This window comes from Rattus norvegicus, chromosome 4 (genome assembly GCF_036323735.1).
Source record: "Rattus norvegicus strain BN/NHsdMcwi chromosome 4, GRCr8, whole genome shotgun sequence".
NCBI classification, from domain to species: domain Eukaryota; kingdom Metazoa; phylum Chordata; class Mammalia; order Rodentia; family Muridae; genus Rattus; species Rattus norvegicus.
The window spans coordinates 129,561,305-130,138,020 of record NC_086022.1 but is presented as its reverse complement, the minus strand read 5'-3'; the positions used below and the strand labels follow the sequence as shown (position 1 = coordinate 130,138,020).

General features: G+C 41.9%; 1 protein-coding gene and 1 pseudogene across 1 annotated transcript; one reads left to right on the top strand and one right to left on the bottom strand.

Annotated features, from left to right (window-relative positions):
• Window positions 1-99,316: 99,316 nt before the first annotated feature.
• Nop2-ps4 (NOP2 nucleolar protein, pseudogene 4) lies at window positions 99,317-101,938 on the bottom strand (annotated as a pseudogene).
• Window positions 101,939-244,083: 142,145 nt separating this feature from the next.
• Window positions 244,084-514,188, top strand: Suclg2 (succinate-CoA ligase GDP-forming subunit beta). The gene is given in 11 exon segments (NM_001100750.1): window positions 244,084-244,175; window positions 302,127-302,268; window positions 360,137-360,236; window positions 361,105-361,195; window positions 368,116-368,268; window positions 370,067-370,156; window positions 383,748-383,844; window positions 392,560-392,721; window positions 402,899-403,041; window positions 486,424-486,544; window positions 513,151-514,188. Coding segments are annotated over 11 exon segments (1,305 nt in total). The 5' UTR covers window positions 244,084-244,085; the 3' UTR covers window positions 513,267-514,188.
• Window positions 514,189-576,716: the final 62,528 nt, after the last annotated feature.

Here is a 576,716-nt window from a genome sequence, read left to right as displayed (position 1 = left end):
AAATACTTGTTCTCTTACTGGAACCATCTCCAACTCTTACCTTGCTGCTGTGCACACTATAAAGGCAGTAAGAGGAACACTGAAAATAGCAATCCCAGGGCTATTGCTCTGCCTAAGGTCATTAATAACAGCTGTTTCACATATGCATAAAATCTCTGCCATTATAAATACTGGTTCATTATCACTTCACTGTAAATACTGGACCTTTAAATATTGCATCTTCATTACTTCAGTATCTTAGCTTTCCATTCTTTTATTTACTTTATATCCCACTTACTGCCCCTTCCCCCAGTCATCTTCTCCCACAGTCCCCAACCCGTAATCCCCTTCCATTTTCCTCAGAGAGAATGGGACCATCTTGGTATTCCCCCACCCTGGTATATCAAGACTTTATGGGGCTAGGTGCATCCTCTCCTACTGAGGCCAGTCAAGGCAGCCCACCTAGAAGAACATATTCCACAGACAGGCAATGACTTTTGGGATAGCCCCCATTCCAGTTGTTTGGGACCCACATGAAGACCAAGCTTCACATTTGTGGTATATGTTTGGGGAAGCCTAGGTTCAGCCTGTGTATGTTCTTTGGTTGGTGGTTCAGACTCTCAGAGCTCCAAGGGTCCAGGTTAGTTGACTCTGCTGGACTACCTGTGGAGTTTCTATCCCCTCCAGGATCAACTATTCTTCTCCCTACTCTTCTGTAAGAGTCCCTAAGCTCCATCCACTGTTTGGTTGTGAGTCTCTGCATGCCTCTGACTCAGCTGGGTAGACTATCTCAGAGGACAGCTATACTAGACTCCTGTCTGCAAACATAGCAGAATATCATTAATATCATCAGGGATTGGTGCTTGACCATGGGATGGGTTTCAAGTTGGGCCAGTTATTTGTTGGCCATTCTCTCAGTCTCTGCTCCATCCCCCATGCCTGCATTTTTGTAGACAGAATAAATTTAGGGTCAAAGGTTTTGTAGGTGGGCTGGTATCCTAATCACTTCACTGGGATTCCTGCCTGGCTACAGGAGGTAGCCTCTTTAGGTTCCATATTCTCTATGTAGCAAATTACAGCTAATGACTCTTGGATGCCTTCCTTATAGGTCTCTGTCATGTACTGTGTGTGGTTCCTCCCACCCTCCTTTCTTCCCTCCCTTTACTGCTTACTCTCTGCCCCACCCCCAAAACATGCACACTCCACCTTCTAGGTCTCCCTACATCCTGAATCCCCTGGCCAAAACATCTATTCACATGAAGAACCCTTTGCTTGGACTTCCTATCTCTATCCACTACTACATCACCAAGTTGTCCTGCCTCCCTCAGTGATCTCAGTAAAACTTTGATAGGAAAGATAAGGCCTACTTTTGACCAGATAAAGCTTCCCAAGTTCTTGGAGTTCACTTTGCTTTCCCCTGGAATATTACTTTACTTCGGAAGCTTCATCTCAGCTGCCTATTGTGGCTTCTGACTCATAAGATGAACTCTTTTTTTCCCTGTGTTGTACCCTGTATGATACTGTCACAGACAAAGCAACCTGGACATCAGCCCACAATCTCGTCTCTGTTCTCTCAGGATATTTCTGAGTTGTGGGGAGGGAGGGGAAGCTTCAACACCATAAGCAAAATGTTCCTTATTGTATCTCATCCAGTATTTGCCACTGAAATATTTGTTATCCCAGTACACAATATTACAAGAATTCTCATTGCCTAAGAAGGTAATTGTGTACTTCTTCTGTTACTTAAACATGCCTTATCTAGCCTACCACGGTGCAATCGCCCTGAGAGAACGGACTGAGTGCCTTGTTGTCACCACCCTGTTTTTCCTTATCAGTGTCTGGCACAGAGTAGATGTCCCACAAATATTTGTTGAAAGAATGATCAGATCAGAGCTGAAGTGTGGAGGATTTTCTTTGGAGTGTCTTCCTGAATAGCAGGGTGATAAAACTTAACCAAAGGCGATATGACAAATTCCAAGATGTTCAACATTCTCACAGGCACTCACAGATAAAAGCCTCAGAGCCTTTGATCACCAGAAAATGTGCCTCTCCCACTAGTCTAATGCCATTAATCTTTAATGCATTCCTCACCCTAGCCATCCTACATTTAAGTTTCCATATTATTCATTAATTCTGACATTGGCAGACTGAATTCCTCTGAGGCCCAAGGCATTCCAGCTCTCTCTACATCCCAAAGGCATATTTTTAAAAGACAGGCATAATTTTTGCCCACAAGATCCAGTGTAACAATATTACCAATTAGCCCCTTGTACTCCCCAAATAAATTGCCCACTAGTCATCACTTTAAGAGATTAATTGACCATGCAGATACTGAGGCAGGAAAAAATCAGACACAGATCCCGTTAAGGCTGCCTTGCAAAGTTCTCCTTTGGAGCCTACTCCTTTCTATGTTGATCTAAATGTACCACTTAAATGAAAGTTACAAACTTCAATTAAGTTTCCTGTTCTTGGGATCATATGTAATTCATTTATTCTTTGTCACCTGGGACTTGCTAGTCCTTCTTGAGAGATTTTACACCAGGGAATGGGGGGAAAAATGGGCTCAGGTAAATGTCAGAACTCTAGCTGGTTTTCTAATTCAGTACCTTGGAGAAATCAGTCATATTGGAATACCCTATGACAGATATGGGCAGTTGAAACCCCTGTAAGCTCTGTACAGGGGCAAAATGTTGACCCCTGGAGGTCCTTTAACAAACTGAAGTAAAAGCTAACCGAATGGGCTGACAGTAATTATGAAGCAGGGCTTCAGCAAGAAATAAATGGCATACATATAAGAATGAGAAGTTTGCTGCATGGGGCAGTGGGGAACTGGATGGGTATGTGTGTGTGTGCACACTTGCAATGTATGTACATGCTCATAAGGCTGTGTGCATACGTTCACGTGCTTCTCTGGCATGTGGAAGCCAGAGGTTGACACCGGTGTCTTCACTTTCCACTTTATTTCTGAGACACGCTTTCTCCCTAAATCTGGGCTCCTCAATTCCACTAAACCGTTGGCCAGTGAGCTCTGGGGATCCATGATCCTGCACCTCCTTAGTATAGATTACAGGTGTATACCCCACACGCAGATTTGAAATAAATGCTAGGGGGAACTGAAGATACAGACATGAGTCCTTATGCGTGACTGCACAGCAAGCAGTTTCCAAGGTAAGCCATCCTTCTATCACAAGGAACATTATAATAAATAATAGTTACAAATAGCATTTGTTCTAGCCATACCCTGACCTTTTGGCCATCAGAAGCATTATCTCCTCTAAACTGGAAGGAGATGGGAAACAGACAAGTCAACAGAACTTGGAAAGAAAGAAGCATGGCAACAGGCCACCTTCTAAAGACCTGTGATCTGTGGGCCACAGAGCAGTCACATCCTGTGTGATCCCTGTTAGGAAGGAGCCAAGGACCAAAAATCCCTGATGTTCCCTTCTTCCTATCCACCCACTCATCCTGGCAAAGTCCTCACTGGCCAATAGGATATTAGAAAGCAAAGGAGCTCTTCAAGGACGATCAAGCTTCCAGCTTGCTGAGAAAAGAACTGGACAGAAAGAATGACAGAAAGAACATCAACTTGGTCAGGGATCCAGAGTTGCTAGTGCAGACTCCTTTCTTCTAAAAATGAAAAATCTCCCTATCCAGTTTTGTCTTATCCAGTTATGTCAGGCTGTGGGGATTGTCCAAACAAGTGGAGGTATTAGCCAGGCTGGCTTCCAGGCCCAGGCACACATCTAGCCTGCTCACACTGGTATTGCTGTGCTGTTTTGTAAATAACTAATGCTGTGACTTTGCCCAACTTCTAGCCTAGTTACCCAACACTTGTTTATTCCAACAGTTTAAGGATTAGTGCTTAGACACACACTAGCCTCGGATGAGCTAAGACCCTCTGAATACCATGTTCACGAGGCTGAAACATCAAGTACACCTCATTTCTCTTTGGTCCTCTGCTGTTCAGATGATAATGGTACTGAGATAGAATCTCATTATGACCCCATCAGGCTGGTCATAAACTTCTACTCCTGGTGCTGGGGATTAAAGGTGTTGAGGCACCACATCTGGCCATACCTCTCTCCTTTATTAATAATCCTAAACTTTGAAAATGAATATTCCTGGTGATATTAACACCTGAGCAGCTTCTCAAGTATTGTGAAAGGATAAAGGTGGTGACTAGTAGTCATCCCACTGGATTGCCCTAACGATATAGCAGTAAGTGCCACATCTTTTCTCAATGTGAATTTTTATCATCAAACCAAGGAACTGACCCAACTTTAGTGGCTGGTCCTGTAATAGCACATACTGGGAAGGCTGAGGCAGGAAGAGGATGGAAGTTTTAAGATCTGCCTAGGCAACATTGTGACCCCTTTTCTCAAAATAAAAACAAAACCCTAAAATAAAAGGGGCTGGGAACAAAGCTCAGTGACAAGAGTGCTTCCTGTCATGTATGAGGGTTGCTATTCAATCCTTAGTGTTGGCAAAACCAATAACTATCAGGCTTGAGTATTAGACTACTCAACAGGACAGCATTTGTAGGCAGACTACAGGGTGAAAATGGTTCCTTGTTGTTTTAGTTTGCTTGGAGAAATGGGTGGTCTAGAAACAAATAACAGGCCTCAATAATGCAAAGCATACATTCCACCACAGTTTAATGTTCTGCCTTAGCAGAAATTGCCAAGGTATGTCGATTCTCAGGCTACTACTTTATTATCCGAAGCTTTAAAAACTAAACAAACAGGAAGCTAACCTGAAAATGTTTCTGGCAAAGAACTCCTTCAAATTACACCCATCTCAGGTTTTATTGGTGAGTTAGGGAAAATGAAGGAAGGAAACAATTTTAAAACAGCAGATGAATAGACAGGATGTCTGTCATGTGAACAAATCACCTGCCTTTTATGATGCCATCGAGCTTTCCCCAGCACCAAGCTGCAGCCCTGCACACATGTAATTCTCTCTTAGGTCCTAACAGGGAGTAGGCTTAAGCCCACCAATACTAAGGGGAAGACACAGTTTAACTTACAGTTCCATTACTAGAAATATGCCCTTTAAGACTGCCTATCAGCCAATCACAGCCCATTTCAAAGAAGACACATAATGACAGAATATTGACTTTTCACTGGCTACAGTTATGGAACTTCTATATAGAGTAAAGTGTGTTCTTAAAACCTCTATTTATCGGGTATTTAAGTTCTAGGAAGCCAATAGGCTATGAAGGGTTTGTCTCAAAAGTGCTCTAGAAATTTACAAGCAAAGCTATTCATTCCTCCTCCTGTAGAACTTTATGTATTAACACAGTTTGCACCAATGTCTGAAGTGTGCCTTAAGTCTAGAATCAAAAGCCTGAGGCATTAAATAAGTTCTTCAAGGGATACCAGTTCATACTCAAGTTTATGAGGCCGGAGTCTGATATCCCTGATTAGAAGCACCTGGGCCATTGTTCGCCCCTCTGAGTGTCTTGGCACTCACGTGGATGAGCCTCTCTCTCTGGAAGCTCTATCCATGGCATTTCTGCCTTAGTGGCTTTCAGATGGTATTGTAGACTGAAATCTATTCTGTCAGAATTCACACACAGACTTACTGAAGCATAGTACCTCAAAAAGTACCCATATTTGATGTAGATATTTAAATAGGATAATTAAACTAAAACGAGTCTGTTAGCATATGTCCTAACACAGTTGCTTATTAGAGATATTATTAGGACTGCACAAAAGCCTGTGATGGGCACACCAAGAGGAGGATTGGCTCAAAGGCAAAGCAGGTGCAGAAGAAGTGGAAGGAAGCCACACAAATCAAGGAGAAAGGCCAATGTGGAAAGTTCTCTTTGTCAATACCTTAATTTGGGTCACCTAGTCTCCAGGAATGAAGAAATGCATCTCTTTAACCTAAGGTCCCAGTCTAAGGTACATCACTGTGATGAAATCCTTATAGTGACAAGCATTCAAGCACAGAGACTGACTCTTTGAGAGAGAGAAATGTTTCCCCTTTCCCTTTCTTTCCTTGTGTAAGCATTAGAATGGGTCATCTGTAATCCCAGCACTCAGAAGGCTGCAGCAGAAGGATTATTATTTTGACTATAAAGACATAACCCTCATCTCAAGGCAAAGAGGAAGAAGAGAAAAGGAGGGAGGATATAGTAGGTATCTCAGATTCAGGAACACAGAATCAAAATACAACTTTTCAAAAACCCAAAAAGCATTGTCCTATACCATAATCCAGGGTTATTATATTTAGAAAATAGGGATATATCTATTCATATGTTCATGAGGAGATATTTTAATGCTAAAACATTCTTTGTTTATTTGAAGTTCAAATTCACCTTGGGGTCCTGGGCTTATCGTACAGCCCTACAATAGCAGCCTCTTTGGGGTCAGGAAGCTCAGCCACAATGATAATAAAACAAGATAGTCAAAGAAGCTGATTTATTAAAAGGCTCATTTAGGACTGGGTATCTCTTTTCTCCAACTTAAATAATGTAATAACACTCAGAAGGACTGACATTTTCATTGTTTGAGAGAATAGTGAACCTTGGCAATCTTGTCCTGATTCACTAGGCACCAGAATTCTCATTGGAAATATCTTTATCTGTTATCACTGCTAAAGCCTGAAGTCTAGAGCAACAAAATACCCCCAAAGAGCTCCAGAACATCACATGGTCCCTTCCTGTGCTGGTTCCTTATCTCTGGGTTAAAGTAGCAGCTCATTCATGATATACATGTCATGCTGGTGAGATGGCCCAGTGAAAAGGTGCTTGCCACCAAACCCAATTCTATCTGAAGCTGAAGGGTAGAAGGAAAGAACTCAATGCTGCAGATTTTTACACACACACACACACACACACACACACACACACACACACACACATACACATGCACCCATGCACACATGCACACATGCACTCACTGGTTATGTGGATGAGATTTTGTACAAAAATGTACAAATTCTTAAATAAAAATCTTACTCAATATTATAAATACTCTTATAAATGAGTTTACCTCTATCTTTCTGTAATAGTACACAGACAATTAATATTTATGGACTAGTTCCTAAGCATCGAGAGATAAGTTTCAAAAAATTGTTCTCCTAAGTCGGTGCTTTGACTTCATTGACACTGAGGTAATAGGGATGGTTTTCAGCAATATTTATTTACACCTACCACAGTAAAAGCTCTTTACTGTATTAATATATATTAGAGCCTTAAGCCCCCAAACAGAGCTGATTAACATTGAGATTCAAATTGGCCAAAGTAGCACCAAACCCTTGTGCTAATTACTAACTCAGCTGACTAAAGAGGCCATTCACAGTAGAAGCTCTTAAGCCATTTCCCTTCATTCAAGCTAGTATCTGAAGTTTATTCTGCACTTTAAACATAGTAATTTATATTTATTAAATGTAATAAAAGAAGCCTGAAGTGGCCAAGAGGCTAGAATACGGTTGCTACTACCATCTGGAGATGACATCAGTACTGGGACTGTCTATAAAAGAGCTGCAGTTCAAGGATGTCCCACTGTCAGTATGGCAGACAGCTAGATAGGAGACAGCAAATCAAGGGTCTGACATTTCCAATTTGCTATATAACCGATCAGTTGGACCCATAGCAGGTGAGAACAAGAGAGAAAGATCCAACCATCATCAGAGTAAAGCCTTAAGGAGCAACATATGCACACACTGGAGTCTGTTAAATGATATTTATTCCTCCACTCAACAAGCCCATGTGGAGTTTCCCATTTGCCAAGCATTCAACTGCTCTCTGAATAGTCTGCCTTCATTTCTCAGAATAGATATCACATAGTACTTTACACATATCTTCTTGATCAGAGTGGGAAACAGCCCCTGCACATTACCAAGAGTAGAAACAAGCTTTTGTCCAAAGAATTTTTAAATTTTAAAGAAGGAGAATTTTAAATCTACAAATCAATGAGAAGTACTTTTCAATTAAGCCTTCCACTACCACATTCAATAGTTTTGTATTGTCTCAGCTACTCAACCTCGGGGGATTTATTTGACTTCTCTGAACCTCAATTTTCTCATCTATAAAATGTGGATAAAGAAATACTCAGCACCTGGAAGACCTCAGATTAATGAGGTTGTCAGTATAGGTGGTTAAAAAGGCTCTGGTATATCCTAACAGCCATCAAAAACTACGTAAGGATAAGTAAACTGTGTGTCAAGATAGGTTCATTTCAACTATAGCTCCTGGGTCTCTTAGATGGAACTCACATAAGGCATTGTGGTAGGAAGTACAATCCAGGGTCTCATCTATGGATTATGACTCTCTAGTTCTAACCCCAAAGCCTAGTGATTCTCGTGCACATGGCTGTGTGAGAAGGCTTATCATCAAGGTTAGGAAGCCTAATGGCTTCCCAGTGTCAATCGTTGCTCATCAGTCACTTGCATAAGACAAGCAGAAAGGATTCAGTCCCTTCCACATCTCAGAATGACAATTACAATAAAGGTGAAGTGGTTTTCCAAGGTAACATGTTACCATAGTAACAGGCAGAGCCAGGGTTTCCACACATGGGCCTGAGTGTAAAGCCTCGCTTTTGGCCACCCAACGAAAGAGACACAAAGCTTCCCAGAAAACTCACCAGCACCAGAAGATAGACTGGAACAAAGTCTTCAACACCATTTCTTTATGATGCCAGACTGAAATGATTAACAACAGTCTCTTAACCTGAAAAAAACTTTTATATTAAACAATGGACCTGGGAATCCCTGCTATAAGCTCGGGGACTTAGAAGTGGCCTCCTTACCTAACTATGACACTTTCCTTCCTGGGAGAGTCAAGCTTCAGAATAGCCAAAGCTTGTAGGCTAAGGGCTTCCACAGATCATCTGTCAAGGCCTTATGGTTTAACAGTTTATATATAAAGCCTTGCTTTACCACACAGGTTTTAGGACTCACAGGTCATTCACAGCTCAGACTCCTCAGCAAGTTAACATTCAGAGGAGAACAGCGGAGATAGGAGAGACTCTAATTTTAAACCTTCTTGGTTGGATTATTATTTGAGAAGGCCGTTGAACCTGAAAAGGAGACTTTAGGCAATTGGGATATAAACTGTGGATTAGAAAATGATAAAGAATTAGACATAATTATTATGTATCATGAAGATGTGATATTTACGTAGAAATATATCCTCTTTGTCAGAAATTCAACAGTAGTAGAGAAAAATTGTCAAAATGAACATTTTTGCCTTGATGTTCAAATACTCAAAGGGGAAAAAAACATAGATCCAGAAATGGTGGAAAATGGTAGCAGACAAAGCAGCATTCTAGCCGCATACCAGTGTTCAATAGACAGCACAGCTAGCTGTGCACTAGCTGCACACCAGTGTTCATTAGACAGTACAGCTAGCTGTGCACTAGCTGCACACCAGTGTTCAATAGACAGCACAGCTAGCTGTGCACTAGCTGCACGCCAGTGTTCAATAGACAGCACAGCTAGCTGTGCACTAGCGGTCATTGCTTGCTGAGTTTTTGCTGTTGGCTTTAAATTTTTCACAATTTTAAACAAACTTTAACAATTAAATAAGACATTTAGGGGTTCAATAAGTCAATTTCAAAAAGCTTATCAATATTCTTTTTATTGGAAAAACTAGACCAAAGAATATGCCTATATTACGTTGGTTATTTCAGGATTGGATGTAATTGTTAAAATACGTCTTTAAGTTCAATTCCCAGAAATTTTAAACTGCCAGATAATTTGGACTTAGCATGTTCAGTGGATATGTATGCATCTCTGAAACATGATAATGTTAATGTTTGCATTGAGACGTACAAAAAGGTGTTCATAACAAACTTACATTATGAAAAAGCAAAAGCTACAGATATGATATGATACCATCTTGCAAAGAGAATTGCGTTTACCCATTATATTGATTCTGTAATCTCAGGTATACTGACCATTTCCCAGCCATTTGGCTACATCTTAAAATTGATTCCTCCTCGTTGTTACCATTTCCCACAGGGCCACAGGGACATTGTAGCCTTTTCTATGTTTACTTATGCTGTGCTTAAACACAGAACCTAACCTTTCTAATTTTATCAACCCTTCTTGACTTGATCATCCCTTGAAATAACATCAACTACTTTATTGCATATTACTTTCCAGAAATGGCCATAACACACTATCCCACCCCATGGGAATCTCTGTCTTATGTAACTTAGCCATTCCTTTCAAGAGGTCTTATCCTTGCCCTGAACCTGGAAAGTTCTTGATACTGCCTCCTTCAATGGGGTCTGGCAGAAATGATTTTATATGTCATCCAAGATTAGACCTCTAAAATGACACAGATTACAGTGGATTCTTTCTCATTGAGGATGCTTGTCTTTGAAACATGGCATCATAGTTGTGAGGAAGTCTAGGCCATGTGGAAATGACACACCATGAAAGTGTTCCAATCTATAGTCACACTTAGGTCCTTAGCCAATAGTATCAGACACATAGTGTACATATGAGAGATGTTCTGAGGTGACTCCAGCCCAAGTACTATCTGGTTACAGGTGCACAGGTGATCTTATCAAGAACCACAAAAGATAATAAACTATGTCATTCAATAGCACTAAGAGTGAGGCATTTAGCACACTGCCTTTTATACACTTAGACAGTATGACAGAGTTTAGAAAGTCATTCTTATATTGTCCGTATCATCCTATGCTTGTAAGTAAATAGCAATTAACATAACATTTTTACAGTGGAAAGAATAGGCTATAGGGAGTTTAGGACTAATATATTATCAATAAGAGACGAGCTTCTAAATTCCATTTCTGTTACTCTGTGACATAATCTTGATTTACTCGAGTTAAATGACTGTGGCAACACCATGGGCCTTAACAGCTTAAGCCACATGCTGTCTGACAGTGTGACGTGTCTTGATGCTTTGAAGCATCCTTGATTCCTGGACTTCACTTTTCATACCCAATTCTTGGCAAATTTCAGAAGTTAAAAAACAAACAAAAAAGGGAAAGTAAAGCAAAAAAGAAAGACAGACAAAAAGACAGAACACATTGGAATACACAAAGAGTCCCACCATCTGCCTCTGTTGTACACCCGTTACACTCTTCTTTTCTCATTTATTAGGGCAACTGTCTTTGCTTTTACCTTCTGATGCTCTCCCCCCCCCTCTCTCTCTCGTATTCTTTCATGTCAGTGTCTCATGTAGACCAAGCTGACCTTGAACTTGTTACTTAGCTGAGGATGACCTTGAACTCTTGTACCTCCTCCCTCCATCTTCCAAGTGTTGATATTGAAGACATGTGCCCAAGTGAATGCCAACCTGGCCTGAGTCTGTCTTCAATACAACTGCTTCATTAATACTATAATTGAGTCCAGTAGCATTGTGTCACTTAGAATTCCCTATGAGTCCTATTCACCCCAGAGCAAATGAGAAAGACCTAGTGGGACAGCCAGGTGCCTATTGCTGACATTGTTGTCGTCATCATCATCGTCATCATCATCATCATCATCATCTCAGCAGCATCAGCAAACAGCTACAACATTATCGTCATCATTCATCTCCTTTCCTCTGACTCTTTCCCCTCTCTTCTTCCCTCTACACAGTGAAGTGCTCTAGCTGAGGTCATGTCCATGTTCTATCACCTCAGAAGGAAGATATTTTTTTCTCTAGGTATCTTCCAGAATCCCTCTCTCCCCTCCATGAGGACACTACTCGAATGGTTATTCTTAGTCAACTTTTCAGGGCCACATACTGGGAACTACAGTTTCCATGTCCCCTCCCTTATTCGACATATCTCTATAGTATCCATTACAAGTAGATGTTGTAGTCCCTGAGCTGTGCACCACAGAAGCTGTCAAAGTGGCAGCAGGCCCCTTCTTCCTACTATCATGGCAGTAAAATGTCCCACAGAAGCTGTCCAAAATGGCGGCTCATGTCAAAATGGCAGCACCACAACATCTCCCCACCCTGCACCACTGCAGCAGCTGCAGGTGCTGTCTACAGTGACACACTGTCTTTCCTGCCTCAGTGGGAGCTGCACCTCAAGGGCTGTCCACAGTGGTGACACCTTTCCTGCCTCAGCCTACTGACAGTCTGAGGAGCTGTTCACAGTGACTACACCTTCCTGACTCAGACTACAGCTTTCATGAAGCCAGCACTGCTCCCATAGGAGCTGTCCAGACTGACAGCACCTCCTTTCCACCCCTTTCCCCATGCAGCAGCCCCACAGAGGTGGTGCTTAGCAAAAGCCAAGGATGGACTTTCTACTCGAATCCATGGCCAGATGTGGGGAAAATGGGATGACCAATCCCTGAGCAGGAAGCCACACTAATCCCTGCGTCTTCTTCCCCGAGCTCAGGACTTGAAATCCCACCAATCCTCACTCTGGAAATCTCTGTCCTGAAAAGTTCTACCCCCTCAGAAATCCTATATAAGCACTGCCCCTTTGTCCAATTTCTGCTCCAGGGAGCAGAGGGCAGCCATCCCTGGATTCATTCCTCTACACCCGGATTCTCCAATAAACCTCTTTCATGAGATTTCCTGCCTGGTGTGACTATCTCATCAGAAGACACCAAGAAGAAAAGCAATGCAGAAAAGAGGTGAGAAGAAAGAGTGGACTGAGGCCACTGAGCTCCTCAGTTCAGCTCCCTTCCCTGCAGCTTCCTCTCAGAGCTATGTGGTTCCTGAGCTCCCATGTCACAGGCTGCCCTACCACTGGGACACTGCCCCACCTCAGAGCTCTGTGGGTCCTGGGCCCCCATGTCTGAGGTACCCTTCCACTGGGATACGTTTTCCTTCAGACCTGTATGGTTCTTGGGCTTCCGAGTCCCAGGATACTCTCCCATCTGAGCAGACACACTTATGGATGTGACATATATTTTGAATTTGTTACCTGCCATGATGGTTAATCTTCACTGTCAGCTTGACTACACTTAGAGTTACCATGAACCTCTTGTATGTCTCCAGAAAGATTTATCTGAGCAGGAAAAACTCATTTCCCAGAATGTGGCACTATTTCATGGGCATTCATTTCTCTGTTCCTACACTGACAATGCAGTGTGACCATGATGGGCTGGATCTCCTACACCTATGGCTGAAACCGGCCCTTTATCCCTTAAGTTGCTTCTTGTCAAGTGTTTGTCATAGCAACGAGAGAACCGTTTCCATGACAACAGACATTACTGTCAGCTTTATTATTTAGGACCCCCAAATCCAGAACAGTACACCTAGCAGACTGATGTTTAATAAGTATTTGTTAATCATGTTTTCACAAATGGCAGACCGTAAAGTACAGCTGTGATCAGTCTATTAGGATTAGAGCACAGGCATTCAGACTTGCATGATTACACCCATCACAGCAGGTGAACTGACTGACCTACCAACAGACAAGACTAAGTCCTGACCCTCAGATTAATGTAAATGGACTTACTTGCTGAGCGAGCCTTTACAGGTGTAAGTTGAGGATCTCACGATGAGAATCTTAAGACCTTTAACTTAGATCTAAATTGAGCCTGGGAAAAAAGTCCAACAATGGGTGTACTTATAAAAATAGAAGCAGTCTATAGGCAAGGGGCTGTGAAGGGGAACCAGAGCTCAGAAAACTCTGTCTAATAGCTCGGGAACACCAAGGCCTGTCAGCCACCATGAGAGAAAGGAGAGACAGCCCAAAGTCTCCAAAAGTAAACAATCCCTCCAGCACCTTGATTTTGGATTTGCAGCCTCCACAACTGTGAGAAATTAAATTTCTATTGCAAGCTATTAACTTGGGTATGGCCACCCAGTGAAATGAAGCTATCCACAAGACCCTTATGGCTCCTTAAATGCCATAGTGTTTTCCAACTTGGCCCAACAATCTGGACTTGACCTTATTGTGCCAACAGACCTCATTATAATTACACATTCCTTTTCCACAGGGCAACCACACTAGCAGCCTCTACCCTACAGAAAATGTCCACTTCCCTCACTACCCCTGCCTAAATTCAGGTCTTCATGTTTCCCCAGACTGGTGACTGTGGCTGTAAATTGCCCAGACTGCTACTTCTTTCATCCTGGAATGTGCACCTGCTGGCCAATTCTAGTATCAGTAGACTGGATTAAACCAGCATTGGAGCTGGGGCTCTGGGACCCTCTGCATCTCAGTATGTCTGTGATCTTGTCCCTGCTGCTGATCTTAGGGCTCCTCAGAACCTTAGAACGCACTGCCCAGGCCATATTAACACACAGCCACTGTTCCTGTAACTTTCTTGATGTCTACTGTGATGTTTAATTTATGTTGTAAGAAATAAAAGAGTACTTCTTCCCGCTAAAGACATCTGCAGCTGCTAAGCTCTAGGTCTTGTTTCTTACTAGGAGACAAAGCAGGAAAGGAGATTCTGTCCTAACCTGAATGTTTAACAACAACCTCCTGCAAATGGGTCAGAGAAGAATCATTCAAAATCTGCAACTCTGCACACAAATGCTTTGCACGCAGTAGATGGAATTCACACTCCCTTGCTCATTAATCTGCAAACATGAATAGACTGGGGAGATAGCTCAGTAGTAACTCAGAGCAGGAGTGAGCTTGAGACAGTGAACCCTCACTCATATGGGGTCACTCTGGTGTCCTCTGCATGGAGAAAGCACGAGATGACCACCAGACAGTTTTCATGGAGCCCAGACAGAAAGCTAGACTAAAATGGCTACTGGTCAGGTGCCACAAAGTCTTGGGGTGAGGGGTGCTCATGCCCAAGATGACCCCTTCCTGGTGCCATAATGCTTGAGCAGGACACAGAACTTCTGAGACCACTCCAGAGATGATCCCTAATACTCAGAAACCCCAGAGTCATTAAGAGAAGCAAGTAAGTGATGGAGAAATGGAAGAGAAAGAAAAGCAGAAGACTATGGGCACAATGAAGAGAGGCAGGACTGGATACTTAAAGAGAATGAGGAAAAGTCTAAGGTGAGTAGCCAGTGATGCTATTTGGGACCATGCTGGGGTCCTGGCCTGTGCTGCCACTGGAGGGCCACATGTAGTTCGATGCAGCAGCGGGGATCTGTTACAACCAAAGACCCGGCAGATGTTCCTGGTCTGGGCTATTGCCTAGGGACATATTAACATCTGAGGGCTGTGCAAAACTGGCCCCACCCCTCATCTGGGTATTGTGGGAGAGCTCACCTGGAGGCATGAGAACAGGAGGGATGATCCACCCCTAGACAGATTCAGTACTCAGGAGCTCAGACTCTGCACATTGAGGGGGTTGTAGATGAGTTGACTCCAAGAATATGATCATGAGAAAGCAGTTCCAGGGATCATGATGTGTGAGCAGGAGAGCTGTCCTCACCCCTCATCACCTATAGCATTCAGAAGAGCAGACCCTGTACCTTACTTGGGCATCACAATAGAGCTGTGCCTGGTGACTGCAGAATGGACAAGCTAGCCCCAAGGGCATGAGCATGGGCAAACTTGTCTTTCTACTTGCCTGCAATGTGGTGAAATGAGCAAGGGAGAGATGCCTCTCTTCTCTTGCTCCTTGCTACCTATGACAAGCAGGAGAACTGGTCCCAACATCACCAGAGAAAGAGAGCTGGGCCTGTCTCTCACCTACTGCTGCACTTGGGAAAGTTGGCCCTACAACTGTCCAGGGCAATTCAGTAGAGCTGGCCCTGGCTATAGGGTTGCAGATAAGCTGCCCCAAGGATATGAGTACAGGAAAGCTGGCCCTACCTCTTGTCTGTCATGGTGCAGGCAAGGGAGAGATGTTTTCCTCCCTTCCCTCATCCCTCAACACCTCTGACAAGCAAGAGAGCTGGCCCTAGGTCATGAGAACCTCAAGTTGAACTGGCCCTGTCCCTCACAGGCTACAACACTGAAAACAGGGGAGAGGAAGGAAAAAATACTCAGAAGAGCAGGACCTGAAACTCACCTAGGCAGCAGGGTAGATCTGGCGTTTCTTGGGGTTACCAGTGAGCCAGTCCTGAGTACATGGGGGAGAGCCTGTGACTGATCAGCTCAGAAAACTCTCGGGCTCAGATCCAGGGCTTTGAATTGCCCCACTCCAACATCTACCTCATCAATGAACTGCTAGAGTACACGAAAAGGCTGATCCTATAGATAGTGTAGCAGAAGCCATCGGCCTCCTACCAGTCCAAGGAGTCATTGCAATGAACATTTGCAAGCAAAGATGTGTGAACAAAAGGGTATAGTATGGGACACACTTTGACACACTACAGCTTCCACAACTAGATTCCTTTTCTCTGCTGGGGGGAAGGTTACAAGGGAGGAAGGTGGGTACAAGGGGAGAGGGAGATGAATGGGATTGCAGTGAATGATGTGAAATTCACAAAGAACCAATAAAGAGTTTTTTAAAAACCATTGCTTGCCCCTCAAAGCCTCATAGGAACACTATATAACCAGTTACCCTAAACCTGCAAAGAAGAACTAGCATCTATCTAAAAGATGGATTTTGCAGACCTAGACTCAGTCAAGAAAAGACTTGCAAACAAACAAACAAACAAAAAGGCCAAGGTACAGAATGAATTCTAGTGGACTTTCAAAGAAGAGCTAATGCCAATACTCCCCAAATTATTACACAGAATAGAAGCAGAAAGAACATTCCCAATTTTATTTTATGAGGCCATAGCTGGGTAAACTACATAAAGATTCAACAAAAGAAGAAAATTATAGAACAATTTTCTTTTGAATGTTGATACAAAAATATTCAATAAAATACTTGAAAACCAAATTCAAAACTACATCCAAAAGACCATCTACCTTGATCAAGTAGGCTTCATCCCAGAAGTGCAGTGGTGGTTCAAAATGTGAAAATCTGTCGATGTAATTCACCATATAAACAAACTGAAAGAAAAAAACTACATGATCATCTCATTTGATGCTGAAAAAGCCTTTGACAAAACCCAATACCTCTTCTTGATAAAAGTCTTGGAGACATCAGGGATTCAAGGGACATAACTAAACATAATTAAGTCAATTTATAGCAAGGCTACAGGAAACATCAAGTTAAATGGAAAGAAACTCCATTAAAATCAAGAACAAGAAGAGGCCATCCACTATCTCCACATCTATTCAATGTAGTATTTGAACTTCTACCTAGAGCAATAAAACAACCAAATGGAGATAAAGGGGATTCAATTTGAAAAGGAAGACATCAAAGTAATGCTAGTCACAGATTATATGTTACCCCCAAAAATCTACCAGGGAATTCCTACAGCTGGTAAACACATCAGCAAAGTGCTCTGGGTAAAAGATTAAGTAAAAAAAATCAGTAGCCCTCTTATATACAAATAACAAAGAGGACTAGAAAAATTAGGGAAACAACATCCTTCACAATAGCTACAAAAAAATAGAAACTGTCTTGGGTTAACTCTAACCAAGAAAGTGAAAGACCTGTGTATAAAAAACTTTAAGTATTGAAGAAGAAAATAGAACATATTAGAAGATGGGAAGATCTCCCATGCTCATGGATCAGAAGGGTGAACTAAAAGACCCTGCCAGCTAATTCTCTTTTGTGTTCGAACTACATCTTACATCAAGCCCGTCTCCAGTTTGAGCTTGGTAACCAAAAACAACTCAGCTTGTTCCAGGAACCAAGACACCCCCCAAGTAACAGCTACTCCACCCCTGATAAGGGGAAATGCCTAGTGTCATGTTCAGAGCAAATGACTAACATTATAGTAAAATTTATGATTTTAGCTAGAATTTCAAGCAAATTATGTTGTCTACAATGTCAACTAATCATGGAACAGCCAAGTTAGAAGAACCTGTTACCCAGATTAAACTACAGGAAAGATACAGGTGATACCAACACAGCACCTTCCACACCCACCCGTTACATTGAAGGACTTGGACAGGTTCAAGCTCAGACTTGAATACTCTTTGCTTTTGCATGTGAATTCCACTCATGGTGGTCTTTGGTGGTCTCTGGGGACCCCAAGGTCTGGTTATAACATCATCTTATCAAAAGCAAACATCAGATTTAACACAAACCCCAGCAGCATTCCAACCCAATTCTTCACAAACCTTGAAAAGACTTCATATGTAAAAGCAAAAAACACAGGATAGCAAAAATGATTCGATAAAATCAAAGAATGTCTGGAGGTATCCTACCCCTGATTTCAACCTGTACTACAGAGCAATAGTAATGAAAACTACATGGTATTGGCATAAAAACTGACATGTTGACCAGTGGAATCATCAACTACTCCAACATAAATCCACATACCTGTGAACACCTGATTTTTGATAAAGAAGCCAGAAATATACAGTGGGAAAAAGAAAGCATCTTCAACAAATGTTTCTAGTCTAAGTGGATGACTGCGTGTAGAAGATTGCAAACAAATCTATATTTATCACTCTGTATAAAACACAAGTCCAAGTAGATCAAAGACTTCAACATAAAACCAGATACAGTGAACCTGATGGACAATAAAGTGAGAAATAGTCTTGAACACATTAGTACAGTACACAACTTTCTGAACAGAACATCAATAGCTCAGGTACTAAGATCAACAATCGACTGGACATGGGTAGAGATAAGAATAGGAGGGGTCAGGTGAGGGCAGGGGGAACAGAATATTAGATGAGATGGCTGGAATTGGGAGCATTTTGGAGTGAGGTAGAAATCTGGTGAAATCTATGAGGATGAAAGTAGTGAAGACTCCTAGAGATGGCGGACATGGATCTAAAACCAGCCACCCTCTGTAACCAGGCAAGGCCTCAAGAAGAGTGAGAAACCAACCTGGCCACAAACCCTCCAACCTATAGTTTTTCATGCCTGCAGGATGTGTTGTGACTGGATCCTAGCATAGCGGTCATCAGAGAGACCTGAGAGACGTCATGTAGCAAATGATGGAAGCAGAGGCAAACTCCTACAGGCAAAGATTAGGCAGATCTCAGGGAGTACGTCAGAGAAGGGGAAGGAAGAATCAGAGGAGCCAGAAGAGTCAAGGACACTATAAGAACATCGCCTACAGAATTAACTGACTGGGACTCAAGTGGGTTCACAGAGATCAGGGAGCCTGTATGGATCTGAGCTTTGTCCTCTGCATTGATGTGTGTAACTTGGGATTCTTGTGAGATTCCCAACAATAGGAATGAGGCTGTCTCTGACTCTTTTGCCTGACTTTAGGACCCTTTTCTTCCTATTGCATTATTAGGTTCAACCTTGATGTGAAATTATGTGCCTGGTCTTATTATAGCTTTTTAGTCAGTAATTTGATGGATGTTCCTGAAAGGCCTGCTCTTTTCTGAGGGGAGGCAAAAGAGGGTGGATCTGGGGAAAGGGAAGGTGAGGGAGAGACTAGGAAAGGGAAGAGAAGGAAACTACAGCCTATCTATCAAGTTTCATACTCAACCTCCTGAGTGGACATGGGCTTCCAGGCACTTGTCAGTTGAAAGAAAATGACAAAGCGACAGCCACCTACTTCCCAGAATTCATGGCTCATTTGCTATTAGCTTGAGTGACTCAATGACAGAGCACTTGCCTGATATATACTACGTGGTGGGTCTACCCCTAGCAAACGAAAAAAATAAAAACAACAAAAAAGTAATCCTTCACAAGAAAAAGAAAGAGAAGAGCAGGATGAGGAGAAGGGAAGGAAGAAGAAGAGAAGGAGGAGGAGGAGAAGGAAGAGGAAAAAAGAAAGAAAGAAAGAAAGAAAGAAAGAAAGAAAGAAAGAAAGAAAGAAAGAAAGGAAGGAAGGAAGGAAGGAAGGAAGGAAGGAAGAAAGTTATTCTCAAGTACTTATCAAAGGAAATTTTTTATTTGTTTAAAGAGGTGATGGCTAAGAAAAATAGTTCCTTGTCCAGATTTTTGTTTCAGTATAAAGATACATTCCACCAAGCCAATGCATATTAAACACTATGAAACTAGAGTGATGCGATCAATCAAGAAAGGCCTGACACCCTGCTGACAAACTTTCCAAGCAGAGATTTCCATCCATGGTCTCTGTAATTTCTCTCATGCCTGTGATAGTTCTGGTACATGTAGTGTGTGCTCAGGAAACACATGCTGAATGTTGAGTCTCAGGGAAGTGAAAAACAGAGAGGCAGAGAGGCTGCAGACAATGTCCTAAAACACCCAAACAGCCAGACCTTCTAGAAAAATCTAGTCAACACAATGAAATTTTATTTTTCAACACTAGAGATCAAGTCCAGGGCCTCCTGGATACTAGGCATGTGGTCTCCCATTAAGTTCCACCTGGAGCTAAATCAGGAGTTACATGCAATTATTTGAGGATTAACCATAGCCAGCACTATAGGTTAAGCACTTGAGATTCACTTCCTAATTTAACATCATCACTATTCCTTTTATCCTGTGAGAAGAAGAACGAGCAGAGGAGGGAAGTGATTTGCCCAAGGTTAAACTGCTCTTGAATGGCCAAACCAGAATTCACACCCATAATCCAGAGTGGCAGCGTGGACCCAAGCACAGTTAACTGGGGAAATGAAGAATTTTGAAATCTCAGTTCTGCTCAGAAAAAGGACCTTTTCATCAGAACTGTCTTCCCCTGGATGCTAAGAAAGGAAGCTAGTGGATGCCCTTAAAGATTTTTTTAAATTAAGGAAACATGTTTTTTCAAGAGATGTCAGCATGTTTAATCACCCAAAAACAAAAAAAAAACAAAAAAAGAAGTCTAACCTCCGTCCCAAATCAACCTGTTTGAAATATTAATATTGTAGTTATCTACTGCCTTTCTTCCAGGAACTGAAAGACTTTAATATAGCCCATTAATTCTTATACTATTTTGGTGGGGGAAGAAAGCTAGCATCGTAATCTATTTTTTACTATGAAGAAACAGAAGTGCAGAACCAGCTAGAGTGTTGGGAAATGGAGTAAATGTGAGTCCCAAGCCAAATGTGAACATGTGATATGGACGCTGGCTTTCTCTAGAGTATTTGCTCAATGTGGATGGCTTCCCAGAAGCACTCTCGTTTCTGATGCGTACAGATGCTTAAAGAAGTCTGTGATGGGACAGCTTTGTCAGTGGTGCCTGTGATATAATGGCATCTCTGGTGAAATAAAAATATTAGTTAATGGGATTCTTAAAGATGACAGTGTATCACAGTCACCAGGATGGAGGGGACAGAGTTGAGTGAGACCTTCAGAGTTTGTGATTCTGCAGCCCGATGGTGTGGTCATTTGTCAACAAGGCCTAGCTGAGATTGCTGATCCCTGGACCACAGTTTGAGAAACAGTCATCTCTTGGAGCCCAACGCTGAGAATGGCTCTGTAAGAAACAGAACTCACCACACCCAGGCTCAAATCCCAGTAGTTACTCATTAGCTGTGATACCATTGACAACCTATGTAATTGGTCCCTTGATCCTCAAGTGTTTCTTTTGAAAAAGATGGACTTTGGCAACAGTTTTGCACACAGAATGGATTCAATCATTGTTAGGGACCCTCGCATTTCGTAAAGAGTCAAGCTACGCTTAGCAATCTCTAATACTACAGAAGCTCTTGCTCACAAGGTATCTTTAATTAGGAAATATTCCTTCCAAGAGGTTGGGCAGTCCCTGGGGAAATTAACACCAGGCAGAAATCTTAATTACGGGAATCATCCTGAAACTCGTAGGGCCAGAGACTTTGATCAACAGGGAATACTGCTTTAGGACATGAACTCACATGATTTGCTTTAAAAGTCCTCTTAGCAAGGGTAGGGACTCTAACTCTGATACATTTCCAGAGAGTTAAGTAACAAATTATCAAATTTTAATGACACTGGCAAGGGCAGCTTCAGCTGATGGAGGTACAGTCAAGAATACTTAGTCTGAATGTTAATGAAAAAGATTTTCTCCTTTCCTACGTTGTACCCAGAAGCTAAGATACTCTGTGAAGCCTGAAGGATGGGAGGATGGTAAAACTGTAGCCAACATTCCTAAGTTCCTACACAGGGTTTCTTACTAAGAAATGTGGAGTGAGTCTTGACCGCTGCTAAGAGTGCATGCATGTAATCCCCAGGGCTTGGGGTAGCAAAGGGGGAAGGATCAGAAGCTCAAGGTTACCCTCAGCTACATAGAAAGTTTGAGGTCAGCCTGTATGATATGAGTCCCAGACACCTAAAACACAAAATAAACAGAGAAATACTTTTAAAAACTAACTCTTTTTCTATCTTTACTGTCTGTCCCCTGAAAAGTACAGAGGCTCCAGCATCATTTACACCCAAATGGCCGGTTCAATGTTCTCTTAATGTAGTTAAGGGGCTTTATGTTTCCCCTGGCACTTTATACAGGTGAACAGACCATGCTATGGAATTTTAAAAATTATTGATCTGACAGAATCTGTTTAGCATCTCACAGATACTCAATTCCACATGCTCTCCCTGTGCCAGCCTCCTTCCCAGATTAACATTTAAGAGCTTCAGTCCTTCATTGCAGTAGCCAATAAATAAACAATACTCACTCACAAAGCACATAAATTGTTCCTAAATTATAATTCATTGAGTTAGTATATAGACTTACTTTATGGGACCGTAATACATGACACACTAGGCTGGGGAGATGGTTCAGGGGTTAAAAGTTCTTACCATCCGAGCATGAAGACCTAGGTATAGATACCTAGCGTTCACATGAAAAGCTGGGCTGGTAGTGAGTCTGTAAACCAGCACTGAGAGGCAGAGGCAGGAGGATTCCCAGAGCTTCTTGGCTAACCAGTCTAGTTTAATGGGTGAGCTCCAAGCTCAGTGAAAGGCTCTGTCTCAAAAATAATAGATAGATAGATAGATAGATAGATAGATAGATAGATAGATAGATAGATAGATAGATGATAGATAGAGACATAGATAAATAGATGCATAGATAGTTACATAGATAGGCAGATGATAGATAGAGACATAGATGATAGATAGAGACATAGATAGATAAATAAATACATAGATAGATACATAGATGATAGAGACATAGATGATAGATAGAGACATGGATAGATAAATAAATACATAGATAGATACATAGATGATAGAGACATAGATGATAGATAGAGACATAGATAGATAAATAAATACATAGATAGATAGATAGATAGATAGATAGATAGATAGATAGGAAGAGTGATTAAGGAAAACACCCTATGTTAGCTTCTGGCCTCTGCAACTCCATCATACATGCAAGTATAAACACACATGCACATGCACAGGCACACAGGTATACCATAGACTAAATATATTCATGCAACAGAATATATTCTGTTCCCATTGAATAGGTGCCTGCCTGCCTGTTTGGCCTCCCTGATGATATACCCATTTTATACCTAAAACTTACAAAATAGTAGCATCATCTGAATTAATACATAGAGGCAAATAGCTCCCTAGCAATGTCTAATAATGGGGTAACATGGTGATAAGTCTAGCCTAGTCCTGTGACAAGCATATGCAGAGAAGCACTGAGACCCAAACCAGGAATGACAGTTGAACTCTCAGCCAACAGCCCACGAAGCTCTATAACCATGTGGCTGAGGCTGTCTTGGAAATAGATCCCAGACTTATACAAGCTGACCCCACTAAACTATGTGGAAGCAAAGGCTACATAGCTGGCTATTTGAATCCACTAAATTTGGTCTAGCTTCATTCCATTAAGCAACCACAAGTAGCCCAGGAGCCAACTAGGAGGCTCACACAGTAGCTATGCTCAACCTCTGTCTGTTGTCCAAAAATTTATCTTGATGCAGCCCACCTACCCTATGATTCTGTCCTGGTATTTGTACATTGGTAACACATTAGCAAGTCTGTATGTTATTTGATCCTACCAATACCTGATTCATTCTACTATGCTGATGTTTAAATTTGATTTTTTTTTTTGTGAAAGGTGAATCCCAGGATGAAATATTTTAACCCTGTTTTGGCTGTTCAATAATCTAAGTCTGTCACCTTAAACTTTATATAGCAACATTCAGTCAATTAAGGCATCACTTTTGTACCTTTTTATGTTCAATTCCGTCATAAGAGTATTTAAAAAACCTAAAGTGTAGTGGCAACATTGACTCAATGTTGTCATATGTGTTTAAAATCCTTAGTATCTCACTGCTCGGGGCCCATATATCAGGTACCACACTCCAGCTTTACACCACTTGCTTTCAAAGACCTCTGCGTTTCTTTAAAATATATACTTTTACTTTTATTCATGTGTATGTGTCTGTGTATTCATGTCAATCCAGGTGCCCATGGAAGTCACAGAGGTTGAATGCCCCTGGAGCTTGAGTTAGAGCTGTGTGAGCCACCCAACGTGGGTGCTAAGAATCAAGCATGGGCAAAAGCAGTGCTTTTGTCACGGTGGGAATGGCGGGCAGCAACACAAAGCCTCTATTTTAACCCTTTATCTTCATGCCTTTCGTTTACCCCGCTAGTCTTTGCAAAGTGAGTAAAAGCTGCAAAGTCCAGGAGAACAAGTGAGCACATGTGGCTAAGCGAAACGGTTCTAAGTTCTAACATCGTTCCCCTTTAAACCCCTTAGGACCCTCGTATGCAGTGTAACAGCCAGAGAGTCCTGAAAGGGCCTTGGCTCTCCACAGAGCCATTTCTTCAGGTTTTCCCTCCCTGAGTTATCCTGCTTGGTAATGAACAGCAGCTGCCAGTATCTACTGTTTGCTGAATGAGGAGGCTAGGATACGTACCGAAGCTGTGTATTTACCTTTGCAGCACTGGGGGTTCCCGAAACTTCTGCAAACAGGTACTTTCACCTCATGAACCGTTTCCTGGGAATTGAAAACAGAGAAACAGACATCTACACGGGAAACGAAAATGTTGTTTACACAGCACATTTGTCTTCTGTTTCCTACAGGGACAGAGAGATAAACATCCTGGGAAGAGATCTGTGTTTGGACTGCCGTGAACTCCATCTTTGCCTCCCTTGCCAAGCTATGTTGTATTAGAAGCGCAGCTTCTTGCTCCACACAAAGTAATGGGAACCATTTCCCTCGAAAATGAAGCCAGATATGCAATATAGGAAAGCACATTGATGAGTCTCAACAAAGAGCTGTCCTAATAATATTAATGCAATTACTGGAAGCCTCTTAATCATGACGACACATAAACAAAGACTACTGTGGCCATCTGTTAAACACTTGTTGAAGTATGTTTTTTCTCTTGTTTCTGCAATGGTTATTCTTTATGCTGGGCAATTCCATTTCTCCTTCCAAGCCCCCTACCCCAATATGGAAGAATCATGAAGATTAGATGAGGCAACGTCAATGTCTTATGACATCCACACACTGAGAGAACCCATGCTAACTCGGACCCTGAGATCCTCAGTCAGGGTTTCCTCACTAAAAGAGGGACCTCTACTAGTTCATTTCCCTTAAATCTATCTCCACACGAGGAACGGCCGATGTTGATGCCCTGTCCATCCCAAGGAGACCTTCCACTATGATGGCAGGTTCCCAGAAAACTGGCCATGTCCCACTGTCCTGCCTTTCTTCTTTGCTATGTGAAGACTCTGACTCCATAGAAAAACAACCAAGCAACCAGGAGGTGGGGTGATGGTGCTGAGCCACTGATGGAGCTCCCCTTCTCCTCATATACTTTCCAGAAAATTCTTCAGATGGTGCTCAGAAGGCTTAAGCCCCACCTCTCTACTGTGGTAATCTATTCACTCCTGATCTCTAAGGGATCTTGAGCCAGGCCCTCCCTTTCTCTGATTGTTCCTTTGTTTTCACTTGGACTTCCTATAATTTCCGTGGGAAGAACCCTGCAACCCCATCTCCATGTCTCCTCCTTTGGAGACCCCAAATAAGACACCAAACAGAGTGAGATGAACCAGTTTGCCAAGACTGTCATTAGCCCTTGCCGGGAATCTAAGAGGGTCCTTGCCAGCATAAGTGAGTGTCTGGCATTCGTAGTTTCTCTAGAGAGAGCAATCATACTGGCAGGGTCTTCGTAGCATCTCTGTTCTTTAAATTCCCCGAGCAGCAGAAATATTCTACTAAAATATTGAAAAAATGTCTACAATTTAGTATTTTTATTTTTTTAAACTTGAAAGAAACTGATTTTATTTCAGATTTAGTAATATAAAAGGTCAATTATAGAAAAAAATGTATCAATAACCAAAAGCATTTGCTTACATCATTCCGAATTTACAAAAGGAGACACCTGTTTTCTGAAAACCAGAACACAGACTCTGACACAGTTCCCACAGCCATCCATGATTCCACAGACACTTCTGTCACAGGACACTCCCGGCAGTCACCACCACTTCTGGCACCACAGCTCCTCTCACCACCTTTCATTTTTCTGTCTCAACAGCTTTTTGCTTTCCGCCCTTTTTTTGGTCACTGGATATATCCACTATCTTAAAGCCTATTTTAATAATCCACTACCTATGTATTCTAGTGGATGCAAATACCTTTTAAAATCATAAAAAGCATAATCTCTACTGCATCTACATCTATGGTCCTCAACATCTGAGAGGGCTAATGGTCCCTCGGGTCCCCTATTCTCATGATTTCTGGATCCTTTTCTATCTGATCATAGATTCAACTGCAAGCCCATTTCATGCTGACCCAAATTTGAGAAGCCAAATGAGATACTGCCTTTGGCTCTCCACTCACCCAATCAAGTTGAGAAGACAATTGCATGCATAAACACTCTGATTTAAGATGACCCTGGCTAGCGCTGGAATACAAGCACAGGAGGCAATATACTAGGAAAAGGAGAGATTTGTTTCCAAAGAGAGCATCAGAAAGAGCTTGGGCATTCTGCCATTGATAGACTTTGTGCCATCTCACTGAGTCAGGCAACACGGTGGGGGGGGGAGGCGAGGTAAAAGCATAAACACTGGTTTGAAGGCCTGCAAAACTTGCCTTTAGCTCTATAAACAATCTGTAACTCCGAGTGTTTATGTGAATGACAGTTTGTTATGTAATGCAAAGAAGATAGCCTCATGTTGAAAAATAATGGCAGTCCTCAGGGAGACCAGGCTGGACCAGGAAAATAGTTCTCATGCTCACCTTAAATGTATTTTCTCCAAACTTGGAGAGAAGCAGTTTCTTGGTCCACAAAGGCAAGGCTGGTCCATCTTCTACAGAGCTGTGTCTCATATTTGGTTGCCACAGCTCACAAGTAAGATAGCATGAGTTGGTTTTCCAAAATGTTCCAGCAATCTTTATCTAAGCATTCAAAGTTATAATCTAACATTATATAACCCACAAGTGGCCAAATCATGAGAATTGCATTCCTTAAACTCCTAGCCACCTTTTCCCATCAGTCCCAACTGATACATCTTACTTTTACATGCCAGAAAGCCTCATGTGGATTTTTGCCATCTGGACTTGTCTCCAGACTTCCATTTTTTTCCTTGCAATATATACTGCATTCTGCCTCTGCTGTTAGCCTTCTGAAGCCTGATATCAATGAATGGTTGAAAACATGGATATTGCAGTAGACATGCAGGAGTTTGAGTCTTGGCTCTAAAGATGAAAATCCAATGATACACTTCTGAAATTGATAAATAGAGCCTCAGTACATAATAGCAATTCATTGTCATAAGCCACACCCACTCATTTACATATTAACTATGATCACTTCCTGAGATGAGAAAATTAAGTCCTCTTAAGGGGGACTAAACAAAACATGAAGCCTAAAATACTTGCTACAGAACACCTTTGCCCTTGTATGAGAGAAGTATCAAATTGAGAAAAGATCATGAAAAGGAAACTCAATGTACAAACATACATGCTTATAAATGTCAGACACTGAAATTACCATTTTTATTTCAGAATGTCTACTCCTTGGCTTACATGAAAATAGAGTTCTGCATGCCTGAATTCTCTGCAAAAGGAGAGAGAGGCTTAGGGCACAGTGGACTTTCCTGATCCTAGATCACTCCTTTCCACAAATCTCACTCTGAGATTTAAGGTACTACACTGTATCTTTCTCTGCTCCCTTCTGAATCTCCAGTTAGATCTAAACCTGTTTCAGTGCCCAATCCTCAATGCCATAGACTCTAAAGAGTGCTTTCCCTTCCAAATGGGCATTTCCTAAATTCCAAATTCCAATCAAGCAGAGGACTATTCATGCAGCCTGAAACCAAGATTAATTTTTTTTAAAAATCTTTATCATTTAAAAAATGTCAAATTATGGCCTTTTCAAGCCAGAAGAGAACTGTTAAAACCCAGCTGTCTTATTTCTTATAAATTAGGCAGTTTCTTTTCTTCAATGAGCATTATTGACTCATAACTAAACTACTTCCGCTCTTCTTTTTAACCGTTTCTCTTCACATCTCTTCATTGCTAGGCTGACACAGGCAAACATTCACTCCTGTGTCTGTGTCATTCATCTCTTCGTGACAGTCCCAAAAGGCAGGAGTCAAATGATCAGGCGATCCTGAGTCTCTGAAATAATAAAGCAAATTAAACCTTGTTAGAGTGTTAATTTTTAAAACCGTCATGCAAAGTGGTGGGTGTTGTATTAGGGTTCATTTGCTGAGAAGAGACACCATGGTCTCATATAAAGGACAACATTTAATTGGGACTGGCTTCATGCCAGTGTCCATGAAGCCATGACATTGGAGTTGCTGAGAGTTTTACATCTTGCTCCAAAGGCAAACTGGAGAAGACTCTGGAACCCTCAGGCAGCTAGAAGGAAGCTCTCAAATCCCACCCCAACAGTGACATACTTCCTACTCCGACAAAGCCTCACCTCCTGATAGTGCCAGTCTCTGAGCCAAGCATATTCAAACCGGCACAGGTGTCACGGTGGTTTCATAGCCAGAGGTTACTATGACATGTTCTTACTACTCCTACCATTCCCGTCTACCACCTCTGCCTTCCTCCTATTGTGCATCCTTTCTTCTCTCCAAAGAATTTTTCTTTCTGCTTACACGTCTCATGGTATTCCATCATCCTTTTCCCTAATCCCAGTCTGATCTTTCTAATGTCGTGACCTACACACATGCACATACATACAGAGCTTAAATCTAGATTCCATACCCATGTGTGAGAATACGTGTAGCCTTGTTTTCCTGAAACTGGCTTTTTCACTTACCTAATGATCTCTAGTTCCATCCATTTTCCTGCAAATATAATGTACTCATTATTAGTATATGAAAAATAATTCTGTTGGGTTTTCTTTATCCATTCATCTGTTTATGGACATCTAGGCTGGCTCCTTTTCTTAAATATTGTGAACACTGCATCTATAAACATGAATGTGCAAATATTTGTGTGATACATTTAATTAGAGCCTTTCAAGTCTGAGACAGGTATAGCTGGATCCTATAATAGTTTAATTTTAGATTTTTGACATCCCCCACACTGACTCCCACAGCTGTCACACAAATTAGCATTCAAACCAACAGTGTATAAAGGTTGGTCTTTCCTGTGTCCCTGCCAGTATTTGTTTTCTTAATGGTAACTATTTTGGCTGGGGTGAAATAGAGTGTCAAAGCAGCTTTAATTTGTATTTCCCAGATGGTGAAGGATGTTGGACACATTTTCAAATACATATTGGTGATTTATGTTCTTCTTTTGAAAACTACCTGTCCAGTTCATTAGTCTGTTTATTGATAGGATGGTTTGGCTTTTTCATGTTTCAAATTTTTCTGTTCTTTATGTATTCTATATAGTTATCCTTCTTTGGGTATATGGTTGGAAAAGTTTGTTTTACCGATTCTGTAAGCTGCCTCTTAACTTAATTTTCTCAATTATTTTCTGTGCTATAGGAGTTCTGTCAAGAAGGTCCTTTTCTAAAGCCTGCTTCTTAAAGTGTTTCTTCTGTGTTTTTCCCTAGTAGTTTCAAACTTTAAGGGCTAACATTAAGCGATTCGATTTACCTTGAATTGGTTTATCTGCAGGATAAGAGATATAGTTAAGCTTCACTCTTCTTCAGGTAAATACCTAAATCGTTCTGGCTATTTGCAGTCTACTATGCTCCCACATGCATTTAGGGTTGCATTTTCTAGTTCCAAAACTATAAACAGAAGTTTAATATCATGTTAAATATATGGATTTCTGTCAAGAATATTTTTGTCTTCTAGAATCTTTAACTTCTTTCCTCAGTGTCTCAAAGTTTTTATTATAGGCTTGCAGGATGGGTATTTAAAATCTTTTGATTTGCTATAGTTATTAACTTTCCTCTTAGGACTGTCATGGCTGAATCCCACAGTTTCTGGCAGTCTGCTTCCATAGTCATTTGATTCTAGCAATTATTTCCTTTCTGATTTACTTAATGACCCACTGATGATTCAAGAATATATTATCTGTCTCTGACTATTTCTGTAGTTTCTTTGGGTTTGGGTTTGGGTTTGGTTGTTTTTCTTGTTATTGTTTTGGTTTTGGTGGTGATTGTGGTAGTGGTGTTTTTTATTTTCTTGTTTGTGGTTCTTTTGCTATTATTTTCTAGTTTTATTCTCCTATTATCTGGTAAGACTCAAGATATTAAATCATCTGCAGTGATTATGATGTACTTTGTTGTTTAGAGTGTGGTCAGTATTGGGAATTGTTCCATGGGCTGTGTTTCAGATCTGTTAGATGAAGTGTTCCATAGATATTTGTTAAATCCATTTGGTCTATGGATTGTTGGAAATTGCCTTCTTGGTTTTTAGTTGGATAACTTATCTAAAGATGAGAGTTGGATAATGACATCAAACATTATTATTGTATCAAGACCTGTGCTACCTTCTATGTTTATCTTTATTCATTTCATAACACTGAAGTCCCCAAACTGTGGTGCATATATATTTTGTTATTTGTATGTTTGTGTGTGAACTGTTCCTTCCATTAATATGCAATGACCTTCTTTACCTTTTCTAATGACTAATGTTGGTTTAACATCTATTTTATCAAATATCAAATAGCAGAGTAACTGCCACCTTGTTTCAGATGTCCATTCACTTGATGTGCCAATATGTTACATTTCTTCTAAGATAGGTAGAGCTGTTTTCTTAATCTAAACAGCATCTTTTAGGTGAGTTGCTGTCCTTTACATGTAAGGTTATTATTAAGAAATATTAGCTACTTCCTAGTTTTATTTGCTGCTGCTGCTGCTGCTGTTGTTGTTGTTTTTGTTCTTGATGTTGTTTTTGGTTGAATTTACTGTTGTTCCTTCTTTGTCCTCTCAACCTTAGGGTTTTCTGATTCACTGTACCAGACATGAGTTCCTTCCTAGTATACTGTGTTCATTCATTCCTCTCATGAAATTTATTCTACAGGGCTCTTGCAGTTGAGTATGACTTGTTTTTCTCCTTTGTATATGGTGTCCTGTATGGCTCTGCAGTGTTGACTTGATAGTCGTTGACTCTCTTAGTTCATACTTATCTGCAAATATCCTTATAGCTCCATCAATTTTAAAAGACAGCATTGCTGAATATAGCATCTGGCTTGGTGATTGTATCCTTTTAAGACTTGAAATATAGCACCCCATGCTTTCTTGACTTTTAGCATTGTTAATTTGAAATCTGATCTATTCTGCTTCCTCCTTTGAAAGTAGGCTGGTATCTTCTCCTTATATCTTATAGCACCTTGACTATATGTCATTGAGAGATTCTTTTCTGGTCATTTCTATTTAGGGTTCTTTTAATTTTTGGAAATCTATTTCTTTCTCTATATTTGGATTATTTTTCCACTACCATCTTAATGAATAAATTCTATATGCTTTCCATTTTATCTGAACATTTTCCCCTATCCCATGGATCCTTAGGTTTGGTCTCTTGACTGTATCCCAGACTTCCTGGTTAGTATAATCATGCTCAATTATCTTTTCTTTATTGATGTTTGAATGTCGTATGCCATTATCCTTGCCTTCCATCTCTGATAGTCTTTCTTCTCTTGGTTAAGTCTATGCACGATGCTGCCCACTGTTTTTTGCTTGATTCATTGAGATTTCTATTTTCAACATTGCAACTGTTTTTCCATGATCTCAATCCCTTGTCTAAATTTTTCTTCTATGTCATTGACTTTTTCAACCATAGTGTTGATCCTCTCTCCATTTCAATGGCCAATTCCTCTGTGTTGCTAAGATTCTTCTCCAGGTTTCACATAACTTCATCTGCCTGTCTGTATCCTCCTTAAGGTCACTGATCACCTTTACTAGCAAATATTTGAAGACTCCAGCCAGCAGATTACCCATTTCAGTGTCTTTGAATTTTGTAGTTGTGGAGTTGCAATCTTTAAAAACTCATATTGCTTTCTATTTTTCCGTTGCAATTCACATGGCTCTTTCTTTGGATAGCTCTTCTTTTATTTTATTTTTCTCTATTTCTCAGAGCTTAATTCTAAGTGACATTCACTGAGAAAAATGCATGTTTCTGTAATGGCAACAACTTCAAACCACACAAAAGAAAGAAATACATTTAACTCAAACAACTAAACCCCACTAATAGTTATCAAAGATCATGAAGTGGAAAATTGCAAAATTCTGAATGTGCTATCAAGTTATGGTAAATGCAAATATTAGTTATGGTAAATACAAAAATAGAAAATGAATGAGACAAAACTATGGGCAGGGAAAGGAAGAAATAAGGGCAAGGCAAGACTGAGTAAGTGAAAGGAAAAATAAGATGAAGAATAGTGAAGAGTATTATAGAGGAAAAAGGATAAGACCAGGTATTGAAAAAAAGAAAGTAAAAAAAGAATTTTCCCAACAATGAGAAAAATTTTAAACTAAAATAAATATGAGAAAGTGATTTTTAAATTAAGTTTAAAAATACTAGAGTCAGAATGCTACTAAACTCTACCAAAGAGGAAAGCAAGACATGGATTTACAAAGGAAAAGAAAATGGACCAATAAATATAAGTTGAATTGTGACTGACTGTGTGTAAACACCATCTTCATCCAAAAGAAGCCAGGAAATGTTGTCTCCCACATGGTTAGGAGGAGGATCTCAAAGCCCATGCCTACAGTGACACATTTCCTTCAACAAGGCCACACCTACTCCAACAAAGCCACACTTCCTAATAGTGCCATTCTCTAGGACCAAGCATATACAAACCATCACAGCAGATAAAAAGCCCCAGTTGAGAGCAAATATTTAATACAACACCTTCTTTGCATTCTGGGCGTCTCTGCTCACTTACAGTCTCAGATTGTAGTAGTTAATGTTCTGTCTGTGGCTTCTATGTGCTCTGTGAATGTGGAAACCAACCACACAACTGAGATCATACTTTCAAGACCTTGGTACTGTGCTCCAAGAAGCAGGCAGCAGACAAGGGGCTCCAGAGGTTGAATTACACACTGGCCTCAGCCTCAGTGGCTCTCATACTCCATTGCTATTCTCACTTGGTGACATCTGCTCCCTCTCAGGCATGGGACACACCATCCTACCCGTCCTCCAGCTCCCGCAATTGCCTCTCAAAACTGTCTCTTCTCCCTTGTGAAGGTTAAATCCAGGCTTTCCAACTTGGTTGGTTTCCTGTTTCTGCCCCAAGAGGAAATGTAGTGAGTTACACATCGCTAGATTTTTCTCATTGCTTTTAAGCAATTCCTGAATTCAACCAGTAGGAAGAGTTCATTATTAATTGTGAAAAATCTATTAGAAATATATAAATATTTTAGGAATAATTTCTTGGAGATGGGAAATACTAAAAAAAATCAACATTTTAAAACTTTAATTTTCATGTATAATACTCTACATTGCTAAAATGCAGTATTGACTTCCTTAAAATACTAGTAAGGAATATTTAATTCCAAAAAATTTGCATGAAACAGACATATGTTTAAATTGTAGAGCCTGTTAATAAACGCAGGCATAGATATTGAGATAAGCTTCAACCAGAGAGCTAAGGAGACACAATGGAAAAAGCTAAGCTTTTCAATAATCAGAGGAGGCAGGTAAGTGCATCCACATACTAAAACCAAAATTGAACTCTTAGATCATATACATAATCAACTCAAAATGGATTAAAGATTTAAATGCGAGCCTAAAACTGTAAGACTCCTAGAAAGAAACACAGGAGAAAAGTCTCTTTATATTGATCTTGGCAATGATTTTTTTATAAGACACCAGAAATACAGACAAGAAAAGCAAAAATAAGCAAAACCACATCAATCCAAAAAAAAAAAAAAAAAGAAAGAAAGAAAAAAGAAAAAATCTTCTAAAAGCAAATAATAAAGCTAGAAGGTAGCCCAGAGGTGGGGAAAATATCTTCAAACCACCCACCAGCTATGAGGTTAAATATCCAAAATGATAAAGAAATTCAAATTCCACAGCAAGAGAGAAAGGGGCAGTTGTCTTAGGGTTTTATTGTTATGCAGAGACACCATGACCACAGCAACTCTTATAAAGGAAAGCATTTCATTGGGACTGGCTTACAGTTTAGAGGTTTAGTCCGTTATCATCATGGTGGGAAGCAAGAGGGCCCGCAGGCAGAGTGGTGCTATAACTGGAACTGAGAGTTTTATATCTAGATCCTCAGGCAGCAAAAGTGCCTGTGTTTAATACTGGGTATATCCTGAGCATATGAGGCCTGAAACTGCATCCTCACAGTGACACACTTCCTCTAAGAAGATCACACCTATTCCAAGAAGGCCAAACCTCCCCATTGTGCCACTGCCTGTGGATCAGGCATTCAAACCTATGAGTTTATGTGAGCCATACCTATTGAAACCATTGTTATAACTCTGTTTTAAAAATGACAAAGAACCTGGATAGATTTTACTGTAGTAATGATATCTGAGTCACCAATGACACATGACAACACATTCAACATCATTACTCACTAGAGAAATCCAAACCAAAACCACAATGAGTTATTACTGCACACCTGTTAGAATGGCTGCTACCAAAATCACAGGATGAAGCTTATGTGTATACTCAGGACCACAGGGACATATGGAGTGACAAAAAGTATTGGTGAGGTTGCAGAGCAAAGGGAACCTTTGTACACTGTTTAATGCAAATGCAAATCAATTCAACCATTAAAGAAAGTAGGATGAACTTCCTCACATATTTCAAATCAAACTGCTGTAAGATCAAGAGTCATGCAGGTATATGTATTATGAATATATATTCACATGTATATTACACATATGAATATATGTACTACATAACGCAGGTGCCCAAAGAAAAATAATGAACATCTCATATAGAAGTCTGCATTCTTTTTTTTTTTTTTTGGTTCTTTTTTTTCGGAGCTGGGGACCGAACCCAGGGCCTTGCGCTTCCTAGGTAAGCGCTCTACCACTGAGCTAAATCCCCAGCCCCAGAAGTCTGCATTCTTAAGTTGAATGCATGTTATTTCTAACATAAGTCACATAAGGAAATAGCCTGTCTGTGGGTAGATAGTTGCACAAAGGGATTGTATGAACAGTGGAACGTTAGCCAGGTTTTAGGAAGGCTGACCTGCCATTGTGGACTGTGGTAATGTAACTAAAGGCCATGGTGCCAAAGGAGCTGAAGACGTTGTTTCCTTGGAACTGTATATAACCTGAGATTATATGAAAAATATTAGGAAATTCAAGACTAGAGCTGTGATTACCAGGGGTGGGGCATGGCATGAAACATGATAGAGCAGATCAGAGGACACATGGGTTCATTTATAAAATATCAGTGAGCCTAGAGCATGTGTGCACATGCACACACACACACACACACACACACACACACACACACACTCTCACTCACACACGAAAAGAGCAATTACCAATCCCTCAGTGAATACTGAGAATGTTCTAGTGGAATGAGTTTAGGGAGTGTATACATACAGTGTAACTCTGAGCTGATACACACTCATTGAATTGACAATAGTAATAACTAGGTATTCTATATCAAAACATCATGCTGAGCTGGGTGGGTATGTGCAATGGCATATAACTATAATCTCAGCACTCCAGAGGCGGAGGCAGGAGGTTTACCTGTGTTTGAGGTCAACTTGGGTAGCAAGTTCCAGGCCAGAGTGAGCAATAAAGTGAGATCCTGTCTTAAAACAAGCAAACAAGCAGGCAGGCAAAAAAGAAATCATGCTGTATACCTTACATATGTCCAGTAAAAATAATACAAAGTATGGACTACTTTGTAACAAGAAAAAATGAAGACATTAAGTAATAAGCCCTACCTAGTCAATTTCTTCCTTGGATGGTCTGAATTCCACTAGGCCTATTGCTTTCCTTTTTTAAGAAAAGAAGAAAGACTGAAGAATTTGAATGTTAAAATTTTTTTAAATTTCAGAAAATAATTACTTTGCATACATACCCTTTGAAGGGGAAAAATCAAACAAATAATACTTTTCTTTGTGAAGCAACCAGACATCTATGCTTTCGTGAGTGAGGTTTTGTCAAGAGCACATCCAGAATCAATGAACTAGAAAGTTCTTGCATTTGTCATGGTAAGTAGCTTAGCAATCAGGATGCCTTGAGTCCTACATAATCAGAGGCAAGCTGCCTCTCAGAATTTCCATTGGATGTAACACTTTAACACCAGCAGATGATAGAATGTTCCAATCACCCCAGTTAAAGTTAGAGGCTGTCACTGGGGTGTGTATAAAAAAGACAAGAGGGAAAAGTCTTCAGAGGTCAACAGTAAGACACTTTGCAACAGAGTTGAGCCTTGGTGGTTCTTCCCGAAGCATTCCTTTGAGCCTGTGAATACTGCATCACAGCATGGAAGGACTAGACTTTGCCTTTCCACCTCAAATCCTTAGACTGGGATGAATGAGAAGGAGCCTTGTGTTCCACACTGACACTATGTGCCCAGCAGAAAGAGAGGCTCAGAGGTGTGAATGACCAGTTTTCAATGGGAAGCTGAAGGCATAGCATTGTTACCCTCAGTCTACCTAACGGCTCTCCTTTACTGAACAGGAGTTATCTACCCTGTTCTTTGTCTTACTGTCTTAAAGCCAATTTGTGTGAGGTCTTTGCAATTCTTCACTTGTTTCCTCTTACAGCTTGCCTGAAGTGAATGTAAACCCTTTACTAAATGGCCATCACATTAAATGAAGTCTTTCTATAACAAAACCACCACAACTATTGAAACAATTGAATGGAGCTTTATACTATAGAACATTCAGATAAGTGGAGTAGCACTGCTTAAGCTCTCTATGGCCATGCAGTAATGGAAGAGAGGACAACATGACATGACACAGACAGAAGGGCCCATCGTCCCAACAGTAAGAATTTCATGCACTTCCGACAACCCTCTTCTCTCCCACCACAATTGTCATGTTCTAAATTTAATTCTACAGGAATTTTTTTTTACTTTAACAATCTCACAATGTAGGGCATAGTGTCTTTAAACACAGTCCTAAAAAGAAACCCTAATAAATCACTGTTTGGACAATAGCCATGTCTCTAGTATAAACCAGAATAGAAGATAAATGACTCCGCAGAGGATATTCGCCTAAATAGGTTTTTCCTTGGTGACAATGACAATCCCCTACCTGGGTCATGGGGTGTGATAGAGCCTCTGGGGAAGTTGAGAAGTCAACATGTTAGCAAAGTGACTTCGAGTCTTTTGATTAAACACCTTTGCCTGTGCTAATCTTGACTAAGAGCCAAAGATATCAAGAGAAAATGATTAAGCAGATGATTTTAAGAGTTTTTTTTTAAGGTAAAGCAAACATCAGCATGGAAATAAATTAATTCAAACAGAGAAAGGAAAAATCAGCCAATAAAAGGCAAAAACAAGGGCACACACAGAGTTAGACTTAAGAGGGACAGAGAAAGCACAGAATCTGGGCCCAAGAGTGAAGTCCTGGGGAATGCAGGGTAGGGGAAATTGATGCCTGGGGGACCAAAGAGGAAAGCAGGAGCATGAATCTATAAAAAGCCTGAGTTCCACCTGGAGTTCTCCTATGAATGGATAACTACAGGGAGTCACTTTATCTGAGACTAATTCTTCATTTATAATCTAGAAGCGCACAAGTGCATCTAGTGGGAGTTTCTGCTAAGATACTCCATTATGTGTGGTGGAATGAAGAAGTGGGGGAGGGGATGATGAAGACACAGACATTTTGCTTTAGTAAACGTGTCTCTAATTTTTTTTCTATGATGATCCCCACCAAAATAAATCATTTGCCTTACTATACATGAGTAAAAGAAATAGTAGCAACCCCCAATATTCATTGGAGAGTTCTGGAATATTTGAGGAAGAGAATTTTTTTTAATTTCTCACACTCTGTAGAACTCCACAGCCAAGTAAGATACAACAGAAGACATTAATATCTGTAATAATACCCATACGACCTAACCCACTGGATTCATATAAGAGAATAATGAGATTTGTAGCATAGTCCTCACTATGCAAAATGGCAGTGCCACATGAAAGTAATGTTGCAATCGTCACTGACTAGAAAAAGCTCTTCTATAGAATTCTAAAACCTAACACAATGACTAGGAGTCTTTGCTTTAGTCATTCGAGAAAAGCAATTAGCCGAGGACTGCCATAATTGATGCTCATTCCATCAACTAGGTAGCCCTGTAGAAATATTGACAGCACCTTCTGGGCTCTGTGGGGTTCACCAACAGAGACAACCTCAAAGCTGTTGTAACCATTGTTAAGCATATTAAGCCCACACTCATTACTTGCCATTTGTAAGCTATTTTATAATTTTATGATGGCATAATCTATCAGACACTCCTTAGAGTAGATAATTGTCTGAGGCAAGTACCTTTGTCTTCAGATAGACCCTGAAGTCGTTTGTGTTCCCTGGGGTAGGTACTGTATATTGGGCAAGTCACCGACCCCAAGAGACTAAAGTCTCTCAGATATCAACTGAGTACCTTGCTTCACAAACTTTGAGAGTTTCGGAACGGAGCCCTTTGCTCCCCACCTGGACCCTTGTTCTGAAACTCCACTCAGTTGAATAGCATCTCGTTATGCTCAGCTAAATAAAAATGGAGGACTGATTTCTAATCTACCTTCATTTTATCCTCTGCCAATAATCCAAATATCTCCTGGCATCTCTCAGCAAACTAGCTGATGCTCATCTTTTCAAATTCAGCTCGTACTGGGCAGATGGCTCGGAGAACAAGTACAAGGACCTGAGTTGGATCCCTAGTGCCTATATAAACCTGGGCATGGACAGAATCATCTGTGCTTGTAACCTGAGCATGGACAGAATCATGTGTGCCTGTAACCTAGGCAGAATTGTATGCCCCTATAACCAGGGCATTGGCAAAATCATGAGTACCTGTAATCCTGCCACCAAAGGGAGAGGTGACAGCAAGGGGCTGGCAGGACCTTGCTGACCAAATAGCTTAGCTTAAATAAAGCAGTAAGCTTCACCAAGAGACTCTGTCTCAAGGGAATGAGCCAGAGGATGATGGATAATAAGGTAGAACACCATCCTTTAGCCTTCTGTATATAAGAGAGAGAGAGAGAGAGAGAGAGAGAGAGAGAGAATAGACACACAGACACCACACACGCACAGAGAGAGAGAGAATAGACAGCGAGAGAGAATAGACAGGGAGAGAGACAGACAGACAGACAATAGACACACAGACACCACACCCAGAGAGAGAAAGACAGACAGACAGACAGATACACAGACACACAATAGACACACAGACACCACACAGACAGCACACAAACACCACAGAGAGAGACAGACAGGCAGGCAGGCAGACAGACAGACACACACACACACACACACACACACACACACACACACACACGAAATTAATGGATATTTTAAGATAATAAATAAACTTAACTACCACTGTTCTCAGGAAGTCTTCGCTGGCCACCCATTACCAGAGCCTCCAACTGATCTTTCATCTCAATCATCTCAGTCCTTTTTGAAATGCTCTGCATGGAGTTATTGTGATGAACTTATGATTTTACTACTCACTAGAAAGTAACTTTCATGAGATCTGGGGACATTGTCATTAATTTGCACCCAGTGTGTGACACATGGGTCTTCAATAAATATAGTTTATCAAGTGATCAAGTGAGAAGTGGAAAAGTGAGAGTGGAAAGCAGCTGGCTTACTTACAAGGTGAAATGGTGAGATTCTCACGGGCAACTCTGACTACACAGCTTGATCCCCTCAGACTGAGGTCCTACTTTCTAAGCAAAAGAAAACTCCACTGTAACTACAGCTGTGTGTCACACTGCTGTAGACTACTGACTGCATTAGCACACATTAAAGGCTCTTTTAAAAATGAAAATGTCATAAGTATTTTTATTGTTGTCATAGTTTGATTGTTGGTATTTCTCTTGTACCGGTTCTGGTACATAACACCCACCGTGGAAATATGATGGTTTAGGAAGCAAGAAACAGATAGTTCAGCCTAAGTTAATTAGGGAACCTTCTAGCTTACGATGGTTTGCAGGACTAAGATGAAGAATGAGGCTTGGCCTGTTTCTATATGATTTTATTTTTTCTTCTTCCCATTGTTGCTCCATTCTTGAGTAAACAGTAAAAAAGATTCTGCTACAACGATGACCTTGGTCAAGAAAGAGCATTTTTTCCCACAACTTTATCTTTCCCAAAGTCCCTGGCCAACATATCCTCCGGTCTTCTTTAGCTGCACTTCAACAATTTGTCTAGGAATCATTGGCTGTTGTGGTCCTGGGTTGTTACACCAATTACCGCCAAGGAGAAAAGAAATAAATCAGATGCATCCTGGATGTGAGGGCAGGCTTGCTTTCCCTGAAGCCTTTGTCGGTATCAGGGGGAAACATGGATGTATATCTAAAAGCAAATCAGACAGGAAGGAGTGAATACTTTCTGGTTCGGAAACAAATGGTATCCACTACATTTGTGAAAACTAAAGGCTTTAGACAGAATGCTTAAACCAAAACCCAAGGCATGGACAAATGCCTATTAGCATAAACGCCCCTTGTGTTAGAATTAAAACTACTAACTAATCTACTTTCTGTTCTAGACCTTTAGGCAAAGAACATATTAAGTCAAGAGCAAATATAGTCTTACATAAACTTCTTTTGTAAGTTCTTTTACTTGATTTAAGAATAATACATTTTCCAGTTAGGTTTTGGTCAGTCGATATCTTTAAGTATTTATACAAAGAAGGACACAATTTAAAAATACTACACAATACATTAAATCTCAGATATTACTTCTCCCAGGAGCTTGGAAGCCAACGCCTAACACATGAGCCATGTCAGTGCACAGTGACAGCGTTCAATACCATCACTCAGTAAGTTAAATGCTAATACTTAAATGTGATATAAGTATGCATGTCTATATAATCCATTTAGATAAAAATAGGAATACTAAGAGGGTGGTTCAGTCTAGCACTGTTTGAAAACCTAGTTGCTGGTGCCACGCAGAATGCAGTCCGAATTCATCCTATGGGGTAAACAGAGACCACTTGACAACTTATGAATCTTCTCCTAGCATTACTGTCCTCATCTGAAAAATGTACCTGATCTCAGCGAGCTGTTGTTAGGGTTGAGTTAAGTGAGATGGCACAAATAATTGTTGCCACATTGTTCAATGGGTATTATGCAAGAAAAATCTACCCACATTCATGGAAGATGCATTATGTGTTTGCTGCTCTCTTATCTCTACTCTTTTACCCAAAACAACAAAAGGGAGGAACGTTTTAGCTTGACTCACAGTTCGGGAGATATTTCTGCCTGTTGTGGCAAGGAAGGTATGGCAATGTGTAGCTCCAAGCATGGGTGGCAGGAATCGCTCTAGGGCAGAAGAATGTGGTGCCAGTGTTCATGTGGAGCAGAACAGGAGGAGAAAAGAGCTAGATGGGAGTCAGAGGTGGGTATCATCTTCAAAAGCCCCCTGCTAGTGACCTGCTCCTACCAGCTAGGCCCTACTCCTAAGGATTTTACAGCCATAATGAGGATCCCATAGCCAAAGGATGAGCCTTATGTCATTTGCTGTGATAAAATACCATAACCCAAAGCAACTGGAGTGGAAAGAGTCTATGTCAGTTCTACTTCAATATCACAAGTCAAGGAGAGAACCTGGAAGTAGGAGCTGATTCAGAGGCCATGGAGGAGTGCTGCTTACTGGCTTGCTCTTCACAGCTTGTTCTGTATGCCTTCTTAGAGGACCACCTGCTCAGAGTTGACACCGCCCACAGTGGGCTAGCCCCTCCCATATCAATCACTAAGAAAGAAAATGCTCAACAGACTTGCTTTTAGGACAGTTTAATGGAGACATTCGATTGAGAGTCAGTCTCTCTTTCTAAGTGACTCTAGCTTATGTCAAATTAACAAACATCCCAAGACCCTTAGTGGATGGCTGAAATTTTGGACAGTATTGGTGTGTGTGTATGTGTGTGTGTGTGTGTGTGTGTGTGTGTGTGTGTGTGTGTGTGAGAGAGAGAGAGAGAGAGAGACAGAGACAGAGACAGAGACAGAGAGAGACAGAGAGACAGAGAGACAGAGAGAGAGTGATTCATATATGTATATGCCTATGTTAAATTTTAGAAGTTTAGCTGAGTAATATGTTCCTATTAATAAAATGGAACAATTATAGAAGTGCGTTGTGGTAAAAGATACATGGATATGGTCTCCCTCTATCTTTTTTTTTAAATTAATCATTCCATTCATTTACATCTCAAATGATATCCCACTTCCCGGTTACCCCCTCTACCACTACCCATCCTATGATATCCCATTTCCCAGTTGCCCCTCCACCAGCCTCCCATCTCACATCTGCCGTCTCCCCTCCCCTTTGCCTGTATGAGAGTGCTCCCCCACCCACCCTCACTCAAGGGCTGGAGGAGCTAAGGGGGATTACAACCCATTGGAATGACAACATAGGCAAGACCACCAACCAAGGAGTGTACCTGAATGGATCCATGACTCTAGATACATATGTAGAAGAAGATGATCTTCCTTGACAGCAACAGGAGGGTAGGCCCTTGGTCCTGGGAGGTTTGAGGTCCTGGGGGCATGCTAGAGCAGTGGGGGAGGAGAGTGTGGGTGGGTGGGGGAGCACTCCCTCTATTTTAAAATACCTTGGTGCACTGCACATAACCTTTTACTTGTAAAATTGTGAAGTAGGACATGGCTTATGGCAGCATGGAGTAGGAGAGGGCTTGAGGGAGACTTCACCCCCTACTCAGAAGAACACACCGTTTGAAACTTACGAAGTGGTAGCTGAAATGAGAAAATAAATAATAGAATCACTGATAAGTGGCTACCACATTTCACAAAGTTTGGCTGCCGGTAGAACCACCATCCTCAGTGGTTCGGCTTTGCAAACTCTTGGTGTTACAGTAAATCCAGGATGAAGTAGAAAAGAAGAGAAATTGCCCATCAATTCACAAATCATCCTGGGGAACTCGGTGAAGCCCCGAAGTGAGCCAGAGACAGACTCTGGATGCAATCGAGCCTATTTGTTTGCCTTGTCCCACGAAATCCTGCTATTTAACGTTTAAGAAGCTATTTTTTCTTTCTTCTCCCCATCTTAATCTACGTAACACATGCTTTCTTCTTGAGAAACAAAGTAGCTGAGATTTCAAAAGTGATATACCACAAATTCTTGCATAGAAGGACATACACACTTTTAAGAGCCGAGAGACTTGCTAATATTTGCCATCGATAGGGTAATATAGGGGGTTTGGAGAGATGGCTCGGTAGTTAAGAGCACTTACTATGCAAACCTGAGGACCAAGGTCAGATCCATCACTCACATAACAAGTCATGGGAGGGCTCACATGCACTTGTAACTCTAGAGTGGAGGAGTTAAAAATAGGAGCACTACTGGGGAGTGTGTGAGGCCAGATGAAAAACATGAGCTCCGGGTTCTGACCTCTATGTATTTATAGATGTATGCATCTACACAAATACATATGCATATAATACACAGAGAGACGCAGACACACACACACACCACCACCACCACCATCACCACCACAACCACCACCCACCATCACCATACCACGAAAGAAAAAGAAAAACGTTGAGAGGGGAAAAGGAAGAAATTAAGAAAGTACAACACAATAAACACTATGGCAGGACCTACCTAAGCATCTTGATTCTCATTTTTAAAAATGCTTCCTGTGTACCAGACTCTCCAGGAGAAAGCACTATGAGACAGGAAACTGTTACGGTGCATCTCTGAAGATTGGGATGGACATAAGCCCAGACAAAGGTCTGGGGACCAAGTAATCATGCCCTAAGAGTAGGTCCAGCAGAAAGGGAAGCATGCAGGATTCTGTGACTTCCCCGCTTCTCCTCTTCCACTTCTCGGTGAGCTTGAACAGTTTATTTAGCCTGCTTGCACCTCGTTGCCCTGGCCTATGAAAAGGTCCTCAAACAGTTGCCACCTCACACATCTGCAAAGAACAACACTGGTTGGTGGTTCGGTGTTTGCAGAGCACTGCTGGTTTTTCTTTGGGTTCTGCTCTCCCAGTGTGTAAGCATAGGGAAGTCATACTTCTTCCTCCTGACAAATACTTTGATATTTGCTTTTCCAGCCCTGGGAGCTACTCACTTACAAAGAAGTGCTTTGCTGAACTCCCTGTAGGAAAGAGATCATTCCCAAACACAGGCCAAGAACCAAGCCAGGGATGATGGTTAAAATCAACTGTCAACTTGACATTTTGTAAAATCATCTAAGATACAGACCTCTGGGTGTTTGTGAGGAAGATGCTTGTTACGTTGTTCTCCCCCCTCAACTAATCCAAGCTGGGCTCCTGAACTGAATTAAGGGGAAAAGTGAGCTGAGCACTAGCGTTCATCTCTCTCTGCTTCCGGTGAGATGACTTTGTTACAGCATCAGGAGTAAGTGGTACGTACACCAGAAGAAATGATCACCATTTTCCATGGACCTGACACTCAGTGTGGGCCCAAGTGACAAACCTCACATCAGTAGAATATGGGGAAGTTTTCAAGCATGGCACTTCTTACTTCAGGCACATTTAGAAAGACAGTCATATTTAACCAAATATGACAAGAACAGCAGGGCACTTGACCAGATATGAGCACTTTCTGCTCCCATATGCAGGATGTCCACTCTGAAACCTTCCTTGCTGATTGATATGCCAAGGGTGCCATTTCCTTCATTCTCATTCCCCTTTAATGGGGTAAACAGACATATATAACATGCAGTATACGTAACATACTCTGGATGACATGAGCTCTCTTGTTCTAAGTTTACTTTCTAGAGTCATCTTTCCTCTATTTTTGCCCCAAATGCTGGGCATAAAATGTTCCACTTCCCTCTAATCTTTGCATTTCCTTGCTCTGCATTCTGAAATCCACCTACCTGGATTCCAATTTGAATTCATCCCTGTGATTCGCTATGGAAATGGGCACGGTGCTTCCTTCTCTCACCTCTGTTTTCTTAATGGAAGGTTGAAAATAATGCTAATAGTAACCATGCTGGCTTATGGCGTACCTGAGCTAATAATTACCCATAGAGAGGAACACAGTGATTCTTTACCCCAAGCGGCATTTTAGGATCTACTGGGGGAATCTGTCTAAAACTCACAGTGCCTGGTTCTACCTGGCCCAATAGAATCAGAGTCCTTAGAGATGAGCCCATGATACTGAGTCATTTCTACATTTTTCTTGACATTTATAGCACACATCTCGATGCTCAGAGAGCACTGTCAAATAAGGGGCAGAATTAATATACACTGGTGGGCCAGAGTGCTGTGAATTTTTGCCTTCTGGACATGACAAGGCCATTCCACTCAGGAATTCACAGGAGCTATGATTACCTGTACAAGATCTGAAGTAGACTGAGCCCACCAATATTTCACCATGGTAGGGGAGGCACTCATGAGACCCCATGGTTAAGTAAAGAGCTATTGGCAATCGCTGGCTGCTGGGGAAAGGAGTCATTTTTCTTCACTAGATTAGCCACTGGCTAGTGACCTACACACCAATAAATAAGCTCACACTTCTGCTCATGCAGTCACCTGCAATAAAATCACTGAGGGAGAGAAAGACACCTTAGAGAAAGGAAAAAAAAAGGTTTGGAAGAATGGGACAAAGAAGATAATGGAGAAAATTAAATTAAAAATATATCCTATACATGTGTGAAATTCTCAAATAATAGACTTTAAAATATGGTCTCTCAGGGTTTTTTTTTAAGTTCTTCCATGGAAAATAAGACAAATCAGTGAGTTAAGGCACCTACTGCCAACCCTGATATCCTGAGTTCAAGCCCCAAAACCCACATGGTGGAGAGAACCAATTCTCACAAGTTGATCTCTGACCTCCAAATATATACTATAGCATGTGTCTGTACCTACATACATTAAATAAATGTAATTTCAAAATGCAAGTTCACCCTAGAGACTTAAGAAAACAAGGGACCAATTGTCCTGTGTAAGGCCACAGCTCACTAAGTGTTGGCTGGTGATGTCACACAATTTAGCTGCTCAAAGAAGTAAAATATACTACATTGTGTTTCTTCTCTTTAATCTACTTTTCATCTGGCTTCTTTCTCTCACTCCCATTTACTTTGATCCAGCACGTACCTGAAACTAATATAAATTAAAGCCAAGGATGTCTTAGGGTGCTCCCACTGAGACAAAGGGACCTTTGAATACAGGTCTTTCTATTAACACATAGATGAGAGAGGAAATGTCAGCTTCTCCAAAGGGGTCGTTCCTTTGATATCATTGTGGGGTATCTTGTGAAAGTTCTGCATGCTGCAGGTTTGAGGGCCAGGAGGATTTGGTCCAGTCACCAGAAATGCCTAAATAATGCAAAGCAAAAGAGAGGCGAAGGACAGGAAATGTTCATTCTCAGAGCTTGTATCTCTTCAGTGTGGATAATCATCTTTCTGCAAATGTCCTTTTGTCATATTTATGATGGCGACACATCATTATGAATACAGTAGCTCATTTGCAACATGACCGGGCAAATATTGAATGTTCTAGGCTACATTTAATTCCAAGGTAACTGAAATCATTTGTGTCTCTTAGTAACCAGATAGGGTTTGGATCTCAGAAAGCTTAAAATAGTAGGGACTTTCTGACTTGTGTTTCACAAAAATCAAATCTAGACAAGTTTTGAGGAAGAAGTCAGAGATGATTTGAGCTTGTGGGGAGTCGAGGTCAAGAGGGAAAGGCTAAGATTCCAGGATATATTGCTGAGGGAGTGATTGAAGGAGCTGGTTACAAATGGTTTCCTGGATTAAATCGGCTGACTCTCTCCTCCAATTAAATAGCACGCAGAGTCAGTCACGGTGTTTATCAGGGCTCAGATACACAAATCTGTTCTGCGGAGAATCTTAGAAGTCAGGATCTCAACATCCAGTTATTGAACACTTGTTACTCTGTTTAGGTTAAGAGTCTAAGACAACGTAGATTCAGTGTGTAAGGTATTTTTGTTCTAATCAGATTCCTACGTCCCAAATACTAATGCAGGTAATGTCAGGCACTACAGAGAAACACAGGCATGGAGGGTAGAAGACACTTTGGAGTCAAGACAGTGCAGCTATTGATTTTCTGGATCACTGTGAGTCCTGAAGGTTTATGTAGATCAGAAAACCAATACCATTCCAGAACAGATCTAGACCAGACTTGAAGCTTCCACTCTAGAAGACAAATGTTAGGACTTGATTGCTTTCTGGATGTTTCATTACAGTCAAATATAATTCTATGTATGTAGATGTGTGTGTTGAATGAAAATATGAGGAAGAATAATTTTATAGCTTAAGATCTGCCCCCGAAAAAATGAAATTCAGTTTCCTGAAGACAGAGGTCCTTCAGGTAGGACTCAGAGAGCAGTGACTCAGGGCATGAACAACCCACCAGGGATGGATCAATGGGGTCTCTGTTATTGTATTTGTTTTATGAGTTATAAAATTATGTCTTAAAAATAAGTTGTTAACCAACAGTACAAAAAACAGAAGGCAAGGTACTTTTAGAATACAGACCTTTGGCATCTTGAAAACAATGAGTCTGACTCACTATAAACTGGGATAACCTGGGTAAATTTTCTTCCATTCAAGGAAACAAGTTGAAAAGTAGATGAGATGGACCTAGTTCTATGTTGATCCCTGTCCACAGGCATCTTCTGGTAATTATTTGATTGTACTGTGCATGCTTAACCAACCCACCATTCCAGCCTCGTCGACACTCACTCTCTGTTCAAGTCCAGAGTTAAGTGAGTCCAGAATATTTTCAACAATCCCTGATGGAACCTTCACTCCACTCCATGTTGTCTGACAGTTAAAACCTGTATCGAAGCTTAATTCCCATATGAGATCATTGGAATTCTCCTCTGCCTCTCCTGGCCTTCCATAGCCCTGAATTCTCCCATATAGTTCCCCTCTCCAGCAGCCCTTGTATGCTCACAGTTCCCTCAAACATGTAATCTTTATTTATCATTATCTGTCTACTTGAGTGTTGATGAGCTCCCTAAATGAACAAATCATGCCCCATTTATTTCTGCTTTACCATCCCATTGTCCAAACCAGTAAATTGCATAAAACAGATATTCAATAATTGTTTGATGAATTAGATTACAATGGACTTTAGTGTAAGCCTATTTATTATAGCATTGCTGAAAAAGGCAAAATACTGAAAACAATCCAATTGTTCATCAGTTGAATTTGAATAAATCATTACAGTACCCTCTTACAGTACAGGAAAGACACGGCGACTGTTGACAGGGATGAAAATCTGGTATATAAAGACCCACAGTGTATATTATTGAGTAAAATGGCAATTGCCATAACCCAAAAGGAGAACATTATTCAAGCATTTAATACAAGTTTATATCATTAAAAAGACCAGAAAAGATATAATTTTGTTTGAGAACGTGCCTACTATGACCCAGGAATTATTTTGAGCTATATATGTAAAATTAAACTAAACATAGAGAACAACAGAATTAGAGAATCAAACATTAGTCACACTGTTTATAAGAGAGGTTTATAAGATACCTATTCTTAATGAGGAGAATAAGGCCTGGGGCATTTAGGAAAACAAGAGTTTGGTAATGGACATTTCTGAGAAGCCTATTGTGCCTCTATGTGGAGAGATAGGCAGTGTGGTGTGTGGTCTAAAGGACACAGGTGAAAGTCAGACTAGGCTTAGATTTTAGATCACACAAAAATGGTATTCAGACCCATTTGTGGGGCTGAAGGGATGGTTAGTGAGTATGAGGATTTATTGTGCAAGACTGAGGACTTGACTTCAAATCCCCAGCACTATTAAAATAAAAGGCCACATGTATTTGTAATCCCCTTACTGAGGATTTTCTTAGTTGGCAGCTTTTTATTGCTGTGTTGCTGTGATAAATACCAAGACCAAAAGCAACTTGAGGAAAGAGGAGTTTATTTCAGCTTAATGAAATACATATTCCATAGTCCATCAGGAAGAGAAGTCAGGCCATGGAGGAGTACTACTTACTGGCTTGCTCCTCATGACTTGTTCAGCCTGCTTTCTTGTATAGCCCTGGACCACTTGTCCAAGGCTGGAACCACCTACAGTAAAGTGGGCCCTCCCATATCAATCATTAATCAAGAAAATGCCTTCCACAGACTTGCCCATTGGCCAGTCTGATAGAGGCAATTTCTCAGTTAAGAATCACTTGTCCCAGATATATCTAATGTTGTATCAAGTTGACAAAATCCAAACTACATAGCTCAAAGTACAGTGAGGAATCCTGTTTCAAATAAATAAGGCAGACAGAGAGATAACAGAGCACTCAGCATCTTCCTCTGTAGTCCTTAGGTGTACATGGGTGCAAATACGCCCCACACGCATGCATACATATTAGCACATATAAATAAGTAAATAAAAAGGTAAATAAATAAATAATTTTTCTACTTCAGTAGACTACTTGAAAAATATGGAAAGCTAAGAGGTCTGAGAATTACATTTAGGTCTAGAAGATAAGAGATGAACAAAAGCTCTTCAGGGCTCTGAAGCAGGAGCATAGGGAGGTGGCTGCCACAGAGGAAACCCAATAAGCGTATGGACTAACTCTTCAAGAGGTGGGAGATGACCTCCGTAAAAGAGTGTTGAGGGGTTCAATGATGGGATGACTGGGAACTGACCATTGAATTTTGTGACATGAAGGTCACTAGTGACCTGAATAAAAGTAGTCTTGGAGAAACAATAAGAACAAAAGTCAGAGTAAATGAGGATCTCAAGAAAAGGAAGAGGCAAGGCTGACAGGGAGTTCATCTGACCCTTTCAAAGCCTTTTTAAAATTAAAAACATATCAGACAAATTGAGAAGCATTCTAGAAATCATCTAGCTTGTTGTCCACAAAATGTCAATGTCAGGAGAGTTGAAGAAAAGCTAAAGGGAGGTCCCCAGGTTAAAAAAGGCCAGGGAGATGTGACAATGAATTTCATATAGGGTCAGAAATTGACGGGATTTGGAGGAAGCATTTATAAAGAACATTATTGAAACAATGACAAACTCACTAGGGCCACATTCTTAAACAAAAGGATTGGGTCAAGGCTAAATTTCTACATTGCAGCACTGAATAGTGGTTGGGTTAAAGAGTGCCCTACTCTTTTTATTTATTTATTTATTTATTTATTTATTTATTTATTTATTTATTTTTACATAAAAGCACTTCACAGTAAAGAACTATGGTAATAACTGATTAAGGAAGTCAGTAAATACAGAGATCATCCATGTGCATACATATGCAGTTGCATGTAAATTTAAAACAGACAGATGCCCGGAGAATACAACACGTAAATGTGAGGTAAACAGGTGAGAGACAAGGAAGTTCTGTGGATTGTTATTATAGCTTCTCACACTTGAAGCCATTTTACAATAAAATACATTTTAAAGGTGTGAATAGTGTTTACTTCTGAGTAATGCATTAATGGATTCTATCTACATCCCAATGTCTAACTTTTTTTATTATTTTTTTTATTAACTTGAGTATTCCTTATATACATTTTGAGTGTTATTCCCTTTCCCGGTTTCCGGGCAAACAACCCCTCTCTCCTCCCCTTCCTTATGGGTGTTCCCCTCCCCATCCTCCCCCCATTGCCGCCCTCCCCCCAACAATCTAGTTCACTGGGGGTTCAGTCTTAGAAGGACCCGGGGCTTCTCCTTCCACTGGTGCTCTTACTAGGATATTCATTGCTACCTATGAGGTCAGAGTCCAGGGTCAGTCCATGTATAGTCTTTAGGTAGTGGCTTAGTCCCTGGAAGCTCTGGTTGCTTGGCATTGTTGTACATATGGGGTCTCGAGCCCCTTCGAGCTCTTCCAGTTCTTTCTCTGATTCCTTCAATGGGGGTCCTATTCTCAGTTCAGTGGTTTGCTGCTGGCATTCGCCTCTGTGTTTGCTGTATTCTGGCTGTGTCTCTCAGGAGCGATCTACATCCGGCTCCTGTCAGCCTGCACTTCTTTGCTTCATCCATCTTGTCTAATTGGATGGCTGTATATGTATGGGCCACATGTGGGGCAGGCTCTGAATGGGTGTTCCTTCTGTGTCTCTTTTAATCTTTGCCTCTCTATTCCCTGCCAAGGGTATTCTTGTTCCCCCTTTTAAAGAAGGAGTGAAGCATTCACATTTTGATCATCCGTCTTGAGTTTCATTTGTTCTAGGCATCTAGGGTAATTCAAGCATTTGGGCTAATAGCCACTTATCAATGAGTGCATACCATGTGTGTTTTACTGTGATTGGGTTACCTCACTCAGGGTGATATTTTCCAGTTCCAACCATTTGCCTATGAATTTCATAAAGTCATTGTTTTTGTTGCTGAGTAATATTCCATTGTGTAGATGTACCACATTTTCTGTATCCATTCCTCTGTTGAAGGGCATCTGGGTTCTTTCCAGCTTCTGGCTATTATAAATAAGGCTGCGATGAACATAGTGGAGCACGTGTCTTTTTTATATGTTGGGGCATCTTTTGGGTATATGCCCAAGAGAGGTATAGCTGGATCCTCAGGCAGTTCAATGTCCAATTTTCTGAGGAACCTCCAGACTGATTTCCAGAATGGTGGTACCAATCTGCAACCTCCAGACTGATTTCCAGAATGGTTATACCAGTCTGCAATCCCACCAACAATGGAGGAGTGTTCCTCTTTCTCCGCATCCTCGCCAGCATCTACTGTCACCTGAGTTTTTGATCTTAGCCATTCTCAAGGGTGTGAGGTGAAATCTCAGGGTTGTTTTGATTTGCATTTCCCTTATGACTAAAGATGTTGAACATTTCTTTAGGTGTTTCTCAGCCATTCGGCATTCCTCAGCTGTGAATTCTTTGTTTAGCTCTGAACCCCATTTTTTCATAGGGTTATTTGTCTCCCTGCGGTCTAACTTCTTGAGTCCTTTGCATATTTTGGATATAAGGACTCTATCTGTTGTAGGATTGGTAAAGATCTTTTCACAATCTGTTGGTTGCCGTTTTGTCCTAACCACAGTGTCCTTTGCCTTACAGAAGCTTTGCAGTTTTATGAGATCCCATTTGTCGATTCTTGATCTTAGAGCATAAGCCATTGGTGTTTTGTTCAGGAAATTTTTTCCAGTGCCCATGTGTTCCACATGCTTCCCTAGTTTTTCTTCTATTAGTTTGAGTGTATCTGGTTTGATGTGGAGGTCCTTGATCCACTTGGACTTAAGCTTTGTACAGGGTGATAAGCATGGATCAATCTGCATTCTTCTACATGTTGCCCTCCAGTTGAACCAGCACCATTTGCTGAAAATGCTACCTTTTTTCCATTGGATGGTTTTGGCTCCTTTGTCAAAAATCAAGTGCCCATAGGTGTGTGGGTTCATTTCTGGGTCTTCAATTCTGTTCCATTGGTCTATCTGACTGTCTCTGTACCAATACCATGCAGTTTTTATCACTATTGCTCTGTAATACTGCTTGAGTTCAGGGATAGTGATTCCCCCTGACGTCCTTTTATTGTTAAGGATAGTTTTAGCTATCCTGGGTTTTTTGTTATTCCAGATGAATTTGCAAATTGTTCTGTCTAACTCTTTGAAGAATTGGATTGGTATTTTGATGGGGATTGCATTGAATCTGTAGATTGCTTTTGGTAAAATGGCCATTTTTACTATATTAATCCTGCCAATCCATGAGCATGGGAGATCTTTCCATCTTCTGAGGTCTTCTTCAATTTCTTTCTTCAGAGTCTTGAAGTTCTTATTGTACAAATCTTTTACTTGCTTGGTTAAAGTCACACCGAGGTACTTTATATTATTTGGGTCTATAATGAAGGGTGTCGTTTCCCTAATTTCTTTCTCGGCTTGTTTCTCTTTTGTGTAGAGGAAGGCTACTGATTTATTTGAGTTAATTTTATACCCAGCCACTTTGCTGAAGTTGTTTATCAACTTTAGTAGTTCTCTGCTGGAACTTTTGGGATCACTTAAATATACTATCATATCATCTGCAAATAGTGATATTTTGACTTCTTCTTTTCCGATCTGTATCCCCTTGACCTCCTTTTGTTGTCTGATTACTCTGGCTAGAACTTCAAGAACTATATTGAATAAGTAGGGAGAGAGTGGGCAGCCTTGTCTAGTCCCTGATTTTAGTGGGATTGCTTCAAGTTTCTCTCCATTTAGTTTGATGTTAGCAACTGGTTTGCTGTATATGGCTTTTACTATGTTTAGGTATGGGCCTTGAATTCCTATTCTTTCCAGGACTTTTATCATGAAGGGGTGTTGAATTTTGTCAAATGCTTTCTCAGCATCTAATGAAATGGTCATGTGGTTTTGTTCTTTCAGTTTGTTTATATAATGGATCACGTTGATGGTTTTCCGTATGTTAAGCCATCCCTGCATGCCTGGGATGAAGCCTACTTGGTCATGGTGGATGATTGTTTTGATGTGCTCTTGGATTCGGTTTGCCAGAATTTTATTGAGTATTTTCGCGTCGATATTCATAAGGGAAATTGGTCTGAAGTTCTCTTTCTTTGTTGTGTCTTTGTGTGGTTTAGGTATAAGAGTAATTGTGGCTTCATAGAAGGAATTCGGTAGTGCTCCATCTGTTTCAATTTTGTGGAATAGTTTGGATAATATTGGTATGAGGTCTTCTATGAAGGTCTGATAGAATTCTGCACTAAACCCGTCTGGACCTGGGCTCTTTTTGGTTGGGAGACCTTTAATGACTGCTTCTATTTCCTTAGGAGTTATGGGGTTGTTTAACTGGTTTATCTGTTCCTGATTTAACTTTGGTACCTGGTATCTGTCTAGGAAATTGTCCATTTCCTGCAGATTTTCAAGATTTGTTGAATATACACTTTTATACTAAGATCTGATGATTTTTTTAATTTCCTCTGAATCTGTAGTTATGTCTCCCTTTTCATTTCTGATTTTGTTAATTTGGACACACTCTCTGGGTCCTCTCGTTAGTCTGGCTAAGGGTTTATCTATCTTGTTGATTTTCTCAAAAACCAACTTTTGGTTCTGTTGATTCTTTCTATGGTCCTTTTTGTTTCTACTTGGTTGAGTTCAGCTCTGAGTTTGATTATTTCCTGCCTTCTACTCCTCCTGGGTGTATTTGCTTCTTTTTGTTCTAGAGCTTTTAGGTGTTCTGTCAAGCTGCTGACATATGCTCTTTCCTGTTTCTTTCTGCAGGCACTCAGCTCTATGAGTTTTCCTCTTAGCACAGCTTTCATTGTGTCCCATAAGTTTGGGTATGTTGTACCTTCATTTTCATTAAATTCTAAAAAGTCTTCAATTTCTTTCTTTACTTCTTCCTTGACCAGGTTATCATTGAGTAGAGCATTGTTCAATTTCCACCTATATGTGGGCGTTCTTCCCTTATTGTTATTGAAGACCAGTTTTAGGCCGTGGTATGATAGCACGCATGGGATTATTACAATCTTTCTGCACCTGTTGAGGCCCGTTTTTTACCAATTATATGGTCAATTTTGGAGAAAGTACCATGAGGAGCTGAGAAGAAGGTATATCGTTTTACTTTAGGATAGAATGTTCTATAAATATCTGTTATGTCCATTTGGCTCATGACTTCTCTTAGTCTGTCTACGTCTCTGTTTAATTTCTGTTTTCATGATCTGTCCATTGATGAGAGTGTGGTGTTGAAATCTCCCACTATTATTGTGTGAGGTGCAATGTGTGCTTTGAGCTTTAGTAAGGTTTCTTTTACGTATGTAGGTGCCCTTGTATTTGAGGCATAGATATTTAGGATTGAGAGCTCATCTTGGTGGATTTTTCCTTTGATGAATATGAAGTGCCTTCCTTATCTTCTTTGATGAATTTTAGTTGAAAATTGATTTTATTTGATATTAGAATGGATACTCCAGCTTGCCTCTTCCGACCATTTGCTTGGAAAGTTGTTTTCCAGCCTTTCACTCTGAGGTAGTGTCTGTCTTTGTCTCTGAGGTGTGTTTCCTGTAGGCAGCAGAATGCAGGGTCCTCGTTGCGTATCCAGTTTGTTAATCTATGTCTTTTTATTGGGGAGTTGAGGCCATTGATGTTGAGAGATATTAAGGAATAGTGATTATTGCTTCCTGTTATATTCATATTTGGATGTGAGGTTATGTTTGTGTGCTTGTCTTCTCTTTGTTTTGTTGCCAAGACGATTAGTTTCTTGCTTCTTCTAGGGTATAGCTTGCCTCCTTATGTTGGGCTTTACCATTTATTATCCTTTGTAGTGCTGGATTTGTAGAAAGATATTGTGTAAATTTGGTTTTGTCATGGAATATCTTGGTTTCTCCATCTATGTTAATTGAGAGTTTTGCAGGATACAGTAACCTGGGCTGGCATTTGTGTTCTCTTAGGGTCTGTATGACATCTGTCCAGGATCTTCTGGCTTTCATAGTTTCTGGCGAAAAGTTTGGTGTGATTCTGATAGTTCTGCCTTTATATGTTACTTGACCTTTTTCCCTTACTGCTTTTAATATTCTTTCTTTATTTTGTGTGTTTGGTGTTTTGACTATTATGTGACAGGAGGTGTTTCTTTTCTGGTCCAATCTATTTGGAGTTCTGTAGGCTTCTTGTATGCCTATGGGTATCTCTTTTTTTAGGTTAGGGAAGTTTTCTTCTATGATTTTGTTGAAGATATTTACTGGTCCTTTGAGCTGGGAGTCTTCACTCTCTTCTATACCTATTATCCTTAGGTTTGATCTTCTCATTGAGTCCTGGATTCCCTGTATGTTTTGGACCAGTCGCTTTTTCTGCTTTACATTATCTTTGACAGTTGAGTCAATGATTTCTATGGAATCTTTTGCTCCTGAGATTCTCTCTTCCAACTCTTGTATTCTGTAGGTGAAGCTCGTATCTACAGCTCCTTGTCTCTTCTTTTGGTTTTCTATATCCAGGGTTGTTTCCATGTGTTCTTTCTTGATTGCTTCTATTTCCATTTTTAATTCCTTCAACTGTTTGATTGTGTTTTCCTGGAATTCTTTCAGGGATTTTTGTGACTCCTCTCTATGGGCTTCTACTTGTTTATTTATGTTTTCCTGTGTTTCTCTAAGGGAGTTCTTCACGTCTTTCTTGAAGTCCTCCAGCATCATGATCAAATATGATTTTGAAACTAGATCTTGCTTTTCTGGTGTGTTTGGATATTCCATGTTTGTTTTGGTGGGAGAATTGGGCTCCGATGATGCCATGTAGTCTTGGTTTCTGTTGCTTGGGTTCCTGTGCTTGCCTCTCGCCATCAGATTATCTCTAGTGTTACTTTGTTCTGCTATTTCTGACAGTGGCTAGACTGTCCTATAAGCCTGTGTGTCAGGAGTGCTGTAGACCTGTTTTCCTGTTTTCTTTCAGCCAGTTATGGGGACACAGTGTTCTGCTTTCGGGCGTGTAGTTTTTCCTATCTATAGGTTCAGCTGTTCCTGTGGGCCTGTGTCTGGAGTTCACCAGGCAGGTCACTTTTAGCAGAAAAGTTGGTCTTACCTGGCGTCCCGAGGCTCAAGTTTGCTCGTGGGGTGCTGCCTACGAGCTCTCTGTGGCGGCAGCAACCAGGAAGATCTGCGCCGCCGTTTCCGGGAGCTTCAGTGCACCAGGGTTCCAGATGGCGTTTGGTGTTTTCCTCTGGCGTCAGAGATGTGTGCAGAGTGCAGTCTCTTCTGGTTTCCCAGGCGTGTCTGTCTCTCTGAAGGTTTAGCTCACCCTCCCACGGGATTTGGGTGCAGAGAACTGTTTATCCGGTAGGTCCCTTCAGGTTCTGGCGGTGTCTCCCTAACTTTTTTCTTTATCAAAATAAACAAGGTAGAGACATGGATCACCTGGTAAAGTAATTAATGCACAAGTATAAGGACCTGTTTTCGAGCCAGTGTCTAAATGCAAACAAACACCAAAAAGGCAAAGCAGCATACATCTACCTTTCTGGTGCTGAGGAAGGGAGGCAGCAGGATGCCTGGGACTTGAATGGCCAGCTGCTCTAGCCAAATTACTGAGCTCCAGGGTTAGCAAAAGATCCTGTCCCAGAAAAAGGAGAATAGCTATTGAATAAAACACCCATAAACCTTTGGCATTCACATGCATACACATACATGTGAATGTATACTCCCTTCATATACATACACATATGAACATGTATACCCATGTATGCATGTGTGTGTACATACCTGCACACACACACACACACACACACAAACACACACTCACACACACACGAACAAGTAGGGATCAATTGCGTAAAGCCTAAATTGTAACAATGAGAAAATGTATGCATTAACTTTATCAACCATCCCAAAGAGAAAGTTTTAATAAATTGGGTAAATACTAATTATATAATCAATTACTAATTAATAAGATGGAATGTAGCTTTAAGGATTTTTCATTTAATTAATTATCTGGCTAAATCACCAAATAAATGTTTAATGCCCAAATTTTCCTAACTCTATTTAGCATAGCTTCTTGGGAACTTCTTACTATCTTTGCACTCTGTGTTGACCTGACCTTCTCTGTGGGTCTTGTGAAGGACGTGCCTGGTTGTGATCACGGGAGGCAGATGAGTCAGAGCCTGTACCCCCCACTTAAGAACAAGTTCACCATCATCACAATAATGAAGATTTCTGCAGAGTCTCAATACTTACTTGTTGAATAATTGATGTGCATGAGAGGTAAATTTATATCAAGAACAGCTAGACTTCTTAAGATGAGATGGGTAGAAACAGCTCTCTCAGACCCAGAAGGTAAAACATAAATGACACAGAGTTATGTGAGGAGTGAAACTTTTGACATGTGAAACTGCCTAGCAAAAAAAGTTCAACTTTACAATCAAGTAAGAAAAGTGAGGGGTGACAGTGCCTCAGAAAGTTGAATGTTGATAGTTTCATTGTGGTAACTTGTAATTAATTAGAAACTTACCATTTAAGTTCAGTCTTTGAAGACAACGTTACATAGATTATTATTAGAATGATTTAAAGCATTTTTAAAATGCAAAAAATGTATTATTAGCATAAGTGTCTGCTTTACAGTTTCTAGAAACTGCTGACTGACCAACCTAGATGACATTCTTGACAAAACCAAATAATGGCAAACATCTGTATAAGTTAACAAAAGGGCCTGAAGATGCATGCCATTATTCTAACCACCGTGAAGGCAGGAGCAGGAGAATCACAAGTTCAAGTCAGCCTGCCCTCAGCTTAAGATCCAGCCAGGCCAGAAGACTAAGCAGGTTCCCAACTCAAAATAAAAGAAGATAAAAATTTCAAAAGGTCGTAACTCAATGGAAGAACACTTTGCAGGTTTGTGCAAAACCCCAATGTCAATGCCAAATAGCACACAATGGGGGAGGGGAGAGAAGGAGGGAGGGAGGGAGAATGTAAAATAAAGATTGCTGAAGTTCTGTGGAAACAGGAGCCTAGGCAGCAAACAGGAAAGTGTCTTCGGAGCGCAGACAATACTAGCTGTCACTTTTCTCACCTCATCAGGAGTGAAGACAGGAGAAAATCATTTCAAAGTGACAAGTTTAGTAAGAGACTCTACACATATATCCAGGGATAAAAAATAAACCAATTACATATCCAGCAAACAAACGAAGAAATGAAATCTCAGCTCTTAGAAGTAAAACACTAAATTACATGTCTGTATTTACTGTTGTGAGAAAAAAGAAGTATCTATGAGTTAGGAAACAACCAAAATTTCAAAATAGTCATCGAATAATTGAATGAAATGTACAATGGTTTGATCAAAACACCTTTATGCGTTATGACATCTCAATCAATTAGAAGACTTTTTTAAATAAATATGTGTGATACTCTTTGAAATGCCATTAAATGATTAAGTTAGAGTCAAATAAATGTGCCCATTGTTCATAGGTTAGAAGACCAAATATTGTCAGGATATCAGCTCCTTAGACACGTAGATTATATATTCTCTAATGTAGTTATTCGAGAGAAATGTTCAGTGGGCCAATGAGATGCCTCAGTGGGTAAAGAGGCCTCCTCCATGGCGGTGGAACCTCCTCCTCCATGGCGGTTGAACCTGATAACCTAAGTTTCAATGCTCGCCCGTGTAAATATGGAAGGAGAGTCAGACGCCACAAAATTATTCTTTGACCTCCACACATGCACTGTGGCCTGTGAACCATACATCACAGAGGCATGCAATATTAATAATAATACGTTAAAATGTTTTAAAAATGTTAAGGTAGGAGAATAAAAAGACACCATTTTCTCCCCATCCCCCATTCTATCTAAATATTCATTCCTCTCAGGTTCTTCTTTGAAATTTGTCAAGAAGATCATGAAATATACATTGCAAGACAGAGACGAGCTATCCCCAACTGCTGGAGACAGGAAGAACACTGGAAAACGCTTGTCTTGCCAGGAGTACTGGCCAGTTTCCTTTCCTCATCTCTATGGCCGAAAATCTGAGGAAAAGCAAAGTGAGCAGGGAGGATTCGCTGTGGTCATCATCTTAAAGGATGCAGCCCATTATGATGGGGAAGGCATGGTGATGGCGATGGCTCATGGCTGGGGTTTGAGCAGCTAGTTAAGCACAAGAATACTCAGAAAACAGAAACTGAAGCGAGTGAGCTATAATTCCCAGAGCTCCACTTTCCCCAGCACCCTACTTCTTCCAGCTAGGCCTCCATCTCCCAACACTTCTACAACCCCACAGAACAGCAACATCATCTGGAAAACATATGTCCAAACACATCAGCCTACGGGGAAGATTTTAACTATATGCAACCATAACATCTGCTGCCAGTGAAGGCAATAGACTGGCAACCCCAAAACTACCAGTAAAATAGTGCTCTTAAAGCCTGGACACTCTAGCCACAGAGGCAGAAAAGAGGGAACAGGGAAGTTTAACCTCTATCAAAACACCCTGAGTAAAACTAGTAGCCCCAACCCATGCATGCTGTCAAAAGTCAAAAGGAGAGCCCAGACAATCATCCCTTTGATAGCCAAAAAGGGAGTCCACATGCCTCTAACAGAGAATTCACAGAATGCCAATCAGGGAGTCGGGGCTCTCCCTGCACCCATCAGTAATGAGATACCTTTTCATCCTCCAGCTTAAGTGGTGTCACAGGAGACCTAACAAAGACTTAGGGTGTTCATCGTCATTCAGCATCAGTGAGGCCACGGTATATATAGCTGGACAGTATTCAGGGCTTTGGGTCTCTCTCTCTTTCTTTCTTTCTTTCTTTCTTTCTTTCTTTCTTTCTTTTTTTTCATTTTGAGAGAACAAATCGCACCTTTGAGGGCTAGAGATATAACTTAAGTAGTAAGTGTGTGCTAGCACGCATACGGCCCCGGACTTAACAGCAAGCGTTCAGAGAAGGCAAACATGACTTTTCCTTGTTGGGGAAACGAATACCATTTGTCTAGGCATCACCAGCACACTGAAAACCAGTTCTGCTCCAGGAAGGCAAGGCACTTACTACACATGGAATGCACTGAGTAGTTCTGGGCGTGATTCAGCCAGACTTCTACCCATCCGCAGAAATAGCCGCACATTTCCTGCAGATTCGTTTGCACTTTCTCTCAGAAAATAGCTTAGGCTTTTGTATATGCATATTCATAAAATTAAAATAAGTTAATCTGCTGGTGCTGCGGGTCTGGAAGCAGAGGGGTTGGGGGAAGGAAGACTACCCCCCCTCAGGGATCCAAGAAGAAAAATCAGGATTCTCCTGGCAGCCTAAAAGGAAAGAAACTGTTAGGTCCAGGTCCCTGGGAGAAGCAGGACTGTACAGATGTTCAGTGTGCAGATGTGCTTGGGAAAGAAAACAGCTTTTCTCCTCAGCATTGTGAAGCCCGAACTTGAAAATGCCAGTTATCTGAGCCAGGTGATGGGAAGGCGTGCTGGTGCCAAGCTGAAGGTGTATTTAGAGGCAAGCTGGCTGGAACTCTAGCAGGGAAGTAGAAACAGCATAGGGGTAGCAGGACCACCTGATCTTTGCTAGGAGAGCTACCCTTCAGAATGCTCACACCGGGAAAGGCTGCAATAGCACACAGAAAATGAGCGGGAATCATTGGGCTGCCAGCGCCACTCAAAACTGTTTTCCTCTCTCTTCGATGTGTTTGTTCTTGATAGATGGAGGAGATGTCACTAGTTTATTCCCTAGCTCCTTCCCTGCCAAGCTCTGAGGCAGCAGCGGCTCTATTCTTCTTCCAAGGCCACAGCTGCTCTTGGGCAGCAATGGCTGCTTCCTGCTGCTGCTAGCCACGGGGTACGTCAGCCCATTTGCTGGTTTCTCTTATCGCTGCCATGCCTATGTAATGCTCCCCAAATATAACTAGCTCGGCTCACTAATCCCGTTTGAGTTTTGGTCTACTTCCTGCCAGGCCCCCGACTGAGATGGTGCATTTGGCTGGGCCAGTAAATGAGTTTCAGAAAGGCAATTGAAGGAGGGGGAGTGTAGAGCAGTAGGTAGAGAGGAACCTCGAAGACATCATGCTGCTCGCGATCCTTGGCTGTCCTCTAGGAAAGCAGCTCGGAGGTCTCAGCCATCTGGCAGAGGTTGTGGTGCAGTGGAAATGAAGGCAGTGACATTGGGTGTCATTGCAAGCTCAGAGAATAGAGGCAGGAGGAAGTCTAAATAAACATAGGCTTTGAAGGTCTAGGAGACCTGGGCAGTTCCTGTGTGTTCCAGAGTGGCTCAAGTCTTTCAGCCTTGGTTGGTTTATTTGTTTTCGGCTTCTCAAAGAGCAAATAATAGCCACATATAGGGAGACTTTGCACCCCATTTAAAGTAATAAATCTATGCGTGTATAGCAGGGTTCTGCACATCCCCGGGGCTAGATCAATGTACGTTTCCTTCTCCCGTCTCTGCTTTCACTAAACAGAGTACCAAACGCCTCAAACAGGAGAGAGTTCTCAAGTGGGAGAGATACTCAATGAGACAAACTGCTTTACTAATAAAAGGAGATGACACTCTGAATAGTGAGGCTACACATAGAAACTTGACTCAAGGATTGGACTACTAGAGTGAGCCACCTCCATGCAAGGTTCTTAAGTTCTCTGAGCCCCAGCGTCCTTTAGTAAAGTGACACACTGAGCCAGATGGGCTCTCCCTAAGGTGTTAGTCACTATCTGAAACTGAGGAGGACACTGAAGCGCAATGAGGAGATGAGATCATGAGCTTCCAAAAGAAAACAACGAGCAAAAACAATCAAAAGCAACCACAGAAGCAGGAGCACCAACTCTCCTATTGCAGAAATAATATACTGGCAAGACAGGAAACACACATGACTGCAGTGTTCTGCTGGAGCCGGGCTGTGATGTTTTAAAGTTCTGCTTTATTTGACAATCTTTAAACTCAAAAAAAGTCATCCAGAAATTCAGATAGCAGCTTCTCTTTCAGATAAGTCCCCATCTGCCATACATACCTTTCTACAGTATAGAAGGGGCCACCCACACAGACCCCCAAGTTATAACACTAGCCAAGTCTTCACCAGGCACACTCAACTCATACACATTGCATGGCAGACACTTGGGATGCTTGAGTATTTGACAGCTAATAAAAATTTAGAGGTGCACGTCCACTCATTTGCAGTAAGATGAGAAAGCATGAGGCGAGGGTGTGTTTGTATGTCACATCTGCAACTGATGCACATGTCAGCTCAGTAACACCATTTTTGCCAGCATTAATGTGCTTGTGACATCTCTGGCACTGTCAGCCCCTGCAGCTAGGGAAATCATCACATTCTTTTGAGAACTAGTATATAAGGTGGGGAAACCCAGAGCTAGGCCCTATTGTTATTGTATGCCTTGGCAAGTCACTGATGATGACATGGAGCTTTTCCTGTGGCACAGCTGTTTCATTAAGCCAGTGCAAACTGAACCTAACAAGAATTCACCATCCTAACAAAGCCTTCAGAGACCTCAAGCAGGACCTGCTGTGTCAGGTGATGAGGACACAAAGAGCAAAGTCCAGAACTGGCAAATGCCAGGAATGCAACAAAAACTGTGGAAGGAAGGTGTCTCTCTAATCCAGCTATGCAAGAGACTGAGGTAGGATGGCTACAAGTTCAAAGCCAGCTTGAGCCACTGAAAAAGACTTAGTTGCAAAATAAAACATTAAAAGTGACATAACTCAGTGGTAGAGCACTTGCCTAGTAGGACTGAAACATTGGGTATCATTTCCAGGACTTCAAATACTTCAATAATAAAACTTTATTTTTAGAGCAGGTTCAAAATAACAACAAAACCAAACCAAAATTATAGAGAGTTTCATCTACCTCTTGTCTTGATAGACACCCATTGTCCAGTTCTACTCACACCTGCATCAGAGTAGTACATTCTACACAACTAACACACCTATGCTCACATGTCATTATCACTCCAATGCCATAGTTTACATTAGACACCACCATGTGCTACACATTCTATGGGTTTGCAAATGTGTATGAAGACATCTATCCATCACTAAAGTAACACTTTCTTCCTTCTCACCTATTCTCTAGTGTCTACTGTGCTTTGAACAATCCATGCTTTCATTTTCCAGAAAGTCATTTACTTGGAATCATATAGTGTATAGCCTTTCCACGTGGGTTCCTTTCACTTAGTAACATACACTTCGGCTTCTTCGTGACTTTACCTAACTTGGTAGCTCATTTCTTATGAGAACTCTTCTACTCACTTATCCAGTAAGAGACACATTGGTTGCTTTTCAGTTGTAATAATATGAATAAAGCTAACAGAAACATTTGTGTGGTTATTATATGGACATTAGTTTTGAAATCATTTGAATAAATACCAGGGAGCAGAGTGGCTGGGCTGCATGGCTTGAGTATTAGTTTTGTAAGACAGTACCACATCATCTTGCAAAATGACCTGCTGCCGTCTCCTCTCCAGCACTTGATGTCGTCAGTATTTTAGACCTGGAACATTCTGATAGGTGTGTAATGCTTAGGATAGCGGTTTCTATCCACGAGTCTAAAATGGCTTATGATGTTGAATATCTTTGCATGTGATTACTGCCCATCTAAGTATCTTTGGTTCGGTGTTTGTTTATGCTTTTACCCATCTTAAGTTGGATTGTCTTTTCATTCCCTTGACATTGTCTTTCATAGAAATCTCTAATTTTAAGGAGGTTCAAGTTATCAATGTTTTCGTGGGTTTGGGGTGGTACTGCTTCTAACTTCTCATCACCACACTCAAGGATGCCTGAACTCTCTCCTGGGCTACCTTCCAGGAGTTTAGTAGTTTTACACTCAACCTTTAGGTCTCCAATGCTTTGAGAGTTAATCTTGTGAAAGTGTGTGGCTTAATTTGAGATTCATTGTTCTCTTGTCTGTGTATCAACCACATGTTAGAAACACTTTTTGGTCTATTACATTACCTTTGATACTTCATCAAGGATCACTTGACAATACATATACATGTGAGTTTATATGTAGGTCCTCTTTATTCTCAATTGATATATATATTATATAAATATAATTTTATTTAATTTATGTATATGAATACACCATAGCTGTTTTCAGATACACCAAAAGAGGGTGTCAGGTCCCATTACAGATGCTTGTGAACCACCATGTGGTTGCCGGGAATTGAACTCAGGACCTCTGGGAAAGCAGTCAGTGCTCTTAACCTCTGAGCCATCTCTCCAGCACCCCTGTATATTCTTTTAATAATACCCTTCTGTCTTGATTAATGTAGTGTTATAGTAAGTCTTGAATATAATAGTATCCATCTACCAACTTTGTTCTGCTCCTTCAATCTTGAATCAAATATTCTGGGCATTTTGCCTTTCTATAGAAATTTTACTATCAACTTGATATTAATACTCACTCGCACTCCTTACATACATACTGTTAGATGGCTTTTTACCACTTTTAAAGAATTTTCACATCTTTTCAAATCTAGGGAACTGTTTCAAGAGAGGACTTATAGAATGAAAAGCCAAGGATGAGGACGAGTGTGGGAACTAGGCTCTTGTGGACATGGTATGCTCACTGCACTCATTAACTCACTGCAGGAGTGGTCACAGGCACTAGACCTGCATCAGAGTAAACCTATCACCACTCCATCATGTACGAGGGAGGGATCGTTAGGCTTCACCTTTCACTGAAGGACTCTGAGCAGTTAGTGGCTGCCAGGAGAGATGCCATTGCCTTGAACTATTGTAAGCACTTGTTAGTCCCCTGTGTTCTCATGCATAATCCCCAACTCATATTCATGCAAGTAACCATAACTAAACTCAAGGAATAAATAATTATATTTATTATTTATTATACAATACAAAGGGAGAATACTGGGAAAGAAGAATTGCTTCAGTTGGAGAATGAGGTGAGATATAGGTTAATGCAGCAAACTCAGTATATATAGCTATGTAACTGCCAAAGAGTAAAAGCATTAAATTTTTAAAAGTCATAATTTGGGGACCTATATTCAAGTGAGATTTTCCACGTACGTAGTTTTCTTCTCTTGTGAGGTATTTGTCTACTTTGGGGAATATTAGGTTAATGTTGAATCCAGAAAATGCTCAGAGTCCTTCAGTGAGGAATGGGGCCTCACAATCTCTCCCTCATACATGATGGAGGGGTGAGAGGTCCGATCTGATGCAGATCTAGGTGTGCCCGACATCACAGCTGCAGTGTGTTCGTGAGTGCACTGGGCGTGCGGCATGCAGGAGAGCCTGCGTTCCTTTGCTCCAGTCTTTAGAGCTGATTACAGAGAACTGGCACAATTCCCTCAAATGCTGTGATGGAAGAACGAGGAGAAGGGGATGAATAAGAGCAAAGTATAACGAGGACATCTGGATTTAAAACTTCCTGTTTTGAAAGGTGACAAGTCATTGTGATTCTCTGAAGTATATTGGTCTCTGGTTGTCCACTTCTTGTATGGCTTCTGCTACATTGTGCCTTTCAAGGAATTGGCCCGTTTCAACTAGATTATTCAATTTGAGAATATAAAGTTACATCGTTTTACTAATTGTTTGCGTGTAAGTTCTATTATGATATAAAACTATCTATGCTATTATTGCTTGGAACCTTATCTATTTCTTAGCTAGTTAATGATTTACTAATCTGATTTATCTTTTCCTTTAACTGACATCTCTATGGACTGCCTGAGTTTTCACTTTTTCATTAACTTTTACTTTGTTTATGTGCATTTATTTTGCAGGGGTGTGTATATGTGCACATGTATGTGCAAGAGCATGTGTGTGAGCATCAGAAGACAACTTGCAGTAATCAGTTTTCTCCTTGTAGATTCCACATTGAGCCTAAGAATCAAACTCAGCTCCGTAGGCTTGATGGCAAGCCCCTCTACCCGCTGGACCTTCTGGTCATCCCCGGGTTTTTATTGTTTCTTTGTGTGTATTCTGAGTTTAATTTGCTCTTTCTTCGGTTTCCTAAGGTGAAAACATGGGTTTTAGATTCTCTGTTTTTCTATTATGTGCAGAAAGTGGTATAGAATCCCCAGTAACTTCTTTCATATATGTATTTTTGATGGTTGTATTTTTATTTAACTCAAAATATTTTAAGCCTCTCTTAAATTTTTGCTTTGAGCATGTATTAAGAAGTGAGTCCTTTTATTCTCCAAGTATTTAAGGTTCTGACTGCTCTTATTCTGCCATTAATTTCTAGTTGAAATCCATTGTTCAACTAGACATTACACTGTGATTTCTACTCTTTTCAATGTGTTGAATTTACATGTGTTTTATAGTGGAGAATGGCATCTATCTTCGGGAATTGTCCATGTGAAATGCGATTAATATTTAATGTGACAGTTGAAATAGTTGCATAAATAAATAGTTAGAAAATAGATGGACAGACAGGGAGATAGACAATGACTAGACTGATACGCGGTGTCTAGATAGATGGATGGATAGATGAATAAGTAGATAGGTGATGGATGTATCCATATATGGTGGATAAACATGATAGAGAGATAAGTAAATGCATGATACATAGATCATACATATTACCTCCTATAGGAATTTTTTGTTTTCTACTTTGCTTTTAGCCCCTTGTGGCTTTAAATACACATTTATATGACTGCTTTTCCTCTCTGTTCTTGGCTCACTAATTATCTTTTTAAAAACTGGTTGTCATTGAATTTCCCAGAACCCACTTACAACTAATCAAGTTTACATTCACTTGACATAGTACTGGTTCACAGATACGACTGATGCCTCATGATAACAAAGATCTCCCAATGCTTCCTTCTCATTCCTTGTGCCCTCCCTATCTTTAGATAGGACCACAAAGCTAAGGGCTAGAAGTGGGTATAAACTTCCCCAGCTGGAAGGCTAAGAGCTGAGTTTTTGGTACTCTTTTCCTGGGTAGGAAGATAAAATACCAACAGTTTAGGCTTTGGTACAAGAGTCACTCAGAACACTACTCTGTGTGTGTCAGTATGATTCCTTTTTCTGCCCTTGTTGGAAGCACAGATAGAGTGTTAAGGTTTGGGGGTTTTTGTTTCTTTTGTGTGTGTGTGTGTGTGTGTGTGTGTGTGTGTGTGTGTGTGTGTGTGATTTACTTTAAGAACCTGTTCCTGAAGATAACTTGCAAAGGCATAAGCCTTGCCTAAAAATGGAGTTTTCTGGAACTTGACCCAAGGCAAATGCCTCTAGCGACTTGTCAATTATTATTAGGGTTCCCACTCCAGTTCTGGTTCTGTAATTCCTTCTATTTGTGTGTTTCTGTCCCAGCACATCATAGTGCTCAGTGCCCACCTGTCAGTTTCTGAAGCTCTGAGTGCAGCAGAGACCCCTGACTTAAGTCCCCTGGCTGATCTAAGAAAAGTTGATTTTCAGTCTATCCAGGCCTTGCTTTGTGAGAAGGAGCTGTAACATGTTGGCTGCTTAAATGTCAGCAGTGAAACCAGAAGTCAACTCTGTCTTTCAGAAATGAAGAACATTCAGTTTTCTTTAGGAACAACCATGACTGCTCATGCCCAAGTGGCCAGTCCTTCACCCACATACGTGGCCAAGGCTACCTGGACTCAGTGGTAGAGGAGAGGCTTGATGAAAATACTTGAACTTATGTATGGAATTCCCTTCTTTTCTTTTCTGTCCTGTCCCCTTGCTCTCTACTTTCTCCAAATACCTTAAACAACTTAGGCAAGGTTCCATCATATCATAGAGCAAAGGAAAGAACTCAATTATGTCTACCACAGACATAATTGCCATACCCAAGCCTTCATTTTTCTTATACATATTTTCCATACCTCATTCTTTAACTTTATTTTGATTAACTCTTTTTCCACTTTCATTAAAAAATGTACTGATAAAAGAAGGGGAATTCTAAACTGGTCAAAATGCTGAAAATAAGAGACAATAAGGAATCAGCTACAGTTGACATCTCTATCAAGCCTCTGCTCGAAGAACACTGTAGAAAGGATGGCAGAGAGCAGCTAAGAGCCTGAAGATCCGGAGGAGTGCCACGAAATGCTGGTTTCTGGTTAATTGTCTGTATGGACTTCCAACAGCTCTAATGTACACAAGAGCAAGTCACACGGAATTTCAGCTTAGGTGAAAGGGTAAATTCTGAGTCCCCTCTCCTCATACTGAGGAGCTATTCGCAGTTGACATCTGCTGCTAGGTGGCCCACTGCTCAAATGAATGGTCCCCATTCGTGCACATATTGAAATTTACTGGGCTATTTTTTTAAAAAGAAGGCATGAAGTTGGGAGGGGGCTATACGTAGGGATCCAAGAGGAGTTGAAGGGAGGAAATTGGAGTTAGTTGTAATCGTATGTTATTGTATAAATCTTGGTGCAGTGTTCTAGCGGTTTTTGTACATATACATGTGTGGCCCTACAAACCTAAATAAAGTGCATTTCTTTGTGGCCATCTCTACAACAACTTAAAAGTAAGCCACATTCTGGGTAACATTGCCCTGGCCTGAATGATGATCAGACTTGTGGACAGAGGTGTCTAAATCCTAGGTCCCCTCAAACTTTGAAATCCCATTGTCACCCTCGTAGCATAATCTAGAGATAGCTAAATAGCAGGACGCAAATCACTCAGATCCACACTAGAGACCTCTGTGTTCCAGTGAAAGTTTTAGGGGAAATGGGGCCTGCTCTAATTGCAAAGATTCCATTCTTTCAGAAGATTCAACAGCTGTTCTGGCTTTCCATCGAAGGAGGGAAATATGAATCCATGTACGCTTCTTGAGACCATTCCAGAACTGTAGCTGGAAGAATAAGCTACTGTTTTGGGTTCATGTTGTAATTCATCTGAGAAGGAAACTGCATGAACTGACCATGCTGGATGGTCCTCTAATTCTGAATGCACCCATCTAGACAATGTGCAGATAAGGCAAGCTATCTACCTCAGCCATACAGTAAAGTCTTGGATTTTCTTTGACCTTGAAGATTGAGTTTTCTTTCACTGGATTGCAGCTTTAGAGATTTGAGGGGAGGGGAAAAAACAGAGGTTGATGAAAGTTGGGGCTTTTATTAAAATTGGCAAAAGTTGAGAAATAACCATCCGATGGGGGTGAGGGAGTTGCTCACTGTAATGCAACAAAATATCAACTGACTATGATAAGAAAATAAATACTCCAAGGCATCGGTCCGCTAGTGGCATGATCATTAAAATATAAACATTCAGTTCTGAGAACACGACCAAATACACGAAATTCATTTAAGAAAATGCTCTTGAAAATTGGATGACTATTGAACACTGCAAATTTACAAAAAACAATAGAGAAAAGCTTTAGAAATGCACAACTTCTAAATTAGCCCGAAAGTAAAAAATGCCAATATTCAACCTTTTAAGGCTATTTTGTGTCCAAAAACAATGTAATGAATGTTACGGTATCACTTTTATTCTGGTACAAAACAATATGACTCTCTAAAGATATGGCAACATAAAACAAAAAATGCTTTTCTTTTCGGCAGAAATGATATGGCAAGCCTGATAAATGTGAGTCGGAAGCTCCTTTGGGTTTTGGCATCTCTTCACACTTCCTTTCAACTTACTGACAGAATCTACCCATCTGACTAGTGTCATTTAAAATTGTCTGAAGTGACAAAAAAAAAAAAGTAAAATCTTCTTACATATCCAATTGTTTTTTTTTTCTTCGTTGGGTTGCTAATGACAGAGTGATGCCTTTTACTTATATTTTCTGAGGCACATGATAGCCAATTGCCCAACCATGAACATTAAGGAGAGATGTTTCATTTAATGGTCTTAGAAAAGAAATCTTGTTCTAGCAACCTGGTGCATGCGTGTGTGTGTGTGTGTGTGTGTGTGTGTGTGTGTGTGTGTTAATCACTTGGATAGATAAATTCATCCAATTGAATGGCCATGATATATTCTGCCTGTGACACACTCAGTACTAGATAAAACCTGTTGCTAATAGGATGGCTTACAGGGTCATTAGAGGAAGGACAGACAATTGGGAATGTTCTTTGGCTTCCTCAACTAGGGAGGTTTTTAAACTAGTGACAGCTGGGGACTTGCCTATATAAATAATTAATGACAAAACTGTCTGTGGCTTTCTGGACAGCAATTTTCTTTGAAAGTCCCCTGATCATCTTGAAACAGCACATAGCAGTCACATTAAGGATCTCTGGGTGGCTGACCATGAATGTTGAAACAAAAATAAGCAGATAAGATCCTTCAGGGATACCTCAGAGGCTAAAACGTAACTCCTTACTATCTTGGCTTTGGTAAAACATGGCAGGTTTTTTTCCTCATTATAAACCCCAAAGAAAGATGAGGCATCCCTAAGCTTATTTAGCACAAAGCTCATTGCTGAATTGTTCCATTCATTAAACCATTCATTTATTCATTTATCAATTCATTATCTGACCAAATTGTTTTGCTTTATTTTAACTCTCTGACAAGCAATGTGTTATACACAAGGGGGAACAGTGGTAAACAAGAAAATTACATCTCCTCTCCCATAAAATCTGAATCAATGGTGATTTAAATAATGAAATAGAAATAAGGCAGTTTGTGAATAAGAGTAGAGGGAAGGGATGGGAGCCTAGGAACCCACTTAGACAGAAGGACGGATGAAAAGAACCCATGCCAGGAGCACTCAATAGTAGCAGCATCACTTGAGACAGCCACAGAAACATGTACTCTGGGTCCCTCCCCGATTGACCAAATTAGAGACTAGAAGTAGGCTCAGCTATCTGGTTTTAATAAACTTCGCCCTCACACAGGTTTAATTTTTCAGCACAGTTGCAATTAAGATCCAGCAAAGTCATTAGAACAAGAACTCCAAGTGGATCTGATACACCTTGAAGTCCACTGCCTCTCAACAGTCAGCCCTCTCTTGAACACAGACCTTCCCACACTTACACTTCCTGGTCCATTTCTTGGTTCCCCTTTATGGCAATATTCCAAGAGAGTCTAAATCTTTTTCTGAGAGCCTCTCATCATCCTACTTCAATTGGGTTTAACCGTACCTTTCTGTATCACAATTCTCCATACCAAAGTGACCTCTCTTGGTTAAATCATAGGCCTTTAAACTTCGTTCTAGCACTTCCCTTGTTCTAGTTCCCACCCTTCTTACTTTACACACAGTAGCTGCCCTTTATCCTCTTTACCCATAAACAGTGCTGGCTCAGAGCTCAGACCTGGGATCCCTCATCTGCTCTAAAGCTGTTATATCTCAGCAACTTCGTTGACTTTCGCTGGACTACAAACCATCTAGTTCTTAACTAACACCATTGTCCTTCGCTTCTCCCCTAACTGAAAAGTTCCCCCTTTCCATCTGGCTGCCTAAGAAGCATCTTAAAATCAGTGACTCTACAGTAAAGTAACCAATTCTCACTCCACAGCCTACTTACTCATCTCAGCAAACAACAGCTACAGATTCTGAGCCTCTTCTCCCTCCCCAGGATCTTCAAGTCACACATGATCCTTCCTTTTGCCCCAAAACATACAGTCAGTCCTGCTGAGTTTACCTCTATGGAGGTAGCTATAATCCAAGCAACTATTTAACATCACCAACACTATCTCCAATCCAGTCTAAACTGTCTCAGTTGAATGATTACTATAGCTTCTTTATTGTTGTTCTTTGAGCTTTTCATTCAAAGTATTTATATATCTCCCCCATTTTTCTATTCACCTACTTTTGTGTCTTTTTTTAAAATCCTTCAAGACCAACTTTCTTGTTTGTGTAGCCTTCTACTGGAGCATGGTCAACTTACCGTACACTCTCAGAGAAAATTGATCCTTCCTCTCCAATAGCTAAGGTTGGCCAATGGTTTCACCGCTAAGAACGAGAGTGGGTGCTTAAGTCAAAAGGGGGCTATAAACTGAACGGCACCATATCATGAAAGGTGTGTGGCTTGACAGTCTTTCTGGAATGTCTGGGGAGAGTGAGAACAGGCTCTCTTGGGTCAAGGATAGTGGTATCCCTCTGTTGGAAGGTGTCTCCTGTGTCACTATTCACGTACTGAGATGAGAGAGAAAAGCAATGGTTATCTTGCCCATTGTGGGATTCTTACTAGTGTGTCTGGCATCCATACCTAGTGAAAGCTTAGTTTCTGCTATAGAAATACTATCAAAATTACCTCCAGGTACTGACACATGCTCCCCGGAAAACAAGGCAGTCCTTAGCCCACTGCTGCAGTGTTTCTTTGTCACTGGCCTAGAGCTGTGAGCATAACAGGACTTGCCTTCATGGGACACCCCAACGAGAGTCTAAGCTCACTTAGGCCTCATGGTCAAGTGTCAGGTTTTTAAAACTCTAAAAAAGCAATGTACAGTATTTTGTTAAATGTGACACCGTTTGGTTTCTAAAACCACTAAAGATCTACCTACAGTAAAAGATTCAGTCATGTCAGTATTAACCTGTTCCCATCCATCACACGGAAGTTGTAGGGTGGACAGGCAATAGAAGAGGCGGTGAGCTTTTAAAAAAATATGTTTCTGGCATGGCTTGACTTACAAGATGGTAAAATACAGCTTGCTATATATTTCTGTTGATGACAATGCACAATGCAGACACATTAGGGTGCACAACTTGTGTAGAAATTAAGCTAATCAGAACAAGGGAAATCAAGATAAAAAATCTACTGTCCTCACACAAAGCCACCAGCCATTTTGCAATGATCAAGAGGTTAGCAAGATGGCTGAGGGTTTGGCTTAGCATTCTAGGGCTGGTACAGTGAGGCCAGGCTCTGGTTCTATCCTCAGAATCACAAAGAAAAGGTTTGTGGCGGTTCAATGTTCTGAGAATGGACGTGCATGTTCTTGGGCCATAAAACAAAGCAGTTCTATAGGAGCTAATGCTGAGTGCTTCTCTGCCTCCAATCACATCGTGTGTGTGTGTGTGTGTGTGTGTGTGTGTGTGTGTGCGCGCGCGCGCACGCGTGTGCGCGTGTATCTGCTGTCCATTCATCTGTCTGTCTGTTGATGTGTGTGCACGTGCATCTAAGTGTATGTTTGTGGCTTTGTGTGTGTGGCGTCTGAGAAGTCTAACTCATGTCCTCACGCCTGTGCACTAAGCACTTGACAACTGAGCCAGATCCTCAGACTTCTAGTCACAGCAACTCTAAAAGCCAATAAAAAGCCACTACGTTGTTTCTCAAATGCACTGAGAAAATGACATGGATTCTACACTGGGTATGGAGGATCTGAACATGAAGGGTGGCAAAGGATGGGAAAGAAAATTTATTTTTAACAAGTTAACCAGGACAATGTTTTATTTATTAGATTTTATTTAAAATGTTTTCTACACAGTTTGCACTCAATAAATATTTTTAGTCACTTTGAATTGAATCAAATGAAATGAAAATGACTTTTTCCTTGAAGTTAGAGTGCAATGAGATGTAGAGAGGAGAAGCGTGAATTCTCTAAGCTCGCCATTTTCCTTCATAAACCTGTGTGGTTTAGCTTAAAGCGGAGTATCATTCACATGAAAAAGCAGCGTAGCAGAAATCGGTCTGACTTTCATCATGCCAAATGGCCCGTGTTCTTGTGGACTGGAATCCTAGAATCTGGGCAACCAATTAGTCAACTCTGTGCCTCTGAGAAATGTTTGAGAGAAAATAATCATTAAAATAGCACCAGGTCGTGGCTGGAGAAATGGCTCCATAGTTAAGAGCACTGGCTGCTCTTCTAGAGGAACAGGGTTTGGATTCCCAGCAACCCCATGACTGCTTACAGTAATTCCAATGCCAAGGGAACTGATGCCCTCTTCTGACTTCCAGTGCATATACATAGTGCACAGACATGGCAATGTGTGCTTAGATCCAAGACATCTCAAACACCAGGTCAAGCAGGTGACAAAAATGTCCTGTAATCAAGCTGTTTATTGACCTATCAGAGCCTCAGCTTAGACTCGGGAGCTGAACTGTGACCCTGAACCAGAAAGTTACAGAGCTTTTAAACTTGAAAACCATAATCATCTGTGCCAAGTTACAGTTACATTTCTCCACCAATCAAGACTTAGGAATAAGAGACATCCTTAGGAACATGTCTTTCGGTACATTTATCCTATTTTCATTTGATGGTGTCTCAAACAGGATGTCAGTTGCTCACGTACATGTTTCTCTCTGCCAAGCAAGATGTCAGTTACCCAGGGAGGCCATGGAAACTTAAACTTTGACCCATATTCAAAATAGAAGTTTTATTCAAAATGGCTTCCGTTTGGTTCCTACACGGGCAAAATAACCCATTCACATAAGATACAAATAAATAAATCTTTTTTAAAGCCCACTGAGTCATTGAACCTTTTTTCTAACTTCACTTTAGAGCCTCTAGATGTCTTCCTAAGAGAATAGCTTCACCCAGGTGAGCCAGAGGCCATCACAGCATCCTCATGCTAACCCGGGGAACCTAGAATAGTCAAGCATCTCCATGCCAACCCAAGAGAGGGGACTGAAAATATTAACAAATTTTAAACAATACCAAAGCTTTCAATTTTCCAATTACTTAAAGCTTGAGTCATGTATGCACCCAAAGGGATGACATGTCATAAATAATAGGGTGCACATGAACATAGGGTTGTCTCTCTAAACATACTATAAAGGGAAGATGGCTACGGCAACTAGGAGATGGTGTACAGCAGAAAAAAATAGACTCAGACTGGTAAATAAACATTAATTAGTGTTATGAGAAGGCTGTTTAGTTTGTACTTAAAGGGTGAAAAATTTTGGAAAACGATACACTAAAGGCTTCCTTTCAAATTATAAATTTTTATCTAAAGAGCAAATTGTTTTAAAGTCTCCATTTTATTTCTCAGTACTGTTTTCACTTTACGGAATATTTTGCATTATATTTTAATTAAAGTTATAATTACAGAACTAAATATAATTAGCTTCTTTCTTCATAAGAAATTGGAAGTGAACTTACTTTATTAAATTTTCAATTTGTTTCCTGTAGTGTTACATAGTTTATTCTAATTAATTGAAAGAGAGCTCATAAATATTTTATCAACATAGGAATGTGATTAAAAACTCAAGAATTTTTCCCCTTATTTTTAAATTTTGGGCCCCTTAATTTGTGGTTTATGATCAGATACATGCACATGAAACTGAAGCCTGTCTTTACTTGGTTCCCTGTTAACCTGTGTGTAGCATCCAGGTTGATTGAAGCATTGATTTCTGGATTCTCTTTTCTTTGTGGTTTCCTTTTAGATGTCCCCCTGAAGGAAAACACAGTTGTCATGCTTTACTCATTTTCTCTGAGTTGATACACATATGGACACCACAATATCTTTGTCCTTTTCATCACCCCTTCCAACCTAAAGCCATATGTGTCTTTGTAGGCAGGGGCTACATTTGTTTAGTTTCCCATCCATCCATAGCCCTGAACACAGAACCCAGTATAAACAAGAGGCTCGCCAATGTTTCTGGAGCTTGTGAATGAACTCAAATTTCCAAGAACTTTTCCCCAAGAAGACTAGCTCTGAAAGATGCTTAGCTCATATATTCCTTTAAAGAATTCTATGGGGCATGCTGTACAGGAAGCAAATCAAGTCTCCAATACTAGCCATGCTGTTTGGCTGAGAATCATTTTTCTTTCACTGTCTCATGAGACTGTTCTACAGCACATACATAGGGAAATTCTACTGTATGTGCCTTAATGACACCACGGGGTAAACAACATTAAATACTTCAGAGTGTGGTTGGTGAGATCACCATTATCATCAACAGGAGGGAGCAAGCCCTATCCTGACCCATGATTCCCTGCTCTTCAATATCATTCCTTCCTGCGTCCACTGTAGACAGCCATGTTGCTACTGTGTTTATTTTTGTGCATATATATATATATATATATATAATTGTATTTGTCTACAAAAGAAGTTGGGTCAATACAGAAGGAAGTAGTAAGTGGCCTCTAAGTATTCCTTCCTGTATATAATTTTGACTTTCTGAAATCCTTAATCTATTACATATTAAAAGATAAATATGAAACTAGGGTGGACTAAAACCAGCAATTGTTAATGAATGGCATGAATTCAGTTGTATTTGAAATAAAGGCCATAATCAACTTTCGAGGAACACAAAAAGAGGGAGGGGGGAAGAAGAAACTGATTTAAATGAACAAACAAAACAGGAAAATGAGAAAGGACGGGGATGGACAGAGGATGCATGTTTAATTTGGAACAGAGTGGAACAAGGAAGGCTGAGGCGCTGTGAATGAAAATGGTCCATTGGCTCACATGTTTGAACATTGGGTCCTTAGGTAGAACTGTTTTCGGATGGATTAAGAGGTACAGCCTTATTGTAGGGGGTGTGTCACTGGACGTAGCTTTGTAGTTTCAAAAATACCACACAAGACCCAGACTCTCTCTCCCCATCTTCAACTTGTGGATCAGATGTGAGCTCTCAGCTGCTGTTCCATGCCTGCCTGCCTGCTGTAACCACCCTCCCCACCATGATGAGCATGGACTGGCCCTCGACACTATAATCTAGCCCACAGTTAAATGCTTCCTTTGATAAATTGCCCTGCTCGTGATGTTCCATTGCAGCAATAAAACCATAAGACAAGAAGAGTACACATTTTATCAACAAACTGTGAATTATTTTTAATAAACTTGCTTTCTATATAGACAAAAAGAAAAACCACAAAAACCATTTTGGATGTATTATAGGAACAGGAAAATGAGCCAGGCATAATACAAAAGACTGGAATCCCAGCCTTCAAGCAAGGAAAACAGATCATAGGTCTAAAGCCATATTCTGTTTAGAGAAAGAGAAAACGGACAGAAGAAGGAAGGGGGAGAGGAAGGAGGAAACGTGAATGAATGTGAGGTTGGGGGTTCTCTGTGAGGAAAAATATACACATAAATATAAAGTAGAGAAAAACAAGAGGGAGTGTGTAGGAATAGAATGGGAATAGGCAGCATTGGTGTAAATTAATACATTACAGATGTGTTTGTATCTGCACTTAGGTGAATATATAAGTGAGGATACATGTGTCTGTAAATACATATGTAGTTCCTAACTCTATGACCTACAGAGACAATGAAAACACTTCATGCCTACAGCCTGCTGTGCAGTGATGTTCCCAAGAACTGAACCAGGGCATTGGATAACTGGCTCCTAGAATATCTCCATATTCTAGAAAGAGATCAAAGAATTTCCAGAACATTCTCAAGGATACAGAAGCTTAATGGTACCCCCACCCACCAAAACTGTGGGGTAATTTTGGTATCAAAGTAAGTACTATGATATTCTAAGATAAAACATGGTAGTCATAAATTAATTTATTGTTCCATACACAGGAAAGTCAGACAAAGGTCTTGCTTATAAAAGAAAGCCATGTGCTTTCTACTGTCTGTGTATAGATCAAAAAGATCAACCATCACAGGAAGATAGGTGTCTCCCACTTCCTTTTCTCCAGGCTATTTCATAATATTCTTCCAGAATTTTCTACCCTTTCTTCAACCCTTATCTAATACAACCTTATCCCTTTACAGCATGTGTTCCAAAGCAGTTTCCCCACACAGCCTCAGACTATAATGTCTGTGTGCCATATGCATATAACCTTTACTACCAAGGAGCCTGGAAAGAGGAGGCACCAGTGAGTCCAAGGTCAGGAAGAGTAGGAGCTCGAACCTCAGACATAGGCATAGGTTTTATTCCTCACCCAGCTGACAGCACATTGCATCATGAAGGCAGAATAACAAGACCCATGCCTGTTTAAAGCTCTGTTAGCATTTAAATACCAACACAGTGAACTGGAGAGATGGCCAAGAGGTAAAACACTTGTAGTACTCTTTAGAGGACCCAAGTATGGCCCCTAGCACCCTCTTGGCTCACAACCCCCTGTAACTGCCAGCTCCAAGGACTCTTATGCCCTCTTGTGGTCTCCATGGGCACTGCACTCACATACACAAGCCTCACACATTCATAAATATGCTAATTAAATGAAAAATAAAATATTCTGAAGGGCTGCAGAGATGGCTTAGCAGTTAAGAGCACTTGTTTCTCTTTCAAAGCAACCATATTTAATTCTCAGCACATATACGGTGTTTCACAACTATTGGTATCATCTGTTTCAGGGGATCTAATAAACTCTTTGGACCTCTCCATGAGCACCAGGCACACACGTGATGTGCAGGCATATGCAGGAAAAACATAGGTAGAAAATAAAATCTAAGATGAAAGTATTAAATATTGTAATATTAATACAGGCATACAATGTTTAGAGCCCATGCACCACCATCACATTCTCTCCTCTCCGATTCCTTTGTTATCCCTTCCCCATATTTTTCCCTCCCAACATCACATACTTCCTGTTTTGTTTTGCTTTGCTCATCCGCTGAGTCACTTTAGGGTTGCCTGGATGAGCATGGGTTGAGAGCATCTACTTTCCATAACAACTCAAGGCTTGCTTTCAGCTCCTGGTTTGCTCCAACCACCCTGTCTGCTGTGACTATGCACAGCCCGGCTTTTCCACTCTTGGAACTGAGTCTTTTGCGCTTGTCCATATTGACTTTGCTTCCATATGAAATATTTACATATGTTTATCACTTCATCATCATTTAGCACAGCATCTGTTTGCCAAAAATGAGTCAGGCCCCAGCCACAGCAGCTTGTGGGATCACGTGAGCTCTCAGGGAAAAGAGCAAACCGGCTTTCGGGGAGGTTCTCTTAGAAATGAGCTGCTTCTGGCTGGGTTACCTACCTCTCATCTCACCCACACACTAATGCTTCTCACATCCCTTCACTTCAGACCTAACACCACCCATGAGACACGGAAAGGCATATGGAGTGACCCGTTGTCTGAGGACATGAAGTCTAGGAAGGTGAGGTAGTTCAGAGCTCAGATGTTGAGAGCCCGTATCTCTTTTTTTTTTTTCGGAGCTGGGGACCGAACCCAGGGCCTTGCACTTCCTAGGTAAGCGCTCTACCACTGAGCTAAATCCCCAGCCCCGAGCCCATATCTCTTGATTCTTAGCCTGTGGGCATTTCATTAAGTCTGCTGAGACGGTTAACTGAAGTAATCCCTAAACCTAAGTTTACCATTAAAATAACAGCTAAAATTCAGTGTGCTTTTGAGTTTGTTTTAATTTTTATTTCTCTTGTGTTTTTTTTTAACTTCTATTGAGAAAAGTTGTCACTTTGTAGACCAGGCTGGCCTCAAACTCATAGAAAGTCACCTGCCTTTTCCTCCTGAGTGCTGGAAACAAGGGTATATGCCACCACAACCTGCTCATTTAGTGAGTTGTTAAGTATATATATATATATGTATATATACATATATATATACTTATATATATAGTATATGTATATAGTATATGTATATATACATATATTATGTTAGTATACATATATGTATAATTTTAGACATTTTAATATGCGTTCTAAATGCCAACTAAAGGCTCAAAGTCTTGAGAGGATGTAGGTTATCCCTGGTTCCCCAAAACATGTGACTTGTTCAGCTTGTCTTTTGCCTCACAGACCCACCAACCAATCCTTTCCACAAGAATAGAAGACAAATGCTAAGAGAGATTGAATTGGGATGATTCTTGGTCCACTCCCTATCCCACAAGGCAACAGTATTTCTAAGAACAGACTAGATGGTGGTTATAACACAGGAGACATAGATTCTATGATGTAGATAACAGACCTGCATGCTGATCTATAATAAATCCATTTTCCCTGTTCTACCTTTATTCAACCCTAGCTCAGAACTCTGTGACAAAACTCCCCAAAGATTACATCAATTTCTTAAATTGAGGGTCACATGTGAGACAAAAAAAATGGGATAGTCACTTCCTTTCTGAAGTTTTCTAAAGATGGGAGACTCTCTGGAGCCCAGCTTCAATGACAGGAAGAGGACAGAGCCTTAGGGACAACAGCTGTTACACCCAGCACAGCAAATTTCCCATGCACCAAGGAGCTTGCTTGCCTATCTCAACCCTTTCTGCTCATTACCCACAAGCACAGCAGCAAACGCCATCAGTAGTCACTGTGGTGTGGGCCATATAGGCAGCAGCTGGGCTGCCTCCTAGCCTCCCAGCAATGACAGAAGTGCACTGTTAATAACTGCCCTATGTCAGCTCCATCGAGTTCCCTATAAACAGATGGGGACTTGGATTCAGCAATACAAGACTTAGCCATGGAGAAGTTTCAGAATCTTCTGGGGGTTAGAGGAAAAACAAAGAAAAGGACTAAGAAAGAAGTGCTGGAGAGAAGTGCTTTCCTTACAAGAGCAAGGACTTGAGGACACACCCCCAGAATTTATGTAAAAGCTGCTGTGGTAGCATGTGTGGGCAACTTAAGTGCAGCCATAGTGAGATAGGAAGCAGAGAGAGAAGGCTCTACAGACGCTCCGAGCCAGCTAGCCTGATGTACACAGGAGGCCCTACCTCAAATAAGGTCAAATAAGGTCACCAACAGTGGAGGATGTCATTCAACCTCCACATGACAAGCGTGAGTTTTGGCTATGCCTGCACTTAAACAAAAACAGCATGTGTAAGTGTGCAGAAACATGTGAATGCTCTCTCTCTCTCTCTCTCTCTCTCTCTCTCTCTCTCCCTCTCTCTCTCTCTCTCTCTCTCTCTCTCTTAACTAAAAGTTTTTAAATGAATTAAAGAATCAAGCTAGAATAGGATTGCAAGGAAGTCTAGCTTTGGTCTGAAACCTGGGTAGAAAATTATTCTAGAGCATAAACTATCCAATGAATTGCCCCTTTCTGAAGCAGAGGGGTGGATATTTGTATTTACTAGTCACTCACAAGTGACTGGTGACTAACATAAGAAGGTGGGTAAACCCACAGAGTCAGGAAGCAGCTGAGCCATGAAATACTCAGAGAACTTTGAACATTGGCCAAGAACCAGTTAAGGAAAATCTATTCGGGAAACCAACACAGTACCACACCTGTCTTCTGAAGACGATCCTAAAAGGTATATTCTCAGGGCACTTCGTCGACAGCAAGCTTTATTGTCGCTCATAACATTTTTTCATTCTCTCCTTTTCTTTCTTGTGTTTTTTTTTCTTATCTCTTCCTAGGATGATCCATATTCTTATAAAATTAATTGCATCTGAAATCCATGAAGAAACCTACCTTGAGGTGGACATGTGAAAACATTTCCAGGAAGGATTAACTAAGGAGAGAAAGACCCTCCCCAAGGCTGTGCTCAACTCTCAGAATAGTAGTCTGGATGGAAACAGTTCTAAGGAGAAAGCAGGGCTGCTCCCCAGCCTCCCTTCTTACTGCAGTGTAAACTGCTGGTGCCGTCACTTCGGTGATGTCAGAACACAGATTCTTCAGACTTCCAGTGTGGACTGGAGAGCAGTAAGGTCCCAGGAACCTTCCAGGTGCTCAGGTTTACTGCTAAGACCTCCCCATTTGGGGATTCTCAGGCTCTCTAGTTTGTCTCTAGTACAAACCTGTGTTGTGTAAGCCAATCTTATAAATTTCAGTTCCATTCCTCTAGAGAACCCTAGTACATGCCGCCATTTCTTCATTCATACTACTAGAAACCACTTCCCGGATAGATAAGCTGCACCCATGCTCTTCTCATAGTTCCTCTTTGTTAGGAAACTCAAGCTAAAGTCATTATGATAATAAAATTCATGTCACTAAAGGTTATTATATGGGCTAATTTTGTATATCTATTACCAAAGTATCTGACCTAACAATTCAAGTGCAGGAATTATTCATTGTAGCTCAAGGCTTCAGAAGGAAAGGTGTGGTAAAGCAGCAAGTTTCTTCATAGCAGGTCAGAAAGCAGAGGGAAGGGAATACCATTTCCTTTTCTTCTATATTTCATCTCAGTTCCCAGCCCTTGGGTTGCACTGCCTAATATAGAAAATGTGTCTTCCTCCTTAGTCATCTCTGAACACATCTCTCACAGGTACACCCAAAGATGTGACGCCCCAATCTCCTAAGACACTCAAGTTGAAATGCATGAAGATTAACCACTGCATTATCTGTGGGCTCCAGTGAAGTAGCTTTAAGAAACGAAGGTTGACTCTCTTTCCTGTTTTGATCCATGAAATGTAAATCAGTCAATTCATTGACATCCCTTCATTGTCTAATTTCCAAAGATCTGTTTGTAAAGTAGGTACAAATGTCTTCATTTTGCAAGAACTCAGAGAGGGTCAGAAGAGGACTTTGTTGAGGTTAAAGTTCACATAGAAAAATTTTAGACATTAAATGTTTCAACCCACCAAGCTACCCAGGATCTTTTAAGGCTTCAGAGCACCCTACCAATATGCATTTGCTTAATTCTGAACTTGAACGGGGGATACCTGAGACAACTCAAGACAGAATTGTTGGGTCACTTTTTCTGTTAAAATAGGTGCTTTTTTCCATTTTCTCCTATCACCGGCAACAAGAAAAGGGCAGATAGCAGGCTCTGTTGTTAAACTGACATCGTTATTGATATTTTCCAAATTATTGCCAGAAAGACCTGGCACTCACATGTTTTATTTAAGGCAGTTTCTGCATTGTTTGGACATTAGATTATTTATGTCAGAAACGGTATATTGGGTGAACATTTATTCACCCAGTAACATTTATTAGTTACAGCCAAGCAGTTTTAAGGCCAGAGTAAAGAATTGCAAGAGGGAGGGGGAAATGGCCAAGGATCATTTTTTTCTAGCACTCTCCCTGACAAGCAGAGATTTTGTTCAAGTTATAAACTAAATCCCCAGCGTTTGCTTGGTAGGGTTGCTACAGCTCCCTAAGCGACCAGCTGCCAGGGATGCCTACTCAGTGAGCCAGGGAAACAGGACAATGTCAAACATCTTCTGTGGACAGGAGGCTGAGCTGTGTACGTAGTTATACAAACATGGGCACCAGACAGTCTTTTGAATAACTAGGATAGAATACTAATTATCTGCAATCCTATACTACTTCCCTTCCTTAAAACAGCAGGCAGTAAAAGAAACTACTAATAGGATTAAGAAAACAATAAATATGGCCAGGTTGCATGTATCTGATCACAGTATATTTTGTCTCAAAATGTCTGTGTGTGATGAGAATTGAGTAAGGGAGAATATTTACATAAACATGAAAGAGGTCTACTTGGCCCAGCCCTGGCCTATGCAGTTTCATTCATCAAAATAGAATAGGTTCCTGGAGGCTGTCAGAAAAACGTCCATGAGGAGGTCCACCACATGCAGAATCACTGTAGTGCACATCAGTTGCTTATCTGCCACAAGCCACTTATAGCTTTTCCCGGGTGGTGCCTGAGAAAGCATAGGAATCCAGGGGGAAAGTAGACACAGTGGAGAGAGAATGTCTGTCCAACTACAAGGCTGTAAACTTACGTTGCCATGAATCTGGGATGACAAGCCTAAGTCACAGGAAGGCACAGGAAGTGGGCCACTCGAATTACACATAGTCTCCTTCAAAAGATTAGTATAAACAGTAAGCAGCCTTGACTATCCCATGTTTCCTTTATGCTACATAAATTCAGCCCAGCACCTTATCTGATATATCTTCCACTTTATTTTCCTTGCAATATGAACTGAAATTGTTTCAAATATTTAACATCTATTTGTTGACTGTTTTCTTTGAATGGGTAACTCCATAGAGCATTGTGAAGATCTCAGCTACAGCCTTTAGATAGCTCACCAAATCAAATCATCTTTTCATCATAAACATGAGTAATGAGAATCAAAATATGTTTATTGACCACCATATATAATCACTCTCTTGCTAACACAACTGTTGTTTTGTAAACTAAAAAGCAGATGCTGGGTATGGCTCAGAAGTTAAGAGCATGTTCTACTCTTCCAGGAGACTCAAGTTCAGTTCCCACACTCAAATTAGGGCTCTGTAACTCCAGATTTCCGAGGAATCAAGGAACCTAGCAGCCTCTCTGGTCTCCATGGACATTGCATTCATGTATCCATGTACACACATGCGCATGTGCACGCGCGCGCGCGCGCGCGCGCTCACACACACACACACACACACACACACACATACAAAATGTAAAAGAAAAAGTAAAATCTTTAAAAATAAAATTCAACTGATGTCATGGGGGCTTGTATTAGTTTCTTTTTACTTTCTATGCAAAATACCATCACCAAAATAACTTATTAAAAAGTGTTTAGCGTCCCGCAGCAGCTCTCTGCTCCCAGACCCGGTGAGAGAGAGACCCAACCGCCTGGTCAGGTGGGCACTCCTGAGGCTGCAGAGCGGAAGAGACCACCAACACTGCTCACCCCTGCCCACATCCCTGGCCCAAGAGGAAACTGTATAAGGCCTCTGGGCTCCCGTGGGGGAGGGCCCAGGAGCGGCAGGACACCTGCCTGAGACACCGCCGGAACCTGAAAGAAACAGACCGGATAAACAGTTCTCAGTACCCAAATCCCGTGGGAGGGAGAGCTAAACCTTCAGAGAGGCAGACAAGCCTGGGAAACCAGAAGAGACTGCTCCCTGCACACACATCTCGGACGCCAGAGGAAAAAGCCAAAGACCATCTGGAACCCTGGTGCACTGAAGCTCCCGGAAGGGGCGGCACAGGTCTTCCTGGTTGCTGCCGCTGCAGAGAGCCCATGGGCAGCACCCCACGAGCGGACTTGAGCCTCGGGACCACAGGTAAGACCAAATTTTCTGCTGCAAGAAAGCTGCCTGGTGAACTCAAGACACAGGCCCACAGGAACAGCTGAAGACCTGTAGAGAGGAAAAACTACACGCCGGAAAGCAGAACACACTGTCCCCATAACTGACTGAAAGAGAGGAAAACAGGTCTACAGCACTCCTGACACACAGGCTTATAGGACAGTCTAGCCACTGTCAGAAATAGCAGAACAAAGTAACACGAGAGATAATCTGATGGCGAGAGGCAAGCACAGGAACCCAAGCAACAGAAACCAAGACTACATGGCATCATCGGAGCCCAATTCTCCCACCAAAACAAACATGGAATATCCAAACACACCAGAAAAGCAAGATCTAGTTTCAAAATCATATTTGATCATGATGCTAGAGGACTTCAAGAAAGATATGAACACACTTAGGGAAACACAGGAAAACATTAATAAACAAGTAGAAGCCTACAGAGAGGAATCGCAAAAATCCCTGAAAGAATTCCAGGAAAACACAATCAAACAGTTGAAGGAATTAAAAATGGAAATAGAAGCAATCAAGAAAGAACACATGGAAACAACCCTGGATATAGAAAACCAAAAGAAGAGACAAGGAGCTGTAGATACAAGCTTCACCAACAGAATACAAGAGATGGAAGAGAGAATCTCAGGAGCAGAAGATTCCATAGAAATCATTGACTCAACTGTCAAAGATAATGTAAAGCGGAAAAAGCTACTGGTCCAAAACATACAGGAAATCCAGGACTCAATGAGAAGATCAAACCTAAGGATAATAGGTATAGAAGAGAGTGAAGACTCCCAGCTCAAAGGACCAGTAAATATCTTCAACAAAATCATAGAAGAAAACTTCCCTAACCTAAAAAAAGAGATATCCATAGACATACAAGAAGCCTACAGAACTCCAAATAGATTGGACCAGAAAAGAAACACCTCCCGTCACATAATTGTCAAAACACCAAACGCACAAAATAAAGAAAGAATATTAAAAGCAGTAAGGGAAAAAGGTCAAGTAACATATAAAGGCAGACCTATCAGAATCACACCAGACTTCTCGCCAGAAACTATGAAGGCCAGAAGATCCTGGACTGATGTCATACAGACCCTAAGAGAACACAAATGCCAGCCCAGGTTACTGTATCCAGCAAAACTCTCAATTAACATTGATGGAGAAACCAAGATATTCCATGACAAAAACAAATTTACACAATATCTTTCTACAAATCCAGCACTACAAAGGATAATAAATGGTAAAGCCCAACATAAGGAGGCAAGCTATACCCTAGAAGAAGCAAGAAACTAATCGTCTTGGCAACAAAACAAAGAGAATGAAAGCACACAAACATAACCTCACATCCAAATATGAATATAAAGGGAAACAATAATCACTATTCCTTAATATCTCTCAATATCAATGGCCTCAACTCCCCAATAAAAAGACATAGATTAACAAACTGGATACGCAACGAGGACTCTGCATTCTGCTGCCTACAGGAAACACACCTCAGAGACAAAGACAGACACTACCTCAGAGTGAAAGGCTGGAAAACAACTTTCCAAGCAAATGGTCAGAAGAAGCAAGCTGGAGTAGCCATTCTAATATCAAATAAAATCAATTTCCAACTAAAAGTCATCAAAAAAGATAAGGAAGGACACTTCATATTCATCAAAGGAAAAATCCACCAAGATGAACTCTCAATCCTAAATATCTATGCCCCAAATACAAGGGCACCTACATACGTAAAAGAAACCTTACTAAAGCTCAAAACACACATTGCACCTCACACAATAATAGTGGGAGATTTCAACACCCCACTCTCATCAATGGACAGATCATGGAAACAGAAATTAAACAGTGATGTCGACAGACTAAGAGAAGTCATGAGCCAAATGGACTTAATGGACATTTATAGAACATTCTATCCTAAAGCAAAAGGATATACCTTCTTCTCAGCTCCTCATGGTACTTTCTCCAAAATTGACCATATAATTGGTCAAAAAACGGGCCTCAACAGGTACAGAAAGATAGAAACAATCCCATGCGTGCTATCGGACCACCACGGCCTAAGACTGGTCTTCAATAACAGTAAGGGAAGAATGCCCACATATACGTGGAAATTGAACAATGCTCTACTCAATGATAACCTGGTCAAGGAAGAAATAAAGAAAGAAATTAAAAACTTTTTAGAATTTAATGAAAATGAAGATACAACATACTCAAACTTATGGGACACAATGAAAGCTGTGCTAAGAGGAAAACTCATAGCGCTGAGTGCCTGCAGAAAGAAACAGGAAAGAGCATATGTCAGCAGCTTGACAGCACACCTAAAAGCTCTAGAACAAAAAGAAGCAAATACACCCAGGAGGAGTAGAAGGCAGGAAATAATCAAACTCAGAGCTGAAATCAACCAAGTAGAAACAAAAAGGACCATAGAAAGAATCAACAAAACCAAAAGTTGGTTCTTTCAGAAAATCAACAAGATAGATAAACCCTTAGCCAGACTAACGAGAGGACACAGAGAGTGCGTCCAAATTAACAAAATCAGAAATGGAAAGGGAGATACAGATTCAGAGGAAATTCAAAAAATCATCAGATCTTACTATAAAAACCTATATTCAACAAAATTTGAAAATCTTCAGGAAATGGACAATTTCCTAGACAGATACCAGGTATCGAAGTTAAATCAGGAACAGATAAACCAGTTAAACAACCCCATAACTCCTAAGGAAATAGAAGCAGTCATTAAAGGTGTCCCAACCAAAAAGAGCCCAGGTCCAGACGGGTTTAGTGCAGAATTCTATCAAACCTTCATAGAAGACCTCATACCAATATTATCCAAACTATTCCACAAAATTGAAACAGATGGAGCCCTACCGAATTCCTTCTACGAAGCCACAATTACTCTTATACCTAAACCACACAAAGACACAACAAAGAAAGAGAACTTCAGACCAATTTCCCTTATGAATATCGACCAAAAATACTCAATAAAATTCTGGCAAACCGAATTCAAGAGCACATCAAAACAATCATCCACCATGATCAAGTAGGCTTCATCCCAGGCCTGCAGGGATGGTTTAATATACGGAAAACCATCAACGTGATCCATTATATAAACAAACTGAAAGAACAGAACCACATGATCATTTCATTAGATGCTGAGAAAGCATTTGACAAAATTCAACACCCCTTCATGATAAAAGTCCTGGAAAGAATAGGAATTCAAGGCCCATACCTAAACATAGTAAAAGCCATATACAGCAAACCAGTTGCTAACATTAAACTAAATGGAGAGAAACTTGAAGCAATCCCACTAAAATCAGGGACTAGACAAGGCTGCCCACTCTCTCCCTACTTATTCAATATAGTTCTTGAAGTTCTAGCCAGAGCAATCAGACAACAAATGGAGATCAAGGGGATACAGATCGGAAAAGAAGAGGTCAAAATATCACTATTTGCAGATGACATGATAGTATATTTAAGTGATCCCAAAAGTTCCACGAGAGAACTACTAAAGCTGATAAACAACTTCAGCAAAGTGGCTGGGTATAAAATTAACTCAAATAAATCAGTTGCCTTCCTCTATACAAAAGAGAAACAAGCCGAGAAAGAAATTAGGGAAACGACACCCTTCATAATAGACCCAAATAATATAAAGTACCTCGGTGTGACTTTAACCAAGCAAGTAAAAGATCTGTACAATAAGAACTTCAAGACTCTGAAGAAAGAAATTGAAGAAGGCCTCAGAAGATGGAAAGATCTCCCATGCTCATGGATTGGCAGGATTAATATAGTAAAAATGGCCATTTTACCAAAAGCAATCTACAGATTCAATGCAATCCCCATCAAAATACCAATCCAATTCTTCAAAGAGTTAGACAGAACAATTTGCAAATTCATCTGGAATAACAAAAAACCCAGGATAGCTAAAGCTATCCTCAACAATAAAAGGACTTCAGGGGGAATCACTATCCCTGAACTCAAGCAGTATTACAGAGCAATAGTGATAAAAACTGCATGGTATTGGTACAGAGACAGACAGATAGACCAATGGAATAGAATTGAAGACCCAGAAATGAACCCACACACCTATGGTCACTTGATTTTTGACAAAGGAGCCAAAACCATCCAATGGAAAAAAGATAGCATTTTCACCAAATGGTGCTGGTTCAACTGGAGAGCAACATGTAGAAGAATGCAGATCGATCCATGCTTATCACCCTGTACAAAGCTTAAGTCCAAGTGGATCAAGGACCTCCACATCAAACCAGACACACTCAAACTAATAGAAGAAAAACTAGGGAAACATCTGGAACACATGGGCACTGGAAAAAATTTCCTGAACAAAACACCAATGGCTTATGCTCTAAGATCAAGAATCGACAAATGGGATCTCATAAAACTGCAAAGCTTCTGTAAGGCAAAGGACACTGTGGTTAGGACAAAACGGCAACCAACAGATTGGGAAAAGATCTTTACCAATCCTACAACAGATAGAGGCCTTATTTCCAAAATATACAAAGAACTCAAGAAGTTAGACTGCAGGGAGACAAATAACCCTATTAAAAAATGGGGTTCAGAGCTAAACAAAGAATTCACAGCTGAGGAATGCCGAATGGCTGAGAAACACCTAAAGAAATGTTCAACATCTTTAGTCATAAGGGAAATGCAAATCAAAACAACCCTGAGATTTCACCTCACACCAGTGCGATTGGCTAAGATCAAAAACTCAGGTGACAGCAGATGCTGGCGAGGATGTGGAGAAAGAGGAACACTCCTCCATTGTTGGTGGGATTGCAGACTGGTAAAACCATTCTGGAAATCAGTCTGGAGGTTCCTCAGAAAATTGGACATTGAACTGCCTGAGGATCCAGCTATACCTCTCTTGGGCATATACCCAAAAGATGCCTCAACATATAAAAGAGACACGTGCTCCACTATGTTCATCGCAGCCTTATTTATAATAGCCAGAAAATGGAAAGAACCCAGATGCCCTTCAATAGAGGAATGGATACAGAAAATGTGGTACATCTACACAATGGAATATTACTCAGCTATCAAAAACAACGAGTTTATGAAATTCGTAGGCAAATGGTTGGAACTGGAAAATATCATCCTGAGTGAGCTAACCCAATCACAGAAAGACATACATGGTATGCACTCATTGATAAGTGGCTATTAGCCCAAATGCTTGAATTACCCTAGATCCCTAGAACAAACGAAACTCAAGACGGATGATCAAAATGTGAATGCTTCACTCCTTCTTTAAAAGGGGAACAAGAATACCCTTGGCAGGGAAGGGAGAGGCAAAGATTAAAACAGAGACTGAAGGAACACCCATTCAGAGTCTGCCCCACATGTGGCCCATACATATACAGCCACCCAATTAGACAAGATGGATGAAGCAAAGAAGTGCAGACCGACAGGAGCCGGATGTAGATCGCTCCTGAGAGACACAGCCAGAATACAGCAAATACAGAGGCGAATGCCAGCAGCAAACCACTGAACTGAGAATAGGTCCTCTATTGAAGGAATCAGAGAAAGAACTGGAAGAGCTTGAAGGGGCTCGAGACCCCAAAAGTACAACAATGCCAAGCAACCAGAGCTTCCAGGGACTAAGCTACTACCTAAAGACTATACATGGACTGACCCTGGACTCTGACCCCATAGGTAGCAATGAATATCCTAGTAAGAGCACCAGTGGAAGGGGAAGCCCTGGGTCCTGCTAAGACTGAACCCCCAGTGAACTAGTCTATGGGGGGAGGGCGGCAATGGGGGGAGGGTTGGGAGGGGAACACCCATAAGGAAGGGGAGGGGGGAGGGGGATGTTTGCCCGGAAACCGGGAAGGGGAATAACACTCGAAATGTATATAAGAAATACTCAAGTTAATAAAAAAAAAGTATTTAATTTGGTTTATGGTTTCAGAGGACAAAAGTTCATCACAGTAGGCAGTGTGACAGCAAGTAAGAAACACGTTGGCATTGGAACAGCATCTGATAGTTCACATCCCAACCCACAAACAAGAAGTAGAGACAGAGTACACAGAGACTGGCACAAATCTTTTGAAAGCCCAAAGCCCACCTCCAATGGCACACCTCCTCCAACAAGGCCACACCTCTAATCTCTCCCAAACATTTCCACCAAATGAGGACCAAGTATTCAAACATAATAGGCTATGCGGACTATGGTCTCTCAAACCACCACTGGGCTCATGTGTAAATGAAGCACAAGACATGCTGTTTATAACACTATTGTACCAGTGAGCATGTTTTTCCAGGCCAGTCACTATTACAGCTTATGAGTTAATAGCTGGGTGTAAGATTGATAATTACTGATCTTCTCAAGTGCATAGCAACCTCCATCACTATGAAAGCTATTCGGTAGGAATGAAGCTTCCATGCCCATACAATCTTATTTTATTATGTTATATGATTCAAGTATGTGGAAATTTTAATGACAGAGCCTTATCATACAATTCTAGAGGATAACCAAGAGCAACCTGATATCTTTTAATGTTTGAGGGTCTATAGGACTCCATCAGCCAATAACGCTAGAAAAATTAACCCATTCTTGATGCTGAATCTTTTATTTGATAGGCTCTCGTATCTAGTGGGGTCACTCTTCCTGTTATAGGGTAACTCCATTTTAAATGTGTGTATGTATATATTGTGAATACACACACACACACACACAAGCACATATATATATATAGTAGTATATTTCTATGATTTTTCCAAAAGTTTAGTGTTATTTGCCCCTCCCCATATTCCTTTCTCTACTCTGTTTCCCCATTTCCACTTCAATTTAACCCTTCCTGTCCCATTTTCTCCATTTAACTCTTTATACCACTGTAGTCTATTTTTCCTCCCTTGAACCCCACCATCACTATGGCCCTTTAGTAGTTTACTTACCTGTATGGACATTCCAAATAAAACAAAAATATCTGAGGATTCAAAGCTAACATACACAAAGGTAAATGAAAGTAAAAAGAGTCTATGATGGTAGGAGGGAGAAGTAATGGGGACATTGGAAGAGTTGAAGGGAAGGAAATGGGGAGGTGGGTTTGGTCAACGCATATGATACCAATGTCTGCAATTCTCATCAATAAATTCTTATAATAAAGCAAATATTTGTTGGGAGAATTTCTTCAATTATTAAAATGTAACCAATTCATGGGGCTGGAGAGATGGTTAAATAATTAAGAGCACTAATGGCTTACAGGGGACCCAGGTTCAGGTCTGACATGAATTTGGGTGCCTCATCCTGCTTATAACTCCAGTTCTAGTCAATATGATGCCTCGTATGACCTCCTGAGGTCCTGGACACACATGATACACATACATACATTCTGGCAAAGCACTCACACACATAAAAGTAATTGTTTTTTTGTTTTTTTTAAATCTGTCCATCTGCCATCTCTTAGAGCAAGCCATCTTTGTTCAGCTCCTTTGAAAACCTGCTTGAATGCATTTCCTTATTTCTTGCACAGGTTTGCTCAGGCCTCTTGTTTTCTACTGTGCTCTCCACTAGAATGCCAGATGCTATCCATCTCTCTGCCATGGGTGTCTATCAGAGTCACTGGCTTAGAGACTGACTCAGTAAACACTGCTAAACGGAACTAAATAAGAAGTTCCACTAAGAAACACCACAGTCATTCTTTTTTTTTTTTATTAACTTGAGTATTTCTTATATACATTTCGAGTGTGCTGCTACAGGAGATAATGAAGCCATTGAGAAGTGATGCCCAGAATGCAAAGGGCACAGGGAATGGAAAGGTTCTTTTATTCATTTTTCTACCAACCAACATAAATATTAAGGGTCTACTGTGACAATAATAGGATAGAGGGAGAGATAGATGGGGAGTTCCTACTTGGTAGGTAGCACTAGCTATAGACAAATGAGTTGTAATACCCAGTCACAAAGAAACTTCAAGAATAAGTAAAAATGGAAATGAGTAGCACAGGAAAGACTGGGATCCACACTGGGACTCCTCCTCTGGATCCCATTAGCTATTAGAAACATCTTCCTAAGGTTTTGCTTCAGATGTGTGAATGTTTTTTTCCAAGACAGGGCTACTCTGTGTAGCCCTGATTGTCCTGGTACTCACTTTGTAGAACAAGCTGACCCTGAACTAAAAAATCCACCACCCTCTGCCTTTTGAGTACTGGAATTAAAGGCTCATACCACATACCCAGTTGGTGTGAGATTCTTTTAAAAGTTAAAACCATTTTAATGCTATTGTTATGGAAAGATGGTAAAGTGTTGAATCTAGCATCCTCAGGAAACATTTACTCTATATTTTTGAAATGCATTTTAAATAAAAAGAAGCTTATCAATGTACTCTTTTACATCACTCACTTTGTTAAACTTGCTTAAATCACCTCTGTTAAACTTGCTTAAATCACCTCTGCTACGTTTCAAATGCAAAAAGCCCATGTCTTTAATATCTCTAATATTTGAAGTGTGAACATGCATGCATGGAGAGGAAAAGAGGCAAAAAGCCACCATAACAGAGTAGATGCAAAGAGATCATGGCTTGCATTCCAGGTGTGCCCTCATAGACATTCACATCACTTCATCTACCTTATGGCTATTTTTGCAGCTGTATTCTGTTAGGTTATTTTTGTAATCATTTCTTTCTATGTAAAATGGCTAGCAGAAAACATGGCGCATGAAAGAAACCCATGGTGTTATCATATTTTAGGGGCAAATCATAGGCAGTATACTTAGTCCAAGCTTGGCCACCAGTACTCAATAAATAATCATACAAGTAAAAATTGAAAGCAGAGAACGATTTACTCAGTGCGGTCACATTGAGAAAAGGAACAGCGTTCCAGAGACATGCCCCTCGCTGTGCATGCAGGACAAGTCCATCTTCTGGGATCTTCACATGAGGATGAGGTTCAAATAGAGGGCAAGAAGTCTGCATAAGTAAATTGTTCTGGGTTGATTTGCAGTCCTGTCCACCATGGTTCCACTGCCCTTGTGCGAGTGGTCTAACAAACTGTCAAAACTGGGTACGAACTTTTCCTGGAGACACACTCCTCCTTTGGCTGGTACCAGAATTCAGTCTTTCATTCTTTTCAGCATGAAACTCCAATTCCCTGTGGTCTACTGCCTCTTAGCCAAAGGGAACCCACACAAGTGCCTCTTGAAAATATCTGCATTCCTGCCAGGATAACAATAATAATATGACAAAAATCTGATTATGGTTATTGTACTTCCTTAAAGCATGATCCTGCTGCCTACGATCTTCTGCTCTCCAGTGGACTGCAATGAATTATAGTGAAGACATCATTAAGAGTGTGAAGATGAGAAAATATCAACCTCCGTGGAGTAACCCAAACCCCAAAGGACAAACACCTCATGTTCTCTTATTAGTAGATCCTAGTCTTTAGACTGAAGTACATAATTTCAAATAACCACAGAAGCCATGAAAGTAAAAACGAGACTATGGTGGGGAGAAAGGGAGAAAAAAAGAGTGCCAGAGTGGAGTTCTGTGTGCAATGAGGGTAAAAATGGAAAGAACAGGGAGGAGGGGACTGTAACAAGGACAGGGGACAAATAGATAGAGGTAACAGCACTAAGGACATTTTAAAAACCATAGGGAAATATACCATTTTATAAGCTTATGATAGATAGATAGATAGATAGATAGATAGATAGATAGATAGATAGATAGACAGACAGATAGATATCACATATACACACATGCACACATGCACTCATGCACGGGAAGAGTTAGAGGGGTAGAATGTAGGTGAAAATTATGTAAACATAGTACTCATGAAATTATAAAAAATAAAAATTATATAAAAGAGTCAATACATCAAGACAAACACACTTGCAGAACAGAAACGAAATACTGGCCCAGTTGTACTGCATAGCAAACTCCAGCCCCCAAAGACTAAAGCCAAAACAATACAAAAAAGGAACAAACAAAGACACAAATTAATAGTCTCTGGGAGTAAAAGCAGTGTGGAAACAGTGTTGTCTTTCGAGTCATTTTCACAGACCAGTCTACTAAGTACACGGGCTAACCTCTAGTGACCGCAGTCTCTCATTTACAAATTAGAAAGTATTTTTTCCTCTCCAAGACTTCACTTAAAAGCTACATATATGTAAATTTTCTAACAGCTCCTAGAACAGAGCAGACACTGGAAAGTGCCAGTTATGACCATACATGTAATTATCAATCATGTATGTTTATTGGTTCCAGGATGAGAACCAAATTAATCTCTGTTTTTAAAGTGTCCTTTGGCAGAGAACAGTGAAAAAGAGATGTCTTTGCTCCCAGCAGCATCCTCAACTCTGGCACTTTGCTGCCTCCTGTCTACACAGGTAGTCCTAAGACCTCAAAGCAGGTATGGGTAACAGTGACCTCAAGGAGAGCTTGGACCAGCCTGGGGTGGGGGTGGGGGAGCATACGGCAGGCAGCTGCTTAAGGACTTGAGAATTCGTGCATAAAGTGGGCTGCTCGGCTCACAGTGAATTAGATCTTTGATTCTTTATATTTCTTCCTTAATCCCCATAGCTTTGATTTTAAGTAGCACTGGTTCATGTGTAATTCTAACAAAGGCTTCTCTCAAAATCCAAAATAACTCTACTCAGTTATTATGCAGCCCTCTTTTATGACCTTATTATATAGGGAGGTTTTGTTAAACAGATTTTTCTCTCTTGCAAATTAGTACAGAACATACTTTATTTTTGTGTGTCTCAGCAAGGTTTCTAAAATCCTTCCCACATCACAGTTCATTTAGACCAATTAGAATTCCATGAACAGAAGATAAAGTATGTTATTAAAAAAGGAGGCTGGGGATATCAAGTGGTACGCAGGCTCTGGGAAAGAGTTTGGCATTTCTTCAGAAAACTAACATGCAAGCCAGCAATTACACTCCCGGAGAAATCTCCCAGAGAAATGAAAATTTATGTTCCCTGAAATCCTTATGCACCAACTTTCACAGCAACTCTATTTGCAAAAGCTGAAAACTAAAATCAGCGCAGGTGTTCTTCCGCAGGAGAAAGAGCTCCCAAATGTGGCCCAGAGTACACGCCACTGGGCGGATCTGAGAAGGAAAGGCAACTCTTGACACTGGGGGGTATTATACTGACTAAGTCCGTCCCAAGAGGGTACACGGTGTTGATTCCATCTCTGTAACAAGTTCGAAATGACAAAGGTGGAGGGCATATTCGTGGATGTTAGAGGTTGACAACTAGGCAGAGTGATGAATCGATCCTTTATTTCTAATACACAGCAATCCCAACCTACAAGTACAAGTGAAACTTGGAAAATCTGACTGCGGTTACTGAGTCACATGACGGCCGACATGCTGATTGCACTAGTTACTTTGTACACAGGATTTTTCAGGATCGTTCTTCATATTTGCATCTTGATCTACAGGCTCAATTATCATACAGGAAATAGTGTTCAACTTGAAAACTTTGTGAAGTCAATAAGACAGGGGCTGAACACTGAGTTTTGAAAGAAGATGGCAGATAAGCTATACGTGGTTTATACCAAGAAACCCCAGACTAAGAAATGCATCATCTCCACATACAGAAAGGTACATACATCTGTTGCATTGCCCAGGCTGTCTAAAATTATATCCCGGAGTGCTAAAACCCCTAGGATCTTCCTTTTCTCTGGCCTCTACATCTGTGCTCCATCCATCAGAACATTCCAGAATGCAGAATTGCTTCCTCCTCTCCACGGCCACCACAGGCTCTCGCCTGGGTTGTTCTAGAAGCCTTGTAAATGGTTTCTAAGTCTCTCTGCCCCTCTATAGTCCATTTCAGCACAGCAGCTGGCTGATGCTTGAAAATCTTATCCGATCTTGGAACTGGCGTTGTGCCTCAGCGAGTGAAAGCAATTGTCACACAAACCTGGAGACCTGAATTCATTCCCTCGAAACCCAGGGTGCAAGCAGAGACAGCTCTAGAAAGTGGTCCTCTTGACTTCCATACAGGCACCACGGCATGCCTAGATACACACACACACACACACACACACACACACACACACACACACACAATTTAAAATGAAACAAGGAAAAAATCATTGCTTAGATTGGAGGGCAGTTCAAACCTTCTACGTGAGACTTCTCTTTCACAATCTACCCATAGCTTCGCAGGCTAATCAATACCATCTGGATAGGCAAACCCTCCCGAGTATTTTTTAGGTTCCATAAGATGTGACTCTCACTTTAGCCTTCTACATTTCTCCTTTACCCCTCCGTATGCCCCATCAATGGTCACTTTAGTTTTGCTTTTGAGTTTCTGGCTCAGGGCCTTTGTATCCATTATTCTATGTACCTTAGTTTTCCATAAGACACCACACTCCTGACTCCTGCACAGCTCTGGCTGTGAGGCTGAAGGCTTCCTTTCCACAAGCACATGGTACCTCTCCCTGCCCCTAAGTCTCTCCCAAGGAATTCAACATCCCCCGCCCTCATACCTCTTGTTCATTTTATATTTTAGTCTTACCATTATAGATTTGTTTACTAGCACTGAAAATATTGCCTAGCACACAGGACACACTCTATTTGTTGAAAAATAAAACCTACATGAATAAAAAATGAAACAAACAGATAATGCAGTGTGGCACAACAGGAAACACTGGTTAGAGCTTCGATGCAGATTCTCTTCCTTCAAGCCTAAGCCACAGACTTCCTATACTCTGCCTGTTTGCTTTAACAATTCATAACCCCGTTTCCAGATTATAACCGCCTACAGGTCACCCGCTGCTGGACCATTTGTTCAAGTGACTCCTAAGAAGTCTCTTCCGTGAGATCAGAAGTTCAAGAGCTAAAGTCAGAATCGGACTCTCTGTAGTTCTGTTCTCTAGTTTTAACTGCATGGAGCTAAGCGCATCCATCCTCGGCTGCCTCGTGCTCTTCCTTTTTTCTCCTTTCGATATTTTGAGAGTACATTCTCATCTCACGCTGACCGTGTCTTCTCTTTCAGATGCAATTAGAACAGCTTCTGCTGCTCACGTCCCTCCACCTCCACGCCCCTCCACCTCCACGCCCCTCCACCTCCACGCCCCTCCACCTCCACGTCCCTCCACCTCCACGCCCCTCCACCTCCACGTCCCTCCACCAACATCCTCCTAGGTGGAACCTTGTCACCAAAAAGATGTGAGTCCTAAACGAGTGACTTCTTGGGAAAACCCATCATGACGCAGAGGCAATATTTGTAAGCTCACGGGAACGAGAGAAAGCTTATATTAAATTTTACTAGCTGTCTTGACTTGCATCTTGACTGAAGCAACCATTTTTTCACTAGACTTTAGAAACTCAAATTTGAATAACTCATTTTGAAGCAAATCAGAAACTTCTGGTTTTTATCTGACTGTTTCTACCCTGAAATGTCACTCTAAGTTTAAAGCTCTTGAAAGTCGTTTTATGTAGAGTCCTTGGAGACATCTTTGTATACTGCCGACTTGATTTGTATAGCACTGTGTTTGAAGAGAATGGTGAGGATAGTGAGAAAAACCATGGGCGGGGGAGGGGGTGAAACTCATAAAGGAAACTAAGAAAAGAGGTACAAGGCAGGAGGAGCCATGCTGCATTCTGAGCAAGATAATAAAATACACTCTGTGCCGGAGGGAAGAACCCTAAAAACCATGGACTTCATCTTCCCCCTGTAACACAGAAAAGCTTCTTCCAAAATTGTGCAGTACATTGCCCGAGATGGCAGAGCAGGACCAGGAGCCCTCCAAGGCAGCAGCAGCAGCAGCAGCAGCAGCAGCAGCAGCAGCAGCAGCAGCATCGTAACAATGATTATAACGTCCACCATGATGCTCAAAAGCCATTAGATAGCCTCATTCCAATTCACATGACTGTTGTCTTTGAAAACACTGTTTATACTACTCAGATGGGGGCTCATTCCTGCCCTGCGGGAAACCATGACTCGGCTGCCCAGCTTCTTTCTTAACCTGCTGTCTGTCTGTTTGCTTGTGGGAGAAAGGCTTAAGATTTCCATTGTTGACAAACTAATGAGGGCACCGTACAGGACTGTTAATTATAAATACACTGTGACAGAAGATGGCTTAGGTTCACACCCTGCAACTAGCAATTCCCTAACTCCTCTGCTTCCACTTCCAACCAGCTGCTGGTCTCCCTGCTTCCGAGGGGTTGATTATTTGAATCATATAGCATGACTCCTTCTGATACTGGCTTGTGTCAATTAGGATAGTGTCCTTGGGGGTCATCCAGGGTGTCACGTGTGCATATAATAAGATTTCCTTCCCTTTCTTTTTTTTTTTTAGGGGTGGTACTATGTATATTAAGTTTCATATGTATGCACAGGGGAGGTCATCCTTGCAACAGGATCTAACAGTTCAACCCAGAGAAGATGTCAGTGAGTTTCCAAGTCCATTTAAGACAACAGTGGCTGGCTGCTGCCCTTGGTCATAGATTTCCTCCTCTTTGCCGGTGGGGCCATGGTGGAACTGTGGTGAGCCGTGGTAGGGGCAGAGGGTCCCTTGGGGGCGGCGTCTTCTTTCAGGGAAGCAGCTCCCTTAGCAGGCTGCTCTGGTAACTGCTGCTTTACTTCCTCTGTCATTTTGGCTTTCGCAGGGGACTTAGGCCTTGGGGTGGCACTGATTTCAGAGGGAGTCTGCGTAGCAGGTGTCCCCAGGTTCCCGACCTTGGGGGGAGGGGCACTCTGCTTCGGTCCGCTTCAGCTTTCCAGCTCTCTTCCGTTTCACTTTGGCTTTCCCATCAGACAGACTGCTTTCCGGGCCTAGCAGACACTTGGACATTTGGGACAGAAGGTTCAGTGGGCAAGCCTGGCCCTTTGGAGATGCCATTCATCTTCTGGAAAAGCTTCTTGGTATGTTGCTGCCCTACTAACTGCTGCTTTGCCTTTGCAGCCACGTGGGCTTTCTTGGTAGGCTGACTACTGTTCTCAGACTTTGAGGTGACCTTCAGGTCAGGTTCTGTAGGAGTAGCTGCTGCCGAGTTTCCTGAGTGGGGCTGGGGAATAGAATTGGAAAATTTCTTGAACTTAGCTATAAAGAAATCATCCATATTGTGAATGTGAGGGTAGAAGCGTCAGGTGGCCCGCAGAGTGGGGTGAAAGCACCTTTCTTGGAAGAGGGTAAAACCTTCCTGACCGAAGTCCAGGCCGGGGGGCACCAGCCGCATATTCCTCTTCTTCAAGGCATAGTCCACCACCCACTTGCTCTCTTCCACCGTAATGGAGCAAGTGCAGTAGACCAGGTAGCCTCCGGTCTTTGAGGCAGCGTTGACTGAGTCTATAGCTCTGAGCAGCAATTCCTTCTGAAGGTGGCACAGCGCTGGATGTCCTTCTCATCCTTGTTCGTCTTCACAGCAGGGTCTTTGGAGATGACTCCTGTGCCACTACAAGGAGCGTCCAGAAGCACTCGATCAAAGCTGCCCACCACCTTGGGGAACTGGCGCCCATCATAGTGGCTGACGATGGTGTTGTTGACTCCCAAGCGGTGCAGGTTGCCCACGATGCTCTTGAGCCGCTTTGCATTGGCATCATTGGCAAGGATCACACTCGTGTTCTTCATCAGCTGAGCCATGTAGCTGGTCTTCCCTCCAGGAGCACAACACATGTCCAAGATCCACTCATGCTCCTGGGGTGCCAGGGCCATGACAGGCAGCATGCTCGAAGCTCCCTGCAGCATATAGTGTCCAGCTAGGTACTCGGGAGTAGCACCAATAGGCACGGAAGAATCATATACCACAAGCCCAGACTTTGACCACTTTCCCAATGGATCCAGATTAACCCCACGATTGATCAGAGCCTGAGCAAGGTCTCAGCGATGGGTTTTCAAGGAGGTATTGGTCCGAAGGGTGATTGGCCAGGGCACCTCATTAGCTTCTAAGAACTCTATCAACTCAGACAGCGGAAACAGCTCCATGAGCTTGCTCAACAGGAAGTCTCCATAAGAATAGTAGGTGGCCAGATCCTTCTGAAGCCGACTCAGATACTGAGTTCGAGACCGGCCTTCCTCTCACTGAGCCCCAAAATCCTGAAGCACTCCTACTATATCCTGGATGCACTTGTGAACTCGCTGCAGGTCTGGAGCCTGGGCATCCTGGTCCATCTCTCTAGCAGGAGGCAGCACAAAGGCTTCCTCGTCTTCTACATTAATCTGAAAATCCCCCTCTGCTTTGTCATCCTTTCTGGGGTGGGACTCAGGGGTAACACCTTCATCTTCATCGTCATCAGTGTCCTCCTCACTCCACTGGGCCCCATCTGCGGGGTCCCGGGCCTTCGGCTTCAGAGCAGCTCTTTCAATAGGCAACAACTTTTCCTTCTCATCCTCCGAGTCTGTTCCATAGTCATCCACCATATCTTCACTACTGCCCTCAGAGCCCCAAAGTTCCCCCTGGGTCACCACACCTTCTTCCTCAGAGTCTTCCTCCTCGTCCCCATCACTGTTTTGAATTAGTGCTGGGCGCTTCTTACCTCGAACCTGGACTGCTCCTTTGGGTTTTGATCCCAGAAGACTTATTTGGCTTAGGGACTTCAACAGACCCTGACCGCCCTCTTCCGAGCACGACTGGACTGAAATTCTCATAGCCAGCTGCAGGCAAAAATCTGATCAGTTTGGTCTCTGCACCCTTCTGCTTTCGAGCCTTTTGGCCAGGCCCATGCTTCTCCTTCTTCGTAGGATCCAACTTGTGCCCCATGATAACTAAGGTTCGGCTTGCCTGTGACTGGTTCTAGCAGACCCAGTGCCTCCAGCCAAGGCCCGCTCCACCTTCCTTCCCTTTCTTTGGACCTATGTAGCCAGACTTTTCCATTCTATAAGAGAAATTTTTTTTGCTGTGAATTACTTAAAAACTGATAAGACTAAATACTATACTTCGTTTCCACCAAAAGGCCAAGGCATGATGGACTCTTTAATGAGTATTTCCTTCCAGATTTCATTTTTAAGTTAGCATCACATGGTGACTTTCATTATAACACTTCCATACATTGCTGTTATTCTTTGTTCTTACTTAGTCCTCCCCCCCACCTCGAGCTAATCCTTTTCCTCCCTTGAACAGTCCCCCTTCTATGTTCATGTTGCATTGTTCCATTACCTTTTCTCTCTCTCTCTCCCTCAGGACTCTTCTCCTCCTGTTCATAGTCCCCTTTCTCCTTTCAGAAGATGTCATTTGTAAGCTACTGAGTCCCTTTATGGGTATTCTCAACATTGTAGTCTTCTCACTGCCAATGGAAAATCAGGTTGCTTCTGGACTAGACAATTTTCACTCCTTCTGTAAGAAACATGAAAGTACATGTGTTTCCTCCACACACTAATCCCATTTGCTTTAAAGACCTGCGCATAAGTGAGATTATGGGGTTAAATTCAGTTCTCCTTTTAGCCTACTAGCAGCTTCTACACTGCTTTGCCTATGCACTTCATCCTTTTATACTCCCAACAAGAGATGTACAAACCAACAAGTGTACAAAGCTGCAACAAAATAATGTAAGAAACATGAAAAGGCAAAACAATATGACTCTTTAGGAAGATAATCAAGACTCATCAACTCCCGAACTTAAGTATGACCAGTGACCTGAAAATGGATGGATTCCATCCAGAACCTGGAGAGGATCATCAGCAACACAAAGGATGAATGAGAAAAATCAATGACAATAAAAACTCATCAACAGCATTAAAGACCAATCACCAAGGAAACAGATTCTGGAGAAAATGTGAAATATTAGAAACAAGAAAGTAAATCAGTCAAATTAAAAACCTGTGAAAAGCATAATCAATAGATTCAGCAAGGCAGAAAAACATAACAGTGATGGGGGATAAAGCTGGTGAGAGGACTGCATTCGGCTGTCAATAAGAAGAGGAATGAACATGACCGTGATGCTCAAGAACTTCGGGATAAGATCAAGAAACTGGAAATAAGTATCTAAAAGACAGAACTTCCGGTCAGCACAGCAGAGGTGTAGAGAGGCTATTCACTGAAGGTATAACAGAAAATTCCCACAAACGGGAACGTTTAAATAGAAGAGGCACTGGAACCCCAAGCTGACACGACTACGAATCTCTCCGTGATATGTTATAATCAGGGTGTCGGTGATATGAAGCAATGTTAAAGGCAGGTAAGGAAAATACTAACTGATACACAAGGACAGAACCATCAGAATGACATCACATCTCTCAATAGCAACCCTTAAATCACAGATTCCTGAAAGTAAATAACTGCCAGCCATGAATACTCTACCCAGAAAAGCTGGCTTTTACAGTTAATGAATAAGAACCTTTCAAGACAAGCACAAACTGAGACAGTTCATGATCGCCAAGGCAACAATACAGAAAATATTTAAAGGAATAGCACACATAGAAAAGGAAGTAACTCTTACCCAAGTGAGACCCGGAAAGATAAAAGTGGAGCTAGAAAGGGATCCAACATGTCCAATGTGGCAAACAAGCAAATCATTGAAATCAAAGGAAGAGAAAGAAAAGAATGAAGCAAACCAACCATAATTAAATAAATTGGTAAATATCTCTACACAGTTAGTGTATGTGTAAATAAACTGAATTGGCAAATAAATAATGTAGGGTTGAACAGATTATGCTATCTTCAAGAAAAATACCTTACTGATAAAGACACCTACAGACTGAGATTCAAAGGATGAATAACGATAAGCCAAAGGTAAAACAAAAATTTAGACCCAGTGAGCATAACTGCCTTTATATCTAATAAAGTAGACTACACAAAAAAAGTCTCAGAGGTATACTATACACTAAGAGAAATGAACTTTTCAGATCTGTTAAGTTTACCTATGGAATATCCCATCCAACAGAAATAGAACACACTTTCTTTTCAAAAAAAATTCACAGAAACAACCATTTTAAAGTAGTTCATATCCTAGGCCACAAATCAAGGCATCCCAAATAAAAAAGAGTCAATAATTTCTTATAGGATATAAAACCATAGCAATCCATGATATTGAAGCAGTAATTTAAGAACCTCCCAACAAGGAAAGGTCCAGCACCAGACAGATTGCAAAATCCTACCAACTCTCTAAAGAAGAGTGAGCTCCACCGGTCCTCAAACTGCTGCATGCCAGAGAGGCAGCAACACTATCGAATATATTCTACCAAACCAATGTTCCTCGAATAGAGTATTATTCTCTATTACTCTAGAGAGCACTAGAGTATTACTAATTGCATTCCTCTAATAGAGAATGTGGATAAGGACACAGTGAAGGTAACTATCGATCAGTTTTCCCGATGAACATAGATGCAAACATTTGGAAAACAAACTCAAGAACATGTTAAGTAAAATTTAAATTGTTTTCATTTGAGCAATGGAAGTTTGATTCGACATATGTAGAACATTAAATATAGACAGAAAATAAACTTAAAGACAGAAATTACATGATCACCTCAATCCACACAGAAAATTACTTTGACAAAGTTCAACATTCAGAAGGAATTAGTAACAAAAAGAAACATACTGTCACATAATAAAAGCAAGATATCACAAACCCATAGCCAGCAATATATCAAATTATAAAGATTGCACAATTTTCTCTGACATCGGTTATGAGGCATGGGTGCTAACTTTCTCTACTCTTTTATAACATACTAATTAAAATCTTAACCAAAGTTATAAGAGAAATTAATAAAAGGAGATGCAATTAGCAAAGGAAGGAATAAGAGCATCCCTCTGGCATGATCCTATAAGACTTGAAGACTCCACCAGTAAACTCTTAACAGATGTGTTCAGCAAAGCAGCAGACAAAACCCAGAGCTTTTCTATGTGCCAGTAATAAATTCCCAAAGAAAAAAGTTAGATGGTGGAGATCTTCAACACTAAAAAATTAAAATGAAATACCTAGGAGTAAACATAGGAAACAAAAAAATGTATACAGTGTAAACTTTAAGGCAATAAAGAAATAAATTGAAGAGGACACTAGAAAATAAAAATGTCTCCATGCTCATGGAGAGGCAGAATTAAGATTGTTAAGATGTCTTATTTTCAGAAGCAATCTGTATATTCGGTTCAACCCCACATACGTACCAAAAACATTATTAACAAAACTAGAAAGAATCATTCCCAAAGATTATATGGAAGGATGATATGGCCAGAATAGTAAAGAAAGCCTTAGTAGAAATAATAATGGCGGTGCTATATAAAGTATTCAATTTCAAAATATATAGGGAGCATGGTGACAAAAAAGCATAATACTACCAAAAATATGTATAGGGTAAAGGAAGAAAATATTGAGACCGAGGAATAAATGAATGTAGTGAGAGCTACCAATTTTTTGACAAAATTGGCCAAACACCTTGGACAAAAGACATCTTTTTAATCAATAGTGCTGGGAAAACTGGATATCTATTCATAACAATGAGAATAGATATATATCTTTTACCCTGTGCAAAAAAAGAATTCAAAATGCAGCAAATATCAATTTTTGGCTTTATTTGCTAAGACCAAGTGAAAACTGGATCAATGCCTCCAATGTAAGACCTGACACCAAAAGCTGCTATTAAATAGATAAAATATTCTAAGACACAGCTATAAACAAGGGTCTCTGAACAGGAGGCTAACAGGATAGGGAATAGCTCCAGAAATTAACAGGTGATATGATATACATGAAATTATATATGTGATATGATGTACATGAAATTATATATGTGATATGATATACACGAAATTATATGTGATATGATATACACAAAATTATATGTGATATGATATACATGAAATTATATATGTGATATGATATACATGAAATTATATATGTGACATGATATACATGAAATTATATATGTGATATGATATACATGAAATTATACATGTGATATGATGTACATGAAAGCTTTTGGACAACAGCTTGAAATTACCAGCATGGGAAAAAGGCCTACTAAATGGCTGAAAAAAAAAAAACCTTTGCCAGCTAAACAGCAGACAACGTATTAATACCAAGGACACAAAAAGAACTGCAAAAATTAAACATTAAAAAAATCATTCAATCAGTAAGTGAGCTAATAAACTAAATAGAAACATGAGTAACCAATAAATGCCTGAAAAGGTATCCAGCATCCTCAGTCAGAAAAATTCAAACTAAGACTTCTTTTAGAGTCCATCTCATTCAGACAGAAATTTACTTCATCAAGAAAACAAATGACAACAAATGCTGGCAAGGAAAACAATTATATTCACTGTATAGACATTGTGGAAATAAGTATGGAGATTATTTAAAAAAACAAACAGAATACAACTACCATATGACATTGTTAGATGTCTCTTTGGCATATATAGAAAGGACTATTAGATTAACATGCCACAGAAATACTTTACCGTCCCTGTCTACAGTTAAACTACTCACAATAGCCAGGAATGAGGTTTAAATAAGAAATGTCTCCTTGTCTCTCATATGCTCAGATATTTGAACATACTTGGTCCTTGGTTGGTCTCCTTGGGGAAGTTATGAAAAGTGCAACCTTGCTGGAGCAAACATCACTGGGGTTAGGCTTTGAGTGTTTATGTCTTCATCATACTTCTAGATCCCCCCCTCTCTTGTCTTCTCTATCCTCTCTCATCTCTCTCTCTCTCTCTCTCTCTCTCTCTCTCTCTCTCTCTCTCTCTCTCTCTAGCTCTCTGTCTCTCTTTCCTCTCTCTTCTCCTCTCCTCTCTCTCCTCTCTCTCCTCTCTCTCTTTCCTCTCTCTTCTCCCCTCTCTCTCTCTCTCTCTCTCTCTCTCTCTCTCTCTCTCTCTCTCTCTCTCTGTTGGTGTTTGAGGTTGAAGATGTGATCTCTCAGTTTCATACTCATGTGTACCCCACCATTGATGGATGCTCTTTCCCACTGGCAACTGCTGCCTGAACTGAATAAATATCAAGACTGGAGATTAATGTATTCCAGAGCTGTATTACATTATTCTACATACAAGGTTTTCTCTTATTATGGAAGCATAATTTTTTACTATGTAAACAAAGACAATATTCTCACACTGTCATTCCTCAATATGTAAGGATCAAATTACAGTATCCTCAGCTTGTATTGTGTTAGAATACTTGATTTTAAAAGTTGCTTCAGTGGTGGGTGGAAGAGGGGGGGTAATGGTGATTAGAATATACTGTATCGATTTTAAATTAAAAAATAATGTTTTTGCCATCTTGTACTATGCTAGTACAGAAAGTAGCATTCTCAGGACTGATGATTCTAAAACCATAACTCTGATCAACTCTGGAAAGGTTTGAGGACACTTGGTGTCCTGTAACATCTAATATTAGGCAAAGACAATTCTTTTTGTAAAAATAAAGAAATATATCTCTCATTATTATGCAAATTTACTTCTATATTTAATATATAAGGTTTTATATATATATACATATAAAACGGTTGTTTTTTTTTCTTTTTTTTTTTATTAACTTGAGTATTTCTTATATACATTTCGAGTGTTATTCCCTTTCCCGGTATCCAGGCAAACATCCCCCTCCCCCCTCCCCTTCCTTATGGGTGTTCCCCTCCCAACCCTCCCCCCATTGCTGCCCTCCCCCCAACAGTCTAGTTCACTGGGGGTTCAGTCTTAGCAGGACCCAGGGCTTCTCCTTCCACTGGTGCTCTTACTAGGATATTCATTGCTACCTATGGGGTCAGAGTCCAGGGTCAGTCCATGTATAGTCTTTAGGTAGTGGCTTAGTCCCTGGAAGCTCTGGTTGCTTGACATTGTTGTACATATGGGGTCTCGAGCCCCTTCAAGCTCTTCCAGTTCTTTCTCTGATTCCTTCAACGGGGGTCCTATTCTCAGTTCAGTGGTTTGCTGCTGGCATTCGCCTCTGTGTTTGCTGTATTCTGGCTGTGTCTCTCAGGAGCGATCTACATCCCGCTCCTGTCGGTCTGCACTTCTTTGCTTCATCCATCTTGTCTAATTGGGTGGCTGTATATGTATGGGCCACATGTGGGGCAGGCTCTGAATGGGTGTTCCTTCAGTCTCTGTTTTAATCTTTGCCTCTCTCTTCCCTGCCAAGGGTATTCTTGTTCCCCTTTTAAAGAAGGAGTGAAGCATTCACATTTTGATCATCCGTCTTGAGTTTCGTTTGTTCTAGGTATCTAGGGTAATTCAAGCATTTGGGCTAATAGCCACTTACCAATGAGTGCATACCATGTATGTCTTTCTGTGATTGGGTTAGCTCACTCAGGATGATATTTTCCAGTTCCAACCATTTGCCTACGAATTTCATAAAGTCGTTGTTTTTGATAGCTGAGTAATATTCCATTGTGTAGATGTACCACATTTTCTGTATCCATTCCTCTGTTGAAGGGCATCTGGGTTCTTTCCAGCTTCTGGCTATTATAAATAAGGCTGCAATGAACATAGTGGAGCACGTGTCTTTTTTATATGTTGGGGCATCTTTTGGGTATATGCCCAAGAGAGGTATAGCTGGATCCTCAGGCAGTTCAATGTCCAATTTTCTGAGGAACCTCCAGACTGATTTCCAGAATGGTTGTACCAGTTTGCAATCCCACCAACAATGGAGGAGTGTTCCTCTTTCTCCACATCCTCGCCTGCATCTGTTGTCCCCTGAGTTTTTGATCATAGCCATTCTCACTGGTGTGAGGTGAAATCTCAGGGTTGTTTTGATTTGCATTTCCCTTATGACTAAAGATGTTGTACATTTCTTTAGGTGTTTCTCAGCCATTTGGCATTCCTCAGCTGTGAATTCTTTGTTTAGCTCTGAACCCCATTTTTTAATAGGGTTATTTGTTTCTCTGCGGTCTAACTTCTTGAGTTCTTTGTATATTTTGGATATAAGGCCTCTATCTGTTGTAGGATTGGTAAAGATCTTTTCCCAATCTGTTGGTTGCCGTTTTGTCCTAACCACAGTGTCCTTTGCCTTACAGAAGCTTTGCAGTTTTATGAGATCCCATTTGTCGATTCTTGATCTTAGAGCATAAGCCATTGGTGTTTTGTTCAGGAAATTTTTTCCAGTGCCCATGTGTTCCAGATGCTTCCCTAGTTTTTCTTCTATTAGTTTGAGTGTGTCTGGTTTGATGTGGAGGTCCTTGATCCACTTGGACTTAAGCTTTGTACAGGGTGATAAGCATGGATCGATCTGCATTCTTCTACATGTTGCCCTCCAGTTGAACCAGCACCATTTGCTGAAAATGCTATCTTTTTTCCATTGGATGGTTTTGGCTCCTTTGTCAAAAATCAAGTGACCATAGGTGTGTGGGTTCATTTCTGGGTCTTCAATTCTATTCCATTGGTCTATCTGTCTGTCTCTGTACCAATACCATGCAGTTTTTATCACTATTGCTCTGTAATACTGCTTGAGTTCAGGGATAGTGATTCCCCCTGAAGTCCTTTTATTGTTGAGGATAGTTTTAGCTATCCTGGGTTTTTTGTTATTCCAGATGAATTTGCAAATTGTTCTGTCTAACTCTTTGAAGAATTGGATTGGTATTTTGATGGGGATTGCATTGAATCTGTAGCTTGCTTTTGGTAAAATGGCCATTTTTACTATATTAATCCTGCCAATCCATGAGCATGGGAGATCTTTCCATCTTCTGAGGTCTTCTTCAATTTCCTTCTTCAGTGTCTTGAAGTTCTTATTGTACAGATCTTTTACTTGCTTTAAAACGGTTGTTTTAAAATAAATTCCTTTGATCTGCTGCCAGTAAAAAGAAAACTGTCACAATGAAACCCATTATTTTATACAATTAGTATATAATAACCATAATTCTCTCTCAAAGATGGATAAAACCCTTAGGAATAAAATTTATTAAAGAACTGAATGACTCATACATTGTCTCAAAATCACAAAGTAGTAATAAAAGAAATCAAAGAAGACATAAATAATTAGAAAGAGCTAAGCGTGCATCAGGAGACATTTTTAACATGTCCACACTACCAGAATCTATCCACACAGTCAATATACATAATTCCTACCAAAATCCCAAGGACAACTTTTATAAAGGCAGTAAAAATAAGACTGAGGTTTGTTTTGGCTGAATTTTATGGTTGAAAAGACCTAGCCCTGGCTTTAGCAGGTTTTAAGTAAGACAATAAATAGAATGCACAGAATTATATCTAAATATTTAAATCTCACACAGCACACCAATGTATTGCAGGATATTTGATCACATTATGAAAACTAAGATTGTGTTAGTAACTGGGGAAAAAAATGGTTTCAAGTTGTGGTGCGGCTCAGTCCTTATCCAACACTTTTATTCTCTTAGGCTGGAATACAAACAGGCCCTCAGTACACACCATTCATCCCAAGCAATGAAGGTAAAGTTAGTTTGTAGAAGGAAGCAGACATGTTTGAAAGGGATGTCTAATTGAGAGGCAAAGTGATGAATCAGAACTCTCATGAGAAGAAAGGAAAAGGAGCAGTACAGAGAAAGAGAGAAGGGAAAGGGAGGCAATGTTATTGGGATAGTTTTACAGAGACACATTGAAGAGTGAACAAGCAAACACAAGTGAAGACAGAATGAGCTGGAGAACAAAAAGGAGTCAGATTGGACTGTATGGCCAAAGTTAATATGATGCCAAGCAAAATAATTCAGGAGAATCCCAGAGAAGATTGAATCAGTCGGTTTAGAGAAGAGTTTGAACGAGAAAAGCAGAGTTGCATCAGGCAGCCGGAGATCAGAAAAAACAGCGAAGGGGCGAGCTTATTCAGCGGTAAGTCTCAGAGGCTGAAAACATTCTAGGCTTAGATAAGACTGTACAGAGGCTAGAAGTTTCCAGGACTAGGCCTAGGTTAGAAGACTGAGGCAGTAGTCCTTGGAGACAATAATTATGACAGGCAAATAAAAGATACATTTATACCAATGTTAAGTAAAATTCTCTATTCCACATTGACAAAACTCAAATTCATTTTGAGAATTCTCAGAGCGCTCAGAGTTATGAATCAAAAATTGGTACCCAGGGAGTCTTTCTTAGTTGCCAGCCATGGTTGGCAAAGGTTTTTTCTCCAACAGAGCTCTAGTTCACACTATAGTGGCACGGCACATCCAAATTACAGCAGCATCCCCTACAAGTATTTCTCCTTCGATTTCCGTGATGTTTCAAGCTTTCCCTACGAGAACATGTTCTCTCTTTGGAAGAAGAGACTTACCAGAGAACCCACACAGACTCTATGGCTGGGACCAAGTTCGCCAAAGCTGGAAATTCTAATTCTAAGCAATGAGAACATGTTTGGAAAAAAAGGTCGTAAGCCACAGGTAGGTAGATACGTGCCCTTGGCTCCATGGACCCTTCACTCTCAGAAGAGCCAGAGACAACCTGCTGTTGGACATTTAAATAACTCTAAGAGTTCTTATTACGACCTGGCCTGCCACCCCCCCCAAATAATTGAGACAGTCCTATTAATTTATTTCATCAGCCCTGTTGCAGTAAGATTACAAAAGGACATGACCAGTTCCTGCGGATCACCACTCCATGCTGGGCCCCGATACTCTCCGACCAGGGCGGTCACTCCCTGGCATTAGTTCTGGCACCACACTGCCCAGTAACCAAAGCCCCACCTATTTCTATTCTCCCCAGTAACTGGCTGTCAGCCACTTTTACTTAACCAGTCAGACAATATAAATTTACACAACATCATTTGGTGTATGTGAGAATGTGCTCATCTGGAGTACAACCATATCTTAAGGGCCAGTATTTATCATTTGAATACATAGCAGCACTGGACCAACCACCAACAGCACCCCAACCAGAGGATTGGGCCCAGTGCCCCTCTTCCCACAGTCTGAGATACGACATTATATAAATGTATTCATGTATATGCATATTTATACATGTGTGCATATTACATGAATGTACATTCATTTATATTTATGAGTATGTATGAATGTGTGCTCTTAAAAATAACTTGCTTCTTCTACAAAGCAGCATATTGAAAACAATATAGGTAGAAAAGCATATGAGAAGGATACCCCAAATCCATTCAGCTTCATAGCCAATTCAATTTCTTTTTAAGACAGAATCTTTAGCCCAAGCTAGCCTAGAATTTCTTATGACACCGAGGATTGCCTTGAACTTCTGATCTTCTTACCCTTACTTTCCCAGTACTGAGGTTGCAAGTCTGTCCCACTGGCATTAATGGGGATTGAACCCAGAACATCGGGCATGCCAACAGATATACTGCCAGCTAAGTTGCATCCACTCACTTCCCAGATTAAATTTGCAAAAAAGAAACCATAAAAAATATTTTAAAAAATCAGCAACTAGTAGATTTAGGGGCAACTTGAGGAACAGCTCAAGGTGGTAGCCTTAATGAAATTAGAAATATACAAAAATAAACATGTCTTCCTTGGGGAAGCAGAACGAAGGACATTCAGAGTCATGCTGAGCCAGCAGGGCTATTGCCTAGGCAGGCATGAGAGGAAGTACAACCTTGTATAAGAAAGGAGTGCTGCAAGGTTGAGGTCTCCCAAGGTAAAGCTGGATGCTGAGAGCTTTCATTTCTTAAAAAAGCAATTGAAACTCTCCTACATAGAAAGCAAATGAACTGAAGCCGTACGTCTCCTCGCTAAACATTCTAACTCTGCTCCCATTACTCCACCTTAGCTAAGAAAACCTACAAATGACACAAAATGACCACTTTATTTTCAGCGGACATCACGTCCTGTTTACTGCAACACAGGAGACCAGGGGGATTATAGAAATGCATGTACTGCTTAATAAGAGATACTCTATAGCTCGTTTGTGGTTGTAATTACAAATGGAAAGTCCCAATGCAAGCTGCTCTAGCTCCAGCTGCTTGTTGAACATTTGTTCATAGGCCAACTGTCCTTGTACACTTTCACCATTGTGACAACTGGACAGGGATCTGAGAGTGATGCTGGTGCATGCTCTCACATCCCTTTAAGCATCCTTTCCACATGACTGTCCAGTCACTTGCCTGTTATAGGATCTCTGTGAGTGAACGATTTATGTTAAATTCACCTTTGTCCATAGGCTACTGGAACTTATCCAGGAATTCAATATGGTGTTTTTAATAAACATTTATGCAAATGAAATCTGGCCCTGGAAGCCATGATTCTCTGTTCAAACTCAGAATTGAATGATGGAAATTAAGTAGCAATATTTGTTTTTATTTGTCTCAATACCATAGCTGCTCTGAGCAGGCTAAATGAGATAACAGGAAAAAAAAGACAATGATGTAATAGTCAAAATTATTAAAGCACTTTTAGATAATTGGACATGAAACTAAGTGTATGACATATATTAGCTCCCTCAGAGGCTCTCCTGGAAGCAAATGGCAGCCAACCCTACTGTACAAGAAACAGATGTTCAGAGGGGTTAAACTGTCCTTAAGACAGCACATGAAGTGAAGCCCACAATGCTCACTGGATCTCAGTCCCCTCATCCAGAAAATCATGTCAAATATTTTCCCTGAAGCCCTCCCAGAACCATTACGTGGTAGAACTGAGCTACAGAAAAACCTAAGAAAATATTACTGTCTGACATTTGCAAAGAGTGTTAGAGATCTCAAGAGTGCTTCCACATGCATCAACCATTAACAAGCCCTAAGGGCTCTGTGCAACTGGAAGGTGTCATTAATCGCCACCCCCCATTTTCCTAATACCTCACATGTCTTAGATACTACAAGGTAGTAAGCACATCAACAACTAATGACAAAATAACACAAGCTTGACACTAGAAGCAATACGCTGAATGTCTTAGTGTATCCTAAGAAGAAAAAAGTATCTACTCTTTCTAATAGCATACTTTAAAGGTAAGAAAATGTTTGGGAATTAAATAATTTGCATTATTCATTTTTAGTAAATTAACAGGTCAGAATTTAAATATATGTTACTCTCTTACTAGATAACAAATACTTTCATAACAGAATTAATCCAAGATACCTTGTGATTATGTAGAATTCAATCTATGTTTAATTGTCACTGATTATGATAACCTACAGGTATGGAGGTCGGAAGAGGTACTGAAATATTGAATAAATTATATCTCTAAAGCTTTACAAATAACTCATGCCCACACTCACTCACTCAGAAATAATTAGCATAATTTTCTAGAAAAATTCTGGACATGTCAATCATTCCATTCAGGAAATTCTTAATAGTCCCAACTCTAATAAGACTTAAAACTGTATACCTGCACATGAAATATTTATAAATAAAATCACACGGTAAGGTGTACTGATTAGGTATGTTTATATTTGAAGGGCCTCTAAAATTATTTTATAAGGCAACAAAATATAAATTATCTTTCAAAGCTGTACAGACCCTAAATTCATATTTTCTGTGTCAGACTGTCTGGCAGTACATTTCTACCGATAGGTTTTATTTTTAAAAAGATTTGTATTTTCATTTTCTTTTAAAAGTTATTTTATGGTCATTTGTAAATTAAAATGTTGAAGTTTTGAGTAAATTCTCCTGCTCTTCAGTAATCATGTGTGTAATTTAGACAAAATACTTTGTCTAAAATTAAGTTTTACAGAATATTGAACAGAGAGTTTGGAAGAAACCTCTATTTAATCTTTGTAATAGATATTCCTATTATTCAAAACACTATATTAGAATGATAGGTCTTAATTAATAAACCAAAGCGGGCATCTCATCCCATACTTCCTGCAGATCTCCAAAACTGATACCTAATACCTTTTTTTTTCTTGCTGAAGGACATCGTGGCACATTTATGTGGCCTGTGTGCCTAAGTTCTTTTTACCCAAGGGAGTTTCTCTGACTAAATGGCCTTGCCAATTCAGAAACATACAGTCAAGTAGCTCATAAGACTGCCAGCTGCATTTGTCTGATGTTTTTTCTTGTGAATGTAAGCCTGTGTCTTTTAAAGACAAGCAACAGAAAGCAAGACCAATTCCAGAAAGTTAAACAATGACCACAAATGGTTATATGGACAGTTTATGGTACACAGTATCTGTGTTTGACTAAGGCCATTTCCTTAAGGCTTGGACAGTCTCTTAAGGATGGATGTGCAAGCAGAGGAACTTGGCAGGATATAACACATGTCTTAACTAAAAACAAAGACGATGTCAGCAGAATCATTCATGATTAATCACAAGCAAGAAGTCAGCCACAGTAAACTCAATGTGTGCTCCCCACATTGTCTCCCTTTTTATCTATACAAGCCAAGGATATCTCAGATATTGGCACAGAAAGACTGTGCCTGTCTTAGGTGTCCCCCTCAAGAAGTATAGCCCTTACCTGTTGTTGGTACATGAATCCTACCACCTATGCCCTATTTTAGGTTGATCTACCTCTGAAAGAATCTTACCCATCCTTTTTTATCTATAAGAGCCATACACCTTATCACAGAGCAGAAAGTTGTGCCTATCTTAGGTTGCCATCCAAAAAACACAGCTCTTACCCATCATTAACATATGATTAATCTTGTATTCATGGCCTGTCTTAGGTTGAGAAGGATTTTAAGATGATCTTACCCATCACTGACTACTAACTTCTGCTAAGGAAGATGTTAGAGCTTGAATTTCTGCTTTGACATCTTTGAAAGCTCTGATGATTCCTCTCAAAATAACAGGCAATAGACATGCCATAGAAAAGATCATAAAGCCAAGCCCTGCTGTGCCCAATAAGAGACATGTAAACAAGTCCCAAGAAGGAAAAACAGCCTAGAACTTTGTCAGAATATTATTTTCAATGCTAGCAGTGTCAAAAGACAAAAATTTACAACCTCTTTATTCAGGGCTAAAAAAAAACTAAAGAAGTATTAGTACTATTCCATATACTTTGAAAATGCCTTTTTAACTCTGGTACAGTTAGACTGACCCTCATTGTATATTTTTGAAGTTATATAAATATATAGATAATTGAGCATGACACTCTAAATAACTTCTGACCTTCATTCCTGGTACCTCATTTCCCATGATCTCTGCTCTATAATAATATAATCTTTGTTCTAGTTGTGTATCCAAATCCTCTTGTATATTCATGTCATTGGTTACGTTTTCTGCAGGATGACTAACAAAACTAGCTATTTGTACCTCTTGTGCTAAACCTAACATAGAAGCAGTAGAACTGGCTATAAGAGTTATGAAAGCAACAGTGCCAGCAATGATCAAAATGATCAAAATGATACTTTTGCTCCTTACCGGAGTGTGATCTAATTCTTCCAATACTTGTACACATTTTCAGAAATTGGTGTTCAGATAAATTTACAGGAATCATACTAAAAGCTGGTCAATGTACTACCATTATAGATTGACCATCATATTATTATATAGTCACAATTGTACAAAAGACAATTAAAGCAAGAAACATTAAACTCATCATCAGAGCCAATAACAAAGGGAATGTTGCCTCTTAGTAAAAGATTAGGTAGAGTAAGACAAGAGGTTTCATTTACCTTAAACCTAGAACCTGCTCCAATTTTTATCCACAGGAAATGTAACATTATACAAGGGAGCTGCCAATTTCCAAATATGTCTCTGAAAATGTCCAGACCCAGCCCTCCAAATGCCCACTGTTATTTCCTTTTGACCAGTATTGGATTAATTTCCAGAAATGTCCATAATTGAGTCAGAATAACTGGTTACATTAAAAGAAAGAGGAGAGTCATTATAACAACTCTATTTGATTGATTTCTCAAAGGCAGGTTCCACAGTCTCCATATTTATTCTCTGTCCTACAAGGTGTAAAAACCTGAGGCAAGGCAGCTCATCCAGTCTGAGATATGGGCATTATCATCTTAATGCTTTGTATTACAGTCTTAGAGATAGTTTTTCTTCCAAATCTTAGGGTGCACAGGAACACATCCAGCATTGGCACTATTTCTAGTAAAACAAATAGGTAGACCCTGATCCATAGCAGTATGATTTGCAAATTTGGAATACTTTTTACTCTCAGATCAAGGAAACCATAACAGTTGAGTATTATTAAAAGTTACAAGTATTTCTGGTCTTGACCATACAGAAGGATGAAGCAAAGGTAGAACAGAAACATATTCCCAATTCAGCTTCCCCATTGCCATTGTCAGAGCACTAAACAAGATCACAGTCAGCATCATTCTTTGTCCCAGCATCAGCATGTCTCACCAGTTACTCTGGTAGCCACCACACTCCTCTAGCATCTTGAGGACAAAGACAAATATGCCCTGTTCCCCCATGTCTTGGTTAGGGTTTACTGCTGTGAACAGAAACCATGATTAAGGCAACTCTTATAAGGATTACATTTAATTGGGGCTGGCTTACAGGTTAAGAGGTTCAGTCCATTATCATCAAGGTGGGAATATGGCAGCATCCAGGCAGGCATGGTGGAGGAGGAGTTGAGAGTTCTATATCTTCATGAAAGGCTGCTAGAAGACTTGCTTCAAGGCAGCTAGGACAAAGGCCTCAAAGCCCACATCCACAGTGACACACCTACTCCAATAAGACTACACCTCCAAATAGTGCCACTACCTGGGCCAAGCATATACAAACCATTACACCCCATTAATAGCAGATCAGGACCATGCCATATGCCAGTAAGTGGATCCTTCCATTTTCACCTGGGCATAAATATACCTAATTATAGGATGCCATAGACACTCAGCAGCAGAGAGTCCCTTGGCATTCAAACTGTGGTGAAGGAGTATACAACTCCCCCTTTTTCATTTTTTATGACTGATTTTTAGAGCTCCATGGGCTCATTCCAGAATTTCCAGTACTTGAGGATATGTAAATTATGTATTTAATATGGATTATAACCTGTATTTTATAGATTTAACTCATATTTAATTCACATTCTAACATATTAATTATATTTAATGTATATCATTTTTAAAGTCTAAAACTAATATTTAATGCATATGATCTATATTTATTGTATAATATATGTAAACATTAAACCATATTTAATGTATGTAATTTATATTTAACTTGTACAATTTATAATTATTGTGGATAATTTATATATATACATGCATATATGAAGATATGTGTAGTTATTAAGGACAGATCTTCTGATGACATATGAATAATATATATGTATATATGTATATAAATTCTAACCTATATCATATATGTTAGTTTATATAATTTATGTTTGGGGACACCTTCTGGATTGGATCATAACAGGCAGGTGTGCTTATCTGGACAGGCAGGTAGGTCCAAGTCTTAGGATTTTTGGCTCCCTGAAATTTATGTGAACTTTAGTTTACAAAAGGATGCATGTTAATATTTATCATTGTTGGAATCTGTATCTTAGAAAAAGTACTTCACCAGTGTTTATTAGACAACAGGAGTATATGCATGCCTTTGAGACCTAGTAAAAGCTATAGGTTTACAGATATAGATATAGATATGCAGATTGAACAGAGATGCTTTTAGCATGATGAGAAGCATCTTTAAATTTATATTCAGAAGACAGCCAAAGGGAAATTAAAATCTCGAGCTTGTGACCGAATTGTAAACTGATAATGTTCCATTAGCTTATCAGAACTCCATTGATCAATGTTAAAACTCTGAACTTAGAAATAACAATTCCATGTAAAGGGAAATATGAAACATTTCCCATTATTGTATACCTTAAATCATTTCTAATACCTCTATAACTTGCATTTACATACCTTAAAATATCTTAGACCCACCAACATCCATAACTTGCATTTACCAAGTTTAAATAAACATCTTTTCCTGCATTCACCAACTTTAAATATTTTTACTTGCATTTACCCTTATTAAACATCTTTCAACTGAAGTATTTCTTATTTCTAATTCATCATCATCCAAGTTCTTTTCCATCCTCTAACCTTAATCACTTGTGGTTAGTCATCACAAACACTTTACATAAACATTTTTCTTAGATCTCAACCTGCTGAATTGGATCATAATTCAAAGCAACCCTGGACAGAGGGGAGGACTGATTCTCTGAAACCCAATTCTTTCTTCTAGATCTAATCAGGGTCCAAAGACTAAAATTATCTACAGGCACTTTACCTAGTTAATGAATATCATAATAGTTTTGAAGTTTTTCTCCAACTTTCTTCCAGGTTGCTAAATTTATTGTACCTTCCTCAGAAGGACAAGGACAAGCCTTCTCTACATCTTAAAAACTATGTAATTGCTATTGCCCTACTTTCAACATTCAAAGAAAAAACATGTAGAAGTTTCCATTTCCCCCTTTGTTCTCCTGTCTTTTGCTCTTTCTGAGATCCCTTACTTTATTCAAGCTCTCTTACTTTATTTGAGCTTCCTTACTTTTTCTGAGCTCCCTACCTACATTTTCCCATGTCTTTTACTCCCAAGAAATACTTACCACACCAAGCTCCCTTTTTCCAAGTTCCCTTTTCTTTTTCTGATCACTCATTTTTTTTCTTCAGTGTCCTTTGCTTTGTCCCTGTAGTTGAGCTGCACGTTAGGCACCACTCTTTTAGAGCCTACCAGTCAGTCAACAGGGAAACCATGACTCAGGGAGTGAGGATGATTTTAGGAAAGGCGGAAACAGAAATGCATGAAACAGATGTGGGAGGGCTGCTGGCTAATACCATACCAGCAGCACATGTATTTTTCTCAGTATCTTTTAAAGGCAAGGAACAGAAAGCATGACTAAGTCCAGGAAGTTAAACAATGACCACAAATGCTTACATAGTGAGTCCATGGTACACAGTATCTATGTTTGACTAAGATCATTTCCTTCAGGCTTGGACAGCCTCTCAAGGATGTGTGTGTGTGTGTGTGTGTGTGTGTGTGTGTGTGTGTGTGTGTGTGTGTACATATATACATGTCTAAGCAGAGGAACTTGGCAGGATATGACATATGTCTTAGCTATAAACATTCATAATTAGTCACAAGCAAGAAGTCAGCCAAAGTTAACTCCAGATGTGCTCCCCACAGTGCATTATTTCCAAGCCCCATCCTTTATTCCCTGAGACATGGTTTCTCTGTATAGCTCTGTTTGTCCTGGAACTTGAACTATAAACCAGGTTGTCCTTGAACTCAGAGATCCTCCTACCTCTGCCTCCATAGTGCTGGGAAAGGCATGTACAACCACCACAAAGTTCAAGCACCTTTTATTCTTCTTTAAAATTGCTTTGATGAATTTCCTATATGATTCACAAAGTCCTTAGTTTTAAGGAAGGCTTAGTGTGTCTGGAAGGATAGGTTCCTCTAACTTTGTCGTTCTAAAGTTCAGCCATTCACAGCATGTCTATAAAAATCATTTTCACAGAACTCTGAAGTTCAAGAAGCAAGTGACTCCCCTCTGTCACACAAATAGCTAACCCCAGAGAACACACTCTATCGACTTACTGACATATGTTTGAAACTCTATGTGCTTTCCAAGGTCTCAATATGTGCTGTATAACAGAATAAGATTGCATGTTGTCAGCACAACACAATGGTTATAATATTTGTTTTAAAAAAATATTGGAAATCTACATTATCTAATATAATGCATATGTATTTGGTCCCTTCCTTGTATATCCTAGACTCTACTACTTACTATATATACATACATATAAGGAAATAAAATATGCCTTTGTTGGAGCAAAAATGAGTTTGGATTAGCAATACATTATTTTTTATGTTACTGATTACCAATACAAAAGTTAGGTCAAGCATTAGTCCCAGCAATAAGGGGATGGAGGTAGGCAGATCTCTATGAACTTGAGGCTACCCTGACCTACACAACAAGATCAGCAGGAATTGCACAAAAAGACACTGTCTCAAAAAAAAAAAAAAGAAAAAGAGAAATTCTAAGTGGACTATTGCAGATCACCTCTTTGTTTTCAGCACTCAGGTTGCAGAGGCAGTCAAATCTCTGAGTGGGAGGCAAGCCTGGTCTACATGGGGATCTCCAGGACAGGCAAAGTTACAGACTCTCCCCTCCCCCCAAAAAAGTCAGTTATTTTCTGTCAAATAATCATTCCTGAGTCCTCAAATATTCTAATTTCATTTCATGGACTCTGCAATGACAAGTCTCTAAAACCTAACCTATATGTTTATTTAATAAGTTACTTAGTCATTCACCAAAGAAAAACTGTTGCAATGGCAAAAGCCTGGAAATGTCTCCAACATGTAGACAGATTTTAAGGGTATGTTAAAGAATGTGAAATAAGCTAACTGTGTCTTTACAAAGGACAGTGTTTGTTTTGGGCCTCTGATTCAGATTTTGCCCCATTTGTATATGAACAGTAACAATGTTAAAGCACCTTAGAGTCTGTCTTCTAAGAGACTGTTCCAGAATCAATGTTGTTTCCACTCACTCCCCATCACAGGCAGTCTTCCTTTGTAATCAATTCTTCTTTGGGGATAATTATTTAAAAGCCATGACTTCATTTCTCAGGTTAAATTAATGTCAGCACCGTCCTGAGAATTTAAAAAGTTTTAACAAAAGAAAGGGGGAAAAAAGGAAAGAAGGAAGGAAGGGAAGGAAAGGAAAAAGCAGTCTTTCATTCTATGTTCAATTTACTAAGAACTGTCTAGAATATCGAAATATTTCTAAAGGCAAACCTTTGGTGTGACAGTTGCATAATAATGCATACAGGCTGAAGGGCTTTCTTAGAAAAGCATCCTGTAGCTACTTTAACAAGAGGACTTGGTGTCATTTATAATTCATGCAAGTAGATTGAAGCTTTCTGCTGCCATCCAAGAAAGATGGCTTGCAAAGCTACAGAGCACAATAATCCAATATTCCTTCTGGAGAGTTCCATATATCTAAGACAGATTTTACACTAGAGATCATTTCCATGCCAATGTCCCCAAGACATAATGTGGTATTTTCAGAAAACACAGATTTATGCTGTGGGTTATTTCTGCAGGCATGGAGAATGCCACTAGATCATCCAGTTGAAGGTGGATTTCCAGCCAGCTTTCACCAACAGTGTGACTGCTGTTCCAAAGGAATGAATATCTTCGTGCTTCAGGAACTGCTTTATGCGGTGCTGAATAGAACTTGCAGTTAGCACATCTTACAGTTGAATAAGCAGAATGTAATCTTGGTAGAAGTCAAAGTGACCTTGAGAATAATTAAATCATTTATTCTGTGGCATAGGACTTATAAATAAGATCAACTTCTGTCAAAAGGAGTTGGCTTCTAAAAGTGAGCTAATGGCTTAATAAGAGGAGGAAATGGGAAGGTGTGACCCACCACAAAAAAAGAGGTAGCTATTTTGGCACCAAAAGGCATTGGAAGATCACATGGACAAAACAATATAAAACAGGCCAGCAAGATGGCTCAGCAGTCAAAGGCTCTTATACCAACCCTGATGACCAGAGTTTGATTCTTGGAAACCACATGACAGAAGGAGAGAACAACCTTTCACACGGTGTCTTCCCTCTTCGGTCTTAGTTGATTTATTTAAACACTACAGCCCGTAATTAGAATCCAAGTATAGAACATCCTTTATCCACAGTAATTTTTTAATAGCTACCTCTACTTCACGTTTCTCTCTGAATTCTACAAAATGATATCAGTTTACTGTTCTGAATCAGGGATTTAAACTACAACCACCCGTGATATACAACTTTGAAAGGGAATGTCAACTACTGAATATAGGAGATAACCATTTTGTGCTGTACAGATCTGAGACATGCTGCTATGGTGCCTCAAAGTTATAGATAGATAGATAGATAGATAGATAGATAGATAGATAGATAGACAGACAGACAGACAGGCAGATGGTAAATAACTGAAAATATCAATAAATAACTTAGGGTATAGTTCAGTGTTGAATGCTCACCCACCATGTACAAGACCTGGGTATAAGACCCCAGGGCCAAAATAAGCAGGCATAGTGGTGTAGGTCTGAAATTCTACCACTCAGCAAAGAAAGGCAGGAAGACTTCCAAACGTTCACAGCCAGCACGGTACACATTGGAAGTTCCAAACCAGTCAGTGTTATACAGCAAACTCTTGCCTCAAACAAAAAAACCTAAAACTAACAAATAAATATATATATCAACTAATGAACAAAAGGAATAACTGTGAGCAAGTGAATTTTCTTCTGATTTTTCCAATCCCATTCAAAAAATCTTTTTGCTTTCAACTCTATACTTTCAAATGAACTTATTTTGTAAGATTCAGATTTTCAGAAAAGTTAAAGTCAGTACCAAAGTCTCCATACAACAATATACCTTATATTAGAATAATACTTCTGTTTTAGTTAGGGTTTCATTGCTGTGAAGAGACACCATGACCAAGGAAACTCTTACTAAGGTAAAATTAATAGAGGCTGGCTTACAGTTTCAGAGGTACTTTATCAGGAATCTATGATTGATTTTTTTTGTCATAATTTTATCTCTGTCTAAATTAGTGTTTGTTGGGCTTCTCTCCATTGAAATTACTTTCCCTACTTCCTTTAACTTTGAAAGAAGTCCTTAAGTCTATCTCATACCTAAGGAGCAGACAATTAAAGTCATCTTAAATCTTAAAAGATGGCTCAGAAGTTGAGAGCACTTGCCCCACAATCCTGAGGACTGGAGTTCAGATTCCAGCCTGCATAGAGCAAGCCAAGCTTATGGAGCTCTCTGATCCCAGCTCCCAGGGACAGAGATGGGAGGAAAATTGGGGATTGCTGACTACTGGCCTGTCCACGGAGGAGGAATGCCTGGCTCCAAAAAAAGGGCATCTTGGAAACCTATTCTAGCCTGCATACATGGAAAGACTCAAAAGCACATATGTATGCACGCACAACACACACACACACACACACACACACACACACACACGCACGCACGCACGCACGCACGCGTGCGCGCGCGCACTGTGCTTATTACCTTGAGGGCAGAATGACCATACAAAATACTTGAAGGTTTTTTACCCAGGATTCTGGTCTGTTTTCACCAGTTTATTCATTTAATCAAGTATTTGCCAGTGTAGTTTTGTGGGCATTTATATTCTACTTTAGATCAAGTTCAGGATTATACTTTCTAAGGAAAGTTATTAAATACTGACAATTAGGAGTTTTTTATTTAATACTCATGTTCTTTTGATATAGCCTTATCATTGTGGGAGTATTTTTCTTTCTGTGTATGTGGGATTAGTGAGAACCTTTGTACCTTTTTGCATTATAAGGTGCTCTAAGTTCATCTAACCTCCCAATACCCTCTATTTCTTCACCAATCTCATACCATGATCCAATAAATTAGAAACTAGTATTATAGACAAAGTTCATGGTAGTGAATTCTTTAGGGATATTTCCATTGATGTGTTTGCTCATAGGATATTGGTGATGTTTTCTCTGGTGATCACAAGGTATAAATTTTTGTCAAACCAAAATTTCTCATGTCAATCATGAGAAATGAGGGTAAGTATGCCTGTATCATACAATTTCGGTGTGTTTGCAAGGGAGTCCTAGCACAGCATATAGACTGAATAGATGGCAAACACTTCTTTAAGGAGACTATTATGAACACCCTAAAAATATAGCAAATAAGAACTTTGTTTTCTGAAGTCTATCTTAATTTTCTAATGGCTTTGTTTATGTTTTGACATGTTTTCGTTGCTATCAAAGTAAACATAGAAGTGAAAAACTGATTCTTAAACTAACTTACTTTGTTAAAAATAATTTAGTCAAATCACCTAAGGCCACTTAATACATCATACAATTTGCTTCATTTAACCCTCAATCATAGTCTGTGTGTTTATCTGACAAGTTATGAAATTTATACAAATACATCAACACTACAGGTTGACCAGATGGATCAGTGGATGAAGGATTTAACAAATCTGATGATATGAATTTAGTTATGGTGGATGAAGACAGCTGAGAATATAAAGCTGCTCTCTAACTTCTCTCTACATATATTCTGTGCAAGTATGTGCCCATATACATATATACATTCATACAAACATATAATAAATATATTAATTAATAATATAATACAATATATTTCAATCAAAGCAAGTATATCCTCTGATATTTCATTGTTCTTTTAAACTTCATATTTTTCTAATTTTTCATAAAAATCAATGACCATACTATCCTGAATCTACTCTTTAACTAAAACTTTGAATAATGCCAGGTTTTAAAACACTTATATGCAATATTGAATATGACAATTGCTTCAAAACTCTATTACAATGCACCCATTTGACCAACTATTTTAGACAATTGAGTTCCAGTTATATTTCTAATTTGCCTGTTAAGATGCTGTAGTAATTATTTAATCTGGATCCAGAATTTCTACCCTGCCTTAGACTACTTAAGTTACTCAATGAAAGACATACACAATTTATATTTACAATAAGCCTTAAACAACACAAGAGCTGGGCAGGTTCCTATCCCCCATGCTGTTAAAATCTATTTTCTTATTGATAACCCCAAGTTATTACTTAGTATGTTTCATCTGGGCTGCTCTTAGCTCTAATTGGTCAGTCTACAGGACTATGGTTTCTTTTTTACTCCTAATCCATGGTGGCATCTTCCTATTCCTCCTGCATTTTATTCTCCCCTTTGTGGTTCCACTCTGACACCAAGCCCAGGAGATCTAAACCCTATATGTCTGTTCTGCCTAACCCTTGGCTGTTGGCATCTTTATTTACCAATCAGAATAACTTGGGGGTACAGACTCCAAGTCTTAGGATCCCACACTTAATATTACAACACTAGCAAAAGGCCAACCTCAACAGCAGCAGCACTTGAAGCGGGTGATCTTTTTTGAGCCATGAGTCACATCAGGGACTGGAGAGATGGATATTTATAAAGTTCTTGTCTTGTAAATATGACCTGAGTGTTATCCATAGAACCCACATTAAATGGCCGTGCATCATGGCACATGTCTATATCCCCGCACTGGACAGGCAAAGGAGCTCTGGTGCCAACCAGCATGACCCACTTGGTAAGTTCCAACTTAGTGAGAAATTCTGTCTTGGGGCGGGGGGTGGGAGTTAAAAACCTAATGTTTTCTCATTATTTCCATACACATGCAAGCACACATGCACCAGAAATTCCAATTAACTCAGACATAACAGAGCCTATTTAGTTACTTTGCCATTAAAAAAGTAGACACCTGGGTGTCTGAGATGGCAAAGGACAACAGACAAATCCTACAAATCTTGGAAACCTTCTTATCAAAATATTGATGCAGTTCTGACTGCTACTGTCCTTTAGAGGAAGGAGTTGACAGCCCTCTAGACATGATCAGAGGTCAATGTTGACACGTTTGCAATCTGATCATCTTGTGTTCTTTATATAAGAGAGAGGCAAAGCATTTTATGTCTGACAAAACACAGACAGCATCAAAATAACCATATGAGAGTTCTGATTTCCACAGCATATGTCAGTCTTGCAAAACATTTTAAGAGCCTGGTGAGGTTGTTTATTTGTCTCTTTGCTCTGAAGCATGGAGAAAGAGCAGTGAGTAGCCTGCTCTGAGTCCTCGAATCCTTAGCTCCTCAAGATGTAAGTCATATACTTGGCAAAAATGTCCCTCACTTGTTCTTCTGCACCTTACCTCTTCTGTTGCAATACTGCAGATTGATCCTGGGCCTGCATTTTTCCTGTTAATATTAAGACTGAAGGTGGCATGTTGGGAAGACTTGAACTAGGTTGCTATTCCTAAATTGTTGAGTAACTTTTCTAAAATTATCTGCATGCACATATCCATGTAACATGGTGGCACACTTAGCAACCAAGTTATAGGATATGCCTAAGTGTTGATTAATGGATGGATTGGTAAAGAAAATGTGGTGTGGGACATGATCCTTACAGTCTCCATGTGCACCCAGAGCTAAAGCTGTCCCACAGCCCTCTGGACCAAATTCCTGACCATAGAGAGCTGGTCTCCAAGATGTGCTCTTACATCTAAGATCACAGGCTCACTGGCCCACAGGAAGGACAAGCTCCAGTCAGAGACAGTAAGAGCAACTTAATACCAGAGAGAACCAGATGGCAAGAGGCAAGGTTAGGAACTTAAGAAACAGAAACCAAGACTACTTGGCATGATCAGAGCCCAGTTCTCTGACCAAAGCAAATACTGAATATCCTAACACACTGGAAAAGCAAGATTTGTATTTAAAATCACATCCCATGATGATGATAGAGGACTTTCAGAAGGACATAAATAACTACCTTAAAGAAATACAAGACAACCCAGATAAACAAGTACAAGCCCTTAAAGAGAAAATACAAAAATCCCTTAAAGAATCACAGGGAAACACAACCAAACAGGTGAAGGAATTGAACAAAGCATTCCAGGATTTAAAATGGAAATAGAAACAAGAAAGAGAGCACAAAAGGAGACAATCCAAAACATCAAGAAAATCCAGGACACAAGGAGTAGATAAACCTAAGAATAATAGGTATAGAAGAGAGCAAAGACTTCCAACTTAAACTACACCCTAGAAAAAGAAAGTAATCATCTTGCAATGAAACCAAAAGAAGAGATAATTGCATAATTGCATCTCTAACAACAAAAATAACAGGAAACATCAATCACTATTCCTTAATATCTCTTAACATCAATGGACTCAATTATCCAATAAAAAGACAGACTAAGAGACTGGACATGTAAAGAGGACCCAGCATTTTTGCTGCATGCAGGACACATACCTCAGTAACAAAGACAGACACTACATGAGAGTAAAAGGCTGGAAAACAAATTTCTAAGCAAATGGTCTGAGGAAACAAGCTGGACTAGCTATTCTAATATCTAATAAAATTGACTTTCAACCAAAAATTATCAAAAAATATAAGGAAGTAAACTTCATATTCATCAAAGGAAAAATCCACCAAGATGAACTCTCAATCCTAAATATCTATGCTCCAAATGCAAGGGCACCTACATTCACAAAAGAAACCTCACTAAAACTCAAAGCACACAAAATAATAGGGAGAGATTTCAACACCCCACTCTCAACAACGGACAGATCATGGAAACATAAATTAAGCAGAGACATAGAGAAACTAACAGAAGTTATGAACCAAATGGATTTAACAGATATTTATAGAACATTTCATCCTAAACCAAAAAAATATACCTTCTTCTCAGCACTTCATGGTACCTTCTCCAAAACTGACCATAAAATCAGTCACAAAACAGGCCTCAACAGATACAGGAAGATTGAAATAATACCATGCATCCTATCAGATTACTACAGATTAAGGCTGGTCTTCAATAAGAACAAAAATGAGAGAAAGCCCACATATACATGGGAGATGAACAATGCTGTACTCTCTACTCAATGATAACTTGGTCAGAGAAGAAATAAAGACAGAAATTAAAGACTTTTTAGAAGTTAATGAAAATAAAGGTGGAACATACCCAAACTTATGGGACACAGTGAAAGCAGTGCTAAGAGGAAAACTCATAGGTCTGAGTGCCTCCAAAAAGAAACTTGAGAGAGTATGTATTAGCAGCTTGACAGCATACCTAAAAGCTCTAGAACAAAAAGAAGAAAATACACCCAAGAGGAGTAGAGGGCAGGAAATAATCAAATTCAGGGCTGAAATCAACCAAGTAGAAACAAAAAGAACTATTCAAAGAATCAACAGAACCATGAGCTGGTTCTTTGAGAAAATCAACAAGATAGATAAAACCTTTGCCAGACTAACCAGAGAGCACAGAAAGTGTATTCAAATTAACAAAATCAGAAATGAAAAAGGAGACATAACAATAGAGTGTGAAGAAATTAAAAAGAAATCATCAGATCCTACTATAAAAGCCTATATTCAACAAAACTGGAAAACACGAATTAAATGGACAATTTTCCATACCAAGTACCAAAGTTAAATCAGAATCAGATAAACCATCTAAATAATTCCATAAATCCTAAAGAAATAGAATCAGTTATTAAAAGACTCCCAACCAAAAAAAGACCCAGACCAGATGGGTTTAGTGCAGAACTCATCAGACCTTCATAAAAGACCTCATACCAATATTTTCAAAACTATTCCACAAAACAGAAACAGAAGGAACACTACCCAATTCCTTCCTTGAAGCCACAATTACACTTTTACCTAAACCACACAAAGTCCCAACATATAAAGAGAACTTCAGACCAATTTTCCTTATGAATATCAATGCAAAAATACTCAATAAAATTCTCACAAACTGAATCCAAGAACACATTAGCATGATCATCCATCATGATCAAGTAGGCTTCATCCCAGGGATCCAGGGATTGTTCAATATACAGAAATCCATCAATGTAATTCACTATGTAAACAAACTCAAGGGAAAAAAACCACATGATCACTTCATTAGATGCTGAGAAAGCATTTAACAAAATTCAACACTGCTTCCTGATAAAAGTTTTGGAAAGAGGAGGAATTCAAGACCCATACCTAAACATAGTAAAAGCAATAGACAGCAAACCAATAGCTAACATCAAACTAAATGGAGAGAAAGTTGAAGCAATCCCACTGAAATCAGGGACTAGACAAGGTTGCCCACTCTCTCCCTACTTATTCAGTATAGTACTTAAAGTCCTAGCCAGAGCAATCAGACAGAAAAAGAAGATCAAAGAGATACAAATTGGAAAAGATGTCAAAATATCACTATTTGCAGATGATATGATATTATACTTAAGTGACCCCAAAAGTTACAGCAGAGGACTACTGAACCTGATAAACAACTTCAGCAAAAAATTGACTCAGACAAATCAGTAGCCTTCCTCTACTCAAAGGATAAACAGGCTGAGAAAGAAATTAGGGAAATGACTCTCCCAAAATAGTCCCAAATAATATAAAATACCTCAGTGTTAATCTAACTAGGCAAGTGAAAGATCTTTATGACAAGAACTTCAAGTATCTGAAGAAAGAAACTGAAGATCTCAGAAGGTGGAAAGACCTCCCATGCTCATGGGTGGGCAGGATTAATATAGTAAAAATGGCCATTTTCCAAAAGCAATCTATAGATTTAATGCAATCCACATCAAAATTCCAACTGAGTTCTTCAAATAATTAGAAAGAGCAATTTGCAAATTTATTTGGAATAACAACAAAACCAGGATAGCAAAAACTATCCTCAACCATAAAAGAACTTCTGGAGGAATCACCATCCCTGACCTCAAGCAGTATTACAGAGCAATAGTGTCTAAAAACTGTATGGTATTGGTACAGAAACAAGCAGGTAGATCAGTGGAATTGAATTGAAGATCCAGAAATGAACCCACACACCTATGACTGGTCACTTGATCTTTGACAAAGGAACTAACACCATCCAGTGGAAAAAAGATAGCATTTTCAACAAATGGTGCTGGTTCAACTGGAAGTCAGCATGTAGAAGAATGCAGATCAATCCATGCTTATCACCCTGTACAAAGCTTAAGTCCAAGTGGATCAAGGACCTACACATCAAACCAGATACACTCAAACTAATAGAAGAAATTGTGGGGAAAAGCCTCGAACACATGGGCACTGGAAAATTTTTTCTGAAGAAAACACCAATGGTTTATGCTCTAAGATCAAGAATCAACAAACAGGACCTCATAAAACTGCAAAGCTTCTGTAAGGCAAAGGACACTGTGGTTAGGACAAATTGGCAAACAACAGATTGGGGAAAGGTCTTTACCAATCCTACATTCAATAGAGGGTTAGTATCCAAAATATACAAAGAACTCAAGAAGTCTCCAGAAGTCTCAAAGAAGACTCCAGAGAGCCAAATAACTTTATTAAAAAATGGGGTACAGAGCTAAACATAGAACTCTCAGCTGAGGAATATCAAATGGCTGAGAAGTACCTAACAAAATGTTCGACATCCTTAGTCATCAAGGAAATACAAATTAAAGCAACCCTGAGATTTCACACATTCCTCCTTTGGCCTCAGTGAGCTTCTTCCAAGACCCCAAATGCTCTACTCTGCTTCAGGATCAACATACTACATTACTCCTCTGCCCCACCCCCAGAGTTTCCATGCCTTACTGAGAGCCTGCTGTCACCATCCTGCCTCAGGTTTCTTGGCAGTGGCTCTGAACTTGGTTTTATGGCTCCAAGAGTCACCCAGACCTCAGCAAGACCTCTGTCCAAACTGTCTTCAGTTCTAAGCTATATTGTTCCTTATCATACCTCTATACCTGGATCCACATAATACAGCCACTCTACATGCTGACATGGGCCTAGAACAGAACTGAATACAGTGGTACATCCTACTTCTGTGTCCACATTATAGCCTTCACCCTGTCCCCTCAAGACAATTCTAAGACATGCAGCCTAAAACCTCACCTTGGCTCCAGACTGGTAGGTTAAAAACTTTCCAAAAGACAGTCAATATCCTAGCCACGGACGCCCAGTTGTATCTAATAAAACTCAAAGAATATTATAAATCAAGAAAATATGGATACTAACAGTCCTATCACTGTAACTATAATGTAACCATAGTTACATCAAATTAGGAGAGCAACTTAAACAAAAGTCAGTTCTAAAAGATATCAACCACCAACTCAGACCGAGACACCCTGAAAAGCTATCTATTAAAACTGAAGAAGTAAAACCTCTTTATGATAAAAGATATTAAAGGAATATGTAACCATTAAATGACAATAAATGATTCTAGAAGGAATATTTCAAACTACAGAGAGGGATAAAATATATCTAATATGGCATACAGGGCAGGGAGAGATACCAGGACTGATAATCAAAAAGATATACAAGATACAGGGCAAGAGAGATGGCTGAGAAGTTATGGTCACATGTTCTTGCAGAGGACCCAGGTGGAATTCCAAGCTTCCACATGGTGGCTCACAACCAACCAAACTTACAGTTTTAAGAGATTCAACACCATTGTCTTGCCTCTGTGGGTACCAGACATATATGTAGTGCACATAAACACATGGAGGCAAACATTTGTACATATAAAATAGCAGTAAATTAATTTTTAAAATCATTTGAAGAGAAAGGTCTACAAAAACCCCCAAAATGAAAAATGTCAAGAATTAATTAACATTTCAATAATAACTCTAAATGACAATGGTCTCAATCTTCCTCATAAAAAGACACAGATTAGCAGATTGGATTAGAGAAAAGACACCATATCATGATAAAGGGGTGGGGAAGGCATCCCAACAAGTAGACTAGGGAAAACAGCATGAAAAAGTGTTCTAATATCAGGCAAAATGTACTTTAAACAAAATCAACTCAAAATAAGGGAAGGGGATCACTTCATACTCATGAAGGCCCATTGAGAAGAAATTACAGTTGTAAACATATACAAACCAAACACAGGGTCACTCAAAATCATAAAATAAATGCTACCATATGTAAAACCACAGGTTGGACCTAACATAGTAATAGTCAGAGATTTCCACACTCTGTGACACTTGCAGATAAATCCTCTGGATGAAAAGTGAGCAGAAGGATTGGAATTAAATGACACTGTAAATCAACTGGACCTAATAGACATCTACAGAATCTGGAAAAAACAGTCTTCTCTGCCACTCATGGAACAATCTCCAAAAGTAGCCACATATTAGTGTTGGTTTAGATTTTTTTAAACCTACTTTTAATAACTCACAAATGCTTAGACCCCTCTTCTAGCTCATTATCCAAAGGTAGGGGAGAAAAGATGGGAAATAGGACAAGGGGATGTGGCCCTGTTTAAAACTAGTTCCTTGAGACAATTCTGAACATCACTTGTCAAAATACCAGCAGTCCAGTTCAGCAGTGTCAGGATACCAAACATGAATCAGCAACGATGGCACAATCCAGCAGAAACCTCCAGGCCTCTGACAAATCAAGACAAGTCAGCATGATTGACCATGAACCAGCCAGGACTCCAGGAGAAATTCTCTGCTGTGCCTCTCCCAATAAAGTAAATATCAGTCAAGGCAAAGACAAAAACATGAGACCAAATAAGCATTGCACAGTTAGCTATGCAAGAATGTTGTCACTGTCCATTGAGTTCTATTGTACTCTCTCCAAACATCACATGTCTTCCCATGGGTCTTGCCTTAGCAAAACATCATGTGCATCTGTTTTAGCAAAAGACATGAGTCTGCATCACATGACATATCCAGAAACTTCTACTTTATATTAGGACATATAGTAAGTCTTAACAATATAGAAATGTTGAGATAACATCCTCCATATGACCAGAATGTAATAAAGCAAGATACCGATAGCAAGAGATACCATACAAACCCACGGAGTTTAAACAACACACTAACACAATGCTCAATGACAAAATGGCATTGGCAAAATTAAGAAATAGATTTTAAAATTTTTCTAGGACTGAATAAAAATGATTATAAAATTTACAAAATCTATGGAATACAATGAAGGCAGTTCTAAGAAGAGAGTTTATAGCCCTAAATGTACACATAAAAAAAGTTGACAGTCTCAAATAGTTTAATGATGAACCTTAATGGCTAATAACATGGCTAATAGTGATAATAATAACTCAAACTCCAAATCAGCAGATGGGTTACAATGATTAAGATTGAAGGAAAATTTAATGAACTAGAGAAAATGTAAGTAAGCAGTGTTGGCTTTTGCAAAGATAAATAAAACTGACATGCCCCTAGCCAAATTAGTCAAAAGAAAGATAAAAAGATGAAAGATGAGACATTACAACCAACAGATACTAATGAAATTCAGAAAATCATAAAGACATACTTTGTACAAGTATATTCTATTAAATTTGGAAATATAAAAGAAACAAATGAATTTCAAATTCCTATGACATCCCAAAATTAAAACCAGAAGAAATAAATAGCATAAATATACATAGCTATTGATGGGATGAATCATACTGCAATGTCTCCAAACTCAAAGCAGCCCAGGTCCAGATGGAATCTGGCAGTGACTGACTTTGAGCTGTGTCCTGTCAGGACTGCAGCTGCTTCAGGGCCTTCCTGGAGAAGCCCTACTACCTGGGACTGCCCATGACCATGTCCAAGGATGGTGGAGATCGTTAGTCTCAATTGTTTATTTCGCGAATAATTGTAGGTGGAAATTGTGGTTTTAGAAGAATAAAAATGTTGAATAGGACAATTTGAGGCATGAGTAAACATTTAGTTGGACCTCTCACTTTACTTTCATTACAAAACAGAGAAGTGAGCAAATATGGAAGAAAACAGGACACAGTAAAGTAGAAAGGACCTGAAAGGTCAGGTCAGCCCAGCAAGATCTGGTCCACCTGACGTAGATGCATCACCAGCGTGCAAGGCACCCTCTGCTCATCTTATACCTTTCTGTCCTGGGCTCTTAAACTCTTATAGTGACAATGGCCCAACCTATAGCAGGTCTCTATTTGGAAGATCATTTGAACATTGGATAAGTTTTTACCCAGAGATACACAGTACACTTGAACATCTAAACTAGACAAGAAGTTGTATGCGACAATGCATCAAGGGTGACTGGGCAGAGTGAGGCAGGAGGATCACAGGTTCCAGGTAACTATGGGTTATATAGAAAGACCTGTCTCAAAAACAAAAGTAATAAGAGATACCAGCAACACATTGATGTAATTAATATTTATTTTCCACTCTCATTTGGTTTTCGTCTAGTTTTCTGTGCTATTTTGTTTCCACAGAGCCACTTTGCCTCTAAAAATTAATGATGTCAAAAAGGAATTTGAGTTTAGTTTGTATCAGGGTAATCAGTGAAGAGATGTGTCTGTTTACATAACATTAACACAGCTGGCATAAATTGGCTTCTGTGTGAAAAGGCATTTTTAAAAGCTGGAAAAATCCTATCATATCTATGGTTAAATACTGGCACATTCATAAGTATTCTTTCATTCATCAGCATTCTAAATAGTTATAGACAAAATAATTTTAGTGCATTTTCAGACAACTGATTTCACAATCATAAGGAGGTAAGTAATGTAAAGTAGTAATTTAAATAAAAAGGAGGCTATGTGGAAAAACCTATACTCGACATCATACTAAATGGAGAAACAATTAAAGCATTCCCACTATAACCAAGAACAAGACAATGGTGTCTATTGTCTTCAATAAACCGTTCCTATTCAATACAGTGCTTAAGGTCTTATGTAGAGCAATAAGACAAGATCAAGAAATAAAATACAAATGGGAAAGAAGTTAAAGTATACCTAGGAGAAATAATAGGATTCTATATGTAGGAGACTCTACGGATTCCAACAAAAACTCTAAGAGCTGATAACCACGTTCACAAGAGTGGCCTAATACAGAATTAATACATGCAAATCAGTAGCCTTCTTCTAAAACAATGGCAAACATACCGAAGAAAATCAAGGAAATGGAGCCAGTCTAACTGATAACACACACACACACACACACACACACACACACACACACACACAAGTAAACCTAAAAAAAGAAATGGAAGATCTATAACAATTACAATTTTAAGACACTGAATAAAGAATAAAGAAGTTGAGAACACCAGAAAACTGAAAGTGGATTGAAAGTACTAATATTGCATAAATGGCCATCCTCCCCAAAACAATTTCAACATCAGTGCTATTCCAATAAAAATACCAGGGTTATTTTTTATGGATACAGAAAAAAATCCTAAAATTTACCTGGAAGCAAAAACACTAATGACAGCCAAAACAATCCTAAATTTTAAAAAATTCCAGGAATTATCACCACAACTGATTTCAAATTGTACTGCAGAGCCATACTAGTAAAAACAGCATGGCACTGGCACCAAAGCAGAAGCTCAGATCAATGGAATAGAATAGAGGTGCAGATATACAGCTACAAAGATGGCCAAAGTTTACATTGAAGAAAGAACAGTGTCTAACATCATTCTGGAAAACCTGGGTAGCAGCATGAAGAAGAATGAAAGTATACTCTTATCTCCCACCTTGCACAAAGCTCAACTCTAAGTGTATCAAGGACCACAGCATTAGATCTGATGGTCTAACACTTCTAGAAGAAAAAGCAATGAATTAACATCAGCATATAGATATATCAAGTGACTTTCTGAAGAGGATTACCATAGCACAGAAAGTAACACCAACAACAGATGGCTCTCATGAAACTGATAAGCTTCTGCTCATCAAAGGAAACATTCAGAGACAGCCTACAAAAAGGAAGAAAACCTTTTGCAGTTGTATATCCAGCCCAGGATTAGTGCCAAGAATATATAAAGAAATCAAGAAATTAAACACAAAGAAAACAAACAAATCAATCTTAAAATAGGCTACAGAATATGGCTAGAAAACACTTTAAAAGGTGTTTGCCATGATTAGTCACTATAAAATGTAGATTAAAACACTGGTTCCTGTTGCAGAGGACCCTGATTCAATTCCCAGCACCTACATGTCAGCTCATCACCATCTGTAACTCCAGTTCCAGAAGACCTACCTAGCACCATTTTCTGGGTGACCTGAACACACACACACAAACACGCACGCACACACCACACACACAAACACACACACAAATAATAAAAATAAATGTTTAAAAATAAAATTACTTATAAGTCTATTTCATTCCAGTCAGAATGACCACCATAACAATCAACAATGTTGGTGTAGATGTAGGGGAAGGGAGACCCTTATGGTTGGTAAAGATGTAAACTAGTACAGCCATTCAGGAAATCAGTCTGGAAGTTTCTCAAGAAAGCCAGAAATAAATTTACCATATGACCCAGCTACACTTCTCCTGGGACTATACCCAAAGAACTCTATACCTACAACAGAAATACCTAATCACCCATGTTGATTGCTGCCATGTTCACATAGGAACTGGAAGCAGTCAGGATGAGTGTCATTGATAAATAATGGAGATGCAGTAGTGATACACAAGGGACTAGCTTCTCCGGCTTACTGAAAAATGAAATTATTACATTTTCAAGTAAATAGAATCAGAAAAATTGCACTGAGGTAACTCTTGTCCAGAAAGACAAATACCACATGTTCTCTCTCATATGTGGATCCCAGCATCAATTCTTAGCTTAATTCAACACAGAGTAGTCATGGAGGCCAAAGAGTGTGGACAGAGACAGAAGACAAATAAATGGAAACAAGAAGAGTATCTTAAGGAATAGTGGTGCATATAGATAAAAAGGAAGTAAAGAGGGGAATACTGCAAATGAAAGAGCTTAAATAGGGACAGTGGTGGGGAGATTCGGGTATGGGATTATTGGAATATTAGCCAAGATAAAACGAATATAAAGAAATTATAATGGAGAGTAAGATATAGCCACCAGTGCAATGACAGCTTGGTTCTTCTGGGGTTCCATCTGCCCTCTGGTTTTCTGAGCCCAGCTAAGAGTTGAAGTCTAGGGAAATAATCGGCCTACTAGAGATATTACTACTAATGGGTAACATAGCAGGATATTGCCTTTCAAATACCCATGCTTATCTCTACAGACAACTATAGCAGCTCCCAAGAAGCCTTCCCTTACAATGAATGGCAGTGTTGAATACAGACTAATGGCTTCCCAAGACAAGATACTTCACAATGGTTGTGGACCTAACCCTAAACAAGAGGTTTATGTCCTTTCTAAGGTTCAAGGAAATATTGCAGAAAGGGGGTAGGAAGTGTTTAAGAGTGAGAAACTTGAGGGAAGCCACTCCCTATGGCCACACATTCAAACACATGAGTCTATAGGGGGGCATAACTACACAAACGTCCACATCAAAATGTTGCTCTGTAGACTCAATGCAACTACTGCTATAATTAACTCACAAAAACTGTAGTTACCAGCTCTCGGACTGCATAAAACCTGACCTAAGCACAAATCAGTAAAGGGAGGGGGACATGCTCAAGGGACTTTACCCTTTACCTGTAAACTATTTACTGTTGATAGATTCTGGAAGAGAGGAAAATCAATTTTAGTTGTATACACATCAATGATCTCACTAGGTTCTGATAAATAGCTTCAAATCTATGGTCATATAGAGATACCTGATTCTTCTCCCTAGGTCAGAAAACTCAAATGAATAGACATAACTGAGAAAGGGAGATGTGGAGAGGAGAGAGAAGGGGGAGAGAAAGAAAAGCCAGGGAGAAGAGAGTTAAGAATGATTAGAACACATTGCAAAACTGTCTAAGAATGAATTTAATTGGTTTTTTATTAAACTCCCGGTGGTTATCTGATCTTGTAGTCATTCCGTGTATATGTTATCAGAACAGTCAAATGGATTAATAATCCTGAGGTAGGTGTGGTTTTACCTACCCATACATATTTATTTTAGAGTTACCATTTTAAATGGTTTATCAATTATTCCTTCCCAGTCTAGTAGATTCCATTTTGAGAAAAAATGAATATGAAATCCTCTACCAGTGAAGACATCAAGGGCGAATAATGTCAAAGCTAAGTGGACACAGAGAGACTTAAAAGGTCATATTGACATGTTTTGCCTACAATAAGAATAGACTTTAGAAAAGTAAAAAAGACCTTTCACCCCAGAGGTTTAAGGAATTATGCTTTACAACTTGCTTATAATAGAATTAAGTAGGAATAGATTTTAAGTTTTAGGTGAGATCAAGCAATGCCCTGGAGAATCTGAGAGCCTAGCCATCCTACAGCTTGTTTTCTACAGTTATGACCAATGACACATGAGTCCCTTGGCATGGGTTTTTGCAAGACTGTTAAGAACCAAGCTACATCAGAGGACCTGGTAGACACAGTAGTGTGGGGGCAAAGCATTGTCTCTAATGTGCTTTAAAAGACAAATAAATGGAAATGAGAAGAGAAAACAAAATACATGGAAAATTTGGCCTTGTAGCCTTTCAAGATTTAAATATTCCAATTCTCTAAGTCCCCTGATTGACAAACAGAAAACAGGATATAGACCAGCTATATCCTTACCTGTCAACTTTGTAACTGAATAACAATAGCTACATTGGAGAATTAGACAAACTCTTACTCATAATTCTATCAAGATACTGTCTAGGAATTCCTCAGAGTGGAAGAACAAGTAGGCAAAGGCCTTGATATGAAAGTTTGAGTACATATGGCCACCATAGATTCATGTGTTTGAATGCTTAGCTATAAGGAGTGGTGCTATTAGGAGGTATAGTCTTATTGGCGTAGGTATGTCCTTGCTGGAGGGAGTGTGGCACCATAGAGCTGGGATTTGAGGTCTGATATATTCAAACTATGCCGGATTTGGCTCACAGTCCGTCTGCTGCCTGTGGATCAAGATGTAGAACTCTCGGCTCCTTCTCCAGCACCTTGATTGGAAACTGCCGTGCTTCCCACCATATGATGAAAATAGGTGGAACATCTGAAACTGTAAGCAAGCCCTAATTAAATGTTTTCCTTTGGGTTGGGGATTTAGCTCAGCGGTAGAGCGCTTGCCTAGCAACCGCAAGGCCCTGGGTTCGGTCCCCAGCTCCGAAAAAAAGAAAAAAAATGTTTTCCTTTATAAGAGTTGCTGTGATCTTGCTGTCTCCTCACAACAATAGGAAGCCTAACTAAGACATTTGTTATCCAAACAGTATTTGAGCCAAGCAGCATTCTTTAAAAGCTACAAATTTTAGGTAATATCCCTAAGCTCAAGTTCATGCTAAAATTTGAACTTATTGGCCAAGCTTATATTTCACCCTCAGATTGATACACATTTAAAATGTATAAAAAAAGAACTCTTTAAATTACATGAAAGTAAAAAGGAGGAGAGATGGCCCAGTAAAAAACAAAACATGTGGATGCTTCACAAAAGAGAGTAGTGAAATGGTCAATCAACATGATTAAAAGTTTAACTGTATGAAACAGTTGGGAGATGTAAATTAAAACTACACTATGATGTCATATCAATTCTATCTGAATGATTAAGGTGAAAAATAACAAATATCTAGTACTTTTTAGAAGAGAGGGTAAAATAGAATTTTTTCAGTCCTAAAATTTGACCTACGCTCTTTTTTTTTCATCTTTATTAACTTGAGTATTTCTTATTTACATTTTGATTGTTATTCCCCTTCCCAGTTTCCTGGCCATCATCTCCCTAACCCCTCCCACTCCCCTTCTCTATGGGTGTCCCCCTCCCCACCCTCCCCCCATTATCGCCCTCCTCCCAACAATCCCTTTCACTGGGGGTTCAGCAGCACCCTTCCACTGGTGCTCTTACTAGGCTATTCATTGCTATGTATGCAGTTGGAGTCCAGGTTCAGTCCACGTGTAGTCTTTGGGTAGTGACTTGGTCCCTGGAAGCTCTGGTTGGTTGGCATTGTTGTTCATATGGGGTCTCAAGCCCCTTCAAGCTCTTTCAGTCCTTTCTAAGAGTCCTTCAACGGGGTCCCATTCTCAGTTCAGTGGTTTGCTGCTGGAATTCGCCTCTGAATTTGCTGTATTCTGGCTGTGTCTCTCGGGAGAAATCTACATTCAGTTCCTGTCGGCCTGCACTTCTTTGCTTCATCCATCTTATCTAGTTTGGTGGCTGTATATGTATGGGACTCATGTGGGGCAGGCTCTGAATGGGTGTTCCTTCTGCCTCTGTTCTAAACTTTGCCTCCCTATTCTCTCCCAAGGGTATTCTTGTTCCTCTTTTAAAGAAGGAGTGAAGCATTCGCATAGTGGTCATCCTTCTTGAGTTTCATGTGTTCTGTGCATCTAGGGTAATTCAAGCATTTGGGCTAATAGCCACTTATCAATGAGTGCATACCATGTGTGCTTTTCTGTGATTGGGTTAGCTCACTCAGGATGATATTTTCCAGTTCCATCCATTTGCCTATGAATTTCATAAAGTCATTGTTTTTGATAGCTGAGTAATATTCCATTGTGTAGATGTACCACATTTTTTGTACCCATCCCTCTGTTGAAGGGCATTTGGGTTCTTTCCAGCTTCTGGCTATTATAAATAAGGCTGCTATGAACATAGTGGAGCACGTGTCTTTGTTTTATGTTGGGGCATCTTTTGGGTTTATGCCCAAAAGAGGTATAGCTGGGTCCTCAGGTAGTTCAATGTCCAATTTTCTGAGGAACCTCCAGACTGATTTCCAGAATGGTTGTACCAGTCTGCAATCCCACCAACAATGGAGGAGTGTTCCCCTTTCTCCACATCCTTGCCAGCATCTGCTGTCACCTGAGTTTTTGATCTTAGCCATTCTCACTGGTGTAAGGTGAAATCTCAGGGTTGTTTTGATTTGCATTTCCCTTATGACTAAAGATGTTGATTTCTTTAGGTGTTTCTCAGCCATTCGGCATTCCTCAGCTGTGAATTCTTTGTTTAGCTCTGAACCCCATTTTTAATAGGGTTATTTGTCTCCCTGCAGTCTAACTTCTTGAGTTCTTTATATATTTTCGATAGAAGCCTTCTATCAGTTGTAGGTTTGGTAAAGATCTTTTCCCAATCTGTTGGTTGTCGTTTTGTCCTAACAACAGTGTCCTTTGCCTTACAGAAGCTTTGCAGTTTTATGAGATCTCATTTGTCAACTCTTGATCTTAGAGCATAACCCATTGGTGTTTTGTTCAGGAAATTTTCTCCAGTGCCCATGTGTTCGAGATGCTTCCCCATCTAGGCTCTTAAACATGCTAAACAACATGAAGAACCTAACTACATGATCTACTACTGAGCTACTCATGTCACTCCTGGAATTGTCATCACAGTAACTCTTAAGAGTATCCAATCCAACCCATATATACATATGGGACATATATACACATATATGGAACACATATACACATATATGGAACACATATATACATATATGGAACACATATATACATATATGGAACACATATGCATACACATGGAACACATATACATATGTGTGGAACATATATACATATACATGGAACATATATACATATATATGGGACACATAACATATATGGGACATATATACATATACATATGGAACACATATGAATAAATGTGGAACATATATACATATATGTGGAACATATATATATGAAACACATACACATATATATGGAATGTATATATGTATATATGTTCCTTGTGACACGAGCACTTCATTCTCTAACACATACCAAACATAACTATGTACATTAAGCTCATCAAAAGGCATACTCAGAAATATTTATAATATCTTTAATTATGATGGACAAAAACAAATGAAAATGGGATAAATTATGTTAATATTCTTTCAACTGAACATTATATGACAGCGACAATAAAGAACTTAACTCCATTTGACAATAAGGTAAATTTGTAGAAGCAGGATGAAATGTGAAAGAATCAAACACCAAAAACTACATATTGTAGGGGTTTTGGACAGTGCACAAAAGGACAAAAAGGACTTAATATGTGATCATGGCAGTCATCTTTGCACAGTCATGAAAAAAGATGTCTGGAATAATGGAATAATTTAGTTAATCAGAAAAAAATTCATTTTGGTCCATAACTTTAGAAGCTTCAAGCCCACGGTGGCTTGACTTGGCACTTTGTGCCTGTGGCAGCACAGTACATTATGGTGGGACAAGATGGCAGAAAGGGACTATTCACCCATGGCAGCCAGGAAGCAAAAACAACAAAGTGCCCAGTGTCTCAATAGCCCCTTCGAAACGAGCCACCTATGATCTAACTTCACTCCAATAAGTTGCCTCTTAAAGGATCCATCATCTTCTAGATACCAAGCTTTCAAGATATGAATCTTTCAGAAACAATTAAGATCTCAAATGATGTCAAAAATCTAAGGTAGTATTTGCCTGTAGGGAACAATGAGATTGAGTGAGAGGGAATCTGAGAGAGTAGATACTAGTTTCCTGGTCTGATCGCTAGCTATGAAGCTGTGTTTGATTTGTTAGAAACCATCAACTTAAGCACTTACAATCTCTGGGTATATAAAAGACCACACAAGAGGCTCTTACGATTGCAGAGGACACCATTCAACCCTAGGAGCAGCCCTATACTCTCCCAATCTTCCCTTCCTTCTTCTCAGTTATTTTCTTGGACAAATTTTAGTCATTTGGTGTGAAAATGTATGGCAGTTCAAGATTTACATGCTGATCATTTTGAGACCAGGCAGCAGAAAAACACTTTTTTCTACTCCTTTTTCCTGTAAACACGGAGGAATTGAGTTCCATTGAACTAACCTGGTCCACATGCTACTCATGAGAGAAAGTATACTAGTAAGAGACATACTGATGGTCTGTTGCACTAATGAACAGACTATGGCTGTGGTTTCCCATAAAAGATCCTGACAAGACCAAGCCTGTCAGTAGTCCAGAACAGATGGAGATAAGGCCTCACCTTTAGATGACGAGATATTGGCAATTGATGGCTAATAATAAAGGAAGTTAGTCACTCTGTGGTGTCGTAGGCCCTAGTAAGTTAACCATACTGCAATGGACAGCTTCATACCATGCCCATTTGTATTGCACTAATTTTAGAAGGAGGGCTAAAAAGAAAAGGCAAAGGGGAGTTGTCCGAAAGACTCACAGAACATTATAAGCTATTGCTATAATGCTATGGTTTCCCTCCAGCTATTGCTATGATGCTATGGTTTCCCTCCAGCTATTGCTATAATGCTATGGTTTCCCTCCAGCTATTGCTATAATGCTATGGTTTCCCTCCAGCTATTGCTATGATGCTATGGCTTCCCTCCAAAGTTGGTAGTTAGGTCCCTATTGCTGAAGACACCATGCAGCTCACCATATGGCCCAGCTTCACAGAGTAAGAACTGACCTGAAAGCCTTCTCTCATAGAATCAGAAGTTGCCATGCAAGCTCCCAAAGGAAAAACCAATCAACAATCCTTCCTACCAAGCTACAATGCCTATGAACCAGAACAATGACCAGGATGGCATGAGAACCCAAAGGTGCAGTAGTGGCATACATATCTTGGTGGTAACCACTAGTTCTCTCTCTCCCTCCCTCTCTCTCTCTCTCTCTCTCTCTCTCTCTCCCTCTCTCTCTCTCTCTCTCTTCCCCACCCCCCTCTCTCTCAAGAAGAGGGAAATCATTGGTATTAGAAGCCTAGCCAACTACCCAGGGCAAGTGAAGTCATAGATCTGTGAGAAGAACCTATAACTACCATTTTACAAATCAGCACAATCCCTGAGTAATTTCTATATATTAGTCCTTATACCAATAGAGATGTGTAGTCCCCACACTCAATCAAGGAAAGTTCTCTACAATAAATGAAAACCATTACAAAAACTGCAACTAATCAAAATGCAAAGTTGTGGAGCCCAGTCCCAAGTGAAATATCTACAAGGTAATTCCTACACCTAAGGCTCAGGAGACACTGTAGAAGAGGGGGAAGAAGATTATAAGAACCAGAGGATCAAAGGAGTTTGTTCTGGGACTGTGTCTTTTAGGAATGTCAGAAACTGCATTCATAAAGTTTGAACATGATTGCCTAAACATGAGCTGAACAAGGTCAACAATGGACATGCCAAAGCAGATAGGGGAAAGTCCAATAGGTTTCAACACTACATTAAGAACTGTAAGCAACTTAGGGATAGCAAGAGTGAGACCAATAATCTTCTCCAGGGTACACCAATTGATTATCCATTAACAACTGCTCAGCCCTGAAAACATACATACAAGAAACGTACAAAAAGAGCAGACTGTAATTCAGAATATGGATTATATGCTAATATGCATCTAACAACAATTAAAGAAATAGGCTGTGAATTTTAAACAGAACAAAAAGAAAGGGGAAATGATGTAATTCTCCTATAAAGTTAAAATTTTTTAAAGAAAAAATCTACAAAAGAAGATATGAAGTTAGGAGGGGAACATGGTGGGGAATGATCCAGGAGGAGTGAAAGGGAGGGAGTAGAGGGTGGATATGATAAAAATGCATTACCTATGTGCATAACAATTTCAAACAATCAAGGTAAAACTATGGAATAAGGTACACTGGCAGGTCAGAATTAGGTTATATGACTATACCAAGATTACATATAAAATTATAATACATTATGTTGGATTACAGTGATTACAGTAATCATTGCATTCAGATGGTGGCCCAACCTGTGCACATCGTAAGGAACCTGGGAGGGGAAGCTTAGGATGCTCATTGGGGCTCCTTACATTCTTCTCCCTTTATTTAGCATTGGTGACCTAGGGTGGCTAGTCACAGTGGCTCCCAAATGTCCAATAGTCAAATAGAAATCAGTTCGTTTCTAAAGCACTAGCCTATTGGTTGAAAAAATGATGTTCAGGTCAAAGCTGACCACCCATACTTTATGCTCTAGGTAGGGCATCACTAGAGCATAGCCAAGCCAGACTGGCTGCTACATGCTACAGCTGCGTAACTGAGTAGCTGTGACAGAGCCCTGGTGGTTGTGGCCTAGAAATCCAAAAGCACTTCACTATTTGTGTAGCCCTTTCCATTAAAAAGTAATTGTTTTAAGGTCTTACTATGCAGCACTGACTGACCCAGATCTTACCATGTAGACTCTACCTGCCTCTGCTGCCTCGGTGCTGGGCTTAAAGGTGTGCAGAACCAGGTTCCTTTCCATAAAATTTGTACTGATCTCTGATCTAGTCAGAAATGCTACACAGCCTCGTTTCTGCCATCATCCGTTCATTAGAAGCAAGGGGTTGCTCGATGAGGTATCCTGGGCCTACATTTCCAGCACAGGTGAGACTGAAAGAGATTGGGGTCGATTTGGTCTAGCTTGTCAGACAGCAGGAGGAAAGGAAGGTTAAGAACAATAAGTCACGGAGACCAATTTGTTGCCAAATAATTTGTGTTGTTTTCTAAACCAGTACATATAAACAAATATATGCTCAGACAAAAAGAACAAGAATGCTGAGCTGCTGACCGAATGAGAAAAACCTCTGGAAGGTGAGATAGCATGCTTTTAATCCTCCTGCCTGGTTAACTAAGCTGAAATTATACAGACGGTCCAATCCTCTTCCAAATTAATTAACATGAGGTCCACACCAGGGTGGTAAAGGCAATACTGTGTTCCCTTCCAAAATGATACCAGTTGCTCAGGGGCACCTACACCAAAGCCATTCTGCTAACACTTACACTGCTCTAATTGAACTGCCTCAGCACAGAAGAATTGCTCTTTGCTGAAAGAAAATAGAAGGGGAATTACAAAAATGGCATAGCAGAAAAAAATGCACCATGTTCTCTAGCTTTTGAAATGTCAGACTGCTGGGCACCAATTTATCTACCTTCCATTATAGGGCTACGAACAGTCAGCAACTCTTATTTGGCAATTTTTCACAATACAAATACATTCCTAAGTGCTATTTTCATCCAATAATGATTGTACAGATCTCCTTATTTTTCATTTGTGTGTGTGTGTGTGTGTGTGTGTGTGTGTGTGTGTGTGTGTGTGTGTGTGTGTGTGTGTGTTTAGAAGAAGAGGAGATTCCCTGAGTGATACCTTTGCTCCTGGCAGTGATTGGCAACAAAAGAAAATGTATTGTGCTCGTCAGATCAGATCACTTGCTTACTGAGAAGAATGAAGTGGGAGTTTTAACAAAATACAAAGCATTCCGCATCCACACAGAAAATTAAGGAGCCACTGGATCCTTTCCTATAGGAATATGTAGCTGGCATCACTCTTCAGCTTCAGGGTAAAAAAGGCTGAAGGGCATTATGGAAGTCATGTGGAGATGTCTTTTGCCCATATGATGCCCAAGGAGACAGCATAGAAGATGAGCTGGGAAAGGAGGCAGGTGACTCTAATGCTGAAATGCAGAGTCCTTGTGACTGCCCACACTTCTCATGCCGGCAGGTGTGTACCGTCTTAGGCTGAAGCACTGCCCAGCAGAGACTGGGTGACGTGAATACCAGATATTGACAGAAATAATTTTGCCAACCCTTTTTCCTCTGTATTTCAGGCATGGGATGGAGAAATTCTTTCAATTCTCTCTCCCTCACAAGCCTCATCTGTCTGAAGAGCATCAGGCCATGCACAACCCAGTGTGATACAGGGTACCAAGCAAGGAGGCCCAGCCGACAAAGCAAGTGCTGAGCAAATATGGATGGGGCGGTAAAAATTTATTAGGATTTTATACAGGGCCGGCAGGTAGCAAGTGCTTCATGAATTCACCCTTCACAGTCCCTAACTTGGTGAGGGTTCTACTTAGGTCAGAGGCAAAGATATTAGGGTTTCACTGAGAAAAGCTTCTTGTTGCTTTCATCTGGAAACCTTATTGTGAATTAAGAAAATATGATTTCTTTTGTTCTTAATTCCTATCTATTATAGTCACTGAAAGGGAGGGTTTGGGGAGGAAGAGGGATGAACAGGAGAGAGGAAGACAGATAAATGAATGTACACAGAGAAGATAGTGTGACAAATCTGTGATGAAATGGGGAAGGGGCAAGTGTAACTAGCCATTCAGACAGGACCAAGTAGAAGAGATGGCATCTTGTCTTAGTTCTGGAAAACTGTATGTCTAGGTAGAGAAGTTAGAGATGGAGTCCCGGGGCTGGCAGAGAAGCATGATCAGAGATGCAGTATACCACAGTGTGAATGAATCTTGGGGTGATGAGTAGCCCTAAGGGCCTGGACACAGGACACACAGGGCAGCAGCCAAAGAGAGTGCTGGGTAAGGCTGTGTGTTGAAAAGTTGGAACTTCGTGCAAGTAGGTTTTCTGTTCCTCCCTCAGACAGCACAAAGTTGCAAACATTCATTTTCAAATGATCAATAGTATTTATTGAGAACTTAATTTGTATTGGCCATGAAGCATTAGAATCCTCACAAAAAACCTTATTAGGTAGATGTTATGGCGATCTCTTTGCTTCAGAGCTGATAATGATAATGTCTGACAAGCATAAACCACTTGAGACAAGTCAAACCACCTAGAATGGTTTCAATGACAATTCAGACTGGGCAGCCCTCAATCACTAAACTTAAGTTTTTTGTAAATAGTTATTGCATACTCTCACAATCAATCGATACTATATTCCCATCAACTTAAAATGGAAAAATGGTATACAAATGAATATTTAGCTTGATATCAACTGTGATTAAATACAGGCAGATGTTTATCTGTTTAATGCACATTAACATATACATATGTCCCTATTAACATATACATAGGTAAATTAGATTGCTAGAGAACAGCAAAGTATTAATAGCTGTTATGAATGACGAGTAAGACAAGGTATAAACTTATTTTCACTCATTCGTAACTGAATATCTCTAATGAGCAACAATTAGACAAAGCGAGTGTTGCAAAATCTCTCCCTTTAAGATTCATTGACTGAGACACTATAGTAAGCTAAGCTACCTGACTATAAACTCCAGATACAACGAGATCACCTCCATGTGGGTAACATGTGCATGCATGTGTGTGTGTGCACACACAGATAAATACACATGCATGTGCACAATGGACACAACTAAAGTTATAAAACCCATAATAGTCAAGTGTACATATAAAAGTAAGCTCCAAGCCAAATGGCTACACCCAAATGCAACTCATCTGATTGGCTTTCTTTCTTAAATACTAACCATGCATTCAAGTCCGGCAACATATCCAAAGAAACTTTGAATACTCCTTTGTGGGTGGCTCAGAGAATAATGCCACTGTAAGCCAAGCATAGTAGTATACACCCGTAGTCTCCACACTCAGGAAGCTCAAGGCCAGCCTGAGCTACATAGTGAAACCTTTTCTCACCAAAACCAAACCAAATCAAACCAAACCAAACTAAACCAAATAAAATGACCAGGCCTTTGTACTTAGGAATTCACACCACTGTGATTACATGCACCTGGGCAGCCAATGAACATGCCAGCATGGGTGGGACAGAGGTATATGAGGTTCTACTCCTAGATGAGGAGTTATTAGTAGTTAATGGCTGCTAAAGAGAGAAAATCATCTTCGGCCAGTGAAGTAATCGCTGGTAACTGGTCCATGCTCCTATAAGTAACCCACATCCATGCTCACATAAGCTATTCTAATCAAACTGAGGAGATCATTAAAAAAAAAAGTAGGCAGGCAGGAAAATTGTTTGGAAATAGCCAGATTCCAGAGGGTGTGGGAGAAGAATGGCAGAGCATAATGGTGTAAATATGATCAAATGCATTTTATATATATATATATACTATATATATGTATATATATAGTATATATATATGAATGAAGCTGAAACCAACTAAAAATCTGCATTTAAAAAAAATAAAATTCATCTTCTCCTTTTCAGGCTGAACTAACTTACTTTACTAAGTTCTAGAACCCAGGTTGTTGAGGTTTAACTCTTGGGTGTGACGGTAGGGACATTCCCCCAGGAACCGAAGCTTCCCACAGAGATGTATTTCAGTAACATGGGCTTTACTTAGGTAATGTAAAAGAAGTTTCCCACTGCAGAATTAAGGCCCTTGCCTCTTAGCACACTCAGGAAATTTTTAAACCACGTCTATTGTTTTTTTTTTTCCTGAGCTCCCATAGACTTATGAAAACAATGCTTCGGGCCACAGGAAAGTTTTCCAACATTCCCAATTCATGTTAAAGCATCTGAGGTTGACCTGCAACATAACGAGGGGACGATGACACAAAGCTGTCACTTGGTTTTCGCTGGTGTCTTCGTGTGGAGAGACATGGAAAGGGCCATTAAGGATGTTTTCTCCCTTCTGTGTCCTTTTTAATTAAGTGTCTCCGCAGGTGAAGACGGACTTCTAGCAGGTCATGGGGGAGTCTCTCTGCGTCTGCCCCTGTCACTCATCCACCCTGCTACATTTCTGAGATTACGCTTCATGTTCTGTCATCTTGAATATTTTAATGCTTTCCTGATCTTGAATGTGTTTAGACATAGGCCTGCAGTAAAATAAAATTTTACAGCCAACGAAGTCGTTTATACCTAAAGTTTATTGCATATTTTCTGTTTTGCTTAACAACACATGATTCTATGAAATGCAACTTTTCAACTTGCACTTGGCTCATTTCCATCGGATTTTTCTTATTTTCTTATTGAGCACTGCTTGCATTATTACACTGGAAAGGATATATTACACGGACAGTATTTTATAACAGGGCTTCTCTCTAGTCATGATTCTTAAAAAGAATAATTAGCACCACTTTTCATTCAGTCCTGCTTTATAAGGATGTCATGAAGGCGCCAGAATTTTTAATTTGGGTAAAATGTTTAATATTGCACAAGACATGAGATTCGCAGAGTAAGAGGATATTTCATAATGATTGAAGCCAAGCAAACAAAATAATTCTAGGCTTCTCCAGAAGATGAGCTGCAGAAAGGACTAACATCTTGGAAGAGTGAGGGGTTGGGGAGTTGCTGGAACAGCCCCAAATTTACACTGTCATCCAGACGTGATGTGTGACTGCTTTACCAGGAAAGAGCAAACATTCAATTTGATGTCTGAAGTGTTTCTAGTTCATGTTTTCTACATAGGTAGTTTCAAAGAAAAGACAAAGCTGTTGTGATGCCAGTTCCACCACTTTCAAAGAAACACTGGAAGATTCTCTCGGTCACATCTTCTATTAAGCTACTAATATTAAGTAAAAACCCCAGAACGGTCTTCATCCCTATCAGATCCTCACAAAACAGGTGTTAGGATATTCCTGAAAGGGTTAACTGACTCCCCACTTAAATAAACCACTCACCTCCTTGGTCTTAGGGAGCTCTTGACCTATTTTCTTGCCTGAATGACCAGGAAAGATTCAAAAGCCTTTAACCCTCTTCATGCTTAGAAAGAGGATCTAAAAATATACAGGCCGGATGGAAGTTTCTCTTCACTTTTATTATCTCCAAGGATGAGATCACTCAGTCTTAGAATGGGAGCGGCGTTTGAAGGGTCGCCTTGTCTGGATACCAACCTTGGATCTGTAGGACTCTCAGACTACCAATGTCAAGTGCACCATCGTTTCTAAGGCCATGTTCTAGTGGTGAGTGTATCAAAGATACAGGGGTTACGTCTTGGATTTTTAAATGACTGCTCTCCTGATGTCCTGGTAGTTAGGAAGTCCACTTAATTGTCTACTGCTTTCAGCTTCAATTCTCTCTAGTCTGCCTTCTACAGAGATTAACATAAGGCCTTGTAGGCCCTCGTTTTTAATCCCTGACTCTTCTTGTTAAGGTGCCCTTCAACTATCATTCCTGGAAGTCTTACATCCTTTATGATGAACATAATTAAAAACAGCAGCTCCAGGGTCTTCTTAAAGTAATGTAAGATTTTTCCATTTTTATGGCTGGCTTGGGTGATGTTAACATCCAAGTGGTACTGGGATGTGAGTGTTGGGGCGATGTCAAAAGACATCCTCCATCCTTACCTCTCCTTTGAAGAAAGTGACAGTCTTGTTTGTTTGTTAACCTGTATATTACTAAAAGCCAATGTTCAAGAACATCATAAAAATCTAACTATGCATGTTGTGAGTCTGAGGTTGAAAAGGAATATCCATTAAAACATAGCCATGTGTAATTTACAGGAAATCAGTAATAAAATGTTTGCTCTCCACATTGTCTGCAAAAATGGTCTGTGTATTACCAGATAAATCTGTATTACTTAGAGGCTGTAGATAAACATCCATAGGCAAAGTTCACATCGAGGTTATCTGCTGCCTGCTTCGAAGCAGGAAGTGCGATTTAGAAGAGATAGATGGGAGTTTGCCACTCCAAATCTCAAGTACACAGCACAGAAATGAGTTTAATTCCTGAGAGGGTATCTGTCATATCCAAATGGGAATGAATACGGTTACGGTTTCACCCCAGTGCAAAAGAACACAGCTTGCGTCCTCGTTGAGAAACAAAAAGAACCTGAATGGTTCAAAGTCCTTCAAAGAACCTTCTGTTCACAAACAGGGAGCTGTTTGAGGCTCCGTGAAAGGCAAATTAAACAGCAATGAGGTCACCAGTGATGTCACAGCTCCAGAATCTGAAATGCCATGTGTATCCTTACCTTGAGCAATGAAGTAGGATCAATATTTTATAGATAAGGAGTTATGTGTGAGTAAAGGAGGAGGCTCACTGAAATAATGTGTGATGGATGTTCAGGGAATTGTCTTCAGTGGTGTAGCCACTAAGATGTGAGTGTTTGAAAAATAACCCTTCATATATTCCCCTTAATTAAATCCATTGGTTCCCAAATAGGAGGAGGAGGAGGAGGAGGAGGAGGAGGAGGAGGAAGCAGGACATGAAGTAAAAGAAAACAGACAGGACTGGTATATCTTAAACTTTGTTAGAAAACTATAGACATCAAAAATGTTTGAAATTTATAGGATAAGGAATCTGTACCCCCTAGGCTTGCATCATTTATGCCCTCACTCGAATTTCTAGATGTCTAATGCAGCACTTGAAACTCAGTACATCCCAGAGTAAATCTGACTTCTCTCTGCCCATGCTTCACTCCTATCTCCAGGAAGTACTCAGTTTTCCAGCTGTCTGTGATTCTTTCTCCCCTCTCTATTCCCACTTATTCCCACACCTCCTGACAGGAACACTCCACTTAGGAATGCCCCCATGCCTATCCTGTCTTCAGATGGACTTCCTCTCCTGGCGACTCCTCCCACCCTAGTCTCTGTCCTTTCAGCAATCAGCTGGACAAGTGTGTGAGGGCAGAGGAAAGGTCTACAGGAATGTTGGCTGTGAACTGATACATAATTCCACCTTAGCAACAAAGCCTGCGAGCCACAACCTGGCCCTGGTCTGGAGGTTACAACCTGATGCAGGAAAGTCAGGGACCTGGAAGACCCACCCTTCACCCACTTATGACTCAGAGAAGAATCGACCCATTGCGATGTCACTGAATTTTCTAAATCTGTCACATAGTTATTCAATGATCATTTGTTCAGGGTTTTTTTTTTAATTGACAGCTCACATTACTTTAGAAGAGAACAAAAGTCACTGGTCTGTAAGCATGCATTCAGGGATGGACTCATATTCCTTCATTTTTGTTCATCCATTCAACAAATTCTCAGTAGGTGACACCTAGGTTTTAACAATGAGATCAGGAAAAGGGAACATTTTCTCCTAGCTCTCATTATTTAGGCCTATCAGGACACCGTAGAGGAGAGGCTTCTTAAAGGTGATTTGGAAGGCAATTGGGAGTGTCACCTTTCCCTATCATTCAATGTCTAGCAGGTAACTCCAATCTTTGGACACAGCTCTTCCTGGCCATTGGGTGGCTATTAGGTCCTGTGAGCCAGTTCTCTGGAAAACACAGCCCATCATCCCTACTGTACGTGCACATCTCTGAAATGGAGTTTATACATCTGACTCCCCATGGGGACTCTGACTGAAAACTTTACCCAAAGAAGGCGCTGACACTGCTCAGCTTCCTCCTGTGCCCAGTGCCTCTGCCACGTGCTCCTGGCTTCTCTGAGAGCACTTCTTTAACAAATCCTTGACAAGGAAATACACTCTGCTGAGAACCCAATACCAAACAACTTCAAAGAAACTAATCATGGGATTGGAACATACGGCGCCATGTGGAGGACGGTGAGCAGGATGCTGGATCTGCTGTGCTGTGGATCTCTTAAAGATGCTTCAGGGCTGGCTTTGCAGGTGGTGACTGTGCAGTCACATTGGGACCTTACCCACAAGGACATTGCATTTAGTTTAGTCATCCCTTGTTACCTACTTAGCTATTTATTCTTCAGTTTTCAATGGTTCTATGATTTCATTTCTATGGGCACCAAAAAGGCAATATTCATGGGTGAGCATGAACTTGTTTTTCAGTATTTAATGCAAAAGTCATATGTAGATGAAATAGGGAATATTCACAATAAACTATTTGAATAGGTAACTCTCCCAAAGTGACTAAGCTTATCCTGACTTTTACCTTCAATAGTTCATCTTACAACATTGGCCATGCCATGGTTGCCCCAGAAAGACTCTCAAGTACAGTCATAAAATTTCTTCTACCAGGCCCTGCTATGCTACCTGCTTGCTTAGACTTCAGATTCTGAAGTTTCTCTTGTAAGAGCCTCCAACTCCACTAATACTCCACCCTGAGCAGGAATGTTCCAGACAGCTACTGGAGCCCAATACTCTATGAACAATAAGCAGTTGTTTGAAATTATGTCTGAACATAAACATAGAAGATGCAGACAGAGGCTCAACTGGGCTGACAGTTGTCATGCTGTCCCTCCTCAAACAACAGATTTGACAAAAATTTCTCTAATTGCCCCGTTAGCTCCCCCTAAAGAGGTTTCACAGCTAAGCCAACTTACTTCTCTCAATCCTCCATCACAAATCTGCTATTGTCTAGGAACACCCAAAACTTAAGGTACGATACTGTCCAGACACCAGCTAGATTCCTAACATTAATAGAAGTCACCTACAATCCCAGTGTCTGTCCAAATCTTATTCTTCAGAGCTAGAAAGGAGCTTTCCAGAGTCACCTGTTATAATTTCAAGACTAAGAAAGTCTCTGCTCAGATTAGAATATAGTTACAATTCAAAAAAATTTTGAAAATGAAAATCCACTTATAAGTTAAGAGCTTTCTTAATCATTCTTCTGAATGATTTCAGTCCTAGAAGAAACGAATGCCACCAATATGCAATCCCTGGCCACCTCCTTCCATTAAGAAACACTGCTGTTCTCCATTTCTGCCCTCCTGTTAATCATTCCCAGGAGCACTGGCTGTGAGGTATTAGGTTGTCCAGAAAACTCCCTGAGAATCCCCTGAGATTATCTAGGCCACAGACTCAGGTTCAGGATATAAAATAGGATAGGGATTTGAAACATAATCGAAAGGCTCATGCCTTAGAGGCTTGACCACCAACTGTGGTGCTAAAAGGTCATGGGACCTTATGAGGAAAGACTATTGGAAAAAGTAGACCACACCTATAAAGGGCATATTAGGTCCCTAGCTCTTTGCTGTCTAGAGCTCTGGCTCCTGTTTACCCTGAGAGGAGCCACCATGCTCTACAGCATGTTCTACATCATGATGCTCTGCCTTAACACAGGCCCAGGAACATGTGGCCATCGATAGACACCATGTATCCACATCAGCACTTCAATGGCTGGGGAGATCAATTAGTAAAGCCTCGGCTGCAGAAATATAGGGATTTTAGTTCAGACCCCAGCACCTACATAAAAATCCCAAAGGGGTTTTTACATATGTGACTCTAGCTAGTGTTGGGGAGAGGGGAGAGAGATAATTTCCCAGAATGTACTGGCAAGCTACATCATAGTAAGTGCCAAGTTCAGGGAGAGACAACTATCTCAAAAGATAGGGTGAAGAATTGTTGGAGATTGGTTCTAATGATTTGATTCAATTGAGAATCTGCATGCCCAAATGCTAAAGGTCCTTGTCACCGATTGGTTTTTGATCTATCAATAATGAGGTCAGCAGCCAATGGCTAGGCAAAGGAAAACAGGGCGGATCCTGTAGAGTTGCACAGGCTAGGATGCAGGAGGGAGGGGAAGGATTGCCATGAAGCAGTGGGATACAGATAGACACGGCAGCTGCAGGAGATAAAGCCAACCAGCCAAGTGGGATTTCAGAAAAGTGGCCACCAGCCAATTCCCTGATTGGGCCTGCAGTCGCAGGATTAGAAGTGCCCAGCCATAGAGCTAGATAGCATATTAAAAATAAGTGTGCAGGAAGCAATAATCACTATTCCTTAATATCTCTCAACATCAATGGCCTCAACTCCCCAATAAAAAGACACAGATTAACAAACTGGATATGCAACGAGGACCCTGCATTCTGCTGCCTACAGGAAACACACCTCAGAGACAAAGACAGACACTACCTCAGAGTGAAAGGCTGGAAAACAACTTTCCAAGCAAATGGTCGGAAGAAGCAAGCTGGAGTAGCTATTCTAATATCAAATAAAATCAATTTCCAACTAAAAGTCATCAAAAAAGATAAGGAAGTACACTTTATATTCATCAAAGGAAAAATCCACCAAGATGAACTCTCAATCCTAAATATCTATGCCCCAAATACAAGGGCACCTACATATGTAAAAGACACCTTACTAAAGCTCAAAGCACACATTGCACCTCACACAATAATAGTAGGAGATTTCAACACCCCACTCTCATCAATGGACAGATCATGGAAATAGAAATTAAACAGTGATGTCGACAGACTAAGAGAAGTCATGAGCCAAATGGACTTAACGGATATTTATAGAACATTCTATCCTAAAGCAAAAGGATATACCTTATTCTCAGCTCTTCATGGTACTTTCTCCAAAATTGACCATATAATTGGTCAAAAAACGGGCCTCAACAGGTACAGAAAGATAGAAATAATCCCATGCGTGCTATCGGACCACCACGGCCTAAAACTGGTCTTCAATAACAATAAGGGAAGAATGCCCACATATACGTGAAAATTGAACAATGCTCTACTCAATGATAACCTGGTCAAGGAAGAATTAAAGAAAGAAATTAAAAACTTTTTAGAATTTAATGAAAATGAAGATACAACATACTCAAACTTATGGGACACAATGAAAGCTGTGCTAAGAGGAAAACTCATAGCGCTGAGTGCCTGCAGAAAGAAACAGGAAAGAGCATATGTCAGCAGCTTGACAGCACACCTAAAAGCTCTAGAACAAAAAGAAGCAAATACACCCAGGAGGAGTAGAAGGCAGGAAATAATCAAACTCAGAGCTGAAATCAACCAAGTAGAAACAAAAAGGACCATAGAAAGAATCAACAGAACCAAAAGTTGGTTCTTTGAGAAAATCAACAAGATAGATAAACCCTTAGCCAGACTAATGAGAGGACACAGAGAGTGTGTCCAAATTAACAAAATCAAAAATGAAAAGGGAGACATAACTACAGATTCAGAGGAAATTCAAAAAATCAGCAGATCTTACTATAAAAGCCTATATTCAACAAAACTTGAAAATCTACAGGAAATGGACAATTTCCTAGACAGATACCAGGTACCGAAGTTAAATCAGGAACAGATAAACCAGTTAAACATCCCCATAACTCCTAAGGAAATAGAAGCAGTCATTAAAGGTCTCCCAACCAAAAACAGCCCAGATCCAGATGGGTTTAGTGCAGAATTCTATCAGACCTTCATAGAAGACCTCATACCAATATTATCCAAACTATTCCACAAAATTGAAACAGATGGAGCCCTACCGAATTCCTTCTATGAAGCCACAATTACTCTTATACCTAAACCACACAAAGACCTAACAAAGAAAGAGAACTTTAGACCAATTTCCCTTATGAATATCGACGCAAAAATACTCAATAAAATTCTGGCAAACCGAATCCAAGAGCACATCAAAACAATCATCCACCATGATCAAGTAGGCTTCATCCCAGGCATGCAGGGATGGTTTAATATACGGAAAACCATCAACGTGATCCATTATATAAACAAACTGAAAGAACAAAACCACATGATCATTTCATTAGATGCTGAGAAAGCATTTGACAAAATTCAATACCCCTTCATGATAAAAGTCCTGGAAAGAATAGGAATTCAAGGCCCATACCTAAACATAGTAAAAGCCATATACAGCAAACCAGTTGCTAACATTAAACTAAATGGAGAGAAACTTGAAGCAATCCCACTAAAATCAGGGACTAGACAAGGCTGCCTACTCTCTCCCTACTTATTCAATGTAGTTCTTGAAGTTCTAGCCAGAGCAATCAGATAACAAAAGGAGGTCAAGGGGATACAGATCGGAAAAGAAGAAGTCAAAATATCACTATTTGCAGATGATATGATAGTATATTTAAGTGTTCCCAAAAGTTCCACCAGAGAACTACTAAAGCTGATAAACAACTTCAGCAAAGTGGCTGGGTATAAAATTAACTCAATCAGTAGCCTTCCTCTACACAAAAGAGAAACAAGCCGAGAAAGAAATTAGAGAAACGACACCCTTCATAATAGACCGAAATAATATAAAGTACCTCGGAGTGACTTTAAAAAAGCAAGTAAAAGATTTGTACAATAAGAACTTCAAGACACTGAAGAAAGAAATTGAAGAAGACCTCAGAAGATGGAAAGATCTCCCATGCTCATGGATTGGCAGGATTAATATAGTAAAAATGGCCATTTTACCAAAAGCGATCTACAGATTCAATGCAATCCCCATCAAAATACCAATCCAATTCTTCAAAGAGTTAGACAGAACAATTTGCAAATTCATCTGGAATAACAAAAAATCCAGGATAGCTAAAACTATCCTCAACAATTAAAGGACTTCAGGGGGAATCACTATCCCTGAACTCAAGCAGTATTACAGAGCAATAGTGATAAAAACTGCATGGTATTGGTACAGAGACAGACAGATAGACCAATGGAATAGAATTGAAGACCCAGAAATGAACCCACACACCTATGGTCACTTGATTTTTGACAAAGGAGCCAAAACCATCCAATGGAAAAAAGATAGCATTTTCAGCAAATGGTGCTGGTTCAACTGGAGGTCAACATGTAGAAGAATGCAGATCGATCCATGCTTATCACCTTGTACAAAGCTTAAGTCCAAGTAGATCAAGGACCTCCACATCAAACCAGACACACTCAAACTAATAGAAGAAAAACTAGGGAAGCATCTGGAACACATGGGCACTGGAAAAAATTTCCTGAACAAAACACCAATGGCTTATGCTGTAAGATCAAGAATCGACAAATGGGATCTCATAAAACTGCAAAGCTTCTGTAAGGCAAAGGACACTGTGGTTAGGACAAAACGGCAACCAACAGATTGGGAAAAGATCTTTACCAATCCTACAACAGATAGAGGGCTTATATCCAAAATATACAAAGAACTCAAGAAGTTAGACTGCAGGGAGACAAATAACCCTATTAAAAAATGGGGTTCAGAGCTAAACAAACAATTCAAAGCTGAGGAATGCGGAATGGCTGAGAAACACCTAAAGAAATGTTCAACATCTTTAGTCAAAAGGGAAATGCAAATCAAAACAACCCTGGGTTTCACCTCACACCAGTGAGAATGGCTAAGATCAAAAACTCAGGTGACAGCAGATGCTGGCGAGGATGCGGAGAAAGAGGAACACTCCTCCATTATTGGTGGGGTTGCAGACTGGTACAACCATTCTGGAAATCAGTCTGGAGGTTCCTCAGGAAATTGGACATTGAACTGCCTGAGGATCCAGCTATATCTCTCTTGGGCATATACCCAAAAGATGCCCCAACATATAAAAAAGACACGTGCTCCACTATGTTCATCGCAGCCTTATTTATAATAGCCAGAAGCTGGAAAGAACCCAGATGCCCTTCAACAGAGGAATGGATACAGAAAATGTGGTACATCTACACAATGGAATATTACTCAGCTATCAAAAACAATGACTTTATGAAATTCGTGGGCAAATGGTTGGAACTGGAAAATATCATCCTGAGTGAGCTAACCCAATCACAGAAAGACATACATGGTATGCACTCATTGATAAGTGGCTATTAGCCCAAATGCTTGAATTACCCTAGATGCCTAGAACAAATGAAACTCAAGATGGATGATCAAAATGTGAATGCTTCACTCCTTCTTTAAAAGGGGAACAAGATTACCCTTGGCAGGGAATAGAGAGGCAAAGATTAAAACAGAGACTGAAGGAACACCCATTCAGAGCCTGCCCCACATGTGGCCCATACATATAGAGCCACCCAATTAGACAAGATGGATGAAGCAAAGAATTGCAGACCGACAGGAGCCGGATGTAGATCGCTCCTGAGAGACACAGCCAGAATACAGCAAATACAGAGGCGAATGCCAGCAGCAAACCACTGAACTGAGAATAGGACCCTCGTTGAAGGAATCAGAGAAAGAACTGGAAGAGCTTGAAGGGGCTCGAGACCCCATATGTACAACAATGCCAAGCAACCAGAGCTTCCAGGGACTAAGCCACTACCTAAAGACTATACATGGACTGACCCTGGACTCTGACCTCATAGGTAGCAATGAATAGCCTAGTAAGAGCACCAGTGGAAGGGGAAGCCCTGGGTCCTGCTAAGACTGAACCCCCAGTGAACTAGACTATGGGGGGAGGGCGGCAATGGGGGGAGGGTTGGGAGGGGAACACCTATAAGGAAGGGGAGGGGGGGAGGGGGATGTTTGTCCGGAAACCGGGAAAGGGAATAACACTCGAAATGTATATAAGAAATACTCAAGTTAATTAAAAAAAATAAGTGTGTGTGTGTGTGTGTGTGTGTGTGTGTGTTTCATTCACTGATCAGGGAGCTGCTGGGCAAGTGGCTGGAAGCATGACCTCTGGGAGCATAAAGCCGAGTAGCTAAAAACTCACACTATAAAGAATGACTGTGGAAGACAAATCTCATCACCCCAGGCCTACACACACAGAGGGGTTGAGGGGAAGGAATAGGAAGAGGAAGAAGGAGGAGGAGAGGGAAGAGAGGGAGAGGGAGAGAGGGAGATACTAGATCTATGCCCACAAAAATAAATAAATACATAAATAAATAAATAAATAAATAAATAAATAAATAAATAAATAAATAAATAAATATTTTATTTTTAAGTCCTTTAAATCGTACATTTTGTCACAACAAAGTGCTAACTCTCTTTTCAACCTCTGAAGGCAGACTCAGATGTTGTGACGAGACTTCAAACTACTTCCACCCACCTTTGCACCTGAAAAGATGTCAAAGAGCGTCCTTAAGCTTGAGCTTTGAGGATTCTCATACACCATGTTCTCTCCCTGTGAATAAGTACCACAGACAGGGGTTTTGGGTGTTGTTTTTGGTTTGGGGGTTTTTTTAATGGCTACATTTTTTAGGTCATGAATCTGGAAGTCCAAGGGCACAGCAGTGCCACTTCTGGCTGGTATGTCGAGGGCTTCCCGGCTTAACCAGAACATTGCACAGAGCCCTATGGGAGGCAGAATGAGCAAGCCACGGTACTTGGCTTGTATAGCAAAGCCACCACTGCTCTGCCCTTGAGTTCATGGGTCATCAACCTCTAAATGGAGTCCTCACCACCACTCCTTCACAGCCCCACCCTCATTCCATCTGAAATAGGAATTATATTTCAGTGTAAATTTCAAAGGATACACACACCATATCAGGGCCCAATGGTCTAGGTGAATTCACCTTTCAGAATTCTGTATATTTGTACTTTGAATTAATGAACTAGCAATCTCTAAAAGATTGAATTGGTTTTTTTTAGTAACATTGTCATAAGTTGTGCACATCACAAAAGCACCAAGCATCAAAGGACTACTTTGACAGCCCTGGAATACTCTCCTTTGAAAGTTGTCTTTTCTAAGGAGAATTTCCTGAAAAAGGCGTGGTGAGTCACGCTTGTAAGCCCGGGACTCTGACTGTGGAGGCAGAAGGAACAGCTTCAGCTATAGTAAGCTCAAAGTTAGCCTAGGCTAACTCAAACTGAAACCCTGCCCTCCCAAAAAGCAAAGCAAGTTAAATAGATAAAAGGTGTTTCCAAATCCATTCAGTGAAAGCATTTTACCTTATAATCTTCCACTTTGCATCACAGCACTTCATAATTAAGCTACTCTCTGTGGGAGCATGTTTCTGGATCTCCCCACATCTGCACAGAAGAGATTTGAATGAGACCTGATCATCTCGAGATCATCTATACTTCTCACAGTTGACTCAGCCCCTGGTCATCTGATCATATCCGCTATGTGACTTGCTGTAAGATACCTCATTCCTTGACCAAAGGAGGCAGACTAAGTTCATAGAATCCAACAGTGTGTCTGCTAAATATTAGAGGTAAGTATGTGCTGGTTCATGGACTGCATTTGCACAGGTCATTTGTAAGTCAACTGCAAAGAATATCCACAAATTGAAATCCATTTTTCAATAGGGAACATAGTTATAAAAAGTGGTTATGGAGCCACAAGTGTAAAAGTACTTGTTATGGAAGCCTGATGACCTGTGGGTGATTCTCCAAGTACCCATTTAAATGCTAGATGTGGTGGCAAGAAGGGAAGGCTGCAGGCCAGTTAGCCTGGAGTGCTTAGTACAGCAACACAAATGAGGTGGATCTTGCCTCAACAAGATAGAGGGAGAGAACCAGCTCTCCAAAGGTTATCTTCTGAACACACATATGCACACACCTACACAAACACAATGACACACATTGATAATATACACACATACACATGTGCTCACACACAAACATGCACATATAAACATATACTATCTCACATATATACAATCATACACACACAGTCTCTCTCTCTCTCTCTCTCTCTCTCTCTCTCTCTCTCTCTCCCTCCCTCCCTCCCTCCCCTCTTCCTCCCTCCCTTCCTTCCTCCCTCCCTAAGTTAAACCATTTTCTAAACCATTTTCTTACATTTCCAACCTGGACTCCCAAATATATTTAGCCCATAACTCAACTAGAATACAGTATATTCATGATTGGGTTCATGTTACTTTAATGGTTATGATTAAACAAAGAAGAAAAATAATAATAAATAAGGTTCCTTTGTAGATGTATATTGAAGATTCATGGTCTGACGAGGCAATTTTTAAATGAAGCACAATAATTTTTGTCCTTTGGGAACCTTATAAGCCAGAAGTTGGGGAGAATTCTGAATTCCCAGGCTTTGGAACCAAAATTCCCCGAGACAAGACAGCAAAAGCCACAGTAGGGGCAGCAGCATAGGCAGCCACTGGATGCTGATTCTTTCTGACTTCATTCTGCACTCTTGTTGGTGATGATTACACCTTACTGAATGCTTTAACCTTCTTCTATAATGTCCACTCAGGTTTTCTTTGAGATACAAGACCTACATGTCTTGATTTAAATGAAACTAAATCCACATCAGAAGCTGCATGTTCATCAAAAGGGAACTCAGGCCTGAGCTGATAAGTCTCTTTGATTGGCCCAGAGCTAAGCAATCTACTTGGCAGTCCCCAGCAGAGGCAAAACCTAGGCCTTGGATTACTGGGGAAAAACTGTTCATTGGGTGCTACACCAGGAGGGTTGAATTCCAGAATTTTCTGAGGATTTGGATCTAAGAACACTACTGTGTGTTTTCATCTGTTTGCGTTTTCTTTGTTGTTTGTTTGTTTCATTGTATTCCATTTCAAACCATTTTCGCTTTTGTGTGGTTTCTTCTTTTCGTGATTTGAGTCCTATGATTTTTCTTCACACCCCTACCACAAAGAGATTATAAAAATATAAAGGGAAATTAAAAAGAAATTTAAAAGATTATAAAAGAAGGAAGTTATACATATATTTTTAAACTTTTTTTCACTTTTATTAAATTGGGTATTTAGTGTTTACATTTCAAATGTTATTCCCTTTCCCGGTTTCCAGGACAACATCCCCCTAAAGCCTCCCCTTCTACATGGGTGTTCCCCTCCCCATCCTCCCAACATTAATGCCCTCCCCCCAAGAATCCCTTAACAGGGGCTCCAACCTTGGCAGGACCAAGGGCTTCCCCTTCCACTGCTACACTTACTAGGCTATTCATGGCTGCCTATGCAGTGGGAGCCCAGAGTCAGTCCATGTATAGTCTTTGGGTAGTGGCTTAGTCCCTGGAAGCTCTGGTTGGTTGACATTGTTTTTCATATGGGGTCTCGAGCCCCTTCAAGCTCTTTCAGTCCTTTCTCTGATTCCTTCAATGGTGGTCCCGATCTCAGTTCAGTGGCTTGGGCTGGCATTAACCTATGTATTTGCCATATTCTGGCTGTGTCTCTCAGGAGAGATCTACATCTGGTTCCTGTCAGCCTGCACTTCTTTGCTTCATCTATCTTATCTAGTTTGGTGGTTGTATATGTATGGGCCAAATGTGGGGCAGGGTCTGAATGGGCGTTCCTTCAGTCTCTGTTCTAAACTTGGCCTCCCCATCCCCTCCTAAGGATATTCTTGTTCCCCTTGTAAAGAAGGAGTGAAGTATCTGCATTGTTGTCATCCTTCTTGAGTTTCATTTGTTCTAGGCATCTAGGGTAATTCAAGCATTTGGGCTAATAGCCACTTATCAATGAGTGCATACCATGTGTGTTTTTCTGTGACTGGGTTACCTCACTCAGGATGATATTTTCCAGTTCCATCCATTTGCCTATGAATTTCATAAAGTCATTGTTTTTGATAGCTGAGTAATATTCCATTGTGTAGATGTACCACATTTTTTGTATCTATTCCTCTGTTGAAGGACATCTGGGTTCTTTCCAGCTTCTGGCTATTATAAATAAGGCTGCGATGAACATAGTGGAGCACGTGTCTTTGTTATATGTTGGGGCATCTTTTGGGTTTATGCCCAAAAGAGGTATAGCTGGATCCTCAGGCAGTTCAATGTCCAATTTTCTGAGGAACCTCCAGACTGATTTCCAGAATGGCTGTACCAGTCTGCAATCCCACCAACAATGGAGGAGTGTTTCTCTTTCTCCATAACCTTGCCAGCATCTGTTCTCGCCGGAGTTTTTGATCTTAGCCATTCAGATTGGTGTGAGGTGGAATCTCAGGGTTGTTTTGATTTGCATTTCTCTTATGACTAAAGATGTTGAACATTTCTTTAGGTGTTTCTCAGTCATTCGATATTTCTCAGCTGTGAATTCTTTGTTTAGCTCTGAACCCCATTTTTAATAGGGTTGTTTGTCTCCCTGCAGTCTAACTTCATGAACTCTTTGTGTATTTTGGATATGAGCCCTCTATCAGTTGTAGGATTGGTAAAGATCTTTTCCCAATCTGTTGGTTGCTGTTTTGTCCTAACAACAGTGTCCTTTTCCTTACAGAAGCTTTGTAGTTTTATGAGATCCCATTTGTTGATTCTTGATCTTAGAGCATACACCATTGGTGTTTTGTTCAGGAAATTTTCTTCAGTGCCCATGTGTTCAAGATTCTTCCCCACTTTTTCTTCTATTAGTTTGAGTGTATCTGGTTTGATGTGGAGGTCCTTGATCCACTTGGACTTAATCTTTGTACAAGGTGATAAGAATGAATCTATCTGCATTCTTCTACATGCTGACCTCCAGTTGAACCAGCAGCATTTGCTGAAAATGCTATCTTTTTTCCATTGGATGGTTTTGGCTCCTTTGTCAAAAATCAAGTGACCAGAGGTGTGTGGGTTCATTTCTGGGTCTTCAATTCTATTCCACTGGTCTATCTGTCTGTCTCTGTACCAACACCATGCAGTTTTTATCACTATTGCTCTGTAATACTGCTTGAGTTCAGGGATAGTGATTTCCCCTGAAGTCCTTTTATTGTTGAGGATAGTTTTACCTATCCTGGGTTTTTTGTTATTCCAGATGAATTTGCAAATTGTTATTCCAACTCTTTGAGGAATTGGATTGGAATTTTGATGGGGATTGTATTGAATCTGTAGATTGCTTTTGGTAAAATGGTCATTTTTACAATATTAATCCTGCCAATTCATGAGTATGGGAGATCTTTCCATCTTCTGAGATCTTCTTCAATTTCTTGCTTCAGAGGCTTGAAGTTCTTGTCATACACATCTTCACTTGCTTGGTTAAAGTCACACCAAGGTAATTTACATTATTTGGGACTATTATGAAAGATGTCATTTCCCTAATTTCTTTCTCAGCTTGATTCTCTTTAGTGTAGAGGAAGGCTATTGATTTATTTGAGTTAATTTTATTCGCAGCCACTTTGTTGAAGGTGTTTATCAGGTTTAGTAGTTCTCTGGTGGAACTTTTGGGATCACTTAAATATACTACCATATCAACTGCAAATAGTGATATTTTGACTTCTTCCTTTCCAATCCGTATCCCTTTGATCTCCCTTTGTTGTCTGAGTGCTCTGCCTAGGACTTTGAGAACTATATTGATTAAGTAGGGAGAGAGTGGGTGGCCTTGTCTAGTCCCTGATTTTAGTGGGATTGCTTCAAGTTTCTCTCCATGTTATTTAATGTTAGCTACTCTTTTGCTGTATATGGCGTTTACTATGCTTAGGTATGGGCCTTGAATTCCTGTTCTTTCCAGGACTTTCATCACAAAGGGCTATTGAATTTTCTCAAATGCTTTCTCAGAATCTAATGAAATGATCATGTGGTTTTGTTCTTTCAGTTTGTTTATATAGTGGATTACATTGATGGTTTTCCATATATTAAACCATCTCTGCATACCTGGGATGATCATGATGGATGATTGTTTTGATATGTTCTTGGATTCGGTTTGCAAGTATTTTATTGAGTATTTTTATGTCAATATTCATAAGGGAAATTGGTCTGAAGTTCTCTTTCTTTGTTGGGTCTTTGTGTGGTTTAGGTATAAGAGTAATTGTGGCTTCATAGAAGGAATTTGGTAGTGCTCTGTTTCAATTTTGTGGAATAGTTTGGATAGTATTAGTATGCGGTCTTCTATGAAGGTCTGATAGAATTTGGTACTTAACCCATCTGAACTTGGGCTCTTTTTGGTTGGGAGACTTTTTTTTTTATTAACTTGAGTATTTCTTATTTACATTTAGAGTGTTATTCCATTTCCCAGTTTCCAGGCAAACATCCCCCTAATCCCTCCCCCTCCCCTTCTTTATGGGTGTTCCCCTCCCCATCCTCCCCCCATTGGCGCCCTCACCCTAACAATCTAGTTCACTGGGGATTCAGTCTTAGCAGGACCCAGGGCTTCCCCTTCCACTGGTGCTCTTACTAGGATATTCATTGCTACCTATGAGGTCAGAGTCCAGGGTCAGTCCATGTATAGTCTTTAGGTAGTGGCTTAGTCCCTGGAAGCTCTGGTTGGTTGACATTGTTGTACATATGGGGTCTCGAGCCCCTTCAAGCTCTTCCAGTTCTTTCTCTGATTCCTTCAATAGGGGACCTATTCTCAGTTCAGTGGTTTGCTGCTGGCATTCGCCTCTGTATTTGCTGTATTCTGGCTGTGTCTCTCGGGAGCGATCTACATCCGGCTCCTGTCGGTCTTCACTTCTTTGCTTCATCCATCTTGTCTAATTGGGTGGCTCTATATGTATGGGCCACATGTGGGGCAGGCTCTGAATGGGTGTTCCTTCTGTGTCTGTTTTAATCTTTGCCTCCCTATTCCCTGCCAAGGGCATTCTTGTTCCCCTTTTAAAGAAGGAGTGAAGCATTCACATTTTGATCATCCATCTTGAGTTTCATTTGTTCTAGGCATCTAGGGTAATTCAAGCATTTGGGCTAATAGCCACTTATCAATGAGTGCATACCATTTGTGTTTTTCTGTGTTTGGGTTAGCTCACTCAGGATGATATTTTCCAGTTGGTTGGGAGACTTTTAATGACTGCTTCGATTTCTTTTGGAGTTATGTGGTTGTTTAAATGGTTTATCTTTTCCTGATTTAACTTTGGTACCTGGTATCTGTCTAGGAAATTGTCCATTACCTCCAGATTTTCAAGTTTTGTTATAGGCTTTTCTAGTAGGATCTGATGATTTTTTTGAATTTCCTCTGAATCTGTAGTTCTGTCTCCCTTTTCATTTCTGATTTTGTTAATTTGGACACACTCTGTGTCTGCTGGTTAGCCTGGCTAAGGGTTTATCTATCTTGTTGATTTTCTCAAAGAACCAGCTTTTGGTTCTGCTGATACTTGGTTGATTTCAGCTCTGAGTTTGATTATTTCCTGCCTTCTACTCCTCCTGGGTGTATTTGCTTCTTTTTGTTCTAGAGCTTTTTGGTGTGCTGTCAAGTTGCTGATATATGCTCTCTCCTGTTTCTTTCTGCAGGCACTCAGAGCTATGAATTTTCCTCTTAGCACAGCTTTCATTGTGTCCTATAAGTTTGGGTATATTGTACCTTCATTTTCATTAAATTCTAAGAAGTTTTTAATTTCTTTCTTTATTTCTTCCTTGACCAGGTTATCACTGAGTAGAGCATTGTTCAACTTCCATGTATATGTGGGAGTTCTTTCCTTATTGTTATTGAAGACCAGCTTTAGCCCGTGGAGGTATGATAGGACTCATGGGATTATTTCTATCTTTCTGTATCTGTTGAGGCCTGTTTTATGACTGATTACATGGTCTGTTTTGGACAAAGTACCATGAAGTGGTGAGAAGAAGGTATATCCTTTTGTGTTATAATAGAATGTTCTATAAATTTCTGTTAAGTCCATTTGGTTCATAACTTCTGTTAGTCTGTCTATGTCTCTGTTTAATTTCTGTTTCCATTCTCTGTCCATTGATGAGAGTGGGGTTTTGAAATCTCCTACTATTATTATGTGAGGTGCATGTGTGCTTTGATATTTAGTTAGGTTTCTTTTATTTATGTAGGTGCCCTTGTATTTGGAGCATAGATTTTTAGGATTGAGAGTTCATCTTGGTGGATTTTTCCCTTGATGAATATGAAGTGTCCTTCCTTATCTTCTTTTGATGACTTTTGATTGAAAATCAATTTTATTTGATATTAGAATGGCTACTCCAGCCTGCTTCTTCAGACCATTTGATTGGAAAGTTGTTTTCCAGCCTTTTACTCTGAGGTAGTGTCTGCCTTTGTCTCTGAAGTGTGTTTCCTGTAGGCAGCAAAATGTTGGGTCCTCATTATGTATTTGTTGATCTGTATCTTTTTATTGGGGAATTGAGTTCATTGATGTTGAGAGATATTAAGGAATAGTGATTGTTGCTTCTTTTTATCTTCGTTTTTAGAGGTGAGATTATGTTTGTGTGCTTGTCTTCTCTTTGTTTTGTTGCAAACAATGAGTTTCTTGCTTTTTCTAAGGTGTAGTCTCCCTCCTTGTGTTGGAGTGTTCCATCTAATATCCTTTGAGGGCTGGATTTGTAGAAAGATATTGTGCAAATTTGGTTTTTCATAGAATATCTTGATTTCTCCATATATGTTAATTGAGAGTTTTGCTTGATACAGTAACCTGGGCTGGCATTTGTGTTCTCTTAGGGTCTGTATGATATCTGTCCAGGATTTTCTGGCTTTCATTGTCCCTGGTGAAAAGTCTGGTGTAATTCTTATAGGTCTGCCTTTATATGTTACTTAACATTTTCTCTTACTGCTTTTAATATTCTTTCTTTGTTTTGTGCATTTTGGTGTTTTGACTATTATATGATGGTAGGAGTTTCTTTTCTGGTCCAATCTATTTGGAGTTCTGTAGGCTTCTTGTATGTTTATGGGCATCTCTTTCTTTAAGGTAGAGAAGCTTTCTTCTATGATGTTGTTGAAGATATTTACTGGTCCCTTGAGTTGGGAGTCTGCTCCTGAGATTCTCTCTTCTATCTCTTGTATTCTGTTGGTGATGCTCGCATCTGTGACTCCTGATAGCTTCTATGGGTTTTCTATCTCCAGGGTTGTCTCCCTTTGTGCTTTCTTTATTGTTTCTATTCCCATTTTTAACTTCTGGGTGGTTTTGTTCATTTCCTTCTCCTGTTTTGTTGTTTTTCCAGTAGCTCTTTAAGGGGTTTTTGTGTTTCCTTTCAAGGACTTCTAGATCTTTACTTGTGTTGTCCTGTATTTCCTTAAGGGAGTTATTTATGACCTTCTTAAAGTCCTCCATCATCATGATAAAATGTGATTTTGAATCTAGATCTTGCTTTTCTGGTGTGTTTGGATATTCAGTGTTTTCTTTGGTGGGAGAATTGGGCTCTGATGATGCCATGTAGTCTTGGTTTCTGTTGCTTGGGTTCCTGCACTTGCCTCTCGCCATCAGGTTGTCTCTAGTGTTACATTGTTTTGCTATTTCTGACAGTTGCTTGACCGTCCTATAGGCCTGTGTGTCAGGAGTGCTGTAGATCTGTTTTCCTGTTTTCTTTCAGCCAGTTATGGGAACAGAGTGTTCTGCTCTCAGGTGTGTAGTCCTTGTTCACTCACTTTCAGCTGTCCCTGTGGGTGAGAACCTGAAGGGCCTGCCCCTCCTTCTCCTGGGTTCCTCTGCACAGGCATCCCAGATGGCGCTAGGTGTTTTCCTCTAGAGTCAGAAATGTGGGCAGAGAGTAGTCTCCTCTGGTTTCCCAGGTGTGTCTGTCAGTCTGAAGGTCTAACTCTGCTTCCCACAGGATTTGGGTACAGGGAGCTGTTTGACCAGGTCCGTTCAGATCCAGACACAGTCTGGACTGCAGGGCTCTTTCAGTTTGACTGCCCTTATCTTCCTGTGACCAGATGCACTATACAGTTTCCTCTTGGGACAGGGATGTGGGCAGGGATGGGCAGAAGTGGCAATCTCTCCTGCCCTGCAGTTTCAGGATTGTCCACACTTCTGGGTGATCAGCTCTCTCTCCCACGGGGTTTAGGAGTAGGGAGCTGTGGGCCGGGATCAGCAAGGGTCAGGCACCAGCTAGAAACCAGAAGTGTCTGGTCCCAGAGGAATTTTGCCTTTGTGTGTCCTGAGTCCACCAGGCAGGTCACTTGGAGCAGAAAAGTTGGTCTTACCTCTGGTTTTCGGTCTGAAGTCGCTCCTCAGGGCTTGGTTTCAGCTCTCCAGTGAGGACAGCAACCAGAAGGGCCTGCCCCTACTTCTCCTGGGTCCCTATGCACAGGGGGCCAGATGGTGCTAGGTGTTTTCCTCTAGAGTCAGAAATGTGGGCAGAGAGTAGTCTCCTCTGGTTTCCCAGGTGTGTCTGCCCGTCTGAAGGTCTAGCTCTATCTCCCACGGGATTTGGGTGCAGGGAGCTGTTTGACCAGGTCTGTTCAGATCCAGGCACAGTCTGGACCACAGGGCTCCTGAAACTTGACTGCCCCTATCTTCCTGTCCATTTTTAAACGTTTAAAGGTTATTGGCATGTATTAATATGCCTGTGTATTGATAAAAACTCTCTTTAAAACCAGTGCTACACCGGGTCTCAGTGGTTAAGAACAGTGGCTGCTTTCCCAGAAGACCCAGGTTCAAGTCCCATATGGAAGCCCACAATCACCTATAACTCCAATTCCAGGGGATCTGACGCCCTCTTCTGGCCACCTCAGGCAACAGGAGCAGAAGTGCTGCACAGGTGTGCATTCAAGCATACCACTCATACTTCTAACAGTTTAAGTAAAGAAATATGTAACAATGCTATAACACTAGGAAAAAGGAAATTCTATGTTAGAAGACCAGTGATCCCATCTGTTTTTCCATTGTTAATACAAATATCTTACCAAAATCTTAGTAATGGTTCTAAGTCTTTGCATTCATGTTTGTGTAAGAAGCAGTCATGTCAGATTTCTAAAATAACAAACTTGGAAGGGAAAAGAATAGGCCCGGATTAAAATAAAGGTGTGGTTAATGAAATAGGATCTCCTAGGATGAGAACTGAAAGGGGTAAGAAAACTTAGCATGGCTTAGATTGTCCCATACTGTAAAAGATAATGAGTTAGAGAGAGACATTGAGCTCGGTGTTGGGGTATGCTCCTGTAATCTCAGAAAGGGGAGTTAGTAACAGGAGGTCAGCCTAGGCTGCATGAGACACTGCCTGGAAAGAGGTGAGAAGTGGAGGGAGGAAGGAAAGAAGAAAGGAAGGAATGAAGGGGTTATTGAGTTAAATCATCCCCTGTGGGATTCCCTGCTGGTACTATCAGCCCCAGATAGGTACCTATAGATCAGGTCCCTATGCATCAGGCACTTATACATCAGGCACCTATATATCAGGTACCTATACATCAGGTCCCTGTATATCAAGTACCTATAGATCAGGTCCCTATATATCAGGTACTATACATCTGGTGCCTATACATCGGGTACCTATACATCAGGCATTTGCCATCTCAAGAACTATTTATTGACGAAGGCTATGATACTCAATCTCATAAGTAAATTTTCTGCTTAATAACTGTTGTGATTCCAATAGAAAAGCTCAGATAAGGAAACATTTAATTTTCTCTAATGAGGCAAGAAGAGGAACATTTCTCAGCAGAAGGTTTTGTTCCCTCTGAAGAAGAACATAACACCGGTTAGGATGAGCAAGCATTTCCAGCCACTGGAGTAATTAGTTGGCATTTGGTTATAACGTGTATGGATTTTATAGTGCTCGTTTCTGCTTTTTCTCCAGTTAATGTCCATAGAAAGATTTTAATTCCCAAAGAAATGAGTTTCTAGCAGTATGTTAACAAGGTGCTTAACATATAAAACTATGCAAAAGGCAGAGATTTAAACTCAGCAGTGTAAAGGCAGCCCTGGCTTGTTTGTAAAATGTTTGTCAGCAAGTCCCTTGAGGAGGCTGAGAATGCCAATCCGCTGCCACAGGTGGCTTGCCCCAGGTCTGTGGGGTTTTCTTCACTTGGGGGTGACGTATATGAAAAAGAAAATCTGTGTGGGTTTTGTGTCTAACACATAAAAGTCAGAATCTATGTGGAAATAAGTTAAAAACCATTTTAATTATAGGTGCTTCTAGTTTCAGGAAAATGAAATTGAGGGCTTTTGTTTGCTTCTTTATTTGTTTTACTCTAACTTGGTCGGCACAATACAGACTCAGTCAGGCTGACCTTTGACATTGCAGCACTACACTGAAACAAACACACACACACACACACACACACACATACAATCTCATAATGTTTTTGGTAAGTTTACAAATTTGTGTTAGGCCACAATCATAGCTATCCTGAGCCAAGGCTGGACACTCTTATAGGCACTAGACTCTGAGCAAACCTAAGGAGACTCTGAATGGAAGGACAACAATATACAACTTAGGGGACTTGAGATTCCAAGAGCCACATGGGAATGTTCAGTTTGGAGTTGTTGGAATTTACCTACTCTGTGTGTACTTTTTACTAAGGAGGCCAGCAAAATATTACTGGGTATCAACAAAGTCTCCCCCAAATTTTGTTCTTGCCTAAGGGCAACAAAATAAAAGCCTAACACAACATAAGACTTGAAGAGAAAATGTATTCTGCTACAACCACAAAGCACAGACTAAGAGGTAGTGGTGATGGTGGTGGCAGCAGCAATGGTGGCCCTCCCTGGTCCACAGCAATGTGCTTAGTTCATGGTCACAAAGCTTTAACAAAACAGACACTGATCATGTCAGGAGACTCAGGAGGGTCTGGGGCTTTAAACAGTAATAGGTCAGTCGGTCAATTCCCTGCCCTGCCCCATAAAAGACTAAGGGGGAATGGAAACTCCTACCTTGTCCAATCATATAGAGGGATGACGACTGAAATAAAGGTTAAGCAAAACTGAGTCTTCTCTGAACTCAAAGGTTTAACTTTCTATAACAAACCATCACACTAAGATCTGAGGATATTGCAATTTGAATATTCTAAGAATTTTTTAAATGTCACCACTATATTTGACATAGTTTGGCATGGGTGTCAGAAGTATCCAACAAAAAGTTTATAAGAAGCCATGACAAAGTGCTTCAACTATCAATTAAGAACATTCTCTCTCTCTTTCTCTCTCTCTCTCTCCCTCTCCCTCTCCCTCTCCCTCTCCCTCTCTCTCCCCCTCCCCCCACACCCCCGCCCAAGAAAGAAACTCACTGTGCAGACCAGTGATCTGCCTGCCTGTATTGACTGAGTGCTGGGAGTAAATATGTATGTATCATGCCTGTCAACTAAGAATATTTTTAAAATAAAATAAAAATATTACTTTAACCGAGATTTTTTTTCCAAAGAAGTAGAACAGTGGGGCCAGGAAGATGGTTCAGCAAGTAAAGGCTCTACCAACCAAACATGACCACATGAGTTCCATTTCAGTCCACACAGTGGATCTGACTTCACTTAAACACCTGCACAGACAGACAGTCAGACACACACACACACACACACACACACGCACGCACGCACGCACGCACGCACATATACACACACGCGCATGCACACGCGCGCGCACACACACACACACACACACACACAGAGAGAGAGAGAGAGAGAGAGAGAGAGAGATTGAAGTATTGAAGTATTTTTAAAAGGAATATAATAGTAATATACAATTTTAAAAGTTAAAAATACAATAACCACAAGAGAAACCCTGAGTACTGGAGCTCAAAATTAGAATGGAGAAACAACTGAAACTAAATTTAAAAAAAAATCCTGGGAGGTGTGGAAATAGCAAGTTCTTGATCTGGACAGAAAGAAGCCCAGACTTAAAAGGAAGTAAAGCTTCAGGAACCTATGAGACTACAGTACAAGAGCTGACATTCATGTCATGGGAACCTCACAAGGAGAAGAGAAACAAAGCAGCACTCAAAAATAATGGCTGAAAAGGCAATCGTGGTCAGGTGGTGGGGTGGGGAGTAGTGTGGTTGTGCAGGTAGTGCGATGGTGGTAATGTGGTGGTGGTGAGTGGAGGTAGGTGGTAGTGTGGTGGTGGTGGTGGTGGTGGTGGTGGTGGTGGTGGTGGTGGTGGTGGTGGCGGCTACAACACTGGTGTACTCTTTTAATCCCAGCATTGGGGAGGCAGAGGCAGGAGGATCTCTGTGAGTTTAAGCCCAGCCTAATCTACACAGTTAGTTCTAGGACAGCCAGCTCTACACAGGGAAACCCTGTCTTGAAAAAACAAAGAAGAGCATTTGGCAAATGCTGTAAACTTATGAATTCAACTATCAAGTATACCCTAAATAGGGTAAACCTCAAGCTTTCACATTAAGGATATTAGTCTTTGGGGCATGTGTTTATTACAAAAAGAACTAAAACAAAGGCGATGTATTTTCTCACAGTTCTAGCCAGTAGAAGTTGAAGGGCAAGGAGCAAACAGGGTGGGCTTCAGACAAAGCTTTTCCTCCTGGCTTGAAGATATTTGCCTCCTATTCCTAGTTGTTATGACACCCGATGTGTGTGTGTGTGTGTGTGTGTGTGAGTGTGTGTGAATGTGTGTGTGAGTGTGTGTGTGTGTGTGAGTGTGAGTGTGTGTGAGTGTGTGTGAGTGTGAATGTGTATGAGTATGAGTGTGTGTGAGTGTGTGTGAGAGTGTGTGTGAGTGTGTGAGTATGTGTGAGTGTGAGTGTGTGTGAGTGTGAGTGTGTGTGTGTGAGTGTGTGTGTGAGTGTGTGTGAGAGTGTGTGTGTGAGTGTGAGTGTGTGTGTATGAGGGGGGCAGACAGAGACGAAGTGAGGAGGAGGGAAAGAAGGGAGAGAGGGAAGAAAGAAGAGGGAACGATTGGTGTTTGTGTTACTTACGTGAAACCTTTAGTTGATACTCTGGCCATGGTTGGGGTATCCCACATTAAAAGGTAACCATGCTACTTTCAGACAGATGCTGATTGGGTTGTGAACTCCACCTTACCAACCCTCCTCCCTCCCCACCATGTTTTCCCCTAATTGTATCTCTATTCTCAAGCCAAGTTACAGTGTTCAGTGGTAATGATGAAGAAAATACTTCTAATACATAAGAAAGCTATCCTTACATGCACTGTTTGTCTTCTAATGATGATTAATACCACTAGTCTAGGGTTCAATTAGATATGTGAATTCTAAACTTTGTTTTTTTTTTTACTTAAACAGACACATGACCCACCAGTATAAAACTGTTCCCATGCAGCTTTTATGGGGGCCATGTAGAGGAGGTGAGGGAAAAGAGAACCTCACCTGTAGATGACTGAACATCACTAAATAAATAATTTTAAAATTTAAAAAATATATATATATAAGCAAGTGGGAATGTGGCTATTCATCTCAAAGTGACAACCCTTGATTGAATAAGGTTCTCACTGTTAGAATCATGTTCAATATTCTTAACACAAATTTCCCATCTTTTTAGTTAAAAATCACATCCCATGGCTCTGAATATAAACCCATTCAAGACCTTGGGACCCAGCCAACACTTTTAATAAAAATAACTCTATTCTATTCTCACGTCTTAAGGCATTTTAGACCTTGAATTCTGATGAGTAATTAGTACCACTGCCAACCCATTAATCACACATATGGCTGCCTTAATAAGTCACTTTTCTGTGGCTATAGCTTAAAGATTATAATTGAAGTGAAATTGCCCCTGCTTTATCAGCATATTGGTATTCTTGATGAATTAATTCAGACCGTGTTTTCAAATATTTGGGATTGGTTTCTCAAAATAAATCATGCCATTTTTCATAAGTATTCACACTCTGCATAATGTCGAATCTCAGTGTGGTCAAGCATGGCCTTGTAAGATCCAATGAAAATCTGATGTTGGCATATAACAAAGGGAAGTATTTTAAACAAATTAATCTTTATTTTCACAAGAAAAAAAAACAACCACTTGTTAATTTTCAACTGCGCCACTGGGTAGCGGGTGGCATAGACATTAACTGTCTACTGGGGTGTAACTCCCTCCGCTGTAGGAACCCCTGCCTACCCACCTTCAGTAATTATAGCTTCCAGCTAAGAATCTTGACAGACAAGAACAGAACCAAGTCCCAGCCTTGAGTCTTTCCATATCAGTAGGCTTAAGTATGAAGGTTCTCCTTTATTTTCTCCTCCTTGAGATAGCAATTTTCTGAAAACCATCACATGTACGTACCCCGTTTTTTCATATGTCATCCACTGATGAAAGCTTCTAGGTTGATCTCATATCTCGGTTATTGTGAACAGACCTGTAATCAGCATAGGACCACAGATGCCTCTCCTAGCAATACAGTGGCCAATAGACATTATGATAGTCTTTTTTATTTGTTGTTATTGTTTTGAGAGTCTTTGGACAAAGCCCTGGCTAGGGCTGACCTTAGTCTACACCCTAGGCTGACACTGACCACACAGCAGCCTCACTCCACCTCAGGAGGTATGGGATGATAGGCATAAGCCATCATTAAGTTAGTACGTCATTTTTCTTTTCACAAAGCAAATTCCATACTATTTTTCGAAATGCCTATATTAATTTATGTTTAATTCATTCATTTTAAAATTCAAAGTAGCAAATCTTAAGAAAAAAGATTAAAAATTGAACAGCGCGTGAAATGCATTCTCCCTGCCACTAACCCTTTCCTTACTCCCACTCCAGAGAGTTCACCCCAACTTGCAGTGAAAGCTTCTGAGTGTCGTAGACTACAGTTCTGAATGCATATGTATCTGTCTACATGTGTTTTGATTGCTGCAAAGGGCTGAGAAATGTACACCTATGACCCCAGAGCTCAAGAGGATGAGACAGGAGGATCCCATCAGTTCAAAGCCAGCCTGGGCTGCATAGAGAGAAAATGTGTCAAAATTGGGGGAGGGAGAGAAATTTTAATACCTACTTCTAGGCTACTGATAAGTAGTGTTTCCAAATAATAAATTCTCCATAAGACACAAACTAGAACATCTGTATGCACAAATACAGCGTTTTTCTGGCGTTATATTAAATGCACAAGGCATGACAAGGGGTCCATGGGATAGGAGCATCCATTTTCACTTTTCAGTAAGCATGAAGAATCCTCAAAAGGACTTTTTAACAAAAGATATAAAAAATTAAATGGAGAATAGTAAACAGGTCAGAAGAGAAGACTCCTACATATTTTGTATTTAAATTAGCTCATTTAAAACTTAAGGGGCTAATGAGATGACAGAAGGGAGTAAAGGCTCTTGCCACTTGCCATCCAGCCTGTTGACCTGCGTTCCATCAACTAATGGTAGGAGAGAACTGACTCAGCAAGGTGTCCCCTGACCTCCACATGCACACTGCAATACATGTGCCATGCACATGCATACATGCACGTGAGCATACAGAAATATAGATGTAATTAAAATTTTAAGTATAACGAAATACTTCGAAAATAAGAAAACCTATTTTAATTTCTAGAACACTGAGACACCCTGCACCCCTTTCCGTTCAGTGATATCTTACAAGTAGATTGATCTGTTTGTTACTTTCTCTTTTTTTATTGGGTAGTTTATGTATTTACATTTCAAATGTTATCGCCTTTTCTGGTTTCCCCCCCTCCCATCCCTCTCCTTCTTCTTCCATGAAGATTCTCCTCCTCCCACCCACCAACTCCCACTTCAATGCCCTGGCATTCCCCTACACTGAGGAAACGAGCCTTCACAGGACCAAGGGCTTCTCCTCCTATTGATGCCAGACAATGCCATCGTCTGCTACATATGCAGCTGGAGCCATGGGTCCTCCCATGTGTACGCTTTGGTTGGTGGTTTAGTCCCTGGGAGCTCAGGGTAGAGGAGGGTCTGGTTGGTTGATATTGTTGTTCTTTCTATGGGGTTGCAAACCCCTTCAGCTCCTTCAATCCTTTCTCTAAGTCCTTCATTGGGGTCTCCATGCTCAGTTGGACAGCTAGCTACAAGCATCTTAATCTGTGTCAGTAGGGCTCTGGCAGAGCCTCTCAGGAGACATCCATATCAGGTGCCTGTCAGCAAGCACTTCTTGTCATCAGCAATAGTGACTGGGTTTGGTGGCTGCATGTGGGATGGTTCCCCAGGTGGGGCAGTCTCTGGATGGCCTTTCCTTCAGTCTCTGCTCCACTCATATTTCCTCCCTGAGTGTATGTTCCCCCTTCTAAGAAGGAATGAAGCATCCACAGTGTGGTCTTCTTTCTTCTTGACTTCATATGGTTTGTGTATTGTATCTTGAGTATTCTGAGCATTGGGGCTAATATCCACTTATCAGTGAGTGCATAGTCTGTCTGTTCTTTTGTGACTTAGTTACCTCACTCAGGATAATATTTTCTAATTCCATCCATCTGGCGAAGAATTTCACGAAGTCATTATTTTTAATAGCTGAGTAGTACTCCGTTTTATAAATGTTCCACATTTTCTGGATCCATTCCTCTGTGGCAAAACATCTGGATTCTTTCCAGCTTGGTTTGCTTAAAACTATTCCTTTCAATAAATAGGAAACCAGTGGATTCTTTTTCAAGACTGAATAGTATCCCAACATAAACAAAGCAACGTTAAAACTAGAAACCCTGTTAATATACTAAGTCACTGGATTTAGAGCCGTACAGTAATATTTTATCATCTAATTTTATTAAGAGCTTCTATTAATTTCTTGTATGATATACTAGTCGGCAACAAATACAAAATAATGAAAAAGTTTAACCATAGTAGTCATCGAACAAATGGAAAGTAGCACAGAGAGAAAAATGTATCATTGCAGAGGTGTGAGCCTTGGCCTCGGGGCTCATTACTACTGACTCGAAAGCAGGCATGGAGTAGCTTAACAATCTGGCTGAAAACATGAACTGGTGTACACTTTGCTTCTGTCAACTTCATGCTTGCAAATTACCCTTTATAAAGCAATTGAGCGAATTTTCTGACATAAAAATGCTATTTTCTCTGTAGTATTTTATGAAAGTAAAGCACAGAAGACAACTGCACTGTCTATCAATAGCCACTAGAGAAAAGTGATTGCAGAAGTACTTGTTAAGGTGCATTTGTGGAGTAAAACAAAAGGAACCATCCAAAATGAGCCATTGCTAATTAGAATTAATAAAAGAAAGGGCTGGAGAAACAGCTCAGTGGTTAGGATAGTCTAGTGCTACTACAAGGAACCAGAGGGAGATTCCCAGCATCCAAACTGAGCAGCTCATAGACACCTGTAACTGCAGCTCTAGGGGGCACAGTGCCCTCTTCTGGTACCTGAAGGCTCCTGCACTTACATGCACATACCTCCATACAGACACACACACACACACACACACACACACGCACATGCACACACGTAATTTAAAATAAATTTTTTTTCAAGAATTGTTAAAGAATCTGGTAACAAAGAAACAGAGTGTAAATCATGCTCTCGCCTGGGGACAGTCTCCTTGCTATGCAATCTGTCCCTGGGATTTCAAAAAGCAATGTCAACAAGAAGGTCTATGCTACCCACACTCAACCTGCATTTGATTTCAGATCAAACCATAGCAGTTTGGAGAGCAAAGGGATTGCCAGAAAATAGATATGACTCTATTCATCTCCTGACTTCAAATGGGAAAATTCAAAATCTAATTAAACAGTGGATGTTACATCTTAACATCTGAGATGAAAGTTTAGAACAGCATGTAATTTTTCTTCTTTATTCCCTCTGTGTTCTAGAAAATTTTCTAAATCAAATTTTGTTGTTCTGTTACACTTTAACAAAAGAATTGACTAGAGTTGCGGCTCTCTCTTTTTGACATATTTTGAGGAAATAAAAATTTAAATCAAGATCAGTATGACTTACCTGACTAAAAGCAGGAGGACCTGAGTTCAAATCCCCAGCATCCATGTAAAAGTTAACCATGGTGGTTCACGTCTATAACCTTACTGCTTTGGGAAGATGGAGGCAAAGGACCCCTAGAACTTGCTACCACCCAGTTTGACCAAAAATCTAGTGAGTTCTACATTGAGTGAGTTCTACATTGAGTGCACACACACACACACACACACACACACACACACACACACACACACACCACCCAACCTTTGTAATCATTTGAATAAAAAAGTATTCTAAGAAAGTGCTTTCCGACTGCCCTCAAACCAGTTCACACAACAATAAACAAAATTCATTGTCTTCTTTATTTACTATATTAAAACAATAAATTTGTGTGTGGGGAAACTGTAATAAAATAGGAAGTAAGATTATTTTTCTCATAACAACTATGTTTTTTAATCAGGTCACTGTGAATTCGATAACAGCAATCTATTCTTGCTATGTCTGACTTGTTCAGATCGATTCTTCAATTGCAAAGGCAATAAACAAAACAGATTTAAATGTCTGAATTAAAATCAATATAATTTATTCCAGAATCTACTTCTATTTCTTTGAAATGGTGCACAGAAAGTCTTTGGAGAATCCCTGCATGCCCAGGGATGGGCCTGAAAACAGTTTCCCCTAAGTGCAGGAAAGAAAGTACCTGTGTCGGGGCATAAACCACGTACCATTTACTGAGAATCTGTACTATGCAGAGATTGTTAGGAGGCAGCAGAAATACACATAGGTGATATGAGTGCATAAAATTTGAAATCCATATCTCCCAAATATGGCACACCTAGAAGTCTATTGGATTGTTCGAGGTGAGAAAGTCTACTGTTTGGAGTCCTGGATCAGAACAATACAGTACTGACACCAAGTAATCCTGTCCCTTGAGCCTGTCACCTGCTGTTACGATTTTCATCATGAGACCAAATTGATATAGTGTAAGTGTGGGTATATGGTGTGTGTGTGTGTGTGTGTGTGTGTGTGTGTGTGTGTGTGTGTGTTGTGTATGTGGTGTGTGTGGTGTGTCAGGAAACAACTTTAAGTGTCATTCCTTCAGGTGTCCCTCAGCTTGTTCTTTTGAGACCGGTCTCTTCCTGTTCCAGGACTCAGTCACTTACAGTTCTGGTGCTATCGAGTTTAAACAAGAATTTTAAAAAGTACTTTAAAAGATGTGGATGCTTGAAGCCAACGATCGGACTGATCACAGAGACCACAATGGGAAATTAGGGAAAGGACTGAAGGAGATGAAGGGGCCTTATCTAGCATCAGTGGGAGAGAAGACCCTTGGTCCTATGAAGGCTTGATGCCCCGGTGTAGAGGATTGCTAGGGCGGGGTGTTGGGAGGGAGTGTTGTGGAGGAGCACCCTCATAGAAGCAGGGTAAAGAGGGATGGGATAGGGGGTGTGCAGAGGGGAAAGTAGGAAAGGGGATAACACTTGAAATGTAAATAAATAAAATATCCCATTTATAAGTAAATAAATAAATATTAAAAATGCTTTCAATTCAGGAGCAGCTAATGTGCATGAAGTGCTTCTTGTGCATGAAGACATGAGTTTGTTTCGCAGTAGTAGATGAACCGTATATGGTAGCGCCCTCTTATAATCCATCATGAGAGTTGGGGTGGCAGGAGAATCTTAAGTTCAAGACCAGCCTGGGCTAAAAGAGGCTTCAACTCAAAAAAGGGGGAAAAAGAGTTTGGAGTCAGAGACATACTGTTTGAGAAGCGAAACCATCAGGAGTGATCAGGAGAGATGTTCGTGGAGAAGAGAGAAAATAGGATTCAAGCCCGTGATGCGCTTGCCTTAGTGTGATAAAGAAAGTCCCCATTCCACCGATAAATAACAAAGAAATAAAAGTTACACTTTAAGCATAAAAATGAATGAATGTGAAGGCAGGGTCAAAGCAGGCTGTGGAAGGAGTCTGACGCTCCGGACCTGCACGTGATGAGCAGATTTGCCACTGGGATGGATCACTGCCTTCCAAGCTGCTCGTGTTTACCCAGGAGCCCCTGATAATCGGGGAACAGAACTTGAATTTGTGTTGTTTGGGACATTAGAAAGCAGATGCTGTAGGGAAAGGCAGTCCATTGTAGACGTCCCTGACCAAGAGAAACCAAGATTAGCCCCACTGCAGAAGCAAGCCCTTTGCATAATGATTTCCTCGGGCTGGACCGCTGAACCCTGGTTGATTTTACAGCTCCTGGGGCGTTAAAACTAAACTCTTAAACTTCTCATATTGAAAGTAATTGTAAATTGAATTTATTAAAACAGTGCCTTAAAGAGGCACAGTTGAGTGTTGCTGGCACAAATCAAATGTGAAAACAGAATTGAAAGAGCCACAGAGACAAGTGTCTTCCAGCACTTTTATCGATCTGCTTGAAGCAGCTGCTGCGGGCCCCAGCTTGGCCCAGTGAGTGGAATTACAGACTTACAGCTCATTGATTATTCTCAGGGAGCCAGACTGTAAGGACTGCCTTCAGGTGGGTTGGTCATTCCCACATCAATGCTCGGGCTCTTACTAAAGATACGATACCCTGTGAGAGGCGCGGTGAGTTTCACTGGGGCTCCCAGCTGGGGCTGACCTGTCTTCATGAGGGAAATGGGAAAGGGCAACCAAAAATGTTTGAATAAGCTCTCAAAGATGCTGATGGCATTGTGTACCAGGGCGATGACTATAAAGTTGTGCTACCTACTGGATATCTTAAAAACATGAGATTTGCCTCACTCTTCTGGATACAGCAATCCAAGGATAAGGTATAGACAGAGTACGTGCTGTCTGAAGGGTCTATCACCACCACCACCACCACGACTACCACCACCACCACCATCACCATCACCACCACCACCACCACCACCACCACCACTAATTGCTGCCCATGGCGTGGGGAAGCTTCACCCTGGTGTCTGCTTTCATATCCAAACTCATGTCTATGTGTAGGGTTCCCTTAATCATATAAGATTGTATAGTGCTCAGACAGGAGAACTGGCACAAGTTTAAGGCCAGTTGATAAAAGGGAAATCAGAGTCCTCTCCTGGGGTTCTTAGTACCAATAGAAAATAAATGCAAGCTCAATGATAATAGTATTCGAGTTTAAAGAGAAAATCCCCCAGAACAGGTCATTTATGATTCTGAGAAGCTGCCTGGAAGAAGACAAAAGAGAAGAGGAGAAAGCCATCCTTTAGCATAGGCATGTGGTCGGACACATGGTAGACAAGCAGCCACATGGCTGGGAGGGGAAATTTAGAGGAAAGGAAACCCAAAAGGGAAGGCCCAAAGTGTTAGGAAAAACATGCTTAAAAAAGAGGTGGAAAGGAGAAAAGAAAAAGTTACACTTTCTAGATAGTTTTAAAAAGCAGGCAGAGTCACTAAACTGATCATCCCGGGCCCTGTAAGGTACTCTGCTGGGATAGGGGTTCAGAGAAGTACAGAACCTCATTAAGGGGAAGTCATCTGCCTATCTCTTTAGCATGACTCAATGCCAGCCTGCCTTCTAGACATGGACTCTGGGCCAACGTATTGGCTCTGCCCAACTAGAATGTTAGGTCTCCACCCAGGGCACAAAGTCTACTCTCTAGGTCAGGAGATTTTCTTATAGTCCTTTATTGATACTTAGTCTACATAGTAAGAAGCCTATGGGGAGTGCATTGCAATGACCTAATTTGTGAGGAGAAGGGACATGTATACATGTGGAGGCAAAAGGATAACTTAAAAGTGTTTTCTCTCTCTCTTTCTCTCTCTCTCTCTCTCTCTCTCTCTCTCTCTTTCTCTCTCTCTCGCTCTCTCTCTCTCTCTCGCTCTCGCTCTCTCTCTCTCTCGCTCTCGCTCTCTCTCTCTCTCGCTCTCGCTCTCGCTCTCGCTCTCGCTCTTGCTCTCTCTCAGATGAAATGTCTCTCATTGGCCTAGAACTTACCAAGTAAGCTATACTGGCTGGTCGGTGAGCCCCAAAGGTCTCTCTATCTCTAGCTCCCCCACTCTGGGGTCACAAGCACAGTCCACCATACCTGGATTGTTTATTTATTCATGTACTTACTTACTTACTTACTTGTTTAACTGTGGGTTCTAGGAGAATAGCAAGGCAGGCTATTTTTGCTAACTGAACTGTTACTCTAGCCCTCTAGTGACCTAATTCTTAATGTTGTCCACAAGTGCTCTATTTCTGACTCAAACAACATTCGATGACATGGTAGAATAAGACTTCAAGGGACGGATGTAAAGGGAAAGCAGTTCAGCCTAAACAATGACATACCTGGAGTGTGGGGAATCGTTTAGTGATTCTCAGTCTAGGACTTTGACTCACAGATCTTGGTGGGTTTTAAAGGTGCCTTTGCTTGAGTTTCACCTCTGCAGGTTTCCATTTCATTGGCCTGGAGACTGGGCCCAGAAGCAGTGTTTTTAAGTAGCAGCTGAGGTGACTCTAAAGTAAAGCTAGGATTCAGACTCATTAAATGGTTCATTCACTAAATGGTTTGACAGTCGGGCCTGCTACCATTCAGAGGCAAAACTCTAAAATATTTCAGCAATGTTAAGGACCAAGTGGATGTAGGCTGGGTCCGCAATGATCACCATTGCAGTGAGGACTTAGCATGGTGTCAGACCTGAACAGGCTGCCCCATAAATATTGATGAATCAATGAAAGGATGCACTCATGAAGAATTCAAGCCAACATGTATTCTTTGAATGCAAGCTATTACACTGGACATTAGAGGAATAATTTTGGTACACAAATAAGTGAGTGAAGGTATGGATAAAATTATACCCAAATCTGCTTCCTGATCCCTCTCACTAGCTAGAAGGCATTACACTGAGATGGAATGTTTTTGTCCCTTGGCTTTTTGTTTGTTTTTATCTCTGCTTTTGGTTTTTTTTTAAACAAAGTCTTTCTGCATACACTTAGCTGTCCCACAACCCTCTTCAAGAAAATACCTTATCACCATCGTCATCACAATTGTCACCATCGTCATCGTTGTCATCATCATCATCATTACCACCACCGTCATCATCATCATTATCATCATCATGTGTGCTCATGTGCACACATGCATGTGTATGGAAGGGGGTTACATGCCATGGTGATAGTGTGAAGGCCAGATAGTCACCTCTCTCACTCCTACTCTCTCCCACTGTCCCTCTCTCCCTCTCTCCTTCTTTCTCTCTCTCTCCCTCTCTCTCACCCTCTCTCCCTCTCTCTCTCTCTCTCTATCTCTCCCTCTCTCTCTTCACATTGGTCCCTGCGTGGAACTCAGGTCGTCACCATCAGCTCATGCAGACAGCTTTTACCCTGGCTGAGCCATGTGGTCAAAGGCGCTGTTGCTCTGCCTCCTCATCGACTCTCCTCAATCTGCTGCCACCACTCTGTAGCCAATCTACAACCCACCTCTATACAAATATGCATATATAATCACTGTGCAATATGTCCTGTGTGATTTGAGAGTAAGTAATTAAAATATCAGAATAAAAGCAAACCAAAACAAATAAAACTGTGCTGAGCGGTGGCCACCTGTCAAGGGCAGTCAGCACTGACGCTGGCAAATTGCAACCAACAAAACTACCATAGCTTGTGAGTGTGTTGCCATGTAATAAATTCTGACACTGTGAAAACACACAAACATGTCTGTGTGTGTTTCTAGCACAGCATGATCGTGACCAGCAGAAATCTAATCACCTGAAGTAAGGCTTTCTTCTCCAGGCTGCAGGGACCTGCAGAAGGTCCTGACATCAACAGAAAAATCACTTGATGGCTGTGTCTAAGATGATGGCGATGAGGACGTCAACCATTCCTTCTTAGAGGTATGTGGGATGCCACCAGACCCTCTCCTGAGATTCCAATCTCTATTCTCTTCATGTAATCTTCTGGGTAGGGGTACTAAAATATATTTGAAAGTAGATGTTTAACTGGGGGTTGGGAACTTTCTCATCCAGCATCTGCTCTTGAGTCTACCATGTTAGGGACAGTATAACTTCCTGCTTGCTAGGAAGATGGACTTTTTAAAAGAGACATTTGTGTCTCTCCCTTTGGCTATCAGACTACTGAAACCTTATACCTCCTAAATTTGGAATTTCCCTAAGAATCTTATGCTGGGTAGAAAAAGCCCGAGGCCTGAGACTGGCTGGGAAAGGAGGCACTTGTCTTCCGTAAAGACTACCTTGCAGGAAAACGTGGAGTGCAGACAATGGTGAATTGCTGATGGCCTGGACCACACCTTCCTCAGGACTGCTTACCTATGTACAACCCTGGCACTCTGCTTAAACCTGAACTTCATGTAGGAGGCCAAAGCTAGACTCAGATCTTCCTGCCCTTTTCTCCAGTGTAGCCTCATTAAATAATCCTCCTTTTCTGCTTTCCATGCTAACCCAGAAAAATACAAGAATGGTCAGGGTGCACCCCAGCCCCTCATGTTCCTATACCCCAGTTTCACTTGGGGAAGACCGTATGAATAATGGTGGAGTAATATCAACAGTGAAGAGTAAACTGGAGCAGATCCAAGACCTAGAAGAAGAGTGAGACCAGAATCATAGTTCCTTAACCATGATATATGTTCACTATAGTTTAAGAGAAATTAGGAAACAGAAATTCATAAAGGAAGTAGATTTATTTATAGAGTGACCAGAGCAAGGAGCCACGGACTCATCTGGATCTCGTCCACCCACTCTGGTGCAGTATGATGACCATGGAGAAAAGAGGAAAAGAAAGCCAGGAAGCTCAGGTGTACTGCTCTCACTGAGATGAGCTGTTGAAGAGGTGTGAAACCTTTCACTAAGGCTCCCCCATGGCTAGAGTTCCAGAGGAAGTCCTAATTCTTCGCATCCCCCTGTCTCTGGAGCCTCACAGCAGAAGAGAAGGACACATGTGCGTAGTGGAAGTTTCTAGATGCTTCAGGTGATGCAGACTCACTTGGTGAGACCACATCATGTGGTGTTTTGCTGAGGCAAGATGGTGGGAAAACACGTGATGTTTGGAGGAAATATAAATAAGACCTAACAGACAGTGACGGTACAGTTGAACAGCTAGCTTTGCAATGCTTTGTTGGTCTCCATTCTTCATCTTTGCTGACCTTCACTTCATTGAGAGAGGCACAGTAGAGAACTGACATCCCTGACATCCCTGCTGGTCCTGGTCACTCCAGCTGGCACATGCCAATTTGGGGGAGGCCAGGCAGTTTCTGCTAGATCATTCCATTGCTGCTGATTTCTGTTTAATATCCCGACACTACAGAACTAGATTGCTGGTATCCTCACAAATGGAGATTGGAATCACCCCAAGGTACTGCTTCTAGACAGGGCCACGTCCCCTTGTCCTATTTACCATCTTTCTCCCCTACCTTTGGACAGTGGGCTAGAAGGGGGCGGGGTCGAAGTATTTGAGAACCCTTATTAAACGTGGGTTTAAAAAATCTAAGCCTATGCATATGCTGTCTGTAGAATGTTTCTTCTCTTACCTGGGCTTCAGTGGTTACAGGAGTATGAGAGCCAGGTCCTGGAGAAGAAGCATGGAGTGAATACAAGCCAAGGAGAGAGTAGTTGCAAAAACATCATCATAGGAATGTGACCAGGAAGAGTCCTAGACAGTCAGATGGAGGAGAGTGGAGGGGCAGCTGGAAACAACCTGAAATGCACAGCAGCACTGGCTGACTAGACTGTGAAGCACGACCTTGCTATGTCATAAAGCTTGCCAATGTGACTATACCCATCTAAAACTAAGGCAATTTGGTTCCCAGATTTGAAGGAACTTGTAGATTTTTTTCCCTCTCTGCCCTATTAACTCCCAGTGACACTGAGATGTTTGTCCACTGCCTAACATTCTTTCACCCACCAGCAAACCCTAACAGCAGCCAAATGAGGCTCAAAAGCCATACTTGTCAGTTCCCATTTGCCTTCCTCTTTCCATACCCAGTAAGAATGGCTACCTGCAAGTGGATCACAGGCTCTCTGGCTCTTGGACTAGGGGTGCCCCCTCTTCAGGTCTGTTCCTAGATAAAGGCTGAGCTAGCACTGAGTGCTTTGTCCCATCTGTCTTCCCTTCTCACTGGCCTTAGACAAGTTAACTGGATATGGATTTTTTAAAACATATTTGTTCATCTAAGACAAGGAAAAGAGTTGGGCGACCCAGGTAATTTTAGGAAAACAAAAGCATATGCAGCCCAGTCCTGGGAAAGGACCCCTGAATACTACACAGGCATTTCCAGGATCATGGGCTTTTAAAAAATATTAATTTCATGCATCTTCATTTAAAATATGTAGCTTCTTAGATGGATTTGCCTTTCAAGGTTCTCTTCTGCAGTCATGCAATGACATTTTGTGTAATGATGGACCATGTACACAGTGGTAGTCTCTTATGACTACAACGGGACTGGAATTTCCTATCGCCTGTGTCTCTATCACCTTGTAACATATTCGTAAAACACATAATTCTCATGTCCATGTTGATGCTAGTGTAAACAACTGCACAGCCCTCACAGTCGTATGGAGCACAGAGTGTAATTATGCAGAATGCACAGTTCTGAATAATGGTGATAAATGACTATGTTAGTGGTTTATGTGTTTTCCATACTGTTTACTTTATAATTGTGCTCTACTTATAAAAAGAACTTTATTGTAAAATGGTCTTTTGTGCTAACACTAGCAATGCCTCACACTTCTGATGTTTACTGCCTGGTTTTAAATTATGTACCAAAGCAGCAGAGTTGGGACAAAAAGAATCAAGAACAACACATGAGGCCAGGTGGTGGTGACACATGCCTTCAATACCAGCACTCTGGAGGTAGAGACACGCAGATCGAGGTGAGTCAGCCTTGCCTACTGACCTAGTTCCAGAATAGCCATAGCTACACAAAGAAACCATGCCAAGAAAAAGTAGAAGAGGAAGAGGAGGAGGGAGAAGAGGAAGAAGAAGGAGAGGAAGAAGAGGAGGATTAGCATATGAAAGAAACCAATGACTGAAGAAAAAGACTGGACACCTCCCACTACCCTAACCCCAAGGGCTATCTGAAAGAGAATGAATGTGCACTGGAAGAGTCCTTCATCTACAAATGCAGAAGAGAGTGGGCCAGAGTTATGATAATGAAACATAAGGATCATGACCCTCATAACGTAGACCAGGATCTTTAGCCTCCTTTCATCATTCACATATACTGTCTCTGTTTCTACCACTATCCATGGGTCTTTGGTCCAATTCTATGGTGTAGGGCACAAAAACTTGGAAATCACAACTGCTGTCCTGGAATTCAGAGGTCCTCACCTGTAACATTTTCTCTTGAGCTTGTCCCAATCTCAAGTTATTTTATTCACAGTGACCCAAAGAGCAATGGTCCATTGTGTGGGCCTGTGTGTGTGTGCCTGTGTGTATGTGTGTGTGTGTGTATGTATGTGTGTATGGTGTGTGTGTGTGTGTGTGTGTGTGTCTTTGTGTAATATGATACACATCTTAGTTTGCACTGCAAATGTTCTCATGATGAAACTCCTAGTGATGCTAAGTGGCATATGACTGAGTTTATTTAAAATGTGTTCACTGGAGGAAAAAACAAAACAAAACTGAGACATAAATTCAGATTGGTCAGGCCATTTTAGCTTTGATTTCTTTTCTTCTTTAAATTTGAGATTATGATACAATTATAAATTTTCTCTTTTTCCTTTCCTCCCTCTAAACCCTCATACATACCCTCCTTGCTTCCTTTCAAGTTCATGGCCTCTTTTTTCACTAATTATTATCGGATGTGTGTGTGTGTGTGTGTGTGTGTGTGTGTGTGTATGTGTGTGTGTGTGTGTGTGTATTCCTAAATCTAGCCTGCTCAGTTTGTTACTTATAGATTTTTTCCAGGGCTGACCAATTGGTACTGGATAACTGACTGGTACAATTTTTAAATCTAAAGTATAATTTCCAGTAAGCTATTTTTATGAAGAAAGAAGATTATAAGGGTACATCAACCAGCACTGACACTGATTAACATGAAGCCACTCCCAGAACTTGTAACTGGCTTTGGCCTAAAGTCAGCAAGTGCTTTTCAGTAAAGCTAACTTGTAACCTTGAATCTTGATTTATAACCATTTTTCCCCAAGCGCATTGAGACTCTATAAGTTCCGTCTCAGCTGAAATAACATTGAATCTAATTTGAAGAATCCAGTGGAGTTTAACTACATATTATCCTGTTATAGTCAAAGGCCAAGGGGTCTTTAAATTACCACATCAGCAGCATTTGCCTCTAATGGCATTAGGTTTCTTGATAAAATGTTTCAACATCCAATTTGGCAGACTATTGTTATTGAATGAATGAAGCACCTGACGGGGGACCAGAAAGGAACTGTCATGCCTGAAATCAGTTACTAATGTATGTGAGACCAAATGACGTGTCTTCTCAGGCTGCATGATTGACAAATGTCACCACAAAAGCTGAGTTTGAAAACTCTGAACACTTAGTTATTTTGTTTTTGTTTTTTCCCCCTGTAATCCTGAGAGCTTTCAAAAAATATTTTTTATCATCTTTTATAAACTCCTTGAAGGTAAATTAAATAGGACCCAACAAATGTTCACCTCTTTAGTACTTGACCAATGTCCTCTGTGACCAGTACTCAGCAAGCATTCAAAAGTTATTGACTAAAATATGAATGTCACTAATGACTTTTTTCTAGATATAAAATGCTACACAAAATATGTGTCATGGTAGTCACCTACAATCCCAGCATTTGGGAAGTGGAGGCAAGAGGATTAGAAATTCAGTCATCCTCAGTTATATAGCATGTATACTCCAAACCAATCTAAGTAAAATGAGACCTAATCTCAGAAAGAAAGAGAAAGAAATCTCCATGTGCGCGTTCCCGCTCACTGCTCATCACAATGCTGCAAGCTAGTGTGGCTGCTAAGTTTGCAGTTCCGAAGTTGAATCTAAGAAAGTCCACAGAGCTGATAAAGCCCTAGGTGAGTTCATGCAGACAGTTTAAGTAAATAATGAGCACACAATCTCTGCAGTGTAGCTCCAATGTCAGCACAACGGTGGGACACACAGAGCTCAACCCCAGGCTAGGATGAGGTGCTCTTGGCTATGAAGCATTGCTCTGTAAGAGGAAGTTTGGGAGATGGGGAAACAGCGAAGAGTGTAGAGGTGACTGCTGGCCTGGCCACCTGATCTCAGAACTCATACTGTTGCAGGGATCAACAGCCTCAGAGGTCAAATCAGAACTGAGAAGTGAGTGAACTGAAGACAGAACTCAAGCTTTCAAATTCATAAACTAATCTTCAGCAGGAAAAAACTATTCTCTGGTCGCAGCAGCTGCTCTCTGCTGCCAATCTCTGCTCACATTCCCAGCAACCCCTGTGGTCACCATCACAACCCACACCAACTTGACCAAATCAAAACTCCAGAAGCTTGTAACTTAACAATCAGATGCATCTCAGTAATTTATCTCAGTAAATTTACACTCCACAAAATGTCCACACAATAAACTCAGAGCCAACTGATATGATATAATTTGCCCACGTAGATAAGACAAACTGTCCTATAATAATCCATCCCTTATATGATAATCATAGCTACCTGTGGCTTATTAAAGCCACCTGGAGAATGATCCGCCTGGTCCTCCTCCATCTTGCCTCTCTCTCCCTCTTCAATTCTCTTTCCCTTTCCAAAACTCTGTCCCCGCCTTCCTTTTTACTGTCCAATCACAGGCCTTGTCTTATCTTGTGCCTGCCCTCCTTTAATTTCCACCACACCCTTGGGCAGGTGTTTTTGGGTTGTTTAAGAAAGCTGATCCTGGGGCTATGGCATGAACTTCTCTGATCCTGGCCCACAGCTCCCTGATCCCAAATCCCTTGGGAGAGAGAGTTAAACACCCAGAAGTATAGGTAATTCTGAGACTGCAGGGCAGGACAAACTACCACTTCTGCCCACCTTTGTCCACATCCCTGACCCAAGAGGAAACTTCATAGAGCATCTGGACACAGAAATATAGAAGAATATAGAAGAAGTCAGCTGTAGGAGACCTGCAGTCCAGATCTGCACCCAGATCTGCATTGAACCAGTCAAGCAGCTCCCTGCATCCAAATCCCGTGAGGGGAGAGCAAGACCATCAGAGGTGCAGTCACTCCTGTGAAACCAGGAGAGACTACTCTCTGCCCACATTCCTGACTCAAGAGGAAAATGCCTTGTGCCATCTGTGCCCTTTACACACAGAGAACTAGGAGAAGTAGGGGCAGGACCCTTCTGGTTGCTGTCCTCACCAAAAGCTGAAAGCCAGCTCCCTGGAGCAACTACATGCCTGAAAGCAGAACACTCTGTTCCCACAACTGGTTGAAAGAAACCAGGAAAACAGGTCTTCAGGACACACAGGCCCACATGAGGGTCAAGCCACCATCGGAAACAGCAAGACAAGCTAACACTAGAGACAACCTGATGGAACCCAAGCAACAAAAACCAAGACTACTTGGCATCATCAGAGCCCAGTTCTCCCACCAAACACTGGATATTCAAACACACCAGAAAAGCAAGATCTAGATTTAAACTCACATTTTAGCATGATGATAGAGAACTTTAAGAAGGTCATAAATAACTCCCTTAAGGAAATACAGGACAACACAAGCAAACAAGTAGAAGTCTTTAAAGAGGAAACACAAAAATCCTTTAAAGAACTACTGGAAAAAACAACAAAACAGGAGAAGGAAATGAACAAAACCATCCAGGAGTTGAAAAATAAAAATAGAAACAATAAAGAAAACACAAACGGAGATAACCCTAGAGATAGAAAACTTAGGGAAGAGTTCAGGAGTCATAAATTCGAGAATCACATACAGAATAAAAGAGATAGAAGAGAGAAATTCAGGAGCAGAAGACACCATAGAAAACATTAAGACAACTGTCAAAGATAATGTTAAACAGAAAAAGCTCCTAGCCCAAAACATCCAGGAAATCCAGGACACAGTGAGAAGATCAAACCAAAGGATAATAGGTATAGAAGAGAGTGAAGACTCCCAACTTAAAGGGCCAGTAAATATCTTCACCAAATCATAGAAGAAAATTTCCCTAATCTAAAGAAGGAGATGCCAATAAACATAGAAGAAGCCTACAGAACTCCAAATAAGTTAGACCAGAAAATAAAGTCCTCACGCCACATAATATTAAAAAAACCAAATGTACAGAACAAAGAAAGAATATTAAAAGCAGTAAGGGAAAAAGGTCAAGTAACATATAAAGGCAGACCTATCAGAATTACACCAGACTTCTCACCAGAGACTATGAAAGTCAGAAGATTCCTGGACAGATGTCATACAGACCCTAAGAGAATACAAATGCCAGCCCAGGCTACTGTTTCCAGCAAAACTCTCAATTAACATAGATGGAGAAACCAAGATATTCCATGACAAAACCAAATCTACACAATATCTTTCTACAAATCCAACCATACAAAGGATAATAAATGGCAAACCCTAACACAAGGAGGTAAACTACACCCTAGAAAAAGCAAGAAAGTAATCTTTTTGCAACAAAACCGAAAGAAGAAAAGTACACAAACATAATCCCACCTCCAAATACAAAAATAACAGGAAGCAACAATCACTATTCCTTAATATCTCTCAACATCAATGGACGTAGTTCCCCAACAAAAATATTAATAAGATTCACAGACTGGATACATAATGAGGTCACAGCATTTTGCTGCCTACAAGAAACACACCTCAGAGACAAAGGCAGACACTACCTCAGAGTAAAAGGTTGGAAAACCACTTTCCAATCAGATGGTCTGAAGAAGCAAGCTGGAGTAGCCATTCTAATATCGAACAAAATCGACTTTCAACAAAAACTCATCCAAAAAGATAAGGAAGGCACTTCTTATTAATCAAAGGAAAAATCCACCAAGATGACTCTCAATCCTAAATATCTATGCTCCAAATACAAGGGCAGCTACCTACATAAAAGAAACTTTACTAAAGCTCAAATCACACATTGAACCTCACACAATAATAGTAGGAGATTTCAGCACCCCACTCTCATCAATGGACAGATCATGGAGACAGAAATTTAACGGAGACATAGAGAAACTAACAGATATTATGAACCAAATGGACTTAACAGATATTTATAGAACATTCCATCCTCAAACAGAAGGATATATCTTCTTCTCACCACTTCATAGTACCTTCTCCAAAATTGACCATATAATCTGGCACAAAACAGGCCTCAACAGATACAGAAAGATAGAAATAGTCCCATGCATCTGATCAGATCACCACACACTAAGGTTGATCACCCATAACAACAATAAGGAAAGAACGCCCACATACACATGGAAGTTGAAAAATTCTCTACTCAATGATAACTTGGTCAAGGAATTAAGAATGAAAGAAATTAAAGACTTCTTAAAATTTAATGAAAATGAAGGTACAACATACCCAAACTTATCAGACACAATAAAAACTGTGCTAAGAGGAAAACTCATAGCTTTGAGTGTCTGCAAAAAGAAAGAGCATACATCAGCAGCTTGACAGTACACCTAAAAGCTCTAAAACAAAAAGAAACAAATATACCCAAGAGGTGTAGAAGGCAGGAAATAATCAAACTCAGGACTGAAATCAACCAAGCAGAAACAAAAAAGACTAAACAAAAAATCAGGAGAACCAAAAGCTGGAAAGAAAGAAAGGAAGAGAGAGAGAGAGAGAGAGAGAGAGAGAGAGAGAGAGAGAGAGAAAGGAAAAAGGGAAGCTAACTGATTCTGGAGACCCCAACGAATAAGTTATGGGAAGGACTGAAGGAACTGAAGGGGATTGCAACCCCATAGGAAGAACAACAGCATCAATTAACCCTCAGAGCTCCCAGGAACTAAACCACCAACCAAAGGCTATACATGAGCCGGCCATGGCTCCTGCTACAAATGTAGCAGAGCACTGCCTCATCTGGCATCAGTAGGGGAGGAGGCACTTGGTTCTGTGGAGGCTTGATGCCCCAGAGACGGGGGATACTACTAGAGGTGTGAGACAGGAGTGGGTAGGTAGGTGAGTGTGTGTGTGTGTGTGTGTGTGTGTGTACCCTCTTAGAGGCAAAGGGAAGGGTGACAGGATAAGGGGTCATGGAGGGGAGACATGGGAGGCATAAACAAATTAAATGAATAAAATGATTAATAATTTTTTTAGAGCTGACTCAGCAGGAGCCAGAAGTGAGTCAGTAACCAGTATCCTCCATGGTTTCTGTTTCAGTCCCTGCTTGAGTTCTTGACTTCTCTCGATGATGGACCGTGACCGGTACATCCAAGCTGAATAAACCATTTCCTACCCAGAGGCTTTAGGCTGTGGTGTTTAAAAAAGCCGCAGAAAATTACCTGGGGCCCCCATTCCTCTATGACTAACCCCTCGCTCAAGTAACCCTGGTTGAACTCACTGGCTTATATATTTATGTAAATTAATGTATCTGTGTAAGTACATACATAAATAAAATACATTTTTATAGTTAAGAATAGTAGGAAGGGGAGAAAAAATAAGGGAGGGAAAGAAAAGATAAGAGATGGTGGAGAAGAGTGGGAAGAGAACAGAGGGAAGAAAAGACAAGTTGGTGAAGAAAGAGTAGGAAAAAAAGAAAGAAATGAGAATACAAAATGAAAAAAAAGATCAAAGGGAAAGAAAGCAAAGCAAGCACGAACCACAAGGACGTGACCCCGTGAGACGCCATTGTGAAATCACCCTGCAGTACATAAAGCAACATAAGGGGAAACTATGAAATAGAAATGGCATGTATCAGGCAGCCTGGGGATTGGATACTGATAACAACGGAGGAACAGCTATAAGTAAGGCATGACTAAAGAGCGTTAGTGAGAATGACCTGGCTGCTTATCTGCTAAAATTGTAAGTGCATTGAGCTCTGCCGAGCCCATCAGCTGCACAGCTATGATACATGTCCTTCTGTTGAGGATAGAGGATGAATATGCTCTCACAGGAGACAAGTCCTACAGCCTCCTTCACTGAACAGAAAGATGGCATAAACAACCTGGCTGGAGTCTTCTGGTACCAACAGATTGGAGTAATCTAGTGTCACAAACTGTCAAGGACGTTTGTTACTCTGGTAAGGTTGGCTAACCTTGGACTGTCCAACAAGAGCCCCTGCATTCCCTGTCTACCATCCATAACCAATAAAAAAAGAAACAGCCAGATTTCTAGTGGTCACCTAGAGAATTAGCATGCATCGGCAGGTAAAGGAACACATGTCCCACAATCCTCCGCTCCCAGTCCAGCTTTGATGGAGAAGAAATGAGCCATGGTGCTAAGGAGAGGCAGCCCCAGGACACAGGCAGCAAGCTGAGAACACGGAAATCTAAGAAAAGTCCTAATGAGATCCTGGAATTGTGGCCCGATTTGCCAAGTACTGCAAGTGTCTTGGGAGAAGGGGCGTTAGAAATCCATTTCATCCCTCAAATCTTGGATCAAAAATCATTATCTCAGAGAAGCCTCTCTTGGTGGCCTGCCTGGGACAGGGTCCTCCACAGACATTGTCAGTACACTCTGTTTCTCTACTTTATGGACTTTGAAATGATTTCCATCTTTTAAACTCAACCATATTCTCCCACCTAATCCACAGAGAGATTGGGCCCCTGTTCCATTTGTCCCTTTGCCTCTGCCACTTTTGTCCTCTGCCCTTTTTATGACATCTCATGCTCACCTATTTCAGTTTGTTCATCTTTAAAATAATCAACGTATTTTCTAGCTACTATCTCAACTTAACTTCCCCACATTCATAGTTAGGGTTTCTGTTGTTGCAACAAAACACCACGACCAAAAAGCAAGTTGGGGAGTAAAAGGTTTATTCCACTTCCATACTGTTGTTCATCATCAAAGGAAGTCAGGACAGAAACTAAACAGGGCACAAACCTGAAGGCATGAGCTGATGCCGTGGCCATGAAGGGATGCTTGCTCCAGACTGCTTTCTTACAGAACCCAGTACCACCAGCCCACGGATGACACCACCCACAATCGGCTGGGCCCGCCCCCATCAGTCACTAATTAAGAAAATGCTCTACAGGTTGGCCCACAGCCCAATCTTATGGGAGCGTTTTCCTAAGTGAGGTTCCCTCCTCTCAGATGACTACAGTTTCTGTCAAGTTGACATAAATCTAGCCGGCATACCCATCACAGTAGATCCTGAAATAAAGACTTACATATAAGATGCTATTTGCGGGAAGTGATCCCAAGGACTATAGTGGAGGGATGAGAACAACCAGAGAAGGGCTGGGGAGATAGCTCAAGGGGGAAAGTGCTTACTGTCTGGGTGAGGACCTAAGGTTAATCTTCAGCACCCATGTAACAGCCTGGTCCAGTGGCCTGCTTATGTAACTATAACCTGCAGGAAAAGGATGGGGACAGGAGGATTGCGGGGGTTCCCTGTCCAGTTGTTGAATTCAGTGAAAGATCCTATCTCAAAAGTCAAGTAGAAGGCTGGACAGATGGGGCAGTGGTTAAGAGGACTTGAGACTTTTGCAGGGGAACTAGGTGCAGTTCCCAGTCCCCGTGTGGCAATTAATAAGTATATGTAACTCCAATACCAGGGGATCTGGTGCCCTCTTCTGAACTCTGTGGACACCTGCATGCATGTGGCAGACAAATGTACACTCAAGATGTACAGACATACACATAAATATACACATAAAGTAAATGAATTTTAACCCCCCTAGAGAAAGATATTTCTGGTCTACACACACACACACACACACACACACACAGAGAGAGAGAGAGAGAGAGAGAGAGAGAGAGAGAGAGAGAAGCACATGAGCATACACATTCATATAACACACAGTTAAAAATAAATAAACTAGTAAACAAATAAATAAAATACAGAGATGGTGCTAAAAACTGGTCCAAGGACATATAATCAAAATATCAGTCCCACAGGCACATGAGGGTATATTCTGAATCCAATTTCAATTGTTTATTTAATGACCACAGTGGGAAGAGTTTGCCAAATGTTTTCCCTAGTCCATAATGAGGATGGGCCCATAAAATGTTTGCCTTTTTTTTTCTGTATCTCAGAATGACTGAAAACACCTCTACAGGTGTTCCACAAGGGATGGGATAGACCCAGAGCAGAAACAGAGAGATGTGTGGTACAGTTGGTGGAAAGGAAGCATTAAGTTCCTCCTACAGCTGATGCTCAGTAAACACCTGATTGAGAGCCCAGCCTGGTTAGTGGATAACCTAATTCCAGCCTCCAAGTTTAGGAAGCAGGAGGATCATGAATCTGAGGCCTGGGCGACATAATGAGATTGGACCAAAATGCAAAGGGCTACAGATAGAGCACAGTGGTAGTAGACATTAGTGCACACAAGGCCCTTCACAGCAAAACTAAAAATTAAGGATTAAAATTCCAATGAATAAATATCTATAGGAAAATAAGTTGCTGGCTTTCCTGTCTTAGGATGAGCCTTTGTCCCACCACTTACCTACCAGGCAAGAACATGGAATGGAGGAGCCTGAGGATCACAGCTCCCCTGTGGTAGTTTAAATAGGAATGGCATCCAAAGAGTCATGTGTTTGAATGCTGGGCCCATCAGGAGTGGCACTATTAGGAGGTGTATCTTCATAGAGTAGGTGTGGCCTTGTTGGAGAAAGGGCTTTGAGGTCCCACACTGAGCCCAGACTGGCAGTTCTCTCCCTGCTGCCTGTGCGCAGATCAAGATGTAGAACTCTCAGCTCCTTCCCCAGCAACAGCCTGTATGCTGCCACAGTTCCTGCTGCAACAATAATGGACTACCTGTACGCCAGCTGGGAGCCAGCCCCAATTAAGTATTTTCCTTTATAAGAGTTGCTGTGGTCACGGTGTCTCTTCACAGCAATAAAAACCCCAAGTCATCCCCCAAGTACGCTAATGAACTCTAAACCGAAACTCACTGCTTTGGCATTCCCCAAAGCCAGTGCTGTCCACCCCACTCCACACTCCACTCTACTGGATCTGCCCCCCACCCCCTCTCATACACATGCGTGCAAGCCCCGTGTCCAGTTAGCTATGTGTCCACCCCTCTACCGGATGTCAAATGACGGCTCTACTTTCCATTTCCTCTCACCCATCTCCAGGTCTTTGTCATCTACAGTTTTGATACCCGCCCCTCCTACAAGATTTCCCCCAACTATCAGGTTGTCTGAATGTACTTCTGCTCATTCTCTTTCCTTTTAGAGCGATCTCCACTCCGGCCAATAGCTCTCCAAAGGCCATGCCCAGCTTTTTAAAAATTCTTTCTTACACATATTAAATTCTGCTGAACTCTCCTTTGGGCTATCCCTTGGGAAGAAGTTCAAAAAGACTGTGTAATGTTGCTGGATTCTTTCAGGGTAAAAAAAAAAAAAAAAAAAAAAAAAAACGCTTCCAGCTGTGTGTCTCTGTCCTGTATACAGTTTCTCTCTGTTGTTGACCTATTAGAACATCTATTGTGAACTGGCAACAAACAATTGTATAAAGACTGATGTGCAATAAGAAAGATGGGGGCACAAAAGAGCTTGTCAGGTAAAGGGCAGGAAGTGTAGAGCTACAGTCAGAGGGCGTGCTTGGCAAGAGATAAAGGACAATCTAAAGAATGTCTCTTCTATTATTTTTTAATTTACTTGGTTTTGAGGCTGGATCTCGCCATGTAGCCCAGAGTGGCCTAAAACCTGCTATGAAAGTCAAGCTGGCTTTGAACTTATGGTGATCCTCCTGTCTCCATCTCCTAAGTGCTGTGATAACAAACCTGCACCACAGGCTAACGCCAGCAAGCAAGGTTTTTTATTGGCATTCTACATAACAAACAACTTATGCTAACAAGGCTAAGGTTTGCTCTCCCTGTGCACTAAAAGAGGACTTTTGTTTAGGAATTCATTTCAGGACTGTCTATCTGAGGTGTTCGAGTTTCTAACATTGTGGCGTGGTATTACCATCTACAAATTTGTTGGGCCATATTTAGAGCTATTTGGAGATGCATGCCACATGTCAGTCAAGCGTGGATTTTGGCTAAGTGATAATCCTGATTTATTTTATTTTATTACTTCCCAAATTCAACAAAGCTCAGGTTTCCTCCCGATGAATAATGTGCTTGTGGATTGGCTCAAAGAACCACACTGTGTGACATACTAACACACCCCATAAAGTGTTCATATCTTCGTCCTCAGAACCTGTGAGGAAGCTATACTGCAAGGGGCAAGAGTGACTGAAGTGGGAACATTGAAGAGTACAGAGGATTTATTGTGGGAAAGCATGTAAGTCATAATCAACCATGTTTCTTTAGCAAATGCATCAGGAAAGTGGAAAAGAGAGTGAAGCAAAAACCTATAGCCTCAAAGAGAACTGAAACATGTTAATTGCCTGTAATTTATGGACTTTACTTGAGCCCTGAAGCAAGCAAACTGTAAATCAATCAATTAATTAACTAATTAATTAATGGGGGTGATACAGAGATATACTCACTGGGAAATTGAAAACTTGATTGTTGAATGGATTGGTTACTAATGAATTGTTGGGGATTCAGTTTGGGTGTGATAATGGAACCAGGTTTGGGGATCTTTTGGGTTTTCACCGCCCTTTTCAAAAGTCCTTTGTCTTTTAGAAATACATGTGGGAAATACTTATGGAAAAAATGAATATATGGGCCCATACCCATGCTATGGTGGACCTCTCAGAAACACCATCTCCCTTACAGGACGAAAATATCTATTTCTCCAGCCTCTGAGATACCTGGCTGCTGACAGCTCACAGCTCAGGGTCACTCTAGAGACTGTCCTCTAAGAAATTCTATTTTTTCCACTCCCTTGCAGACATTAAACTCAAGAGCATTTGTTAACACACTCCCTCCCTGATGATTTCTGTCTGTGAGTCCACTGACCTGGGAACCACTCGGTAGCCATGCACAAATGACAATAATGATTCTGAACTTAAGGTGTCTGCTTGGGGGCTTCCCCCAAGGATGCCATGGGTGTCTTTTTGTAGTGCTGGGGATCAAACCCAGAGCTTCTCACATGCTAGGCCAGCACTTTACCTCTGAGCTATATACCCAGCCCCCAGGTAGATTTTTCTGGTGTTTCTAGATATTTTAATTTTTTACAGCTACAGACCCAAGCAAAGATAGTGTTCAAACTAAGATTCTCACCTACCAGGTTGTCAGGGAAATTCATGAATGCAGGCAACGTGCTGAGTGTAGAGCAAAGACAGGCTTGTCCCTCTGATAAAGACAGGCTAGGCTTAAGCGAAGACTTACATCTGCCTTAGTGGAGTTGTGATGTGGTTACCTAGTCCCCAAAGGTAGGCCATAAAACAGCAGCAATAGCCTCACCAGTAACTAGTAAGATGCAAATTCTCAGAAGCTGCAGGATCTCTACTGGCTCAGCTGTCTGCGTCAAAGCATTAATGTATCAATGGTACATTGATGTACCTGGTAGTTTAGAGACATGTTCAATGTTGAGACCATTGCTCTAAGTCAAAGAGGTCTGCGTGGGTTGTACAGGTTAGAAACTGTGCACACTTTACAAATGTAATTGTTATAAAGAAGTATAAAGATACTGCTCCTATTAATGGACATTTAGACGATCATTTTTATTGAAATTTTAGGAAATCAATAGCATGGGCCTACCATAGGAGACTTACCTTGTTTCTATGTGCATAACACTCAGCAGTGGAATCTAAGAAAATTCCTGGTGCCTCACTGCTTCCCCAGTTGGAAAGGAGGCTAGAACACCAGCATCTTCCAAAGACTGGCAAAAGACCAGAATGTAAATATTATAGACTTCACAGGATACAACTGACCTGCTCAGCTCTAGCTTTGTGGCACCAGTGACATATGTGTAACCAATATGTAAATGGGTATTACTGTGCTCCCATGAGACTTCACTTATGAAAATGAGCAAGGAGTTCATGTGCTATATGTGTCCACCTTATGTGCCATGTCCATATGTGTTCACCCATGTACCATGGGCTTTATGTGTTCACCCTGCTATGTACCATGTGCTATATGTGTCCACCCTATGTACATGTGCTGTATGTGTTCACCCTACTATGTACTGTGTGCTATATGTGTTCACCCTATATACCATGTGCTATATGTGTCTACCCTATGTACATGTGCTATATGTGTTTACCCTACTATGTTTCATGTGCTATATGTGTCCACCCTATGTACATGTGCTATATGTGTTCACTCCTACTATGTACAATGTCCAATATGTGTTCATCTCTGCTATGTACCATGTATTGTATGTATTTGCCCTGCTATGTTCCACATGCCATATGTGTTCACCCTGTGTACCATATGCTATACGTGTTTACCCCTACTATGTGCCATTTAACATTCCATGTGATACCATGTGGCCTCATAAGGCTTGTTCATATATTTCATCTTCTTTTATCAACTTTTAATATTTCTTCATGCAAAAAAAGATTGTGGGCCATGAGCTTCAATGTCTAAACTCATCCCAATGCATAAATATACCCTAGCAATTTATTACTGCAGTAATAGCTACAGTGCCAACAGCTGCAACAAGGAAAACCCATAGTACCAAGGTTAACTCTACTGCTTTTGAAGTTGGAAACTGATACTTATGTTGATAATTTACCAAAGTTCATATAAAAATTCTGTTTTTGAGCCAGGACTCAAACTCTAGATGATTTGTCACAGTTTTTTAGCTATGTCCAGGCACCGCCTCCCAACTATTGAATAGCCACTCTGTTCTTCCTCTCTAACTGGAAACTGAGCATAGGATGCAAGGCAACATTCATAATTAATTGGTTATTTCTCTTCTGGACTCCGTTCTGTTACTAAGATCTCAGTTCCAGAGCAATTAATTTTGTTAAGTACCTCAGCAATCACACTTACATTACAGATGAGCTATAACCCGAAACCCTAAGCATAGCTAGCTATCTGTAGACTGGGAAACATTTATCAGCAGCCCATCAACCAATATTATCTTTCACAATGTAGTTTTACCATCATCTCTCCAGGGATTCATTCTTTAGGTAACTATTAGCTAGCTCTTTCTTCCACTTGGATAGTAATTTTCCCAGTGAAATCTAGAATTTGGGTCTAGTATTACCAAACATGATTGCCTTTGAATTCAGAACTCTAATTCTATAGCAGCATAACACATGTTTGTTTTCTAGCACTTTCTAACACAAGGTTTCATTCTACTGTCCATAGGCCAGCCTTAAACTTATTATGCAGTCCTAATCAGCTCCCATCTTGCTGGGATCCTCTCCCCTCAGCATCCTACAGGCTGGAATTGCAGGTGGGCACCATCAGTCCAGCTCTCGAGTTTTGCATTCTTGCACATACAATCCTTCCTATTTTCTATGGTTACAGAATGTGCCAGTCTGTCCCTGATTACCCGTGTTGAGCCAAATGCCCAACTCTGTAGATTTAATGATGCTCTTAAAAACAAGTGAAAGATTCATGATGAATGACAAAGAAGTGAGTATCCGTGGCCATGCAGCCCTAAATAAAACCAATGGTGATAAGCGTTTCCAAGGAGTTTATCTGTCACATTCAGCAGATGGGAAGGGGAAAATGAAAGTTGATACAATGAGGCTCATTAAATCTGAAAGTCTGAGAAGATCTGCGCAGATGGGAACGCCAGGGAATGAGCACACGTGTGTGTTCTCAGGTCAGAGGAAGAGCCAAGGAGAAGAAAGAGATCAGAAAGCTGCACAGCCTCGTGCAGTGTGTTTGAAAAAAGCAGAGTTTAAACACAGCCTCCTGGACGGGGGAAAAAGGACTCACCATCGCCCCATTACCTAATGAGAGGTGGCTTTGCTCTCTCCATCATTCAAAAAACACAAGAGGAGTCCAGCCGATCGATAGTCGGCAACATGGCTTTGGACAACATATCTTTATCACTTCAGCCAATGTCTGCCTTGAATGAATCCTTTTCCATTCATTGAGAACAAAAAACTGAAGGTTTCATTAGGGGAGCTACATTTGTTCGATTTGAGGAAGTGTAGAGACTTTTCTTGTTGCTTTCTTCCACCTTACCCCCTTTACCTGTGTGGTATTGTTGCTAATAAAAACATCTCATTTAATAAGGATGGTGAGAATGATAATTGTTCCTCTTCCTCATTTTCTTCAATTAACAAAATAAAGGTGAATTCTGCAAGGCATTGATTGCCATTCCTAGCTTACTAAGGAGGATATTGAATTACACAGAAATTAAGGAATAATCTCAAGGCCAATATACATTGAAACGGGCATCCTCAAAGATTGTCTTTTCTCACAAACGATGCTGAACTGAAATGATGCCTGATCACAAGGCAAGAGGAAGCTCAGGAGCTGACTACTGAAGAAGGTAACACTGTGGGCTGTGGGGACGGATGGCTCAGTGGTCAGAGGGCTTGCTGCATAAGCATGAGGATCTGAGATCAGATCCCACCAGTCACGTAGAAGTTATACGTGCTGTACAGGTCTGAAAACCCTGTGGTGGGAAGCCAGAGACAAACAAACCCTGGGTGACTTGCTGGCAAGCCAGACTATTCAAGACAGGTGAACTCAGTAAGAGACCCTGTCTCAAAAACTAAGATGCAGGCTGTTGTGTTGAGAGAGAGAGAGAGAGAGAGAGAGAGAGAGAGAGAGAGAGAGAGAGAGAGAGAAACAGCTGTTTTAGCAAGTCAGGCCTACCGGCTATTGCCAGGTAACTGTTGGGTGGAACTTAGAAGGAACGCTTCCTCCATTTTGGTTTAATTTGAAAAAGGACAAACTAGAAAGAGATGATGGTGATGCAGAAATAAGGTCATCGTGATCTTTACCTACTTCCTGCTGACTTTGGGGAGACACGTGTCTCTGGGAAACCTAAGAAAATGGAGATGGGGAGGCTGGTCCAGACTTAGTAGTTAGCTGCCTTTTGCTGTCCAGGGTCTGTAGAACCATCTGTGGGGAGGAAGGAGCAGGTCCGGTAGAATTGTCTGTGTCTGTTGTGTCTGTGAGAGTAAATTGGAGTATCTGTGGGTTGCTTCTCTGGAATCGTCCTGGATGTAGATTTTGAGTACTGGTCTCTACCTGGGAGAAATATTTTTCTTACGAAGGGAGATAGAGAAAGGCACCCAGAATGAACATCTAGCCTCCAACATGCTTACATCAGACATATGCACTCATGTGCACAGTCCCCACCCCCCACCCACCCCCCACATCCTACAAAAACTGGGATTTAAGGAAATACTAATAATAACAAAACTTAAAAACAAGATAAAACAGAACCATCTTGACTTCATAGGGACATAAATGGCAGTCACAGCCATATGCTCCTGCTGACTGACAACCTCTATGACTTAAGTGTCAACATTTCCCCACAACAGCAAGAAAAAAACTCGCAAGTGATTTTAAATGTTTATGTGTCTTAATGCGATTCGATCCATCTGAAAGCTCCCATCATGTTGGATCTTCTCCATCTTGGAAGAGTTAGGAAAACAGTTGGCAACGCTTTGTGCATTTTATTTTAATTGCGGGGAGGGCATTTGAGATCTGCAATTAAGAGCGAGGTTTGGTTTGGCTGCGATGAACTAATGTCATTCACAACTTGAACTCCTTTTGAGGAAAACAACAACAGTCACGCTAGTCACACTTGCCAGGGATGGGGGTGGGTTGAGTAACACAGGGGTGGGTTCGGAAAACAGCTTGTCGATCATAGTACAGAACCACAGATCAGTCATCAAAAGAGCAGAAGAAAGTTCCATGAGGCACGAATTGACATTTCATTAAGAACAGAGACTTTCATCACAGTAGTTTTAGAAGGATTGATAACAATAGGCTATATTCCCTTGTAACTGTTGAAGAGTTAAGTATTCAAATTTTGTACATTGAAGAATGACAATAAGCATGTAATCTGGGGCCTCCGGTGACAACATGATAGAACAATTAAAATTGAGGGAGTCCTCTCCTTCCTTCTTCTTTCTCTTATTTTCTTTCTCTTTTCCTCTGAGAAATAGCTCGGAAATCTCACTGCTTAGCTCTAAGATCCTGGGAAAATTGTAAATGGCTGTGTTTACCCAGGGACTTGCTCTGTAACTGTAAACCTAATATTTAGGCAGCGAGCAGTGTTCCAGAAAGCTTAGGTCCTTGTGAAGCTTACTGCAGTACCGTCTCCCTCTCTAACAACATCCACTAGCAGTGGAAGCGATGGAGGTGGTGACAAAACATGATACTCCTCATGATTCTGGACCAGAAAACTAGGATATGGTTGAGTGTTATTTCCCACAAGATGAACTCCAGTTATAGCTCAATGTTTCGGGTTGCTCGTTTGATCAGTAAACAAATCTGGAGGGAAGGACAACGTAAAATGCTAAGCTACAGTCTCCTCCTTTGGAGGAAGTCGCTTTTCCTCCATTCGCAGCCCTTCTGCCGAGAAGATTAGGCCAAAAAGCCGAAGCCAACTGGTCCAGAAGAGAAAGAAACGATGCAGATCTTCCCAAAAGGGAAACTGGGGAGCCCTGCTGCCAAAGGAGATCTTGGGGAACATGAGGAAAGAGGAGCAGGGATACGGCCTCCCTGTCACGGTTCCCCAGCCATCTCTTCACACCACTTCAGATCCATTCCTGTACAAGGTAAATGAAGCTAAACTCACAGACCGTCTGTGTGCAGGACTCTCACTGCGAATATCAGAGTAACGTAGTAACGATTGCCCTGAGATGAAGGGCCAGGGGACAGGAAGGTCCCAAATCTACAACAGCAGAGCCAAGCAGAAAGACAAGGCAAGACGTTTGTGCAACTAAGAATGCTTGAGTTAGGGCTGGGACGGGGTTCAGGCATGATGTGTTTGCTGTGGCAAGCTTACCTGAGTTTGATCCCCAGTGCCCACAGTTTCAAAAAGCCAAGTGTGGTAGCACATATCTGTAATCCAACACGTGGGAGACCGAGATAGGCAGAACACCTGTGGCTCGCAGACTAGCTGAGTTGAGTGAACTCTAGGTTCAGTGAGAGACTCTGTCTCACAATATAAGGCAGAAATCTTTAAAGAAAACACTGAACATTATAGGCACATGTAAGCAAACACACACACACACACACACACACACACACACAGAGAGAGAGAGAGAGAGAGAGAGAGAGAGAGAGAGATGCACAATGTTTGAGTAGCCTTATTTTGCAAAATAAAAAGAAGCTGGCCATGTATTTAGTGCCTGTAATCCAGGAATTTGGAAGGGAGGCAGAAACAATGGAGATTTCCAATTTAAGTCCAGCATGACCCTATCCTAAAACCTTTCTCCCAAGTAAGAACCAATGGGTAAAATTAATTTTTAAGTAGTCTATTGAACCCAATATAATGAAAACCTTAGCATGTAAGTAATGCAAAGTGATAACCAGATATCTTAACTTTTATATTTCTATTTATTATAACTCTGTGTATTATAATATTACCATATTAATATTAATATAACTTCTACATTATATTTATTAGGGTTTCTTTACAGTATCTCAATTCAGTCAAGTAAGCCACTTGATCTAGTGAATTTTCTTTCTCTCTCTCTCTCTCTCTCTCTCTCTCTCTCTTTTTTTTGCTAGGGACTTGGGGCAGTCTCATGGAACTCAGGCTGCCTTTGAACTCACTTTACAGCCAAGGATGACCTTGGCTTCTGGGTCGTCTGCCTCTGAGTCCTGGTGGCTTTGGAGGTGTTACCACCATTCACTGCTTCTGCCCCATTTTCGATGCTCAATAGCCATATGCATTCAATAGCACACATCTAGAAAACGCTGTGATGTTCTAAGCTGGGGAAGCCAAATGATCCCGAGTGGCCAAGTTGCTTGTTCTTCTCTCAAAAACAAAGGTTAAGGCAAAGCCTGGGAAGAAACGTTTTAAAATGAAAATATGAAAATTGATCTGTGCCTAGTGGTACAGGCCGATAATCCTAGCCCTGCAGAGGCTGAGGGAAGATTGTGAGTTTCGTCGACTTTGCCACATAGCAAGAATCTGCAGTGCTTTAAAATTAAGGAAAAGTATTATTATTATAATATTATTTACTGGACTTTCCCAAGTTGTCATAGAGAAAATTCCAGCTAGTCATACACACATGGACTAGGGTCTTCCTTGTAACCGGTTTTGCAGTGGACCCCGTGACTGCAAAGGTAGGTAAGATACTGGGCTATCCATGATGCCAGAGAGGCACAACAAAAAGTAAACCCAGCGCGGAAAGATACAAGACTCTACAGTGTGCAATCCCAAGTTAGGTGCACGGGAAACGGGGCCAAAATGGGCTACCTTTTCTATGAAAGAAGGGTAGATTAAAACAAAACTCTATTTTTAAAACGTTGTAAAGATGCCACTTGACAGAGATGCAAACACACCCAGCATCAGTACTGTGTTCAAGGCCACAGCATCTGCAAACGAGCACAGTGCTCATCGGCTTTGCTGTTCTCACAGTGAGGCATGAAGGCCCATTATTAGAGCCCAGTGAGAATCCAACTGCGTGCTTATCTCCTTGGTCTAACTTGCCTGTTCCTCCTGCAGAAGAAGTAAGACTTCCTGCCAAATACTTCGGATTGTGTGGTCATTTCCTTGTGACCCCCTCCTAGACCTACTTCTAAGAGGCACTAATTTCACTAGACTGCCCCTTGACTACAGGTTCCATGAAAGTTGGAGCTCTATTTGTCAGCCCCTAATGGAGGGCTCGGGATACACTGGCTCACTGCGCGGGTGAGTCTCTAAGCAAACGTGAGTGGACGCCCACCATTCGGAGAGCAGCATCTGGGAAACCCCTAGGACCTGAGTGCTCACAGTACTAACTCAAGCTCGCATGAAAGAGAGGAGCTAGTGTGCGGAAATGTGAACCTCAGGAAAAGCTGCTCGTCTGGCAGACTGGGCCAGTGGGTAGGGATAGTAGATAGGAGAAAGGAAGGTTAGGGCCAGATGGCGTAAATCTCAACAAAGGATTTTATGTATTATTTGCAAGACCCAACCATCCTACACACCGGCCGACAGCACCATAGCGTGACAAAAGTCCCCACAACGCTAACGCAGACTCTTTTTGGCATCGTGGCTCAGATTTTTAGAGCTTTCAGAAAGCCATCGACTATCAGACACACAAATGAGGGTGAAGGACTGTGGCACACTCCTTTTAGAGCCTCCCGTACATTGTTATTGAGTTTCCTCCATCTCACTCAATATTTTTCCTCCCAACTAAAATTACTGAGTGAGCAATATAATCAGTGAATAAAATGAGAATGTACTGGTTACATTTGCTCCCCAAAAATAATAGAATAAGATTTCTTTTTAATGAGGAGTAGCAATTTTTTGTTCGCTATTCTCGTCAAGTACCCTTCAAGGGTCCCCCATCTGTGGAAATAGCATCAAACACACCTTCCAACTGGTGATATCAATGTGTGAAACACAGGGATACATTGGCAAATGTTTCACTATTAAAAAAAAATAGAATGTTCCTGCCTAATGCGGCACTTTATAAATTCTATGTTCATATAGCAATAGCAAGCCTAGAGAGTGGCCGTAAACAAAATATAAATTAATTAATAAGAGGAGGGAGTATACTTTATGAAGCTTATAAAAGCTTATCCCAGCATTTGAGTAATTGGAAATTTGATTATGACCAACACAATTTAAATTCATTTGAAAACAGAGGAGGTTTCAGTAATAAAATGAATGTCCGTATCAGAAAAGCCAGGGTTCCCACACCAGCAACTTTTTAAGCATTGAGAGTGACTTACCTGCCTGATTCTCCTAGCTTTTGTCTGGAAAACAAGATGCTTATAGGAGCCCTAACTCTGAGAATTGTATGATTATTCATTGACATTTGAAAAAAAAGAAGGGTCTCGCACATGGGGACAGCTCAACGACTGGCAGCCATTGATATGCCATCATTCCTAAACTAGTTATCAACTATCCGTTGTATGAGTTATTATAGAAACTCAGGAACTATGTAATTTAACAAGCATTTCCTATCAGACCCTTCTTCCCAGCATAGTCTTTGAATTCATGAAGAGGATATAGTTCTTTGTTGTTAGGGGCTGTGATGGCTAATCTTGCTTGTCAACTAGACACACGTGGGAACAAGAACATGCTTTGATGAATTTGGCTCAATCAGATCAGCCTCTGGGCTTGTCTGTGAAGAATTTTCTCGACTGCTGATTGATGTTAGAGGGACCATCCCACTGTGGACAGTACCTAGGCAGATAGGCTTAGGCTGTACAAGAAAGGTAGCTAGCTGAATGTGGAACTGTGAGAAAGCCAGTAAGCAGACTTCCTCATATTCTATGCTTCAGTTCCTGCCTCAAGGTTCCTGCCTTGAGCTCCTGCCCTGGCATTCCTGATGATGGACTGTAATCTGCAATGCACCCTTACCTTTCGAGTTGCTGTTTTAGCCATGCTGTTTATCCTAGCAGCTGAAAAACAAACTAGAATGGGGGCTACTTTTGAATTGTATGTTGTTTAACTCCATGTCTGGCCTCTGCCCATAAGATGCTAATAACATCCCTGAATGGCAACCGATAATGTCTCTAAACATTGCTTAAATGTTTCCAGGAGGCAGACTGTCTTTGGTTGAGAATGTTTGACAGAGCCTGGTGGTAGAGATACACCAGTCGTTATGAATACCTTGTGAACAGACAGCTCTAACTCACACCCTCTGGTCTGGTGAAGGTCTGTTAGCCTTGAACTGCTGACAACATGTACATCTTTTCGCCTCTGTCTTCCAACCACTTCTATTCCTGTCTTTTAAAAATTGTTACATTTCTCTCTGTCCCTTCCTCCCCCCTCTTCCTCCCTTCCCCCTCTTCCTCTTCCCCTCTCTCTGTGTGTATATAACAGGGAAGGGGGAGGAATATGCATATACATGTCTGAGGGCCACAGCATACCTTTAAAGAACAACCATATGGATCCCAGAGATCAAATGTAGGTCATCAGGTCTAGTATCAAGTGTCTTCACCTACTGTGGTGAGTTGAATGAGAATGAACCCCACAGACTCAGGTGTTTGAGTTCTTAGTCCACAGGGAGTGGCACTATTTGGAGGTGTGGGCTTCTTAGAGGAAGTGTGTCACTGTGGAGGTGCGCTTTGAGGTCTCACATTTGCTCGAGCTAGGCCTGCTGTGTCTCACAGTGTCCTTCTGATGCCTGCAGATCAAAATGTAGAGCTCTGAGCTCCTTCTCCAGTATCATATCTGCCCACCTGCCAACATGCTTCTCATTATGACGATAATGAACTAAACCTCTGAAACTGTAAGCCAGCCCCAATTAAATGTTTTCTCTTATAAGAGTTGCCTTGGTCATGGTGTCTCTTTATAGCAATAAAACCCTAAGACACCAACTGAGAATTTTGCTGCGCCCATTGCTCCTAGCTAATTCAATGTGTCCCCTGTCTCTCAGCAGAACTGTAATATAATTTAGACTTTCTCAAAACTATACTTTCTCTCTACTAATCCTAATGTGGGAAAGCAAGTTAATCTCCTCCAAAGTAAAGCTCCCATTGATTGTGGGCAGTAAATTGTATTTTTCTGTTGTTGCTTTTTTATGCAGGGGTGTGTGTGTGTGTGTGTGTGTGTGTGTGTGTGTGTGTGTGTGTGTGTGTTTTCTGTGTTTTCTTCCTTTCTTTCTTTCATCCCTTCTTTTTTTGAGAAACAGGGTCTTGCTATGTAGCTCAGACTAGCCTGGATCTCAATCTGCTCCTAAGTAACAGCCAGGAACTGCTTTCTTTCACTCTATATAAAACTCTTCAAAATGGACCAAGAATCTCAGCATAAGGCCTGCATGTCCTAGAGGAAAACAAAGAGAGTACACTTCAAGTTCTAGGCACAAGGAAGGCTCTTCCAAATAGGACTTAGTTGCTCAGGACAAAAAGTCAATAATCCACTACAGGAACTGTCAGTCAAATGAAGAGGTATTCTGCATAAGGGGAGAAGCTCTTTAGCAGTTACTCATCCAACAGAGAATCAGTATTGAGCATACACAAAGAAGTTAAGAAACTGAATGTAATATATACACTGTATAGTGTACCTAAGCTAAGAAGAAAGCCAAATGACTGATAAAACAGTGCTTAACAGTAAAAAGTATAGAAGTTTAAATTAAATTTTGAAAATTTATATTTCTGCAGTCAGAATAGTTATTATCAAGAAGGCTAATGCTAGCAAGAATGTGGAGAACAGGGAACCCTGTGTCTACTATTGGTGGGAATGTAACAAGTACAGCCATTACTTAAATCAGTGCTAAAAATTAAATTAAAGCTACCATAAGGGACAGGTATACCACCCTGGCCATATCCTGAAAAGAATTTGCATCCTACTGTAGAGACACATTCTTACTGTCCACCACTGCTCTATTTACCACAGCTAGGACATGGAACCATGACCATCAACTGATGCAGAGATAATAAAATTATGGTACACATCACACAGGTGGATTTTATTCAGCAGCAAAAATAAAATAAAATAGAATTTGCAAGAATGATGCAATTGAAAAATAGTATACTGAGAAACCCGGGCCCAGAAACACAGACACTACGTGTCTTCTCTCCTGTGTGGGTCAATCCTAGCTTTGAACTTTCAGGTTCATGTTTGGCTTGGTGGATCTGTGGAAATTGCGAGGTTAGAAAGGATGTATGAGAGCAGGATGGTTGTAGCATATAGTAAAACACATATGATATGAAAGAGGATGGGGACAATAGTGAGGATTAAAGGTTTAAGAAATGATGGGAGAAAGGATGAGGCAGGGGTGAATTAATTAAAACTAGGGATATATCACAAAGCCTTATGGAAACCCACTACTCTGTAAGCCATGTGAAAAACATACTTTTTCTAAGATGAATTTTTGTTAGATTAGTTTTCCCTAAAACCAGAACCCAGATTAATATGGCTTTACCCCCACTGGCAGAGTCTTGGGCCCTGGAATAATGGGTGAGTACTCAAACAGTTCATGTGGTGACATTTACCCTGGGAAGTCATTGAACTATCAGTTTGAGTATTGTTATAGTCCAAGGAAGTGCTCTTGTCAGTCTGATTGATTGTATTCAAACTTTCGATGCCTCCCAGTCAGTGACTGCCACCTTACAAACACTGTGAAGAGTGATGGGGACTTAGTTCAGGTGGGACAGTGTACAAAACCCTGGATTTGATCAGCAGCACTGCACAGACCAGACATGCTGGCAGGCGTACACATAGACTCTCAGCACTTGGGTGGTACAGGCTGGAAAATCAAAAGTTCAAGGTCATCTTCAACTACAGAGAGTTGAGGCCAGCTCAGGCTACCTGAGTCTCTGCTTCAAACAAAACAAAACAAAACAAAACACACACACACACACACACACACACACACACACACAAAAGCAAAAAAAAAAAAACAAAATGAATGAATGAATTAAACTGAAGGAAACCAAATTTTGCCAACAAATTACAGAAGCACAAAAGTCAAATGAACAATATTCTTGAGAAGACTTGATTGGGCCACTCTTTTAATAAAAAGCAGCATTCATGATGTTCTGCAGTAAAGTTATGAAATATAAAAGAAGGCAGAACATCCAAATTATCCACCACGTGTCTGACTTGCTAGTAGGATGAACCATTGGCAGAGCTCTCCCAGAGAAAAGGGCTCTGATTAAGACAAGGAAGACTGATGGTTAAGTCGTTTCAACTTGACATATCTATGAGAAACCTGGAAAGGTGCTGTAAAAAAAAAAGCCATGAAATGTGTGATTCTTAGCTGGCTAAACAAGGACATCTGTGATCTGTCTACATTAAAAAAAAATCACGACTGAATCTGTGATCATCAAGATTATCCAGAAGAGGTTTAGAAGGAGAAAGGGCCTGGGATTCTTGAGGGAGGCCTTTTGTTAATGGCTGCTTGAGGAAAAGTCTGAAGTGACAAGGACTTTTTGTAAAAGCATAGGAAGATAAAGTTTGAGGCGCTACTTGAAGGGTAATTAGGCCCCTGATGACAGAAATCAGTAGGAAGAACACTGAGGGGAGGTAAGATAATGAGCTAAATCATTCAGGACAAAGTGAGCAAGGCAGATGAAGGTAAAGCAAAAGGCCAGGGGCTTGGTGAGAGATACAGCTGAAAGGCCTGTCACATGATGAACAGTCTAGAATGTCCTGTGAAGAGCCGATGTTTTTAAAGATGAGAGTCCAAATGACAGGGCTCTGGGACCCGTGTCTAGTCATCACCTGGAGGAACTTTCCTTTCCTATCTTTTCTTGTGTGTCTGACAAAATATTTTGGAATTATAACATAAGTGGTCTTTCGCTAGAGAGATGAAATTATGCTGTTATTTTATATTTTCCCTAAATATTAATCTGTATTTGCTCTGACCAGACCTGTTCTTTTTAACATAGTGGAAAGTGGGTAGAAACTCAAGTTGGAAGACCGTGCAGGGAATGTGCATAGGCTGGGTGGGGGTGAGGTGTCCAGGAGAAGCAGGGAAGGTCAGCATGTGTGACATCTCTTCAAAGAATTCAAAGTGAACTTAAAAGATAAAACGCAGGCTTGTCGGAATCTTAGAGAACTCATCTGTATAGCAGTCAGCCCAAGGACCTCCTGACTATGATTTCTCAACTAGATTTTGAAGGATTAGGTGGAGAAGGTTGTTGAAAATTGAAAGGTATGAAATTTACAGGCATGCCAAAGTGTGCAAGTGGAAGATTAGAGTTTCCCCACCTCACCCGCAAGGTCAGGAGAGGTTCCTCCCACTGCAGAAGAGGAAGAGGAGAGAGCCAAAGGGACAGCTTGGTTGTGGCTTGAATGTCTCATGAAGGCTGGAAACAAGAGCCCAGCGCAATGGCTGTACAGGGAAGAACGGAAGTTCCAGGGACAGCAGACTACTCCTGGTCCAGAGTAGGATGCCAGCAGTGTGGATGGATCTGGAAGCTGCAGTTTCCTTTCTGAAAACGAGAGCCGGTCAGGAATCAGGCTGTTCTTCTCTGTTCTTATTTTCAGTAAACAAGTTAGTAAAGCCAAAATTTAAAAAAGAATACAGGGGATTGATTCTTTATTGGGTGTACAATCAACAGAGCCAGCCATAGGTGAAGTGGTTGCTCAGAGCACCTGTCCTGAATGCAGGTCAATTGTAAAGTGTGCACGATTGTACAGCTGGTTTCTTTGTGGGATAAATGAGGAATAAGGGGTGCTATTGGACCATGATCAAGTCCTTTAGACAGGCAACCCCTTGCAATATTGAACACTGTCCTAAGCACAAGGTAAATAATAAATGCATTGAGTCAGTTAGTTTTATTTAACTTGTTGAATGTGTCCCTCAGAAAGTTTAGAAAATGATCATATTAAAAATGTACTTTCCACAGGTCAACCTATATTGGAGACCCCTTCACCTTTTTAAAAAATATTTTTTTTACCCACTGAATGTAATCAATGCTGCCTGTATGCGCACAAGTGTGTGGCTATCCATCAATTAGTGGCCACACCTTTCCCTGAAAAAGACTGTCTCCCCTCAGGTAGCCATCAACTGCCCATCATTCCCTAGCTATGTGTCGGACATTGTGAGCCCCTCCCCATCCTTACTGGGGGACAAGGAATCATAGCTGTGGTGAGTTCATGTGGGCAAAAGCCATGAGTGGTTTTTAACAGCACTCTTCCTCTTCCACCAATTCTTACATTCCTTTTTCCTCTTCTTCCACATTGTTCCCTGCCTTGTGGGGAGGGAAGGGAGGGAGACAAGGGAGGGGAGGGGGAGTGGGTAGAGGGGATGGAGGAGATGGGGGGATGGAGGGGATGGAGGGGATGGGGGGATGGAGGGGATGGAGGGGATGGGGGATGGAGGGGATGGAGGGGATGGGGGATGGAGGGGATGGGGGATGGAGGGGATGGAGGGGATGGAGGGGATGGAGGGGGTGGAGGGGATGGGGGTGGGGGGATGGAGGGGATGGAGGGGATGGAGGGGATGGAGGGGATGGAGGGGATGGAGGGGATGGGGGGATGGAGGAGATGGGAGGTGGGGGGATGGAGGGGATGGAGGGGATGGAGGGGATGGAGGGGATGGGAGGTGGGGGGATGGAGGGGATGGGGGAATGGGGGGAGTGGAGGGAAAGGCATTGATAAAGATGTCCACTGAACACGCACTCACTTAACACTCAGTGTTTAACCAGTTGTGAGTGTCTACATTAACCACTGCCCACTGGAAAAAAAAAGAAGCTTTTCTGACCAAGATTGGGGGCAACACAAATGCATGGTATAAATATAAACACGTAGAAGGTAGTTTCACACATTCACGGGTATACAGACATATGTATCCACATTGGGGCAGACGTCCTAAGCTGTTAGTTATTTGGCTTTAATGAAATGGACAAAAGCTCCAGGAGTCACAATTTGCCCATTCTACAGATGCCATCCTTCCTCTCTCAAGAAGAAGAGAATAAGACGTTGCTACAGGCAGCTGCAGAAAAGACTCAGTGCTGAAGAGCACTTGTCGCTCTTGCTGAGCACCCAAGCTTAGTTCCTACAACCCACATGGCAGCTCACCAATCGGCTCTAACTCCAGTTCCAGGGGCTTAGCACTCTCTCCTGACCTCTCTGGACACCAGGTATGCACAAACATATACACACATGCATATACAAATATATGGTGCATGCGCACACAGGCGAAGCAGTCAGACACATGAAATAAAACAAATATACCCCTCCCACACACACAGGGTTTCTCTGTGTAGCCCTTGCTGTCCAGAAACTCACTTTATAGACCAGGCTGGCCTTGAACTCACAGAGATCTGTCTGCGTCTGTCTTCCAAATGCTGGCATTTAAAGCATGTGCCACCACCCCACTTGGCCAAAAGTAGCTTTTCTTTTTTTTTTTTAAGCCAATAGGAAGTCTTTTTATTTATTTATTTTTATTTTTTTTATTAGCTTGAGTATTTCTTATATACATTTCGAGTGTTATTCCCTTTCCCGGTATCCGGGCAAACATCCCCCTCCCCCCTCCCCTTCCTTATGGGTGTTCCCCTCCCAACCCTCCCCCCATTGCCGCCCTCCCCCCATAGACTAGTTCACTGGGGGTTCAGTCTTAGCAGGACCTAGGGCTTCCCCTTCCACTGGTGCTCTTACTAGGATATTCATTGCTACCTATGGGGTCAGAGTCCAGGGTCAGTCCATGTATAGTCAAAAGTGGCTTTTTAAAGGATCATGTTCTACGTTCCTCTCTGTTGCTGTGGTGAATACAGAAGCTTAGGTACGAAAGGCCTAGTCTGATTCACACTTCCATATTGTTGTCCTTCACTGAGGGAAGACGGAACAGCAACTCAAGCAGGAATTAGAGACAGAAACCATGGAGGAGCACTGCTTACCAGCTCCCTAGTTCATGCTTGATAAACTTTCTTACACAGCCCAAGACTACTTGCCTACAAACCAGAAAGCCCACAGAGGTCCAGGCCCTCCTGTATTAATTACCCAAACCCCAGTCTAAAACAATCCCTCTCAGACATGTCCCCAGACTAACTTGATAAGTAAAGTTACTCAATTGGAGCTTGTTTCCAGTTGATTCTATGCTGTGCCACGCTGGCAGTTAATGCTAACTGGGTCAGACAGGTTCTCACTTTGTAGCTCAGGCAAGCTTCAAGTTTGCAACAATCTCCCCGCCCCTGCCTCCTCTGCCTCTTCTGCCTCTCAAGTGCTGATATTGACAGGTGTGTACCGCCATTGCTAGTGATCTCTGTCTGGACTATGTGTTTCCAGGTTCTTGGCATCTTGACCAAACAATTGAAGATGCACACACAAAATGCGGCATATAAAAGGATTTTATTGAGAAGGGAAATGAAAATAACAAGTGGAAATGACAGGGGGCTCTGCCAACTCTGAGCACCTGGTTATTATTTGGGACCTTCTTCTTTGTGTCCAAGAGGGGCAGAGGTTGGTTGCTAGGAGGCGGGTCCTAAGTGGTTTCCTGTTTGATTGGCAAGCATGGTTCTGTAGGCATTTGTTCACTGCATGTGCTCCTCCCCACAATACATTTGAATGTCTGTTCAATTGTGAATAGGTGTCAGATACCAAATAAAGATTCACTCAGAAGACAGAGATTACCTTACTGCACATACACCCCAAACCAGACTGGATCAGCCCATTGTCCCCAGTACTTTAATTTGTTTCAAGATATGTTTGATCCCAAAGGGGGACCCACTAAGGGTTGCTGTGGAGCTAGAGGTCAAAATGATCAATTGGGTGGAGAGATGTGTGTGTGTGTGTGTGTGTGTGTGTGTGTGTGTGTGTGTGTGTGTGTGTGTGTATGGGCGCGCGTGCACTTGAAGTATGATGTAGGTGTCAGGTTACTACTAACTGTTTTGTTGGGAAAGGGATGTGTGTATAGTTCAAGCCATATACAATCCCAGGTTACTAAGTTTTCTCTGTGCTTATCTACCTTTTCACAGCTAAAAAGAGATTTTAGAGAAAGAGTACATTAAGGGGTTGGGTCTTGCACTTTGTGTATTAACATGTATTGGAATCAAGAAATCCTATAATAAAGAATCTGGTTTCACTTTATTCTACCTAATGTTAACCAAATTAATTTGGTAGCTGTGGTGGTTTGAATATGTTTGACCCATGGGAAAATGGCACAATTATGAGGTGTGGCCTTGTTGAAGTAGGTATGGCCTTGCCGGAGGAAGTGTGTCACTATATAGGCAGGCTTTGAGGTCTCCTGGTACTCAAGCTCTGCCCACATTGGAAAAGACCCTTCTCCTGGCTATCCTTGGATCAAGGTGTAGAACTCTTGGCTCCTCCAACACCAAGTCTGCTTGCATGATGCCATGCTTCCCACCATGATGACAATGAACTGAACCTCTGAAACTGTAAGCCAGCCACAATTAGATGTCCTTTATCAGAGTTGTCTTGGTCATGGTGTCTTCACAGTAATGAAAACCCAAGACAGTATCCTTGAAACATATCCATCTGAAATACCTTGTTTTCACATAGCATCTATCTTTAAATTATTGATTTTTACCCTCTGTTTTGGGACAACTAAGAGTGGAAAACTTGTAAAGTTAGACAGTGCAGAATTTGAATCTGCGCCTTCCCCTGTCCTGGTGGCTCCAGTGTCCATAAGGCTTTGATTAAAAAAAAAAATAAAAATTAGATGTGGAATGTACTTTCCTGTTTTTCAAGGTTGTACCAAAATACAGTGATATAATACTTTAGACTATGGACTATGGAGTTAAACATCCAATAAGGTTCTAAGAACACATTTCTGGCTCTCTGCTGACCCTTTTGCATGTGAAAACCTATGAACAATTAGAGAAATGGTACACAAGGACCACACAGACATCACATGCTTTTTCCTGGGGAGATGTAAACAAATGTCTATCCACCCCGATGGGCCCCTTACAACAGAGCAAGCAAATGTTTTCACCCCGGTCTAACCGAGTGCTCCAGTGAGATTTTTCAGGTGATTACAGGACATGGGTGACTTAAGGTCAGCTAGCTGTGTCACTGAAAAAGCCCACCCTAGTATCAAGGACTTCTCAGAAAAACTGCGTCCCTGAACCTCCATGTCCAACATGCAGGCAACATCAACAAGATTCCCCACTCCCATGGAGTGGGACCTTGCCATTTTTTTCAGAACTCCCTGAGACCTATGAACCTCTCTTCCCTCCACCAGGAGTGCCTCTGTTTGAGGGGAAAAACTACATGGCATGCTTTCTAGATGGCATCATCTCATTATCATAACATCTTAAACTGAAAAAAAAATCCCATTATAATTTAAGGGAAAGAATGCTTATTTCTGTAGCCCACAATAATTAATTCATGTTTAGCAATCTTTCATCCATGATAACAGAGTACAACAAATCTAGAATTGAGCATCAGTGCACACATGCAAATCTTTCCCAAGCTCTCCTCAACCACCAAGACAAAAGACATAGACAGCTAGACTTCACTGAGACAGCTAGACTCCACTGTTGTTTGAGATTTCACAGTGAATTGGTATTCCTGTTACTTTAAAGGAAGTAGAGTGAAACATCTTCGAACACACAATGTAAAGGATGAAGAGCTTCCTGCCTTTGGATCAAGTGTCACCCTTCAAAGATCATCCAGCAGGGCAAATTGAAATAGGAGTGACTGGAAATGCATAAAAAGTCAAATCTTCCTGGTACCGTTTAAACGAGGCAATGAATTTTTTTGACCGTTAGGGAAACCCTCTCCAAACCTCAGTTTATTTATCAGCACGATGGGTACAACATTAATGACTACATAAGTTAAAGCTATAGTATGGTCTCACATTCTCTGTGCTTTTGAATCCACCACGGGTAAGTTGACTCTGAATCTTGAAAGCCTCTGAAAACTTTCGACTGAGATTCACATTGAGCATTATTTTTAAAAGGGGAAGAGAAATGGCATGATTGTATTATTTAATGTCGTCAAGTATTAACAGAGAGGAGAAAAGTGCAGAGAATACATTACTCACAACTAAAATTCTCTCTAAAAGGATGCATTGCCATGTGTCCCACGAGGTGTCCGTGGGTCCTCAGGGACACAAAACAATTTATTGAAACTTCTGAGCAAATTGAAACTCATTTCTGGAGCAATGTGTTAAAAGGGTGCTGGTCGTTTATTCATGCTGCACACTGATGGAGCCCCACAGATCACTTTTATTATACAAATGGTCCTTCAGTGATTAAGACTCCTCTCTGGCATATGGATGGAGAAGGACTAAAAAGCAAGAGAGTAAGAAATGTAACCTACTCTGCTAGACAGATTGCATATATCCAATAACAAGGAAAATGGTGTGTGTGCGCGTGTGATCATATTAAAAAGTAAAATATATCGGGAAATGCTTGAATTTCCTTCCCCAGTAATGAGAGGTACAGATGAGAATGTTCACTTCTGGTAATTTCATCAGCAGGTCATCAATGAGGCTGGAGTAAATGGTAGCTATTCCTCTTGCCCAAGCATAAATAAGACATTATTTCACTATTATTTCTGCAAACACAGCTGGGACATCTAATCCCAATTCTAAACTGTGTCTCTGAGCTCCATACAGATAACAACCAATAAAGAACAAACCCTGGCAGTTTTGCTAGTTTGGGGTGGTGGTAGCTACAATATCTATATCTATATCTATATCTATATCTATATCTATATCTATATCTATATCTACATCTACATCTACATCTACATCTACATCTACATCTACATCTACATCTATATCTATCTCTATATCTATATCTACATCGATATCTCCTGGACATTGTCAACAAGGTGAGAAAGAGATATGGATGACCTAGGGAGAGCTGAGATGGTAGAATGCTTGCCTAGAATACCCGAGGCCCTGAGTCTGATCCTCAGCTCCCCATGAACTGAGTGTGTAACCCAAGTCCATCATTTTGGCATTCCACTGAGAAGGTGGAGGCAGGAGGATAAGAAACCTAAGGTCATCTTTGGCTACACGGTGAGTTCAAGTTAGTCTGGGCTATATGAGACCACTTTAAATAGTACTGCCTGGTGAATTTATGCTGCTTTTGTATCCCATGGACCTCAGAGGGTTTGTGTAAGGAACTTTAAGAATGTATAAAGCTGGGTTGGGGATTTAGCTCAGTGGTAGAGCGCTTGCCTAGCAAGCGCAAGGCCCTGGGTTCGGTCCCCAGCTCCGGAAAAAAAAAGAATGTATAAAGCCTAAGTTTGAGGGTCATTCAGATCAACCACCAGCCTGAATCGGATAAGTGTCTTGCCCTTTCAAAGACCTCAATTTCTTTTTGAGTGAATGAGAACAAACATACTCCTACATATATTATGAGACTTAAGTAAGTTAATGTATATGAATCATTAAACCCAATATACTATGTACAAACAGAAGGATTGGTTGTTACTACTTGTCAAATTAGTGTCTTGGTTGGGATCTCCCTGTGAGCAGCCTATGAGACAAGGCTTTTGATGCAATATGGTCATTGGGAAAAGGATTCTAGGAAGCACTCCATATGGAGAAAGTGAGACAGAGAAAGGAAGGATGGCCACAAAGTATTAATCATCAGTCTCCCTACGTATATAAGGGACAGCATAGGGTTTAGTCCCACTGGGGGGATGTTGAGAGACAGGGACTGGGGACATAGCTCTAGGTTTGAGTCCCAGCATTACATAAACTGGGTATGGTGGTACACACCTATGATCCCAGCACTCAGGAAGTGGATTGAGGAGAACTAGAAATTCAGAGTCATCCTTAGCTACACAGTGACTTTGAAGACAGCCTAGCATGAGACAATGCATCTGAGCGTATGTTTGGGTGCATATTCCACCAAAGGACCAAGTGGGGTGTCATCCCACCACTTGCTGCTACTGGTTCTGGGAGTACTGACTTTCCAACAGTTTCATCCAGTCCTATATGCTGCCCAAGTCTGCTACCACAGGCAGAGACAGTGTTTTAGACTGACAAAATCTAACTCTAGGAAGCTGACTGACAGGCAGGAGTTCTTAGGAGAAATAGGCAGAGTCCAACAGGATCTACACATTGAAGGCTGGACAGAGCTGACCCCTGGCTCCTGGCCCCTGGCTCCTGGCCCCTGGCTCCTAGCCCCTGGCTCCTGACTCCTCAGGCCTCTCTCCTCCATGAGGCTTTTGTAAAATAGATAAAACCTTTCAGACCATTTTCTTAGAGATCTTTCCTTGTGATTTTATGCTGACAAGTTCGGGAGGATAAATACCATCCTGCTTGAGTGACTTCAGACCTTGGAGCTGGTAATTCAGATTCGATTCAAGATTGGCTTAGGTTGATGGGACAAAATTTTTTAAAGTATAAATTGAACTCAGTTTAGAAGTGTAAGATTCCAAAGTGTGTGCAATGGAGCTTCCCAAGAACTTAGGTAGAAGGTTCTGTACCTTAAAAGCTTCCGGAATTCCTGATGCTTTCGTCTAGTGTTATCTAGATCTAGTTTGGCCTGATTTTGTTTTGATACAAATACATATGGTGCAGATTTGGGTTAATTTCTTAAGTTGTGGGTCATTTGTCTCAATAATGAAATGGAGAATTGACTCATTGTAGTGGAGTAAAAATGTCTCAAATGTCCAGAAACTTACTTGTAACATGTGATTGGATTATTTTGTCTTAATTATTCTAGGGAGGAAAGTGAAACATTAGTAGGTGATTATCCAATAACAGCAGGAAGAAAGTATTAATACAAAAAGAGAGATTTCTAATTAAAACAGAAGGAACTGTTTTCTAAGTATATACATTGTACTCATTAGAGTAGATAGCAACCAATTAATAAGGGCCCATTTTCTGGCCACACTTGAAGGTTGTGACATCGGAATGGCACAGGTTAAGGAGAAAACCTGTGATCCAGGACCCACCCCATCTAATTCAATTCATTTTTTGAGTCTACAATAGGCATAATAAGACCTACTTAATGGCACTGTGGAAATAATTCAACTTATTTGTGAAAAATGACAAAATATTGGAGATGGCCAAGAGATAGATGAAGTGGGCCATGTTTTCTAGTGAGATGCTACTGCCGCACTACTCATTGTATCGTATTAGTTACTCCTTCATCCCTATTGCTCTGATAAACTTCTTGGAAGAGGAAAGACTTATTTTGGCTCATGGTTTAAGAGGATACAGCCCATCACAGAGAGACAGCATGGTGGCAAATGTTTCCATGGCAACAGAAATGTGTGGCTGGCACTCACCACATCTTGGTGGAACAGGGAGCAGAAACTGAATAGGAAGATGGGCCAAGCTATGGACAAGGAGTGCCTGAAGTGGCCACGTCCTCATTAAGGTTCCACTTCCTACAGGTTGAATGGCCCCCCAAATCGGCCACCAGACGGGAAACAAGTGTTCAGATGTGACCTTCATCTCTTGAAATCTCATTAGGCAAAATACATTTAGTCCAATATCAAAACTTCCTATATTCTTAATAGTTTCAACACTGTTTTGAAAAAAGTTCAGGCAGTGGTGGCACATGCCTTTAATCCTAACACTTGGGAAGCATAGGCAAGTGGATCTATGATTTCAAGGCCAGCCTGTTAAACAAAGCAAGTTCCAGAACAGCCAGGGCTACACAGAGAAACCTGTCTTGAAAATATAACACAAAACCACAAAACAAAAACCCAAGTCCAGACTCAAGGTAAGCTCTCAACTGTGAGCTCTTCACTGGGGGAGTGGGGGTGGAGGGATAGGCAATATTCACTTGTACAGAATAAACCTCTTCCTCCCTGAGGGGAGCAATGTGAAATCAAGATGGAACCCGAGCAAGACTGAAAGCCAGCAGGTCAAACTCGACCCCTTAGCCTTGTGTCTGGCATCGGGGGCTTATGATGACATGGTCACCATGGGCTTTGGTTGCCCCCACCTTTCTTCCTTTGTTGTCTGTAGCCTACACGGCCCCTCCCCCTCTCTCTCTGGCTCAACTTCATGGCCTCCAACTTTCCTTGGAGAAAGTCCTACATACCTGGTTTATCCTTTCATGCACTTTAGGTCTCACCTTCACACTTGCATGCACAACACATTCTGGAGTGCTACAGAAACACTCTGAGGAGTGTTGCCTGGTCTCTGATACCTTCTAGGCCACAAGCCTAGAAATTTGCCACAAGGCTCCCTGAGTCCTTCACGGTTGTGTCCTGCATGCCTGCAAACCCAGCACCATGTGGACGACACCAAGTTGTGGAGCCAGCTAGAGAGGAAGCCTGGGTCTCTTGGACCATTGCTGCAATGACCTCTCTGCACACCTGAGCATTCTCTGGTGTCATTTTCCAGCAGGTTACCAAAAGGCTCTTTCTTTTTTTTTTTTTATAGTTTTTTTTTTTTAAGGGTTACAGTAGAGTTTTTATTGTTTTTTTTTGTTGTTGTTGTTTTGTTTTTTTTTTTTTTATTAACTTGAGTATTTCTTATATACATTTCAAGTGTTATTCCCTTTCCCGGTTTCCGGGCAAACATCCCCCTCCCCCCTCCCCTTCCTTATGGGTGTTCCCCTCCCAACCCTCCCCCCATTGCCTCCCTCCCCCCATAGTCTAGTTCACTGGGGGTTCAGTCTTAGCAGGACCCAGGGCTTCCCCTTCCACTGGTGCTCTTACTAGGATATTCATTGCTACCTATGGGGTCAGAGTCCAGGGTCAGTCCATGTATAGTCTTTAGGTAGTGGCTTAGTCCCTAGAAGCTCTGGTTGCTTGACATTGTTGTACTTTTGGGGTCTCGAGCCCCTTCAAGCTCTTCCAGTTCTTTCTCTGATTCCTTCAATGGGGGACCTATTCTCAGTTCAGTGGTTTGCTGCTGGCATTCGCCTCTGTATTTGCTGTATTCTGGCTGTGTCTCTCAGGAGCGATCTACATGCGGTTCCTGTCGGTCTGCACTTCTTTGCTTCATCCATCTTGTCTAATTGGGTGGCTGTATATGTATGGGCCACATGTGGGGCAGGCTCTGAATGGGTGTTCCTTCAGTCTCTGTTTTAATCTTTGCCTCTCCCTTCCCTGCCAAGGGTATTCTTTTTCCTCATTTAAAGACGGAGTGAAGCATTCACACAAAAGGCTCTTTCTTTTAAGGCACTCTCTTCTCAAGTGAATTTGCATTGTTATACATGGGAGCATTCAGTGGGTGAGGTCTTGCCCTCAAGACACCTTTCCTATTCCCTGAAGAACCTCTGAGAATGTCTTATATTAAAAACAAACAAGCAAGCAAGGAAGCAAATAATAACAACAAAAACAGCTGCCGAGTCATAGATAGGAATGGAGCATTAGTTTACAAATCAACACAGATTAATCTCAAAGTAATTATTTCAGGCAAACAAAATGGATGCATACATTTTATACAAAATTCTAGAAAATGAAAGCTATTTACAGGAACTGAAAGTATGCGAGGTTTTCTTGAAAATGTATTGTAAAGAGACATGGGAAAAGTCTTGGGCTGGTGGGTAGGTGCATTTCCTTGAGCTAGGGGATGGCTTCATGGGTATATATGTATATTTGAACTTAACCAATAGCATAGAATTATGTTATTTATAGTTTGGTAAATTAACTCAGTAAAGCTTTCAGCGAAAAAAAAATAGTGTTCATAGAAAATCCCTAGTAAACGCAAACTTCTCCCTTTAAGTGTATGTTTTTGTGCTTTTGACATAACCATGTGTTTGAGATCAAATATGATGAGGCCAAGTCAGTGGAAGCTACATAGAATTGGCATTGTTTCGTCTCTTTGTTATCTTTCTTCTCCACATAAGATCTTCTCTTTGTGAAAAACTCCTTGGATCAAAACCATGGTTCTTGTTGAACCTGCCAATCATAGAGATTGCTCCTTCAAATCCCGTTACCAGGATCCTGTGCCTAGTTCCCAACTTCCTTTTGCTGCTAGCAGCTAGGCCTGTAGCCTTCTTTAGAGAATTGCCCTTCTAGAGTTACTAGATCTTCTGGGTCTATGGGTCAAGGTTACTCAGGAGACTGTATCCCCCCTAGAGAGAGTCATGGCCAAACACTGGTGCTGCAAACCCCCAGTTCCCTGACCCAGTAACATGAGTAAACCCTGATCATCTCCCAGCTCCCCAGGGGTCACACAGAAGTTCACACTTTATCCTTGCTTATGACTTTGATCGTGCTTTGAAAAAGTATTCTGCAGAGGGTTGTACATTAAAGGGCTAGGCTCTAGCCTGTGGCATGACAGGAAGACCCACCTAGTAAAACAGATTTAGGGCATACCCTGGTAGGGGACCATGGAACCCTAATCTCTACAGCTTTCTCTTTGACTTCCCAGCCATGAGGCGAACAGGTTTTCTCTGCCACAGACTCCTATCAGAACATTCTGTCTTGTTAAAGGTCCTAACACAGTTGGACCAATATGCCAATACAATACCAATACAACTCGTGGTTCTGTGGACTACAATAAACCTTTCTTCTTAAGTTGGCTGTCTCAGGTATTTTGTAATAGTGTTGGAAAGCTAAGACATTGTCCTTATCCTATTATCTCACCATTTGTCCACTATGATAACTTCCTTCATGAAACTACTTGTACTTCAGCCTGACATAAAACATCACTGATCATTGATGATTATATAAAAGTGACTAAAAAGGAAAAGGTAGTTCATGAAGGCTGTGAACCATAAAACAGATGAGAGCAACCACTTAGGTCATGGAAAGTTGTCGAGGAGTCAAGTTGTGATCCTGGCTGGCCATATGAGGGTGTCACCAGATATTTTTCATACTTGAGTTAGGAATGTCCTTCTTCTGTGATCCAGAGGAGAAGATGTGTCAACAAGGCCCCAAGTTCTCATGTCCCTCATCATGTGAGAATGTAAGACCTCCACCTTCAGCCAGTGGTACTTACTTTGAGACGTTCCTGAGTGAGACACCGAGACACAGATCGATGCAAAAGCAAAAGGTTTCTTTTCCAGCCTGTCGGGGTCGATCTTCAATTAGGCCCCTCAAGGCGAGTGACAAGAAGGTGACCTCGAATGGCTATTACAAGCAGTTTTTATACTTTTTAGGGCCACAGGTTCAGCAAGGTTATAGTTTAAACTTGTTGACTAAGCATATTGACCTTTAAGTCTATTGGCTAGCAAGCATCAGTCAGTACATTCAGAGAATATTCTACTCAAGACTGTTTCTGTGGTGGAGAATGGAACCTGGCCTAGCCTTGCCCCAAGGTGGATGGCGTAAGGCTGGCGAAAGCCTAATTTGAAAGAATAGTAAGAGATAAGGCCCAGAGTTGAAACCACACAATGCATAGATCTTTGATGTTGGCCCTCTCCATTATGAAGATACATTAGACAACAAGGACCTCACTGGTACATCAGTGATTTGGCTTCAGTTTCTGTCACTTAAAATAGAATGAATACTGAATAACACATCTAGTAACCAGAGGGACCAATGTCTTTCACCCTTGCCTCATGATTTAGACATGTAGGCAACTTAGACTGGATCAAACTTCTCTTATCCAAGAGACTACAAGAAAGAGCCAACCCTGAATTCCCAAATTTTGCCTTTCACACTCAAGGACTAGCTTTCATGTTAGCTCATTTTATTGTGGATTGGAAATACAACATGTATATTGAGTTATAATCATATACATGTGAATGCATGTGTGTGTGGTGTGTATATGAGGTGTGTGTGGGGTGTGTATATGAGGTGTGTGGGGTGTGTGTGTGTGTGCACGCACGTGTATGTGTGTTTTCTTCTGTTTAGCAAAGTATGTCCTTGCACAGACTGTACATAATCACACAGGGGGAACTCAGAGCCAATCTTAGATTGCTCATCTTAAAAGCTACGCTTTTCTTCAGACATGACACAATCACACAAAAACTCATTTTATCAAGGAAAAAGGCAATCTTAATAGCACATGATATATAAATGGCTTCCTACAGAAGCTGAGCTTATCACCACCCTGGACCTTTATTAAATCATGTGGATAGCAGGACCATTAACTGCTTGGAGACATTTCAAATTGACATTTGCCATTTCATGCAGAATATTGGAATAGCACTTCCTTGGCTTGGCTAAAGTCAAACTAATGATGTAAAAATTACTATTTTAATTCATTTAATGATTGCTTAATGATTTAAAGCTCTTTACTTCCCCTTTGGTATGACTTTTTTATTAGCCTACAAAAAAGATGAGATAGATAAAAACTCAGCATGCAAAACAGGTTGTATGCAATAATATTTAGTGTATTAAGACGGAGTTTTGACAGAGTGAAAAGTTATGTCCAGTAATAGTACACTTCAAAACAGCAGGAGTTTGGGCAGCAAGATGGCTGAGTTGGTAAAGGCACTTGTCACTAACGCTAATGACATCCTGAGTTTGGCCCCAAGTGGTAGAAGGAGAGAACGAATTCCAGCACATTGTTCTCTGACCTCCACAGGCACATCATGGCATATCTGTGCCTACATACATACACTGATTATGTCCATGTGCATGCTAAGTAAATAAATGTGAAAGACATTTAACTGTTAAAGGACTTCTGCTCTAAGAACAAATGTTTATCAGTGATCCCTAATCAAAAGGTTATTTTCCTCTTCTTCTACACCCACTCATGTAAAATAGTGGGCAATATCTGGAAACAGATCTGGAAAGGAGGAGACATTGCCAACCAATGCAATCCAATGCCAGCCATGTTTACTGGTACAGGTTGAGCCTTCTTCAGGCACCTTCCACTTTTTGTCTGAAATCCAGTCTCTCCTTAGCTTGAAATTTCACATAGGCTAATTGGCCAGTGAACTTGCAGAGATCGACCCATCTCTGCCCCCCGTCTCCCCATCACTGGGATTATAAGTGCATGTCACATGCTCAGCACTTTACACGGGTTCTGGGGAATCAAACTCAGGTCTCCACGCTTGCCAGGCAAGTCCTTTGCCAACTGAGCCATCTCCCAAGATCCTCCATCCTAGTTTTGAACTTCACTCAACTTCTTCCATCCTGCGCTGCATCCATGAGCTACACAGAAAGTTCTAAGTGGCTAACGTGACCAGACAGAATGAACTGGAAGGGAAGATGTTCCCAACAGCCTTGCCTTTGTCTGGTTTGCCTTTATTAATTTTTCTTTGACACATTTTATTTTCTTTCTTTCAAATGTATACATATGAAAGATATGAATATGACTATATGACTATATATAACTGTATGATAAATATGAATGGTATGGATGTGAATATATATTTCTTTCATATATACTTTTTACATTTCCTTTAGATGGAGCATGTATAATTACCATGGTCCCCAGTACTCCTATTTAGGCTGTATTCTAGTTTCATTCTGTTGCTGTGTCAAATACCCTGACTAAAAAAGCAAGTTGTGAAGGACAGGGTTGATAGACGGGTTGATATTAAAGGAGGCACACAACCAAAGAAACACAAGAAGAAACCAAGCTGGAATAACAGATTACCACACCAACCCTGGTGACAGTCAAATTCAGTTGTCAACTTGACAAAACCTAGAGTCACCTGGGAAGAGAGAACCTCAACTAAACAATTGCCCAGATCTGATTGGCCTGTAGCCATGTCTGTGAGGCAGTTTTTGAAAGTGGTTATTTTTGTAGGAAAGCCCTGCCCATTGCAGGTAGCATCATCCCTTGGCAATTGGGCCTGAGCTATATAAGGAAGAGAATTATGCTAGACGTTGGTGTGCACATCTCTAGTCCCAGTGCTTACGAGGCAGAGACAGGTCATCTCTGTGAGGGCAAGGCCAGCCTGGTCTACAAAGAGAATTCCAGACAGCCAGGGCTACAGAGAGAAGCTCTATCTCAATAAACAAAGAAAGAAGGAAGGAAGGAAGGAAGGAAGGAAGGAAGGAAGGAAGGAAGGAAGGAAGGAAGATAACTGAGCAGCCAGGCAAAGCAGTAAACAGCTCTCTATGATTTCTACTATGGTTCATGTTTGCATTCCTGCTGTGACTTCCCTAAATATGGACTATGATCTGGAAGTGTCAGATAAATACACTCTTTTCTTCCCTAAATTCTCTTTGGTCATGGTGTTTACCACAGTAACAGAAAGCAAAATATGACACTTGGCATCACACATACTTAAAACCAAATCTAGAGTTATCTGTAGAATTGTTGGCTTGTATTAAAGTTTGTTAAATCAGTATTTCCCTACGCCGTTAGATTATTTAGTTATTGGCTTTAATATAAGTAAGTATCTATTTTCATGGGCACATAATTTTTTCTATGTGAAAGAAACAACTAAACCACAGGTTAAATAGGATGCTAAATGCTACAGCATGGAGCTTGGGAAGAAAATATAAGAAAACTGTATTTCTCAGGCCAGCTTGGGCTATACTACGAATCCATGTCTCAAGCAAACAAACAAAGAAAGAAATTTCAAACTAAACACAATTTTACTAAACATGAAAGAGTATTCTTGTCTTCATAAATATCCATCGAGCATGTGCGGCGTGCCAAACACTGCTCTGTATGCAGTGGGAATCTGGTAGCCGACAAAGCAGACAGCAATATTTATGCTCACTGAGTGTACTCTAGTGAATTTACATTCTGGTGCAGATGTTATACATTTTTCATTGTACGGTCCTTGTCACAGTGACTCATCCCTACCTGGTAAACAACCATAGACAACACAGGGACAGTAGTCATGGCAGCGTTCCAATAAAACTTTATTTACAAAGACTACACTGATACAGATACATATGAAAATGGTGGCTAGGGGATGGGGTGCATTTCAGTTGAAGGATACTTCCTTTGCACACCTGAGGGCTAGATTCAATTCCCCAAATACAAGGTAGATTAGAAGGTAAGGAGGAAGGGAGAGAGGGAGGGAAAGAAGGAGGTAGGGAGGTGGATTGGAAGGAAGGTAGATAAATGGATGTTTGGTAGATTGATAGTTTCTTGAACTATTAACAGTGACTAATCACTGTCATGGAGCTCAAAGTCTTACCAATGGATAGGTTGCTTTGTTCGTAAAATTTTGTTTGTGTTTTGGTGCCAAAGTTCTAATATATTTCTCATTAGATATTCACTAGCTATATCATGCGGCAATTAATGTCTTTGAATGAATATCTTTTGATGTGTGTGTGTGTGTGTGCGCGCGCGCGCACATCAGTGCTGGGGATTTGAACTCAGGTCCTTGTACTTGCACAGCAAGCACTTTATATCATTTTTGAGTTATTCCGCAGCTCATGAATGAGTTTCTATTTACTCTGAATTTAAATATTTTTTTAAAAAAATTCCGTAGAAGAGAAATTATTAGACTGGAGGATTTAAAGTCTTGAAGACCATATACACATACATACACACAAACCCTAAAGTGACCTCTGTAAAACCATAAAAATGCGATGTTTCCACCAAGAAATAGAAGTGTATTCCACTACCCTCCCAATTACACCCACATTTAAATTTTTTACTTTATTGTTTGGAGATTATTGTATACCAGCAGTCCTCAATCTGTGGCTTGTGACCCCTTTAGAGATTGTATATCAAATATTTACATTACAATTCATAACAGTGGCAAAATTATAGTTATGAAGTAGCAATGAAATAATTTTATGATTGGGGGTCACTATAATGTGAAGAACTGTATTAAAGGGTTATAGCAATAGGAAGTTTGAGAACCACTGGTGTACAGTTGTATACAATTCACATGGTATACAATGTATACCATGACACTCTCGCATTGGTAAAAGGAAAGTTGTGGGTTCTCTTCTTCCATGGTGTAGATTCTGGGGATTGAACTCAGGACATCTGGCCTAGCAGCAAGTGCCGTTACCCACTGAGCCATCTTGCCAGCCCTAAAATTTTACTTTTAAATATGTCAAATTTTGTTTTATATTGATTATATTTTTTGAGTTAGTATTCTATGTAGTGTACACTGGCTTGGAACTCATTCTGTAGACAAGGCTAGACTCTAACTTACCTTAGCCTGAAGGGCTAGGACTTCAGATCCATGTCACGAGGCTAGTCGATACTCTTGTTTTACAGGAAATAATTTGGTTTTATTTTGCAGTTCATCAATGTAATCGGTGGAGATAGCCATTTTTTTCTTCTTTTGTAATTATTTTCACCTCTTTTGCATGGCTTTGTCATGTATGCTCTTTATCTCTATTATGGACATTAATATTTTTCACATATCTGATACATAAATATATAACATGACTATTGAACTATAGCTATGTACTCTTATGAAAGTATTTCTCCAAACACTTTAGGTGCTAAATTTATCTTGCAGGGGTCTTGGACTGCAGGATGTTCAGAGCATCCATGCTGTGCTAGACATGACATGGAAAAGGATTCAATTTAGTAATTAAGAAAAAACAGACTGGGTAGGTGTTGTGGTACATGCCTTTAAGCCCAGCATCCAGGAGACACTGAGTTTGAGACCAACATGTTCTACAGAGGGAGTTATGGGTCAGCCAGGGCTGTTACACAGAGAAACACTGTCTCAGGGAACAGAGAGAGAGGTGGGGGGGAGGGAGGGAAGGAGGGAGGGAGGGAGGGAAGGAGGGAGGGAGGGAGAAGCACAGTAGTTTAGGACAGTAGTTCAGTAATTTAGGGCTATATTTTTCTTGTTTGGTGGAGTATTGTTTTGGCATTTTTGTTTGTTTATATGTTTTAAGCAGCATGTAACAGTGTTAAGCAACTTCCCTTTTCCCTTAGATAAAATGCTAATGTGAGCTGACTTGGTTGGCTTATGTGAGAGCCCACAGAGCTCACACGCTCTCTACCTACTCTGGATGTTTGAAAGAACAATTCCAAACAGTTGTACCTAGAATGCTCTGGCCCTCAGCTTTATCTAGGCACAAGGGTTCAAACTGCCCCCACAAGAGTCAGGCTGCCAATACATGAAATAACACTCTTTCAACCACTGAGCCTCCCAGTGGAGCAATTGTGGAGTATATTCTAGTAGTTCAATTCCAAACACAATGAACCCCATGTCTTAGTTTTGGTTTTATTGCTGTGAAGGGACATCATGACCATGGCAACTCTTATAAAGGACATTTAATTGGGGCTGGCTTACAGTTTTAGAGGCTTACAGTCCATTATCATCATGGCAGGAAGCATGGCAGTGTGCAGGCAAACGTGCTAGAGACAGGGCTGAGAGTTCTACATCTTGATCCTCAGGCAGCATGGAGGAAATTCTCACACTGGCATACTTTGAGCACATCTACCCTTAAAGCCCTGCCTCCAGAGTATGACATTCATTATGTATCCATTGAGACTTCCTCTAAGGCCACACCTCCCCCAAAAGGCCACACCTTTTAATAGTGCCACTCCTTATGGTCAGGCATTCAAACAAATGAATCTATAGGGGCCATGCCTATTCAAATAACCACACCCCGCTAACCTATGATGGCCTCCCAATGTCACCTTCATATGCTTTCCATCTTTCTTATGTGGGTTCTCATTCTCTCACCATCTACTGGGGATCATTTCCTCAGCTCCAAAGTATTCCAAGCCTTGTCTTAAGCATCACAGAAAACCAGCGAAGAAAACAGTGTAATAATGTAGAGTTGTATATCCAAGTTAGACAGCCTCGGCTTCCACTGGCTGACTAACTGTAAGTGGCTGTTCAAAATCTACTGTGAGCCAGGACTAAAAGGGTAGTTCTATAATCTCAATCAACTAGGTACCTGAGGCAGGACGATTCTAAGCTTAAGTCCTGCTTAGGCAACTTAATTAGACTCCCATTTCAAAACAGAGTTGTAGGTGAACTTTTTGGCTGCTTTATTGGGCACTAACCTTCTCCACCCAGATCCCTTTTAACCCCCGAACACTAGTTAGGTGAGAAAGAGGGTTAGAAGGTCATTTAGACAACTTTCTGCTGATTACGGGCATTGAATTCCTTGGTGGAAACTCCAATCTTCATTGTCAGGATATCAATTTCTTGTTGTTGTCTCTTTGCTCTTGATCATTTGACAGATGGCCTTCACAAACACTCTTGGGGTTCTTGAATTTATACCTTTCAAGAGTCCCCGGAATTCCAAACACAAACCATCTGCAGCTGACAGAAATCACACTCCTCCTAGTTCAGGAGACAGACCAGAGCAGCTGTGAACATTCACCCGGGATTAAAACAAAAATGTATTCACGTAACATTCCTGGGATTTTCAAGAAACCAAAACGCACATTACCAAGAGTCAAATGATGACTGGAGACATAGGTGAGTGGTAGAGCATTTGCTTAGCAGGCCTGAGGACTTAGGTTCAATCTCCAGTCCCAGGGACAGGGCTTTGGGGAGATAATGAAACTTAGTGAAAAAACATCCATTTGCCCAAATTGTTTTAGCTACAAGTAGCCAAAAAGTACACCTACGACTCTTCATTTTGAAATGGGAGTCTTACTATGTTACCTAAGCAGCCCTTGAGCTTAGCGCTTCGTGCATGCAGGCGGCTATTAACGTCAATGGGGAAATGTGTATTGTCTTCCTCAATACATATCTAATGTAAGACTTAGTTTGACTGTATACTAAGACAACTGGAGGGCATGTCTGTTCAGTAATGTAAAGACACGGGCAGAGGCAGAGATCTAACAGTGAAGAAAACATGCCCTTCTGTTAGTGATGATGAAACCTTACAGGAAGAAGTATACCATAAGGGACAAGGGATCCTCAGCCCAGCGAACAGCAGGGAAGGGACAGAGTAGAGATTTCTTTTTGAGCTTCTTTGCCCATGACTTCCTGTTATGAAATATATTTAGAGGGTCTGGGATGAGTTAGAGAGGATGGCGGAGGTGTGGTGAGTATGAAAAGAGATAGGAGAACCAGGTGGCTGCTGTCATTTTCTTCTAACCACATGGATGCCTTAACCTACAACAACAACAACTACAACAAGGGGGAGAAAGAAGGGGGAAAGAAGGGGGAAAGAAGGGGAAAAGTTGCTTTATAAAATGAAGATTCCCGGGACCTCAAACAGGCCAGTGAAATCAGAAGCTTTGGAGAGTTGTCCAGAGGGAGGATGCACAGCTAAACTTAAGAGCCACCAATGAGACTCTGTCTCCTCTCAGGGTATACATGTGATTCTGTTGCCGCTTCTGTGACCCTGTGACCTGTTAGTTTTATGGTAGAGATTTATGGAGAGGACTGCAGGGTACCACAGAAGGCAGGAAAACTGGAGATCTCCATGACAATAAGTTCACATCCCCCTGCTAGAGGACATCACTAAGAGGATCATCATCACTCAGAGATGATCCTGCTAACAGTCAGGCAACCATCTGAAGTTCAGCCTCTCTGTCAGGCATTAGCTACATGCACACACACACACACACACACACACACACACACACACACACACACATACACACAGACAGACACCTGAACAAGGCTAGCTGAACTCAGCATATATTGCTGTCCAATAAGCTAAAAGGTTTGGAGGTAGCTGACGATCCCAAGATATATAGCTGATGCATCCACTATTGGCAGGAGGTCCAGATTCGATGACCTGTTGATTACAAGTAGACTGGCAACAGTGGATGCCCTATACGCTTTGACTTCAGTTTCCTGTAAAGTTACGTGTTGGGTGCAAATTCATGCTCATCACTTCTGTTTAAACTCACGTGGTACCCATAGTACACAATACCATAGAAGAAATGTTTTTCCAGGCTGACCATTAGGCCCAAGGATACCTTGAAAGCATGAACATTTGCCTTTAGTTTGAAAGCTAAGGCTTCACTCAACTCTGAAGACATGGGCCCTGCCATAAGACAGCTTCTCTGGAAAGGAGGTTAACATCTGCCAGCAGACTTAGGGCACAGTGGGCTACCTTAGGATGAATCCTACGAGGAGTTCACTGATATCTCTCAGGGTACTCTCCCTCCATCTCTGTGTGTCTAAATATTATAGGTTATATCCATTGCTGAGAGGAGGCACCATGACCAAGGCAACTCTTATAAGGGACAACATTTAATTGGGGCTGGCTTACAGGTTCAGAGGTCATCATTATGGCAAGATGCATGGCAACATCCAGGCAGACATGGCACTGGGGAAGGAGCCTAGAATTCTACATCTTGATCCAAAGGCAGTCAGGAGAAAGCTGTCCAGGCAGCTGGAGGATGACCTCAAAGCCCACCCCGACAGCGACACACTTCCTCCCATAAGGCCACACCTACTCCAAGAAGGCCATACCTCCTAATAGTGCCACTTCTTGGACCAAGCGTATTCAAACCACCGCAGCCTATAATGGTATTCTCCTATGTCTAGAATGAAAAAGAGAAGTTCTGGTTTGACCTGAGTTCAGGGAGGCATAACATCAGAGCTCAGAGCAGGCATACTCTTATATATGGAATAAGTCTGCTCCAGACTATGCTATATAGGAAAATTAAAATAGAGAGTAGGTTTTAAAGATATAGTCTCCAAATACATATGGGCATATATTACTAATAATTTTATATTGACTATATGATATGATCATCCTTGTGGTATGGTCAGTTATTACAATAGCCAACTCCCTGTTTCTCTTAGTTTTTTAGTATGTTTTGAGTAAATAATTTGTTAAAAATCAGAGCCAATTTGCAACATCTTGGGTTCAACACCAGCCATGTGGCATCAGGAGAGGCCAGCTTGCTCATGGTACAGTCTATGCTTTGCATCAGCTCTCAGAATAACAGCATCAAATAAAATCAACACTGCATCTGCCCACTGAAGTGTGGCATTGAAGTGGAATGCTTCTCTAATTCTTGGTTTAGCAACTTAAGAAGTCAGCTTTAATCAACAGTGAAGATGTTGAGTTTAGAGAGCTCCAACTACAATGGAACATAGGTCTTGTTTCTGACAGGAGCTCCTCTCCTGCATTCTACCAGGTGCCACTTTTTCTTCTTCCCAACAGCTCTTTGGAAACATTCAACACAAAATTTTACCATCTTCTTCATTGATCTTCACAGTCCTTGACACTACCCTATTCTACCCTGTTCCTCACTTCCAGCTTTTGCTATCCCTGTCCTCAGCCATAGCTCCTATAGGTAAGTGATACTCTATGCTTTTTCTCCTTACTCTGTAACTTGTGTCCCTTGAGTCCTCTCTAGGACACAGTATGAATTTCTTTTGAGCTCACAGAAGTTACAAAGGACAGGACACCTTAAGTTTTTTTTTCTCCTGTCTATACACTGTCTAATCTAATTCAACTGCTGGGTAATAGCATCAAAACTGATCTTTCTCCCCAATGCCAGGGATCAAATTTAGAGTCCTGTTCATTCTAAGTGAATGATGTACCGCTGAGCAATACCCTCAAATCCCCCAAATTAATCATTTCAATACACTGTTAAAGGGGCAAAATTTTTTCTTTACCATGAAGGAAGTTCTTTTGTGTCATTGGCAAATGACAGGACTTGAAGCCTTTGTTAAAGTAGACATCATAAAAGCAACAGTGGCATTGCCTAGCTGTGAATCCAAGAAATCGGTTACCCATTGAGAAAGAAATAGCCAGCCCGGCAAGCACAGCAGTCCTTCAGGTCCACACCTCTACCTGCAACCAAGAATCTGCACTCTACTCCCAGGGCCACAGCTCTGCTTGCCCCTTGGGAGGGCTGTTGCTATCCAGCACAACCAGACAGGAGCCTAGCCTAACTGTCCTCCAAGAGACTCTACCCAGCAGCTGAGAGAAACAGATGCTCATAGCCAAACAGCTGATGGAGCTCGGGGGCTCTTATGAAAGGGTTGGGGGAAGGATCAAGGGATGGGAATAGGAACTCCATAGGAAGACCAATAGAGTCAATTAACCTGAACCCTTGGGGGTTCTCAGAGACTAAGTCACCAACCAAAGAGCGTGCATGGGCTGCAACTAGTCCTCCCACCCCATAGGTAACAGATGTGCAGCTTGGTCTTCAAGCAAGTTCCCTAAAAACTGGAGCAAGGGCTGTGCCTAAAGCTGCCTATCTGTGGAAGCCATTCCCCTAAACTGGGCTGCCTTGTTTGGCCTCAGTGGGAGAGGATGCACCTAGCCCTGTGGAGACTTGATGAATGTGTGTGTGTGGGGGGGGGGGAGCTCTCCACCCTCTCAGAGAAGACGATGGGGCTGGAGGAGGTGCTGTGTGAGGGGGGACCCAGGAGTGGGGCAGGGGCAGTGATCAGGATGTAAAGGGAATAAATAAATAAATAAATTGAGGGGGAAAAAAGAACCAAATCAAACTTGAGACTGCCTTTCCTTTTATTATTGTCACAGAAATCTTTATTCCTGACACACAGCAGTGTGGACTCGGATATGCAATTCATGAAAATTAGGGTTGTTTCTTTAAAAATTGTATTCAGCTCTGCTGGTTATAATGAGTTTGTATTTGTCAAACGGCTTTTATGCTTAAATAAAAAGGTAATGATAAACAAGCACTACCACTGCTGGGTGCAGTAACCCTGTGCAATGCTTCGTGACATGTGTCTTCGGGAAAGAGGGGTCCCTGGAGTAATCAGTGGGGATATGAAAATGAGCACATTATTTCACGGTAAGCATAGGCGGCCGAGATGAAAGGGAAGGCCGTGGGCTCACTGATATTTTTATTTTCCTTTTCAGAGTGATTAAATGAATAAGAAAGTGTAGGCAGGGTGTTCTAACTGCAAAATTGGTGGTGGTTTTGGAATCTAATATTTTGGATGTGTGCAAAGTTTATGAGGAACGTTCCAGTGTGGGCTCTCAGCTTGGATAAGGCGTCTCCATAACTTGGGGGAAGTCGAGGCTTATGGTTGTTAAAAACTAAAGGAACAAACACATACGAAAGGACTCCTTAGGCAAGTAACAGAAGCCTGGTAAACACCAGCCTCTTGGATCCCAAGCACATGACAGAGATTTGTCAGCCAAGCAGGTAGTTGCTAATCCCCTTTCCAGAAAGAGCTGCCTTGCCTCAGGGTTATGAAGGTTTTAAGTCACAGTGAAGACTTAAATGGCTTTGCCTAATGCTCATGTTTATGGCTTAGTCAGATCCCACCCAAAAGATGTCTCCTTTTGTTCTCCTTATACAGACCTTACCCTGGTCTGTATATCCTGGTAGGGAGCTGTGGAGACTCATACTTCAGACCATTCCCTTTGAATCTTATAAAACCAAACCAGTGGCAGGTCAGGATTGTGTTTGGCTGAACTTTCCCATCATGCAGTTCATTTGGAGGAGTGTTAGGGGAGAGAGCTGAGCTACTGGGTTACAAGGTTCTGAGAGGAATCCTGCCTATATAAATGGCTATGCCTTTTCTTCTTTCCTTTTTTCCTTCCTTCCTTCCTTCCTTCCTTCCTTCCTTCCTTCCTCCCTCCCTCCCTCCCTCCCTCCCTCCCTCCCTTCCTTCCTTCCTTCCTTCCTTTCTCTTTTTCTTTCTCTCCTGATTGCTATTCAAGTTGAAAGAGTAAATGAACATTTTCCCACTTTGGGTTTGCTGCTCAAAGAAATGACACACCACATGGGGTATCAAACCTATTACCTCAAGGATGAGCCTGCTGTATGTCAAATGAGCGGGGCGGTGTGTGTGTATGTGTGTGTGTGTGTGTGTGTGTGTGTGTGTGTGTGTGTGTGTGTGTGTGTGTGTGTTGGAGAGCAGTTTGCATATGACAAAACTGAAGTAACAGTATGGCTGACACGAGGCAGTGGGAGGGAAGTGTGGAGCACAGTTAACCAGGGATGGTGAAAAAGACAAACCCCTACTCCCTGAGAACTGTTCCACATTCCCTGAGCACCAAGCCAGGTTCCTTAGCCCTAGGACACCTTTCAGCCTGGCCTTACCTGCAGACACTGTGCTGTCGCTCACAACTTGATCTTTGGTCTTTGGGGCCACTGACACAGGTTTCAGACTCCAAACTCATAGGTCATAGTGCCTTGTGAACACTTACCCCTGGCGTGTGGGTGCAGGTCATAGAACCTTGTGAATCTTGCCTGGGTGAACAGACAGGACGGTTTGGTGAGCTATGTGGGCCTGCCATGAGCATGGCCAACATCAAAGCAGGGAGAAGATGCACCCTTGACTCCCTTCATCCCTTTGACTATGTGGCACGATAGCAAAGAAGATTGGATCTGATGTCCCTAGGCTGAGGGCGGAGCTCACACTGAGCCAGCCCTTGTCCCTCACCTACGTTTTGTACACCTGGATCCTGTCTCAGGGCTTTTCAGAAATGAAAAATAGTTGGAGGAGAGGAAGAAAGGAAGGAAGGAAGGAAGTCACGGAAAGGAGGGAGGAAGGAAAGTGTCTGGGCTCCTTTAAATTCAAGTTCTTATGAGGGAAGACATTTTACCTCTTGACTGACAGCTCCACACTGTCTTAGTTAGCTACTGGGATCCAGGAAGCAGCTGCTGGGACTTCAGGTTCTTGTGTTCCAGGAGGAGGAATTGTATCGGGTGCACAGGGATGGTGGCAGAGGCAGAGCTAGTTTACTAAGAGACGATATAACTTCTGAGAGTTTAAGTAGGCAAGAGCTGGAAAAAAGTCAAAGGGTCCGAGGCACCGTGCAGGACGTTGGGATGTTTTTGCACAGCATATGCTTCCTCTCGTGCTCGTGTCTGCCAAGTTAAGGAGGGCTTTCTAGTTTGTCTGCCAAGTGGCTTCTTTCATGACAGCCTTAATAGCTTTCTTTACCCTACTCCTCTGTCACACTGAGTTGTTTCCCAGGTCACAAGTTTACAGCACTAACCTCAACTCTATGAGAGGTCAGTTATTTGTCCAAGTACACATGTAGGTATGCACAGCATTCTGTGGTAGAATCCAGTTTTCTAATTTCCAAGAGCTTCCCACTGAGAAAAAAACAAAAGGTAAAAGAAAACACGGAGAAGTCTCTAGAAGGCACTCAATGAGCACTGTCTATTACATCACACATTCGTAGATACCCTAAGAGTGGTTAGTTTCTTCTTTCTTCTCCCACCCCTTGTGGCCCAAACGGTGATCTGGGAGAATGTGGGTAATGGCACTGAGGAACTGCTGATAAATGATGGAGTTCCATAAATGAGGGTCAGTCTTCTAACTGAAATGGAACTCATGTAAGTAAGGCCACTATCCTGCCTACAAACCCCAGCTATGCATCAGTGGATGGTGAACCGGTCCACCGTGTTCCCAGGGCATAAAAACACCAACCAGAATGCTTTCCTCCTTCAAATATTCCCTTCTGGGAGAGCATTTGTTTGTTTTTATTTGTTAGAGAAGTACTTCTCTCTCACCAGCTGTCTGGAGGGCCTGATCTATCTTTACAAAGCACTCAGTGGAAAAGTAGCCTAGAATCCACTACGCTCTGACTCAATCCTGCTCTCTATCCCCACCAACCCCAAAGCAAACACACGGAAGTATAGTCACATTTATTTGTTTGTTTTATTGTGGTGCTATGGGTTGACTACAGGGCACTAAAGTGTGCTAGGCAAGTATCCCATGGAGGTTTGACACAGACATGCCTCCCATAGACGTGTGTGTGTTTGGATACTTGGTCCCCTGTTGGGGTGCTGTTTGGGAAGACTATGGAATCTTTAGGAGGTGCTGCATTGCTGGGGGAAATACCTTCCCTAAGGGTGGGCTTGGATTTTTTATAGTATCCTTCTACTTCCTGCCTGCCCCCCACCCCCAGCTTTCTGTGCTTTCTGTGTGGATAAAATACGATCAGACAACCTCCTGCTCATACACATATCCTACATTCCCCACAACTATGGACTCTAACCCGTTAGGGCATGAGCCAAAATAAAACCCTTTCTTTTTAAGTTGCTTTTAGTTGTGGTATTTTATCCCGGCAACAGGAAAGAAACTAATATGCACTCTAACTCTCAGCTACATACCCTGCACCCCGCCCCCAAGTTCCTAGCTTAGCAATGTGGGCTTGAATTGGCTGTTGGTAATTCTGGTAGCACATCCACAGCTCTCACAAAGTTTAAGCATCCATTTTGCAAATAGTAACAAAAATACTTCTGCTGGTTTACTTTCTGATACACGGTCTCTTGTATCCCAGGCTAGCCTTAAACTTTCCACTAGCAATGGAATGACCTTGAACTTCTGGTTCTCCTGCCTTCACCTCCCAGGCTCTGGGACTACAGGTGTGGCCACCATGATGGTTGATTTGTACAGTGCTGAGCATCAAGCCCTGAACTTCAATGCCTGCCGGACAAGTGTTCTACCTACTGAGCCACGTCCTAAGGCTTCATTAAAAATGCCCCTCTGATTCATCCTTCCTGTGATAATGGTCTCGTAAGGGTAATGACAACAATCAGAAGCAAGGGAACCACATTCTACAATATTAAATGCTCAGGGAAAACAACAATGTCATATGTACTGGTGGGACTCGTAGTTGGATCTGAAAATAGTGACGTTTCACAGTGAAGTAAACAGTGGAAGTCCAGGGAGTCCCGACTTACCTGGATTTTAGCTACCACTCAGCCTTTGTTCTCTTTACATCACGAGCCTTCCTCCAGCCTGCAGCTTCTTGGTGGGCTTTTCCACCCACCAAGTCTTGATGATCGGCTTCTTTTTAGAGTCTGTGCTCCTCTATTCAATGCCACAAGCAGAGTACAGCCAAATTAGTCAGGTTCATTCCGACTGGATGTCCACTTTACATACTCGTGTGACCAAATTGATCTGTTTCCAGAACACAAAAGAACCTCTGACCAAGAGCTATTTGGCAACCGACTCTTGCTTGAGTTCCCTCCCAATGCCAGCCAGGAGTTTCTTTACTTTCCAATAAACCTTGTTTGCATGCCCCTATTCTCCCGTCCTTGCTCATTACTCTATACTTAGGTGGTGATGGGCTCTGCTCCTACTCAGTGAACCCGCAAAGGTTATGGGATGAGATGGAAACTCAGATCCACTCAGGTCAGAGTGGTGACACTTCAGCTCTGGGGGGATTCTGATCCCCAGCTGCGTGACCTTGGGAGCACTAGGAGATATGGAGAGCTGTGCAAATGCCACAAGCTGAGGAACTCTTAGCTGCCCAGTTCTGTCTGGGCACAGGAGGACTGTATAGGAATATATAGGACAGGACTATAGGACCTCCTCCCCAGAGTTCCAGTGAGGAGTGAGTGGCAGCTGGAAGCAGTTGCATATGCGGTCGTCTGTGTATGACAAGCTTCTGTTTCAGGTAGCTCAGCTTGGAGATCACTGAGGATGGGCTCAGCATTGGATCCTCAGATTAGCTGATTGGGAGAAAGGAGAGCGGCACAGTTGCTCTTCCTTAATGTTTCCAATACCACAGGGAAAGGGAGGAAGATGATGGCAGTACCAGGGCTTTGTTGCAGCACCCTAAGGGCAGGCTATATCCTCTTGGCCAAGAGAATAGATTCTGAGTTGTACTTTTGGCCTAGGCTAGAGAAATCACTGCCCAAACTGTCCAAACATCCTTAAACGTTAATCTAGATGGGTTTGTCAATAATGTGGGCACAAGACTCCATTCCCCACCCCATCCTGCCCAGGAAAGCTGACATGTGCTGAAGTGATAAAGAGATGGGGACAATAATCTGTGAGATAAGGTGCGTCCCAGAAGTTTCTCCCCTCAGGCTGCTGTTCCTAACTATGTCTCCTTTCTGTCTTTGGACTGCTGACCCAAATCCCTATTCTGCTTAGCCTGACATTCCTGGCATTCTAGGTCTCTTGGGAGACCTCTCTCCCCACATACAGATGCCCATAGCTAAAATCAACTCAATTTGCTCTGAGTTTTTACTTCAAAAATGTAGCTTACCCCATGCCCCCTTCAGATAACAGCTCCAATCCATTGATACAAAGGAATAAAAAGACATGTGGAGAGGTGAGGAGGGGAGCCGTAAAATTACATAGGTTCTGACAAGATCCATGCATATATGGAACAACCATAGATTCACACCGTTGCCATCAGCAGACACTTGATCTTGGGAAAAGGCTTGCTGTGCAGGCGTGAGGACTGGCATTTAGATCCCTAGCACGCATGTAGCAAGCAAGCCAGTTCTGGCCATTCTACTGTAACTCTACACACACACACACACACACACACACACACACACACACACACACACACACACACACACGACATGTGTGCTTCATCAACTGTCACCAGCCCCACACAGCCCAAGAATTGTGGTCCTAATTCCTTCCCTTGGAATATTACTCTCTCCAAGAGATGTCCTCTGATGGTGGTTATCAGTTCCTAGGGCCAGACCTAGCAACCCTCACTGCAAGTGTCAATGTGTCATTTATCATTTCCAGGACCAGTTTAAATCAGCGTCCTTGGGGCTGAGATCTGCTTTTGCCTGAAAGCCAGGCTAGGTGCAGTAAGCTCTGAGAAGCCACATGGCCTTGGGGTGAGGTGGTGAAGGCGGTGGGGATAGGGGTAACATGGTGGGGAGTGGGTGGGTGGGTCCTTCCACTCTCTTCACCACCTTTCTCCTTCCTTTCTTTTTCTCAATTCCCTCACCCCCTGCTCGCTTCTGCACCCGCTTTCTTACCCGCCCTCTGTCCCGCCCCTCTCTTCCTCCCCCGCCCCTCCCCGGCCCGCTCCCTCTCCGGGCCTGGGCCCCGGCCCGCTCCCTTCTCCGCCCCCTCCCGCCCCCTCGCGGCCTCTCCTCAGGTTCCTGGTTAAGATGGCGTCCGCGGTGGCCATCGCGGCCCAGGCCGGGAAGCTTCTGCGAGAGCGATCGCTGCGGCCCCGACTCTTGGCGGTCAGGTCCCAGGTGAGCGCGGCCGGGACCACGTGAGCCACTCGCTGTGGTGCCCCATGCTCTGCGTTCTCTTCGCCCTGCGCGACCCCTGGCGACCCCGTGCTCCCCGCGGCTCGGCCGGCTGTGCGGCGTCCGAGCTGCTGGACGACCCTGCTCGCCTCCCGCGGGAGGTGTCGGGGATCGCGGGGGTCTGGGTACACACCCTACGACCCTGGTCGTCCTAACCGCTCCCCTCAGCCGTGCAGGGCACTGGAACCCCGAGCTGGGGGCGAGTTCCGAAAAGTTCGGCGCACTGTTGGAAGGCAGAGGTTTCCCAGCCGCTTACTGGCTCTCCTGGGGGCGGCTCTAAGCCTGAGCTTGCTCGGCCGGCCACGTGCTGGCTTCCCAGGCTCCCGAGGCAGCTCACCTACCAGAGTCAACCCCGCGGGGTGTCGCTTGTGCCCACTGTGTGCTTGTCTGTGGGGACCTGTAAGGGTCCGGGAGGAAAGTGGGAGTCTAGTCCTCCTCTCTGAATGGCCTGTGTGAAAACTGCCTACCCACTTTGTCCATGCCTCCTGGAGACTTAAGTTGGACCGGGAGCAGTTCCTCCACATTGCTCTCCTGTGGAATTTACCTTCTTCCATTTGCGAGCATCTCAGTAGAGTGAGGCCTTTGGAGGGGAGATTGTGAGTTGGCCCTGACACTTGGAGAAGCCACGCAACCACTTATCGTCCTACTGTCTTTAGCTAACCCCCCTCAACCCCCCAAAGAAAAGCTTTCCTGTTCAATGAGCAGCAAATCGCTACATTTTAACCAAGGCGTGCCTAGGGCACTACGAAAAAGAAATAACTTATTAATGAATTTTTTTGAGTTACTCTAAACTTTGCTTAATTATGACATCTGTGAAGGTTTTTCTTTCTTTTCGTTACCTGACATTCCATCTCTCTTGTTATTGTTAATGGGAATTTAAGAGGTGCTAATACTTATTACTGTAATGTCCTTAACGGGCACTTGGCAGTGTGGTGGGTGAAGGAGGAGGGTGGTGGTTTGTCTAATTAAACTCACAGATACCTGCTACAGTAGTGTAGAGCTCTCTGGGCGATCTACAGCCTATTCACTCTCTTAAGTGCTGTGAAGAACAAGAGAGCTGGGGTGCCGTTGCCTTAGATTTGAATTGATGAGAAACATGGAGCCCAGGCACTGAAAATCATAAGAGTAAGAAATGATTGCCCAGAGAAACCTAAAACAGAGAGCTTAGCTGACCTATGTTGTCATCTTCCCTATCCAAGTTGTGGAAACCTTGTCATACATGGGAGAGTCCGGCTGGCAAGCAGGGGTGAGAGACCTCTTACCTACATTGGGCAATGTTCACTGTTTACATACTTGTATGTTACTTATTGTTATGGGAACATCAGGCCTCGTAGAGTTTGGAGGTGGTTCTGGCGGGAAGAACACTTCCTCCCCAAGCCTGAGAGTCTTAGCTGGAATTCCTTTCACCCATGTTAAAAAAAAAAAAACAACAAAAACAAACAAACAAACAAACAAACAAACAAAAACAGGCAAACCCGTGTGAGCTTGTGACCCAGCACCGGGAGGAAGAGACTTGTGGGTTCCAAGAATTGGTGAGGTTCCACTTTAGAGAGAGATATCTTGTCTCAGGGAAGTAAGGTAGATAGTGCTAGAAGGAGACGGGTGACTTCCAGGACAGCCTGTTCGTTCAGCCTGTTCTCTGTCTCTCTCTCTGTCTCTCTGTCTCTCTGTCTCTCTCTGTCTCTGTCTCTGTCTGTCTCTGTCTCTGTCTGTCTCTGTCTCTCTCTGTCTCTGTCTCTCTGTCTCTCTGTCTCTCTGTCTCTGTGTGTGTGTGTGTGTGTGTGTGTGTGTGTGTGATTAGTTTTTGTTTGGGTCTTACTAGCGAGCCCTAGACCTGTGAAAGTCTGAGGGTGGTGACCAGTACTTCCTGGAACTTGAGTTACTGATGGCTGTGAACTATAGCATCCGCTAGGACTGAACCTGGATCCTCTGCAAGAGCAATAAGTGTGCATTGTAACATGTCCAAGACCTGAGCCATGCTCACGGTCAGGTGGTCCTGTGTAGAAAAGTCCAGCCCTGAGAAGTTCACTGCCCTGTTCAGGGTTACAGAGCGTTTGAGACAGAGCTGATGAGTAGGTTTACTTCACGTTCCCACTCTACCAGAGTAGAATCCGGCGAATGCTCCTTTTCTGGGTAAATCAGTCTGCCCACGAGTAGAAACGGTTAGCGAGTCACTAGTGCCACTGACACAGTTCTTGTGGGAACATCTTAGAGTTGACAATGTGAGTAGGTAATACCGCCTGTGACTTTAAGGAACTATGTCTTCGTACCAGCTCTACTCCTTTCTCTTGCTGGGCCCCTATTCCTGGATCGTAGCAGCCACTACAGTTAAGTAAGCATGGTTCATTTTTCCCACCAAACTTTGGAATCTTTAAGTATTTTAGGAATCTGTTGGCACTCTCGGCCTCGACCTACTTTGCACAAGCCTTGTGAAAGCAAAACAAAACAGGTGGGCAGGCCAAGGTAAAAGACCCACTTTCTGGAAGCAACTTTAGCTTGTTTCACAGAAGTATCCACAGAATAACATCCCTCCTTGGGTTAATGTTAACAGTTGACACAGAGTTTTCATGGTTAATGTCATTGCAGTTTCTCTTTTTATTTTAAACTTCTGCCTCTGGCTTCACTGTTTTGACTTTTTTTTCTCAGAGCTGGGGACCGAACCCAGGGCCTTGCACTTGCTAGGCAAGTGCTCTACCACTGAGCTAAATCCCCAACCCCTGTTTTGACTTTTTACTGATGTTATATCCGTTCTAGGGCTGACTTTGGCCATTTCTACACTGTCACCATGGAGGACTGCTCCAGAACCTGGGAGTTGGGGTGATGAGTAAAGCAGGCAAAGCCCTCTACCACTTGGTCCTTTACTTGATTGGAGGTAGGAAAAGGAAAGATTATAGATGCTACAGTAAGAAAGATGATTTCAGGTACTGATGAAGCCATAATGAAGTCAAACAGGGCCACACAATGAGAAATAACTAGCTTCACAGGCAGGTGTGTGAAAGCCAAGAAAACTTGCTCCATAGTCTTGTCTGGCCTACGTTGATCAGACTGGACTAGAACTCATGAACTCATAGGTATCTGCTTGCATCTGACTCCCAAGTACTGGGATTAAAGGTATTTTTTTTATTAAAAAAAAAAAAAACTAACCAAAACCAAAACCAAACATAATACTTGTTGAAAAGTGTGTACATTAGTTATTCTTCTCGTTGCTATGGCAACAAATCCAAAAAGGCGGCTGAGGGAGGAAGGGCATCATTCTGGCTCACAGTTTGAGTGTAGCGTATCTCTGTGTAGTCTATCCTGGCAGGGAACGCAAGGCCGCAGGAGCGTGTGGCAACTGGTCACACGGTATCCATGGTCAGGAAGCAGATGAGATGAGCTGTGCTCCTTCGTGCAGTTTGGGAGCACAATCCAGGGACAGGTGCCACCTGCATTTAGAGGTGGGGGAGTCTTTCCATCTTGGTTATCTTAATCTAGCAGTGCCCTCACAGGTATGGACAGAGACTGCTCTGCTGGGTGGTTGTAGATCCCGCCAAAGTGACAATATTGGCGGTCAGTGAATAGCTGGGTAAACGTGTACAACGTGAAGGCAGTCGGGTCTCCAGATGTCTAACGAGAGTGATTTACCAGCAGCGCGCGTCCTTAGTGCTTCTACCACTACCTGTTCTCCACACAGGGAACCGTTTACCCTCTTCCCATGTCGATTCTTTTTGTTTGCCATGTAAATAAAGTTATACAACACGCACGCATGTGCTCGGCACTGCCCTATTCTATCGATAAGATCCTGAGTTTTGACATTTGGAATCTGTACTGAAAAGGAGGTAGCCAAATGGGATGGGAAGCGGGTGGTAAGACAGCAAGTGCAAAGGCCCTGGGGTGGGAGTGAGGTCTGACAAGTAGACAAGGTCCAAATCACGTGGGTCTCACGTGGAGTTCTTAAGAGCTTCATGATTATGTGACAGCCACAAAGTTTTACAGCTATTATAACAGGAAATGGCTGGGTTTAAGTCCTAGGGCTCTGAATTCTGTGTCCCACATTACTATGAGAAGTCAGAACTCAGGATACCTTCACAGCTTCTGAGGGGGTAGCTAGCAGTTCAGGAGCAGTCTAATAGCTCTTATAGCTCCCCTCCCCCATTCTCTTAGTTTGTTGAGGTGTAGGGTCTTGTATAGCTCCAGTTGCCTTTGACTTTGAGGCAATCCTGGTTTAACCTCCCAGTGTTGGCATTACACAGCCATGCCCAGCTACACTTCCTGGTCGATAACTCCAGCTAGCCCTTTAGGGATGTAGATGCCATGAAACCTGGTCCCATGACCCAGCCACTGAGTGCCCAGGAGCCCATTTGTCTCTGCTGAGACTTATGGGAAGAGCTGTTTGGAGCAAATAGTAATCAATTATATCCCACTCCCTCTCCCTCTCCCTCTCCTTTCCCTTCCCCCTCTCCCCTTCCCCTTCCCACCTGTTTCCCCCTCCCCCTCCCTTCCCCCCATCTCTCCAGGTTCTCTCTCATGTAGCCCAGGGTGGCCTCAAACTCTTGCTCATCCACCCTCTATCTCCTGAGATTACAGGCATGACCTACCACATCCCGCTTTTTTGTGATGCTGAGAGTCATACCTAGTCCATTGGGCAGCGGCAAGCGCTAATCTCAGTCCAGGTAGTAATGACGCTTTGTAGAGAAGAGCTGCCTTCGGGGCGTTTCTGTCTCATGATGCCTGTGTGAAGTTCAGGGAAGCTTGTATCTTAAGGGCTGCACAGATAGATACAGGAGACACTGCCTTTCAGGTCTAACTTTGGGGTTCCGACTGTGTGGTTTTCTTTGAAGCCCAGAGGACTGTGAATGGTCCAGGGAAACAGCTTACATCTGTGCCTCTGTTCTGGGCTACTTCAGAAAGAAGGAGCAGCCAGCACTGTGCTCCTGGCAATGGAGACACATGGATGCATGGTTTCTTGTTTTTGTTTGTTTGTTTGTTTGTTTGAAATGATCTCATTGTATAGCCCTGGCTATCCTGGAACTCGGTATGTAGACAAGGCTGGCTTTGAACTCTGATCAGGCCAGAATAGAGATCTGCCTGCCTCTGCCTCTGGAGTCCTGAGATAAAGGTGTGTACCACCGTGCCCAGCTATGCATGGATTTTAAAAGTGAAGGGCTGAAGGCTGTAGACACATTTATACCAGCTAAATCAAGTCAGGAGACTGCCGTACGCCATGGCTTACCCGTGTCTACCCCTGCCCTGGGAAATAAATAGCTTGGCCTTTGTTCTTTTCCCATTTTTTTAAACCAAAAAAATCAGTCACCCAATCAAAATCAACCAAACAAAAAAAACCCCAAAACAACAACAACAACAAAGAAAAGCTACCATGCCCGCTGCTAAAGAGGATGCTGGATTTTCCATAATTCGGTGCTAAGCTTTTGCCCTGCTGTGGAAGGTCTGATAGCTCCTGTACCAGATCAGCCTTGTTCACTGTAAACAAAGCCCTGCTTTATGGGAAAGGGATTAAGTGCACGGGCCCAGCATAGCCAGAACTGTGTCAGCCTTGTTCCCTAGCTGGGTTCCGCAGGCACCAAGCCTAGAAAGTTGCTGAAATGTGTCCCCTGGGAGGTGGAAAGGAAAGGACACGGTACCCTAGATTGCCTGTCCTTCAACCTCCTTACTACTCAACCTGGAATCCTCCTTCATATGGCACATGCTTTCACGTGTTGGAAAAGTTTTGCGTGGTATATAAACAGTTAAATAAGTAAGAGCATTATGCTGCTTTGAAAATTAACATCAGGGGTTAATTCGCTGAAGGTTGGGTGATGGGGCTGGCACCCCAGCAGAGAATGGACTGCATGCCTGTCAAACGCTGTGGGGGGAAGAAGGGAGAGGGAGTCAGGAGCACATGATAATGCTGACTAGTCAGGCCGAGGAGAAAGGGTGGATGGTGCTGTAGAACGCCCAGGACTTGGCCGATCACATAGCTTTACATCAGAAAGCCAAACAAATAGCGTTCTTTTGTCAGATATTTTCCGAATGCTTACTGCATGTGCCCACTGCCACAAAGTTCTACAAAGAAAGTATTTTATCATGAACGTAGTGTTTAGGAGAATAATGAGTAGGTTAGTGTACCTAATTGTGAGAGGGAGTGAGAGGTGGCGGAGGGAGGGAAGGAGAGGGAGGGATGGATAGGAGAGACGGAGAGAGCTATCAAAATGTTTGTGGTCTAATTGCAAAATTGTTGCACAGCCCAGTGTTACACTGTCATGGTGGTGCTGTGGTTGAGCTCTGTTCTGAGACCTTGTTGAATGTGTCCTACATTGGACCATGTACTTATTTCTTTGGAAGAAATAAGTTCCCTTGACCCCTGTCTGCCCTCCATCTTCATCAACTCACAGATTCTCTGTTAATCTTTTGGAAAGACCCTTCCCTGACGATCTGACGGGCTGCTTCTATCCAGTGATTGCTGATTGTATCTTTTCTGCTTTATTGCAACCTAGAACACATGACTTAAAAAACCAAAGCACATGACTTGGCCTTCATTTTGTTTATTGTCTGTCTCCCGTTCTCCCTCACAAATAGAATGTGAGCTCCAGGAGACGGGACTTTCTTACACGTTACTCTTTCCCCTGCCACCCTAGCTAGGTGTTCTGTAATGGTTTGTGGTCTGATGAATTAGTGGACTGCAGAGACAAGGGAGAGGCAGGTAACAAGCTGAGAGGTGATGTAGGTTAGAGAGGAAAGGACCAGCTGATTGTCAAAGACACTAATTATCATTTAATTTGACTGTAACCCTCACAAGATCACGGCAGGATGGGGGTGCTTGTGCCATCTCCAAGCTCCAGGCACAGAAAGATCACATAATAACTGGCTGAGAATGCTAGTGCCAGGAAGTCACCTGCCTCATGCCAGTGAATAGCTTATGCTGTTAAATCATTAAACCCGATTACCACAAGGTCTAGTTTGGGCTGAGCCACCCAGTTGAACCCATGCGTGTCTGTCCTGCACCAACACCTCTGACTTTGGTATTCAGATTGGGTTGGCCCAGCCTGCTGGGACTGCATCCATCTCTGGACTGTGATCGAACTCCTCCTTTTCTTGCTCTGAGACCTGGGAAACTGTAGCAGAAGACAGGAGTTCTGCATTTAATTCAGTCTAAATACTAGATCCCCAGTGCTCCTGCTGTGCAACTTGGAACAAATGATTATTTTTAAAAATTAATTTTATTAGTGCATATTAATTACACAGAAAGCAGGCTTCATCGCGCCCTTTCCACGCGACGTCTGCGCTCGGAGTTGTTTGAGGATGTGGTATACATTCTGTGATGGAATCTGGAGCAGATGGTTGAACTTGACTCTCCCCTGAAATGGAGTTCTCACAGGTGGCTATAATGACTCAGTATGATTTATTAAACATTTGGCATTATGATTAGATCAGAGGCCTACAGTGATTATTTCTGTTGCCATGAATGTGGAGCTTAAATTGACTTGCCTTTAAAGAAAAGGGTTTACTAGCCTGTAATAGCAGTTCTTCCCTGCGTTTCATATCATTTATCACTTACTGTCACTTCAGAATCATGTACTGATTTCATGCTTCCTTAGGCTTGATTTCACCAAATAGCCATGGGAGACGGGGATGATTCTGCCCAGTTCATATGTGCAGAATTTGAGGCTGAGGAGGTAGATGGAGGCTTACGCCAAAGACCTTGGGAATGGTCAGTATCCTAGGGATGGGGTGTGGAGAGCTAGGATTGTGAAGCTGGTCCTGTTGATCTTGCCTGGCAGGCTTTCGTAATGAAGAGGTAGTGTTAGGAGCAGAGACACCTGGACTTGGGTGACTTAAGTATTTGAGGTAGGAGAACACCGGAGAAATGACCATTACCACAGTAGATACCATTAACTATAAGAAGTGCTGGCTTAGTTCAGGGAAATGAGTTGTCGTCAAGATGGCATTGATCAGGGCGTTAACTTTGTGGTGAGCTTACTTAAAGGCATGATTATGAAAGGATGGTGTTTAGGCACGAGCTGTGAAGGCACACGCCTGTCATCTGCCTCCAGGACTTATTTTTACCGTAAGACGCAGGGACTTGGTGTAGCATGTGAATTGGTATTGGAGATACTGCAGAGGACAAGGAATAGATTTGAGTAGGTGTAGATCCATGCGTGGGTAGAGGGCCAGGTGTCTCTCTCTCTCCAGTCCCACCCATTCTTCACAGACCTTTCATCTGTCAGTTTCTGCACTGTGGTGTGGAAGTCCTCAGTGCATAGCTTGAAGGCACGGAGGACTTTCGGCAGGGCTGCCTTGTAGAGTTTGGAATGGTGGAACAGTGAGAGATGAGGACAGAGAAATGGGGCCAAATTCAGTGGGTCCTTGTCATTGTGGTGATGAAGGACAGTGGGAGCCATTGAAGATTTAGACAGGCAAGTGGCACAGTCTGGTTGCTGCTTTCTAGTATGTCCTCATCAGTGTGGAGGGGGTTGGAGGCCTCCAAGAGTCATTTGAGAGACATTTGTACCAATATGGTGCTGTGAGTCATTATACCCAGATCATAGCTGTAACCTAGGACGGTAACCAGATTGCTAGGGTTAACCTTGTCCCTTGTGCACCACGTAGTGATGGTTTTTTAAAAAGTTTTTGCATCTATTTATCTATTTTTCTTTTTCCTGTTGCAGTGTCTCCGAGAGCTGAATGTTTTGTTATTTTTGTGTCATAAATTGATTGACATGTCCCTTCCATCTACAAAATACATAAAATGGGAGATGAAGGGGTAGGCAAAAGTTATTATTCAGCCTGGGACACTGGAGAACACTGTGAGTAATTATTGTGTGACAGTAGGCAGAAGCTAGGGTGTCTCTGGAAAACCGGATGTACAGATGCTGTTAATTAAAATGGACTAGCTGGGGCTACGGGGATAGGAAAGAAATATTGATGTTATTAAAGAAGGAGAGCAGTGGGGTGTGGGGAGAGGATTGCTCGGGGCCAAGCTTGATGCCCCGAGTTTGATCTTTAAGACCCACAGGGTGGAAGGAGCAACGTTGGCAAGTTGTCTTCTGCCCCACAAACAAACAAACAAACAAACAAACAAAAAGAAAATACTGGGGCTGTAACTCAGGGGACAAGGAACTTACCTAACATGCAGGGGTTCCTGACACCATCCTCAGTTCCTTGTAAACCAGGCTTGCTGGCACCTGAGAGGTGGAGGCAGGAAGATGAAAATTCAGGGTCACTCTTGGCTACAAAGTGAGTTCAAAAAGCCTGAAGTATGTGAGACCCTTTTCAGAAGTAGGAAGAGGAGTAGGGGGTTATGGGTGAGGGAGGGAAGGAAGGAAGGACAGAAGGAAGACAGGGTAGGGAGAAGGAAGAGATAGGGACTAGACAGGACTCTAGTCCTGCTTTCTTTGATGGGTTTCCATTGCTGCCCTGAGCCAAGTGACAAAAGGGAGACATAGGGTTGTTGCTGTCCCTGGGCAGAGGAGGCAAGCATTTTATATCCTGTATAAAACAGTTCTGATTTCCCTGCCCTCCGAACTGTACTTTGCCCCCCTGCCTGGGTTTTTGCTGGGTGTGTTAGGACCTCAGTAAAGAAGCAGGCATGTAAAAGAAGTGTCCAGAAGGAGAAATGCGTCAGCTTACAGAGCAGAGCACAGTGCAGGATGCAGGAAGCCTAGCTGGATTCACACTGTGAGGGGAGAACCAGTGTCCACCAGTTGTCCTCTTACAGCATGGCCACATGCCCTTGCCCAAACACACACACACAATACACACACACAAAATATATTTAAAAATATAGAAAAAAAAGACCCTCTCCCCCAAAGGAAGCACAGTGTGGTGTGTCCTTCCTAGTTCAGCAGCAGCTCAGGCCTTTGGAATGCTACAGTCCGGTATAGCTTTTCCTTTTCTGCCCTTATTCTTGGGTGCAGGTTGAAGGTTCTCCTAAGGTTTATTTGGTTGTATATAGAAAAAAGGAGAGACTTTCTTGGACTTGTCTGGGGGAAAAAGAAATGACTTGTAGTATTGAAGGGGAATGCCCGAGCTCTCTGAGTCTTACTGGTCACTTGGGGAACATTTCTTTGTACTGTCATCCAGCCATGGTCAATTGAGGTTTTCCATATGTAAGACCAGAAGCTTCGCACCGGTAGGGACACATCCCTGGCTTTCCCTTAGCAGTGTACTGAGACATCCTGGGACCTCTTGGTTCTCTGCTTCCTGCTCTCGGGGAAGAGGATTCCAGTGAGGTCGGGTGGTCAATAAATGGCTCCCCTTTTGGCTGAGCCTCCTTTAGGTCAGCCACAGCAGCAGCTGGCTGTTCCATCAGCCTTGTATCAGCTCCAAGCTAAGGTGTAGGATTCATTCCACTCGAACCATTAGTAAGAAGCTCACACATTTTATTCCTAGAATGATGTGTTTGAGAGCCCATGGGAAGCTGTTTATAAGGTACTCGTGCCAGGATTTCAGGGATAACCCAGAACTGGAATCACTCTGCCAGGCTCAAATCTTGCTTTCAAGGTTTAGTATATTTGTGATTTTGAAGAATTATTGTAAGACTGACTGACTTTATTTACAGTGTCTGAAATGCAGATGTCTTTTGTATTCTATGTCCTGGTGATCCTCCCACCCCTAAATGGTTTGTTAAAAGATCCATTGCATGGCTGTTGGCTTATAATTGTTACAGTTCTGGTAATTGAAACCAGTGCCTTGCACACCACAGCCAAGCCTTGCATCTCTTAGCTACATCTCAGCCTTCATTTGTTTTTGCCTTGTTTTGTTTCTGTTGTTCATCTTGGTTTTAGACTTCACTGTAACCCAGACTGGCCTTCAGTTCACAGTGATCTTGTGCCATCCTGCCAGTGCTGGGCTGCAGGCACTTGCCCTGTGCTTGGCCTTGGCGCCTTAGATCTGGTTGAGTTAGTTTAATTCCCAGGGCCTCTGCTTCCTCATCTGCAAACTAGGCAAAGTACTACTGTAACTCCCTGGCATTGCACTGAGCCTCACACGGGTCTTCTCCTTGGATCTTAATCACTAAGTGTTAGCATTGGTTTGGGTTAAATTATCAGCAAACAGGATATCTAATCGGGTGGCTTTATTTCCACAAAAGAGCGGCTTTGCTGCAACTCTGGCTTTCCTCTCTAGTCCTTTAGACTCTATGGCCTGTGTGGATAATTAACGGGAAGTAGGGAACTGAAAGCGCCAGGCGGGAAGTGACAATAAGGGGTAGAGGTTCTCTGTGGGGTCTCGTCCTGCAACTTGAGAAGATTCCTGGACCCCCACCATTGCTTGGAACTGGAGATCAGCATTTCAACTGGAAGAAAATGTGAGTGTTTTCTTGCTCTCTATGGATGGTGCACTCTGCATGGTTTCATGAGAAAGCCATCCTGTCCTCTATCAGCGTCGTCTGCTGCAGTCTTTTTCCTGTTGCTGGGATGCTTGACTACAGCCTTGGACTGAAGGACTTATTTGGGTTAACTTCCTTGGCAAGGAAACAGATAAACCACATTTAATATACACTCTCATTCCAGCCTGAGGGTATATGCAGGCCTTTAATAAGTAATACAAAGAAAGTTGGGGCTTATTATTTTTGATTAAGGGAATAAACTATTAATGATGAATGCTTCTTTGTTGAAATTTAAAGTGCCTTTAAAGTGAAGTATCATTAAAATTGAAAGCCAGCAACACAAGGATAACAAAATGAATTTTTTACTGACTTTTAAAAATAATGAAGGGGGAAAAAAAACAAACCAAAGGTGCCACTGAGATAATTAAATAAGCCAAGGATATAGAGATAGTGGAGTTGAAGGTCTCCATGATGCAGAACTGGTGTTGAGTAATGAACAGCTGGAGTCAGGCTGTAGGGAGTGTGGTTGGAATCACAGAGTGAACGGAACTGAGGCGGAAGGCTTCTGACTGGTCCCAAGGACTGCAGGATTGTAGGGTTAGACACCAGTCCTACTAGAGCAGGGTCCGAGTGTCCTAGATCGTTTCTTTTTTTGTTTGATGCCAGTTTATGGGGAGGCTTTTATGAGTGCTATAAATGGATTTTATGACTATATTTTATATAAAATGTAATTTAATATGGAGGAAACTTTACTGAGTTAAACTTTATATAAAAGATGAGAAACCTTTATATAAAGATGTGTTAAAGGTCCCCAGGTAGGGATATCCAGTGGTGGGTCCTCTAATCTTCATGTTGGCATGTATCAGTGTTTCATTCCTTGTTCAGATACTGTCCCATGTGGTCCAGGCTGGCCTCAGACTCAATATTGAACCAAGGATAACTTCGAAATTTTAATCCTCCTGTGTCTACCTCCTCAGTGCTGGGATTGTAGTTCTATGTCACTCACTGTGCTCTGTTTATGTGGTGCTGGAATAGAACCCAGGGCCTTTGCATCCTATGTAAGCACTCTCCCAGCTGAGCTATATCCCCCAATACCCTCTGTCCTTTCTCGGAGGTGTTTTGTTCATGAGGAATCCATTTCTGGCTCAGAGAATCTTTTGCCTGGAACTCTGAAGTTTAGGTTATTGTTTAAATAAGATTAATTATTAACTCAAGACAGCGCTTGGGTGTATAGGTCTTGCTACATTTGGGGAAATAATGAAGGAACTGTGGTGGGACCGGAACCTGGGGCCATGCACTTGCTAGGCAATGCTGTACACTGAACCTTATCTGAAACCTTGGAACTGCTCTTTTGATTAAAAAAAAAAAGATGGACTAGCAAATGTTTTTTAATGGCTCTAAGACCTTGTTTATGTTTCTCAAAGTTTCTGAAGTTTTAAAAATATGGCTGCTTGTTTTGTGGTTTTGCTGCTTTTGTTACGTTTATGTGTGGTGAGCGGTTGACTGTCTTAAGCTTTTGAGCTATCGTGTGGCATTGCACACACTCACTCACTTCCTTTATTGTACCTCTTGCCAGTCGCTGCTGGATTTACCATCCTCCTAACCAAAACTGTCCATTGAGCACCCTTCACACACACCCACCTCCAAGCCGGGCACCACAGTGCGCCGCTCGGTTTCCATGATGTGGTACTCAAGCGAGACTCATACCTGTTCTTCCTTTGCTGCCTTATTTCCTTTAGCATATCTTCAGAACATGTCCATGTTGTAGTATGTGTCACATACCCTTCTTAAGGCAGCATAATATTTTACAGGGGGTATATGTGTATATAAACATATGCTATATGTGTTCCTGTATACAATTTTATTTATCCTCCATCTTTCAGGGAATACTTACGCGCTTTTCTTCCTTTTGGGTAGTCTGGACATTGATATATATACATAAAAGTCTACGTTAATATTCACCTTTCTAGAAGTGTTCAATGTGTAGTATGAGCTATATTTTTGACTTCCCATGTGTAATTAAAATGTCTACTAGAAATATTTTTCTTCATGATCGTCTATAAAATATTTCTATTCATGTGTGCTTCCAGCATGTTGACTCAGTGTGACAAAGGTGCACTGTTAAGCTCAGGAGGCGGAGCCTTGGAAAGCAGTGTGGGGACAAAGCCGGTTGCTGCTTCTCCAGTACATAGGTACCCCTTGCTGTAGACTCGCAGTGAGTGTGCCTGGTGCCGAGACAGCTTCCGGCCTCCAGGCATCCTGCTGTACTGTGTCTCCTGGACTCACCCACACAGCGGCTGTTAATGCCTGGAGAGCTGAGGCCAAGCTTATGTGGACACAGACACCTGACATTGTCAAGGTCAGCCCAGCACTGGGCCTTTGCAGGGAAGTGTCTGAGTCCTCATGGCGACCCTGGTGGTGGTAGGCATTTCTGTTGTCATTGTCTAAGCCCATTTTAAAAAGGAACACACTGTGCCTCAGAGACATTATAACTGTCTTCCTTATTGTGGCATCCCTCAGACTGGCACTTACAGTGGCATATTGAATTGTGCCCTTTGTGAACTGAGTTATGTCTGTGAAGTTCTTACTTCAGTATCTCAGGATGGAATGATTTGTGAAAATAGAGACATCTGGGTTTGTCTTGAGGGTGGTGTCCCTAGCACCTGCAGAGTTAGCTCAGCAATCAAGACCAGCATTTGACATACTTTAAGCTTTGTTTGTTTTTGAACCAAGATAGTTTCCCATTCAGTTACTCCCTAGTGCTAGGGTGGGCAAACTCACGGCTTAGGAAAGAAAAGCTGTAATGGAGGTGAGTATTGGCAGGCACGGGAATGGGCTTTGATGCTGGATCCCAACGAGGAGGCCCAGGAAGGTTTTAAAAAGCAGTGTGGCTGGAATACATGTGGACCTTTATTCAGATGTGTCAGTTTAGTCATGTAGTTTTCACTTAGCTCTGAAGTAAGAAATCAGCAAACCTTATTATTATTTTTTTCACATGTCATTCCCCTCCAAAAACCATTCTCTTTGTTTAGGTAGCTCAGCCAAGCAAGGTTAGACAAAACCTGGGTGTTTTAATGCGCTGTGCTAGGCCTTTTCAGAAACACTTGCATAACTTAATCCAGCCGATTTTTTTTTCTTTTTTCTTTTTTCTTTGTAATCAGAAGCATTACACTGGGCTCTTCAGTACTATAAAGTTGAAATTTAAGAACAATCAGCTTGCAATCAAAAGCTGATTACACACGAACAATAATGAACAGGAAAGCGAGAGCTCTGCGATAGAAGGAAAAGGTGCAGGAGCAGACCTTGAAGAGGGAAGTGCAGAGGAGGTGTGGTGTCCTGACTGACTGAGGTGTGTGCAGCCTGACAGGCAGCGATGCTCACAGACTGTCTGGGTGGCTGCAGGGAGATGGGGAGTGGGGAGAGTAACTGTGGATGAAGTAATGGAGGGAAAGCCATTGGTTTTAGGACAGAGTTAGGGCTCTGTTTAGTGTTGATGGAAGGCACAAGGTTTGTGTCTTTCTGCCCTGTTGATTGGTTCTGTGGCTTTCAGCCTCACTGGACCTGGTCCCTGTACTAAACTGCTTAAGATCTGCTATACCTGTTACTCATCCAGACTCTCGCTCAGTGCTGGTTCCCTGTACAGCTTTGCCCAGTGGCTGCTGCAGCAGTGTGCCCTGGAATGCGCTGCAGGCCACTGGAACCCAGATGAATCGAGGAAATCCCAGGCACTCTAGTCAGATGATGCACAGGCCAGAAATGAGGCAGGTGAGTCTCAGGCCGTAGCCAGCTCTATTTGTAACATTTGATAACTTACGTTCTAAAGGTTAAGAAGTGTCATGTGTGTAAAGTGTACAAGAACAAACTGTTTGTGTCAAAAACGTGTTTTTTTCCGTAGACATGCCAACAAATAACAGTAGCCAGTTGTAATGAGTAATCTGAAGTAAACTCCCTCCTGAAGTAAACTTCCTCTACCTGGAAGGAGCGTGGAAACATTCCAAGATCTGTGGTTTACAATCAGTACTGAGGTCTCAAGATTCTTATTTTCTCGGAGTTTTCTCTCAAGTACTCAGAATTCTTCTCACGAGATTCTTGGACTGTGGTTCGGTTTGTTTATTTATTTGTGTTCATTTTTTTGAGAGAAGACCTCAAACCCTGTCAGGCTACTCTTCAGCTTTTGGTTTTCTCAAACAACCCTCCTTCCTCCTAGCAGCTAGGACTTCAAATGCACACCACTGCTGCCTCACCTGGCTTGATCTCTGCTCTTAGGAGACACGAGGAGGGATGGTGGTGCCTGTAGCTGAGGGAATGGTCATCGGAAGATGAAGGCTGAATGAATTCCCCGAAGGGGACCAAGGGCTATGAGCTGCGGAGTAATCTTGTGAAGAGTGTTGCAGACAGAGGAGTAGCTAGTGCCGGGGCCTTGGTGTGGGCTCGAGTGTTTGATGTGTCTAAACAACAAGCAGATGGCAGGCAGTCCTGGGCTTGGGAGAGCGCAGTAGATGTGTCAAAGTTTATATTGCTGGAGCCCACGCCACAGTACTGTAGATAACACACTGTGGATGTTGCCTATTGTGTGTACGCTGCCGGGGTGTAACCCAGGCTGCAGGTGGTGTGGAAATTCTAGGTTAATTGTGCACCTGCCGAGAGACAGTTTGCTTGTTTTCAGTTTATGTCCATCACAAATAACCATCTATAAACAGAGCTGTTTCAGTTTTTATTTGAACATATTTGTGTCTCTAGGGTATGTTCCCAGGAGAAGTATCTTGGCCACATTGTAAATGTATGTTTGTTTTTTAAAGAAACTGCTGTGCTGGGCTCTGGAGATGGCTGAGTAGCCCAAGGAGCTGTGCTCACAGCTGCTAATCTGATGTTTCCAGTTGTAGTTTTTTTTTTTCCCAACAGCATGGCATGAGGAAACGGGTTTCTCAATCCCTGTCAGCCTTTGTAGGGTTAAAAATCTCAGCTGTCCTAGGGGTGATAGTTGGGTTTCAGTAAGACTGGTCATGGTGAATATCCTGTTGATGGCTGGTTTGCCTCCTGCATATCTTCAGTGAAATGTCTCTTTGTGTCTTCTGTCCATTTTCTGTTTTGACTTTTTAAAAGAGACTTTTAAAAATTTTATGCATGAGTGCTCAATCTGCATGTACACCTGCATGCCAGAAGAGGGCATCAGATCACATTATAGATGTTTCTAAGCTACCATGTGGTTGCTGGGATTTGAACTCAGGACCTCTGGAAGAGCAGACAGTGCTCTTAACTGTTGAGCCACCTCTCCAGCCCCCTGTTTTGATTTTTAAAGTGCTGAATTTTGGAAGTTCTTTATGCTTTCTGTGTGCTAATTGTGGTGTGCAGGTATCCCACCCTGCCCCCCATCTGCAGCTTCTCTTCTCAGTCTTCTAGCATCGTCTGCCAGAGAACAGTCTTGAACTTAGTCAACTCCAGTTGGTCTCCTTCTTTCTGATGGTTCATGATTTTGAAGCCATGTCTAAGAACTATTTATCAAGCCCTAGAGCTGAAGGCACCTGCTATGTTATCTTCTGAAACACTTGTTTTTATTGATTGACTAATTGAATTATAGACAGAGTCTTTATAACCCAGGTTAGCCTTGCTTCTTAAGGGGCTGACTTCAAACTCCCAAGTGATCCGTAGCCTTCTGCCTCCAGAGTGCTGGGAGCTGTGAGCCACTACACCCAGCTATAAGGTGGTTTTCTCTTTTTTTAGTTGAATTTCCTTCCTTCCTTCCTTCCTTCCTTCCTTCCTTCCTTCCTCTCATCCTTCCTCTCATCCCTTCCTCCCTCCCTCCCTCCCTCCCTCCTTTCTTCTTAATTTTTAATAGTTTTAAATATACATCTCAGATCCATGTTGAGTATTTATGTAAGCTGTCAGGTTAGGGTGAAGCTTGTTTGTGGATTCATTTCCGGCTGCACATGCTGTTGTTTCAGCACTGTTCGTTTGAAGGATCGACCCCTCCACGAGTGGATGCTGCTGGGATGGTTCTCATGCTTCCCCCACGGAATTGTAGCATTTTAAACCACTAGGCAACCCTGCCATCATCCTTCACTAGGAAACACCTGAAGTTTTGAGCACTAAGGTTGGGAGGGAGCCAGCTCTGCGGTTCTGCCTTCTTGCCTGCTTCTAGTGTGGGTCATTTGATGTCCTGTTTTGTTGGATATGAGCCCTGTCGCTCTGTGGCGTTGCTTGGTTTCTCAGATTCCCATATGTATTTTGAGTCAAGGACCATCTGAGATTGTAGAAAAGGGTTTTTGACATTTGCTTTAATGTTCCTGTTGACTCTTGGCTATAAAGTCAGATGAAGCTATTGTGTCAATCTACAGTAAGAGAGATACTGCCCTTAAACTTGATATTTTGGTAAACTGTGTCTTTGCATAGCAGTTTTCTTCTTACCGTTTTGATGTGTAATGGGGTACGGGAATGCAGACAGCAAACCCATCAGTGTTAGGCTCCGTTCCATTTGTAACATGTCGATCAAGTTAAAAAAGTCTGAAATGGATCCGGGTGGTTGATGGGGCCCTAGTTCTCTCAGCTTCCTCACTTCCGTCTCCTAGGAAGGAACTGATGGACGCTCTGATGGTCTTAAGAGTCGCACACGTGCGTTGACAGTATGCCTCTGTGGTGGGTTATAGTATTTTAGGACTGTAAGTAACTGGAAATGATTCAGCCTCGCCACAGAAGCCAACACTGTTTTATATGGGCAGTGAATATATGCTCACAGGGAATCGAAACCTGCTTCATGTTTCACAGACTCACATTGCTGTGCCAGAGACCCCTCTCTCATTCTGTTTCGTGAACAGTTACTGTAATCACCGGCTGTCAAGGCAGACTCCCGCCTGGCTCTAGTCCCTCCTCTGACCCTGTTGGGTCTGTGTTCTTGGGCAGGTTACATTGCTACCTGCTTAGAGAATCCAAGGAAACAACACAAGGTACCAAGATGGCTTTAAGAGCTGAAGACCATATGGGCAGGTAGGGTGGCCCAGCCATTGGTGGTGAGGGCACCTTTAGTAGCACATGCTATTTTGTTAGTGATGATAAATACTGTTTTTTCTTTATGTAGTAAATTAAATATGAAGATTTTCAATTTTTCCCCTGCTTCACAAGAAAGAATTCTTTTCTTCTAGCTTGCTTACTTGCTTACTTTCATTAAAAAATTTAATACATACATAAATAAGTAAATGGATTTTTTTTTTTTTGTTTCCAGGCTGCTAAGACAGGGTGTCACGTTGTAGCTCTGGCCTAGAATTCATAATATACAGGCCTTGCACTTCTGGTGGTCCTCCTGCCTCAGTCTTCCAAGTATTTGGATTATAGACGTGACTTACCACACCCAGTTTAGTATGTTTTTCTTAATCAATTGTTTATGGGCAGTCTGTAAAGTTGGGTTATATGGAATACTTGCTTTTTAAAGTTTTACTTTATTATTATGTGTGTATGTATGGGCGTGTGTGTGTGTGTGTGTGTGTGTGTGTGTGTGTGTGTGTGTGTGTGTTGATCCTTTGGAGGTGGGAAGAGGGCTTTAGATCCCTTGGAGCTGAAGTTACAGGTTGTGAGCGGCTAGACACAAATGCTGGGAACTAATGTGGCCCTCTGGAGAAACTGGAAGCACTCTTAAGCACTGAGCCTCTCTTTAGCTTCCATGGCATGCTTTCTTAAAATTGGAGTCTGAGTAGGTTAAGGGTAAGCACTATGTCACAAAACATAACACTAGGATTTCTCTTTCTATCATTCTTTAATGAGAGTCCCTGCTGGGTGAGCAGAAACTGTTTACTTGTTGCAGTGCTGCTGATCAAATCCAGTTCTCTTGTACAACAGGCATATGCCTGACCACTGAGTCATGTCCCCACCAAAAGGGTGCTTAGGCAGGAGTGTTCCTGGCACCACATGGGCATATAGACCTTTTCCAGTCTTCCTCCAGCCTTCTGGCCCTCTTTTCTCTTTTTCTCCTGCCTGTAGATGCAGAGCCCATCCACACTGAGCTGTGAGGTTCCCTCTGTCTCTGGTCTAAATGTCCTTGTCTGTTTCTACATCGCTGTGGAATGCCTCCCGCCTCGCCCCCATCTCCTTGTTCACATTTAAGATTTATCCCAAATGGTATTCCAGGAAATGTTTTGTTTCTCTCTGGCCCATCCTCTGTGGACACTTGCTGAGTTCCCTTCATCTTCGTGTCTTTAACGTCTTGAATAGGATAGTTGTGTAGAATTAAAAGGGCTGCTTGCTGAGTAACAGGCTTACAGTTAAATCTCTGTTGATAAATAAATTATATATATAAACTTTGAGTCCTCCAGAAGAGAGTGTGGGCATCTTGATGACATCATAACTTGCAAAATAAGAGATCAATTTTATTTCTCATTTAATGAAAAACCGCCCATGAATAAGTGATAAAAAATTTAATTGAGAGGATAATCAGATATTGCTTCTAGCCTTCCCCCCTTACAACCCATGTAAAAATCCAATTACTTTACCCCTTTTCCCGAGAAGCCCTTTAATCAGTGAGTTTGCAGTAGACTGTGAGGAGTAAGTTGAGATTTGATGGCTCTTGATTTTCAGACTAGAAAAGCTTGTGCTGTAACTCGGAGCTCTCTGTGTTGTTTCCACAGTGTGGTTTTGGCCTGGTCCTTAGTGCAGAAGAAGTCACTAAGCAAATTCTAATGTTGAAAATAAACGCGGGCACAGCCGAGGAAGGGTAAGGTTCAGTGTTTGATGCAAGGTTGGCCACCAAGCAGAGTCCCGGGGCCCTCCCCAGTCCAGCTGCCGAAGCTCTCCCGCTCCTTCCCGGGGCCTTCCCCAGTCCAGCTGCCGAAGCTCTCCCGCTCCTTCCCAGGGCCTTCCCCAGTCCAGCTGCCGAAGCTCTCCCGCTCCTTCCCGGGGCCTTCCCCAGTCCAGCTGCCGAAGCTCTCCCGCTCCTTCCCGGGTGATTCTGTTTTAACTTTACCTCCAGTTAGTTTCCTGAGTTTACTTGGTGGCCAATGAGAGGTTAACTTACCTCAAGGTCTGAAATGAAGGAGCGAGTCAGTCACTAGTATGAGAAAAGACAGTCTGGTTTACAGTGTGTCATTCGTGCATGAAATAGAATTATATTACGGAGATCTCTTTGATTAAAAGAACACCCTTATCTCGCCATTGGCTGGGTTTGTTACACACCTTTGTCTGTTCCCCCACTACGACTAGGCTGGTTTTAGCAATCATCTGAAAGGAGAATCTGTCTTCTAGTTTGACAGGCAGCAACTGACGTCACTGTGCTGAGGCTCTCTTAGAGCCTGAGAAGACTTAAATGAGCTCCTTAGTGTAGACGGGCCCTTGAGAGGACAGGCTGCTTTGTGAACTAGCCCCGGCACAGGGACAGCCTTGGGGAAGGAAGGCTAGGTCCTACTGCAGACACAGCTGATAAAAACACAGGACCACGTTTCTGATTTTAATTTGACTTGGAAAACTTAGCTGACCATCCTTACCAAAAACTCAGAAAACACAGGAAAATATTGTATAGTGATTGTAATGGTCCTTTACTCACCTGAGCCCTAGAGAATGCCGCTGTGAGCGTACCGTGGACTGTTGTGATGCGCACAGGCTCGCCATGTGTTTATAACTTCTTTTAACCGGATTTATAATCATACTAATCTTCTGTTTGATGTTCAGGAGTACTTACCTGCTCATTAAGAATTTATGGAAGTACTAATTTTGATGACAAAGAATTCAAAGGAAGTGAAGACTTTGCTCAAATAGCTGCAGTCTTTCATTTTTATTTATCTATTTTACATTTATTTGCACATGCTAATTGCCCACGATAACGGGTTTCATTGTGACATTCTCATGCAGTATATGATTATCATCTTCACTTCCTTGCCCTCTGGTTCCCTTCTAACTCCTGCAGACCCCCTCTTATTCCCGCTAAGTTCCTTCCTATTTTCATGTGTGTATGTATTTAAATTTTTATTTTATTTAAAATGTTTTTAGAGTTTTAGAGATTACATAATCACATCATGTCCCCCTTACCTTTCTTCTTTCCAAACCCTTCCATATACCTCTCTTCGTTCTCTGTCTAGTTCATGGCTTCTTTTTTATTTAATTGTTGTTACGTGTGTGTGTGTGTGGGGTACATGTGGGGTGTTAGTGTGTGTGTGTGTGCCTGTGTGTATTTGTGTCTGTCCAGTCTATGTAATGTTACTTGCATATATGTATTCAGGACTGACCATTTGGAATTGGATAATCAATTAGTATGCTCTTCTTCCCTGGGTTAGACTCTCTCTCTCTCTCTCTCTCTCTCTCTCTCTCTCTCTCTCTTTCAGCATCCCTTGGTTGCTGTGGTTCTTTGGGTAGATCTCCTTCCCCCATCCGTGTTAACCCGTTTATTGCTGATGTCCTTGTTCATCTCATGTTTAGGCAGTCGTGTTGGTGATCCTTTATGGGCATAGCTTCTGTGATTCCTAGGAGACACCGTCTCATGGCAACCTCTGTGTTCCTCTGGCCCTTAAGAGCTTTTCTGCCTCCCTGCTTTGCAGTGATCCCTGAGCTGTAGTTGCTGAAGTGAGTTGGGTTGTAGATGCACCTGATGAGTCTGCCCCAGGGCTCTGCGTTTTGAATAGTCATGGCTTTCTGTAACTGTCTCCTGTTGCAAAGAGAAGCGTCCTTGATAAGGGGTGAGGACTACACTTGTGCATTGAGAATGTAGCTAGGGATTGGGATTGGTAGGTAAGAATGGGGATTGTGGATTCTTTAACTCCACTAGCTCTGGTTAGTTGGCTAGGCTTTCTGTACCAGGCATGCTTTCTCTTTTGTTGGCAGTGTTTTAAGTCTAATTAGAGAACTGTTCATTACCTCCAGGGTATGTGTGCTATTGCTGTACCCTTAAGGTTTCTCTCTCTCTCTCTCTGTCTCTCTGTCTCTCTCTCTCTGTCTCTCTCTCTCTCTCTCTCTGTGTGTGTGTGTGTGTGAGAGAGAGAGAGAGAGAGAGAGAGAGAGACAGAGAGAGAGAGAGACAGAGAGAGACACACACAGAGAGAAACACACACAGAGAGAGACACACACAGAGAGAGACAGGCAGGCAGACAGAAAGAGAAAGAGAGGATGAGAAAGGGAGGTGGACAAAGGAGGGAGAAGGAGAGAGAGATTGTGTCTTTAGGTTTTCTCTCATTATCCCAGGTAAGGGATTGTTTCTCTAGCAGTGAAAGAAAATGTCTCTTCCTGGCCCAAGGACCAGTAACTGTGCTCTTTAGGGAGGTGTGGGGCTCTCAGAATTCCTACTCCTATCACTCTTATTGACTTGTTAAATTCTTTGTGAGAGGATGGGCTGGATGGGTTCATCCCCCACTCATGGCCTGATGTTGACAGGCTCAGCCTTGTGTGTACTTGTCCATAGCTATGAAGCCAAGAGCGCAGTGTTGTCATGCTCTGAGGGCAGAAGACTGTGCTACCCCTCTCCGTGCTGCCTTCGTGGTCTTGCCTTCTTTCCACCTCTTCTTCAGAGATGCTCCTTGAGTTCCATCCACATCACGTTTGATTCGTCATGTGTTTCTGGGGAGATGCTCTGGAGTTACCTGTCATTGACTTCTTTGTGGTCGTTAGTGCTGTCTTTAAACGTCCCACTGTTTAATGCTTACTCATCAAATGAGTCCTGTCAGATTTCCCTCTGAAGATCAGTACAGCAATCACGATAATGGTTACTACTTATTAACAACGCTGATGCTAAGCATTTTGTGTAGATTAACTCGTTTATTTCTCACAAAACATTGGCTTATTCTTTTAGAGATTAGGAAGTTGACGTGTCATCTATGTGACTGTGTTTTCGAGTACCCTGACCAACATCAAGTATGGTAATTAAAAGTGTTTCCAGTTCATTTTGTGTGAAACAGCCTCTCATTATTTCAAATTGTATTGCTCTGGTACAAGGAAGATTGTACTTTTCTTCATCTGCCAGACGGCAGACATCGTTATCCTTTTCTACTTTAGACAGAAATAGCTGGAAAGTTCACTAGGGCAAATTCTAATATCTTATAAGTAAAAAAAAAATGTGGTTATTAATTTCAACAGGATTTCTTTGAATGCCTGCCTGAACTCGAAAACTAAATCAGTTATTCTAGACACCATGAGATGCAGATAAAATTTCAGTTATCCTAAGGTGATGTCTTAGTCAGGGTTTCTACTCCTGCACAAACATCATGACCAAGAAGCAAGTTGGGGAGGAAAGGGTTTATTCAACTTACACTTCCACTTTGCTGTTCATCACCAAAGGAAGTCAGGACTGGAACCCACACAGGGCAGGAAGCAGGAACTGATGCAGAGGCCATGGAGGGATGTTACTGGCTTGCTTCCCCTGGCTTGCTCAGCTTGCTCTCTTATAGAACCCAGGCTACCAGCCCAGGGACAGCATCACCCACAATGGGCTGGGTCCTCCCACCTTGATCACTAATTGAGAAAATGCCTTACAGCTGGGCCTCATGGAGGCACTTCCTCAAGGGAGGCTCCTTTCTCTGTAATAACTCCAGCTTGTGTCAAGTTGACGCATAGACCAGCTAGTACAGGTGACGTGACAAGATGATGTTCTTCAGCTGATGCCTCAGTGTGCCTGCTCTCCTTGTTGCGTCAGTTTTTTTGTTTGTTTGTTTTTCTTTCTGGTTTTATGCTTGCTGCACTTAATACCTGCTTATTGACAATTTGTTTGATGTTCAGTGTTTATTAACTTGATCCAAGCCTCACTTAAGCAAAGCACAGTGTAGAGGAGAAATCATGAGAACAACCTCTGTCACCAGCTCGAAGCCCACGAGCACACTCAGCGTTGCGTGTCCATGTACATACAAGTCTGTGGAGGGTGTTTCATCCCCCAGCTTTCAGCTGCTCCCAGGGCATGAGGTACCTAAGGCATGTATCCTTGTAAATGCTAATAAGTGCCCTGCAAGGCCAGCACGGCGTGTTAAATGACATTCCTCATTAACTTGCATTCTTATAACCTGATGGGTGTATCCCAGGGCCCTGCTCTATTATAAATAATTGGGTTTGGGGAGTAGAGTTGAAGTTTATTTCACATGATGCCGCTCAGCTAAGCATTTTAATTGAATATTGCCAGTAGAAGGTTTGAAACAGAGATGGTGCCCATGGAATTCAGGCCCAGGTGAGTGGCCTGATGTATTGAGAGGAGCTGGGCGGGCAGAGGCAGAAGGGCTGGGAGTGTAATTAGGGGCCATTGGGAAGCTCCCCTGGAAAGCCCTCAGTGTGATCCTAGATCACTGGCACCAAGACACCCCTGATACCTTACCTGTGAGCCAGGCGTGGGTGGAGTCCAGGATTCTGAGTTCTTCTGAGAAGTCCCCGAGAGAAGGCTTCACTGTGTGCATTTGTCAGGCGGTGACCAACGTGGCCCATTCCACTTTGTAGGGGAAAAACCCAAAGACACATTTAGGCCTCTTTAAATTTTTTTTTGTTGTTTGTTTTTTGAGACAGGGTTTCTCTTTGTAGCCCTGGCTGTCCTGGAACCTGTTTGAATTTTCAGTAAGTGAATTATTTTAGTATATTTTCGAGAGTGCATTTTGAAAGTATGTTTTGAAAAAAAATAAACAACAGAGTTTTATTTCTTAGAAACAAAGTAGATATCCAAAAAACTATTTTTTTTTAGCTTATCTTTCTCCTGGAGAAGTTCTTTATGACCTCCCAGCAGACTTTGTCTCCATGATCACTGTGAGGATTATGTCACATGCTGACCCAGTCACTGGCAGAGAGGAGGGAAAGCCCATACTGCCGGAGCTGCTGAGCGATTAGAGAGGGTAATGGCCCTCGTCGTTGCGCGAGCTCATCGCTAGTGAGTGGCAGAGCCAGCCTTGTGTGCTCCACACACCTCTCAGATGGTTCTAGAAATACCTGTGTACTTGCCACAGAGGCTTCAGAATATGTGTATGGGGGGGAGTGGAGAGAGGGAGAGAGAGACAGATAAACACTGAGTGGCTCGCTCTAACCCCCTGCCTTACCCTGCTGTTCCTGATAGGAGCCTCCAGTTTGCTTTCTTCACGGATTTAGACTTGGAGCTCCCCTTACTCCAGATTATGTTCAGTTGCTGTGTCAGCTGCCTTGAGGAGTCATGCCTACCCGGGTTTCTGATGTGAATGCATCATCTGGTTCATGGAGACGCCAGTGGGCCTTGCATGCAACTGTGTCCTGCCCTTCTGCAGTAGGAACACTACATATTCTCAGCAGGGGCAACCGTGCAAATGTGATGTCGGGGAGGGGCGGTGGAGCATGTTCCTCAGCCTGACTGGATGCTGTACACGGTCCTGTTCGCCATCCGCCTCCTTTTGCTTGGTGGTAAATCAAAGCCTGGAGAGGTCAAGCAGTTTGCCTAGACGTCCCAGGTTGTAAGTGATAGAGCCTAGATCTGACATCACGGGTAAGCGAACCGAAGCTTGTAATTTTATTGAAAGCTTCCAAAAATTGTGGGATGTACCATTACAATATTAATCCCAGCATAATACAATTATGTAGGTTGACATGTAACATGAACTGACTGTCCTGCTTCAGCCTCCTGAGTGCTGAGATCACTGGCTTGAACCGGAACACCAAGTTCAAGCTGTAGGATTAACTTACGTGTTTAAATTTCTAGTGAGCGGTAGGTTGGTGGTGGTTTGAATGGGAAGTGTCCCCTGTGGGCCCATGTGCTTGAACACAGACTTTCCAGCTGCTGTTATTTGGGTGAGTTACAGAACTTTTATGAGGAAGAGTCTTGCTGGAAGAAGAGGTTCGGTGACTGGCTTTGAGGACTTAGAGCCAGGCCTACTGCCTGTTCACTCCGTGTCCTGAGTCAGATGTGATGTGATCATCTGGCCTCCTTACCTTTCCCTGACTGTCTTCCCCACCATGATAGACAATACTCTTCAGACTATAATGCCTGTAGAACCTTTCTCAGCAAGAGTGCTTTTGTCAGGGTGATAGATCCCAGCAACAGGAAAACTACTACAGTTGGTATAGGCGAAGACTGTGAGGACAGAAGCCTGAGGTATGGATTTGCCTCCTCCTACTAAACTGACTTTACCTGGGCAGATCTTCCTTCTTTCAAGAAAAGAGTTAGGCAAAGTGAAGTTCTGAAAACCCTGCCGACATTATGTGGAGAAATCGTTAGTTAGCTGGGGCCCGAGCAGCAGGTGGACAACAGCCTTGCCTGCTTCTGTTTGTTGATTTATTATGTTGTGTGTGTGTGTGTGTGTGTGTGTGTGTGTGTGTGTGTAAACTGTTACTGATTTCAGCACAGCCATCAGTCATTTCTAGTAGTAAGTGTTTTGTTCATTTATGTAAGTCAGTAAGTTGCCCTTCCACCTAATTGATTAAAATGTCTTAGCTTTTGAAGGACTCACAGGTATAATTTCTCCAAAATAGATTATACTTTCATTTTTTAAAATCCATGGTTGAGTTCTGTGCATGATAAAGTAGAACCAAGTGCTTATCAATTTTTTTTATTGAAATCATCTGAATAAGTGTTTTCTCTTGGTTAGTTTCAAACTGAGTCCTATTCCTGAATCTAATTAGAGGCAGTTCATGTACTGTGGGCTTATTAAGATTCAAGGCACTTTTTTATTTTAGCCTGTCTGATATCCCTTTTTAATTTCACTTAAATTTGAATTACTCTAACGTCTTCTGGGTATATTGAAGATACTCAGTAATATTAATAATGATGATGTTGACGAGTCTGTCTCGTCTCATTCTCCCAAGTCACATAACTTTATTTTGCTTCTGGCATGTGAATATTTACGAATCTATGTCTTCCTGTGGCAAACATCAGTAATCAATCATGATTTTATTCTGATGAGTCTAGACAAAGCCTCATGGTCTTTCTTCATGAAGCACCATGAGCCATCATTCCCATTTGGTCAGAATTAGCAAACGTTTGCCATTTTTGACAGGATGTTGATTGTCTTAGGCATATTACATGCATGTTGCATTTGTGTCTTCACATGTGATGTTGATTGTCTTGGATATGTTACATATGTGCTGCATATGTGTCTTCACATGTGATGTTGATTGTCTTGGGTATGTTACCTGTGTGTTGCAAATGTATCTTCACATGTGATATTGATTGTCTTGTGATGTTGATTGTCTTGGGTATGTTACATATGTGTTGCATGTGTCTTCACATGTGATGTTGATTGTCTTATGATGTTGATTGTTTTGGGTATGTTACATGTGTGTTGCATATGTGTCTTCATATGTGATGTTGATTGTCTTGGGTATGTTACATGTGTCTTGCATATGTGTCTTCACTTCATTGTCTTTACATTTTCATCTTGGGCTCTTTCTGCTTTTGGATAAAGAGCTTCTGTCTTTGAAGATCCCTCTATTACTCTCACAGATGTTTCTGAATCTCTCAAGCTGCATCATATGTGTTCCTCAGAACAAACCCCAGGCTTCTCTGTTGGCCAGTCCTTCCTGCCTGTATAGAATTTCTTTAAAATTCGATTAAGGACTTTGCTTATTAATTTTGATGAACTGTTAAGACACTACTTTGTTCGCAAATTTGTGTTTGCTGCTTGTCTGGATAGAGTGGAACATCTCTCGTCCCTCTGGGTGGTATGCCATCACCAGGCTCCGTTTCTGTTTTGGCTGTGTAATCTCTTCACAGACCGATTGGGCTTTCAATAGGTTGTAGGAGCTGTTCTGGACAAAACATACAAAACAATGACTCGAAGGCCCCAGAGGAAAGAGTTGAATTAGAAGAAGCAGGCATGTTCTGAGCTTCTGGCTTTTATTTTAGGGTTAGATTGTAGTGACAGAGGCCTTTAGTAGAGGAGTTAAAAACCAGCTCAGAGTGTGGTGGTATGCACCTTTAATCCCAGCCTTCTGAGGTAAAGGCCCAGCAGGGCTACATGAGATTCTGTTTCACAAATAAAATAAACAGTAACACAGTGACCCAAAAAAAGACAATCAGTGCTCACTATTCTCACGAACTAGAGCACAAAGTTCATGACCATCCACACTGCAAAGTGGGTGGTTCTCTGAAAGTTGGAAGGGTGGAGTCCTACACTCTGCACAAGTCTTCCAGACTGGAAGGTGTGCCCCAAGCTGTGCTTTCCTGAAGCTGACTGCAAGTGGCATAGCTAAAGTGAAAGCACAGATTTGAGCTGCTGCCTAAACGACAGGGTTTGCAGTTGGAGTCTGGGTATGTATCACTTGTGAATCACTCTTCCCTGAGATGTCAGCTAGTCTCATTCATGTCTGATAGCACAGTAGAAACACACTTTCCCACTGCTCACTTGCCTGTCTCAGTTTCCTATGCTCAGTTCACTGTCGTAGCATAGAAAGGTAGGCAGGTGGTCTGAAAGTAGTGTAGTTTCTCAGTCCAGGCAGGATCTGAGAGCGAAGCTTGATGGGTTCGCCCCCAGTTCTACTCCTGTTGCAGTCCTGAGTGTGTTTTGAAGCTGCGGCTCATGCATTTGAATACCATGGGCTGTGTGCCTTGGGTTATCTCATGTTGCCTTTGAAAGTATTATTGGATATTGCAAGAATCATACAAAAAACTGATGTTAGATAATATGTTCAGTGTTGCATGTGAATACTATTCTAAGCACTTCATGTATAGTATTATTCTTTTAATATCCTACTTATCATCTCCTTTACGGTTGAGAAATTAAGAGCTGGCTTAGTGATAGAGCCAGGAACCAATAATCTAAGGGAGGAAGTAGGTTAGGGTGACATGTACCCTATATAATGGTGTCTCAAACACCTTAGTTATTATTTGGGCTTAGTTCCATCAGATTCCTGAGAAAGGAACATTTGGAAAACACTTTTCTGTTATTGTATATTAACAATTTTGCTAGCAGGGATTTGGCAGGGAAAAGTTAAGAACATTAGTTAAGGCTGTCAAGATGGCTCAGTGGGTAAAGGCACTTACTGCCAAGCCTGAGAACTTGAATTTGATCTTTAAGATGTACATGGTGGAAGGAGAGAAGTGGCTTTTACACATGGTCCCCTGGCTTTCGCTTTCGTTTGCGTGCCTATGCTTCCATCTCCACAGTCAAGGGGACAGACCCAAAGAGATACACAGACCAAGAGAAACAGCAGTGAGAGACTGGTGGGACAAATGAATCCTTTGATTGAAGGGACAAGTAATGAATGATTTACTCTTTTATCTTTTAAGAGCTAGATGCTACATAGCAGTTGTTGGCCTTTCTGACTAAAATGCTCCTAAAAGTATTATTCTTGTTAAGAACAAATCTCTGGGTATGGTTAGAATAAAAGGATGAAAATGAACCTGCTCTATAGACGAGGCTGGCCTCAAACTCAGAGATCTGCCTGCCTCTGCCGCCTATTGCTAGGCTTAAAAATGTGCCCCACCTTTGCCCAGCTTTTTCTTTTTTTTTTTTAGAAGACTAATTTACTTTGTTTTTACTGGGAATCTTGAAATCTGCTTGAAGATTCCTTGGGCTTGGATGGTATGTGATGGTGGTAGTGGTCTTAGGCAGGACTTTGTGAGGAAGAGATAGCTTTGCCTATCTTGGCACCAAGGAACTTCAGTGCTACCATGATCCCTGTAAGGTGCTGTTGTGAAGAGGTTAAACTGCAGGATCTGTATGGCCTTAGAAGGAAGCTTAGCTGATAGAATGGCAGTGTCTAGGGAGGAGGCAGTGTTTCAGCTCTTCTTCAGACTGCATCTGCAACTATGTCTCTTCTGAACAGGCAACTATGTCTCTTTTGTGACATTGTGGGACACTAACAAGTAACAGAGTAGCACACTGGTAGCTTCTGGATACAATAGAAAATATGGGACAGAGTTAAGACATGGCTCAGTGGTTAAGAGCACTGACTCCTTTTCCAGAGGTCCTGAGTTTAGTTCCTACCAACCACATGGTGGCTCACAGCCATCTGTAATGAGATCTGATGCCCTCTTCTGGTATGTCTGAAGACAGCTACTGTGTACTTACATATAACAAATAAATAAATCTTTAAAAAAAAAGTACTAAAATACTTGAAGGTCTTGTAGCATAACACATATGAGGTACAAACTGGATTCTACCCTTGAAATGGGCAGAAGAAAGGCAGGTCTGTGCTCACAGTTCATTCCTCCTGGGGTTTTCCCAGGCTTCAGTATGCATCAAACAACTTTCCTTTACAAGGGAGTGTCTCCCTTTCCTTTAATTGTTTTTCCATATAGCCCAGGTTGGCCCTTATCTCTCATCCTACTGACTCTACTGCTTTAGTGCTGGGATTATGAGCATGTACTACCAACAAGTGTTTCTTTCCTTTATTATTTAATAAAAACGTGGTTTGCTATTGCCCAGAAAACTCATTGAACACAGACAGTAATAGGAACTGTTGTTCTATAACTGATGTTTGCTATAACCAGGTGCTTCCCTGGAATTTCATTATGGAATATCGATTTAATTTCATGCCATCTTGGGGAGCAAATACTTGGATTCCATCAGTTTCATTATTATATAGGTTCTAGAACACACAAAAATCAAATCTGTAATGCGGGAGTCAGCTGTAAAGTGAGTGTGTGTCCAAGTGTGTGTGTATCTAAGTGTGTGTTGCAGCTTAGAATTTGGATTTTTAAATATAGACGTTTTGATTTGCCTTTTTTGTATTTGAAAGCTTGACCTCAGTAAATGACTTGATACAGAAACCAGTCGACTGTAGTAGTACATTGTTTATGAATATTGATATAATAAATATTTAACATTTTCTGGTAAATACTTATCTGACATAGAATTAGAGAATTTTACTTGAAACCATCTGCAAAACAGCCAGAAAACATAACCACGTCCTTCTGATAACCCTAAACGCAGTTTGCTTTTATTATTTCTTTGCTTCACTTTGGGTTTCTGGTTAAAGCTCGTTCACTTAAAGCATTCGGTTGCCATATATCGGTGGCTGTAGGCTAGACTGGAATGAAAAGCAAAATGGAGAAGCTACTTCCTTTTTCAGGGTGAAGGCTTATGAACGGTTTTCTTCGTACACATTAGTGGAATCTCTGAGATCCGAGGAGTTCCCTGCTCCACATTCCTGATGATTATCCTGTTGTAATAGTTCAGGAAATGGAGGCATTGTTGAGTGTCTGCTTGGTGTTAGGCAAGTACAGGAGTGCACTGGTTGCAAGTGGGAACAACTGACAGAGAGCTGACAGGCAGTGGGCCCCAGAAGGTCAGTTTGACTCCTGATGTAGGGAAAATGTTGTAACTGTTTTGTGCTTCTCAGATCTGAACAGAGTTCTCAGTTTCCCTTCTGCACCTAGAGGTCATCCTGTGTCTACCCCACTTCATTAAAAGCCTAACACTAGTTGAGCTGGAGGGATGGTGCAGCAGTTAAAAGCACAGGCTGTCCTTCCAGAGGACCCAAGTTCAATTCCCAGCACCTGCATGTTATTTGACAGCTATCCATAACTCTCTCTGGGGGATCTATGCCTTCTTCTGGCCTCCATGGGGATTGTGCTAAACACATGTGGTGCTCAGACATACGTGCAGACAGAGCACCCACACATAGAAGTAAAAATAAAAAATATAAAAAGCACTGTCACAGTGCCACTGTCCCAGTCACATCATGCCACAGGGTTTGGTTTTTGTCTTTGTGGGTCCAAGACTCAAAGGCAGGTTTCTGTCTCCACTGTCCATGATCTTCACCATTCCTGAGCCACTGCCTGACCTGTACTAGTGAGGTGCTCAGCCCGAGTTCTCAGGTGAATCCGCTCTGGGAATTCTTGTTTTAACTTGCTTGTGTGGCCATTGATATATAATGCAGGGCTGAATGAAGGAGGGAACATCTCAGCTCTGGAATGATCATGTAGACTGCAAACTGTGTTGTTCTTGAAATAAGATGATTGAACTGTTAGTTGTGAACCACCTGGCCTTGTCTAGTATAATTTAGTCTCATAGGGGCCATTGTTATTTGCCCTCTATGAAGCCAGGTTAGACTCTCCAATTTTTAGATTGAGGATCCTTTCATCTGTAATCTGTACATCAAATTATCATTCCCTGTCTACTTCATAACAATCCTAGCCATAAGGAATGCATTTGAGAATGAATTAGACATCGTTTTTGCCTTTGTGACTATTGTAATACACCACAGATATTCTCTCTCCCTCCTCTCTCTCTCTCTCTCTCTCTCTCTCTCTCTCTCTCTCTTTCTCTTGTTCTTTCTTATGCGTGTACACACACACATAGACACACACACACACACACACACACAATGGCACAGTGGCACAGTAAGAACTTTTAGGGAAAATAATGGTTCATCTGACTTCCTCTGAAAGTAGCCTACAGCAAATATTTTAGAATTATGCACCTTATGTTTACCGCTGCAACTCCTTTATTCATCACTGCATGAAAGCAGCCCTCGATGGTGTGTAAATGGATGGACACAGCTGTATTCCAATAAAACTTTATGTGTAAAAATAGACAAATGATTGAATGCAACATATATAGGCTTCAGTTTGCAGACTCTTGATTTAGAGAGTTAAGGTTTTTCTTGTGAAAATTATTTATTTGAAAACATGATTTATAAAATGGTAATGTGGAATTTTAAATAAAAGTCAACATCCTCATTACCTATGTTCTCTTCCTTAGAGGGGTATGGGCTACTGTAGTGAGAATTTTGTTTTCTTTAAAAGCCCAGTTATGTGAATATGTTTTTGTTTTCATCCCAGGTGTGGCACATGGGCTGCCTCAGATGGTCGACAGCAGCCAACTGTGGTTTATCCCATGCTGTGGCAGGGGCGTGATTCTGCCAGCTGCAGATAGTTTGCTTTTGGAATTCTAGAGACTCTTGAGAGAGTTATAAACATGCCTGAGGCCCTGGAGCTGGGATGGTGGTTTTGCTCTTTGCTGGTTTGTTGGACTGCTGGTTGGAGATACGCTGATGGTGAAGCTTGAACTTGCCCCTAGGAACTCAGTGCTCTAATCATCAGGAAATAGTAGAAAGAGATCTATGTCCCTTCCCCCTAACCTTCATTCTTGCCTTCCTAGTGTTGAGGGGGTTGGCAGGGGTTGGGGTAGAGAAGGGTAGGAGATATAGGAATCCAATAAAGAATCCAGAAAGGATTGTTATGTGCTACTTCCCTATGTAAAGAGTTTATTTTGAGTAAACAATATGTAGAAGTTTCAATAACTGTTTGCTCCACCTCCCAGTGCTATGATCAAAGGCATATACTATCAGGCTGTCTGTTGAGCAGCTCTTTAAGAAGGCCATTTTATTGGTTTAATTGAGCAAGCTCAGTTTTGTGTGGGGAGAAAGGCTGAGGCTTTGTTTCTGTCCAGTGACATGACGAGACTGTGGGAGCCACACCTGTTTGGTGTTCCTCCTCTGTCAGCACTTGATACAGAGGACTGTAGTCCTTGTTACCCGCTAGGGTTTGTGACCCTTAGTATGCACTCCAGAGACAGTTCAGCGGTAGAAATGTTAGCATAGGAGAAAGTCAGACCTCTGGAGCTACCATGACAAGCTCAGAGATGTGCAGTGTGTATTTGGGTCCTTTGTCACTACTGATTCACTTTTGTAATTTAGCCAAGGCGCGGTGGTAAAGTTTCTGATTCCCTAGCCCCATGCGTTTTGCACTCTACCAAAATACACACTAAGCTGGGATTTGCCCAGGTAGACTACTGAGTCATCTTCCCTATCACAGAGTCTCACGATGTTTTAGTTTGTGGATGCCGTGCATTTGTTGAGTTGGAAAATGATATAATCTTCTGGCCTGCCTTCCTTTGTGCTGGTGCCCTAAAGTAGCCCATTCCGTCTTCACCAGAGACCTGGGCCAGAGAGGAAGGGTATTGGTTTACAGGGTGTTCTGGTTTTCTTTCTGTAGCTGTGATGAAACACACTGACCAAAAGCAGTTTTGAGGAATAACGGGGTTTATTTGGCTTATATTTTCAGATTATGGTCCACCATTGAGGGAATCAGGGAAGGAGCCTAAGCTGTAACTTGAGACAGAAATCATGGAGAAACTCTGCTCGCTACCCGGCCCTCTGGCTCATGATTAGCTAGCTTTCTTACAAAGCCCAGGAGCATACCTACCCAAGGATGGTGATACAGAGGGCTACATCCCCCTGCATAAATTAATAATCGTGTCAGTCACTCCAGACATGCCTGTAGAGCAGTGTGATCTAGACAGGTTCTTAGTTGAGGGCTTCTTCTTAACTCCAGACTGCATCAACTTGTCAATGCTAACTGGGACATATGCTGTCTTAGGCTATCTATTTCTGGGATAAACACCATGATTAAAGCAACTCGGGGAGGAAAGGGTTTGCTTCAGCTTATATTTCCATACACAGTCCATCATCAGAGGAAGTCAGGGCAGGAACTCAAGGTAGAAACCTGAAGGCAGGAACTGAAGCAGAGGCCAAGGAGGAACAGTACTTACTAGCCTGTTGGTCACTGCTTGCTCAACCTGCTTTCTTACACCGTCCAGGGTCTTCTGTCCACAGATGGTGTAGAATGGGCAGAGCCCTTCCACATTCATCACTAATCAATAATATACTCTAAGAGCAGCCTACGAGGGCAATCTAATGGAGGCACTTTCTCTATTAAGATTCTCTCTTTGTCTCAAGTGATTCTAGTTGGTGTCAAGTTGGCTGGTTTTCTGGTAAGAATGGGAGCCTGGTCACAATCAATGAGCTTGTTTGTTTAAATGAAACAACCATCTTTGTATGTGTGCCGCAGGTGGGGGAGGGCTGCTTGTCTGCTTTCTTTTTGCTTGTCCTGTGAGGTGTAGTGCTTGTGCTGTGAGGTAGAAGTGCTCTGTGGGACTTTGATAGCACAGGCTTCTGAGTATTAACAACTGTTTGCTCCCCTGGACTCTCGAGGGTTTCCATTATCACTTCATACTGTCTATCTCCTGGAAGTCTACAGGAAAGGACCAGGCAGTAGACAGGTTAGACTTTTGACTACACATGTCTGCTGAAGTCACCCAACTCTGGAGCAGTAAGGAGAGAACAGTCACGTACAGTATGTGAACAGGCAAGCCTGATTGTGCTATGCTAAAAATTCACTGACACAGGGCTCAGAAGAATTGATTAAGAACTACTACATTAGGCAAATAGGTTTGCCTTGGATTCCAACTCGTGCTGATAGTCTCTAGTCAATGGAGCCCTGCATCATGAAGATGGTGACATCATTCTTTGGGAAAAAGGAGGTGGTTGATTAATGATGTCAGGCCGGGTCAGCTTTGGGAGTCCCAGTGTACAATACTGTGCCTTTTTGTTTGTTTGTTTGTTTGTTTTTATCTTTACTGGTAGGACTAGGAGAGCCTTGTGAGCAGATATTGGGTCATTTATCAGCTACTTAACAAAACAATTAACTCAAGAATGTTCTATCAGGAGCTGGAACAGTAGCTCAGCAGTAGACCACAGGCTGCTCTTGGACAGGACCCAAGTTCAATACCTAGCACCTACCCCCCATATAAATTAAAAAAAAGAGAGAGTAAGGTTTACTAATAAAAGGACATTTAGCTTGATGCTGTCTTAGAAAACCACCTTTAAGCCATTTATACAACACTGTGCTTGCTAAATGCATGTAGCATTAACATAAATATTTATTTTAATAGTTTTTCTAAGATATTTGTTGCTTTCTATGTTTAATGTCCTTGGCCATCAATATTTTACCTTTCTATATAATAGAACAACCAAAGTCAAGGTTTAAATTATTTTATTTCAGTCTGCCCTTAAGATATTTGTGATTAAGAACTTCTCATTTCTTACAAATAATACAAACAATACAATGCAATTAGATTTTTACATTTCTTTTGAAGTATATAAAATGCTCAACCCAGGAGTGGCTTTTTCATTCCTACTTGTAAAATCAGTTTCATGCCTTCACAGTAATAGAGTATAGTACTTATATACTTAAAATGTGTGCCCTTGAATCCCTTTCTTATAAGCACGGTATATGTACTTCATGGCTCATTCAGGTAGGTTTTCTTCTGTGTAAGGTTGTAGGATGAGACGGGCAGAGTCAGTGTTGTAATTAAAGTTGACTTTCCCTAGGATGTCATACATACATAGCCTGCCCATCCATCCATCCATCCATCCATCCATCCATCCATCCATCCATCCATCCATCTTGTGTGTGTGTGTGTGTGTGTGTGTGTGTGTGTGTGTGTGTGTGTGTTAGTTCCAGGTTCCTACCCAGACCTTCTAAAGCCCTAAGAATTTGAATTTCCCAAGTGATAGGATCACCTTTATTGTTTCTAAGCCTCCCTTTCAGATTTATTTGAGTTTATTTGTGTTGATGAGACCACCTTTTGAGGGCCTCGAGACAGTTTAAGGGAGGTGGGGTCTGCCATGTCTACAGAGTCAGTTGGACTCTGCTCATGTCTACCACCTACCTGTTATCTGGGAATTGAGTTCAGTCATAGCTAATAAATCAGGATTCTGAGATAGGTGGTTGGTGTCAGATAGTTGGGAAATTGTGGAAAAACATGGATTTAGTGTCAGAAAGTACTACACTTCATGTATGTTTTGGCTGACGTTTAACTCAGTGTGGGCCTTGACACTTACTTAGCACAAAACACTGACATCTATAGCTGTGGTTCTCATCCTGTGGGTCAAGAGACCTTTGGAGATCGCATATCAGATATCTTGTGTACCAGATATTTACATTATGATTCATAACATTAGCAAAATTACAGTTACAATGTAGCAACCAAATAATTCTATGACTAGGGATCACCACAACATGAATCATATTAAAGGGTCACAGTATCAGGAAGGTTGAGAAACTGCACTACAGAGCACCACAGTAGGCAATATTGAAGGTTTCCAGGGAAATATAAAGGCATACCAAATCAACAGCAAACCTTAGGACCTCTCGTTGGCTGTGGTTCCCCACCCAACCCCCTCTGAGAAGTTGGCACTGGTACTGTACCCCTCCTCCATGTTCTCCCTAGCTACATTCCACAGCCCTGTCAGCTAGGTTCCTTTCTCCCTGATGGGAGTCAGGCCTCCTGTGATTGTTTAAGGGCCAAGTCCTTCTGGTCAGTCATCTAATTACTCCACATGACTTACCAATGTATACCATAAAGTTAACCTTGATTCCCAACTTGAATGGATTAAGACCCCAGGAGATTTCGGGAGCCTCCCCGACATGTGACTGTGAGATCCTTCCCAGAGAGTGTTAACAAAGGCAGAAGCCAGGATGAATGTGAGAGGCCCTATCCCGTGGGTGCAGGATGGTGGACTGTGGGGAGAGCTTGGCAGCTGTCAGTGAATTCATTCCCTCTCTGCTTCCTGATGGTGTGACTGGCTGTGCTGTTCCACACTGCCTTTCACACTGGAGGAAGACCTCAGGAACAGAGCAGGCTGTCCCCTTCTTCCTTTTGGCTTACTTGCCAGACACTTTGTTACAGCAGTGAGAGGATTGGAGTGCTAATCCTTCATTTGTTCCTTCATGTGTGCTGTCATTCAGGGGAATTAGTACTGACGTGTGTGTGGTCAGAGCTTCCTGTGCTGATTCCTGGTCAACACATGAAGCAAGCATTTCCCCCGAAAGCTGCTATTCTAAACTCTATAAATATTTAAAGTGTAGTTACAGGTAAGAATGTATAAAATGGAGAGAATTTACAGATTTAACACTATTCATACTTTCCTACCCAGTCCTATGTTTGTCATTTGAATCCAGTTGGAACTATAGAAGCCATGTGAGTTTCTGCCATGGAGAAAATTTAGCATAAGGAATAGATGAAAGAAATACTGGAGGGCTAGGTTAAGCAAACACAAAATGCTAGACTTCTGAATGGGCCGTGACTTCAGAAAGCAGTGGTTGCTCCTGAAATGAGGGAGGCGGGCAAGCCTCTTCGAGAGCCTGTGGAGTTGGAGTGGGGTCCTGAGGAGCTGGGGCTCAGCAGATGCCATCTTTATCAGCAGCCTCTTAGCCTCTGCACAGTGCGGGAGGTTGGCAGACACTGTGGGAAGGTAGGATGGAGGGGAAAGTGAGTTCCCACTGGGCGGTGAGCACCTAGAACTGAGCTGAAGTTTCGTGGCATCATGGGTAGGGCCAATTCCATCCTGCCTGTGTTTTATGGCACCAGATGCCAGAAAGTGTGTTTGAGTGTGAAGGAAAGTGTGAGGCACGGATTCCCTGAAGCCCTTTTATGCAGGAATGCAGTGCCAGCTCCCTCTGTGTGTACTTGAATTCTGCCACCAGACTGGGTGTTGCACACTGAAGCTCTTAGCTTTTGGTAAGCTGGTCATGGAGCTCTGGGGATCCACTGGTCTTGCTCCCCAGTGCTGGGGTTACAGGCACATGTAGCCATGCCTGGGTTTTTATGTGGGTGTTGGGACTTGAACTCAGGTATGCAGAGCAAGCACATTTACCTACTGGGCCATAACTGCACTCACCACACTTTCTTTTTCTTTTCTTAATGTGGACCCATCCGGACCTTTAATAAGACCATTAAGAATCTCTAAAACTATTTGTTTTCCAAATATTTGGCTGCAAATCTTTTCCAGTTTATGACTCACTATTTTTTTTTGTCAAACCCATGTCTGCATAATCATTTTCCAACAGTCAATTAAATATGCTAGACATCTTGTTATTTTTGGGTGGGTTTCTGAGTCCTTCACATCTCTGGCCCGTTATACTTTCACAGACCGGTGATTTGTCTGCTTTGGAGTTCATTCTCTTTCCTTCTGTGATACTCCTGGGTGACGTGGTTAATCCTCATTGTCAAGATGACTGTGTTTGGAGTCACCTAAAAGGCACCTGTATGTACGAACATCTTTGAGGACATAGAGAGGTTTAACCCAGGAGAGAAGCCCTATTTGAATGTAGGTGGAACCAGAAGTGAGGCTGGTGGCCTGAATTGGATGAAAAGGGCCGATGGAGAAACTGAGTTGAGTCTCGGCGTCTGCTTTTCCCTGCTTTCTGCTCCTAGGCTCGTTTCCACTCATGAACTCTGCCATGATGGTCACTACCCTTTCATCCTGTGAGCCAAATAAGCCTTTCTTAAGTTGTATCTTTTCATATGTGCGACTGTGTCCATGAGGAAGGTAACCAAGGCATGGGCTCTCTCTTGTTCACTGTGCAGAGTGAGCATAGACACGTGTGTACTAGCCAGCGTGATGGCTCATGATCTTACTTCATGTAAGAAAGTAAGTTACCTGCTTGCTGGTCTGTGGTAGGTGCAGACGGTTCATTATGTCCTCAACTTTGTCCTGTTGCTGTGAGGAAGTACTTGATACTTAGTAATTTATAGATTAAAATAGCAACAACAACAACAACAGCCCCTATTTCCCACAGTTCTGAAGGCTAGGAAGTCTAAGATGGTTCCAGCAACTGGTGAGGGCCCCTCTTATAGCAACAAAACCATGGTTGCTATAGCAAGGCACATGGGAAGAGAACATAAAAAGCAGACCCACCTTATCTACTGCTGCAGGGAACTCACTGTCATGGGGAAGCCTTCTCTTAATGACAGGGGCTCACCACCCAATGTGGCCACAGTGCTAGCTGGATTTCAGTGAGCTTCAAGGTAGCAGACTACCCAGACTGTGAAGCCTGCTTACGTTTTCATTGCTTTGTCACCATGACATCCAAGAAGACACCGCATAGCTGATCTGCTGCTCTTTCTCATTTTCGTTGGACCGTTTGTTAAAGTGTAAGGATGATACAGCTTCACAATAGCTCCTGAATAAGTGGTACCTGAATTATAGGCTCCTGGTGTTCCTTAGGTTCTTTGACTTCCCCAACTTTACAGGAGCGTAGATTTGATTAAAACTGAATTTCCTTGCTGCTTACCTATGAAGTGTCACGTTGTCTGCTGCGCCAGGGCGCTTGTGTCTGCAGATGCTCTCTGAATCCCAGATCCTCACACGCTCACACTGCCTGTGAGATGCTCACACTGCCTGTGAGATGCTCACACTGCCTGTGAGATGCTCACACTGCCTGTGAGATGCTCACACTGCCTGTGAGATGCTCACACTGCCTGTGAGATGCTCACACTGCCTGTGAGATGCTCACACTGCCTGTGAGATGCTCACACTGCCTGTGAGATGCTCACACTGCCTGTGAGATGCTCACACTGCCTGTGAGATGCTCACACTGCCTGTGAGATGCTCACACTGCCTGTGAGATGCTCACACTGCCTGTGAGATGCTCACACTGCCTGTGAGATGCTCACACTGCCTGTGAGATGCTCACACTGCCTGTGAGATGCTCACACTGCCTGTGAGATGCTCACACTGCCTGTGAGATGCTCACACTGCCTGTGAGATGCTCACACTGCCTGTGAGATGCTCACACTGCCTGTGAGATGCTCACACTGCCTGTGAGATGCTCACACTGCCTGTGAGATGCTCACACTGCCTGTGAGATGCTCACACTGCCTGTGAGATTAACAGCAGCATTTCTTCCCATGGTTCCCAGGAGGACAGTGCGGGGCATGCATTCTGCACTGTGGAGTACAGCCCGGTTTTCTGAAAGCTCACTTTGAGTTTGCTTTCTGTGGTTATACATTCAGCTGAAGGTAAAGCGGTTCCAGGGAGAAGGCTCAGTGACAGGACAACTCAAGTTCCATCCCCTGCACCTTTGTCAAAACATACAGCTCCAGGGCTGTGCCTGTGGAGGGTTGCTGGAGTTTCCTGGCTCTGGCCTAGCCGAAACAGCAGGCCCTGGTTCAGTGAGGCCCAGGTTCAGTGAGGCCCAGGTTCAGTGAGGCCCAGGTTCAGTGAGGCCCAGGTTCAGTGAGGCCCAGGTCCAGTGAGGCCCAGGTCCAGTGAGGCTCAGGTCCAGTGAGGCCCAGGTTCAGTGAGGCCCAGGTCCAGCTGTTCCCAGGAACAGCTGCTAGGGAATAAGGTAGAGGAAGACATTAGAACTTCTTCTCTGGCTTTTGCATGCACTTAGCATGCACATCTTATGGGTAACACACCCACACACACACACACACACACACACACACACACACACACACACACACACACACACACACACACACACACGGGATTGAGGCAATTCTCTCCCTCTTCTCAGCCAACGAAACCCAAATCACTGCACAAGAAGAGATAACTTATGCAGATTGCAAGTCTCGGCATATGGTTCTCTTGTGTAGCTCAGACATTTTATGTGGAATTTATTGGAGAATGAATGCAATAGAGTTTAATCTTACAGGTTGTAATTTTTCTTAAGAAAAACTCTCACACTAAAAATCTACTTTTCTGTTGAAGTAATATTGTGTTCCTCAACAACAACAGCAAAGTTTCCAAACACACAGAGAATGCCTTTCTCAACACAAGCAGTGGACCACAGGCCTCCCTGACACCAATTAGTATTCTGCAGAGAGAATGTGCAAAAAGTCAGAAAGATGATCTCGGGAATTTCTCCTGCAAAGGTCGCTCGTTTACTCCCCTCCAAGTCATTGCTTCAGCTTCCAGTATGACAGGTGAGGCTGTGAGATTGAATTAGCCAAGTTGCTCAAAACTGTGGCTATAAAGAAGCCATGAGAAGTCTATTGCTAGCAGGTAAATCCCATTAAACTCAAATGTACCCTCAATTGTTGAGCACTATTAGATTATTGAAAGAGCGGGAGTGAGTTGATTGAAATAAAGTCTGCACCTTGCAAGTTTCTAACAGAATTTATTGGAAAAGACTGTGGGGTGTGGGCGTCACTCAGGGAAGACTCAAAATTAGGAACTAAGGGTGATGAAGAACTGGGTCCAGGCTCTGACAGACCGATCTGATCTGGAGACCACAGCCTCAGCCAGTGCTCTGTGATGCTGTGCATGTATTTGGGGTCACAGATGTGTGTTGTGTTTCCTCTCAGCAGCCTAGGCAGCTTCTAGGGGGTGAGGAGGGGGTTGAACTAGCACTTCTGCTTTACTTAGTTTTGGGGCAGATGTGTTTGGGCAGGGCAGTTGGAATAAAATGTTATACTATTTTTTCTTCCCTGAATTTTGGATATGATTGCTCTGATGCCATGTGTAAATGTGTATAGCTGGTGTGGTTGCTGGGAAGCTAATGGACCAAGAATAAAAATGTCCTCCTCCTCTTGGAACTTGGGAAGAATGCACCCATGGCTGTTGTGTTAATAGAATAAACTGACTTGGTTCGCCTGACCACTTCACATAATTAGGATCTTTGAAAGCCAAACCTTCTTTTGCCACCAGAGGCTCACTTCAGCAAGTGCCAAGAGTGATGTGCGTGGGTGCACAGGCACACACCAAGAATGATGCACACACAGACCCCCCCACACCCACTTACACTCACTCGGTAAAACCTACAGTGACGCAGTGTCCTGATTTTCATGACGTTGTTTCTAGAATTATTGATTCACACTGTACATGAACTTCAGAAACTCAGATTTCAAGTAATATGCCACAGCATGTCTTGTGTGACAAAATACCTGGCAAAGTCCCTGAGGAAAAAGGGTCTTTTCTTGGCTCCCAGTTTGAGGGATGCAGTCTGTCATGGTGGGAAGGCTTGTGGGAGGAGTTTGAACTGCTTACCTCACATACTCAGTTCTGACGCAGGGTGGAGCTTGCACTCTCTTTTTTACTCAGTGTGGCTCATTAGCTCATAGAGTGGTGTGCCCACATTTAGGATGTGTCTTCCCGCCGCCTCAGTTAGCCCCTGGGAATTCCCTCCCAGAAATTCCATAGCTTTGTTTCCCTGATGATTCTAAGACCCGTGGAGTTAGTAGTCAAGATGAGCCATGATGACTGTCATTGTTCTTCCCTCTGGGTGGGCTCACCTGTCCCTTAAGGATGTGGTGTCCATGCAGTGGCAGTGCAAGTCCAGGGCTGGATGCTTACACCAGCTCGCTGAGGAAGCAACAGGCTGAAGGAGCGCCTGTGCCTCTTGCAGGCCCTGGCTCCGCATTTACAACATGAGCTGTTGGCATGCTGTGATCTCAGATTTCTTCCAGATCTTGTTAGTCTTTTAAAAGTAATTAAAAACTAAGAAAAGAAAAGAAAAATCAATGGGAAATGTAATTGGAAAAATTATTAGCCTTATTAGGAGTAATTAAAAAAAGTTACGTTTTCTAACTTTCTTAGTTTTTTTTTTTTTCCACGTGGAGAGGTTTAATGAGAGAAGAAGAGGAGAGGAGAGGAAAGGCCGGCCATGAGCACGTGGAGGGAAGGGGTGGGGGTAGAGAGAAAGGACAGGGAAGAGAGGAAGAGCAGGGAAGAGAAGAGAACAAAGAGCCTTAGTTTTTGATTAATAAGTCAAGTCTTCATGGAATTACATGTGGTTGTTACATTAAGCATGCAAATACTTTTACTTAAAAAGATGGGAAGCATAGAGAGTAATACCTTAGTCATGATGCATATAAAGTATGCATGTATGCATGTAAAGTATGCATGTATGCATGTAAAGTATGCATGTATGCAGGGTGAAGTACTTTAGGTGTTACTTGCTTGGAACAAGCATACTGCATGAGTACGAGTGGTGGCTTGTCATGGACCCACACAACCTCTCCTGATGCCTGTCACTGGCCTAAGCCTTCCCCTTCAGGTTCCTTTGATACACTGGCATACATATGTCCACAAGAAGCTTGCAAATGAATTCCTTTCATGTTTAAGTGTGCATCACTGCTGTCTACAGCTCGCTTTCTCCCGGTCGCCTGTTTGCTTGTTTTTCTATTTTGCTTTGGAAAATATCTGCCTGTGTCGATCGATGCATTACAAGAGCTGTTTCAATAAATTGAAACATTTTCAGTATTCCTTTGTATGTGCTTTTTTTCTTTTTCTTTTCTTTTCTTTTCTTTTTTTTTTTTGATAAGATTCTTGTAGAATCTGCAGCTGAAAGTGGACTTGAACTCCCGATTTCCTCCCGCACCTCCCCAAGGGTTAGGATTACAAGCTGTGTCACCACCTGGCATCGATCCATACTCACTTCTTTTTGGTTATTCCTACAGATTGTCACCAGAGTCCCTGTGCCTTCTCCTTGGGGAGAAGCAGGTAGTTCATTATAACCCACGAGGATTAATACTAAATATGGAAGAAAGTTGTAAGATCAAAGACCAGGCAGCTCTGATGCGGTGCAATGAAGTCCAGGGATGTCAATAATTAAGTGAATTACAGAGGCCACTCTGAGCAAAACTGCATGTTTTGTTTCTAAAGAAATATTTTTTTTAAATAATGGCTAGGAAATTCCTAAATTCATCACAGTTATCTGCATTAAGGTTCCCTCATGCCAATCTCATTCTAGGTTTTCTTCCTCTTCAGCTTCTGTCTGGCCACTTTGCACACGTTTGCTTCACCGGCACAGTCTATCCTGAGTCCCTTCATCTCAGTCACTGTCTTCACCATGCTCTCTGCGGTGAAGCTGAGGGGCGGCAAACCCTGGTGTCTGTAACTAAGGCTTCATCAGAACATGTCCACTCGTTGTCTGTCACCCGGTGGCTCCTCTGGGCTGCGGAAGTGGAGCTGAACTCTGGCCCTTGGCTGAAAATTTGCTAACCCTGGTTTGTGTATTACGGCACTCACGTAACAGGCTTTATTCTCGATGGTGATACCAGAACGATTTTTCCAAACTCTGGTCGTCATATAGGCCTCCAACTCTCAGAGATCCACCTGCCACTTTCTCGGCCTCCCAGTGCCCCAGCTTAGTGCATTATCAACCAGATTCAAATGTGGCTTAAATTAAGTGTAAGCTACAACAGCAGCCTACATTTATCTGCACGGAATGACCTTTTCTAACCTTCCTGCTCCTCAGCATCCTTAGCTGGTTTCTCTGTATTCCAGCCTTTTCTCTCCGAGTCTTGGAGTAGTCAGGCCTGCCAGTGCCCTGTGCTTCTCCTTGGAGGTTCTCCATATATCTACCCCTTTCTAGCTTCAGGTCTCTGCATATATGCTATTTCCTTGGAGGAAGTGCCAGTCTAAGGGGCCCGTGGCTCATCGAGCAACCTTTAGCAAAGTTAGACCTCCCTAACACTTCCCTCTCTATTTAATCACATTCGCCATTTGAGTGTCCCTCCCTTTCTTCCTTGTCTCCACTCCTGGGACAATAAGTTTGTGATAGCAGAGAACTTGTCTGTTTACTGACACATCTGAACGCGGACTCCGGGTCTCCTGCAAATGTAGGTGCACAGTAGAAAACCGTTATGTATGGGAACACGGGTAGCTTCTGGCAGTTTCCATGGAGGGGCTTTGTCTTCATTTTCTGTTGCTAAGGTGGGTTATGATATAGGTAATTTGTGAAGAAAACACATTTATTTCCTACTGTCTTAGAGGCTGGAAAGTTCAAGGCCAGGGCCGGCATCTTGTCTTGTTGAGGGCCTTCTTACTGGGCTCCCTGTGGTGAGAGGAGTGCATGTGGAGACAGGGCCAAACTGACCCTTTAGCAGCAAACCTCCTTGAGATAAGCCTTTAATCTACTAATCCACAAACAGATTAATCCGTTTAGTAATTAATCACTTCGTAAAGGTCTGGCCTCTTACCACTGCACAATGAGGATTAAGCTTCAACACGAGTTTCCGTGGACATTGAACGCACAGTCGAGTTCAGTGCCAGGATATGTTTGTGCTGCTTTCATTTATCTCCAAATCAGTGTTGCCTGCTTCTGCTCACAATGCAAAATGAAGGTGCTTTCTTCCTCAGCAGCAGAAGGCTGGCACATTCTCGGCTAGGGGGAGAGCATTTGGAAATTGCAGATGCTGGCAGGCATTTGGAAAGGATGCAGCTTGGGGGTTTTAGAGCTCTTTCCATGTCTGTTTCTGCTGCTGTGCTAATGTGCTAATGTTTATCAAGGTCACATGTTTCTCTCCTTTCTTTGCTGCTGGCAGAGGAGCTGAGCAAAATCAGGGAGGAATTCTCCTTTGGGCATTTGTCCTTACTACAAAGAGTTCACCCTTCCTTGCTGCTTAAAAAAATCTGTTGCTTCCTGCTGAATTCGGGATAAAAAGAAAGAGGCCGTATCTGTGAGAATCTTAATTCTTTTGACTCATTGAAACTCAGCAACCTCTTGCACCCAGGGCTCCAAGTTTTCCCACTGAACCTTGTGTTCACCATAGCCCGGGCCTCCCTGCAGTCAAAGCTTTGCATCTCACCACAACCCCTTGTCCCTCACCCAGTAGGCTTCGGGACTCAGTGACTGCCTCCATTGTTGTCACCAGTTTTGTCTCAACTGACAACAGTCTCAACTGACAGCGCATGCAGTCAGAGACACTCAGGTTGTGAGTGTGATCCTTTTGAGCATCCTCACCCCTGAGTGAGCATTACACCTCTCCTCTGAGCCTTCATTTGCTCTTCTATGGACTGGATTTCTGCCAGCCCTTGTGGGGTGAGTTAAATGAAGTAATGCTGAAGTGGATATAGAAGCTTCTAGAACTTCATGGTAATCAGATGTCCACAAGTGTTCAGTTAGGTTTAAGGATATAACACTGGTCAGGGATGTGACTTGGATACCGAGTGTTGTACACAGAAGTCATTTGTATACAGGAAGCACCAGGTGGAGCCCAGCATCGGGTTAACCTAGATGTGTGGTTGTCTCGTCCTAATCCTTGTACTTGCTGGAAGTTGAAGGTCAGCCTTGGCTACATAGGGAATTCCAGGAGTGCATTTGACCCTGTCTCAAACACAAAACAAATATCAAAGCAAATCAAACAGAAAGCAAAAAAGAGTTTGCTAAGGAACCTCAAGAGAAAGGAATTATGCATACGAATCTGCCATAATCAAGTTTCTGAATGGCCCAAAAGCCCACCTCTCTGTTCTTTTCTGGTAGGACACATGACATATTAGTCCGCTTTACTGCTGGGTCTTCGACCTACAAGCTTGATGCATCAGAGACCGTGGAGCAAAGTTGGCCTGAGGCTCTGGGTCTGATCCTAGGCTGCTATTCTGTGTGCTCCTTTGGCCAGGAAACTGTAAAGTGCATTTCTTCCTACATTCATCTGTTCTGGTTAAGTTTCAGGTCTCATCACTGCTGATTCCTCAGGTCCCACAGCACCACGGTTCTTATTTCTGATTCATCGATAGTGTATACTTTATGATGGAAAACAATATTGTTAGGTCTTGAAGTGTGAATTTCTTTTCTCTTTTTTCTCCTTCTCTTAGAGTCCACAAATACTGAAGCAGGAGTCCAGCAATGATGTAGATGCTGAGAATCAAATGTAGGTCCTTCGCATGATCAGCAAACAGTCTTAACTGCTGAGCCATCTCTCCAGTCCAAGTGCTGGGTCTTTTTTGTTGCCATTGAAATCACAGACATTTCTCTAATGTTAGCATTATTGCATAGTCAATTTATGTCTCACACACACACACACACACACACACACACACACACACATACATATATCTTTTTTTCTGTACACTTACCCACTGTTTACTAGAAAGGCCAACACATTTTTAGGCAGGCACTTGGACTGGAGTCTTCCCTATTACTTAACCAGTAGAGTGACCTTAGACAGGTCAGCTCAGTGTCTGACTTTCAGTGTTCCTTGTCTGAGATGAGAAAGTCCTAGCTCAAGTGGGGGGCACCATGAGTTTACTTGATTCACTGTAAGATCCTCTGTCTGTCTGTGATTGGTGGGTGAGTCAGACACCAGAGTTCCACCATTAGAGTTAGACAATCCCTCCCCAAATGCATGTAAAGCAAACATCAGGGCTCTGAGGCCACTTCCCTCCTCTCCTTTTTGTGACCACCTACGGTTTTATTCCAGTGACTGCCAGGGTGTCTCCGTGCTGCACCTATCCTCCTCCATTATGTTTTGTATTAAATAATAACAACTCACATTTCTGAGCACTTATCTTGAGCATTCTGATTGACTTGCATATATTAACCCACATAGTCAACCAGCAAGCAGCCATGACTTTGGGCTCGTTAGTCTTCTTCATCTTCTAAATGAGGGATGACAGCTCACTCACCATCTTCCCATGTGACAGGGTCCAGCAAGATTCCTCTCAGCTCTGCTTATAGTTTAAGAACTTAGCCACAGGGGGCTAATTAACTGGCTAATTAATTTTCTTACAACATGCAAAACAGGTCTAGGCTAAATGGAGCCTGGTCAGAGGCTAATTTGTTTTCAAAGGTGACGGCAGATGAAGACCCTGGACTTCCCACCCTTGTCTTCCTCCCTCTCTGGTCCTTTCCACACACTTGCCTGCTCAGTGCCACTCTTGCTTTTCTACTGCTCTGGCCTCCTCTCTGGCTGCAGAACATCGCGTGTCTGCATTGTCAACATGAAGCCTATGTGCAAAAGGTATTCTCACTTCTCTTACAATTAGTATTCTACTTAGTCATCTCCTTATGAGATGGCACAGTTAAAGAGGCCACTTCATCATGGCCTGTTTCTAGCAAACCAGCCTTTTATTTTATGACACTCATATTAAGACACATTGAGTTATATCTGTCTTTTCCTTGACACCAACACATTTATTTGAGCTCAGTATGTCCAAGATAGTGTGACCAAGGTAGATTTATGAGGGCTCATTTGCATCCAGAACAACATTGGCAAAGCTAAAATATCACCGACACTAACTTTTGGCCTGTCACAGCTCACTGGGCATCTGCCTTCTCACCGGGCCTGTAACGAGAGGGAAATATATTTTTCTGGTGTTTACAGCTAATTCCTTGTTGCCATTCCACTGTTGTCGTTGCTTTTGAGAGCTGGAAATGAGGTTTAAGAGCCTCTTCATAGCTAACAGCAGGAGCTTATGTGTGAGGAACAGAAAAATGTAGCTCCACCTCTGTTCCATCCTGAATTTAAAGAACTCTGTCACAGTTAAAGGACTCAAGCTCTTTATTTTCCCAAGTTAGACCTGACTTAGTTGAGGGAGGGAGCACCTGGATTTGGTCACTCCTTTTCATGCTTGTTCTTAGAGTAGATTGCTTTTCATTGCTTCTAGCCCACCATTCAAAGATAGGGGGAGCAAAGATGGTAATAGGACCAGGGGATGTGGGCCTGTTTAGAAGTGGGTCTTTGGGGGTGAGTCCAGTTTTCGTTGTCAGGATATCAGCAGAACCCTTCAATAGTGTCAGGATACCAAACACAAATCAGCAGTGGTGGCAGGATCCAGCAGAAACAGCCAGGCCTCCTCTGAATCAGCACAAGTCAGCTTGAGTGACTAGAACCAGCTGGGATGGCAGGAGAAGTTCTCTGCTGTGCCTCTCTCCATGAAGTGAAGATCAGCAAAGACTTGAGAATTGAATGAATTGTTGCACAAGTAGCTATAGGACTATTGAGTCCTATTTATACTCTGCAAATATCACATAAGTCTGGCATCACATGACACAACCACAAACTGACACTTCAGAATTTTACGTGTCTTTGGCTGTGATTGGCTATGTGTCTTCATGAATTGGAAGTTGTGTTGTGATTGGTTGGGTACAGTTAACTATATTTGCATGTCCCACCGAGGTGGTATGAGTGAGTGGACCTCTATAGGCTTATATATTTGAATATTTGGTCTCCGTTTGGTGGAACTGTTTAGGAAGGATTAGGAGGTGTGGCCTTATTCAAAGAAGTGTGTTTCTGGGGGTGTATTTTTCAGTTTAAAATAGTCTTGCCATTCTCCGTGTGCTTTCTCTGCCTCCTGTTTCTGGTTCAAGAGGTGAGCTCTCAGTTATTCCTGATGACGTGCTTTTTGCTCTTCTCTGTCTCACATGAATCATCTGAAATGGTAAGCTCAATTAAGCACTTTGTTTTCCAAGTCCTTGATCATGGTATTCTGTTACATCGATAGGAAAGGACCACCTTTGCCGTTTCCTAGTTGGGCAAACTAGGCTGCTGCTCAGGCTTTTGGTTCGGCATAGCACTGCTTCTAAGTGTTGTGGCTTCAGGGCTAGTAAAAGGTCTGTCTCTCTTTGCTTGCCTACTTGTGAATTTTGTTATGGGTAGAGTAGGCTGAGCCGGTAAAACAGAAGCCACAGTGTATATAGGTTCTAGCAGGCAACTGGGAACAAAAACTGAGGAGCAGAGAGATTAGACCACACAGCACAGTTGAGAAAGGAGAGTAGCAGTGGACCCAAGACTGTAGAAGAAAATGTCTCTGAAGATGAAAGTGCCATGTCCTGCTCACTGCAAGTGTTCCAAGGAACTGCTAAGTTCAAAGGGCTGTGCATCCTGATATGCAAGACTGCAGATCTTACTATAAGATCTCGTTAGGTATGGAGGGTCCTAGCATCCAGGCCTTGAGAGCTGCTGTGCTGTGATGGGCAGCCAGTTATACCAGTCACTGCCATGCACTCTGCCTTTGTGTAGTCTCATGAAGGGTCATGGAGAGTGAAGGCCCAGAGCAATACGCCTCTGACTCAAGCACTGGAGCTGTTAGGAACCTAGTGCTTGGAGCCATACACTTAGTTCCCAGGACCCAGAGCTATAAGCATCTGAGTTTGTTATCCTAGCTCATGAATGGACCGTGGCATTTAACAATCTGGACAGCACTGAGGAAGCCTATCTGTGATTTCCTGTTTATGACTTCCATCTGGATAGAAAATCAATCAATCAATCAAACAAACCTAGCCAGAGGATTGGTGCTAGGCTCTTTCTTGTATATTTATTTGTATATACAGAACATTGCGTTATGTGTATGCATGTCTGGAATAAAAATGGTATCCTACTGAGTGCTGAGTGTGCCTGGTCTAGTCAGAGTCTATCTTCCTGTATTACTGCTTTTCTTCCGTTATGGTGGTTTCTCTTTGCAATATGCCATGCCATGGAGAATAATCGGTGTTAGCATGCTCAGATATAATAGGCTAGGAATAACTGTAATGATTATTTCCAAATACCCAGTGGCTAATATATCAAAAACTTATTTCTCATTGTCTAGTTTTAGGCAAGGTGGCTCAAGGTCTGCTCTCCTCCATGGAGTAACTCAATCCAGGCGGCTTTTATTCTTTCATTTTCTCATCTCCACTTGTGTTTCTGGGTCACTATAACCAATAAAAAGGGTTCTGGAGTGCCATGCATGTTTTTGAAAGTGTGGGCAGTCTTGATACAAGTAGGGTAAAGTGTGGATACCGGTGATCCTGTGAGGTCACTCATGGTTTATATGCTTCTTGAACAGGTATTTTCTTCCCTTGTGATGGCATTTCATACAACAAAACCTATAAGAAATCCAAAATATCAGGTTCTTAGTACACAAGCTTGAGGACCTGAATCTGACCCTCAGAACCCATGTAAAAACATGGATGTGGCGGTGCCCACTTGTGAGCCTAGTGGTGGGAAAGTAGTGACTGCAGAGTCCCTGCCAGATGACCTCGATGTGTTGGTGAGCTTTGGGCCAGTCCAGTGGCGCCTCCAAGTGAGGTGAACTACTCCTGAGCAGTGTCATGCAGATCTCCACAAAGCACACACAACTGTACCCATATGAACACACGTAAGCCAAAACACACATCCCTCCCCTTGGGAAGCTTGCCCTGAGCACCCTTACAATACTTATCATCTCACAGTTGGCAGATTGGCCTACACAAAGCCCATTTCATAACAATATACTGAGTAGCTCATTTAGTTTGCGGAATACTGTATAAAGGGGAAATTAGAATAGTTTGGGGGGCACATGTTTCTACCATTGTACAGTTGAAAGAGTTAGGTGAAGCCATTGTGAGTTGGACCAGCTGCCATTTGATCATGTCATGACTTTGGCAGCCACTCATCTGTTGGGTGCCATTTGGATAATTTTCAGCACCCCCTTTTATATGAAGAACAGTACACAGATGTGGCTTGTGTGTATCTCAGGTACATGTGACAGTAGTATAGACATAAAAATAGACTTTCCAGAGAGAGAATATAGGTGTGCTTTCCTTTTTACATATGGAGCTGTTTTAGAAAAATAACTAAATGTGATTTTGTGCACACTTCATTATGTAGCCAAAGTTGGCTTCAGTCCTAAGACCCTCCTACCTCAGCCTCCCAGAGGATGGAATTCCAGGTATGTTCCATTGGGAATGGCTACTAAGCTCTCCCTGAAGGAGGTGTTTGTATGTCTGGTTTGTGTGGATGGTCAGAGTACAAAAAGCATTATCTCACCTTGACTTACACAATGACAGATCACCTCCCCTCCAGTAGTGTCTTAATTACTTCTGGCCAAGAGGCTTTCCCTGTATGTTCACTGTCTAATTTCTAGTTTTGTCCTGTGACATAGGCTCTTTCTATTGTCCTCTTGTGCTGTATTCCAGAGTGAGGCAGATTCTGGGCACAGTCTAGCTGATGATGCCACATTCACTGAGGGGTTGCTGCTCACAGATTTTGCCTCCGGGGGGCGCTTGGCACAATGACATGCGTTTTTTTCGTTCCCTTCCTCTTTGGTGCTGTTTCAGCTGTTTCTACACCCTGACTTGGAAACCACAGGGCGAAGATGATCTCTCAGTCCCGTCATTGCTCCTGTGTAGCTGTCGAATCTTGAGCGGTGACTTTCCCTGTGCATTTTTGCCCGCTTAGTCATTGTCTCTTTATCTCTTGGTTCTTTCTCTCTGGCCTTCTCACTTTCATTCTCTCCCTCTGCTTCTTTGTTCCCAAAGGCCCTGAAATCTCTGTGTGTTACTTTTCTTTTCAGCAGTGTTTCCTCTTCCCCTCTCAGCATAAACATTCTGTCAAAGAAAAGCAGAAAGGGATAGAGTAGTGGGAAGGCCACTGTACAAGTCCCAAGGAAGATGCACTGGGGTCTGCGAATTCCAGCTGGTTGGGGAATGGAGCAGGTTCTTAAGGTAGTCTGTTTGTCAAAAGTTCATGTACAGAAAGGACAGAAAATAAGAATTAGTCCAGATTTTAGCCTACCTCTGGTTCTGTACATGATCCTGGGCAAGTCACTTCCCTTCCTCAAGGTTTCTGTTTATCAAGGAGGAAGATAGATCCCAGAAAACCTTTTGAACCTTGGAAGCTCAAAAGGTGAGAGAAAATGCCAGACAGTTCCTCAGCACAAGATCAAATGGTCCCCTGTAGTGAGTCAGTGCACAGAAAAATTATTAGAAATGTCCAGTACTGGTTACTTCTAAGAATGTAGGAGACTAAGTGGTTCTTTCAATGGACTTAGCAGAAGGATCTCACACACATGAATACATATCTGCATACATGCATGACCCATGTATGTTATGTGTGTGTTGGTGGGTATGTGAATGTGCATGCATGTGTGAGCATGTGCTAGTGTCTGTCTGGGCGGGGGACATGCATGTGTAGTCCACAGGACAACCTCAGATGTTGTTCTGTAGGTCCCATAAGCCTTATTTTATTTATGTATTTTAGACAGGCTTTCTCATTGACGTGGAACTTGCCAAGTAGGCTAGGCTGGATGATCAGCACCCGGGTTTCTGCCTGTTTTCACCTCTGGAATTATTAAGCACATGCTACCTTGCAGCTTCTCCTGAGCTGTGGGACTGAACTCAGGTCTTCATGCTTGTACAACAAACATTTCGCCAACTGCGCTACCAACTCAGCCCAGCACCAGTTGTTAAGAAGTGGAGATGACTTAGAGATGTTGAGATGTAGTCATGGACCCTGCCCTTCCAAGTCTTTGGTTGAGCACAGTCATCTGATGCTCCTGTAAGAGGGTTACTTTGTGGAGTAATAGACAGGGCCTTAACACAGGCCTTGCAAGTCTCAGTGTCTTGGTTTTCAATTTAAGAGCAAGCGACTTTAAGCTGGCATTCATTTGGGTCAATGTAGAAGCAGTCAATATGTATTATATGTCTTTGATGCTGGTCTCTGGATCAATTGCAATTAGTTTGCAGCAGATTGCATTAACATATCTGAAATTAATACGGCCAGTAGTCTAATGAAAAGGAATTGACCGTGACCACGCGGTAGCTGTTTTTAGTTTCTCTCAAATGTGCTTTTCAAACTGTACTTTTTCTTCTTTGGTTAATGGCTTTAAATTGGTATGTCAACATAGGCCTAATCTATTGATTCTTCCCATTTGCCTTTTAAAAGCAGTCCCTGATAATGACATGTGTGTAACATTTAATGTTTTTTTTTCTTTAGATGGCTTTTACTAAATACCTTACACTCATGTTTTTCGTGGAATCTTGTGTGGAATGCAACAGACTATTAAGGCTTTGAGTGTGTTCATTTGTCAAATTTGTGTTAAGTTACTAATGTTTCATTAAGACTTAGGAAGTCAGAAGTAAGATTATAAAGTACTAAAAAGTAGATGGTGTGAGCATTGTTTGTCCTGCATTGGATTTTATCCAATTATTATTCAGTTTTTAAAGAAGAATTATAATCAATTTCAATATTAACATTGTAAGTAATATAAAAATAATTATATTAATATACAATATATATTAACGTATATAGATGGGTGGGAGGAGCTATTTTTAGGCTTGATCATGTCAAAGCTTGAATACTTTATAAGTGTATGTGAATTATGTTTATTTCAAGTTTATTGCCTTTCTAGTTTAGAGGTAGGCAGTTTCTGGAACTGGAACATTCTTTGTATTGGGAACAAAAGGTGGGGTTTATTCCTTTGCCCATCTCACTGAGTTGTTTTTGGTATTTTCTATCTGACAAGTAAGATATTCTCCTAAGGATGTCAGAAAGTGTGTTTAGAGCACGCTACCCTTGAGTAGAAGCTCATCTTTCTGTAAGGATCTATCAGGGGTGTCCAACCTTTTGACATTGCAGTGCCACACCGTGTTCCACAAATGTATTGGAGCATATTCATAGCAATTCTGGGGTACACGCAGTCAGCAGTCTGAGGTTGGACATACCTGTGAGCCTCAGTGGACCCCCTGTTTGAGAGAGTTCATGAATGCCTCCTCGTTTGGCAGTTACAGGAGATGATATTTTAAGGACACTTTAGAGATTCTGAAAGTGATTGAAACTCCCGTGCACAGCCCTTAGGCCTCAGCAGTGTGCTCAGTCTGACGCTGCCTTGGACATTCGTGGAGACCACGGTAGAAGCTAGGGTTTGGACATGAGGTTATTTTTCACTCTGCCAGCTTTGAAATCCAGCTATGATTAAACATTTAATTTGTGTTAATGGATAATCATCTCTTGTAAGTTCCTTTACATTATGACTCATGGGTGTAAACATAACTAAATGTATTCCTTTTTCATTGAAAATGAGATTTATAGTTTTGGTAGGATATGCTGTTGATATTACTGGATAAAATACAAAAGTAATTTACTGGTTGTCATCTTGTTCTTTATGTTCTTTTGACATAAATTAAAAAGTAATTCATAGTGCATTTTGGAAAAAAACCCACTTATATTGGAATCTTAAGCAAGATTGCATAATATCCGACTGCCGCTGAATGGTAGTGCAGTAATGAGGACTCTCAAGTAACTGTGCTCAGTATTGGTATATGAGCGAGATCTCATCCTTCAAAACACCTACCTAGACTCCATTAGAAACTAAAATTAAGGAGAGACTTGGGAGCTGGGAAGAGTGCTCAGCCATTAAGAGCATGCACGGCTCTGGCAGGTGACCTGAGTTCAGTCCCCGGCGTCCATATCACATGGTTCACAAACACCTGGCTGTCACTTCAGTCCCAGTGGCTGACACCCTTGACTCTCACAGGCACCGGCACACATTTGGTCCACAGAAACTCACACTCGCACAAGCTCACATAATACACATTTAGAAAAATCTTTTAAAAGCAAAAGAAAGCAGTGAATTAGTCTGCGGCTCCATGACCTCTTAGAGTTGTTAATATTTCTCGAACGACTTCCTGAGTCTGGTTAATGGTTTATATTAGTTGTTAAGACACAGCAATGAGCTTTCCCTGTTTGTGCCTGTGAGGGAGGGAGGCAGAGCTGGTTTCTCCAGAATAACTTCTGATCTGCACGAACTTAACCAGCTCACAGAAAGCTACAGTGAAAATGAAATGAAACACCCAGTACAGTCCCATGATCCTTCGCCTGACTGCTTCCTCTGATGTGGGCATCTGACACAATTCTAGAACAATGCTAAAACCAGACATTTACCAGATGTCTTTCTGTACCTAAGCTATTGGACTTACTCTGGTTTTACCATCTTGAGGGTTAAAATTAACATCTATAAGAGTCTCGCTATGACAGTTAAATGTCATTTATTTGTTTTTTGAGATAACACAATTACATCATTTTCCCTTCCTTTTCCTCTCTCCAAATCCTTCCATAAACACTCCCTGCTCTGTTTCTAATTCATGGTTGCTTCTTCCATTAATATTGCTGATATATATATATATATATATATATATATACACATACATATATATATATATTCGTAAAGACAACCTGCTTACTCTGTATAATGTTACTTGTATATATGTTTTCAGGACTGACTGTTGGGTATCCGCTATCCAATTGGTGCTCTTATCTGCAGAAGACTGTTTCTCCAGAGCTCAGCATTCCTTAACTGCCAGTAGTTCTTTGTGTAGGTCTCTTAGGCTTTCTCCCGCCCACATTAGCATGTCTGTTGTGGCTATTCTTGTCCAGCTTTTGCTTAGGAGGTCCTGTTGCTGAGAGTTTTTGGGTGTAGCTTCTGACATTGCTAGGAGACAGGATATCTTAGCAAATTCCCTGATCCTCAGAGAATGTGTTTTTGGCTTTCTTCTGCACTGACTCTGAAACCTAAGGTGAGGGAGTTGTTTTGTAAATGAATCCATTGGGACTGGGCTTCACAGCTCATTTTGATTGGTTGTGTTTTTTTGGAGAGGTCTGCTCACAAAGAGAAGTTTCCTTGATGAGGGATGAGGACGACACTTCTCTCTGGTCCTAAGAATAAATGTTTAGAATGTAGTCAGGAGTTGTGCTGCTTTATAAGGTGTTGGTTGGAGATTCTCGTCCAGGGTCTATGATGTCACTAGCCCTGGACAGTTGACGAGGTTTCTAGCACTAAACATAATTTCCCTCTTGTTGAGCAAGTCTCACCTATAATTAGAGGACTGTTGGTTACTGCCAAAGTCTGTGTGCCGCTACTGCCCTTAGGATTATCTTGTCACGTTGTGGTTCATAGGTGCCATAGCCAGGGAAGACTGTTTGCTTTCTTCCTCTGGAGCACTTCATGATTTCTTGTGGTACCATGAAAGCTACCCTCAGGAGGAGGCACTCAGGTCAGTTCCAGCTCGGAGGTTCCAGGCTTTGTATCTGAAGTGCATGGTGTCTCCAGCAGTGGGCATTTATTTACTCCCCTTCTAGGGCCAACCAAGGGCAATAGCTAGAGCAAGAGCCTCCAGTGTTTGCAGCCTCTTGATCCATGCTGATCAGCACCTCGGAAGGGGCTTCTATGCTGGGGTAGGGGTTTTGTTCATTGCAGGGGTCTTTGGCTCTAGGAGGGACCATTATCATCCCAAAATGAAAGATTTTCACTTAAAGGTATGTTAATACCCAGACTTGCATGTGTTATAGTTTTCTTAGGTAGGTACTTAATAGTATGAAAATGTAATGTGGGATCACATTGTGACATTTTATTTATGTATATAATGTATTTTAATCTTTTACTCCTTATTACCTTCTCTTGCCCCTCCCTCTCCCAGTGATTTTCCTCATCTTTCCAGCCCAGTCTCTCTTCTATTACCATGCCCCTCTCCCCAACCCTTCTCTCGTTGTTCTCTCTCTCTCTCTCTCTCTCTCTCTCTCTCTCTCTCTCTCTCTGTCTGTCTCTGTCTCTCTGTCTCTGTACTTTTTTTTTGACATTTTTGATTAAAAAAGCATCATGTCAGATTTATTTAGATTGTCTCTTTAAGCTGCATGTTGCTCCTGGCTGGTGGATAGGACTGGTAAGACGGTGCTCTTCTTCTCGTTATTAAGTGTTCTCTCTTCTCTCCCTAGGCAGGTCACTTAACCCCCAGGAGATGGCTGAACCTGCAGGAATACCAGAGCAAGAAGCTCATGTCAGAGCACGGAGTGAGAGTGCAGAGGTTCTTTGTCGCCAGCACTGCTAAGGAGGCTCAGGAAGCAGCCAAGCGACTGAGTGAGTTGTTTCAGGGGGCGGAACTTCCACCACTGAAGACAGGACAGGGCTCCCATTTCTGTTCCTTTATCTTACCTGGGCTATCTTACCTGGGTTATCTTACCAGGATGGGAATTTTGAATTGCAAAAGCAGAACACTTAACTTAGGAAAACTTGATTTTTTTCTCTTGAGATAGCAGCACATGGGGTCACCTTCTGGAAATTTCTCTCATGATTTCTTGGTGGCTTCTTCTATTAGCTATGGCTTAGTTGTGGGAAGAAATAGTGCTGGTAGATTAGACATGAGAGTAGCTTCCTTCTAGAAACCCCTGAAAAACTGGGATGAGTGATTGGAAGAGGACAAGGGGTAGGCCATGTTGTGTAGTCCATGAGTGCTGACATCACAGATATGCGCTGGTGGAGCCTGGCCAAGAGCAGCGTTTAGTTTTAATCCAGTTCTAATTGCGTATGGAGTCCTTCTCCTCTCTGCATCTCTGGTTCTCTAGCTATAGAGCAGAGCTGTTTCCCGCCCGTCACTGTCTTCAGGCTCTCACTCCTTGTGGTGATGATGACAGCTGTACTCCAGCCCTGGGTGGGGGAGAATCAGGTCCTGCTCTCCTCTTTCCAGTGACGGTTCTGTGTGATGTGGTAAAGATTCTCCTATTGCTACTTGGATTAAATTATTTAGTATGAATAAAATGGAAACCACACAGTATATTTAAATTCTATAGTAGTCTTTGAAAAGAAAAAAGTAATAGGTAATATTAATTTTGATAATACATTATATCTAATATACCCAGTTAGTATCATTTTTATCATGAGACTGGTAAGTTATTAGTATTTTTCTTCTTTTTCTTTTCTTTCTTTTCCTTGTTTTTTGTTCATTAGTTTAGCATTTTGGTTTTGTTTTGTGTTTGTTTAAGATAGTGTATGTAGCCCAGGCTGGCCTTAAAGTAATTCTGTTGCTGAGGATATCCTTGGACTTGTTCCTGTCTGCCTCCAGAGTGGTAGGATTATAGGCATGTAGCATCATCTCTGGCTCACGTGGTCCAGGACTCAAGCCCTGCGCCCTGTGCATCATGCTGGTGAGTATTCTAACAAATGAGATGTCCACAGACTGAACTGTCACAGATCCTGTGTTTAGCTTACACGATAGCACATTCATTTCACACAGTCTCAGGTCAGATGTTCAGCAGACCCTGTGTCAGTAGTTGCTTTGTGGGGCAGTGTGGTTCTGGACACTAGAAGGATTAGAATGTGCCAACAGCCTCGGGGCTCAGTTTTATCTTGCTAGTCTTGGCAGAGCCCCTACCATGCTCAGTGATGTGTGTGGACAGAGCGGTGAAAGGTGATTTACTAGACTTGTCCAAGAAGGGGTGACTTTGTTTTAGGGATTTAAAAAGAACACAGAAGTAAAGTTGGTCTTTTGCTTTTCCTTACCCTGCCTTTTCAAGGCAGAGGCAGGGCCCTAGCGTTGAGGCAGCAGCTCACTCAGTGAGTGAGCCAGAGCAAGGGAGCGGGCAGGTTCCTCCTCAGAGAGGAGTCTCCCTAGAGCGAGGGACCGTATGGTTTCTGGTGTTGAATTCTGTTGTTCTGAGAGGAAATTGATAACATTTGAAAGGAGATGCTAGAATTGTAGGTTTAAAATGAAACAGACTGATAGTAAATAAGAAAGGAAGTGCGTGTGTCATTGTCACTGCGATTGCCTACAGAGAGCCAAGACAACGAATCTGGCAGAACTCCACAGTGTCCATGTTCTCGACACTGCCAGATTGACAGGAGCCACAGGCTCACTTTTACCAAATATGTTGCTAGACTATGCTACACTTCCTGACTGTGCTGAGACCTCCGATATAGATATGGGAGGCTGGGCTATAAAACCTCAAGAGGTCTGCTTTGTCTTCTCAGGTTTTGCCTCCACAAGATTGACAGCTTTCCAAAATGGCCGCAACAATTGCAGGCTTAGTAGCGAAACAAGAGCCTATGGGTGATATTTTTTTACATTGTAGCTACAATGGACATTTTGAAGTAAAGTGATGTATTACGAACGTTTTTGAAAATGTGCTTTGATATTGGGCATGCCTTTGTTCCAGTGTAATCTCTGTATACCCCTCCCCCCACATCTCTTCTTTCATGGTATTGGAACCCACATTCCCGGTCATGTGTGAATCAGCCGTGTGAGTAACCCTCCTGGACCAAACAGAGTATGTTACCCCTCAGCTCCCAGACTTTCTTATTGCTCCATGTATTCCGTAAGCTCTTTTGTACTTAGTCAGTTACCAAGTCTTATCATTAATTAGTTTAGCATTTTTACTTTATTGACAAGGAAGCAGGCAATGTCAGGTTAAAAAACTCGTCAACATTGTCAAGCTAATAATCAACAGGGAAGGGATTTGCACCCAGCTCTATTAGATTTAATACTGCCCTTCATGCATTTTCCTCTTTGCTGACTCTTGGTGATATTCTAGGCAGAGGGTTTGTGTGGGTCAGCGTGTTTAAGAAGGGAAAGTGCATATTAATAAAATTAGAAGATTGTATAAAACTTGATATGGAAGGTTCTTAGGTGCAGTTTATATAACCTGTAATTTGTGGAATTAATGAGTCATTTTGTTGTATCTCTCTGGGCAAGAGACCATTTTGCTGTCTAGTTGTGAGAAGCCTGTTAAACTTGAACATTTGTTAAAATGGTTACTGTAAAGCTATTGTTTCTGAAATACAATTTATAATTGTAAGATATTCAATAAGATCCTCATTGACTTGATTGGAAACAGGTTTATGTCTAACTGAGAGAATTAAAGTTTGGCTTGGTAAATTAAGATTTTACCACATGGGCCGTTCTCCCTTATGCAGCAGCTTATAAGAGCATCTAAGTGTGCTTCAAAGGCAGAAGGGCTGGGCTGGAGAGATGGTTCAGTGGCTACCACTACATCCGTAACTCATCACCTGAGTTTGATTCCTGGAACAATGTTAGAACTAAAGAACCATCTGCCCCGTGTTGTCTGACTTCTGCATGTATCTCTGCCCTTACCATTGGTGCGTGTGCGCATGCACGCACGCACGCACCCACGCACACACGCTCCCACGCATGCACACTAAACACCTCTAGGAGCCTTAATAAGGGTTATTGCTGCATGCTTTCACTCTATATGAACCATGGATTCACGGATTGTGAGAGCACGCCCACCATGCACAGGACTGATGTGTACACCGCCTTTCAGTTCTAAGATACCCCGAGGACCGTCTGTGTAAGTCGGAAGTGCCGCGATATAAGCCGACGAGGCATCCTGCCCTGCTACTTCCACTCTTCAGAAGCTCTACAATTTGTTACTTATTTTCTTCACATTGACTGGAACTCCCAACATTTTATTAAGTAGGAAAAAGTATATATGAAAACCTCCAGTTTTTTTTTTTTAAATCAGGAAGGAGAATTAAATGGAGAAATTAATCTTCTGTGAGTTAACGACATCCATCCTAAAATGCAGATGGGAGCTCTTATTGGAATTGGCCGGCTTGGGTTGCTTTCAGCTACAGCATGTTTCCATTCATCAGAATAAGAACTTAACTCTGTTAGGTAATTACATCCTGAAGCCTAGCAAATTACTCACACCGTTAAGGAATTGCACTTCCTGTCTTAAGGGAGCTGCTATCCACTGACACTGAGTGACAGCTCCTGTTGATCCTGGACTGTTGAGGCTTTGCCATATGGCGGAATGTGGTTGAGATCTTCCTTTGTATTGAGAGGATGGCTTTGTCTTACAGTGACAGTCAAGGATAGCTTTGATCTCTGAAGTCAGTATTCATTTTAGCAGCCTATCACCCTCCATTATTTTGTGTCTCTGGGATCAGCAATGCAAAGATACAATTTGAGTCCCCTGGCCTGTGTGTTCCACTGAAGTTGAAGGGGGTCTTCTTTCCAGAAATGTCAGTGCTGGTACCAGAATGAAGGTTCCTCTGCTATGAGCCTTTCTGGCTGTTGGTGGCCCCCTTGGTGCTTTTACCATTTCTGATCCTGATTCTCTGACCTTGGTGATTACATGAGCTTCCTAATGCTGTGTTTTGTTTGTGTTGTGTTGTGTTGTTTGTTTGTGTGTGGGAGTGTGATTATTCTATCTGGAGCACCTTTTCTTTTGTCTCTCCGCCTTTCCTCTGCCCCTCTGTGTAGCTCAGGCTTGAACCTGGGCTCTGATAAATGCGAGGCCAGTCTTGCAATTATGGACCTACATCCACAGCACACAGCGTTTACTTCTTGATTGCTGCTAGTAACCCTGACTCGTCCAGATGAAAAGTACTCAGCATAGGTACCAGACATGGAGGTTCACTGTAGCCATTGTTGGGCCGCAGGAAATTATCACCCTGTGCACAAGCTTTATGTGCACGAGCCCTGAGAATACCTAGTTGAGGTTAATTGTTGGCCCATGTGTATTCATGGAAATAATTCTATTCATCAAGCCTTTAATGACGTTTCTCATCATTTGTATTTTAACAATGAAATCGTTCTCTTAAAGCATTTTTTCTCTTTTTTCTGGTTCTTCAAATATAAATGGGCCTCTCCTTGGAATACCTCAGGACAGGGTTATCCTTTCAGTAACTGCCTTGTGTCCCTGAGCAGAAGCAGCAGGAGAACAGTAGAGTCAGGGCCAGATCAAGGCAGGCTCTGGGAGGCAGGCTCAGGGGACTGCACGTGGAGCTTCTTGGGAGTCTCCTTAGACATAACGTGAGCCTGCTTTGAAAACCTGAACTTCAGTTTGGTAGTGCAAGAGTGCAGCATTAGAAAGCACAGAGATCCAGCCTTCTGGCCCTTACCATGTCCTGTCAAATGTGACTTGATCGTTTCATGTAATCTTCAGTTAAACCAAAGGAGATGTATCAGATGTGTCTCTTGCATTGGTGTGCCTTTAGTGGAGTGAGGTATTAACTTGTTTTAAACTCCCTCATTGACAGTGCACAGGAAAGCATGTTCCACAGAGCCTCACCTCCCAGGCCTCATCTTCCAGAACCTTGCTATACATTATTTGCTCTGTTCTGACTTAGTTCCTTTATGGACTGTACTCTTGAGTGTTCATGGTGTCTTATGCAGTTGAAAAAGCAGAAAACGTGCTTGGAGTAAATGACACAGGACCTAGTGTTGAGGACCTTTCTGTGGATGTTAGGACTTTTAAAAAGAAACTTTAAACACACAAACCTTTAATAATTTTTAAGATGTTTTAATCTTGGAAAACACAGAAAAGTAAAGAACAACAACAAAACTAAAAATCTTTTAAAAAGGAAACTAAAAATCTTTATTCTATTATCCAAAGGGAGCCTGAATTAACATTAACATTTTCTTTCACATTTTCCTGTTAATTTACTCTTCCCTTCATTATTTGACTATATCTACATCCTTAAACAGTGTAGTTGCAATGTAATAAGTTTGCTTATAAATTTGGAAAACAGTGAATATTTTTAAAATTCTGCATTATAATATGATTATCACTTAAATCATTTTTTCTTAAAAATATTATTTTTATTATCACATAATGTCCATGTTGATGATGCTATTTCTTGCTGTGATTCTTTTGTAGTGTTGGCATATCGGTAGAGGATTTGTTTGCACATGTGCTGCCCAGTTTAGCTCAGGATAAGTGAGTGATTCTTGCAGAAAATCCCCAGGTGGTGTTCTTTGTTGTTGTAAAAGTATAATACATAAAAAGCTGTCTTTTACCCTCTCTCGGTCCGGCACTGCAGTGCCCCAAGATATCAGCTGGATATCTAAGTCTCAATCAGCAAAGCGTCTCACCCACTCTTCTCCATCCTGTATCACACTGCCTTTCTCTGGGCCTGGCAGCAATCTCTCTACCTACCTAGTTCTCAAGGCAGGGTTCCATGCCAGAAACACACATCCCAACTCTGTGGCGGCCCAGACCAGCGGCCCCACACTTTCTGACACTTAAACCGCTACATGAAAGAACACACAACACAATAACCTTTGGCCCAATTGAACAACCTATAAAGGTACAGCGTGGAATCCTAACGTCACCTGCCATATTGTCCTACCAAGGCTTCTCTACCTCTCCCTCTTGTCTCTTCCTCCTTTCCATTCCAGTCTCCTCCTCTTCCTTTAAACTTTTCTCCCGCCCATCTTTCCTTCTTGTCCATGACAGGCCTCCTTCTATCTTGTACCTGCCTCACCTGTGACATCATCCCACAGTTCTTATTCTACCCCAGCAACTTATACTCCCTTATCTTTCCACTGTGCCATCTTCACCTAGTGGCATCCAGAGATGGCCTGGCAGACTTGCTGTGGCAGCCCCTCAGAGAGAGGAAAGGCATGGAGCACTGCCAGGAGAGACTTGCTTGCACTTGCTTGCACTACCTGCCTCACCTCACCTGATTCCACTGCCTGAGACTGGCTGGCTCTCGGCTCTGTAGACCAGGCTAGCATAGAGTTCACAAATATCTGCCTTTCTCTGCCTCCTGAGTGCTGGGATTAAAGGGTGTGTACCACCATAGCTGGCCCAGTATTTAGACTTAATTTTTTCTTTTTCCACTCCCCCTTCTCTTTCTCCTTTCTTCCCTTTCCCCTCCTCCTCCTATTGCATTTGTGTGTGTGTGTGTGTGTGTGTGTGTGTGTGTGTGTGCGCGCGCGCACGCGCACGCGCCATAGCATTTCTGTGGTGATCAGAGGACATCTTGCAGCTGTAGCCTCCATTCACCATGTAGACTCTGGGCATCTAGCTGTAAGCCATCAGGCTTATTGGAAGACCTTTACCTCTTTGTCGCAGTATAAACTTGTGAGAGAGTGTCGGGCTCTTTGATTCGAGGCTGAATGTGATAATGGGCCACATCATCAGGGTGCTCATCCCCCTCTACTTCGCTGGTTATTTTCATTGTACAGTTTGCTTGACTATTAGCTATGACTAATACTATGTACTTAAAGGATGATTCCGACTTAGGAGGAGGGAAAGCCAAGTGCGTACCTTATAGATGAGAGACTCACCAAGTTCTTTTTTCTTCTTCAGACTGAACAAAACCCATGTTTTGAGCTTTCATCAGAAGAATCAAATAGCTATTAGCAATACCAATAGCATATAAAAAAGAAAATTCCTCAGCGCTTTTGTGATAACATCTAAGTGTTACACTCGATTTATTTACATTCTCAGATGACTTGATATTGAATATATTATTACTCATATTTTGCTAGTTGGTATTTTCTAGGAAGACAGTGGTATATGAAGTCCAAAGCTATATAATTTTTAAAGAAAAAAGTGAAAAGAATGAAAATGAAAATGAAGACCACATTGCAACAGAATAAATATTACCCAAAGAATTATGCTTTTAAGGTGCCGTGCCATTCTCCAAGGTGGTTATATAGACACTGACAGTGTTTAACACGCTCATAAATAACGTAACTCTCCACTTGCATTTTCTAGGTTATCTACGAAATATAAAACTCAGGAAATAAATTAGATGCTTTAAAGGAATGATGCTGCTTTGTCTACCTTCCAGTGAAAATTGATGTGCAAACAGCCAGCCTCAATTATGTATTCTTGTCTTCATTCAGTGTAGAATAAACGAAGGCTTTTGGGAGCCTGTTATTTCTCTCAAATTAAATGTGAACCCAGTATTGGAATTTTTCTTTTCTCTTTAGCCTTTTGAGTGAATGTAGTAGTTACTTCTGTGTGAGGAAAAGGAAACAGATGGGGTGTAGCTACCGGCGAAATAGCACTAGAAGTATTTGATATGCAAAATTGGAGCTTCTCAGTGTCTTCAGCTGCTATGTGCGGCAGGCAAAGAAGTGCATACATATTTTCCGTATCAGTCACATCTCCACCAGCGTCACACGCATGTAAAACATCCAGATTCCTTTAGGACACTCTTGCTCAGACTCCCTTTCCCCCTTCTGTGGACGCAGTGTACAGTCACTGTTGGCATACAGGACAGGGTTGCACAGTGTGACGGGGGTGCCTTTCCCAAACAATCACCCCTTTGCTCCTTTCCATGTTCGCTGTGTATCCACAGCTGGGCTCTTGTCATCCTTGTCCACGGTTTTCCTCTACGGTGCAATACTTTTCTTTTTCTTCCCTCCTTTTTATTGAAAATGTTTATTTTTCTCATGTAATATATTTTGATTACAGTTTTCCCTCTGTTTATTCCTCCCAGTTCCTCCCACCTCTCCTTCCATCGAGATCCATCACTTTCTGTCTCTCATAAGAAAACAAGCAGGCTTCTAGGAATAGTAATAAAGTATAATAAGATAAAACTACCACATCAGAATAGGACAAAAAAATAATAAACCTGAAGGAAAGAGCCCAAGAAAAAAAAACATGAAACAGATACAGACACAGAGACTCAACACACTTAGAAGTCCTATAAAAACCCCACAAAACTGGACCTTATATATGCAGAGGACCTCAGGGATAAAAGTATGGAAAAATCCCAATATATCAATAAAGTAAAATTAAAAATAAAAAATAAGATAGAATAAAAAGCATAAAAAGGAACAGACCTTTCACAACCGTCCAAGATGCCATTGAATTTGTTTTCTGTTGCCCATTTACTGCTGTGCATGCTGCCTACCCTTAAGAGAATTTTTTTTTCTTGGTGTGGTAGTTTGAATCAGAATTGCTCCCATAGACTTATAGATTGAATGCTTGATCACCAGGGAGTGGATGGCTTAGGTATTGTGGTCTTTGTTGGAGTGGGTATGGCTTTGTTGAAGGAAGTTTGTCACTGTGGGCAGGCTTTGAGGTTTCAGAAGTTCAAGCCAGGCCCAATGTCCCTCTCTCCTCCTGCTGCTCGCCAATCCAGATGTGGAATGCTCACAGCTGTCTCTCTAGGACACTGTCTGCAGATGCATTGCCACAATGGACTAAAGCTCCAAATTGTAAGCCAGCTCCAGTTAAATATGTTCTTTATGCGTGTTGCCGTGTGGTCATGGTGTCTCTTCAGGACGGCAGAACATTGACTAAGACACCTAGTGAGAGTCCCTTGAAGGAAACTAAATTTTCCTTTGCAAGTGGTTATCAGTTAGCTCCTTGGTTAGGGGACCGGGGCATGTGCTCACTTCTCCTTTCAGCTCTAGGACCCCATATGATGCTGACCCACGTAGACCCTGTTCATGGAGCCTCCCTGTCTGTGAGTTTGTGTGTTCATTGATCCCGTGATTTAGAGGGTCTCATTTCCTTGGTGTCCTCCATGCCCTCTGGCTCTTATACTCTTTACATCTCCTCTTGTGCAGGGTTCCCTGGGCCCTGAGGGGAGGGATCTGATGGAGATTCTCTGTTTAGGGCTTGAGTGTTTTGAGGTCTTTCACTCTGCATGTTATCTGACTGTGGGTCTCTATGTTTTCTCCCATCTGTTGGAGGAGGAAACTTCTCTAATGATGGCTAAACAAGGCACTGATCTATGAATCTAGCACAATGTCATTAGGACTCATTTTATTGCTATATTTTTTTTAAACAATGGTAGTATTTGGTTTTTCCCTTAGGTCCCTGGGCTGTTTATTTAGTCTCAGATGCTTGGTCACCCACAGAGACACTTGCTAAGCCATGTTCTTTGCTGCTCTGTTTATAGTAGCTAGAAAATTTAAGCAACCTAGATGTCTCTCAGCGGATGAATAGATAAAGAAAATGTGGTCCATTTACACAATATTCTATTACTCAGCTGTTTAAAAAAAAACAAAATCATGAAATTCAGTAAGGAACTTGGGGGGAGGTGACACACAGATATCCCTAGAAAGGAGATAGATAGTTATGGATGGATGAGGGAAACTGGAAAGGGAGGATCAAGTGGGGATCAAGCTAATACGATAGAAGCTTTTGGCCACACACACACACACACACACACACACACACACACACTACAGAAAAGATGAAATAGGATCTCGATGAAGTCACCCAATAATGAAGAGACTGGACATGTCTTTTTACCAAATGAAGCCTCTGGTATGAAGATTGGGTTACATTAGCTCGAATTGTTGAAAAGGATCTCATGGGAACCCCCTAAACAGCCCAGGCTATTGCCAAGACTCCAAGTTGCTCTCCCCAAACCGATAGCAAGGCCCCGTTACTGAAGGTAACACCTCCCACAACCCACTGAACATGGAGAAGTTGAGCTGGTGCCTACATTAATCCTTCACCTCTATAGGCCTGGGAAGGTGACCTGATGCTACCACAGGAGAAATGTAAACATCAGCCCAGCTCCACCCCTGTTGGTTGATCTGCTTGTGCAGTGGTCAGGGTAGCCTGACACTAATCTGCCTTAAGGCCTATTCCAGGAGATAGAATCCATAGCTGACACTGCCTGGGGAGATGGGGCAATGTGACTTCTTTACACCTCGAGCATGACCCTGGTTTGCCCTGATTTCTCTTTTGAGACAGTTTCTCCATTGGTCTCTGGTTGGCCTTGACTCTGTTACTCTCCCATCTCTAATTCCTGAGTGCTGAGATTACACCACACTCAGCTAGGAAGTCTTCTCAGGAAGGAACATGATAGCTTTGAAGAGTAACCCATTGGTTTAAAGGTTTAAATGAGAGTTGAAGAAGATTAACATAATGGGATTGAGTCTGGGCCTGGGTGGAGAGTTGAAGGCTTGCTTTGTTTCAGTGCCGAGACCATTCCTCTCATCTCTGTATTCCTCATCCTTTGACTTTGAGGCAAGACCTCAAACTTGTGATCCTCTTACCTCTGCTTCCTGGCTTCTGCAGTGGTACACCTTGTATTGCAGATACCTTGACTGTGGTGGAAGTTCCAAAGGTAATTACTGAATGGAAACTTTAATTAAAGAGCAAAGCAAGCACAGAGCCTTCCATCAGCAGTGAAAGCTGTGGTGTGTGATTCCTCTATTTTATGCACTCAGGTATGTTCTTAACCTTTGTTTAATGGGGAAGGCAAAACTAAGGTATTGTCATCTCTAGGGGCAATGATCTAGCCTTGGCAGGCTTTTCTCCAGAGTCTCCTCAGGGTGGTCCTCACATCAGATGCCACACAACAGCCTTGTATCAGTTGTTAGATCAGTTGAGCCTGCTTAGAAAAAACCAGCTCGTTAGGTGAAAACAGCCTCTTCTTCCTGAGCTCGGTCAGGTCACATCAACACAGGCCCTGGTCTACAGTGGCTTTTTATTCTTCTTACATTTATAAGCTGTGCTTTCAGCTGGGCATCTTGGATGTGTGCATATTTCACTTGAAATGTGCCCCAAATATGCTCATTCCGAGTAATTTTCTTTTAAATCGCCAATTCCCCTGCTCCTGAAAGGGGGGGGGAAGTTGAGGGTGGGAAGTGTGCTTGCGTGTATGTGCACTTGAGAGAGACTACTGATATTAGCTATTAGATCTCCATCTCTGCCAATTTTTGTTTTAAGATAGGATAATAAGAAAAAGATGGGAAGACTCATGCCTTCCCTGGTTCTTAATTCATTGAACAGCTCCTGAGGTCCCACAGTGAGTTGGCTGCTGAGGTTGTAAGAATGATGGAGAGTGTGGAACTTTCTGAGACAGTCATCACCTAACAGAGGCACCGTTGTAGAGCCCACAGGGTTACAGGGAGAATAAAGGCATGCCAGAAAGGGGTGACTGCCCCTCTGTGACTGCTGATCAGGGAAGCCTCCTGAAACAGGTGAAGATGGTTTCTCTCTTGGTTTTTCATCGAGTTGAATATGTTTAATGAGCAACCTTTGTTCTGTTTGTCCTTAAAGTAGAGACATTGGCATTTCTCCCCTTCCTGTTGAGTCTCAGGAAAATGATCTCTCAAAATAATTGGCACAAGATTAATACTTGCTTTGAGCAAAGATGTTATAACTGCTGGGTTTGCCATTTGTGTGTAAAGCTTGTTGCTTGGTAAAGAACAACTGCACATTGACTGAATGAAGTGGTTTTCTCAAGACTGGTATTTGTATCTATGCTCCTGACGTCTTAGACAAGCATGCCTTGTTTTGCTTCTATGTTGTTTTTAACCTCTTTAAGCAGAGCACAATTTGACAAGGTCGAGGCTTTCATTGACACAAATATATAATCCTGACATGCTTGGAGAATTTTGTTTTTGTCTTTGTTTTGTTTTTCTTCATTTTTGAGGCAGAGTTTCTCTGTGTAACCTGTTAGTGGAACTCACTCTAGAGGCCATGCTGGCCTCACACTCCGAGATCCACTTGCCTTTGTCTCCTTTGTCTCGGATTAAAGGTGTGAGCCACTGCCTCACGTGGCACTAATGTTTGGAGAACTCAAGTGCTTTGCTTGCGTTTTCTCACTGAAGATTGAATTTTCTCTTTTGATAGTGGGCCTTGAACACAGGGCCCCAGCACTCTAAGCAAGTCTTCTACCATAAATCTATCTCTGGCCTTCTTACATTAGAAACAAACTGTAGCAAATTCTCGGTGTTACTAGGCTGACCTTCAGTTTGTGATCTTCCTGCCTCAGCCTCTTGAGGAACTAGGAATAGCCCCAGATTTGGCCTTATGGACTCTTTAGGAGACGTCTTGAGGATGTGTGTCATCATCTTTGACAAACATCTTTGCTGAAGAGAGCCAGGCATGGAGGAGCTACTCAGAAATGTGGGAGGAAGACAGGACACTGTAGTCCCTGGGATGCAGTATTGTGCCCATTAGGCTGTGTACCTTCACTGGAACTCAAATCGGTCTCTTTGTGCTTTCTTCTCCCCTAAGAACATCACAGACTTGAGGGGTTCCCACATGGTCCCTCCTCACTGTTGGAGGCCTGCCTGATGCCTTAGACCTCCCTTTCTGGTTGATTTTCAGTCAGCATTTTCAGGGGTCCTGGTTTCTTCTGCCTCCTGCCATGACAACTGCAAGTATCACCCTTAGCTGGCCACAGAGCTGGGTCTTTGTTTCTCGTGTCACAGAGGTGTTCTCCAGTATAGAAACACATGTGTCTTGGTGCAGGGGTTTTCCACTTCATGGCAGTTAGAACTTAGAGGGGTCTGTTTTGAGCAATGAAGTACCTAAAAATGGCAGTGAGCTTAAGTTTTCCATATAGCCAGGACAGAGTCAGAGAGCAGGGCTCTCATTGTTTCTGTTCAGACTTTGCAACCCAAGGCTTGCACTCCTCCACCAAGACACACACTTTTCATGCTTAGCGCCTTTGACTTTAGCGCCTTTGACTTCCCGGTGGGGGTTTCTGGTGGTGCAGTCTGATAAGGCAGTGCTATTTCATTCGGAAAGAGGAATTCAAATAAAAAATGTGGTCCACTTATTTGTGGTTGTTATAGTATTATATCCCGCTAACATTTTCTTATTGATCCCCTGAGAACTTTAAAATGTAATGATTGATAAAAGTTATCCGTTTATTACCTTTTTTACTTTCGCTTCTATTTTTAGTTATGAAAATCTTTAGACTTCAGATCAGAAGATAACCAGGGTGAGAAATTGTCTAACCCTTAGGTTTGGTATCTCTAACTTCATTCAGAAGGTTTGTTACTGTTGTTTTGGTTTTGAGATAAAGTCTTGCTATCTAGCCCATGCCTCAAATTCATAACTGCTCTGCTTTAGCCTGTGGACTCCTCGGATTACAGGTATTGGTATCTCACTTTGCTTGAGGAAGGATTTTTGAATGTATGAGTTTAGTATATAAAATTTAATCAAATGAGCAAATGCTTATAGATTTTAGGAAGGGCTAAGATAGTAATAAAATTTACATAAAGTCAATAGGACTGAGTAAGGAGTTGAGGCTGGTTTCCCTGGGAAGGGGATTTCTAGGCTAAAGTAAAAGATGACTTGGATGAAGGAAGCAGGTGATATTTGACTCAAATAGAGTAGAGGGATGGGGGAGGCTGCAGTCCCGAACAGGAAAAACAATGTTACCAGTTTGAGAAAGGAGAACACTGACAGGAGAGGTTTGAGAGGAACAGTACGGGTGGGGTCTGAGAGTGGGAAGCACAGAGCCTGTGAGGGTTTGTAGAAGTAGTTAAATTCTATTGTGAGAGAGACAGAGAGCTGCCTATGGTGTTTTGATAAGACCCTCTCGGTTAGAGGACTCCATTTGTTCTTGCGTAAATGCCCACTCATTGGTAGTGGTAGGCGGCTTCAGTTGACCTTCTAAGCTATGCTGTAGGACCAAACCCGCCTTGTTGGCCATTCATCCTCCTTGTGCTGCAGCCTTGCCAGAGTGTGCCCTTTGTAGAGACATGGCCATAGTGTGAACAAACAAGCCCAGGCAGGAGTATTTTCCAAGTGTCTTCATGTTATCCTTTGGTGAAACTCAGATTCAAAGGACCAGACATTCCCATGAGAGTTTGGAACTGTAGCATTGCAGGGCAGAGTATGGATCCAGGAAGGGGAAATGGATTGGGGATGGAGGTTCATGCAACCCAAGCACTGGCCCTAGTGAATCCAATTGCTCAATAAGCATTTCCTGGGATATGGGACTTAGAGTGACCGAAGTCCAGGGTAACTCCAGGTAGCCATTGTGAATTGAGCCCTTCCTTCTTCTATTGAGTGGTGAAGAAGGAAGACCGTTGGGCTGGACTGTTGTGTCTTCCATGAGCAAGAAGCTGGCTTGGATGATTGAAGTCATACAGGAGAGGACTGTTGGGATGTGTTTTGGAAGTAGAGCTCATGGGACTTGATGATATCTGAGATGTGGGTACATGAGGAAGAGCATTAAGGATACATTGAGCCCTGTGAATGTGGCCTTGAGCGGGGTGTAGGAAGAAGCTGTAAAGTAGAATTGGACTTCTGTAGTTGTCAGTGTAAGACCATGGTCGTGAAACCATGCTTGCAAAATCATTCCACGTTATGGTTTCAGCAGCGCGATACTGAAAGTGTACCAGAGGAATGGGAGGAGCAAATGGAGGTTGCTGGACTCAGACCATTGGAGATGTAAATAAATTGTTTCAGAAAAATGCTTGCCACTAATGAAATAGATTTTCCTAATAACATAGATTGGCTCTCCCACAGCCCCATCTCAGCATAGGAGTTTGAAAGGTCCTTTCCCTTATGTACTTGCTACAGAGGAATGTGTACCTCTAGAAGGTATAACCGATGAACTGGTAGGTTTCTGCCAGATTTCCACCCAGCTCTCCCTTGTTAGCAACCTCATGAAAATTTGACCTCTGGCTAAACTCTTTTTATTTCTAGGCTGAGGGCTCAGCTCTAACTTTCTTAATGTCCATGCCCTGGTTTTTCTAGCTGCAGAAGGAGCTTGGACTAATGTTTGCATTGGAGACTTGCTGTGAACATCCATTAATCCAGATCTCATTCTGTTAGCACAATCAGGTCAGTGTGTGAGGATCAGAGAATCCATCCATGTTAAAGGCTCCCCGGATTTTGGATGCCTGCCTTTTATTTCTGTGGTTACTCAGATGTAGATTCCCTGTTGTACTTTCTTGATTTGTTGGCCTGAGAACTGGGAAGTCAATGTTCTCTCATGGTAATCTGAGATTCAGTTCCAGTATTTAGTTTTTGACGATTTGAAAAGTTTTCTACATTGGTTAGTTCCTCTGCTTGATAAGTACATGAAAAGGACGTTGATAATCTAAAGTGTGTTTGCTTTTCAAACCTAAGTCCAACGCAACTTGCCTTGCCTTCTACGTGTTCTGCATGGCCAGCGTCTACTTCCTCTGGGATGGCCTTCCATTTGTTGTCTCCCTCTTCTCAGGTCCCTGGCTGCCTCTGTATGCCGTCACTTCATGTGTATGTCTCCTGTGCTCTTGAATTATTAAAACTCTGAGATCACCCTTTCTCTGGGCTGGGAAGAAACGCTTTGGATATACAGACTGGAAGATCTAACAGTCCCTTGGGTGCACTTCTTGTTCTGTTCACTGCTGAGCCTGATTATAGATCAATAAATGTTCAGCTATGAGTGTATTCTACATGTTTACTGGAATATAGGTCTGTAGTCAGTGTCTGAAGAACAGAGGAGGCTTTCCTCAGTAGGCAGCCTGTACAGCTGCACGTCGTATCTGGAAGTTGTTGTTGCTCCTCCCCTCCTCCTTGGCCCTGGATTCAGTTCATGGCACTGTAGACCACAAGACAGATGAACCCCACGATAAAAGCAAAGCCCAGAACTTTCTCTTTCCTTAATCTCTGAAGTCATGGGTGTTGGAGTATTTTGGATGTGAAGCTTTGAGCAATGGAGAAACAATTTCAAAACTGGACAGCGTGACAACAGTACAGTGAAAGCCTTGGCTCTGGTGCAGAAGACGGGATAGGCCATGTACACTGCTCAGTCCTCCTAATGGAAATGCTTAGGGAGAGGTATGGGAGAACGAATGAGATAGTATTATTTTTAAATTTTGCTTATTGTTGGTTTATATGCATGGTCTCATTCTTTACATAACTGCTGTTCATAGGAAAGGAATTATGTTTGTCTTTTAAATGAGTGAGTTTAAGATAATTTGTTAACTTATCACAATAGCAGACTGGGCCTAGCTCTAACACAGTAGGACTTGAGGCAGAAGACTTTTCATTGAGATAATTTAAAAGGAGGAGAGATTTGCTTTAGCTCAAGGGTTTTAGAACTTTCATTCCATAGTTAGCTGCCTCTGTCATTTCTGGGCCATGGGGTGTTAGAGCATCATGGGAAAAGGCTGTAAGAGCAAAGTTACTTATTTTATGTTGGGCTGGAAGTAGAAAGACAGGAAGGGGTCAGGGACCAAGGTATCACTTCCAAAGACACAATCTTAGGTACTCAGTTTTCTCCAAGTTACCCTACCTCTCAATATTCTTATCATCACCTAATAATACCATTACATGATAATACTGGTGGATAAGTCAGCTGATTAGGCTGGAGCCTTCATGGTCTAGTTATATCTCTTCATGATTGGATCCATCACCTGGGGACCAAGCCTTCAACACATAAGCCCTTTTGGGGAAAACTTTATAAACCCAAGTATTTCCAGGAAAATGAACATGTGTGGTAGGGCATGTTTAATCCCCTCGGCCTTTAGGCTTCCTTACCCCAGCATACAATGAATCTCATTGTAAGGTCAATAGTGATGTGTCAAAGATACAAGTTGAATATTGTTCTAGTTAGTTTTAACTTTCAACTGGACACAGCCTTCTGAGAAGGAAATCTTTATTTTATTTCATTTTATATGTGTGTATAATGTATGCATGTATGTATGCATGTATGCATGCATGTATGTGTATAGATGCACACACACACACACACACACACACACACACACACACACACACACACACACACACATTTGTCTGCCATTTTAGTGTCTGGTGCCCAGAGAGAACAGAAGAGGGTGCTGGATCCCTTGGAACTGGAGTTACAGATAGTTACGAGCTGCCATCTATGTGTTGAGACTCAAACCTGGGACCTTTAGAACAGTTAGTGCACTTACATGCTGAGCCATCTCTCTATTCCCAGTCCTTAGCTTTATAACAAAGCTAAGCATGGGTGCACAAGCAAGCCAACAAGTAGTTTTTTCTTGGTTTTTGCTTCAAGGCCCTGCTTAAGTTCCTGCTTGAGTTCCTGACCCAACTTCCCTGAGTGAGCATAAGCCAGAAAGAACCTCTTCTCCCCCAATTAGCTTTCAGTTGTGGTATTTGTCATGGCCACAGGTGAGACTGAACAAATATAATAGACTTGTTTATTTTTGTCTGCTGTAATTACAGTAGTCGGGTTAGTGCAAACAGTTTATTTCTTCATCAAGTGTACACTTGTATGTAGACATTTGGTGCTGGATAATATAACTGGAGTAGGTATGTTTTGGGGAGGGGGCTGTGAATCTTTTCAGTCGGAAAAGAAAGAAAATGAACGTGGGAAAAGTTATAAAATAATGTCGCAAGTTTATCAGAGCTATGAGGAAATAAAAGGGATGGTGAGATAGTGCGGGGACATTGGGGTGGGACTAAGTGGAGGGATGCTGAGGTGTGACATGTGACTATGGGCCACTCTTGCAAGAAGAAGGGGTGCTTGGGTAATGAGCATGGCGTCCTCAGCACACAGGGTGGTGTTCATGACAGCTAGGGTTATGGTTGGTTGGGAAGTGGAAGTTGTTTAGGTTGTAGAAACGGTGAAGCCTAGATTCCATGGCCCTGTAAAGGGTTGTGGGTTTTGTTCTGTGGGATCTCATCACTTGTAATGGAGGAATGTTAACATTCCTGCTAGAAATCACTTCTTACCCATAGTCCATTCAAGCCTTAGTCATTTTACCAATGTTAAATGAACCCTCTGACCTGTCGCTCTCCCCTCTCCTACAGGACTGGCATGTCACAGTGCTATTGTCATTGTAAAGGCTTGGTGCACATAGGTGCTCCTCACAAGTGGTCTGTAAAACTTGGCCATGTATTTAAATATCAGGCATCCTGTCTTCTGAGGAAAACATAGGCCTGAGAGCTCTGAGTATAAATGCAGGCCTGCTCCTGGCTGTTGGTTATTTCAGAACTTAGGTGCCAAATGTCTTCTTCTTCACTTGATCTATAGTAATGTAAGTAATGTGTGGGAGACTAACAAATCAAAATCTCATTTCAGATGTATGACACTAATGTTGTGTTGACTTATTGTTTCATGTGTTAGATTTCTGGTAAAATTATGGGAATGCTTTCTTAAAAGGAATAGCAGGAAGGGAATGTGAGGCATCAGATATCAGCCTTCTGTATTTTCTCACTAACAGGAATCCAGCAGTAAGTCGTTAATTGTGCTAGATGTGTAGCAACCATAACCCCTCAGTTAAGAATGCTCAGCAGTTTACAGTTTTTGGGTAGCAGAGAATTTAAAGTACTGGGATGCTTAAAAGAAAACACAAAGGCCAATTTTAGTTTATATTTATTGTTATGATTTTTTTTTTACTATTAAAGGCATTTACTCGATAATAACCAGATGTGTAACAGAAGCGGTTGCATGAAATTTTCATTTTTATGCATCATATAAGAAATCATAGACAAAGCTTATTGTGTTATGGAAAGTGGAATGGCCTTTTGTTGGTCTGAACAGCTGTGTGGAACAGAATGCTAACAGCCTCTCCTGTCTCCTGGTGACCATCTGTCTTTAAATGGGTTGACAGGTAACTTATTAATTTTAAGAGGCTTGTTTTAGTGAAATCTTGATAATCATGCAAGGAGCATCCCTTTTTGGAAAACACTACAAAGCTTTAACATTTTCCTGGTCTTCTAAAGGCAGATAGCATCTTTAAGAGTCATGTTTTAAGCTAGGTGGAGTGGCACAGTGTTGCAATTTCTTTCTTCCTGGAGGTGGAGGCAGGGAGATTGGAGGTCAGTTTTCTTTAAATAGTAACTTTGAAGCCAGTGTGGCGTGCTTTAAGAGTACTTGCCTAATACCCACAGGCCTGAGTTGGATTCCCAGCACCACCTAAAATCCTCATACTTGGGAGGTTGAGGTAGGAGGCAGGTTGATCAGGACTGTCTACATATCAAATGAATTTGAGCTCATCCTTGGCTATATGAGATGTCTTAAAAACAAAAACAAAAACAAAAAACCCAAAAGACAACAAGGAAACATACCCCTAACATTCTTTTTTTTTTTTTTTGACCTATATTTTCAAATGGACAAAAAGGCAGGATATGGAAGTATGGGTATTAGTGACACCTTTCAAAACCGTTCCTTTTGTTTTGGGCTAGACTTAGTAAAATTAATTCTATTAATAAGAAGTAATTTACTTATTTTTCATTACCTCAAGTTGTTTTCTTTTTGTTGTTTTCCTCTCAGTTTGGCGGGGTGTGTGCATGTGCATGCATGAGTGTGTGTGTGTGTGTGTGTGTGTGTGTGTGTGTGTGTGTGTGTGTGTGTGTGTGTTCATTGACCCAGGGACTCACTAAATTGCCTAGGCTATTCTCAGATTGATTCTGGAACCAACAGAGGTCTTGAACTTGTGATCTTTTCTACTTCAGCCTCCCTAGTAGCTGGGATTGCAGGCCTGTATCACCATGCTAGTTTTTAATTGCCTTTGTAATATAAAAGTCAAGCATACCAAATAAGCAAGGAACTCCTTTCAGAGTCTGTCCTCCTCCAGTCCAGCTGTCACTGCCCTTTCCAAGGGGCCCTCCTGTGTCTTCTCACACTCTGAAGAGATGTGAGCTCTTCTTCACATCCATTTGTCTCTTTTAAGGCGCCACTGAATTACCCAGACAGAATGCAGAACGAGAAGAAATGCCACGTTATTATGCTGACTGCAGACACAGTGTGGGAATTCTTTATGATCGGCCCTTACTCATGTCTTACTACTTTATTTATTCCAGTGTGCTTAGCAAGGCAGCTTGGCCTTGTTTCTCTCCAGGTAGATGAGATGGCTGGAAATTGTACGACCTGTTTTCATTTGGGAAGCTTAAATGTTTTTAAGATGAGTGATCATGCTGAGTGAATCGTCAGCGTCATCACTTCCTGCTCTGCCTCTCAGTCACCAGGCGCTACCGGGAGGCTTAATCATGTTTAGCTGAGTTCCCCAGTCTGTAAAATAAGGTTCACTGGAAGGATAACCGAAGGATGAGTGAATGTTGTGTGTTTCACTAGATGGCATTTGCTGAGTGTGGCTTTTCAGAAGTTAGGACTTAATACATTACATGCACTTTTAATAATCATCTCCAGTGTGACTGAGAGTGTCTGTGATGGGTATAAGATCAGCAACCACAAGAATGGGAAGGCCCTCCACTGGTGAGTACCCACCCCGGGATCTGGAGACCAGGGCACATTAGTTCACGGCCTGTTCCCACCTCCTAAACTTACTTATGTGTCTGAAACTAGTTAAGTCAGACTTTGCATTTGAACCTAAGCCTATCTGAGCCCCTGTCCCCATCTACTAGACAATGTGTCACCTTCAAACTGAAATAGCCAAAGTACATTCTAGAATCTTGAACACTTGAGAAGCTCAAATCTTAACATACTCCTTAAGGAAGGATACACCCCAGAGTGTCAGGAGCACCACAGACATTGGGAAGGGCATGTTAGTGGCTGTCTGGTGACTGAATTGGTGTATCGGATTTTACTAAAAAGCTTGCTTATTTTTGATTGCTCAAAATCAATGTCTCTCGTGAATCTCCCTCTCCTTCCTGTTCTCTCCTCTTTCCCCTCTCTCACCTTTTGCACCTTCTCTCCCCCCTCAGTCCGTTTTCTTCTTTTATTTCCTTCTTTCCGTCTTCCTTTCCCCTCCACTCTCCCTTCTTTCCTCTGTGTGTGCAAACACACGTGCCGATGTGTGTGGAGATCGGAAGACAGTCTTGGTGTCAGTCTTTCCTAGCATTTGACACAGAATCTCGTTTGCAGCTTCTGCACCAGCCTAGCTTCTCCTCACTTCTCCTTCCTCTTCCCTGTAACCCATCTCACTTGCTGGAAGAGAATTCTGTTTAACACAGTCTAGGTCATTTTAGGGCTTACTAAGTGCCTTTGTGTGGTGTCCTGATGGATGAGGGCTTCTGCCCTGTGGATGAGGGCTGGGAGCTTTACCTCAGTGAGTGTCCATGAGAGTTCCAAGTAGAATCTCTTGTCTTTATAGAAATAAAACAAACAAAACACCAAACTGGCCTAAAAAAGTAGTAGGTTTCTTTTGGAGAGCCTTTGCAATTTATTTAACTGCTTGTGTGTTTGCGATAATACAAAATGATTATTTATTTATTTATTTATTTATTTATTTATTTCTAATTTAGAGTTGGTACATTTGGAAGTATTGAGGGAAATCTGTGTTGAAAATAATTGCAATAGGGCAGTCTTGAGGGGCAGGAGCAACCCCGGGGAGAAGCTAGTTTATCATGATGACTGCATGTGCACTCAGCTTTTAGATCTCCATAGCTTATGTCTTCTGCTTGCTACTGGAGCCAGATGAGGGGACGTTCTTGTTCTAAAAAAAAATACCCCTTGCGTGATCTCTAAGTATTAGAAATCATTTTTACCATGTGATCAATTTTCATTAATTATTCCTTTTCTCCATAACGGAGCAAAAGGATCAGAGAAGTGTTTGCTGTCCTGATCACGTTCCTTCCAGGACAAGGCCAGGTCAGATCAGAATTAGTCTATAAAGGAGCCAGATCTAAAGAAGTGCTAACCTAACCCAAAGGGATATACTGGAAAGCTCTAGGCAGGCATATGCCTTAAGTCATCAGGTGACAGTTAGGTCAGTATAGAACTGTCAGGTGACAGGAAAAGAGGTTGGAGTGAGGTCAGGTTGGAACCTGAAGAGAAATTGAATACGGCTTTGTGTGCAGTCAAATACAGGTATATGTGCCATGAGTTTACGTGAAAGGGAAGAACATTTTGCAGACATGGTATTTACCTTTTGTTTTTAAGAAGTTAAGTTATATTTTTATATCACACACTTACCTACATCAGATGTTTATTTCTCTGTAATACATGCATGTCACGTTACACAGTCTTTAGTATTGTTCAGTTCTAGGACAGTGTTTTCCCAGGAGCACCCCTATGGTCCATGCTGCTAACTGTGGCTGTCTTCTGACCCAGATGACTATGAACATACTTTGTGTCTTTAGTGATTTGTCTCTTTCTTTCTCTCCCCCCAATCCCTCATTTCCTCCCCCTCTTCTTCCCTCTCTGTGTTTTTGTGATGGGGTCTTACAGCTTACATCAAACCTGTCTTCACGCGTCTACCTTCCAAATAGGGAACTATACCTATGTGCTACTTAGTACGTGTGGCAGGCTTTGAACCATGGATGTAACATGTGGCCTGTACCTGGCTTTCTCTTTAGTCTAATATTGCTAAGGGTCATGTTGTTGAAGCTGTCAGTCAGTTGTTCTTTATGTGGTTGAGTGGCATGTGATTGTATGGACAGAGCACATTTTATCCTTCTCCCACTTGGTGGACATTTATGCTCTGAATTTACAGTGCTTGTGGTTAATGCTACTGTGAAGGTTTATATTTGAGATTTAAAACAAATATTGTAGCATTTTTAAAATCGTGTGTTCCATGTTTTGGTTTATATATGTGCTTGCAGTTGCCCTCGGAGGCCAGAAAAGGGTTACTGTATGTGGGAGCTGGGACTTGAACTCCTGTCGGGTAGAGCAGTATGCACGTTACTGGGTGAGCTATCTCTGCAGTCCCGAGTTATTCTGCAGGACATGCCTTTGTTTCTTTTGGGTATTGTGATAAGCCAAAATCTGCACTCAGGACTTTTGCTGCTGGCATTACACCTGTAAATGTGTGACATTGTGTGTTGAAAAGGACTCTGCAGTTATAATTGAGGTTGTTAATCAGTTGACCTTGAGACTGGAAGATTATCCTGGATTAACTGAGGGAAGCCAATGTGATTACAGGAGAAGTCCAGGAATTTGAAGAATTATAGAAATTCAGAACAAGTAGAGCGAAAGGAGACTCAGCGTCCTGATGTCAGGAAATACAGACCTTGGCCTCACAGCTTTGAGGAACACAATGCTTCTAGTAACTGGTGAGCTAAGAAGAGGCCTGCAAATCCCAAATGAGGATTAAAGTCCTAGCCCATAGCTTGGTTAGCCTGTGTAGACTGCTAAGCAGAACATTCCATCACTGTATACCTAACGTCTGGCCTATAAGCATTGTCATGTAATAAGTGACTTTGAGTACAGTTCAGACCATCAAGTTTCAGGAAATTTGCTCTAACAGCAAAAGTTAAAAAATATAGACAAGCCCTCAGGAGTTTAGTGATAAATTTCCACTTTAAGAAGCTTTGTGCTATTTGAGAAATATTTCCGCAGGACCCGCTTGGTTGTATTGGAATTAGCTAGTGAGGGGCCAGGGCGGAAGCAGAGAGAGCAGTGGGCAAGGCGTGGCAGGAAGTGAAGGTCTCATCAGGGTGGAATTAGAACGGGATAGAGGTGGCCTGGTAGAAGGAGACATGCAGGAGGTGGCGTGGTGGACATGATGGACATATGTAGGGACCCCTGGTAAATGCACAACCCAAACTGAGAGGCTTCAGCTGGAAGCTAAGAAAAGAGTTTATAATTGACGCAGGATAAAAGAAAGCTGTTATATGGTATTTTCTGCTTTATCAGTGCATATAATTAACCTGCAGAGACAACCTAATTACTAATGGGACTTCATGAGAATTTGACAGAAGAAATCTACCATAAATGAATAAACTCAGAGTGGCTTTGTGGAAAAAAAGTTGTATAATTGAAGGTGGGATTAAGGGGCAGGGAATGCCACTGTACAGGTGCCATATATAAGCCATGCTTTTTGCAAATGCCCTTAGTACTTTCTAAGTATTAAAAAAAACCCAAAAATTTCCCAGCAAACCAAGGGCAGATGTGGTTGGTGATATGAGAAATAACAGTGGTTTTTACTTTCTATCCTGGCATGAAGTCAGTATGTAGCAGAGGCCTGACCTGAGCTCAAGATCCTCCTGCTTCTGCTTCTGTAGTGCTGGGATCACAGGTTGCACCACTGCAGCAGGTGTGCAGCACTGCAACAGGTGTGCAGCACTACAACAGGTGTGTAGTACTGCAGCGGGTGTGCAGCACTGCAACAGGTGTGCAGCACTGCAACAGGTGTATAGCACTGCAGCAGGTGTGCAGCACTGCAACAGGTGTGCAGCACTGCAACAGGTGTGCACACTGCAGCAGGTGTGCAACACTGCAACAGGTGTATAGCACTGCAGCAGGTGTGCAGCACTGCAACAGGTGTGCAGCACTGCAGCAAGTGTGCAGCACTGCAGCAGGTGTACAGCACTACAGCAGGTGTGCACCACTGCAACAGGTGTGTAGTACTGCAGCAGGTGTGCAGCACTACAGCAGGTGTGCACCACTGCAACAGGTGTGCACACTGCAGCAGGTGTGCAACACTGCAACAGGTTTGCACTGGTACACATGACTGTTTATTTGACTTTGCTAATTTGAGTATTGAAAGTTAAAATATAGTACTTCAGGGACTGGAGGGATGGATCTACAGTTCAGAACATTTGATGCTCCTTTAGAGGACCAAGTTTAGATCCCAGTACACATATCACAAGGCTCATAACTGATGTAACACTAACCTAAGCTGCTCTCTTGACTTGACCACATATGGAATACATGTAGTCACACATGGCTACATAAATAAATAATAGTAAAAATTTAGTTCTTCCCATTTTAAAAAATGAATAACAATTGTTTTAATTGTTCTCTATCTCCATACACACACACACACACACACACACACACACACACACACACACACACACACACTTACTCACTCACTCACTACCTAGCCCTGGCTGGCCTAGAGCTCCTTATGTAGATCGGTCTGGCTTTGAACTCAGAACGTTTTATGTCTGCTTCCCAAATGCGGATATTAAAGGCAAGGACCCCCTCACCCATCCATTTGCCCATCTGGAAAGCCTATGTAACCCTTGTATATTGCAGACTTTATTCTTACCAAGTGGAAACCCACCAGCAAGCTTCTAGTTACTTCTGGATCTTTATGATCATTGTTCTTTGGTCTTCACATTTCCTCATTGAACAGTGCTCTGTTACCCAGAAGCCTCTCTGCCTTCTGTGCTTGAGTAGGCATCTCTGAGTAGCCGTTGTGTGGTCAGTTCACATTCATGGTTTTTATCTTTGCTTCTGCTTTCCTATGTGCAGTTTGGACTTCATAAGTTCAAGGCTTACAGCTGCCTCTCTGGCATAAAGAACGTGTTGTGAGAAAGTTCTTAGTAATAATGATTGGATCAAATCAAAGAGACACAGTTGCTGCTTGAGTGTACACCTTCTTTTAGAAACAACAGACTCTGTTCTCTATTGAGAAAGAGTAAGGTGTCTACAGAAAGTCTTCTCATCCTTTTTACAAAAGCTGGCGAAGGGAGCTCCTCATGCTGTACATAGTTGTGCGGTTACACCTGGTCACCACTGTTTTCAGGGTAAAGCACACAGCTGTGTGTAAAGCAGGTTTACTCTTGTACCGTCTCAATTTGACTACGTTTCTGAGGCTTGCTCTTGAAATGACTGCCATGGGGATGTCTGAGGAAAGTGTTATCCAGCAACTTTATGCCTTAGTAGCACAACACTGCTCCCACCTCTACCTACCAGCACCCCCAGCTGCATTTATACACAAAGATGTATGCGTTCACTGGGAAAGGGACCCGATAGGCACGTATTTAGAGGATAACATTTTCTTCAGAAGTTGCCAGGCTTCACTGTTCAAGGGACCATGAAGGTGAGACCAGCCTTGGTTTTAGCTCCTCAAACTTAGCCATAGACAGGTCATAGTTACAGCGGGTCCTGCTCAGGCTTCCTGTAAGCTCTTGCAAACAGTTCCATTTTATTTGACATTTATTGGGTCATACTTGACATTTCCGAGTAGAGTAGGCATTTTTTTTTCTTCCTGACAACTCAGTTGTGAAGCTATGATTGACACTCCATAATATTAAGCTCAACTTGCTTCAACATCAGGCAGTGATGTTGGAGGAAGAGTCTGCTCCCAATTCTGTGATCCATAGATACTATTGTCAACTGTGGGAGCAGAGAAAATTGTTAAACAAAGATGGCGTCTGCTGGCTACCTGAGGTCTCAGGCTCTCCGTCTGAGCACACCTCGGGCCTGCCTGTACACTGAGGAGGTCCTCCGCCTGGGGAAGCAAATGCATCCATTTTGAAATTGTGCTTGCTTTGACTTTTTAGCACCTTTTCTCATTTAAAGCACACATATGCATACACACTCCTGCTTCTAAACTTTCAAGTGTTTTGGAGACTTTTCTCAAAAATAAATGTAGAAAAGATCAGCTAGATCCACTGAGAACACAGTCTACCTACTCTGTTCCTTCTGTAGCCTTCAGTCTGGCCTTTGAATGGAAAAATACTTACAGACAGCCCAGAATGTACTTGTAATGTTCTTGCTGTGGATCTCCATAGTATTCATTGTGTGTATGTGTGCACGTGTGTGTGTGTGTGTGTGTGTGTGTGTGCGCGCGCGCACATGAATGCATATAAACATACACAAAGTTGTTATCAGTTATACCTGAACTTATTTTAGCCAATGGTGTTGGACACTTGCACTTTGCCTCTATTACAACAGTACCCCACAAGCCACCTTCGTCTGCAGGTCCTTATTCTACCTGTATAAGTTGCACTGGCTAATTTTATGTCCCTTTGATACAGCTAGAGTCATCAGAGGAAGTAACCGCAGTTGAGAAAATATCTCCATAAGAGTGGGTTGTAGGCAAGCCTTTGGGGCATTTTCTTAATTACTCATTGTTGTGGGAGGGCCCAACAAATCAGGGTGGTGCCATTCCTGGGCTGGTGGTCTTGGATTCTGTAAGAAAGCAGGATGAGCAAGCCAGCAAGCAGCACCCATCCACAGCCTCTGTATCAGCTCCTGACCCCAGGTTCCGGTAGAACATGAATGCCTGCTCTCACTGCTTTTGATGATGAACTGTTGTAAGGAACTGTGAGCAAAATAAACCTTTTTCTCCCAAGTTGCTTTTGGTCATGGTGTTTTGTCATAGGGATAGTAACCCTAACTTACACAGTAGTGCTATAGGAGTGAACATGCTGGTTGCTAAGTGTTTGAATGAAGTTTTCTGATTCTTATGTCTTCTGAAGATTGCACCAGTGCACCCTCATAAGCATGGCCCATGACTCACTGACTCCCAAAGTTAGTGACTTCTACACAAGATTGTATGTCATTGATCTGGAGTTTTTAACCCAAATAGCCATGCTGTTGTCTAGAGCACTACTAATCCAAGTGGGGTTCTTCTATAGCAGTGATCATCAACTTAGGGATTGTGACTCCTTTGGGGGTTGAATGACCCTTTTGTAGAGCTCCCATATCAGATATCCTGCATATCAGATAGTTTACATTATAATTTATAACAGTATCAAAATTACAGTTATAACGTAGTAACAGAAATAATTTTATGACTGGGGGTCACCACAGTACGAGGAACTGTATTAAAGAGTTGCAGGATTGGAAAGGTTGAGAACCACTGTTTTACAGCTTTAGAGAATCTTTTTAAACTATTGTTTATGCGGAGCTGAGGATGAAGCCATAGACAAGTGATCAGGCATACACTTGATTACCGAGCTGCACTCCAACCCCATTATTGAGTTTACTTTACTTTCTTTAAGACCCAGCTTATTGCTTTATTTGAACTCTTACCTCTAAGTCCACTCTGTAAGTCGCCTAAGGACTTGGGCAGCTCTTTGTATTGTACATATTACCCAAAGCTATCCATATGCTACTATAAACAAATAAAAGTCCAATAACACTTTTAGTGGAAGAAGTTTCTATTTGTTTTTCTTATTGAAGTCCCCTATCCCTATGTATGGGCATTTCCAGTGCCTCTTGTTGTTATTTACTATGTTTTATAGGTTCTTTGTTAATTTCATACACATACACAGTGTGTCTCTTCTAGCCTATGTATTCTAATTCCCCCTTCTCTTTTCCCTATGGCGTATCTAAGCAAGACCCCTTCCAACTTTTCTTCTTCATGTATTATCCTTTCCCTTCCTTCCTCCCTTTCTTCCTCCCTTCATCTCTTCCTCCTCTTTGTTAATCTGTTAATCAGTTAGTGCTGCCTGATATTGATACTGTTGATCGTGTATGAGTAACCGCAGCTGCAGTGAGTTCATGGGAGCAATGGGTTTTATTTACTTTAACTGACCCTACTCTCTCCTCACACATCTTTTTATAAACATAGACAAATACATGTTATCATTCTTGTATGTGATTCTGTGTGCTTTCTCCTGTCCTATACTCGAGTCTTTAGCTAGATGTCTTTATGTGTTCAAGTGTTCTTCCTCTTCTGCCACCGATCAGCACCATTTTGTGCTGTTCTGGAGAACACATTCTTCCTAAGACTTACCTTTGAGGATCTTTAGGTAATTATGTAACACCAGTTACCCATTTTTTGTTTTATTTGAGAAGTTGGTGGCAATAGTTTGTGTAATGTCACTGAAAACAAAAGAAAATGAAATAGAACATAGAGGACTGATGGCCATCGTTTTTGCCCTCTTTCTGCCCCTTCTATTTCTGTGACTGGGACAGACCTGTCACCTCCTAAAGCTTTTTATCATAAGTAACACTAACAAAAGAGTCTGTAAGATTCATAGTCTGTGATAATAATGGAGCGAAGTTTCATCATTACAAAACCTTTTGAGAAGTAACAAAGTAATGGAGAAACAATGTTTCCTTTTTTCCCCAAGAAAATAAAACAAGGAAGTTAAGAACCAGAAAGCCTTTGGGAGGCAGAGATCCAAGAGGTGCAAGGTGCAGAGGCTAGGTTTAATCCGAAGCCATAAGTTTCAGTCAGTGAGTGGTGGAAGAGTTTGTAGAAATAACAGACTCGGAGTGAGTGGGAACATGGTGAAGTGAGCTGCTGGTGACAGGAGAGGCTTGGTGTGTCAGTGCCAGGGAAATGTTGGTGAGTGGCTGATGTTTTGTTCCATGGATGGCTTGGGATCTTGATGTTACACACAGGGCTGTACCATGGGCAAGTGGCAGTGAAGGGAGAGCGTACTGCTGCAGGGGTGGGTGAGTGTCCTCATGAATGGAGCCTCACATTTACGGAATGCAGACATGATATAGTTTGGAGATGGGCATTCTGGTATAGTTTCCAGGTTTGTTGGAACACTCATTAGCTTTAAAGTGAGTTGCATACAGCAGTGGGGGAGCAGCAACTCCTTCACCATTGGTTCTAGAAGCCAGAAGTCTGACACTGATGCCTTGGTAGCTGTGGTCTTTTTTGGAATCTCTAAGGGGATAAATGAGCTCTGTCACCTGTGGGATGCCAGCCAGTCAAGGTGTTCCTTGATATGTAGGTGTGTAAGTCCTATCTCTGCTTCTGTTGTTATATTGTTGTGGCAATCTTTCTGAAATACACACTCTGACACCAATGAGAGTAGAAGAGAGGAGATGCCACTGGTGGACTCAAGTCAGGACAATTCCTGAAAGGGTCCCGGGTCCAGTATGAATTCTTTTTTTATTCTTCAAAACCACAAGGCGGGGTGGGCAAGCAAGCAAGCAAGCAAGCATGCATCTCCAGAACTGTATACAGAAGTCAGAAGGTTGGTAAGGGCAGTAGCCCATTGCTTCAGCTAATTCTCTAGGTCTTTCTGTTTCAGCTAGCAAGTAAAGTCATGATTGGCAAATGGACAGTACAGACAGTGTTTCAGTTAAATCACTAAATCAATCAACAAATTAATATCTAATAATCGGTCTTTTCTACCTTATTCTACTTCAACATCCTTCTCATCCCTGTTTCTCTGAGTCTCAGGTCTCCCCCATCTTGTTCTTATGAGGACACACATCATTGGAGTTTTAGTAGTCTAGTGTGATCTCACCTGGAGGTCATTAGCTTAGTGCAAAGACCATCCTCCACGTACATTCAGGTGCACAAGCTCTAGGTAGACATGTTTTGGAGAGCCATTCAACCCAGCGAAGACAGTGACGTAAGTAAGCAGCCTGGTAATGTACAGACTTGGTAGTAAGCCTTAGATTATAAACTTCAGCTATGTATTCCTTGACCTACTCAGCTTTATTGTTAACTTGATAGAGCCTCATCTTCTGGGAGGATTGCTTGATTGAGAAGTTGTTAGCCTGCCGAAAATTATCTTGATTGTCTTCATTGATGTAGGAGGGCCCCATTCCATGTGGGTAGACATAGTTCCTGGGCAGGTGATCCTGGGACAAATAGGAAAGGTAGCTAAGCTGGAGTCAGTGAGACGTGAGCTGCATTCCTCTGTAGTTTATGCTTCAGGTTCTTGCCTTGACCTTCAGCCCTGACTTCTCTCAGTGATATATTTTTATTTGGAAGTATAAACCAAAAAATCTCTCCTGCCCTGAGGTACTTATGGTCATGGCATTTGTTACAGCAAGAAAGCAGAAACTGGAACATTCTGGAAAGGAGACCATACTTGTCACTTGCAGGTATAGTGCTATTTCTTGCCTTTTGTTTTGAGATGGTTTTGCAAGTACAACCCAGGCTGGCCTGGAATTTACCTTGTAGTTCAGGCCTGCCACTTACATCCTGTTCACTTCCCCAGCTTCCCAAGTGCTGGGATTACATGTGGGCACCACCATGCCTGGTTAGCAGCTCAGTTTATAGATAGATTCTTCAGCGTCCATGCCACAGATAGGGGAACAGAGAGATTGTCTAAGACCACAGTCTGCTAATTTGAATAAGAGCCAGGCCTGGGGGACTTAGATTATAATTGAGAGCAAAAGATAAACTTCAATCACTGTCTGTCTTTCTGTCAGTCTGTGGGTATATGTATGTGTATATGAGCATATATACGTGTGTGTGTGTGTGTGTGTGTGTGTGTGTGTGTGTGTGTTGATGTTAGTGTGCGTGCGCACTAACATCACCTGGATGTATTTAAGATGTCATACTGAAAGTGGTTAGTGTTCAACTTGGATTATTGTCAGGCAACTAGACTCTTTCCTGCTTGTAGAAAGCAAAGCCAGGTTAGAGAGCCCCCTTTGAGAATCGTTTGGTATGTGGTTTAGTGACAGCAAGCACAGTAAAATATGTTCCCATATGTCCTCCCAGTTTTATGTGTAATGTGTAAGTGATAACATCTCAAGAATGATGAGTGATAGAATTTGTAGTTGTGAAGTGCAGCACACCAGACAGACAAGGATTATTGTGTAAGTCACAACCAATTTCAGGTTTTGTCCCTGCAAAATAAAGTTCTACCTGCACTCAGTATTAATTAAATTAGGTATAAAAAAGTTATTTCTCACTTAAATTAATGCCACTTGACATTCTAAATTCTTCTGCCCTTAAACTCATAATTGTCTCATTTTGCCATGATTTATCCATTGTGAACTTAGACCCTGAAACTTAACTGAAAACACAGTTGTAAATGGATCTGTTAATGAGGAAGAAAAACATTTAGTTTAAGGATAAAACAGCTTTATTCCCACCCTTATTTTAAATGATATATTCCACTATGCCCTGCCTTCCCTATAGCGTACTGGCACTTCTGGTTCTTCATTTTGGAACACATTTCAGAATTTACTGATAAACTTTATTCTTTGGAAATATGATATATTAGAGACCCATGTGGAACTCATTGCAGGTCATGACAGCCATTCCTCGATGCTGGCATGGAGTTCTAACATGTAGTTCCCAAGTCAACTGTAGCCTTCTTTGGACTTCTTCCATTCTGGTGGCTTAGATGGGCTTCCTTGTCTCTGCTGAGGACAAAGCCAAGCTGCACAATCTAAATTTTAGGCCATACCCACTAATTTTTGGCAGACATAGACCAGAGACAGCAAGCAGGACAAGACTAAAGATACGCTTCTGTGTTGCCTGACCACTCTTTCTCTCTGAACTCCCTGGCATGGACTGTGCCAAACACAGTCAGAGTTATAACTGGAAAGCTTCATCTTTCATAACCAAGCAACCAGTTCTGCTGCTGGGGCTTCCTGGTCACCATGGCAACTTATCAGGTTGCACCTCACTCCTTCCTCTGAGGCCTCATGCCCTGACTGTTCACTTGGCTTTCTGGGAATTTCCCTTCAAATAAAGAACTGCCATGCACATTTATTATATGCATTTGGCTTTAATACAAGATATTGTGAGACATTAAAATTCCATTACTTTGTTTAAATTCCTATTTTGGGTAATTAGATTATTTTTCTGCATCAGCTTATTCTTGATTAGATGCCACTGTCCCTTTACTTCCCAATGTACACAAAAATCCCTTTATGTTATATGTGATACATAGATTACTGTATATTTAGTATATTGTATATTTATGTTCTTTATAATTACACAGATTATAATCAATCATCTTAACCCAAAATAGAACTGGGAATTTGAAATGGCAGGAATTTAAAATGTTATTTGACCAAATCAGAGCTAAAAGCTAAGAACAAAGGAAGATTGAAAAGTTAGTACCAGTGGGAGCACTAGCTAGTGATGATGCAAGCCTTTAATCTTAGTGCTCTGGAGACACTGGCAGAGGAAATCTCTGAGTTTGAGGCTAGCCTGGTCTACAGAGTGCATTCCAGGACCCCCAGGGCTATACAGAGAAACCCTATGTGGAAAACCAAACAAAAACCAAAACAACAACTATCAGAGTTAGTGGCTTTTTGCTTTTTTGTTCTTTCCCCAAACTCCACCCACAGCCCCTCTCACCTACCAGCTCCTATCAGTTGCTGCAAGGCATCTTTGAGTTGCAAATTTGGTAGTTTCCTTTGTTCTGTTGCTCTTAAGAAAGAGACATAAGGAGGAAATCCACTGCCTTGGCCCTTGGTTCCTTGGGACCAGAGAAGGGATTTTAATGTTAAAATAGAAATAGTTGACAAAGTGTGACTTAACCAGTTAGGACTAGCACTCTCTGGCTGTGACATGACTTCTGGTTCTGTTCTGATCTGGGAAAGAGATGAGACAAGAGGTGTAATACCGTATTTCTACCGCCAGATTTCTGCTCTAAACATCAATAAAATTATGTGTGTGTCCTCTTCGGCTTTTGAACTCATGAAGTTTGAGGAGAAATCTACTTCCTAAGCAGATGGGGAAGGCATAGACTAGCCTTCCCATTCCTAAAGGAGAAGCCAGGAGAAAGAAGGCCAGTGTGGCTATGAGGGCATTATAAACCTAGCAGAGGGCACATTTCAAGATTTTTTAGTTTTAGAAAAGCCCTTTGTGTTTCCTTGATGTTCTCATCTCTAGCCCTGTGGAAACTGAGGTCCAGTCTCCTGGGTCCACGGGGAAGCATATGGACCCTTGAGGACCTGACTGGCCGCCCGCCCCAGGAAAGCTTAGTGGAGAAATGTGATGTGTGTGTTCATGAGAACAAGAAATAAGAGTGCTGTTGGACGGATTCTTAGGTTTAGACTTGGGTTCTACATAACTACAGAAACTATTGTCACAAGCTAAAAGTCTTTTTTTATGACTATTGGAAGGGTTATGTTCAGAGAGTTTAGCCGCCTTGAATATCCTCAGGGATATTTTGAGATTTCTGTTGGCTTCATATCGTCTAAGAAATGATTAGATTAATGGATCTGTGAATGAGAGTGGTAATGCACTTGCTTGAGATTTCAGGGATCCAAAAGAGAAGGCGTTGGCAGGGGGCATAATTACACAGCTCACCAGTCTGATGTCTTTCCTAAATAGATCCCTAATATAGTTTAATTGTGACGCTCTTAGGTCTCATTTTGGAATTATTTTCCATAGAGTGCTAAATTTGTTCCTAATGCTTTCAGTATTCACTTTTTAAAAGCTTGACGTTCTGGGAAGAATGAGCAAAAGTAAATTTAATGATTCAGCACTTATGTTCAAAAATAGTTGCAGCTTTTCTTTAAAAACTAAAGTGAAGTTTTAAGACTGAGAGGACAAGCATTCCTGTTCTGGTATGCTGTATGCTCTCTCATTGGTCGGTGTCACGAGGGATCAGAGATTTGTGTACGATCAGGGACTCTTCTGTTCCGTCCTCTCCCTACTTGCCATTGTAAAGTCTCTGAGATGCTTTCTCTTGCCACCAGTTAGTTGGATTTTATTACTTGGTCCAAAGCCTGTCTCCTCAATGCTTCCTTTGGGACTCATTTTGTGTCTCCTGGTCCCATGGCTTTGTGTCACCTGAACATCCTTGTCTTCAGTTCATTTAAGCTCAGTGGTGATTTTTATTTTTTTTAAATTTTAACAGGATCTTAATGGACAGACAGACCTTTTGTTATTGTAGTCCTTTCTTGGCACACAGCAAAAGTCAAAAGTCAGAAAAGATGGTTCTCTAGTGTGTCTTTGTTTAACATTTTGGAGAAATTTTATCTGTGTAACTTCCTGATAGAGTTGATCAACCCAAGCTTTTATCATTTGCCCAGGATCCTAATAGGGTTGTCATCAGCAAAAATTTTTATTTAGTTAGTTTTAGTTTTGTAGTTTCAAGTTAAGTACTATTGAATTAATTTTCCAGAATGACAGTTTTAAAAACTATTTTCACAGGAACAAAAAGACAGATTTTCTTCATATATAAATTAAGAACACAGTTTATGCTGAGGATGGAAGGCTCCTTAAATAAAACATTGTCTCTATTCTCCTTGGACTCAACTGGGAAAAATCAATATTAGGGTCTTCAAATGCAAAAAAGATGAAAGGGAAAAGCTGATGTGTTAACAGGGCAAGGTACGTCCTTTCCTGGGGCCCTGTTCTCCCGTGGGTTTTCAGTAGTCTTTCTTCAAATCATGGGGGTTGAAAGGACACGGATGCTTACTCCTGTGAAAGTGGAAACAGAGCGGTTCCTATGCAAGTTGCTTGATTTTCATCTTCTTTTTTTCTTTATTGTCCTTAAACTCCTGAAAGAGTTCTTCCTTATTTATTCTGCATTTGTTTATTTTGATAAGTGAAAATATAATTACAATATTCACTCCTTTCTCTTTCCTTCCTCTAGTTCCTCCCATGTTCCTTCCCTCTAGCCCTGCCCATGCTCCTCAGCTCTCAAATTGATCGCCTCCTTTGCTTTAATCGTTACTGTTGCATACCGCACACACATAACACATGCATAAACGCAAATGTATAAATGCACCTTGCTGAGTAGTTCTTTTCTCTGTATGTATATGGTTTCAGGGCTGACCAGTTTGTACTGGATGACAAATTCGGGGCTCATTCCTGGAAGAGGCTTATACCCCCTCTTCCGCAGTCATTAGTCCTGTGTAGTTCGTCACCCAGTGGCTGGGTCCTGTGAGGACTCACCTTCTCAGTGACCATGTCATTGGTACTGTCATTGTCCAGGGCTTGTTATGCAGCCCTTTCCAGGACAGGGAGTCTCATGGCAGACTTCCTGGTGTTCTAGCTCTATGATCTGTCCTTCCTTCTTCCCTGAGCTGCAGATGCGGGCTCCGAGCTGCAGATGAAGGCTCCGAGCTGCAGATGCAGGCTCCGAGCTGCAGATGCAGGCTCCGAGCTGTAGATGCAGGCTCCGTGCTGCAGATATCTTCATTGGGACTGGGCTTCTACATGGCTCATGGATCTCTGTGTTGTCTTCAGTTTCAGGCTCCTATAATCATCTCCACTTGCTATAAAGAGACTTATGAGAGACAGTGACCATACTTATTTGTGTATGTAAGGGTAAGATTTAGAATGTGGTTGGAAATTATACTGTTCTACAAAAGTAATGGGAGGAGACGGTAAGATCCGTGGCCTCTCTAGCCCTGGGTGGTTCTCCAGGTTTGCATGATCTTCCTCCTGTTGAAGGGGCCATGAGTCCAGTTAGCTGTTGTTTACTGCCGGCATGTGATGCCGTTGTTGTACCTTTATGGACACTTACCAAGATGGTCATTGTGGTTCATAGGCGTCACAGCTAGGTAGGACTATCAGTTGCTTCCCTTCCTTGGTACCTTACAGAGTTCTGAAACATTTAAATGTAGTATTTCTTTTCTGTTTTATATTGAAAAAATTTTGTTAAAATCCATTAATATACTCTCTTCCCCAACAATGTTAATTGACCATACTATATTCAGTGGTCATAAAAGCCCACAATAGGAAAATTTTTTAACTATAACAGTAACTTAAAATTTAATGTCTTCTATTACATTTATTAAAAGTTCATTTTGTTTATCATAGGAAGAAGCCTAATGGGTCATTTTAATTCTATATATATGTATGTATTTACATATATATTGTTAATAAACAAGATGTAATTTAAAAATAAGGAAAGCCTATTAGTAGACAGAACTGGAAGAACTGGAAGAAATGTTTATTTTCTAGTTCTGCCATGGGATCATTTTCAAAAGGCATCTATTTTCCCCTTTATGATTTCTACATGTAATACACAGTCATAATACAAAATATTTAAACGAGAGGAATTTATAAAGACAAAGAATTTAAATTGCTATTTTTGTGTATAAATGTGCATGTACATACAATTATTTTCATATATACTTTTCCCTTCAATGTTAAGATTTTTATATAAAGTTGTGGTCTCAGTTTTTACACTAACAGGCTGTAGTAGCCACTATTCATGCCTTAAAGATTATACTAAATTCTGTCATTTGCTGAATTCAGACATTTTCTTCTGTATGAGTTTTGGATGATGTCCCTATGTAAGAAGTATAGACTCAACCATAGAAGGTTAGGCCATAGCAGGGTATTTGCTGTGTTCAGAGAGCAAAGGTTTATGGGAAGGGCTCATCATCTGCTGATGCTCAAGCATCTTGCAGCAAATGCTTCTCCTTGGATAGAAAATTCTGTCGTGTGGACAGGAATGTAATTCACTCCACCGTACTCCCTCCTCCTTGTCTGATTGACCCCACTGTCCTGAATACAATACAGTAAATAAAAGGTGTGAAACGGAAGGAATGATTCCCACATATGGTGCACAGTGGAAGTGCGTCGTGCAGAATGAGGAACGCTTGAGATGACACCTTTGCTGCAGCAGTGTTAAGTGGCTGCAGTGTGCACTGTGCGTGTGTATACATAGTCCTGTGTATAAGGATTCACATACAGGTTACCAAGGGGATCTATTCAGTGTGATGGTGGAATGCAGTAGTAGAGATTTTGATGGATTATTTAGCAATGAGAGGGCCAATGACTTCAGCTGGAGTCAGGAAGGCTCCTTGAGCAGTAGCATTTCTCATGCCGATGGAATTTATTTCTGTGATAATTTGGACTTTTGTTGGTGATCAGTGAGCTGTGTTCCTTTTTCCTTTTAAGCACAGCATATTTGCCTGTAAGTAGCTAATACTAGGTTTAGGTCAGACTAAAATTATAAGATAGCTTCTTTCCTGGGATGTGTCTACAGCATCCCGAGTATCAACTTGTAAAACTTCTGCTTCGTAGAGATCTTACTACAGCTGCCTTTGCAAGTCAGGATCTAGGTAGCATAGGAGATTGCAGATAGAGGGGTTGGAATTGTTTGTGGGTGGCATTTCCTCTTTACACAGAAGCCTGGTGGTGGCATGGATAGCCTTGTTTTCTTTGCCTCTGTGCCTGCAGCCCCTGGCATATGATGCTTGATAAGTGGAACCATGAAGCCTTCTGTTCAAGCTTTGGCTGAGGTCTTAGCCCAAGGACTCACTCACTGCCTCTCTTTTCAAATGCTACACTTTGACAGCCTGATACTTACTGTTAACAACAACAAAACACGAAGAACAGAAGCAGCATTAGATTACCAGTCAACTTTTGTTTCTGAAATGGAAGAATATTCTAAGACTGCAGATAACAAGGTGTGCTTTATGTTGATTATTAATATCTATGTCTGTCTGTCTGTCTGTCTTACCATATCATCCTTATCTTTCTATTGAAATACTAGGATTCCAACTTCCAGATGCTTTGTATGTCTTGGAAGACACAGATGACTGAGTGCGATGCCATATTCCCTCAGGAAAGGATTCCATTCTGCTCTGCTTGTCTCACATGGTGGCTAAAGAGGTCATCATCAGGCCATTCCTTCACTCCTGTAGTACGCCATGGTGATGTAGTTCTTCCTTGCTTCAGTAGCCTTCTATGTAGGTTGCCAAAAGTAGAAATTAAGATCAAATATGAACCAGTTTGGAATGAGCTTCAGAAAAGGGAAAAAGCAATCATCCCAACAATGTGTTTCTAACTGAGGATAATGCTGTAAGGGGTGCACGGGACAGATACGGAGAACAGCCTGCTTTGTTTATAAATGTAAGCGTGTATTAGATTGGTCAACGTGCAGTTTCTAATGCAGATACATTTGCTTTTTCCTGAATGAAGGAGAATAATTTTCTTGAGGTTATTTTCCTTTTATTCACCTGCTCTACACTTTTATAGATATTAAATTGGTGACATAGGACAGCCAGGCCATTTCTTCTTTGTTGCCTTCTGCTGAGAATTCAAACGCTTCAGGGACAGTGAGAGCTTCAGGGAGGTCTGCTCAGCCTGACTGTATTTCTCCTGACTACGCCTTTCTCATGGATCATATGCTTGAGATCAGGACACAGGGGACATCTTCCTGCTTTTCACAGTTTATTCTATTCTAGTTCTTCAAGTATCTTTTTATGTACACTTCCCAATGGGCCATATTCATCTCTGTTCTTGTTAAGACTACTCATGCTCTGGTGGCTGAAGACTGGAAACTCAGCAAAGAGGAGCAGTAGATCTTGTCACAGGTCTGAGGCCTTTTGCTCATTCAGAGCAGGTGATGTGCGTCTGAGCACAGCCCACCTTGTCCCCACTCACAGGTCCAGTTCCAAGTGCTTCTTAGAGGCAGGGCTTGTTCGCCCTGGATGGGAAGAAAGAACAGGCATTTCTAGTTATTTCTTATAGCATTGTGAAAGGTTTTGAAAACAAATTTAATAACATTCATGATATAAAATAAACTATAACTGTAAATAATAGAGTATAATAAATCAGTTGAAGGCATACAAGTTATGTGTATTATCACTTAAGTTATAATTAACAGGCAGCCATTTTAGTCATTTGATAATTAAAAGATGTTATATAATTTTGAGGAATTGCAGTATTAAAATAAATGGCATTTCCATTAAGTGTTTATCTACATATAACAAGCCCACTCACCTTTTGTGATTCGTTATCTCTCAGAAGTAGTTGGAAGCATGTCAACTGAGAGCCAGGCATTATAAGAATGAAATCATTATAAATCTTCTGCAGCCTTAGGAGGTGACAGATGTTGTTGCCCCCTTCTTACAGGCAAGAAACTGGTACTGAGAAATGGATGAAGCTTGGCGTGCTTGACCATTAACTGTGATGCTGGCTTCTTTATTACAGAAAGTTGGAGCAATGTTTTGCCAATTAATTTCTAAGTCAAGGAATCTGGGTTCTAAAGGAAGCTGGGTGCCTTTACACAGCAAGATTGGAGCAGCTGTACAGTGACCGAAGCCTGTGCTCACGTAGAGGCTTTACAGGGAGATTATAGTGGAGCGGGCTGACAGGGGCAATATAAAGTACTATGATGCCTCTTCTGCTCGCTGACCTCTACCCATTTCCCCCAATACACGTGCTAAGAGAAGGGCTGTGGCAGGGCTCAGTGGGTAAAGGAGCTTGCTGTCAAACATGGTGGAAGGGCAGCTCTGATGGCCACAAACTGTTTTCTCACCATCTCACACATACAGCTACATGCATGTGTATACGCAGAATGCACGAATAAGTAAATGTAATCATTATTACTTTAATGGTGATGGTTGGAGGTAAAAATGTAAGAAGGGCACTTCCCTGATAGAAACCAGATGTTGATGTAGCTAAGCCTGAAGTAGGAACAGCTTGTTGAGATGGCGAAGTAGCTCTTTTATTACAGGAAACTAGGCAAGTGGTTGTATCATAGTATGTAAATTTAAGAACCTGGACTCTTAAGGTGGAGTTAAAGCTGAGCATGAAGGAGTAGTACAGTGCGCAGGTAGGAGTCCTTCCTATGAGTGCGTATCAGAAATCCGTTTATATTAAACAAAAAGATTGATTTTATTTTTGTTGATGTGTATCTTTCTGTTTGTGTGTATGTGTGTGTAGACACCCGTGGAGGCCAGAAGAGGGCAGTTGTGTGCTGCCCAACATGGGTCCTGAGATGTGAATTCAGGTCCTCTGAAAAAGCCACACACTCGTAAAAGCCAGGAATGCAGGGACCTAGGGTAAACGTGATAGTTAGATCTCTTTAATGGTCTCCATGTTTGGAGTATGACCCACTGAGAAGTGAAATCTTCCAAACCTTCCTGTAGTGCTTTTCACCGAGGGTGAGAGTAGAGAGACAGAGAAGGCTGACGTGTGAGTGGTTAATTGAACATGGCTCATGGTGAGGCGGTTGTTGGAGCAGCTGCTTGCTTCTGCTAGAGGAGGGATATCCACAGAATCTTTCCCCGCCCATTACTGCCTGCATGGCTGCTTAGCTGCAGTTAAGGTGCTGCAGCCGCTAAGTTTTGTATTCTTCACCAGACAGAAGTACGTTTCCTTTTATATTTGTTGGAGACTTGAACATTTTCTTCTTGTAGAGTGGCAGGTTTTCTGAATGTTGGCAACATTTAATTAAAACAAAGCAAACCAACAACAAAAATATTCCACCTTTTTCTTTTTGTTCGAAAGACTGCACATGCATGGGAGTCAGTAATCGTGGTATTTGCATGCTCAGTTGGTAGCATGCCCGTGTTGCAAGAGAGAGGAAGTGGGTTTGATCTCTAGTACCCTGTAACAAAAAGCCCTTGTGCTGACCGTGCAATTGCAATAATAGCTTGGGGTGGGTGGGGAGGCAGGACAAAGCTGGTCAGTGGGACTCCTTGATGAGTTCCAGGCTTTTAAAGTCCTGGTCGCTGGTGTGAGAGGACATCCCAACCCAAGGTTGTCCTCTGGCCTTCATAGGGCACTGCACATACAGGAGTGTGCAGACACATGCATCCGAGTGTGCACACACATGCATCCAAGTGTGCACACACATGCATCCAAGTGTGCACACACATGCATATACACAGAAAGGTGTAGTGTGTAGTAGCAGAGAGAGGACTCGGCAGTAAAGCAACTCATTGTAGAAGCTGACAGCCTTAGGTGCACCCCAGACATAACAGGGGAGGGAAAGAATTACCCTGACAAGGTTGTTATGTGACCTCACAGTCACACCCTGGCATGGATCCCTCAACACGGAGTACATCATACACATACACATGCAGGTCCCTATACAAGAACAATACATTTAAACTTTATAGTCCTTAGCATTTATTAACTCTTATTTGTTGTTACAAAATTCCATAGAAGTGTTTATTTTGGCTCCTGTCTTCCATGTTTTTTGTCAAGGACCACTTGGCTACATTTTTCTGGGCTTTTGTCTGGTGAGGTAAAAAAACAGGAAGCTTGTGGTTGAGTCAGCACCCCTGTAGGTATCACTGCTTCTCCGGAAGCCTCTCCCTGAGCATGCTGCACCCTGAGCTTGCTTCTGTATGAGCTTTGGTCGACCTTAACCCTCAGCACACACTGAGGATGGAGTATCACGGAAGTGCTTGTGTGGGAAGGACTCAGGGTGCACAGAGAAGCATTCTCTCAGGATCTCTTCTCTGATAGTTGGAGGACTCAGGCCTGGTGAACAGAAACTGCACTTGTTCCCTAGGGCCCTCACACACAGCACTGCCACCTAGGTGATCCAACAATACAGATATTGATGGTTGTTGTTCTGGTGGTCCCAGATCAAAGTGTGAAGGAGGCTGGTCCTTACGTGGTCTGTGATTTGCAAGTCCGCTATCTTTACCTTCCTTGGAGACAGCTCACCTTGGTCCCTGCCTTTGCGTCACTGCTGTTCTCCCTGAGTGTACATCTCTGTCCCAGTTTTCCCTCTTAAAAGTCTACACGGATGATCTCATTTTAACTAATTGTCTTTCAGCGACTCAATCTAAAATTAAGGTCACATTCTGAGTTATAGTGATTTAGGATTTTAATTAATAATTTGCGGGTGAGATACAATTTAATATAGTGGAGAGAATCAGTGTTTGTTTTTGTTTTCCATTCTTTAAGGTGGTGTCCTGTGTTTTAGCTCTGGCTTGCCTCACACACTGTGTGACCAAATCTGGCCTTGAACTTATAATCTTTGATTTGCCATTTGATTACTGAGATTCGAGGTATAAACCACCATTTTTGGCTAATGTTCTGCTTTTTTGAGTCTGCGGGGTGTGTGTGTGTGTGTGTGTGTGTGTGTGTGTGTGTGTGTCTGTGTGTGTCTGTGTGTGTCTGTGTGTGTCTGTGTGTGTCTGTGTGTGTCTGTGTCTGCCTGTCAGCATATATGTGTGTGACTAAAATTCAAACTATAACTTTAAGTTCACAACAAAACTAAGGAGGAAGTACAGACTTGTAAGAACCTCTCGCCTGGCGTGTTAATCTTCCTGATTGCCAGGGTCCCCATGAGAATGCGACATTTGGCATAGCTGATGTACCTGCACCAGCACAACAGTTTTACCTGTGTCTCCAGTTTACACTAAAGTTAATCCTGATGTTCAAATGGCTTGGGCATAGGCAAACATTATTTATACCAAATAGTAATACTTGTATTAGTTTTACTATGATTTTAAAAAAAAATCTTTATAGGCCTACAGGGTATCTCAGTGGGTAAATATTGTCTTAAAGTCAAGAACTTTGATCTCAGAGGATCACATGGCAGAAGGAAAGAACCAGTTCTGAGAAGTTGTCCTCTGACTTCCACACAAATACCATGGTATCATCTACCCAGTCACCAAAGAGAAAAGTGTAAGAAGAAAACCTCATGACTATTACCTATTCACCTTTGCTTTTGTTTTTCCTTCTGAGTTGTGAGTCTTGTCTTGCTATTTAGCCAAGTCTGGCTTGAGCTTAGGGTCAGTCCTCGGGATTCCAGCTGCCACACCCAGCTTCCACTGTGTTCATGTCGTCTCTCAGGCCTTTACCTATTATCATTCCATGTATGAAGACAAGGATGGTTTCTCTTTCCTTCACACCAGAGTCGGAAGGAACCTCTGCCCTCCTGTTCTGTTGTCTCAGTTTCCTCTGCCACTCCAGTCCTGAGGTCCCTGGGGAGGAGAACCCTCCAGAAATCAAATGAGTCAAGTTTCAGCAAAGCAGTTAGAGGCCTCCACACAACAGGGCCACACTAATGTTATTTGCTACCACATAATGTCAAATTTATAGTGAGTAATCGTGAAACACTAATACCACCAAAGTTTTTTGTTTGCCGTCACAGTGTTCCTCATGAGTAGGGCCTTAAATGGTTTTGTTTGCAACCCCCTTGATAGATTTCGACCCTTGAGGACTGACATAATTATACCCTCTGTTCTGCACTCAGTTCCACCTCAGGCTGTTTCCAGAGGGAGCAGCTTTTCCTCATCCCAGAGCAATTGCAGCTATTGCTGGAACAATGTCACCTGTTCAGTAGGTTCTTGTTCCAGAGCCTGCTTAGGAAGTGGGCCACAGGAAATCAATGTTTCTCAAGGAAACAAAACTCCCCTTTTCAGCTCACATCACCCATACAATGCACAAAGCCCAACACTTTGGAAAAACTGCTCCTTATACACTCTCTGGGGTAAGAGTAGTGGAGAACCAGTGTGCTAAAGGCTAGCTGGGGCAGTAGACATTACCCAGACAAGCCAGGAGTCCCATTACCCATGCCTCAGCTGTGCAAAGTGGGACATCCTCTTTCTAGAGAGCTGCAGATGCTGTTGAAGTTTCAATTTTCTCCCTGGCATTTAAACTGTATGAATTTGTGTATGTGTGTGTCAAAGAATAGAAAATTAGTTTTAATTGTTACTTATGAGGCACCATATGGCTACACTATAATTTTGGCATCCCATGGAGCTGCATGTGCATATGGAAAATGAAATTAATTGGAAATCACACCCTGAAATCTATTATTAAGTTAATATAGCTAACAGCTTGTGGGGTGTCCTCTTACTCTGCATGCTGTAATTGCACATAAAAACAAGCAGTGATAAGCTCACGTAGGAGACAGGCCTGGATACACAGAGGTCAGAGGGACAGGCTTAGAAGGGAAGAACATCAATCACGGACGCCGCGGCAAACACTGTAGTGTCTCACTGTCCACAGGCCCAGGGAACACAGAGCAGTTTGTTCATACACAAGTGGATTGGTCAGCATTCTTTTGACTTGCACAGCAAAGGGCAGGACTGATGGTCTTGTTCAAAGTTCTGTGGTTAGCGAAGTTTGCTATTGATGAAATTGGTTATTAAAGTCAGAGGCACCCAGACTTAGCTGTGCATTGGAATCCTCTCTATGACTCCTAAAGGCTTAGCAAGCCCATGTGTAATTCTTGAAGTGTTGATTTTTACTTTGGTATTTCTCAACAATTACAACTGCAGAGACATTTGACTTTGTTTAAGCATGAAGCATGGAAACCACTGACTTACATGCTGTCTCTCAGCTCTATAGCACACGAACCCTATGGCTAGTGGACATTGGCTTTTCTGACTTCGTTTTGAGCTTTAAATTGGAATAAGATAAGATACAGGTGAAAGTCCAGAGGATCTTTTGGTGAAATGATAACAAACAATGTATACCTTTATTTGCTTTAGGAAGTGTGTCAGCCTTTACTTCTGCCTCCTTGAACTTGTTCATCCTATTGACCAGGATGTGGGGGGAAAGAAACCTTTGTGTAATGTAAATTCAAATGTGAAAGGAAGCAGAAGATATTAATTCATAAAATATAGTCTTCGTTATAAATGAGTTACAGTCTCTATCCATTATAAATGGATGTATACACCTGTTCTAAGTGGCTGTTCACTGTATCATAGTAACAGTTATTTTCAAAATTTTAAATTCTGGTAAAGTCATGAGTGTGCATGCATGTGCACACACACGTGTGCATGTTGATATACACACATTCCACTAAGTACTTATTGCAATCAAAGGGCAGGTTTTGGGAATATGTTCTCTCCTTTCACCACATGGGTCTTGGCAGCAAGCACTTCATCCATTGGGCCATTTCTTGGCACTGACCTAATAATAATTCTTCGTGTCAGTGTTAGTTATTTTACTTGCTTTGACTAGTTACCTGGAGAGAAGGGGGAGGGTTTATTTAGGATTGCAGTTAAAGGAAGGATACAGTTTGTAAGGTGGGGAAGGCGTGGCATGATGATGCAGGAAGTGCTGCCAGGCTCCCAGCCTTCAAGCCCCATGCCTCCTGAACAGCTTCCTCTGGTGAGGTTCTCTCTCTTAGGGTTTTACCACCTTCCCCAATAGCGCCACCCACTGGGGACTACACATTCAAACACATGCTCCTGTGGGGGACGTTTTGCTTTGGATTCACAACAACATCACAGCCTATTAGATTGTGTGGGATTAAATTGCGTAGATTTGACCCAAGGAAGGAAACTCTTCCTCAGCCTTTTACTTCCAGTGAAAATCTGGCCATGGTAGAAGCTGTGCCTCCAGATAGGTCTAGAATCACAGTTGGGAGACTCATTGAGCAAACTCTTAGAGTAAACACCAATCCAATTACCTGAAAGCATTTCTTCAATAGTAAGAAGCAGTCTCTTGTCCTATGTCAGTTTTCTTTAACACTGTTGTAACCATGTAGTGTGATGAATTGCTCAGCTGTCCCGTCTCTGCTGACTGCAGCCTCTACATTCTTCATCATTACATTCTTGGGGACTGTCATGTAAATCACTCAGGTTCCCTTCTCCTAAGGATGCATGCCTTGGTACCCCAGCAGGCCTGCTTCATCATCTCAGAGACATACCTGGCTTCCTCAGTGCCACAGGCCTCAAATGCCTCTCCATTCCTTACTGATAGTCTTTGAGCTTTCACCTTCCGTGGAGCTAACTGTGGACCTGTGCCTAACTTATGGCCAGTGTCAGTTGGTTTAGTTGTGAATCAGGAGACATATGTGACATATGTTATGATGGTTGTAGGATTATGACACTGATCCTGGGACTCTGTGTAACAGATAAGCTTCTTTTATTAAAAATTTTCAAGTTATCATTTAAAGTTTTTGATCTTTTACCTGCTAAATTTAATTTAATACTATACTTTTGGGACAATAAAAAATGAAAATAACTCTGAGTTTAGTAAGGAAATAAAATTTTAAAAGAGGCTAGCACCAAATTTGTTAAAGTACCCTAAGGGTGTTGAATTTCATCTTCCTAAATCACATAACAAAACTACAAGAAGTATGAAATATTGTTATCAGATATAAAGGATTGTATGGAATGGCATTAAGATCCTTAGGGAAGAGAAAAGTAAATTCTAAAAGCCTCCAAAATAAACCAGACAACATATGTACAACGTAATAGACAGTTCTTTTGTCTGCCAAAATGAGGTTGAATTCAGCAGATACGGGCAGAGCTATGTAATCTGAATGAGCCCAAGTGTTTCAGATCCTTCTCTGAAGGGGCTGGGGGTGAGTCTTCATTTATCTTGGCAACTGTTAAAAATAATTTTGGGGGCCAGAGCAATGCCTTACTTACTTGGTAAAGTGCTTACCACACAAGTGTAAGGACTTGAGCTAAGTTCTTAAAACCTTGAAGAAGCTGGCAGTGGCAGCCATGTACCTGTATGTTTCCCAGTGCTATCTGCTAATTCAAGAACAGAAAAAGAAATTGTCCCAGAAGACAAAGAAATGACACCCAAGGTAAATCTGTCCTCAACTCTAGGTGAGCTGACCTATAGTGCTCACGCACACGTTCTCTCTCTCTCTCTCTCTCTCTCTCTCTCTCTCTCTCTCTCTGTCTCTCTCTGTCTCTCTCTCTCTCTCTCTCTCACACACACACACACACACACACACACACACACACACACACTTAGATCCTTTTACCACGATTCTGCAAGAACTAAACATTCCTCATGTGGCTGAGATGAAGATGTCTGTGGTTTATGAGCTTGGTCCTTACAGTATTTAGCCCCAGGAATATCTAGGATTTGGTGAACAGAGGGTCAATACTTGTAAGTTACCTGCTACATTGGTTTTCTTATGTGTTTTCCCTGAGAGAATCTGGCCCTTACTCCAGTGATTAGGTGGACATCAGTTCTGCTGTATGTGCCTTGTTGAGTAATTGACATTACTTTGCAATTTTTATGTTGAAGGCTAAAGCTTTGACATTGATTATAAATAATATTACAGTGCTTTAAAGTCCACAGAATCTTCTCAGTTTATTAGTGAATTGCCCATGCAATTTAGTACTCATGAAGGTTTTGCTTGTGGTATGAGACATTTGGAGTACTTAAAAGAAAATGGTTATGCTAGATTTATAAATGCTCTTCCAGATGTTTAAGGGAAATTAAATCTATGTGGTACTGATTACTGAAGGGAGTTTAGTGTCCAACTTAGGTTGATTGAACCTTAATCAAAGGCTCCCTTGAAAGTGAATTAAAAGTTTAAACTTAGAAGTAGGATACCAAGATTTGGTACTTGAACTCAAAGGTTATGAGGGGAAATGAATGGATTTTCATGTATTTGTTACTTTGCTAAAGGAAAGTTCATTGAAAACCGTAAGTTCTGCTTTGGAGCAAAACTATCCTTGGATCACCAAACACAGGGGATAGGACCTGGCCCCAGTGGCAGTGAAGACAAATCTGTGGTGGGTGAGCTTGCAGTCCTGGCATCCTGCATAGTGAAAGTAGATTTCTAGTGACAGCACATGCCCTGTCAGTTATCATTCATGAACTGCTGTTGTGGGAAGCCAGGAAGCGTCACTTGAGACCCTGGTTGGGTGGGAAGTTGATAAGAAAGATTGGGGGTCACCTAGCAGCAGGATCCTTCAGTGTCAGCAGTAAACTGGGGATGGTGGTTTCTGAGTTATGTGGTTACTGGGAGGATTAGAAGTGACATTAGGTACACCTTGTATTGTTTGTCCCCCTGTGCAAGCTCAGGTGACAAGGGTGGCATTTTGTTGCTGAGAAAGAGGCTGAGGAGGGTTTGCTTAGGAAATGTCAAGAAAAGGAACAGACACAGGTGAGGATACAAGAAGACAGGATGGGAATGTAACCTGGTAAGGCCCTCGAGAGAAGTCAGTATGGAAATTCTTCAGATTCTGGAATGAACTACCACAAGATCCCGCTGTCCCTTTGAAAGACTGTAGGTCAGCGTACCACAGAGACACTTGTGCATCCACACTTACTGCTGTGGGGTTCACAATGTTGTATCTTTTCTCCATTTGTTCGTGGCAGCCAGTTTTGAAGAAATATCCTCTGTTCAGGATTTACTGTTCTATGATCTTTAACCCATTACAGTATTTCTTTGAGTTTTGATGTTATCAAATTGGGTTCTGAACTTACAAAACAGTATGTACTGCAGAGGCTGGATGTGAAATTAACCGCAGTGTGGTCTACTTGGTGTATGTGGTCAGCATTGACTGTGGTGTGTTGTGGTATGTAACAAGCCAGCAGTGCTGACACCAAAGGACGGAGAGCCAGCCGCACTAACTTGGCTTCACTAAATGACGATTCTACACTGGGTACAGATTGAGCACTACAAGACCTTACAGCCCACCCCGGCAGCGATGCACTTCCTCCAGTAAATCCACATCTACTCCAACAGGGGCACGCCTCCTAATAGTGCCACTCCTCATGGGCCAAGCATTCGAACACACGAGTCTATGGGGCCAAACCTATTCAAACCTCCACAAGTTGCAAAGCAGTAGCGTTTCATTCCTGTCCTTCTCTTTTCCTCTGTACCGTCTGTGATATGAAGGGTGGTACTAAGCCCAGGATGGCTGGATGGTGTCCCACATCTCAGGAATCTGATTGATCTGGCAGATACTTTTTAAAGTGCCATTTCATCCATATCTGTGGCAAATTGTCACTGCATGTGGTGGTGTGATGGAGCGGGGGCTGTGTTTAACAGCTACCTTCTGCCACTAGCTTGAGCATGTATGCACGTATGGACCAGTGCTTAATGGTCTGCGTCTGGGACCATAACAAACCTCTTTTTTTCTTTCCATCTTTCATTTAAATCTGAAGAGTTTTTCCTCTGGTCTTAAATAGTCATTAGAATGCAGGTCATATCAACTCTGAAGAAGAAGTAAAAATGACTTGAGTACCAGGTAAACACTGCCACTCTGTGCTTCCTGTCATGAGCTTTTTTAGAGTATTTATGGCAGTATTTTCTAAAGTTTGGAAGACAATAATGCAGTCTAGTCTGTGAAGCAAACATTCTTTGCTTTTTCTTCTAAATACTGCCTGGAGGTTTTCTTTCATTACCCTGCAGGGTTACAGAAGGTCTGGAGTCCTAGGTTGGCTTCAGGCAGGGGACAGTGACATCGATGGCACAGGAAAACACTTGCACACAGTCATGTTCATCACTCCATCACATAAGCATCAGGCCACCACTGCAGGCTTTGTCCCAGCTTTTCTGTAGGTTGTGAGTGTGCCCAGGAGCCTTCTTTTCTCATTCACAGTGGAAGAGCATAAGCGAACACCTGGATAGGCAGGACGTGAGGAAACACGGAGGGCCATCTATCAGTGAGAGATCCCGTTGAGTTTGCAAAACATCACTGCCCAAAAAGGTCATCTTTAAAGGGATTGATTTCCTCTATAGTCCAAAAGTTGTACGTGTTTGTAGTTTGTTTCTAATCCTTCTCAAAGTGATACTTCTCTGTCATTGACTGTGACCAACTTAAGTTTCAAGCAGGATTCTGTTTAGACGTCTTAGCAGGGAGGCACGCCTAGATTCGTGCCTTCTTATTAGCCACCCACATATAGGTCAGTCATTCCTCACTGAGTGTTGTACTGAGGTGAAGGGTTTGATGTTTTTGTGACAGCACTGACTCAAAAAGAGGTTCACGATCTCTGGGACTGTCAGTGCTACTGTTCATCCCCTCCTTCCCTTCTCCCTCTCTTTCCCTCCTTCACCATCCCTTCTCTCCTTCCTTCTCTCCTTCCTCCCACTTCTTCCTCCCTCTGCCCATCCCTCTTTTCTTCTCTTCTTCAAGACAAAATTTCATGTAGTTCATATTGGTTTAGAATTTACTCTATAGCCAAGGATGACTTTGAACTCCTGATCTTCCTGCCTTGACTGTCTACGTGCTTAGATTACGTGAACTGCTGTGCAGGGCTGTAGTGTTTGGGAGCACATGTGACATGTGGAAGATCCGAGGACAACATTGTTATCCTCTTTCCTTCCCTGAAGTGGATTCTAGGGATCAAATTCAAGTCCTCAGGCTTTTGTGGCAAGAGTCTTTATTCACTGAGCCTTGTCACTGGTCCCTTGTAAATATTTTATCCCAAGGCTACTTTTGTGGTGAGTTTTCGGGAATAGCGGTGCCCTTAATGGTAGGGCTTGACCTGCCAGCATGACACGTTGAATGATATGCTGCAGAAATGGCTGTCCTACTATATTTAAATGTCACCTCTTCCAAAAGAAACTGAACAGATACTAAACTTTGATAACTGATGTCTCATTAAAGAATTTAAGGAAAACTCTCCTGATTTTTCAGTTTACTTAAAAAATGTATGAGAAAAAAATGTGCTGTGATAGATGGAGAGAGATGTCATAAAACCAGTGTATCAGAAGGGGACTATTGTAGGCCATCTGTGGTGAGGATGTAGGTAATTCTCAAAGGAGCATGTGATTAGAAACTTGAAATGCTGGCAGGATCAGGGTGGCGTCTCAGTCATCAGATGCTGTGTGGCTGCATTAAGACACAATCTCTCTGAATGCTCTTTCTCACGTAGAGATCATCCACTACTGGTTCGCCATGGCCCTGGGAAACCCTCTTAACTTGAGTTGGCTCGTTTCAGAGGTTAGATGGAGACAGTGACTGCACTACTACAAGTCTTATTACTAGGGTGCCCCTAATACTGGTGTTAAGTGGAAAGGGATAGAGCTGTGGTGTTTAATACTGTCGACTCGATAGGTTCTAGAATTACATAGGAAACAAAGTTCTGGGCATATCTGTGAGGGAGTTTCTAGGTTGGGTTAATTAAGCTGGTAAAATACAACTTAAATATAGGTGACATCGCTCCATAGACTGAATAAAAAGCTAGCTGAGCACCAGCCATCCTCTCTCTGTTTATTGACTCTGGATGCAGTGTGAACTCTTGCCTCACACTCTGACCTCTGTGCTCTCCCCACAATTGCGAACTGATATCACAGTGCAAAGAACATGGCCAGTATGAGTGAATGGCCATGCATAGAGGGCCTGTTCCAGGCCAGATAGTCTTGCTTTGATTGGTTGATTGATTGACCGATTGATTGATTTGCTAGGAAGGCAATCTTTTTCTGCTTGGTGCTGTGTGTGCCCTTATCTTAGAGATTCCACACAGTGAAGGTGTAAAGCACAGACCACGCAGAGCTGGAGAGTGGTTTGATTATGTATGACTTAGGCCTCTCCCCCAGCCCCCAACCGACAGACTCTATTAGTGTGGCATCACTGAAAGACTTGTCTGTGTCCCGAAGTCAGTGCTAGTTTTTAAACACTGGTTTATAAAGGTTGATCCTTTGTGAATGGAAGAAAAATCTCCTTTGAGGTGGGGTGGTCTGTAGTTCTGACAGAAGTCCTAGGAAATTGTTTTAAAGTCATGTTTATGTATCATTCAGATTGTCTTGCATCATGCCGGGAGGCAAGAACCCCTTAAGGACATGAGGCCAGATGTGTCAGTTGTTTCTGTGGGAGGGCTGCAACAGGGCAGGGGGCTGTTGTTCAATCTTCCTTTCCTTCTTTAATGTACCGTGAAATGTGGTGGGCCTGCTTTGGGTGTTCATGCTTTTTTAGTTTCACAAATGTTTCTGGCTTTTGCTGAGGTCTTGAATGTCACGTAGTTATCTTTTCTACTAATGTATGTCATGAGACAGTTGATCAGTCCTGCAATTTGCACAGAACACAGTAGAGGCTTTTCTGAAGAGCTGGTGCTCTGTCTTCAAGTGCTACATAGAGGCTGGTGACTGTCCCGACTGTAGTCCAGCAGTGTTAGGCAGTTCCAGATAAGCCTCGGGTGTGTCGTAAGGTCACAGGGAGTTGGGTCCTCCCTGCTAGGAGACTGTGTTATCTTTCCTCTAGAAATTATGTTTTCTGGTTTACTTAGAACAACTCTGAGATTACTCATATTAATTTATATAATGGAACAAGATTTTATCTAGTTTTTGAGGTATATATTATACTGAATGAAAGAGTCTTTCTGGTAGTAATTTTTATTTTGCATTAAATTTTTATCATCAGCAAAGTATTAATGGTCATGCAAGCAACAAATAATGTCGGATCTAAGGCAGAGCTTACCACCACAATCTGGATGATGCGCACATAAGTGTGTGCACACACGCGTGCACACAAAGTACAAGTATGAAAAAGCAGTGATTTTTAAATTCAAGAGTTTTGTGGGGACCAAAATAAAAAATGTTTCCCTTAAATACATAAGCATGTTTTACGTTAATATTACGTTAAGACCTTCCTTATAATCAACACACGGTTTAATGTAGTTTTGTCATGCCCTCATAGTATCTGAGGGAAGGGGTTGTTTTTCATAATGCCTAATAAATTGGCTTTTACACTCAGGATAAAACTTTAGATTTAAAAGTTACATCAAGCTCATATTATTAAGTATTTCTAAATGTTCACCTTGGAGAACTTCCTATTTGTATCTCAATCCCTGTCCTAGAAATGAAGGCAGTAAACCATGGAGATAGTGCAGGCCCTCTGTCCTGTTACTACTCATAGCAGCAAAGCTACAGGGCAGATCGGATGCCATCTGCTGAATGGATAATGAAAGTGTATTCTACATGTGGAATACTATTTATCCACAAAGAACAAGATTAATTTCTGGGAAGATGGCTAGAAATGGAGATGACTGCCTTAGACCAAATAGACAGATGCCATGCATTTTCTCACATAAGTGGAACCTGTGAGGAGAAGACACTGTGGAAGTACATGAGGAAGGGGACACAGGAGCAGTGGGCACAGAGGGGAGCAAGTGGGTGAACATAATGGAAACACGTTTTGTATCATTAATATCTACTAACAACAATGTATATTTATAGCTACAACAAAACCTGTCTTACAGACGGCCCTGTCTTTTGCTTACATTTAAACTTGCTATTTCAGGCATGTGTGGCTTAAGTCTGATGGGTAGCAGTTTGGTGGGAGACTGAGAATCCATCTCAATTAAAACGGTGTGGACAGTTTTGAGGTGGTTGATTCTAGATTCTCCTGGCTGGCTCACTGTTGATGGGCTGTGTCACATATGATTAAAGTTGGAATAAGGATGCTAGCGGCGTACTGAAAGGGTCAATCACGGTGCCTCATTCTTCATATGACCTACTTACAACTCATAGAGTTACATATCCTAGTACAGAAAACATTACAGTAATGACTGCAGATTGATGACTCTCGCTTTTACAGTTTGGATCCTCGGGCCTAATGAAGGCAGCCCAGCTCCTTTGGGAATATGATACTTAAGCCTCAAACCTAACTCCTTCTCAATTTACGTTCTTAATTAAAAAATTCATCTTCCCATGATAGCCTTCAACTCATCTCTTGCCTCGCATTGTCCCCTCTCCTTGCCTTCTGGTAGCAGGGAGATCTGCAGTGCTTGGATTTGTCTCAGCAGCATCGGGTAGGATTCTGTCAAGCCTACTGAGAGGTGATCTCCACACAAAAGTTAGACAGCGCTCTACTGAAAGCTCGGATGTCCCTTTGTGCTCCAGTCGGTGGACCCTGGACATTAGAGTTGTCTTAACAAGTCCAGTGCTGTGGACTGATGTACGTTGTTGGAGTCAAACAATGTGGTCTGCATTTGAGGCAGGGTTGTGTTTGGAAAACAGACAACCTGACATAAAACTGAGCGTGGCAGTACAAGTCCTTAATGCCAGCCAGCTGTGTTTACAATGGCTGAAAATAACATAATGTCAGGCAATCTTTTTGTTGATGCACTCATTTATTCATGTTTAGAGACGGGATCTTACGTTGTAGCTCTGGGACTCATTTTATAGACCAGGCTGGCCTCAAACTCACAGAGATCTGCCTGCCTCTGCCTCTGAAGTGTGAGGATTAATGGTATGTACCAGTGTGCCTGTCTCTCAGACATTCTTGACAAGCGTTTTCATTGTGGCTGTGAGCTGTGTCTCATGGACATTATTTTGTATAAATATGTTTTCAGATTGCCACCTCTGAAGGGCAAAGTGAAGCATTTTTATAAAATGGGCCTAATAAAAACATGTCTTATTTATTTTGAGTGCTTTTCTTAATGATTTTAACTTTTCCATTTATATTTAACAATGCTTCCAAGAGCATTCATTATGTAGAATGAGACTTGGGGGACCATAAACATGGTACAAAAGTATATTATCGGAATAAATCAAAATAATACTCACAGTCAAGATTGAGGTAACATTTTCAGCCAGCAGAGTAATGCAGAACCATAGTAGGGCTTCCTACACAATTCTACACAATGTTCTCAAATGTTATAGAGTATTTGGGAATTTTAAATGTATTTGTCTAATATGGCTTTTTCCCCATCTGTATATAAAATCATAATAAAGTGATTTCTATCAAACTGCTTTTTATAACCAGAAACTTATCAGGAAAGGAATAAAATGCAGTGGATGCAGTGCTTGTTAAGGTCATTACACATAAACTGTAGGCGTGAGAATGGTCCACGTGGGCCAGCTGCAGTCTAAGAATGTGGGTATTAATGTATAGATGCAATCTGTTTTTGTAGACAGTATCTAGCTTGTTACTGTGGCTAAGAAAAATAATCCCGATAACTTGAACTGGATAACATGTGGGCTCTTCTATAATTCTGGTCGATATGAGACAGGAGGCATTATTCAGAAGTCCAGATCTGTCTGCACTTTTATTTCCTTGAAAACCAGATCTTTGAATGGAACAGTGACAACAGTAAGTGAAGTGAACTTGGTAACTACTGAATGAAGAGAATGGTAACCTTTGAGTAGAATTTGGCCCCTTTCCATAAATCTAAGTAAGTACTAGTTGAGTTAAAGCCCTGCTTGGGTCTCCCTCACTTCTTGAGGGAAGCCTCTGCTGTACTAGAGGCGCTCAGTTCCCATGCTTAGCACTTACTTATTCTAATGAAGGTATTTCTGACTGCACTACAAGCTGTGGGAGATAGCGGACTGAACAAACCTCTCTTCCCTGTTGTTCTATTTGCACTGACGTGGGGGTGGGGCTGTGAGAATGCCTCATTGGCTGAGCACATCCTTAGCATGGGCTAGGATGGGTCAATCCCCAGGTTCTAGCATGACACTTCAAAACAAGCCCAAGTATTAGTGTCCTGATATGTGACTTCAGTCACCACAATGCTTGCATGGCTTACCACCAGGGTGGCATGCACTTCTCTAACATGAGGGCCGATAGTGACAGGCCAATTGATAAATTCCACCAAAGCTACAGCCAATTCTGGGTTTGGGTGGCTGATGGCTGGAACTGGCTTAATCAGCCTTTGGCGTGCCACTTAGCAGTGGCCAGGTAGGGGTGTTGCCTGGCATTCCAGTTGTTCTGTTGGGAAGCGGAGAGGGAAGGCTTTCTCTCCTGAGCAACAAGGGCATGAAGATGATAATGGCAGAGAGATGCCCTGGGGCTCTTAAAGAATGCGGAGTGACTGTAATTAAACCTTTAAACAGGCAGAAGAAAGTATTTTTTTCTCCTTGATCTCTGTACTATTTTTGGTAGTCACTGAGAATAATCATTATGCCATAGGCATCATACATTGTTTTATTAATGTACCAGACATTGGCATCGGCACCTCAGCTCCTGTACCGAGCTTCGTGCTGTCGTAGCTCTGTGTGCTTCTTTATAATAACCTCTTTTCAAAGGGGCCTCTTCTTTCCTCCTTTTGTTTACCTCTACAGAATGTGTTTGCTTTTTGTCTTACGCCACTGACCCAGAGGCTTGCTCTCCTACTGAGGCGCATGTACCCCAGCCCTTAGTTGGGCTTTTCAGTCCGGCTTCTTGTAGTGCAGTATCTCTGCACATGCACTGGCTGCTATCCCGTGCGGTGGTCAGAACTCACTTATCAGTTGCCACCTTGTTCGAAGCCAGGGATCGGCTGCTGATGGTTCATGTTGATGGCAGAAGCAAGAGTCACAGGCGGGACAAGGCTGTGTTCTAAGAAGGAGCCGTGACTGAGCTGTGACTGTGGGAGGACAGGTTCATGAGAGAGACAGGAGTCCAGCAGGGAGAGCAGCAAATGCACTTTGCAGCTTCAGCCTCAGCATGGGCTGGCTGATCACTTTCTGACCCCAGGCCTTCCATTTGTGCGGTCTTGTTATCGCTCCCCATAGTAAAACCTTTGCGGATCTCTGACCTTCATCCTCTGCCTGATTGACTGTGAGCAGCAATGGCAGTGACTTCTAACTGAAGTGGCCAACCACTCAGACAGCTCAGCATGAATTACCGGAGTTATTATTTTTAAAGCGTTCGTCCCTTTGTTTGAATATTTAGAGTGCGCATGCGTGGGAGTGTAGCTGAGTGAGTGGACTCGCTGCTGGGTGTTTTTCTCAGTCAGTCCCCATCTTACTTGAGACAGTTCTCTCAGAGAGCCTGGAGATCACCGATTCAGAGAGGCTGGCCAGCAGCTGCACTCCAGGCGCTTCCTGTCTTTCCTTCCCCAGCATGGGACAGCAAGCTTGTGCTGCCCTCTTACATGGTTTATGTGGGTGCTAGGGATCCGAACTCAGGTCCTTATGCTTACAAGCAAGCACTTTAACCACTAAGCCACCTCCCTCCCAGCTCTTTTTCCTCTGGTCCTTAAAACAATCCAGACTGTTGTTTCAAATAGTAAACTGAGTCCCAGAGGCAGAACAGAAAACTATGGCAGCCTAATAGAAGATGATTTAGTTCTCTAATTTCAATAAAGACGACACACAAACGCGAGGTCAGCCGTGGTCTGGGATGTGTGCGGGGTTGTTGTTTGGTGGTGGTGGTTGTTGTCGTGTGGTTGTTTTTTGTTTTTTGTTTTTTTAACATATTTGGTTTGGACCATCCCTTCCCCCCAGATAGGGAAAGGGAGCTCTTGCTTGCTAGAGACCCCATTTATCACTAGGTGACTCTCACCCCACTTCCCTGCCAGGCCTGTAGACAGGTTTGAGTTTATAATTGTGGTCTAAAAGGTCAGAAGCAGAGTGTTTATTCTTTCTTTGCATGAGCCGAGAAACAAATATTCCCAAACCCCTTTTCCCCCTAGGAGATTTTTTCATTTTGCCAATACTTTATAAAAAAATATTGCTTGCTTTTAGTTTTAATTCATTTCCTTCCTTCTTGGCCATCCCTGTCAATATATAGAGCAACTACTCAGAACACTGTTAGTTTCCAGGAATACGGTTATTAAAGTCAGCCTTTGTGTCTTGTCTGTAAACCCTTTCCATACCCAGTCCCATCATCTCCCTCTGACATCTCACAGCTCACAGTCAGATCCTCTGCTACATGGGAGCATCATGACACAGTAAAAGTCACACCACCTCCTGGATTTCTTTAGCACCTTCTAGCACTCTCAGAAGGCAAGGGAACAAGAGCCTGGCTTCCTCCATATGTGTGCCTGCCTGTCAGGTGCCTACACAGATGGGATGTGTTTGACTGTCCTCAGGAAACAAGCTTCCTTAATTATTTGGAAGTTTCTCATTGCCTTTATTTTGAAAGTTGATTTAGGAGCTCTTTTAGTAGTCATGTGTAAGTTCTATCCTGTTATTGCTTTTTATTCCTGCCCCTTTAAAGAAGAGATGAAGAAAGGAAAGGATTTCAAACAACTACTGTCTGGATTTTTCTTTTTCAGATGCAAAGGAAATTGTTTTAAAAGCCCAGATCTTAGCTGGAGGAAGAGGAAAAGGTGTCTTCGATAGCGGTTTGAAAGGAGGTGTTCATTTAACAAAAGAGTAAGTCTGAATGGTTTAGGTCCATATCCTGATCGTGACTGAAAGGATTCTTGAGCAGGAGGTCTAGGGCTGGGGCCAGTGTGCGATACAGAGAGGAAATGGAGACTCTGGCAGGGCTGTGGCCTTGCCCCAGGCCTTCTGTCCCTCATTAGAGGGTTTTGTATCCTGCACTGAGTAGGGCTATACTTCCTCTCTCCCAGACAATCTGTGATTCATCCTAAAAGCGGGAAATAACACGGCTTGCAACTGGAATAATGTTCCCTTCATCTCATTTCCATAAGTACTATTCTGTGGTTCCTGTGACCAGTGGAGTCTTTGTGGCGTCTGGGCTGATAGTTTACGCCTGCCTGTGTCTGAGCATCTTTCCAGCATCTGCCCCACACCAAGCCTTTCCTTTCTTCCATCACTGTCTTCTCATTGATTGTGGTCCATGTTTTCCCTCTCATTGTTTACTGTTTCCCAGATCATCCATTATCAGTTTCGATCTAAGTCGGTTATGCACCAGTATTGTCTCTTTACACATTTGTTTGGGGGTGGGGGGGGGTAGTAGAGTTCAGCATCCCTTCACTCATTCACTCATTCCTTCATCTGCATTTGGCTTTCAGTGTGCCTTCAGGAAGCACTAGACAATTAGAATGTAAAAGGAAAGATATGCAGTCTGTGGGTAGTGGGGCGATGCGGGCTAGGGTGGGTGTGAGGAGGTGGGGTGGCTCAGGTAATCCTGGCCAGTGTGGATATAAGGAGGTGTGGGTGTAAGGAGGTGGGGTGGCGAAGGTGACCCTTGATACTGTGAACCCTGCTATATAGTGATTTGCAATATGTCCTAATTGTTTTTTCTTTGTCATCCCCTCTTTTTTGTCCCTCTTAGCCCTAAAGTGGTGGGACAGCTGGCTCAGCAGATGATTGGTTATAATCTAGCAACAAAACAAACTCCAAAAGAAGGTGTGAAAGTTAACAAGGTAATGTTCTTAGACATTTCGTATGCACTTAAAACGAAAGAAGAGAGAGGTAGACTTGCTCTGACAGGCTCTCCTGAAACACTGTTCTTTGACTACACTGGTTTTGTTTAGGGAGTGCTGTGTCTTGGAAGAAAGACCCTAAGGACTGTGGACATTGGCCATTCACCAGAACCCAGTGAGGTGAATGACCAGGCAGCAGTTTTCCATTCATAGCACAGATGCATCCTGCTTGAAGCTGACAGGGCTTGACAGGGTAGCCTTGCACTCTGTCAGCCTCTCCCTTTTCCCACGTAGGCCCACCTCAGTCCTTTTGATTAGAACTGCCTGTACAGTGGTTTTTCTTAAAAATACCTCATGCTATACTTTAAAGCCACTTACTGCTACAAGTGGATGATTAGTAAAGACTACTAGTAGTAAGCGTGTATGGCATGTGCACCCATGTACATGCATGCATTGGCATGTAGACATACATATGAAGAGGAAGTAAAGCTCAGAGAAAATGGCCTGCCTCTGCTGTGCCACTATGAATGTAGGAGCCAAGTCTGCCTTCCCCTCCCTCCTGTTTCAGCCTTTTGTTCTTCTCTTCATGTGCCAATCAACTGAAGCCCTTTGTTGTGTATGCTGCAGTGCAAAATGAAAACCACGCAGAGGCTCATGTACACAGTGCAAGCTGTGAGCTCCCGAGCAGAGCCCCATGTGTGTCACATGTGGCAGCCCTGAAGACAATATGGCTGGAAAGCGAATCCTAACAGTAAATTGGGCCCCACTTTTTGGCCCTGCTCTGTTGCCATAGCATCAGAGACTTGCAGCCTCTGTCACTCTGCTCTGCTTAGGGGTAACTGAGTGGAACATTCTATTTTTAGTTTTCATAGAACTTTAGAAAGTTCTGGATAAGGCCTTAGAAAGCTTGTGCTTATTAAATCATGGTAGAGTCAATCTTAGCCAAAATAGGGACACTGGAAAACAGAAGATATCCTGAGGAGACATTTGAGTCTTCCTCTGAGCCTCTCAGGCTAGTGAGACAGCACACACTAAGAACTTGGACTCTCCTAAGGAATGTCGGGAAAGGGGAAAGGCTGTAGCCTGCTGTCTCCCAGGAAGGTTTCACACAATCCAGAGAAAACCTGCTAAAACACCCTCAGAAGTGCTTTCATATCATAGCTACTCACACTTCTTGCTCTAAACTCATGTCAGGATCCAAAAGATGGGCTTGGTGTGTGTGTGTGTGTGTGTGTGTGTGTGTGTGTGTGAGAGAGAGAGAGAGAGAGAGAGAGAGAGACACAGAGACAGAGACAGAGGCAGAGAGAGAGAGAGACAGAGACACAGAGACAGAGACAGAGAGAGACACAGAGACAGAGGCAGAGGCAGAGAGAGACACAGAGACAGAGGCAGAGGCAGAGGCAGAGAGAGACACAGAGACAGAGGCAGAGGCAGAGAGAGACACAGAGACAGAGACAGAGACAGAGAGAGACACAGAGACAGAGGCAGAGGCAGAGGCAGAGAGAGACACAGAGACAGAGACAGAGAGAGACAGAGACACAGAGACAGAGACAGAGAGAGACAGAGACACAGAGACAGAGACAGAGAGAGACACAGAGACAGAGAGAGACACAGAGACAGAGACAGAGAGAGACACAGACGCAGAGGCAGAGGCAGAGGCAGAGAGAGACACAGAGGCAGAGGCAGAGGCAGAGGCAGAGGCAGAGACTGGATCTCTTGGGTCCTCTTCCCAGTATGGCACATTAATGACCGTCCTCTGCTTCTCACTGTTGTTTGTTTAATTGGCCTGTTGCGTCTCCCTGCTGAGCGGAACTTGTTAGGACAGCCAGTGCCCAGGATCATCAGAACACAGCTCCAGTAACAGCAGAGCCTTGGGAGTCTGCTAGGTCATCAGCTTCATCTACTAAAACACCCAAGTCCTCTCAAATGCTAAGGAGCAAACCCAAAAGCTGAGTGTTGGTCCGTCTGCCTCTCAGACGCAGGGTTGATTGGCTCCTCCTTCCTGTCCAGACTGGAACTCTGCTTCTATTTCTTTTACGTCTGATGATGAGCTGTCACCCGCATAACTTACTCAGAACTTGTCCATAGCATAATAAGCACTGTGTTTGTAGGGAATTGCTATTTTATGTGGACACATGGGACTGTAGATTAGAATTTGTAAAACTTTTAAAAAGCATATAAAAGCGTCTACTCAAACCAGATTCACACTATGTAGTAATAAAATTCTACAGGAAAGTGGCTTATAGCTAAGTCCCTGACACGCTGGCGATAAGCATGTTCTTGAGAATCGAGGCATCGCCAGAAACTACCAGATTAACTTATTTTTAAGTCTATTTTTTCCATAATTCAGTACCATGTAACAATGCCAATAGAATAAGAGCCAGGAAGTAAGAATTATGTACTCCCAGGCTGAAAGGAATTGCTATGTGCTGTTTGTGCTCTTCATGTCCAGGCTGTGTCCTGTTTCTGTAAAAGCATATGTGCATTAATGCTGTTCTCCACTTCTTGTTGGGATTGTGTTCTTGAGACAAGGTCTCTTGTAGCTCAGGCTAGACTCAAATTTGCTCTGCAGCAGAAAATGACCTATTCTTGTGATCCTTCTCCAAAGCATGCTGAGATGTGGCTGTGGAATGCTACACCTTTCCCCAAGTCGGGATACCTGATTCTCCCTCCCCCTCTTCCTCCTCCCCCTTCTCCTCCCCCTTCCCCTCCCCTTCTCCTCAGCCCTCTTCCTCCTCCCCCTCCCTCCTTCCCTCCCTTCCTGCTTCTCCTCTTCCTCCTCCTCTTCCTCTTCCTCCTCCTTTTCCTCTTCTTTTTTTGCTAGAAGCATAGTCTTCCAGTCACTGAGGGTAATTAGTACTTAACCAGCACTATAATGATAGATATTTGTTTTAAGTGTTTAATAGACAATGTGACAGTGGAGATTCAGAATATTCTGACATTAGGAAAGGCTTCATACCTAACTGTTCCTTTCGTTTTCAAGATAGGCATTTGGAGAATCCATTGGTGGCCCCAGGTATAGTGACAGCAGGGCCCTGTTTTCCCCTTTCTTGGCTACGTGGTGCTCACTGCATTGTGTCCCTTAAGCTGCGTTGAGGTCAGGGATTACATTTATCATACAGTATCTTTCGGGCCTTTCACTAGAGCCAGGATAAACAATATATTGAGTTACAGTCCTCCTGTGTCTGGGAACCTGCATGGATTGGTGCTGGGACTGACCTGTGTGTGGGAATCTGCATGGATTGGTGCTGGGACTGACCTGTGTCTGGGAACCTGCATGGATTGGTGCTGGGACTGACCTGTGGGTGGGATACTGCATGGATTGGTGCTGGGACTGACCTGTGTCTGGGAATCTGCATGGATTGGTGCTGGGACTGACCTGTGTGTGGGATCCTGCATGGATTGGTACTGGGACTGAGATGCTCTGAGGCACCACATATGGTGCCGAGTTCCCTGCATCATATCAGTAATGGTGTTTCCTGTGGATTCTTCTTCCTTTTGCTGTTGTGTTTAGTGATGTTCCAGCTTTTCCTGGCCCATGTCTCACATTGTTAGTAGCACGCTATGTAGGAGTGTTATAATTTAACTAAATTAACATATACATAATCACTTAGGTAACAGAAAATGTTGAATGCTTGTGTGTGTCCATAAAGGCTGGTGTAAAAGACTTCCACAACCTGGACAGGCTCACCATCCCGAGAACAGAAAGTCTAAGTAAATAAAGTCTGAGTAAATAAAGAATTTATCTATACCAAAATCTGTTCGTAAATGTATAGAATGCTCTCTCAGATTCCATGCTTGGTGAGGGGGTCAAATCTCTGTTGTGTTTCTGTATGGTTAGAAGGCTGAGGGAGCTCTGAGTTCCCATTTAAAAGGGCACAAATCCCAGTCCTGAGGTCCTTACCACAGTGATCTGCTTTCTTCTCCAGGGCCTGTGTCTAATAGCATCCCAGTGGAAATGAGGGTACCGCACATGAATGCCGAGGCACATAAACCTTTCTAGACTGTTGTAGAAATTAAATTATACACTGTGTAACCTTTGAAGATAGGCTTCTATTTGTGATTTATGGAGATTGTATCATTTCATTGCTATATAATATTCTGTGATATGCATGTTCCACAGTTTCTTACATCATCACATACTGATGTCTTGGTTGTTTTAAGTTGCACTGTCACACATTGAAGCGTTCTATACATTTATGAACAGATTTTGGTATGGATATATTCTTTATGTAGGGGATAAATTGTGAATTATGTGTAGTGTATGATCAGTTGATTTTGTTTTGTTTTGTTTTAGAAACTGAAATACTTGGCAAGTTGTTGGTACCATGATGCTCTGTCATCTGTGACGTACAGTGACTGGGCTTTCCACATTTTAGTCAGCATTTGGTAGTCATTGCTTAAAATTTCAGCCAATTTCATCCTAATTTAAAAGTTCGCGTCCCTTGAAGCTACAGATGCAGACTCCTTGTCAATCACTCACTTGTCACTCGTGGGCTCTCCTTGAAGGCCGTGCTCATTGTCACCTCATTACGAGGGACTAGGAGTCATAGTGGCATATTCCTCAGCAGTGACAGTGCCTGACTTGGAAAGGCTGATAGGGTCAGCTGAGGCTTGATGCACATGCACTGTGTTAGCAAGTTCTGTTGCTGTGATGTACGTAGTCATCTTAGCAGAGGAGAGCTTTTTGTGGAACAAAAACATTTAGTTTTGATGAAGTCCAAACTTTCACTACTCTTTTGTGAACCAGGTTCTTGGTGCATTCCAAGAACAGGGTTTTCCGTTAAGTTTGTAATGGCTTTTCTTTGTGTATGTGTGAGTCAGTTTTCAGTTACCTCTGATTAAGTGACAGACTTAGGCCTGTGGTTTTTGTTTTTTTACCTGTGGATGTCTACGTGTATGTGTACGCCCTTAAAAAGATGTGTTGTCCCTTTATTGTATTGCTTTTGTGCCATCGTCAACACTTAGCTGCCTGTTTTCATATAGTTTCCTACCGCTACCACTTAATTGCTGTAGCAATACAGTAACGCTTTAACTTGTGGACACTGCTCTTCTCTTTCCACTGCTTTTCTTTTTCAGTGTACTCTATCCTGTTCTTGTACCTTATCACACGCTTTTTAAAATAATCTTGTCTTAGTTGATAGAAAAAAATCAATAGAAACAGTGTTAAGCCTGCTATATTATTAGTTTGGGGAGAATCAGTGTTTGCTATGTTAACGCTCAGTGTCCATTTGGGAAAGGGAATAACAATTGAAATGTAAATAGGAAATACCCAAGTTAATAAAGATGGAGAAAAAAAAAAAGAAAATACTCTTTTCTTAGCTCTGCCTTGGTTCCCACTCTCACAGTCACATAGTGCTCAGAAAATAGGTTTGAGATATTTATATATTTTTAGGGTTACACCTGTTTGCTCCTTTATTCAGTAGCAATTATTACTGGGATTGGAGTTTTAATTTCGTATGTTCATTTAATTTTACGTTATAACATGTTCATTGTTGATGGTATTCCTTCCTGCGGGTGCTTGGTAGATGTCTGCAGGGAACCCTGGGGCCCAGAGACTCCCTTGCCTGTGCGTGTTGGCAGTCCTGGGTTACCAGTTCCTGCAGCATCCAGTCTCACTCACAGGAGCTCAGCACAGGGTGCTTCCTCACGTCTCAGCTTCCCAACATGGCTGCTTTTCTCCTTTAATCATTGTAGAACTAAAATGAAAGTCTTTTGAAATTCATTTCCCTGAGCTTCCCTTGAGGTGAGTGTTATGTAGTCCATCAAATTTCTTGTAACAATCTTTAAAATACTTCAGCATCCTGGGTCACAAAGGTGACTTTAGAACACAAAACAATTTTGGGTCTTTGTGTGAACTACTCAAAATCCTGTGGGATTTTGTTTGGTTTGGTTTGGTTTGGCTGTAGTTTTTGTTTAGTTTTGTTTTGTTTTGTTTTGTTTTGTTTTGTTTTGTTTTAAAGAAGTGAGACATTATTTCTGCCAAGCAAGAACTGGTGGAGGGAGACAGCAGCTGGTCTTCACCAACTGAAGTGTGATGGGATGCATAGGACATCACTCAGTGTTTCAAAAGGTGGAGAATACAGCTTGTGAATGACACTTATTCTAAGAATGAGATTGCTGTATTGCTTCTAATACTCACAGTCATTGAGTATCTCACTGGACCGACTTTGTATTAGACAAACTGTGCTAGATGTTAGGGATGGCGAAGGGGGGAGGGAGGGTCAGCACACTTCTGCTTTTAAATCATGGCCACATTCAGCTGCCCAGCCTGGCCTCAGACTGAATCTGTAGCCCAACAGGACTTATCTTGGTGTCCTCCTGTCTCAGCCTCCTTAGTAGCTACGATTACAGGCCTGCACCATCAGACCAGTGGCTGCATTATTTTAAATAACCAAATATTATATTTATTTATAGAGAGTACAAAATGAAATAAAATATAGCTATCTAGGACTTAGAAATATATAAATATATGCAACATCAGTATACTATAAAAAAATCTCTTATTTGGTAGCCAAACCTGGTTTTGTACCAGTGTAATAATACATATGTGCTGTTAATGTGTCAGATTTAAACAGGTGCATCCCTGGAGGTGTTCTCAAATGACACAGACTTGAACCAGAAAGAGAAACTGAGATAAGAGTCAGAAGGTACCTGGGACAAACCAGACACTGATTCCTGGAGCACTTTAATAGGATTAATTAAGACCCTCACAGTATGTCTTGTGCACCTGATAGAATCCCCAGACCTTTGGACACTGACCCATGGCACACCAGGAGCCTAGAAACAAATGAAGCTCTTGGTTTTGTGTGTGTGTGTGTGTGTGTGTGTGTGTGTGTGTGTGTGTGTGTGTAGTGAATTTCCAAACTCAAATGTGCTTGACACAAAGTTAACTGGACTTTTCATTCTTGTGATCATAGGTGATGGTTGCTGAAGCCCTGGATATTTCTAGAGAAACGTACTTGGCCATTCTGATGGACCGGTCCCATAATGGCCCTGTGTTAGTAGGCAGTCCCCAGGGGGGCGTCGATATTGAAGAAGTGGCAGCTTCCAGTCCAGAACTCATCTTTAAGGTATGCTCGATTAGCTGGCCATGTCACTGATCGTCAGGGTAGTGACTGCCCAACATTTGTTGTGGAGTCTGAGGCGGGGAGCCCTGGACCTGTTCCTGAGAAGCTGAGTCTCCTCAAGCAGATTGAAGTGTCTGGTATTCAAAGGCGTTTCCTTGCTATCCTTTCCCCTCTTTTTCTTGTCTTCTCTTTTTTGATTTTTCTTTCTTCATCATTTCTTTCTATCCAGTCTGACCCAAGAATTAGCCAACAGGAGAATACTGTTCTGTCTCCATTTCTGCTGGGTGACTCCTGCCTTTAACAGTGGTTATGGTCGAGACACGTTCTCTTGTGTTACTGGATGTGGGTTAGTCTGGGCATTAGTTACTGGATGAGGGTTAGTCTGGGCATTAGTTATGTTGCTTGCTGTGTCCAACTCCTGTCAAAGTAACTTAAGGAATGGTTTACTGTGGCCCATACTTCGAGGGTACAGCCCATCATGGCAGGCACGGCATGGCCGCAGGAGCCTGAGGTCACGTCAGGAAGCAGAGGGAGATGGATGCTGCTGCTTGGCTATTTGTTCCTTTTGACCAGTCTAAGACCCCGACCAATGGGATGATTCCTCCCACTTTGAGGGTGAGGCTTTCCTCCTCAATTCCCTTAGCGTAGTCACTTCCTCACAGACATCCCAGAGACTTAACTCTTCTGTGATCGAGGCCCCATCAAGTGGACACTAAACTTCAGTGTCCAGAGAAGAATAGGCCTTCAGAGGTTCATATTCTGATCTGTTGTTTCAGTCCTTGAAAGCTTCATACTAAGATTGGTTTCAGAGAAATGAGTAGTCAGATTCAAGTAGGGAGTAAGTCTGTCACAAGTCTTCAACCTCAGTTTAAAAAGTAACAGGATACTGTAATGGTTTTTATCCTATACTATCATGAGGATTAAGTAGATTGATATAAAAAAATGACCAGGTACCATTCTCATCTACAGAAGAAAAAACCCATTTGGAACAGTAAACTCACTTTTCAATCTGGGCTTTTAGTGCCCAATTCTACTAGAGTTTTCTACGAGAAACATTATTTTCTTTAGAAACAGTTTTGTTTTCCCTTAAGTAGGGGAAGAGTCCTATTTTCTGAATCTGATTTTCTGTATACTGTACTAACACTTCAATGATTGTTCTAAAAATATTCTCATCACTATTACATAGATTAATTGCTTCGGAAGTTTAATTGAAGCTTTATACACAGGCTCACTCATAATGTCTAGCCATTTCCAAAATTAACTTTATCTCAAACAGTCTCATTTGCTATCATAATTCATGAACTAATGCACACGAACAGCATTTATTGTTTTTGACAGAACAGCACTTTGTAGAGTGAAGGTATTATTAATAATTTTCATATGAATAAAGTGTTCAAGTCTTAAGATAATATTTAACCTGTGTATGACAACTTCAAACTTAACAGCAATATTAGGCAGCAAAGCCTTTCTTTGGATGCCTTCCAAAAGTTGTCACAAAAATTAACTGACTAAATATTCATCAATGCCATCTGTGTAGTAATTAAAAGTGAAAACTGGCATTAGATCGTCTTGTCAGCATGCCACCTTGAAGAATTATATAGTTTTTGGAAGAGCTGTTTCATGATGGCCTGCTAATTAAAACGTGCCCCATAGGCAGCCGCAGTAGCCCTGCTCAGAGCTCTGTGGAAGGGTGCCACACTTTAATTACTTACTTGCCAGTAAATACTTTAAATGTTTGCTCTCAGGTTTCAATCTTCTCACTGGACTTCTGAATTTTGTTCATTTCATATATTTTCTCTAGGAGCAGATTGACATCTTTGAAGGGATAAAGGATAGCCAGGCCCAGCGCATGGCGGAAAATCTGGGCTTCCTCGGGTCTTTGAAAAACCAGGTACACAGCCTTTGGGAGACAGCATGTTTGCCTTGTTAAAGGGAATATTGCAGGAACTTGCTTAATTGCTGCTGAAGTTTGTAATTGACACAAGATGGTTGTGTCTGAATCTTTCACCAAATTGTTTATGATCAAGAGACTATTTTCTCATGTTGCAAGAGGTGTGATATATGTATGTGTGTGTGTGTGTGTGTGTATCTCTGATAGAGATGGTGTGTGTGTATGTGTGTGTGTGTGTGTGTGCACGCGCACCTATGTGTGTCTGCATGTATGATGGAAATGTGTATGTATGCATGTATGTATGTATATATGTATATACATATATGACTGTGTGTGCTTATAGATTTATGATGTGTGTATGATTATGTACATATAATATGCATATGCATGCATACATATGTATGTGATAAATATCTTTGCATATATACATATGAGGGCATTTATATATATGTGTGCTGCAGGTTTATAATGCATGTTTATATGTATGTGTATGTTTGTGATTGTATTATGTATGTGAAAATATGATACAAGTGTGTCCTGTGCATCAATGATATGTATATAAACAGGTATATATGTATGTAATATAGGTCTTATGTTTGCTGCATGTAGGTACATAAACTTTATGCTGTTTGGTGATATGTTGTTACTGTGGTTTTGAGACTGAGTCTCATGTATCTCAGGCTGGTTTTGAACTTCTGAATCTCTGGGTACTACCTCCTAGGCCATGGGATTACAAGTATGCAGCCAACACCTGGTAGAGGTGATCCTGGGGCTCTAACTCAGGGCTGGGAGCATGTTTTCTGGTCACTAAACAGCAGCCCCAGCCCTTTAATTGATGGGTTTTTAAGTTTTTCTTACAATACTGCTGGGGCTGCTTGGCACATACATGCTCGTCATGGGGCTGCTTGGCACATACATGCTCATCATGGGGCTGCTTGGCACATGCATGCTCGTTATCCTAAGAATTTACTTCCAGCATCTGTATAATGGGGTGACTACTGGCTGAGAAGTACATTGTAGGGCTTGAGTTCAGTGCTGTATGAGAGCAGTTATTCACAGTGCTGCTGGGGTTGTAGCTTAGTGATCGAATGCCCGCCTTGCACACGCAAGATCCTAGATACTCCTAAGCCCCACAAACAATCAAGATTATCATTGTATTTATTAACAATGCATATTACATGATCAATTGCTATTTTTTGTAGCCAATGAGCATTTGAAATAATAATGATGGCATGAACGCAAGGTTGTTCACTCAAACAACCAAAAATATATTAATTTAGTGGTCATATCTTTTGAGTTTGAGGAGGAAAAAATGGTAGTCCAAGATTTGTTGGGGCAGAATTTTTTGTGAACATCCTGGTTCTGCCTTTGGTCCATTCCATGGCACTCGATGATGTATGGATACAGGCATACTTCTTCCCACAGCTAAGTCAGAAGCACTTACCGCCCTCTTCCTACCCTCTCCTCCTCCTTAACTCCAGGAGGCTTCTTCAATACATGTGTGTTCAGTGGCCTGGGGCTGCCCAATGTGTTTGCTGTAAGTTCTCCTGTGCGCTCATGGAGGATTGTCTTCAGTACCCCTGAGGATGCAGCAGTCCAATTCGTCCTCAGTCCCTTCTAGAGAATGGCAGAGTGCTTCTAACTGGCATACCTTCTCTCCCAGGCATTTTATACTCCTTACAATGTCAGTGCACTCTAAACAGTTGCCATATTTTATAGTTTTGGGAATAATGATAAGAAAATAAGATCTAGGTGTTTGGGCAAATGCAGTAGCCATTTAGAATATCTCCTTTAGTATTCTGTTTGTTTGTATGTACGCATGTATGTATGTATGTGTGCCATGGTGAGCATGATCAGAGGACAACCTGATGGAGTCATTTCTCCTTCCGCCATGTGGGTTCTAGGGATTGAACTTAATTCGTCAGTAAGGCAGTAAGGATCTTTGCCACTGGGCCATCTCTCCGGTCCTACAGTATTTTCTCTCTGTGGTCAGGTCAGCTCTTAGGCATGAGACCTGCAGATAGAGATGGTGCTTCCCTGTAGCTTAGCTGGGCTCCCGCAGTGTTCTGGTGACAGTAGGCAAGTCCCAGAAGGATGCGGTGGAACAAAACTGTGTTTCATGGAAGAGAAGGCACCACTCATTTGAAAATCAAAGACTGTTGAAAAGTAAAGGACCCAAGGTGGCGGACAGGACTTCCTGGACTAAGCCCCAGGAAGAGATGAAACGTGTAGCATTCAACAGACACTCGTGAAACTATGTGTCCTTCTGAGACTGGCAGACTGCTATGGAAGCAGTTGGTTCACGGGAGGACGCTGGACCAGCCTTGGGCTGTGCCGTAGTGATTAGTTCCATGTTATTACAATGAGGCTGCCAACCATACATGCCACTTTAAAAATGTATCTAAAGGCGACTTATATGGAGAAGTTGGTCCCTGAAGCCAGTCTCTTCTGTTGAAGTCATGGTGTTACCACTGTTCGGTCTCATGTTTGATTCCAGGTGCATTCAGCTGCCTGTGTACATCCTCTGTATCAGCACATGCGTGCTTCTCCCATGTCTATAGTCACCCTTGTTGGAGTCCTAATCCCCATTACAGCGTGCCTCACTCACTCCTCTGCTGGCACAGCTCACAGTAAAAGCATATTGGTATCGTGCACGGATAACGTACATTTGGCATGTTCAAGATTAAGTAAATCACATATGTAGGCTGTCTCCATTGAATACTTCTAGGAATCAACAATAACTGTCATAATGTGACAGCACAGAAACCCAGAGTGGGCAAACGCCGCTGACCCGAGGTTGGAAAGCTCAGCCTGTGCACACAGTACAGAGCTCTACAGATGACAATGATATTAAATATATCCTGAAACACCCTCACTACCTCCATGTGTAAGAGAAAATCAAGGGTTATTAGTAATTCTTAAATGGCATAATTATGTTTCTCAGTGCCACGAACACTGTTTCTGAATCTAGGTTACCAGGATATTTTTATCTTTTTATGTTATCAAGGAAAAAAGAAAGAATAAAACTTTTGAGGCAGGGCCTTAGGTGTCACTGGCAGCCGACATCTTCATGGGTTTGGCTCTTTATTTGCTTTTTGAGTAGGCATGGATTGCGTGTTACTTCTCTTGGCTGTGTCCAAAGTACCAAAAGAGAGACATTGTTCTTTTGGGATTTGTGGACTAGTAGAGATCATTCCTCAGGTTTAGAATAGGTGAGCTGGGCAGGGTGGGGGATGGAGAACAGGAAGAACGGGGAGGGAGGGAGAGAAACAGAGACAGAGAGGATGAGAATGAATGTGAGATGTGCATGGCTTGGTGTTTATTGAGGGGTACCAGTTTATTTGCACAGTATGGATGGGTGGCCCTGAGCTCATGGAAGCTGTATATAACATGTGTGAAAACAGGAGTCTGATTCTGGATGCTGCCTTAAGGCATGAGGGTGCCAGGAGCAGAGAAGGCATGTAAGAAAGGCAAACATTTAACAATCTTAGGTCACTGATCCTATCATGAAGAGACGATCCTAGAAGCTAAAGGAGCACACGTACATCTGGCAATGGCTGCGTTGGTAACATCTGTATTCTCTGTAGTTTACCACAGTTTTTAGAAATGGTTATATTAGATCCTATTTATGAGCCTAAAGTTATTTCTATTATGTACTTTGTTCTTATTGATAAATTACTCATTAAATCACTTATTAAGTATTAAACATCAGTATAGAAGTGCATGGCACAGGGTGTGGGTAAGAAGGATCTTCCCACATGCACACACAGCTGTATTGCAACTGTCCAAGTAATGAATCAAAAGCCATACATGGAGTTACGTGTATAGATTCCCAGCTCCCTGAGAGACTGAGTCGTGATCTCCTGAGACTATGGATATAAGACCAACCTAGCAACATAACAGGATCCACCCTCAAAAACAAAGCCCCTAACCCAGAAGATACTGAATTGCCCCTGCACAGCTTAGTCCTAGACACTCAGACACTCATGGGGAAAACAGGATTGGGTGGGCTGTGCCCCCTCAGATAGACCGACAGCAACAAGGCCAAAAACCTAACAACAACCTGGAAACTCAGGGAGCTGACTGGATGGCACAGGTGCTGTGGGAGAGTGGTCTGTAACTCTGTACACATCTGTAACTCTGTCTGCAAACATCCCTGAGAACGCTGTAATGCTGGGGGGAGGTATGCAGACGTTTTGTGCACATGCTAGCAGCATTAGCTCACAGACCGAAGGAAGGCTCTGCTATTTCACATGGGACTGAGGCTCTGTGGTCCTTGACATGGCTCTTCCCTTGTACTCGTGGCTTTGGCAGGTCCCCACATTACAGAATTTGTGGGTGACTGGGTTTATAATTTAATATAGTTTAGTTGGTTTTTAAAAGTATCAACACTGAAAGCAAGAAACAATAAAGTAAAGTAGAAAATATTGTTAGAGATCTTTTAAAGTACTTCCAAAATGAGTCTGCCCTTTCGAAAGCTGGCAAACCAGAAGCCATGCGACATGAGTGGTATGATTGTCCTTCAGCGGGAGAAACACAAACATGGGTGAAAGGTGAATGTACTTACAGTTTTTTTATGGGATAAAGAGCAAATTTTATTCACATAGAAACACTTCCTTTCAATTAATGATTAAGAAACCCAAATTTCAGCAGGCACATTTGCAAAATTCACAGGAAGGGAAATACAAATGCCTCTTAGGAGCTAGGATGGTGCTAAAACTCTTTCACTGTATGAGGTTTTCATTAAAACGGCAAATGCCTACTACTGTCCCTCGCAGTGCCCAGCACGATGCAGGTGCTGGATCGGTGTGAGTGGAGTCTTCTTGGGGGCATTCAGGGTGGCTTCTTTTCTTTAAATAGAATCGTTCCTGTTTGAACTGCTTTTAGGGCTGAGGGGAGAGCATGAGGCACTGAGGCCAATCCTGAGAAGCCATGATAGGGAAAGCGCCCTGTTATTGTTTCGTGCACTAGAATCCCAGTGCTGGAGAGGCGGAGACGTGTGGATCTGTACTTCTTGCTGACTTCTCAGCCAAGATAACTTGGTGAGCTCTAGGCCAGTGAGAGAGCCTGTCTCAACAAACAACCCAAATGGACATTTCAGAAGAACAATACCCCAGGCTTCCATATGCCATTCAAGTGCATAACATCTTAATTATGTATAAACACATGTGTATGCAGTCACAAGCATGCAAACATATGCACATAATTGTACACACATATAATAAATAATAAATAGCATGTTTCCATCCATCCTGCACTGCTATGGGGATTTACCCCATAAGTGCTTAGTCACATGTGTTACATATCTGCAGAGTCAAGAAAGAAGACATTTGAGTGAAGCTATTAGAAATAGTCCCGGCAGCAGCTCTCTGCTCCCAGACCCGGTGAGAGAGAGACCCAACCGCCTGGTCAGGTGGGCACTCCTGAGGCTGCAGAGCGGAAGAGACCACCAACACTGCTCACCCCTGCCCACATCCCTGGCCCAAGAGGAAACTGTATAAGGCCTCTGGGCTCCCGTGGGGGAGGGCCCAGGAGCGGCAGGACCCCTGCCGGAGACACCGCCGGACCCTGAAGGAAACAGACCGGATAAACAGTTCTCTGCACCCAAATCCCGTGGGAGGGAGAGCTAAACCTTCAGAGAGGCAGACAGGCCTGGGAAACCAGAAGAGACTGCTCCCTGCACACACATCTCGGACGCCAGAGGAAAAAGCCAAAGACCATCTGGAACCCTGGTGCACTGAAGCTCCCGGAAGGGGCGGCACAGGTCTTCCTGGTTGCTGCCGCTGCAGAGAGCCCCTGGACAGCACCCCACGAGCAAACCTGAGCCTCGGGACCACAGGTAAGACCAAATTTTCTGCTGCAAGAAAGCTGCCTGGTGAACTCAAGACACAGGCCCACAGGAACAGCTGAAGACCTGTAGAGAGGAAAAACTACACGCCCGAAAGCAGAACACTCTGTCCCCATAACTGACTGAAAGAGAGGAAAACAGGTATACAGCACTCCTGACACACAGGCTTATAGGACAGTCTAGCCACTGTCAGAAATAGCAGAACAAAGTAACACTAGAGATAATCTGATGGCGAGAGGCAAGCGCAGGAACCCAAGCAACAGAAACCAAGACTACATGCCATCATCGGAGCCCAATTCTCCCACCAAAACAAACATGGAATATCCAAACACACCAGAAAAGCAAGATCTAGTTTCAAAATCATATTTGATCATGATGCTGGAGGACTTCAGGAAAGACCTGAACACACTTAGGGAAGCACAGGAAAACATTAATAAACAAGTAGAAGCCTACAGAGAGGAATCGCAAAAATCCCTGAAAGAATTCCAGGAAAACACAATCAAACAGTTGAAGGAATTAAAAATGGAAATAGAAGCAATCAAGAAAGAACACATGGAAACAACCCTGGATATAGAAAACCAAAAGAAGAGACAAGGAGCTGTAGATACAAGCTTCACCAACAGAATACAAGAGATGGAAGAGAGAATCTCAGGAGCAGAAGATTCCATAGAAATCATTGACTCAACTGTCAAAGATAATGTAAAGCGGAAAAAGCTACTGGTCCAAAACATACAGGAAATCCAGGACTCAATGAGAAGATCAAACCTAAGGATAATAGGTATAGAAGAGAGTGAAGACTCCCAGCTCAAAGGACCAGTAAATATCTTCAACAAAATCATAGAAGAAAACTTCCCTAACCTAAAAAAAGAGATACCCATAGACATACAGGAAGCCTACAGAACTCCAAATAGATTGGACCAGAAAAGAAACACCTCCCGTCACATAATTGTCAAAACACCAAACGCACAAAATAAAGAAAGAATATTAAAAGCAGTAAGGGAAAAAGGCCAAGTAACATATAAAGGGAGACCTATCAGAATCACACCAGACTTCTCGCCAGAAACTATGAAGGCCAGAAGATCCTGGACTGATGTTATACAGACCCTAAGAGAACACAAATGCCAGCCCAGATTACTGTATCCAGCAAAACTCTCAATTAACATTGATGGAGAAACCAAGATATTCCATGACAAAGCCAAATTTACACAATATCTTTCTACAAATCCAGCACTACAAAGGATAATAAATGGTAAAGCCCAACATAAGGAGGCAAGCTATACCCTAGAAGAAGCAAGAAACTAATCGTCTTGGCAACAAAACAAAGAGAATGAAAGCACACAAACATAACCTCACATCAAATATGAATATAACGGGAAGCAATAATCACTATTCCTTAATATCTCTCAATATCAATGGCCTCAACTCCCCAATAAAAAGACATAGATTAACAAACTGGATACGCAACGAGGACCCTGCATTCTGCTGCCTACAGGAAACACACCTCAGAGACAAAGACAGACACTACCTCAGAGTGAAAGGCTGGAAAACAACTTTCCAAGCAAATGGTCAGAAGAAGCAAGCTGGAGTAGCCATTCTAATATCAAATAAAATCAATTTCCAACTAAAAGTCATCAAAAAAGATAAGGAAGGACACTTCATATTCATCAAAGGAAAAATCAACCAAGATGAACTCTCAATCCTAAATATCTATGCCCCAAATACAAGGGCACCTACATATGTAAAAGAAACCTTACTAAAGCTCAAAACACACATTGCACCTCACACAATAATAGTGGGAGATTTCAACACCCCACTCTCATCAATGGACAGATCATGGAAACAGAAATTAAACAGTGATGTCGACAGACTAAGAGAAGTCATGAGCCAAATGGACTTAACGGATATTTATAGAACATTCTATCCTAAAGCAAAAGGATATACCTTCTTCTCAGCTCCTCATGGTACTTTCTCCATTGACCATATAATTGGTCAAAAAACGGGCCTCAACAGGTACAGAAAGATAGAAATAATCCCATGCGTGCTATCGGACCACCACGGCCTAAAACTGGTCTTCAATAACAATAAGGGAAGAATGCCCACATATACGTGGAAATTGAACAATGCTCTACTCAATGATAACCTGGTCAAGGAAGAAATAAAGAAAGAAATTAAAAACTTTTTAGAATTTAATGAAAATGAAGATACAACATACTCAAACTTATGGGACACAATGAAAGCTGTGCTAAGAGGAAAACTCATAGCGCTGAGTGCCTGCAGAAAGAAACAGGAAAGAGCATATGTCAGCAGCTTGACAGCACACCTAAAAGCTCTAGAACAAAAAGAAGCAAATACACCCAGGAGGAGTAGAAGGCAGGAAATAATCAAACTCAGAGCTGAAATCAACCAAGTAGAAACAAAAAGGACCATAGAAAGAATCAACAGAACCAAAAGTTGGTTCTTTGAGAAAATCAACAAGATAGATTAAACCCTTAGCCAGACTAACGAGAGGACACAGAGAGTGTGTCCAAATTAACAAAATCAGAAATGAAAAGGGAGACATAACTACAGATTCGGAGGAAATTCAAAAAATCATCAGATCTTACTATAAAAACCTATATTCAACAAAATTTGAAAATCTTCAGGAAATGGACAATTTCCTAGACAGATACCAGGTATCGAAGTTAAATCAGGAACAGATAAACCAGTTAAACAACCCCATAACTCCTAAGGAAATAGAAGCAGTCATTAAAGGTCTCCCAACCAAAAAGAGCCCAGGTCCAGACGGGTTTAGTGCAGAATTCTATCAAACCTTCATAGAAGACCTCATACCAATATTATCCAAACTATTCCACAAAATTGAAACAGATGGAGCCCTACCGAATTCCTTCTACGAAGCCACAATTACTCTTATACCTAAACCACACAAAGACACAACAAAGAAAGAGAACTTCAGACCAATTTCCCTTATGAATACCGACGCAAAAATACTCAATAAAATTCTGGCAAACCGAATTCAAGAGCACATCAAAACAATCATCCACCATGATCAAGTAGGCTTCATCCCAGGCATGCAGGGATGGTTTAATATACGGAAAACCATCAACGTGATCCATTATATAAACAAACTGAAAGAACAGAACCACATGATCATTTCATTAGATGCTGAGAAAGCATTTGACAAAATTCAACACCCCTTCATGATAAAAGTCCTGGAAAGAATAGGAATTCAAGGCCCATACCTAAACATAGTAAAAGCCATATACAGCAAACCAGTTGCTAACATTAAACTAAATGGAGAGAAACTTGAAGCAATCCCACTAAAATCAGGGACTAGACAAGGCTGCCCACTCTCTCCCTACTTATTCAATATAGTTCTTGAAGTTCTAGCCAGAGCAATCAGACAACAAAAGGAGATCAAAGGGATACAGATCGGAAAAGAAGAGGTCAAAATATCACTATTTGCAGATGACATGATAGTATATTTAAGTGATCCCAAAAGTTCCACCAGAGAACTACTAAAGCTGATAAACAACTTCAGCAAAGTGGCTGGGTATAAAATTAACTCAAATAAATCAGTTGCCTTCCTCTATACAAAAGAGAAACAAGCCGAGATAGAAATTAGGGAAACGACACCCTTCATAATAGACCCAAATAATATAAAGTACCTCGGTGTGACTTTAACCAAGCAAGTAAAAGATCTGTACAATAAGAACTTCAAGACACTGAGGAAAGAAATTGAAGAAGACCTCAGAAGATGGAAAGATCTCCCATGCTCATGGATTGGCAGGATTAATATAGTAAAAATGGCCATTTTACCAAAAGCAATCTACAGATTCAATGCAATCCCCATCAAAATACCAATCCAATTCTTCAAAGAGTTAGACAGAACAATTTGCAAATTCATCTGGAATAACAAAAAACCCAGGATAGCTAAAGCTAACCTCAACAATAAAAGGACTTCAGGGGGAATCACTATCCCTGAACTCAAGCAGTATTACAGAGCAATAGTGATAAAAACTGCATGGTATTGGTACAGAGACAGACAGATAGACCAATGGAATAGAATTGAAGACCCAGAAATGAACCCACACACCTATGGTCACTTGATTTTTGACAAAGGAGCCAAAACCATCCAATGGAAAAAAGATAGTATTTTCAGCAAATGGTGCTGGTTCAACTGGAGGGCAACATGTAGAAGAATGCAGATCGATCCATGCTTATCACCCTGTACAAAGCTTAAGTCCAAGTGGATCAAGGACCTCCACATCAAACCAGACACACTCAAACTAATAGAAGAAAAACTAGGGAAGCATCTGGAACACATGGGCACTGGAAAAAATTTCCTGAACAAAACACCAATGGCTTATGCTCTAAGATCAAGAATCGACAAATGGGATCTCATAAAACTGCAAAGCTTCTGTAAGGCAAAGGACACTGTGGTTAGGACAAAACGGCAACCAACAGATTGGGAAAAGATCTTTACCAATCCTACAACAGATAGAGGCCTTATTTCCAAAATATACAAAGAACTCAAGAAGTTAGACCGCAGGGAAACAAATAACCCTATTAAAAATGGGGTTCAGAGCTAAACAAAGAATTCACAGCTGAGGAATGCCGAATGGCTGAGAAACACCTAAAGAAATGTTCAACATCTTTAGTCATAAGGGAAATGCAAATCAAAACAACCCTGAGATTTCACCTCACACCAGTGCGATTGGCTAAGATCAAAAACTCAGGTGACAGCAGATGCTGGCGAGGATGTGGAGAAAGAGGAACACTCCTCCATTGTTGGTGGGATTGCAGACTGGTAAAACCATTCTGGAAATCAGTCTGGAGGTTCCTCAGAAAATTGGACATTGAACTGCCTGATGATCCAGCTATACCTCTCTTGGGCATATACCCAAAAGATGCCTCAACATATAAAAGAGACACGTGCTCCACTATGTTCATCGCAGCCTTATTTATAATAGCCAGAAGCTGGAAAGAACCCAGATGCCCTTCAACAGAGGAATGGATACAGAAAATGTGGTACATCTACACAATGGAATATTACTCAGCTATCAAAAACAACGAGTTTATGAAATTCGTAGGCAAATGGTTGGAACTGGAAAATATCATCCTGAGTGAGCTAACCCAATCACAGAAAGACATACATGGTATGCACTCATTGATAAGTGGCTATTAGCCCAAATGCTTGAATTACCCTAGATCCCTAGAACAAACGAAACTCAAGACGGATGATCAAAATGTGAATGCTTCACTCCTTCTTTAAATGAGGAAAAAGAATACCCTTGGCAGGGAAGGGAGAGGCAAAGATTAAAACAGAGACTGAAGGAACACCCATTCAGAGCCTGCCCCACATGTGGCCCATACATATACAGCCACCCAATTAGACAAGATGGATGAAGCAAAGAAGTACAGACCGACAGGAGCCGGATGTAGATCGCTCCTGAGAGACACAGCCAGAATACAGCAAATATAGAGGCGAATGCCAGCAGCAAACCACTGAACTGAGAATAGGTCCCCTATTGAAGGAATCAGAGAAAGAACTGGAAGAGCTTGAAGGGGCTCGAGACCCCAAAAGTACAACAATGCCAAGCAACCAGAGCTTCCAGGGACTAAGCCACTACCTAAAGACTATACATGGACTGACCCTGGACTCTGACCCCATAGGTAGCAATGAATATCCTAGTAAGAGCACCAGTGGAAGGGGAAGCCCTGGGTCCTGCTAAGACTGAACCCACAGTGAACTAGTCTATGGGGGGAGGGCGGCAATGGGGGGAGGGTTGGGAGGGGAACACCCATAAGGAAGGGGAGGGGGGAGGGGGATGTTTGCCCGGAAACCGGGAAAGGGAATAACACTCGAAATGTATATAAGAAATACTCAAGTTAATAAAAAAAAAAAAAAAAAAAAAAAGAAATAGTCCCTATGGTCATTCCTTAGGTGATGAATAGAATGGATGGTAGCATAGCCACACAGTCAAATATGATCTGACAATTAAAGCAGTGCCCTACTTATCCTGCCAGTGACGGTTTCTATTAATAAGGATAGAGGTTTTAGTTCTTCTGTAAATATGGGAAGTGTGCATCTTCACCCGTGCGTAGAATATGTCTCAGATGAATCAGAAGCCGTCAGTGTCTGTGTCAGAGGCCCGGGAAATAGAATCTAAAGAAAACCTGACAACTGAGGATCCTTAGAGCATTTATATGTGTTACCTACCCATAAAATATTGCATAGTAAAAAGGATTTTGTCTTGGTCTAGTATAATGGCGAATGATGGCAGTCCTAGTGCCCAGGGTAGATGAGGCAGAAAGGTTACAATCTTGAGGCCAGTCAAAGCTGTGTATTAAGTTGAGGGTCAGCCTGGGAAATATCCTGGAACATACATACATACACACAATACATACACACACACACACACACACACACACACACACACACACACACATATATATGTATATATACATATATATATACACATACATACATACACATACATACATACACACACACACATACACACACAATACGCCTTACACTTTGGATGCATTCCTTTCTTTATGTACATCAGAATTCAATTAGGATTCAACAAAATCTACACTCAGATCTGAAGTAGTTAAGATTCAGATAGTATGAGAGCTTTAAAGTAGAAATGCTTTAGCCAACCTGGGCCAGCTTTTATTAGTGACCCAGGTGTGAACTCATATTTAGGGATTTCATCTGTAGGTATTGTAAAGACAGAGTTAAGACTGAAGGAGCAGAGAGGTCCCAGCTTCTCCCTTTCTTTTCCCCAGTTCTGTGTCACCTCTACCCCTCAACCAGACAGAACTGCGAGCCAGCTGGCTCAGCAACTTTGACCCTCGTCCTGTAGGTGTGAAATGCTCTTATGCCAAAAAGGGGCATGCCACACTGGCCCTGATGGCACACACTGCAGGTCTGGCATGGTGGGCATCCGGTGGCAATAGGGAAGTAAGACAAGTCCAAGAAACCACCCTGTATGCAACTGTAGTTGCACACAATTGTAAGTGTGAACTCCCGTGGAGGGTCGATGACTCCCACATGCTGTCCCAAGCTCTACTCCCTGTTGTAGGGCAGCCTGCTGTGGTATGAGCAGTATGTGTTGGCTGAGAAGGAAGAGTGGCTAGCGTTAGGGTCTTGTGTATGAATGCTCTCTGTGGTCTTTGCCTCTAGGGCCCACTGTGTTCAGTGGAACTGTACGGTTCTGAGGCTGCTCCATTGTCTGAGACCTTCATCCTTCTGTCTCAGAGTCTCCATCAGACACTTAGGAATTTCTGTGCAGATTATAGGCCTGGATTGATGAATATAATAACATTTTATTCCTGCATAATAAGGAAAACCTTGTCATTATAAACCTTCAAAAGCCTGTTTACCTTTTTACTTAAATGGAGCCTGTTTGTATTAGTGATTGTACCTTATCCTGCAGTCTGACATGACTAATAGGGACATGATAACTCACAAAAGGATTAATAGCACTTTTAGGCTGCACAGAAAATATTTTGTTTTCTTGATAATGGTCTCTCTTAGTGTCTGGAGGAAAGTTGAGCAGTCTGTTCTAATGAATAGCAGTGGAAATTAAAATAATTATGCTTTTTCAATTTTTCCCTTTAGAAAACCTAACTGAAAATAAAGACATAATTTGCTATTTTTAAGATTTCGTTAATGAAGCAAAATAAACTTTGTTGTACTGCTTGGTTGTAATTCCATCTCACTTGATCGCGCAGGCTGCAGATCAGATTAAAAAGCTGTACCATCTCTTCCTGAAGATTGACGCCACTCAGGTAGAAGTGAACCCCTTCGGTGAAACTCCAGAAGGCCAAGGTAACAGACAGCAGAAGGGAAGAGGTGCAAATGAACCTGTATAATTATACATAGAAACCGTAAATTAACTTGCAGAGGAATCTCCAAAAGCAGCACCAGCTTTGAGTTTGTTCCTTTCAGTAATTTAATTTCTGATTATTATACACGCTCCCATGATGGTGTTCAACATTTTGATATTTGGGCATGCAATAGGCAGATTCCAAGCCTCCCAAGGAGCCACTTCCTGCGTGGCTTCAGCCGCCTTGAGTCCTTGTATCAGACAGCAGAGTCCTCGTGTTTCTGCAGTCTCTGCTGGTAGAAGGAGGTGGGGTGGGGGTTTATCATTGAGCTTGGGCTTAACAGCTGCAACTGCTTTCTATCTGAACTTGATGTTCTTGAATTTGTAAGCTCTGTGCAGTTTCACCTCATATCCTGAATGGGACTTCTACCATCTTGTTGAAGCCCCTATCCCTCTGTGCTTAGCACGCTTGCCGTGTTCACCTTAGGCAACAGAAGTGTTTGAAGGATGCTTTCTCTTGTGGTGATATGTGTACCACTGTTGTCTGCCTTGGCAAATGTCACCACTGCAGGATGCCCGAGTATGAAGGAAGATGCAGTCACAGCGGAAGCTTGAGACTTCTTAGAGTAGTATTGAGGAGTGGGGTGGCAGAGAGAATGGTTCAAGCCAGAATATAAGTGCCTCAGACTTTGACTCTTTCCGTACATTGAGAGCACTGACTAACATGGCTTTGCCATTGAATAGGCGGATGGAGCTGAACATATGTTTGCAAATAGCACTGTCAAGACCCAGGCATTTTTCCTTAGTAAAGGTTGTGTAGTCAATTTCAGAAAACCTAAAAGACTGTGTCTTTGGAACCCAGAGAAATCTCAGGATAAATTCAAATTCTGCATCTGTTATATTCTGGCTACACATCCACACACATTCCTGCCTAAGCTTCAGATTAAAAACAACAACAAAAGAAACCCTTTTATTAGTATTAATCAAATTGCTAAAAATGATACCCATATTACAGACATCATTGGGTTATACATCCAGAGTGAGATATGAAGTGGAGACTTCCCTCATATTCATAAAAGGACATTGCTCTTCTTAACTGGTACAGAAATTGGCCAGGAGAACCAGTGTCTAGCTAATGGTAAGCTCTAAGGAAATTGCTAAAACACAGTATTGCATAGATAACCACCAAGTTGTATCTGTACTAAGTTTTATATGCAAATTGTGTTTATTTAAACTTTATTTTTTAAGAAGATTTATATGTCTGTGTCCCTGAGTGAATATTGACCCTATGGAGGTCAAAAGTTCATGTCCATTGGTTCCTCTGGAACTGGAGTTACAGCCATTTGTGAACCACCTCATGTGGGTACTGTAAACCATATCTGGGTCTTCCACAAGGGCAGCAAGGGTTCTTAACCACTGGGCCTTCTCTCCAGCCCCGCAAATTAATTTTTAGTTCTGTGGTTATAAAACCATCAGTATTTTATATAGAGGAGGCAGATAAGTTATAACTGGCAGGCTCGGTGATAGACTTTTACAAACAACCCTGTAAAAGTAAGAGTCGTCATTCCCATCATTAAGACAACCAAGCATTTAACCTGACTCTTGGACAGCTAGATCTGCAGGGTAGGATGGTTCAGTGTGCAAGGTTACCCTGCCCTGCCAGGCGTACTAGAGCCTGTGCCAGTTTTTCTGGTTGTTCTTTTAAACCAGTGTTTTGCCCTTGTTGGAGTTTTGAGAGCACAAGTCACATTTACACTCCCTTCTCAAGTACTGCAGTCCGATACTCAATACATGGTGTTTACTATCTGAATTTACTATAAAGGCTCTTTCAAGTAAGATACTGAGCCCAGCATAGTTGTGCTGGTGAACATTCCCAGCAGCAGGAGAGTCATGAGTTTTAGAACATCCCGGGCCATAATGCAAGGCTGTCTAAAATAAAGCAGGAGGCTGGCAGGACGGACACATCTAGAGAATGCTTTCTTCTCAGGCAGGCAGAGAGTTTGTTCTTAGAACTTAGAGTAATGACAAAGCATCCTTGAGTCTCAGTGGGCTACTTGGTGAGTTCCAGGGTAGTCGTAGACTCCTGCTCAAAACATAAGTGGATGTCACCAAAGGAATGAAGCCTGTCTCTGACTTCTGTGTGTATGTGGTCATGTGCACGCACATGAATACACTTAAAAGAAGGGGAGAGAAGAAGCTTCCTCTGAGCATTTTGGAGACATTTTGCCATTGGACTATTTTATTCACCCCTGGGCTCTAGCTGTAAGGGACAGGGACTATACAAGGAACTCTTTGGAAGGTGTTCACAAACTTTACAAAGGCTGAAGTTTGCTTTGTAATTAATCAAAACAGGTTATAAAATATTTTTAAGGAATCGTCACAGAACACATTCTGTATGTACAGATCATTAAAGCAGAAGTCTTACATGGTATTTTTAAGACCAAAATTATCTTTAGCTATTAATTTGTTCATTGTACCATAAAAGTTTGGCTATTGAATTATAATCACAATTAACTGAGAGTGTTGGTTTATAACTCTAATGAGCAGTAGTCAAGTTAAACCCAATTAGGAAATGGTGATTAATGATCAGTTGTGAAAGTTGGCTCTTCCTCTCACTGCTGTGTCCCGCAAAGCAGGCTCTGTTAGGAGCTATAAACTCGGTCATTTACATCTTAGAAATGTTGATAATACTTACAATCTCTCTGCGTAACTCATTTTCATTTAGGTGACCGACAAACCATTTCACGTGAAAACTTAGATTTAATTATCGTTCTTATCATTTGGAGGCTAAAGAGCTCCCAAAGTTAAGTGTCACATAAATGTTTTGACTTAAAAGCTAGCCATTGTGCCATCCATCTCTCTGAGCGAGGGACTTTCTTCCTTGTCTCATTGCTCACCTAGGGACATTTTTATTTTTTAATGTGCTTTATTGTTCATGTACTTCTACAACATCCTGTTGAGTGGAAGGCGGTGACCACCATTAATATCAGAGCTGCTGAGTCACTAGTGGGAAAGACACGGAAGAATTTCAGCCTAAGAATGTTCCTGCCAGTGTGGTTAACAGTCCTTATTCAGAGGGCAGTTTGACACTGAGTTTTATTGTGGTTTAATGACTCTTTTGAGGATTATAATGGTTGCTAGTGACCTATGAAAGCCTATTAACCTTGGCTTAGCTTTTGTTTACCAGTGGTTAATTCTCTTACACACTTAACAGGGGAGCTCAAGGTGCAGATTGCCTTGCGGTGTGTAAAGAACGAGCTCTTCTCAGGGATTCTGCTTTGTGTTTTATTTCTTCTTCCCTTTCCACCATTTGTGATCACAGATGCTACTTTTGGGGTCCTTGAATGGTGAGTCCCCCACCCAGGAGAAGTTTTGTCACCTGCATGGTAAACGTAGGGAGGGTTGCTAGCTGCCCAGTGGGATGTGGAATGGTCGCCCCAGGATGCCAGAGATGTCAATTCCTGCTACAAGTCAGCTCCATCTACAGATGCCTCCTTTTATTGAACTATAAAGTGAGAGCCACTTAGAGCAGTGACTGTGAGGCCCAGATTCCTTCACAATTAAGGCCGGGTGAGCCAAAGTTAACTGGCACACCCAATTCCTTCCTTTCTTCCTTGAGGTTCCCCTAAATCTCCTCCTGTTGCTGCATGCTCTCAAAGGCCCTTCTGTGCTGCTACTGTGTGTCCTCTGTTTCTTCCTTATACCCAAGGCTCTGTTCTCATGACCACTTTTGCTTTTATACTTCCTCTACCCCCATCTTGCCTCGTATGTATTTTTTCTTCATAGCAACTGGAGAAAAGTTCTAAACAGTATACAACTCTTAGAGCATCAATATTTAATGGGAAGCGGGGCTCCTTTTAAAGCATCAGCGTTTTAAAGCCAGCTTGGCAAGGCACATTTGAATAGCACATTACGGTTATTTATCACAAATCAAACACAGCACATTGCTTCAAGACAGATTATTTTCCAAACTAATTATGACAGTCGTACTTCCTGCTGTTCTTCTGTTCCTTTTATGTGTATGTCTTCCTTCTGAAGTGCTTTTTTTTTCTTTTGTTTCACTCAGCAGCACATTCTTCTGTGGAAGCTCTGGGGTCAGAGGCCTCTTGCTGCCACTCACATTCTCCATCACGGCAGCAGAATTAGCAGCTTGCAGCATCTCACACCGCTAAACAACCCAACACCCAGTGAATATAAGAACCTTAGCCTTCTTTGATATTTGTTCAGAGGGAAAATGCATTTGTATAATCTATCAACCATGTAACAATATGTTTTTGATGGTGAAAATTGTTTTATAAATATTAATAGATATGCTTTTTCTCCTATTTCGTACACAGATTGGTGTTTGTTCAAGATGAATTTTCCATAGAGTTGAGGTTTCAGTTGTGTGACACTGAAATTTTTAATGTCTCTGCTAAGTGCCATAACTCAGGAAATATATTTTATCGTAGTTGTTTGTCATTGAATTAAGTGAGAAAGCTAAGGTTTGAGCAGATGGGGCCTGCTGTTGAAATAGACATGAGTCCACCTGTAACACAGCAGCACTGCACATGTAAGCGTCATCTGAGAGTCCGTCAGTGAGCAGGGCTCATCTCTCCTTTTTGTGTAGCTTTCTTTAGTTTGTTTTCTTTTTTCAGTCTTCCTGACAGCAGGACATACATAAGTTAAGCCTGTTCTTGACTATATAAGGTATATATGGCTGTGGGTGATTACCAGTCTACCAAAGCAAGTTAGATCTGATGAGAGTTGTGGCTAAGCAGGGATCGCTACACAGTGTCAGTCAACATATGAGTGGTTGTGGGCCTTGCAGTCTGAACTGCAGTTACCACCTTTGCTATTGTCCTGTGAAGAAGCCCGGAACAACATGTAAATGAGCATACAAAAGTACATAGAGAAACAGGTGGTGAGCTCGAGAGACATGATTTACCATCTCTGATGCAGGTGCCCACGTGAAACGTTTTGTATCTTTAGCCACTATGGCCATAGGTAAATGTATGATATGATTTGTCATCGAAACCCTCAGATCTTTTAGCTGAAGCATTTCTGCCCTGACAGTTACTCTGTTAAGTGCTAGTCATTAAGATTCTTACTTTTGAGAAAGTTCTTATGTGTTCAGACGACAGCTGATCAAGTACCTCAGGTAGCCTGTTCACAGTTAAAGCTCCAAAAGACATTCATTTATGTCTACTTTAAATAGACGTTTATGGCTATTTTGGGAATGAGACAGGTGATAGTAATTTCTAGAGATGAAAAGAACGTTCTGTAAACTAGGCTATAGTGATGGGAAGCTCTAAGCGTGCACAAAGACCCATTTGGTAGTCACGTCGCCTGTGAGACTGGCGCCGTGCAGAGCTTCTCCTTGCACCAACGCCACACAATACCAACAACTCTGATCCTGTTTATAGACAAGGGCTCTGAGCTTCAGAGAAACTGTGTGGCCAGGGTCAGCTGTTTAGGCCACAGCACTCCATCTATGTCCTTGAACTATATGGGATGGTCTTTTCTCCTACTAGACTCAGCCCAGACCACTTCTATGACCATTTCTCTAACAATAGCCAGGTATCCTATTAGTCCATTCAGTTCTGACACAGTGTACATCAAGGAGAGCTAGAGTCACACGTTAAGGGTTCTGTCTCTCCATTGATGCCAGTGACAACTGTATTGGGGACCAGCCAGTCTCGTGAGTGTTCTCACAGCCTGCTCTTCAGTTGTGGCCACTTGTTACTGTGGCTCAGGGAAACACTTTCTACCTGTTGGCAGAAGCAAAGCACATTTTAAATTATTTTCAGGAAAGAACAGAGCCAAAACACCAAGTATTAAAAAGGAAGATCCACCCAGTAGGCCCATTGCTTAGAAAGTTACAAGAGCTTTATGATCTCTGTGCCAAGAATTGGAGTTGAAAACTGCTGTCTTTATCTCTTGAACTCCACCCCACATCTATACTTATTTTTTTAACTGCAACACCATTTTAAAGGCTCTGGCTCTGGGGACTTTCGGGACATGGGACATAGCTGACTGGAATCATTCACTAGAAGTAGACTTTTGAAGGTTCTCTTTTCTCTGCTCCCGGTCTACTTTGGTGTGAACAGTCACTGCCACACCCTTCCACCATCACAACTGAGCTGGTTAACTACGTCTTGCCACTAGGGTGGACTAAAATCTCCTGGCACAACACATCCTTCCTTCCTCAAGTTATTGCTATCAAATATGTTGTCCTAGTCATGTAGAAATAACTGAACAGAGCAAAGTATATGAGAGAGAGAGGTTGGGGGAGAGGAAACGAGGGGGGAAGGTGGGAGGGAAAGAGAGTGATGGGGGGGGCAGAGCCTATTATGTTGTACATAGTCCATGCTGGATCTAACTTGAAATCTTCCTTAACACACTGTATACCATCAGGCCTAGCTTGGTTCTGCCTACTTAAATATACCTAACTTCATAACTGCAGTGTTTTTAGTTTCCCAAAGCTCTTGGATCAACACATCGAACTGTTACCAGACAGGTAACAGATTACTGTAGCACCAAGGGCCACTCTAGGTGCTCACATGGACCTTGTTTTCAAGCCGTGGATTGCCTGCCTGGTTCTCAAGCTGCTCACCATAGGCTCCTGTCTACACTTGGCTCCTGTCTACACTTGGCATGTGCATCATAACACAGAAAGAATCTTTTGAGAGGCTGGCTTTGTAGGCATTTGGTTGGGGCTGCCTTCTGAACCTTGCATACATCTCCATTAATTATCCTTTCGCTGGAGCTGCTTGCAACTGTATTCTTTATAATAAGGGGCAAAGTTTAGCTATTTTGATTTACTGGTTTATTGATCTTGACCAAGAATTCTTTTATTTGCAAGTCTTCACTTAGAAAGTCAATTTGATAGCCTTTGCCCATTCATTTTGAAGGTGTCACTTACAAGTAATCTTGCCAGTGAGTAATGGAGGAGCTAAAATTACTAATAAATTAATTAGAATGTATTTATAAACCCAGTGGAAAGCCAAGAATGAAGTTGCTTTCCTATTGATCATTATACTGGTCATTAACTGCTGAGAAAGTGCCTTTGCAGGGAGCAGAGAACACAGGCCAATTCCTTTGGTAATTGCAGGATTCCTTCATTACAACTTCACCATTGTAGGAAAATAATTACTCATTCACTCTCTGTATTCACAGTGTGGGCAGTGGTTGGGCAGTGTGTGGCAAGACGAGGGACTTAAGCAGATATCAGCTTCCGTGTAAGATTTTCTCTTGTCCATCAGTATTCATTTATGTAATTTTTGGCCTGTTTATTTTTCTGCCAAGTCATCTTGAATATTAATATACCAGTTCTGTCAGAACCGCTCCAAGTGCTTGAGTCATGTGCTAGAGAACATGGAAGAAATCTTCCTGGTACCTGTCAGTTCAGGGTTCCATAAAGCACAAGCGTTTCTTCTCTTGGGAAGCATAGAGTTAGCTGGCCGTGTCCATTGCTTACCTGTAAGGTACTGGGAAATGGAGGCCCACATTTCAGAAGTGAAGTACTCCTCAGCAAAGCTGGCACAACTTCTGTAAATGTTGACCAAAGACATCTGCTTGTTCACATCTCCGATTCAATTAGAGAAAGTTACGATGGCACAGTGGCACAGTCAACAAGGTTTCGCTGCCAGGGAAATAATAAACACTCTGGAGTTCAGATACCACAGCTGCTGTCCTCTTTCCCAAAGCCATCCCCTAAGTGTCCTCTTTGCATCCTTGTAATCAAAGATGCTCAGTGGGCCAGCCCTGCCTTAGCGAGAGCTTTGCTGTGTGCAGTGATGTTTGTGCCTCTGGCAGTGATGTATACCATGGTGCCAGTGATGCCTGGCATCAGAGCACGGACAGACCTGAGAAGTCGTAGCCAAAGACATCCACCCAGGTTAAGTTAGTCTGGAGACTATGGTAGGAATTGCTTTTCCTAGTCTTCACGAGTGAGGAAGCCAAGGCCCACCGTGAAGAGAGATAATCTTACCAAGGCTACAGTGTTAGTCATGTACACTAAAAATGGTTCAAAAAGCAGAATTGTAAGTTTTTTCATTCCAAAAATCGAAGCAGAAAAGAAGGAAAAATTCCGAGAATCAGATATGTAAATCTGATTTCTGCAGTTGTCATTTCAAAATACATGTATATGGCAAAACATTCTGTGTTCCTTAAATATATTCAATTTGAATTAATACTGAGAAGCATCAGAATTAAGGAACAAATCATAAAATGTGTATTCTGACACAGCATTCACTTTCAGTAAGTCTAGAAGTATTAGAGTAATAATAGGGTACTAATAAAATTCAAATTTTATCATGGAATGTCTAGGGACAGATGTGAAAAGAGGATTAGCATTATTCCCTTGTTTCTTCCTGCATAAAAGGGGAAGGCAGTGCCACCTGCTAAATACTGTGAGTAATGAATTACAGCTGTGACTCCAGGGGCAGTTGTGTCAACTGAGCTTTTCGTCCATGCTGGTGACCTTTGTTTCCTTACTGATCATAGACTGACAGGGGTGAATTACTGTCCTTACGTCCCCTCAGATTAGGGGTCTTGTCCTCTTTGTCTCTGTAGCCTAAGAGTTCAAAGGTTTAGCAAGCAACAGTTGCTTACCTGCCTGTGGTGTGAGAGATTGAGAGTTCCTGCCTTCCTTTCTCCTGCACCTTCTGGCCTGAGTAACTCAGTGTCTTGACACCAAAACGACTCAGGTATGGCCTCCTTTTCTCTTTGTTTAGTTGTCTGTTTTGATGCCAAGATAAACTTTGATGACAATGCTGAATTCCGACAAAAGGACATATTTGCTATGGACGACAAGTCAGAGAATGAACCCATTGAAAATGAAGCTGCCAGATATGATCTCAAATATATAGGTCTAGACGGGAACATCGCCTGCTTTGGTAAGTACTCACACCGAGTCTAGGATTTTTTTTTTTTACATCATTTTTTTTTTATTAACTTGAGTATTTCTTATATACATTTCAAGTGTTATTCCCTTTCCCGGTTTCCAGGCAAACATCCCCCTCCCCCCTCCCCTCCCTTATGGGTGTTCCCCTCCCAAACCTCCCCCCATTGCCGCCCTCCCCCCATAGTCTAGTTCACTGGGGGTTCAGTCTTAGCAGGACCCAGGGCTTCCCCTTCCACTGGTGCTCTTACTAGGATATTCATTGCTACCTATGGGGTCAGAGTCCAGGGTCAGTCCATGTATAGTATTTAGGTAGTGGCTTAGTCCCTGGAAGCTCTGGTTGCTTGACATTGTTGTACTTTTGGGGTCTCGAGCCCCTTCAAGCTCTTCCAGTTCTTTCTCTGATTCCTTCAACGGGGGACCTATTCTCAGTTCAGTGGTTTGCTGCTGGCATTCGCCTCTGTATTTGCTGTATTCTGGCTGTGTCTCTCAGGAGCGATCTACATCCGGCTCCTGTCGGTCTGCACTTCTTTGCTTCATCCATCTTGTCTAATTGGGTGGCTGTATATGTATGGGCCACATGTGGGGCAGGCTCCGAATGGGTGTTCCTTCAGTCTCTGTTTTAATCTTTGCCTCTCCCTTCCCTGCCAAGGGTATTCTTTTTCCTCATTTAAAGAAGGAGTGAAGCATTCACATTTTGATCATCCGTCTTGAGTTTCGTTTGTTCTAGGGATCTAGGGTAATTCAAGCATTTGGGCTAAAAGCCACTTATCAATGAGTGCATACCATGTATGTCTTTCTGTGATTGGGTTAGCTCACTCAGGATGATATTTTCCAGTTCCAACCATTTGCCTACGAATTTCATAAACTCATTGTTTTTGATAGCTGAGTAATATTCCATTGTGTAGATGTACCACATTTTCTGTATCCATTCCTCTGTTGAAGGGCATCTGGGTTCTTTCCATTTTCTGGCTATTATAAATAAGGCTGCGATGAACATAGTGGAGCACATGTCTCTTTTATATGTTGAGGCATCTTTTGGGTATATGCCCAAGAGAGGTATAGCTGGATCCTCAGGCAGTTCAATGTCCAATTTTCTGAGGAACCTCCAGACTGATTTCCAGAATGGTTTTACCAGTCTGCAATCCCACCAACAATGGAGGAGTGTTCCTCTTTCTCCACATCCTCACCAGCATCTGCTGTCACCTGAGTTTTTGATCTTAGCCATTCTCACTGGTGTGAGGTGAAATCTCAGGGTTGTTTTGATTTGCATTTCCCTTATGACTAAAGATGTTGAACATTTCTTTAGGTGTTTCTCAGCCATTCGGCATTCCTCAGCTGTGAATTCTTTGTTTAGCTCTGAACCCCATTTCTTAATAGGGTTATTTGTTTCCCTGCGGTCTAACTTCTTGAGTTCTTTGTATATTTTGGATATAAGGCCTCTATCTGTTGTAGGATTGGTAAAGATCTTTTCCCAATCTGTTGGTTGCCGTTTTGTCCTAACCACCGTGTCCTTTGCCTTACAGAAGCTTTGCAGTTTTATGAGATCCCATTTGTCGATTCTTGATCTTAGAGCATAAGCCATTGGTGTTTTGTTCAGGAAATTTTTTCCAGTGCCCATGTGTTCCAGACGCTTCCCTAGTTTTTCTTCTATTAGTTTGAGTGTGTCTGGTTTGATGTGGAGGTCCTTGATCCACTTGGACTTAAGCTTTGTACAGGGTGATAAGGATGGATCGATCTGCATTCTTCTACATGTTGACCTCCAGTTGAACCAGCACCATTTGCTGAAAATGCTATCTTTTTTCCATTGGATGGTTTTGGCTCCTTTGTCAAAAATCAAGTGACCATAGGTGTGTGGGTTCATTTCTGGGTCTTCAATTCTATTCCATTGGTCTATCTGTCTGTCTCTGTACCAATACCATGCAGTTTTTATCACTATTGCTCTGTAATACTGCTTGAGTTCAGGGATAGTGATTCCCCCTGAAGTCCTTTTATTGTTGAGGATAGCTTTAGCTATCCTGGGTTTTTTGTTATTCCAGATGAATTTGCAAATTGTTCTGTCTAACTCTTTGAAGAATTGGATTGGTATTTTGATGGGGATTGCGTTGAATCTGTAGATTGCGTTTGGTAACATGGCCATTTTTACTATATTAATCCTGCCAATCCATGAGCATGGGAGATCTTTCCATCTTCTGAGGTCTTCTTCAATTTCTTTCCTCAGTGTCTTGAAGTTCTTATTGTACAGATCTTTTACTTGCTTGGTTAAAGTCACACCGAGGTACTTTATATTATTTGGGTCTATTATGAAGGGTGTCGTTTCTCTAATTTCTTTCTCGGCTTGTTTCTCTTTTGTATAGAGGAAGGCAACTGATTTATTTGAGTTAATTTTATACCCAGCCACTTTGCTGAAGTTGTTTATCAGCTTTAGTAGTTCTCTGGTGGAACTTTTGGGATCACTTAAATATACTATCATGTCATCTGCAAATAGTGATATTTTGACCTCTTCTTTTCCGATCTGTATCCCCTTGATTTCCTTTTGTTGTCTGATTGCTCTGGCGAGAACTTCAAGAACTATATTGAATAAGTAGGGAGAGAGTGGGCAGCCTTGTCTAGTCCCTGATTTTAGTGGGATTGCTTCAAGTTTCTCTCCATTTAGTTTAATTTAGCAACTGGTTTGCTGTATATGGCTTTTACTGTGTTTAGGTATGGGCCTTGAATTCCTATTCTTTCCAGGACTTTTATCATGAAGGGGTGTTGAATTTTGTCAAATGCTTTCTCAGCGTCTAATGAAATGATCATGTGGTTCTGTTCTTTTAGTTTCTTTATATAATGGATCACGTTGATGGTTTTCCTTATATTAAACCATCCCTGCATGCCTGGGATGAAGCCTACTTGATCGTGGTGGATGATTGTTTTGATGTGTTCTTGGATTCGGTTTGCCAGAATTTTATTGAGTATTTTTGCGTCGATATTCATAAGGGAAATTGGTCTGAAGTTCTCTTTCTTTATTGTGTCTTTGTGTGGTTTAGGTATAAGAGTAATTGTGGCTTCGTAGAAGGAATTCGGTAGTGCGCCTTCTGTTTCAATTTTGTGGAATAGTTTGGATAATATTGGTATGAGGTCTTCTATGAAGGTTTGATAGAATTCTGCACTAAACCCGTCTGGACCTGGGCTCTTTTTGGTTGGGAGACCTTTAATGACTGCTTCTATTTCCTTAGGAGTTATGGGGTTGTTTAACTGGTTTATCTGTTCCTGATTTAACTTCGATACCTGGTATCTGTCTAGGAAATTGTCCATTTCCTGAAGATTTTCAAGTTTTGTCGAATATAGGTTTTTATAGTAAGATCTGATGATTTTTTGAATTTCCTCTGAATCTGTTGTTATGTCTCCCTTTTCATTTCTGATTTTGTTAATTTGGACGCTCTCTCTGTGTTCTCTCATTAGTCTGGCTAAGGGTTTATCTATCTTGTTGATTTTCTCAAAGAACCAACTTTTGGTTCTGTTGATTCTTTCTATGGTCCTTTTTGTTTCTACTTGGTTGATTTCAGCTCTGAGTTTGATTATTTCCTGCCTTCTACTCTTCCTGGGTGTATTTGCTTCTTTTTGTTCTAGAGCTTTTAGGTGTGCTGTCAAGCTGCTGACATATGCTCTTTCCTGTTTCTTTCTGCAGGCACTCAGCGCTATGAGTTTTCCTCTTAGCACAGCTTTCATTGTGTCCCATAAGTTTGGGTATGTTGTATCTTCATTTTCATTAAATTCTAAAAAGTTTTTAATTTCTTTCTTTATTTCTTCCTTGACCAGGTTATCATTGAGTAGAGCATTGTTCAATTTCCACGTATATGTGGGCATTCTTCCCTTATTGTTATGGAAGACCAGTTTTAGGCCGTGGTGGTCCGATAGCACGCATGGGATTATTTCTATCTTTCTGTACCTGTTGAGGCCCGTTTTTTGACCAATTATATGGTCAATTTTGGAGAAAGTACCATGAGGAGCTGAGAAGAAGGTATATCCTTTTGCTTTAGGATAGAATGTTCTATAAATATCCGTTAAGTCCATTTGGCTCATGACTTCTCTTAGTCTGTCGACATCACTGTTTAATTTCTGTTTCCATGATCTGTCCATTGATGAGAGTGGGGTGTTGAAATCTCCCACTATTATTGTGTGAGGTGCAATGTGTGTTTTGAGCTTTAGTAAGGTTTCTTTTACGTATGTAGGTGCCCTTGTATTTGGGGCATAGATATTTAGGATTGAGAGTTCATCTTGGTGTATTTTTCCTTTGATGAATATGAAGTGTCCTTCCTTATCTTTTTTGATGACTTTTAGTTGGAAATTGATTTTATTTGATATTAGAATGGCTACTCCAGCTTGCTTCTTCTGACCATTTGCTTGGAAAGTTGTTTTCCAGCCTTTCACTCTGAGGTAGTGTCTGTCTTTGTCTCTGAGGTGTGTTTCCTGTAGGCAGCAGAATGCAGGGTCCTCGTTGTGTATCCAGTTTGTTAATCTATATCTTTTTATTGGGGAGTTGAGGCCATTGATATTGAGAGATATTAAGGAATAGTGATTATTGCTTCCCGTTATATTCATATTTGGATGTGAGGTTATGTTTGTGTGCTTTCAATCTCTTTGTTTTGTTGCCAAGACGATTAGTTTCTTGCTTCTTCTAGGGTATAGCTTGCCTCCTTATGTTGGGCTTTACCATTTATTATCCTTTGTAGTGCTGGATTTGTAGAAAGATATTGTGTAAATTTGGTTTTGTCATGGAATATCTTGGTTTCTCCATCAATGTTAATTGAGAGTTTTGCTGGATACAGTAACCTGGGCTGGCATTTGTGTTCTCTTAGGGTCTGTATGACATCAGTCCAGGATCTTCTGGCCTTCATAGTTTCTGGCGAGAAGTCTGGTGTTATTCTGATAGGTCTCCCTTTATATGTTATTTGACCTTTTTCCCTTACTGCTTTTAATATTCTTTCTTTATTTTGTGCGTTTGGTGTTTTGACAATTATGTGACGGGAGGTGTTTCTTTTCTGGTCCAATCTATTTGGAGTTCTGTAGGCTTCTTGTATGTCTATGGGTATCTCTTTTTTTAGGTTAGGGAAGTTTTCTTCTATGGTTTTGTTGAAGATATTTACTGGTCCTTTGAGCTGGGAGTTTTCACTCTTTTCTATACCTATTATCCTTAGGTTTGATCTTCTCATTGAGTCCTGGATTTCCTGTATGTTTTGGACCAGTAGCTTTTTCCGCTTTACATTATCTTTGACAGTTGAGTCAATGATTTCTATGGAATCTTCTGCTCCTGAGATTCTCTCTTCCATCTCTTGTATTCTGTTGGTGAAGCTTGTATCTACAGCTCCTTGTCTCTTCTTTTGGTTTTCTATATCCAGGGTTGTTTCCATGTGTTCTCTCTTGATTGCTTCTATTTCCATTTTTAATTCCTTCAACTGTTTGATTGTGTTTTCCTGGAATTCTTTCAGGGATTTTTGTGTCTCCTCTCTATGGGCTTCTACTTGTTTATTTATGTTTTCCTGGAATTCTTTCAGGGATTTTTGTGTCTCCTCTCTATGGGCTTCTACTTGTATATTTATGTTTTCCTGGAATTCTTTCAGGGATTTTTGCGATTCTTTCAGGCATTTTTGCGATTCCTCTCTGTAGGCTTCTACTTGTTCTCTAAGGGAGTTCTTCACGTCTTTCTTGAAGTCCTCCAGCATCATGATCAAAAATGATTTTGAAACTAGATCTTGCTTTTCTGGTGTGTTTGGATATTCCGTGTTTGTTTTGATGGGAGAATTGGGCTCCGATGGTGCCATGTAGTCTTTGTTTCTGTTGCTTGGGTTCCTGCGCTTGCCTCTCGCCATCAGATTATCTCTAGTGTTACTTTGTTCTGCTATTTCTGACAGTGGCTAGACTGTCCTATAAGCCTGTGTGTCAGGAGTGCTGTAGACCTGTTTTCCTCTCTTTCAGTCAGTTATGGGGACAGAGTGTTCTGCTTTCGGGCGTCTAGTTTTTCCTCTCTACAGGTCTTCAGCTGTTCCTGTGGGCCTGTGTCTTGAGTTCACCAGGCAGCTTTCTTGCAGCAGAAAAGTTGGTCTTACCTGTGGTCCCGAGGCTCAAGTTCGCTCGTGGGGTGCTGCTCACGGGCTCTCTGCAGCGGCAGCAACCAGGAAGACTTGTGCCGCCGTTTCCGGGAGCTTCAGTGCACCAGGGTTCCAGATGGTCTTTGGCTTTTTCCTCTGGTGTCCGAGATGTGTGTGCAGAGAGCAGTCTCTTCTGGTTTCCCAGGCTTGTCTGCCTCTCTGAAGGTTCAGCTCTCCCTCCCACGGGATTTGGGTGCAGAGAACTGTTTATCCGGTCTGTTTCCTTCAGGTTCTGGTGGTGTCTCAGGCAGGGGTCCTGCCGCTCCTGGGCCCTCCCCCACGGGAGCCCAGAGGCCTTATACAGTTTCCTCTTGGGCCAGGGATGTGGGCAGGGGTGAGTCGTGTTGGTGGTCTCTTCCGCTCTGCAGCCTCAGGAGTGCCCACCTGACCAGGCGGTTGGGTCTCTCTCTCACAGGGTCTGGGGGCAGAGAGCTGCTGCGGGCCGGGATCCGCGGGTGTGGGACGCCCGGTCCTAGAGGAATTCTGCTTCCCTGTGTCCCAAGCTCACCAGGCAGCTTTCTTGCAGCAGAAAAGTTGGTCTTACCTGTGGTCCCGGGGCTCAAGTTCGCTCGTGGGGTGCTGCCCACGGGCTCTCTGCAGCGGCAGCAACCAGCCCGAGTCTAGGATTTTATCCGATTTCTGAAACGCTATTTCCTAATTGCTGGTAAAATAGGCATTTTCTTATGGTGTCATTGTGAAAACAGTTTCAAAGCTCATTTTGATTGACGGTCACTGATTTAAAGCAGTTTTCAACTCTGGCACTGCTGAGCTTTTGAATTGGATGATCTTTTGTTCTTGGAGAGGTGTCCAGGATGTTAGGGTCAGTCGTATTCCTCTCCTCCAGAGAGAGCTGCTAGCTGTGGAAATGTAACAATGTGAGGAAATTGCCCAGATGTTTCCAGGTGTCTGTGGTGTACAAAAGCACTCCAAATAAGAACTACTGATAGGCCGGAGAGATGGCTCAGTGGTGAGTGCCCATTGTGCAAATGGGAAGATCTGAGTTTGGATCCATGGCACCCACATAAAAACTGGGCGCGGTAGCATGTGGTGATAGCCACAGTTCTATGAGAGTGGGAGGGAGTTGGATTGGGGGTGCTTGCTGTCCTTCTAGTCTAGACAATTATTGATTGATCTCTAGATTTATTGAGCAACCTATCTTAAAAATGAAGTACAGAAGCAATAGAGAAATATACCCCACACCAACCTTTGGCCTCCACATACATGTACATGTGTGTTTATACACATATGCCCATGTGAATATATATATGTATTAAAAGAACCATTGATTTAAAGCATCTCAAATCTTTTTAGTAAAAGTGACAATATTCCCTATGCATTCAGCATCCATCCACTAGGAACTGTTGTGTAACTGTGCTCTGAGATAAAATTACTTTTTCAAAGTGTTCTAGTTCCCTTTCTGTGGCTATGACAAAACATTCTGACCTAAAGAAATTTAGGGTAGGAAAGTTAGCTTATGGGTCCATCATTGAGGGAAAAGAGGGCAGGAACTTGAAGTAGTAACCACGCTTGCAAGCTCAATTGCTAGTTCATTCTTATATAGCCCAGGGCCACCTGCCCAGGGAATGGTGCCACCCACAGTGGGCTCTCCTATATCACTCATCAATCAAGATAATCACACACACACACACACACACACACACACACACACACACACACACACTCGCCCATCAAGCCAGTCAGATCTGGATAGTCCCTCTGCTTAGACTCCTTTCCCAGGTGAGGTGACTAGGCCGTGTCAAGTTGACAGTGCTAACTAGGGCACAGAGGAAGGAGCAAAGGACATAAATTCTAATCATTTCACTAACATTTCAGATTGAATGGTAACCAATTGCCAAAATACTTTCATTATGCCAGTTTATTAATCAAACAATGGGCTCCATCATAGTTCTCTAATTTAGAGAAAATGGCTTATGCAGCTGAGGTAAGATGGGCCTGTAGAGGCAATACAATTTCAGTTATTGTCCATGGCTTCTAGCATTTGTGATTTATATGCTTCCAGCCTAATTGCACATGACTGTGTTTCTGCTAGAAACAATTCATTGCGCTAGGAACTGAGGTCTTCATTTTAATGGAATTAAAATAAAAAAGATTTGTTGTTCATTAAAACAACAGCATCATTAGATTAAGAAGTGAAGAGACTTCAACAGTTTGCTGCTCGGTACAATGGAGAATGGCATCCAATTACAATCGATACCTAAAGCACCCGCTTTGTTAGGGCGTGAGGGCGCGCTCTCCGCACACTGTGGATCACTTACACCCTCATGGCTGCAATAAGTAAATGTGCTTATAGCATGTAGGCATGTGGGAAGGGGACAATACAGGGCTGGGTTTCGAACAAATTAAATACAGACTTTTCTGGATGGATGTTTCTGACAAACTCTGATTAACAGCACCGCACACTACTTGAAGATCTTTTATTATAAATACCCGTTTTATGACGGACAAGGCATACTTTATTTGCTGAGCTTGGGCCTGGGGACAGTTTAACCCACCCCAGGTTACAGGTCCCCTCTCCCTATTTTTAATTCCCCTCCCACCTTAATTAAGGTAGCCACAGTTCCCAGGCTTGCCTCTGGGATTCCAGGTGTTTTACCCTGAGTGGTTTGCTGAGTTTCTGCACCTTCCCCTTGTCACCCGAGGAAAGTAATTCTGTAATTAAGCATAAGAAGCCAATGAAGTGCAGTTGGTCAGTAAACCTTAGCTCTAAAAGGCAGGATGCCAGTGTAAATCATACACTAGTTCTTAAGAATGACCCTAATTGTCCTACTTTTGTTCTGAGTTGAATATTGGGTGAGGAAATAAGATCTTGTATTAAGTTTTGTGTTTACTTTTTAAAATTATTTTTAGATAATGTCAGATCCCTCCAGTCTTCGGTTACAGTTACTGGGTGCTGGGAAGTGAATTCAGATCTTGTGGATGAGCAGTACATGCTCTTAACCACTGAGCATCTTTCCCACCCCTTGTTTTTGCTTTTTGAGGCAGAACTGTACTGTGTGCTCAGACTCTCCTGGTACTTACTGTATAGCTCCGGGTGGCTTGAACTCAGGCTTACCTGAGTGCTAGGGCTCCAGTGATGTACCACCAGGCTTCTTACACTAACTTACAGGAGAAGGAGCATTGAGACCTGCAGGTTAGGGCCCTCTTGTTTGTCTTTTGAGTTGCTGTCAATGAACTCTTACAAAAATGCATACTCGAATTTCTTTCTGCAAAGGAAGAGGAGACCAGTTAGATGATGATTGAGTCCAAAAGACGGCACATTCAGAGAGCATCAAGGACAAGCTAAGCATTGCTCTTAGTTCACATAATTTGAATGGCTAGCCATTCCCCACAGCCATAATTCTTTTGGCCCATCCTTCTGCCCATACAAATCGGTTCTTTTCCTTAACCTGTGTTTTGTATTTAAATTATTGATGACTCCTCCTCATTTCTCTTTGTGTGCACGCGCATGTGTGTGTGTGTGTGTGTGTGTGTGTCTGTGTCTGTGTATGTATGTGTATATGTATCTGTGTATGTGTGTGTCTGTATGTGTGAGTATGTGTGAGTGTGTGTGTCTGTGTATGTGTATGTGAGTACATGTGTGTGTGAGTGTGAGTACATGCGTGTGTGTGTGAGAGTGCATGTGTGTGTGAGTGTGTATGTATCTGTGTATGTGTGTGAGTGTGAGTATGTGTGAGTGTGTGTGTCTGTGTGTGTGTCTGTGTATGTGTGTGTGAGTGTGAGTACGTGTGTGTGTGAGTGAGAGTGCATGTGTGTGTGAGTGTGTATGTGTGTATGTGTGTGTGTATGTGTATGTGTGTGTGCATCTGTGTGTGTGTGTATGTGTGTGTGTGTATGTGTGCGTGTTTATTCTTTAGACACACATATCCTGATTGATAACCATAAATCAGATTATGAGTTGAATCCCAATTCAGGGCACAGATTGGTCTAGAAATGATAGTGTTTTCATTTGGCGCTCTTGTTCCCACCCCATTTTCTGTGCTATTTAATGTTTCTATGTCATGTGCTATTTGCATTTCACAGTGAATGGTGCTGGATTGGCCATGGCTACTTGTGACATCATTTTCCTGAATGGAGGGAAGCCAGCTAACTTCTTGGACCTCGGAGGTGGTGTAAAGGAGTCCCAAGTCTATCAAGCATTCAAACTGCTCACATCTGATCCCAAGGTAACGCTTCTTTAGTGGGGAGATGGCATAGTGATCAGTTTCCTTCCTCCAGATGATACAGCTTGCGGCCTGCTGCTAAGAATGACAAAGGCAACATATGTTTTGTAGCCTTGGGTGTAAATCCTGCTATCTATCTATTGCAGTACACGATAATTTGAGTTTTGTCAATTAAAGGGTTATAAGCAACTCCTGGGTTTCATTTCAGAACTGCTCACAAAGTCTTGGGAGGTGGAAGAGAACACAAAAGACAGTGTGTTGAGTAATGCTGTGCTGTCTATTGGCATGTATTTGGGTAATTGATATCAAGTCTTAGTCCTATGCTTACATGAATTAGGGACTCAGCCTCACATTTCTCTTACAAAGATCCTGAAGATATCACCAGAGTATTAGAAATGTATATAATTATGGGATCACATGTCACAGCGTGTAATGTATGGAAAAAATAATAGCCTCACTGTTTCTGTAGGTGGTTTAATCTGCAGTCTTAATTATGACACTTGGTGACATACAGATTAAGTAGTAAATACTAAACATAGTTTTCTAAATTCCGTTGTCAACTTGTGTAAATCTTTCCTATTTAACAGTGTAGCAGAGTGGAGTGTAGCACGGCTGTGACAGGCTAAGGTGTTGCAGGTGTTTAATGAGTTCTTGGCCAGTTCCTTGCTTTGCTGTAATTGTCATTTCTTGGTCATCAGGGATAACAGGCTTAAATTCTATTCTTACATACAATGTTTCCATTTTTTAAAATTTGTACTTTCCGTGGTTTTCATTTAATTCTCATAACTGGACTTGGGGGCTAACTGTATGCCATATTCATTTGTATTAAACTTCATTCAAGAGTTATTAGCCCAATATTTTTACAGCATTCAATAAATTTTGTTGGTTACTAAATTATTTGAAAACATAAGAATTCTAGGCCAGCACTAATGGAATGGAAACAAAACAGTTGTCCCCACCCTCACCCCCACTAGGACGTGCACTACAGCTGGCTTCCTGTTGGTACTTCTCAGTAGTATTGTGATGGCCATAGCCTGTTGGGTTCACATGCAGAATGGTTCCATAGAGTCGATATCCTTGTCAGAACTTCTCGTGCATCAGCAATTGCTAAGGATGATTTACCTCACAATTTGCTAACTCTTTTCTTCGGATTCACAAGACAACGTTAAGATGTTATTACTTACTTCTCTTCAGTTCTCCAGTGTTGTCCAGGAATAGCAAAGCCAGTGCAGTCTAAGGCACTCATCCCTCAAAGTTATCTGGGAAAAGATCTGGTCCCACAGCCAGTGTTGTCCAGGGTTTGTTGGTCATCGTGGCGCTTCCACCCTGTTGCTCAAACATGCCTTCTTTACACTTCCTTATAAGAGCAGAGGCATTTTCCTCCTTGAGATCCCCACATGAAGGGCACGCAGAAGGTGCCACAAACATGTGCCTGGCTCTCTGAACCAGGAGGTACCAGGACATTGGTCGGAATAAAGCCCGGTCTGTCAGCACCTGCGAGATGGCCAGCTGCTGAGGGCGCAGTCCACCAAGACGAGCAGCACAGCTTTTCTTTGGAACATCTCAGTAGCTATTCTTGAATTTTAACTTTATAAAACTCAAGGGTGTAAGGGATTTTAAAAAATGACGTGCACATCCATTTTTGTTGTTTTTGTTTAAATAGTCTCCTCAAAAAAATGTGACTTTACCTTATGGAATATTTTCAAGTGCTTGGAGTGTTTCAACTTTTTTTTGAGATTGGCTGTCATCCTGGGTTGGATAAAGGGATGTAGGAGTTATTTTCCTCACACTATATCAGGAAAATGAATGCATAGCTCATCTCCCAGAACATTCTCCAAACCTTGAAATTTCTAAGCTGGTTAAAAAAGTATGGAAATTAATTTGTGTTTTCAATCCTTGCAAGTCAGAGAACAGTAGAGGGGGGGAAAAAGACAAGACAAAACACAAGCACAGAGGTACAGATGAGTTGATTCTGTTTTACCAAGAAGCGGCTTGTAGTTCTGGTGGTAGTTATCTCTGATAGAGCCCTGTCCACCTGCCTCGAGAGAGTGCTTCCAAGAACTAACGTGCAGCTAATTATTTCAAAGTGCTGTCTTGTTAGATATAAGAATTAATTCACTGAAACTCAGAATTACCAGTGGCTTGTTAGTGTTAAATAAACTTAAATCCAGTCTTCAATATCTATAAGTTTTTGTAACAATATAACTTTATTGGTAAAGTAATAAACATAGTGTCACTTAAGGAAAATTCGACAGATTCTGTTTCTATCCAGTGTCAGGCACACCTCTGAATTAATAGTACATTTCCTTTTCTGGCCTAGGACACCTAAATGCTGGTTTTCATGTTTTAATACAAATATCTGCATAACAATCTACATATTTATCTATAGCACATGGCACCGAATTCCTCTTGAACTGTCTAAACCAAGAGTCTTCAGGAGAGCTCAGTTATTCAGCTGATTTCACATGAAATGTATCACTCAGTGTCTTGTTCTTGTATTTTCCATCAGGGCCCAATTGGAGAGAAAGGAAATGGGGTTTGTCTGCTGCTAGGGGCGTAGGTCTCATCTGATCTTCATCTCGATTTGCTGAACTTTGAACAGGATTCCTAATCACAGAAGTAGACATGACAGAAAGCAGAGTTAAGAATCTGGATACATTTCAAAGAAAAGTCCTATATAGAATGTTGTCCTTGGTTCTTTGTTTTTGTGGTTGGGCTTGTATCTGATTCTGCTTAGAATTCCAGATACAGCGTCTGGCCTGTGTAAGTATCTTGGTAAATGAATAAAGCAAGGCCGGTTGGTACGCTTTCATCAGTGAGCCCTCTGCTGGCCCGTGTTAACAGTCTGTTAGCCTCTGGGGACCTTCCTGTGAGAAGCAAAAGTAGGTGGCAGTATTAGTGAGGTACCTGGCTGGCCCGGACTGTGCTCCCTGCTTTGTTGCCAACTTCAGAGTGCTTCTTCCAGAGCCCTTCAGCTGCCAGAAGGAAGCCTGTTGCCTGAAGCCAAGGCCACATGTGAAGAGAGAGCGTTGTTTATGGGGCTCCACAGCCAGACTGCCAAGGGATAACCTTTACTACTTATTGCTTTGGAAACTTGGGCATGTTATTCAATTTCAATGTGCCTCAGTGTCCTCTTTTTTATAAAGTGCTTCATAAAGAGGGTTGCTTACTTACAAGAATTGAAATATGCATCTTTCTCTTTTGAAGGGGCATTTTTTGGAATGGTATCAGTTAAAACATTCAAGGAAGGATATGTCTAACCTACCCCAGGAAAGGGTAATCATGCCTTGCACATGCTCCTCAGGGAGGGGTTTTCTATGGAGACCTTTTGTTTATCTTCACTGTGGTTTTAAATTCAGTATTTTAACTTCAACATTTATTTAAAACACAAATTGTAACTGCGTAGTTGGAAAAGTTATCACAAGCTGAGAATATCCTTGAAGCTGCCAACCGGGTCAAAAAAATATTCCTGAGTCCTTGTGTACATTACCCCCAAATCCTTCTCCTCACCTTACCTTGAAAGGCCATCGCTGTCTTTCTGTGTGCTGGTGCAGGTTTTACCTGGTTTTGAATAGAATGTATCATGTGCTGTGTGCTTTTGCTGCCTTTCCCTTATCATCAGAGGTAGCACTGGCCAGTCCTTTCTGCCTCAATCATCCTAGTTCATGTGTGACAACACCCTGGTTGGTTTAATGAGGCCTTGCTCTGTGACCAGTGAGGTCGAACACAGTCCAGGTATATGTTGGTCATTGGAATGCCTTTAAGTGTTTAAATCACCATTATAAAGATGTGAAAACACATTTAGAAATGATATTTCAGGATCATTTCTAAAGCAGAAGCTTGTGACGTTGTTTTAAGTGTTCACTTCTTTGTCATGTTCTAACCTACCATTTAGACTGAACGCATGTGTATATTTACAGATGAGAGGCATCTGAACAGGTTCAGTGTGCCCAGGTTGTCCCATGAGCTGTTTTTAAACTGATGGGATGTTTGCCCGTCTAGTTGGTGGTGTCAATCGGACATGCTACACGTGGCAAGACCATGTTTTCCATAGAGACAGATAATGGGGTAGTTTAAACATTTAGTGGAATAACAGCAGCAGGCAGTAATGAGTAATCTGAGTGAACTCACTTGCAAACCCGAGCTCCCCTCGGGAGGAGCATGAAACACATCCCCAAGAGCAGTGCAGTGCTTTGAGGATGCGGAGGTCACAAGGAGTCCTCTCACAAGCATTAAGACTTCTCACATGGCTCTGTGACTGTGTCTTGACAAAGGAGATCGATCCAAAGAAATCCATTGCCTGCCCGTGATTCTCTAACTGGACAGCCAAGAAAGCAGTTTAATAAAAGAAAGATTAAGTTCATGTTTGAAAGAACAACCTGATGTTGTTTGGTATCAGTTGAAAAGAGATTATCTTTTTGACCCCTGTAGTATGTGCTTCAGTTTCTCCAGAGTTGGAGGCAAGAAGTAAAACCCCGTGCCCCGTTTCCAGGGCCAGGTACACCAAAATGCTGTTTAGTCTAATAAATGTTTCAGATTATTATCTGCTAAATAAAACATTTTGAAGTATTGTGCTTTTAGAGTATATTTAAAGGCAAAGCAATACTATATTTTCTCTAATTCATGTTTATAGTCAGAGTCAGAAGGTAAACGGAGGCAGACAAAATTTTAAAGGCTTGACTAGGACAAATAGCAACCACGAAATCTGGCAGCTCCAAGTGTCTTCGTCCTGGGGCTCCCATGAGGATGCTGAGGCACAGGCTTTCTGATGGCGAACTCAGAAATGCAGCAAAGAGTCTTGGCTGCCTGTCTACAAGTGAACACTGGCTACCTAGCTCACTGTAGACTGCTTTGTCTACAAGTCATCATCTGCTTCCTAGGTCACCGTGGACAGATTGCCTGTCTTTAAATAAGCATTTACTTCCTAGGTCACCAAACTCCTGCAGGAGGACCCAGAGCTGGTGCAGCACAGTCTTGGCTGCTTTTGAAGCAGTGCCTCATGCTCTTTTCCTTCCAGGATGCTTGACTACAGGTTGCTCTTTCACAGAGACTAAGAAACGTAGAATTCTTGACAGCTGTCTTGCTCTTTTGTTTTGTTTTGTTCTTTGATTGTTTCAACTTTTAACTGTTACACAAACTTTACATTGTGTGTATTCCTGTGGGTGACATTCTCATGCGTGGGTAATCTCTGCACCACAGTTCTTCAGCTACCATCCTCCCTCCTACTTTTCTCCTCATCTTCCCAAGTATCCCCTCTGTCTTCTAGTATTTGGAGTATTCTAAGTAGTAATTTTTAATTAAGTCTGGATTCTACGTATGAGATAAAAAAAATTCTCTTTCAAGGTGTGACTCATTATGCATAACGTGATAATCTCTAGTTCTGTATTTTTCTATTGTACTGTAAACTATCTAATTTTCGTCTTCTTGTGACTGAGTACCGTTGTTATTCACACCATATCTTTATACATTCCTCTGACAGTGACCAGCTCTGCGGCTTCCATTTCCTGGCTAATTTGAATAGTATTTTAGGAAGCATAGGTGATCAAACATCTGCGTGATGTGCTGAGAGAGTTCTTCTGGTCTACAGCTAAGAGTGTTACTGGAAGGGTCATAAGTAGCTTTGTTTATAGTTCTCTGTATAAATCAGAGTTAGGCAGCCATTCTGTACATGGTAGTCTCCCTGAGCATCCGGTCTAGGGAAAATGTGTGTTTCTCCATCTAAAATCTCATCTCCCTCTTTTACTTAGACAATCCACTTATTAAAGAATATCTTTAGGAACTGGAGAGATGGCTCAGCGGTTAAAAGCACTAGCTGCACTCCCAGAGGACCCACACTTGATTCCAAGCACCAACATAGGGGCTCACCATCTTCTGTAAATTCTACTCTAGGTGATCTGGTGCTCTTTTCTGGCCTCTGCAGGCACTAGACGAGCACACAGTGTACAGACATGCGTGGACACATAAAATCACAACAAACTGAAAAAACGAATACAGGCAAATTTTTACATTTAATTAAATCTGTTTATTAGCATGTGATGGTTCAATGCACGCATGCAGTGTTTAGTGATTGGTCAACATAGAACAGTTCCTTACTATTCAATCATTCTTTATATACTGAAAATAGAAAACCTTCTGCCCCGAGTTCCTCCTCCCTGTCCCTGCTGACACTGGTTTTGCTACTGTCACGAATGTGCTCCTGTCTTGTTTTCTATTTCTTTGCCTGACTGATTTAAGTTTTTGAGTTGGCCCCTTGCTCCCTGCCCCCTCCCGGGCACGTTCTGTGTAGCCTGATATACTTTTCAGGTGTGCCTGCTAGCCACTATCATTTCAGACCATTCCGAATGGGCACAGTCTGTTTCTGTGCCCCTTGCTCATACACTTAGAAACCACAGAGAAGGCTGCACTGCCTACTCTGCTTCCCGTAAGTCACATTTTAATGTGCCTTATTTTGTTTCATGTTAAGTGATTCAAGAACCTCCCTGTCTTAGAGACATCTTCCCAAATCTTGTCACTTGTCCCAGCATGCTTGGTAATTATTCATCCTTTATGTAGAAGCCTTTAGGCTGTTACAGAGAAAGTAGACTTCTAATAACATTAAGATGTCAAATAGGGTGGAGGTGTATAATTACTCGAAGAGTTAAGGTTTCTGCAGTATTTCCATTCCTATCACTTTCCCTCAACTTCCAAGAGCATTGTTGAGTGTGGCAATGGTCAAATAATGGCCAGGAGCGATGGGAAGACTAGCTGACTCTTCCAAATAGTGGGAGCAATCTCACGGAGGCAGGGCATCTAAAAATGCCCCTTTATTGTGTAGGTTTTATTCTAGCGTCTAAAGAAGCTTCAAAGAGGAATCACTAAATATGAAAAGCAGACTTCAGAACATGATTCAGGAAAAGTGGATAAACCCTTCCACTGAGATCTGGTTTTCTCAGCTGCAGTGGATAGAAGCTGTACTTGGTGAGGTTTGCCTTATGGATGCAAGAAGCTGAGGGTACAGCCCCTTCCTCAGTGTGTCAACTTCTCACCGCTGCCAAAGAACTGGGAATTAGAAAAGATCATCTTGTTGTGAAGAGAACAGCATGTCTGTATTGTCCTTCCTAAAAGTGTCCTGGCTCGCCGGTGTGCTAGGTAGTCATGTCTCTGCTTACCTCAGGAAATATAGTTCCTTGGGATCCATTGTCTCAATAGTCTGCTATCCGAAGGGAGGGGTGCAAATTTCTCTTTCAAATATCTTCATTCCTGTCAGGACAGCTACACTCAAGGGCCTCATTAATGATCAGACATAGTCCTCCAAGCCACAGAATGACTAAAGAGACAAGGAGCCACTCCAGCTGTCAGCACACGGGATTTATGAACTGTAGAGGTGTATCAGACTCTGCTGTGGACACTGAGGGTGAAGCCGTGGGTGAATGGAATCCTGATCTCTGAAGCTGCTAGTGTAGAAAGGGAAGAAAGACAGGAAAGTTAATGAGCAAATAAATACCTAATGGGAAACAGATACCAAAAAGCAGGCCAGATGGTCATGTGTGAGTATGACATCAGGGCCTGTTATCTCTGTGGGGTTCTGCAGAAATCCCTCTCGCTGGTTTGCCCTGGTAGGATGGGAGTCTGGGCTTGTAGTCTTCAGCGCGAATGCTACCAGCTAGTCCTTTCATCATGTCCTACTAGGAGCTGTCCCTCTTTCCTTGCTCTTCACTGTCTTTCCCAGAGTATCCTGGACAGCAGGGCTTACTGTCTTGCTTGCAGTAAGTTACACTGGAAGGAAGTGGGTGGGGAGGGCGTGAACAGTTGAGGCTGCAATTCTCATTCTAATTTGGGAGGCCCCTGTCTTGCAATTAAAGAACTTTTTCCCTTGGCCTGGCTATTTTATCTGCATTTCCGGGACTGTCTCCTGAGGATACTTTTACCACCTTTGAGGTCTTATGAACTGGAGCACATCGAACGCACATACCAGCATTCCCAAGGGCCAGTTGGCAAAAATCCTAGTTAATTATTTTTCTCCCTGCTTATCTATGGGTCCTTTCATTAATCGTTATATGTAAGCATTCTCAAAACATCCTTTTTTTTTTTTTGCCATTAGAACTTAGTACAGTCTTCTTTGTCTTCTTGAGCAAATACTTAGGTAACTTGTAATACCCAGAGGCCTTACACTTAATCCCACAGCTTTTAACCCTTGACCTTCTGAATTTGACTTACCTGAGACCAAAATGAAAGTGTGTCCTTGTGACCCGGGGCTGTTAGAACTTGGATAGCAGGTAAGAGAACCTTCATCTTGTGTTTAGGGCAGTGTTGGGTGTTTTTCTGCATGTTATAACCTGTGTTCACTGGCTGTGTTTTAGAAATAGAGCTGATTCTCTATTAAAACCAAATTAAGCAACTAACCCCAATGCTGATGGTACTAATCAGACTGTTTGATGCTCACCAAAGGAGGGAGCAAAGGAATTACTTTATTTTCCCCTAAGGAGATGGAGGAGGGAATGAAAAAGTTCAAGTAAAGAAACAGGCAAAGAACTTAGCCCTTGCGGTCGGAATCTATGGTTCTGATTTTCTGTTCAGCTCAAATCCTGAAAGCACTATACAGAGGGAGTTGGAGGGTCTGAGAAGACGGTGCAGTCAGCAGAGCCCTGGCCAAGCAAGCACGATAGCCTCCGTTGGTGCCCCTAGTCCCCACCCCCCCCATAAAAAATAAAATAATAAAACAGCCAGCCAGATGCAGCAACATTTAACTGACCTTCCGGCTCTGGGGAGGACAGAGGCAGATCCCTGCTGCTTGCAAGCCAGCCATCTAGCTGAACCTTGAGCTGCACATGGTGAGCAACCCTGTCTCGGAAAATAGAATCTAGGGCCACTAAGGAAGACATCTATCATCAATCTCTGGGCTCCACCTGCAACTGTCTATCTATCTATATATGTACTTACATGTGAGCATGTATACAAAGTTGCGACAATTAGCCAAACAATGTTCAATGCCATAGCTGTGCAAGGTTCCAGGAAAGAAAGTAATGGCCACCACCATCCTAGATGTATGTGTTCATGTGCACTTTCCCACACAGGAGCTCCTGAGTCCATCCAACTGACAATCAAAAGGTATTTGTGAGTGATTTGCTCGGCCCAAGGCTCACTAAGAAGTGCACGGCTGCCTACAATCTTATGCTTGGATTCCCACCGAGCCTTACTTACTGATTTTTCTTTTACATCCTCATCCCTTTAAAGCAGTGGAAGGAGGCTCACAAAAGACCCAGCATAGTGTCCATTTCTCTTAAAGTCGCGTCTCATTCACGTCTCATTCACATCTCATTGTCTAGGTTCAGGAGTAGCAGGAAATCATCTGAGAAGCCTTAACAATCAGAGTGTGGGCTCGGAATTACCACAGTGACCCCCTTACTTGAAGGCTGTTGAAATACAGACTCTTGTTTTCTCAGGGTCCAAACCACACCCAAATAGTAAAACTCTCTGATCTTCTGAGGTAGCATTTTGTTGCGAAGTATTTTGTTCATCATTTTCTTAGGGTATTGACTGGTGTCGATAAGCTCCCAGCCCACTTGATGTAAGACAGACAGTGTGATGGGGACTAGCATCAGCTTGTACCAGGGGCATTCCGTGAATTGTTCTAGTGTGCCATAAGCACAGCAACTGAGCCCAGGCAGTTAAGAGACTTTTCCTGTAAAGTACCGCTGTTGCGACATGCAAATGGAAAATGAATTTATATGTTGCTTCTTATAAGAATATTAGCCTGTCACTGTTAGTGAATCTGTTAAAGATTGATCCTTCGCCACAGATTATATGAGCAACACTGCACAGTGACTTTGCAAGAATGATGGCTGTGTGAGAGGCAGCCTAGCAAACACATTTGATGGAAGATCTGGGACTGCAGTCGTTTGACTAAAGGCTGTGATAATCCTGTTTCCCACTCGCTCTTTGCCCATTGTTCTTTCTCCTGACTTCCCTCTGTTTCTTTGGGACTACTGTTCTCATCCCCTGTCATTTTGATGGCATATTCTCCCCATTTGGACGTTCCCCAGTTTTGCATGTAAACGTAGAGCCCACAGAGTATGCTCAAGGCTGAGCAATTGATGTAATGACTCCCTGACCTAGTATGTTGTTTCTAAGGTATTAGCCACAAGATCTTCAGACTAGGCACAGAGGTCCCTTTAAGGTTTTCTCCTAGATGCTTAGGGATAAGGCTGCCTGCCTCTAGGATCATGAGCTTGAAAAATGGGGCCCGGTAGACTGCACAGCTTGACACTTGGCAAAGCTGTGCAAGATACAGACTGAAGTTTTCTGACGGGGCCTCCTGTGCACTCATCATGTGGTTACATGTGAAATATACCTGTTCTTAGGTGTATGGCTGTTCTAGTCATGTGTACGTCAGCTGAAATCCCCTTTTCATGCATGTTCCATGCATAACCTAGCCTAGACCCACGCATTGTTACTGATCCAGGAGTAGAGCCTAGCATTTATTCTTACAGATTCTTCAGAGGATGCTCAAGTTGGCTTAAATTTAACTTGCATCTCTGTTCCGTCCCCTTACATTAGAGTCCCCTTTCCGTCACTGATGTCACGGCAAGTCCTACCTGAGGTAGGTGGCCGTGAGTACATCCTCTCCCACATAGTTCCAGGCTCGACTCTGTGAACACACGTTTGTTCCCTTCCCAGTGTGCTGCGACACCCCCTTCTGCTTTATCCTTTTCTAGTTCTGTGTCATATCTGTCTTTGAAATTCAGAGGAAATTACCATTGGGAAGTGCCTTTTCCATCCAAACGAGAATGGAGGGTAATCTTGCAGTTAATAAAGCTCATCAGCGGGTTCATAGATGCATTCTCCCTGATCGGTTCCCAAATCGAGAACTTGTGTTTTTCTTGTCTGTGGAGGTAGACCATAATAACAGGCTGTGTCTCAAGTGACTTTCTATAAACTTTATGAAATTACCTCGTCTCAAGTGGAGGCACTGAAGTGGATCTTACTCACTTTTGTCTCTGTTAAGTTACTGTGGGCTGCTGCTTGCCACCGGAGACTTCTTTGCTGTTGTGTGCTCTCTGAGCACTCTTCTTTCTCTTCCCTCCTGATTTGTAAGCGTTTTGCTGTGATTCCGTCTCTCGTCTTTTCTTGTTACAGAGTACAACCTTCATTTGTTACCTGGTGCCTTTTGCCATTTGGGGAAAGGGAAGTGGTCAGATATTTCTGTATGTGACAAATGTCATGATAATAGGCAGTTTTAAGATGAGATAGTAAGTCTTCTTTTATGTTTGGTCAAGAAAATTGATTTCTAATACGTGTGGCAGAGGTCTTTGCTGAGTTTTTTCTTAAGATATGTGAATAATAAAAAAATCACCATTTTTAAAAAATCCAATTTAATGTTTCTTTACTCTCATGGACATGCTCTTTTACAGATTATAATTAACAAATCAGCACAGGACTCTCTAGCTTCTTGACCCATGTATGTCAACCACTACATAGAATTTAGAATTGAAATTTTTTTCTGTCCTGTCTTCAGTGTGCAAACGAGACCTTGGTGCTGTTTCCTCTCTTTCTACACTTGTGCTGTGCTATCAGATGTCTGTGTCTCTGTCATAGGGTGAAGCAGAGAAGAGAGGGGATGTGGCCTTGCTTTCATTCTCCAGATCTGCGGCTCATGATAGCCACACATAGTGGTTATGCATGAGAGGAGCAGGCTCCAAACAAACCCTCACAGAGGAAAAACATATCCCAGATTGCCCTCAGACAGCTCTGTGTAGCTGAAGAGGCTTTGAATCTTCTGCCCCTCCCTCCCACTTGCTGGGATTCCAAGTGTGCACCACCCCACCAATGTATGTCATGTGAGGGGCTTGATCTCAGGGCCTTGTACATGTTAGGGAAGCTCTCTACCAGCTGCATGCATGCCAGACTTGCGAAGCACACTAATACCCACATTAGCATCGAAAAATCCCTTAAGGTACCTGGGCCTGAGCCCCGTGAGTGATACACCCCTGGCTCTCCTTCTGGAATTCTTGTCCTTACAGTAATGGTTATCGGGTCTCTTCTTACTTTTACTCACTTGTTCTCTTTCTGTGTCCATGTAGTCAGATTCATATAGCATGTGTGCGAGCCAAGCACACAGCACACATTCCTTGTGGAGCTCACAAGTCCTTGGACCTGCCTGGTGCCACCTCAGATCACCAGGGATGCTGAGCACCCTGACTGGAGAGCTGTATTGAGACAGGATGCTTGGAGACAAAAATGGCCCCTCATTGGCCTTACTCTGGGCTTCATGGACCAGTGTTTAAACTCATTACAATCCACCTGTGAATTAGATTGAATGTTGATGACATTCAATCCTGTTGATTTTATTAATTAGATACACATTTTAGGAGAAAAAAGGCAGAATTATTGAAATCCATGTGCTATCCTTCCTATCTATAGACTGTAAGAAGAGACAAAATCATTACGGTGGGCTATGCACCGAATTGTTACCTGCTTAGCAGGTCATGTGATTTAAAGGCTCTGAGTTGTACATATATAATATAATGGGGCATATATAGTATAATAGGGCAGCTTCAGCTGGCAAGTGACAGGGCCTTGGAGATTCCTCACTAATACCTGTGCCTGAAGTCCACCCCTCGGGACTGCTTTAAGGCTATGTTCTCTGGGTTTTGGCCAATTCATCTTTAATCTGACTCAAAGGCTATCCAGCTTTTGTTCCTAGAAGACAAATCCAGAGGATATTTTTTCTACAATTGTTATTAGCAAGAATGAAATATAATTCCATTTTCTTACAAATTTTAAAATTGAAATTTTCATAGGTAAGCCTTTGACACCTTGTTTCTGTTAGCTAGATTTAATATAATTTTTGTTTCTCTGTTTTGCTAAAACATACCTGAATTAGTTGTAGTCTTTTAGCATATCAGGGTAGTGTGTGCCTTGGGCCCTGGGCATTGTTTGTACAGTTGTTGGTTATTTCTGCCATAGCTTATGAGAACTGACAGAAAGCTGAGGCGAGCTGCTGGTTTGCACTCACTGCTGGGCAGTATGGCTTCTGTTGGTTCTTGCCATCTCTTCTCACCCGGACACGGCATGAGGCTTGGGTTCCAGAGATGGCAGAGGTGGAGGCTGGACCACAGCCAGAGGGACAGAGACACTAGAAGGGATAGAAGCTCAGGGCTCTGAAGACCTGCAAGCGTCATAAATGGCCCTGGTATAGGTGGACGTCGCACAGCGAGGGGAGTCCAAATATCAGACTTCAGTAAAACCGCCGAGGGACGGCTACATTCAACCGTCGAGTGCATGTTTGAATCTAATTTTAAGTGAAGCTCCATTTAAAACTGTTTTAAATTTTCTTGTGCTGTAGACTTTTGGAATTGAATGAGACCTTCAAAATCAGAAAGCAAGCAGCATCCTAAGGCAAGTTAAACTTGGGCAAATACAGGAAGACTTGGCATGTTCTTCTGAAATGGGGCCAAGTTCATTATAGCGTTAGTTAAGCCAAGACTCATCTCCTCAAACAGGAGCAGTGTTTACTCCTCGGCATATAGATGTATATAGATGTATATGGTCTGGAGGATTTACTCTGTTAGAATGCTCCCATTCCTTCTCAAGGACCGTGACCGCTAGGGAGAAGCTCTCTGCTGAAAGGGTAACTGCTCCATTGCAGTGCACCGAGAGCCCATCTTCTTTTCGCTTTTGGCAAGTCTTCAGGGACTCATGACTGAGGCTGCAGATACTCAGACTGTACACGCGAACAGCCCATTTCTTTCCAACACACAACGTTATGTTAAAATGAAGCTGGGGCAGCACTGACCTCAGCTTACACTGCACCAGTGATGCAGTGTCTGGTCCTAAAGGCTTTACCCCTCATGGTCAGAAGCTCCTTGTGTGACTCCAGGAGGCCTATTTAGAACCATAGTACTTGATTGATTGATTTGTTTTTTGCCCCCCAAAATTAACTCATATATATTCTTCACTAATTAGAAAACAACATTGTTTTGATTTATTTACTTAATTTGTGGTGGGTGTGTGTGAGGAAGTAGGGAACACAGATGTCAGAGTGTACATGTGGAAGCCAGAGGACAGCGTTTGGAAGTCAGTTCTTTCCACTGTGTGGTCCAGAGTTCAAACTCAGCTCCTTAGGTTGGATAGTGAGCTCTTTGCCTGTTCAGCCGTCTCTCCTGGCTGCTACTAGTTCCTTTGAAAGCTAATAAATTTCAGAATTCCTTATCCCCATCTTTTGTTTTATCTCCTAAATAATTCAGATCTGTTATCTGATGCACTGTCATGATACAGGCTGGGACATACAAAAGGACACAGCAGGCACTGGGTCACTCACTGGTCCTCAGTCCTTCTGTAACAGTTACTGAGGTGGGCGCTCCCTGTCTCCAGGGATTTCTTCTGTTGCTGTGTGCAGGTGTTTCTAAGTGAACTTCGGTTCATTTCTTGTTTTCCCACTGAGCAACAAACTGGTTTTTTTTAATTACATCATTGGATGTTTTTCTATATCAAGATTCTTATTGCCTGTTTCAGATTCCATTATGTTTTCTTGTATTTTTACTCATTTCTGCATGGTTAAAATATTTCAGTGGTTTTTTTTTTTTTTTTTTTTGTCACTGTCATACGATCACCTCTGAGTCTGTGCATGCTGTGTGTTTATAAGTAAGCTTGGGAGTGCACATTTACATTCATCCTTTTACAGATAGTTCCACTACGGTCTCCTTTTAACCTAGCACCTACATGTGGGGGGATTTTAATTTTCTCCTTAAATGTCCTCTAGTGACCACGTACCTAACAGGTTGGTTGGCATTGATGTGACAGATGTGACCTGGCAAACCGTGTAGGGAACAAAGGATGTCCTTTGGAGGAGGGGGGTACAGTCCATTATGTCAGAGACACGGGGCAGCTGATCACGCTGTGTCTACAGTTAGTAAGCAGAGACGCAGATGCTGGGGCTCAGGTAGACGCTGGGGTTTAGTCAGGAAGTCTGAGACGTGTGCCAGTCACAGTAGTGTGCACGCATCTTCCCGCTTGAGCTCATCTGGGTGATCCTTCCTGTGCACACCCAGAGCCCAGAGGTTTGTTTCCGTACTGAGTCCAAGTCCCATAAAGTGGTTTAACTATTACAGGGCGCTTTTGCCACTCCCTGAAGAATTTAGTAAGTGATCCTGAAAGTTAAATAGGAACCTATTAAGATGTTAATATTTGGATATTAATAGGTGTCTTCAGAGGGTCTATGCACAGCTAAATCTATGTGCCACCCTGACAGTTGGGTAAAAACAAATTATGGTCATCAAGGATATTTTATTATAAGCTAACCCAATAAGTATAATGTTAGTGAAATATGAAAATGACATATTACAGTTGTATATTTTATTATAAATCTCTTGACTATCAGGTGTGGAGATTAGGGCTAAAACATGACACTTTGGTGCTTGACCCTTTGCAGAGGTTCCTTTTTTATGGATATAAAAACAGTAAAATATTCATAAGTATTGTTGTGCAACATTGCTTTTGGTGTGTCAAAAAAAAATGTTGTTTGTCCTGCCATTATCAGGCACATTTCACGAATGTTCAGGATGAGCAAAGTCAGTGGTAGAGATCAGAGTAGATTGATTTTTTTAAAACCTATTTCTAATGTAAGACGTCCCTGTGCTCACTCTGTATATTAAGCCCAAGCTGTCCAACAGTGTGAACATACATGTGAAAGTCTGTGAAGGTTTTGTTTGCTTGTTTTGAAGTATTTTTTTTGGGCTGAGGAGATGGCTCAGCACTAAAAATGCTTGCTCTACAAGCAAAACGACCCAAGCTTGGATGCCTAAGATACACATAAATACTAGGCAGAAAAGGTTCTTTTAATTCTAGCCTCAGAAGGCAGAGGCTGGGCTAAGGGATGTTACCCAGGCTAGCCCTAATGGCAACCTTTGGTTTTGACTGAGGGACCCTGTCTCAAAGAATAGGAAGATTCTGTGAGAAGATTCCTGACATCTTGATATCCACTTCCAGCCTCCGTGTGCTTGTGTGAACATGCACTTATCCTCAGTCTCACCGCTTACTCATGAAAGGAAAAAAAGATGACTTTATTTATCTGTGTGTATATGTGTATGCATCTTTTCACATCTGACCTCTACAGAAAGAAGTTCTCTGTGTGTCCTATTTTTTTCATCATATTGTGTGGTTATAGGAGATGTACATCGTGGAAGTTTTTGATTCCTGAAAACATTTAGTTGGCATTGATACCTGGGCTCCGAAACTCTAGCATTTCTCCCTGGAGCCAGAGTGCGTCTTCTAAAAGGAAAAGAAATGCTGGCCCGGTCCTGGCTTTTCTACATGGAAATCGATAGCGACAGGGGCAGACCCACTTCATCCCGGCAGATGTCATCTTGATCGTGTGGCTGCTTTCCGAGTTAGTAATGGCAGAAGACAGATTTTGCTTCCCTCACAAGAGAGAGCTATAAATTGAGAAGTTTATTTTTCCTTCCTTAAAAGCTGCAAAGCCAGTTAGATACATGGAGGCCGTCAGCCACAACCAAGCCAACTTTCCAGAAAGCCCTTTGGTGTACCTGGTGTACTAGCCCCCATTTTATACAATCTGTTTTGTTTTGTTATTTATTTGAAGTGCTTGTGAAAAGCTAACCAGCATAAGTTTGTGTTTTTAGGGTAGAGTGTTCTGACAGAGATGCAGCGTAAAGGCTGGGCCTGAGATACAGCGTACAGAAGTCTCAGCCTTTGTTCCTCTCTCACTACAATTAGCAGCATAACATTAGAGCCTATCTGTCAAAGTCCAGCGTACCAGAGAACCACCCAGAGAGCTGGGCACAGCACACACTGCTGGGGGCCACTCTGGATAACTTTCTTCAGGTCAAGAAGCCAAAATTGGGCAGGAGTGAGTATATTTGTCACAGTCTTAAGTCTCGACCAAGACAGGATCACATGAACAAATATTAGGGGGAGTTGCAAGGGATTGGGAGAGGCTGGCTCGGCCATCAGACTACCATGCAGATCTGGTCCTGCAGGGAGGAAGGAAGGGAAGACTGCATACAGGAAATGCCTTCTGACCTGCAGACAGAGCAAGGTGTGGGAAGATGAACTGACAGGTGCCGGATGCAACCAGAAGAGGACCGAAGTCTCCTAGGACTGCATCTGCCCAGGGTTCCATTAAGGTGGAAATCACAGTCCGAGCTCCCTGCAGCAGGCGAGCTGTCTGATGGCGGGGTCTCAACAGTAAGTCTTGAGTTACTGCAGGTGCTGCGAACAGAGGGAGGGTCTCTGAAGTAGTGACTCGTGAACCGAGATCTGAGTAAAGAAAGCCACCTCGTGAGCAGAGCCGGGAGAAAAGGATGTGCAGGAGCTGAAGGCGAAGAGAAGAAAGCGGGGAGCCTTAAGCTTAGGCCGGGCCCCACTCAGTATGGATGCATGGCCAAATTAGGAGTTTGGGATTTTATTCTTAGAGACAGGAGGGGAGAGAGAAATCTTACAAAGGCTTGCCACACCGCCAGAATGAGCGAATCTTAGGTGAAGGATCTGCGTTGTGGGAAGGGAACAGAGGAAACAGCTTAGTGACACCATCAGTTGTGCCTAGTCTGGACATCCCTGGCCGCAGGCTTTTGAGGAACCCAAGTTTTCTACAAGCCCCTGGGCTCTTGAGAGCTCTCTGATCCTCATCACCACACTGTGCATGTGGCCACATAGCTTCAGATAGCTTCACAGGGCCGTACCACGACATCCAAACCAGCCGGAAGACTGGCCTATCAGTCTCGAGTCTTTTCTGATATATTATTACAGAAACTATGTGCGAATGATGCCTACGGGAAAACTGAAGCAGAATATCTGTTCACATTCAAAGGTAACAATGGCAAAGACATGAATGGAATGTTCGTAAATGTAATTACCTGTAACTTCTTCCCTGCCCATCCCTGTTTCCCCATAGCTCTTGCCATTTCATTTCTTAGAAACCCAGCAGCTACAGCCGGGGGAGATGGCTCAGTTGGTAAAGTAGTGCCGGCCATGTATGCCTGTGGACCTGAGTTCACATCCCCTGCATCCATTCAAAAGCCAGTTCTGAAAGCTTAAACTGCAGCTCTGAGGGGCTGGAGTTAGAAAGATTACAGAGGTCGCTAGCCAACCATCCTTGCAGTTGGTGAGCTCCAGGTTCATTGAGGGTCACTGTCACACGAACAATGTAGGGAATAACTGAGAAAGAGACCATGTGTCAGCCCTTGGCATCTCCGTGTGCACACACGCACACGTGTGCCAGCACACACATGCCCATCTGAACATATGCAATGGACACACAAGATTGTGCAACCTAGCATGTTAAGAAAGTGGAACAAGTTTCAGCTTAGATTGGGACAGGTTTTCAGACTCTTGTCTCAGTCCTCACCACTCTCCTTTGAGCTGTAGCGGGATCTGAGACAGTTCTTTTGTTGGCTGGTTAGATCAGGTTTTAGCAGCAGAGTGAATAAAATTCTACATGCAAGGGTTAAAATGTAGAAGCAGGCCCCTTGGCATTGAGGGCGTTCCCATTTCAGAGATGCCAGATATAGATGTGCTTGTTCTGGAGGAGAGAGTGTACAACCACTTGTGATAGCCTCCCTCCCCCAAGGAGTTCTGTCCTAGCTGTGCATTTCCTGTCCTTGGGAACTACCAAGCCCTGACTGGCCAGGTGGGGCCATAGCACCTGTTTGTTGTAAGTAACACAGTGATTGCCTGTCACTCAGAGCATGGAGAAACCAGGAACTTCTGCGATTGATGCTTGACAGAATAATTAGAAAAGTGTCACTTTGCAGTAACCATTTGAGCACTCCTAAAGGAATAGGCCAGAGCAAGGTCTCTTCTGTCTAAGTCCTGAGGTTAAATGTTCAAGAAGGCAAACATAGTATGTCTTGGGAGGAAATTGCCTTATACATGCAGGCAGCCATGAACTTCCAGCTCCTAAACCATGGCCCAGGGGTCGGGATTCTACTTAGTTCTCTATCTCCTGTGCTCTGTTAATTCCTCTCTGTCACAGGGGTGGCATGGTTTGCAGGAGCGTCCTTGACCTCTGTCAGGTGACACTTCCTTGCTCTTTTCATCATGGCCCCTGGTCTGGCATCACTGATGTTGTCTCAAGAGAGATCACTGGGACCCAGCCTGACCTTAAGAGGCAAGACCGGAAGAAAGTTAAGGGATCATACACAATTGAATGCTATGAGAGACCACTAAGCTAACTCAGGCCTGCTTCTTATTTTATAGGGAAGTAAGTTGGAGAATGAGAGCGTATCTTTGGAAGAAAAATATGTCTGAAATAGAATGTCTCCTGTTCTATGTCCTCTATCTTCACTGCTTCCAGTTTTTATGTTTATGTTATGGCAGGGAGTGGATGTGTGGAGGTCAGAGAACAACTCGTGGGGAGTCTGTTATCTTTCCAGCATGTAGGTCCCAGGGACTGGGCTCAGGTCTTCAGGTTTGGCAGTTAGCACCTTTACCCTCTGAGCCACCTCACCCCACTGCTTCTGTTTTTAAGAGGAAGTTTTAGGGCCAGCAAGATGGCTCCAGGTAAGGAAGTACCTGCTACCATGTCTGAAGTCCTGAATTCCATTCCCAGACCTCGCAGATTGGAAGGAGAGAACCAACTCCTCAGGGCTGTTCTCCGGTTGGCACACATGTGCTCTGACAGGATACCAGTGAATATACACCAAACCAATAGTGAGATTTTCTTCTTGATCTTGTATTCTACTATTAATGCTTTGACATCAGGGTCTCCTCTGGTGGCTCTGAGAAGTGCGACACTGGTTATGGCACTCTTGATAAGCTCACAAAAAGAGTGAGGCAGGGAAGTTAGCACTGGTGAACCTGCCCTGCTACTGACTGATGTGCAGAATAGCGCCTGAAAGTGTTTGTCTGCTAAAAGTCAGTCAGTGCTCAATCCTGAGTGCCTGGTGTGCTAAACCGCTGTGTCCAAGGGAGGGTTAAAAGGGATTCGTCCGGTTTGTCTTTAATTAAAGCAATCAGAATGTTGACAGCACCCAGCTGTGCCCCACAGCCTTCCTCTTAGATTTCCTCTGTGGATTTAGTTTGTTATTACTTACAAGCCAATTGATCCTCCATCTTTTGCGGATTTTTTTCTTACTTTTTTTCTTTTCTTGGGCTGTTATGTAGCAGAGGCTGCTTTCAAATTCTTCATCCCCCTGCCTCAGCCTCCTGAGTCCTTGGAATTTAGTTGTGCACCACCATGCCTGGCATCATATGAGTCTAAAACTCTTACATTTAGAGACTGAGAAGCAAGTATTGTCTGTCCTACACCTCTTTACTTTCCATTATCAGCGTAGACACCACTGTCTCTCTCAGATGCCTTTCTCCCAACACTCAGCCTGCCTTAATTCTCACTATTTGCTTGGACGTCTCCCTAGGTTCTGCACACTAGAGCTATCTGTCAGGTCTGTGCTGCTCTCAAATGGAGGCCTTGTTGCCCCTCAGAGGAAACTTGGCGATGTCTAGAAATCATTTGGGCTGTCAATTTTGGGTGAGTGAGTTGCTGTTATCTAGGGAGAAGAGGCCAGGGATGCAACTGAACATCCCACAGAAGAGGTCATCGTACCGAGGGATTCTCAGCTCAGAATGGCAGAGCTGTGAGGACTTGAGCCCTCTGCTTTGGTGCTTGATCTCTGTCTTTCCTGAGATGCATACTGCATGGTTTTTAAAAATACATGGGGATGGGTGTTCAAGCCCCTTCTTCCTCATCTCAAGCCTTTCTTTATGCTGCTTCTGTTACAGCTATATGGAACCTAATTATATTTTATGTTTTATACTTGCCAGAATTCCAGAGTTACTTAAATATATAATCTCCACTTAAGATTCAAACAGATTTATAGAGTTGGCAGGAGAAAATGAAACGAGCTAGCTTCCATGATCTTCCCGTCTTGAGTCTTGTTTGGGACATTAAGCTCATGTGCCATGTGGGTAATTTGTTAATGGTCATATTTTAGTTCGTTCCATCTCAGGGCTTGGGAGAGAAAACATAAAAAGAAATGCTGTCAAAAGGCCGCTAAAACAAAGCGCAGTCAGTGTCTTTGTCATAGAATTTTCTGTTCTGTGTATACTTGGGACATCTTTGGCAGGAAAGAGCCCAGATGACAGGATAGTTCAGGATGTGAGGAAAGCAAACAGCACACACTGTCAGGCTCCGGGGCATCAAGGAAATCGCTCAGACCCTCTCTTGTTTCTTCCCCCTCCCAAGACATAAATCTCTCTGGTGTGGTGCCTTTGCATACATATGCAGGTCCTGTATTGTGTGATGTTTCCTTCCCAAGAGACTGCGGGTTGTTCGTACAATCAAGTCACATGTTCAAAGCCAGGGTGACATGTCAGCTTTTCTAATATCGCCTCTGGACCTCTTGATTTCCAGTTGTTAAAATACCATTTTGCAAACAAACCCAACCGTAGGTTCAGGGACACAGCCAGCCTTAGTTATTGCACATTAAAGCACGTCCACTCTTTGAACTCAAGTTTTCTTCACATCTCTTTACCTCCAGTTTACCTTTCTTTCTGTAGAAGGGGAATTCTTGTGATCTCTTTGGGGGTAATAATAACCCCCAGGGTGACAGGGTGGCCAGGATTGCAGTAAGCAGCCTTAGGAAAGTCCTCCCTCCCCTAAAGCTAATACTGTCTTCCTGGCCTGGACTTGAAAGATCCACAAAATTATCCATAGATTCGTTATCTATGATGGTAAAGCATGTGCCACAGCGTCTGCTGTCCAGGAAACATTGCTATCAACTCCTGCTGTCACATTCATTATCACCATTGTTGTGTGGCTGTCTTTAGCCAGATTGGAATTTGAACTCTGAATTTCTTCAAGATTAACACTGTCACCACCAGTATCTTTAATTGTTCTACCAGTGGATATTAATGCCTTGAATCAGGTGGTTTACTACCAAGGCATCACTTTGGGAGTAGAAAGGGGGCTATTGGGATGTCCAGCATTAATTCTTTTTTTCTTCCTTACTGGATGATTGACAGTGGAATGCCAGTTTTACGGTACCTCAAATCTCCCATTTAGCTGGGTGGGCAGGGTCCTGGGACTTTCTTCTGGCCAATGAAAAATAAGCGGAAGCCTCATGTGAGACTTGTGGCAAGACTGTTTTTAGGAAGTGGGAGCAATTGAATGGAGCCCTTCTGATTCTTCTGTGCTCTTCTCAGTGGCTTGGGAGGGTTTTGTTAAGAAGAGCTCCCGCAACCTTTTTAGCCTAGAGGTGACATTGTAATGGCATACCTTTATAATAGAGGAGAGAGCCTAGGTTGGCCCTGGGAGGTACTAATCAGCCTGGTTTACCTCTACAGCTAACACCCTGATTCAGGCCTTGACTGGTTTAGATGCCCGTGCTTTCTTTAGTCTGTAATGCAGTTCTTATAGTGTTTTCTCTTATTTTTCCGTAGTCAAATCCTTCTCATTATAGCACAGATAAAGAGACTGAAGTTTGACTCCTGAACATCTCCACAGGCAGAAGCTTTCCTAATTAGGATGGATATGAGCTGTTCCTTGATCTATGTGAGGCAGGATTGGAGAAGGGGCAGCTAGCCTTTGCAGTGGGTTTCCCTCCTGGGTCAGCCTCTGTGTGTCCAGTCCCCTTGGTCCGCCCACCAATACACGTGCTGTGAAGCTTACCGATCAGTGTGTTTTCCTGAAGATGCTATCAATATTTCCTTCTAGCTTTTGTCCTATTTTCCTCCAAACAAATGGTGGTAGCTTAAATCCAGTGGGTTTTTCATATCTATTGAGTAGAAAAAGTCCACAGAGTGTATGTCTACATCCCAGAACACCAAGTCCTTCTATTCAGTTGTGCTTTCGTCAAACATTCTGTGTCCCTTTAACTATCAGAGAAAGAGGGAACTATAAAGATAGGACAACTAATTCATGTTAAAACATGCATAGTCCAAACAGCCGCCTTCTGAATGGTTCACTGGCCACCAAGACAGTGTGGAGGCCGAATTAAGAGCATTTGAATAATTGACTTTCTATGTGAATAAATTAGAATGGATTAGCTTTGATTGACCATATAACAATTTAAATCCTTAAAAACAAAAAGGCCACTCTTCTCTCTCTAGGCTGCTTTGTAATGTTGTGTGTCAAAGATAATTAACCATGTGCTTTTCTTGTTGGAGGAATTTCGTAGTCACAAATCAGCTGACTCGAGAGGATTGAAATATTTACATGTGTTATTCCTTTTTAAATTGAAGATCTCAGAGGACTGTGAGATACACCGAGTTGTTGGGAGCCTTGCAAGCCTCAGAGCAAGAAGAGTAGCAAGCTCAGGGCCTCATGTCCTCTCTGACCTGCGGTGTGGTTCTGGGTTGGGATAATTTGGGCTGTTGAGAGAGAAGATTCCCAGTGTGCTTGACAGATAAAAGCTTGTATGTGATACATTGTGCTGTCCTGAAGACCGTGCTCTAGTGCTACAGAAACAGTAGGCACACTGCTGAGTCAGCTGTCATGGTGAGGAATCGTGGTGAGTTAGACATAATGGTGAGGAAGCACTGGTGAGGCAGATGTTGTGCTGAAGAGATACAAAGCCAGGAGTAGAAAATCCTTGCCCTCATCTTAGAATTGAACAGAAATGTGTTGTGTATAAGGTTTGCAGATTTATTCAGGTATAACCAAGCTGTGGCCACTATACTTGTGGCCTATGGCAGCAGGAATATCACATGCCCCTATGTAGGAAAAAGAAGAAGAGGAGGAAGAGGAGGCAGTGGCCGCTAATAGTGTCTGCTTCTTGGGTTTGTTATGACATTATGTGGATATAAATCGACATTTTACTATTTCTTTCTGCCAATCAGAACACCCCAAAGCATAGTGGCTTTAAAACAGTCACTGTGCTGTTTTCTTAGGGTTCGGCACTCTGTGCGGCATTCCTGTGTGTTCTGCTGCCTCTGTCCAAGGTCACTAATGCTACTCAGTGTATCAGCTGGCATGTGGCTAGAGGCTGCATGCCTCCCTCGCTTCTGCTCCCTCCAAAGGCCCTTCCCATGGCCTTTCTCACAGGCACCTAAGGCTTCCAAAAGGATACAAGCTGACAGCCAGACTTTCTTGTCGCATTGGCATGGAGCAGCTGTAACATATCTTCTAGGGACTAAAGCAGTTATAGTAGAAAAGACTGAAGGGCATAAGCGAGGTGGACAGGATTCAAATGTTGACACCAGCCTAACAGACTACTCCACAGACAAGCCACTATGTCTGATGCTCACTGCTGGCCCAGTGAATGTCAACACTTTTTTTTGGTAATAGACTAATACTGATCACTGGTATTGTCTTTCTAATGCAAAGAAGACGTGGATGGAAAACACTTGACAGAAACGGGGAAAATTTAAATGATTTTATTTTGCCACATCTAATTTTAAGTCACACTACTATCCACAGTTTCATGGGACATCTGCTATAAATTGAATAGAATCTCTAATTTAGCAGTTCCCCAATCCAAGTAGATCTGAGTTGGGTCCAGAGATTTTGTTTCTCAAAAAAGTATAAAATTGAGAATCATGTAAGGAGAACTGTTCAAGTTGAGCTGGATTCTGGCATCCCCCACCTCAAACCCCCTCCTGAATAATGTGCACATTTCTAATGCCTGTCACTTTAGAACAGGCTGTTTTGGGGGAGAAGAACAAATCTTTTGTCCTCCAGTCTTGAGTCCTGTACAAGGTGAGTTTGGCACTGTGGCTGTGGAGAACAGCACTTAGGAGGGTCGAACTCGCGCTTCAGAGTCCGCAGTCATGATGGAGCTCGCGAGGCAGCCAGCTCTGCTGTGTTGAAAGAAGGCAGTAGGAAAAGTTAGGGGTGGTGAGGGTCCCATGCTTACTCATTATCTGGCATATTACGTGGCTTCTTGAGCATTTTTTTCATCTTGCAAATCTCTTTTCCTGGTCCGTTATGTAAACCATGCATTTACACTTTCCTGCTATCTACTACATGAAAGCGTTAGACTGGATCATTCTTGTCTGTGTTAATATCATGGTGGGCATCAGCCAAGATGCTTCATTTGAATTGTTTTTCCCCCCGAACTTTTTTTCTTTCCTGGCAATTCTGTGCTTTTGCCTTTGAATATTCAGAACTGGCTGTCTTCACGAATCTTTCAAGTTTAGCTGTTTTGCTTGAGAGAGACACCATGGTGTATTCTTGCTAATGTTTTAAACTTAGCATTATTTATAGTTTCCCCTGAGAAGTCTGAAATTTAAAAATTCTTTCCTCCCTGACTCTGATTCTTTACTGTCTAGCTTACAATTATTCACCTCTTTTTGCTTCTAATGGGGCCTGGAATCGCCACACCCACGTGTGAGGTCAGTTTGTGTCCCCGCAGACCGTGAGCAGCACAGTAGCCACACTCCTGTCATCAACTCCATCTTCAGCCCTGGGTCCAGTTCAGTGTTCCAGTACGCATCTGAGTGAGGCGTAGTGCTGGACGCAGTCGGCAAACATCTTGTGCTGTCACATTTGAGGATCACTGATTTCCTTAGTGGAGGAAGCTGTTTCCTGTTTGCAGTGTTGCAGCACTTGGGTGTAACATCTTTGCACTACTCAGTTGCCCATTTGGTTCATAATAAAGGCAGAGTCCTGTGCTATCCAGTTTACGACATTTCACCCTCACTCGCCAGCATCAGTTACTTCCTTCATTCTGGGGTGAAACGATGCAGAAGGATCTATCCCAGAAGTGACAAACTCCTGAAGAGTGAGGACCATATATGCCTCAGCCTAAGCACCACAGCAGTGCGCTTTCAAGGATTCTCTTCAGATCACTGTCTGATTTCCTTCCATAGGGCCTTGTGGTAACACCTTCACTTTGAATGATGCTGGCTGCAGGACCCACCTGCATAAATCTCTGGGTCAGTGGGGCAGCAGAAATGGAAGAAAGGCCCACCCTTCCTGGAACCTATACTGATGTTTCATTTCTTGTCATGTTTTCTCACCCTACTCCCTAATGTGATCTTTGCTTCACGTTTTCCCCTACTTAGTACCTGGAGCACGGTACTAAGGAGTTTGTCCTTACACTACACTATGAGCCTGACCTTGTTCTGGTGAGAAGGTGGATCTCCTCATTCCCTCCCTTCAGAAGCATCTTTTGCTGCCAATGCCCATCAATTTCCAGCACCATATTTTTAGAAGCAAGAGGAAATTAAACCTTGTATCCAGTTTAGGAAGTCAGTCTCCTTTTCCAGGTAGGAGTTTTAAACTCCTTTCGTTAGATAAACATTAAGTTTACAGTGATTTGTGCTCCAGACCTAAGTATTGCCAGGAGTGGGTGAGTGCCTGACCTGCAAGGGGACGAGATGACCTCTGCTCAGGTAGAGGGTGAGGAGACGAGTCAGGTCTGCCTTCAGAGCCCTGACTCCACAGGGCTCAGGTTCGCCTGTGAAAATGCCTTCCTCCATCAGTTCACAGGCAGATTATGAAACACAGAAAATAAGAAAAAGTGAAGCAAATGAATCCTAAAATTGAGCATGATATAAACCCTACAAACCATGGGCAGCACCTGGACTTTGAGGGGGACTGGTGTGTGTATGTTTAGTTGTACAACATTCTTGGGTAGGGGGTAAATGTCACTTATTGATGACATATTTGATATATTAGGAATGTGTACTTTTCCAAGTTTCTAATAACATGAATATGCGAGACTCCCATCTGTAAACACATAGAATGTTAGTTTTAAGAGTGTATGCCCAAGAACTTGGGAGTGAAATGCCGTAGTACAAGCCCCTTACTTTAAGTGTTTCATCAGTAAAAGTGTACATATATGTAGACAGAGTGTTGTGTATTTGGGAAAGACTAAATAATTAGACACATGGAAGATATATGTATTACCTACACAGCTAGTTAAATTTCTCTCTTTCTTCTTCTGCATATCTGGTATTTTCTGTAGTTCGAAATGTGATAAATACTACTTTGCAACTACTAGCTTGCCCACAAGCCTCTCACTCAGGTTCTTCCCTCATCTCAGGCTGACGATTTATTGAAATTTCCTGAGTGGCTACTATTTATGGGTTTACAGGCACTATAGCTCCAGCCACATATATAGCAGAGGATGGCACTGTCGGGCACTGAAGGGAGGAGAGGTCCTTGGTCCTGTGAAGGCTCATTGCCCCCAGGATAGGGAAATGCCAAGGCAGGGAGGCAGGAGGGAGTAGATGAGTGGGTGAGCACCCTCCAAGAAGCAGGGAGAAGGGGAGAAATGGGATGGGAGGGTTTCAGAAGGGGAAAACAGGGAGTGGGGATAACATTTGAAATATAAATAAAGAAAATATCTAATAAAAGAAAATGAAAAAGGTATATAGATGACTAGGATAAATGTACCTCTGTTTGAGGCATTCATGATTTATTATATTTCTTTTGCAATTTTTATACTTCATATAAAATCCTAAAGATAAAAATATCCATCTATCTAGGCCTGGGATGTCTTAAGAAGTGTGTGCTGGTCTAAGGCTGTCATCAGGCAGCCTTTTGACACCTTACCCCCTTCATAGGCAATGCATCGGAACCTGTGCATTAGAAGATAACTTGTAAAGCATTTCTCCAATGTTTTACGATGCCTGATGGTAACAACCTTGGACTTTGTTCAAGTTCATCATGTACCTCCGGGTACATCTAGAAAGGTTTCTCACAAATGCTGTTAGTGTTGCGTTGGAGTGAGTAGTCCTGATATGCGCATGGCTTCAACACACAATTCTCTAGAAGCAGTGACTTTTTTGGAGCTCTGGCACTTCAGTGACTCCTTCATCATGGCTGCCAGTTCCCCACTACCCTGAAGAGCTAGCTGCGTTGAGACATTATTTTCCTGCTTTCTAACTAACAGCCAAGTAACAAGAACAAAAGGAAGAGAGGGAGGGAGCAAATGTCAAATGAACTATTTCAGGGCAATTTCCTGCTGTTGGTTAAGCTGAAAGTTTTAAGAGCACCCAAAAGGAGCTGGGCGCTAGGGCATCATGGTACAACTATGCTAATACTGAGTCTGGAGACCTGAAGACATGGAAGGTGCCTCCCTGTAGATTAGTTAGGTCTCAGAGGTTCACTTGTTATCCTCTCTAATAGCTGCGGCAGGAGGACTATTTGCATCTTAGTTGTCTTAAGAGGGGCTTGTAAAAGTTTATACGTGTAAGTGCAGATGCAGCTTGTCTCATTGGTAGGGTTATGCCCTAAATAATCAGTTGCACATAGAAAATACTGTAAGACAGAAGTAGATCCAACATGTCTCACCAACCAAGCATGCTAGCTCAGCTGCAAAGCCCACCACAGAGTAGCAGGTCTGTTCCCAGTCATGGTGGAACTGGTGGACTGTGGCTCCTATCTGTAACTACTATTTCAAGAGAGGATCAGACTACATATTGGTAACCCAGAAAATGATCAGGATTTGTAATTGAAACTACAGTTTCCATTCTTTGAAGATAGTCTGCATTATTGTAATACCACAAAAATGTAAGCTGAATAATCCTAAGGATTTATTAACTCATTTATTTAACTCTCATTTATGGAAATGTTTGAGCACATCTTAGAAGATATGATATTTGAGGTAAATTTAAGTAAGTTTGGATAAAAGAAAAATTAAAAGACATATTTAAGCAGACAAGAAGGCAGGTTTAAATATTTTAGGAGAAAAAATAGATGAACTAAATAAACATTCCTGGGGAAAAATTAGATCATATATTGTTATGCAGGTTAATTAAAAGCCGTTTCAGAGATGGCTAGAGACCAGTGGAGAATCTTCTCTGCCTGTGTTGTTTTCATTTGCAAGTTGGGACCAATAGGAAGTCCGTCCTTGAAGAACTGTTTGAAGGGTTATTTGAGATGACCAGGCAAAGTTCTAAATAGGGAACTTAGAGTATCTCTTGCTCTCAAAGCTAGCTCAGAAGGAGAGTGCAGGGTTAAATAACCGTAAGGACGTCAGAAAAAGTCATAAGGAATCATAGGATTAACTATTTGCCTTTAAAAACCACCACAACAAAAAGCCCTATAATATAAGTAAATCTACAAATGAACTTTTAATGAACTTTTCTAATCTGGGCTGGTAGTGTTTCCCCCAAGAGCCAAAGACAACACTTCAGGCATGAGAAGTCCTCTTTTGAGTTGTTAGTCAAGGTTGCCCAAGACACAGACTCCAGCCACTCCTGCGCTAGAGCTGACCTGAATGCCTCCTCCCAGAGGACTAGCTTTAATGGTACCAGAAGGTGTCATGTAGCGCTCCAAAGAGGGAGGCAGCCAGCAGCCCTATCCAGCTGTGATCACTCCAAGAAGGACCAGAAAGCACAGTAGCCCTAAGGGGCAGGAGTGGCACACATACCTTGGCCTTTACCAACAACTTTCTAATTGGACTAAAGAGCTACTCAATAAGCGGGAAGCCATGCCTGGTACTGGAAACCTAACCGGTTGTCTACTCAGTGCTAGCAAAGTCGTGGCTCTTGGAGTAGAAACTACAACTGCTTTACTACACCAACTTGTCCCTAGTCATGCCCTGAATATTTGTCTTACACCATACATGAGTGCAGTCCTGACCCTCATCCAGAAAACTTCTCTTTGCAACAGATGGAAGAGTACTACAGAGACCCACAACCAGTCAAAGGGCAACTCCCACCAAAAGCATGGCTGCCTAAGCATGAACACTAGCCATGCCAAAGTAGATGGTGGGAACCCCCCAGCCTAACCCTATACAAAGCTATAGGCACCTAAAGAACGCTGAGTGGGAAAACGGTCTTTCCCAGGCAAGATGTACCTTGATAGTCCAATACCAACTGGTCAATCTTGAAAACCACATAGAAGTAACATTATACAGACTGAGCAGGGTGTATTTAGGGATGGATAGGGCAACAATTAATGAAAAGGGGGACATACATTTGTTTGAAAGAGAGCAAGAAGGGGTACATGGGTGGGTGTACAGGGAGGAAAAGGAAGAAGTGATGTCATTGTGGTCTTTGAAAGAGCACCTGGAGTAGGGAGAGCACAGTGACTTGGGGCCAGCCTGGATCCTGTTGAACCTGCCGAGCGCAGGACGGGGAGCTATGAGCAGTGCAGTGTTCGGTTTGATGAGCTGTGTACTCTTGTGTGCTTAGAATCGTATTTCCAGAGGGCTGGGGTAGGACATAGTGATTGTTGGATGCTCTGCTTGATTAAGTGTGGTACAGCTGAGCTGCTCAGGTACAGGCCCTAAGATGCCATAGGGCAGGTTTGCAAATCTCTTGAGCTGTAACCTCTGTCCTCAGCAGCTCAGGGTTCGCTCCTCAGCGCTTTCAGCTTCGCTTTGTGTTTAAATTTAGTTTCAGCTAGTTTCAGTCGTATATGGAAATACTTGAGAAATTTCATTTTCTCTTCATTTATTTTTTCAGTTCTTAAAAATCTCGACAAAATTTCCTGTTGCTAATGGGGCTTCTGCACTCATTTGGGCTCACTCATAATGATAAACTCTGTCAAATAAGATTTAATAATGCTCCTGCACTTTTTCTAATTAGTCTGTTATCTTCAGTTAATGGGAATTAATACATTTTCTTGTTTTCATGGTGATACTGTTCACTTTTTCAAATAAAGTATTTCAAGTGCAATAAATAATAAGAGATATAGTCGTGCAAGGGGATTCCTACAGTTGCTATAGGAAAATCAAGGTTATTTTGGATCTAATTTCTCCCCTAATTCAATAAGTCGTGCTCTGTCAAAGCCCAGGGCAAAGCACACTAGTTTTGTTGTGTCTGGGATCAGAGTGGGCTGCCCAACCAGACCTTGGCATGGACCAGATTCTGATGTGTCACAGTACTTTTTCTTTGTAGGGTTTCTTAATAAAACTTAGAGAATACCGCAGTCTATTATCATGTCCATAAAACAAATGTACAACAATACATTTCTATAAAACCAAGCAAAATACCCACCTTAGACAGTGATCTCTGTTGTGTGACAGGATTGCTATGTGAACAATGGGATTTTACATGTGTTTTGTTAGGGTTTTTTTTTTCTTTTTAAATTTTTTCTCCACCACTAGAGTCAGATACAAAGATAGAATATGGAGAGTATACTGAACCACATTGTGTAAGAATGCTGTATTCTCATACATAGTCTAAACAACTTAGAGATTGGTCCTCTTGTCAGGATTCAGACAGCTTATGATAAAAATTACTTCTGCACTAAACATGCACAGGCTTTGTTGGTACTGTTGTTCTTTAAATACTATACAGTAAGCATTTGCATAGTGTTTGTGTTAGGTGCAAGTAATTTAGAGATGACTGGAAACTTGGGAGGATATCCGACATTTCTTACCACAGACATGAGCCTCTGTGGATCAGTGTGTGGTAGCGTCTGGAGCTGATCTGTCTCTCATGCTAAGGGATAGCTGGTTATGGTTTCCCAGTACCATTTAGAATTGATATGAAACATACATCTTATCTTATTTATTTTCTGCCACAGTCTTGCTTGCTATGTAGACCAGAGAGGCTAGCAACTCATTGCAGTTCTGTTACAGCATCCTTGGTGCTGAGCTGAGAGATACACCACCAGGCCTGGCATCATGCCGCAGTGGTGTGTTGATATGTTTGCTAACTTGTGTGGGTGTGTGTGTACACGTGCACCGTGCACACACACACAAGTGAAGTACACATCTTCTAATCTTTGATTTGATTAACATCCTGTCTGGCCACTTTAGTGACTCACCTTTCACTTATAGGCCTTAGAAATATATTCATGTTAATTCATCTGAGTCCGTGTCATTCATTTTTATGGCTGACATAGAAGTCCATAGAATGAATGCCGTCTGGGAAATCCTGTCTGGGAAGGTTATGGGTTCTTCAAAGCTTTGTGGGTTGTTGTTTAGGGAACATCATTAATAGCATGTCTTCCTGATGAATTAATATAAGAAAAAATTAAACAAATTATGTCCGAGTTCGATGCGCTTTGCTTTCCATTCAGATACATTGATTTGGAATTTATTACATAGTGAATTAGTACTCCTTGGTGGGCCAGTTTCTCCAGAATTACCTTGGCCCATCTGTTCTCTGTACATTGTTTCACTGTCTGTTTTTTCCCAACGTACACAATTCTTTTCACTTTCTCATTTCCAGACTGTAAGAACATCCAACCCAGAGGTATAAGATTTTGTATCGAACTCGGTCTCTCAGTGCCCGCCATACAGTGATTGCTCAGTGAATCCTGAGAAGATGGTGGAGGAAGACCGGCCTCTGCCCCCGTGCACTTATAAAATTGTCTTCTTTATATTCACTCAGCCACTTGCTTTTTTGTAATCACTTGATAACGTTTACTCTCGTTGTTGGGATGCACTTGGAAATGAATTTTGCATTTAATTGTGGTATTTTATGGCACTTGCAACATTATTACATTTGGGAAATGAGGTAGAAATCCTACAGGCAAGCAAGTAAGATGATTTTTTTTAAATTAACTCAGTTTTACAGACCCTGCATTTTAGCATGCAGCTGAGAGTACTCCTGTTGGCACCCACATACTGAGAATGCACATTGAATAAAACCAGCCGACCGGAAGACAGTGCATTTTCAGCAGCCCCACTTCTAGCGCTCAGCAGCAGGGTCAGTTACCCATTCCAGTACACCAGTTAAAGCAGCTAGTGGGGTTAGAGAGGTGACTCGGTGGGTAAACTGTTTGCTGTACTCGGATGAATACTTGAGTTTGCATCCCCAGCTGCATAGAAGTTGGGCTTGATAGTCTCTAATCCCTGTGCTAAGAGATGGAGACAAGAGGTTCCCAGAGGTTCCTTGGCAAGCCAGTTTACCACAAGATGAGCTCCAGGTTCCAGGAGATACTGCCTCAAGGACTAATGAGGGAAGTACTAAAGGAAGATGCCCAAAGGCAACCTCTGGTCTCTTCACATGCACACGCAGTAGCATGTTTCTGCACATACAAATGCTCACTATGTATATACCATACTTCTGTGCCTGCGTGTACACATCACACACACACACACACACACACACACACACGCCTCATAATACTAGAAAGAGGACAAAGGTATTTGGGAAGTGGAGCAAAGATAGGTTCTAGTGACCCTAAAATTCGCCTTCCTGGCACTGAGATGTGGTTTAGGTTTGAAAAATAGGCAGGAGCTGTGCATGATTAAGGAGATGTAGTCCTGTCCGTCACTGTCTCAGCTCGTGTTCTGGAAGGTGATCCAGTTGCTAAACTTCTAATCTGTTCATCACTAGGGTTCATCCCCAGCCATTTGTATCATCATCTTCATGGTTAGGTAGGTAGGTGGGAGTCCGTCCAGCCAGGGTTTGCTCCTCCTGAAATCAAGATGGCTCCAGAGGACTGGAGAAGTCATTGTCTTACCTCTGTGGATTTAACTAAAGTACAGGTACAAAACGCAGGAGAGACAGAAGCTTTGTAAACTCAAGTGAGGAGCTGTCACTTTTTAGCCAAAGCAGCTTCTGTGTGGAGCTTTGATTTTTGCCAGTTTAATCAAATATGAATTATTGTATAAACTATTCCAGCTTCTTTAGAAATCCATCACAGGAAGTGTATGATTAATATATAATTTGGGATTAATAATTTATCATTGAATATTTAAAATGAATTTTGCTTAAAATATAATTTGCTTGGCTATTTTGAGTGAAATGTTGTGATGACCAGCATGTTTTAAGTATGTGACATTGTGCTGTCTATCAGACCTGCACATGCATGTCACCAGGTTATTTTTTATTTATGTTAGTGACAATTACAAGGGAAGGAAGTCCACAATCCAGGTTTGTGTTTATATTTTGTCCAGATTAGGACTGAGAAATGATTAATTACAAGGCATTATTTCTTGTCAAGTGCTGAATAACTATGTTTAGCTTTGGTGTAGCTGTTTACAAATGGGAAAACCCATACTGCTTGCCAAGCAGTTGATAAAAAAAAAAAAAAGGCATTCAATTCATCTCATACTCTCTGTAGGAGAGATCTTTACATTTGTATGGGTTGACACTTAGTAATTAAATCTCTTTAAACATTTTAATTAGACTTCAGGCCACCCAAAGCCTTCCTCTCATCTGGAAAACACTTTCGAATGTCAACAAGCACAAAGGTGTGGGCAAGCCGCAGTCATTTTCCCCTGAGCCTGAAGTCTAGAGCAGTTTGCATTAAGGTTTCTTTTCCTACCTGACAAGTCTGTCAGGACATGGGCTTTTGAATCTTCCTTTCAGGGAATGTTTGATTCAGGAGTTTACTGTAAAATGTACGTTGTTCATGAGTTCCAGGCTAATGTAGGTAGATACTTCTGGTCCAGGGACCAAACTTGGGAAGGATAGTACTGTGGGATTCAGTTGTGGAAGAAAACTAGATTGGTCTTTACCTACTGTTTGTTTGATTTGTTTGTTTATATTCCATTCATTTTCTTTTTGTTAAGTCTAGCCTTTGATTTAAGACTCTTCTTTTTAAATATTTTGTGATACTGTTCTGTTGTGAGGAAAGTGACAAGTGTTGAGAGGAAATAGCACATAGAAAATAGATAGTGAAGCTATAGGTTTTTCTTGTTGAATCTCTCTTCACCCGTGCTGGGAAGCCATTTGTAAAGTTGTTTTCCTTGGTGTTTTTTCATTCCCACACTGTCTTTCCTAAAACTAAGTGTTCTGAAGTGGTTGAGGTCTTGCATTCTCCTGCATCTAGTTGTGTCACTGCAGTTAGGTAACTCATGTCTTGGGTATCTCTTGCTTTCTAATAATACCTTAAAATCAGTAGCCTCACACATTATTGTTAGATATAGTTTCTGTGGATCAGAAACACAGGTATAGTTAGCTGGATTCCTCTGGTGACGGTAGATCCTCCTTGGGTCCCTACATTGGGTGCCAAAAGTATCAATATGAAACATAATTCTCTCCTGAAAGACAGAAAGAAAGAGGTAGTTTATTCTGAGCCAGATGGTTATAGCCCAAGATCATGAATTCAGGATGCCCTGAATGACTTGTTCACCCTGAGAGTAATTGCCCAAACTTTTATAGTCACAGACCAAAAAGCATAACTCCTGACATTTGCCATGAGATAGACAAATCACAGCAAAGTAGTGAAATCTTTGCTTTAGGTTTGAGATATTATTTGATGGCATTCTTGTCTTTGAGACTGGTGGCAGTCAGATTAATATATCCCAACTTTTTCAGTTACCTGATCTTTGAAAGGGAGTTAGATCAGCGAATAGGTGGACAATGAATGCCAACAATAGCCCAACATGATTTTAGCTCTAGATTCAAACTCTCCACATTTAGGAAATTTTAATTATTAGTTTTTCTACCTTGTAGAATTGTTTCATAAGTGTTGTTTTGGTCCTGGAAACCTCCATTTACAAGCTCCTGTAGTTCTTTAATCCAGTATCAGAAGTGAACATGCATCAATTACGCATGTTCTGTTTTTTAGAAGTGAACTAAGTCGGGCTTACACTGTGGGAGGGTCTTCTTCTTTTGATATATAATCTGATGTAGCCAGGGACAGCCTCAAACTCACTACTTGGCCAACACTGGCTCTTAGCTCCTGATCCTCCTGCCTCTTGCCTCCTGCATGGTAGGCTTTACAGACGAATGTAGACCTCTACGCCTGGCCCTCAGCCAGCTTGTAAGATACAGAAGGCAGTGTCAAAGAGTCTGTAAACAAACTCTCAAGCCCGTCACTTTGTTAACATCACTTTCTTCTGTGAAATGGGTATTTCACAGAAATCTGAGAGGCCTCACTAATAGTGGGTATTTACTTTTGATGCTTGCAGTAATCTTTGTGATGGTCCCATTCTTAAGATTTACACGTTCATCCAAATTTCCTGCTGCATGACCTTTCTCTCCCCCCGAGTTTGTATTTTATACAGTGCCATATCAAATAGCATCTTTTTCTTAAGTTGTAGAAATATAACATGATCATGAAGATTGATTCTGTAGAAGTATAATACATAAATAAATCTGATAGTCCTGTGATGTTCATCAGTAGTGTTCAACGATTGCATCATCAAATACAGTTCATTTGTCTGTTTTGTCAGGTTTCTTAAAAATTATCATTCAGTGGCTGGATAGATGGTTCAGTAGTTAAAAGTCCTGGCTGCTCTTGCAACAACCGGGTTTGATCTCACAGCACTCATATAGAGGCTCATTCTTAACTCTGGTTTCATGCCATCCCATGCCTTCTTCTGACTCTTCATGTGCTAAACACACATGCAGTGCAGGTATACATGCATGCAGACAAAACACACATACACAAAATAAAACTTATTTTTAAAATTATTATTCATCTAGCCTGGCAAATGAGATCTTGTCATAAGAAAATAATAGCAACATTTCCAAAGTACATAATACTTGGAATGGAATAGTATTTACAACCAGCTGTCTCAGATGGCCCTTTGTGACTGACACCATATGCTAATGTTCACATTCTTGTGAACCCCTGACATTGCTTGTGGACTGCGCCTATGACCCACTTGTGACATGTGGAGAGGAAATACTTCATAAAGACTGACACTTCTGTTGTGTGAGCTATTGTCTGCTTTCTTCTAACATGGTAAGTGTTTTGTTGTTATTGTTTATATGTTTATGTGCTTGGTTCAAGCCTCTCTCTGTCCTCAGAAATACACTAGGAGGAATTATACAAGATCACATGATGGCAGCCACATCTTTGCACATTGGTATTATAGGGTGCACTATGCTCTAGTTCTGTCTGTTCCTTCTCCGTTGGGATAGTATCTTATCTTTCAGTGGAGAACTGTTTAACAGGAAACAGAATGGGTAAAATATTCATACTCACGTATTTCAATTCACATAGCACTGAGAAACATATTTGAGAAAAATATGGTACATTTATATTTAAATACAAAAGAAATATAACATTGTTATTCTGGCTCATACAATATTTAAAACTTATATCACTTAAAAATTGAGAAAATTGACATATTTAATCAGAATCAGTGGTTAATTTTCATGTACCTCTTGCAGGTGAAAAATACCCTATAAATCCACACCAACATTACTGAGGACAATTTAATGAACATTTTGACGGCTAAATGTTCTAGCTAGTGAAGATTTTTGTACTGTGAGCTTGTCTACTGATGGGATTTTCATGAATGGCTGTGACTTTCTCAGAATGTTTCTGTTCAGTCCATTCACATGTGAGGTGTTCTACGTGTCCTTGTGGGTCTCCCACTTAGAGTCGGCTCTGGGACATTGTGTGACCTGGGTGTCCACTAAAATGTTGGTGAGCAGGAGCATTTGCATTGCTTTTAGTTCTTTGAGATCACGTTTTTCCTATCAGCAACAGGAGTAAAGCAAGGTTTCCTTTCGTGTGTGTGTTCCTTTGTCATTAGCAGTAGTGTTGCATTAGGAAACCCTTTTTATAGATCACTAAAGCACTTTGCCGAGGCTTCAGCTCATTACGTGTCTTTTTGTAGTGCTCAAAACCATTCTTCATTCTCTATATCTTTTTATTTTAGAATTGATAAGGCCAGATGAGATATTTTGCCAAGTGACAACTATGTGACTTCAAAACCTAAATCTTTATGCTGTCTTTGCACAATTTCAAGGAGCATGTTTGGTAAAAGGCAGATGTATATACTCTGAAGAGAAACCAGAGAACAAGGAAGGGACCACATTTAGGAAACACTGGATTCATACATGTGTGTTACAGAAGCAATGAGAGCCAAGCCTGATAGTCTAAAACTCAATTGGAAAAGGACCCTGGACTGTATTGAATGGGATTGCAGATTCCACTGGACTGTGTTTGTGTCTGTCCCCAAATGCAGCAGTTCTAATTGAAAAAGTTGAGGCTGGGAAGAAAGCTCAGTGGTGAAGAGCACTGCTGCTCTCTCAGAGTATTCAGTTTCCGTTCCCAACGCTCACAAAGCTCCAGGCCCAGTGATTCAGTCTTCAGGACGCAGCAGGCAGTGCACGCATGTGCTTGTCCACACCCACTGGAAGAACGTTCATACAAACACGTAGTTGTAACTGAGAAGAGCTTTTAATATTTTCTTGTCAGTACTTATTATTTCAAAAACTACTACTCTCAAAATCCAGTTTTCCCTTTCTATTAACAAGCAAGTCACACCCTAAGAGAGTGTTTACTAGCTTCTGATCACCACAGACAGAGCCAGGTATATGAGGACATGAAGAGAATGCGCACATATTCTCCCCAATGGCCCTCGGAGCTGCTGCAGTTTGAGCTGTGCAATGACTTTGTATTTTCACTTTCTCTGACTTAGCTGACATATATAAATAAAGGTCACAGCTTGCTTTAGTAATAAAAAGCCCGTTATCACTTGTGGTGGATATGACCATTACCGGCATTAGTAACCACTCATGTTACTAATACATGTTTTTCTGCTCTGTGCTGAAACAGCCTGGGTGTGGAGCCGAAGGCCTGGTTTGTTGCCTTTTAAGCATTTTGCTAAAAAGAAAAATGATTAAAAGATCCTGGAATCACTTGCCCCACATCTCCATGACCATCACATGATAGGGCTCAGCACTCACAAGTATGTGAGGTCTCCCCAAAATCAGGGCAGTGGTACTGGACCCTTTCTGACTACAGCACCTCCACCCAGTGCTAAGAGGTGGTGCTCGAGTGTTCGGCTGGACCAGCAGGAGGAAAACTGCTGTAGTCTCTCCTACTTCAGTGAGAAGTACAGATAAATTATTTATAGATTTTTGTTTGTGTTTTGTTTTGAGAATTTTCTTTTGTGTGACCCAGCCTGGCCTTGAACTTGTAATCCTCCTCTCTTAGCTTCTCTGTATTAGGATCGTAGGTAGTACTTGGCTGGTGTTTATTATTGGCTCTTGTTCAAAGTTGGTGAAGGACTCACCCAACAACTGACAGGAAACGTACGTGCACAGGCACAGCTGACATGACACATGAGCTCCTCCTGGATGGAAAGTGAACGAACTCTCTCTCTCTCTCTCTCTCTCTCTCTCTCTCTCTCTCTCTCTCTCTCTCTCTGTGTGTGTGTGTGTGTGTGTGTGTGTGTGTTTGTGTTTGTATGTGTGTGTGTGTGTGTGTGTGTGTGTGTGTGTGTGTGAAGGAACCGTTTCTGTTAGCCTTCCCTTCATGTTTAGACCTGACTACCATCACTTCCACTCCCCAGCCAATGTAAAATGCATCATATCCCCCTTTTTCCCGGGCGCTGGAAGACAGTTTTAACTCCTTTGTATTGGGCACTCCTGTATGCAGTGCATATGTGACATCCAGCTGTCTACCCTGGCTAGCCTCCTGTTGCAGGTTCCTGAGCGCTGAAGGTAGACATGGACCGTCACACCCAGATGTTTACTGTAACAGTACCTTTTTTGTTGAGTCTGTAAGACAGTGGTGACCATTCTCTTCCACAGATTCCTGTGTAGATGCTTGCTCTCTGGCTTTTCAAAGAGATTCACACTAATTATTTCCTTTGCTCGATTTGCATACGCAGCAGTTATTCCCACTTGAATGGCAGGGGCCAGCAGGATCAGTGCTCCTGAGCCTTTTTCTTTCCGAGGCGTATGGCAACATCTAGTGTGTGTTCTGGCATCTTGGATTTGCCCTGGTGGGTTATTTTTAATAATGCTGAAAGGTACAAAAGCCTTTACACTTAATTAAGCCAGTTATACAGCCAACGTGTAGACACTAGCGAAGTAGCACGCTATAGATATTCTCACAGGACTGAACTAACTAGGTATCTCTGTGAAAGAGAAGTTCCCTGGGATTTTCTGCCCCTTGCCCCCCAGTAAATGCTAATCTTCTGGCTATTTGAGGGTTTGCTTCATTAATGGAGGAGACAGCTCTACCCCACACTCACTGTCTCCATGGTCCTTGGTTCTCTTCAGAAAGAAGTATCCTTCTTCCCCCCACATAGCAGCTGTTAAATAGAGGTGACTGTAATGTCATCCTGGGCCCCTCACACTTTCTCCAAAGCCTCACCTCACCATCCTTTTGATCCCTTGGGCTTCCTTCCTTCTGGATTCTTTCCAGAATTTCTTCCTTTCAACCACCTATTACCACTGGCAGGTGGATAAGAACAGGAACTTGAACAGCTAACTATTTCCATGCTCACTGAGCAGGTTTAGGGAAGCCATGTGAAGTGGTTTCTCTGGAAGGTAGCATGAGGAGTTTTAATGCAGTGTGGAGTGATGTTTGATGTGTGGTTTTATAGCAGGGCTTTCTTGAACTTCCGCCAGAAGTATACCTGACCTTAAAGTACAGCAATGGATGGACAGACTTCGGGTGGAATGTCACCTGTTAAGATGATCCTAAGGTACAAGGAACCTCGGGAGACTTCACTCCTCTCAGTGTCATTCAAGTCAGTAAATGCTCAGCAGCCTCTGTTCCTTTTAAGAAAATGTCTTACTTAGTTCTTTTGCACTGGATGTCCAACTTCAGCCCCTAAGCACTCTGCCATCCTGAACTCTAACAAGGTCTCTCCTGTTCCTTCGAAAACTATAGTTTTGATGTTTTGTAAAGGGCATCCATGTGGAAGGCATCCCTGTCTTACTCTTGGGAATTCAGAAGCTGAGATATTGTTGTACGTTCTTTGTTCGTGCATTCTTACCATGTTCAGTACAGCGTCAGGGATGGACCTGTCTGGGGTGAAGATGACAGACAGGCAAGACATATGGACTCATGGAGATATTGGGATCAGGTAAACCGGGCCTTCTAGAGAAACCGGAGCACCCTAGCAGCTCAAGAGTGTCATTCTGTAGAGTTGAACAGGATTGCATACAGCTGAACAAGGAGGTGAACTTATTACATGCAGATAAACAGGAAGGTGGGATTTATAGTGTATAGCTAGTCAGGGAAACAGCTTTAGATAATGTCTAGGGGAGCAGGCTCTGTGGGGGGCAGAGTCTTCATGGCCTAAATATCTTGAGGAGAAAGCCGCAGTAGACGTTTTCTGTACAAACTATCAAATCTAGCATTTGGTCCTCTGAGGATGACTTCACTCTTCCCCTGAGCCTGAGGCTACTGGGGCTTCCTTGATTCCGGTACCCTTCTCAAGTCAGAGTCTATGAACGATAAACAGTCCAGGTCTTGAGCTGGTGACCTGTTTCTTTGTTAACCCTCTTGTGAAGGGTCTAACCTTGAAGTTATTTTAAAATCCAATCTTACAACAATGGATTCAGCATCACGTGAGAATTGGTGGGCTACTTTTAAGGAAAAGTTGGTTTTGCTAAAATGAAAAATGCAGTAATGGTGTAGAGCATGTTTCCATGGTTGCTGTAGTAGACTGGAACCATTGCTACCAATCAGGACGGTATTAAAGAAGACCTAGCGTGTCTACCTGTTAATATGTAAAACCCTTTGTTCAATTCTCTAATAAGGCCAATGAGTGCAAAGAGCTGCGTTCATGAGTTGTACTTAATGTCATTTTATTATTTTTGTGCATTTAAAGTAAGCCAAGGACACGTGGTCAAGATGTCTTTTGCCACCATTTCTAATTAACAGAAAGGGATGTCTCGTGGCTAAGGAATTGGGTTTTCATAATAGAAATGTTTTGATCTCGGAGAAAAATGTGTCTTAAGTGTGTTCTTCACAACCTTGGTCTTTTTTACTTAGCAAATCCTTTTTCTTAGATTTGGTAGGCACAGATTTCAGATGAGTCCTTATGCACAATCTGAACAAAAGGTTTTGAAATGAGGAGTGTTAGTTCTTTGTTCAGACATTATTAGTATGATGAAAAATAATCAGAGCAGTTTTCAGCCAGCACGTCCTTCCTTGTTACGTGTACTTGCTGTCAAATATGCTTTGGACATCATGAGACTGAGGCTTATTAACCCTGGGTGCTTGTGCAACACAGGTTCTTAAGTAGTGAGATCATGTGAAGTGTAGGGTTTTATATTAGTTATTGGCTAGCTTTATGACTTCAAGGAAAAAAGAGTACATGTAGTGTGGATGTTTGTGTGTGTGTGTGTGTGTGTGTGTGTTTGTGTGTGTGTATTTGTATGTGTGTATTTGTGTGTGCGTATTTGTGTGTGTATGTGTGTGTGTTTGTGTTTGTGTGTGTATTTGTGTGTGTTTGTGTGTGTTTGTGTGTGTGTTTGTGTGTGTATGTGTGTGTGTTTGTGTGTGTTTGTGTGTGTGTATGTGTGTGTGTGTTTGTGTGTGTGTTTGTGTGTGTGTATGTGTGTATGTGTTTGTGTGTGTATGTGTGTATTTGTGTGTGTTTATGTGTGTGTTTGTGTGTGTATGTGTGTGTATTTGTGTGTGTTTGTGTGTGTGTTTGTGTGTGTATTTGTGTGTGTTTGTGTGTGTATGTGTGTGTATTTGTGTGTGTGTGTGTTTGTGTGTGTATGTGTGTGTGTGTATGTATGTGTGTGTATATATATATGTGTGTGTACATGTCCAACATCCTTACCTGGTCTTTAAACCCATCACTTTCCACTTTTTTTTTAAAGAGTAAACTTAAGGCCAATAGACAACAAGGTAGGTGAAAATGTTGTCTGCACTGCATAAGGATCTGAATTCAATTTAGAATCCCATGTAGAGAGAGGGGCAAAGAGACAACTGATTCCACAAAGTCTTCCACCCACCTCTGCTTGAGCATGCATGTGCCCCATGACAATAATACCTCTAAATTCTAAAACTGTAAAAAGAGAACATCTTGAGAACCCTTTACTCTTTTGTTCTTGTTGATATCTACTGGTATTGAGGTTAAGAGAGCACTCCATAAGGTTCCAGGTCACCAATAAAGAATTAGAAAGGTCACCAATAGTGGTCACAAAGAAAAATAAATAAATAAAGGAAGGAAGGAAAGAAGGAAGGAAGGAAGGAAGAAAAGAAAGATAAAAAAGAAGAGAACTTATTAAGAAAGACTAGACTCCCAAGGAGAGCACAGGCCAAGTGGGAGAAAGGTTAGCAGCCCTATGGTTGAGTTTGATGACTCATTTGCTCAGTGTTGGCTTCTCCGTGCATGTCCATCTGTTACATGTAGTCCTACATACAGCCATACAGCTTTCACACAGTGAGGCTCCACCTAAGGGTGTATGTTTCCCTATCCCAGTGAGCTGAAGCTTTCTCTCCTGTGATCTGGTACCAGGTAATTTTCCCCCCAGAGGGAGTTGGTTCTAGCTGTTTTTAGAACTTGTTTCCTTGCTGTGCTGATTGTGTTAAGGATTTCAGCAGGCGCCATTCTCCGCTCCATTCTCCCCCTGCTGAAGGACAATTCCTGACATTTGTTCTACTCTTAGAAATAGAATCCTTCTTAGAAGTTGTACCTGTGTACTTTAAGAAACACAATTGGTAAATTGTTGTGTATCATATCAAGGCACACTAGAATTCCTGATTGTACATGAAACTCTTGAGCAGCTTATGGTGGTTAAACTAGTTAATCTCACTTGTCAGCTGATGAAGTCTAGAATAGCCTAAGAAATGACTCTGGGCCCGACTGTGGGAGGTTATTTAACTGGGTTAACTGAAGGTATTGGGCTGGGTCTTGTGCTGTACACAAAAGAGAAAGCCAGCTGAGCACAAGCACTCATTGGTCTCTGATTCCTGATTGTATGTCACATGCCCAAATCCCTTATGTTCTTGCTGGCATGACTCCTCTGCCATGATGAACTCTACCCTATAGGCCAAAATAAACCCTTTTTAAAAATTGCTTTATCCTTATTTTTTTCCTTTCTGGTATGCATGTGTTCAATGATGAGAGTATTCAAGAGAATTACCTCAGATGGTTAATTTTTTGTAGGCCTTAAGTAGAAATTTCCTCTCTTTTATTTGAGGTCAGTAAGGGGGAACCATGATGCCCAGTAAGGATTTATTGTATGTTTTGTATATTAATTGGAGTTCTCTGGAGAAACAGAATCCATGGGGCAACAGAAAAAGATTGTGAATGAGGTATTAAGGCACATGATTACGAAGGCCAGGAAACCACACTGTCTGCAGGCTGGGGACTTAGAAATCTGGTAGTGTGGGGTGAGCTGTGAGCAGAACCTCGGAAGGGCTTACATGGCATCTGAAGTGACAGGAACATAAGACTGGATTCCTTAGTGAACAGTCAGACAGGGCAGTATTTATACCTCTACCTTTTAAATTTTCTGTCCTCATAGGGTTGTCTGATTCCCCACCCAGGTTGCTTTGGGTGATCAACTTTATGGTGGCTAGAGCAGATGCCACTCTCCTCCCGAAGGACCCTCACACACACCCCGGAAATGTACCAGATAACTGAGCATCCCTCTGTCAGTCAAGCTAACACATAAAATTAACTATCACACTTAGCAAAGGTCATTAATTCCTGGGATAATGAAGAAGATGAAGTGGGTCCACTGATATGAACTAGATCTTGTTTTATGTTCCCAGAATGGTGCTAAATGCAAGATGACAGCATCAAATGGCAATAGTAAACTCTGTATAATTAGAAAGATAAAATGAATTCATGAGCTAGTTAGAAAGCCATACATCATAGTAATCTCATATCAGGGAGTTTGAAACCAGAAGATACTTTAATGATTTAATGATTCTCTGGCTAAAGTGAGGGAGAAGGTAATTTGGGCCAAGACCTTGCTTTAGGGTACAGTGAGTGAGCAGAGTGAAGGCAGGAGATGTGTTGGTTGGAAGAAAGGAATAGTCTTTCAGGCTGGTGGTCCACTGGGAAAGAGCACTGAGAAGAAGGTTGGAGAAAAACTATCATGGGAACCAAGGTATCCCACTGGGTGTGAAGTGTCTAAATCACGGAGGTCAAGAGAGCGCCTTCCTTTCTGTATCTTTACTTTCCTGGGTCCTGGGGTGGCTCATCTGGAGTCATCCATCTGCAGCACTAGTGATGAGGGTGCTGGGAGGGAACAGCAGTGATCAGGAGTTGTTGAGCTCCGGTTATGTGCTAGCTCTTGCACTTCTGTGGGTGAGTGCACATCACGGTAGCGCTGTTTTTTATTTCACAGTCAAGTAAAGGGGGACAAAGAAGCCACTCCTAACTTGCCCACAGCCATATAGCAATGTGTAGTAAAGCCAATATGTCCATCCCGGGGCATCTTAAAACTTCATCTTAGACATTCCAAAGCACTTGTATTAGCTGAAGGCAGTGAGTGGCTGCAGAGAGCAGCAGTTTCAAGACATCATCCTTATTTGGGAGGGACAGTGCTAACTGTAGCCCATCCCCAGGGGGATAATGGGGATGGGTAATGACATGGAATCCTTGAGACTGTGCGAACAGTAATAAAGGCATCAAAGTGATCATCAGGCTAGAGAGAAAGATGTTCTGGGCTTTATCTCCACTCCAACCCAGCTTCCTTTTTCAGTGGGCTCAATTCTCCCCTCACTAGACATTATAGCGATTTCGGGATTATAGGGTATGTAAATTAAAAGACTATTCCAGGCTGGTGGTCTATATTTTCCCAATGACAAGAGTTCCTGAAAGGACACTCATTGGTTGGTTGGTTGGTTTATAAGTGAAACCTCATTTGCTCTTATTACTGAACCAATTCTTAAAGGTCAAGAACAAAGAAAACAAACCATAGAACCCATCCATCCCTGCAGATGTGTGGTGCACTTTTGAACTTTTGTGTTGCTCACTAAGTCAGGTTTATAATGGGCTATAAGTCTGTCTGGCCCTTAATTGTCCTGTCCAAACATAGCAGCATAAAGATCGGTACTTTTAGCTAAATTCTATTGAATGCTTGATTCTTAGATGCTAACATATGTAGGTGTTCCCTGGTGCTATGGTAGGATGCTTAGAAACTTAGCCTCTGAGAGCCAGGGTGAGCTATAGTCTCTCATTCCTGTTTTGCATTTTCTTGCTGGACATGAGGAAACTTATTCCCAATTTCGAAGGAGGCCTAGGCTGGGTAGCATGCAGATCTTTATTGTTTTTACCCTAAGATTTTGTTTATCTGGCTCCTCAACATAATGCAAAACAGCCTTTTAAATAGATTATTTTAATTATTTCTTTAGTCCAGATTATGTAAAAAATAAAATAAAACTTGTTTCTTCTGACAGCACCTTCATCTTCTAATTAAAGCAATGATTCTCAGTCTTCCTAATGCTTGATCCTTTAATTCTGTTCCTCATATTGTGATGACCGTCCCAACCAAAAAAGTACTTTTGTTGGTACTTTATAACTGTAATTTTGCCAATGTTATAAATTGTAATATAAATATCTGTGTTTTCTGATGCTCTTAGGTGACCCTTATGAAAGGGTCATTTGACTCCAAGGAGTCATGACCCACAGGTTGAGAACCGCTAAATTCAACCATTTTCAATGCTAACTCTTATTCTCAATTTTCATTTCTCCATAAAAGCTAAAGTTGATGTAATATGTAAAGATAGGTGCAAGACTATTTTCCTAGCAAATACTTCTTTGTCGGCTTTCCTGTTCTTGGCAGTAAAGAGTTGCTACAGAAGAGTAAAGGCAGCTGTCAGTGCAGATAGTCTAATGCACATTCTGTTGTGCCTTTTAGTGTCTTTCCCAGGATTTCCTAGTGAGGAATGCAGATGAGCATGTCAGAGATGAGGGAATGAGTCCAGGACAAGAGAAGGCTACAGTTGGGGACTGAGCATAGCTCATGATGAAGTGTGAGTATGATGTGTGTGAGACCTCGAGGCAGTTCTCAGAAGCACTAGGTGAGGGGTAGGGAGATGGGAACTCCAGTCACCCACTTGACTACAGGTCAAGTGTTTGGTGTACTTGTTTCTTTGTATGTGTGCATGCATGCATGTGTCTGAAAATACAATGTGATAAGCATGTGGGATCCTGACCTTGTACTTCAGTTTATCTGAGGGTCCCCTAATATACCAAAATGGTGGGACTCAAGTGTGGTAAGACCTGTTTTATAGTGGACAGGAGTTAAGGGCTAGCAGCTCCCATAGTCATAGATTGGCATTTCTAATTGGACATTAGGCAGCTGTAGGACAGAAGACAACTTTCTCACCTCAATGCCCTCTGACATTGACAGTGAACTTTTTGTTAGGATAGAATCCCAATAGTGTGCTCAACATAATATGTGACGCCCTTAGAAGATGCCCTTAGAAGTTTACCCAAGAACAACAATGCCAACCAACCAGACCTTCCAGGGACTAAGCCACTACCAAAAGACTATACATGGACTGACCCTGTGCTCCAACTGCATAGGTAGCAATGAATAGCCTTGTTGGGGCAGCAGTGGAAGGGGAAGCCCTTGGTCCTGCCAAGACTGAACCCCCAGTGAACGTGATTGTTGGGGGGAGGGCGGTAATGCGGGGAGGGTGGGGAGGGGAACAGCCATATAGAAGGGGAGGGGAAGGGGTTAGGGGGATGTTAGACTGGAAACCGGGAAAGGGAATAACAATTGAAATGTAAATAAGAAATACCCAATTTAATAAAGAGGGAGGGAAAAAAAAGAAAGAAAGAAAAAGAAGTTACCCAAGTCATGACTGACACACGCGCCTGGGGTAAAGCTGAGATTGCTGTTGTACAGAAGGACCAATCCTTATAGTTCCCATTAGCTCTGTCTGGAGCTCTCAGATAGCACTGTTTTTAGAATTGGGAATAAATGTGTGTCGGCCTATATACACATAAGGTATATATGCATGCTTCTTTGCTTTTTTAGCAATCCCTTGCCTTAGCAGGATTGCTGATTGATATAGATAAAGGACCCTAGCTATATACATCTTCCTTATTTATTTATTTATTTATTTATTTATTTATTTATTTATTGAATTTACATCCCAATCACAGCCACCATCTCTCCTGGTATCCTCCTTACACAGCCCCTTCCCCCACCTCCATTCCTTTCTCCTCTGAGAAGAGGGAGGCCCCCCTGGGTATCAGCCCACCCTGGTATATCAAGTCACAGCAGGACTAGGCCTGTGTTCTCCCACTGAGGCTAGGCAAGGTAGCCCAGTTTGGGAAATGGGATCCAAAGGCAAGCAACAGAGTCAGGTAAGTCAGTTGTTGGGGGACCCACATGAAAACCAAGCTGCATGTCTACTAAATGTGTGTGGGGGCCTAGGCCCAGCCACTTGCTCTTTGATTGGTGGTTTGGACTCTTGGAGTTCCCGGGAGTCCAGATTAATTTATTCTGTTTGTCTTCCTGTGGAGTCCAATCCTCTTTGGGTCCCTCAAGCCCCATCCCCAACCCTTCTACAAGACTCCCCGAGTTCTGCCATCTAATGTTTAGCTGTTGGTCTCTGCTCTCTTTCCATTGGCTGCTGGGTGGAGCATCTCAGAGGACAGTTATGCTAGATGTCTGCAAGCATAACAGAGAATCATTAATGGTGTTAGGGATTGGTCTTGCCCATGGGTCTCAAGTTGGGCTGAACTATATTAATAGCAGCTCTAGGACATCCATCTTACGAGTCAGTAGCAGCCAGTGTGGAATCCTTTCACCCCTCAGTAGGCATTTACATGGAAAGGCCTTCAGTTTGACTTTGTAGTACAGGGGCCTCTGAGTAAGAAGAGAATCTCACTCTCCTCACTCACCTCCACTGTGTCAACCGCTCACTCCCTCATCACTTGTGCCCTCATGTTCCCTGAAGTTGGATAAAAATTATAATTTGCTAATAGTGGGTCAAAATGGTTTTCAGAAAGCATTGTTCTAGACTTTACCTTCTCACATATAATGATCACAAGGTATCGCACTACTAAAGGAAATCATGAACAACAGGTCAACACATTGTACTCAAGGGACACCAATCTATCACCTCCCTGTTTTATGTCCCGGCCTTACACTGATTATGATCTCAGACTTCATTCAATTGCTGTGTCCTTTTCTGAATTCAGAACCTCAAGTAAGTACTCTGTCATTCAGACAAGTTGGCTCCTTGGTGGCTGTAACAGTATTTCCAGCTGTCTCAGGGAGTCTTACTCTCTGCCTATAGTTCCCTCTGTGGTGGTTAATCTAGATCTAGTTCCTTTTCCTGCTGTTTCCCATCTACTCTGAACTGTCTCAGTCACCATCTCTAAGTTATCACAGACTGCTTTGCTTGTTCTGAGACTTAGCTGACGATGTGGAGCACAGTCCCTGACTACTGGCACAAATTGTGGGTCAACAAGGATTTTCTTCCTATTAACATCCATCACAAGATGTGAAACTTGAAATGAAGACCCGCTAAGTTTTGATGTGATATGTTTCTTGTGACCTCGTTAGCTACGTTAAAGCATCTCCACGGGGACTTTCACAGCTGGAGGAGCGCAGGGTTATTCTGAGGCTCCTGGTCTGGTCTCAGTGTCTCAGAATCAACGGCAGAGTCAGATAGTCGGTCTCACATGTCCACTGCAGACCACATTCTCTGCTCCCGTCTAATGAGCAAGCACAAGATCCTGTCCAGAGGGAATTCTAAGTAGAAAACCTGGCTGTCAGGAAAAGACGCTGGCCTGCACGTCCAGGTTGCTGTGTGGTGTGGCTAACTCTTCAGGAAATTGAGGATAAGAGCTCTTGAGATGTCTTAATTTTTCTTCTAAACAACATAGAATAAATTATAGAACACCGAATCCTTGGTTAACTTGCAGGACATAAAATGCCTGTCCCCTTCCTTGCATGGCATTTTCTGTTGTCAGCAGCATGCTAGTTGCTGGGTATGCACATAGTTTGTCCTTGGAGATAGGGGACAGTTAGCACTCACACATACTTCTACAGAATGGGGCAGTAGCCACCCAAAGGCAGCCTTAAGTGGCATATGGTAGCATTCTCTTCTGGTGTTTATGTGGAGACTTTTAGTCCATAACTTGTTTGACAGTACACAGCTATTTTAAATGCTATAGAGGATGCATTTCCCCTACACAGTCTTCCCAACTAGATAAGTTTTTTCCTCACTGCCTTTTATAAGCATGAGTTCCATAGTGAGTCCAGGTTGTGTATTGCTATGCTGTAAGGATCGATTTGTAAACGATTATCCCATCTCTCCAGAGGCAGCAGTTAGTCAGATGTGGGCTCCAATTACCAAGGGCCACCAGGCCAGGAAGGATGGCTTCTGGAAAGCAGAGAGAGGTTTGTTATTCTAGAAGTCTTCTCCAACTCAGGGACCCATGCTCTCCCACAGCTCTAGTGTTTGTTTGGGACAGGGTATCATGTAGACCAGGCTAGTCACCTTGTAGCCAAGGGTTGCCTTGAACATCTGATTCTCCTGCTTCTGTTGGATCTGAGAGCTACATCCCCAGTGTCTCGCCCATGGCTTTGAAGGGATGACTCTTAGAGTTAGCTTTGGCACCAACTGTATTCAAAGAAAGGAAAATTAGGGCCACCATAGCTGTCACATGGACTAGGAGGTCATAGCAGCAGTTATCAATCTAGCTTGCAATAACAATGAAAGCATTTGTAGGCAGACCTCTGTGTGCCTCTTTGGTCATTAAGTGACTGTGGGCCTTGTGACCTGCTTTACCTCTGTGGCCCAGTCTTCTGTCTGTAAAAAGTAGTGGTCATCGGAGTTCATAAGAGTTTGTTAAAGAACAAGTGACTCCTCAAGCAGACACTGTGCGGCAGTGATAGCCAACGGTTAGCGTCTGCTCTGCTTCATCGTACTGAATTCCGGAGCCAGCCCTGTAGAGAGCAGGCTCTTCTCTCCATCTAAAAGGTGCAGGAACTAAGGACCAAGGAAGCTAACCAATCCACACTTCTTGGGAGTGGCACAGTGACCACTTTCAAAGGTCATAATCAACCTACTGCATGGGTAGACTGTTATAGCTCCTCCGTGTATCTCTGTATGTAGGCTGCCTCTTCTTTTTAACCAAGTACTTCCTTGTGCATGGCAAGAGGGTTCTGAGTATGAAGATAAAGGGCAACTCTGAGTGGTTACAGTCTGACCAGTGGAAGGGGCCATTTGCAAAGAAGACAAGTTTCGGATGTTAGCAGTCCGACCTCTCACACCATGTCAGTGCTAACATTCCTTGATTTCACCCATATCCTTAGCATTCCCACACTATGTAAAGTGCCTTTCTCCTCAAAGGGGATTGGAAGTCTACACAGCTGTGAGTTTTGTGTTAAATTACTCAGCCTTTGCTCTTACAGAATGAAATAACCTCAGAATCCTCCCAACTATTATTATCTAAGCCTTACTCAAACATCAGATTTCCCCCAGTACTGAAAAAAAAAAGGGAAAATTAGATTTTCATTTCTTTTCCTATTTTTAGTTTTGAGAGACTTGTTCAGTTCCTTGTTCAAAAGAACCGTGAGCAGCATGCCCACTGTTATTAGGAATGTGCTTTACACTGAGTGTGCTGCTGGGTACATTTATATGCATTATTCTATGTTTGAGACAAACGTTTGGAACTTGTTAGGAATAAATTGTTTAAGGAAAGGAAATTGCAAACGTACCATTTTTCCTCTCCCTTTGCAAAGCCCTTGTCCTTGTTTGACAGGAGAAGTGGTAACTGTCCCAAAATGAGATCGCTCTGGTACTTTTCAGCATTTTGCTTCTCAAATTATTTCTAGTGTACCGCCAAGCAAAACACTGTGGCAAAGGTTAACAAATGCACTAAGTGTCCTGAAAATCGATGCGTTATTGGTAGAGCATCGAAGAGTTAAGACTGTGCTTTTTTTTTTTTTAAACAAGAAATTTTCACTCCTGGTTTTCATGATTAGTCCTTTCTTAGTTCATCTTTCTTATTCTTTGGAACTTACTCTTCAGAGAATCAAAAAGTGTCTTCATTATTTCTCCCCTTCCTATTCATAAGCGCTTCATTTTTTTTTTTTTGGTTCTTTCTTTTGGAGCTGGGGACCGAACCCAGGGCCTTGTGCTTCCTAGGTAAGCGCTCTACCACTGAGCTAAATCCCCAATCCCAGCGCTTCATTTTTAAATAGAAGAAATGATGTCGCTTCACCTGCAGGGACTGGTAGTGCATTTTTCCTGTGCACTGAATTACACTGGCCTCTAGTGGATGCCGGTCACAATTAGCTTCTGTGATTGGGTCTCACTATAACATGCTTTAAAAATTTAGGGGGAATTTACATAGAATAACATGATGATAATTTCTGGGGGAGGAGGTTGAGATTGATGTCATCATGAAAGTTATTAGACTTTGTATGAGTAGCTCCAGATTATCAACACACTTCAGAAGCTTAGATTATCGTCTGCAGTCTTTAAAGGTGGAGAGCTGGTGAGACGGCTCTGTAGAGTAAGCAGACTCGGGGATCAGCACCAAGAAGGCACCCGTAAGTCCCATTCCAAGGGCTCGGTCAGTGCACTCTGAAGACTCCTACCCACACACAATGTACATGAAGAGTCCATGAAGACTAATACACACACACATACACACACACACACACACACACACACACACACACACAATGTACATGAAGGGCCCAGTCAGTGCACTCTGAAGACTCCTACACACACACACACACACACACACACAATGTACATCAAGAGTCCATGAAAACTAATACACACACACACACACACACACACAGAGTCCATGAAAACTAATACATACACACACACACACACACACATGTACATGAAGAGTCCATGAAAACTAATACACACACACATACATTAAGAGTCCATGAAAACTAATACACATACACACACACACACACACACACACACACACGTACATGAAGAGTCCATGAAAACTAATATACACACACACACGTACATGAAGAGTCCATGAAAACTAATACATACACACACACACAATGTACATGAAGAGTCCATGAAAACTAATACACACACACACGTACATGAAGAGTCCATGAAAACTAATGCGCGCACACACACACACACGTACACACACACAATGTACATGAAGAGTCCATGAAGACTAATACACACACACACACACACACATGTACATGAAGAGTCCATGAAAATTAATACACACACACATACATGAAGAGTCCATGAAAACTAATACACATACACAGACACGCACACACACACACGTACATGAAGAGTCCTTGAAAACTAATACACACATACACAATGTACATGAAGAGTCCATGAAAACTAATACACACACACACACACACACATGAAGAGTCCATGAAAACTAATACACATACACACACACATGTACATGAAGAGTCCATGAAAACTAATACACACACACACGTACATGAAGAGTCCATGAAAACTAATACACACACACACACACGTACATGAAGAGTCCATGAAGACTAATACACACACACACACACACACACACACGTACATGAAGAGTTCATGAAAACTAATACACACACACACATAAGAGTAAATAAGCGAGTCTTTAGAATTCTGCAGTATACACTTAATACTTGTTGGACTGGAAAAGGCAAGGCATGGGTAGCCAATCTTTACAGAAAATATTCCAGTTATTATTCTAAAGGAAATAAGACACTAATACCAAATTCTCTTACATTGTTTGTCCATGATTCCGTTTAAACAGAAGAGCAGATGAAGTGACCAACATGAGCCAGAGCAGCACCACAGTGGAGTTTCCCACAAGTCTTTAAGAAAACCATCCTGTTACAAAATGGCAGATACCCAGCAACACTAGCGTGTGCAGTTTAGTGCATATCAACACAACACGGGGTCCTTTTCAACTTTCAAAGGCATTCATAAGTGATAACACTCTTTCTTGACCAGGTACCATAGTATCAAGTCCTATCTATATTCTCTTGAAAGAACCACTTAAACTCTTACTTAAAAGACTATACTCTGCCCATCCAAATCAACGACTTAACCTTGAATTACTTGTTGTCTCTGCTTCTGGCTTTCTTAGGAGGTCATGGAAGAAACCAGCCAGGTTTTGCCTCATCTGAAAATTTTGTCTGTTTGGAGCTGAAGGGTCTGCTTCCAAGATGACTCACTTGGCAGTTGATGAGAGGATTCAGTTGTTTGCTAAGGAGAATTCTGTGTAGTGCCCTCAAGACCCGACTATCGTTTCCCTCAAAGTGAGTGGGTTCAACTTGGGGACTTCTTACAGCCGGGCGTAAAGCTGACTGGGTGCCACCTCCATCAGTTCTGCTCATGACAAGCACATCATATGTCCTAACCATGTTCCTACTAGAGAAGAGAAATTAAACACCACACTTTTATGGGAGGGCCACTGAGAATCTGGGAGCATATTTGAAACTATCACATTTGTCTCAAGTTTAACCATTGTATTTGAATATACAGAAAGCACTATTTAGGCCGTACTAAGGAATTGCGACTAGTTGAATGACTGGAGGTATTATGGTGAAGGAATGTGGGATAAAATAACCGGATGCCATAGCTTTGCAACCAGGCAGTGTGACCTTGGATCACCGGATATTCTATTCTATATGCTCTCTGTAAAAAATAATAAAGTGAGATTTAAGTTAATACATAAAAACAGTACAGAAACCACTTAGAAAAGTACATGGAATCTAATGACTCAGCAGAGAGTGTTAACAGCTACCTTTGGCATTAGAATTACTTCTGTCATGTGTGAGCTCATGCTCTGTAACTCCTCAGCCCCACTTCCTAACCTAGGAAATCCCTTGAGGTAGAAGTAAGGTCCAAGCCTAAGGAGAGTGGTGACAGCATGAGCACAGGTGTATGGGTATAGAATGCTCCCCTAGGACACCAGTAGCTCTGTGTAAGTGGAAGGCTTACACACACAAAACCCTGAAGGCACATGTCGTTCACTCGTGCTTTGTCTAGTAGACTTTGTTTTTAAGATAGATTTCTGGTTTTGAAAAGTGGAAAGAACAAGGTTTTTATTCCCATGTAGCATTTGGATGTTGTCTTGGTAACCTTTCTAGATCAGTGAAAAGACACTGACCAGGGCAGTTTATAGAAGCTTTCAGTTCCAGAGAATGAGTCCATGACCGCCATAGTGGAGAGCCGTGGTGGCAGACATGGTGCTGGAGCAGTAGCTAAGAACTTACATCTGATCCATAAGCCGGAGGCAGGAGGCAAGGAGGAGGCTGGGAGGGAAGGGGGTGGGAGGACAGAGAGAGCAAGCACAAGGAAAGTGGGAGTGGCTTGACCTTTAAAACCTGAAAGCACAATCCCTTTGACAACCTCCTAAAGGGCCACACTTCCTAATCCCCCACACACAGTTCTACCCAGGCATTCAAATATATGAAACTTTGGGTCTTCACTGTCATTCAAAGTACCACAGATGACATGCCTTCTATGATGGTTTGCACATGCTTGGCCCAGGGAGTGGCACTATTAGAAGGCGTGACCTTGCTGGAGGAAGTGTGTCACTGTGGGGGTGGGCTTGGAGACCCTACTCCTAGCTGCCTGAGGATGCTCAGTCTCTTCCTGGCTTCCTTCAAGTGAAGACGTAGAACTAAGCTCCTCCTGCACCAAGCCTGCCTGGATGCTGCCGTACTCCCACCTTGATGATAATGGACTGAACCTCTGAACCTGTAAGCCAGCTCCAATTAAATGTTGTCCTTTGTAAAACTTACATTGGTCATGGTGTCTATTCACAGCAAGTAGACCCTAACTAAGACACCTTCTCTGATTTGTTCTCTGTTGTCTTAGTCCATAACTTGATTAGTTATTTGTTCATTTGCCTGACCCTTGAGCATGCTGCGTTTGGGAACCTACTCTTTTTTTTTTTTTTTTTATTAAATTGAGTATTTCTTATATACATTTTGAGTGTTATTCCCTTTCCCGGTTTCCGGGCAAACATCCCCCTCCCCCATCCCCTTCTTTATGGGTGTTCCCCTTCCCATCCTCCCCCCCCCTTGCCGCCCTCCCCCCAACAATCTAGTTCACTGGGGATTCAGTCTTAGCAGGACCCAGGGCTTCCCTTCCACTGGTGCTCTTACTAGGATATTCATTGCTACCTATGGGGTCAGAGTCCAGGGTCAGTCCATGTATAGTCTTTAGGTAGTGGCTTAGTCCCTGGAAGCTCTGGTTGCTTGGCATTGTTGTACATATGGGGTCTCGAGCCCCTTCAAGCTCTTCCAGTTCTTTCTCTGATACCTTCAAGGGGGGTCCTATTCTCAGTTCAGTGGTTTGCTGCTGGCATACGCCTCTGTGTTTGCTGTATTCTGGCTGTGACTCTCGGGAGAGATCTACATCCGGCTCCTGTCGGCCTGCACTTCTTTGCTTCATCCATCTTGTCTAATTGGATGGCTGTATATGTATGGGCCACATGTGGGGCAGGCTCTGAATGGGTGTTCCTTCTGTGTCTGTTTTAATCTTTGCCTCTCTATTCCCTGCCAAGGGTATTCTTGTTCCCCTTTTAAAGAAGGAGTGAAGCATTCACATTTTGATCATCCGTCTTGAGTTTCATTTGTTCTAGGCATCTAGGGTAATTCAAGCATTTGGGCTAATAGCCACTTATCAATGAGTGCATACCATGTATGTCTTTCTGTGATTGGGTTAGCTCACTCAGGATGATATTTTCCAGTTCCAACCATTTGCCTACAAATTTCATAAAGTCATTGTTTTTGATAGCTGAGTAATATTCCATTGTGTAGATGTACCACATTTTCTGTATCCATTCCTCTGTTGAAGGGCATCTGGGTTCTTTCCAGCTTCTGGCTAATATAAATAAGGCTGCAATGAACATAGTGGAGCACGTGTCTTTTTTATATGTTGGGGCATCTTTTGGGTATATGCCCAAGAGAGGTATAGCTGGATCCTCAGGCAGTTCAATGTCCAATTTTCTGAGGAACCTCCAGACTGATTTCCAGAATGGTTGTACCAGTCTGCAACCCCACCAACAATGGAGGAGTGTTCCTCTTTCTCCGCATCCTCGCCAGCATCTGCTGTCACCTGAGTTTTTGATCTTAGCCATTCTCACTGGTGTGAGGTGAAATCTCAGGGTTGTTTTGATTTGCATTTCCCTTTTGACTAAAGATGTTGAACATTTCTTTAGGTGTTTCTCAGCCATTCGGCATTCCTCAGCTGTGAATTGTTTGTTTAGCTCTGAACCCCATTTTTTAATAGGGTTATTTGTCTCCCTGAGTTCTTTGTATATTTTGGATATAAGGCCTCTATCTGTTGTAGGATTGGTAAAGATCTTTTCCCAATCTGTTGGTTGCCGTTTTGTCCTAACCACAGTGTCCTTTGCCTTACAGAAGCTTTGCAGTTTTATGAGATCCCATTTGTCGATTCTTGATCTTAGAGCATTGATGTTTTGTTCAGGAAATTTTTTCCAGTGCCCATGTGTTCCAGATGCTTCCCTAGTTTTTCTTCTATTAGTTTGAGTGTATCTGATTTGATGTGGAGGTCCTTGATCCACTTGGATTTAAGCTTTGTACAGGGTGATAAGCATGGATCGATCTGCATTCTTCTACATGTTGACCTCCAGTTGAACCAGCACCATTTGCTGAAAATGCTATCCTTTTTCCATTTGATGGTTTTGGCTCCTTTGTCAAAAATCAAGTGTCCATAGGTGTGTGGGTTCATTTCTGGGTCTTCAATTCTCTTCCATTGATCTATCTGTTTGTCTCTGTACCAATACCATGCAGTTTTTATCACTATTGCTCTGTAATACTGCTTGAGTTCAGGGATAGTGATTCCCCCGAAGTCCTTTATTGTTGAAGATAGTTTTAGCAATCTTGGGTTTTTTGTTATTCCAGATGAATTTGCAAATTGTTCTGTCTAACTCTTTGAAGAATTTTATTGGTATTTTGATGGGGATTGCATTGAATCTGTAGATCGCTTTTGGTAAAATGGCCATTTTTACTATATTAATCCTGCCAATCCATGAGCATGGGAGATCTTTCCATCTTCTGAGGACTTCTTCAATTTCTTTCTTCAGAGTCTTGAAGTTTTTATTGTACAAATCTTTTACTTGCTTGGTTAAAGTCACACTTTATATTATTTGGGTCTATTATGAAGGGTGTCGTTTCCCTAATTTCTTTCTCGGCTTGTTTCTCTTTTGTGTAGAGGAAGGCTACTGATTTATTTGAGTTAATTTTATACCCAGCCACTTTGCTGAAGTTGTCTATCAGCTTTAGTAGTTCTCTGGTGGAACTTTTGGGAACACTTAAATATACTATCATATCATCTGCAAATAGTGATATTTTGACTTCTTCTTTTCCGATCTGTATCCCCTTGACCTCCTTTTGTTATCTGATTGCTCTGGCTAGAATTTCAAGAACTATATTGAATAAGTAGGGAGAGAGTGAACAGCCTCGTCCCTGATTTTAGTGGGATTGCTTCAAGTTTCTCTCCATTTAGTTTAATGTTAGCAACTGGTTTGCTGTATATGGCTTTTACTATGTTTAGGTATGGGCCTTGAATTCCTATTCTTTCCAGAACTTTTATCATGAAGGGGTGTTGAATTTTGTCAAATGCTTTCTCAGCATCTAATGAAATGATCATGTGGTTCTGTTCTTTCAGTTTGTTTATATAATGGATCACGTTGATGGTTTTCCGTATATTAAACCATCCCTGCATGCCTGGGATGAAGCCTACTTGGTCATGGTGGATGATTGTTTTGATGTGCTCTTGGATTCGGTTTGCCAGAATTTTATTGAGTATTTTTGCGTCGATATTCATAAGGGAAATTGGTCTGAAGTTCTCTTTCTTTGTTGTGTCTTTGTGTGGTTTAGGTATAAGAGTAATTGTGGCTTCGTAGAAGGATTTCAATAGTGCTCCATCTGTTTCAATTTTGTGGAATAGTTTGGATAATATTGGTATGAGGTCTTCTATGAAGGTTTGATAGAATTCTGCACTAAACCCATCTGGACCTGGGCTCTTTTTGGTTGGGAGACCTTTAATGACTGCTTCTATTTCCTTAGGAGTTATGGGGTTGTTTAACTGGGTTATCTGTTCCTGATTTAACTTCGGTACCTGGTATCTGTCTAGGAAATTGTCCATTTCCTGCAGATTTTCAAGTTTTGTTGAATATAGGTTTTTATAGTAAGATCTGATGATTTTTTGAATTTCCTCTGAATCTGTAGTTATGTCTCCCGTTTCATTTCTGATTTTGTTAATTTGGATACACTCTCTGTGTCCTCACGTTAGTCTGGCTAAGGGTTTATCTATCTTGTTGATTTTCTCAAAGAACCAACTTTTGGTTCTGTTGATTCTTTCTATGGTCCTTTTTGTTTCTACTTGGTTGATTTCAGCTCTGAGTTTGATTATTTCCTGCCTTCTACTCCTCCTGGGTGTATTTGCTTCTTTTTGTTCTAGAGCTTTTAGGTGTGCTGTCAAGCTGCTGACATATGCTCTTTCCTGTTTCTTTCTTCAGGCACTCAGCGCTATGAGTTTTCCTCTTAGCACAGCTTTCATTGTGTCCCATAAGTTTGGGTATGTTGTACCTTCATTTTCATTAAATTCTAAAAAGTCTTTAATTTCTTTCTTTATTTCTTCCTTGACCAGGTTATCATTGAGTAGAGCATTGTTCAATTTCCACGTATATGTGGGCATTCTTCCCTTATTGTTATTGAAGACCAGTTTTAGGCCGTGGTGGTCCGATAGCACGCATGGGATTATTTCTATCTTTCTGTACCTGTTGAGGCCCATTTTTTGACCAATTATATGGTCAATTTTGGAGGAAGTACCATGAGGAGCTGAGAAGAAGGTATATCCTTTTGCTTTAGGGTAGAATGTTCTATAAATATCCGTTAAGTCCATTTGGCTCATGACTTCTCTTAGTCTGTTGACATCACTGTTTAATTTCTGTTTCCATGACCTGTCCATTGATGAGAGTGGGGTTTTGAAATCTCCTACTATTATTGTGTGAGGTGCAATGTGTGCTTTGAGCTTTAGTAAGGTTTCTTTTACATGTGTAGGTGCCCTTGTATTCGGGGCATAGATATTTAGGATTGAGAGTTCATCTTGGTGTATTTTTCCTTTGATGAATATGAAGTGTCCTTCCTTATCTTTTTTGATGACTTTTAGTTGAAAATTGATTTTATTTGATATTAGAATGGTTACTCCAGCTTGCTTCTTCCGACCATTTGCTTGGAAAGTTGTTTTCCAGCCTTTCACTCTGAGGTAGTGTCTGTCTTTGTCTCTGAGGTGTGTTTCCTGTAGGCAGCAGAATGCAGGGTCCTCGTTGTGTATCCAGTTTGTTAATCTATGTCTTTTTATTGGGGAGTTGAGGCCATTGATGTTGAGAGATATTAAGGAATAGTAATTATTGCTTCCTGTTATACTCATATTTGGATGTAAGGTTATGTTTGTGTGCTTTTCTTCCCTTTGTTTTGTTGCCAAGACGATTAGTTTCTTGCTTCTTCTAGGGTATAGCTTGCCTCCTTATGTTGGGCTTTACCATTTATTATCCTTTGTAGTCCTGGATTTGTGGAAAGATATTGTGTATATTTGGTTTTGTCATGGAATATCTTGGTTTCTCCATCTATGTTAATTGAGAGTTTTGCAGGATACAGTAACCTGGGCTGGCATTTGTGTTCTCTTAGGGTCTGTGTGAAATCTGTCCAGGATCTTCTGGCTTTCATAGTTTCTGGCGAAAAGTCTGGTGTAATTCTGATATGTCTGCCTTTATATGTTACTTGACCTTTTTCCCTTACTGCTTTTAATATTCTTTCTTTATTTTGTGTGTTTGGTGTTTTGACTATTATGTGACGGGAGGTGTTTCTTTTCTGGTCCAATCTACTTAGAGTTCTGTAGGCTTCTTGTATGCCTATGGGTATCTCTTTTTTTAGGTTAGGGAAGTTTTCTTCTATGATTTTGTTGAAGATATTTACTGGTCCTTTGAGCTGGGCGTCTTCACTCTCTTCTATACCTATTATCCTTAGGTTTGATCTTCTCATTGAGTCCTGGATTTCCTGTATGTTTTGGACCAGTAGCTTTTTCCGCTTTACATTATCTTTGACAGTTGAGTCAATGATTTCTATGGAATCTTCTGCTCCTGAGATTCTCTCTTCCATCTCTTGTATTCTGTTGGTGAAGCTCGTATCTACAGCTCCTTGTCTCTTCTTTTGGTTTTCTATATCCAGGGTTGTTTCCATGTGTTCTCTCTTGATTGCTTCTATTTCCATTTTTAATTCCTTCAACTGTTTGATTGTGTTTTCATGGAATTCTTTCAGGGTTTTTTGTGACTCCTCTCTATGGGCTTCTACTGTTTATCTATGATTTCCTGGAATTCTTTCAGGGATTTTTGCGATTCCTCTCTGTAGGCTTCTACTTGTTCTCTAAGGGAGTTCTTCACGTCTTTCTTGAAGTCCTCCAGCATCATGATCAAATATGATTTTGAAACTAGATCTTGCTTTTCTGGTGTGTTTGCATATTCTGTGTTTGTTTTGGTGGGAGAATTGGGCTCTGATGATGCCATGTAGTCTTGGTTTCTGTTGCTTGGGTTCCTGCGCTTGCCTCTTGCCATCAGATTATCTCTAGTGTTACTTTGTTCTGCTATTTCTGACAGTGGCTAGACTGTCCTATAAGCCTGTGTGTCAGGAGTGCTGTAGACCTGTTTTCCTGTTTTCTTTCAGCCAGTTATGGGGACAGAGTGTTCTGCTTTCGGGCGTGTAGTTTTTCCTATCTACAGGTCTTCAGCTGTTCCTGTGGGCCTGTGTCTGTTGTTCACCAGGCAGGTCACTTGCAGCAATAAAGTTGGTCTTACCTGTGGTCCTGAGGCTCAAGTCTGCTCGTGGGGTGCTGCCTACGAGCTCTCAGCGGTGGCAGCAACCAGGAAGATCTGCGCCGCCCTTTCCGGGAGCCTCTGTGCACCAGGGTTCCAGATGGCGTTTGGTGTTTTCCTCTGGGGTCCGAGATGTGTGCAGAGTGCAGTCTCTTCTGGTTTCCCAGGCGTGTCTGCCTCTCTGAAGGTTTAGCTCTCCCTCCCACGGGATTTGGGTGCAGAGAACTGTTTATCCGGTCAGTCCCTTTAGGTTCTGGCGGTGTCTCAGGCGCAGGGGTCCTGCCGCTCCTGGGCCCTCCCCCACGGGAACCCAGAGGCCGGGAACCTACTCTTTAGCTGAGCATGAGCAACCTGCAGTTCAGTTAACTCACTGATGCCCTCAGAAGATGCTCCTGCAACTTGAGGGCGTCCCACCCATCCAGGGAGATGGTCTTTCTAACCAAGAGTGAGAACCAGAGCAGCACCGCTCACCTCAGAGCAGCCTAGGCAGAAATCACTATCTTCTGACCAGATGACAAGAAATGTTGGGTACATTTAGATGACACAGTGTGAAAGTACACTTAACCAATCACAGTGTGTGGCAGAAACTGACATTAGAGAAGACATGAGCTAGGCAAAACAAGTAAGAACCTGGAGATGCCCTCAACTGCTGTATCTGAAGTGAGAACTTAGACATGACCTTCACAGTTATCGTACAGAGGTAAGAGTCCTTCAGGGCATTGTATCTCTGTCAGTCCAGTATGTTTCTACTTCTAAAGAAATAAAATAGCCACTAAAACTACCTGTTGGAGACAAGAGACCATTACAGAAAACCACAGCTGGCCAAAATTCAGGGAACTCTGACCCTAGGGTGCGTAGCCACCGTTGGTTCATCTCCAACACAGCTCCTTCACCTAAGGCTACGGCAACATCTTGGAATAAGGGCACAGAAGGAACACACACACACACTCACACACATATACACACACACTCACACACAAACACACTCATACACACTCACACACACACTCACACCACACACACACAAACACAAACACACACACATCACACCACACACACACACAAACACACACACACATACACGCGCACACACACACATACATGCACACACTCAGGAGAGGACTATAGGACAGGAAATCTGCTATGAGATGTTTTTAGAAATGACAGGGAAGCTTTATTCATGATACCTAAACAACATGGCTGCCTAAGCAAGACCTGAAAAAGTACACCACCAGTAGACATGCTAACATGAAAAGGGATGATCTCAGAGGACCCCACCCATAAATAGTAACTTACAAGCAACTAAAGAATGCTGAGGGTAAGAGAATTCCCCAGGAATGTGAGCCTGCCTGCCTATGCAATAAAAATTGATCTGAAATCATATACATAAAAGCAACACTAAGAGGACTGAGCAGGTTGTATGTGTATAGTTAAGGTGTGCATGTGTGTGTGTGTGTGTGTGTGTGTGTGTGTGTGTGTGTGTGTGTATGTGTGTATCAGTGTCCATCGTCAGTGCTGCTCAGTTCTTGCAGAAACCACTTGGAAGCTGTAGAGTTAGCTTGTTTCCTCCTTCCTGGGTTGTCTTGGGTGTGGTGCCATCCTGTAGTGTATGATGTCATTGAATAGTAACAGCTCAATGCATAGTTTGTTTAACAAAGCAGAATACTGAAGTCATTGCGATATATGTGAGGCTACCGAAGTTAAGTCCCCTCTACCCGACCCACAGAGCCATGTTTTCTCTTAGAGAGCAGGTCTCAGGCCCGTCTCCATGTTGCCCAGGTCTTCCTGCAGGCCTGCTGGGAAGCCACAGAGGTTTGTTTTTATTGTGCCCATCACTCATTACACTGAAGTGAGGATATAAGCCACCTTGTACTTGGCCTTCCTTAGGTGTCATTTGTAACTAAGAAACCAAGTGAAGCCCTTTCGGTGCTGGGAAGCTCGCTTCACGAGGCAGGGTATCCTCTGTCGTTCATAATGGACAAGACCAGAGATAACACAGCATTTGGCTTGTTTGCCTTTTTCTGCCTTTAACTTGGTTATAGATGCAGACAGTTAAAGAGCAGTCGTTTCAGATCCTTAACTGTTATGTTAGCCTTCTCCCAAAAGACCTGAAGAAAACAAATGCTGATGACAGCAATGTAGTTGTCAGTGCCGATAATTTTAAGACTGGTTATCTTTTTTCTTATTGTCACGAAGCTTGTGACCCTCATCTGTTATATAGAGGGTTGAGCTGAAAAACAGCATTGCTTTAAGTATTCCAGTTCAAAAGGGTTTAGCCTTCATAATACAGGGATTTTTTTTTCCTAATTTTGGGGGCTAGTAAAATAGCAGTTCACTCAGCCCAGGGTGTAGAGAAGCCTGTTTACTTAAGGATGTATTGATAATGATGATGGTGAGGTTTGGGATTTGGGGCTTTCTCCCATCCTGAAATCTGAAATGAAATGGAGAGAAGTGGTTACCTGACTGGGATGGAGAAGCAAGGACAGACAGTCATACAGAGAGAGAGAGAGAGAGAGAGAGAGAGAGAGAGAGAGAGAGAGAGAGAACGAATAGAAATACCAGAGTCAGATGGATAGTGTTTGCTGATGGAGCCACACCTTCTGCACCATGAGCCCAGCACATTTACTGTACACTACACAGGAGGCAGAGGCAGTCTCCAGGAGCCCTCTACAGCCTAGCATTCCCTGCTGTAAGCATCCAGAAGGAAGCGACGGTTGCTAGCTTTTGTTCACATTGAGTAATCATCAATAAATCCTAATGACCAGCAGAAGAAGGCTTTGCCAATTTCAAACCTATATGGGGAAAGCCTGGGTCCTGGTCATGGCTGTGCCTTGTTCACAGTGCACATGCACTCAGGAATTTGCTCACTCAGCACCGCCTCTGCTCCCTCCACTTTTGTCAAAAGCAGTCTCACAGCTGGAGAATTTGGCTGAAGGCTGTAAAAGTTGACCATTGTAGAAGAAGATGTGACTGCTTGCATTTGATCCTAAGATGGGAAGAGCTGTGTTGTATGTAGCGGACTGTGGGGAATACTTTACCAGCATAATTTACTCCAGACACACTATGGTGACATTTGCTGAACAGCTAAGTAAATAGATCAATCAGACTTCTACACAACAAGTTACAGCAAAGTTGACAGTGATATAAGTCATTTCAGAGTATTGTCTTCAGCAGAGGATGCTTTTTTTATGATAGTAACATTTGATGCTAAAAGAGTAGCCTGGGTTCTATGGTTTCCTTTCCTTCTGGTGCTAAGTATTAGCAGGCGTGAGTCCTGACTGAGCATTTCAAAAGACCCGCACGCCCATTAAAATGGAGCATTGGCCTCCGTGATTACTGTGATTTGTTTCACATTCTGTTAGTAAGTTTAAACATAGGATCCTAGGCAGTATAACATCAGTGGCAGAGTCCGTTTAAGACTCTGGACTTGGGCTTGGTATAAGAGATTATTTTATTTCCATGAGCAATGAAGGAATTTTAGGGATTGCATAGAAAACTGGTTGTTACTAAGAGATTTGTCATTAAACTAAATTTCACAAAAAGTACCTATGAGATTTATTATAAATACAATAATATGGGCTGAAGAGATAGCTCAGTGGGTAAAAGCGCTTGCTGCCAAGCATAACAATTTGAGTTCAATCCCCAGAACCCATAATGGTGAAAGGAAAGAACTCACTCCCTAAAGTTGTCTTCTGACATACATGAGCTTGTGCAAGCACATATGCATTCTCTCTCTCTCTCTCTCTCTCTCTCTCTCTCTCTCTCTCTCTCTCTCTCTCTCCCTCTCTCTCTCTCCCTTTCTCTCTCTCCCTCTCTCTCTCTCACACACACACACACGCACACATACACACACACGTTTAAAATATAAATCAGTACAATTCTATGTGTATGGTTTTTTTGTTTTGTTTTGTTTTGTTTTGTTTTGTTTTGTTTTGTTTTGTTTTTTGGTTCTTTTTTTTGGAGCTGGGGACCGAACCCAGGGCCTTGCGCTTCCTAGGCAAGTGCTCTACCACTGAGCTAAATCCCCAACCCCATGTGTATATTTTTTTAATCCTTTAAAAATAATTTAAATATAGGAGTTTCTGAGATGACCTCTGACCTGTGCAAGCCTAAGTACCTGAGCCTGAAGCTTCACCATCTGTACAAAAGTCAAGCAAGGCAGTTTGTATGTTCCTGTGACCCCAGCACTGAAGGGGTAGAGACTGACAAAGCCCAACAGCTTACCAGACAGCCAGCCTTCCCAAAATGATGAACCTCAGGTTTAGTGGAAGGTTTGGTATCAAGAGAATAAGGCAGAGGACCATAGAGGAAGAGTCTGATGTCCTCCTCTGGCCTCTACATGCCTGTTGCTGGTGCCAGTTCCCACCACACGTGCAGCCATGCATATCTTACATGCCATACATACATACAATAATAATCTTGGCAGAAACTCCGATGTAGAAGTGGTCTGTAAGCAGCTGAGGTTTTTAGTATGCATGATTTTCACTCTCCCTTGCCAGGTATTCATCTGCTCGGTGTTTTAATAGGAGTTCCTATCAAGACATTGTTTCCCGAGCTCTGAGCGCTCTAACTGGTTTATCTGAGCAGCTGTGTGGACAGTCACAGCCCACCTTCATCTTGCATTAGAGTTGTTATTTACAGAAACAGTGGGTTTTGCTATTAACTAAATTTATCTTCATTTCTCTGTGCTGTGAAATGTGAATCTGTGCAGCCCTAAGTTTTGGCTCTGTCTGCTTAGCTTTTTTTTTTAATTGATGTCAGTCATGAATAAAGAAGAAGAAATTACCCATAGAAGTAATTGTTTTTCTTTTCTTAGGAACAGTTAGCCTGTGGAGGCCATTATGTTGTGGGGATAGACAGATAGACTGCCAGTTTATAGATTAATAAATGGGTCCTTCACCAAGTTTCCAGTTCTATGGGTGTTCTCTATATCAATTCCCCAGCTAATGGTGATGGAATACTCATGCTCACATTCATCAGGGTGACATAAGCCTGAGATGATTGGACAATACTGTTCACAAGGAATGAGCCAATAAATATTCTTAATCTGTACCAGTGTAGCTCTCATACAAATAAAATATAGTGTTACGGTTTCATTTCTGTTGCTGTGATAAAATACTCTGACAGAAAAGGAAGGAACTTAGAGAAAATCGTTTTTCAGCTTACACTTCTAGGTTATTGCCCATCACCATGGGGAAATCAAGGCAGGAGCCCCAAACAGCTAGTCACCTTGCATCCACAGTCAGGAGCAGAGAGAAATGAGTGGAAACATACTGGTTGTTTACTCAACTTCATTTTTCCACTCAAAGTTCAGTACCCACTGCCTGAGGAATGACGCTACCCACAGTGGTCTGGGTCTTCTCATACCAATTAACTAAGATAGTTCATCATACATGCACCAGTAGGTCAACCCAATGCAGACAGTCCCTCATTGAGGCTTTTCTTCCCTGGTGATTCTAAGTGGGTCAAATTGACAATTAAAACTGACCACTTACAGATACTACTTTGTGAATAACAAGTGTTTTTCCTTGGAAGCGAGTATCTTTTAATTTTGGAAGCCATTTTTGTTACCAGAATATTTCTTTTTGTTTTGACATAATCACTTTCTGAAAAGAGTTAATTGGTTGGAAAGAGTTCTCAAGAAAAGTATCTAAGAATTGGGATATTTGTGGTTATGTGGCCATAGTGTAGAAGTGAAGATCAGAGAACAAGTTCCAGAAATCGATTTTCCCCTTCTACCTTGTTTTGAGGCAGGATCTCTCTCATTTCTGCCACTGTGTTGTGATCTCCAGGCTGGCTGACACACAAGCTTCCAGTTAGGCTCCTCCTAGCTCGCCCTAGGTCAGTGGCGATTGCGGATGTGCCACCACATTTAGCTTTGTCCTTGTGTTTTAGGGATTGAACTCAGGTTTTCATGTTTTTATGGTAAGCACTTATATATATTGAGTTATCTTTCAAGCTCCCATTTCTTAAAAGTCCATTAATTCTGGTTGGGTTTTGTCAGTTTGACAGAAACCTAAACATATCAAGGAAGTGGAAGTCTAAATTGAGATAATACCTCCGAAAGAGTGGCCTGTAGGCAAGCCAATGGCTTAGCTTCTTGACTAGTGATTGATATAGACGCCTCCACCACCACGCTGAAAGGTTCCATTCAGCAAACCAGTGAGCAGTTGCCATACATGCCCTTTGCTGATTCAGTCCCTGCCTCCAGGTTCCTACCTCCAGGTTCCTGCCTCAGGTTCCTCCCCTGACTTCCTTCAGTGATGGACTCCAATGTGAGATATAACCTGACATAAGCTCTTCCCACATTGCTTTTGGTCATTGTGCTTTATCACAGCAAGAGAAAGTTATCTAAAATACCACTCTAATATTCATTTCTTAAGTGAGGCTTGCATGTCTGCCTTTTTAAAAAAATGCTTTTACCTATTGGTAAAAGTTGTGTCTCCTTGTTCTTTTTCTTAAGCTCAGGTGACTGTGGCCGAATTATACATACTCTTAGCTCTTACAGTAGACATTGCAGGCACTCCGAAAGAGGAACCCAGCCATTTGCATTCTGGATGTCCAAATGGTTTTTATAACTGTGGTTCTAGCTCTGATCCTGGTTCAAAAGAATATAGGAAATGACTCTGTACTAGACAGAAAACACATCTGGGTTATTCTCCAAATCTCTCTTTCCTTTTAACCCAAGCCCAACCAACATACTTAGGTTCAGAAAAATTTCCTCCTTGAAAATCCTTTAAATGGTTGACTCAGCCATAGTTTCTGTGTTTGCTGGCAACTGGAGAATCAGCTGTATGCTGTGCTGGCCTGGTCAGGTTATTCATGGCTGCTTTTCCTGAGTGAAAGCTTTCTTTAGAGACCATAAATCTAACTCAAGTAAAAAGAAAGGGCATCTCCGTAGAGGAGGCTGAGATCTTTGTGCCACATAACCACAAATATCCCAGGTCTTGGACACTTTTCTTGAGAACTCTCTTTCCAACCCATTAACTCTTTTCAGAAAGTGATTCAATTTGGTGCTGTAGGTTAGAGCACAGAGAGCTTGTTGAACCGCTTAGATCAAGAATCCGAGTCTTCTGATCAGAAGATGATTTTGTTTGGGGAAATATAACCTATGCCTGTTGTGTGGCAGAACTTACTCTGGAAAACTTAGACTTGCAAGAGTGAACATGAACTTTTGGGGAGAGGAGATATGAGTTTAGAATTTATATGGTGCAATATTCACATTGTTTTCTACCTGTTAAGCTAGCATTCATACTGGAAGGTTGCCTGGACCTGCATAGTGCTAGGAGTCCATATGTATTTTGTTTATATGCACCTAAACATAAATAAGTAATGCGACTGTTGGTGTTTATGTAACTTCAGAGCTGGGGGAACAACTTTTGTAATACAATCGTTTTAACTCTGGTACTCCTCAGACAGCCATTGTTAACAGGTAAGAGGCCTGCCTTATGGAACTCCGATGCAGCCCCATCATCATTACCAATACAGCATTCCAGACAGCCAATTACAATGCCTATGATCACTGTGTCTTCCGTAATTGTTCTGCTACCTTGTCCTGAAAATGAGCATTCATTTTTCTCTCAGAAGATAGATTTTTATCATTATAGTTTTCTTGGTCATAATTACAAATTAAACAGTATCAAAGGCATGAATCCCAGTGTCAGAAGAGGGTCATCAGCCTGCACAGAAGGGTCTTGTCGGATTCTCCTTCTAGCTCAGACCACAGTTCAGGTTTTGAAGACCAAGACCTACTTTTCTACTATGATTACTGTCTCTAGCTCTTTCTAAACAGGCACTGTACCCCCCAAAAAAAACTCTGGGAAATTCTTTTACAAATGAACAAAGCATTTTAGGTTATGGAGAACCAAAGCTCTTTTAATCTCCTGAGAGAAGACACGCCAACTGGGTTGTCCAGTACCAAATGGCCATCCCTGAGAACATACATGCAAGTAACATTATATTGACTAAATAGGCTATATTTAGAAATATACAAGTATATACATATATGGATAAAAGAATTATTAGTGATAAAAGAGGCCATGAATTTGGAAGAGAGTTGAGGGGTTGAAAAAGGGAAAGGGAGGGGAGAAATGTAATTGTTTCACTTTTTAAAATTATAAAAGACATCTTACTTCGCTTTCATTAAACAATAAAATTCAAAAAGCAATATGTGGACACCAGGAAATGGGACTTAAAGATATGTCCTTGATATCTGATAGTGGGGCCAAAACAGAATAGGGGCTCCTGGCTAACCACTGGGTCACCAGTGACAGACAGCTAGAAAGAGTGGGACAAGCACAGGCCTGCAGGAAGGCAGACTTGAAACAAAGCTGATTCCATTTCCTGCCTCTGTGGGAGCTGAGTTTTCTCTGAAGCCAAGTTTCCATGTGTTTGCCAGGTTACTCCTGGCACCAAAGAGAACAGGCACTTAGTTACATTGACCCTCCCCATGAGAATGTTACCTGCTCTCATGGGAAGGTGTCAGCCAGGGAAAGAATTCCCAAGAGAATACATTGGTGAAGGGCAAGTGAGTCCTGCTGTTTAGTTCCCTCCAGATGTCCTCAGAAGTCAGACTGAATGGGTACTTGGTTCCTTAACAAAACCCCATTAGATGCCCCTGCTGTGCTCATGTTGACAAAGGTGGGCTGTAATGGTTGTGTTCACTTTGGTGAATTTCAAATGCCCAACTGTTGCTGGCTATGGATGGGGTGATGAGGGCATTTTCTTCCAGGCTAAGATTTTTAGGATGTATTTTGAGCACACTACAAGAATTTCCTTTTTTTTCCCCCTGAAATTAAAAGAATAGAGTGAGATAAGGCTGGTGTTTTTCAAAAACCAATGTTTGGGGGTTTGGTTTTGTTTGGGGGATCTTTTGTAGCTGTTTTGCGTATGAATGCCTTAACTCAAAGAAAGTGCAGTTGGCCCACATTGAGAATTCGCATCTAAGAATTAAACCAACCTCGGTTGAAAATCTTTAAAAAAGAATACATGTATACTATATATCTCCACGCTTTTTCTTGCCATTACATTTAAGTAATAAATTGTAGCAAGTATTCACCTGGCGTTTGCATTGGATTGGGTGTTTAAATGACCTAGAGAGGCTTTAAAGAATGCAGGAGGACACAGGGAGGTGATATGCAAATGTGTCATTTCACAGGACGAGCTCCAACATCTGCAGCTTTTCCCCTTCAGGCTGGTTGGGGAGGGGATGTCCTGGAACAGGCCCCTGTGGTGTCAGAAGATGACTGCCTGTTCCAACTCTGAGACCTCACCACAAGCTGAGCGGCAGAGCAGACCTGCCCTGCCCACCCAAATGTCAGCAAAAGCGAATCTGTCCCAGTTGAACTGATCTGTCTGCTTATTTGTAAGATTACAACAAAGCCTGAGATTGGATTCCTCACCTGAATCACTTCCTTATTGACCGGATCCATTTAGACTCCCCTCCAATTTAGCAGAGTATTCTTATTAAAGCCAGGCATACAAACATCAATTATCTAAGCTGCATCTAATTTCCTTCACCATTTATGTTCCTTCATTGGTTGCCAATGGATTAGAAGACATGATTAGAATTCAGCAGGAAAATATCAACAAAAATGAGAATCCAGTTCTAGGGAAAAACAAAAAACAGATGCTTAGACAAGAGCAACAGTGTTCAGAATTAAATTCTGTGTTTTAAAAAAAAGGGTCCTTATCTCAACCAATATAAGCACGCTTGCTTGAGTTTTATCAGCCTGATGGCCACTGCGGTGGCACTAAATTAGCATGGCAAATTGGAAGGGACAGAAATAGAAAGCAGAAGCTGCTTCTCTCTCTCTCTCTCTCTCTCTCTCTCTCTCTCTCTCTCTCTCTCTCTCTCTTTCTCTGTCTCTGTGTGTGTGTGTGTGTGTGTGTGTGTGTGTGTGTGTGTGTGTGTGTGTTCCGTGTGTTGATATATGCACAGATTTACACGTACAGTTGAGCTCACCTGTGCATTCACTTGTGGAGGCCAAAAGTCAACTTTGGTATCTTCTCTTACGCTCCATCTCAGTCAGTCAGTCAGTCAGTCAGTCAGTCAGTCAGTCAGTCAGTCAGTCAGTCAGTCGTTTGTTTAAGATGTTCTCCCACTGAACATAGAACTTCCTCTTTCAGCTAGGCCTGGTGGCATTGGGTCCTCCTTACTCTGCCCTCCCACCATCGCGTTTACAGGTTGCCATGCCAAACTCGGGTCCACATGCTTGCTCAGCAAGCACTTCATTCCCTGAGCCCCAGCCCCACCCCAAATGCTAAAGCATATTTTAAATGGAGTATAGCAACAGCCATACCCCAACCTGCTACCACATATTTTGAATACAGCATAGTAGCAGAGCCTCCCCAGCCTGCTGTATTACCTTTAAACACAGCATAGTACTTAGTCATTTGTAGCTGCCATTGCAGAATGGCCACGACACACAGAACCTTTCTCTTTGTTCGCCTCCAGCAGTGGGCAGGGTGGAAAGAGAATAAAGAAAAGGAAAGGTTCTGTTTGTGGGCTTGTGACTGGTATAGCATTTGTTCTGGTTTTATTTTGTTTCTTTTTAAGGGGTAGTAGATTGGAACGGACAAACCTATGCTATAGCCTGGGCACCTGCAGTTGTCAGTGATGGCAAGGGAATAATGCGACTCAGATGCCTTAAAATCTGAAGAGTGTTGTCAGAGACGTCAGAGGGTTCATGGACGAGGGTTGAGGGCATCCTTCAGTGGATTTGAGGAGAGCTGAAACAAATCATACTTATCTCAGGAGTTAGCGTACAGGCTGAACCGGTCCCTGCCTGTTTCTATTAAACTTTATTGGAACACAGCCACACTTCTTCATCTATGTAGTACCCCTGACTTTCGTCCCAGTGACCAAGTTGTATAGTTGTAAAAGAACTGGACTCACTGAGCCCAGAAGGTTTACTGCTTCATCCTTAACAGAACGTGACTAACTCCTGATGTGCATTGCTAGCTCCTGCCCTAACATTGCTGCTTCTACTTGTGGCACGTGTATGGGAACAGACACTGGTCTGAGCTGTGGCCTCTCCTCTTTCTCCCTGAGCCTCAGTTTGACCATAAAAAGAAGTAATAAATCTTGTCATGTGAGTTTAATATAAGTGTATTGTGGACACTAGATATGTGTGAGTTCCCTGCCTAGTCTCAGTGAGGTCTAAATAGGTGCCTAAAATCCACAGCCTTCTCAATGCCCATCTCAAGGTGAACCCCAAGAGCAGCCTCTCATTTCCCACACCCCAGTAGCTCAGCCTTTCCCAGTTATGCCCACTTCTGCTCCTCTTCCCCTGCTCTTAACCACTTGTTTCTCCTTGACTGTAGCCCTAACTTAAATGTCTCTGCCCCAAGAGGCCTGTCTACTCTAACGTCATATCCTTGGGTTATCATGGTATTTGTGTTTCCTCCTCTCCCTAACCTCGCAGAGTTTACAATTTCAGATACAGATAAAAACCACCTTTGCCTGATGAAATTATTTTCCTGCCAATCTAGAGGGTTAAAGGAGTCCCTAGCTCAGAGTGGACCCTCAAGAATGTTTATTAACTAGATAGTTTGCTCTCTTTTGAGCAGTGACAACACTGGCATTTAATAAAAGGGACTCCTGGCACTTCTAAAGAAAAAGAAGTATGGTTTTGAGCTCAGCATACTGTTTGTATAATCTGACACACAGAGTTTATCTCTTTGACTGTCAGGGTTTTTTGTTTTGTTTTTTCATTTGTAAAGTGGGGTATTATGAACCTCCTATATTAACAGTTGAATTGGTGTTATCAATAAGATAAATTTTAGATAGTAAGTTTTAGATGTCTCATAAGGCCTTATAATTTTGATAACTCTAAGGAATGCTTGCTAATCATTAAGCTATAGCCTCAATGGTTTTCACTGCTCTCTGTTTCCTTGTCTATAATTTGAGGATGAAAATTTTAACTACCTTGCGTGATACTCATGTGTCAGTCATGTGACCTAATAAACCTTCCATCTTCTAGTAAATAGAATAGATTTGTTTGTGAGACCTAGTATGTTCATCCTTCATGAATGACTTCCCAGAAAGGTGTCTCTTAAAAGAGAATTTCATAGATAGCTCCGTTGAAGCTCTCCACCACTATATATGCACATGCATTCTGTTATTACGACTTTGCATTTAAAGACATGCTCTTCAGAGCAGTAGCTGTAGAATATCCAGTAGGACTTCCAGAACATTCCAGACACACACATATGAGTTCAGTAGGTAAGAATCCTCTGCTGCAGCAAAGGGGTTCATTATTGGGTTTTGTGTTTGTTGTTTGGTTTTTTGTTTTGTTTGTTTGGGAGCATAACAAATAGCAAAGGCTGTAGCTTCTTACTCTCAAGTTCATCCTTTCCGGTATGGACTGTATAGCCTGTGGCCAGTGTGTGTTTTGCAAGCTCCAAACACACAGAGGCGTTTGAGAACTGACGTTTGGATGGCCCAAGCACCTGCATAGCCGCCAGCAGTTGTGCCAGACTACTGTAGGGGCAGCTGGCTGGGAGCTAGGGACCTGGGCTCTCTCGGGCACCTTCACCACCTTCTTAGATGACCTTTACTTCTGTGCAACAGTAAATAGCAACTCTGAGGTTTCTCACCCAAATCTTGGAAATGCCTGTTACTTTAAGCACTTCAGAATCTGTAGGAGCAGCGCTGAATATTTACAGAGACCCACAAGAGGAAAAGGTTTGTTGTCCTTGTTGTTGTTTTAATTCTTGGTGCCAAAAAGCAGACAGTAAAAAGTTAAAAGGCTGCTTTCACTGTTATCGTGGGACAGCAGCCTGTGCTTGTAAAATGAACGAATCTGCGAAGCACCCATGGAAAATGTGACATGCTTTATAAATGCTAAATAATAATAATGATGTCACAAGGCTTTCATTTTTAAACTGTCTTAATTTCATTCTCAGTTTGAGCTTGCAGATTACAGTAGTTAATTATAGAAATTGGCCCAGAGTGAAACCTTAAATCAGATTTCCATTAAAGTGCATGACTGCAGCAAATTACTCTATGGTGGGAAGAAGCTGAGAGCTGCAAAGCCTGCTGGTAGAGGATCTCCCCACCACCCAGAAGGCACCTGTTCTGCCGGGGCACTGTGGGACAGACACTGTGTGTCTCGAGCAGATCCAGTCTCCTAAGTCAAGCTGCCTGTGTATGTCTTCTGTTGCTTTTCCTATAGAAAAGCTTCCTATCAAAGTTCTATCAGACCTTCATGTCACTCAGCTCTCGAACTGGAAGGAATACGCCAGAGAATCTACTCTTCTGGCCCCAGCCCTGATTCAGGCCACGTCATCCTGCCTTGCCTTCGGTTACCTCCCATGTCAGGCATGACATGCTTCCCTGAGTTGGGTGCCATGTCTACCTCCGTTATACCCTCCTCCTCAAGATCCGTGGGTTGCACACTGGCTATATGTGTTGCTTTCCTTTTAGATAAAGGATGTTCTATAAGGAGAACCTGTGTTTAAGCTTGGGCTCATGCTGAGCACAGTGAGACACTGTTATGTGAGGCTCATGGGACCTGACACCCACTGAGACATACATTCACAGCTTGTATTTGATGTTCACTCCAGGGCATTCCCTCCCCCCAAGTAGAATTGTCACAGGGTCACAGACATCACTTCTTTCTCACCCCTCCATCCCTGCCTGTTTAGATAAATTCACCTTGGTTCACGTGAGCTTATAGAACAATCACATAGTTTCAGATTAAGCACACTGACTCCCAGTAACTCAATTGCGACCCTGACTCGTGAACTTGTCCTTATATTGTAGAGGTCATGGGTACCAGCCTATGTTTACTGCAGTGCCCGATTTTTCCTCATAAATGCTAGTGTGAGCCTCTGCAGCTCTGTCTCAAAGCCCAGGAAGGAGTTATTGCTTGGGAGCACTTTTTCTTTTCTTGTCCTGGCGAGTTCCCCTCATCCCACAGTTACTTGGAAATGAGTGCTCTTTTTGGCATCACTGTTAACAGCATTGGTGGCTGCCATTAGAAAGCAGGCTCTGCTTACCAGTTAGCCTGCTGTGAATGGAAATGGGACGTGTCCTTCTTGGGAGTAGCCCCCAGTCCCTAATTGACTCAAAAATATTGCTTATTTATTTTATTACTAAGCTGTTACTTTATATTAAAGTTTAGTCGCTGCTATTAAAGTTTAGTCGCTGCGTTCCTATTATATATCGGGAAAGGGTTCCTACTCACAGACTGGATACTCTGTCCAATAGTGTCATTGCCTGCTGGAAAAAATCTGAGAGCAACTTGCTAAATAGTGCGACTATATCATCTCATTGATGCCCGTCAGTGGTCTTATGGACCACTCGTCTTATAGGTGAGGAAACCGTATTCAAGAGCAGATACATAGTTTGACCAGGTTGCAGCCTCAGCAACCAGCATGGATGTTCAACCAAAAGGTTTTTTTTTTTTCAAAGTATTTATTTTGATATATTAGCAGACCATGCAGTGTTTTTATATCTGAATTACTGGCTTTGATGTGTCTCATTTTCCTCCCAGGATGAGTATCTGTTTTGTTTTTTTTTCCCATCTTTATTAACTTGGGTATTTTTATTTACATTTCTATTGTTAATTCCCTTTCCCGATTTCCAGGTCAACATCTGCCTAACCCCTCCCACTCCCCTTCTATATGGGTGTTCCCCTCCCCATCCTCCCCCCATTACCACCCTCCCCCCAAGAATCCCATTCACTGTGGGTCCAGCCTTGGCAGGACCAAGGGCTTCCCCTTCCAATGATGCTATTACTAGGCTATTCATTGCTACCTATGAGGTTGGAGCCCAGGGTCAGTCCATGTATAGTCTTTGAGTAGTGGCTTAGTCCCTGGAAGCTCAGGTTGGTTAGAATTGTTGTTCATATGGGATCTCGAGCCCCTTCAAGCTCTTTCAGTCCTTTCTCTGATTCCTTCAACGGGGGTCCCATTCTCAGTTCAGTGGTTTGCTGCTGGCATTCGCCTGTGTATTTGCCATATTCTGGCTGTGTCTCTCAGGAGAGATCTACATGTGGTTCCTTTCAGCCTGCAATTCTTTGCTTCATCCATCTAATCTAGTTTAGTGGCTGTATATGTATGGACCACATATGGGGCAGGCTCTGAATGGGTGTTCCTTCAGTCTCTGTTCTAAACTTTGCTTCCCTATCCCCTCCTAAGGGTATTCTTGTTCCCCTTTTAAAGAAGGAGTGAAGTATCCAATTTTGGTCATCCTCCTTGAGTTTCATGTGTTCTGTGTATCATGGGTAATTCGAGCATTTGGGCTAATATCCAATTATGGATGAATGCATACCATGTGTGTTTTGCTGTGATTGGGTTACATCACTCAGGATATTTTCCAGTTCTATCCATGTGCCTATGAATTTCATAAAGTGATTGTTTTTGATAGCTGAGTAGTATTCCACTGTGTAGATGTACCACATTTTCTGTATCCATTCCTCTGTTGAAGGGCATCTGGGTTCTTTCCAGCTTCTGGCTATTATAAATGAGGCTGCTATGAACATAGTGGAGCATGTGTGTTTGTTATATGTTGGAGCATCTTTTGGGTATATGCCCAAGAGAGGTATACCTGGGTCCTCAGGTCCAATTTTCTAAGGAACCTCCAGACTGATTTCCAGAATGGTTTTACCAGTCTGCAATCTGACCAACAATGGAGGAGTGTTCCTCTTTCTCCACATTCTCGCCAGCATCTGCTGTCGCTGAAGTTTTTATCTTAGACATTCTGACTGGTGTGAGGTAGAATCTCAGGGTTGTTTGGATTTGCATTTCCCTTATGACTAAAGATGTTGAACATTTCTTTAGGTGCTTCTCAGCCATTTGACATTCCTCAGCTGTGAATTATTTCTTTAGCTCTGAACCCCATTTTTAATAGGGTTATTTGTCTCCCTGCAGTATAACTTCATGAGTTATTTGTGTATTTTGGATATAAGCCCTCTATCTGTTGTAAGATTGGTAAAGATCTTTTCCCAATCTGTTGGTTGCCATTTTGTCCTAACAACAGTGTCCTTTCCCTTACAAAAACTTGGTAGTTTTATGAGATCCCATTTGTCAATTCTTGATGTTAGAGCATTGTTTAGGAAATTTTCTCCAGTGCCTATGTGTTCGAGAATCTTCCCCACTTTTTCTTCTGTTAGTTTGAGTGTATCTGGTTTGATGTGGCAGTCCTTGATCCACTTGGACTTCAGCTTTGTACAGGTATTAAGAATGGATCAATCTGCATTCTTCTACATGCTGACCTCCAGTTGAACCAACACCACTTGCTGAAAATGCTATCTTTTTACCATTGGATGGTTTTGGCTCCTTTGTCAAAAAACAAGTGACCATAGGTGTGTGGGTTCATTTCTGGGACTTCAGTTCTTTTCCACTGGTCTATCTGCCTGTCTCTGTACCAATACCATACAGTTTTTATCACTATTGCTCTGTAATACTGCTTGAGTTCAAGGATAGTGATTTCCCCCTGAAGTCCTTTTATTGTTGAGGATAGTTTTAGCTATACTGGATTTTTTGTTATTCCAGATGAATTTGCAAATTGTTCTGTCTAACTCTGAAGAATTGGATTGGTATTTTGATGAGGATTGCATTGAATCTGTAGATCACTTTTGGTATTTTTACTATATTAATTCAGCCAATCCATGGGCATAGGAGATCTTTCCATCTTCTGAGATCTTCTTCAATTTTTTTGTTCAGAAGCTTGAAGTTCTTATCATACAGGTCCTTGCTTGGTTAAAGTCACACCGAGGTATTTTATATTATTTGGGACTATTATGAAGGGTTTCCCTAATTTCTTTCTCGGCTTGTTTCTCTTTTGTGTAGAGGAAGGCTACTGATTTATTTGAGTTAATTTTATACCCAGCCACTTTGCTGAAGGTGTTTATCAGGTTTAGTAGTTCTCTGGTGGAACTTTTGGGATCACTTAAATATACTATCATATCATCTGCAAATAGTGATATTTTGACTTCTTCTTTTCCGATCTGTATCCCTTTGATCTCCTTTTGTTGTCTGATTGCTCTGACTAGGACTTCCAGAACTATATTGAATAAGTAGGGAGAGAGTGGGCAGTCTTGTCTAGTCCCTGATTTTAGTGGGATTGCTTCAAGTTTCTCTCCATTTAGTTTAATGTTAGCAACTGGTTTGCTGTATATGGCCTTTACTATGTTTAGGTATGGGCCTTGAATTCCTATTCTTTCCAGGACTTTTATCAGAAGGGGTGTTGAATTTTGTCAAGTGCTTTCTCAGCATCTAATGAAATGATTATGTGGTTTTTATCTTTCAGTTTGTTTATATAGTGGATTACGTTGATGGTTTTCCGTATATTAAACCGTCCCTGTATAACTGGGATGAAACCTACTTGATCATGATAGATGATTGTTTTGATGTGTTCTTGGATTCCGTTTGCAAGAATTGTATTGAGTATTTTTCTTTCGATATGCATAAGGGAAATTGGTCTGAAGTTCTCTTTCTTTGTTGGGTCTTTGTGTGGTTTAGTTATAAGAGTAATTGTGGCTTCAAAGAAGGAATTCGGTAGTGATCCATCTGTTTCAATTTTGTGGAATAGTTTGGACAGTGTTGGTATGAGGTCTTCTATGAAGGTCTGATAGGATTGTGCACTGAACCCATCTGTGCTCATTTTGGTTGGGAGACCTTCAATGACTGCTTCTATTTCTTTAGGAGTTATGGGGTTGTTTAGATGGTTTATCTGTTCCTGATTTAACTTTGGTACCTGGTATCTGTCTAGGACATTGCCCATTTCCTCCAGATTTTTAAGTTTTGTTGAATATAGGTTTTTGTAGTAGGATCTGATGATTTTTTTAATTTCATCTGATTCTGTTGTTGTGTCTCCCTTTTCATTTCTGATTTTGTTAATTTGAACACACTCTCTGTGTCCTCTGGCTAGTCTGGCTAAGGGTTTATCTATCTTGTTGATTTTCTCAAAGATCCAGCTTTTGGGTCTGTTCATTCTTTGTATAGTCCTTTTTGTTTCTATTTGGTTGATTTCAGCTCTGAGTTTGATTATTTCCTGCCTTCTACTCCTCCTGGGTGTATTTGCTTCTTTTTGTTCTAGAGCTTTTAGGTGTGCTGTCAAGCTGCTGATATATTCTCTCTCCTGTTTCTTTCTGCAGACACTCAGAGCTATGAGTTTTCCTCTTAGCATGGCTTTCATTGTGTCCTATAAGTTTGGGTATGTTGTAGCTTCATTTTCATTAAATTATGAGAAGTCTTTAATTTCTTTCTTTATTTCTTCCTTGACCAGGTTATCATTGAGTAGAGAGCATTGTTCAACTTCCATGTATATGTGGGCATTCTTTCCTTATTGTTATTGAAGACCAGCTTTAGTCCATGGGGTCTGATAGGACGCTTGGGATTATTTCTATCTTTCTGTATCTGTTGAGGCCTGTTTTATGACCGATTGTATGGTCAATTTTGGAGAAAGTACTATGAGGTGGTGAGAAGACTGTGTATCCTTTTGTTTTAGGATAGAATGTTCTATAAATATCTGTTAAGTCCATTTGGTTTATAACTTCTGTTAGTCTGTCTCTGTCTCTGTTTAATTTCTGTTTCCATGATCTGTCCATTGATGAGAGTAGGCTGTTGAAATCTATTATTGTGTGAGGTGCAATGTGTGCTTTGAGCTTTAAGGTTTCATTTATTTATGTAGGTGCCCTTGTATTTGGAGCACAGATACTTAAGATTGAGAGTTCATCTTGGTGGATTTTTCCTTTGATGAATATGAAGTGCCCTTCCTTATCTTTTTTGATGACTTTTGGTTGAAAATCAATTTTATTTGATATTAGAATGGCTACTCCAGCCTGCTTCTTCAGACCATTTGCTTGGAAAATTGTTTTCCAGCCTTTTACTCTGAGGTAGTATCTGTTTTTTTTCTCTGAGGTGTGTTTCCTGTAGGCATTAATATACTGGGTCCTCATTACATATCCAATTTGTTAATCTATATCTTTTTATTGGGGAATTGAGTCCATTGATGTTGAGAGATATTAAGGAATAGTGATTGTTGCTTCCTGTTACATTCGTATTAGGATGTGAGATTATGTTTGTGTGCTTGTCTTCTCTTTGTTTTGTTGCAAGACAATTAGTTTCTTGCTTTTTCTAGGGTGTAGCTTGCTTCCTTGTATTGGGCTTTACATTTATTATCATTTGTAGGGCTGGATTTGTAGGAAGATATTGTGTAAATTTGGTTTTGTTGTGGAATATCTTCATTTCTCCATCTATGTTAATTGAGAGTTTTGCTGGATACAATAACCTGGGCTGGCATTTTTGTTCTCTTAAGGTCTGTATGACATCTGTCATCTTCTGGCTTTCATAGTCTCTAGTGAGAAATATGGTTTACACCATATTTCTGATAGGTCTGCCTTTATATGTTACTTGACCTTTTTCCCTTACTGCTTTTAATATTCTTTCTTTGTTTTGTGTGTTTGGTGTTTTGACTACTATGTGACTGGAGGAGTTTCTTTTCTGGTCCAATCTATTTGGAGTTCTGTAGGCTTCTTGCATGTTTATGGGCATCTCTTTCTTTAGGTTAGGGAAGTTTTCTTCTATGATTTTGTTGAAGATATTTACTGGTCCTTTAAGTTGGGAGTCTTCACTCTTTTCTATACCTATTACCCTTAGGTTTGATCTTCTCATTGAGTCCTGGATTTCCTTTATGTTTTGGACCAGTAGCTTTTTCTGTTTTACATTATCTTTGACAGTTGCGTAGATGATTTCTTTGGAATCTTCTGCTCCTGAGATTCTCTCTTCTATCTCTTGTATTCTGTTGGTGATGCTTGTATCTACGGCTCCTTGTCTCTTCCTTTGCTTTTCTATATCCAGGGTTGTTTCCCTTTGTGCTTTCTTTATTGTTTCTATTTCCATTTTCAATTCCTTCACCTGTTTGTGTTTTCCTGTAATTTTTTCAGGTATTTTTGTGTTTCCTCTCTAAGGGCTTCTACTTGTTTACTTGTGTTCCTGCATTTCTCTAAGGGAGTTCTTCATGTCTTTCTTGAAGTCCTCCATCATCATGATCAAATGTGATTGAAAGTCAAGATCTTGCTTTTCTGGTGTGTTTAGATATTCAGTGTTTGCTTTGGTGGGAGAATTGAGCTCCGATGATGCCATATAGTCTTGGTTTCTGTTGCTTGGGTTCCTGTGCTTGCCTCTTGCCATCAGGTTGTCTCTGGCGTTACCTTGTTTTGCTATTTCTGACAGTGGCTTGACCGTCCTATATAGTCCTGTGTGTCAGGAGTGCTGCAGACCTGTTTTCCTGTTTTCTTTCAGCCAGTTATGGGAACAGAGTGTTCTACTTTCAGGCGTGTAGTCTTTCCTGTCCACTGGCTTTCAGCTGTCACTATGGTTGGGAACCCGAAGGGCCTGCCCCTACTTCTCCTTTGTCCCTGGGCACAGGGGACCCAGATAGTGCTAGGCGTTTTCCTCTAGAGTCATAAATGTTGGCAGAGAGTAGTCTCCTCTGGTTTCCCAGGCGTGTCTGCCCCTCTGAAGCTCTGCCTCCCACGGGATTTGGGTGCAGGGAGCTGTTTGACCAGGGCCCTTCAGATCCGGGCACAGTCTGGACTGCAGGGCTCCTGCAGCTTGACTGCCCCAATATTCCTGTGCCCAGAGGCCATATACAGATTCCTCTTGGGCCAGGGTTATGGGCAAAGGTGGGCAGAAGTGGTGGTCTCTCCTGCCCTGCAGTCTCAGGATTGCCCACACACCTGGGCAATCAGCTCTCTCTCCCGCGGGGTCTGGGAGCAGGGAGCTGTGGGCCGGGATCAGCGAGGTTCCAGGATGAGTATCTTGTCTATTAATTTTCAGTCAAACTTCATTGGTAAATTGAGTCAAATTAGAGCCAGTGGTTCCAGAAGTGAAGTGTGAGCGCAGGAACTCACTTCTCCTCAGTGCTCTGCAGCCATACGCTGTGACATTTCAGCGTCCACTCTGTCTTCTGTCCAAAGGGCCTTTTTCTGCCTCTCCTCCAACCAGATGTTTTAAGCAGCGCCACCACAGCATGTTGGTGGTGTGACCTTCACTGCCCCATAGCTCTCTCCACTACAAATGACCAACCTCACTGTACTTCTAAGCAGGTTCTGAGGGAATCAGAATGGAAAAAAAAAAAAGCATTCATGTAATGACACATTCTAGACTTAAGTGCTGTAGAAATGTAATCTATTCTTTTCTCCTTTGTTATCTACAGTTAATTCATCATATGGGACCCATAGGAGCTAAAATGGCACACAGCATATAGAGACATGCTTAGCAATTAGTGTAGTGTGCTTTAATTGCCACTGCATTGCTGGAATTTTGATGCCTCAAGCTTGATGAATAACTCTTTTCTGTGGGTGTTATCTATTAATCTAAATAATGAATTCTTTTCATTATCTCGTTCTTTGTGTTAATTATACAGCATTTTCTTATACCTATTTATCAAGTTAAGACTAGTACAATATTCTTTTTACCCCACATGCCTTTAAATGTGGAATCTGTACAAACAGGTGAACATGATGGGCTTAAATTTACATTTCTGAAAAATTCTCCTTAGTAACTTGGCTCTTCTTATAATGTTATCTCTTCATCTTTTTTTCAACACTGTTGTTGTCTAAGATAGGTAAATCATGTCTGGGTTTTGAGAATGTGCCTTAAGCATATTTAAAAAGCATTGAGAGGCATGGCAAGGTTGTAGTCTTTATCTTTAATGCAAACAGCACATGCTGAGTTCTGAGTTTTAAAACTGTTCTGTTTGGCACAAAAAGAAAATTTAAATACACATCATAAAGAAAATAAAAATAACTGCATGAATTTTTAAAGGACACATTTTATTTGAAAAAAAAGCTTAAACCAGTTCCAAATATCAGTATTTAAAAAACCCAGAGGGCAGGATATAGTAAAGAAATGGACAGAAATTGGATTCATTTGGGGGTCTGTCTCAGTTCATGAGACTGGATGGTAATATGGGTTAATAATGATATGTTGTTATTTATTCATTACCAAAGCTTAATTTTTGTGACATTCTTGTCTGCTTTTAGTATTTCTTGCTCTGTGTAAAAACTAATAGAAATCAAGAAGCCTTACTTAATGATCCCTGTTACTTAACTAACTGGTTTGAGGCTGTCGGCTGCCACACTCTGACAGCACTTCCTGTTTGGGATTTCAGGTGGAAGCCATTCTTGTCAATATCTTTGGTGGGATCGTCAACTGTGCCATCATTGCCAACGGAATCACCAAAGCCTGCCAGGAGCTAGAGCTCAAGGTGCCACTGGTAGTCCGTCTTGAAGGTGAGTCACTGAGTTCCCCGCACTCATTTCCCTTCCCAGCATGCTCTGGACCCACACACTTCCTAAACTGCAGAAAACTGGGTTAAATAAAATGCAGCAGATGCAGTGTTACAGGACTCCTCTGGACTTCCAGCAGACAAGTGCAATTGCAATCCCTCAGACACTGTGAGCCTAGGACCACCCAGATTTGCCATGCTGGTTCCAGGGCTATAGCCCTTATATCCTAGAGACCATTGTATACATACCCAGCATATGCGATCTATTTTCTCATACATGCAAACCTAGGGTAGGATCAGTTTATTCAATAGGCACAGTAAGAAATTAACAGTCGCTAGAAATAAGATCCAAGATTGCAGCATTATGATGAAATTAAAGTGGGTTTGGTTTCTTTCTCTCAAGAAAGTCAAGACAAATAGTATTTCATGATTGGATGACTGTAAGAAATGGATACTCTGGGAAGAGAAACCACAGATTGAGGGAGACGATATGCATATGTATGTGTATAATTGTGTGTGCATAAATATATATTAATATATATTATCTTTCTAAACATAGTTTTTAAATCTTTAATAAGACTGGTAACTATTTTCAGTTTCCTTACTTATCTAGTTTAATGTGTTTCTCTATTAACTCCCATAAGACTTTGTCTCAACATATACGAAGAATGTCTAACCTCAGAAACATGGTTTTGGACACAGGAAGGAATGCCTTTTCTGACTTTTGTTTCATTTGAAATAGGATCTCCCTATGAGGTCCAGGCTGACCTTGAACATGCTATTGGCCCAATCTAATCTAGAATTCAAGCCCCCCAGCTTCAGCTTCCGAAGTACTAAGATGCCAGGTACAGGGCACCACACCCAACTGTTTTAGTCAGCTTCTCGTGGAGATATGAGCTTTCTTTCTTGGGACTGTAGTACAGGTCTCAGCCAGTTTTACTGAAGGTCTCTGCTGTGAACTAGGGACATGTCTGGGGAAGTTCTCACACTCTGCCATTGACGCATACTCACTGTTATCATACTCAGTTCTTTGGTGTGTCTCACGCTAAATTGATTTCACCCATGCACACTGCATAACCTCATGCTCTGACAACTTTTTCAGTTACACACATATCCCAAAGGCTGACACATTTCAAAACACAGTACCCCCAACTCTGTGTGTGTTACTATCAATGCCACTCCTATTAGGACTGCGTTTAAGGTGTTGGGAAGCTGTGAAGTTTACAGAGGCAGATGCAACTGTTCAAGAGTTTGGATTTTCAGCTTAAGATAAAATTTTAATCTTCAACGACAAAACAGTTATCCTTGAAGCGACAAGTTCACTCTACCCACATTTGAGGACGTATCACCAAACAACCAAGTCTGAATAGTCACAGTGTGTTGATTGGTCTTTGAGGTAGTTACAGTGCTCCAGTGAACGGGATGACTCAGGCCCTTGCTGGGCGTAGAAGCACTGCTCCACAGACAGCCACCATAGTTGAACCCATTGCTCACAAGTACCTTCTGTAAATACCCTGCTTGATTGAGTCAGACATCAAAAGAGTGCTCAAGGGCTGAGGCATAATAAAATTAATATTTTCTTTTTACCCATCATTGCTTGAAACACAGTTGTTATGGAGAGTGTGTGGTGGGATCTCAGTGACCACTAGTTCAGTGTGGCCCTTGCATTCTTTCCTCATGCATCAGCAGCCTTACCCACCATCACATGACAATCATGGCAGCCTCCTCATCCATGCCCAGTCTTTCTGTCATTCATTACCACCTGCATGTGACAGTTTAGCAGAGAGAACTTCCCCATATTTGAGAAGCATTTTAATATGAAAACTCCTGAAAGCCATCATGATGGCATTGCATTCTGATTGTAAAATCCAGCAGCCCCACTTTAGGTGCAGCCCACAGTGCCCGGGCTCCGTGCTGGTGGCATCCCCTAAAGATGAAGTCTGAGGGTAGTTTGACAGCACCATAATCCCATCCCCTGTTGGAGGGTCCAGAAGAGCTACAGACTGGTTTTAGTCTCCTTTTTCTCTCCTCTCTCCCTTTCTGCGACACTGCCTTTTCCTTACCTGAAACTGTCTGCCTTGTGACCTAAGACCAGAGCAACCTGGACTTGATAGAAAAATTGACTCCAGAGAGGAGTAGGGTAGCTGAAGCTCCAGGCAGCAACAGTGAGTGTGGACAGCAGAACATTCCACAAAATTAACTCATTGTAGGAGTACAGAGATATAATTGATTTCTGTGGAACTAATAAAAGCCAGTGATACTACAGCACAGAGAGCTGGCCGAAGAGTTAATGAGGTCATTGGCATCGGTTATAATTCTGATTAAAATGTTGGTGTCAGACTGGTTTTAGATTCAAAATGACCCCTGACCCTCATGTTATAAAAGCCAACTGAGGCAGGAATAGGTCTCTCTAAACACATCACATTAGTGTCTGACACTTGGAAATAATTAAAAGTATCCTGCCATGGATCCACTTTCCTCTAGCAGTCTTCACTGGGCCCGTAAGTACTATTATGTGTACAATTATTATTTGTGCATTTCTAGAAATTGCTTCCTTTTAATTTTTCTTTAACACTTGAAAATGAGCAAGGGTGATAGATAACTCAGTCAGTGTGCACACAAACCTAAGTTTGATCATCTGGACACATTAAACAAATAAAAAAGCCAGGTATTGTAGTGCACATTTATAATCCCAGCACTGAGGAGGTGAGGGCCGGAGAAGCCCTGAGCAGCCAACGCAGCCAACTTCATGAGTTCCAGGCCAAGGAGAAACCCCATCTCAAACAATAAGGCCAACAGGACCTATGGAACAACAGCCAACGGTCTCCTCTGGCCTCCACCTGCAAGCCCACACACTTATGCAGGCACATGTGCACATGTACCTACACATACTTGCACATGCACACACGTGAGCACACATGCACATACATGCACACATTGAAAATAGCCCCTATCGTATTTTCACACTATACTTAGTATTCCAGAGTAGTTGCTGCTCCAGGATACCTGGGAGGTACATATGTAAAAATATGCAAAATAATACACCCAAGATTATCTCCCTAAATAGTCTCTGATGTTTGTGTTAGAAGTCTTTTTGAGATAAGAGAGAGAAGCTTTGAAATTTCTAAGCTTGTTAGACAAGCATATTTCTTGTAAAGTCTGTGCCTGTGGTTTTTAATTAGTAAATCAGTTATTAAGAAATACCATGCACAGGTCATAGAACTTTAAACATCAAGAGGATGAGTAGAAATGAAAAAGTGAACACAAGAAATAAAGTAGAAAAATGACAGGGGAAGGCGGTACACTAAACATGAATGAGGCCTCACCGTCCTGGGACCTGTCCCTGTCTTCCCAGCAGTGGTCTTGGGAGCTCAGGCTGCATCACTGAAAACCCAAACACTGATGGAATCACACTGTCTGTGTCCCGAAGTGCAAGTGAGGACTCAAGGCAAGCCCAAAGCCACCACCCACCACCGTGTCCCCTAATTGATGGAGGCGAGGCTGCTCCTGGTGGCCTTTGCTACTGTCCTTTCTATACTCAACGGTCTCTCTCCTGTCGCAAGAACCTTTTACCAAGAGGAAAGAAGCAGGTGAATTTGATATTTCTGGAGTTGTAACAGGTTTTCTCTACTGCAACTATACAAATTGGCATCTTGTGTGAGCAGTGTTCTTGGATAGATGTAGGCTCTCACACCAACCCACCAGATGTGCAACCCAGAGCACGTGCAATATCTAAGAGACAAACAGCTCAGCCAACACCAAGATGTCCCCAAACTGCATGGTTACCACACAGTAAACACCTGGAGCATAAGGAACTTTGCTCTGACTCTACTCAGCGGTCTGACCATAAATAACAAAATGCAGAACTTGAAGATGATACAAACCAGAAAGACCCCATAACAGAACTAAGTGAGAAGCAGGCCAGCGCTCTGTCAGCTAAGGAAACACAGACTCCTGTACAGTGTGTGCCTCATAGCTAGATTCCTATAGCTTAGCTACTCTCATTATTACGTTCATTTAACTTTTAATTTTATTTAATTTTAATCTAATTCATAAAAACACAATAGCTATACATACCATGGAATGTTTAAAGCATGTATATGTTATGTAATGTTTTAATCAAGCTATGTGTACCTCTGCTACATTGTTCTTATGGTGAAAACATCTCATTCTGGCTTTATGAAAATATAACATTGTTCTCTACAATTATCTTGTACAGTTAGTATCTAATGAGTAGCCTATCTCTGTCCTATGTACTCTCTACGCTACTGGTACTCCCTGTTCTACTCTTGAATATATATGTATGTATGTAATACATGTGTGTATGTGTCTATCATCCCTGTTTAGCTCATTGTTACTACCGTAATTAGGAAGTTTAGACGTATGACTTTCAAAAGTAATTTTAATTGTAATTTAATCTTTAATACATACATTTTGTTTTGCTTTTTCGAGACTGGATTTTGAGATTAGCTCTGCAGCCCAGATGACCTTAAAGGCCTGATCTTCCTGCCTTTACCTGCAGAGTGCTACGATTATAAGCACGAAAACCAGACCCAGTCCCAAATGACCACTATACATGGGGAGTTTCCAGGGATAAGATCTGAATGATTGACAGAGAGGAAGAAGGGATTCTTAGAAAAAAGTCAGCTTTTATCTCTGAAGTTGGAACTGTAGGAAGTGAAGCCCAGGCCAGGCATAGATGAGAGGAAATCCTGGGGAGCGTGAAGCTACACATAGTCTGTAAGAGCAGAGTGGAGAACGAAGCCTTTACTGAAGCACTGGCTCGAGTCGCAGACAGAGCTGCCATGTGCAGAGCAAAGTGGAAGGCAAAAGTACAGGGAGAAAAAAGCACAAGAAAACAGGAGGCCTGGAGCTTTCAGCCCAGGATTCCAGGGGGCTATGGCCTAGAAAGCAGGGAAGAATGACATGAGGGAATCACCCGGGACATAGGGGAATGATGTATAGTGGAGCGGTTCCTCCAGGACAGAAAATAGCATGAGTCCCTGCTGGCACCAGCCCTGACCAGTCCTGTTAAAGCCTCAGACACTCCCAAGCATATCTATCTAAGCTGCACAACTGCGAAGACTCCAATAATTCAGATAGCAAGTGTTTGCAAAGCTGGATGGCCTGTTCGGTTAGTAGTGTCTGCTTCCTTAAGTAAAGGAAACACCCTGCTTGTTTGGTTTTTGTCTGTGTGGAAGACCCAGCATCCTTGTCTACATTTCACCCATTCAGGTCTATAGCACGACAGCCTTGTCCCACACACAATACACTCAGGCTTGCTTTGGTGGATTTTGTGGACCAAGTCCTTGTACTCTACTGTATCCTGATTGCAAGCGGTCTTTACCTGTGGCTAAGAAAGCTTTGTCTCTGCTCTTTGAAAATGCTAACATCATAACCCCAAGCTTTCATTTGCCTTACTAAGCAAATGAATATGTGAAATGTTCCATTAAGCCAAGACGCAGGATTTTATTTTGAAAGACTTGTGGGTAATTGAGCAGCCACATAACAGGTAGAGTTCGAAACTTGGTAAACAGTTGTTTACCAACAGCTGGATAGAGCGTGGTTCCTGATGCGTTCCCTGAAATGAACACAGACGCAGTCGGCATGGTCTGACGGTGCTGCTGAGAAATAACAATAATGATTGACAGATGTGTTCCCGCAAAGCTTTAGATTCTGTGTGCATTTTCAGTTTTGTAGTGTCTGGATTTGCTAACATCTTCAGTGTCTTTTTTCTTTCTAAGATGCATTCTTCCTTGTTACTGTCCCATTTAAATCTGCAACACATTTGTACATCTGTTGGATCCTTGAGGAAGAATGTGTTCTTCTCTCAGATGCACATTATGATTCTGAGTTGAGCTTATTAATAACAACAGCTAATAATAATGACTGTGCACCCAGAAAGTTGTGGGTTGGACCCCATTTCTCTTTGGCAGCTCTTTTAATTCAGTTCATCCACCGAGCACCAAAAGATTTGTCTCAGCAACGCAAATATTTTTTATTTCTTTTACCAAAACTCCTCCAAAGCTAGACTATTGCCCATTTGTCAAATCCCCCACTGCTTGGAGCTAACTGGGGTGGTGTGGGAAGGAAGAAAGGGCAGGCACACATACAGAAAAGCTGGGATGGGGTGGGCAGTCTGATGGAAGGCACCTGCTATGCCCAGAAACTCAGCACAGTTACTGTGTACAGCATATGTGTACCGGCTGGTTTTGTGTCAACTTGACACAAGCTAGAGTCATCAGAGAGAAAGCCTCTCAGCTGAGGAAATGATGATAAGAATAAGATCCAGCTGTAAGGCATTTTCTCAATTAGTGATCAGTGGTTAAGGACCCAGTGCCACTTCTGGGCTGTGGTGTGGGGTTCTATAAGAAAGCAAATTGAACAAGCCATGAGGATCAAGCCCGTAAGCAGCACCCCTCCATGGCCTCTGAATCAGCTTCTGCTTCTAGGTTCCTGCCCTGCTTGAGTTCCTGTTCGGACTTCCTTCAGTGATGAGCAATGTTGTAAATGGAAGCCAAATAAACTCTTTCTGCCCCAACTTGCTTTTTGGTCTTAGTGTTTTGTCCCAACAGTAGAAACTTTACCTTTTCACAACAGTGAAAAGAAGTTAGCTGATGTCTCTCTGTAGGGAGCAGGCAGTCTTGGGCTAGACAGATCCAGGAGGAAGCTGCAGTTGATAGTTTGTGCTCATACCAGTCAGTCTTTCTAAACACTCATACTTGGATGAGTGGAAGGCTTTGCCATTCCTCTATGCCTCACCCTGTAAAGGCTTTGTTATTTTCATGGCTTTGAGGCATTAGGTCCTTGACATGCCAACAGTTGACGTCCACTTCAGATCTCATCCACTCCCAATACCTTACGATCTTCAGCAGTGTTTCCTAACTCTCTATTAGGTATCCTGAGACTCTTGCTTAAGGCATCTGTTTCTCCCTCTCAGTGAGCGCCCTGACCCTCAACCCCTATAAAGCTCACAAAATACAGCCACCACTGCTAGAACGCAGATCAAGCACACTTATCAGTGTGTGCACAAAGAAAGCCTTAATCCGCTGACAAGGAAAGAGTTCTATGAATTGTAAAGCAGCAAGAAAGAGCCTCCAAGCTTTCACCTGTGTCTATTTGCTTGGTGGCCATCTCTTCTGCAAGTGTGCTGCCATGCAGAGTATGTGCCCACAGGATCAATAGAAGGAACTTTGCCTTTCTCTTCTACCAAGACATCTGTGAGGGCTGTGGCTAAGAGTTTCCTACAGAATGCTGGAGCCTGTGTTTTCTGTTCATATTTGAGATAAACAGGACAGAGCTCCTGGGTGAGATGACCCCTGAGTGGTGAGATGACCCCTGAGTGGTGGGATGACCCTAGCTGAGCAGAGTGAAGGTGATACATGGCAGAGGCAGGGTCCTCCAATATGTCTGACCACATCCCTGGCTTCTGCCCTTTATTGGTGTCTCTGTGACCTCTTGGCTTCTTTTTCCCACTGTGTGCTTGGAACCAAGTTGCATTTTCATTTTTTCTTCCTCTTCAGCCCTGCACTCTTGTGCTGTGCCTAGCAAGTGTCATGGCCAGCCTGCCTGAGCACATCCTCCTTTGGTTACTCAAGGCATCACTGTTCCCAGGGTTGAGTTCTCATTCTCACACCTTTCTCCAGGCTCCCATTTTCTATGCAGTCTACACCTTGCATTGCTCCCTACCTCACGGCGTCCTGGTTCTTCTTTCACCCCTCTCCTCCCTCTGCATTCTTTGTGGACACGTCTTACCTGGGACCATTTTCACTGTGGTGATGCCCCTCCCCTCCTCTGCCTTTCATCACTAGCACCCCACCCTCCTCCCCCCGTCCCCCATAACCCTCCTCCCTTCACTTCTTCACTTCACTTCTTCAGCAGCTCACACCACCTGTGGCATCGGAGGGACTCTGGCCTCCAGTGGCACCGGGTCTGAGTGGATAAGCGTATGGTAATGCTTAAACCACGCTACTCCTGTTCTTTAGACCAACTTTGCAGGGGCTAGCCTTGAGCACTCCTCAGAACAGGAAAAGCTTCTGTGGATCAAAACTTTTATCTGCACTAATCTACTCTCTTAGGCAGTTCAAGTTTCCCTCCTCCCACCTCTAGAGTGATGATGTGCATAACCAGCATTTCTGCCATTTGGATATCCGTAGCCTTGTCATATCTGGAAGCTAAGTCTTCTCAAAGAAGATGACCCCAGCATTATGCAGTGTCCCCACGCTCTTGGGCAATGGGGTAATGGATGGAGGTATCTGTGACAGATTAGGCCGCTCTGGCTGTTGTCATACAGAGCAGCAGGTTTAAGGAAGAGTGGTTAACACATGGTAGGTATTAGGCCCACTGTACCTATTACACACGCCTTGTCTGCTTTCTGGATGTTGTCGGTGGGACCAGTCAATTTATGTCTTCATGCCTTAGTGTCTTCGTCTAACACTGTAGTTATCCTGATTAGCACCTTGCTATTAGGGAACAGCCCTGCCAAGGGAGATTCAGTCCCTTGTTTTTACAGATGATGAGTCTACCCTGCCAATAAGACTTCCAGGGACACCTCTGGAGACTATTCCAGTCTATCCAAACAGCCTCCTTGACAGTGTTTTAGAGAGGAGAGGACAGTTAGTTTTCACCCCATGCCACCATCTGCTCATTGACCATGGCTGCTGAAAGTGCTGTGCCAATAAAATCCTGAGGCCTTATAGCTCAGAGAAAGAGGTTCTAGAATCATAACTGTACACTAGAAATGTCAAAAGGAATGGCAGGTGCTTTTGAGCCAACCATTTACCATTATAAATGAAATCATACAGGGAATTTTCTCCCCTGAAGTACAGCATTCCACTGGGAACAGGAAGTAAAGTGTGGACTGCAAACTGGGAAAGAACCGAATGAGATAATTTCTTACTTGATGCAGTCCGCCGGACATGAGGTCGGGCATTCTGAGTGTAAGCTTTCCTGTGAAGAGCCAGCTCTTGCCTTTGAGGCCATGAATCCCTGCTGCCATTGCTTGGTTTTCTATGATAGTGTTGAAGCAGCTCTGGACAGTGCAGGGGGAGATGGCTGCCCCGGGTCATAATAAGTCTTTTGATACAAAAACAGATTTCAGAATAGGTCTGGCTTATGAGCCCTAGTGTGCAGACCCCTAAGTGGAAAAGAGCCCAGCAACAAGGCATAACATTTTAGAAATTCCTCCTATTATCCATTTCTAATTCTAGCTCTGGGCTCAGCATGTAAATTTCTCATAAGAGTCAAGTTAGAATTTGGCAAGCAATATCAGCTCTTCAAATACAATGTTTTTCTTAAGGAAAGTCTTAGCAGTAGGGTCCAGTAGAGTCAAGCAGTTCCCTTACTTACAGTTACATACCATAATGTAGTGATATGACTTCTTGGGCAATCTATCCGTGTGTTTGCGCTGCTGTGACAAAATACCTACGTCTGGATAATTTACCAAGAAAAGAGGTTTACTTAGCTCCACTTCTGCTGGCACCTGCTCACCTCTGAGAGCCTGGATGACAACACGTGGCAGAATAGCATTTGGAAGAAATCGCCTGGCAAGCCAAGGGGCAAGAGAGCAGTCATGGCTATACACACCTGTGGTACCAGCACATGGGAGATGAAGGCAGATTAGGAATTTGGGGTCAACCTTGGCTACAAAGAGTTTGAAGTCAACCAAGACTACATGGAGAAAAAAAAAAAAGACAAGAGACTGAAGCAAGGGCAGCTTCACTATTTTTGTGACAATGCACAGTAAGTCCTTTAGGTAAGTCCTCATGACATAATTACCTTCCACCAGAACTCCAAGTTTCCACCCACTCCACACTATCATGCTGTGCACACAGTACAGAGTCATTGAGGAGAGCATTGCCTTCTATAGCCAAACCATAGCAGGAGGAGTGGAGGCCCAGGTCAGCATTTTAGACTGATGGTCTGGCATGGTCACAGTTATCTTCCATTGTCTATAAGATACACAGTGATTGAAAGCCATAGGGAGACTCAAGGAAAATGCAAAGGGAAAGGCCTTGCAGATTTTAAGATCTCTTCAAAAGATCTGTCCTACAGCATGCACAAGACCTGAACAAGCTCTTGACAGACCAAATCCCATCATGGAGGGGGTGTGGAAGCTTGAAGCCCACCCCTACATAGCCAAGAAGCTATGGGCAACTCCCAGCTTCTGGAAGAAGAAGAACAAACACATCCTAATGGAAGGCCACACATCTAAGACTCTGCGGGCAGACTACCTGGACTCGGTGATAAAAAGAAGACAAGGTGGGTGGATGGGAAGGGGTTGATGGGAGAGGGATTGGAAAGAGGAGACAGAACACACTGTATAAATCCTCAAAGGATTGAAACTTCTAAAAACAGAAGCTGTGTTCTGTGTCTGCAGACGATGGCAGGGAATAAAGTACTGCAGCCTGGTTCTGCTCGCCAGAGGCTCCTTTGCATTCTGGTTTAATATTACAGTTGAACATGGCTGGCATTAATATTCATGCTGCCTTTTTTTGAGGGATATCATAATTGAAAGCAAAAGCATATGCACCTAGGATTAGCTCTCAGTGAACACACATTAGATGTGATCCTGAACTTTGCATTTGTGGTCAGGAGATTGCCTCTTGGTCAGAGACTTCCTGCTGCTAAGGCTGGCTACTCCCACAGCAGTCCTGTAAATACCCTGTCCTCACCCTGTTTGTCTTGTTACCACGGCTGTGATACAGCTCCACAGGCCACCTTACACCAGCCTTAATTTTCATAGAATGGGTAGATCAGATCCTCACCCCAAGGTGAAGAATCTCAAGTCATTCAGCTACTTGGGAATAAAGCCGGGTGTGAAATTTCAACTTCCTCACCTGGAGTATGGGAATAAAAAATCCAAGTTGGACCCTCAGCACCCAATCAGAAGTCCAGTGTGGCAGTGTGTGCCTGTAATCTCAGCACTACAGAAGAGACCACATGATTCCAGTCTACGTAATTGGTAAGCTACAGATTCTGAGAGAGCCTGTCTCAGAAAATAATATGCAGAGTAATAGAGGAAGGCGCTTGGCATAGACCTCTATTTTTCAAAAGAACATTACATGCACATGCATGTGCATATGTACTTGGGGGCACATGCATGAATTGACATATATACAAGTAACAGCATCATAATACCATTCATTGTAAGGCACAAATGAGTTTTCCAATAGTCTAAATAGGTCTGATCTTAGTAAATGTTACCTGTGTGATTTGTACTAGCCATGACATCTGAACCCTTGTTACTAACACTTCTAAGATCCTGTGTATCATGGCCATTGGCTGCCAGGTGGTGTTCAACCTGAGACTTGGGTCATCTCAAAGACGGGAGAGGGATACAGGACAGTGGGAGTTTTGCCTCTGGTTCTGTTCGCAGAGAGTTCTTTTATGTGTTGTGGATAGTAGTCTTCTGTCAAGTATGTAGCTGGTAGAGATGCTCTCCCACTCCATAGGCCCCCTCTCCACTCAGTTAATTGTTTTCTTAGTCTTGCAGTTTTTGTTTTAGGAAGTCCCACTCGTCAATTGTTGGTCTTAATTCCTAGTCAAATGGAGTCTCATTCAGAAAGACCTCTCTTACACCTGCATCCTGTTAGATGCTACCCGTGTTTTCTTCCAGTGGCTTCAGTGTTTCCGCTTTCACATGACATCTTTGATGCATTTGGAGTTAATTTTCATGCAAGGTAGCAGATGCAGGCCTAATTTCATTCTTTTGCATGTGGACATTAGTTTTCCCAGCACCATTTGCTGATGTTTCTCTCCAGTGTGTTTTTAGCATCTATGGCAAATACCAGATGATTCTAGTTGTATGTACTCATATTTGGGTCTTCTACCTCATTGGTCTACATGTCTGCTCTTGTGCCAGTACCGTATGGCTGTTTTATGACAGTAACTCCACAACACACCTTGAAAGTTAGAATGGCAAATTTTGGAATGGCCTTGTTCTTCTTACTCAGGGTAGTTTTTGTGGTTCTGTGTAAAATTTTTGTGGTGATTTGAATGGGAATGGCCCCACAGGCTTCTGTCTGAATGTTTGGTTCTCAGTTTGTAGAACTGTTTGGTAAGGGTTAAGAGGTGAGGTCTTGTTGGACTTGTATCACGGAGGCTAGGTTTTGAGGTTTCAAAAACCCATGCCATTTCAATTTGCGTTCTCTCTACATTGGATCGGGGTGTAAACTCTCAGCTACTGCCCCAGCACCAAGGCTGCCTTTCTTCTGCTGAGCTCCTGGCATCATGGTCATGGACTCACCCTCCGAACTGTGTCCGTGATATCTTTCACAACATGTCTGTTGAATTATTCCATTACTAAAAGAATAACAAGAGAAAAGACATTCAAAACATCACCTAAATACTAGTCCTTCAGACCTTTGTCTGACGATGGCTTGAAAGGAGGAGCAGGACACAGGACACAGGACCCTCAGGAGCCTACTGCTTTGTAGAATGTGACCTTTCTACTCCAAGGAAAGAAAAGAAGCCTCAGAGCAGACCTGAACCTTTCCAGACCCTGGGAGCCATACTGTCTGTGTCACTGCCCTAGCTCTGCCATTGCAGAGCATAGCAATCAGCAGCCTGCAAGTGCATCAGCTTGGCCCTGCTCCATCAAAACTCTATTTATGGGCTCTGAAATTTGAATTTCATGTAATTTTCATGTATCACAAAATATTATTCTGATTTTTTGCCCAGCTATTTAAAAATATGAAAACTATTCTTAGCTTACAAGTAGCATGCAAAGAGGCTGTGGGCTGCACTGGGCTTAGAAGCCATAGTGTGCCAGCCCTGATTTAGAACAGGAGGCTGAAGCAAGCCCATGATAGCTCACCGACTCCTTGTCCGGTACCTGGGCCTCAGTTTCCCCAGTGAGATCAAGTGAATGCTGAGCCTGAAGAATTGCCAGCATTTCTTTATGTGTGGTACTCCACGGTGCATGGCCGGTGTGTGGTTCTAATTTCAGATAAATCTAAACTCTAATCTTTTTCTATCTTCCAACTTGCTGGGCGTCATTAGGTCAGCTGCTAAGTCTCCTGGTACCTTGGTTACTTTATCTGTGAAATAGGGCTAAAATGCTGCTGATTTTAGATTTGCTTTGAGAATTGAGTTTTATGATATTTAGGAACCTGTAATCACATATAGGCAGCAAGCTTGTACTGTTTTCAATATTATCTTTATAGTCTCTTTTAGAATCTAGCAACATGTAGCTAATATATATTTAATAATGGCATTGTATTCTTCTAAAATGAAAAAAAAAAAAACTGAGTGATTAGGCCAGGGAATTGGCTTAGTTATAGTAAAGTACCTGCTGCATGAACATGAGAATCTGAGTTCAGATCCTGAGAGCCCATATTAGCAGATGGAGCAGCAGTGTAACCTCTGGGCTGGGCTGGGCCGGGCCGGGCCGGGCTGGGCCGGGCCGGGCCGGGCTGGGCCGGGCCGGGCTGGGCCGGGCTGGGCTGGGCCGGGCTGGGCTGGGCTGGGCTGGGCCGGGCTGGGCCGGGCCGGGCTGGGCTGGGCTGGGCCGGGCTGGGCTGGGCTGGGCCGGGCTGGGCCGGGCTGGGCCGGGCTGGGCTGGGCTGGGCCGGGCTGGGCTGGGCTGGGCTGGGCTGGGCTGGGCTGGGCCGGGCCGGGCCGGGCCGGGCTGGGCTGGGCTGGGCTGGGCTGGGCTGGGCCGGGCCGGGCCGGGCCGGGCTGGGCTGGGCTGGGCCGGGCTGGGATGGGCTGGGATGGGCTGGGATGGGCTGGGCTGGGCTGGGCTGGGCTGGGCTGGGCTGGGCTGGGATTGGCTAGGCTATACTGGGCTGGGCTGGGCTGGGATGGGCTGGGATGGGCTGGGCTGAGCTGGGATGGGCTGGGATGGGCTGGGATGGGCTGGGATGGGCTGGGATGGGCTGGGATTGGCTAGGCTATACTGGGCTGGGCTGGGATGAGCTGGGATGGGCTGGGATGGGCTGGGATGAGCTGGGATGGGCTGGGATGGGCTAGGCTATACTGGGCTGGGCTGGGCTGGGCTGGGCTGTGGTGGTAAAAGTGAAGGGAGATAAACAAATGCGAGCTTCTGGCCTGTCTGGCCAGTTTGGTAAAATGAACTCTAGGTTCCGTGAGAAATCCTGTTGAAAACATAAGGTAGAGAATGATGAAGGAGTACACCCAATGCTGACCTCTGGCCTCCACGGGCACACATGTGTACACACATGTATACAAACACACATACATGCATGCATACATACACACATCTGAATTCCTATAAAAATAATAATTCAGAAGAGGCTTCTATACATTTCTGTACTAGACAGTGTTTTAATTCCTGCTCCTGGGGTAAAGGCTGGCTTGAGTTGGGGCAGGGCAAAGGCTGCATCTCTTCACCCAAACCCTGTCAGCCCTGGCCAGTGGCATCTCTCCTGCCTGGTGAAAACACAGGCGTGTGTTGATAAATTACCCCTGCATCTCTGTTTACAGCTCTCTTCCTCCACCCAGTGGCAGGAAGCCACTATAGAACACTTGGAAGTAGAGACATTTTTATGTGTTGAATGGGATTATTTTTCTCATGTCCCCTAGCAGCCAAGCAGGAGTCTGTGTTGAGCCAGTGCCCCCTTTGGTGCACTACACACTGTCATTCTCGAGGCCTGTAAGTGGGTAGGTAGCCACATGGCCAAATGGCTGTCAAGAAGCCAGACCTCAGAAGTGACAGCCAGATGAGCCGTGCGGGTGGATCAGTTATGCGTCTGGGTGGTTATTAAGCAGGTTTTCCTGCAGCCTCACTGAAAAGCATGGCAGCATTTAATAAATATTAAAGCCTGTCACCAGCACCATCTAAGTGTGGGAAAATGATCAATTTCCGTCATAATTGTGTGCAGGGACATAAACACTCTCTTTAGAACACTTAATTCCATGTCAGAGTTTAAAGTGGCTGTGATGGTTTCCATTTAAAAATAAAGTCAGAAAGGGGGCTGAGGATAGGTGTCAGCCATGGAGGTCAGAGAGCAGAAAGAAGCCTCAAACACTTCAATAATACCATTCCACAAAAGACGGAGAAACTCACAAGCATTTGCCCAGGGTGTCCTCGCTCCCCGTGACCTGATTTTTACTGGCTCCTTTTTTCTTTGCAACCTCTCTTCTCTTTCCCCTCCAGCTGCTTTGTCAACCAGAAGGAGGAAGCAAATGGTAGCAATTGCTGGTCAGGCCAGGCTGGGGACAAAGCCCAGCCAAGCAGGGGAGAGGAAGAAAAGACAAAGGACAGGGCAGGGACACAGACCAAGGGCAAGCTCCCCGAATCTTCACCTATGGTCACCTTTTCTCCCCTGCCTTCCCGTCCTCACATGGTCATCCTCGGGCTTGTTCCCCATAGTGCTCTCTTCACATGTGTAGCAAGTTGGCCTCCCCCTAACCTCCTTCTGATCTCCGTCTGCTCGCAGCAGCTCTCCTTGGATCTGCTTCTCAGTGCAGTCCGGTTCATTCCTGGGCTATTTGAGTGTTACCATCCCTTCACACCCTGCTTCTTCCAAGCATGCTAGTATAGCTTAATAATTAAGACTGTAATTAAAGTATAACAGCAAGTATAATTAAAATTCACTTTAGTAGATCCTGAAATTATGAAGCAATTAGGTATTTTGGTGTGGCACTGAAGATGCTGCCAGGAGGAAGGGGGAGGGCTCCCTTCCCGCTTCTGCTTCCCCCTGACTTCACCCACTGGTGTAACGAAAGAGTAAGACCTTTCTTCACTTGGGGCACTGCACGGTAAGAGAATTGTTAGCAGCTTAGAGCCTGCCCTGGAGAGTAGCGAGGGCAAATGGAGTGCCAGGACCTGGAGTCACTGTCAAAGCCTCTGGAGAACCCTCAGATTTGCGAAATGATCAGAGAGGATCTGTCCAAACCTCTCTCCTCAGGCATCACCATTCGTGACTGTGGCTGTCCTTATGCAATCTGTCAGCTCACATGTAGCATGTGACTGATACTGCAAGATACCCTGAGAAGCAAACCTAACACTGAAGTGGTTGTGTAGCGGACTGTGGGAAATGTCACCAAGCTGCCCCACAGGGCACATCTCTGTTGCGGTGTAGAGATCACGGAGTACTCCAATAGCACATCTGACAGGCCTGCTGTAGCTGGAACACTGAAGGTAGTGGCAAGGAAAGAGGCCCAGGAGACGAAGAGAGCTTCCAGGGAGCGGATGGACACAGGGCAAAGGACAGTGGGGCCCTGGGTGCCTGCCGAGGCACTTGTGAATTTTAAAATCAATCCTTTTTATTCCCCTTGAGGAGCCTACTCCTAGGCCAGATGCTGCAGATGATATTAATTAAGAACTTGAATTATTTATGCTGTTGGTTCCAAGGAAAAGCAGCAGCTTCAAATGTAAGTTTTTTTAGAAATCAGCATCTATTTCGTCCTTACACATGGAGAATTCAGGTAATAGTGAATAGAGAATTCTGAGTGAGTAGTTCTCTGAATGGGTGAAGACATTCAAAAAAAAGCTAACCCCCAAAATACCAGGATAGGGGTGGGAGAGAGACCAGGAATAATTATGTTCTGCAACTGGGTGGAGGTCTGGGGAGCTGGGTGCTGAGACTGGAGAGTGCCAGAAAGGAAAAGCTCTTGTACTTTTCCTTAGGTTTTTGTCTATGGCAGACTGAAGGGCACCTAGGGAGGGTATCCCAGTCAATCGGAAGGGATGGAAATGACACATCAAACTCTGGTCCAGAGATGTACTTCTAGGTCAGGCAAGTGTTTTGCTTCACTCTGCCACTGCTCCGTGACAGCCACACCTTCAGGCTAATATGTGCATGGTACACACCCTGTCCTGCTTCTCAGCCTCTGGAACCCAGACTCAGTCCTTACCAGGGAATCAAAATGGACACTGGGATCCTGTAATGAAGTAGTATAGCTTTACGTCTGTGTTATGTCTCTCTCTGTGCATAGCAGATGATTCCTTTGAAAGTGCAAAGGAAGGGTGTGAACATCGTACATATCTGAAGGCAGGAATCTGGGTGTGGCGTGGCTGGGTCCTCACACCTAATCTTCATCGAGTTGTTGGAAAAGTGTGTTCGGCAGGACCACAGCTTGCTAAGTTCACTTTCGAGTTCCTAAGGCTTCTGTGGTTAGTAATAGGATGCTGTTCCCTGGCTGCCTTATTGCTCCGTAGCCATTGGCTAGAGGTTGTCCTTGGGTGCTTGACAAGTGGGCTTTGTCCATAGGGTAGCTTCAAATATTAGCAGTTTGCCAGGGAATGGTACAAGTGTTAAAGTAGACAGGACAAACAGAAAGCACGGGCTTTTATATCTCATCTCAGAAGTGATATCCCATCATTCTTAGATACTTACACAGTGAAAGGAGAAAAGTTCCAGGATCATGTGGTCAGCAAGAGGCAGAGTCAGTCACTTGCACTATCCAGTGCTGTTTTAGAAGCTCCCTGTGACAACACTGAAAAACAATGGGTTGGGTATAGAAATAGCTCAGTCAGCAAATACTTGCCATTCAATCTTGAGGACCTGAACTCAGTTGCAGAACCAACATAAAATAGCCATGCATTAGTGGTGTCCAGTTGCAATGCCGACACTGAAGAGTGAAGACATTTGGGTCCCTGGGGTTCCTGCTTTGTGACTCCAGGCCAATGAGAGGCCTTGTCTTAAAACACACACAGACTCACACACACCACAGTGGACAGCCACAGAGGATCTACACCTGGCCATCTGTCATCGACATAACTGCATGTACACACACACACACACACACACACACACATACACACACACACACCACAGTGGACAGCCACACCTGGCCATCTGTCATCGACATAACTACTTGTACACACACACACTCTCTTGATTCCAAGTAAAACCAGCCCCTGAATAACAACCATTCTGTCAAGGGCTTAGCATTATTGAAATTTTCTTCTCATTCAAATAGAGTCTGAAAAGGTGAGTGAGTCAGATGCTAGGCTCTGCCACATAATCAAGTATCTAATTTGAAGAAGTCATTGCTATCCTTAAAAGGGTGCCTCCCAGGGTTATCCTTACTGATAGTGTAGCTGAAAGTATAACAGAGATGTAAATGTCACTTTATTTCCTCAGATGCAGTGAGGAGAGCCCTGCCCAAGCTGTGTGTTTGGGCTGTGCCTAGGACTTTTCCTTCTCTGTTCTAACTATCCCTAACCCTCGGTCTGGAAGCTTCTAATCTAATCTTCCAGGCTGACGGATTCAATCCAGCTTCTTTCAGCTTCTGACTAAATTGCTCGGCTTGACCTCACACTAACTTTTGGCAGTCTGGTCTAATCTCCTGGTTCCTTCTCATTCTCTGACTCATTCTGTCTTCACCTGTGTCTAGCGCTCTCTCTCTCTCTCTCTCTCTCTCTCTCTCTCTCTCTCTCTCTCTCTCTCTCTCTCTCTCTCTCTCTGCAACCTGTCTCTGTCAAACTCTCCTGGTAAAATCGCCATGCACACATACTGCATCCCCACACCACCGCACCGCTGACCGACTTCATCCGTGAGAGCAGGACGAGAGCACCTACTCGTAGCTGGTGTTGAAAATCATATGTGCATCACAGCTGCTGGGGATTACCCTGGCATGCATGCGTACACAGCGAGCTTTAGCTCCAAGGAAGATAATAATACACAGAGATAAGGAATCTAAAGCCCCACCCCTCGCAGAGAGACTACAATGCTGTGGCTACTGACATCACACCCAGGCTCATGCAGACAGCCTTATTTAAACCCAGTAGGGCACACACAAAAGCTGCAGAAGTAGGAGGGACCTATGAGAATTGTATTGGGCAAAGGAGGGATGTGAGAGGGGGTAACGGGGTGGAAGTTTATGAATCCATCAAGGAATTAAGATATTTTAAAGAAGTTGCAGGGCTGGGGAGAAATCTCAGTGGTAAGAGCACTTGTCTCAGTTCCAGAGGACTTGGGGCTTATAACCCCCAGCATTCACATGGGGGCTCAGGGCCATCTATAGCTCCAGGTACAGAGGATCTGATGTCCTCTTCTGGCCTCTGCAGTCACCAAGCATGCACATGGGGAAAGGACATACATGCAGGCAAAGCAGTCATAATTGTTTTTTAAAGTTGAAATTCAAGGAAGCTAAGTGATTAACTAAACCCCATACTCTAAATGCATGACAGAGATGAGAGCCTTAGTCTCTGCACCCAGGAGAGGTGTGACGCCCAGTCTTCCATTCCCAGTTCTTTTTTTTTTTTTTTTTTTTTTTTTTTTTTTTTATTAACTTGAGTATTTCTTATATACATTTCGAGTGTTATTCCCTTTCCCGGTTTCCGGGCAAACATCCCCCTCCCCCCTCCCCTTCCTTATGGGTGTTCCCCTCCCAACCCTCCCCCCATTGCCGCCCTCCCCCCATAGACTAGTTCACTGTGGGTTCAGTCTTAGCAGGACCCAGGGCTTCCCCTTCCACTGGTGCTCTTACTAGGATATTCATTGCTACCTATGGGGTCAGAGTCCAGGGTCAGTCCATGTATAGTCTTTAGGTAGTGGCTTAGTCCCTGGAAGCTCTGGTTGCTTGGCATTGTTGTACTTTTGGGGTCTCGAGCCCCTTCAAGCTCTTCCAGTTCTTTCTCTGATTCCTTCAATAGGGGACCTATTCTCAGTTCAGTGGTTTGCTGCTGGCATTCGCCTCTATATTTGCTGTATTCTGGCTGTCTCTCTCAGGAGCGATCTACATCCGGCTCCTGTCGGTCTGCACTTCTTTGCTTCATCCATCTTGTCTAATTGGGTGGCTGTATATGTATGGGCCACATGTGGGGCAGGCTCTGAATGGGTGTTCCTTCAGTCTCTGTTTTAATCTTTGCCTCTCCCTTCCCTGCCAAGGGTATTCTTTTTCCTCATTTAAAGAAGGAGTGAAGCATTCACATTTTGATCATCCGTCTTGAGTTTCGTTTGTTCTAGGGATCTAGGGTAATTCAAGCATTTGGGCTAATAGCCACTTATCAATGAGTGCATACCATGTATGTCTTTCTGTGATTGGGTTAGCTCACTCAGGATGATATTTTCCAGTTCCAACCATTTGCCTACGAATTTCATAAACTCGTTGTTTTTGATAGCTGAGTAATATTCCATTGTGTAGATGTACCACATTTTCTGTATCCATTCCTCTGTTGAAGGGCATCTGGGTTCTTTCCAGCTTCTGGCTATTATAAATAAGGCTGCGATGAACATAGTGGAGCACGTGTCTCTTTTATATGTTGAGGCATCTTTTGGGTATATGCCCAAGAGAGGTATAGCTGGATCATCAGGCAGTTCAATGTCCAATTTTCTGAGGAACCTCCAGACTGATTTCCAGAATGGTTTTACCAGTCTGCAATCCCACCAACAATGGAGGAGTGTTCCTCTTTCTCCACATCCTCGCCAGCATCTGCTGTCACCTGAGTTTTTGATCTTAGCCAATCGCACTGGTGTGAGGTGAAATCTCAGGGTTGTTTTGATTTGCATTTCCCTTATGACTAAAGATGTTGAACATTTCTTTAGGTGTTTCTCAGCCATTCGGCATTCCTCAGCTGTGAATTCTTTGTTTAGCTCTGAACCCCATTTTTTAATAGGGTTATTTGTTTCCCTGCGGTCTAACTTCTTGAGTTCTTTGTATATTTTGGAAATAAGGCCTCTATCTGTTGTAGGATTGGTAAAGATCTTTTCCCAATCTGTTGGTTGCCGTTTTGTCCTAACCACAGTGTCCTTTGCCTTACAGAAGCTTTGCAGTTTTATGAGATCCCATTTGTCGATTCTTGATCTTAGAGCATAAGCCATTGGTGTTTTGTTCAGGAAATTTTTTCCAGTGCCCATGTGTTCCAGATGCTTCCCTAGTTTTTCTTCTATTAGTTTGAGTGTGTCTGGTTTGATGTGGAGGTCCTTGATCCACTTGGACTTAAGCTTTGTACAGGGTGATAAGGATGGATCGATCTGCATTCTTCTACATGTTGCCCTCCAGTTGAACCAGCACCATTTGCTGAAAATACTATCTTTTTTCCATTGGATGGTTTTGGCTCCTTTGTCAAAAATCAAGTGACCATAGGTGTGTGGGTTCATTTCTGGGTCTTCAATTCTATTCCATTGGTCTATCTGTCTGTCTCTGTACCAATACCATGCAGTTTTTATCACTATTGCTCTGTAATACTGCTTGAGTTCAGGGATAGTGATTCCCCCTGAAGTCCTTTTATTGTTGAGGATAGCTTTAGCTATCCTGGGTTTTTTGTTATTCCAGATGAATTTGCAAATTGTTCTGTCTAACTCTTTGAAGAATTGGATTGGTATTTTGATGGGGATTTCATTGAATCTGTAGATCGCTTTTGGTAAGATGGCCATTTTTACCATATTAATCCTGCCAATCCATGAGCATGGGAGATCTTTCCATCTTCTGAGGTCTTCTTCAATTTCTTTCCTCAGTGTCTTGAAGTTCTTATTGTACAGATCTTTTACTTGCTTGGTTAAAGTCACACCGAGGTACTTTATATTATTTGGGTCTATTATGAAGGGTGTCGTTTCCCTAATTTCTTTCTCGGCTTGTTTCTCTTTTGTATAGAGGAAGGCAACTGATTTATTTGAGTTAATTTTATACCCAGCCACTTTGCTGAAGTTGTTTATCAGCTTTAGTAGTTCTCTGGTGGAACTTTTGGGATCACTTAAATATACTATCATGTCATCTGCAAATAGTGATATTTTGACCTCTTCTTTTCCGATCTGTATCCCTTTGATCTCCTTTTGTTGTCTGATTGCTCTGGCTAGAACTTCAAGAACTATATTGAATAAGTAGGGAGAGAGTGGGCAGCCTTGTCTAGTCCCTGATTTTAGTGGGATTGCTTCAAGTTTCTCTCCATTTAGTTTAATGTTAGCAACTGGTTTGCTGTATATGGCTTTTACTATGTTTAGGTATGGGCCTTGAATTCCTATTCTTTCCAGGACTTTTATCATGAAGGGGTGTTGAATTTTGTCAAATGCTTTCTCAGCATCTAATGAAATGATCATGTGGTTCTGTTCTTTCAGTTTGTTTATATAATGCATCACGTTGATGGTTTTCCGTATATTAAACCATCCCTGCATGCCTGGGATGAAGCCTACTTGATCATGGTGGATGATTGTTTTGATGTGCTCTTGAATTCGGTTTGCCAGAATTTTATTGAGTATTTTTGCGTCGATATTCATAAGGGAAATTGGTCTGAAGTTCTCTTTCTTTGTTGTGTCTTTGTGTGGTTTAGGTATAAGAGTAATTGTGGCTTCGTAGAAGGAATTCGGTAGGGCTCCATCTGTTTCAATTTTGTGGAATAGTTTGGATAATATTGGTATGAGGTCTTCTATGAAGGTTTGATAGAATTCTGCACTAAACCCGTCTGGACCTGGGCTCTTTTTGGTTGGGAGACCTTTAATGACTGCTTCTATTTCCTTAGGAGTTATGGGGTTGTTTAACTGGTTTATCTGTTCCTGATTTAACTTCGATACTTGGTATCTGTCTAGGAAATTGTCCATTTCCTGAAGATTTTCAAATTTTGTTGAATATAGGTTTTTATAGTAAGATCTGATGATTTTTTGAATTTCCTCTGAATCTGTAGTTATGTCTCCCTTTTCATTTCTGATTTTGTTAATTTGGACACACTCTCTGTGTCCTCTCGTTAGTCTGGCTAAGGGTTTATCTATCTTGTTGATTTTCTCAAAGAACCAACTTTTGGTTCTGTTGATTCTTTCTATGGTCCTTTTTGTTTCTACTTGGTTGATTTCAGCTCTGAGTTTGATTATTTCCTGCCTTCTACTCCTCCTGGGTGTATTTGCTTCTTTTTGTTCTAGAGCTTTTAGGTGTGCTGTCAAGCTGCTGACATATGCTCTTTCCTGTTTCTTTCTGCAGGCACTCAGCGCTATGAGTTTTCCTCTTAGCACAGCTTTCATTGTGTCCCATAAGTTTGAGTATGTTGTATCTTCATTTTCATTAAATTCTAAAAAGTTTTTAATTTCTTTCTTTATTTCTTCCTTGACCAGGTTATCATTGAGTAGAGCATTGTTCAATTTCCACGTATATGTGGGCATTCTTCCCTTATTGTTATTGAAGACCAGTTTTAGGCCGTGGTGGTCCGATAGCACGCATGGGATTATTTCTATCTTTCTGTACCTGTTGAGGCCCGTTTTTTGACCAATTATATGGTCAATTTTGGAGAAAGTACCATGAGGAGCTGAGAAGAAGGTATATCCTTTTGCTTTAGGATAGAATGTTCTATAAATATCCGTTAAGTCCATTTGGCTCATGACTTCTCTTAGTCTGTCTACATCACTGTTTAATTTCTGTTTCCATGATCTGTCCATTGATGAGAGTGGGGTGTTGAAATCTCCCACTATTATTGTGTGAGGTGCAATGTGTGTTTTGAGCTTTAGTAAGGTTTCTTTTACATATGTAGGGGCCCTTGTATTTGGGGCATAGATATTTAGGATTGAGAGTTCATCTTGGTGGATTTTTCCTTTGATGAATATGAAGTGTCCTTCCTTATCTTTTTTGATGACTTTTAGTTGGAAATTGATTTTATTTGATATTAGAATGGCTACTCCAGCTTGCTTCTTCTGACCATTTGCTTGGAAAGTTGTTTTCCAGCCTTTCACTCTGAGGTAGTGTCTGTCTTTGTCTCTGAGGTGTGTTTCCTGTAGGCAGCAGAATGCAGGGTCCTCTTTGCGTATCCAGTTTGTTAATCTATGTCTTTTTATTGGGGAGTTGAGGCCATTGATATTGAGAGATATTAAGGAATAGTGATTATTGCTTCCCGTTATATTCATATTTGATGTGAGGTTATGTTTGTGTGCTTTCATTCTCTTTGTTTTGTTGCCAAGACGATTAGTTTCTTGCTTCTTCTAGGGTATAGCTTGCCTCCTTATGTTGGGCTTTACCATTTATTATCCTTTGTAGTGCTGGATTTGTAGAAAGATATTGTGTAAATTTGGTTTTGTCATGGAATATCTTGGTTTCTCGATCAATGTTAATTGAGAGTTTTGCTGGATACAGTAATCTGGGCTGGCATTTGTGTTCTCTTAGGGTCTGTATAACATCAGTCCAGGATCTTCTGGCCTTCATAGTTTCTGGCGAGAAGTCTGGTGTGATTCTGATAGGTCTCCCTCTATATGTTACTTGACCTTTTTCCCTTACTGCTTTTAATATTCTTTCTTTATTTTGTGCGTTTGGTGTTTTGACAATTATGTGACGGGAGGTGTTTCTTTTCTGGTCCAATCTATTTGGAGTTCTGTAGGCTTCCTGTATGTCTATGGGTATCTCTTTTTTTAGGTTAGGGAAGTTTTCTTCTATGATTTTGTTGAAGATATTTACTGGTCCTTTGAGCTGGGAGTCTTCACTCTCTTCTATACCTATTATCCTTAGGTTTGATCTTCTCATTGAGTCCTGGATTTCCTGTATGTTTTGGACCAGTAGCTTTTTCCGCTTTACATTATCTTTGACAGTTGAGTCAATGATTTCTATGGAATCTTCTGCTCCTGAGATTCTCTCTTCCATCTCTTGTATTCTGTTGGTGAAGCTTGTATCTACAGCTCCTTGTCTCTTCTTTTGGTTTTCTATATCCAGGGTTGTTTCCATGTGTTCTTTCTTGATTGCTTCTATTTCCATTTTTAATTCCTTCAACTGTTTGATTGTGTTTTCCTGGAATTCTTTCAGGGATTTTTGCGATTCCTCTCTGTAGGCTTTTACTTGTTTATTAATGTTTTCCTGTGCTTCCCTAAGTGTGTTCAGGTCTTTCCTGAAGTCCTCCAGCATCATGATCAAATATGATTTTGAAACTAGATCTTGCTTTTCTGGTGTGTTTGGATATTCCATGTTTGTTTTGGTGGGAGAATTGGGCTCCGATGATGGCATGTAGTCTTGGTTTCTGTTGCTTGGGTTCCTGCGCTTGCCTCTCGCCATCAGATTATCTCTAGTGTTACTTTGTTCTGCTATTTCTGACAGTGGCTAGACTGTCCTATAAGCCTGTGTGTCAGGAGTGCTGTATACCTGTTTTCCTCTCTTTCAGTCAGTTATGGGGACAGAGTGTTCTGCTTTCGGGCGTGTAGTTTTTCCTCTCTACAGGTCTTCAGCTGTTCCTGTGGGCCTGTGTCTTGAGTTCACCAGGCAGCTTTCTTGCAGCAGAAAAGTTGGTCTTACCTGTGGTCCCGAGGCTCAGGTTTGCTCGTGGGGTGCTGTCCAGGGGCTCTCTGCAGCGGCAGCAACCAGGAAGACCTGTGCCGCCCCTTCCGGGAGCTTCAGTGCACCAGGGTTCCAGATGGTCTTTGGCTTTTTCCTCTGGCGTCCGAGATGTGTGTGCAGGGAGCAGTCTCTTCTGGTTTCCCAGGCCTGTCTGCCTCTCTGAAGGTTTAGCTCTCCCTCCCAAGGGATTTGGGTGCAGAGAACTGTTTATCCGGTCTGTTTCCTTCAGGGTCCGGCGGTGTCTCCGGCAGGGGTCCTGCCGCTCCTGGGCCCTCCCCCACGGGAGCCCAGAGGCCTTATACAGTTTCCTCTTGGGCCAGGGATGTGGGCAGGGGTGAGCAGTGTTGGTGGTCTCTTCCGCTCTGCAGCCTCAGGAGTGCCCACCTGACCAGGCGGTTGGGTCTCTCTCTCACCGGGTCTGGGAGCAGAGAGCTGCTGCGGGCCGGGATCCGCGGGTGTGGGACTTCCGGTAAACACAGAACGTGCCCGGTTCTAGAGAAATTCTGCTTCCGTGTGTCCCAAGCTCACCAGGCAGCTTTCTTGCAGCAGAAAATTTGGTCTTACCTGTGGTCCCGAGGCTCAAGTTCGCTCGTGGGGTGCTGCCCAGGGGCTCTCTGCAGCGGCAGCAACCAGGAAGACCTGTGCCGCCCCTTCCGGGAGCTTCAGTGCACCAGGGTTCCAGATGGTCTTTGGCTTTTTCCTCTGGTGTCCGAGATGTGTGTGCAGGGAGCAGTCTCTTCTGGTTTCCCAGGCCTGTCTGCCTCTCTGAAGGTTTAGCTCTCCCTCCCACGGGATTTGGGTGCAGAGAACTGTTTATCCGGTCTGTTTCCTTCAGGGTCCGGCGGTGTCTCCGGCAGGGGTCCTCCCATTCCCAGTTCTGAAGCAGACTCAGTCCCAGCACTTCCTCCTCAGCACAGTCCACTCTCCTGGCCATTGCCTCTGAGTGAGACATGTGGACCAAGTGCCCGCTCTTGTTTGTGCCCACAGAGAAAGGCATGTTCTCCATGGCCGTGCAGTTCAGAGCTTTGTTACAGATAAGTCCTCCTGGCAGCTGACTAGGAACACAGCAGCAGTTTCCTGACTTGCTTAAGTCACTTTATCTTTCAGGCCTATTCTCCCAGACTCAGCAAAGGGAGGTCAAGCTCAGACTTTCTTCCTTCAGATTTACTGAGAAACTTTGTGTGCATGCATGATCTGGAAGAATGCTTATTTCTCACTTTAGAGCACCAGAGAAAATACAGGCACTGTCTTTCTAATAAGTTCATTAAAGTGAAAAAGATTGGGTGAAAGTGTCAACTGGGCATATCTGAAAAGTCAGAGCTTGACAATAAAAAGCCACATGTGTCCTACATAAATTGTTGGCTTCAAGGGGGACCAGGCATCCTGGGATTCCGGTTGTCCAACATGACTTGGGTATGCCACTGGCAGACTAATTTAGCAATTGCTTGTTTCCTCTTCTAGGAACTAATGTCCAGGAGGCTCAGAACATCCTCAAAAGCAGCGGACTCCCCATTACGTCAGCTGTGGACCTGGAGGATGCAGCCAAGAAAGCTGTTGCCAGTGTGGCCAAGAAGTGATGGCTGCCCCTGGCTCCCATGAGGAAGGGCACATCCCTCACCACTCTGAGAGCTATTGTTTCCTCACTGGGAAGAGGGCACACACAAGGATCATCACATGAAAAAATATGAAGTCTGAGCTTTCTCCACTATGCTGTCCAGAGTGCCTAACGCTGATTTTATACTGTAGTCATTGTTTAAAAAAAAATCACTCCTGACAATTTCACACCTTCTCTTGCCCAGTCAGTAGCAGGGTCTACCAGCTGTGGCCACAGTCATTGTGGCCAAACAGCGTGCATAGGTACAGGATTTGAAGCCAGATCTAAGTTCATCCTTAAGAACTTTGTGGACATTTTTTCTACAGTAGACAATTTTATAGGACTCACAAGTTCAGACAGGATTATATTTAACATAGTAACTTCCAGAAGGTTATAGCGAAGACACCTGAGCTTCTGTGAACAGTGGTCTCCACTGTCTCCTAATCCAGTGCATTTAGAAAGACCACAACCATTCCAAAGTGTGGCTTATATTGGGCATCCCACGTTAATACATGTACATTGCACACACTTTACCCTTTGCCTTAATGTTGAATCTACTGCCTGCCTCACACTGAGTTACAGCCAGAAGCCTTAATCACAGGTTTGAAGTGGAAGGTTTCATTTTTTGTCAGAGTTGCTGAATGCTGATTTTTATCAAACTGTGCCATTAAGCCATTTCATGAAGAGGAGATCAAGCTGTTGGTGGTGGTCAGGATTTCCCTCTTGTCCCTTCCACCTCACATCTACCAGTTTGTCACAGAAAGATGAGATGTCATTGGAGAGAATGTGGCCTTCCTAATGATGTCCTTTTTTGTGACGGGAATTTTCTTAAACTTGATTTCTTTGTTTAATTTTAATAAATTTATAGTCATATTCATTTTAAATAAAATTGTTTTTCAGTGCTACTTAGCCGGATGGTTCTTGTTTCTGTCGTTTCACCATCTGTTCTTCTGAAGACACTAGCCTGTGCCGGAGTCCTAGATCCAGTTAAGAAACTGCAGTTGACCCAAATTTTCCATACCACTCTGCCTTGTCATGTGACCATTTCTGTGGCAGCGATCCAGAAGGACTTAAATGTACACGTTAGACATAAGCCCAGAAATATGTCTCTGACAGACAGGATGGTGTGGTACAGTCAAACCCTGCTGTGAAGCAGGGCCACCTTGGTTTGACAGTTTTCCCAACCGTGCACCAGTGTGTAGCCAGACACACTACTTTGTTCATTTCACGTCATCCTCACACATATCACAAGTGGACAACGTAAAGAGTCTTTATTTTATAAATCCTCATGTGCCATGGAGAAATAAACCATGACTAGATCGAATCCTCTACCTTTTCTCAACCATGGCAAGGAGTGAAGACCATTACCAAGGTCTTTTTAGATCTCCTTTTTCTGAGAGCTTAATAACTAATTTGCATAGTAAAAAAGAAGTAAACGTGAATTTCGTCAGTTAGCTAACAATGAGCAGTGGCAGTTTTGCTCTTTGAAAAAGACCTGTGTCTGTCTTGTGTTTTGATGTTCCTAATCAAGCAGTTTATAGGGGAAAGAAACAAAACCATCGTACGCGTGGTTATTTTTTACAGAAGGGTTAATAATAGTTAATAATAGGCAAATAGTTTTTCTCTTCAAATAAGCTTAGTAAGCCTTTTTCTTTCCCTTTTTTTAAAGTGCCAGTTGTGTGTTTGCATCGCTCAAACCCCTGATGCTGCACCAGTATCCATAATGATGCTGTGCGCGCCTGTGTCCTGACGTGTGTGGAACAGACCCTGCAGTATTCATGGAGATTCTGCTACAGCTGTGCTGTTGGCTCCTAAGTCCCCCTCTGTGCCCCACTCCAGCACTTCCTGGCAGCCTGTAGCTATATTAAAATATCAAAATAGTTACCTTTCAATCTTGTCAGTGGTGTGGGGTGTGTGTGTGTGTGTGTGTGTGTGTGTGTGTGTGTGTGTGTGTGCGCAGAAGCCAGATGAGACTCCCACTAAGCCTGGAGCTAGACTGAGGCCAGCAACCACTAGTGACCCTGCTGTCCTGCTGTCTCTCTTGCAGAGCCGAGCTTGCCAGCATATGTGCCATGCACAACAATTTAGGTTGATGCCGGGGATTGTAACTCAGACCCTCCTGCTTGCACGACAGGCACTGTTTCCCTCTGAGCTTCTTCCTAGCACCCCTTGTCAGTACTTTGGCTCTGTAAAAGCACAAAATGATCGTGAAAAGAAATGACAGTCTAAACATCAAAAGATGACCGATGAACAGTTCGGTGTGGGGGTTGTGGGAGGGGCGTTAACTGGTTTGTTAGTCAACCATTTACTGCCCCAGTTCCCTAGAACAAATACTGTATTTAGAGATTCGTCTCTGACTCTCCCACTTACTAACATCCATTTCTTTGACTCGGTTTGCCTATTCCAACTGTCCGTCAGTCAGTCAGTCAGAGCTTTTCCGTTGAGGTTCTGTCTCCACTCATAAATAAGTAAAACAGCAGAGAAAGTTTCCAGATGACTAGACTTAACTAGACCTAACCTGCGCATCACTTTTAATGACTCCGTGTACAGCGTGTGTCTGTGTCCTCTCTGTGCTTACTCCTCAAGGAAAAGAAAATCACTGTGAAGAACTATGTTTGTTTTTAAATTGGAAACTTGAATACAAATGGGAATAAAAATTATTTTTGACACTTCTAAGTTATACATTCATAAGTCTAATGAGATCCTTGGCAGGATCTAATATATATTCAAAACACAATGATAAAATTTATAAAAATAGTAAAAAATAAATATTGGAGGAGTGGGGCAGGGTGTGTTATTACATGGACTGTGTGACCTGAAGGTGCCACTAAGTCCATAGGGCCTATTAGAGAAAATTAAGTTTCTGTGTGTCGTGTGGCTGTTTGTGCCACAACAGCAAGCATAGTTGTCATAGAAACCTTATGACCCTAAAATGTTAATCTCTGGACCATTACAGAGAAAGCATATTAACCTCCACTCTAGATTGCAAAACAAAAACAAAACCAGTGGCATGTTATTGTCTCTGAATGGGGAAAAGGTGTGTGTGAGCATCAAGGTGACACAAACAAAAAAGTAGGGGATTATTTTTCCTATTTTTGACCCTGAGAACTTACTAATCTACCAAAGACCACACTTGCCAATTGAAACCTATCCAGTCACATTAGTTTGTCTTTTCATCAGTATTAAGCTCTGCCTTCCCATTGTGGTTCTGAGCTCATCGCTACACGGGTGTGTTACAAGAGCATCAGATCCTAGGTACCCGTACCAAATTCCCAAAGGATTGCACACATCAAGCCATCCTTCAAGTCATCCTCGTCAGTGACTGTTTGCAGGGGCTCACAGAATAATATAGCAAGGGGCAGATGACTTTCGCCTGCCTCATCATTGGTGCAAAGTGTCTGTCTCATGGGGACTGTGAGAAAGGAGTTTCCTCTGTTAGCATCTCACTTGCGTGTGTTAGGCTGATGGAGTTCTGATCTGTGTGCATCTCGGTCTGTCACTTCTGTTGTCCAACAGGATGCTCTGTGAGGATGGCAGTGGCAAATCCTGGTACAGTCCACGAGCTAGCCATTAACCACGTGACTAAAGATGGTAAGGAACTGAACTATTACATCTGGGAAGATGTCCTCGGGGCTAAAGCCCTGGCCACCCAACCCTGATGACTGAGACTGGATCCTGAGGACCCAGAAAAGAGCTATAGCCTACTTATCTGTCATCCCAGAGGAAATAGGAGTAAGAGCCAAAAGCAACACAAGCTCTCAGGAGAAGACCCTGCCTCAGACAAGGTGGGAAGAGGACTAGCACCTGCCTTTGGTTTCCGTCCTGCATGGGGGAGCCACAGCACCTGTGCATGTCACGCCCACGTGCAGGCGCTCTCACGCTTAGCTCACGCATACAGAGAGACTGAATCATTTAGTACAGTAATTAATAGCCACATGTGGCCGGGCGGCGCATTTTAGGTCACAGCTCATTTAAATCTCGTGGTTATTAAGATGCCTCACATTGACTTGAGGAGAGCCTGAATTGATCAAGTGCTACTTCTTGTCAGGCCCCATACTGTGGTACCTTAATTAATCCTCTCAGATACTCTGACTCTGTCACTATTACAGGTAAAAGAGATGTCCTTTTGTTTTATTTGAACAGATGTTTTGCCTCCGTGTTTGTCTGTGCACACATGTATGCCTGTTGCCTGCAGAGGCCAAAAGAAGGCATCAGATAGCCTGTAACTGGAGCTACATGTGGTTGTGAACCACCATTTGAGTGCTGGGGATCAAACCTGGCTGTACTGACTGGTTTTGTGTGTCAACTTGACACAAGCTGGAGTTATTACAGAGAAAGGAGCCTTAGTTGAGGAAATGCCGCCATGAGATCCAGCTGTAAGGCATTTTTCTCAACTAGTGATCAAGGGGGAAGGACCCAGCCCATTGTGGGTGGTGCCGTCCCTGGGCTGGTAGTCTTGGGTTCTATAAGAGAGCAAGCTGATCAAGCCAGGGCAAGCAAGCCAATAAATAATATCCCTCCATGGCCTCTGCATCAGCTCCTGCTTCCTGTCCTGTGTGAGTTCCAGTCCTGACTTCCTTTGGTGATGAACAGCAAATGTGAATGTGTAAGCTGAATAAATTCTTTCCTCTCCAACTTGCCTCTTGGTCATGATGTTTGCGCAGGAGTAGAAACCCTGACTAAGGCACTGGGTCTTCTGGGAAAACAGACAGTGCTCTTAAGCACTGAGCTGTCTCTACTGTCCCAAAGCAAAGTGTATTTGGGGGTAAATATTGAATTTTAAGAAAAAAATAGGTATATACAAACCCATGCCACTTTGTTTATGGGCTGGACTACCCAAGATGTGATTAAAATGCCTGTTCACTTTCATTTTGCTCTCTCAAAATGCTTGCCCATGTTAGTTTAGGTCTTTAACTGGAATAACTAATTACTGGTTCTCAGCTTGTTTACTTTATGTACTTTTAAATGGCTTCACTGTCTAGAACTTATTCCTATGCTATTACCCAGTTGATGGTGGTATTTTTCAGGCTGTTTGTATCTCTGAAGCCTATGATGTGCAATCTAAAATTCTAGCTTGTAGAAGTTTCCCATGTTGTCTTTCACTTGTGAATGTCAACCATGGATGTTACCTGAAGTGTTTAGTGAGGCTAAATCCTGCTGTTTCAGATGAGGCAGGATATAAGGCTATCTAGCCCTCAGGAACTCACTGACTAGGGGCAACAGGGCAGAACTTTCTCCTCTGAAAATACAAAATGATGTGTTCTGTCCAAGGAGTTGTCTTTTCTTCCAGAACTGTACCCCAGAGCTGGAGGGGGTCAAATCCTGTCCAGCATTGCCACTGTTTCAGATTGCAAATAGGACTGGTGAATTCTAGCTTTTTCTGAGCTTTTTCATCCTCTGAAACCCAACCACTTTAGGATCACTTCCCAGAATATGCCATTTAAAAATAGGGGATAGAAACATAGCTAATTAAGTTTAATTCAAACAAATGTTTGCCTAACATCTGCTCTCCCCTGGCAACATGGCAGCTGCAGGACAAAAACATTCAATAAACACCAACCTTCCACTCGTGGAGGGGAAGATCCACCCATGCTCAGAGCCACCCAGTGGCACTTGACAGGACTTGGAGAAGTGACAGAAATGGAATTGGAAAAATTCTACAAGAACTTCTCATCAGAAATGGGCATACTGTGTGCTTGTGTGACGTCTGTCAGTGTTGTTAACAACTTTACATCTTGGGGTCAGAGATTTAGAAACTATATTTTTTTCAGATACTTAAATCGGTTTAAAAGTGAATAATTGATTAAGTATTAAATCTTCCCTCCTCAGCTTATGGATCTTCTGTCTGTATTTATAAATCTATCCTATTTCTGACAAGTCACTCTGAAGCAGCCTTTGACTCATGACTCAGACTTGCCGAGCTGCCATCCCATACTCGAACGGCCTACAGAGTGAATACGTTTACCTTCCATGTGCTTCAGATGTGATGATCAGCCATCCCAAGTGCTACACTGTGTCTTGGTACTCCGATAAATCTAAAGTTAAAAAATCACTTTTAAATTATCTGCCTTGTCTTCCTGTTGCTTGTGCACCTAGAAAGATTTCTGCTTGAAGTCCCACATTCTGGTCAACGGTCCACTCTCATATCAGTTTGGAAATGACAAGAAGAGCTTGTTAATCTAATCTTTTTTTCTTACACAAATACCAAGTGTACAAAACCAGTGAGCACTGGGTATCTTCAACAAGCTTGTTCTTTATTCTGACTCGTCCTGTGCTAGCTGAAGTCATAATACCTTGCCATTATGGCCCAGCACTATATTCAGTCATTTTGTTGCTATTACAGTTGGAAGTCACTCGGTGACTACAGAGAGCTAACAAGCCCTGGCGGGCTGGTGACCCTGAAACCTGGGATCTGCTCAGCTCTGTTCCCGGGAATCTTGGGTTTGATCTAGCTTCTTCATTGTTAAGGCATATGTTGTCTGCAAACGTGTTAGGTTTTCAACTGCTGTGGCTACCCACACTTTTCCCTCCCCTCATTCTGTGAATCCAAACACGAGGCCTTTTGTTGTGATCCTATGGCTCATTTGACAGTCTGGTCATGGTTTTCCTTTTTTGGTCATTATTACTGTTTTCAGCCCGTTTTCTGTGTTTCCTGAGACCTGGAGCATGTTTCTGTAGATTTTCTGTGCATCATCAATCTTGTTTTTCATGTCGTCTATGTCTTTTCAGTTCTCAGATTTCCATTTGGGAGACTGGAGAGAAATCTCAGCAGCTATGAGAATGTATTGCTCCTCTAGAGGAAATCAGGTCCTGGTTCCCAACATCCTCATCCAGATGCTCACAACTGCCTCTAACTCCAGCTCAGGGTATCTGATGACCACGGCTTTCCTATGGAAGTGAGCTTTGCAACTGCAAACTCATTGTCTTGATGGTAGTGCCTTAAACATCTGAAAAGATGTTGGTATATGGCCCCACTGGTAAAGTGCTTGTTTAGCCCTGGGTGTTATGTCCAGCACTGTACAAACCCAGCATGTTGGTACTCACCTCTAATCCCAGCATGTGGGAGGGGAAGGAAGGAGGTCCAGAAGCTCAGGGGCATTTTCCCTATAAGTTTGAGGTCAGCCTGGGCTACATGAGACCCTATCTCTAGATAGATAATTATAATATTTCTGACATCTCAAAATGAGATGACATTGGTGTTTACTTGTTCTCTTTGGGGACTTTGTGATATTTCCTTTCTCCCTGTGAAAAGTATCTTTTCACTGAAATGTGGATGTTAGGTTTCTAGACATGGAGTCTTATTTAAGCCTTCAATTCTCTGGCTCTGTTCCAGAAGTGGGAGAAACTTAACCACCAGGACAGGTAGATGGCCATGTTCCACTACAGACCCCATTCATATCTGAGCACAGGCCAGGAAGATGGGCATCCTGACTTTCGGTTGTGTCTCTAGTCCCTGGCTTGAAGGCAAGGAACTGCCTCGTCCCACTGCCACCCCTAACAGAGCAGGTTATATGGCCTCCTTATACTGCAAGGTGCTGGCAGAAGTCTCAATTCTGCTTGGGTTCTTCAGACATCAAGACAGAGCAATGGGAGGAGGCTTCAGTTCTGTTAGGTCTGTATTGGAACTTAGGATGCCTGGTGTTAGTAGACAATCTCCACTAACAACAGTTTGGAGTCTTGTCTAAGGCCTAAAAGTCTGGCTTCGCCACTTAACGTGCCTGGCTGGCCTCTCAGAGCTTGGTAAAGGAGAGATCTAAGCTCCCCATTCCTTGCCTGCTGACTCTTGTAGGAGTGAGGTCATGAGTGATTTGGGTGGGGTTTGCTGAATGAAGGCACTCATGGTGTTAATGTGTTCTGCCTTGCTGGGCTGCACCATTCCTGGTCCCTCCGTCAAGCAAAGTGGGCATGCTGGCTAGCTTTATGTCAACCTGACACAGATAGAGCCATCAGAAAGGATGGAGCTCAAATACAGAAAATGCTTCCATAAGATCCAGCTGTAGAGGAGGCTTGATGGGGGAGGGCCCAGCCAATTGTGGGTGGTATCCTCCCTCCCTCCCTGGGCTGTTGGTCCTGGGTTCTATGAGAAAGCAGGCTGAGCAAGGCCATGGGGAGCAAGCTAGTAAACAGCACCCCTCCATCACCTCTACCTCTAGGTTTCTGCCCAGCTTGAGTGTGTATGTGTATGTGCACGTGTGTGTGTGTGTTAGAGACCAATCTCTAGTGTCATTTACCAGTTTGCTGACTTAGGTTGGCTGGCCAGGAAGCCTCAGTGACTGATTCCTGGCAGGCGCCACCACACCCAGCTTTGAAAATGAGGGCTCTGGGGATTTACTTTGTCTTCATGCAACTTTGCCATCTCTGGGCCCCCAGTTCTCTTTTAACTTCACATCACAGCATTTTCCCCGGTACTGTCATCTCACCGTTAATTATCTTCTTAATCAGCAGCTAGAGGGGGGTGATCTGACAATCTGTGGAGTCAAGCAGCAAGTGCCCTCCACCTGGAAGATTCTATTATGAAATGTCTGGTTGTACAGTGGCACGATTATGTGAACAAATATTTCCCATGAAGGAATGAATCCTTGACATATGCTTGTTCATTTTATTTACTCACTAAAAATCCTATATTGGAAAGACTTAGTATTAATAACCAGTGAGACTCTAACCAAACCCCAAATTCTTAGATGTCTGTGAGTGCATGGGCCCTTCGAGAAACCTGAGTTCTTGTTTGCCTCTATCCTAGAATGTATCACAGTGGATATTATTCTGGGTTCTAAATTAGCTGTTTTCCTTCTTGGCTGAACAAGAAATGTTCAAATTGAATTCGTGTTCATTCTTGGCTGGGGTGGGCTGAAAGCAGAATCTGAAAGAGGAAGTCTTATGCAAATAGTTACTGAGGTCAACTTCTCAGGAGAAGCACAAAGAACGGAGGGAGGGGATTCACGCCTGGAGAGGGAAAAGCACAGAGGTAGCTGGCTTTCCTCTAGTCCAGGCCTTACCCCAGGGAGCACTCTAGTTAGAAATTTCACCCTGAAAATTCTGTCCCCCAGAGCCCAGGTGACTCCACATTGCATCATGGGTCTGGGTAGCCTCTGCTAAAGTGTCTTGTCAGGGCTTGTGAATGAGGCAGCTCCTGGCACTCAAGCTTGCCTTTGCAGAAAGGCAGTGTCGGCTGTAGCCATCACTCACAGGAGGAAAAGGAAAGATGCACCTGACACATATTATCCTTATTCAGTAAACATCAGTACTACAGTATTAAATATTGTGTATCTAGCACCCTGTGATCTCCCCATTAGGATACAGGAAACAGTTAAGTCTTCTAAATTCATGAGCCTGGGAGTCTAATGGTTGAGACAGACTTATAACATCAACAATCATAAAAATGTTAAATAAAACTTTGAAAAAATGTGTGTGTGTGTGTGTGTGTGTGTGTGTGTGTGTGTGTGTATGTGTGTGCGTGCATGTGCGTGCATCCCACAGACCACAGCATTTGGGGGTCAGAGGCCAACATTTCAGGAGTCTGTTCTTTCTTACCACTTTGTTTTGAGGCAAAGTCTCCCTTTTGTGTTTCTGCCACTGCATTGCATGGCTATGTTTACACAATTCTGTCTCTCGGCTCCCTCTCCGCTTCTTGTATCTACAGGCAATATAGATACACACAGTGGATTCAGCTCGTTATGTGAGTCTCAGAGACTCGATAAGAAGCATATCAAGTTTCTTGCCACACAACAACAACAAAGTTCTAGGGCAAGCCGCCTGAAGCTCGGGAATTTGCTTAGAGCATCAGCGTTTGTCTGGCTCTTGAATTCCAGTGAGTGATTCTAGTGAGCTCAGCTGGGCAGCTATTCTTGCTGGTCCAGCTTAGCGATGGCCGGTGGTTGACCTAGGCTGGCTTTGGCTGGTACTCTGGATTCTTTGTCTCTGCTCCACGTTCCTCATCATTGAGGAGCATGTCGTCACAAACACAGAGGAGAGAATACAAGCAGTTTTAGCCACCTGTTGGTGTCCCGAACATAAACATCCTACTGGCCAAATCAAGTCACATGACCACATGTGAGCATCAAGTTTCCATAGATACATTCTACCTCTTGATGAGAGCTGTTTCAAATCCCATGGCAAAAGGCCTGAATATTTAAAAAAAATAAGCGGAGTTGAGCCATTAATGTCGTCATGAAAAAGAGGTAAGCAGAGACCAGATGATTCAGTCTGGAGCAACTAGGACGTTCCATCATTGCCACCGTCCAGTATCCCAGCTTGAACTCTGGGGCAGCAACTTGCCTCATTCATCCCCTGAGCCTGCCCCAGAACACAGCCCAGCCCTTCAGCAACATTGTTTTCCTTCTTCAGCTGCCAGCTGCAGCCACAGTGCACATAACCTGCCTCTTAAGACACCTAAGCGCTGTGCTCGTGATTCACAGCTTCTATTTTCCTTCCCTTACCACTAGACGTGGTATTTAATGTACATCTTGCATTCCTGTGAGAAATTTGAAGTGATTTACACCGAGCACATTAACTAGGCTGTCTCCGGCTCCTCTGAGATAGCTCTGTATCACAGTCGATAGCAGAGACTCACAGGGAAAAAGTCTAATTGCCACAAGCAGGAATCACCCAGAAAGGTACTAAAAGACCCTCCAGTGAGTTCTTTCTCTTCCAAACAGGGCTGAGATAGAACAGTCAGACCTCAGATTGTGAGGTCTCTGTTGCCATCTTGTTCTTTTTGGAAAGAACATCTTGTGCACACTTCCTATTGTCTGGGTACAAGGGATGCTTGTCTGCTTGCCACTGCCTCATCCAAAAGGTCAGCAACCTGAGGGAGCCATGAAGTTCACATGAGATAGAGGGGAAAGAGAGGGATGGGAGAGGGAGGACAACAGAGAGAAAGGGAGAGGAAAAGGCTTTAAAAATGTTCTCACAGCACACTCCTCTAGGGGGAGGCCTGAGAATATAGCAGATACCTTTATATCAGGAGCTCCAAAGTCTTATGTGTCCTAATATATGGAAAGAAAAAATGTATTAATGTATTATAAAAATCTGACTCTAATTCCAGTGCCCAAAGAAGTTGATCTAGCAAGAAACAGGGGAAGTTCAATAAGTTGACTAAACATAACAGAGCACTTCCTGCTCTTACAGAGGACCCAGACTCAGTTCCCAGCAACCCTATGACATTGGCAGCTCACAAACACCTGTAACTCCAGTTCTGGGCCATCTGGTGCCTCTTCTGACTTCCGTGGGCACCAGACACATACACGGTGCACAAACATACATGATGGCAAAGTACTCATGTCTCAGTAAATATTAAATAAGAATTTACCACCCCACGTGTGTGCTGGCTCCGTTGGGCCACATGGCATCTGCAAGATATTTTCATCTTAATCAGCAAAGTGTCTCAACCCTACTCGCAAGCCCCCAATCTCCATCCCACACTGCCTCTGGCTACTTTATGAGCCCAGCAGCAATCTCACCATCCATCTAGTTCCCAACTTGGACCACCACCACACCAGTTCCATACAGAGACCGCCTACCTACTGGCTCTCTTGCTATGCACTCTGCTCACATTCCCAGCATCTGCCCCCTGTGGTTATAGTCACAACTCCCACTAACCCCTTAAAATCAAAACTCAATAAGCTCATAATTGAACAATCAGATTTATATCAGTAAACTCAAATTCCACAAAATGTCTGCACAATAAACTCACAATCAATTGATAATGATATAAACTGTCCACCTAGATAAGACAAATTGTCCTATAAAAATCTATCCCTTATGAAGTATACATAACTACCTGTGGCCATTTAAAGCCACACAGATCTGGGGCATCCTTCTCTGCCTCCATTTTGGTTCTTCTCCATCTTTCTCCTCTCTCTCTCTCTTCTCCCTTCAAAATTCGGTACCCACCTTATTTTTCACTGCCCAATCACAAGCCTTGCCTTATCTTGTGCCTGCCTTCACCTGCATAAAAACAACAATCTACACGCTCATGCACACAAAATAAAAATAAATAAATCTCTAAAAGAAAGAGAGAGGGAGAGACTGAAACTGCTACCCAAGACCATGTGGCCCACCAAAGTGTGCCACTGACATATTTTTGTGTGAAAACTGATTTCTATAGGATACTGGTTTTGTTGAAACTGTTCCTGAAAATTAATAAGTATTATCATAAAATTGTGTTTTATACTTAAGCTGCCTTCGGATGTGATTGGAAAATGGAAGAAATCATAGTTTGCTTCTAATGTCAACTTGATGAAATTTAGGTTCACTATGCAAACAGACTTAAAGAGTAAAAACTAAAAAGTGTCCTTTTGTTGTTGTTGTTGTTAAATCTGTTTTTCAGAGACTCAATTCCCAGCTGTACTCATCCTTGCTGTAGACTTACTTCATTCTTGATGCTATTTTCTTTACTGTTTTTCATTTACTTTCTCTAAAATCTTTGTCTGAGTCTTCATTTAAATTCTTTTTAAAAATTGGATATTTTATTTATTTACACGTCAAATGTTATCTCCTTTACCAGTTTTCCCTCTACAAACTCCCTCTCCCACCCCCACTTACCCTGCTTCTGTGAGGGTGCTCCCCCACACACCCACCCACTCCCACCTCAGCACACTAGCATTGCTCTACACTGGGGCATCAAGCCTCCACGGGGCCAAGGGCCTCCCCTCCCATTGATGCCAGATAAGGCCCCTTCAGCTCCTTCAGTCCTTCCTCTAACTCCTTCATTGGGGTTCCCATACTCAGTCTTATGGTTAACTTCCAGCATCCTCATCTGTATCAGTCAGGATCTGGCAGAGCCTCTCAGAAAACAGCTGTATCAAGCTCTTGTCAGCAAGCACTTCTTGGCATCAGTCATAGTGTCTGGGTTTGGTGTCTGCATGTAAGATGGACCCCCAGGTGGGGCAGTCTCTAGATGGCCTTTCCTTCAGTCTTTGTTCCACTCTTTGTCCCTGTATATGCCCAGGAGAGGTATAGCTGGGTCATCAGGTACTACCGTGTCCAATTTTCTGAGGAACCACCAGACTGATTTCCAGAGTGGTTGTATCAGCTTGCAATCCCACCAGCAATGGAGGAGTGTTCCTCTTTCTCCACACCCTCCCCAGCATCTGCTGTCACCTGAGTTTTAATCTTAGCCATTCTCACTGGTGTGAGGTGAAATCTCAGGGTCTTTCTGGTTTTCATTTCCCTGGTGACAAACAATGTTGAACATTTCTTTAGGTGCTTCTTGGCCATTCAAGTTTCCTCAGTTGAGAATTCTCTATTTAGCTCTGTTCCCCAATTTTTAATAGGGCTATTTGGTTCTCTGGAGTTTAACTTCTTGAGTTCTTTTCTTATTGGATAGTTTATGTATTTACATTTCAACATTATCCCCTTCCCTGGTTACTCCCTGTCCCATTCCCCCTCCCCCTGCTTCTATGAGGTTGCTCTCCCTCCCACCCACCCACTCCCACCTCAACACGCTGGCATTCTCCTACACTGGGGTAAAGCATTCACACGACCAAGGACTTTGCCTCCTATTGATGCCAGACAACGCCATCCTCTGCTACATATGTGGCTGGAGTCATAGGTCCCACCCTGTGTACTCTTTGGTTGGCGGTTTAGTCCCTGGGAACTCTGTAGGAGGGAGCCTGATTGGTTGATATTGTTGTTCTTCCTATGAGGTTGCAAATCTCTTCAGCTCCTTCATTTCTTTCTCTAACTCCTCCATTGGGGACCCCACACTCAGTATGATGGTTAGCTGGAAGCATCTTAATCTGTATCACTAAGGCTCTGGCAGAACATCTCAGGAGACATCCATATCAGGCTCCTGTCAGCAAGCACTTATTGGAATCAGCAATAGTGACTGTGTCTTAGTTAGGGTCTTATTGCTGTAAACAGATGCCATGAACAATGTACGTTTTATAAAGGACATTTAATTGGGAGTGGGTTACAGGTTCAAAGGTTCAGTCCATTTTCATCAAGGCCGGGGAGCCTGGCAGCATTGCAGCATCCAGGCAGGCATGGTGCAGGAGGAACTGAGTTCTACATCTTCACCCAAAGGAAGCCAGGGAACAGACTGAGCATCTCCAGGGTGCTATGAGGAGGGTCTCCAAGCCCACCCCCACAGTAACACACTTCCTCCAACAAGGCCACACCTTCTAATTGTGCCACTCCCTGGGCCAACCATCCGCAACCCATCACAGACTGGGTTTGATGGCTGCATATGGGATGGATCCAAAGGTGGGGCAGGCTCTGAATGGCCTTTCCTTCACTCTCTGCTCTACTCTTTGTCCCTGTATTTCCTCCCGTGAGTATTTTGATCCCCCTTCTAAGAAGGACTGAAGCAGCCGCATTTTTGTCTTCCTTTTTCTTGAGTTTCTTATGGTCTGTGAATGATATCTTGGATATTCCAAGCTTTTGGGCTAATATCCACTTATCAGTGAGTGATACCATGTGTATTCTTTTGTGACTGGGTTACCTCACTCAGGATATTTTCTAGTTCCATCAATTTGCCTAAGAATTTCATGAAGTCATCGTTTTTGATAGCTGAGTAGTAAGTACGCCATTGTGTAAATGTACTACACTTTCTGTATCCATTCATCTGTTGAAGGACATCTGTGTTCTTTCCAGTTTCTGGCTATTATAAATATGACTACTATGAACATAATGGAGCATGTGTCTTTGTTGTATGTTGGAGCATCTTTTGAGTATATGCCCAAGAGTGGTATAGCTGGGTCCTTAGGTAGCACTATGTCCAATTTTCTGGGGAACCACCAGACTGATTTCCAGAGTGGTTGTACCAGCTTGAAATCCCACCAGCAATGGAGGAGTGTTCCTCTTTCTCCACATCCTCCCAAGCATCTGCTGTCACCTGAGTTTTTAATCTTATCCATTCTTACTGGTGTCAGGTGGAATCTCAGGGTCTTTTTGATTTGCATCTCCCTGATGAGTAAGGATGTTGAATATTTCTTTAGGTGCTTCTTGGCCACTCGAGTTTCCTCAATTGAGAATTCCCTGTTTAACTCTGTTCCCCATTTTGAATAGGGTTATTTGGTTCTCTGGAGTCTACCTTCTTTAGTTCTTTGTATATATAGGATATTAACCTTCTATCAGATGTAAAGATCTTGTCCCAATCTGTTGGTTGCTGTTTTGTCCTATTGACAGTGTCCTTTCCTTTATAGAAGCTTTACAATTTTATGAGTCCCATTTGTTAATTCTTGATCTTAAAACATAAGCCATTAGTGTTCTGTTTAGGAAAATTTCCCCTGTGCCCATATGTTCAAGACTTTTCTTCAATTTCTCTTCTGTTAGATTCAGTGTATCTGGTCTTATGTGGAGGTCCTTGATCACTTGGACTTGAACTTTGTACAAGGCGATAAGAATGTGTCAATTTGCATTCTTCTACATGTTGACCACCAGTTGAACCAGCACCATTTGTTGAAAATGCTGGGTTTTTCCCCCATTGGATTGTTTTAGCTCCTTTGGAATAGATCAAGTGACCAGAGGTGTGTGGGTTAATTTCTGGGTCTTCAATTCTATTCCATTGATCTACCTGTCTATGTCTGTACCAGTATCATGCAGTTTTTATCCCTATTGCTTTATAGTACAGCTTGAGGTCAAGAATGATGATTCCCCCAGATATTCTTTTAATATAGAGAATAGTTTTTGCTATCTTGAGTTTTTTGTTATTCCAAATGAATTTGCAAATTACTCTTTCTAACTCTATGAAGAATTGAGTTGGAATTTTGATGGGGATTGCATTGAATCTGTACATTGCTTTTTCCAAGATGGTCATTTTTACTATATTAATCGTGCCAATCCATGAGCATGGGAGATCTTTCCATTTTCTGAGGTCTTCAATTTCTTTCTTCAGAGACTTGAAGTTCTACTTATAAAGATCTTTCACTTGCTTGGTGAGAGTCACCCCAAGATATTTTATATTATTTGTGACTATTGTGAAAGGTGTCCTTTCCTTAATTTATTTCTCAGCCAGTTTATCCTTTGAGTAGAGGAAGGCTATTGATTTCTTTGAGTAAATTTTGTATCTAGCCACTTTGCCGAAATTATCGGGTTTAGGAGTCCTCTGGTGGAATTTTTGGGGTCAGTTAAGTATATTATCATATTATCTGCAAATAGTGATATTTTGACTTCTTCCTCTCCAGTTTGTATCCCTTTGACCCCCTTTTGTAATCTAATTGCTCGAGCTAGAAATTCAAGTACTATATTGAATAGATAGAGCAAGAGTGGGCAGCCTTGTATAGTTGCTGATTTTAGTGGGATTACTTCAAGTTTCTCTCCATTCTGTTTGATTTGGCTACTGGTTTGCTGTATATTGTTTTTACTATGTTTAGGGATGGACCTTGAATTTCTGATAATCTTGACTTTTACCATGAAGAGGTGTTGAATTTTGTCAAATGCTTTGTCAGCATCTAATGAAATGATCATGTGTTTTTTTTCTTTGAGTGTTACATTGATGGATTTCTATATATTGAACCATCCTTGCATCCCTGGGATGAAGCCTACTTGATCGTGATGGATAATCATTTGATATGTTCTTGGATTCCATTTGTGAGAATTTTATTGAGTATTTTTGCATCAATATTCATAAGGGAATTTGGTCTGAAGTTCTTTTTCTTTGTTGGGTCTTTGTGAAGTTTTGGTATCAGCTTAACTGTGGCTTCATAGAAAGTATTGGGTAGTGTTCCTTCTGTTTCTAGTATGTGAACTACTTTGAAGAACGCTGATATTAGGTCTTCTTTGAAGGTATGATAGAATTCTGCACTAAACCCAATTGGTCCCGGGCTTTACCCTTTTTTTTTTTTTTTTGATTGGGAGACTTTTAGTGACAACTTCTATTTCTTTATGGGTTATGGGACTGTTTAGATGGATTACCTGATACTGATTTAACTTTGCTACATGGTATCTGTCTAAAAAATTGTCCATTTCATACAGATTTTGTTGAGTATAGACTTTTGTAATAGGATCTGATGATTTTTTAAATTTCCTCAGTTTCTGTTGTTATGTCTCCCTTTTCATTTCTGATTTTATTGATTTGTATACTGTGTCTTGCTCTCTAGTTAGTCTGGCTAAGGGTTTATCTATTTTGTTGATTTTTCTCAAAGAACCAGCTCCTGGTTTTGTTGATTCTTTGTATAGTTCTTTTTGTTTCTACCTGGTTGATTTCAGCCCTGATTTGATTATTTCCTGTCATCCACTCCTCTTTGGTGTATTTGCTTCTTTTTGTTCTAGAGCTTTCAGGTGTGCTGTCAAGCTGTTAGTATATGCTCTCTCCAGTTTCTTTTTGAGGCACTCAGAGCTATGAACTTTCCTCTTAGCACTGCTTTCATTGTGTCCCATAAGTTTGGGTATGTTGTGCCTTCATTTTCATTAATTTCTAAAAAGTTTTTAATTTATTTCTTCATTTCTTCTTTGACCAAGTTATCATTGAGTAGAGCATTGTTTGGCTTCCATGTGTAAGTGGGTTTTCTGCTATTTTTGTTGTTATTAAAGACCAACCTTAATCCATGGTTACCAGATAGGATGCATGGGATTATTTCAGTCTTCTTATATCTGTTGAGGCCTGTTTTGTGAATGATTAGATGGTCAATTTTGGAGAAGTTACCAGGAGGTGCTGAGAAGAAGGTATATTCTTTTGTTTTAGGATGAAATGTTCTATAGATATCTGTTAAATCAATTTAGTTCATAACTTCTGTTCATTTCACTGTGTCTTTGTTTGGTTTCTGCTTCCATGATTTGTCCATTGATGAAAGCAGGTGTTGAGTAGTGGGAGACCCACTATTGTTGTATGTGATCTCATGTGTGCTTTGAGCTTTAGTAAAGTTTCCTTTATGAATGTAGGTGCCCTTGCATTTGGAGCATAGATATTCAGTATTGAGAGTTCATCTTGGTATATTTTTCTTTGATCAGTATGAAGTATGCTTCCTTATCTTTTTTGTTAAGTTTTGGTTGAAAGTAGAGTTTATTTGATATTAGAATGGCTACTCCACCTTGTTCCTTGGAACCATTTGCCTGGAAGTTTTTTCAGCCTTTTACTCAGAGGTGGTGTCTGTCTTTGTCACTGAGGTGTTTTTTTCTCTATGCAGCAAAAATGCTGGGTCCTATTTACATATCCAGTCTGCTAGTTTATGTCTTTTTATTGGGGAATTGAGTCCATTGATGTTAAGATATATTAAGGAAATGTTATTGTTGTTTCCTATTGTTACTTTTGTTGTTAGAGGTGAAATTATGCTTGTGTGAGTATCTTCTTTTAGGTTTGTTGAAAAAAGATTACTTTCTTGCTTTTTCTAGGGTGTACTTTTCCTCCCTCTCTTAGAGTTTTCCATCTCTTATTCTTTGTAGGGCTTGATTTGTGGAAAGATATTGTGTAAATTTTGTTTTGTCATAGAATATCTTGGTTTCTTCATCTATATTAATTGAGTTTTGCTGGATATAGCAGCCTGGAATGGCATTTGTGTTCTCTTAGGATCTATATGACATCTGCCCAGGATTTTCTAGCCTTCATAGCTTCTGTTGAGAAGTCTGGTATAATTCTGTAGGTCTGCTTTTATATGTTACTTGACTTTGTTCCCTTACTGCTTTTAATATTCTTTCTTTGCTTTATACATTTAGTGTTTTGACTATTATGTGATAGGAGGAATTTCTTTTCTGGTCCAATCTGGAGTTCTGTAGGCTTCTTGTATGTTTACTGGCCCTTTAATTTGGGAATCTTCAATCACTTCTATACCTATTATCCTTAGGTCTGATATTCTCGTTGTGTCCTGGATTTCCTGGAAGTTTGGGGTAAGGATCTTTTTGCATTTTGCATTTTCTTTGACTGTGGCATCAGCATTTTCTATAATATCTTCTGTACTTGAGATCTGTCTTCAGTCTCTTGTATTCTGTTGATGATACTTGTGTCTATGACTTCTGATCTCTTTCCTAGGTTTTCTATCTCCAGGGTTCCCTCCCTTTGTGATTTCTTCATTGCTTTATTTCCATTATTAGATCCTGAATGGTTTTGTTCAATTCCTTCACCTGTTTGATTATGTTTTCCTGTAATTCTTTAAGGAATTTTTCTGTTTTCTCTTTAAGGGCTTCTACCTTTTTACCTGTTTTGTTCTCTATTTCTTTAAGGGAGTTATTTATGTCCTTCTTAAAGTCCTGTATCATGATCATAAGATGTGATTTTAGATCAGAATCTTGCTTTTCCTGTGTGTTGGGGTATCCAGGGCTTGCTCTGGTGTGAGAACTGGGTTCTGATGATGCCAAGTGGACTTGGTTTATGTTGCTTAGGTTCTTGTACTTGCCTCTCACCTTCTGGTTGTCTCTGGCATTAGCTGGTCTTGCTATCTCTGACCGTGGCTTGTCCTTCCTGTAAGCCTGTTTGTCAGCACTCTTGGGAGACCAGCTCTCTCCCAGTGGGATTTGGGTATGGAGAACTATGGCATAGCTTCGGCTCTGGGCACAGATGGAAACCAGAAACCCTTGGTCCTAGGGAAGTTTGAGTGTAGAGGACAGGTGAAGCTGTAATCTTGAAGTGTGATATCATGAGATGGGGGGTTGGTGGAGGGGGTAACCAGGAAGCAGGATATTATTTGAGATGTAAATAAATGAAATGATTAATAAAAAAAATTCTTAACACATTTCTGTTTACTTTTAAATATTGGAACTGCACATTCAAACATGTTGTTTGTCTACATTTCTCCCTCCAGTTTTGATCACAAAGTGGTATCAACCACTTTACATGTAAATATGTTATAATTTTTGCTTTATAGCTCCCTTGGCTTTGACACCTAGCTATTTCAAAGTTCTAAAACCATTGATTTTTAAATTCCCTTTGAATTCTTGGTTCCTTGTCTAGTTTCATCACAATCAGACAGTTGATATTGAAACTTTGAAAGTTGTTGGTAGTTTCTTGAAGCTGATTAATTCCTGTAAATGGCACCCTGTACTTAAAAAAAAGAAAAGAGTGTCTGGGTACATCTTCCAGTATGTCAATATCAAATCAGAACTGATAATTTGGCCTTGCACAGATTCTACTAATTTATTTAATGTTTAACATTTTAAAATGTGTGTGTGTGTGTGTGTGTGTGTGTGTGTGTGTGTGTGTGTGTGTGTGTTCATGTGTGGGTACATATGGAGGTCAGAAGAGGGCATTCGATTCCCTCCAGCTGCTGGTTGTGAGCTGCCTGGGTTCTGAGGACAGAGCACCAGTACTCTACAAGAACAGTAAACACTCTTAATGGCCAAGCCATCTCTCCAGCTTCTCATTTTAAGTTTTGCTAGCTTATTCTGTCCATAGAGTTGTGGTAAGTGCCTAGTCTCAAGCTATCTTTGTGCATGAACATGTGAATGTACATGTGTGTGGTGTTGTGTGTATGACTCAATGGCTTTGGCATCTATTGGAGTGAATCCTTGATAGCTGTTACCCTGTAAACCAGGCATGCTTTGCAGCTAAGTTCTGGTTTTGTCTGACATTAGATTAAAAGCTGGCTATTTGGTAGATACTAATTGACTCAGCAAACCTTTCTTTCATCTTCTCGTTTTTTATTGTTCTGCATTTGATTTTAATTTGTCCTTTTAAAGAACAAGGTGGCTGGATTTTATGTAAAATCACATTTCAAAATCTAGATCTTTTGAAAAAGAAGCATAATTTCCTTGTATTTGTGATAACTGTCTTTGTTATTTCTGAAACCTTTTAGATCATTTTTTCAGTATGTATGTATGTATGTATGTATGTATGTATGTATGTATGTATGTACGTATGTGTATGCACCCATATGCATGCATATGTTCTAGAATTGGCATATAAGCTGACTTTATTATTGGAAAAGCTACAGGAATGGTGAAGGAATGCTGTATTTAGGAGGAGTCAGCAGGCATACTGTGGCAGTTTCCAGGTCACCCCTAAGAGTCCAAGATAACCTATACTAACCCTGTCTCCTTCTCTCTAGAGTGTAAGCAGGACATGTGGCTGCAGCATCGAGGAACTCAATGATGTTGTAGAACAAAGGTGAAGGAATTTCACAAATCCTTGAAATTTCACAAACCAGCTGACCTTAAGCTAATCAAGAGCGTGATCATCCTGATTGAGGATCATGTAGTCACGTGAAGCCTTCAAATGAAGATGGAGATCAGAAACCTAAGGACGGTTGGGACTGCAGTGGGCAGTCATGTAGTTGAGTGTCCGTGGAGGAACCATGGGAACCTTGAGCCCATGTAACCAATAACTAACAGGAATTCTGGGGCTTTGGTCACAGTTAGAAGTTCTCTACAACCAATCGCCTAGGGAAGGTTAAATGAACCCCTCTTTCTGGTCTAATATTTTAAATCATTTCTATATTCTTATTTAGTTTGGTTGACACAAGGGTCTCATGTAGCCCAAGTTGGCATTGAACTCATTATATTGTCAAAGATGGCACTGAACACCTTTCGCCCTGCCTCTCCCTCCCAAGTGCTGGGAGGATTCCTTGGTCTAAGTGGTGTTAGGAAGCAAAGACAAGGACTCAGTCATGCTAGGCAAGCTCTCTACCAACTGAGCTATATCCTGACAATCTGAGTGTTGTGAACCAAACTTCCTGCCAAACCTCCTGCTTCCCCTACCTTGCTGTTTTTGTATAAATACCCCAAACTAGTTAATACTTAATTAAGTCTGCCGACACAGTCAATTGCTTTTGTTACTCACCAGTATTTCTCCTCTCCTAAGTCTGTGTGTTTTAATCATTTATGCTAATTGATTCCATTCCATTCCGTCTTTAAATATCAAAACATTTATTTGACAGTCATTGTCATTCCTTTGTGTAAACTAAACTCCCAGGAATGAGTTTGCTGCAAAAAAGTAAGTCAGTAATGCTCATGCTGGATTTTCTGGTTTCTTCCCCTTTCTTTCCCTCCTTCCCCAACCCAGACCCCTCCCACTTGCCTACATTCAGCAGCTGAGCCCTGAAATGCTTATAATATCACTCTGAGGCTCTTGCTCCATGGGGATATGAGACTATAAATCACAGAGGTCTTTTTCCCCAGGATGCAAAGTACACATTCAGTACAAAGTCTAGAGAGGGAAATAAAAACAGAATCATGGGCACAGCTGTAATGTTATGATAGATGTCTTTTTATTTATTTTTTCTCTGTTGTTTGTTTGTTTCAATACCTGGCTTACAAGTCTGACCTATCTTTGTCGGCTAGTTGGTCATTCCAGACTTCAGATGCTCTGTTAAAAGGAAAGTTGCATAAAAGAGCCATGAAAATTTTGAGCATGTTAAAACATATTAAAACATAGGTTTACCCACCTACTTTATTAACAACCATGACGTTGCAATGAAGTCACCATAAAAATAAAAGGCAGGGCTCAAAGGGTCTTGAGGGAGATAGATATATTGAGATCTTGGGGTATGATATTCCCAGACAGAGCATAGATAACTCTCATCTCTTCCCACAGCTCTCTCATATCTTTGTCTCTACCCTTTCCAAAAACTAGAAGGTATGTCTCCCTGCATTCTGTGAGTCCCTCAAGGACATGAGAAACTCAGGGAAGGACTTAGAATGCCAACTTAGACTGCTTGGTCAAAAGCTCAGGTGAAACAGCCTGAGGGCCCAACCTGTGGCATCTGACACCACGTGCAGGTATAGAGTGTCCCAACTGAGCCAGCTTGGAAGACACCTAGCCAATGTCCAATGCAAAACTGCTTGTTTGGTGATGTGGAAAAGTCCTTACCCTTTTGGGGGTCATAGAAGTAACTGGTAATTGTAGCAGATCTTGGGGAATGCGAGCTTGAGTTTTCTTTATCCATGGAACAGCACTGCAGATACAAGATGGGGTCAAGTGGAATAGCCTGGACCTTGTAGCTGAAAAAAGGAAAGTGGTGGATGGATACTGTCCCCTAGCCACTTTGTCCCTTCCTAGGAGCAGTGAGCTGCCTCTTGCCACCTCTCTTCTAAGCATCTATCGTGACCCTTATTAATGCCCACAGCTTGTTCTTGGTGCCCACTGTTTATTTCAGACACAGAATCCAGCAGGGCCCAAGTTGCAACTACTTTTATTACTTTCTATTTCTGTTCCATTTTTGGTTCATAATACATTTATCTTATTTGAGAGCTTCACTGTATCTCATTGCCTTTCTCCTTTCATCACGTTTATTATTTGTGTAAATCAGAAACCACTAATGCTTAAATCCAAGAGTCTAACAAGTTCCCTCCGAACTCTGTGAATGGTGCGTATGCATTATTGTACTTAATCCTCTCCATAGGACTCCTCAGTTAGGTATCACTGACAACATTTTTGCCAGCTGGAAGTCTGTGGTAGAATATGGTAGACTTTGTGAGACGCTGGTTCAATTCCCAACACTGAAAAAAGAATTAGCATTTTGCCCAAGGAGAATCTGGTGCTCAGTGATGTTTGCAGTAGCTTTTCCAAGGTCATAAAAGGCACAATTAGCCCCTAAACTTTTGTGACTTCATCCACAGTATATCATTTGAGTCTTCATAGGAGATCTTGAATTCTTAAAATGTGAAGAGAAGAAACAACTGACAATGGCGTGCCCAAGAGGCGCTGAGACAAAACGCCCATCAAGGCTAAGGGATTCAGGCTCTTCGTACAAGATTTTGTCAAACCCAGTTTATTTTCTTCCCTAAAACAGCGAGTTGAGTCTTCTACAGCACTGAGAGTGCAATGTTCATCCTTTATGACTCTTTAACAGAATTGCCACTATACAGATGACGTAAGGGATGGCATGGAGAACATATATTAAACACTAAAAGGCACTGATTAAGAGGCCCTGTCTCAAAATAATAATGATGATTACAGCCATATCAGTGTATGAAGCTGTATGAGTGTCCCACAGATGATTTTCTAAAGGATGTCTGAGAAGGTAAATGAGAATATTAAACAATGACTCCACTACAGGGGCCATACCATGTTTTCGCTCTACTTAATAATCTCACAGAGGCAGGTTTTTCCCCCCAGTAGATATCTGCCTGCAGTTAAATCTCAGCTAAAGTAATTTGATTTGATAACATTTATTTATGTTTATTTGATAGCATTTGTTTATGTTTATTGAATTTACACGTTGAGGTCACTCTGCTGTATTACATTGCCAATTCACTAAAATGAACAAATAACTTGGAATTGTTCAAGTTGAAAATGGTGGTAGAAAAAGTTACTTACTTTTTACTAGTTACTGCAGGGAAAGTGAACACAGAAGCTGAATCTGATTTTGCACGAACAAAGTGCTTCCCTGGCATCAACTACATCCAAGCAGCACAACAGTGAACATAGACAGCAGAGTGTCCAATGCCCAGTGTTTTCATGACTTCTATGTACAGTAGTATGATAAAGTACCTTCCTTTTTGTAAATCATAACTGGGACTAGTTTGCCAGTATTCTTGGTTACCCATCACAATGAGAACAAGAAACCCTATTGCTGCACACAATATACATTTAATTTGCAAGCATTGGGAATTAAAAGGGCTCTAAGCTAAAAGTTTCTTCTTACTGGAAAGCTTTCATAGTGTTTGAAGGTGCAAGCCAAGCTGCCAGAGGAAAAAAGAAATCTTGCCCTGCTGTACAGCCCATGAGCTGGCCTGACAAAAACATGACTACCAATGTGGTAGTGGCACGACTGTTACAGGGGCAACCAAATCCCTTCTCTGATTGAACTTGAGGCCCACTCTGAAGGAGGAAACTTATCCCTGGTTATGTTACCCTAGTTAAGAAGCAAGGAAGGTATTAGGTCCTAGAGAAGAGTCTACTACTGTTGTTCTACTGACTTGACACAGTGTGAAACTGTCTTTTAAATACTTTATACCCGTGGATTAGTACAACACTCAGCCTCTGTTAGAAAGAAACTTCTTGTTTACAGCAGGCAGTGGTTAATACAGTTCCAGTTGATCAACTGTAGAGAATAAGTGTTTTTAGGAGCACTCAGGTCTAAATAGAGCATCTATACCACACCTCTCCAACCCCCAAAGTCAGGGAACATCACTGAAGAGGGAATAGACCATTGCTCTCATAATCTCACTGCAGCCATGGTTACCTGCACAAATGCTTGCCCAAGACCACATTTTATCATACATAGGGGAGGGACACGTGAGACTGCAACCCTCATGGGTATCGATGAGGTCTCTAAAATAAGAAGGTGATTTCTGAGATGAGTGTTAGAGAAAGAGAGAGAGACAAGGGAGGGAAATGGGTGTGTGTGTGAAAAATATCCTAACTCAGTATATGCATGTCTGAATCTGTCAAGGAATAAAACAAAATGTTTAAAAACTTGTAACTGTCAACCTGATCGGATTTTCTCAGGATGGGAAATCGAAAATTAGTTTTCTACAATACTGATGACTTTGTGGATGAGGGCAGAAAACTCCAGAAGCCTACTGAGTTGCATTTTCATGGCAAAGCAAGCAGAGGTGGTGACATACTCAAAGAGAAATCTGTGTAACTTCTAGATGATTTTCTTCATCATAGTGACACTGGCAGCCATCACTCAAGCAGGCGACATGCACTGGGCAGTGGGAAGCACCAGGAATGAGTTGGCAGCGACTCTGCCTCACAGTGGGTAGCACAATACCGTTCCTCAGCATGTGCTCCCAGGAGGCAGGAGAGACGATGACTTATTTTTTGTCATTGAGTAACATAAAACAGCTTATGTGTTGGTTATTGGAAACTCACAAAGTAGGGTGGAAAATATGTTATAAGGGATGGGGGAGGAGCACCAGCAGTATAGGAAGTGATGAAGGCTTTTTAAATTAAAGAGACCATGGTGATTTATCAATTCGCTATTTATGGCGTATAAAGTAGCCTACGCGCCTCTGGATCTTGATTTAGTTTTAAAGAAACGGTGAGACGTATGCGTATTATTAAATCATGGCGATTGATTTTAATTCCTTACAGGCTGCTGTTCAAAGGAATGTGGAGTGGTTTTGAATTTGTACTTTTCCACAGTGCTGTTAGGAGAAGGATGCCTAAATGAACTTTAAAGATGAGCGGTGGGATTTAACGATCACATTTCTTCATTACCCTCATGACTCCACTCGTTTCCCACCGTTTACTCAAGCAGAAGATTCTAGTGATTTGTTCGGAGCCTTGAACACTGCACTCATCACTTCAGGGAAATATTGCTATTCCAATTTTATTGTTGGTGAAAGATGCCAGGATCTTGTTAGCACGAATTGTGTCTTTACAAGTCGAATTAATTCCAAATGCCAGTTGCCTGCCCTGTAACTCAGAATGAAATTGCTGGGATGTGGTTGAGCATGATTGAACATCTATCCCAAACTTACAACACTGAAAGCAGAAGTACTTTCTAGAGTAGATGGCAGCTGACTAGGATTCTAGTCATTGTGATCAATCACATTCCAATGTCTGAATGTGAAATATGGCCTAGTTATTACCTTTCATGTTAGATAACAAGAGAGCATGCTTTTCAATGAATTTTTCAGGATGATAGTCTATTCTTGATTCTGATATTTCTTTACAAAAATAAAAGCCACAGAAATAAGTCATGGGGAAGGTGAACCTGCCCTATGGCTAATGTTTCTTCTACAAGTGGCTATGATACCTTGGCTTAGGATACAGGCTATTATCATTAGAATATTACAAAATTATCTCTACCACTGACCTGTCATTTTATTATTGAGTAGCAAATGCTGACATTCTTACTGTGTTCTATTTTACTATGTATACCAATGTATGTGAATGGAGAACCTCATAAACTGGTCGTCACATAGCTTCATTTAGGAAACACTCATCTAAGCCTCAAGGGGTAGTATGACTCTGAATCTGTCCAACAAAAATCATCAAAAGTAAAAGTGAAGTGTTTCAACTTACCATGGATCAGTAGGAAATCCAGAGAACCACTGCTGTATTGTGCAACCTAAAGCAATACTTTAAGGAACCAAGTTCCCAAGTGCTCATTACTAATGACTAAATGTTTGTATTCCTCAAATCCACATGTGGAAGCCTAATCTCTAAAATGGTCATATCATGGGGCTGGGAGGACACCAGAGACCTGAAGAAAACTGATGCTGGAGCCTGTAGTGATAGCATTAGTGCCCTTTAGAAAGAAATGTATAGGGACTAGCACTATCTTTCTCTCTACTCTGAGGCTACAACAAGAAGCTGACCATTTATCAACCCAGAAGAGACTCCCATAAAGAACACAATCCTGCCATCATTCATGGTCTTAGATTTTCAGCCTCCAGAACTGTAGGCATAATGTTTTTGTACACTGTATAAAGTTTACCCATGGCTTATTCAATGCTGATTTCTCTGTCCTCGTATCTTGTTTCAATCTGGACATGGCATAGCAATGCTTCTACCAAGAATCTCCTGTCTCAAGGTTGTGTGAACAGGTATTATTGTTTATTCTCTGCCTTATCAATAAATGATGATCACCAAATGGCTGGAAAGAATAAAGAATATGGAAGGATATCTGCCAGTCAAGGGAAGGAAAGGAGGAAAGGGGAGATTCAGATCAGCAAGGAGGACAGAGGATTTGAAGCTATGAGGAGGAATTCAGAGAGAGTGAATGGAAACATACCTGAACCCAAACTGACAATGACAACTATTACAAATAATTTTCTATTTTTTTCTTTTTTGGAAGCAAGGTCTTATATATCCCAAACTGGCCTCAAATGTTCTGTGTATCCAAATATCAACTTGAATTCCTAATCGTCATGCCTCTATATCCCTTATGCTCAGCTTATAGGCATGTACCACCATGAACATTTTATACAGTTCTAGGGGTCAAAGTCAGGGCTTTGGCCATGCTAGGCAAGCAGTTTATCAGATGAATTACATACCCAATTGGATCTTCAAAATTTCTGGCCACCATCCTCAAGGAGAAGTATACCTTGTCTCAACCCGATGCACATACATGCATCAGTCATTGTTGAGCAGGTTGTATAAGGATAAAAAGCAAAATCTCTGGGGTTTTACCGAAGGTCTCCTCTCTAGAGGCTGCAATAAGGCTGTGATTTTGGAGGGTTTTTGTAGTGTGGGCTGTCACCCTTCCTCTCTGTAGGGTAGCCATGACTATTGCTGCCATTCCAGGACTTGAAGCAGCAGTTCATCCTGAGGAGAGCTCATGGCAAAAAGAACCAGAAAAACACTGAGCCAGCCTAAACACTTGCTCTGAAAATGACTGCCTTTCTTATATAAATCATAAGCTTATATTCCAGTGTCTCCCATATGTTTATATTCCAGTGGCTCCCAATGTCAAACCTTAGTACAATGGAAAAGTGCATAGCAGTCACAATATAGGCCAATACAGGCTGCGTAGCAATGGAAAAGAATGAGTAGTCTTCTAACAAGGTAGATACGGGTTGGTGAAGGGGAAATAACTGGAAAATAATACTATTGATTGCACACACACACACACACACACACACACACACAAGTAAATGAACTATAGTTTCACAAAATAGTGATTATCCTTATGGTATTTAGTGCATTCTGATAGTTTTTGTTGTGTGTTAGGTTTTTTAAGGCTGGTTGTAACACTAAACTGAATATACGACCAGCTGTAGGTGACCACCAGCATTTGCAAAAATACCATTCTAATGATCCAGATGTGTTCTTATGGTTTCTATAGTTCATAGTGAGAAACTTTTGTTGTTTTGTTTTGCTTTTTGATAATCTTTTTAGAGTAGAAGATACCATAGAAAACATCAACACAACTGTTAAAGATAATGTAAAACACAAAAATTTCCTAGCACAAAACATTGAGGAAATCCAGGACACAATGAGAAGATCAAACCTAAGGATTATAGGGATAGAAGAAAGTGAATACTCCCAAATTAAAGGGCCAGTAAATATATTCAACAAAATTATAAAAGAAAACCTCCCTAACCTAAAGAAAGAGATGCCTATAAACATACAAGAAGCCTACAGAACTTGAAATAGATTGGACCAGAAGAGAAATTCCTCCCGTCATATATTAGTAAAAACACCAAATGCACAAAACAAAGAAACAATATTAAAAGCAGTAAGGGAAAAAAGGTCAAGTGACATATAAAGGCAGACCTATAAGAATTACACCAGAGACTATGAAAACCAGAAGATCCTGGACAGATGTCATACACACCCTAAGAGAACACAAATGCCATCCCAAGCTACTTCCTATCCAGCAAAACTTTCAATTAGCATAGATGGAGAAACAAAGATATTCCATGACAAAACCAAATATACACAACATCTTTCTACAAATCCAGCCCTGCAAAGGATAATAGATGGAAAACTCCAACACAAGGAGAAACTACACCATACAGAAAGCAAGAATATAATTTCCTTGCAATGAAACACAAACATAATTCCACCTTTAACAACGAAAATAACAGGAAGCGACAATCACTATTTCTTAATATCTCTCAACATCAATTCAATCAATTCCCCAATAAAAAGACATAGACTAACAGACTGGATACATAAGAGGATCCAGCATTTTGCTGCCTTCAGGAAACACACCTCAGAGACAAAGACAGACAGACACTACCTTAGAGCAAATGTCCCTGAGATTCTCTCTTCCATCTCTTATTCTGTTGATGATGCTTATATCTATGATGCCTTGTCTCTTCCTCAGGTTTTCTATGTCCAGGGTTGTCTCCCTTTGTGCTTTCTTTATTGCTTCTATTTCCACTTTTAAATCCTGAATGGCTTTGTTCAATTCCTTCACCTGTTTGGTTTTGTTTTCCTGTAATTCTTTCAGGGATTTTTGTGTTTCCTCTTTAAGGACTTCTACTTGTTTACTTGTGTTTTCCTGCATTTCTTTAAGGGAGTTCTTTATGTCCTTCTTAAAGTCCCCCATCGTTATCATAAAATGTGATTTTAAATCTTAATCTTGCTTTTCCAGTGTGTTTGGATATCCAGTATTTTCTTTGGTGGGAGAACTGGGCTCGGATGTTGCCAAGTAGTCTTGGTTTCTGTTGCTTGGGTTCCTGCACTTGGCTCTAGCCATTGGGTTGTCTCTGGTGTTTGCTTGTCTTGCTGTTTCTGAGAGTGACTTGACTCTGCTGCAGGCCTCTGTGTCAGCACTCCTGTAGAACTGTTTTCCTGTTTTCTTTCAGCCTTTTCTGAGAACAGGTGCTCTGATTCAGGTGTGTCAGCGCTCCTGGTGACTGTCTTCCAGCTCTAGGCCTGGGCAGGAATCAGAAAGTTCCTGCCCCTGCTTGTTCCGAGGTCCTTGCACCCAGGGGTCACAGTTGGCACTAGGCAATTCCCTCTTGGGTCTGGAATATGGGCAGAGGGTAGTCTCCTCTGACTTCTCAGGAGTGTCCCCACTTCTGAGGGTCCAGGTCTTTCCCCCATGGGATTTGGGTGCAGGGAGCTGTTTGGCCGGTTCAGTTCAGTCCTGGGCATAGACCAGAACCACAGGTTCCTATATTCCTGTGTCCAGAGGCACTGTTCAGTTTCCCCTTGGACCAGGGATGTGCAGAAGTGGCAGTCTGTCCTATGGTTTCAGGATGTCTGCACTTTTCGGTGTTCAGCTCTCTTCCCCATGAGACTTGGGTGCAGGGAACTTAGCAAACAGCTTTTGTTTAACTGTTCTCTTCTTTGAACCGTTTTAAAATAGATTTTTTTCTTTTGTTCCCCTTGTTTTTTCTTTTTCTTCTTTCTTTCTTTTTTCTTTTTATTGATTCTTAGTGAATTTCACACCATGCACCCCAATCCCTTCATATCTGCCCTCAGCCCTTAGAACCCTCCCCCAAAAGAAAAAAACTAAGTAAAACAAAAAAATCTCACCATGGAGGCTGCAGTGTTTCCTGGTGTGTCACACAGAATACCCTTTGTTCAAACATCTTTTCTTGCGAATGGTCATTGCTGTGAGTCAGTCTGGTTCTAGGTCTCTGGCTTCTGCTACACTGTCAATACTGGATTCTCACTGGGACTTCTCTCAGATATCCTATTGTTACTCTGTGTCATGGAGATCCTGAAGTTTTGCATATGCAGTACATACCCTTTCATGAATTCCAGTGTTTATAGATGGGGTAGATGTTAGGATGAGCCATCTCAAAGCCCTGGATCTCAGCCTGAATGGTAACAGGATTGTTCACCTGCCAGCTCTCTGGAACCCACACCACTAGGACCAACTCTTTATCACTGCCCAACCAAGTGTTCACCCAAGGGCAAGTGGTAGGGCCAACTCTTCCACTGTCCTGCCCTTAGGTCCAGCTCTCTTCCCTGCTTCAGGGGAGGTGGGATGAAAGGCGTAGTATCTTTCACGTACCCATGCCACATTACAACAGATAACAGTTGGGGCTAGCTCTCCCTCAAACTCTTAGGGCCAGCTCTACTGTGCTGCCCAGGTGAGGTGTAGAGCTGCTCTTCAGAGTACTGCAGCTGGCAAGGGGTAGGGCCAGCTCTGGGCAACTTTTGGACAACAACATGGTTCCAAGTAGCTGCCCAAACCAGGGACATCTACATGATCTTTGGTGATAATATGCCCATGGACATTGATTGATACAATCAAAATTTTCTTATCTCTATTAAGACATTATACATATTTGGCAAATTCTTGCTAGGAATACTTTTATCAGATTTTTTCTTTTAAATATTTCCCTCATACTTTAGCTTTCCTTTTATTTCCATGATGTTCCTTAGTACTTTAATCTTGACGGTGTTTAATTTATCAAAACTTTTGTGGACTGTGCTTTTGTACTATAGGGAACCCTTAAATAACCCAAACCACAAAGGTTTTTCTCTTGTGTTTTTCTCTAGTTTTTTTTTCACTTACTTGTACTTATGATATGTATGTAGGTTACTTAAAAGTTTCTTCTAAAATAATCCATAAGTAAAGAGTTTGCTTTTTCCTTTCAGTTTGTATACTTTTCCCTTTTGGGACTTATTGTGTTAGTTGCAGTGAAATAGAATACCAAGTTAATGAAATAGAATACCAAGTTAGGCATGCCATGAGAATCTACACACTTAGAGGTAGCACAGTGTACAGTGCTTTGCTCTGGTGTCTTTAACAGAAGACCTTAAGTTAAGGAAGCTTTCATTTTGGATGTCTAGTTTATTAAATGTTTATCCATGACTAGATATACAAATTTATCAAGTGGTTTCCTGCATGCTGAAATGGTCACATGACTTTACTCTTTTAGCTACTCATATGATTTTGGATGGTTACACCATCCTTTGTATACTGAATTCTATTGGTTCATGATACATTATCCATTATATATTTCTAGATTACATTTTACTTTGTTATTATTATTATTATTATTATTATTATTATTATTATTATTAGTGATTGAGTGCATGCTTATGTGCATGTTCTTCTTTTGTGCATCCAAAGGTCAGCAATGCATCTGGTACAGGATTAATATCCAGAATATACAAAGAACTCAAAAAACAACTGAATCAAGAAAACAAATGACCCAATTAAAAAACTGGGCTATGGATCTCAATGGAGCATTTTCAAAAGAAGAAACAAAAAATGGCTTAGAAATATTTTAAGCATGGCTCAACATCTGTAGCAACCAGGGAAATGTAATTAAAGCAAAACTAAGATTTCATCTCACTCTAGTCAGTATGGCTAAGCTAAAAAGAAGCAAAACAAAACAAGCAAACAAATGAAAACAACTAGCAAGCAGAGCTTGAGAGGATGTGAGGACAGGGAACCCATTCATTATCTAGTATTGGTAGGAATGCAAACTGGCACAGCCACTCTGGAAATCGGTAAAGAGAATCTGAAAAATCTAAAGAACAGATCTACCAGATGATGCAGCTTTACTACTCCCTGACATATGCCCCAAAGTACTCAATGTCCTACTTCACAGGAACTCGCTCAGCCATGTTTGTTGAAACTAAATTCACGAAGGGTAGCGAATAGAAACAATCTAAATGTCCTCCAACTGATAAATGGATAAGAAAATGCCACACATATACACAATGGGGGAAAATGAAATAGGAAATGCAGGTTAATGGATAGAACTAGAAAATTCTATACTGAATGAGTTAACCCAGACCCAGAAACACAAATATTAATATATGCCTCCTCTGTCTCCTCTCTTTCCCCGCCTCTCTCTCTGTCCCCCCATATAACCCCTATAGCCCCTAGTTAGCCTATAACTCACTATAGAGACAGGCCTCAAACTCAAAGAGATCCTCCTGCCTCTACCAAGTGCCAGAATTAAGGGCATATGCCACCAGTCTGCCATGCTACCATGCCCAGCTGCATGTTTTCTCTTACTTGTGGATCCTAGCTCTGAATCTTTAGATGTAAGGAACTTGTAGTAACCCAGAGACCAGGGAAGTAAAGGGGGAGGGGGAGAAGGAGCCATAGCAATAGGGGGGGCATAGTAGGACAGAGGTGTTATAAAGGGGGAATTGGTGGGGTGGAATTTAACTGGGAAGAGGAAAGGAAGACAATACAGAGGAACCAGGAGGAGGAATAAATAACAGCAAGGAGGAAGCCATGGGGAAATATAACACTTGATATATGCTTAAAATCACTATTTTAAAAAAAAGAATTTCTGTATGTATGCTCAAGAGGAATGTTGGTTTGGGTTTACCCATTAGTGCACTCTCTGCTTTGTAATCAGTGGCTAAATATCCTTGTTCTCCTCAGGTAAAAGCATGAGCAGGCGAAGGGCAGCCCTTCTTGTACTGGTCATCCCACGTTCTTGAGTGCTAAGGCCTATGGGCTGGGCTGACACTCTCAGAGGCTCCAGTAGCTCCAAATGTTACTGAACTCGAGGGTCACAACCTGTGCCCCAGATCAGGTCTGGCCATTTGTTCTCAATAAACCAATAGAGTCAAATTAATAGTGGAAAGATGGTGTTTATTCAATATGAGCACAAGGGAATAGAGATCTAACCAACCCTGCAAGTCCCGTTGTAGGGGTCCTGAAATGAGATCAAAGTTTAGACAAAGTTTAGTTTGTTCATTTAAGCAGCAGAGTCAAGGCGTGGCCCCGCCCACCATTTACCCATTGCTATCTAGATTGCAGTCCCAGCCTGTAGAACTGAGTGAGATCTCTTTCTGGGAAGCATTCCCCCTCTGGTTGGGTTCTTTTCTTTCTCCCAGCATAAGATCCCCAGGAAAAATCCTCATTTCTTTTAAAAGGGTCCATTGTTTCAGCAGTTTGGCAGACAGATTCAGAGACGGTCTCTTTAGAATATCCTCATTTTTTCCTAGGTCGGTTATGTAAGCACTAGCGATTTGTACCTTTAGAAACCAGAGATTTATGCTCTGGACCCTTGAACTAGGGGCAGGCCGCTTGGCTTTCATGCAGCTAGCGAAGTCCTTGGCAGCAGCAGACAGCCATAGCAGAAGTTGGCTCCAGCTATCGTTAGGGATCCTAGCCTTGGCTATCAGGATCACGCAGCTCCTGAATCTCCGCCAGTGAGAAGGTCCTGTAATCTGTGTGGCTGACCGGTTGCATCCCTCAGCTCTCTGCGGGCTCGGCTGTCCATCTTCTCTAGCCTTCTCTGCACTGTCTTCTGTAGACGCTTCCACCTCTGCTCTGAGTCGCTGCTCTCTGGAGCTCTTGAGTTTCCTTCTCACTGTCCCTTGCTACCATGGCTACCAGTGCCTCTGTTGCCCACTGCAGCAAAGGCGCGTTTCCTGCTACCTCTGCCAGTGGTCAGCTGGTTCCTCTTCATGTGACTGACTCAGCCCATTCCACTTACAAGAAACATCACAGAAAAGAAAAAGGAAGCCCACCATGCTGATTCCTCTTAATAAGGCCTAATGCTGCAACGCCACAGAGTGACATAGGAGAATACCTTCAGATTGGCTTCCAAAGATCTAGACAGCCACAAAGAGGTCTGGCAAGGCACACAAATGTGGTGATTGTGACTTCCATCAACCACAGACAACTTTCAGTTTTATAATAACCAATCCTCGCCAAGTCGAGGGAGGGAACCCTCCCACCTGTTCATCAACAGCTTTACCAGGGGAGTGCTTTTCTTCGGACCTGATTAAAGATAGGCTCTCACAGGGGCCACCTCAGGAAGAGTCATATAACGTTCACAGAGGTTTGTCAGACCCTGACTGAATGTTTCAGCACAGGAGAAAGGTCCCCTAAAGAACTGACAATCCTGGTTGTAGCATCTGTTGCATCTGCAGGGCAAGTGTTCCTAAACAGCCCCCAGTCAGGGCTGAGGGGTGTAAGGGAAGGGTCTGTTGAATGGACTTGATCAGTTCCATTGTGTCTTCACAGAAAAACACCACATGTGCTTACAGACAAAGACTTAAACCTGACACAGAATCGCCATCTACAGCAGCATGTGAGTGTCTCACAGTACTTAATTCCTACCCATGACCAGGATAGCAGGCTTGGTTTGGGAATCAAAACAAGAGCTTCCCTATAAAAAGGAATTCAAACATGGCTCCTCTTCTTCCTCTGCCCAGGAAAGAGTGCTTTTACAGAGCACACAATAACAGAAAATCCTACAAATTAAGTCTGAGGTTCCTAATTATAAATATAATGAAGTTTGATTTTTTTAAATTTGGTATTGAAAGTACAGTTGTGACTTTTAAAATACAGAAAAGAAAAAAAAAACTACAATCGAAAAAGAAAAGAGTAGCATTTCCGTTGGTGTTTTTTTTTTCATTTTTAATTAAATTTTAAAGTTTGTGAATAAAGTGATGGGTCTCACGGGCTATGTTCATATTTATGAGTCACTGTACTTTTCTGTGGTGATTCATCTTCCTCAATGACTCTCTGTAACATGCCAGTCTCCATCCTTAAAAGCAGTCCAGTTTTTTGCATTCCTGTCACATGTATTTGATTCCCTCTCCCCCACCCCCACCCCCTTTTTTGCATCCCCTCTGAATTACCTACTTGTCTTGTGGCTGAGAAAATAACCAACAAGATATACATGCATGCACACGCGCACACACACAGCATATTTAAATTTAAGTATACGTCTATTTATGAGTCTACCGCCATTCACTTAGAATAATGATCTCCGCTTTCATGCTGACATCTGCTCGTTTTTCTTCATAGCCAAGTAAAACTCCACAGTATATCATGTACCACTATTATTTGTATCCAGTCTCTCGCTGATAGACCTAGGTTGGTTCTTCTCCCTACCTACTGGGAGTAGCCCACACATAAACATGCCGCGGGCAAGTGTCTTTGTCTTACAGGGACTTAGAGACGTCTGCGCATATACTCAGGAGCGCTACAGCTGAGTCATACATTCTGAAGTTTCCATGCCGATTTGCACCGTGGCTGCTCCAGTACACCTTCTCACCAGCAGTGACCAAGGTCCCTCTCTCCCTACACCCTCACCAGCACTGGCTGTTTTCTTAATGATAGTCATTCTGACTGGAGTGAGATGGAACCTCAGAGGAGTTTTAATTTGTATTTTCACAATGACAAAGGATGTTGAACACACTTTTCAAATAATTGTTGGTCATTTTTATTTCTTAAGAACTGACTATACGGTTAATTAGCCCAGTTAATTCATTAGTTGATATTTTTTAGGATTTAACTTTTTGCAGTTCTTTGCGTGTGTGTGTGTGTGTGTGTGTGTGTGTGTGTGTGTGTGTGTGTTTTAAACCCACATCAAATGCTTAGGACAAAACTCTTCTCCCTTTCAGAAGTCTGTTCTTTGTTCTGTTTCCTGTACTGTGTAGAGGCATTTTAATTATATGTAACCTCACTTATCAATTCTTGGAATTGTTTCCTGTGTTCCCAGGCCTTTAAAAGAACTTTCTTGCCTTTTCCTATATATTAAATTTTACCATTGTTTTCTATAGGAATTTCAAAGTTTCCTGCCTTATGTTATGATCATTGACCCGTTTTGAATTGATTTTTGTGCACAATGAGAGAGACAGTTTTAGCTTCATTCAAACAGCAACCCAGGCTTCTTGGCATCCTCTTTCTAAAAAGTTTGTTGCTAATGTATTTTCTTTTATAATTTTATCAAAAATCAGGTGGCTATAGTTGTGTGAGTTTATTTGTGGGCCCTCTCTTTTATTCTGTTGGCTTACATGCAATCTTTGTCACCACGGCTTGGTAGTAACATTTGAGAACTAGTTTTACTATTTCTGCTTAAGATGACTCTGGCCATTAACTGTCTTTTATGCTTACATGTGAATATTAGAATTCTCTTCCCTATTTCTGATCATCATGGCTTGGGGCCTTTGATGGATATTTCACTGAATTCATAGAATGGTTTTGGTAAAATATCCATTTTCTCAATATTAATGCTACTAAGTCATGAGGTCTTCCTTTCCTCATGTCCTATTCAATGCTCTAGTGTCTTCTGCAGTTTTTTATTGTAGAGGGTTTTTTTTTTTGCCTCTGTAGTTAGATCCACTCCTATCCATTTTAACTGAAATTATTGTTAATAAAATACAGTCTTGATTTATCAGTAAGCTACTGATATGTAAAAAGATGTTAATTTTATGCTGTTTTTTTTTTGTATTGTGTTAATAGTATTTGTCCAAACTAAAAAATTTCTGGTGGAATCTTTAGGGTCATGCCATCTTCAAATAACAATACTTTGACTTTTTCTTTTCCTGATTTTTAATTTATCTTTAAAAAAAATCCTAGCTCATTTCTACAGCTAAGATGTCAAACAATATAAAGTAAGAAAAAAAAAGAATGGGACCCTGTAGCTTCAGTTTTGCTCACCCTACTTTTAATGATGGTTCTTAAATGCTTTGACCTCCCTTCTAGCCCACCACCCACCAGAGGGAGTGGAAAAGAAAGGATACACGGGGAGTGGAGCTGTTTAAAGATTGCTCTTTGGAGCAAATCCCATCTGTGTGGTCAGAAAATCAGCTGTTCAGTTCGTAGGTCAGCAGCAACAGCATCTCAACCCACTTCCCTAACACTGCACGGATACACCAGCAGTCTAGTTCAGTAGTGTCAGGATGGCAGCAGTGGTGGCACCACCTAGCAGGAACAGCCAGGCCATAGCCATATTGGCAGAGTCAGTAGGAGGCATTAGCACTGCCAGGGATGCAGAGAAGTTCTCAGCTGATGTCTCTCTCAAGGAAGCAAAGATCAGTGAAGACATGAGACCAAAAGTGTTGCAAAGCTCCCTCACTGTTGAGTCCTACTTACAGTCCCTCCAAGCATCACGTGTGCTCTACGGGGCTTGCCTCACCATGTGTGCATCAGCACATGAATCTGTCTTAGCAAAACTCCATGTGAGTCTGTCTCGGCCAACATCATTGGCCTGAGTCTATGGAAGCACCATTAGGGAAATTGGTTTACAATTTTCTTTATTTGTTGTGTCCTTACTCAATTTTGGTAAAGTGGTTTCTTAATGTGACTCTGATAGTGTTCCTTCCGCTTGAGTTTTATGGGAATATTTTAGAAATATTGGTATTATTTCTTTCATAAAGAGTGTGATAGAAGGCAGTAGTGAATCAGTCCAGCCTGGGGTTTTATTTGTCAAGAGACTTTTTATTCTGTTTTCATTTCTTCCTATAAATATGTTTTTGTTTATATCCTCTTGATTTAGTGTTCGTAAGTCATATATGTCTAGGAACTTACCCATGTCTTCTACATTTTCCTGTCTTTTGGAATATAAATAGTCAAAGTATTCTCCAATGTCCTTCTGGAATCTATTGTAACATTTTCTTCATACCTAATATACTAATTTGTTTCTTTTCTTCACATTAACTTGAGTAGAGTTTTTAAAATCACGTTTATATTTTCAAAGAAACAAATCTTTGTTTGATTAATCTTATGTGTTTGTTTTCTTTAGCTTACACTTCATTAATTTATGTCCAGATATTCACTATTTCATTTTGACTAATGTTCTGGGAGTTTAGATTGTTCTTGTTTTATATTATTGATTTTATATTATTAGGTCATTTATTTGAGATCTCTCTGGATCTTTAATAAATGCACTCATACCTGGTAAATTCTAATTTCGTTGTAGTTAATTTTAAAGGAGCTTTTGGTTTCTCCTTTAGTTTCCTTGGTGACCAGAGTACATTGCTCAGTGTTCATGTGCTTACATAGTTTCTATACTTTCTCATGCTGTTGATCTCCAGTTTATTCCACTGTGGCATGATGACATGTATGAATTTATGATTGCTTTGTTTTTAATACTTTGTTTTGTGGCCTAGAATACAGTTCATTAGATAGAAAGATCCATGGGTTAGTGAGAGTAATCTGTACTGTGCCTCCATTGGATGGACTATTCTGGAGCTACCTGTCAGGTCCAATTGGTTTATGATTGTTTTATCTCTGAAGCTCTGTTGCTTTCAGTTTGAATAGCCCATCTAAAGTTGACAGTGACATGTTGAAGTCACTCTCTGTTATTGTGTCAAGGTCTACCTGACTCTTTTTGCCCATTAGTGTTTGCTAAATAAGAATAGAGGCTCCAACATTTGTTGCATACATATTTACAATTATTGTATGTTCTTTATTAATTGATACCTTTCTTAGTGTGTAGTGGCCTCCTTTATCTCTTTTGATTAATTTTGGCTTGGTATCTACTTTAGTAGCTATGCCAGCTCTGTTTTGATTTCCATTCATTTCATAGATTGACTGCTGTTGTTTTTTGTTTTTGTTTTTGTTTTCTTTCCCTGCGTATGTGTGTGGAATGTGAATTCATAATGTGTTCATGTGTGGAGCAGGTGCATGTGTGCACATTGATATAGAGGCCAGATGTGGATACTATGTGACTTCCTTGATCAATTTTCATTATATTTACTGAGGCAGAATCCCTTGATAAACCCAGAGCTCACTGCTTTAGCTAGTCTAGCTAGCCAGGTTCCCTGGGGAATCAACCACATCTACTTTCCAAATGCTAATATCACAGGCAGGCTGTCACACTTGCCCAACTTGACTTCCCATTCTTTGACTGTCAGTCAAGTATGATTGTGGGTGCCAGTAAGGTTTGTTTTTTGGAGACAACTGATTACTGGACTTAGTTTTATGATCCAGACATCCAATCTAATTCTCATTATTGATGAGTCGAGGCCACTGGCATGAATGATTGTTGCCGAGAGGCATTTCTTGATTCTTACAAGTCTACAGGTTGCTTTTCTGGTTTGATAGATTGCTGTTTGTTTTTTGTTTGTTTGTTTGTTTATTGTAGTAGCATCAGGTCTTTGTTGATTTTATGCTGTGGACACAATAGTCTCCTCCACAGCTCTCCTTCATTCTTCCATATTTGATCATGTTCTTCCCCCACATGTATGTATGTTAACTTCCTTTATTTTATAGTGAGCTCAAAAGGCCAAATTTAATTAAATGACTATAATGTTGAATTGCTCTCCAAACAACTATGTTTCTACTCAAAGAGAAGTCATACTCATAGTCTTAATCAGAAAAGCCAGTGTTTGCAGTTAGGGATGGTGAAGGCAGAGACTCAAAACTAGACAAGGTGCTCAGAGTAAGTAGCAGGTGAGTTCTCAACTCTGAACAAGACAGTTCTACCATCTGCCCCAAAGCTCAGAGAGCACCAAAGAAGAGGAGGCAGAAAGCATGGAAAAGACAGAGAACGGTGAAAAAAAACCAACCCCCCCCAAAAAAAACTGTCAAATGCTGGCTCCTGGGCAAGCCACAGTTCTCTGTGTTAGACTTGCATACAACTGACCCATCTGTAACTAGTCAGTAACTGGATGGAAGAGTGGCTCATGGGGCCCTACCCTTCTAACTGAACTATTCGTTACCAATAGACTCTGGGACAGGGGAGCCTCTCCACTGCAGAGCCCACCAAGCTCATGGATAGTTCTGAAACCAGGGCTTCACGGGCAGCTCTGGTTAAATTCAGTCACAAGACAAAACAATAAATAAATAAATAAATAAATAAATAAATAAATAAATAAATAAATAAATAAGGAAAAGGAACCTGCCAGGTTAACAGGAGTGGGAGATCAAGGAATAGAGAAGGAGTAATTAAAATTTATTATGTACATGTCTAAGTTTGTCCAAAAGTAAATTAAATTTTAAAAATGCTAATGTTAAAAGCTGAACTTAAGAGCCGAGAAGGTAGCCTGTCTAGCAAGAGAACCTGTGTTCGGTCCTAGATTCCAAGTACGAAGACTATGAGCAGCCTTTCTCTATGAGTATAAGCACCGATGTTTAGAGGACAGTTTGACATTATAGTCATTTAATTGAATTTAGTCTTTAGAACTCATGATTCATGGGGCATGCTTGAGATCCCAGCACTGGAGAGGTGAAGACAGAGAGACCCCTGGGGTTCTCTGGACAGCCAATATTGTCCAAGATTCACACCCCATTTCCCAGTGAAAGACCCAGTTGCAGCAGCCAAGGTAGATGGCTCCTGAAGAAAGACGCCTGAAGATGATCTCTGGCTTCCACACATACATGTTCCACAAACACACATATATTCAAATGCATATGAATATGCACACAGATTTCCCCTCCATACAAATAATTAGGTTAATAAAATAAATAAAAGCTGCATCAATAGATTAGAGAATACTGCCTCATTCTTTCCATTCTCTACAAACATAAACATTTCCCTGAAGGAATGCTATTTGAATCACTCTCTATAAGTGATCAATTATTTATACAGCTATATAGATTGTCTATTGCTAAAATGCAAGCTCTAGTTTATATTTATTTGTCATATGCTTCATCCTTTTTATCCAAATGATTTAGGGAACTTTTTCATTCTCTTTGTAATACAGAGTGGCTATGTGATTGAATATTTCACTTGTCTAGTAATTCCTGCTAATTGCTTCTGTTCCATCCAACTCGCCCACCATGTTCTTTCTGAGGGGAGTTCTGGGATTGTCACTTTCCTTATTCTTTATAAGAAGAAGCTTTGTAGCCATGCTATTCCGAAAAAAACAGGCTGACTCTTCATACTTAGAATTTTATCTTTCCAATTATGCTATTCCTCCTTTCTTTAAAAAAAAAAGTCCATGCAAGTGTGCATTTGAGTGCGTGTGAAGTGTGTGTGCGTGCGTGTGTGTGTGTGTGTGTGTGTGTGTGTGTGTGTGTGTGTGTGTGTGTTCCGTGTGTGCAGGTCTCTGCAGAGGCCAGAACTAGGCATAAATATGGTCAAGGGAGTTATGGGTAGTTCTCAGCTGACTGCTGTGGGTGTTGGGAACTGAGCTCTGGTCTTTCAGAAGAGCAATAAGCTCTCCCGACTGCTGAGCCATCTTTACGGCTCCCTGGTTCTTCATATCCTGGTCCATTGTTGTAAATGTTTTTCTATTTTTTTATTTTATCCTCTTTTATGATGGTGTATCTTCAAGAAGAAATGGGAACTTCTGTTGTAATTTTCAGTTGGTGCCTTTATATGATTTCCCAATATACTCCTCTTTTCCGGTCCAGCAAGAGTGGTACTTATATTTCTCCACTGGTTTACTTTAGGCTGAGATTAATAGTGAACAGAACTAACAACTCTAGAAGACAGTCAGCTGCTAGAGTTTATTGTCTAAAAGGTAAACTCTATGAGAAATAATAATTATATGTGGTAATGGATGCCAATCATCCACTTGACCTTATCTTCATACCTCAAAACACATGTACATGTGCAACATAATTTTTATTTACCCATTTAAAACTAAAATGCAAATGGCATATAATGATACATATTTTGAGTGCACATGAAAAGAAAATCATCTTTCAAAATTTTTTATTGACTTTTACTAAGTTTATTATTTGAGAATTTCATAAATAAATATAATGTATATAGATGTATATGGTCAAAGCTATCCCACCTGTCTCCCAGTTTCTTCCATGTCCTCCAAACACTTCTTTTTCTCCCAACGTCATGTCCTTTTAAAACCATTGAATCCAGTTAGTGCTGCCAATATGAACGTGGTTGCATGGACTGCTGTTAAAGCATGGACACCCTCTCAGAGGGCTGCCTTCAAAGAAAAGGATTCTCCCCTCCCCCACCAGATTGTCAGTAATCAATAATTTCTCAACTAGGGATAGAGTCCCTCCCTCATCCATGGTGAAATTTTGCCTGGATTAATCTTGTGCAGGCAGTTACGAATGGGTACTAGCTAACCTTCTTTTATTATTTATTTTTTTGAAGTCCGGCCTATATAACTGGAACCCACCTAGAACACAACTAAATCTTGAATGTATATTTTACTGAGTTCTTAACAAATATAAATTCTATAATGATCATTGCAATAAACTGACCAATTAAATCCTCCAAAATGTTTTAAATGTTTTCTTATCCATGTATATATAATTAGCCTTTCTTCCCACAAACCATCACAGAAAGTCACTCACCTGTTTGCTGTATTAGCAGTTTGCCTTTTATCGTTATGTCTCAGTGGATACAGCAGCAGCCTTGTGTGTTTCCTTTAGGATTCTGAGTTAGTCATCTGTGTGTCCCCTGTATCAGCACTTCACTCCTTTTTATTATTGGATAATATTTCTCTGCATGGATGTACCACAACTATTTTATGTACTCAATACCCGAGGTGTATTTGGATCTGTTGGACTCTTCACTTATATGATAGATGATGCTTAATTTCATAGGAAGTTTTCCACAGTGCTTTCTGAAGTAGCTGTCCTGTTCCACCCCCACTAACAATGTAGCCTGCCTCAATAGACATGAGTCAATATCTCACTATGGTTTAAATCTTAATTTCCACACAAGTCGTGAGGTTGAATGTTTATTGCACTTGCATATCTGTCAACTTGAGACTCAGGACACTGTGTCCTGTTGAATATCGAAATGAAATTAACTAAAATTATCCACTAGAGAAATGGCTCAAGGGTCAGAGTCCTAGCTGCTTTTCTGGAGGACCCAGTTTCAATTCCCAGAACCAACACGGCGACTCACAATTATCTGTATCTCCAATTCCAGGGAACCAGCACCCTCTTCTAGCCTCTGCTTTCACCATGCATGTAACTGCATTGACATTCAAGCTGGCAAAACATGCACACACATAAGGAACAAATGCATAAAAATGAAAAGAAGTTAAATGCAATTATGGCTGCTTTCAGGGAGCCTCGACCTGATATTTTATGTGCAGCTGTGTGAGCCATGGTAAACATTCCATGACCAATAATTGAAAGGCACTTATTTATGGAGTCTGCCCTTGAATCATCCTAGAAGCAAAAAAAAACAAAACAAAACAACCAAAAAAAACAAAACAAAACAAAAAAACAAACAAGCAAAAAAAAAAACCAACCCAGAAACAAAAACACTTCCACCCCCACAAAAACAAAACAAAACAAAACAAAACAAAACAAAACAAAACAAAACAAAAACACAGTACCCGATGGGCTTGAACAGAGTTTTTATTTTCCTAAGTTTTACCAGGGAACATGACTAGGAGAAACAAAGTCCCAAGAGTGTCACTTAGGCATACAGTTCAGGGCGCCTGTTCTTTAGTTCTGCATAAGGACTTGCCTGCCCCAAAGCTCCATGTTCTGTTGTTGTGCTTTCTCCATCTACTTCCTTTGTCCTTTCTAATTTCTTTCCTATGCTGCCATTGTAGCTGTCAGTATAAATGTGTAGGAAAAAAATACTCTTCTGTCCAAACACCAGAAAGACTGTGGACTTCTCTTAACCCCGGGATCCCTAAGGCTGTTTAGCTGTGACAGTAAAACTGTCACACTTTATTTCATTTTAGTTTTGTTGTCTGCTTGTCTTTCCTGAGACTCGCCTTGTAGCCTAGGCTATCTAGAAATTCACTATCTAGTCCAGGCTGATCCTTGTCCTTGTAGTGATTCTCTTCCTTCAGACCTCTGAATGCTGGGATTCCAGGTACGAGCCACGACAACTGGGTGCCTTTCTTTCTTGAAGTTAGGCTGTGCATAGTTCCTGGGGTAGCATAGTGGCTGCTCAAAGACTGTTATCAATAGATGGATGAGTATTATGTCATTTTGAACTCACTAGAAGGTTCTTACCTTTTCTTGTCCTATCTGTGAAGATGAAACCATGGAGCTAATTATGTCAAAGCTTCTGAATTCTGTCGCAGATTCCAGAAAACTCGAGACTAGATCATTCTGTTTTCTCTGTGAAGTGCAGGTTTTACAACCAGGTGAAGTCTCCAGGTAGTGAGACTTTTTTTGTGAGAAAAATCTGCTCTTACATGGGAGCAAGTCTGTCTACTAAACCAGTGTTCTCACATAGTCCAGGCTCCATGATGCTGGCTCCCCTTACCCACAGCCTAATGTGAGATATATGCCAGTGGGATACACCTCCCAAAAGGAGACTTACCCTTAAAATGACACTATCTTTCCGAGCATCCAGTGTACGTTTAACAGAGAATTGGCCTGATTAATTGGGCATTACCTATGTAAATAGACAAGCAAGCCATGCCCCCTTCTTCATGTAGAAACCCATAATCTGAGAATTAATACGGCATGGTACTTTATAAAGTTCAGTTTTTGTTATCATGTCTCACTTTGAGATTCTAATACATAATTCTTTTTTTACATTTTTATAAGAAATTGAACCTGTGTTAAGTCAAGATCCTTAGGCAGCAGAGTCTGAGACAGAAGGCAGTCTGCCTGTGAAGTTTATTGGGGAGCCTTCTCAGGATCAATACCCATAAAGATCAAGGGTTGGGAGAGTGGTGGAGAAAGGCACTTGCCACAGAGCCTCAGCCAGGACATATGCACACACTCAGGCTGAGCTGAGTGGACCTTTCTCTGTAGGCCCTCTGCAGCTGCCCACAGAACACTGATCCTTTTTGACTAAAGCATGGCTGAAAGGGTCTCACAGCTGCACTCAGGCTTCCAAAACCCCCAGCCTGAAAGGGAAGAGGATACATTGACCCTGAGAGGTGTTTGCTGCCTCACTGCGTGCAGTGTAGTAGTCTTCCTGAACCTTCACAGACATGTTTCCTCTCTGTAAACATGACTTTCCCTATTCTAAGTGAGACAGAGAGTAAAACGACAGTGCCTTGCTCTAGGATGGGAAATTACGACTTTCATTATTTTTTCTCTTCACCTTGAACATCCCTAGAGTTAGGAGTTTTTAAAGCACCAAGCTGAACTCGTTTCCAACTAATGCTCATAATTTGGGCTAAAGCCAGGAATCCTACAGGAAACAAATAGCACACTCAAATGAGGACAACCAAGGAGTACTTAATGAAGGAGCTGTTCAGAAAAGTGTGGACAAGGCTAAGAGAAACTACCCAAGAGAAATGAACCCTCATGTGGGCAGCAATGGGAAACCATCCTGCCTCTAAGCTTGAAGGGCAAAGAGGTATCAGAAACTGAAGAAGGTTACAGGCAAGTGCTAATGGTCCAGAGGGGAGGAAATGCTTGGTGTTCTTCTGTCTGCACCTCACATTAGCTGAGCATACCAGAAGGCAGCCATGGGGCGAGGGGACCTTGGAGGTAGTCTATGAGATCTGGTTAGGACAGGTCACGATGGAATAAATATAGAACAGCAAATGTGGCCTTGTGCAATTTTCGGCATCATTACATTATTTGACATTTTATTTGTTTTTTTATTTTATTAAAGGTTTTAGATGTATTTATTTTATCGTTTTTGTATGGATGCTTTGCCCACATGTATGTCTGTGTATCACTTGTGCATCTGGTGCCCTTGGAAGTCAGAAGAGGATGTCAGGTGTCCTAAAACTGGAATTACAGATGGTCGTGAGCTGCTATGAGGGTGCTGAGAATCAATCTTGGGTCCTCTGAAAACATACCCAGTGCTCTTAGCCACTCAGCCTCATGTCTAGATCCTATTCAGCAAAATATTATTATTATTATTATCATAATTATATTTTAATTTACTGGTGACAGGTAATCTTCCAAGTTTAGCTAGGTTGGCTTCAAACTCATGATCAGCCAAACACACTGAGCCTCCTGTGTGCCAATATTACAAATGCCATACCACCATGCCAAGCTCAGAGCGCCATTTTTAAATTAGAATTTGTCTGATGTTTTCTTGCTAAAAATTCCTTGGTGCGTTAGTTACTTTTCTGTTGCTGAGATGAATCATCATAGTCAAGGTGACTACAGAATAAAGGGTTTATTTGGGTCGAAGATTCTAGAGAGATAATCGTCCATGATGGTAGAAGGAAGGCATGGGCTGGAGGACGGACAGCATCTGAGAGGTCACATCTTGAACCACAGGCATAAAGGAGAGAGGTGCACTGGGAATGCCACCAGTCTTTAAACTCTCAAAGGCCACGCCCCCAGTGACATACCTCCTCCACCAAGGCTGCACAGTCTAAATCTCCCAAAATGCAGCACCAACTGGGACCAAGCATTCAAACATCCGAGCCCCTGGGGAACATTGTCATTCAAACCAGTTTACTCCATATCTAACTACTGTTCTTAAACAAAGGTTAGTACTTGGAGCATGACAGGAAGGTTTTCCGATCTGATCCTGCTCACATTATACAGCTTTTATTCTTGCAAAAGAGCTCCCTGGTTTTTTGTTTTGTCTTGTTTTGTTTTTTGTGTATGTGTTGTTGTTGTTCTTTGTCTGGAAATAGCACAAATGTACTTAATCAGGTCTTCAAGCAACAAGCAACATACAGTTTCACTAGCCACATCCTATCACGTCGTGCCCTTCATATCACAGCCCAGGTCTGATTGTGCGGGGTTCCTCTGATTCTTCCTCACCACTCCAGAGCTGTTCGGTGAACCCTGTAAGATGCTCTCACCACACCCTTTACCTCCAGAAAACCCTCTTCATGGTAGATAGGTTGAGAAAGAGTTCAGTGTATATTTGCCTTCTTTTGAGAGTTTGAGAAGGACAGCCAGGCTCAGCTGCAGCGTCTTCTGTCTCATGGTAGGTGTTTGTGGTATTTGGAATAGACTTGGCCCAAGGAGCGGCACTATTAGGAGGTGTGGCCTTGTTGAAGGAGGTATGTCACTGTGGGGGTGGGCTTTGAGACCCTCCTCCTAGCTGCCTGAAAACAGTCTGTTCCTAGCTTCCTTTGGATCAAGATAGAGAACTCACGGCTCCTCCATCACTATGCCTGCCTGGACACTGCCATGTTTTCTGCCATGATGATAATGAATGGAACCTCTGAACCTCTAAGCCAGCACTAATTAAATGTCCTCCATAAGAGTTGCCTTGGTCATAGTGTCTGTTCACAGCAGTAAAACCCAACCTAGGACACTATTCATTAAAATTTCATCAAATTTCAGTGTAGAGGTCGTGTGTTGAATGCCTTGCAAGCAGAATGACCTGAGTTCGGTTTCTAGAAGGAAGTTTGAAGAGCCAGGTGCAGTGGTACATCCTTAAAGCCTCAGCATCTGCTAGGAAAGGAGAGGTAGGAGGATGCCTGGGTCTCTGTGATCCACCAACCAGCCTTGCCTACTTTATGAGTTTCAGGCCATTTAGAGATTGTGACTCCAAAAATGTCAATGAATTTAAAAGGTTGGATGGCACCTAGGAAAGACCATGAAGACTTTTCTTTACCTTCCACATGCATGTGAACCCCCCCAACAGGAGCACACATGCTCATACACACTTACAAAAATGCATGTCGGGATGAATGAATAAACTATGTGAGGTGAGGCAATGGGCACTCGACTATTCACACCTGCTTCAAGGGGCAGGCATAGATTACTGAGTCATGTGGGTTTACTATTGCCAAGAAGTAACTTTAACAAGTGAAATCGAGGGAATGTGTGAAAATATTCAAATTTCAAATGTTTATTACTAGTTCCAGTCTGCTTAAAAATAGTCTACAGTCCGAGGAAACACTGTGCAGACTGATTTAATCCCAGAGTTACCTGTTTAAACTCCTGGTGCCCACTTCAAAGATTGTGAAATTTCTCATGGGAGTCCTGGCTCTTGAATTGCCAATGTAAACCCAAGACATCCTTTCCTAATATTGTTATTAATGTCTGGAGTTAACTCAGACTTATTTATAATCAATTAATGGCCCACCCTGGCTTAAATTTAGTTATAATAAATCAAAATATTTAAAGGAACATTTAGGCAGAGGACTTGATCTATGGAGTAGTCAAATGCCCTTAGTGCAAGTACAAAATTGTAAACACTGGCACGTTTGACCCTCTTAATGATTACTTTTAGAAAATAGATTAATTAAAATGAATGGTATTGTTTTTTTAATGGTAAATTATTTTTCATGGCTATACAATCTTTCTGGAAGACAAGTAGCATTGAGAGAAACTTTGTTTGTCTTCCTGAGGGGTTTATTGGCCATGGCAGACCCTGTCTCTTGAGGGCTATTCCACATATTGAAAATTAAGCAGAAGTTGGGGTTTAGATCTCAGAGGAGAAGGAAACCAGCAATCATCTGGTGGAGCAAGCAAGACCACCATGCCTGCTCACTGAATACACATAGCTCTTTTTAATTCCCTTGTAACAGGGTTGCATAGCCTTTTGAATGCCATCCTGAGAAGGGATTGGTTTGATCTTAACTAAATTCTTTAAGCACTCTGTTAGGAATTAGCATTCCCACAATGCCTCCAAGTTTCTGAAGAGAACTCGGGCCTCTTTTGGCTTTGTGATGTCCCATTCTGCCATTGTTGGAATGAGAATACCAATCCTAACTAATGCTACCAATGCTATCCACAATGGTGTTCCTGTTGTCACATGTGGAAGGCAGCTTGTCATATATGATAGTTCCTAAATGAAAAACTACTATATTTTTTCTTCTAGTCAGCCCTTCCTTCAGGCTATAGGCTCTTAAGAGTTGAAATCCTTCTGACTATGCCACCTTAGTAAAGAATCAGTTATAAATGCTTATTCTACTCTCCTAATGGGAATTTATAAACTAACGGTGGATTCTCTTTTTCTGAACTTGCAATCGATTTTTTGAAGAAAAGATGTCTTCCTTTCAAACAGAAGATACCATTAAAGAAAGGATTTTTTCTTCTCATTTTAGTACTAGTTCTTTGAGAATTTGGTACAATGTGTTTTAATCATATGTACCCCTCCCTAACTCCCTGCAGACCCACCCTTTTTCCTACCCACCCAATTTTGTGTCTCCCTCCCTTGTTTTCTTTTAAAGCCTACTGAGATCAAGTTTGCTTCTCATAAATTCTGGGATTGGTGACCTTCCACTGAAGCAAAATTCACTTGCCAGGGCCACACTCTTTAAGCAAGCAGACGCTCCTTCTACCAGTAGCTACAGTTGCAAAACTCTTCTCAGCCAGGGACTGAACTTCATGCTCATTCCCATCTTCATGCAGAGATTTTATCTGGCCTGCTGTTGTTTTGATCTTGTGTGTGCTGTCATGACTGCTGTGAGTCATTGAAAAGCACATTTGAAAAGCACATTTTCACTGTAGTCATCTGCCTCTGTCTCTTACCATCTTTCCACCAGCTCTCCCACAAAGATCCCCAAGTCTTGGCAGAAACAGGTATGATACAGACAGTCCATTTATGCAAGACATTCTGCAGTCTTATTTCCTATGTGTTGGTCACTCGTGCTTCCTGTGTCAATCACCATCTACTGAAAATAGTAATGTCCCTGATAAGAATGTAAGGATGCATTAAGTTGTGGTCACAAAAAGTGTGTGTGTGTGTGTGTGTATGTGTGTGTGTGTGTATGCGTGCGTGCATGCATGCGTGCGTGTATGTGTGTGTGTGTGTGTGTATGTGTGTGTGTTACTTATTGTGATCCTGCATTATATCCAAGGCCATTTATAGAAGAGTGATTCTCAACCTTCTTAAGGCTGTGACCCTTTAATACAGTTCCTCATGTTTTGTTGATCCCTAAGCATAAAATTACTTTTGTTACTACTTCATAACTATAATTTTGTTACTGTTGTGAATAGTGGTGTAAATATCCGATACTTGGGTTATTTGACATGCAACCCCTATGAAAGGGTCATTGAACCCTGAAAAGGGGTTATGGCCCCAAGTATGAGAAACACTGTTATAGAAGGAAGGGTTTATTTTGGACTTATGGTTGTTGAGGGATAAGAGTCCATCACCATCATGGCTCAGAAGTGTGGCAGTAGGCAGGCTTGATGTCAGAAACAACTGGGAACTCAAAAAGCAGATTCAGCAAGAAGAGCAAGCACACTGTGGGAAGCTTTTAGATCTCAGAGCCTGCCTCCTGGAATACAGTTCACCAGGAATGTCAGATCTGCTAATTCTGCCTAATGGCAACACCATTTGGAGATGAGATATATGCTTCTGCAATAGTAGGCTTCCAAATCACTTTTAAAAATCTTTACTATTAGTCATCTCTCCCCATATGACCTCCTCTGCTATTAAAATAGTGATATAAATGGTTAAAAGGAAATAATGGAATGGTAAGGGTTAAATTGGTACAGAAATAGAAAGGCAGGGATAAAGAGGAGTATTATAAACAAACTTTATTTTATTTCGTCCTTGTCATATTTGTCATATGTAAGATTTCATGGTTACTCTTGGTGTAATAGTTTGTAGTGAAGAACAGTGCTTTAAAGATATTTGAATGTCAAGACCTACATAAAATACCCACTGGAAGCATCACTGAAGAGTCTCCAGTATCATTCCTGAGTGTAGAAGGATTCATATCCTACACACACCAATGTATCCAGGGAATATTCAAAAGTTTTGATTTGAGTCACCTAATCATATTTAATTGTGGCTATAGATCAACTTCAAATCAAAGTGATGATATTTTAGTATCTTTTTTATTAGTTTTCTAATCATTACCTATATGTAGAAAATTAATGTTTATTATGTTATGAGACTGGTATCTTCTCTGTTACTGGAAATGCTAAGTAAATATTTATTTTCAATTTTTAAATTGCAGGAATGTCTGGGCCCCATTTAAGAGTTAAGACTTATTCCCAAATCATTTGATTTCTGTCCCCTGACATTTCTGCTTGGAAAGTGGCTAGGTTCACTTCTATTCTTTTTCTTTTAATTAAGTAAGTAAGGTGTTGGTATTTTCTAAGTTAATATTACATGAGATATTCATTGAAGATGGGAGAGGCTAGAGAAGAAATAAGAGCTTGCATTAGAATTCTGTCAGCCGCTCTCTTATTTGTGATACAGTGTTATGGGAAACTCTGTGGATTTGTTTGTTTGTCTCCTTTCCCCTACAATGTGCCAATTACTGTAAGAATAACCACAACTAATGGGGAAAAAGTTTCAACTGGAATGTATCATTAAAACTATGTATATTTTATAATAGGAAGCACACAGTTGCAAACATTATCCACCAATAATAAGGGAAAATAAACAACTTGTAAGACTAAAATAAGTGTTAATGACAGTCTTTGCTTACTGAAAACAATTTCAGTGATGAGAAAACCCAGTACTAGAAATAATTTAATTAGAATTAATTATTGGTGACGCTAGTTTGATATACCATTATGTGGTCAAAAAGGTATCAGTAGTTTCTTTCAGTAGACAGCAAGAAATAATAAAGATTAGGGAAGAAATTAATGAAACAGAACAATACACAAAATCAACCTAACAAAATTTATTCTTTGACAGAGTCAGTAGGATTGAGAAACCATTAGCCAGCCTGATAGAAAAAAGAGAAGATGCAAATTAATAAAATTAAAAATCAAAAGGGTATTATTATAAATGACTTCAGTGAAATAAAATATTAGAAATTATTGCAAAACTTTATAGTCTAAAAACTGGATAACCCAGGAGATATAAATAACTTTAAAAGACCCATCACAAGCAATGAGATTGAATCTGTTTTTAGAAGCCTCCCACAGAGAAAAGCCCAGGACCAGATGGATTCATACTGAATTTTTTGATTTGATTGAATTTTTTTCTTGATTTGTTCCATAAAATAGAAAGTAAAGGAACACTACCAAATTCATCTGATGAACCTTGTATTATCCTGATATTAAAACTTGGGAAAGATACACACTGAAGAAAACTATACATCAATCTCTTTGATGAACAAGGATACTGTTTATAGATTTTATTAAATAAACTTTATAAAATAAATATGTCTTAATTATCTTAATTTAACTATAGTTTTACTCATTCTGCTTGGACTTACTGATACACTATCTTACCAAAGACCCATGGTCCTTCCTATTAATCCTTGTGCATCCCATGGATGCAATGGCATTGACTATGGCTATATAAGAAATGAATTTTGTGAGAGATTAGAGTAGTTTTGCTACAGCGATAATCAATTATTAATGAGGTAAATGAAAGATTAAACAAAAGCTTGAAGGAATTTAAAGTTAGTAATTGACTGCTCATCTTGGCAAGTACTCTCACTTCAAGTACTGCTACTCTCACCAAGCAGAGGCCGGCTTGGAATTTCCATAAAGGATTGCCACCTTCCTTTACACAAGAGATCATCCGAGCTGAAAATTGTAACCAATGGCAAGGCGATCAGAATAAGCAGAGCAGACGCTGAAGTTAGATCACTGAAGAATTGCAAGGTCATATCTAAATCTAGCTAATATGGATCTGAATGGTAGGATTTTTAAAGGTTGATGGACAAGAGCTTGTGATTCCGGGAAGATAAAATAGATGTGTTTTTTCCCCACTCCTGCCTAAAACATAAAAGCTGTAGGCATTATATGCTAAATGCATATAAAGAAGAGTGTAATGGGCAGAGCCATACAGAAGGAGATCCAGATGAGGATATAGCTCTGAGTTCTCAGCTTTCTTTTTGTCTCAAATTTGCCCAGTTTAGAAATGAAAAAGCCAATAGTCTAGAAAGGCCCCTGAGCAAAACAAAGCATGCTCAAACAAATCGTCCTTTCTCCATCCAAATGACCAGGAAAAGAACTGAGAAAGGAAAACAAAACTTACACAATATTTAGACAGTAAACACACTAGTTCATACACTCCACACAAATAATAATAATAATAATAATAATAATAATAATAATAATAATAATAATGTCACTTAAACAGTGCATGATAGCAGTGTCTTTAATCTTAGCATTCAGAGGCACAAGCAGGCTGGATCCCTGAGTTCAGAGCCAGCCTGATCTACAGAGCAAGTTCCCAGGACAGCTAGAGATGCACAGAGAAGCCCTGTCTCAAAAAAAAAAAAACAAAAAAAAAACCAAAACAACCAAACAACAACAAAAGGAGAAAGAAAGAAAGAAAGGAAGGAAGGAAGGAAGGAAGGAAGGAAGGAAGGAAGGAAGGAAGGAATACTATGTCACTTCCTCTCTGCACTTAGCAATAAAGAGGTGTTGCTTCCCTCCCACACTGGTTGGTAAGGACCATTCACCAGCAGGAGCCAGCAGCAAGTTAGATATGAATTTTAATCTCTACCCTCAACCTTACAGCACTGAGGTGACACCCCCTTCTAATGCCAGAACCTTGCTTTGTTTGTTGTGTTTTCTTTTGCCAGGAAGCAGCTTTATTTGTGTTGGCCCTGGCTCAGAGGATTCTCATCCAAAGACTGAACCCTGAGCATGTAGGACTTGGCTTACATACAGTTTTAGTGTTTTTGTCATCCTGATATGATAACATACATTTTCGCTGAATATTTTATGGCTATGGGTCTATGATATTGGCTACGGGACTCCGATTAGGTTGCCATGACACCAAAGACACAGAAATGCAGCAAGGCTGTCTATGTTTGCACTGATACTGACTAAGCCATGTTGGTTTTTTGTTTTGTTATTGTTATTGTTGTTGTTTAAGAGTTGGAAGTTGGCCAACACTATCAAATATTTGGGTACAAAACAGTTGTGTGGATATGAACACTCTACCTTTAAAAAAAAGTCAAGAAAAATACTAATGTTTTTAGACTAAGGTTTCTCCCAAGAATGGAAACCATAGAAAATGCAACCGTGGCTACAACGAATGTTGACTGTGTCATCACAGTGTTCAGACTGCCTTACACTGATTTCTTTCCCTTCTGTTTCAATTTCCCTTAAAGAAACGTATTTAATTAAATATTAATACTTCTCCCCTCCAAAACCTCCCACTCAAATTCATGCTCTCGTTTACTTGAATTATTTTCATTTTATACAGGCACACAGGCACACAGGCTCACACACATAAAATATATATTGAAAAAAAAAAAGAACAACTTACTGAGTTCACTTAGAATTACTTGAATAGACATGTTTTTAGGGCTTCCACTTAGTACTGGATAACCAATCAGGAACTCGCTGCTGGAGAAAACAAAAGCTCCTCTCAGCAATTATGAATTGATTATAGCTCTTTATCTGTGAGTGGGACCCCTGAGATTTCCATATCTATGTAGAGTCTTATCATTGCACAGGTCTTGCTTAGGCAGCCATACTGTTGAGATTCATGGATGTCATTTCCCTATCATATCTAGAAAACATAACATCAAAGCACACATTCTGGTCCTCTGGGTCTTAAAAATCTTTCTGTCCCTCCTGCCATGCTGATCCTTAGGTGTGAATGCTATGTTGTAGATGTGTCAATTGGAGGTGGTCAGTTCTCTGAATTTTAATCAGTTTCGGCTTTCTCTAATAGTCTCCCTCTGCTGAAAAGGAAGTTTATTTGAGGAAGGACTAGAGCTTCATTCATCTGTGGGTATAAAAAAAAAGCACTTAGAATGCGCTTAAGAATTAAACTGATTTAGGAAGTGGCAGTGGTAGGCTGTATGTATGATCTATGACCTCACTAACCATGATCTTTTCAGGACCAGGCATGGTTTCCATTCTGCTAAGTAGACATTGAGTCCAATTTGTTATGTGCAATATGTAAGTGTTACTATGTAAGTTAAGTGCAATATGTAAGTTGGACCTTTAGGGATCTCATGCCATATTGGTCATTCTTCCGGTTCCTAAGCATCACACCTGGCAAGAATATTGATTTCCTTTCTTGGAATCTTGCATATCACCTTTTGGTGCTATGAAAGCTTCTCCTCAGGAAGGAGGCTTTCAGGTCATATCAAACTTGAATCTTCCAAGCTCTATGTTTGAAGTGCATTGTATTCAGAAATAGAGGCTTATCTTTAACTTTTGGGCAACAGAAGCTAACAAGCAAGGTCAATAGCCTGCATTGCTTGAGGAGATCTTTGGGCGAGCCCTACCAACAGCTTCAAAGAAGGTTTTCTATGCCAGATGCTGAGTTTTTGATAGGTCGTTTATGATCTTCGCAGGAACATTACCACCCCAGGTGTCATAATTTCATTTTAATAAATAAATATGCTTGTGTAAGCAATACACATATGTATTATTATTTTAGGTAAATATAAAAATAATTACAAAACATTTAGAAAAATAAAGTAACATGGTTTTCTACGTCTTTTTCAGACATCCTTAGTATTATCTATCTCTCCTCCTTCCCTCTTCTGTGTGAGCAGTGTTTTAGGTAAGAGTCAGGGCTCACAAAGTAATATCCCAAATCCTAATGTTCCAAGAAAAACTATCACCCTTTATTCCAAGGACCAGCCTGATCCCAGTTTCAATTAGAAGAGACATTTGATCAACACTGAGTCGACAAACATGTAATTATTATCTGCCAAGAATTTTAAAGCAACTATCACAAAAATGCTTCATTGGGCATTTAGAGACTAACTCAAGACATGTGAAAAATAGGAAGTTTCAGCATAGAAATAAAAGAACCAAATGGAAATGTCAAAAGAAAAACTACGTTTAAATGAATGAGTTAGAGATAGAATAGGGAGGCCAGGGAGGATAAACAATGAATATAAGTGCAAGAGAAATCACTTGAACAACAGAATAATAGACTACAAACATAAGCGGCATCAAAATATTGTATATTATAGTTTGTCACATTTTATTCTATATATTACCAAATTATGCATACTATATAATCATGTATGTTATACACATTATACATAATATACATGCAACATGCATATATAGTATATACATAGGATAGAACTATATATATTCAGGGAAAGATGAAACCATTTAATAAAGATATTTAGATATTTGATCTATTTGACCTTAGAGACCAAGATGATAAGAGAAAGAAAATGAGAAAAAAAAGAATAACAAAAACCTCCCCGAGTCTGACAAAGTGAGATAATCAAGTTGTACAAACCCCAAATACAGCAAATCTAAAGAAAGTCTTGTCAAGCCATATCATAACAAATCTTCTAGAACAACAGTGAGAAAAGACAAAACAAGTCTTGAAAGTAGTCAGACAAGAATTGATGGATTAGCCATGTGAGAAAAATTCAGAGGACATCATGTTTCAAGAGAATTCATATAAGTGAGAAGGTAGAGGCACGTTCTTTTTCAAGGGCTGAGAGAAATGTCAACACACACTCTTATATGCAGTGATGTCATTTGTCAAAACATGAAGAGGGTGAGTGGGTGTGGAGGCAGTCAGTGGTAATCTTAGCTCTTGGGAAGTTGAGGCAGGGTAACTGAGTGCCAGTCCAGTCTAAGCCTCAGAGTGAAAACTCATCTTAAAAAATAAAGAAAAGAAAGCATGCCCAACACAGTGAGGAAAGGATGCTCGGATAAAACAGGAAACTACGGAAGAATGTATGTTACAGCGGGTGCTGTAAATAAAGAGAATAACACAAAAAGTAAGGTACAGGATTTATCTTGCATTTTCTAGGTCGTGCTTGGCAACTGAAGCAAGCATATAGCTTGTGTCGGATGTGTACCCGAATGTATGGATAAGGTAGGCATATTTAAGACAACTGCATTTTAAGTGAGGACGCGCAATGAGGTGTTGAGAGAAGCAGACTCTCTATACTTCATTAAACAGGTAAGATGACAGTGGTAGATGGTGACAAGGTGTGTTTAAACAATAAAACACAGAGCAGACATGCTAAAATAGCTATGCAAAATCAGGCAGCCTGCCTGCAGATCTTCTCTCCTCCCTCCGTTCCTCCAGATCATTCCAGTCTCATTCCCAGCTCTTCAGCAGAACAACTGAGGCAGTCTTCTTAACCCCCTGTTCCTATCTCCTATGGATACCACAGATCATCCCTTCTAACCTCTCCATCCTCACTCATTGACTTATCTCAGCCCTGAAACCTGACAGGCAGTCCCTGCTATCCTCCAGGCCATGCCTGCCAGAAAACCAGGTAGACTTACTACAGATTTCCCCCTTTCTTCTCTGTTCTACCAGGTCCAACCCCTAGTTTCATTCCCAGCTCTGCAGCAGAACAGCTGTGGCACTTTCCCTGCCCTTCTGCTCCCATCTCCTGTGGATGTCATAGATCTGTCTAACCTCCTCACTAGTTATAAGCCATTCATTGCTTTGTCCCAGCCCCCAACGCCAGCAGGCACTCTTTGCTAACCCAAGTGCCTTCCTTCCCACAACAAGTAGGTTGAAGGCAGACACACACTTCTACTTTTGCTCCTCCAGTTCAGGGCTTGTCAGTCTCATTTCCAGTTCTGTGGGAGACAACCTACTAGTGTTTCCCTTTCCTCTCTGACCTCATCCCTAATGGATCAGAGACCTTCTCCTCCAACCTTCTTTCCTCCTAACTCATCCCAGTATCCCAGCCTCCAACAGCAGTAAGCATTCCACTGGAACACATCAGTTGAGCAGCCCAGAAAAACAGACAAAAGTCCAGAGAGGAAACAGAGACTAAGAAAGACAACACTCAACCAACAACAACAACAAAAAGTTGAGAAATCTGTACCTAGTCTTTAATCACTCCAAACTCATATAGCTAAATGCCAGCATAAGATCAAAGTCAATAACAGCCAGGGCAATAGGGGCAATGTCTCCACTAGAGCCCAGCAATTCTACCACAGCAGGTCCTGAATATTCCTACATAGCCTAAGAAAAAAAAGCAACAAGCAAACAAATAAAACAAACAAAAAAATAAAAAACCCAAAACCTTAAAAGTAAGTATATGAAGATGATAAAGATTCATCCTTAAAGAGGAAATTAATAAATCCCTTAAAGACACCCAAGAAAGCACAAACAAACAAGGCAAGGAAATAAATAAAATGGCTTAAGACCTGAAAAGGGACATAGAGACAACAAAGAAAATAGAAACCAAGTGAACTGTAGAAATAAATATTTTAGGAATTTGATCAGGAACCTTAGAGGCAAATATCAATGACAGAATATAGGAGATCGAAGAGAGAATAATAGGCATTGGAAATAAGATTTTAAAATCAATATATCCATCAAAGACAATGTTAAATCTATAAAACCAAAAATACTGATACAAAACATCCAGGAAACCTGGGACACTATGAAAAGACAAAACCTAAAAATAATAGAAATAAGAAGATTCCCAGCTCAAAGGCCCAGAAAACATTTTCAACAAAATCATAGAATTTTCTCACCTGATGTACAAGAAGCATGCAGAACACTAAAACGATTGGAATAGAAAAGAGCTCCTCCTTTACACACAATAATCAAAACATCAAACAAAAGAACAAAGAAAGCATACTAGAAGCTGCAAAGTAAAAAATAACATGTGAACTCAGACTTATTAGAATTACACCAGACTTCTTAATGGAGACTCTAAAAGCCAGAAGGGCCTGGACAGATGTCTTTCAGACTCAAAGAGACAGATGCCAGCCCAGACTACTATACTCAGCAAAACTTACAATCACTATAGATGAAGAAAATACAATATTTCACGATAAGGTCAAAGGTAAACAAAATCTATCTACAAATTCAGCCCTACAGAAGGTGCTATAAGAAGAACTCCAGTCTAAGGAGGTTAAGTATACCCATGAAAATACAGAAAATAATCTCAGAATAGTAAAATCAAAAGAAGGGACAGACACACAATCACATATACACACCACCACCACTACCACCACCACCACCACCACCACCATCACCACCACCTGTTGATGCAACAACAAAATAACAGAAATCAATAATCACTGGTAATTGATATCTCTTAACATTAATGGTCTCAATTTCCCAATAAAAAGACATAGACTAACAGAATGGATGCAAAAACAGGACCCATCCTTCTGTTGCATACAAGACACACACATCAATATTATAGAGAGACATCAACTGAGGGAAAAGGGTTAGAAAAAGAATTTTCCAAACAAATAGACAGAAAAGTTGGTATAGTCATTTTAACATTGAAAAAAAAACTTAAACCCAATTTAATAAAAAGAAATAGAGAAGGATATTTCAGAATCATCAAGAGAAAAATATAATATTTCACTTCTTAACAGATTTGTATCCCAAACACAAGGCCACACAAGTTTGTCAAACAAACAAACAAAACAAAAAAATAACAACAAAATACTATCACAGCTTAAATCACACATTGATCTTCACACACTGGCAGTGGGAGTCTTTATTACCCCAGTAACCCCATCAAAACTAAACAGACAAATACTGTGCCCAACAGAGCTCATTAAATAAATGAACAGAACATTTTGCCCAAACACAAAAGAATACACCTACTTCTTTGCACCTCATGGAACTTTCTCCAAAATTGACCACATACTTGGACACAAAGCAAGTCTCAACAGACACAAGAAGATTGAAATAAGCTCCTGCATTCCATCAGACTCTCACTAAATACAGCTGGATAGGAACAACAGTGGAAACAACATAAAGCTTACAAAGCTGAACACCTCACCACTAAATGAGAAATGCATCAAGAGAGAAAGAAATTAGACTTTCTATAATTCAATTAAAATGAATACACAATATGGCCAAACACATAGGAAAGCACTTCATAAGGAACATGTTCATAGCACTAAGCGCCTACATAAAAAACTGGAAAGATACTAGTAAGGCAACAGCACACCCAGAAATTCCAGAACAAAAAGAAGCAAGCACACCCAAGAGAAGTGGATGGCAGGAAATAATCAAACTGAGGACTGAAATCAATAAAATAGAAACAGAGAGAAAAATACAAAGAATCAATGAAACAAAGAGTTGGTTCTTTGAGAAAAATCAACAAGATAGACAAACCCTTTCCAAACTAACTAGAAGACAGAGAGTATGCAAATTATCCAAATTAGAAAGGAAAAGGAGGACATAACAATAGACACTAAGGAAACCCAGAGAATCATTAGGTTAAAAATCTGTTCTCCACCAACTGGAAAATCTAAAAGAAATGGATAATTTTCTCAATAGGTACCACCTACCTATCATATTAAATCAAGTGCAGATAAAGAGACCTTTAACACATAAAGAAATAGAAGCAATCACTAAAAGTTTCCCAACCAAAAGAAGCCCAGGGCCAGAGCATTTTAGTACAGAATTCTACCAGGCTTTCAAAAAAGAGTTAATATCAATACACCTCAAATTATTCCACAAAATAGAAACAGAAGGAGCATTGACATATTCATTTTATGAGACCACAGTCAGACTGATACTCAAACCATACAAAAATTCAACCAAGAAACAGAATTAAAGACCAAGTTCCCTCATGAATATTGATGCAAAATTACTCAATAAAATATCCAGATACTGACTCTCAGAACATATCAAACAGATCCTCTACCATGACCAAGTAGACTTTATCCCAGAAATGTAGGGATGGTTCAACATATGAAAAATTATCAGCATAATCCACCATATAAACAAATTGAAAGAAAGGGGGGGAAGACTTGATTATCTCATTAAATGCTGAAAAACATCCTTTGACAAAATCCAAAACCCCTTCATGATAAAACACTTGGACAGATCAGGTATAAAAGCATACTTAAACATAATAAAGCAATAAACGTCAAACCTATAGCCAACACAAAATTAAATTGTAAAGCAATTTCACTAATATTAGAAACAAGGCTGTTCACTCTTTCCACATCTATTCAATAAAGTACTTGAAGTTCTAGCTACAGCAAAAAGACAACCAAAGGTGATCAATGGGATACAAATTGGAAAGGAAGACTTCTAATTATTGCTATTCACAGATGATAAGATAATATACATATACATAAGTGACCCCCCAAAAAATTCTATCAGAGAACTCTGCCAGAGAATTTATTTAGTGAAGTGGCTGGATACAAAATGATCTCAAAGAAGTTAGTAGCTTTCCTATATACAAACAACAAATAGACTGAGAAAGAAATCAGAGAATCAACGCCCTTCACAACAGCCACAAATAATATATCTTGGTGTAACTCTAACCAAGCAAAGGAAAAACCTGTATGACAAGAACTTTAAGTCTCTGAAGAAAGAAATTGAGGAGGATATCACATGATGGAAAGATCCTCTATGCTTATGGATTGGTAAAATTAACATAGTAAAATTGGCCATCTTACTAATAGCAATCTACAGACTCAATGCAATCCTCATCAAAATTCCAACACAATTCTTTATAGACCTTGAAATAACAACTCTCAACTTCATATGAAAAAAACAAAAATCCAGGATAATTAGAACAATTCTGTATAATAAAAGATCTTCTAGAGATATCATTATCCCTGATTTCTGTACTACAGACTATAGTAATAAAAATTATATGATATTGGCATAAAAATAGGCAGGTTGATCAATGGAATAGAATTAAAAACCCAGATGAGAATCCATCTACTTTTGGACACCTGACTTTTGATAAGCCAGAAATATACAATAAAAATATTTTCAACAAATGACACTGCTCTAACTGGGTGTTGGCATGTAAACGAATGCAAAAAGATCGAGATCTATCACCTTACACAAAACTCCAAGCAGATCAAAGTCCTCAACATAAAACTAGATACACTGAACCTGACGGAAGAGATAGCAGGGAACAGCCCTGATCACACTGGAGCAGGAGACAACTTCCTAAACAGAACACCAGTACCTCAGGCAATAAGATGGACGATTAATAAATGGGACATCATGAAACTGAAAAGTTTCTGTAAGACAAAGGACACTGCCAACTGGACAAAATAGTAGCCTACAGAATGGGGAAATATTTTCACCAACTTCATAACTGATAGAGTGCTAATATCCAAAATACATAAAGAACCCAAGAAAGTAGATTTCAAAAAGAGAAGTAACTCAATTTAACAAGTGGGGTACAGATCTAAGTAGAGAATTTTCAACACAGGAATCTCAAATGACCAAGAAACGCTTAAAGAAATATTCAACATTCGTAGTCATAAGGGAAACACAAATCAAAACGACTCTGAGATTCCTTCTATGCCTCCCTGTCAGAATAACTAAGATAAAAACACAGCAGACAGATCATACTGACAAGGTTATAGAGCTAGAAGAACACTCCTCCATTGCTGACAGGGTGCAAACTTCAGCTACTTTGGAAATCCAAAAGGATACTCCATCGTACCACAAGGGCACTCAGCTTTGTTCACAGCATGCTTTATCCTGGCTACTGCCCAAAACTGGAAGCAACCTAGGTATCCCTCAACCAAATAATGGTTAAAGAAAATGTGGTACATTTACGCAATAGAGTATTACTCAGCTTTTTTTTAAATGTAAAATTGCAGGCATATGCATAGAATTAGGAAAAATCATTCTGAATGAGGTAACCCAGACCCAGAAAGACGAACATGGCATGCACTTACTTCTAGGTGGACATTAGATATAAACTTATCTAATTGCTCAGGGCTAACCTGAGCAATGCGAGACCCTGTCTCAAAAACCAAAAATAAAAATAAATAAGTAGATTTTTCAGGACCTTGGCAATGGTTTCTAAGCATAACACCAAAAGCAAATAATAAAGCATCAAAACAAATACCGTAAAAGAGGTGTCTCTAAGATTCTCGTGGTTCAGAGGATGCCCTCAGGAATATAAGAGCACAATCTGCAAACATGGGGAAACCTTGTTTTTATAAACCACACATGTGGCAAAGGATGTTACCCCTGTATGTCAATAAAGAAGCCTATTTAAAAATGAGCAAAAGTTTTG